The 557764-nt window shown below is 38.9% G+C and overlaps 10 protein-coding genes, 1 long non-coding RNA gene and 1 pseudogene across 26 annotated transcripts; 5 read left to right on the top strand and 7 right to left on the bottom strand.

The window, feature by feature from the left end:
• Positions 1 to 17815: 17815 nt before the first annotated feature.
• On the top strand, positions 17816 to 39312 carry GFAP (glial fibrillary acidic protein). Of its 3 annotated transcripts, XM_026718249.2 has the most exons (9): positions 17817 to 18401; positions 21805 to 21865; positions 26860 to 26955; positions 30242 to 30403; positions 31127 to 31252; positions 31987 to 32207; positions 34288 to 34331; positions 35622 to 35707; positions 39262 to 39312. In XM_026718249.2, exons 1-9 carry the CDS (start codon positions 17899 to 17901, stop codon positions 39301 to 39303), a joined length of 1341 nt encoding a protein of 446 aa, XP_026574034.1. In that variant the 5' UTR covers positions 17817 to 17898; the 3' UTR covers positions 39304 to 39312. The 3 variants fall into 3 exon arrangements, with proteins under 3 accessions (XP_087774175.1, XP_026574034.1, XP_087774174.1); XM_087918048.1 differs by lacking the exon at positions 35622 to 35707; XM_087918049.1 differs by lacking the exons at positions 34288 to 34331; positions 35622 to 35707 and having other exon boundaries at positions 17816 to 18401.
• Positions 39313 to 43175: 3863 nt separating this feature from the next.
• Positions 43176 to 47311, bottom strand: FAM187A (family with sequence similarity 187 member A). The gene has a single exon (XM_026718294.2). It carries the CDS (start codon positions 45509 to 45511, stop codon positions 44249 to 44251), a length of 1263 nt encoding a protein of 420 aa, XP_026574079.2. The 5' UTR covers positions 45512 to 47311; the 3' UTR covers positions 43176 to 44248.
• Positions 47312 to 47446: 135 nt separating this feature from the next.
• Positions 47447 to 51114, bottom strand: DNAAF19 (dynein axonemal assembly factor 19). Its single transcript, XM_087918010.1, has 4 exons — positions 50949 to 51114; positions 49690 to 49835; positions 48618 to 48750; positions 47447 to 48121 (listed from the first exon to the last, which is right to left on the bottom strand). The coding sequence occupies exons 2-4, from the start codon at positions 49815 to 49817 to the stop codon at positions 47645 to 47647; spliced, it is 738 nt and encodes a 245-aa protein (XP_087774136.1). The 5' UTR covers positions 49818 to 49835; positions 50949 to 51114; the 3' UTR covers positions 47447 to 47644.
• Positions 51115 to 51242: 128 nt separating this feature from the next.
• EFTUD2 (elongation factor Tu GTP binding domain containing 2) lies at positions 51243 to 87987 on the top strand. The gene is made up of 28 exons (XM_026718256.2): positions 51243 to 51315; positions 52984 to 53098; positions 53426 to 53591; positions 54913 to 54991; positions 59582 to 59657; positions 60352 to 60417; positions 61720 to 61755; positions 62767 to 62857; positions 64807 to 64889; positions 66225 to 66391; positions 66783 to 66907; positions 68755 to 68818; positions 70235 to 70325; positions 71171 to 71306; positions 72771 to 72898; positions 74033 to 74226; positions 74908 to 75019; positions 78390 to 78530; positions 79843 to 79944; positions 80078 to 80160; positions 80904 to 80990; positions 81452 to 81578; positions 82483 to 82570; positions 83889 to 84007; positions 84530 to 84624; positions 86049 to 86202; positions 87004 to 87111; positions 87234 to 87987. The coding sequence occupies exons 2-28, from the start codon at positions 52994 to 52996 to the stop codon at positions 87327 to 87329; spliced, it is 2919 nt and encodes a 972-aa protein (XP_026574041.1). The 5' UTR covers positions 51243 to 51315; positions 52984 to 52993; the 3' UTR covers positions 87330 to 87987.
• A 35491-nt stretch (positions 87988 to 123478) lies between these two features.
• GJC1 (gap junction protein gamma 1) lies at positions 123479 to 154838 on the top strand. 5 transcript variants are annotated; one of them, XM_087916529.1, is made up of 2 exons: positions 123479 to 123632; positions 153121 to 154838. In XM_087916529.1, the coding sequence occupies exon 2, from the start codon at positions 153140 to 153142 to the stop codon at positions 154319 to 154321; it is 1182 nt and encodes a 393-aa protein (XP_087772655.1). In that variant the 5' UTR covers positions 123479 to 123632; positions 153121 to 153139; the 3' UTR covers positions 154322 to 154838. The 5 variants fall into 5 exon arrangements, with proteins under 5 accessions (XP_087772655.1, XP_087772654.1, XP_026574003.1 ...); XM_087916528.1 differs by having other exon boundaries at positions 123526 to 123628; XM_026718218.2 differs by lacking the exon at positions 123479 to 123632 and adding an exon at positions 126590 to 126794.
• A 3775-nt stretch (positions 154839 to 158613) lies between these two features.
• On the bottom strand, positions 158614 to 178166 carry GRN (granulin precursor). The gene is given in 17 exon segments (XM_087916530.1): positions 158614 to 159760; positions 160342 to 160584; positions 161658 to 161683; positions 161686 to 161834; positions 161836 to 161870; positions 162715 to 162934; positions 163758 to 163999; positions 165016 to 165282; positions 165512 to 165609; positions 166799 to 166928; positions 168128 to 168233; positions 168669 to 168814; positions 170088 to 170209; positions 170782 to 170866; positions 173262 to 173408; positions 173775 to 173931; positions 177981 to 178166. Coding segments are annotated over 16 exon segments (2313 nt in total). The 5' UTR covers positions 173928 to 173931; positions 177981 to 178166; the 3' UTR covers positions 158614 to 159616.
• Positions 178167 to 184280: 6114 nt separating this feature from the next.
• Positions 184281 to 226527, bottom strand: FAM171A2 (family with sequence similarity 171 member A2). 5 transcript variants are annotated; one of them, XM_026718233.2, is made up of 9 exons: positions 226131 to 226466; positions 207191 to 207418; positions 199833 to 199925; positions 193886 to 194044; positions 192830 to 193006; positions 191729 to 191845; positions 190834 to 190960; positions 186760 to 188946; positions 184281 to 184440 (listed from the first exon to the last, which is right to left on the bottom strand). In XM_026718233.2, the coding sequence occupies exons 1-8, from the start codon at positions 226243 to 226245 to the stop codon at positions 187395 to 187397; spliced, it is 2568 nt and encodes an 855-aa protein (XP_026574018.1). In that variant the 5' UTR covers positions 226246 to 226466; the 3' UTR covers positions 184281 to 184440; positions 186760 to 187394. The 5 variants fall into 5 exon arrangements, with proteins under 5 accessions (XP_026574018.1, XP_087773706.1, XP_087773707.1 ...); XM_087917580.1 differs by having other exon boundaries at positions 184281 to 188946; positions 207191 to 207415; positions 226131 to 226527; XM_087917581.1 differs by lacking the exon at positions 226131 to 226466 and adding an exon at positions 225936 to 226009 and having other exon boundaries at positions 184281 to 188946.
• Positions 226528 to 229867: 3340 nt separating this feature from the next.
• On the bottom strand, positions 229868 to 288657 carry ITGA2B (integrin subunit alpha 2b). Of its 2 annotated transcripts, none has more exons than XM_026718278.2 (30): positions 288425 to 288656; positions 284515 to 284645; positions 283736 to 283833; positions 282559 to 282724; positions 280314 to 280363; positions 278655 to 278700; positions 271774 to 271908; positions 264846 to 264893; positions 264432 to 264475; positions 263187 to 263246; positions 260311 to 260363; positions 256011 to 256222; positions 254347 to 254529; positions 253177 to 253222; positions 251637 to 251729; positions 251347 to 251402; positions 247862 to 248013; positions 246726 to 246851; positions 244116 to 244183; positions 242408 to 242555; positions 241471 to 241554; positions 240897 to 240976; positions 237188 to 237268; positions 236950 to 237055; positions 236675 to 236827; positions 235569 to 235667; positions 233680 to 233793; positions 232221 to 232322; positions 231222 to 231344; positions 229868 to 230635 (listed from the first exon to the last, which is right to left on the bottom strand). In XM_026718278.2, the coding sequence occupies exons 1-30, from the start codon at positions 288616 to 288618 to the stop codon at positions 230543 to 230545; spliced, it is 3144 nt and encodes a 1047-aa protein (XP_026574063.2). In that variant the 5' UTR covers positions 288619 to 288656; the 3' UTR covers positions 229868 to 230542. The 2 variants fall into 2 exon arrangements, with proteins under 2 accessions (XP_026574063.2, XP_087774582.1); XM_087918456.1 differs by having other exon boundaries at positions 230403 to 230635; positions 232221 to 232319; positions 288425 to 288657.
• A 7690-nt stretch (positions 288658 to 296347) lies between these two features.
• GPATCH8 (G-patch domain containing 8) lies at positions 296348 to 405359 on the bottom strand. 5 transcript variants are annotated; one of them, XR_015740172.1, is made up of 9 exons: positions 404879 to 405359; positions 360049 to 360123; positions 348274 to 348346; positions 321410 to 321477; positions 319590 to 319676; positions 318480 to 318623; positions 305260 to 305390; positions 298379 to 304326; positions 296348 to 298341 (listed from the first exon to the last, which is right to left on the bottom strand). XR_015740172.1 is itself a non-coding variant. In XM_087916785.1 (9 exons), exons 5-9 carry the CDS (start codon positions 321434 to 321436, stop codon positions 300516 to 300518), a joined length of 4200 nt encoding a protein of 1399 aa, XP_087772911.1. In that variant the 5' UTR covers positions 321437 to 321477; positions 323385 to 323426; positions 348274 to 348346; positions 360049 to 360123; positions 404879 to 405042; the 3' UTR covers positions 296348 to 300515. The 5 variants fall into 5 exon arrangements, 4 of the variants coding, with proteins under 4 accessions (XP_087772911.1, XP_026574061.2, XP_087772913.1 ...); XM_087916785.1 differs by adding an exon at positions 323385 to 323426 and having other exon boundaries at positions 296348 to 304326; positions 404879 to 405042; XM_026718276.2 differs by having other exon boundaries at positions 296348 to 304326.
• On the bottom strand, positions 374975 to 375885 carry LOC148124133 (uncharacterized; annotated as a pseudogene).
• A 28800-nt stretch (positions 405360 to 434159) lies between the features above and the next one.
• LOC148124132 (uncharacterized) lies at positions 434160 to 455393 on the top strand. The gene is made up of 3 exons (XR_015740171.1): positions 434160 to 434247; positions 451790 to 451987; positions 454456 to 455393. It is a non-coding gene; the product is annotated as an uncharacterized LOC148124132 (long non-coding RNA).
• A 6622-nt stretch (positions 455394 to 462015) lies between these two features.
• FZD2 (frizzled class receptor 2) lies at positions 462016 to 465538 on the top strand. The gene has a single exon (XM_026718273.2). It carries the CDS (start codon positions 462377 to 462379, stop codon positions 464042 to 464044), a length of 1668 nt encoding a protein of 555 aa, XP_026574058.1. The 5' UTR covers positions 462016 to 462376; the 3' UTR covers positions 464045 to 465538.
• The last annotated feature ends 92226 nt before the right edge of the window (positions 465539 to 557764 follow it).

Below are 557764 nucleotides of genomic sequence, written 5' to 3'. Positions count from 1 at the left end.
TTTTTCTCTCTCTCTCTCTTTCTGATGATGATTTCCAAATGTGTGTCTTGTATATTGGTGCAACTTTTATACATAGTCAGTTCTCCTCCCTCCCTCCCCTCCCCCCCCCCTTTTTTTTTGTCATGCTGAAATCCAGTAAGCACACTGCTTTGCAGTTTGGAGCCTCAGAACAGATTCCCTGGGCAGCTTGTTACATTACAAAAACCTTGCTGAGCCTTACCTCTGCACTGCCCTCCTTTAATAATTTCTCCCTGTGTGTTGCTAGTGAAAGCATAGAAAGCCAGCTGCTCTTCTCAGTTGTGCAGCCCCTGGGCACGCCCACAGAATCTTCCCTTGATGCCTTCTAGGGTTCATGTCCTGCCTGAATTTTTTTGGTTAACAATATTGTAATATTAAAGAAGAATAATTAAAAATGCCAGCCTCTGGCATCTTCTTTATTTCCCAAAATGGATCCCATAAGTTTTCTTACAAAATATAGTTGATGGGGAATGGTATCCCAATGCTTTGTTTGAAAATGTTCCCAGTTGCCCAGAAAAAAAGATAAGAATTTTTTAACATATTTAAAGAAATATCCATACATCTTCACACATATATACACCATATAACAACACAAAGGAAATTTTAATATAAAGTAATGTAAGACTGAAACATTTATTATAAAACAAATACCTTGGTGTGTTCTCTTCTTTCATTTCATTTCCAATGCAATATTTAACTTGGAAAAAAAGACATAATCATGTTGCTTATAGCATTAATATCTGAATGGGATTAATGATAGTATATCCATTTGTTAACTATATTCAATATTTCAAGGTGCCCCATTTTCCCATGTCACTATAGTTGTGCTTTAAAAGTTGTAGCAACATTTCAGCAGAATCTCATCTGCCATCATCAGGCTTCTGTATTGTGTTCGTCTAAAAGTCTGACTCACAGACAAACTCAATACAGAAGCCTGTAATTATTGAAACAATATATTTTATCAAAACTGAGAAATGAAGCAATAGATGGCTAGATTTAATAACATATTAAAGAACTGAGCCTCTGTATTTCTGTGTTAACACTTTATGGATATATTTTTAGTTTCTTCGAATGTCATTCATTTAATCACTACTCTGTAATTCTTTTCTGGTTGTACCTCATCATATCTTTGGTTGTTATATTTATCAATCAGTAAAAAAGAACAAAGGCAAAACTAAGCAAAACTAAACAGCCTGCTGGGCAGAGAGAGACTGAGGAGCATTCTGGTTGATTAGTGGTTAGGTTCCCTGTGAGAGCCATGCCATAACTGAGCAAATTCCATTCAACACCCCAATTCACTGAATAACTCATGTATTAGGTTGGATCTTAACTCCCAACATGTGTATCCTTAAAATTTCAGGTACAACAAATCATGAAGACATTAGCTTAGCAATTGTGTGTTAGAATGTGTTAGAATATGTCACAAAACTTGTGGTTCTAAACAGATACTGCACAGGAGATGCAAGTCTATATCCATTAAAAAAATGAAGTAGGAAAGCATTCAAAACATGGCCTCTGAATTTATTTCCAACCCCTTTTTCAGAAGCAACCCATAAGAGGCACCTGTATTTTCTTTTCCATAAAGGAGAAACAAAATACCCCTTGGGTATGGGAAAGTGTTTCTTTTCTCACCTTGTACTTCATGATATATATGCATACAACTGGACAGGGTGAGTCTGGCTGCACAAGGTTTCCTCCTGTGGGTCTCTTAAAATATGGGGTGCTCTGAGGGTGCCTTGAATAGAGTTCCTGCCAATATTTGGAGTCTCTGTTTCAACTGCTTCTTCCATTGGGATGCAAAGAGAGAAATTTTTAGGATTTTCTTTTTCACAACCTCAGTCGGTTCCAGCCTATGCTCAGACTTGATTGTCCTTTCGTTGGCTTATTCCTCTGCATCAAATCTGATCCCATTCTGTTCAGTTTTAAGACCTTTATTATCTAAGAGGTAGAGCCCCATCCCCTTTCAATCGTTTACTTCGAGTATTTAGTTGAGTTTCAAAGTTTTTTTTTTTTAAAAAAAACCTGCTGCAAGCACCCAATAGTATAGACTGAATCAGCTAAAGCTGAGAATTGGATCCATGTGATAATTATTCTTTTTTTTCTCTTTCTCTTTCTCTGTTTAGGCTATTATGGCCCTGTAGTATATTTGTCATTGGGAAAGAAAAAGCAGACTAAGCAATGAATAGTTCATTTTTGATTTTCTAGTTGTAATTCTCTTACTTTAGTGCCTTTAGCAGTTCAAAGAAGCCTTTGTGTTGAGGTACTGGCAAGAGTAAAATGCATTTCTATTTAATTGATCTTATTAAACTACTTATAAGCTAGTTAGTTGTTCTTCTGGGATATTATTGTCCTTTTCTTGTCCTTGTTTTCCAAATCTATGCCCTGGATATTTAGCATCTCAACCATCAGTTTCCAGAACTCCACCTATTTTTCAGGCAACTTCCCTGGTCTCCCACCAATACACACACATCACTTTGACTGGGAATAAAGAAACTCTTGTGTTTGCTCTGTAGCCTCATTAGAGTCTCTGATTCCCTTCAGCTGATTTTGATGTCGTAATGTTCCCCAGGCTCTCTGGCTATTAAACAATGAAAGGTGGCATAAGTCATGGACTCCAAGTGGTTTGGCTGATGGTCAGCTTACCCACAACAACAGTATTACAGTGGAATTTCTCTCAAAATCTGTCCAAAAACCACGTTGCCCTATTCATTTCTCCCAATCCTGGGTTAAGTGGATTTGAGGTCAACAGTTCAAATTCAGCTGCAGGTCACTGTGAGTGAGAGTTATCCTCAGTCTCTGCTTTTCTCTACTTTTAAGCTCTTGTTAATTGGTCCCAGAGTGGCTTCCTTGGTAACAGTGAGACTGCCAAAATGAAAACAAGTCCTTGTTGTTCCATCATTAAATACAATAAAATGATGTGACTAGCTTGATGTTACAATCAAGCATGCAACTGGTTATTTCAAATCCATGTATGAGCTTTGGCTCGCTCTGTGTTATAAAGGCAAGGTGGATGCACAGCTCATAAGATATATAAGAACTTTATTATCATTTTCTAGTAAGAGACCAGCAGGAATGTTATCTAATATCAGAATTCAATCCACTCAGGCAGCAGAGAAACTTCTGAAGAAAAAAAAAAGGGCCAGAAAAGTATTAACAAGGGAGATCAAGGTAGCAAAGAGAAGCTACTCCAAAAAACTGAAGAATTCGTTCTCAGCTATTGTAACAGCAAATGTGTGGGGAAACCTGAAGAACATCCTTGGCCACAGCAGACCTCCCTTCCTTATTGAAGGGAATCATCAATAGGCAGATGACACTACGCTTATGTCCAACCCTCTGCCCCCCCACATCCTAGAAAAGGATGTGCAAGGCCTATTTCATAGAAAAAAGATAGGAAAAGAACCAGCCAGAGAAAGTAATGCCTTCTAGCTTGAAAACCTATGCTGAAAACTTCACCTACATCTTTAAAAAAACACGGGAGATGAGCAATGCCCCTTCTTGCTTCAAATACTCTACCTTAACCCTTTTCATAGACTTCAGCTTGGCATTGATTCTAGAAATACTTCACTCCAAATTGACTCAGCCTAACTGTTACCTGTCCATACTTATAGGTGGATTATTAGCTGTTTGACAGATAGGAAACAACAGATGAAGCTAGGGAAAATCACATCAAGCACTCGGTCAATTAGCACAGGCATCCCCCAGGACTATGTGCTTTCTCCATTGCTCTTCTCTCTCTACACCAATGATTGCATTTCTAAGGATCCCTCTCTTAAATACTGAAGTTTGCAGATGATATAATAGCCATTGGTCTCATTCAAGATGGTTATGAGCATGCATTTTGACGGGAGCTTGAACAATTCACCCTGTGGTGCAGTCAGAACAATGTGGAGCTAAACATGCTTGAAACTGTAGAGATGAGAGTGGATTTTAGGAAGAGCCCTTCTACTCTACCATTACTTACTATATTTGACAGGACAATATCGGCAATATACCTTCAAAAACCTTTAGGTTTTTTGAAATTTGAAAAAATGAACACTTAGCATTAGAACCATTAAAAGGGCACAACAAAGAATGTTCTTCCTGCATCAACTTAGGAAATTTAAACTGCCCCAAGAGTTGTTAATATAGATCTACAGAGGAATTATTGAGTGTGTCACCTGTACTTCAATCACTCTCTGGTTTGATAAAGCAAGTAAATAGGATAAGATAGTTACAGACTTAAAGGATAGTTAGAACTACAGAAAAACCTATTGCAACCTATTGTCAAAAAGCTAATAAATTATAATCTATAGAAGACCTGAATACTGTGTGAGTCAGAAGAAGGGCTGAGAAAATGTCTATGGACTCCTTACATCCTGGACATAAACTGTTTCAATCCACCCCTCAGGATGCTGCTTATAGGGCATTGCCAAAACAACTAGACACAGAGACAGTTGAACACCTAATCCTATATACATTGAGCACGTTGTTGTTTTGCATATACATTGAGAGCTTCTGCACCAGAGACAAGTCCCTGTTTCTCATCACACTTGGCCAAATAAAGTACTCCACATTCTAATTCAGCCATACCTGGAGGGCCACAGGTTTACCACCATAACAAAAATCATGGAAGTCACCCTTCCACTCATTATTATTGCTCTCATTTATCCCTCATTCTTATTATAAAGGCTCTCAAGCTTGTTATAAAATTATATATCTGTCTTACAATTAGCTTGGGACATAATGGGACATAAATGCAAGTAATAAGCCAATAAATAAAATAAATTGCTTCCTAATTTCCCCAAAGGTATCTGCATTTCTAAATTGTCACCTAATATCACTTCCTACAGGAGTGGGCTTTTATTAATTCCTTACCTTCTTGTTTTAATTATATAAACATTGAAAGAAAATATCATAGAAGTAACATGAGAGAAAAGCATCCTTTTGAGGAACATTAACTTTTAAAAGGCAATTCAAAAGCATTATGAATGGGTCAAACAGAAATCAGTTTACCAGTAATCCTGCACCTATATTCAGCAGAAAATAATAGATCAGGCTTCAGCACTGCACGGGAAATTTTTAACTAAATTTGATAGTGACCAATTTTTCTATGTGTACAATAAAAAAATCTTATGCATGGGAAATCATACCACTTGGTAGTATGCCAATGGATCTATTGCATTGATTAGTTACTTTGATGTAGTGCTTAAGGCACCAAGCTTGAAATTAGCCCTGCCTTAAATAAAAAACTGGCTGGGTGATTTTGGACTAGCCACTCTCTCTCAGCCCAACTTGCCTCACAAGGTTACTATTGTGGGGAAAATGGGAGGAGAAAGAAATATTAGATATGTTCACCACCTTGAGGTACCAGTACTTATAAAAATAATGAAGGTGAGGTCTAAAAAACATGAATAAATCAATTGCACTTCCAGAAAATTGCCAAAAATATATTATAATTACAACATAGTATTCTAGAACTATAAATATTACTATACAACTGATCTATGCTCTTTTTGAGATACATCAGTACAGTAATAGAATCCCCGGAGTGACAGATCTAGGGCCATCCAAAAATATTGTTGAATAGGCATAATGTAGGTTTCTGTAAAGTCATTGCAGAGATATACTGTACAGCATTTGAATAATAGTTGAAATTCTTCCTTGGAAATTGCACAGTGCCATTTTCACAGTAATCAGATGCTTAATGTATTATTACCATGGTTACTGGCATGAATTATCTCTGTGTGTTTTATATGTGTGTGTGAGAGAGAGAGAGTGAGTGTGTGTGTATGTATGTATGTATGTATGTATGTATGTATATATATAAAACCAATCAGCTGTATCTGGTTCAAAATTCTACAGGAGACACTTGAATGCACCAAATTTTGAATTCTTAAGACTGCACTTCAAGGATTGACTGCAAGTTTAGATCATATCTGGTAAAATTACTGAATATGCTTATTGGCATTTATATAAGTGTCCTGGAATTTTTTTTTTGTCTGGTCTCCATAATGTTGATTCTTGCAGCCCAAGAACAAGCCATCAGAATGAATGCAATTAAAGCCAGAACAGAAAAATCTGCTGATGACCCCAAATGCAGACTCTGCAAAGAAGCAGACTGTTTTGTTTGAGCAATGAGAGGCTGAACCAGAGCTTGAGTGCAACAATACTTTATTTTACAATAAAGGGCTGACCGTGCTTGCCAAGCCTGGAACTGGCTCGCAGCAATCAGCAACCGGTTGGACCCCGCAGCCTGCTTTTATAGCTGGCTGCTGGGGAGAGCCAACCAATGGGAATGGGGGAAATAACGCCCACGTAAAGTGAGTGGACCTGAGTGAGAACTCCTTGAGTCCTCAGGACATAACACCCCTTCCCCAGATGCGAACATGCATAGTCCTTGAGGTAGACGGGGGTTGTGTTGGCGCCGGAGCGGCGCAACTCGGGAACATTGTCTGTCTGTTCGGTACCAGTCTGAGATGGTCGAGCCGGCATAGTGTCGCCAACACTCTCTCTGGACTGGGCATCCTCGGGAGACACCGGGTTGGTTACTGGGGTCGAGCTCGTGGGTTGGATCCGGCTGGTCAACTCTCTGGGCGCTGTTGTCCGAGTTTGGGCTGACCGGAGCGACCGCTGGTGAGCTGGTGCAGTGCGATGTGGCCCATGACTGACGACCGCTGGTGCAGACTGCGGGTACGGCATGGGCGGGCTGGCGGATGAGGCGGTTCCCTTCGACTGGAGACTCTGGACTCTTGTTGGCAAGGGTGCTGAGGCGCCTTCTAAGCTGGTCTATATGTCTCCTCCAGACGCGACCATCCTCCAGCCTGACCCTATACGATCTCGGCCCGGTGATGGCGATGACCTCGCCTGGAATCCAAAGTGGGTCCCCAGCGAAATTCCTTGCGAATATCGGTTCCTGTAACAAAAATGTCTAACCCCCAACGTAGAAGCGAGGGGAGAGTCAGGGCAGTATTGTGGGTGCAATCTGTCCAATACAGTCCTCAGGCGCCGGCCCATCAGAAGTTCCGCTGGGGACTTATTGGTGACTGCACAGGGGGTTGAGTGTTGGCTCATCAGGAACCGTGCGAGTTTGTGGTGCCAGTCATCCCTGCCAAACCTAGCGAGGGCCTCTTTGGTGGTCCTGACGGCCCTTTCAGCCAACCCATTACTGGCAGGGTGAAATGGGGCTGTGAAAATGTGGCGAATGCCCAGGTTGGCAGCAAACGGCTGAATTCTACTGATGCGAACTGTGGGCCATTATCGGAGACAATGGAGTCGGGTAGTCCATGTGTAACGAACAGGCGCGTTAACACGTTGGTGATTGCTAGTGTGGTGGTCGTGGATAGCTGCGCCACGTCTATCCATTTGGAATAAGCGCCCACGACCACTAGGAACATCTTTCCATGCACGGGCCTGCCAGATCGATATGGATTCTAGACCAAGGGGCGTTGGCGCTCCCCATCTGGTAGGGGTGGCGATGGGGGAGCAGGACGGGATTCCTGGCAAATGCTGCAGGAACTTACCCAATTGACAATGTCCTCGCTCTAGACCCGGCCACCACACGTAGCTGCGTGCTAACGCCTTCATTCTCACAATGCCGGGTGTCCTCGTGCAGCGCTCCAGGACTCGGGCACGCAGCGAGGTCGGAATGACCACTCGAGTGCCCCACAGTAGACAACCCTGCAAACTGGACAGCTCCTGCATGCGAGTCTTAAAGGGTGCGAATTTGTTATCGACGTTGCCTCCCGGCCACCCTCCTCACCCAGTCGAGCACCTGGGCGAGCGTTTGGTCTGCCTTGGTTTTAGCGGCGATGTCAAGGGCGGTGATGGGTAGGTCCAACTGGGTGATTTCAAAAATGGCGTTGACAGGAGCTGGGTCTTCAGCCGGAGCGGGTAGGGGCAGCGACTGAGAGCGTCGGCGTGGGATAGAGTTTTGCCCGGGCGGTGAATAAGTTTGTATGAATAGGCCGCTAGGAAAAGTGTCCACCTTGTCATTCTAGGGAAAGGACTTGAGGTGTCTGTTTGTCGCCGCCAGTAGGCCCAGGAGGGGCTTATGGTCGGTGACCAGTTCAAGAAATGGCCAAAAAGGAATTCGTGAAACTTTTTCACGGCTGCAACAGCTGCTAGGGCTTCCTTGTCTATTTGGCTGTAATTTCGCTCCGTGGCCGAGAGCATCCTGGAGAAAAAGGCGATGGGGGCCTCGGCGCCATTGGGAGTCTGTGACTAAGGACCGCCCCAATTCCAAAAGGGGATGCGCTGCTGCCAGTACTAAAGGAAGGTTGGGGTCGAATTGGATGAGCACTGCCTCTGACGTAAGTAGTGATTTGACGGCGTTAAACGCCTGGTCTTCTTTGTGCCCCCAGTGCCACGGTGACTTTTTGTCTAGTAATCTGTGTAGGGTTCGGCTACTGAGGCTTTATGGGGCAAGAAGGATGCATAAAAGTTTAGGAGCCCCAAGAAAGCTTGTAGCTCCATTTTGGAGGTCGGTGTGGGAGCTTTGTGGATCGCCCTAACCTTGGACTCAGGGGGTGAATGCCAGAGGCGTCAATTTTATAACCCAGAAAGTCCACCTGTCTAGTGGCAATGGCACATTTTTCTTTTTTTAACCTGAGGCCATGCTGTCTGAACCTCTCTAACACTGCTCGCACTCTCTGGAAGAGTTGGGGTCTGTCCCTGGCCGAGACCAAGATGTCGTCGAAGTAGGGTACTACACCAGGGAGGCCCTGTAAAATCCGGCCCATGAGGGACTGAAAAATACCCGGGCAACACTTACGCCAAATTGGAGACGCTTGCATCGGAAGGCACCCCTGTGAGTGACGATGGTCTGAAGTTCCGCTTGTTTGGTTATCAACAGGGAACTGTTGATATGCTTTGAGACATGTCCAATTTAGCAAAAATACTGCCCGGTTCGAATGTGTGCAATAAGTGCTGAATGACGGGCACAGGGTAGGCGCTAACTTGTAAATATTTATTGATTGTTGTCTTGTAGTCCGAGCAAATTCTCAGGCTACCATCTTTTTGAGGGGTGTGACAATGGGCGTCTCCCACTTGGCGAAATCTGTTGGCTCAATGACCCCTTGTTTTAGTAGCTTATCCAATTCAGCCTAGTTTTGGTCGAATAGCAAATGGAACTCTACGTGGTTTTAATCTGATTGGGACTGCCTGGGGGTCAACGGTGAACGAGATGGGGGTTCCATTATAACACCCCAGCTCCTCACTGAACACATCTGCGTAGTCAGCGAATAAGAGTCAGTGTCTGAGGTTGAGACAGCATGGACTCCTGTTAACCCTAGGCCGAGGTGGGGAAACCAATCGAGCCCCAATAAGGTGGGTAGATTGCCGTTAACTACCACTAGAGGTAGGTGGCCTTTAAAAGCTCTAAAACTGACAAAGAACTTGCCTCTGCCGATCACGGGAATGGCCTTCCCTGGTAGTCCTTCAGACCGAACTGGCATCTCTGAAGCCGGGTAGTAGATAGGCTGGGGTGGAGTCTCTTGAGGGTGTTCCACGAGATTATTGAGAGCGCTGACCCTGTGTCAACCTCCATGTGGCACGGTTTACCTTCTAGGGAAACGGAGAGAGAAATTTTACTAACAGTGTGGCAAGTACGCCTGGCAAGGCGGTGCGTGCGACAGTTTAATACTTGCCTCTGTGGTCCCGAGTGCGAGGACGGGGTCTGTGTGCAGCGCTTTGGGGGCTTGGCAGACTCTCGCAATGTGCCCCTCTTATGGCAGTTGTTGCAAACGGCTCCTTTAAACTTGCAGGTGGCCCTTTGATGTGATCCCCACAGGCTAGGCACAGAGTGATGTGCTTGGGTGGACCGTGTATTCTTGTTTGGCCCCTACCTGCGACCGTCTGTCATTGGTGAGGCGATGGACATCGCTTCATCGTTGTGGGCTTCCTCCGCTTCCACCTCTTCGGAATGGACTGGGAACGCTGCTGCTAGCTTGGCGCTTGGGCCCTGAATTTCGGTGGCTGAGTTCGTAGCTAGCTCGGCTGCTAGGGCCTCCTCTACGCTTGCGCGAGGTTGAGGTCTTTTTTAGCTAGCAGTCGCCTCTGTAGGTTGAGATCCTTGACCCCACAAACTAATTGATTGAGGAGCATGTCCTCCAGGTATGTTCCAAACCCGCAGTGCAGGGCTGCTGTTCTGAGGCGGCCATATATTGGTTGATGGTCTCCTTACTTGATTGCTTCCTCATTCGGAACGTGAACCTCCTGGCGATTTGTGAAGGCCTGGGAGCGTAGTGGTTTGTGAGGATCTCAAGCAACTTCGGACCACGGAACGTTTTCAATTCTCTCGGCGCCACGAGTGCTGCAGCGGTATCAGTAACGGTGGCTCCGCAGTAGATTAGGAAATAGGATTTTTTCCAATGCTCTCCCGCATCCGCCAGGCCGACCGCATCGATGTAATGATTGAAACGGTTCTTATACGATTCCCACTTCTCTTCGTCTGGTTTAAATGCCGTGAATACTGGATTGGAACTCATGGTGCTGGAACGGCTGGGCTACCTGCGGAAAAATCTCTCTGGGACTACTAACGCTCATGAGTTACTAGTGATATCAGCTCTGGAGAGGTTTTTTTGCTACCCTCTCTTTCTCTCTCTGGGTTACCACGTTGGCTGTTAGCCGTTGGAGGTGTCTTGATTCGCGCCAAAAAAAAGTGGGCGTTAGTGACTCTCTACAGCGCTGTGCTGTGATTTCTACTGGCTCGAAATTCAAATGACACCCGTTTGAATTTCGCGCCAATGCAGAGCGGCTGCGGCTCGCAGCGCTTCACTTTCCCCGTAGCGGGGCTAACAAGCTGCTACAGACGCTTTCCTATTTGACTCAGACCGCTTTCTGGCTGCGGATCTGCGTTTGCTCTTTTGATCGCTCGTTTGTTAGCTGACCGCTCTCTGGTTGCGGATCAGCGTTTCCTTGTCGCCAGCCGATCACTCTCTCTGGGCTGTAGATCGGTGGCTAGTGACTCAGCGGTTGCAAGGTGCTTCTGGTAGCCATCCCATCCTCGTCGCCAGTGTTTTGTTTGAGCAATGAGAGGCTGAACCAGAGCTTGAGTGCAACAATACTTTATTTTACAATAAAGGGCTGACCGTGCTTGCCAAGCCTGGAACTGGCTCGCAGCAATCAGCAACCGGTTGGACCCCGCAGCCTGCTTTTATAGCTGGCTGCTGGGGAGAGCCAACCAATGGGAATGGGGGAAATAACGCCCACGTAAAGTGAGTGGACCTGAGTGAGAACTCCTTGAGTCCTCAGGACATAACACAGACGAAACCACATACTGAGCTGTTGCAAGACAATCGCTCAGACTGACTACAATGTCACAACACAGTCGCACAGATGGTCCACTGGAACTTGTGTCACAACTACCATCTGCCTGTAGTAAAGAACTGGTGGCAGTGGTGGGATTCAGCCAGTTCGCACCAGTTTGGGAGAACCAGTTGTTAATGTTCTGAGCAGTTTGGTGAACTGGTTGTTGGAAGAAATCATTAGGGCAGAGATTATTTGAATCCCACCACTGACTGGTGGGATCATAAGCCTGAGAAAGTGGTTGAAAATGAGCATGCAAAATTACTGTGGGACTTCCGAATATAGACTGACAAAGTTTTGGAATACATTACCCCGGATATCACAATTGTGGAGAAGAAAAAAGTGTGGAGCATTGACATTGCTATACCTAGTGACAGCAGAATCGATGAGAAACAACTTGAAAAAATCACCAGATATCAGGACTTGAAAATTGAACTGCAGAGACTCTGGCATAAACCAGTGCCGGTGGTTCCAGTGGTACTCGGCACATTGGATGCTGTGCCTAAAGACAAGCACTTAAAAACAATTGGCGCTGGCAAAATCACCATTGGTCAGCTGCAGAAGGCCATCATACTGGGATCTGCTCACATAATCTGCTGATATGTCACACAGTCCTAAACGCTTGGGAAGTGTTCGACTAGTGATTTGTGATATGAAACCCAGCATAGTTATCTTATTTGCTGAGTATAATGTAGTTTTTTGTGTATAATAACAACAACAACCTTTATTGTTATTGTACATATATACAATGAAATTGATTTTGCTCCTGCTAGTGCTTTCCATAACAAAAATACAATACAACATAAATAATATAGAAAATGGTCCTTATACAAGTAATTAGGGAGAAACCAGCCATATGTTTCCATGTATGCCTGGAGTGATTATAGTTGTATTTAGGAATCTGACAGCCCGTGGATAAAAGCTGGTTTTAAAACCTGTTTGTCTGGCTGGCTATATTTCTGTGTCTTCCACCCGATGGTAAAAGTGAGAAAAGACACTGACCAGGATGTGAATCGCCCCTAAGTATCTTCCTCACTCTGCTGAAACAACGAGACCTGGCGAGTGGTGTTAGGGGACAATGATTTCCCATGCAGAATTTATCACTCTCTGTAGTGCCTTCCTGTCCGCAGCTGTTGTACCATACAGTATATAAGGATACTTTCTATCATAGATTGATAGAAAGAGGTCATCAGCCGTTATTCCACCCGATTTTTCCACAGGACTCTAAGGAAATGAAGTCTCTGTTGACCCTTCCTAACCACCAGAGACGTGTTGTATTTCCAGGTGAGGTCTTGACTAATAAGCACTCCCAAGAATTTAAAAGAGGAAACCCTCTCCACACATTCCCCCTTGATATACAGTGTGGCAAGTTCCTGTCTCTGCTTCCGGAAACCCAGCACCATCTGTCTTGCTAGATTTTAAATGTAAACTGTTTTTTAAAGACCATGTGGATAGCTTCTGGACTTCTTCCCTGAATGCTGATTTGTCCCCTCCAGTTATAAGACCCAGCACCGTTTTATTGTCTGTGAACTTTATTATATGATGTTGGATGGATCAGAGGATAGGCAGTCATGTGTATATAGCGAGTACATATAGCGAGGATCAAAACAGTTCATGACAGCAGCTGCAACTCTATGATTAAAACCCCACCTCTTTTTCACATGTAATATGATTTTTTGTTTAAAAAGGGCAGAGCTTCAACTGCACAATCACATTTTCCATTTCAACCTTTTTCACCATCCTCTCTGGATGCCTCTGTTTACCGATTAAATGCAAGACAGGAAAAATACATGGTGCAAAATATAACAAGCCCAACTACAACCAAATGGAGATATCAGCTTAAAGTGTATTGCTATATCTGATATGTTTACTAGAATAAATCTCATTTTTTAAAAAAGCTACAAAGGGTCTTCAATGCCCCTAAGAGTAGTCCATCTCCTCTATTGCTGAAGCTATGTTGTTTCCCAGAACTTTGCAGGGCTGAAATGTCTGGCTGAGTTTTATAGGTAGTTCCTCAGAGACATGCCAGGTCCCCCATCATGTGGGATAAAGAAGATTTAATTGCTATGCACAGGCAATTTCTCCCTCCCCTGCCATCCTATTCACAGCATCCAAGTCTTGCCCAACAGCCAAACAACAATCTTTTCTTTCTGTTCCAATGGGGGACATGCTTAAAAGACTCTGGAGCTGGCAAACAACTGCTTTGACCTTCATTTTCGGGGCAGGGCAGGGGTTGCACAGAGAGGGAATTATGTTTGGAGAAAAGCCAGGGACAAGAAGAGCCACAATCTGTTCTATAGTTACATGGTTGTAAAATTCTTCCAAATAGCAAGTTATGGTACTTGGGTGTAGCTGGGTATTGCTGAACAGGACAATCATGATATAGGATAAGGTGTTATAAGGGCATCAATATATATGTGGCAGCAAGATTATAAGTGCAAAGGCATGGAGACTATGAATACTGTAACTCAACGCAACATATACAGTATTGTAGTATGGCAGTTAGTAAAGATAGTCCTTCACTTACATTTTGTTTAGTGACTGTTCGAAGTTACAACAGTACTGAAAAAGGTGACTTATAACCGTTTTCCACAATTACAAATGTAGCATATCCACGGTCACTTAATCAAAATTCAGACACTTGGCAACTGATTCATATTTATGACTGTTGTAGTGTCCCGAGGTTAGGTAATTCCACTTTGCAGCTGTTTGACAAGCCAGTCAATGGGGAAGCCAGATTCTCTTAACAACATGATTACTAACTGAATAACTGTGGTGATTCACTTAACAACTGTGGCAAGAAACATCGTAAAATGGGGCAATGCTCACTTAACAACTGTTTAGCTTAGCCACAGAAATTTGAGACTCAATTGTGGTTATAAGTTGAGTACAGTATTGAAATTTCAGATCTCGACTGTTTAAATTCTGTTGAGTGGTGTTAAAATTGTTGATCATGAGCATGCATGTCATTTACTCAGTGGTCCACAATCCTTGAGGTTGGTGGTCTCCCATTTGGAATTTGAGGGGAATGTAGAGTGTACTAGCAATGTGAAAGATTGTGGATCTTTATTCATATTAAGGCTGATAATGTTCTAGTTTATGAGAATCTATTTGCCATTTGCTTAACTCCAATGCAGTAATTTTTCTAGATCTCTCCAAACCAAGTTTTGGTTTACAATGCATTATTTTTATTTTGCATGAAAGTTTATGGATCTCTTTTGGGGCACAAGCATTCATAGAAATTAAGGTGGTGAGGGAAGCTAATGCAAGTCAGATGCCCCCTTTAATTATTTTTTAAAATGCAAACTATCAAGCAATAAAGTCATTTTTTTAAGCTGTGTTTTCTCCACATGTTCATTGCTTGCTCCAGCAACTGTAAGATTTCTTTATCACCAGCCACAAATGACAGTAGCCCAGATTTGGTTTAGCAGGTTGAGATTATAACTTGGAATTTGCACCCCAGCTTTAAATCAACCACATGCAAGTTGAGACTTCCCAGAGTTATAGTCCAACATATTGAAGAATAAACTTGTTCACTCTCGGTTATAACACTGTATAAAGCAGTTCCTACCCTACTTCAGAATACATTAATAAAATCAAAATTCTCTGCCTTATGTTTCTTGCTTTGTTTTTGGTAAGTAGAGGAAGAAGTGGGGCAATGCTTGAGAGAAAGATTAGCTAAAGGGTTTGTTAACTGAAATCAAGGATAGCATTCAGGCAAATAGGACACAAGTCAATAAGCTTCTGGTTACTCTAGGTTCTGGAGGTCCATCCCCTGTTGCACCTTGCTGGAGCAGCACTCAAAAGCCTGAGAATGAACATAGAGACTAGGTCAAAGCATAAGCTTCCTATATATTCTTTCTGTGACAGACCTGGATACATTTGGAAATATAGTAACCCCCTTCCCCCAAAGCCAAAAGTCTTCCTCATCCTCCATTGTTATTTTTGTTCTGTCTGTTCATTTGATTTTTACCATTGGATAAACACATTTAGGCTTTCACATGAAAAATCTCTTTGAGTGGTATCATCAAGTCATGGATAAAAGCATATAATAAAAAGATAAATCCCAAGCCAATTGGTAGAAGTGACACTATCTCAGACTATCTACTTCAGATACTAATTTGATGGAGGAATCAACAACTCCAAGGCTCTTGGTGTGGCCAGAATTAACTTTCCAAGGACCAAAGCATCCTCTGTAGACAAGATACAAAGATATTCTAAAAAAAAATCTCATATGAACAGATATACAGATGGTTTGTGTTATGTATTGAGTGTATGTGGCTGCATTGAGCCCTGCTGGAGTGAGGCTGGCTTTGGTTGACCCTGGCTGTTGACTCCAGCTGTTTTGGAGGGAAGCTTGGAGCATTCGTGTTTGGGTGGGCTTTTTCAAGTGCTATGATTGGTTGAGGCCCTGTAGACCTAGAGTATGGATTGCAGGTGTTTGCTTGCTGTTCCTCAGTTCCAGTTTTGAGTCAATGTAGCTATGCTGGTCTGCTTCTTGCCTACTGAAGCCCACTACACAATAATTTGGGCTTGCAATTCCTATATCACGCGACTTTAGACCAGGAGTGGGGAATTATGGCTCCTTTTGACCTATGGACTGTGACTCCCAAAATTCTGGGCATTGAAGTCCACAGGTCATAAAGGGACCATAGTTCCCCATCCCTGCTTTAAACAGTAGATATTTAGAATGGTATAGAGTTGGTAAAGTAGAAGGCAGAATGTGACTTTCAGCATAAATAAAAGCATTACCCCTGGAGCAATGTATGATCTAAAAAGGATCTTTGGAAGCTTTTGCTGGCATGAAGTTCTTTAATCATGTACTACTTGTGCCATCTATAGTTTCTCAAAGTTCTCTTTGACAGAAGTTTTCAACTATTGCTTCCCCTCCCATCCCACACCACATTAGCTTTGATTTCTTTGTTTTTGTCAATTTCTTTCCTTAGGACACTGTGTTCTTTCAGCAATTCTCAGTTTTCCAGACAATGGCAGTCAGGCTGGGAAGTTGGTATCAATCTTGTAATGATGAGCATGTAACTGGACAGTTTAGGACAGGGCATAGAGTACAGAGCTGCTTCTGTTCCAAGAAAAGAGTTCATGCTGTGGCCTCAGGTCTATTAGTAAGGCCCTTTATGGGACTGTCTGCTTCTGGCTCCAGAGAGACGCAGGGCCCGGTCAGCCAGGACTGTTCACAAAATTGCGGGGGGGGCAGACTTGTAGTTAAGCAAGAACTGGAATAAGATGAGACAGCTGCAGACTAGGGGTGAAGTAGGCAGACTAGCAGTTGGCTCAAAGTCTTTCCCAACCATGGTAATTTCCAGACAATTGGGAGCATCAAGGCCTATTTGCAATTAAAATGGTACTATATAATAGTGAGATAGGAAAGATCTGACCAATACCGTAAATGAATATGCATTGTAATTGGCAAAATCATTTATTATTTGAGAGCAACCAATCTTATGTCTGCGGTTCACCCACTTATTCCAGCAGGACCAGAAACTAAGAACCCAGTTAATGCCAACAATGATGTGACTCATTCTTGCTGGTTCTTTTTGCCATTTTCTCCTTTTTTTATTCTTAGAAAAGTAAACTGGTTATTTAAAGTACAATTTATCCTTATTTAGTTCTTAATCTTGTTCAAACAAGAGAAAGATTTTGACATATAGAAGCACTGTCTCAGGTCAGACATGTGTGATGTTAGAATGAATTAGTCTTGAGTAATAGCAACTTTCTTCAAGATGGGATTTATCATTCAAAACCTGAGAAAACTTTGGGAAGGCTAAGTACATATATAGAAGTATTTTCCAAGCAAGATCTAGTCTGGTATCACTTTATAAAACTAAGATAACTGATTATGTGCCCACTCTTGTTAGTCTCTTTTAATGGCACCAGGTATATCTCCTACTTGTATTGAAAAAAAATAATAATCTAAATTTATGGGGGATCAGTTTTGTCCCTGTCTTCAAAGATCTGCTGGAACTGAAAGTCAATCAGAAGTTTAAAATTAAATTTAAATCTGATTTAATTAGTTTTTCAGCTATCTGTTTATGAAATGAATCAGACTCCTAGCATTTGGATACTTAAAGAAAATGGGGTAGATTGCTGAGAATGAGATAGTGCTATTCACATTCCAAAAATAATTGCTAAAATTTGCTATATTTCTCAGTCTCACATCCTTTCTTACTCCCTTCCTCTCTTAGACTGAGGTAACTGAAGTGGTTAATGGTTGCAATGGGGGGAGGTGCAAGGGGATCTAACTCTTGATAGCATCATATTGCCTTAACACGTGAGTTTCAAGGAGATGGTGGCCATCATAGGCGGGCAAAGTCATCCAAGTGCTTTTTCTCTCCTTTTGATCAAGAATGCTCAAAACTCTTGCCTAATGTCTTTCTTTTCTCTCTTTGCCAGGGCACAGGGCACTTGGCATTGTAAAGATGAAATATGTTGGGGCCTGGCAGGCAACCCATTCCTCCCCCCTCTTCCAGCCTTTCACAGGCGTATGATCAGGCAGGGGTGGCTAATCCTTCTGCATAAAACCCTGTGCAGCACACATACAGAAAACTCTGAGTTTGCAGAGCCTTCTAAAAGATTTTGACCATGGAAGGACATAGACTCTCATCCTACGGAAGGCGCTTTGGCTCACAAACCACTTCTGCCCACCATGCCTTGAGATTCTTGCCAGGCCGCAGATACTTTCCTCCATCTCCCACTACCCAGTTCTCTGTCACTAAGCTGAAGACAGCCAGGCTCAGTGTCCATTCTGGCCCCAAATTCTCCTCTGACAAGGTGGATTTTTCTTTGGCGGATGCTCTCAACAGTGAATTTAAAGAGATCCGCACCAATGAAAAGGTGGAAATGATGGAACTGAATGACCGTTTTGCCAGCTACATTGAAAAAGTTCGCTTCCTGGAGCAACAGAACAAAGTTCTTGTTGCTGAGCTCAATCAACTTCGAGACAAGGAGCCCAATAAGTTGGCCGACATTTACCAGGAAGAAATGAGGGAGCTACGTCACCAAGTAGACCAACTCTCCAATTCTAAAAACCGGCTGGAAATTGAGAGAGACAACTTGCTGGAGGATCTCAACAATCTCCGGCAAAAGTAAGAAAGACTTTCCCGTTTTCGTGAGGCAGGGGCAGAGCTTTAAAACACAGTATAGTAGTATAGATGGAAGCTGGATGATGCTAAGCTTTAAAATGGTCTACGTCTAGGATTTCCAAAGTGGTCATTAGGGATGATTTAGTCAAGATCTGTATCTTCTGTATTTGAAACCAATTTTCCAATCAATCTGATTAGTTAAATAATTTTAGGGGTATATTTGCACACCTTGCCACATTCTGTTTGGCTATGGAATTGGCCTTAGCAGCTTTCTCCAAACTAGGGCCCTTCAGATATTAAGACAGCAACTCCTAGAAATTCCAGTTAGCTCAGTAGCCTAGAATTGTGAGAACTGCAATTTCAGCACAACCTAGAAATTCCACAGAGGAAAAATACTCCATAGAACACAGAATTTCACAACATGTGATTGAAATCTATTGTTTCATCAGCAAGAAAATTAATAATGGTAGACTTATCTTAGTGATAGCTTCCAAATCATTCTGATCTTCTCCTGCAGTACCAGGAGCAGCAGAGGTTTGGGAGAAACATTTTCCCCAGTAATACAATCTGATAGTGAAATCTGAATCAGCATAACTTAAAAAACTGAGTGTGATTTAATGTAAAGACTTTCCAGAAGGTAAAAAAAACTTGGAGGTAGGTAATTCATTTCATAGGTAGCTTCTAATTATCTGCTTTTCTTATTTCTGAATTATAATTGTTCATTTATTCCTGGGATTCTTCAAGTAGATAGGAAACACGAGTAAATATATACTGTATATATACATAATTTGTCCCAAAGGTGCTTTTTTGTTTTTTCTTTGAAGACGTTTCACTTCTCATCCAAGAAGCTTCTTCAGCCCTGATAGGATAGTGGGAAGTGGAAGAATTAATATTCCTTGCAGACAGCTAGTAATCTGCATCCTTTTAAAGTGTCCTTGAAGAACTTGGAGGTTTATCTGTGTCCTCAGGGTCACCTGAATAGTGCTCCTAGTTTCTGTAGTCTGCAATTTTTTTCTCTGGAAATCCATTCCTACTCCCACACCACTGATTTGACCCACTTCTCTTGGATGAGAAGTGAAACATCTTCAAAGAAAAAAAAAAGTCCAGTTGCCTCCTGAAAAAGCACCTTTGGGACAACGATGACCCGGATAACTGAGAATCTCTACTTTTATACATAATTTGTATATATTGGCTGGTGTGGACTAGAAGGAGAGCTTTTTCTGTAATAGTCCCTGCTTTGTGGAACATCCTCCACTTCTGAAATCAAAGTGGTCCCAACCTTGTTAGTCTTTTGTAAGGCCCTAAAAGTCCACGTTCCCAACCCTGAGATGCTGAATGTGCCAAGGGTCCCATTTCCTGGCTATATTGCTAACAGGACAAATATCTTGCTCTTGTGTATCTTGAATTGGATGTTTTTAATGTTCTTTACTGGTTTTACTGGTTTTTTCCCAGTCATTGACTGAGATGGGTGGCCATAGAAATTAAACAAATAAACAAACATAAAATAAATAACTAAACAAACAACTTTACACCATAGTATAGCATGTTCAAGCCAGCAGAGCCAGTGTAGAAATTAAATTTCCTTTAAGTTAAATGTAACTCATTTCATTTAGTTGATTTGTGTTTATTCCAAATGCTTAACAAAATTTCTTCCTCTAGTCACAATTGAAATTACAAGTCATTGTCAACTTTTGGAGGCACTGCAGGGCAGTACTCAGTTCTGTTGCTCCATCTCCAATTCAGTAGAGTTACTGTCCTCCCTTGAAAGTCAAACTATTTTTTAAAACAAGAGCATTATAAGTGTTATAGTAAGAGCAAACCTTACAATTCTCAAAATCAAGAGAGTGCTGGCCCCATACTAGACAGAAGGAAGCATTTTCCTCAGTTGGCTGACATGACAAAAGATTTCTATCTTTCATAAATAACTTCAGCTACTTTGCTGCATTATATTTAATCAACTACAAAGGAATGTGGAATGCCCAAGCTTCACCAGGACTGAGTGAAGATTTATAAATTGCACATTGAACCAGGGGAGAGTTTAAACTTTGTCCTCTGGGCCAGGTAGCAGAATGACTGCCTTTTTTAAAGGAGATCCCTGATTGTAGAATATGTCAGACAGTTTTTAGATGCTGGGCTGGACTTATCATTCTTGGAAGAATGGTAAGAAGAAGCCTACTGCAAGGGAGACTATGATATGAAATGGATGGGACTATAACCAGTATGAAAGGGAGCAAGGAAAATATATTCCTAGAATTTTGGGGGGAAGCTTCCTAATATAATGGCTTACATAACAATTTGTATATATTTTGTGCCTCCAAATGGCAGTAAACTACATTGCCAGTTTTCAGCCTGGGATAGAGGAGGGCTTCTAGTCAACCATCCTGCGTACACAGCAACAGCACAAACAGTTCCACCTGATGCAGACCAGTAGGAAGACAGCTATAGCATCCTACAAGCTATAGTTTGTTTGGATTTAAGCTGAAGACTTGCCTAGAATAGAATTTTTATTTATTTACTTGTATCCTGCCTTTATTACTTTATTAAAAAACTCAATGCAGCAAAGATATCCATCACATTTTCCTCCTCCTGTTTTCTCCATAACAACAGCCCTGTGAGGTAAGTTGGACTGAGAGAGAGTGACTGGCCCAAGATCCATCAGGTGGTTTCATGGCTAAGGCAGGACTTGAACTCACAGTCTCCTGGTTTCTAGCCTAATGTTTTAACCATCAGACCAAATTGGCTCTCTGTATGATTTTATAGCACCTTGCTCCTCAATATTATGGCTATTCATACGCGCTCTAAAGAACTGTACATGTAGGTTTCTTGCTGACCAGTTAAAATTATAGAATAGATAATAGATAGCAAGAAAAGAGAATAGCTAGCTCTGAAAAAATATAAAAATAAAAACATTTCACATCATTTTCTCCTCTGGAAATTGCATATTTTCAAAGTGTCTCTCTTAAGAACCAAGTGTTAAAATCAGTTAAAAGTCCTGACATTAAGAGAGTGAAAGGTGAAAACTGTTAATCACATCTTACTATATTTGTCAGATTCCCAGATCACACAGCCACACAAAGCACAGAAACCTGGAGTCTTCTCCAAGTTTCCTTCCTCACAATGGCTGATGGAAGAGGAAAAGTTGATTTCCCTCCTTGCAACTCCTGCTGGGCCTTCTGTGTATTCCTAATAAAAATAAGTTATTATAATTATTATTATTATTTGAAACCTTTACTGCATGCAGAAGTCTGGAGGAAAAGTGTATATGAACTGCAGGGAATTTGCAAAGGTTTGAGTGGAGGCATTGAACTTGATGTTTGCCCTTGAGTATAGCCTCTAGTGGAAGAGTACTGATCATTCAATAACCCACTTTACTTTTCCACCTTTCTCTCTCTCTCTCTCATTTAAGATTACAGGATGAGATTAATCTGCGCCTTGAAGCTGAAAGCAATTTGTCTTCCTACCGACAGGTAAGGTGGCAAAATGACAAGTCCTGTCTTGGAACAATGAAAAGGAAATACAAGAATTCCTCACAATTGTTGCCTGATTTGAGACGGTGGTTCTTTTGTTGTATTTTACTTCAGGGGTATTTACTAGTAGAGAGTCAAAAAAGTCAAGATGGTGGTGATCAAAGTCCTGCTCTTTTTTATGTGCATTGCAACACATGCACAAAGGGTGAGATTTCAATCATATGGTTGTGTTCGCCATAATATAGCCATCATGACACTCTGAGGACACCTTTTGCACAGGGAACTATTCAAATCTTGAAATTAGGTTACTTGCATGATAGTAGCAGCAGCCCATTGAGTGTGTTCATTTTTTCCTGATGAACTTTAAATGAAGTAAGAAATACATATTCAGGGATTTAGTATCAAGCATTCACTGTCCTCTGGCCTATTCAGACAGTTGCTGTTTATTCTGGACTTCATCTACTCTATTCTGTCTGTTTTAATAGATAATATCAATCAGGAGTGTGTCACTTTTTCTGAACAAGGAGCAACATTTGAAACGGACCCCAAGAGGTGTGCTTCAAAGTGTAATGGATGGATCCAAGATAAAAATTAGAAACCACATGTATATTTTAATAATTATGTTTACATGGGTAAAATTACATATGATTAATATGATTACTCATGTTATATGGAGAGTCATAAAGAAGGTCTTTTTAACCTCCTGAATATTACTTGTTCTCAGATGAGATCCAAACAAGTGAATACCGTATTTCCCCATGTATAAGCCACCCCTTTTTTCCAAAATTTTCAAGCCCAAAAAGTAGAGGGGTGGCATATACAAAGCAGGTACACTTTTTATACGTGAAAAATGCATAAAATAATAAAGCAGGAATAAACTGGTTTTCCAGCAGTATGCTTACTACTTTTTGTAAAAATTGTACGTGATGATACGATTACGAGTGCGAGTACGCGATAGAAATGCATACGCTAGGCATCGGCCTGAATGCTTCGCTTCCTACTCTGCGTTCGATGCGTAGATTGCTAGCGTCGCCGCACCGCTTCGGCGTCATGACCGAAGTTGTAGATCTAGACGTCGAATTTTGTTTCTTTGTAAATTTTCTTTCTTCATAACTTGTTTCTCTAATAAAATATTTTTTTCAAAACTTCACAGTCCAAAAATTGGGGGGGGTGGCTTATACAAAGGGGGTGCTTATACATGGGGAAATACGGTATTTACAACTTTTATCATTCACTTCCTGAACTATAGACATCATTCCCACATATACTGTATATGTCCATACATATTTAACAATATAAACTAGCTGATTAGATAAAAATACACTACTTTGCACTTTGCTATGCCATATAAAAATACAAAGAAATACCCTACCACAAATGGTGCTTTGCTCTGTTTGATAGCTCTGAAGTTAACAAGGTAAAAGTTGTAGGAAATTTGGGAGAAATGTGTCAGAGTATAGTCGTAACAGGGTCATGTCGTGATGATAGATAAAGATGTATTTTGATCCCACTAGATGGATCACTTTAAGGAAGAGAATTCATAACCTACCTGCCTCCCCACTCTTTAAGAAAAACACCAGTATATTAGTTGCCTAATTCCTAAAGAAGGAGATAGTAAAAGCATATTTTCAAACAATTCCAGATAAGAAGGAAAAAAGAGGACAGCAGAAAAAGCTAATGCAACCAAATAAAAACTTTACTGAAAATCTGCACCCAAAAATGCACCCAAATAACAGAAAAAGAGTCATATCACAAAAGAATAATAGAACTAAGTAGCCTGAGATTAATATTATGAACTGCTTTAGTTAGTAAAGGATGCTAAAAAAAAATATCAAAAATGACTTCTTTAAATATGTTCAAAATAAAAAGGAGAAGAAAAGCATCATATTATCAATTGGTCAATGAAGAAGATCAAATGCTACGGGAAAAAAAAGACAGGGCTGTTCAATTCCTATTTAATTTCAATCTTCTCCAACAAAAATAAGAGTGTATTCCATCAGGAAGTTGAGAAGAGCAGGTTGAAGGGACAGGACCAAAACCTGAAATTGATAAAAAGATAATCAAGGAATACTTATTTACTTTAAATGACTTTAAATCTCCAGAGCTAGATGAACTATACCTAGCTACTCAAGAAACAACTTGTTGATAGTCTGGCTGAATACTTTTTAATCTTTGAGAAATTGTTAAGAATCAGCGAAATGTCAAGCATCTGGAGACAGCAAATAATATCACAGTCTTCAAAAGAGGGGAAAGGATGCTGCAACAAATTACAGACCTATCAATCTGGCACTGATACCCTAAAAGATTCTTGACCATTTGGAAAGAATCTTGAAAATAATACTGTATAATTATCAGAAATCATTATCAATTTGACAAGAGCGTTGAATTAGTTGTCTCTGTTTCTCTCTTTGATTCCTTCAATCAGTATTGACTCCTAGTGACCCTGTCTGGACAAGTCCTGCAGGTTTCTTGACAAGATTTTCGAATTGGTTTGCTATAGCTTCCTTCCTAGGTTGAGAGAAAGTGACTTTCCCAAGATCACCCAGGTGGCACTAGAATTCAGTCTCCCAGTTTCTAGTCTGGTGACTTAAGTAACACTGTATACCAACTGTCTCTCTTTTGGGGGTTCTGTACTATTCAAAAGCTTCTTTAAACTCTTAGACGAAGGTGAAAAAACCATGTATAACATCTGCAGATGATCCACAATTATGTAAGATAGGAATCTCTAAAAGATAGAAATAAAACTCAAAATCATTGCTTTAAGTTAGAAAAATGGGCTGAAACAAATAAAATTTAACCAAACGAAATGCAAAATTTTCACTCAGGAAATCAAATCAAAAGCACAGATATGTGTGCATTAATATGGATACATGCGAAAAAGAACTTAGAAGGGAATGCAACAGTAAATTGAATGTAAAGTAGTAGTGAGATATAACTTCAAAAAAGGCAGATATAATTTTAGATTGCACCAATGAAAGACTACCATAATTTCCAAGATATCCAGCAATTCTCAGGCCAAACAAAAGTATTATGTCTCCAGCTTTCAATGTTGGGAAAACACTGGACAAAAATCCATGAAGTTGGAAAGGCAAGTAGAACAGGCAGGTGCAGGTGTTCTGCAATAGGCAGATATTTTGGCAATACTGTAAGAGGTTTCATGCAATTCTGTAAACCAGCTTACTTACCTACCTGGGTCATTACTGAAAGCAGTTTTGAAATATGGGGATGGGTATATGAAATATTTATGACCAGGCCTGGTGTCAAGTCTAATAAATCAAATGAACACATGTGATAACTACATAGTAAAACTGGTAACAACCTCGTAACCTGTCCCAGTCTTTTTCTTCTGTTACATTTAAGAGATCTTAAAAGAGACTCAAGCCATTCTGAAATAAGGCCATAGCAAATGCAGCCTCTGACCTAAATGGTGTATTGAATTTCTACATTATCTTATTTTTTTCCCCAAACCAATTTTGTGCAGTTTTGCTTGTAAACAAATCTATAACGTACTATTTTATTCCTTTCTTTTTAAGTAGTTAATGAATTTCTTCTTATTCACTTGCTACCGTATTTCCTAATTATCTTAATTAATCAGCTCCAGTTCCCACTGAGAATTAGTGGATGGTGCGAGAATAGGATAATATATTTTATTACTAGGTTAGATTTGCAATCAAGGAAAAAATATCCTATACACAAAACAGAATTTTTATGAATGGGTCATGCGCAATAGCAGTCTTGCCCCCACCCCTCTCCCCCACAGGAGATGGAACAAAGTGCCTTTCTGGAGAGAGCTTTGTTGCACACATTAGATTTCCCAAGAGAAATAATGGCATATTTCACATTCACATCATAAATGTATCTTCTCTGAACTGAGTATGAAAAGTGACATTCCTCAATAGAGGATCAATCCCCAAACTACCTTTTGTGCTGTCTATACTTCTGAAGTTTAATAAGATATTGTTTATCAATAAAAGGATTCAAAAAATGTCTTATTAATAAAATTATTCAGGAAATACATATGGGGTGGGTATAATTGCATTCAAACATCATTTATCAATGCTTGTTGTTTTAACTGTTCCTATACTGTTTGTATCCTTCTATTTTAAATAATGCTACACTTTTTAAAATGAATGTGTTTTATATGATTACTATAATGAATTGCTATTGAACAATGGGCAAAAATGGCAGCATTGAGTCAACCTCTTGATCTGTTCAATACATCTCCTCATCAATGGATTAATTAAAACAGGGTCTAGTACAGCCCAGTGCCGAGGCTTGGCTTTTCCTCCCTAACTAGCATATATAGGTTATCCTCAACAATTTATTTAGTGACTTTTTAAAGTTACAATGGCACTGAATGAGTGAATTACTCATAATGACCATTGCAACATTCCCATGGTCATATGATGAAAATTGGCATCTATCTATGATGGTATCAGTGGTCTGGGATTGTTATTTGAATCCTTTCCAGCCAGTTTCCAAAAACAGTCAATGGAGGAAGCTGGGGTCACTTAATGACCACATGATTCCCTAAACAACTGTAGTGATTCACTTAACAACCATGGAAAAAAGTTTGTAAAACTATGCCTGATTCATTAATGCCTTGCTTAGCAACAGGAATCTTGGCCTCAATTGTTCTCATAATTTAAGGGCTATCTGTACAGTTAATCCTCATTTAGCACTAACTATTGGGATCAACAACTCAATTGTGAAGCAAAGTAGTTGCTAGTAAAATCAGAACTCTGCTTACAATCTTACTTGAGTTCTCCCTTGCTATACAGACTTGCAACAATCGCAAATGCAAGGACAGGTCACAAGGTTACTGTTTATCATATATCTGCAAGAAATTGTTGCAACCAGAAGTAACAATCGTAATTGCAAAGGGTTGCTAAATGAGGCAGTCACTAAACAGACTACCTGTATTATTGTGGTGCTAAAAGAAATTGAATGGGGATGGTTTTCCCTCTCATATCCCAGTTTCTCTGACCCCACAGGATGTTGATGCTGCTGCTTTAGCCCGGATTGATCTGGAACGCAAAATTGAATCATTGCAGGAAGAGATTACATTCTTAAAGAAAATCCATGATGAGGTACAATAGTCCACCATTGCCATTCTGGTTTTTTTTTTTAAACTGAGTATGGAAGGGAAATTGAAGACTCAGGTTCTTTGCCTTGCTAGACAACGTTTGTTTTTCTTTAATATCTACAATCAGGCTGGGTTTATACATTGCACAATGCCATAATTGTTTGGTTTTGTTTTAGCATGTTTGAATCCTGATTACTAGACATTAATCCACAAATGTGTGAACTAGATCAGTTTTCAATTACAGCTTCCCATATCCTGATATCCTGAAAATGTGTATGTCTGGCCAGCACATCCAAGACTCATGTTGGGTAGAAATTGTGGAACCTATAATCCCCTACATCTGGACAGGATGAGATTGGGAAATAGTGCCATACAAAATATAATGATGCTAAGTTTTGTTGTTTGGAAATCTAGCCTGCTTGTCATAAGATTCATTAACTGATTATTTTACTTTTGGAAATAGTAATTAAATTCTTTTTTTTCCTTTGTTGCACCGTTATGCTCAATGTTATCTCCCACTCCGATTCTCTACCAAAAAGAATTCCAGAATGCAGTAGGTTTAACTTCTTTTAGAATGGGAATGGAATCATTGGAATGTTACATTACAGAAATCAATAACATTCATAGTTTACCTTCCAATAAATAGTCTTCATAGTTCCAGCATGGCACCCTAGTTGTTAGTCTCAACCTTCCTAGAAACTAAAAATTATTATATTGTGCTGTTTTTATAAAGATATCTTAATCTGTGGATTTAGGAGGAAGAATGAACAATCCAAATTATCAGTCTTCTTATTGTTCTGGTCAAGAGCCTTTCATCATCTTCAGTTAATTCACAAAAATCTTAGAAAGGATTTTTTGCAAAATATCTTGCTCCCTTTTATTTAGAATCTTTTATATTCAACATCTCTGGACTAGAAGCATTCTGAGGAGATTATTTAGTTTTGAGGTACATAATTTTTAATGGGATGAGCTCCACAGTCTTGTTGTGCAGTGTGCGATGGGCAGACAGCAAAGAATATTACAGGGATCTAAGAAAAAATATTATCCTCCGTTCATATATTTCATAATATTCAATTCCATTTGAATTATAGTATGGGGATAAATTAAAAACCAAGACTTTGGAAAGCTGCATGCAACCCCAGTTTCTCAAATTGTACACCCCTAATTTAATCCAGTCAGCAGACCGATAATTGGAAATGGGCATGTTTCTTTTACCCACAGACTATACTTAATTTATTTATATTTGAGCTGGGGGGAAAAAACAGCTCAAAAATGCAGCTTGGGCTGAACTTTAGAATGCTAAATGGGCTTGAACCTGATTAGTTTTTAGATGCAAGGCCCAGCCTGAGATTATATTGTGAAACTGAAAAACACCCCAACCCCTTATATACTGTTGGCAACTGCATGGGTGTCTCCATATAATCATTGGGAGTTAAAATCAACTCAAGAGAAACTTTATTCACTCTTAAAAAAACAAAAAAACAAAGCTTCCAAGTAACTGCCAATTTATGTTTCTCTGCTTGCTTATGAGCTGTAGGCTGTGGCTAATTAGCCTTTAAGCCAGAAGTGTTTATGAAGTTTCTGAGGTGAAAAAAAAGTCATTTGGTCTCTCAGAACAGGAATCACTGTACTTTGTGACTCTCCGATATGATGGAGAGTGTTAAGAGACTCATCTCTATTTCTTAGTCCAAAGCTAAAAGTATAGCCTCACTTATGGAAGATACAAGATATGTCAACCCTACCTCCTAAAGTTATTTCCTTCCAAAAATCTATTTTTTTCTCCTAACTTCTTTTATTATGGTTGTTTCAAGCAATAATGTTTTCATCACGTACTCTAATATACCACTAGGAGAAAGCTATCTGAGGAGCCTATACAAGCAGATAAAATCAAGTCATTTTTATAGGAATTATGCAAATATTTAGAAAGGGTTAACAATAACTATAACAACAATTATAATACCACCAACACTCCAGGGCATGGTTTAGCCACAATTAAAATTATCAGTTAAAGAACAGCAAAATTTTAAAAACACTTCCAGTATAAAATCAATATGCATTCTACAATTCCATTAAAACAATACCGATAGAGTCACAACCAATAGTCTTTACTAGATAGATTAGGATTGGTTTTGCTGATACAAATTTTTATGAAATTTTATAGTACTCTGATTAAAGAGTGAGTAACTTGAAAAAGGGGAGAGAGGCAGCTAAAAGGTAAGAAATGCTCCATTTTGGTATCCCCAGGTAGATTAAAGTTGGATAAAGTTGTACCCTTTTCTCCACAGGAAGGAGAGTTCTGATCTACTTTGCTTGACAAAAGTTAGTACTAAATCAGCAACAAACATACACACACAAACAATCAAACACGGTATTATTTGTCACACAAGCATTAGAATTTTCTAGCAATTGATTGTTCCTCTATATTTATGAATAATGTATCTCATACTTGTGTAATGTAGTGAGGTGGTCACCAAGAAACTTTAGACATTATCAGCCTATCTGATAGAACTGTTGGGAAAATCCACCTGGGAAGACTATCATATGAGAAGTGTGGGATATAAATGTAAAACAATGAGTAAACATAAATGCAATAAAACAATAGATGAATTGGCGGAAATTAATGCTGACATTGCAGGCATACCTGGAACAATTCCTCTGTAAATTCTGCCCAAGATTTCATTGTGGAAACCTTTTAATGATTACTCTCTGAAAACCTCATACGCTGTGAACTCTTGAATTCAATCTTTTAAGAGGACTTCTCTTTTTTTTAATTGTTGTAGACTGAAATAAAATTGACTGGGTGGTTGTTTAAAAAGGAAAAAGATAGCCTTGTGCTAAAAGCTGGCAATAGGTAATCACAATCAGTCAAGGATGAATCCCAAAGGTCATAGATCTGCCCAAATTTTTAGTGCTTTGGAAGGAACAATCAGATGTTACCACTCACTTTGAGAGACCACTTTCATACGAGCAAAATGGTAAAAACTGTGTAACTGTTCTGAACCGAAGCACTTGGGGGAAGAGAGAAAAAGGGTTCTAGAAAATCAAGCGCCATTGCTGGGAAGGTTCTGTTTTCTGAATGTATAGAAAGTTTGTTATAAATGAAAGTAGGTGATGCAGCCACCCCTCTATACCAAATAAAGAGCATATGCAAGAACCATGTTATCCTTTCTATTCCAATTGTGTGAATTTGTGTGTCTACATTCTGTAGGGTTGCTTCATTCCATTTTGGGAAAACCCAACCCTGCCCAAGTCTTTTTATTGGTTTAAAAACTTTTCCGTTTCTTTTTCAGGAACTGCGGGAGCTGCGGGAATATTTGCACCAGCAACAGGTTCACATTGAGATGGACATGACAAAGCCTGATCTGACATCTGCTCTGCGTGAGATCCGCATCCAGTATGAGTCTATGGCCACAAACAATATGCAAGAGACTGAAGAATGGTACAAGTCAAAGGTATAGCCACAATATAATGGACAGGAGTAAGAAGGACTATCAGCTCGGTAATGTAGCATAACTAAGGGTTTCTGTTCCAATATTTTTGGGGCAGCATTTCTGATATTAAAAGAGTGACAGGGCTAATCAAGATATAGGACATTGACTGGAGTAGGATGGGCAGCAACAAGTTTCTCTTCAGTGTCAGAAATTCAGGCTATCAATGTTTTTTTTTTTTTTTTTAAAAGAGTGCTGCCTATTTAACAGGCTTTAGGCAGGTTGTATTTCATTTCTTTGCTTTATGAATGAAATTGCTTTGAGGGGAAGATGAATCATATTTACTTTGATTCAAAATAAGGACAGGGATATGTGGCTAAAATCAAAGATTCTTTTGATCTCCTCCAACTGTATCTGTTGTTGTCATTTCTTTCATTATTATTATTTGAAAAGTTGATTAAAAAAAAGTAATTTGAAACCCAGTCAACAAAGAACAGAGATTTACTGTTTTGTACTACCTGCTATATGGAAATTGCCAACCTCTGATTTTATTCTCCCCTGCCCATTTGAATTCAGATTTGCTGTTTCCATTGATAGGGAAGCTAAAGACTCTCTTAATAGCACAGATCCAGGTATAGTTAAATGGTCCTCTTCAGGAACTGAGATGATGAAGGTTTGGATAGGCCAGATAACATTGTTTAAATTTCTGGTTGCAACTTTTGAAAGCAACTGACTTGTATCTGGTAGTTTGCAGATTTGAGTGATGCTGCAGCACGAAACATTGAGGCATTGCGTCTAGCCAAGCAGGAAGCTAATGAGTACCGCCGGCAACTGCAAGCCCTCACTTGTGATCTGGAATCTCTTAAAGGATCGGTAAGTGGAGCTGATGATAGGAAAAGCCAACAAGTTGAAAACATCTGTGTTTCAGGAAGTTGGCTGGTCCTGCCTCATACTTTCTGGAATAGCAGAGCGAGGGCAATTAATAACTTTCTCCTCAGTTACTTCAGAGTATGAAGTAAAACAGAACATTTCTCCACTAACTGAAATCATGTATTTGTTTCACCTCCCAAATTGCTCCATTAGTGGCCATTCTACAAAATGGCATTAGAAGGTAATATGGAACCTCAAAAGCCCTTCCATCAGTTGTGCTTGAGAGCAACCAATTGCTATTGATTCCTTCTTCCTCAATAAACATCATGTAGCTTTTACTTTCTTTGTATTCCAGGAATTGCCCCTTTCTGTATTTTTTTGTATTTTAATATTTTTATTAGTACAGAGATACTGAAAAAATATGTGTCTTCATTAGAAAAAAATCTAAATATATGAAATTGAGTTTGTTTTTCTCATTCTATTCATTTTAGATCAGTGTTTCTACACATTTGCAACTTTAAGATGCATGGACTTCAATTCCCAGAATTCTCAACAGTGGTCATGTTGGTTGAGTGATTCTGGGAGTTGGTTACTTGTAGGGACCATAGTGTAGTCAACACTGATATCACTTAGAGTTTCCTAGTAGTGACCTATCCATAGGTCTATTCATAGTAGTGGTTGATCATTGCCTTGTTGCCTTACCTAAGTTTCCTAACTTTTCATTTTCTTCCTTGCAGAATGAATCTTTGGAGAGACAATTGAGAGAAATGGAAGACCGCTATGCTCTTGAGACTACCAACTATCATGACACAGTGATTCGGTTGGAAGAAGACAGTCGGAACTTAAAAGAGGAAATGGCTCGTCATCTCCAGGAATATCAAGAACTCCTCAATGTCAAGCTGGCATTGGATATTGAGATTGCTACTTATCGCAAACTCTTGGAGGGAGAAGAGGGCAGGTAAAATGCAGACCCATTTCTTGTACTGAGCCTGTTGCACAACAACTTTGTCAATGAAATTGCTGAGAATCCTGTCAGCAGTCAGCCTTGCCCATTCGGAAAACTGCAGTCTTCATTTGTAAATTAGCTTTGCTCTAGATATAAAGCAGAGTGAGCTATTAATGTCCTGAAGTTATGGAATAAATTGTACCATATCACATTGGAATCATATTTCAAATTTTCTCCTTACATTAAGTTCTTGCAATTCCCTCAAGCGAGGAACTGGCAAAGAAGGAGCTGATTGAGCTTCTAGAGAAGCACAGGCTACGTAACATGTAAAAAAGGAGTGCTCGGCAGGTCTCTTTCCTCCAATTTTTAAAACAATCCCAGCAAATTATGGTATTAGCAAGCTGAAAGAAGTAATTTAAAGCTCAGTCAAGAGATCAAATAAATATTTTCCATGTTCTTGAAACTGGCCGAAGTCCCTGGAAAAGCCACCAGACCCTGGAAAGAGCCAGACATTTGTCCTTAGAATGAATAAGCTGAAAATCTGCAGAGTCAGAGGAAAACTCATCTGGCTGAGCTTGCCTGAAATTGCAACAACTGATACTATGAAAGAAAGGCAATGTCAAAGCCAGAAAGAAATAGAGCCAGAAGAGAAAAGCAGACAGACCTGGGTTATTCTTCATCAGCTGTGTAAAAGTTAACTAGGACACCAATTAAGACCTATTAAAGAGCCCCAATGATGGTGACCCACCAAACAGACCTGACCGCCAACTATTCTCCATCTTGTATGGTATTTTCCTAGAAGAGGCAGGTGAAAGGCAGTGAGTCAAGGAATAGTAGCTCCCATAATTACAGTGAGCACACGTCTTTATTATTAGGGACAGTCCTTTATTTCAGAAAGCTGTACTTTATATAGATGTAATTTAATTACTTTCTGGGTTTTGCTCTTGAATTTTCCTTCGTAAAAGAAAGATATAAACATTTTTAATCTTTATGAACCTCTTTCTAATTTACCCCCCTTTCAGGTTTGTCCTTTATTTTCCCCCCAAGAAAATATGATTCCTGTACTCATGACAGAACCTGCATCAAACCCTGGAGGACCGGATAGGGTCAAGAGGTTGACTTCTAGTGCAGCAGCCCCCAACTTTGGGGGCACCAGGGACTGATTCCATGGAGAGAGATTTTTCCACAGACAGGAGTGGTTTCGCATGCTGCCTGCATCCCTCAGATGGTGCTTTGTTTGTTTCCGCGGCCTGGTTTTTGGCATGCTGCACGCTAGTGCCAGCTCACACACCAGGAGTTGGGGACCCTTTTTCTAGTGGATCATAGTATTGTAAGGACCCTTCTCAGTACAAGTTGCCTAGCCTTACAACCTTAGAAGGTAGCTTGAGAAGAACTGGACTACTAACTGGTAGCCAACCTGCTAATTAACTGCCAATTAACTAAGTTGAACCTATCAATAATGTTCTGTTTGCAGGTGGGTAGGTTAATGGAAGGATGAAATATAGTCAGATAAATAGATACTAATTTGCATCTACAATTTAAAATTATAATCTATTCTCTCCCTTCAGAGTTCTTCTGGCTCATTGTATTTGTGGAGATCAGGTTTCCTTCCAAAGTTGGGAAGAAGATTATGGAACATCATGAGAGAGATAAAATATATACCTCTGGGTTGACTTGCTGTTCGTCAGACCCACAGTTTAATATTTTAAAAAGTGATCCAATATAATCAGGTTTGAAACAAGACATGCCCTTATTCCATTGAACTACAGCGTATCATATAAATTCAAAATTCCAAAATCACCATGCTAAAATTCTTCATTTCATTCGGGAATGTGTGTGGAAAGCTCCTGATAGTTATCCTGGGATCTGGAAAAAAAAATGGTTGTTTTGCTATTTTATTTCAATTTGAGCAACAACTTTGTCAGATTGTGGGGTTTTGTTTTTTTCCAGTAGTGTTTTTTGAGCTTATACCTTGTCTAAAGCACAGTCTGAAATTAACTGATTAACTGGACAGAGACTGGGAAAGAAAGGAAAAATGAAAAGATTAGTACATAATTCCCAAACCAACATTTTTCCGTGTTTATTTCTGCAGGATTACTATCCCAGTACAGACTTTTTCAAACCTTCAGATCCGAGGTGAGATATTAATTCTCTTTCCAGGTCAAAAAAACAGCATATGGTCCCTCTGCATGAATTAGTACTTTTTTTTTTTTCTGAAGAACTAAATGCTTTGTTTTCCTATTTTCTGACCAGTGGGCTAGAGAAAGAGGGTTTTAAGTAGCTGATTTTCTCTGGAACAAGGAACCATGGCAAAGTGCTTTTTATGGAAGTATAATTATTATGTTCATTATTAATTGCATTCCTTTCAGTAACCAAATTTCTCAGATTATAAAATAAAACAGTAAACCTCTGGAAATATTAAAAAGAATACAGTAAGTATAAGAAGGATCAAAACAAACTTGTTTCATTTTTTATATAGACATTTCCTGCCTAAGTCCAATAATTATGAAGAAATTTCCCAAACATTGAGATTTTTATTGATTTTTTTGTTTTTAAAAAATCATTCCTTATTCAAGTCAGTAACTGAATCCAGAGTATCCTTTCCCTTGCTCTTGCATCTATAGGGAATGGCAATTCTTCAATGGCAATTTCCTATCTCCTCTTCACGGATGTGAACAAGTTCAGTGATACTGGAATGCTGGATCATCTCAAGGCCTTTTGTTGCAATCCAGCACAGAAACACTGTAGGTCCTGACATTCAGCCAGCTTAGGACAAAGTAGACTGCATTTATTTATTTGTTTATTTAAATTTATTTGCTCCCTATCTCGGCATAGGCAACACTTGATAAATCACTGCTTCTGACTCCCAAGCCAGCCATTTAAAAATTCTTACCCTTGATAATCAACTCCATGAAAGAGGGTTTTAAGTAACTGATTTTCAGAAGCATTACCATGTTAGATGCTACTTATTCTTGTGTTGATTTTTATACATCTTTCTAAATTACTACATTTTTGTAGTCTAATTTAGGAGAGACTATTTAAAATATTCCAATCTAAAAACTAGATCTATCTTATACCCTTAAATGATTTTTAATGTCTTCTAACATTAAAAATGTCATTATGGATTAGTTATGTCCAACAACATTAGTTCTGTTTAGCCTATTTGCAGCACTATCTGGCAAAGTTTCTTCCATGTTTACATGCTAGATATTCTATGAAACAATATTAGAGAGTGAAAGATAAGTTTTTTTCCTCAGAGTTGCTTTCCCCCCTCCCCATCTCACCCCTCTAAGAAAGTCAGCATTTTCTTTGTCGTTACTTCTCTTATGGTTTCATGCCTCAAACCTCACTACAGATCACCAATGGCTCCCAAGTCAAAGTTATGCTCAGTGGCAGTGACCCCGTTGTTCTTTCCCTCTTTACCAGAAACCAGCCTCGACACAAAGTCAGTTTCTGAGGCTCGTCTGAAGAGGAGCATTGTGATCAGAACAGTGGAAGCTATAGATGGAGAGGTAGGCAATAGCTACCTATGAATTCAAAGCCTTCCTTTTTTATCATAGAGTTCATCTGATTAAATGTTTAATGAAAAATCTAGTTTGACCTGTTGTTTTCAAACATCTGAAGTATCCATGAGCATATCTGCTCAGAATCTCCCTAATTATTTTTCATTCCCTTTCAGCTAAGGAATTCTTAATTTACAGATTATTACTCTGTGATGTTTCTTTCTTTCATCTTTTTCTGTCATCAATACGTAAATGACGTTATTCTTTTTAGCTTTCAAGCTTCTTTGTAAAGTGCCAGTAAGACAAACTAATGTTTATTTTCCTAACTTGTTGAACCAAATCTTTAAATAGCCAGCATTAAGGGATCAATACAGCTCAAAACTTATAAGCATAGTATTGAATTAAGAAAAGAGGGGAAAGGGCATGGAAATTATGTCGTAAACAGAACAACTTTGAGATCACTCAGTAGAGTTCTTAAAAATCTTTATCTCTTTCTCAGGGCAACAACAAAAACTAATTCCCCCAACCTTCTTGAAATGATAACAAATAATATCATTGTGCATTAATGCAATGACAGTCTTATTGTTCAGTTCTAAAAGATAATATTTTTAGCCAGCTCCCATTTCCTCCTGTACTGAGATTCCTTGTTTTTAAAATATTTAAGAGTATTCTGGTACAGCTGTTCTCTTGCTTTGTCTCCAATTTACCACAATGAAAATATTGGTAAGATTCTTATGTTATAAAAAGAAGTGTGCACAATTAAAAAAATAATGTTACTTTTTCTAGAACTAAAGTATGGCAATATAGGTGATGTGTATGAAGAATGAAATTAGGAGAGAATGGAAAAATAATTCTGTAATTACTTTTTTAAATGATTTTATTAAAGATTATAATTGCAGTAGTAAAAAGTAATTAAAAATAGAAAGAAAAATGCAAAGGATACTCATCACAACAAATATAAACAATTTTGATAATTTTAATCTCTTTTTAATTTACAATCCATGATTTCTTCATCTCATGTGATGTCCCAACTCCTATTTATAAACAGACCAGAAAGTGTTATTTCAGTTCTTGTATCTTTCAATGTTGCCAGAAATGACAACATATCTATTTTATCCTTGATAAATAAACTGACTTCATACTCCTTTCTTTTACTTCTAACAATCTTAATTTTTAGTCCACTTAAGTAATGTAGATATAAATTTCTTTTTCTTTTTTAACCTGTTCTCATCCAAGCTTTAACCAATCTCATATAAAAAGGATCATCAATCGCTTTCTTGATTTGTTACTTGAAATTCCCTTCTGATTTTTAAAGCACCAACCGGTTTCTTTTGTTTGCAAGCATCTTTCCCCATGTCATTCCTATAGCTTGTAATTTGTAGATCCATTTTCAGATCTCTCTCTTATTGCCAATTCAGTCTGTCTTATTGGATAAAACTTGTTCCTCTTCTGCCATTTGTTCCGAAACATCTTTTAGACACAGTCTATCCATAGAAGTAAACATCACTACTGACATTGTTGGTATTAACTTCAGATTCCATTTGTTAAAAATATCCTTCAGTATTTTCAGTGTTATAATATTTTACATCATTCTGTAGCTGCTATTCAGCTTTATTTTTAATTAAAATCTTTAGTTCCCTCTAGTGTCCATTTTTAAAAAAATGATTATCTATGTCATAGAAAAAATTACAATAAATCAACTTTTCCCACAGAAAGAATTCTTTATAATTAATTCCTAAAACGTATTTCAAATTACCTGGAAATTTAACCATCTAAAACTTTCTAAAATCAAAGTTTTAATTAGGTTTTTGGTATTCATTTTTAAAAATAATTGTTCTTAAAACTGTAGTTAAAATTTTCTTTCATTAAGGATTGAAGGGAAACTCACCCAGTGTTTTCAGACTGAAAAGTAGTTACCATATATACTTGAGTATAAGTCGACCAGAATATAAGCCGAGGCACCTAATTTTGCCACAAAAAAACGGGAAAACTTATTGACTCGAGTATAAGCCGAGTTTTTCAGCACATTTTTATACTCAAGTGAGATTCCCTCTGAAAAAAAAAATGGTGTGGAGCTCTGGAGCTGGGCAGCCGCTTCCCTGCTTCTGTGTTTCCTTTGCAACTTGTAAGCATGGGGGTAATCGGAAGCAGAAAAGTTCTTGCATGAGGATGTATTGTTTTTCTTTATTTAACTGTTTTTTTTTTGGGGGAAGTCCCACTGTCATGTGTGAATGCTCAGACACGAAATCTATCCGCCTGAAAATAAGTGTGTCTGTGTGTGGGGATTTTAACAGAGGGAAGACATAGGGAGAAGGCAAAAGCGACGGAAGATCCTTCAGGGGAAACTGAGGGGGAGACTCACCCTTGGTCCAGATGAGCCCCCTTCCCCGCCCCTAAGGAAGCAGAGGCAGCCAGCAAGGGCAGGCAAGTCCTGCTTTGCGGACTCTGTCCATCCTCGCTCCCACCCACCCACCCAAAGCCACGAAGTCCCCCAATCGCGCAGCCCAGAATTGCCCTCCCCTCAGGGGGCAGCAACGACGTCCGGTGTTTCCTGAAAGAAGAAGCTCCGCCGTGCAATGAAAGCGCCCTGGCTCTAGGCTCAGAAAACAACGTGAGCCGAGGTGGCTTTGTTTCCTCAGCCCCAGCTGCTTTCAGTCCGCTTGGGAGGGGGAGGAGGAGGAGGAGGTGGTGGCAGCGCCTTGCATTATTTTCTGAGCTCTAGGCTCTAGGCTCGCGATCTCAGAAAACAATTACCCAAGTAAATGGTAATGATGAGATCTTGTCCATCAAGATTCACATTTACTTTTTAAAAAGCCAAACAAACACAACAATGTAAATAAGCTACGGGAGATTTCTCTATCTTATTAGTCTTTTTTCTTAACTGCAGTTGAGTAGAATCTCAAGTGCCCTCTTGTGCTTATCAAACAGACTACAGTTGATTAAAATCTTTCTTAGCTAAAATTTTCATTTTGCATGTGGTACGTGTCATTTGTTATTACTAGGTGACAAATACTACATGCTCCTACTGGCATGTATATTACAAACCATTAGCTAAATTAATACATGATATATTATTGCAATAACAAGAGCTGAATTAATTGCTTTATTTTTAGTATTAATATAAAAAATGGGTGAAAAAAACCAAATGTTTGAAGGGCTGTCAGTTTATTCTCTAAGCATCTGAGGGCAGGATAGGGAGCATTGGGTGGAAGCTAGTCAGTGCGAGATTCAACCTAGAACTAAGGAGAAACTTCCTGAGAGTGAGAAAAATTACTCAATAGAGCAACTTACCTCCCAAATTTGCGGATGTTCTACTGCTGATGGAGACTGCACAGCCATTTGTCTGGGGTGGAATAAAGTCTTCTGCCTTGCACAAGGAGTTGGATTAGAAGATCTCCAAGATCAAAGATTCTATATTTTAAACTCTATTTAATGTAGAATTGGTAGAGAACTATTTTGATTTTTTTAAAGGGAATGCAAAATGAAGCACATGTCTGACAAAAGAGAAATGTCACAATTAACATTAATTGATATAACTTTCACATTCTCTCCAAACATTGTAGGTGATCAAGGAGTCCACCCAAGAACAGAAGGAAGTGGCATGAAGTAAAAACCAGTACTTGGAAGAATTTTTCTAGATTAGGATGCTAAGAGAGTTCTGCATCCTTCCAGTCTTCAACCTTGGCACTGTTTTGAATCTGCAGCAACCATTGAAATAAGAAATATGCAAATTTAATTACCATGCCAGAAAATAACCAAATAACTCAGTAGCTGGTGCTTCAGCTGAATATAATGGCTTTTTTGAGTTTATTTTTATCTTCAATATTTCTGTTGCAGTGACTTTTCAGTGTCCCAAATAGCACAGTATTTAGACCTGGGTATATAGGTAGTCCTCAACTTACAGCAATTCACTTAAGTGACTATTCAGTTACAACAGCACTGAAAAAAGTGAGTTATGACTGTTTTTCACACTAACAACCATTACAGTATCCCCATAATCATGTGATCAAAATTCAGATGGTTAGCAACTGACTCACATTTATGACTTTTACAGTGTTTGTGTGAGCCCCTTTTGTGACTTTCTGACCAACAATGGGAAAGCCAGATTCACTTAACACCTGTGTTATTAATTTAAGAATTGCCATGATTCACTTAACAAATGTGTCAAAAAACATTGTAAAATGGGGCAAAATTCACATGTGTCGCTTAGCAACAGAAATTTTGGGCTCCATTGTGATCATAAGTCAAGGACTACCTAAATTGCCATGATTCACTTAACAAATGTGTCAAAAAACACATGCCTAATAATTGTTCTGGGGCTGGCTTAACAGCCATAACGATGTTTCTCATTATAACCAATAAATGAATAGGAATCAGGTTACCGCTGATTACAGAAACATGCTGGTTATGTTTACATATGAAAATCATTGACCTAAAGCAGTATAATTTAGAAGTAAGCTTATTTACATCAGTTCCCACGTATCTTCCCAAGTAATCTATTTGATTTCATTAGTAAGATCTAATATATATATATATATTAGATAATATATGCATGAGGCACATCCACCTTGGCTTTGTGTTGGGATTAGACCCATTTTCTGATGATAACAGTCTGAAATTTTGGGATGAAATATTCTATTATGAATTTACTATGAAAATAATTCATGAGGAAGTTTAAGTTTAAAGGCATAGCTTCTTTCCTAGGGAAAATATGCAAAGATCCTTAAAGGGTTTCCTGTACCTCTGCAAGAAGGAACTCTGGTCAGCAGGTTTTATTTAAAAATAATAACTCCATTTGTGGTTTGCCTACTTCAGATAATATAGGATTTATTTGTTATAATTACATGTTGCCATTCATCCAAGAGCAGAAGGCAACCTGCAACAGAAGCCCTTTTCTCTTAAAATTATCACACATGAATAAGTGATTAATAATATTTTAGTTATATACATCCATTTATCTTGTACCTAGTTTTCCCTTCATAGCAATTCATTTTGCTCACCTTTGATTGGCATGTCATTTGGGGAAAATTCCAGTAAAACCTAGACAGTGGCTGAAATTTGTTTCCTATAGCATGCGTGCCTTCTATTATCCTGTGTGCTGGTTTACTGTTATGATGGATAGCAGTTTTCCAAATTAGACAAATGTGTTACATGTTTTACTTATGTATGGAAATGACTGAACATATACAGAAAGCATGTAGAGGTCTAAAATTCTTTCTCGTAGAAGGCCTATTAGTCGACACATGTTATCTCAACCTCCCTCTTTGGAGTAGTCCTTGGTAGTGGAAAAGTAAGAGGAAAAAGGAGCGGGGGAATTGAAATGTATCTGTAGCACTAAGGCATGCTGTTAAGGGCTAAGCCTTTCTTCCTTTTCTTTATTGATATACAAAGCTCACAAGAAAGAAATAAAATACATCTTTATTTTTTAAAAAAAAGGAGAAAGGAAAAACATAAAAATACCATTTCAGTTTTAAGAAATCCCATGCAAAAATCAGTGAAAAGGAAGATAAAAATATAGGATTGTTCAAATCGTAGATCATGACTTTAAAAAATTTCCCATAGGGAAAAAAAGGGGGAGGGGAAATATATGGCTACGTGAAGCTCAAAAGACATCTGATCTTATACAAAGAAAATACCCCGCCTCCCCAAAAACGGTTTGGGCTCAGATAAGACAATAATATAAAATTTCTAGATAAAAAAAATACTGTACCTATTATTTCAAAGATCACCATTTTCCTGTGTTTTAATCGTTCCTCGATTTCCCTCTACTCAAGTTAATTTTAAAATTGCCAGGGAAATGGAATGAGTTCCATTTCTGTTCTTAGTCTTAGTTCTTAATTGCTTGCTTCTCTGATCTTTGGAGGTATGTGCCAGGAGAAGATTCATTCCTGTGAATCTTATTGTGGATTTAAATCCAGATGCCTGCTGACAGTAAATGTAAGATGGAATTGCCTTCCCACTGGTTCCAATTGATAGCCCATGTTTCTTTTAAAGAATTAAGATATTAGATGACCCTAAAACTACCATTATTTTATCCAAGCAATCTTATGCTGTAGAGTAGGCTGATACTGACCAAACTAAGAACTTGTAACTGTACCTCATTAAAGCATTAAAACTTCACTGAATGCTAATTTCTTATAGCTTTTAGCACCTTCCAAATTGATAATCCTGTGATTTATATTAAGCAAATTGTATGTATTAGGATCCAAGTAAAAAGAGGACATAGTTGCACTCTTCTGAGTGCTATCAGCCATTTGGCTATAGATGGATGGTGTGCAGTGGATGACAAGGAGAAGTGATGGGAAAAACAAGAAAAGGCGAAGTGGCAGAAGAGAGAAAGAGAGGAGGAAAGGTCAGGTGTTAATGAAGGGCAGTGACAAGATGCCTGTAAGATTAGAGGTTTGGCAGGAAAATACTTGATAGAATTTCATTTGGTTTAACCAAATCAGTGGAGAAAGAAATAATAACTAAAAATAAAAATTGATACTGATTTCTAATATTGAGGCAATTGCTCTGAATTAGGGTTAGGCAACCTATGGCACTTTGAAGGTTACTGAATAACAATTTCTTTATCAATTAGCTTCCCTAAAAATTATGGCTAATGTTTACCCTAGCCATAAATGACAGTCCACTCTGTGCTGAAGGGTCAGTGGGCTATTCTTTATCATTGCTTCAGCTTAAAGCAAAGCAGAATTCAGTTGCAGAGCAGAAAAGATAGAAGCCAGTAACAGAAGTTAGGATTTCCCAAGGTGTGCTGACAAAGAAAAAAGGAAGAATTTCACAGAGCATGCCTATAAGAAGCATTGAGGCAATTCTTATTTTTTTTAACTAAATGAACACAATTTGAGGGGGAAAGGATTTTGAAGAATGAGTGGGTTTTCCCAACCATTATATCAGCCATATGTTCAAGCATAATTTTAAAACATCAGCCTGCTTAATGAAATTACATATAAATCTAGGGTCATTTCTTATATGACCGGTTTAGATGGCCGTATGAACACTTTCAATTATCTATTGTTGTTATACAATTGCTGCTGATTGCATTTTTCACTTTTGACTCCCTGGATTGCATGCAGTTACGCATAGATTACATGACTTGCTGTTGTTGTTTTTAATGGTACTTGGAAAAGAATACTGAATGATGTTTACACTTACCCTCTTCTTTTCCTCCTTTAAATTAGTAGCTGTGACTATGGATGAAATGGCAAAACTTTTATTTTTCTTTTAAAAATAAAACTAGGGAATGTGGTGGAACCAGGGGTGGGTTTCTACTGGTTCTGTCCACCTCTGTAGAACCGGTTCTATGTCTGCTGATGTTTTTGCCGACCCACCCACCTGGGCTCTTACCTGACCTTTATTTCCTGATTTTTTTTCAACTTCAGCTGCTATGCAAGGCACAGCTGCAATTAAAAAAGCCGTCAGGGAAGCACATTGTAAATCACTGAACCTCGTAAATGACCGAACTGGTAGTTAACCCTGTCGGATCCCACCCCTGGGTGGAACCCACTGTTTTCCAACACAAAGAGTTACACACAACTTGCCTATTTTCCAGTAAAACTAGCTATACTATTACAAGCAACGTGGATCATAAACATGATTAAACTTTATGGCTATTTAATATTTTGGATATATTCCTTTTAGAATCACTATGCTAAAATACTTCATAAGTTTTATGCTCTGCTTTGTAAGCTATCCACATAAACATGCTTACATATTTATAGTACCGCATGAACTTCTAATTATAGTTTTACAGAAGACTATATGTAAATGCTTAACAGAAATTAAAAATATGAGGCTATAGCAATGTAATTGTTTAAAATTGCAAACTTGTTTATTATCATATTTCTTTTACAATTAAAGATTACATCAAAAATGGCTTCTCCTTCAGTTTTTCACTGCTTATTCTGTTTCTTTATTTGATATTCTCCAGAAAAAATTCAGAGTGGCTTACAAACAATATATATATATATAAACATGCACATAAATACAGTTTATTTTAAAATAAAAGATGCACAAAATAAATTGCTTGTACTTTGTTAGATCAATTAAACTGGGTAAGAAATTAATTACTCATCTACTTTCAACTGTCAACAGAGTAATTGCCCTAGGTGTGACTGCTACAGATTTGCACTATCTGTATATTGTTCCAACTATATTTGAAACTGTTACTACTTCAGCAACAGGAATCTCAGACTGACAATACTCAGTTAACTATTTTTTTGGATTATTCACAATACATAAGAGATTTTAAATTGGTTTACCAATTGGGGTATTATTAAGGCAGAGAATTCTACAGTAAAAAATCTTTCATATTGCTATATTTAATGAAAACAGATTACTGTCCTTGCCTTCTGTTAACAGTTGCTTACTCATTGTATATTAGCTCTCATTTAAGAGAGCTGAAATTTATCTTCAGTGAGAGTTCTACAGTGTTCTTAAACTGAAATACTTAATTGATAAAGAAACAGTTGATCGATTAATTATCAAATAACTTGTGAGACAAATAATCATCTTCACTTATTAGGCCATTATGGTCATTTTCTTGAGATGCTATTCCATAGCTGTACATTTAAACACATAGAGGCAACAGCGAACAATGTGAATGACAGTAAAGAAGATGGTGATGAGCACATAGCTTGTGATAATAGCCTTAATAGCATACTGACTTTCAGGATCATCAAAGCTTCGTCTGTGGCGACTTTCATATAATACCGATAGCCGGAATCCAGCAACTATTTCTCCTTCTCGCCAGCAGTAATAAATACCTTTGTCATTCATCTGGGTAAACCGAATGTGGAGGTGATTTCCATGGTCAATGAAGACCCTCATGGTCTTGTTAACCCCAGTGAGAAATCTACTGAGATATAATCGGGTTGAATCTTTATCCCAGGCAACAGCATGCTCTGGCCTAGCACCAGGGCAAGAAATGATCAATCCTCTGCCAAGGGACTGCTTGTGGAATTGAATAGGGATGTTGGAAACCCAAGGTTTTTCTCCAAGCTTTGAGATAATGTTTGAAATGGGTGCTTCTCCTTCATTTGAAGGTATCTCCCCCTTACAAGATACCATGCAACTTCGTATTACAACCTCAGGCTTTCTCATCTGAATACCATAAAAGAAATTCTTTGGGACTGACTTTGAGCCACAAGATGCCACTTCTTCTAAAGTGGTATGGTACCGTTTGAACAGAGAAGAACTCTTTACATAGCAAAGCCCAATTCTCCGTTGCTCACCTCTGACATCACAACGGTTGCATTTAGTCCAGTCCCAGAAAATGGTGAAGACCGTGAAATTTGTTTCATGGAGATCATTCTGTGGATGCTGTCCTTCATCTGCAAAGGCAACAGCTATTCTCCTTGAAGGCTGTACATCTATATCATAACCATAGAAGAAATCCCCTTTCTTTGTACCACAAATATAATGCCCTGAATCTTCCACTTGAATCCGGAAGACAATGAGACTGAACATCCTAATGCTAAAACGACGAAGCATGTCACTGCCTACCTTGATGTGGCGTGAATCTACTATCAAAGTGCCATCAAAATCTGTCAAAACCTTAGTTTGCCGATTGCCCATGCTTTTTTGAAAGTACCAAACTACAGTAGTTATTTCTTCTGGCTTACACTTACAGGGCAATTCAAAACTCATATCAGCCAAATAAGCAGCATTCTCAAACATCAAGAAAGCTGGGCAAGGATTCTTCTTGAACACATCTTCTTTTTCCATAATAGCAAAGGCATGAAGGACATCAGCAATGCTAAGGACTGTAGCTATCACAGCCCACCCCGCTGACACCATTTGATAGCTGTCCATATATTATCCAACAGTTTTCATGTTCTATAGGAGTTTACATTTTAACGATGTGTATCATATGTGCATATTATCTGTTCATAAGAAAGACAGACTCTGGAATTACTTCTGTGAGTTCTAGAATGCCAACTAAGTTCTGATATGGACAAATCTTGCAGACCTTTATGACTGATTGTATAAATGAAGCTGCCTCATACTCAGAAAACACACCCTAGCATCACACTCTGTTCCAATGTTAAGAGATTTTCAGACTGTACTGCCATTTCTGTAGCATAATTACTGCAATGTGACAGTGTTATTTCCTGTCATCTTAACAGAAAAAAATCAGTTATGTAATTCTTTCAGTGAATCTGATGCTTCTTCAAATTCAAATGAATTTGAAAAACAAAAAGCATTTTTCATTTGCATCTACTTAACTACAGTATAAACACACCCGGCAACCTGCTTGGTTTTTGTGTTTGCCAGCTATTCATGACAAACATTCATCTTATTCCCAGCCTATCAGCCTATGATATGATATGATATGAGAGAGAGACAGAGAGAGAGAAGCTGATATAAGCATGCACTTTCTCCTTCAAGTTTCCCAGAACTTATCATCTGATAGAATTGCATAATAGTCTTATACTGTTCAACCCATCAATTGTTTCATTAACTATTTCATTTCACCAAGATTTAATGTAACATCTGAAATATTTTTTTGGAAGAAGACTCAAATAGCGATTATTTCCTCCCAGCAATCTACCTATTATTTGTGATTTTTTTACTACTATAGCAGTGGTGGCTAACCTTTTTGGGTTAGAAACAGGGGTGGGATTCAATTTTTTTAACAACCGGTTCTGTGAGCGTGGCTTAGCTGGTGGACATGGCTTGGTGGTCATGTTATTGGCTGCAAGTGGCCAACTCAACATCACTCACATAGAGGCACGCATCTCCTCGCCTGGCCTCTCATGACTGTGGGGATGCTGCAACAGTCATAAGTGTGAAAAATGGTCATAAGTCACTTTTTTCAGTGCCATTGTAACTTTGAATGGTCACTCCACACAAGCAAAGTACCAGCAAAGGAGGAGAAAAAAACTCCAGTGCCCAGGATGATACAAAACCAAACAAATTGACCCTTACTAAAAGCAAATTTCTTGAGAATACAGAGTCTGCATATTAATATTTAATAAAGTAATGAAGATGAATGAAAATATAGGCGCTCTCAACTTGCCAAGGACTCTCTGGTATATATGGCACCTCTGATGAGAAGGATGAAAGAGCATACATAGGATAAAGATTAATTAGAAAGTACCGTATAGGTTGTAGGTATAGGACAGTTCCATCTGATACCATCTAATACCATGATCCAAAACAACTTCCTTAAATTTCTTTATTGCTTTGCTGGGAATAACAAAGTTTTTAAAATTTTCTCTATCAAGAATAAGCTAGTTGAAATCCCAATTAATATAGTATCAAGTTAATATTAGCCTGGAAATACAATACTATTTTTGCTATAACGGAATATGTCAGAATATTGCGGCTACTCAAAAGCTTGCTTCTTAGCTGTTAACTGGATTATTGCTATGGTGAGCACCTAGAAATCGACAATCAATCTATTATACCCTGTCCCTGATACTGTGTAGCTGTAAAGAATAAAATGCATTCTCTCAAAATATCTTAATAAAAGCATATTTATAGTTAATACTCTTCAATCTGTTCTTCAATCTGAATTAAAAGTTCTTGTCTCTGTTTCAGCTGAGTGGCTTGCTATGCTTACCTATTAGTAAAAAAATCTCTATATAAATATGCTCAAAAATGCCCACATCTGAGTTATCAGAGGTCCCCTTGATACTTCAAGGACTAAGCATTTAACTAAAACAGAAGATCAAGAAAGATGTGTAGTAAGAAATATGACAAAAGTACTCAAAAAATAAATAATGCATAATTTTAAACTGATAATGGTTTAAGTTTATACATTTTAATGACAAAAACATTTTAATGACAAAGAGAGACAAAAAGCAAGAGGTGAGCACTCTCTGATTATATATCTATTTTTCATATTCTCTTATTTTTCTAATAAATACTAAAAAAGGCTTATAGACACTCTAGACCTTTCTTTATATTACAATGTTTCCATTCTTAGTCATTAGTATATACTCAAGAATTGATCAAGGAGATTTGGTAAAGGTTCATCAGTTTTAACACTTTTTTTTCAGTTCCTTTACCTGCTTGACAATAGATTTGAGTAGCATCTGTATCATTTTCATTTGGAATCTGTTGGATTTCAGAAAAATTGCCAAGGCCACTTTCTATTTTTTGCAATTTTTCAAATAACTGCCTGCAGTTTTCTTTCTCTGCCTCACTAAGGAGTTCAATGTTTAGTCCAAAACGTTTGGTGCCTGATAAATTCTCCAAGATATCCAAGATAAAATTGTAGTCTTTGATGCAAGCATTTTGGTTCAGCACCACTAGAAATTCACCTAAGAGGCCAAAAGCAAGATCTGTTTGGAAGATCCGGCCCAAGTTTTGGGATCCAAGTTGGAGGAGGAGGAGATAGCGATCCTGATTGTTTTTCATACATCTGCGCCAATCTCTGTAGAACTCTGCAGAAGTCTCAGGCAGGCGTTCTAATTCCTAGATAATTTTAAAAAATGACATAGTCTCACCACCTATTGTACTTTCCAACTCCACAATTAATAACTTTTTCATTTTTTAAATATCAATTAATGTTTTATGGAAAGTGACATTTAAACAAGGCTGCTAGAAACAGGTTTTTAAAAACAAAAATCCCACAATATATTAATTAATGATGAGCAATCAGAAGAGATCAAAAAAGAGAAAAGCAGAATACAATCTCTTAAAAAAGATATGCTCTCAGTGTGTATTTTTGGGTATAATCCTTCAACAAAACAATAAAAACTAGAAAAATGAATAGGATGGTTAGGATAGGACAGTACAGGATAGGATAAAATAGGACAGTAATAATTCCATAGCATTGTTAGTTTTATTCAAATATTGGAAAAAACAATCTTCTAGTTTTAGTTCCTAGATAAAATAAAAAATTAAAACAGATTTAATTAAAAAAAATATTTGGAGAAACATTTCAGCTCATAGACAGAATTACTCTTACCTGAGGCAAGTCTATCTTACTCTCTTGTTTGTGTTTTGCTTTAACTGCACAGGAGTTCCACAACACATTTCTGCCACTTCCCATTTTGTCCTTTTTCTCCAGAGGTTTCAAATGGGAGGCTAGAACAATATCTCTGCAAACAGAATGGAGGAAGATTCTGGAGACGTTTCAGATAACCATTTTAGCAACAGCAACTTGGTTTAAAGCCACTAAAATCTCATTTCATCCAATTATTTAAATTATAGGAAAGTTATATCATGCATCTTGCCTGGCCTCTTAAGTTTATGGGAAAGGCCACTCTACCATATAAAACTTTAGATAACTTACAATATATAATATGCAATATACAATAGATATTGCAACATGTAAGAAAAAAAATGCATTAGAGAGGACACCTCTGCTTCTTCAATTTTAACTAGTAACTTTAGCCTCTGTGTTATGTGCTCCAGTTGTTGCTTCTTTCCTGATATATTATGCAAAATAATAGGAGGAAGAATGATTTAATTGTTAAAGTTATTTGGCTCCCTTCTCTTAGAAATGCAGAAGTTAAAATTGAGGATAATGAAAGTTGCACTGTATCACAGAAATGAATATTTTTCTAGTGTTGTAGCACATTTCTTGTACAAAATAAAAGTACTGGACAAGAAAGTCTCCTAGATTGCTTTCTAATGTTTACATTCTGTGATTAACATTTAAGTTGTTATTCAGTGTGTAAATATATCATTCAATGTTCTACATGCAATGAAATAAACATTAAAGAACTACTAATATTATGAGACAATTATTACTCTCCAGTGTTAACAGACCAAATAGGCTACTATAAAATAAATGAAAACATTTTTCAGCACCAGTAGAACAGTTGGGAAAGCAGCTCAAAAATCACAGTACGAAAATAAAGAAAAGTTCCGATTTTAAAAATAACTAGACTTACAAAACTTATATGTATTATTTATTTCATTATTATTTGTTTAATAAGTGTGCTAAATTCAAAGGAAATTGCCATCATGGATAAATAAATGTTTTTATTCACATTCTGCATCAAATCAATAAAGGAATCTGAAAATCAAGAAACCTGAATTCTTCATAAGATGATACTTTCTGATGTACCGCTCGAAATTTAGCCTCATTTTCTCTCTGGTATTTCTCATCTGTGGCAATAGCTTCTTCCAGCTCTTTCTCCAAAGCATGGAAATCTATCATGCCTTTGACTTTGGGAACTAAAAACAGCTCAGTTAACCAATAGATTATTTAATTTGAAAAACTAGGTTTTTCTCTCAAATAATTGTATAATAAAAAACGATCAGCTTCTTATGACTATCCCAAACACACATTTTGTCCAATTTTCCCAAATGTTAAAATGTTTGTTTTCATTAATATAGAGTACCAAAAACTTTGTAATACTCATTTTATTTACAAATATAGCAGTAAACAGAACAAAACCCTTGCCCTGAGCTATTGGTACTTAATTTTTAGATCATAACCATAAACTCCAGTATCTGGAGTCAGCCATCCAAGTCAATCATGTCGTTAAATCAATATTTGGTGAATAAGCTATAATGGGATCATGTGCTAAATCAATACTGAACAATCCTCTTCATTGTTTAGCATGAAATTCCTCTGATGCCTGCTGGCTGTTCAGATTTTAAAAACTGTCTCCATTCTGGGGTTTTTGTTGTTGTTGTTTTGGTACTGTTCTTCTAACTGTGGAAAGAATCATTCTCCAACATGGTGATGTGAAAATAAATGAAATAAAATGTTGCAGTGATTGCATTTTATTTTCTCTAATACAGCGGTCGCCAAACTTGGCAATTTTAAGACTTGTGGACTTCAACTCCCTTCAATTGGGAGTTGAAGTCCACAAGTCTTAAAGTTGCCAAGTTTGGAGACCTTTGGTCTAATGTATGTAATACAACTCCATTCTCGTTATTCTGTTTCATGAATTTATTCAGCAAAATTAGTAAAAATAGACTGAAAGATATAATTTTAAGAGTCAATTCAACCACTACATCCTTGCAAGTAGATTCTGACATATAAGGAATTTGCTATTGAAGGCACTCTAAGTACTTCACTATAAAATACTAAGTAGTCAAGAACATAATCAGAAACTTTCCCATAAAACAGTAAACACGTCAGCCCGAATTAATAATCTTTTGGGCACTCCACATTCAGTGGCGACGGATTCTACAGATTTATGTTTTATTTTACTATCCCATGCAAACCCACTACCCCAAATACTGTTCTCGATTTATCTCGCCAACCTGACCGTTACCAAATATAAGGAATGAAAGATTTTTCTGTTTGTGGGAACGTAGTTCGATTTTTTTCCCCCACCTAAGACTCCAGTTTCAAAAGCAATTAAGCGTCGGTTCGGTTTCCAAAGCAATTATGGAAACGAGATGGCGAGGTGGATCTATAGCGATCGGGGCAGTCTATAATAAACGCCTGATCACAATCAATGCTTATGAAAAATTTCAAATTTTGCTGAAACGGCCTGAAAAGAATGGAAATCGCATCTCTAAATCTCTCTCACTCTCCAGCATCAAACAAAGGGCAAAAATGTGGAAAATAAATCAGGCTGCTAAATGGGCAACTTTATCCGGAGGAAATTGAAGGGACTTTCTTGTCGCCGTCGCGTCGTGCGCCGGCAAGGGAAACGTCTCGAGCAACGCGCGCTTCTTGAGAAGGAGAACAAAAAAAGGTAAAGTGGACGCGTGCGTTGCTTTTTCTTATAAAGCCTTACGATATTTTTTTTAAATGATTATTTTAAAAACCAAATAAACGGCCGTTAGATTGCATAATATCTCTCAGTAGACTTAAAATACACGCTTTATACAGACCGTGCTGGAATTCGAACGGATATTTTTATTTTTTATTTATTTTTATTTATTTGATTTGTCAGTTGTTTACAAGATAATAAGTATAAGTGTATACATAGTTATGAATACATGAAATGGGTACGTATAAGAAAAATAAAAGAAAAATAAAAGAAACAATATGGCAACGGGTAGATATTTGGGAGAACCCTACCCATGGAAGCTAATGGGAAGATAGATTTAGGCATTTTAAAAAGATTTTGTGCTTTCAAATTGTAGAGAATAAGTGTCTACACATCTTTTACAATATTTTATTGAAACATATACATGCTTGTTTTCATTAATTGCAGTATGAAAGAGATTAATCTATATATAAGCGAAATACCACTCACGCATCATCACAAAAATCTCCAGAACTGTAAAGCTTACAAACTTGAAATTGGCACATATGTTCCTCTTGACTTCTAAGTGCTCACTAAGAAAGGATTTTTCGAAATGACCATCAGAGCATTAGTATTTCATATATTATTATTAACATGATCTGATGCTAAGGAGTTCTACTCCCTCTCCCCACATGAAAAGAAATCTGTTCCAAATGCAAGACACAAGCCAAGGAGAGGAGTTTCAGTTTTAGTTTTGCAGCACCAAGCAGCTTTAGTACAGAACAGTTGAGCTAAGCCACGCCCAGGTTCCTTGCTATCTCCTTGCTCACACAGCAAATACTGTTTCACTTTCCAAACAGCCCTCAACTTTCACACACTGACAGGACCAGATGAATACCCATGGATGGTGGTAGGCAGAGGCAGAATTTTTTCTCCCTTATTTTTCTCCCCTCAAATTAAGCCCATCCACATAGTTTCATAGTGAAGCACGGGTATGGAGCTAGTATATACGTAATCTTCCTGTGAAGCAAAAAGCACTCAACAGTAAAACCATATGCTTGCATTCAGATAGACTAGATTTGTGGAAAATAAAGCTACAACTACAAAATGCATTTCTGATAAGGTGCTGTTTTTTGTTGTTTTTTCTTTTTTTTAACCTGTAACAGAAAGCTATCATATTCTAAAACTGGAAGTTGTGACTGGCAATTCTGAAAAAGTTGCTGTTGAATTAGAACAATTAATTTTGTAAGAATAATTGTTCTTATTCTAGATAAGGTGAATCCTGTGAAATGAAGACAACTGTGGCTAAAAAGGAGTTGGAGAAGTTATCCCTGATAATTAAAACTAGGGAGAATCGTGGAAGGTTGATGAATAAAAAACAGCTCTTGGATTAATACTAGCAGAAAACTAATGAATTGGTAGCTCATAGCTAACTGAAAATAAAATGTGAAACTAAAAACAAGGAATAAGCTATTTAGAGTAATATTAAATGCTGATAAAGTATCAAGTTTGTAATAAAACTAAGGTGTTAAGATAATACATTGAAAAGTATCCCAATATGAATCTTGCAAGCAAGAGTAAGCCACATTAAATAACTAGCAAAGCAATCAAATATTAAAGTGATATTCAGAATACAAACTAGCTTTATTTTAATTTATTTTTATATTCAAGACCCAGCAACATGGATACAGACCTGTATGATGAATTTGGAAATTATATTGGTCCAGAGCTTGATTCTGATGATGATGATGATGAAATGGGTCGTGAATCAAAAGACCTTGATGAGGTACTGATTGCATGCTTCTGCTACAAACAATATTCATGCTTAAACTCATTCTTTAGTTTTTTACATGCTTCTGTAATTCAGTTTCTATAATGAACAGATTAAAGATTAAGATGTTAATCTTGCTCTTGAAAGCAGTGTGAGCCTTAATTTTATGAGAGGCTGCTACAAACAGCTGAGAAAGTACTTCCTTGTTTGGCAGCATTTTACAAACTATCCAATATGCACATATGTTTGCAAGTTATAACTGAATATAGATATCAGCCCTAAATTCTGTAAGTAGAACTCTATTACTAACAGTTGGCTGAGAACAATTTATTTTGGTTTCAGCCTGATGATGATGACGATGACGATGATATGGGAGACCATGATGAAGACCACCCTGGGATGGATGTAGTGTTGCATGAGGATAAAAAATATTATCCAACAGCTGAGGAAGTATATGGCCCTGAAGTAGAAACTATAGTGCAGGAAGAAGACACACAGCCTCTTACAGGTGAGAAATTTAAATGGCAGGACTCTGTTGCACAACTTGCAACAGGTATACTATTCTCGAAATCTTAGCTTTGTTTTATTGGATTACTGTAGAGTTGCTGTAAATCCAATTGGCTTGCCTGGGAATAATAATATTTTATTTATTTATTAGTTTTATTTTTGATCAGGTCAAGATAGCATATATGCCTAATGCTGCTGCTTACTATTTTTCCAGTGAATTTTGTTCAGCTAAAAAAGAATGACTAGTGCAAAGTCACCAATGGCTTCATGCCTGTGACAACATATAGTCTCTTGGTTTCTAGCTCAGCACTTTAGCCACTACCCCAGAATGGTTCTCACAGTTGTAACGTTTCATATCCCATTGTCAAAAGGTTGGGAAAGACTGTTCCAATTAACATGGTTGGCTGAGGGAATTCTGGGAGTTGAAGTCCACGTATCTTAAAGTTAAGTGTGGGGAAAACTATTAACAGAAAGTAACCAGGATAGAAAAGATAGATTACAGCACATCTGGTAAGTAAAGATACTTTCCTATTTGAAAGGTATCTACAATGCAGTCCCAGAAAAGTATTTGTAGAGTGTTATCAGATATTTAGTGCATACCATCTTTCAGGGCTAGAAAATAAGATAGGTCTAATCATTCTATTCTGTTAAATATTAAATCTACTGATAGGAACTGCCTAATTGCCACTGATATATTTCATTTACTGTATATTTCATTTACTGTATCTGTATCTTCATATCTCAAAAATAGCTCAATTTCAATTTAAAAAAGAAACAACTGATATAAAAGAACACCTTTTGTTTCTTCAAGGAATGTTAAAAAACACTGAGTTTTTTAAAAGAAAAATATAATTTAAAAAATCTACTGATGCTAAAGAGATCTAAATAGAGCTGCTAGATAAATTTTCCTGGACTAAAAAAGTATATGAAACTACCATATATAAAACTAGATATCATGGAGAAAGGTTATTGTATTAACCCTTATGAGGAGATCTGTTTTATATTTATTCTTTTAGGCACTGATTTACCATGCTGTATTTTAGGCCAGATGTTATACATCAGTGAGAACTAAGACTAGTATATTGTTCTGTCTCATGTGCTATTAGTTACATTCACTGATACTTGGGAAATATTCCCAGCCTCTTTTTAAACAAAAATAAATAAATCTCTTTTTACTTGTCATGCATAAATTAGAAATCCATGGAATTCAGTTTAAGATTTGTGACATGTATTTTTAAATTTGTTCCCATTGATCACTGATTTAAAAATGCCTTGTTTTCCTGTTAAAGACATTATTATTTCAATGCTTTCTTTTCCTACAGAACCTATTATTAAACCAGTGAAGACCAAGAAATTTTCCCTGATGGAACAAACATTGCCAGTTACTGTATACGAAATGGAGTGAGTAGAACTTTGGATTTATTGGTTTTTCCTCTTCTTTTCCCTCCAAACCTTTTTACTGTTTTGGCTTCTCTGTTCTTTTCTTTCATAACTTCTTCACAAATTGGCCACTAAAACTTTTAGTTAAGTATTTATCTTAATTTGTATTATGGTCTGAAATATGTAGTCCAACTTATATGAAATGTGCAAGTTTGATTAAAGATGCCTTAGCTCATATTATAACACTTGTGTTTCTGCACTATTCTTCTAAGCATCAAACCCTTAATCTATTTTATGTAATCACCCTTGCAGTCATACATTTGTATTATACTAATTTTCTTTTTTAATTTTTATTAATTTTATTCTAGAAAAAACATTTATTTGACATACATTTAAAACAGACAAATCAACATACACACACACACGCGTGCACACACACGTACAGATTTTACAGCATATATTGAGCAATGGTTAAAAAAAAAATGTCTTTATCATTGACGTGATCTGCCTTGTTACCATAACTCCTTCGTTCTTTTAATGTTTTCATTTCTTGATATGGTTTGTGATTAAATGCACGTCTTCTGTCATTTCCATAACTTATCCAAATATCAAATATTATCTTTTCTTTAACCACTCATACCAAATGTTCCATATTTCATAGTAGTCACTATCTTGTTTATTTTTGAACTGTTTGGTTAGGCAATCCATCTCAGTGCATTCATGTATTTTTTTTAATTACCATATCCTCTGAAGGAATGGAAGACAGTTTCCAGTTTTGTGCGTAGGTTATTCTAGCAGTTATGATATGCAAAATTAAATATTGATATTTTTTTCTCTGTCTTTGAATCTGTCATACTTAGCAGAAAGTTTTCGGGTTCAAGTTTTAAATTCTGTTTTGTTATATTTAAAATCCAATTTCTAATATTTCTCCAAAATTTCTGAGCACATGGGCAAGTCCACCATATGTGAAAATATGTTGCTTGTGCGTAATCACATTTCCAACAATTGGATGGGGGAATATCTTAACCAGTCTCACAGGAAGTAGGTGCCAGCGATGAACCATTTTATATAAGTTTTCTTTATACTGTCATAGTTAATTTGCAATTTGTTTGCCAAATGTGTTCCCACTTATCTAATTCAATACTATGACCCACGTTTTTAGCCCAAATTATCATAAATTCTGTAACTGTTTCTTCTTTTAATTTGTAGTCCAAAAGATATTTATATGTTTTATTAATTGTTTTCTTTTCCTCTCCTAGCCATATTTAATTTAATTCTTGTGGAGTCATATTAAAGCCAAATTGTTCTCTATCTTTTTTATAATGGGTTTGTATTTGTGCAAAGAGCCACCATGCTATCTCCTTTCCTTGAATTTGTATTTGTTTCCTATATTTAAGCTCTCCAGTGTCATATATCTTTATACCTAACAATATTTTCATAATCCAATACATTTGGATGTGTAACTGCTTCCAATGTAGATAGCCACAATGGAACCTTTGGGTAGTGTTTTTTTTTAATCTTTCCCCAGATATTAAACAACACATTTCTTACATGGTGCCTTTGGAAATATGAATGTTGTTTAGATTTTCCATCCTACATGAAGGCGTGCCAGCCAAGTTGGAGATCAAAACCCTCTTATACTATTAACCTTCTGTTTTATAATTTAACCTAATCCTTAAGCCAGTTTACTTTAGTGGCATCATAATATAATTCAAAATCTGGAAGGCCAAATCCTCCTTTTTTCTTGGCATCCTGTAATAATTTATATTTCACTCTGGGTTTTTTCCTCTGCCATATAAATTTAGATATACATTTGTTTAATTCTACAAAAAAAATTCTTTTCCAACTTGACTGGCACTGTTTGAAACAAGAACAACAATTTTGGCAAAATATTCATTTTTACTATCAAAATATGTCCCAATAGCAATAACTGCAATTTGACCCAATTATCTAAATCTTTAACTATTTGCATTATTAACTTATCATGGTTATCTTTTTTAATCAACGAACATCTAGCAGTCAACCAGATCCCTAGGTATTTTACTTTATTTACCACCTGCATACCTAATTTATTTGCTAGTTCTTCCTTCTGCTCCTTTGTACAGTTTTTTGTTAACACTTTTGTTTTTTCTTTGTTAATTTTTAACCCTGCCACCTTTCCGTATTCTTCTATTTCTTTTAGTAGTATGGGGCTCACTTCTAAGGGTTCTTCTAATATAAATGTCATATCATCGGCGAATGCCTGGAGTTTATATTCCTCCTTTTTAATTTTTAGTCCTGTAATCTCTTGGTTTTGCCTAATTTGTACTAAAAGAGTCTCTTCTGCCAATATATACAGTAGAGGAGCTAGCGGGTAGCCTTGTCTTACTCCTTTATTTATCTTTATGGTATCTCTATTTTCCCCATTTATTAATATTTTTGCAGTTTGCATGTTATAAATTGTCTTAATGAATCCTATAAAATTTTCACCAAATTTCATGCCTATCAGTTGTTTAATAAGAAAGTTCCAATTCAGGTGGTCAAATGCCTTCTGGGCGTCTAAAAATATCAATGCCATTGTCTTGGTTATTCTAATATATCTATAATGGTTCTTGTATTTGTTTTTATTTGCCTATGGAGGAGGAAGCCATTCTGATCAGTGTGGATAATTCTACTTAATACTCTCTTTAATCTTTCCGCCAATATTGTGGCCATTATTTTGTAATCTACATTTAAAAGTGATATTGGTCTATAGTTTTGAATTTTTTGTGGGTCTGATTGTTCTTTATCAATAAGGGTAATATATGCTTCCATCCATGATTTAGGCATGTTAGCATTCTCCAAGGCTTCATTGTATAAGTCCACCAATATCTCCTCTATTGTTTCTTGGAATTCCTTATAGAATTCCGAAGGAATTCCATCTGGGCCAGGGGTCTTATTTGTTTCTTGTGTTGCGGTTGCCTTCTAATTTCTTCTATAGATATTTTATTATTCAAATTTTGTTTCTCTTCAGTAACTTCGGGTAAGTTCATTCAAATATCGATCAGTAGATTCTTCTGGTATTTCTTCCTGTTTGTACAATTTCATAAAAAACTCCTTAGCAATTTCTTTCTTTTCTTGGGTCTGCGTGCATAATTTCCCTTCCTGATCTTGGAGAGCTACGATCGTTCTCTTGTTCTTTTTTAATTTTATGGGCTAACCACCTCCCCGGCTTATTTGCATTTTCAAAATAATTTTGTTTTGCTAATTTAGTTTTTCGGGCCAGATCTTCTTGAACATTTAGATTTATCTTATGTTTTACCAGATCTATTTCCTAATGTTTGAATTGTTTGGGTCCTTTTGTCTACTTGTTTCCAAATCTTTCAGTTTGTCCCTCCATACGTTTTGTTGCTGTCTTTTTTCTTTGTTCTTTTTAATATTGTAAGCAATAGTTAGACCTCTCACATAGGCTTTGGTTGTATCTCAAAGATTCTGGTGGGAGGTATGTTCTCTTTTGTTTATTTTAAAAAATACGTTCAATTCTTTATCATTTTAATATATTCTTTATCTCTTAGTATGGTATTGTTAAATGTACATCTTCCAATTTTTCTCTTTCCATTTAATTTGAATGGGATTATGGTCAGCCCATAGGTAGCTTATGACAAAGAACTGCTGAGTGGTAAATGAAAATGTATTATACTCATTTTCATTTACCACTCAGCAGTTCTTTGTCATAAGCTACCGTATTTTTCGGACTATGAGATGCACCAGACCATAAGACGCACCAAAGTTTAGAGGAGGAAAAAAAAGTTTTTTGCCTCCACACGTCCAGAAGCACTGTGCAGGCCGAAAACGGGCCTTTTTTTTGGCCTCCCAACCCTCTATGGGTCCCATTTTTGCCCTTCCTGGCGTCTAGAAGCACTCTGCAAGGCAATAATGGCCCCAGGACCTGTGGAGGCCTCCAGGCCCGTTTTTGGCTTGCTGAGTGTTTCTGGACACTGGGGAAGGCAAAAACGGGACCCACAGAGGGTTTGGAAGGCCAAAAACAGGCATGTATTCGGTCTATAAGACACACAGACATTTCCACCCACTTTTTTTTGGGGGGGAATGCATCTTGTAGTCCGAAAAATACAGTAATTCTTTCCTATTTATCTCAGAACTTAGCTGCAGAAGTTACAATCAGCACTACAGTAATTTTTATTCCCTATTCTCTGTGTTTACAGCAAGAGGCCAGTAATGTGAAAGATGAGGAAATGCAGAATGTTATCAACATGAATTATAAGTTACAAATATTAGAGACAAATAAATTTCACTAAACTTTAATTTATATCGATATAGAAAATATACAGCTGCTCATCTTGTTCTCTTCCCATCTCAGTTCAATAAGTGAATAATCTTCTTGTGTACATTTTAATAAGATAACTTTTCCACTTTGTGAAGAGATTTTAGTAAAATATATCCTTATCACTCTGGTATTGGGAGATTCATTTAAGCTATTCAAACATAACTGCAAAGTATAGATTCTCAAAAACTGATAAGGCTGTAATGATTTCCATTTCTGTCAAGGATAAAGTGGGAGACCAATGAAGGAAATTTTCCTTGGCAGTGATCATCACTAACAGCTTTTTCCTCTCTTTGATCTCTTTCTCGTAGTTTTCTTGCAGATTTGATGGACAACTCAGAACTGATCCGGAATGTTACACTTTGTGGACACCTACACCATGGCAAGGTGAGCATCAATTAAAATTCATAGGGATGGCTTGTTCATTTAATAAATGAATAAATGTGATAATAAAGAATCGGTGAAATTATTCTAAACTTTATTAATCATAGAGTTAAATCTGGTGTCTCAAGTTTTAAATTAATTTGAACTGAATATGTTTTTGAATAATGTAATAAATATTTAATGGTGCTTTTCAAAACATTTTGAATATTATGAACATTTTTTTAGTAAAAACAGGAACTATATACTAAGAAAAAGCTCCTTTTTATTAGTCAGATGGACTAATAAAGATTCTTCAAACTGGCCTCTTCTACTGTTGAACTTGATGGTCTAAATACCTCCTTCTATCTCTTATAATTCTGGGATTTAACATTAGTAGCATACACAGTATGTTTAAATAGAAAAATCTGAAGAGATTTTAATAGGTTTTAATGTAAAATATACCTCTGAAATATGTGGAAAAGAGTATGTGTGTGTGTGAGTGAGAGAAGCAGACAGAAAGTTGAAAATGATAGTCCCAATAACAACTTGACTTTTCTAACACCCCCAAGTCCCATGTTATTTAGTTCTTATCTCAGAACATGAGCCATCTTTTTTCTAATTGTAAAAAGAGCTAAAAGAACCACATCTTTATATTTCTTACACTGTGTATCTTAACTAATTTGTGCATTATTTCTTTTTTCTTTTCTAATGCCTTTAGACTTGTTTTGTGGATTGCCTGATCGAACAGACACATCCTGAGATCAGGAAGCGATACGACCAGGATGTAAGTTCCATAATGCTGTTTCATTTTTTAATGGGAAGTAGATATATGGAACTATAAGCATATAAAAGTGATTAGTCTTCCAATTACATAATCCATTATAATCCAGATAGTTTTCTTGGGATTTTTGTGCCAGGAGTCACAAGTTCAGGTTTATCCTCTGCCTTGAAATTCAATGGTCGTTTTGGTCCCTTCTCTCTCATACAGCAGAGGTTTAGAAGACTGTTAGAATGAGATAAAATACGACCCACATATAAACTGTTTCAAGCTCTTGGAGGAAAAGCAGGGGGTTGGACTAGAACAGAGGTCCCCAACCTCTTGGATCTCAAGGACTCCAAATTCATAATTTTAAATCCCACAGGCCATCGAATTTTTTTAAAAAGATAAATACATTTGTAAAATAATGATGAGAACTTCCATTTTATTAATATGAAATGCACCTATTTAATATAACAAAATTATAAATGCTTATTTAATTATAACAAAATCATAAACTTCTCCCTGGCTTTGCTGTGCATTGCAACTAAATCAGCCTCTTTCAAACTCGCCTCTCGAGCGCTCGCTAAAGCGATACGGGAAACTTTGGCCAGGTTCCTCAAGAGGCGAAAGAGACTCAGGCTGCTTCTCTCCAATATCCGGGAAGCAAAGTTTCCCATACCACTTTAGTGAGTTCTCTTCAAGAGGTAAATTTGAAGGGAGCTGATTTAGCTGCAATGCATGGCAAATCTAGGGAGAAGTTTCCCGCACCGCTTTAGTGAGCGCTTCTCGAGAGGCAAGAACGCTTCGTAGAAGCCAAGAGGTAGGCCCGAAAGGCAGCTGAGGCTCCCCCCTCCCGCCGCCCCCCCCCCAGCAACTGTTGGGCTGAGTGGTGCGAGTCCAGGGCGGATTTCTCTCCAATGCTGCTGTTCTTAGCTTCCAATTCCAGCTTGCATGGCTCGCACCACTCTACTCAAGATAAGGTTTGCGCTTGGCCCAAGTGTAGGAGCCAGCAGGTGGGCGGGGTGATGCGGGCGGCACAGCCTCCTGTTCACACTCAGGCCAAATTAATTGCTCCCATGGACCATATCAGGCCCAGGGACTGTAGTTTGAAGAGCCCTGATTTTTTTAGTGCAATATAAGAAATGCAAAAAATTTCTCATGGATCACCAGAATTTTCTTGCGGATCACCAGTGGCCTGCGGCCTGCCAGTTGGAGACCTCTGGACTAAAAGACCTCCAAGATCCCTTCCAACTACTTAGATGTCTGGATGAAATTATTCTGCCTCAGTTAATCTAGTCTCATGATGCTATTTCTGTTTTTTCTCAGCTTTGCTATACAGACATTCTATTCACTGAGCAAGAGGTACGTATATTTAGGTATACATACTGATTATGGCCTTTTGGGAGTTTTGTATCCGCGATTCTTTTCATCTTGCATAGTGTCTTTAACTGTTTCATTACATTCCTACTATGTTTTGAGATATTAAAAACTATATACCCAGACAACAATACATTTTATTTCAATTCTGGCACATATAAAAAAAGAGCCTGTTATCTCAGACAGGATGTCAATTTTATTCAGAATTTCTTTTGTAATGACCTATCGGGTTATCCCTGTAACTTTAGAAAAAAACTTACTGCTGTTAAATCTTAAAACTTAATTTATGGAATAGGGAACAAGTAGGTCTCCAGTTGTTATTGGAATATAATTCCCAATAATCCTAGCTGGTATAGCTATGCAAACAAAGGCTGTTGGAAATTTTGCTTCAGGGATATCTTGAATTCTTCAAGTTCCCTATCCCAATCTACATTTAATATTTTTTTTAATGTAAATATTGCATAAGGAAGCAGTTCCATTTATCTCAACGGAACCTCCTGATAATGAGTTCTACAAGTAAACATCTTCCTTTTGCCTCTTTCCATGTATACATGTTTTTCTCTTCTGCTTTCCTTTTTTCCTTAAATTTAAAAATTTCAAATGTTTAGCTTTTCCAGGAAGGAAGATGCTATAATTCAACATTATTTTGATTGTTCTTTTCTTTACCTTTATGTTTGCTTTTCTTAGGAAAAGGGAACCTGATCTGACCTGGAATGGTTAAATATAAGGCAATTCTGAGAATTTGTTGTCATTATCTCTAATGCAAAATATAAAAGAAAGGTTCCAAGTTCTCATAATATTATCTACCTTGGTGCTCAAGGGTTTTCATGTTGTCAAATATTATACAACAGATATCTAATTTTATGTCCAGTGCCATATTCCTAAAAATGTATAGAATTGTGCTGGTTCCTTCTATCATCTGTCCCAAATTTGTGATCCTCAGTTTCAGATTAAAGAGTTATTTTCACCCCTATCATGATCTTGTTTTTATTTCAGAGGGGTGTTGGGATTAAAAGCACACCAGTGACCATTGTCCTCCCTGACACCAAGGGAAAATCATTTCTCTTCAATATCATGGATACACCTGGTAAGTTGAATCATTGAGACCTAGAAAACAGCATAAATTTGGCCTAATAACTTTTTACCCTACTATATTTAAAAAGAGAATCTTAAAATGGTACTTTGTATAAGGCATACGACAACCTCAATTTTTTCTACTTAATGACATGCAGTTCTTGACATCTGCATCTCTTGAAGTTCTGTATTTATTTAATTAATTACTGGTTTCCTATCAGCCATGTTCAAACAAGTCTTAATGGGCTATAGTGAATACAGTGAAATGACAATTGACATCTGTATAGAAAACACATAAATTACAATAAATAAATGAGTACAGTGTTATAAGTAGCTCAAGAAATTAAATTGACAAGATTGTGAAAATGTCTTCTGAAATAATTTGATTTTTAATTGTTTTCTAAAATTGATATTAAGAAGATGAGATCGATATCTAGTAGGAGGCCAGACCAAAGCAATTACAAAAATTGCTGTTACAAAAAAGTAGTGTTGTTAGTATTGGCATTCTTCACTGTTTCCTGCAAGATCGGATAGGCTTGGCCAATACAATTGGGAGAAGGGAGTCCTGTAGATATACAGAGCTAGGGCATGCCTTAAATGTCTTTATAGGGCAATATCAGCATATTAATTTACACTCAGAAACACAATCAGTTGCAGAATTTGTGTTACAAAGTGCCAGTGTCAGGTATTAATAAGAATGCAGACCGTTGCCTTCTGAACCAATTGCAGATTCCAAATTTTTTTCCAAGGGCAATCCCATGTAATGCACATTGCAGTACTCCAATCAGATAGTAATGACTAGATCCTCAAATGAGTTCACTGCTTTTGCACTATCCAAAGCCAGGTAAAGGCCTCCATAGCTATGGTCTCCAGCGGCTGTCCTAGTATAGGTAATAAGTCCAGGAGGCCCACCAAATGATGAATGTCAGGAACAAAAGATCAGGACCAAATGTGAAGTTCCAATTAAACTTCTGTATTAAAAGTAATTTATTACCAGCCATGTCTATGCAGAAGACTACTCAACTAACATTAGTACTATATTGATGTTAGGTACGGTATAATAGCTGCTATATAGAGATTCTAAGTTGATTCTTCTTTTGACTCCATCTCCTGCCAATCCTCCTCAAATGGACTTGATATTTCTAGGCTAGGGTAATGCCTACCCATCCAGAGATACATTGGCATTGAGAGAGAACCTCTTTATATAAACTAGTAAATCCATCTAATTAAAGTTCAACTTTTAGTTCCCTCCAGATCCTTTAAGACTCCAAGCACTGGGACAGGACATTGATAGTCTCCCATACCGCTTGATGGCAATATAAAATTGGATGCCATCAGCCTATTGATGATACTTCATCAGACTATTGGATGATGTCACTTAGTAGCTTCATATAGATGTTAAAATTTTAACATCTTTTAAAATTGATTTAGAACAGATGTTTGGATTTCACATGATCGTACAATCTGATAATTTTTCAGGCTTTCGGGCCAGCATAAAGAAAATGGTGCTAATACTTTGAGGCTTGCATTAATTTTAAGGATTCCTTAAAATAGTGGCATTTTTTAAAGGCTAGTTTCTTTTTCCCTAAGACAACTTAGGGATATTATTGGTTATATTCTATATTTTACTCATATTATATAAAGTCTGCAGGTATTCTATCACAGAGCTACAAATTTTCTTTCTACAAGTTCAAGCCAAGTCCTTTTCAAGATATACTGATTCATGGAAACAAGAAATCCAGACACTGAAAATCAGCAAATACTTTTTAAGAATATTTTGATATCGGCAATATTCTCTATTGCCCCATTGGATGTAAAAAAATGCCTTTGACTTGTAATGTTCAAATCCTTGAAGCACAATAGATTGATTTCTCATGTTCTAATTAATCTTAATTCCTAAGGCGAAAAATATACTGATTTGTCATTTTTTATTTGTGTTTTTTGTTTTTTTAATTCTTAAAGGTCATGTAAACTTCTCTGATGAGGTCACAGCAGGTCTTCGTATTTCTGATGGTGTGGTACTTTTTATTGATGCAGCTGAGGGGGTGAGTGTGTGTGTTCTCTTAGGCTGGTTTTTTTTTCCCCACTGGAAAAAGACTCAGTATTGCAGATAAACAAGTACAGGTAGTCTTCAACTTACAACCTCAATTGAGCCCATTGTTTTTGTTGCTAAGTAAGTCATTTGTTAAGTGAGTTTTGCTCCCATTTTATTATCTTTTTTGCTGCAGTTGTTAAGTTAGTAACATGTTAGTTAAGCGAATCTGGCTTTCTCATTGATTTTGCTTGTCAGAAGGTCAGAAACCTGATCACATGACCCTGGGACATTGTTATAAGTATGAGTCAGATGTCAAGCATCTGAATTTTGATCACTGATCACATGACCATGGGAATGCTATAATGTTTGTAGATATGAAAAATGGTCATAAGTCACTGTTTTCAATGATGTTGTAACTTTGAACTTTGATGTTCTAAATTAACTATTGTAAGTTGAGAACTACCTGTACACATATTGTCTAGACAGAAAGGAAGAATAGCGATCCCTTCCAAATTCTGAAAGAAGGATGTTTCCAGCCTAAATACAAAATGAAAAAGAGGAGGAAAGTTATTGTTTCAAATATCTATTCAGATCAGGTAAAGAAATATGTTTTGTTCACAGTTCCCAAACTGTATCACAGTGCACTGGGCACTGCAGTGAACTCATAAGATGTCACAGGATTGTAAACTTTCAGCTTGACATGTAATAGTTCACAATTTTGACCTAAGGCACTATGAAAAAATCACTAGGACACTAAGAGAGCCCTGATGCAAGAAAGGCTGGAAACACGTTATTAAATTTTACATGGAATTTTTTAAGCAATCTGGCATTTGAGCCTCAATATGGTTTCTACAGTCTTCATTATCACAATTTCAAGGAAAGACTACAGACTACATGTGTTTTCTCCTCGTCCTTTTGAGTCATTTGAATTGATGACTCAATCTGTTAAGGATGTGGTTTTACCCAATGGTAAAGATTGTCCAGTGCAGAAATAGAAAAGGTTATGCAAATAGCTTTTTTAGGTTTTTTTTTTTTTGTAATGGCATCCTTTCTGACTTTTTTCTCTATGTTTGCATAGGCTTAGGTGTCAGTACTATAAAATGTGCACTACAATTAACACCTACTTGACATTTTATGTGATACAGAGATTTATTTTGTGAAAAGGTACTTTTGCAATAAACATTTTTATTTTAATATTTATATTAGATTGATATATGCATAGATCAATCAGGCAAGCTTATAGTTGAGCATACTTGTTTTGTAAGCTGCTCCTCCACCAGATAGGGTTCACTGTTTTATTCTTCAAGCCCTACCTGATGCCCTTACCAATTATGTCTTCCTTTAGGTCATGCTAAACACTGAGCGGTTAATCAAGCATGCAGTACAGGAAAGATTGGCAGTGACAGTGTGTATTAACAAAATTGACCGACTGATATTAGAACTGAAGCTGCCACCTACTGATGCCTATTATAAGTTGCGGCACATAGTAGATGAAGTCAACGGCCTAATCAGGTATAAAAATGAGACTGCTTATAATAGATACACTTGAATTCCACTGCCTCAACATTTAATACAGCTATCAATTCAGAATGTCAGACTTCCTTAAACATCAAATTTTTTAAATGTTGAATTTAGGAAGATTCTATTTTAAAATATTTGGGAGTTTTTTTGACAAAATGATCTTGAAATTACACCTAGAATGTAATTTATCTTATGCTCATTACTTATTGCTATAAACATGCTCTTACATCTCAAATTCATTGAATAAAAATTTTAGTTAGCAATTTGATATTAATTCAAAACAAAATGCTTTTGGCAAAAGCTTTAGTGGATTCATATTTATCTTGTGAACTTGCTGTTTCTCTTGATGAAGTTGTTTGATACTATATTTTCTTGTTTTCAGCATGTATTCCACAGATGAGAACCTGATCCTTTCACCTCTTTTGGGCAATGTTTGTTTTGCCAGCTCTCAGTATAGCATTTGTTTCACACTGGGTTCCTTTGCCAAGATATACGCTGACATGTATGGTAAGTGTTGGACAAAATAACAGTGTCAACTATGTTAAGACATCCTCTTATCCAAAAGGCTAATCCAATTGCAAAATCCAGATGTTCTTCATGCAAATGTTAGTTTGTTATATTTTATTTTTTTAGTGCTGTTGTATAGGTTTCTATATGTATTTAGATTTACCAATTGCAAATGTTACATGACACTGCCAGCAGTAGAAGCATTCCACTGATAATAGAGCTGTATAATAGATACACTTGAATTCCACTGCCTCAACATTTAATACAGCTATCAATTCAGAATATCAGACTTCCTTAAACATCAAATTTTAATAGATAATAGAGCTGTGAAAGTAGCAGAAATAGGAATCTGGTTTGCCTGTTGTTCCAATCATAATTCCTAAGGAAAACTTCACTTAAATTAATAAATGATTTTAAAGTTTGTGGCCTACGTTCTTCGCAATGATGCTCCCTGAGAAATGGTGTTGATATTCTGTTCATCACTTAGTGAGCAATGTGTTCTTAGAGGTTCATCTCTCTCTACTAAAATTTAGTAGGGGATCTTGATTTTGTTCAGAATCGTTTAACTAGCTTTCCATCTATCCATCTTTTAAAATAAAATGTTCCAAAAGCTGCTGAACAAAGATTTAGGAGATCTTTCAAACTGGAGTTCAGTTGATAGAATATTAAAATTTCCCAATTGACTTTTGAAGTATTTTCCTTTGTCTATGATTTTCATTATTGTTTATCTTTTCTTCCCTTAACTCTATTCATCCCATGTAAGAACACCTAAGAGTTAAATAATAATTATTGAATAAGAACTTATATATCTTGCCTCTGCCCTAAGCTCATTTAAGTATTCTTGTAAGAAATTTACCCATTACACATTCATGATATATATTTACATGATATGTGCACATATAAATACAAGTTCTTGTGCCCTTCTGATCTTCTGCAGCTATGTATATTGGTTCCTTGCATTGTCACATTCTTCTCTATTTTTTTCTTATTTATTAGATTACTTTAGCATCCTCTCACTTTATTCAATGTCTGTGGAGATTCTCAGTCATTCAGGTCATGGTTGTTTCAAAGGTGCTTTTTTTCAAGAAGCAACTGGATTTCCTGGTGGTTTTTTTAAAAAAAAACATTTTGCTTCTCATCCAAGAAGCTTCTTTAGCTCTGACTGGTTGGTGGGGAATAGAAGGATTTATACTCCTTGCAGACAGCTGGTTATTTGCATCCTTTTAGCAAATTGTTATGGTCACCTGGAGGTTTATCTGTCATCAGGATCACCTGAGTGGTTGCAAATGGTCTCAGTGGTCTTGAAGGACTGGTCACTTGCCATCCAGACAACACACCCAATTTTCACAGTCTCCCACTTCTGATCAGTAAGCAGCCTTATATTTGGAGTTATAACACATGTGTGCTATATTCAGCTTCAGTTAGTAATACTGTATCTCAAGTTGTGATGGGCAGAGAAGGGCCACCAGTAAAAAGGATTTGAATGGGATGTTTTAAAATACAGACAGCACACAGGCTTCTAATCCCAGGTCGCTTCCTTCATTAAGATCAGAAGAGCAAAATATGGTCTTGTGTAACATGCATCATGAAGGGTTGCAACTTTTTGTATATTGCCCAGTTGCTTACTGTGGGGGAAATTTCAAGATAGATATTAAAGAAGAATTTAGATTCTATAATGTCCTCAGAATTTTCCTCCTCAAGCAACAGCGCTTCCATTTTCATTGCAGCTCCTTGTTAAGTTCTGCTTCATTTTCTCATTACATTAGAGTGGAACATAAAAAAAACTACTGGAAATTGGCAGATTGTTAGAACTGAAATGAGATTTGAATTCTTTCTGCTTGTTGCAGGAGACATCAATTACCAGGAGTTTGCTAAGCGATTGTGGGGAGATATCTATTTCAACCCCAAGACGTAAGGAGAAACTATTTTATTATCTATTGATTTTATTAGAGTTATATGTCCCCAATCAACAATATTAAAAATAAAAAAACATATATAACAAAAGATAAAACACAGAAGCTCAGGTTTTTTTTAAAAAAAATTGATCAACACAACCAAGAAATGGGTTCTGTTACAAAGCTGTGGCTCCAGACTTGAATGCAAAACCACATCTTCAAGACCAATAGGGACAGGAACAGTTGGGGGTGGGGTGGGGGGCGCGTTGGATGATACTCCAGAGGCTGGGTGCTATAGCAAAAAGGCTCTTTTCTGGATCAACACTCCTTAGTGGACATGACTGAGTGTATTTCTTCTGATAGACTGAATTGGAGAATAAAATGGGGGCATTGTTGAGTTTTGCTTTCCAATTGCTTTAAGACATGGCTAGAATGTTCCTAGGCATATTGGTACAACACCAAAAGGTAGAAACAATTGGCAAGAGATAGTTCGTTGTATTTTTACTGACATGGCAAGTAAATAGGGTGAATGGATATCTTGGTCTGTGAGAGGGGAGCAAGGGATTTTCTCTTTTGTGAATGCAATCCATGCAGAATTGGGGTGGAATATGAATAGAATAGAATAAACTGAATTGAATTCTTTATTGGCCAAGTGTGAACGGACACAAGGAATTTATCTCTGATGCAATAAGTTTACAGTGTACCTATAGACATAAAGTCATAGGTCATAATCATAGTTACAATTATTAATCATAAGTTACAAAACAATAAATCACAAGAAACCAATAAGAGGAGATAATGGGAAAGATGAGAGAAGATGATAAATGAGACAGTGCTGTGGGAATTAAATGTTCAGCAGAGTGAAAAATTGCCAAAAAATCCTGAGAGGAGAAGTTGAAATAGGTCAAAGATGTGAGGGGTCTGTAGATATTTTCTCAACCCTCTTTCTGGTTCATGCAGTATACAGATCCTTAATAGTATTCAGGCTGGTTGCAGTTGTTTTTTCTGCAGTCATAACTGTCTGTACCTGTCCTGTTTGGTTGCTGTGGCAAACCAGGCAGTTATTGAGGTATATATATGAATAAATGCATTTCTTATTATTTTGACAAGCAAATCAAATTGCTTTCTCAGTTATTCAGAACCTGAGTCATTTCAGGAGAGATTTTGATAGCTGTGGTTGCATTCCACCTGGCATCTAATCTCCAATTTCACTCATCTGATGTTCAAGAGCAATGCATGAGGGATGGGAATGAAATTGTAACTGTTACTCTGATTGGTATGGTTGGGGAAATAAAATGGGAACATTTTTGAGTTTTGTTTTCCAGTTACTTTGATACACAGCTACAATGTTTATTAAGGATCTTGTGCAACACCAGAATAGGATTTTTAAGTGTCTTACATGTTCAGTTATGTATACTTTGGTATGTTCTAGGAGAAAATTCACTAAAAAAGCTCCAACAAGTAGTTCCCAGCGAAGCTTTGTGGAATTTATTCTTGAGCCTCTTTATAAAATACTGGCCCAGGTATGTTTTTAACTCTGCAAAACATATTCATGTTTTTCTTTGGGAATATTTTAAATGTAAGCTATTTTTACAATATGAGAGTCATGTCATTTCAAGAAGAAAGATGAGCAGAAAAGAAACTTGTCCTTCATTTCCAAGAATAAAACATTTGGGGTATTTGCCTCAAGCAGTTATATACTTTACTTCGCTACATGTATTTAAGCAACAATATGACAGCCATCTGTCAGCAGTTGTCTGTTTATATCTAGAGAGTAGACTTCCAAAATCTCTTTGAGTTCTGGGATTCTTTATCTGACATCTGTTCGCATAAACTTCAGAAAATAAAATGTTTTTCTTCCTTAGTTCAAAAACTAATATTGCTTCCTATGGTGAGAGATAAACTAGTGAATTAAAACAGTTCAGAAAGAGATATGCAAAGCTTTTTAACAGAGCAAACAGTTAATTGTTCTATAATAGCAGAAAAGACAACCTACAATGTAGCAAACAAATCTGGAAGGTTCAATGCCAGTTTTTCAAAATTTGTCCAGGGTTTATTTGCTTGGGCTTTACTTATGAATTAAAAAGGAATTATCAAAACATTAAGTGGTGTAGCCAGGTACAGCTTAGAGGACTATTTATAAATTATCATCTCTAAATTAATAGGTTCGCTGAAAAAACAGAATCCCTTCAGTCTATAATTGTTTATTGGTCCTTGGCTTAGAAAACAAAGTGACAGAAATAGGAAGGGGGGAAGCATTGTATTGTGTGGATTGTACTTGTCAGTGTAAATCACATAGTCACTTCCAATGAATATAATCTTCACTACTTGTATCTTTCATTTATTGTCCTACATCCATTTTGTACAGGTAGTTGGAGATGTTGATACCACCTTGCCTCGAACTTTGGATGAATTGGGAATCCACCTGACCAAGGAAGAGTTGAAATTAAACATCCGCCCCCTCTTGAGGCTTGTGTGCAAGAAATTTTTTGGAGAATTCACAGGTAAAAATAATTATACTTTTCCTAACTCCCTAAATCTTCTCAAACCAAGGATAGCTAAACATGTGTAGCATAACTAATTGACAGGGAGCATCCTTGATTTGAGACAATCTAGCATAAAATTCTATGAATGAAAGCTCAAAGTAACAGGATAAAGAGAAATGAAACAAGACTTGTTTTATTGCAAAGATGTTCCTAAGTAAGCTACTTCATTTTTTCTGGGGAAAGAGGGCAACTTGTTTTGGATGTAAGCCTATCCCTGATGGTACACAATGTTTTTAGCTCATTAAGTGCATTTGGACCAATCACTTTCTCTCAGCCTAATTTCAAGAGTTATTAGGATAACATGAATTTGACTACATAAACCTGAAGTTTTTTTTTAAAAAAAATGGCAGCATTAAAGTATTATAAAATTTAAGTGTATTATCCTGGATGTGTCAGGTGTGTTCTCTACTCATTACCGTACCCTTTATAGATTAAAAGAATTGTTACTAGGGTGGGCCTCATAGTAATAACATTATGCTTATATTATGCTTATGTTTGTTTATATATTAGGAGATTTATTAGGCTCTTTTCAGTATACAATGGTTTTCAAAATATTTTAAAAGACTAAAAATAACACAAATTAGAACATTAAAAGCAACCATACAAGTGCTAAAATTCTAATCACCAAAGAGTGATTAACCTAACATGGAGTGCAGTGAAAAACTATTCCATTGTTTCTTTAAAGTTGAAATTCTATACATACAGTATATTGCTGCAGTGTTATTTCTCTTGTATATATTGAATTCTCTGCATTTCTATTTTAGCGGGCTACCTTAATTTTTGATTTCTTTAAATATGAATATTGATTTATTTCTTCTGTTTAGAATTTTTATGATATTTATGATTCATTAAAATGCAACACTATAGCAGATAAAATATTTTAATTTTAAAATCATTCACAAGAGACAATGCCCAGGTGAACACAAACAATTTAGTTTTACTTTGGAAAGATTGTCAGATGCCAAAAATTCACTCAGCTGTACAAAATAGTATTTCATCATTGGGAAAGGATAAAAGTATTCACTGTAAGGAAGGGTTTTTCTAATCAAAGAATCTGAAGATGAATTTTATTAGAAAATCATACAGGGAACGTACTGGCATGAAATGAGATGTATCCTCAGTTATATATATCTTAGATAATTTTAGAACTTTATACCTACACTCCAGCTCTTCCTAAACATCTTTCTAAACTGATACCTTCCATGTTTCTACAATATAATTTCAGCCTAAATAAAGAAAAGGATTAGGTTGCTGTTCTAGAACAGTTGCTACTGCTTAAAAGAAAATAATACAATTAAAAGTAGCAGGTATTCTGGACATGAAAGAGACTATAATGCAATGGAAAGTTAGAAAGAGGCAGAAACTTCCATCTCTGTCTTTCCTAAACGAAGATGTGTTGCTTTTTCATTTACCTTGTTGTAGGTTTTGTGGATATGTGTGTGCAACACATCCCCTCCCCCAAAATAGGGGCAAAGACCAAGATTGAGCATACTTATACAGGCGGTGTTGACTCTGACCTAGGAGAGGCCATGAGTGAATGTGATCCTGATGTAAGAGTTTTATTTACTCTTCCTTTGTTTGTATTTGGCATCAGTCTGGTTTGTGCAGTTGTGCTTCAGTAGCATTTTATTTATTTAATGGTATTTTACTATATGTTATTATTACTATAAAAAGAAAAAAATGTAAAAATAACACAAGAAAAGGGAAGCAGATATTAAACTGGGTCATTGCCTTTCTCAAACAAATATGTAAGTTGCTTGTTTCACTTTAGCAGTTTTTTATTCCATTGCAAGTTATGTAAAATATTTGCAGTTAGATTTGCATTGCTGAATCTCACTGACAAAATATCCTTTAATTCATTGCTCTTTAAAGTATAGTGTGTTTAACTGTATGTGTGCTGCATGTACAATTTGGAAATCAGTTTTTCAAGAGATGTATGCAAAAATTGTTTTAAGTTTTGTAAGTGCTGAAAATTATCAGACAGCATTTTCTACCTCATCCTTTTGCTGATGGATCAGAGGAGTAAGGGACCAGAGATGGCTGACTTACGGCAGTACATTTTAAATGCATTAGCTTCAGGTCTAGCACGTTATTTCTCTCAGAAACATGGAGTCTGTGTAAAAACTAGGTAGGGCAGCAAATTTTAGTCACATGCTTTTTCTAGGGGTGATGAATAAAAAGAATCAGGATATACAGGTAGTTGAAGAATGAATGAGACTATGCTTTGCTAGGAATGATGAAAGCTAACCACCTGCAACAGGCATATGCCCAACGATTCTTTTTAGAATCCACCCTGAAGAAAAGTACAACTGTTGCAAGACACAAATATATTTTTATTTGAAAAACAAAGCATAATCCCAACTTCAATGTATGTCTCATTTTGTGTATTACTGGGGCATTCCCACCAGACTTACAGGATTTCTAGACTTCTTTCATAAATCCTGTGATGGTTCCTTCAATTCAGAATACTGCAATCCCATAAGATAAGTACACTATTAAAGGGATACCAGCCTTAATAATGAGCATTGGCCATTCAAAATTTATCAGATGCTGCCTTGGGATTCAGTAAACCAGAATGTCACTATGACTGCTGGTTTTAAGATTTGTATAATTATTATTGTGATGATAATATTTAAAGAAATTAAAAGGTGGTTTTTATCAAAAAATAAAAATTCTTTTGAAAGGGTCCACTTATGTGCCATACCACGAAAATGTATAGTACAGACGATGGAGTCCAATTCCATGCATTTGGCAGGGTATTAAGTGGGACCATCCATGCAGAGCAACCTGTCAAGGTCCTTGGAGAAAACTACACTCTAGAAGATGAAGAAGATTCACAGATTTGCACTGTGGGACGTCTTTGGATCTCTGTAGCAAGGTAGATGATTCTTAGAAATGTTTTTTCCCCTTATTTATTTGTATCCCACATTAGAATTTATTATATTTTTACTATGCACTAGTAAACTGCCCACAGTCACTTAGATGAGATGGGGGATGATTAGATGGATGGATGGATAGATGGATGATAGATAATTATATCAAGCTTTCTAATGGTGATTGAAGATTTGAGTGAGTTTATAATGTATTTGATTAATCCAGGCCTACTGCTGAACATCCTTCTTAAGACTGTTCTTTCTTTCAGCCAATTGAATCTTTTCACTTCTTAAAAGGAGAAAATTGCTTTGAATGAAAGTTTGGTTATATTTTTCAGGGTATTACCTGACCTATACCAACATAGCTTTAGATGCTCTTCAGTAATACTTATTATATTCAGGGTTTTTTCCCTCTTGAATAATAAGGGATGTTCACCAGCTTTTTCCTGAATGTTCTGGGGGCCTGATGTGGAGGACCAAGAATGATACTGTTATCAATGATACTTCTGTTAGACAATTTATTTTTAAAATATTTCACATGCAGGGTTTTTTAAGTCACATAATTTGTATAATGATCTCTTTAGCCCTTTTAAGAGAGTTTGGAATTTCGGATTAAAGAAAGTTTATATCCGTTTAACCATGAATCAGTGAATACTGGAAATGCATTAACCAATGTCTTCTTTCAGGTACCATATAGAAGTTAATAGAGTGCCAGCTGGTAACTGGGTGCTTATTGAGGGAGTGGACCAGCCTATCGTGAAGACAGCCACTGTCACTGAGCCCAGGGGCAATGAAGAGGTATCAAAGTTAATATAAAGTTGTTCCCATAGATAGTAAGAAAAACAGTGTTCCTGATATTCATATGCCTGTCCCTTCATCCTGACTATTTTTAGCTTAATGTAACAAACTATCAACTTTGGTGTGCATTTTGTATATTAAGCAAAGCAAGGTATTTGTAAATAATTTGGTTATCTGGTTCAGATATAACCGGAATAAAATATAGTGTGTTTTTGTGTCTTTTGAAGTAGTAAATTAGCACTCCCTAATATTTTTTATTAGCTCCATGGTCATTTCCAATTTCCTTCAGCTATAATTAACTGCAATGTTTACTACCTTTCATTCTGGTATCAAAGCTTTCCCCTCTTGGAAAAGCTGTTTATAGAGAGCATAGGTTAAAAAAAAAAACCTACAGTATTTTAAATGGAAGACTGAACCATGAGATGAAATTTCTCAAAGAACTGTTCTAGAAATGTTGAAGCAATGAGGGAAGAAATTTTTTTCCAGATTTTTCCAAGCCTGTAGTTTGTAGTCTTGGCTCCTTAGCCAAGTTCTTAGATTTGTTAAGGTGTCTGTGGTACTGCATTTATCTTCAGCTCTAGGAACAACGTTAGTCTGGTAATTGCTCTTCCTAGTCTTTATTGTACTCAGAATTAAAACTTTGACTATCTCATTATGATGAATCAATTTCACATTCTGTGACCACCAGCCTAGAATCAAGCATTTTGTCTTAGCAGATTAATGGTTTCTCCTCATTGTTTATATTCATGCTATCCTGGAAATTTTTGTAGCTGCTTGATCTCAGGACTCCTTCTGGCAGGAACCTTATCTATCACTCAGTTACCATTTTTATAACTACACAGCAGTCTGTTATTTTAGCTGCAAATAAATAATTGATTTTACTGCTACAGGCTTCAAAATTAATAATAAGCTTGCTGAATAAGCTTGGTCATGTATACTGATTAAATGTTTTCTGATACCAAAAAGCTCAGTTTCTAATTCCAGCCTGTTCTACAGGTGAAACTCGAAAAAATAGAATATTGTGCAAAAGTTCATTTATTTCAGTAATGCAACTTAAAAGGTGAACCTAATATATGAGATACTCATTACATGCAAAGCAAGATAGTTCAAGCTGTGATTTGTCATAATTGAGATGATTATGGATTACAGCTCATGAAAACCCCAAATCCACAATCTCAGAAAATTAGAATATTGTGAAAAGGTTCAATATTCTGGGCTCAAAGTGTCCCACTCTAATCAGCTAATTAAGCCATAACACCTGCAAAGGGTTCCTGAGCCTTTAAATGGTCTCTCAGTCTGGTTCAGTAGGAAGCAAAATCATGGGAAAGACTGCTGACCTGACTGTGGTGCAGAAAACCATCATTGACACCCTCCATAAGGAGGGAAAGCCTCAAAAGGTGGTTGGAAGAAGTTGGATGTTCCCAAAGTGCTGTATCAAAGCACATTAATAGAAAGTGATGTGGAAGGGAAAAGTGTGGAACTAAAAGGTGCACAAGCAGCAGGGATGACCACAGCCTGGAGAGGATTGTCAGGAAAAGGCCATTCAAAAGTGTTGGAGACTTTCACAAGGAGTGGACTGAGGCTGGAGTCAGTGCATCAAGAGCCACCACACACAGACGGATCCTGGATATGGGCTTCAAATGTTGTATTCCTCTTGTCAAGCCGCTCCTGAACAACAATGTCAGAAGCGTCTTACCTGGGCTAAAGAAAAACACACCCGGTCTGTTGCTCAGTGGTCCAAAGTCCTCTTGTTTGATGAGAACAACTTTTGCATCTCATTTGGAAACCAAGGACCCAGAGTCTGGAGGAAGAATCGAGAGGCATACACTGCAAGATGCTTGAAGTCCAGTGTGAAGTTTCTACAGTCTGTGTTGATTGGGGGAGCCATGTCATCTGCTGGTGTTGGTCCACTGTGCTTCATTAAGTCCAGGGTCAACTTAAGTCCAGGGCAGCTGTCTACCAGGAGATTTTGGAGCACTTCATGCTTCCTTCCGCAGACGAGCTTTCTGGGGATGCTGACTTCATTTTCCAGCAGGACTTGGCATCTGCCCACACTGCCAAAAGACCAAAACCCGGTCCAATGATCGTGGGATTACTGTGCTTAATTGGCCAGCAAACTCGCCTGACCTGAGCCCCATAGAGAATCTATGGGGCATTGCCAAGAGAAAGATGCGAGACATGAGACCAAACAGTGCAGAAGAGCTGAAGACTGCTATTGAAGCATCCTGGTCTTCCGTAACACCTCAGCAGCGCCACAGGCTGATAGCTTCCATGCCACACCGCATTGAGGAAGTAATTGCTGCAAAAGGGGCCCAAACCAAGTACTGAGTACATATGCATGCTTATACTTTTCAGAAGTCCGATATTGTTCTATGTACAATCCTTGTTTTATTGATTGCATGTAATATTCTAATTTTCTGAGGTTGTGGATTTGGGGTTTTCATGAGCTGTAAATCATAATCATCTCAATTATGACAAATCAAGGCATGAACTATCTTGCTTTGCATGTAATGAGTCTATCTCATATATTAGGTTCATCTTTTAAGCTGCATTATTGAAATAAATGAACTTTTGCACGATATTCTAATTTTTTGAGTTTCACCTGTACAAATTTTCTAATGACTGAAAAAAATTGGATGTTGATCAACATTTTCTATCCAGTCATATTTGTATTGGAAACTATTACCTGCATACACAGGGAAGGTTCAGTGGCAGGAGGCATTCAACACTGGGAGTTTTTAAGAAGATGTTGGATAACCATTTGTCTGAAGTGGTGTAGGGTTTCCTGCCTAAGCAGGGGGTTGGACTAGAAGACCTCCAAGGTCCCTTTCAACTATTCTACTCTATTCATTTGAAGCAAACCTTAGTTAGGTTTTTGGAACGACCTCCCTAAAACTTTGAACTGCTTGTAACCACCCTGGCCGTGTGAAATCTCCCATCTGAAATTCAAGGGTCCTCTATTTTTCAGTCTTCTGGAATGTTGTAAACACTGGGCTGCCCTCTCAAATGTTTTAGGATAGGATTAAATCGGGAAGTCTGGTACCTTGTGCTCTGTTTTTATTTTGATATTTTTATAGGCTGTTGTGATGTGAAGATCACTGTATGAAATAGGTGGCCCTATAAGAAAATCTCCTCTAGTGCTTTCCTATATCCTAAGACACAGTGGGAAGGCTTGGCCTCTAAATATGTCCGGCCAATGGAATAGTAGTAGGTATAGTGTCATGTTATTTGAAGGCCCAAGTTTCCATGTTCTTACAATAAGAAAAAAATGCACAACGTTTTTAGAGAATTTGTGGGAGGGAGGTCAACATCAAGGATCTTTGGAGGAATGCAAATGTGATTAATTATAATAATTACCTGTTTTGTTCAGGCTCAGATATTCCGTCCCTTGAAGTTCAATACCACATCTGTGATCAAAATAGCTGTGGAGCCTGTAAATCCTTCCGAGCTGCCCAAAATGTTGGATGGCCTGCGGAAAGTCAATAAGAGCTATCCCTCCCTCACCACCAAGGTGCGTGTTCAGTTCAGAAAGAAGTTCTGGCCATTGTACTACCCCTGTGGTCATGTGCTCCAATCTATGGGCTCGGCAACCAACTCACACAATGGTTGCAGCATTCCATAGTCACCTGATAATCATTTGGAGGCTTCCCACAAGCAAAGTGAATGAGGAAGCTGAAAGGAAAGTTGCAAGTTGCTCCTGCTGCTTTTTCTCCCATGGAGCCCCTTACACCAATGTGTGGTCCCATGGAACTTGTACTCCATAATGTACTTTTGCTACAGCAGCCCCTCCCTAGCCCAGTCCACACACATTTGTGCAATGACTCAGCATTCCTTCTCCAGCTTGCATGCACTTGCCGATTATCCCACATCTCATTCCCTAGTACTCACCCACTCTCTTGACCTGCTTGTGAGTCATCTAATACTTGTAACTTCCCATCAACTTTCCCATTTACTTGCTTTTGGGAAGCTGGCAGAAAATAGCAAATCACAAGTTGCATATGAGGCCCTCATTTAGCAATTCACAATTTTCACTTGAAAAAAACAACAGGCTATTGCTAAGCCATGAAGAAATTATGGTCCCAGTTATCATCATTGAGTGAGAACTGTCTCTCCTGAGATTTAAATTCCTGTCCAATGACGAAATGTTAATAACCGAAGAAGTAATTTTGATAATAGTCAAATATACTTAGTTTTGGAGTATGCTTCAATAAGAAGTTTAAATGGGAAGCCTGTGGCAAAGAAAGGTCTTGGGGCATTTTAGCTTTTTTGCTTATTTGCTTTTGGTACATTTCCACTGGACACACTCATACTGAAAGTCAGAATACTAAGTCATGCTTTGTGTGCAGCAATAACAACTTGTTCTCTGAAATTTACTAATGGGCATTTAATATTCAACATGTTTCTATGTATTAAGTCTTTTTTAAAAAATTCATATGATCAGTCACTAATAGCCATTTCATAGTACAAGATTCTGGGCTGTTGTCAGGATTTCCACCATGGAAATATGTAATGACTAAGGTATTTCTTTTATCTAGCAACCATAATCCAAATGTATGTTGCTCTTGAAAAAGATTTAACTTAGCTGTCTATCTAGGCCCTCCCTAATCTGCATGTCCTATAAATATGGGAACTTCAGTTCCCCAAATTCCCCATTCAGCATGATGCTGTTGAGAATTTAAATAGTTTAGTCCATGCATCTGAACAATGCCAAAACTGGGAATATCTAATTTAATCTCCATATCTTGCTTCTGTTGCTATAGCTAGGTAAAGCTGTTAATCTATTTATTTTCTTCAGTTTTATGTTCTATCTGTGCCTTATCCAGGTAGAAGAATCTGGGGAACATGTGATCTTGGGAACAGGAGAGCTCTATCTTGACTGTGTAATGCATGATCTTCGGAAAATGTATTCAGAGATTGATATCAAGGTACTAATAATGCACCTGCAGCAAAAATATAGTGATTTCAGTAGGTGGTTTTTCCTGGGTTTCCCCATTTAAAATGAGTTGGGGGAAATTGGATTATTGGCCCTCTACCCTTCTCATTATTTGTTTTTTAAAGGTAGCTGATCCTGTGGTCACATTCTGTGAGACAGTTGTGGAAACATCTTCCCTGAAGTGTTTTGCTGAGACACCCAATAAGAAGTAAGATATTTGAAGAGAATCTTAAAAATGAGTCGTGATGTGATGAAGACTAGTGTTTGCTATGTTGTCTACTCAGAATGATGTAGAAAAATTCAGGAAGCTATTTACTTACTTAATTATTTACTTATTTATGTTTCCTTTTGTTAAAATCCCTCAAATGAATTGGGAAATAACTGATTTAGAAAAAGTATTTTTGAAGTCCTTCCTACACATCGAACTACAAACACCAGTTTAAATCTTCCCTTATCAAAGATATCCAAATTATAGTTGTTATTTGGCTCCTTCAATGTTTTCAGAAAGAGAATGAGGACTACATTGGTTTGCAGATAATCTGTTGAAAGCCACATTCTTGTAGTCGATTATACCAAGTATGTGGTGTCTCTTTTTTATTTTCACCCAGTGTTGTATGCTCACTAAATTGGGATTATAGTTTAGAGTGATTGTTTCCAGAGAGTTTTTAAATTAGCTCAAGGTATGTGTGTAGCCTGAGGCATGCAGGCTGCTTTTTTAAACTCTAAAAGACTTCAACCAGGTAAAGAGCACCAGTTCACCTGCAGGTTCCAAGAACTGAATAAAAATTAATTTAGATTCTTTCTTATTATAATAATTTCAAATAGAAGAACAGTTCTGAGTAAAGAAGTTATGTATTGACATTTGAAACATCAGTGCCTTCATTTTAGAAAATATTCTGTCTGTCGTTTGTCTTACTTTGTCAGCTAAATAACATTTGTATTTTTGTTCAGAAACAAGATTACAATGATTGCTGAGCCTCTAGAAAAGGGTCTGGCTGAAGACATTGAGAATGAAGTTGTGCAAATAACATGGAACAGGTATGAAACTTCTAGAGAGCTACCAAGGTGGGAGAATTCATGAAGTAAATAATTTCTTTAATTCTGGCTCAGTGGTCCAGCTTTACCATTTGAGTTGTGAGTACACTGCTGTGAATAGATTGAGCCATTTTAAAAAAAATATTGTAAAAGAAAATATGTTATCCTGCCATTGCAGTTTGCTTGGTGTGTCAGGGCCACCTTAAATCTTTCAAAAACGTGCAGTTGGTTAACCAATTATTCGATAAGCCATTACTATAGAAAACATACTCATCCTTTAAGAGGTTTAGAAGTAATGCCAGGTTGCTAAGAAAAAGTCTCCCTTTGAAAAAGTATAAGAGGGAATTGACAAATATCTGTCAGAAAAAAACATGATGTAGTTTACTGTTGGAGAAAAATGTTAAGCTGTCTGAACTTTGAGTTCTCTCCCTTCTGCTCTTCAATATTTATATATCTCCTTTTAGGAAAAAGCTGGGTGAGTTTTTCCAGACAAAATATGACTGGGATTTGTTGGCTGCTCGTTCTATCTGGGCCTTTGGACCAGATGCTACTGGACCAAACATCTTGGTGGATGATACCTTACCTTCAGAGGTAAGGATTGTGCAGAAGCTATTTACAGTAGATGGTTTTGCACTTGCGATAAACAATCTTTTTTGTTCTTCCTCTTTTACCACTTTGGGTATCAAGGTAGATAAGCATCCCAAATGGATCTTCCTATCTAGGAATATTTAATTGAGCTATACAATATTCAGGAAACAGATCCTTTTTAATTTAAAAAAGGGGCTTAGGTGTAGGAGTATGAACGTAGTACTCACCAGCAAACTCATTAAAATAGCTGCTTTTGGATCATACTATTTCTCTTGGATTATACTATAATTGCCACATAATCTTGAGAAAAGAAGTGGTTGTTTTAAAAAGTTATGTACTATGATTTACTAGACATTGCAATGCAAAATTTTGGAAATGAATCAAAACATTATATAGTCCAAATATCTCTGAAATATGGAATAGAAATTATGATAACAGAGTTAAACAAGCAAAATGTGAGCTATATTGATCTTTCATCTCTCAAGTTCTTTTGGTTTGGGGTTGAAAACATTCACTTTCTGAAGCCCTATTTTACTTGATATCACAATGAATAAATGTAGGAAAATTGATCCTGGTCTATGATTCTAATAATGCAGAGTATCATGAAAAAGAAAGAAATCTGGAGCTTTAGATCTTGGAACCACTTTGTTCCAGCTCTGAAATATAGTGCTGTAATACTTGCTTTGGGGGCTGTGTTTCTCCAATTAGTACTATACACACAGAGATAGAATTTGTATATTGCTGCGGGCCATAATTTCATTTCACCATAGCTTGTTGAACAATTCCTTATTACCTGGTCCACACATAATGTAATTTGTGAAGTACATTAATTAGCATACCACATTGTAGCTTAATATACAGAGGCTGATTTCCCCCATCTGATAACATTGCTGCTTCTTTTGTACAGGTTGACAAAACCCTCTTAGGTTCTGTGAAGGACAGTATTGTGCAAGGCTTCCAATGGGGGACTAGAGAAGGGCCCCTGTGTGATGAATGTAAGTAAATGTTAAAGACGGCCAAATCTGCTCTCAATGTTCTCAAGACCATTATTCTGACAATATATTTTCAGCTGATAAAATGACACATCCTAATGCACCAGAAATTACAGCAGTCCTGATGAGAGAAGAGAACCCATTACCACCCTTCAGAAAGTTCCCATTCTCTTCATACTCTGTGCAACTGTGATTTTCTACTTAATAACACATATTACTCATTTACTTAACAATGTCAAAATTGAACAGCCCTCTGTCAACAGAAGGAGAGGGATACAACATCTTCTATCTCCACTCTACAACACAGTCCTTTCAACAATTCCAAGAAGGCTCCACACCCATTTGCACTACTCAGGTGACCCTGACAACACAGATAAACCTCCCAAGTGGCTTCAACAACTCTCGAAAAGAATGTAAATGACCAGCTCTCTGCATGGGGTATAAATCCTTCCATTCCCCACCATCCAGTCGGAGCTGAAGAAGCTTCTTGAATAAGAAGCTAAATGTTTAAAACAATAAAGGCCAACTGCCTCTTGAAAATGCACTTTTGAGTTAACAATATTTTTCCAGGAAAGAGTTTTTCAGGGAGCTTGTTAAAAAAAAATTATTTTAACACCACTACCGTTTTTCAGATGAATCAAAGTTTTAGAAACTATGCATTATATAATATTGGCCAGAATGCTCCATTAGCATCCATTACTTTACGTTCTTGTTATTCAGAGTCAGAAGTTAGTTCAAGCAATTGAAATTGAAAGAGCCTACAGATAATTCTCAACCTAAAACCATTCATTTAACAGTGGTTCAAAGTGAAAAGAAAAAATGATTTATGATCTGCACTCACACTTACTATCATCATACTACCCCCATAGTTATGTGAGTGCAATTGGGATGCTAGGCAAATGAGTCACACTTGCAACAAGTTGCAGCATCCTGTGGTCATATAATAATGATTTGCAAACTTTCAAACTGTCCATTGAGGAAGCTAGATTTGCTTAATGATTGCAGTTATTTGGTTAGTGACTGTTGTAAAATTTGTTGTAAAATTGGGTCCAGCTCAGCATATGACCACAACCACTTAACAAATTCTGGTTCCAATTGTGATTGTGAGCCAACGTATGAATGTTTCAGGGACCATTGGAGCCCAGTACATAAAACATGAACATTTGGGGATGTACATTGAGAATAACTCATGTCTATAAGTTATTTTTATGTGAAGAAAGAATATCTGTTTACTCTTCCAGCCTCCTAAATTAATACTTCATTTTTAATCATATGAACAAACCTGTCCTTATTTACTATGCTATGCTCCCTTTTTTGCTAGTGATCCGTAATGTGAAATTTAAGATCTTGGATGCTGTTATTGCTCAGGAACCATTACATCGGGGAGGTGGACAGATCATTCCAACAGCCCGCCGGGTGGTATATTCTGCCTTCCTTATGGTAAGAAATTGCTAACATAGAAACAACACTAATCTGGCCCAATGGGCTTGATATGCAAGACATACTAAGCTATATTTTAGTTAGTCTTAACCCTTCATTCAGACCTAGAGTATGACCTGACAGTCATAGTGAAGAGCCTTAACCATAATTTGAAAGTAAAGATTGTTTAACTTCCCTTAACTAGAATTCTACACATTATTTGATTCTCTATAGAAATTTAATGGATGGTTAATTCTCAGTTCTTGAAAATATACTAGAAGAACAGGAATTATGTGGTAGAACCACTTCTGCTATAGTGTGTTTACTACAATTTCATTTTTCAAATCAAGCTTGGGGGGGTGGGAGCCAAGGTGCCAATAGTTAATTATTTGTTTAAAATGCTGTAGTCAATAGTAACTATTCAGGTTTTTCCCTTGGAATAAATGGGAAAGGAAATGGGAAATATATTCCCATTTACTACTGATGAGTTTTGGGGAGAGCGTTTATCTGCAGCTAAACTCTCTTGAATGATGTTTTCTTTAGGCCACACCACGGTTAATGGAGCCGTATTATTTCGTGGAGGTACAGGCTCCGGCTGACTGTGTCTCTGCAGTGTACACTGTCTTGGCCAGGCGTAGGTAAGTGACAACTTCAAATATCTTAAAGTTTAAAATAATATTGATTAAAATACCCTCTGGTGACATGTTTCTTAAACTTGGTACATCGTTTCTTGGAATTTAGTATTTAAAATACAGATTGTTCATAATGTAGCAAGCACTTTACCTCATTTTCTTTAAAAAGGTCAAGAATTGAAAGGAGGGGAGGGATTGTCCCTTCTCATGTAAGGGTAAGGAAGGGTTCTATCAAAAATCTCTGATATCAGCCAGGCTGACTTCTCACTGCTGCTTTAGGACCAAACTATATTTTTGCCCTGGAAAAAAAAAATGGGAAAGAAGTGATGAAGAATGGGCTTGTTGGCAATTGCACTGGTTGGTTGGTTGGCTTTGTTTGTCTGTTTTTAATCTCAGGATACAGTCATGTCCAGGAATACACAGTTCTTTTTAAAAGTGTTTGTTCACAAATGTCTCACTGCCCTAAAAATTACACATTGTTGATATTGAAACTTGAAACTATTTATTGCAAAAACCAGCATAGAGCATACAATTTTTTTTAAAAAAAATCACACAATAAAGAGGGCTAAATATACAAAACCAGTCAGGATATAGTTAAACTGGTACTATAGTAAAAAAACAAAATAAAAAAATCAAAGCAATAAGAACATATATTAAGCAAACAATCCTGGTTAGAGATGAAATGGATAAAATCAAGATAAAGCTAGAGCTGTTAAAATTATTCTTGTATAAAATTATACTACAGTAAAACAGGAAAAATCAGTTCATTAAAAATGAATCTAAAATCCCCAACCAAAACAAAAAACCATGCAAAAATAACTGTTCCAAAAAGTTATTACAAAGAAGGGAGATATTTTCCTCAGGAAAAAAGAAAATGGTTAGCATCATTTTGGAGTAACATCTTCCTGGTCATGAATTCTAGTATATAATTTTGCAACATCATACATTATGATGGAGCTTGCATCAGGCAATAGGAAAGATGAAATGCTTGGGACAACCTGGAAATGTAGATATTTTGTATGTCAATAATATAGACAAGCATTAGAACATCAGTAGTTTCTGCCTCTTATCAAAAAGTAGCGGTTGCTGGTTTTTTGTTTTGTTTTTTTGTAATGTTGGTTCTAACTTGATATATTTTCTGAAGACAGATGGGAAATTTATCTCCATCATGCCTTGTTTATACATTTTGCAATGAGCTGTTGTCTTCGCCAAAATACATGTTTACATCCTTCCTTTTTCCTTTTCAGAAATAGAACTTGATCTGTTCTATTCTCCTCCCACCCCCACCCTTGCTATGTTTTGATACCTCACCAATTTTTCTGTATAATAAAACTTGTTTGTTTTCTTAGGCCACACTGAGGCAAACATATAACCTCTCAGTTGGGAATGTGAATCAAAAGAGTTTGCTTTCTTTTTTTGTGTTTATGCAGAGGCCATGTAACTCAAGATGCACCAATCCCAGGATCCCCTCTGTATACTATCAAAGCCTTTATCCCAGCCATTGACTCTTTTGGATTTGAGACAGACCTCAGGACACATACCCAGGGACAAGCATTCTCGCTCTCTGTCTTTCACCACTGGCAAGTAAGTGGTATGGAGACATTGTAAGCAGATAGATGAGAAAAAGTTGAAGATCCAAATTCTCAATTTTTTATTCAAACTCCCAGCCTGCTAGGCAGAATTCTTTAAAGAAGTGCCATGGGTTTATGTAAGAGACCCTGTAAAACATTATACATTAATTGATGAATTATCCACATGCTTTTGCAGAGAAAGAGGCCAAGTGGCATGTTCTCAACTCTATGTTGCTGATATATTTATTTTACATAAGTTCTATTTTTGGTATGGGGGAAGGGCAGAAATTTTACTAAGGTAGAAGCACAGATTCCTGTTGGATACCCTGAAATTTTTGTCTCCCTCATCATTGGGATTTTCATTCAGCCTTTTTTACTTTTTTTCTTTAACATCGCTTAAGCCATTAAGAAGTCAATATTGGGTTTCCTTTTGAATTTGAACAGTAAGCTTTTTACAAACCTGTTACATGGTTGCCATATTTAATTACAATTACAACAGAAGAAAGATTTATAAACATTTTTACAACAGTATGAGAGATCTGTAAATTTTAGATAGTTTGATCCATCAAATATGTTTTAAAAATAGATCTGTGATTTTGAGATGTGGATATGATCCTTTTAGAATCCTTTAAAATAACATTTAGTGCCACACACATACACATATAAGTGTGTTGGTGTAGTCATTCTGATGAAGTATATGTTAAACATTAAATTATTTTATTAATATTCTAACATGAAGATTTTGAACATTTTATTCTTTATGACTGATTTGGAAGTTCAGCTAAACATTTACTAAATGTGCCTGACATTACAGATTGTGCCAGGTGATCCCCTGGACAAGAGCATCGTGATCAGACCTCTTGAGCCACAGCCAGCCCCACACCTAGCCAGAGAATTTATGATCAAAACTAGACGCAGGAAGGTAAGATGAGAAGCCAATTTATCTCTTGACTTCTGTAGTTCTTTCACTGAAATGGAATTCAAACTGTTGCCTCCTCCCTCCCCCCCAAATCTAATGATCACCGTTCATTATTTCTCCTCTAGGGTCTAAGTGAGGATGTGAGCATCAGCAAGTTTTTCGATGACCCTATGTTGCTGGAATTGGCCAAACAGGATGTGGTACTGAACTATCCCATGTGATTATGCTGGATTTGGCTCAATTCCTTCTCCTCCTCCTCTGTCACGTTCCAGCAAGGCTGTTTCATTCTTGCTGCTACTATCCCATAGTCAAGACAGATTTTTGACATACCAATTTTATAAGAGCAGATCCCAGCTTTGTTGTGAACAAACCACTTTGGCGATCATCCTACTTCATTCTTCAATAAAGCTTCATCCCTTCTCTTAGAGAACTGGGCTGTGCTCGTGTCCTCAACTTTCTACATTGGAAAAGCATAATTTCAAACCTATTCAATTTTGTTCATTTTTTTAGGAAAAAAAATGTAACCAATTGTTAATTTATCTTTGTCTAAAACAATACCAAGCTGCTTGAAAGATTGGGGGAAATTTTAATCTCTTCCATTCCAACTGAATTATGACTTAATAATCCAGTTTGTTCGCAGTAGGCAGCACAGTGATTCTTTACTGCCAAATACTGTTTGGATTGGGAAAGATGAAGAACTCAGCAGCAGTTCCATAAGAGAATATTTACTGTCCTGTTAAAGTTAACAGGAGATACAAATGTATAAAGTCCCATCTTTCTTGCTATCTTCATTCATTCAAGTTTTACTTTGGACATCTGATTTAGGTTTCAATGTAGAATAGCATAAAGAGAATAAATATTTTTATGTCTTGAAATACACCTGTCTGGGTCTAATTCTTGGTTTCATTTCTGTATGGGGGAATGAAAAAAATCTCTCCTTCCACCAGTACCATTCAAAATTATGCTGAAAGTCCACTTCAAAATGTTTCCTCTATTGTTGAATTTTGTTAGTTTTTTTTCCATCTGGGAAGAAGATGGCAGAGCCCAAAAACTCAAAGCAAAACTGTATTTTATTGAATTGGGTTCCATAATTATTTAGAATTGCAGCATTAAATGTTTAGGATCTGGAATGGCCATTATCAACTGTTCTTTCCTAAGATGTAGTTTTAATCGGAGATGACAAGGATTGAGCCATATAAGTATAAATATATAGTTGGTCTGCTGCTAAGCTATGGCTCTATTCCTTCTTTCTATATCCTTCATTTAGCAATAATTATCCAGTAAAAAGTTTGCTTATTTGTTTAACCACCTATTTATTGATCCTACATGGCTTATAATAAAACAAAGTACACAGTGTACACAATATTAAAACTTTGAGAAAATATACCCTCCCGCTAGCATTGCCTCACCTAAGATTAAGAGAGATAGCAGCAGACTCCAAGAGAACTAAGCAAGAGAATGATCCTCAACATCCTCTGAATGAACATGTGCCCCAAGCCAGCCAACTCAGATCTAGGAACAGCTTTATGGTAAGGCCAAACATTCTTGAAGGTGCACAAGAACAAAACCGAATTAAAAGTTGGAAGAAGGAGATTGTTAAGCAAGAAAAAACATTAAAGGAGGATATGGCTGAAGGATATGACCTGGCTTATACTTCTTGGAGGACTCTGAATAGGTGCTTTTATGTGAGACCAATATGGTGAAGTGGAGGCTTTTAGCAGATAACATACTGTGTGAATGCAGAGCCCTGCCCATCTGGTATGTTGGCGATTACCAGAAACATTATTGATAATGACTTATTTTTGGCGAATGACAACCCCAAGACAGTAGCTTCATTCTGGCAGTCTAAAGTTATATCTAGACGTGGAAGAATAAAATACCAGTACATAGCAGCTGGGCAACACCTAACCTATCATCCAGAGGAGCAACATAGTCCTGGGAGAAGAAGTGATACAGAAAGCCTGATCACGGAGGTGTCCTTGTCATTCAGAAAATTCACTGCGGCTGCAGCAAAAACCTGGAGCAGAGTGCTATTGCTCTGAGCTCACACGCAGCCAGGCTAGGCAAGATAAGGCAAGTTGAAGCAAAGCAAGGTAGCAAGATGTTAATTGCAGGTGTGGCTGGAAGAATGCAATGCTTGTTCCTGATAAACACCCTTCCTCGCAGCATCTCCTTAAATCCTATTCCCCAGGTGAGCCTGGTGACAAGCCGGGCGTCCTCCTGAGTCACCAGGTTGCCCTGTGCTGATCCTACCTCCTCTCCATTCTCTGCTCTGCTGCCTGTCTTTTCTGTCTCACCTCTCACTTGCCACTCAGTCCTTTCAATCCTTCACCCTCTCTGACAACCCTTCCAAGGGGCCAGGAGCTGCCTCATCCTGCTCCTCTGGGATCAGAGAGGCTACGCCATCTTCCTCTGTCAGTCCCATCTCCATCTCCTCCTGGAACCTGGCCTCTGACCGGCCCATGACAGTAACAATGGACTTTTGCTGACATCAGGAATGAAATGATGAATTTATTTATAAATAAAAGACAAGATAGGAGAAGTAGAGATCATTCCAGGCCATGTGGCTTTGTCCCAGAAGTGGGCACCATTTTTCAGAATGGACACAATTCATTGTTGCTGCTTCAAAAATGGCACCCACTTCTGAGACAGAGCCACACAGCCCAGGGATGCTTAGAAGCAGGAGAGCAGCCTGCTTTCCTTTTCCAATGTGAGCCTGGAGATTTCCCAAAAATAAGTGTATTATCGGGGGTGGGGAGAAGAGTTCTCCTATCTTGTCTTTTATCTATAAATAAATTCATCATTTCATTCCTGATGTCAGCAAAAGTCCAGAGAGTGGGAAATGGAGCATAGGATAGGGAGGCCTTAGGAGGATAGAGATGGCCCTGGCCCTGCACTAGGTCTCCCAGAATCTCCTCCATCATTCAGGCGCCCTGTGTTTCACTTAACAACTTGCTTAATGACCACATTGGAGAGAGCAGGGGTGGGGGTTGTTAAGCAAGGCAATCATCTAGTCACCTTGGTTAACAACTGTTATGACTTGCAACATTAACAAAAGGAAGTAAGGTTTTGAATGTGTTTTATTACGAATTGCGGAAGTGGTCTTTTCCAAACAACAAGATGCTGACAACTTGATATAATAGAATTCTAGACTCTTAAGAGTGTTTAAAGAAAGGGAGGGTTATTTTCATATATGCAGTATACCAAACGGAGATTAAAATGGCTTTCGGAAAGACTATCTTGCTCCTTTGTAGCTCTTTTCTAAATGAATATAGTGTACTTTTCAGTAACAAGTTTCTAAGGAAAAAAAACACTGGAATATGGGATTTTAAGGAAACACAAGCTATATTAATGAATAATAGAAGCATTTTTTTTTCTAGAAAGCAAACCAGGATTGTTCAGTTTTGTTAGAATTGCCATTAGAAATTTCAGAGCCATTGAGGGTAAAAAGACAAATCATTGCCAGCCATACCCCCACTATTTCTGATCTCTACATAGGCTATGAACTCCATCAGTGAGAGGAAGAATACTGAATTATTACAGCAAAGGGAATGGGGAAATGGATTAGAGAAAATACAATACTGTTTCCAGCAATCAGCTGATACTGTTATTGCAATTAATTACTTGACCACACTCGTGCTTTTTCTGCCTACTTCTTTTCAAAAAATTTTCCGGACTTAGGAGCCGGGTTCTATATTTTAATCACTATATCATCTTCACATAGTACTCAAGCTAATTGCAGCTGCCTTTGATAAAATTAGTCTTGTAAAAATCAAACTTGGCTCCTGTTTTTCTCTAAAGCACACACTTTAAAAGTTCTTTAAAGCACACATTTCTTTAAACAAGAAAAAAGATGAGTTGGATTAGTTGATTTCTGTGGTCTGAGGTAGTATTTAAGTTGCAAAGGAAGGGACATTTCTGACTTTAAGTCTTAAATCCGTCCAATCTCCAAGCTGAGTTAATCCAATAATGCCGAAAGCCACATTGTCTGGTGTCTGGGAATTAGGGGAGTTGAATCTAGAATATCCAGTAGTAAGGGGCTGCTTTAGATTTCACATTTTGAGTAAATTGTCTAGATTACTGGGAATCAGTACATAGTTTTGCTATACAGCTAGGACTACATGTGGTAATATATCTTAATCTGTAAATTTAGTTCTCAAGATAACATATTTTGGTTGAAATTAGCAGCTCTTTACACTGCAGATGCTTCTGGATAATCTGTATCTAGGCAGATGATCCATCTCTCTGTGGCCTATAACAAACTCATCAGAGATTAAAATTCGGGAAAAACTTCCTTAGGTCAACGGAAGACTTCAAAGAATCTGAGAGCAGAATGGACCAAGAACCAATCCTAGATAAACCCAACAGAGGAGCTGGCATCTGGGTGAAAGCTGGAAGGTATGGAAGTAGGGTAGTTGAGTAACATGCGCATGGGTACAGCAAAAATCCAGAGACACTCTGAACAAATGAGGCTACCTGGTGGCTTTTGCCCTTTGCAATTCTGATGACCTGTAGACAACAACTCCTGATCAGTGTACACTTCAGGAATTCATGACAGTATGACAGACTACAGTGTTACTAGTTTCTGAGCAAAATCTATTAAACTTGTATATACTTTAATCTCGCATTTTATATTTTAAATTTTATATCTATAGTAAAATAAGGTATAGTGTTCCTTATTTTAATTGTGATGCTTCTGACATATTTGGCTTCTTATATGCCTACTGACTTATCAAGTGTCATGGCATTAGTTGTCAAGGCATTAGTCATTTCTACATGGTAAGAGAGGAGGACCATCTAGTGTTAACACAAAGTCTCATAGATTGTAATTTTTCTGTTCACGGGTTATCACCCATATGCACAGCAAAAGGCTGTGTACAATTATCAAATAAGGAAAAGCTGGGCTCTAATGTCATATAGTTTTAAATTCCATTCAGCTATGTTTTGTTATGGATTGTTGCTACTGCAGCTTATTTTGGGAGGCCTATAAGAAAAAAAACTGGAGATGACAAGCTGTCATCCATTATTATTATTATTTCTATTAAGTGGTTGCGTGAGACAGAATTGGACATAGTATTCTTTTAAAGAGAAGATACAGCTCAGTGACAGTATGTATCCTAAGGCAGCATATGTTGAAATGTAAGTTCTGTCTTAGAATTTGAGGTGAGAAATCTATACTTCTGGTGATTTTGATTAATTGCAATTTCTGAGGTCACTATTGGCCAAGTTGGTGTGAACTTGTAATTGAACAACTTCTGGAAGGTCATAGATCTTCCACCTCAGCATAGAGCTTTCTACAACCTGAGGGGCTTTCAAGAAGTCTAGATCCACCTACAGCTAATCATTGGCCATAGAGGCTGGAGGTGATGAACCTTTTAATTCATACCAACTGGAGGACATAAGGTTAGGAAAAGCTAGAGTTCTGAATATATAAAGCTACATTTCTAGCTAACACTTCATCGCTCATCGTATTTTCTACCCCTTTTCTACCTATCATAAACATGCTTAGGGGCCTCTTTGTTCTCAGTATTCCATGCATGCTCTAGCCACAAAAACACCCTGGGCTTTGTTCTTTCTGTAGTTGCTTTGACAATTCTCCCACGTTTGCATAATTTTTAAGGCAAACTATCAAAGATGCAGCCACTCCATAATTTTTTTCATTAATAGGTATTCTTTGTCATCTTATTTTCCTTTTCTTCTGGGAAGATAGGCACCCAACCTGAAAATGCCTCAGATCGTTGTGAGTCTAGTACTTTTGCAAATAAAAAGTGTACCACAAGCTTCTGTTTTACAGCACATTAACTTTCCACTTTTTAAAATTAAAAGTGCCTTATCAAATAAACCTGTTACATGTGTGTATGTTATACACATATATGGTATGTTTTTGTTCTTGCCTCTTTACAGTGGATATAGAAAGTCTATACATCCATTTTAAAATGCCAGATTTTTTTAGTTGAAAAAAAAATCAGACCAAGTTAAATCACTTCAGAATTCTTCCCACCTTTAATTTAATTTAAGATATAAGCTATACAATTCAGTTGAAAAAATGAAATCTTTTTAGGGAACAAATGTGGTTGTATAAAGATGTATATCCTTAAACTAATACTTTGCAGAAGCACTTTTGAGTTAATGGCAGCAGTTAGTCTTTTGGGGTAGAAGCCTATCAGCATGGCACATCTTGCCTTGGGAATCTTTGCCCATTCTTCCTTGCAAAAATGATCCAAATCTGCCAGACGGTGTGGACATCACATCAAGGTAACAAGTGTCCATTCATGGGGAAAAATGGCAGGAAGATTATGAGCAGCAGGGAGAAAGCAGAACTGCTTAACTCATTTTTGCATCTGTCTTTACACAAAAGAAAAAAAAATCTGTGCAACCTATTTAAAAAAATACTATAAAGAGCATGTTAGGAATGCAAAATAAGCAAGAAAATAGTAAGAGAACACCTATTCACACTAGATGAGTTCAAATCACCTGGACCAGATGGATTATCCCCCAAGTTCTGAAAGAATTTGCAGATGTGATCTCAGAACCACTGAACCATATCTTTCAAACATCCTGGAGCACCTGGACACTATTAGATGAATGGAAAAGAGCTGATACAGTTCTCATCTTAAAAAGTGGGGGGAATCGATTCAGGAAACTACAGACCTATATCAGACTGATATAAATACCTGGAATGATTCTGGAAAAGATAAACAGCAAATCTGCCAACACCTAAAGGCAAAGTCATAATGCCAACATGGGTTTGTCAAAAACAGTTCCTGCCAGAAAAATATTATTGCATTCTTTGACAAAGTGACAAAATTAGTGGACAGGCAAAATGCTGTGGATATACTTTATTTGGACTTCAGTAAGGCATTTGATAAAACAGACCACAGCCTACTATTTGATAAGATTAAAAAATATGGGTTAGACATTATCACCAAATGGATTTGTAACTGGCTGACCATCCACACTCAATGAGTAAAACATCAATGGAACTGCATCTACATGGAGAGAAGTATGCAGCAGTGGGTACTCCATGGCTCTGTCTTATGCCCAGTACTCTTGAATATCTTCATCAATTATTTAGATGAAGAGATAGAAGGAAAACTTCTAACTTACAGATGAAACCAAGCTGGCAGGAATAGCCCAAACTCCAGAAAATATGGTCAAGATACAGAAAGGTCTTGACAGACTTGAACACTAGGCTGCATCTAACAAAATGAAAATTAATGGTGAGAAAAGTAAAGTTCTACATTTAAGCAAGAAAAATCAAATGCACAGGTATAGAATAAGTGATACCTGTCTCAATTGTACTAACTGTGAGAGGAATTTTGGAGTCCTAGTGGAAAATCACTTAAATACTGCAGCTGCCAAAACAGCCAACACAATTCTAGGCTGCACTAACAGGGATACAATCAAGATCACATGAAGTATTAATACCATTTTATATTGCCTTGATAAGACCACAATTGAATATTACATCTGGCTTTGGCTAATATGATATTAAAAAAAAAGATGCTGAAACTCTAGTAAGAAGCAACAAAAACGATTAGTGGAATGGAGGCTAAAACAAACAATGGTGGCAGGAATTGGTATGTTTAGCTTAATGAAAAAAATTCAGAATGAAAAGAATCGAGGTGACATATAGCAGTGTTCCAATAGCTAAGGGGCTGCTCAAAGAATACAGAATCAATTTGATCTCCAAAGCACCTGAAGGCAGGACAAGAAGCAATGGATAGAAACTAATCAAGGAGAGAAGCAACCTAGAACTAAGGAGAAATTTACTGACAGTTAAAACAGTCAGTGGAATGATTTGTCTCCAGAGATTGTGGTTGCTCCAGCACTGGATGTTTTTAAGAAGAGATTGGACAACAATTTGTCTGAAATGGTATAGGGCAGGGGTGTCAAACACAAGGCCTCTTAGATCCAGCCCATAGGGCCAGCCTGGAAACAGCAAAGGACTGGCCCGCGATGTCTCTGCCTGCAAAAATGGAGCTCAAGGGATTGCATGCGCCCCCCTACACCCCGTTTTTGGCTGGTTGCAATAGTCTCCTGCAGCCCTCTGCCAGTAAAAAACAATTGCTCTCCTGGGGCCCATTTTTACTGACAGAGGACTATCAAAACAATTATTTTTTTAAAAAGAGAGAGAAATGTTTCCCCTTTTGCATTTGAGCATGCAAGAAGGGACAGAAAAGGAGAAAGAAAAAGAGGAAAGACAAAGAAAAATAAGGAAAGAGGGAAAGGAAGAAGAAAGGAGAATGAAGAGGGAAGGAAAAAGAAGGGAAGGAAGGAAGGAAGGAAGGAAGGAAGGAAGGAGATGGGAGGGTCTCAGAGGAGTCCTGTATTAGCACTTGGCCACCACAGTTTCCCCCAACATGAGACCCATGTCATGCCCACCATGGCCACACCCACCCCAGCCATGCCCATCATGGCCACGCCCACCCCAGCCCTCTGAAGTCAAACACAACCCTGATGTGGCCCTTAATAAAATAGAGTTTGACCCCCTGGTATAGGGTCTCCTACCTGAGTATGTGGTTGCATGAGAAGATTTCCAAGGTTCCTTCCAACTCTGTTATTCTGTGTACAGCCCTCTTCTGGTCACCTCACAAATTTTCAATTGTATTCAAGTTCAGGTTCTGGGTGAGCCATTCCAAAACTTAGATTTTTCTCTGGTAAAATAATTCTTTTGTTGATTTGGAGGTATGGTTTGGGCAGTGGTGGTATTCAAATAAAGTTGCCACCGATTCAGTGGGCATGGCTTGGTGGCCGCGCTTTGTGCACATGCACACACTTTGTGTGCACGCACACACCAAACACGCACTTTGCGCAGGTGCAGAGGCGTTCTAACTTGCCTCCTGCAAGCCTGCACGATGGTGGTCACTGCAGCAGCTGCCGCGTGGTGCTATTCTGTGCCGCGCAAAGCAGCTGCGTTTCGAATTCTGCTGATAAAAGTGAGTATGGGAGACCGGGCGGGCGGGTGGGCCAAACACAGAGTAGCGCAGACAACCGTTTCGGTCTCCACTGCTCATCGCCACTACTGGCTCTCCAGAACCAGGCAGAACCAGTCGAATACCACCAACGGCTTTGGATTGTTATTGTGTTGAAAGGTGAAATTCCTCTTTATCTTCAGCATTGTAGCAGAGGGTTTTGTACCAAAATTGACTGATATTTGGAATTGTTGATTATCACCTTAACTAAAGCCTCAGTTCCAGCTGAAGTCCCAAAGCATAATGCTGCTGCCACCACAATGCTTCATTGTGGTTATGGCGTACTTTTGATGATCCACAGTGTTGTTTTTGTACCAAATGTATTTTTTGGAATTATAGCCAAAATGTTCAGTCTTGGACCATAACACATTTTTTCAAGTGCTTTTGTCAGATTTTTGGAAATACATATTTTCCAATACAGATTTTGGAAAATGTAGCCAGGCTTAGATGTTTTTTTTTGTAAGAAATGCCTTCCATCTTGCAGAAGGAGGTAGCAGTACTACATCATGTTTTATTAGGAATTAAGTAGCTGAGGAAAGGTCATTCTGAAATAAACTTATTTCTACATGGTCACTAAGAGCTAACACCAATTTGATATCAGTCAATAACTCTTCAGGAATTACCACAAATGCAGGTAAGAAAGTCTTTCTGAATTGAAAAGACTGTATAATCAAAAGTAGGATAAATGAGAAGTTTTAAAGAAAATATTTCCAGGTATTTTACTTCAAAGTAAAGAAAGTTATCACTGAAGAGGGAAGAAACCTAATCGTTTGCCTGAGCTTTTGGTGACAAAGATATTGTTCTTCTGGTACTATATTTAAGTCCATTTTATGTTGATTTTACAAATCAACTTGAACCGATTATTTAATGCTCTGTTTGATGACAGCTGAAAAGATTAACATTCTGAAACATTAACATTATTTTATCTCCTGGAAATGGTCATTTCATCTGTCTGGTTCTTTAATTTCTTCTGATAAGAGTCTGACTGTATTCTTACAATATATTGTAGCAAATGAAAGCTAATGATTGATTTAACATAACAAGATTTTAAATAATTGCTTAATAGAATCTATCTTAACAAAATCATAGATATAACAGAAAATCAGACCTCAAAATCAGAATTAAAAATAATACTTCAATGGAAAAACAGGACGTGCCTCTTATCTGCCTGTTTCTCTTTTCCTCTGCCTGGCTGACTCCCTTCTTTCCTTTATGATTTTCTATCTTCCCGCTAGATATATGTTGTAGTGCATTTCACACACAGGATGTTTATAGCAAAGGCCTCAGTTGGAGCAAGCAGCTGCTCATATCCACTCTCCAGGCCTGTGATGGAAGGAATGTAATTGAAAACACTGGCCCTTTTTCAAATTCCAGGTCTGATGGATGTAGAAACAATGTCAAGTGGAAAATTTTCAATGGTGGTGTGTGCAAATATATCATCGGTGATTCAGTTGAAAAGCGGAGCACAATTTTCCATTCAAAAGAATGGTATATAACAGCCAATGTCATATAATTGTAAGGAACATGTTCCTGGTATCCCATTTCTTGCAATGAATAGTGGCAAAGAAGATGGCTTTATGTTCTCTACTCCCACCAATAGCCCTAATGTAATTCTCTAGTTGCTCCAGAACCCTACAAGGTTCTAAATATGCTTTTGCTTATCTAGAATCCTTTGTAATACCTTGAGATAACTTGGGGGAGCACTTAAGAGCAGAGGACATAAGTGCTAGAAAAAGGTAACATGTAACTCCCATCACACTTCTCTTAAAACATTTCTCTCTGAATGCTGATTTTGTTGAAAAAGAACAAAAAGGGAAACGGAGGAAGAGGAATTACTTGATTTTTCTCAAACATAATAATTTAGTCCTTACATAAATTAATGGTATAGGCTTTATACAAATTATTTATCAGAACTTTTTAAAGATTAACATTGACATATTTTTCATTGCTTTCACTTTACTCCTCATCACATCCTATTAAAATAGGGTTTTCTTTTTCTTCATTGCATTGCCTTTTGTCTGCTGACTTCAATTATCTAGAAAATATGAAATGCAAAATATTGAACTTTCAAGATTGAGTTTATCTGTTTTACTACCATAAATAAAACTATTTCTCTAGCTTTTCATTTTAAATACTGAACACACTTCAGATAAAGCTTCTCACTATGTGCAGCCCAAGGGAATACAAGTTATTATACAAGTAAACAAACAATTTCCCTACTGTCAAATTCTAAATCCATCTTGGTCTGAAATCACAGCAGAAATCCATAAAGTAATGAACTATCCATTTCATCACTAATGAATAGCTTTAATCAATGTCACAAAACATACTCAATCCAAGCAGTTAATTAACAGGTATGCATCAGTATTCATTCTGCCCTGTATGATTTTTTTACACTCATAGATGGTTTACCTGAGATGTAACATGTTGCTTAAACCTAGAACACCTGCTATTTCTACTTAGTTGTAAATAGAATTTGAAATCAAGATTAGTTATTGATTTCCGATTCTACATAACGATAGATGGAAATGACAGGCTCTCTAGATTCAGTCAACATACTGAATCTCAGCTGTATCACCTGTGATGGTGAGAAAGGTTCACAGGATGAGGTTATAATAGCAGCAACATATTTTCTGTTAACTAGTAACATAGTTAAGAATGTCTATGGAGATTCTCTGTTATCCAGATCATAGTTATCCGAAAGGTGCTTTTTCAAGATGCAACTGGACTTCCTTGTTTTTCTTTGAAGACATTTCACTTCTCATCCAAGTTTTTTCAGCTCAGTGACAGCTGCCTCTTGAAAAAGTACCTTTGGAACATAGTTAAGAATATTGCATAAAACACCTTCTGAACCCAATTCAATTAAACTATAGCTTTTGTTTTCATAGTTTACTAGCTGGCTTCACACATGTGATGATTTATCTATGATTTCTCTAACCATGGGTTATTGATTAGCTAGATTTGTAACACACTGAGCCATGATTTATAAACCACAATGGCTAATCATACTAAATTAAAATTAAACCAACCACATTGCAGCTGCATGTAGTTTGTGAGAGTTATATTCTTATGTTCCACTTACTAATTCCTGACATCTGGAATGGCGTACCCTGGGAAAACTGAAAAACATGCCTTCTGAGTCATGGAAAGTTAAAAAACAAAGTTAAATATATGGTTGTCAAGGCTACATTATGCTGAGCAGGGTGCAGAGCACAGCTTTAGCTATAAAGGAATTTCTTTAGTTACCAAAGTAAAAACATATGTTTTCTATCATCATATATCAAGCTAACAATCACAACCCTGTTTTTAATTGTACATTCAATATTAACCATTTCATAACATTTTAAGTAAAACCATAAAGCATAGAAAACACTATAGGAATTTTAATACAAACTTAAGAGCCAATATTTTGAATGATCAGTTTTGGGAAAACTTCTTTGCTTATTGTCTTATCATTCTGATCATGCTACTTTATTTTATATTTTCCTGACAATATATACCTTGTTTTTATTTCATGGATTAAAACATTTTAAATCCAGTTTTCATCTTTGGGGCTAATAGAACAGCAATGATGTCCTCTGGAAAGGAGAAGTAAAAAACTTCAGAATTGCAGTCATGACATACAATTAAACCCTGTCGCTTTTCTTATTTGTGCATTATGGTCATGTAATGTACACAAACAAAAAATGGCAGAGCCTGAACTACCTCCAGCATCTTTACCTTTTTGTCCCCAGACATCCCTTCAATTGTGGCCCTGCAAATCAATGCATACCTACTATAATTTAAAAAAAAACCTCAAAACACTCAAAATAATAAAACTTATCATTATCATCTTCAAATCAAGAAAGAAAATTGATCAAAATTAACAGATCAAATGTTCAGATAAACGAACTATTTTAGCTGAAACAATTTCACTATTATCTCCTCTCGGTGCCAAAACTGAGATGTTCTTCCTTTTTTATATCTAAAAAGGCTCTAGATACTTATAGGATTTGTTATATTTTATTGTATATTCAGTGTTGTTGGCACTTGCCTCTATCTTTTTATGGCAGAATTTATAGACTAATATTTATAAAAACTTTTTTCTCATTTGAATTTGTCATAGTTTCTTTTAGTTTACTTTATTGTCATTGTACCTCATACAATGAAATCAAACACCATCTTCAGTGCACATTGAAAATGAAACACAATATATACCTTGTTTTTATTTCATGGATTAAAACATCCTTCATCCTCCACATATTGAATTGAAAACCCCTGACACCACACCAACACTGCACTATACAGTGGAATTCAAAAGAGCTACTGCCCTAAGATAGAAGCTGTTTTTCAGCCTGTCCTTGTTTTTATTATTCTGTACCATCTGCCAGATGGTAATAGTTTAAAAAGGGGGGGTCCCAGGATGAGATGGATCTTTGAGAATGTTTTGAACTTTCCTAAGGCAGTGGGAGCTATAAAGTTCTTCCAGAGAGGGGAGAGGGCAACCAATGATCTTCTGGGCAATGACATTAACCCTCTGGAGTGCTTTCCTATCTGCCACTGTGCAATTGGTAAACTATACAGAGGTACAGTAAGTTAAAATACTCTCTATGGTGCAGCAGTAGAAGGTCACCAGCAGTTTTTCATTCAGTTGTTGTTTTCTGAGAAGCTCAGGTATTATAATCTCTGCTGGGCCCTTTTGACCAGGGCTGCAATGTGGGCACCCCAGGTCAGGTCCTCTTTAATGGTAACACCCAGAAACTTAAAACTGGCCACTTGCTCCACTCGGTCTCCATTGATAAGCAAGGGCTGGATGTCTGATTTGTTCCTTCTATAATCCACTATAAGCTCCTTGGTCTTATTGGTGTTGAGGACCAAGTTGTTGTCTCCACACTACGAAAGCAATCGGTCCACCTCATCTCGGTAGGCAGACTCATCCCCCCTGGAGATGAGTCCCACCACTGTTGTATCATCTGCAAATTTAGCAATAGTATTTCTAACATGAGTGGGAATGCAGTCATGCACATAAAGAGTATAGAGTAAGGGACTCAACACGCAACCCTGTGGTGTACCAGTATTAAGAATAAGGGCTGAAGAGGTATGATTACCTAATCTGACCCTCTGTGAGCGGATAGACAGGAAATCCATAATCCAAAGGCAGATTGAATTAGAAAGCCCAAGGTCCAGAAGTTTAGACACTAGTCTATGTGGAAGAAATGTGTTAAATGCAGAACTAAAATCTACAGAAAGCATCATCACATAGCCCCCCTGCTGTTCTAGATGAGTCAGAGCTGATAGCTACAGCGTCCTCTGTAGATCTATTTCTTCTGTATGCAAACTGGTGTTTATCAAATGTATGCGGAAGATGAGAAACGATGTGCCGGCAGACCAATTTCTCAAAGCACTTCATGATGATAGGAGTGAGTGCCACTGGTCTGTAATCATTGAGGTTATTGATAGGGAACTTCTCTGGCAGCGGAACAATGGTGGAAGCCTTCAAACAAGATGGAATAGTGGACTGGGATAAAGACCAATTGAAGATCCTGGTAAAGACTCCAGACAACTGATCAGCACAGTCTTTAAGCACTCGGCCAGAGATACCGTCAGGACCAGCAGCTTTTCTAGGGTCCACAGCCTTCAGAATGTTCCTCACCTTCTGTTCCTCCACAATGAGGTGGGGGCTACAATTGACTGGTAATTGTGTTTTATCTGTCTCTGATGTCTCCACTTCAAAGCGAGCAAAGAAATGATTCAGTTCCTCTGCCAATGAAGCATCCCCCTCAGCAGGGATGACATTGGTCGGTTGATGGTTTGTAATTTGTTGAATCCCTCGCCACACCTGCCTCATGTTATTGCTATAAAAATTATCCTCAATCTTCTGTCTTGGCCTTCCGAATACCTTTCTTCAGATTAGCTCTGGCAACACTATATCTTGCCCCATCACCGGACCTAAAGGCCTTGGTCTTGTCATGCAAGAGGCACTGGACTTCCTTGGTCATCCAGGGTTTCTGATTGGGATAGATCCTAATACGTTTATCCACAGTGATAGTATCTGTGCAGTGTTTGATATAGCATAGAACAGTTGCAGTGTGCACCTCTAGGTCAGGGTGGTAAAAGATGTCCCAATTTGTGTTCTCAAAACAATCCTGAAGTTGTTGGGAAGCATCTCCTGGCCAAGATTTCACTGTCTTTATTATAGGCAGAGCCAGTCTCCTAAGAGGGATGTAAGCTGGTGCTAAAAGCAGTGACATATGGTCTGATTATCCCAAATGTGGTAATTGTATAACCTTATAGCCATGTTTGATGTTGGTAGATACTTTGCCCAATATGTTTGCTCATCTAGTAGCACACTTAACATGTTGATAGAATTTAAGGAGCAATTTTTTTTCAATCAGCTAGGTCCCCGCTATGATATGCACAGCATCAGGATACTTATTCTGATTACTAACAATATTATACAAGAATCCCAAAGCTATGGTAGTATTGGCATCAGGTGAGATATAGACTGCAGTAATCAAAACCATGCTGAATTCCCGTGGAAGATATAAGAGTCATATACTCCAGATCCCTGGAGCAGTGGCTGCCTACAGTCTTTGTATTGATACACCTTTTGTTCACATAAAGGCTAAAAACCTCCCCCTTTGATCTTGCCAGAATCTCTACTCCTGTCCTGTCGGTGAGCTATGTAGCCTTCCAGCTCAACAGCTGCATCTAGAATGAGTGAATGAAGCCAAGTTTCTGTGATTAGCAAAACACAGCAGTTCTTGATGAATTTAGTCTTTGCAATCTGTAGCCTTAATTCATCCATTTTGTTAGTCAGAGATCTTGCATTGGTAAGAAATATACTTGAAATTGAAGGCTTGTGTGGAAACTTTCTCAGCCTAAAGAAAACCCCAGCATGGCATCCTCTCTTCCTCTTTCTGTTCCTCTTTCTCCACCTCTTCCTCCTTCCTACAGGGATAGGCTGATCCATGGCTCCCCCAGGAGCCAGCTGGCTCCTTCAGTATGTTATGAGAATGTATAAAATCATCTGTAATAGCCTTTTCACATTTCAGTCCAATTTGTAACAAGGCTTGCTGACTATAGATGCTCCTTGCCCCACAGGATTCAATCAAGGAAAGGATTCAAAACACACAGAGAATCATACACACCATACACTGAAAGAAGGAAAGGTTAGCCGCAGCATCCATGTGCGCAGCCATTCAGTATGATAAACAAAGTATGTGCTGCATTCAACCATCTTTTCTAGGCAGGGAAAAGATTTCTTCTCCTTCTCTAATTATTTTTAAGCTTGATTTCACTATATTTCCAAAGAAAGAAATTATAGTCTGAAAAGCAGAAGCCAAAACGAAAACAAAACTGGTTGTGAGTTTGCCAGTTAATATAATGCTGTAGGAGGGAAACGATCAAATCCACAAAACTATATATTGTCTCTTTTAATATGACACACTTAATATGATGGGCAAGGCAGATAGGAGAGCAAAATATGCAAGATGGCAGGCATGATGTCCCAATGCAATGCCCATGTTTTTTGCACGCCTGCAGGGGAGGTAAGGGTGAAGTCCGAATGATGCATACAATATCATAATGTCACAACACAAGTCATGCATCTTTCCTACGTTCATTGCAAGCTTGCACGGATTCCCCAAAGGGGCAGAGCTTGCTGCACAATATTCCTTTTATTTTTCTAATAAAATCAGCAGGATAAATTTGATTTATAGATGCCGGTGATCCAACAAGTTAAGTATCTGTAAAGCCTCAATAAATAAAAATGTGTTTAATCATATATTGTATGTATTGATTGATAGATTACATTTATTTGCCATCTATCTTGTTGCAAGTCAACTCTGGATGGTTTACGTCATCACATTACATATATTATATTTAATATCCTTCCTTTCATTCAGGAATTTAAGGTGCTTTCAAACACAGCACACCTGGCTTGATCCAGAATGAAAATTAAATATGTGTTCTGTTAATATTAAGAACTATGCTAGAAATATATTACCAGAAAGTATACCAGAAAGCTCTCCTAAGCCAGAAGGTCTCAACTAAGGAGCTGGACTAAGAGACTAAGACGAACCCATTTACCACGATGAGACAACAGAAAAAGAATCACATACTGCAGTGGTCTCCAACCTTTTTTGTACCAGGGACCAGTTTTTCAAGGACCGGGTAGGGGCGTGAAGGTTCCAATAACAAAAACCTTAATCATTATATTTAGTATGTGATCTGAATGCAAAAATTATATTTTATATTAGGCACTTTCATGAACTATTACACTATAACATCAACTCACCAAAATGTAGAATCAGTGGGCGCTCTGGGCTTGTTTTCCTGCAACTAGACGGTTCCATCTGGGGGTGATGGGAGACAGTGACACTCGAATTGTATTCCTTATATCCAGTCTACTCCGTAGTCTTGTTTTTGTTGCTGTCAATGCAGAAAACCCTGCTCACAAAGATAAGAGGTTGAAAATAGAAGCAGGACTTTCAGTGCTTTTGTGGCAATGCTGGGATGTTCTGCTTTGACTTTACTCCAGAATGCAAAGAGATTTGAAGTTGTTTCAAACATGGATTGAAGGCCACCATCATTTGCAATCTCAACTAGTTGTTCTTCTTCTTGTAGGGTTAAAGTTGATTCCCCTGGCTTGTTCACAAATAGGTTCCGGATCCATTCCTTCCCCAGCCTGGGGTTTTTTGCAATGGGGAAGTAATGCTCAAACTCTTTTGAAAGCTACAACAGGTGATCATGCACTAACTGGGTGAACAAGGGTCCAAACTCAGTCTCTTCCATAATCCCTGCTACTATGTGAAACATGTCAAATATCCCTGTGTTCACTCTCTGTCTCCATATAACTCCAGTTTGGCTTTGAATGCTGCAACCTTATCTGCCAACTTGAAAATGGTTGTCATTTCCAGGTTGTCATACTGGATGGGTCATCACCAGGGTTAACAAGGCCCCTGGGCAAAAAGTGAGTTACATGAGTTGGAGAAAGATCTAGCGACCTACTCCACACAAAATTATATGGGATGGGTCTCAAACGTGTCAGATAGGAGGGCACCCAACAATGGACAATAGGAATCCCAGTTGCTAAGGCAGCCAGTGGCATAAGCAAATGTCTGTGTTGTACAGAGATTACATCTGATAGCCACATGTTCCTTTCTCCAAAGCAAGTTGCAGTCAGTGTTCATGGGAGGTGGGAAGGGGGAGTCCAACTCCTGCTCTGCAGATTCCTCGGGCTCAATATTCACTCTACACTTGCTAAACTTCCACATGAAGGCACTGGGTGAGATCATCTGGGGACACAGGCTGAAGTATTAGGCTGATGACACACTACTTTACATCTCCCCCTTGGCTGCCCAAGTGATACCATGGAGGTTGTGTTTTCATGTCTGCAGGCTCAGTGTCTAGGATTTGGATGGGGAACATCAGATTTCAACCCAATCCTAGCAAAACTGAGTGTCTTATGATACCCTGAGTCTGGGAATTTTCCATCGTTAATTCTGCATGAGGTTTACTACCTCAGACAGAACCAGTATGCAATTTATGGCGGGCGGGCGGGGGGGGAGTCCTCCTGGACTCATGGCTCCTATTCAGAGCTGGCAGCCATGTCCAGGTGGAGTTTGGAAAATTTGTTAATTGCACTCATACCTGGACCATTCATGCCTTGTCTTCTCCCAAATGGGCTACTGTAATGTGCTTTACATAGGATTGCCCATGAACAGTACTTTGAAACTGTGACTGATGCAGAATGCAGTGGTGCAGGCAGTTAGGCACACATTCATCAATCAGCACCTGAGTCTCTGCTCCACAAGCTGCATTGCTTGTCTGTATGCTCCAGTGTTCAATTCAAGATGTTGGCAGTGACCTATAAAAGTCCTCATCATAATTATGCTACCCATCCTATTGTGTGTGGCAGGTACAATTTGTTAATGAGTGCTTCTTGGAAGGGCCCAGGAAAATAATATTTTCTGTTGTGGTACCTACCCTTAATGTCTATGTTCTTGGATGAGAAGCAAAACGTCTTCAAAGAAAATACAGAAAGTCCAGTTGCCACTTGAAAAAATCACTTTTGGGACACCCACCCTTAAGGATATCGCCTCCCTTCCTCCCATGAGATTAGATTGGTAACAATCCTGCTGGCCTTTTTGCAATGCCTTAAAAATATAGTTTTGCCATCGGGCTTGGGAATCTGGAGCAAAGACCTTGGAAAGGCTATGTGGATTGATTGCTAATTGTTTTATTTTACTCCAGTTGCTGATTATCTGTGTGTTATTTTCATTGTTAAATGCTTTATGGTGTTTTAAATTATTGTTAACCACCCAAAGTTGTGAATTTGAATTGGACAGTTTTATAAATTGAATAATGATGGATGAATAAATAAATAAGTTCAGCAATCTCCTTCCTACCTAGTCAAAACTGGAGCTCAAGCACCCCTCTTTTGGGGCATTAACTGTTGCTGAGAGAGGGACAGGAAATTATTCTTGTAATCTTTTATTCTGCCTCCTGTTGCTGGACAGGATCTTAGTAGAAACTCCCCAATCTCTTGCTGCGATTCCCAGGTTTCCTGACTCTGCTTTCCATCATATTTCTCACAATAGGAGACAATGGGACTGAAAGTATAGTCCCACCCTGTCAATGGAACTCTGGCTTGACCTTAAACCAAATGGATCTTTTTGCATCACAGGATCTTTCCATGAATTACTCCCCTAACATCTTGTGGTAATAAATCCCATAGATAATTGCAAACCTTTTTTTAAAAAAAAATATCCGATACATCTGCTGCCAATGATCCCAATACTGATGAATGGTTTAAGGTAGAAAAGAAAACCTCACCAACACTGTCAACCTGAACTTTGATCAATTTAATTAAGTTCAGTGGCTGGGTTTATACATGATGCTAAGCCATGGTTCATTCTAATTCTAATTAAATGAAGATACAATATTTAATCCAACCATAACAATAAATCATGAAACACAATAACTAGATGGTCAATTACCCTCTAAACCAAAATTAAACAAATCATAGTATGTGTATCACACCCATATGTGAACATTTCCTGGGCTAGGAATGCAACAATGAGGAAAGTAACATCTTCTGAATTTTTGTGTCATACTTCTTTTGAGCTAGATATTTCTATTGTTTTGTAATTTCCTGGTTTCAGATTTTCTGAGAGTCAGAATGACTTATCTAAAATAATTTTAGCTTTGTGTGTGTGTGTGTGTGTGTGTGTGTGTGTGTGTGTGTGTGTGTGTATTCAAGTCAAACTTGACTCTTGGCAAATGCTAGACAAGTCCCCACAGTTTTCTTGGTAAGGCTTTTCAGAAATGGTTTACCATCGCTTCTTCCCAGGGCTGAAAATGTTTGGCCTAAAGTCTCCCAGTTTCTAGCCTGTTGCATTAACTGCTATACCAAACTGACTTATCTAACTGGTGTGAAAATATCCTAACATTCTGAAATTTACTTTGGGCTGTTTTTATAACATTGTTGGTATAGAGAAATCTTTATTTAAGGAAGACCATAGGGCAAAGTGTCTATTAAGGCCAAATGTTCATTAAAATCAGACTGAGGTAGACAAAATTTGCATATAGTCCTGGACTTACGATCACAAATGAACCCAAAATTCATGTTGCTAAGTGAGGCATGTGTTATTTTGTCCCATTTTATGATCTTGCCGCAGTTGTTAAATGAATCACAACATGTTAGTGACACTCTTGTTAAATGAATCTGGTTTCCCCATTGACCTTGCTTGTCAGAAGATTGCAAAATCCTGGGACACGGGGACACTTCAACCATCATAAATATAAATGAGTTGTCAAATCTGTGAACAGGGAGGCTGCAATTATTGTGTGAAATATTGTAACTTCAAATGGTCATAAAGTAAATTGTTTTAAGTTAAGGACTACCTGCATTGATGTAATTGATTTTTTAATATATTTTTATCAATTTATGACATGGGAATGATTATGGATTGCTAATGTTTCATAATTACAGATATTATTACATATTTAAATTTTTCGGTATTAGATCTATTCTATGCTCCCAAATATTGGAAATTTTAACTGGATGAAGATTATTTTGTTATAATAATTATTATAATTTATAATAAATATATTATTTATTGCAGCCAGGAACTACAATTTGTATATTGTAAAGCAGGGAATGCTTCCTAAATGAGATTCTTACAATTTCCGATATAAGGGTCCCAAATTATGTTCAATTTTCTCTTTGTCAATTATTCATATTATGACGATTATAAGTGGAAATTCTGCCCAGTGGGGAAAACGTTCATCATTCAGGTCACTGCAACAGGAATAAAAAGAAAAAAAGATTGACTTCCTGACCTGATGTTGAGAGAAGAGGGCAAATTCTGCTTGAATGACAAAATAGCTAAGGACAATCTTAATCTGATTCAGGTGGCGTTGGGCTGCATGAAAGCAAGTTGGGGAGGACATGGCAGAAACAAAGAAGTTCTGGGGAAAGGCACAATGCAAGTGGGGAATTTCTAGTTATGACCATTAGCTTTGCTAGATTTTATTTTTATTTATTTGTCAAGCAATTATAAGGTAACAGGTATAAGTATAACATAGTTAGGAATACATGAAATGGAGACATATAAGAAAAAAAACAATAGGACAGGGACAGTAGGTATGTTGGTACACACCCCCTACAGATCTCTTAGGAAAGGGGTGAGGTCAATAGTAGACAGGCTAAGGTTAAAGTTTTTGGGGTTTGGGGAAGAAACCACAGAATCAGGTAGAGTATTCCGGAAATTGACCACCCTTTTGCTGAAGTCGTATTTCCTGCAATCAAGTTTGGTGAGGTTTACCTTGAGTTTGTATCTATTGTGTGCTCTTGTATTGTTATGGTTGAAGCTGAAGTATTCATTGACAGGTAGGACATACTTAAATCAAATCGAAGGTGGCGTAGTTCTAGGTTGTCTAAGTCTAGAATTTCAAGTCTGGTGGCATAAGGTATTCTGCAACGAGTAGAGGAGTGGAGAATTTTTCTTGTGAAATATTTCTGGACTTTCTCAATTGTGTTAATATCAGATACATGATATGGGTTCCAGACTGATGAGCTGTATTCAAGTATTGGTCTAGCAAATGTTTTGTATGCTCTAGTTAGTAGAGTGATATTACTGAAGAAAAAGCTACGCAGGATTAGGTTAACAACTCTTAACACCTTTTTGGCTATGTAGTTACAGTGGGCTCTAGCACTTAGGTCATTAGAGATGAGTACTCCAAGGTCCTTGACAGAGCTTGGATCATCAACAAGGTCTTGACTTTTCAGCTTGTATTTTATTTTTGGATTTTTTTTTTGCCAATATGTAAGACAGAGCATTTATTTGTTGAGATTTGAAGTTGCCAATTGTTTGACCATTCTGATACATAGTCAAGGTCTTTTTGAAGGGTAGCAGTATTGTCTGTGGTGTTGAAAAGCTTTACATCATCGGCAAAAAGAATGCAGTTACTCTTAATATGATCACAGAGGTCATTTATGTATAGTGTAGCGTTCGCAATAGACTAAGCCGAAGTCTTCACTCCGGTCCGTGTTTCCAGCGGGAACACAGACTGTTCCTATTGGCTGATGCCATTTGACAGCCGGCTATAAAAGGAGCTGTCAAACGGCATCAGCTGTTGTCCACCAGCTGGCTGCCTTGTTAGCACGGCAGCTGTGGCAATCCTTTATTGTTTCAATAAAGTAACAGCTGAAGTTCGCTCCGAGTTTTGCCTCAGGTTATTCCGCCGCTCTACAACACTGGCAGCGAAGGTGGGATCCCTGTAAGAGGCAACCGGGCAAAGAATCACAGAGCGAAGTCACTACAAAAAGAGCCAAGTCACTACCAAGCTGATTGTCATTTAAGAGCCACCGTCACTATTCGCGAGAGCGAATTTCAACCTTCCTTTGAAAGATATGGCACCGCTGAATCGAGATGACTTCGAACCTTGCATTCCCGCCTTTCAGACCGACAGCTGAAACATGGGAGTCCTACAGAAACCGATTTGACTGTTTTCTAGATGCCATAGACTTTGCTGACATTTCCAACCATAGGAAAAAGTCCTACTTTTTAAGTTTTTGCGGAGCCACAGTATTTGACACTGCTACAGCATTATTGGCTCCACGTTCAGTTAAGACTGTTCCTTGGGAAGAATTGCAGGAAATTCTTTCCAACCACTATTCCCCTAAGCCATCCCAAATTGCCAGGCATCATACTTTTAGGAGACTGAGGGAGAAACTATTAGTGGGTACATGGCTGCCCTATGAACAGCCGTTTTGCATTGTGGGTTTAGAGACTATCTGGAAGACATGCTATTCGACCAACTAGTTTGTGGAGTCAGGGATTTAAGGCTACAACGGCGTCTATTGGCTAAAAGAGATTTAACCCTTAAAATAGCTATTGAAAAGTCTCAAGCTGCTGAACTATCTGCACTTTCAGCAGCAGAAATTCAGGGAAATCCAATTAGCCAGGGCAGCTCAGCCATCCATTACGATGAAGCCTCCACAGAAGAAGGCTCTGAAGGGGCTAATGATGTAAATCGCCTCAGGCAGCAAAAAACCAGTCAAGGGGAAAATAGGCCAAACCCCATTCTACCTCCATGGCATCAGCCCATTTGTCGAAGCTGTGGGGGAAACCACCTCAGGGCATCCTGCAAGTTCAGGAATGCCATTTGTCTAAAATGCCAGAGGAAGGGTCATTTAGCCAGGATCTGTCAAGCTGGAAAGACTTTCGCCCAAAAGCCTCAGAAAACCCAATATTTCCAAAAACAAGTTGAAGATTGTTTTACCTGCTATCAAGCCAAGCTGACTAACAAAGGCTCTAACAAAATTAGTGTTTTTGTTTCTATAGAAGGAAAACCTTGCAGGATGGAGGTTGACACAGGCTCAGCACTGTCCATCATCTCCTGGAGCACCTTGAAAAAGCTACTTCCCAGAATGGCTAAGAAGAAGCTTCTCGGCTGCCAGTTAACCCTACGTGGCTACCAAGGCAGAACCATCCCAGTCCTCGGAAAAGGCAAGTACAACTTCAAAATTTTAAAGGTCACTTGCCTTTAGTGGTAGTGGATGGTGCACTCCCTAGCCTGTTGGGGTTAGACTGGTTCCCTGCCCTGACTGGTTCCCTGACTGGTTCCCTGGCCTCCATGTAAGCGGAATCCACTCTATTACAAATGCTGAAGTGGATACCTTGTTTAAGGACTATGCTGATGTGTTCAGCGAGGGGCTGGGCTGTTATTCAGGAACACCAATATCTTTCAACTTGGACCCTGAGGCAGTACCAATCCGTATAAAGCCTCGAAGGGTACCATTTGCAATCCGCTCCAAATTAGACATTGAGCTGGACAAATTAATTAAACAAGGTGTATTGGAGCCTGTGGACTTCGCAAAATGGAAACCCCAATATTGACACCCCTGAAGAAAGACAGGAGCGTGAGAATCTGCGCTGATTACAAGACATCATTGAACAGATATTTACAAATCAGCATCTATCCAGTCCCTGTTATCCTTCTACATTCTTTTGAGCCAGGAACCATTTTTGCAAAATTAGACATGTCACAGGCCTATCAACAGTTCCCTGTTGATGACACAGTCACTGAACTGCAAACTATTTTTTTTTAAAAACAAACTTTATTAATTTTCAAAGAAAGTACACAAACAAAACATAAGACATAAGAACATAAAACATCTTTTCTAACAACTACTTAACAAAACAAATAAGACATCTCATTTAAGTACAATATAGTTCTAAATTATCACGTTTCCACACACAATTTAATATGCATCTTATATATTCAACTTCATATCTTATTACTGTCTTGCTGTTTCTTCCTTTATTTCTGTTCAATTTTATTCATTAGACTTATACTTTCATATATTTCATATTACTATATTTCATATTATTACTATTTCATATGTTCTTATCCAACATCATTACTCCTCAATAGACAAACATAGACTAACAAAACACATAACATAAAAACATAAAACTTCTTTTTAGAAAGCGGCTTAACCCCGGTTATAACCTTTTGTACAGACGTAAATCAAATTAATGCTCAGCTTATATACTATTTCATATCTTATTTAAAATTCTACATTTTGCATATATCTTCTCCTCTCTTTTCACTCTCTTAATTCTATTTTATTTATTTAATCTCAATTTAAATTATTACACTTGTATCTCTTGTCCGTTCTTTTTCAATTATCCATTTATCTTTCTCTTAAACACAAACTTTTTCCTGTAATGACTGGTTGAAGTATGACACCTTTCTATTTCCCCCCCAAATTTAACACTTAAAATTAGACATAGTTTCTATTCTGATTCTGCTTAGTACATTCTACATAACATTTTAAAATATAAAACATAATAATCTTATAGTATATTAAAAATAGTGTTCCATAACAAATTAGTTAATTAAACATTAATTACACAATCCCTACAGTATTCTATTAACACATATTTCAAATACAAATACTAAAATACAGTCTTGTGTACTTTTGCAGAATCTCTATTTAAATTATATTTTACCCTTTATCTCTGAAAAAAAATTGTTTATTAACATCTTGTTTTAAGTCTTTATAATTTCCCTTCGCTTTGTCCCTTCCTTCCTTATCAAATCTAACCTTTTTACACCCCCCTCTCAATCTCCAACTTTTTAATCTCCCCTGTCTGTTGTATTCCTCTTTTCTGTTGCTTTCTATCATTATATCAATTTTTCACCTTACTTTTCCCTTTCTTGATTGTTTTTTTAGAACTTAAATTCTTGATTTTCTTCTCCTTTTTACCCCTTTTTAAAATCATATGTCCATTAAAGATGGCTTCTTCTTCATCATCCCAGCCTTTTTCTTGTTGCATTTCCTGGTAAGCAGAAATCACCATTTCTAAAAAGCAAAAGATAGATCCAAAAGAGCCCTCTTCCTCTTCTCTTAGTCTTTCAAATTGCATTTTCAGTTCTTCAACAGATACCATTGTAAAAAAAATTTCTTTTTTTAAACAATCCAAATGTTTTCTTAGTCTTTCAAAAGATAGTTAAGGTCCCAAATTCATCAAGCAATCAAAGTCAGCACAGTCAGCACAGTCTGTTTCACTTTCTTCTACTTTCTCTTCCTGGGGCAGAATTCAATTACACAATTCCAAGGCATTTTTTGGAAGTTTTATTGCGATTTAATCTCTAATCTTATAAAACTCCAAGCAGTCTCCTTGAACAAACGTTAGTATAAATCATTTACCTCTCTTCCTTCCCACTTAAAGCAAAAAGATTTAAATTTTAAAATATCAGTGTTTAGAAATCTAATGTCCCCTTGGCTTCAATTTTGAAAGTTAGTACCTTCTACTACCAAAGCGGGTATTTCCGATTTCCACCTGCTGTCTCTGTGGGAAGGAAAGTGAGGAGAGAAAAAACTTTCCCTTTACTTTCCACCACAGCTTAACGATCCTCTGGGAAACAATATATCACTTAAAAAGCCAAAGTTCCAGGGTATTCAGATGTTAATTGTTGTCCCGGATCAGCCAAAAGCTTTCTCTGTCTTCACTTCCTCCAGCACATAACTTGTCCGGTTGAGAGGTTCTTTGTGACGGCCATTACTGACCGTCGCTCCACCACCTTTGGAAAAGGGAGTTAAGCCGGCTGGGAAGGGGGGTGCGATATCCCCCGACCCCTGCCCGGATCCCCCCTCTCTTCAGCTATCCCTACAGGATAACTATAGCCTCCTAATCCAATTGGATCGAAGGCACTTCAGCAGTGAGCACAGCAGGAATCGCGCACAAACGCGAATTCCTGCTGCCTCCGAAGCCTGTCAAACCGGAAGGCGCTGAACTGCAAACTATTGTAACGCACAGGGGCGCTTTCAAATGTAGGCACCTCCAATTTGGCATAAGTGTAGCCCCAGGGATTTTCCAATCCTTAATGGAAAGACTTCTCCAAGGATTACCGGTGTAGTTCCGTACTTTGATGACATTTTAATATCTGCCCCTGACAAGCCTCAGTTACTGCAAAGAGTCAGAGGAGTCCTCAATCGTTTCAGTCAGCATGGCCTTAAGCTTAAAAAAGACAAGTGCACTATTGCCACACCACAGGTAGAATTTTTGGGATATAGAATTGACGCCTCACCCAATTGAATCCAAAGTAAGAGCTATTCGTGAGGCACCCACGCCAACTAAAAAAAACTGCGCTCCAGGCCTTTTAAGGACTTCTTAACTTTTACACTTCATTCTTGCCTCACAAAGCTTCCGTTGCAGAGCCTCTGCACAGACTCTTGAACAAGCAATCCCCCTAGCACTGGGGACCTAGGGAAGCCCATGCCTTCCATGCTGTCAAATCATTACTTACATCCAATGCTGTTCTGATACAATTTAATGAACAATTGCCTTTAGTTCTAGCTGCAGATGCTTCTCCTTTTGGCATAGGTAGTGTTTTAAGTCATAGACCGCCTAACAGTTCTGAGGCACCCATTGCCTTTTTCTCCAGAACCTTTTCCCCAGCTGAGTGCAATTACAGCCTAATTGACAAGGAGGCTTTGGCTGCAGTTGCTTCTGTCAAAAAATTCCATGTGTTTCTATATGGACACTATTTCGAGTTGATCATGGATCACAAGCCTCTGTTAGGCCTTCTGTCTTGCGAAAGACAAACTCCTCAGATTTTGTCTCCAAGAATGACCAGGTGGACATTATTTCTGGCTGCCTATTCCTATACACTGGTTCATCGTCCTGGCAAGAGTCTATGCCACGCTGACGCTCTTAGTCTCTGCCCACTGCCTGTTCCTGTGGAAGATCCTGCACCAACTAATGCTGTTTTCCAGATCAATGATCTCAAACTCCCCATCACTGCCCTCAATATCGCTGCCCACTCTTCCAGGGACAAGGTAATCGCCCAAGTCCTTGACTGGGTGGGAAAGGGGTAGCCAGTAATTCCTTATGCCCCTGAATTCCTGCCTTTCAAAATTCGCCAGCAAGAACTGTTTTCTTTCAAAGCTGTTTACTTTGGGGAACTAGGGTAGTTATCCCTTCCAAGCTGCAAAACTCAGTTTTAAAGGTCCTGCATGAGGGCCATCCTGGCATTGTCAGGATGAAGGCCCTGGCTCGCAGTTATGTATGGTGGCCAGGCATGGATGCTCAGATTACAAGTTGGGTGAATGCATGTCAGCCATGCCAAGCTACCAGACCTGCTCCACCCACATCCACTCCAGACAGGTGGGAAGATTCTGTGACCCCTTGGTCCCGGGTGCATATTGATCTGGCTGGCCCCGTTCATGGGCGTACATTCCTGGTCATGGTGGATGCTTTTTCTAAATGGGTGGAACTGACCTTGATGACCACCACAACTTCAGAAGCTGTCACTAAGGCTCTATCTAGGATATTCGCTACCCATGGCCTCCCTGACACCATTGTGTCTGATAACGGCCCCCAGTTTACTTCCTGTGAGTTTGAGGTCTTCCTAGCAAACCTAAGAATAAGGCATGCACTTACAGCTCCCTTTCATCCTGCCAGTAATGGCCTGGCTGAAAGGGCAGTCAGATCAATTAAGGAGGCCCTGGCAAGGTTTGGGCCTATAGATTGGCACTCTAGGCTCGCTAAGTACCTCCTGACCCAACACACAACCTCCTGTGCCACCACTAATAAGTCTCCAGCCGAAGACATGGGTAGACATCTGAGGACCACCCTAGACAGACTCCATTCACATTATGCCCCAGTCACACCCCTAGGGTCCAAAAGCCAGGCAAGGGAGTTCACTGAGAATGACAAGGTCTATGCCCGGAACTATGCGGGACACCCTTTGTGGATGCCGGGGCAAATTGTGGCAGTAACTGGTCCTAAGTCTTACAGGGTTCTACTGCAAGACGGGCACATCTGGCGCCGCCATATCAATCAACTTAGAAGGCATTGGAGTGCGGTTGCAGATGGCCCTCAAGACATTCTTGCAACTGAGAAACTGCCGGCGCCCACAGAAACTTCCCTCGGACCCGACAAGAACGCAAGCCTACCTGAAATGTCATCGGTCCCTCGCCCAAAGATGCCTGAAGCCGAGATGCCAGCTTCGTCAGCACCAGAAGTTGCCCAGCAAGCGGAGAAGTTCCTTCCAGCAGCAGCTTCACCAAAACTTAGATGATCTGGCTGCCTGCGCAAGCGCCCAAGCTATCTCAAAGATTATGCACGCTCTGTTCTGGGGGAAAGGAGTGTAGCATTCACAATGGACGAAGCTGAAGTCTTCACTCCAGTCCGTGTTTCCAGTGGGAACACGGACCATTCCTATTGGCTGATGCCGTTTGACAGCCAGCTCTAAAAGGAGCTGTCAAACAGCATCAGCTGTTGTCTGCCAGCTGGCTGCCTTGTTAGCACAGCAGCTGTGGCAACCCTTTATTGTTTCAATAAAGTAACAGCTAAAGTTCGCTCTGAGTTTTGTCTCAGGTTATTTCGCCACTCTACAACATATAGTATGAAGAGAGTTTGGTCCTAGAACACTGACCTGGGGGACACCACTGATGACAGGTACAGAATTTGATAGGATGCTCCCAATTTTGACCATTTGTTGTCTGTTTGAGAAGAATGCTTTTATCCAGTTATGCAGGTGTCCAGAGATACCATAAGATTTTAGTTTTAGTAGTTTGTTGTGTACCACTGAAACAAAGGCTTTACAGAAGTCTATGTAAATTGAGTCTATTGCTTTGCCCTGATTGAGTTGTGTAGTTCATATGTTTTTGCAGTGTAAGAGTTGCAGAATACAGGATAGTTTTTTTCTGAAACCAAATTGTTTATTAGAGAGTAGGTTGTTTGTCTCTAAGTGGAGGATAATGGATTGATTAATAATTGATTCCATGACTTTACAGGTGACACAGAATAAAGAGATTGGTTTAATTTTCAACTAGGCTGGGGTATCCCTTTTTGAAGATGGGGATGACCATAGCTAGTGACCATAGATTTGGCAAGGGGCTAAACTGAAGGATTTTTCGAAGATTATGCTTAGAGGATTGGCTATGGCAGTGGATAGCTTTTTTAAGAAGTAGGCTAAGAAATCAAGTCAACAGAAAGGCTAAAAAATGCTTTTTTATTTAGATTGGCTGTAATAAAAGATTCTTGCAAATTTGATTGTGCTGCACCTCCTACTTTCTTTCTTAAATTCAGTGAATTAGGGAGGCACCTGCCTGAGTCACTTCCAAATATTATCTCTTTTGGATTTTATTATTATCTGTTCTGGATTTTAAAAATTCTTCAGCTCTTTTTGCTTAGATAGTACTGGTAGTTCCTGCATATCTCTGTCAAGGCATCTTCCTTACTCTCTGTGTGACTAAGTTCTGTTTAACTTACCTTTGATTATGAGAGTAAGACAACCAAATGGGAAGGTTGAGGTAATCAGGACAAGCCTAGATTAAATGGATCCTTCATCATGATGTGTGAATTCAGGTATCAAATCCCAAATGAGGAGGGAGACGAGATATGAAAAAAGGGCATTCGGGGCAAAAAGTTTGACCTCAGACCATGTACAAAAGAATCCCAGATTAATACAATATTTGGCAGCTGGGTGGGAAAGGATGAGGGAGTGACTGAGTCTGGATGATCTGCTTTCCTTTGCCTCTGATCAGACAGTTGCCAGGCAAGGATGCACAATGAGAATTCCTTATTTCCTATCTCTACGCCCTGTGGAAAGAGAAAAGGGAGGGTTTGGATGCCATTGTGGCTTCCATTGTTTATTAAGCTAGCTTGTCCCTTTCCCTTCCTGGCCTAAAGATCCAGGAAGGAAGGCTTGAACCCCGTGCTTTCTCTATTCAAGCTATACTCAGGGGGATAATTTGACCGCTGGGTGTTCTTCCTTCCTTCCGTTTGGGATATACAATTGAATGGGTGTGTATGACTTATCAGTGTAGGTGTGTGGCAGTTAAATTTTATCTTTGTACTTTTTTTCACACATATAAGCACACAAAGGAATTCAAACTACAGGGCGAAGGGATTCTTAAAACTACTGATGCTTTCATAAAGAAGAAAAGATAGAGCAATAAGATGCTAACATATTCTAGGCTATGTGCAGTGGCAGAAAACACTGTTGTTGTTAAATTTATATTCCACCATTCCTGTGACAGCCTTGTTTTTGCAGCCTCTAGAGTCACAATGTCATGCCATAACATTTGCATATCTTCAGTGGCATTTCAGTTTCAGGTGTGTCACTGTGTAATTATTACTCTGTCCTAGGAGCTCAGTGCAAGGAATGGGTGGGTAACATCCAATTTCACAGTATTCTCAGATTAGTCCTACCACATAGATTATTTTGAATGATAATGGCTTCCTGGGATCTGTCAGTAGACTCTATGACTATATCAGAATTTGAAACTGGTCCTTAATGACTACATATCATGAAACTTTCCATTGTAGAATGACATGGGATATTATTGTAGGATCAATCTGATGGAATGAAAGGAGTTTGCAACAAAAGGAGGGCTCGGTGTCACTGCTGCTCCATTTTTTTGGTGTGTTATCCTTCCTTTATTAAATAGGATAACTAACCTGCACCTGATGCATTTCAGATATGCCACATCGCAACTCCCAGTTTTCCGCAATCCAAGTATCTCACAAGGTTCTATTTTGCTGTTCCATGCAACTTTTGCATCCTTTTAGAAATGTCTCAGTTTTAGATAATACAGAGGAAGGAAAACAAAATTAAAAACTTTCCAGTGTATGGATGCATGTATATCTGTATATGGTCTGTGTATTTTAAATAGATTTTGAAAGAAATATGGCTATAGCAAAAAAAAAAACACTATACAATATTACCAATGAAATAAAGAAAACATTTCCATTCAGTTTTAAACAATATTCTTTTTACTCCATCTGATTTTTTTTGCCTCAAAATCTACTACCTCATCAGAAACTTCTTTCATCATACTTTACAATTTATTCAATAATTGAGCCACAAATAAGTACTGTAAACTATATTATGGGCTAGTAAATTGTATGAATGCAGCCACCAAGTAGTTGTCCCAAACCAAACAAATATTTAATTTAATCAGATAATATTGTCCTACATTTTTCTATGATAACCCAAACTAGGTATATCAAGGTCTGCCAGATTTTCATATTTATTGGTTTAATTATTTAACTATTTTGGCAATATTTCAAATATTAATATATCATTAGATGTGACTTTCCAAATTGGTGGACTTCACATAAGTTTGATTCCACTTCCCATAGTCTTTAGCCAGCATAACTAAGAATTAGAAGAGAATGTTGAACAGGTATGGAGGGCTTTGGGTTGAAAAAAGTTGGAAAAATATAAGTCAAATTTGCAGTGATTAATATCTACTTATAGACCCCAATGGGAGAATGACATTTAGAGGTATTGTAAATGTGTGATAAATATATTTTCTATTTTCATATTCTTTAAATTCCAAAATAATCTTCTTAGATGGCAAATATTATTGATAATATATTTTTCAGATATTATCACTGACCTTGACTATTGTAGTTCTTGTTTTATCCATATACAGAACTATGACTTGTTTTGAAAAGCTTATCAAACTTAAATCTGCAATAAGCATTTAGTACATAATTGCTCCTCTAGTACAGTAGCTGAATTATATTGTAATCATCAAAAAAAATTATCTCCTGCCTCTAAAATTATGCTATTATTTTGTCTCTAAACTGTTCTCTTGATTTTCCCTTTCTTTCCTTTTTCTCCATATCATGAAGAACTGCATGACTATAAAATATTCCGTCCTAAGGATTGACCTTTGCATATCGGATGGTGAATGTGGTTAAAAATGTTTATGTGATGCCAGAAGACAGTTTCAGCCTCCCTGCAAGCCAAAATGCCATGCAATAGGAAGAAAACAGCACTGGTGGATATGCTGGACTTTCCATTCACAAAAGCATGCTGCCTTTATTAGCTATATGCTAGCTAAGTCAAATCATTAGGGGAAGAGCTTTGGCCGTTACAATTATGGTTCTTCCCCAAACAATAAAACAAGAAACTTATGTTTTTGTAATGTGCCAGGTACAACTGGAAGAAAATTCATTATAACCCTTTGTCAGATAGGAAAACAGCTTTCTGCAAGTGCTTACAGATTTCTGCTCACTCTTCTTTAGTGACTGGAGTCTTCACTGCAGTATATCTTCATTGTCTGTCACTGTGAATGGCAATATAAGAGGTTGCCAATAATGCTCAAGGCTCATTATCTATTCCAACATATTATATACATTCATATATTAAATCTTCAGATTAATGTATTTTTTAAAAAAATAACTTCATGTTAAGCCATGGTTTACTAATGGTTGCGTTCATAACAGCTTTCAAAGCCAAACTAAAAACACCATTATTATAGTTTAGTGAAGAGAGCATCCCCAAATAGCTAATGTCAAGGATTTAGGGACTTGAAGTTCACACAGTTTGGAAGTGGCTTAATGGAAGAAGCCTGATTTTCTGTCATGCGTGAATCCAATCATGGAGCCTTGGTATTTCAGCTTATTTGGCTCCCCACTCAATATTTAAAGTTTCAAAGACCTATTTTCAAACCTAGAGTTCCCTACAGCATGTTGAAAGTTGAATGTGAAGTCATTATGTGCAGAGTGCATTTTATGAAATGCTCCACTCTTTGCCCTCACTGCCCCAGCTATCCACCCATGGTTTAAGTCCTAATTTTGGCTAGCAGCTGCTAACTCTGGGCCAGCCCTTTGGCCACTTTGTAGTTATGAGTGATCCCTGATGAGACAGGCTTGCTTGTTTGAGCAAAGCAGAGCAACATATCCGAGAGTTGCCCAGAGCATTTGCCACAAACTGGGCAGCTGTGCTAAATATAGACTTCTCAGGGGACAGCCTGCTGAGGGAGAAAGGGGTAAAAAAAGAAAAATTCTGTTTCAGTTTCTCTGATCATTGCTGCCAGGAGGGTGGCCATAGTGCAGTTAATAGATGGCTTAGTTATTCCGTGTCTTAGAAATTGTGAGCAGAGTTTGATTTATGTCAGGGCTCAGCTCTGAGTTTTGAAACCCATCAGTCAATTAATGTTTTTCTAAGGATATATAGAATACAGGTTTTAATTTGTACTCAGGCTCAGCAGAAACTGCAATTTATTTCTACCCAAGTCACTTACTACCACACTACTTTGATTAAAGGCTTCTTTCAGCTTTCCTTCATATTATGCACAAAGCAAACAAGTGAAAAATTAGCTGCATTTTACTGCAAAGAACGACTAGTTATTAATAATTGGCATGCTGAACAGCTGCATATAATTTCAATTCTCTCTTTCTTCCAAAAACCCAAGGCAACTTGGATAATATTCAAAGCAATTTTATTCTTTTGAGGTAGGTGAGGTAAAAGAGAGTGGCTGCCTCAAAGTCACACAAAATTTCATGACTGTGTCTAAGTTTGGATACGAGACTTGCCTTTCAGAGTTCAATTCTCTATCAATCACTCCATATTCAAACTGGTGCCAGTTTTGAATATGTTTCTCCTTTTACTTTGGTATAGAGAAATGTATTAAGTATTTAAGTAAAGCAGGAAATGGCAAAGAAGATTTTGTTGGCAAGACTAGTCTCAGCACTAGCCAAAAATCAACACAAAGGCACCACCTCAATATATATATGTACTATATGTATGCATATATAAGTATGTGTTGTATTGTGTTTGTGGTGGCTTGTAGAGCAAACTATAACACATTAAAAAACATTATCTTAAAATAATCATCATTAAAATTGTATGATAATACCAAAATAAAAAAAATTTCCCCCTTGTGGAGGAAGAATACATTTTGCTTCTAATCCAAGAAGCTTCATCACTTCTGGCTGGATGATAAGGTGGGGTGGGGGATGGAAGGATTAGTTCTGACCAGATCTTAGACCAATACTTGAATTCAGCTCTGCTGTCTGGAATCCACACTGTATATTAGACATAAATACAATTGAGTGAGTCCAGAAGTATTTTACCAGAAGAGTACTACATTCCTCTGTTCGCAATAGAATATCCTACATCACCAGACTTGAGATTCTAGGCTTAGACAACCTTGAACTACGCTGCCTAAGATTGGACTTAAGCATAGTACATAAAATCATGTTACAATGTCTGTCTTACCAGTTAATGAATATTTCAGCTTTAACCTCAACAACACAAGAGCACACAATAGACGTAAATGTAAACCACTCCAAACTTGATTGCAGGAAGTACGATTTCAGCAACAGAGTGGTCAGTGTCTAGAACCCACTACCTGATTCTGTTGTCACCTGCTCAAACCTCCACTCCTTTACCCTCAAACTAACCTCTGTTGACCTCACCCCATTCCTAAGTGGTCTGTAAAGCACATACATAAGCACACAATCATGCCTACCGTCCCTGTCCTATTGTCCCCAATTATTAGTTCCCATTTCTTATATTTAAAAATGTGTTTATTCTTATTTCTATTGTATTGTAAGCTTTTGACAAAATAAATAAATAAAATAAAGAAATAAAAATCTTTGAGTCACTACTGTAGAATCTAAGGTTTTTCAAGGGGCACATGCAGTCCTATAGAGAGATTTATGGCTGAAATCACACATTGCACTAAGCTATACTTAATTCATTATACTTTATTGCCTAAGTGCCAAACGGTCTGAGGCATACAGTGACTAAAGTCACAATTAATGATGTACAAACCACAATGGTGGGATTTTTATAACAAATTAAGCCAACGTGCCCACTAAAACACATTTTAACTTAACATGATATCAGTATGCCTTGTTTAAGCTGATACAAGGAAACAAAATTATGTGGGGACTGTGAGAGGTACTATTGGTTTTGCTTCAGCTATCAAAATACAAACCTGATAAATACATATTGTTAACAAAGATGAACTGGCTGGAAAATCTAGACATCATATGGGTTGAGGCAAGCTATCTCAAAATCTATATGAATCACCATACTGTGGCAAATCTCTGAAAGTGGAGGCATTGATTTGCCTATAGCCTTGGAAAGAAAAAGATTGGCCTGGGCTTTGAATGCTTCATTAACAAAACAACACTGACAAACTAGAAGGAGGAGCGGGAGAACTGTGACTGTTCGGACAGCCTCAGGAGATGATGTTATGAGAAAAGGAGTTAAAATTTTCCAGTTTGGCAGGCTGGTGAATGAATATCAGATAAATATCATTTATTGAGATCACACAAACACAAAGAAAGATTATTTTCTGGATGTGTGTTTGCAAAAGTAAAAATGACAAAAAAGATCAATAACCAATTGCACTTTGCATTATTTATTATTTCTCCAACCTTTGCAAATCCCCCCCCAAAAGGCACGCTAAACAGTTCTGCAAACAAGGCTGAACAGCATTTCATATTGTTAAGTGCATTATCAGGAACCAAAGTGTCACCTCACTTTTGTGCTTGTTAGGGGTTCTTTTGCAAAAGATTTAGATGTGTTTTTCGTTGATTTTCATTGGGAATGGAGACGGGGGAGGGAGGGAAGGAAGCCTCGGAGACTGTATCCGGACCTGCTCTTTGTGTCTAGTGCACCAGAGAAGTTTCAAAAAGCGGGGCGTTGTGCGGGTGGCCGGTTCGTTCTCTCAGGATCCGGCGAGGAGTCCACCATCCGCGCACGGATGACATGGCCTGAGACAGGCGAGTGAGTCCAGAGGCAAAGAGTAGAGGGGAAGCAGGAGAGGCGGCGAGAAGATAGGTTTGGGGGGGAGACGCCACGTGGGGATAAGGGAAGCTAGAGATTTCATCTGGGTCTTTGTGGGACGGGGAGACTTAAGGAATGGAGACCCCAAATTTTGACGCCTGATAAGGAGGAGGAGGGGGGGATTCTTGCTTTCGCTCTTAAACAGAAAGAGCTGAGACATTTTGAAGTTTCATTGAGGGGTGGGGCGCTCATTTTAAAGTACTTATGGAAAGGCCGGGAAATGGCGAAGCAGAGGCAAAAGGCGGGATAACAGAATTTCGTTCCATACAATCTCTCTGAGTCAGATTAAACAAAATGTCATGGGACGGAGGCGATGCTAGAAGGAAATATTGCTTAAGTAGGCAAAACTTAAAAAACAACAACAACCAACAAGCGAGGTTCCGTTTTTGAAATCAAGGAAGGGCAAAAGTAAGAAAAGGGCTTTTTGCTATCTGGATTATATTCCGCCTTTGGGCCTACGACAAGTGCCCCAGCACATGGTAATACTAATAAGGTTACAAATAATAAAACAAAATCAAGAGCAGAAAAGGACAACTGAGAGGGGTTGTTGTTATAGAGAAGAGAAGAGTGGGATGAAGTTTCTACTCACGAGGAAGACAGAATAGAAGATAGAAAGGCGGGGTGATTCCTGGAAGTCCTAACACAGTGTATTTTAAGTGGAAAGGAAGTGGAGAAGTCAGAGAAGAAATGAATCCTTTTAAATCCAAGATCCAAGTTTTTAAGTTTTGGCCACCTTTTCTCTGCCAGGCATCTAGGCTGATGTGGAACCAGAGTCCAGCCAGCTCACTAATTTCTTTCATTAGTCCTTCCTCATAGCTTTAGTAATAATGAGTTGTGCTGCTTCAAAATGTAGAAATCTGATTTTATCTATAAACTTTTATGAATAATTTCACCCAGCTATGACTTTATTCCTAATACACTTGGGAACCTATTTATAAGCTTTAACTTGTGCAAGCTATTATTTGGTTTTCAGATAGTGCATTCCTTTTCTGTTGGTACTTCTGCTGCATTTAAGCAGTATTGTATAATGAGCCAGCCTTTTCTGAATAAAACCAAGGGCAATTTTTTTTATATATAGGTGCAAATACATTACTCTAATGATGCTAATTAATATTATAATTATTACTTCTGCCCTTTTATACATGCCACTTTGCAGAATAATATAACCAAGAAAAAAGTTAACAGTTTTGTGCCAGTGAACATATCTGTTTACAGTGTTTTCAACACTAGCCAAAGAAATGCTTTCCCCCATAGTAGGGTATAAAGAGTTTTATTCCCTGCAATTGGTATGCTAAATAATGTTTTTAATATGGGTTTTATAATACTGATAGTTTTATCCTTTTTGAATATGGCTACTTTTCTCAAGCTGGTAGCCATAGTTATATCTGTTGATACTGGATTCCATAGTTTAGTTACATGTTGTGTGAAGAAGTAAGTTCTTTTATTCAGTCTTAAGTTTCTGATCCTTTAGCTTCCATTTTCTTGCATGATAAAAAAGAGTGGAAAAATATTTTGACAGCCCCTTTCCATCATCATGCAACATTTTTATTTTACACATTCTGCAGTGTTTGGCCGTTTCAGTTGTCCTTTTATACATGACCTCTATTTAAAATCTTAAGGTTATATTGAAATTTGTACAAAAACGTGAAACTGATATTTTTCTTTATAATTGTTCATAGATAAATATTGCTTTTTTTCATACATCTTTTTACTTTTTCAGATCAATACAAACATGGGGTTCAATAATAAAGTAGCAGCCTCATGTCATTTGCAGAATATTGGTCAACATTAGGATTAGTCATTAGGATTGGTCAACATTAGCAAGAACGCAAACCATCATTGCAAGCTCACTTCTTTTGATCCTGTATGCAAAATCAATACATGTATAATACTCCATCTGCCATTTTCAAATTTTGACACACCCATCTTGCAGATGATACTGAAAATATAAAGTGTTTATTTTTAATTAATACATTAATTAAATAATACATTTTAATTAATATTTTTAATACATGTTGCATTTTCAAAGTGATCTGATTCACTGCTAAAATTATATGCTGTTAAGATATGTATCCTTTTGTTGTTCAACATGAATGCAAATCATAATGTACCAGCCTCATTTTTCCCTACAATAGTAGTCTTGTGCAGTTGGTTGAGGTGAGAAAGAGTGATTAACTCATATGAATCTCCATGGTAGACTATAACCTGTAACACCCCAGAACAAGTGCAAATTGGTACCTACTTTTATCAAGTGCTAAGCTCAGTTATTAGCATATCATGGTCAAACATCTATAATAGGAACCAAGCTAGATTTGATTATTATTAATTTATTTATTAGATTTATGTCTCATATTTTTTCTTAGGAATTCAAGGTTGCATATCTAGCCTTTTTACCACTTTTTCTTCTAGCAGCCCTGGCAGGTAGATTAAGCTGAGAAATAATAACTCTCAAAGTTACCAGCTGAGTTTCCATGGCTCACAATTGACAGTTTCTACATCCAACCGTGGTATTGCACTGACTGACAAATAATTCTAAGTCATGATTTAAACCACTAAGAAAGATTCATTTAATGATTTAAATCATGATTTATTCACTAGTTTGGAATATTTTTCTATAAAAATGCCTTCTTATTCAATGTAAGATCAAGAGTTATTCGTCAGTACTCAGAAAAAGATGTAGATTTAATTTTTAAAAAGTATATGCCATAATGCAATTAATTTATAAGTTGTACAAATTAATTTTAATTTTACAAATGGAATTATTTCACAATTTTTAGTACCAAATAGGGATTATAAAATTTACAGATTAGCAAATGAAATGTTTTGGAGAACTCATCTCCTTCCCTCCCCCTTCTCATCATGCTATTTCAAGACATAGATCTGCAGTTTCCTGACGTAAATTGAATTGTGTTTTGGTCAGGGAGCTGTGTCTTGGACATTCCTGTTTAGGTCAGAGTGCTGTGTTTGGGACACACATTCTATGTTCCAAAAAACATACACAAGCACAGCCTGTTCGATTGGAAGGTTTATTCCAGAAACTGCTGCACTGTCCCTGGAACGGCATACTCTGAGGGGAAACAGAGTGGTTCTATTCCTGAATTAGTAAGTTTTGTAAATCTTTAGCAAAGAAATACATACTTGTAAAGTAGTTTAAAAAAAAATCAGTTCAATTCAGATGTAGTTATTTACTGTTTGAGGGAATCATAGCCACTAAGAGAATGATAATCAATTTCTCAATTGCATGACACATCTTGTTTGAATTTTACAGAGGAGATCAAATGTCGGTTCTGTTAACCTGTCTCTATATTATTAAATCTGAAATTAGAAGTGATATTCATAATTATTTCACTGTATTATACATTAATTTTGTAAAATGTTTTAAGAAAGTTTTGTGGCTAAAACAAAGATGCTTAATTTTGATCTTTATCTAACCTGATTGGAAATAATTGTCATTTCATTCAGTGAAACTTCTTAACAAAAAATGCTTGAGATTAAAAAAACTATTTCAGTGGAATTTCTCTCTTAATGTCTACCATTGTGATTCTCCTGTCTTTCCTTTAATTTCTTTTAATTGTAGAGAAGAATGGAAGGGGAAAAACATGAACAAAATGTTATATGACCCAAACTATTTTAATGAAATAGTCAGTTTGACCTGTAGGTTTTAGGAGGGTGCAAGTCTACATCTGCAAAGTGATTGGACTGCACATTCATATTGTTATTACTCAAAAACCACTGTGAAAACAGAACTTAATGTCCCCCTGACGAATGATTGAGATGAACTGTAATAAGGGGAGGAGCAAAGGGTTGTGCTGTGTTGTCTCAAACAATAGCCGGCTTAGAACATATCTCAGTTGCTATCAAAACTTGTATTTTGATGAGCCCAGAAAGCATTTGGCCTTCTCAAGAATGTTTTCCTCGGGCAACATCCCTATGTTAAGCATCTTGTTTTGTGGGTCATTTTTTATCATATATTTCTTGGTGACTTCTTGGGGCTGAGTTTCTTTTCCTATCCTTCTGGAAACTGCTGGAGACTGTAAGTAGCTACAGACTGTAAGTATTTGGATCTGTTTCTTTAAAGGAAAAAATAATAATTAGGTGCAATGTAAATCTTTCAAGCAAATTCTGCTTTCTTTTAAAATAACATTAAAATATATGTGATGTGTGCTTAATATGAGGAATATATTGGTTGGCATATCTTTAGTTTCTTATTTTGAAACAGTACAAAATTGTACAATTAACTTTTATGATTTAAATTCACTGTTTGAAAAATATTTATTAAATCAAAGAGTTTGTGGAAGGCATATCAATAATTGAAGAAACAGCAGTTATTGAACAGATGACTAATACAGCAGAACATTCCTGATTTTTGGATATTCAAAAAAAGTGTCAAATTAAATCTCAGAAAAAATAAATGTATTTTACCATTTTAATTCTCTGAATGTATTTATTATTTATCACAATGAGTTGTACGCCACCAAAATCATTGGACACAAGGTGGCTTACACTGGATTAAAGACTTTTTTTATGTCTTAATTTAAAAAAAAAAACACATTTAACTGGGCTTTTTAATTAGCTACTTTCAGATTTTTAAAAAGTTATTTTAAAAAAATGAATAATATGTTTAAAGTCAAAGTGTTTGAAAAAGAAGAAGCACTAATATCTGTTAAATTATTAATGTTTTATATTGCTAGTATATAAGTTTAGGATTCAAACTTCAGTTGAAACCAAAGCTGGACTTTTTTCCAAAATATTTCTTTGTTTCCCTAACTCTTACACAGATGCAGTGTTACGTCTAATCTTATTCCTTCCTTTGTTGTTATTTTTTTAAACAGATTTTTGCAAGTTTGCTTGTAATTCTGAATCAAAGAAAAAAATCAGAGTTGAAGTATCCATCTTTTATCTCTTAAAAAAGGAAGAATTGGAGGAAAAGTACACTCTAATAGCAAATTTCACTTCATTTTTTTGGAATCTAAGAACCACAGGAAATACCTTTAAAGCAACCAGTGATGGGCTATGCATTTGAATTTAGGGTGCAAGGAATTTAATGTTTAGAACAATACCTAAAAATTAAGGTATTTCCCTAACCCAGGCTTTTACAGGTGAATGTCTAAATGTATGTTAGCTACGTGCAAATCTTTATTAGTTTAAGGTTTAATTAGCTTCTTCAATTACCAACAAATCCAAGGTTTGCAATACAAACCTGAAAAACAATCATACCCTAGCTAATGATAAGGTAAAAATCACCCACTCAAATTGAGAAATAATATAAAACAATATAGTACGGTCACAAATAATCCTGCTCTTGGCTATGTTGAAAAAAATATATCTTTTTTCTAAAGCACTAATCAATGTTTATCCCCTAAGGCAGATGCTCTTTGATAGGGGGATGAGCTGGTTGCTCCTGGGACTCTGCTGCTATACCATTTAATCCATGCTGCAAGTTATAGACCAAACTTTTAGGAGCATACTTTCTGGTTTAGGTTATGTATTGTGCGGTGGATTCACACATTAACCTAAAGCATGAATTATTGGACCATAGTTTATTTAACAAATACTGTTTTATTGGTTTAGAAAGTTCACTAATTATGAATTATGAACTACAGTTACTGAATTCTCATAATTATGGTAAGTAAAAAATGAAACAGTGTTACAATTTGGTGGGATGTAGTAAAATAATAATAGAATAATAGAGTTGGAAGGTCCTTTGGAGGTCTTTTAGTCCAACTCCCTGCTCAGCCAGGAGATTGTATACCATTTCAGACAAATAGCTGTCCAGTCTCCTTGAAACCTTTAGTGATGGAGCACTCATAACTTCTGCAGGCAAGTTGTTCCACTGATTAATTGTTCTAACTGTCAAGAAATTTCCCCTTATTTTTAGATTGGTTCTCTCCCTGATTAGTTTCCATCCATTGCTTGCCTTCAGCTGCTTTGGAGAATAGATTGATTCCCTCTCCTTTGTGGCAGCCCCTCAAGTATTGGAACACTGCTATCATGTTACCTTAGTCCTTTTCATTAGATTAGGCACAGCCAGTTCTTGCAACCATTCTTCATATGTTTTAGCCTCCAGTCCCCTAATCAACTTTGTACTCTTCTATGCAGTCTTTCTAGAATCTTAGCATCTTTTTTAGATTGTGACCAAAACTGGATGCAATATTCCAAGTGTGGTCTTACCATGGCCTTACAAAGGGGTACTAATACTTCACAGGATCTTGATTCTATCCCTCTATTAATGTAGCCTAGGACTCTGCTAGCTTTGTGTGCTGACTGCAGCACACTGCTGGCTTATATTTAAATGGTTGTCCACTAGGACTCCTAGATCCCTTTTACAGTTTCTACTATTGACTCAGGTCTCACCCATGGTACATATGTGCATTTGGTTTTCCTTGCCTTTGGGTAAAACCTTACTTTTCTCACCATTTAATTTCATTTTATTAGATAGGGTCCAGTATTCAAATTTGTTGAGATCCTTTTGTATCTTGAGCCTCTCTTCTGGAATGTTGGCTATTGCCTCTGGTTTGGTATTGTGTGCAAAATTGATGAGTTCTTCTATCCCTTCATCTAAATCATTTATGAAGATATTTAAGAATACTGGACGTAAGACATGATTGTTTAAGATTTGAACCCATTGTTTGTCCTATATTCTAGATAGATTTGGGGCCCAGTTGAACTTTGCTATATTAAATAGATAGATAACTACTCCACAGATAGTTTGTGAATACATTTATTAGTAGAAAAGTAAAGTACTGGTAGTCTTCTAGTTGTACAACTATGTATTTTTTATGCTGATCCCTATTATTTCCTTATTTGCATGAGGAATTTTGTATTTTATTTTGCTTTTATAAGTCAACTGCCTGGTTATTAACATTTCTAAAATGTTTTTAAATTTCTGAATTTAAAACTTGTTGAATGTCATCTGGCAAATGGATTACAATACATACATTTATAATTATTAATTTCCCTGATAAAGGACTCCAATTTTTCTTTGGACAATGCAACCTTAAAATAGAGTTGTCTTGACTTTATTCAGGAAATAATAAAAGAGGAAGTTTATTTTCTACTTAAACCTTGAACGGGAAGAATCTAAATTTAGAGTCACTTTTCTGATAGTATTGTAAATGTTCTGGGATCAGTAATGGACTTGAAAGAATCAGTGTCCTTAGACCACGTTACAGATATGGCTATACCATAATCCAGCTTTTTATAGCTTGTTGTTTCCTGGTAATTTGAATCAATGTTTAATTTTAGCAAATAATGAAATTTTTTTTGCATAAGTGTAATTAAGTCTGGATTTGAAAATAAATAAATGGACTATGTCTAGGCTTAGTTTGTAAGATAAATTAAGAAAGTTGAGAGACTTGACCTCTTACAATGTCTCTGAATTAAAGTATTGTATGGGAGGAAAAGTGTTTATTAGAACTGTGCAGCAGCCAGGATTCATAGGGGAGAAAGTTCACTACATGTATGGACACTTGTCACACTTCCTTAACTCAAATGTTTTTCATGAGAGGAATATATGAAAGCTCAAAAAAATGACAGGTTCTTTAAGGAATGTTGACAGATGTTATGTGAACAGCCCCACGGATTCCAAATCACTTTCTTTGAATACAAATTGCTGATGAGCCTTATAGCTCATTAATCTCCCTTCCTATTTTACTCAGATACATAGTGTCATAATGATGTCAAATCATTATGAGTTAATGTTTTTCAACTTTTGGGGGTTACTGAACACATTTGGAACTTGGAGAATATGTAATGATTGCCATGAAGTGTTTCATGCCTAAACAAATAACCAATTAGTATGCAAAAAGAAATGCACAAATATAAAAATAACTGAATTTGCCCTTCAAAATACTGCATTGTATTCTTAGCTCCCCCAGATACTTCTACATTGCCCTGATTTATCTTGCCTGGTAGGAGAAGGAGGGGAAATTGGCCTTTCTTTTAATAAAGTACTGTGTTGCACCACCCATCCTTTTCTAAGAATGTCTGTGGGATCTTTGTGGAGCTCAGATTCATTGAAAATTCAGATAAAGCTGAAGCTGCAGTTTTGCTTTGCAGAAAGAGGTGAAGAGATACTTGGAAGAGAAGAAATAGGAGTGAGGACTAGAAGTCAAACAATAAGTAAAAATACTGAGGGATAGAAGTAAGAAGGGAAATGGATAAAGGAGTGAATTTAATATCTATAAATATTAATGGGTTAAATGATCCAGTTAAGAGAAAAAGAATTTTTTTAAGTTAGAAAAACAAAGAGCTGATATAATCTGTATTCAAGAGGTTCACATTAAGATACGTGATCAAGGATATTTACTAAATAAAAAACTGGGGAAAATGTATTCAGCATTGGCGGAAGAGAAAAAAAGAGGGTTAGTACTATATATAAAAGAGGACATAGCCTCAAAATTGGTTTATAAAAATGAATTGGGAAGAATAGTAATGGTAGAGATGGTAATACAAAATAAAAAGACATTATTAGTGGGGATATATGCTCCCAATAAAAATCAAAGTGAATTTTACAAAACTTTATATGAGAAATTAATATAATTTGGCAACTCAAGAATTTGTATTATGGGAGATTATAATGCAATAACAAACAATAGCCAAGATTATGCCTGTGAACAAAGACAACATAAGAAACGGAATACATTGCCTAAGAAATTTTTAAAGGTGGTTGAAGAATTAGAATTAGTGGATGTGTGGAGGAAGAGTAACCCAGGAATATCACAGTTCACTTTCTACTCTAGCCCACACAAATCATGGTCTAGGATAGATATGGCCTGGGTAAATAGTGAGTTATGTAAGGAGATCCAGGATATAAAGATTTTGGCCAATACGTGGGCAGATCATAACCCGGTACAGATAATCTGGAAAAATAGCCTCTATAAAAAAGGTAGATGGACACTCAATTCACAATTATTGAAGGAAGAATATATTCAAAAAGTTAGGGAAGAACTGACCAGTTTCTTTAGATTTAATAAAGAAACAGGATACCTCATTGCAGAATCTATGGGATACAATGAAGGCATATTTAAGGGGAATATTGATAGCTTTTATAGCAAATAGAAATAAAGAGAGGGAAAACGGAAAGCTCTAACAAAAAGAATAGAGAAAATGGAAAATAAGCAAATGGAAACCCCGGGGGACGAGCAAATTAGAAATGAATTAGCATTAGTTAAACATGAAATGAATATTTTAGACAAGAGAAATTAATTAAAAAATTACTATATACAAAACAAAATTATTTTGAACATGCAAATAAATCTGGTAGGTGGCTGGCATATAAATTAAGAAAAGAAAAGAATGATATATCAACTAGAGGATAAAAATGGAATAATAGAGACGGATCTGGAGAAAAAAAAGGAAATTGTAAGAGTACTTCGAGGATCTTTATAAACAAGAGGAAGTTGATTTAAATAAAATAGAAGAATATTTGAAAGAAGGAATCCTGTATCAAATATCGGGTGATAAAAAAGAGCTGCTTAATAAAGAAATAACTTTAGATGAACTAAAGGTGGCGATTCAAAAACAAAAAAGAAACAAAACGCCAGGTCCAGATGGGCTACCAAATGAATTATATAAAGAGATAGCTGTCATATTAGAGAATATGCTGTTAGAGGTCTGCAATGAGGTATTACTGGAAGCTAAAATTCCAGATTCATAGAAGGAAGCTTACATAGCATTGATTCCGAAAGAGGGTGCAGATGCCAACCAAATAAAGAATTATAGACCAATATCCCTTTTAAATTCAGATTATAAAATTTTTATGGCAGTGATGGTGGAAAGATTAAAGAAAGTACTTAGTAACAAAATCCATTTGGATCAAAATGGTTTTCTTCCCACGAGGCAGACCAGATATAATACAAGAATAATAATAGACATATTAGAATATTATGAAAAACATCCAGGAAGCCAAGTGGCTTTGGCCTTCCTGGATGCGCAAAAGGCTTTTGACAACTTAAATTGGGTCTTTATGAAGAAGCAGATTAACTTGATGGACTTTGGAGGTAATTTTGTAAAAATGTTAAATGCAATTTATGCCACACAAAAGGCTAATGTATTATTAAATGGAGAGATTACTACATGATTAAAGATAAGGAAGGTGTCAGACAGAGATGCCCTCTTTCACCTCTGCTTTTCATAACAATTTTAGAAACTTTGTTGGATAGAATTAGATCAAATAAAGAAATTAAAGGAGCTAAAATTAAAAGTCGAGTATAAATTACAGGCTTTCGCAGATGATATGGTTTTTGTTATAGAAGACCCAATAGACTCAGGACCAGCTTTACTAAATGAAATAGATAAATTCGGTAAATTAGCAGGATTAAAAATTAATAAGGAAAAAACTAAAATGCTAGTTAAAAATTTAACAAATAGTAACAAAAAAAATTGGAAGAAAAGATGGGACTACAAATTGTAAATAAGATCAAATATTTAGGCATATGGTTAAGAGCTAGAACATTAAACCTGTGGGAGGACAACTACGCCAAATTACTGAAACAGATTGAAAAGGATTTGGAAAATTGGAACAAGATGCAAATTTCATTATTAGGCAGAATAGCAACAATCAAAATGCACGTTTAACCTAAAATACTATATTTGTTTCAAACAATCCCAATACTATTGGATAAACTTTTTAAAAAGAATTAGATAAAATTGTGATGAAATGTATTTAAGCAAGAAAAAAAACGAGAATACATTTTTTTTATTTACAAGATAACAAAAGCAGAAGTGGATTTGGACTCCCTGTCTGGGAGATCTATTATAAAGCGGCGGCATTAGTGTGGATAAAAGATTGGATCAATCTGAGGAACAATAGAATTTTAAAATTGGAGGGTCACGACTTACAGTTAGATTGGCATGCATTTTTGTGGGACCCGAATAGCAAAAACAATCTATATTTTACTAGAGATGTACTCCAAAAGTCTTTAATTAAAATTTGGGCTGATATTAGAAGAAATCATTATACTAAAATTCCGATGGAGGCAATGTTCTACTTAACCCGATGGATATCAGTAAAAAACTTAAGTACCATCAAATATTAGATAAAGAGGGAAGAATTAAAACGATACAGGAACTAGAAGCACAAGGGATAGTCATTGATAATTGGTCATATTTTCAAGTAAAATTGAGATATAATAAAGACGTAAAGGAATATGGAATTGATGTAACATACGCATTTAGACAAAATACTGTCAAGTCGTGAGAAAAGGTTGATCTCTATATAACTATTTATTAGAACATGAAATGGCTGAGAGAATTGTGAAAGGACCTATGTTAGCTTGGGAAATTTTTTTTGGTTATAGTACAGATTTGGATGACTGGGAAGAAATTTGGCAAAAAAAAAATCGTATTAACTAAATCAGTAGCACATAAGGAGAATCTGTATAAAATGATGTATAGATGGCATCTGGCACCCTCTAGATTGGCCAAAATATTTGACAGTATATTTCTCTGATAGCATTGTAAGAATTAGTGGAATGAAATAGCTACCCACAATAATATGTTATTGGGCCCAACCATATAGGCATTATGATAATAATGTAAGAGAAAATAGGATTTAAAACCTTTGTTATTGTTACACATTTTATATAGACAGCTGAATATAATTTGCTGTTGGAAATGCCATGCTGTTGGAAATGCAAAGGGAAATTTGGTACCTATTTTCATTTATGATGGACTTGCCCTGAGACAAAGAAATACTGGTTAAAAATAAAAACGTGGATAGAAGAAATCATAGAGCGTGGGCTGGAGAGGAAACTGGAACTGTTCCTGTTGGGAATGATCAAAGGGGATTATACCTCTAAAGTAAGGTATCTGACAGTCCACTTTTTAACAGCGGCACGGATTTCATTAGCACAATATTGGAAGAAACCAAATGTACCACACTGATACATATTACTATTCAAAAAACGTATGAGTGTGCCCAATTGGAGAGGCTCACACTCAAAATTAATGGGAAGGAGGATACAGATTACTACAGGATATGGGATAAATGGTACAATTGGGTAGATTACAAGAGAAAAAACATGTAAATGAACCCAAGGAACAAATTATATTCAGCTGTCTATATGAAATGTATAAGAATAACAAAGGTTTTAAATCCTATTTTCTCTTACATTATTATCATAATGCCTATATGGTTGGACCCAATAACATAATTATTATTGTGAGTGGCTATTTCATTCCACTAATTCTTACAATGCTATCAGAGAAATATACTGTTAAAAATATGAAAGAACTGTTGAACACATAATGTGTCTTCGGTTATTCCTTATAGCTTATTACACATATCTATAAAAATAGCATTTGAATTTTGAAAGACAGTAACCATCAGAAGTCATTGTCATGCAAAATATAATGGTATGCAGAAATTATCAGACTTCCACATAAGTCTTACAAAATAAGTATGTGGAGAATAGATCTAGTAGAAATAAGTAGTATACAAGGGCTTAACAACCAAGAATGGAAACCACCATTGTGCTTTGCTTGTGTTTCCTATGACCAGCTGGTTAGCATTAATTTTAGTGTGTTGTTGATTTGATCCAGCAAAGAATAACCTGAGCCTTGTCTGTTGCTGGATCCTATGTGTTACCGTAGAAGTAAATTCAGAATAGTATTGCTTCTGAATATGAATAGGGTGGGGGCTAAGAGAAAGTGCTCATTTTTTAAAAAAATTCAGAGCTACTATGAAAACAGCAAGCTCATGTAAAACCTTCCTCTTCTCTGTCCTCGCAACAAAATCTACTTTCCTCAGCCAGCAATGCTGTGTATGGATGGATAAAAATTATACCATACTTATTTGTCAAAGGAGAAACCTGAATTCAAGATTTCTCAGACCTATAAAATAGACCAACTGAGAAACAGATACCATATAAAGCTACTCTTGTTAAAAGAAGTATAGTAACAGATACTTGGAAATCTGAATGTGCTCCCCTTCCTTCCTCTTTCATTTTCATGTGAAAATTGTGTGTGTATGTGTGTGGGTGAGGGGAAGAACTATCTGAGGTATTATAAACTTTTCTTGGTTTGGGCTCAAGTCTTATTTAGCTGATAGTTCCTTTTATCCTTCAAGTGACCATGTTGGTTTCAAGCAGTTTTGTGAATCTTGGATTCTGTTTGGTTTAAATCTTTCCGCAGCCACAATTTCACAAATGATCTTAGAGTAGTTGCTGCTTGATTAGCCTGAATCCCTGATCTACATTTTCAGTATATTCATTAATAATATTGAATCCTAGGGCTGTTGCATGAAAATAAAGTAGATAAATAGGTTTGAACAAAAAGCCCTCATAAATTCCAAGAATATTGCTCATAATCTTTGGGGAAAAGGACAAGAATGCCTTATAAGCGGTGCTAATGTTGTCATTGCCCTATGCCCTGCCTCTCCCCATGCAGGCTGGAGACGTCAAATAAAATTGAGCTACATTAAGAGCTCTGTCTTTTCACATGCGTCACAAAAGGCTAGAATGTGGTACTTGTTACTCTTGTCCTATGAATGGCCCATTATTCCAGGATATAACTTCCTTTTTTAAACCACCCTCTCCTTCCCAGTCATGAATAAAAAAATATGTATTGAATTCCCATAATGATGGCTCAACCGTGACGTGATAGTGTCTTTTTCCTACTTTTGCAAAGTTTAAAAACCTGTAAATAATCAAAATACTAACCAGCAATGTAATCTTGCTATGATTTAAAACAGAGCTCTGCTTCGACAGTTTAATTTTTTTCATGACTTATTTTAAAATCCAGACTTGAATTTCAAATATTTGTATTTGACAGTTCTGGTTTACCAAGATCTAATGACATAATATAATTTAATTTTAAACTTTTTAAGGATCAGGTTTTCAAATGGTTTCAAACATACATTTGTGATAGTGATTGAGGCGCAACTGTTAACACAAAATTTTAAATATTTTGGGAGTCCTTGACTACTGATGATTTTGCAGTAATGTCTATAAAGAAAGAAAAGTCCCTGGAATTAATGTGGTAGATTTCAAGAACAGTTTATTGTTTCTCATAATAAAAAATAAATATAAATAATAAAAGCAAAACAATATTCTAAAGACCCACTCTGAAGTCTGACTTGTGAATGTGCACTCATCACTCAGGAAAGGAAAGGAAAGGGGATTTCTTCATATATTCTCAATTTATCAAATAGAAAATGCTCATTCCTGCCTACCAGACATGTGAATTAACAATACAGTTAATTAAATGGGTTGTAGACTGAAGTTGTATTATGAATTGAGCTTCTTTTTGAGCTATAAATAAAATGGGGGTGGAGTTTTGTATATGCTTGCAAGTTTAAATTTGAATCGGGTGAGTTAATCCAAGAGACATTTCCCTATGGAATCATAAGGCAGCAAAACTGTTTTATTTGCTTATATCCAAACAGATGCTTCAAAATACTGACATAAGGAAAATGCAACACAATATATAAACCTTTACTCATGGATTATTGCTCATATCCATATCAGCCAATATCCATATCTGTTTGGATGTAAGCAAATAAAATAATAATTCAACATTGATAATCTCCTTTAGCTTCTGCTTCCTACCTAATGGATTTAAACATGTTTAAATAAGTTTAAACGATTTGATAATGAAGCATTGATTTGAGTTAATAAAGAACACAAAAGTTATAAGAAAGGGAGCAAAATGTGCTGAAGATTTTTAAATGCAGAGATTACTTTTTCAAGAATGAGAACTCAATTCTTAAAATGTGCCTTTTAGTTTAAAAACCCGCTTATATGAACTATATGGAATCACTTTTTAAAACAAAATATAGATGCAGATAAGTCTTCCAACATACAGAGCCTTGTAAATCTGGGCAGTTAACAAGTATGAAATATTAACAAACAATAAATAAAGTGAAAGAAGCTACTAGTGTCTGAAAGTTTTAAGGAACCTGCCAGAAAGCTGGTAATCTGCTTTTCTTGCTCTTTACACAGATAGAGAAGCCTGAAGGATTTAGGTGCTACTTCTTCTGCAGTGCTAAGCTTTTATTCTCCTGCTGGCAAGAGAGAACTCATGGAAGACAGAGTGGTCATGTGTGAGGAATGCAGAGTGGTATCTAGCATATTTTGAAGGAAAAGGCAAAAAAGATAGCAGTTTGGAAGTGTTAATTGAATAGTGACTTCTGCTTTCTACCAACAATGCATGCTATAATAGTGCTGGGGGAACAGACTTGATTTATGCATGTTGAGGGATGGAGTCTATCTGCCCACTTAACTTCCTTACATAGAATTCATAACCTGTAGCTGTCAGCAGAATTGTTACATAAAGGCAACTTTCCAATATGAGAACACAAAAACAAACAAACAAACCATAAAACCTTTGTCTCTGTCTCTCTATCAAATTTATGTAGCCACCCATCTCACTCCAGGCAACTCTGACTGGTACATAACAATATATAAAAAGTGAGAATAAAAAAATACAATACAAATATAAAATACCATAATAATAAATATCTTTAAAAACTGGACATCTCATAGTTGAAGAAAATAATAATGGCCCCCTCAAATAGATAAGTCTGTGATTCTATGCGGGCCCCAAGCCTAGCAGCAAAGCCAGAATTTGAGGTCTTGTTTTTTGATAATTTGGAATATTCAAAAGGAATGATACCAATCTAATTTTGGGGAGAAGAATATTCCTTAAGGCAGGCCCCACAGTAGAGAAGATACATCTTCAGGGACCTGCCCTTAGGCAAAGTATTTGCAACATACCTTCTCTGTAAGATCTGGGATGGACTGATGTAAACAGGGAAAAGCGGTCCCTCAGATAGCCTGAATACATGTCATGAAGGGCTTTAAATATTAAAACCAGCATCTTGAATTGGACCTGGAAGCAGACTGGCAGCCAATACGACTTTCTCCTAGGATCTCACATAACTGCCCACGCTGCTACATTCTGTAGCAACTGAAGCTTCTAGGCAACCCCATGTAGAGGGTGTTGCAGTAGTTCAATCTGGAGATGTCTAGGGCATGAGTGACTATAAACAGCTTGCATGATGCAGGAATGGCTGCAGTTGGTGCACTACATAAACCTGTCCTAGGCACAACTGCCACCTATTTCTAGAGCAGGAGAGAATGATGATCATGTTTCCTATTCAGTCGTGTCTGACTCTTGGCAATTCTATGGGCCAGGTCTCTCCACATCTTCCAATCTTGCACCACTTCTTTGAGTGGTTCTATGCTCCGGTATCAGCTTTGATGGCATCCAGCTACCGTGTACCTTGGAGCCTGATTTTCTTTTACCACCAATTCTTCTAAACGTATTTGCTTTCTCAGGTAAATTCCTTGACATGACGTGGCCAAAATAAGCCATTTTGTGATTGTGCTTTTTAGTGATATATTTGCTCTCCAAGGAATATGCAGAATTCTTCTCCAGCACACAGCTCAAATGAGTCAATTTTTTTCTTTCTTGCTTTTTTAAGGCTCAACTTTCACAACCACAGAGAGATATAGCGAAACAACAGAGTAGATTAACCTGCATTTGGTTGCCAGGCTGATGTCTTTGTATTTCCATTTTCAGCTCATGTTTATCATTGTTGTGAGATCCAGTGCAATCTGATGTTTTATTTCTGGGCTGCATTCACTGCTTTGAGCGATCTGTGATCGTAGGAAAGTGAATTTTTCTACACATTCGAACACTTCACCATCAGTATCTATTTTGAGGTTTCCTTCCTTGCAGTGATCACAAGCTTGACCATTTTGACCAAAATGGTCATTTTTTTCTTTGATTTTTCTTAATGAAACGTTCCAAGCCTTCTTTTGTTTCTGAGTTGTATCGTCAGCGTATTGAAGATTGTTCATGTTTCTTCTTCCTATCTTTACCTTGATTTTGGATTCTTCAAGATATAGTTTCCTCATGATCACTGTGACATACAGGTTGAATAAGAAAGGAGAGAGAATACAACCTTGATGTGCTTCTTTTTCTATCTTAAACCAATTGGTATCTTCATAGATCTTTAAACTTGGCAAGTTTAAGATTTGTGGACTTCAACTCCCAGAATTTCTGAGCTAACATGACTGGAGGAGGAATTCTGGGAGTTGAAGTCCACAAGTCTTAAAAGCTATCAAGTTTGAAGACCCCTGCCAGAGGGTGTTCACACAATGGCTTCCTAATTTGTGTACAATGATTGCACCATGTGCTGGTAGCTCCAGATCTTTTTATTTCAGGTAAAGTCTTTTTTTATTTTTAAACATACATCAATATCATTTCATGGACAGTGTGGCATCTGCGTGTCATTCATTTTGATACAAAAGTAATATTGATATGAATGAAAATTACAACATTAATCAAACTTACATAATCTAATGTACATATCTGTATCGGCGCATAATTCTTCATTTTAACATTCACTTTAAATATGATATGTAAAAATATGTATAACAATTCTCCCTATTTCTAATTTTTCAATCTATTGTAATTTTTAGTAGAGCCAATCGTGTTTTTTAAGAAGAATTCTTCCTACCCATCATCTCTAATCCTCTTAAAAGTTTCACTGTTCTCTTTTTGACTTGCCTCCCATACTCCTCTCTTGGGTTCTTATCTACATTTTTCATATTCAACCCTACGATCATTTCTATCCCTACTGTTTTTTGCTGCCAGTACACACATAAGTCATTTCTTTTTGACAAACTACAGTCTGTTAGATTTGGCCCCCATCTTTCTTCCACTTTAACATTCAGTACTGGTTCCCTCAGGGTTGTGTCTTGAGCCCCCTGCTATATGCCTTGTACACCTTTGACTGCTCACCAAGCCTCGCAACAAACACCATCATAAAGTTTGCAGACAACAAGACCGTGATTGGTCTCTTCTCCACTGAGCCGAAGGGAGAGTCCAGGATGGTCTCTAGTCTTCTAGCTCTGCAGACTGAGTTGAAAAACTGAGGACACACCCCCGGTAATGGTCCCCAGTTCTTCACTCACTCTCAGCGTGTTCAGACCACTCTTTAAGGCAGGGGTGGGCAAACTACGGCCTGCGGGCCACATCCAGCCCGTTGGTCATTTTAATACGGCCCGCCTCTGAAAAAAAAAATTCCCCTCTGAAAAAAAATTGGGGGCCAGCCAAAAGAGACCCCGCATCGCGCGCCATAAAATCGCACACACAACAGGGAGCTGGGCAGCCGCTTCCCTGGTGGCGGGGCCGAGGTCGCTGCTCAGGGAACGCCCACTGCTTTCCCTCCGCCCGGGCTCCGCTCAGGTATCCAGCTGGGGCTGTCAGGAGTTGCTACTGCGGGCTCAACTCCGTGCGGCTCCAGTCCCGCGTTGCCTTGGGAAGGGAAAGGCAAAACCAGGAGCCGCTGAGCCTGAGCCTCCGGTGCCGCTGCTGCCATTGCAAAGTGCCACCGCGGCTCTTCCTTTTTGCCTTTCCCTTCTCGAGGCAACGCGGGACTGGAGTCGCGTGAAGCTGCGCCGGCGATAGCAACTCCTGACTCAGGGGGCCTCCGAGGGGAGGGGAAGGAGGAGAAGAAGGGGGGGAAGAGGGGGGGGCAATTCCCAAAAAATCTTGTGCTGACCCAGCCCATCTGTCAAATTTTAAAAGTCAATGTGGCCCCGAGCCAAAAAGTTTGCTCACCCCTGCTTTAAGAGCTCTGAATAGTTAGGATTGTAGAAGAATCACCCCCGGATTAAGCTTTTTTTCTCAGAGGCTTAGATCAGGTTTGACAGCTAGCTGGCTTGCCGGTTTAGCACTTTCATTATTTTGCGCCTTTTTTCCAGTTCATGTTTTTTTGCTTATTATTTAATTTTTAAACTTTCCTTGCTGGTGGACTGGTTTTTTTCCCTTTCTGGTTGGAATTTGGGTGGAGATGACCCTGAGAGCCCGAGTGGCCCGGGCTGGGGGCGGGAGGCAGCGTCTTACTTAACTCACCTTCTCCCGATCCACTTACACTTGACTTGGGCTAGCCGCATCTGCTGCTAAACGCCCCCTTTTTTCGGTGGCAGCGGCCATTTCTGCCATCTGGACAGTGCTTTAGGTCAATAAAATCCCACACCACTAGACTAACAAATAGTTTCTTTTCCTGGACCATCCGAACCGCAAATAAACACAAAATCACTACCTTATTAAGATGTGAAAAGATGTGAAATCTCAATACCCCATTCAGATGTATAATAACATATTACAGAACAATCCATCTCTTGTGTATTATACTCAGCAAAGCGTCACAGTCAGTGTTGGATGTATATTTTGTGTACATTCTTAGATATTGTACTCTAATTGCAAATGGAGACGTGGGTACTCTATCTTTCTTATCTTCATTTTTAAGTGCTTTGGTTTTATTGTATTGCAAACAGTTGCTGGGGTACATCCACAGTTTCGTTGTACAATGACAATAAAGAACAACTACTTCTTCTTCTTCTTCTTCTTCTTCTTCTTCTTCTTCTTCTTCTTCTTCTTCTTCTTCTTCTTCTTCTTCTTCTTCTTCTTCTTCTTCTTCTTCTTCTTCTTCTTCTTCTTCTTCTTCTTCTTCTTCTTCTTCCTCCTCCTTCTCTTCCTCTTCTTCTCCTCCTCCTCCTCCTCCTCCTTGTCTTTTTTCCAAAAATATATTTCGATTTGTTCGTTTCTATTTTTCTTGCTCCTAATATATATTTACCCAACTTTATTTCACCCAATTTTATAATCTCCTCCTTCTTTTCTCCTTGTTCTATTTGTTGTGTTGTCTGTTTGTTCTATCTCATCCTGTAAGCTTACAAGTTGTTTTACACCCTTGTTTCCTGGGTTTTATTATCTTGCTTCATTGTTCTTTGTTGCACATTTTTAGTCTTTCTAGTTATCTCATGTAATAAGTCCTTTATCTCCCTGAAATTCCCCATCATCGTGTCATGAAAGTTTTGGAGTAGCATCATAATTTATTTTTGTATCTCCAGTTCTTCCTGATGAACCATCTTGCCTTATTTTAAAAAGTCCAAGTAGTATTCAGTATTCTGTCAGTAATCTGTCACCGCTCCAAAGTCTATTCTTTTTGACTTCCCAAAGCTGGCAGATTATTTGGTCTTTATATGGTTCATCAGGAGATACAATAGTTAGGGTTAGGGTTAGACAATGGCTTCCTAATTTGTGTACAATGATTGTACCAACTTAGCCAGATGTGCTGGTAGCTCCAGATCTTTTAGGGCTCACTATAGCTTCTTATGATCAACACAATCGAAAACTGTCTTGTAATCGATTAAGCATATATACAAGATGTTTTGATATTCTTGCCGTCTGTTTTTGATGGCTGGATGGTTGGTCAGTTCTTTCCCTTGCTTTGTTTTTAATGATGCCTTTACAAGCAATACAGGTAGTCCTTGACTTACAACAGTTTGTTTAGTGACCACTCAAAGTTACAACAGCACTGAAAAAAGTGACTTCATTACCGTTTTTCACATTTATGACCGTTGCAGCTTCCCCATGGTCATGTGATCAAAATTCGGATGCTTGTAGCCGATTCATATTTATGATGGTTTCAGTGTTCCAAGGTCATATGATCTCCTTTTGCAACCTTCTGATAAGCAAAGTCCATGAGGGAAACCAGATTCACTTAACAACCAAGTTACTAACTTAACAACTGCAATGATTCACTTAACAACTGTGGCAAGAAAAGTTGTAAAATGGGACAAAACCCACTTATCAAAAGTTTCACTTAGCAACATAATTTTGGGCTCAGTTATGGTTGTACGTTGAGGATTCCCTGTAAATAGTGCTCAGATCTTTTTGTCTTGTATAAATGCATTCCTGGCATGAGCTTTCATGTAATCCACTTCAAGCTGTTTACATCGCTCATCCCAATAAACTTCACTGTCTTTCTTTGCTGCTCTTTGGAAAGCAGCATTCCATCTTCTTGGTTCTTCCCATTGGCCTGCTACTTTGGCAGCTTTTTTTGCTCAGATTTTTTTTTATGGTTACATCTCAGTGCCACTTGTAATTTTTCCCTGGCTTCTTGTAGGGTGCAGTTCCAACAATGATCAATTGAATGTCCTACCATCAGGCGTCTTCTCAGCAGTGCGCAGTCTCTTTTTCATCTCAATTGTATATGTATACGGGGATTTTGGTAACATCAAAAATATTTGGAGGTGCTGCCTTTTTGATGGTGCATAGTTTGACTTTAATATTGGCCATCAACAATTCATGATCTGAACTGCCATCAGCACTTGGATATGTCTTAACAATAAGGCCTGCACTGGTCCATTGATGATTGCATAAGACATAGTCATTCTGATTATGCTGAACTATATTCATGATCCTAAATTTGTTTCCTTGGCAAAATTGTAGAGGAGCATAAGACTTGTCTACATGGTTGGTTACATTAGTTTTATATGATCCAAAAAGTTGGACCTTTTATTAGGGTGTTAATGGACATCTTCAGTTTATGATGTGAACCGTTTATAACGAACCTTAAGCATTTATAATGAACTGTTTATAATGAGCATCTTAAGATTTATTATAAGCAGAAGGACACCTACTGTCTTTCTTTTTTTCTCAGAAGATGAATAATAAAAGGATGAATAAAGTTGATAAGGGCAGTCTTTGGAAATAGGGCCAACCATTTCAGATATAAGTATGTTTTATTGAACAGGTAGCAGTATTCACATATAGCTAATTTATTGTCCAGTTTCTAATATTTTTAGTAAAGGGAAACGTGCATGACAAATTTCTATCTATCTATCTATCTATCTATCTATGAATGTTTTTAATATGGCATAATTTTTCAGAAATTACAGACTGCTTGTGTTCAGTGTTTGTAGTCCATGGAAATCTTTTAAATCATTAAACTGCCATAAGTTATTTTTTCCTTCAAACTTCCCAAATTGTCAATAGCTTTCTCTTGTCTAGGCTTTCCGTAATCCTTTCATGTCAGAGTTCTGACCAATGTCCTAATAAAATCAGGAGCCTCAAGCTATTGGGCAAGAAAAATGCAGTCGTTTATTAGGAGTGCCATGTCTGCACGAACTAAGTGAAACTAACTCTGACTTCACCCAGTTCATGCCTTGCCTCTGACCCTGTTGCCCCCTCCCCCCAAGGTGTGTCACCAGTCACATTCCCCAGCGAAGCAATTTCGCAGGTCATAGAAGTCATTCCCTCGAGCTGTTGCAGGTCTCTGTGGAGATGGCCTTGACTTCAGCTGGCTAAGATGTGTTTCATTTTGACTGAGGTGTGAATTCCTTGGTACAGCTGGGAAGCACGATTTCCCATCCCCCTGCCTATGGCATCTTGGGAGCAGGTCAGGAAAGCTTTGTGAGTTGCAGTAATCACTAACAACATCGCCTGTAATACAGAGCTTGAGGGCTTTATCTCAGCATGTATATTCAGCTTAACCACTAACATCTCTTGCCTTTCATTATCCCCTAAGTGGTTTGCCTTGTGTGAAAAGAACAGTTTGTATTGTGAAAACAACTTTATTTTTACTTCATCATTTCCATTACAGATAAAAATATACTATCCTCTTCATTGAAAGGATACTGATGCATTGATCCCGCTGTATGCAATGTAGTTTTAATTCCAAGGAATTTTCTTGTAAAAGAATAATAACCCTACTACTCAAATACTGGTGATTGGAAAAAAAAAATTCTTTCATTGTGTCTGATTCTCGAAAACTGCCTGAACCCTTGAAGTTTTCTTGGGAAGATTTTTCAGAAATCATTTGCCATTGCCACCTTGCTAGGGCGGAAAGAAAGCGGCTGGCCTAAGTTCAACCAACAGGCTTTGGGTCCAAGGGACTAGAACTCCTATTATCCCGGTCTTAACCACTACACCAAACTGACTCAATTGGAGATAAAGATGGCTAAATTAGGAGGTATTCCTTTTCTGATAATTTTGAACCCTACTGTATCATTTAATTTTCTACTTGCTGATGTGCAAGGCAGACATACCAATGAATGAAGGCTGGTTCAAACAAGGCAAATGCTGCCATGAATAAGTAAGTATACCCTATTTTTCTGGGAAGTGTTTTTGAAGTCTCTCATTGATTAAAAGATAATTTATGTCCTACTGTGAACATATTTTACATAGTATTTTTGTTACTATATATAATATAGCATTTATCTATGAGGAAAGTGGGTAATATTATTTGAACAAATCCATTTTTTAACTCTCTTGATTTACATTATGGCTTTTAAAAAAAAACAAAAACTGTTATCTTGTTCCAACGAGTATGATGTGCGTAAGTGGTCTTTCAGTTACATACAACCATTCATTCAGCAAAAAATATTTGTGCTGAATGAATGTTACTCCCCCAAAATGGCGGTCATTAATCAACATTCAAGAATATGGCAGCCCGTTCACACTTAAAACCACAGGGATGCTTCAACTGTCGCTTACCTCTGCCATTTTAGCCACCTTACACGGGTATCCGTTGGCATCAGTACTAGGGCTGAAGTAGGGAAGGCCAGAGCCCAGATAGCTGCCACCATCCCTTGGCCTGCACCTCAACCCTCATCTTTTCACTGGGCCAGCCAGTCTGTGGAAAGTCACTCCTGTCATCCTGCTGGTCTTTCTGGCTTTACCAGCCTATACTCTTATAACTGGTCTTGTCAGAGAGTTACCCTGTGCTCCTTTCATACTGCCCAGGCTGATAAGGCGAGTGGAGTGCAGGGTGGCAAGGCTGGCAGAGGTGAAGGGTTCAAGGTGATCAAAAAACTAGAGATAGGAAGAGGATTGTGCTTACCTTATTGAGATTTGGAAGTGGAAGGGATTAAGTGGTGACTGGTGATATTTGGTTAACCAAAGTGGCCAGGATTGCTGTTAACTAAGGATGCAGCAATGAAATATTGCACATTACAACCAGATCCCTTAGTAAAAGAAATTCTGGTCCCAATTACCACCACAACTTAAGGACTATATGTATTTGGCATGTTTTTAAGTAAAAAATAATTTTCAAATGTTGGAAGAGAATGCATTAATTATCTTTCATTTAATGCTTTTGTATATAAAAGGCATTTGGTTTTCACATATCAAAAAATACATAGCAACATATGCTGCTATTCAGGAAATAATTTTTAATATGCCAAATGGGAATAGGTGTAGGTGTTCAGCATAGCCCTGAAATACAAAACTACATTTGGGGAGATAGTTCTAATATTCATCCATGCTTTTTGAAGATTGTGTTATTATATTTGGTTTTCCAACCAAGCTGCTGAAATCTGAGAAAAAGTGAGTGAAACACTAAGCACATAAATATGCCACTGCTGCTGCTGATTTCATGTGGATATTCCATAAAACTGAATTAGACATGTATGGCTATTTCACATTAAATGCATAAAACTCCCAAAGGGCAGACAGGCTACCCATACATGCCTTGAAGGAAACTGGGGTTTTATTTCTCTATGTTCTTTTTAGATTACTAAATGCCTCAAATGATGTAATAGTGGGTATCGACAGATGTGCTAATAACATGATTTTGAGATAATTAAATATTTTCTGCATAGTTACAAGGCTAGACATGTCAAGGATAGTGGTTAGCTGCTAAACCAGATTTTCAGAATAGTCTAGACTCATTTAGAGCCCTTGGTACATGACTTCCTGCAGGATATGTTTCATTCTGTATGTTGCCTCTGCTGCTGTCATGTCCATTTAATTCTAGGTGAAAACATGCTGCTTTGTTTAACATCATGGCTCTTCTCAATAGCTCTGAGCATAATTGGAACTCTTTGGCTGTAGTTTCATAAGAAAAAGGAAACCAAACCAATTCAAATTCAGCAAGCAAGCAATCCTCTCAAATCTAATACAAGGGCAAGCTGTTCCACTGGTTGATTGTTCTTTCCCCAAAGCCGTAATGGGGAATTTAAACAATGTCCTGAAGTTGTGTCTGTTTGTCAGTCTGCCTATCTATCTGTTTGTTTATATCAATAAACTTATTTTTACAAATAACTCAAGGTGATGAATATATCCAACACGTCCTTCCTACAATTCTTTTATAATAAATCTAGCCACAAATGAAAATCCCAAGTAGCAACCCGATAAGCAAACGATGGGGGAAACCTGGTATTTTTAAATGTGTTTAATAAAATCAGCCTTTTCAATATCCAGAAATTAATAAGTTGAAGAAAAAATATGTAGCATTAGTTTATTTTTGAGGAACAGGCCTCAGATGCTTTTCAAATGTTAGTGTCATTAAAAAAATTGCAGCCCTCTTTCTATTATTTGTTCTACAAATCATAAAATTAAAAAAATCTTAAAAACACCTTGAATTCCTGATATGGGAAGCATACATTTTTCTTTTTTTCTAACTCTATGGATAGATTTATAGAAAGAGGAAAGAGAAGAAAATTGCTTGTGAATATATAACTGCTTCTCTTCTCCCTTTTTATTTTCCTTATATTCCAGTACCTAGATTTGCCTTAAGGTGGGTCTGGAAGAGATAAGACAGGGCTTGTTAAAATACCAAAGCAGGCTGGCAGAACAAAACTTCTGTTGAAAACTGAAAACCGGTCATTTTTAGATCCACAGCTTTTTTTAAAATGCAACTTTTCTTTATAACAAGTCACATGAGACAAGCTTGCAAGAACTGAATAACCCTTTTATTTAGAAAATGAAGTAAAATGACTAGAAAAATAATCTTGAAGATCTTATGTTACAGAGCTGACTGCAAAAGTTGTGGCATTGAGATCTTGGAAAATTTGGATGTATACTTAACTATTTTTGTATAATTTTCTATAATTCAAAATAAGAAAATAGTCAACAGAGCAGGTGTAAAAAAATGAACATATTTCAGTCTCTACTTTGTAATGAACATTTCCCAACATTTTCTGTAACTAGCTAAGAGTCTTTCTATTTTTGCTTTTGGATTTTTTTTCCTCAACCTTTCCTTGTAGAATTTTTCTAGCTCAAAATTATTACTAGGTCTCCTTGCATGATTTACAGGTATGAGCTCTCTCTATATCTCTGCCAGCAATGCTCATGATAAAATGTGTTGTGACCTCATGACACAAACTCCACTTCTTATGTATTTGCATAAGAAGTGCACATATAAAAGGGATAGAGTTAATGTTGCAATGCCCACTTGCTCCCTTTTGCTCTTTTGTGTGGATCCCGATCTCTTCACAGATTGTCAATAACAGTCAAGTCTGGGGTTATAAAGATATTTCAAAACTCTTATTTTCCTCTCCTGTGAGTACTTCATAATTGATTTGGAAGTAGGGTTGTAACTACAAATTTAAACTGTTACAGTGCAGTTCAGTTAGAATATGTGCTTTCAAGAAATGAATCAATTAGATCAAGGTTTCTAAAGCTTTGAGTTGCCTCCCTTGGGAAGGTGCAGAGTCCAGAGGATATGTGAAGAACCTTTAAGTTACATATTGTTATAATAAATCCCTTTTCCTCAAAGTTTGACTATTCTCTTTATTGTTCATTTGTTTTTATTTTATTTAGGTATAAGTAAAAACATAGTTATGAATACATGGATACATATAAGAAAAATAAATAAAAGAAACAATAGGACAGGGATGTTGGTGCATTTATGCACGCCCCCTACAGACCTCTTAGGAAAGGGGTGAGGTCAATAGTAAGACAATCTAAAGTTAAAGTTTTTGGGGATTGGGGAAGAAACCACAGAGTCAGGTAGAGTATTCCGGACATTGACGATTCTGTTGCTGAAGTTGTATTTCCTGCAATCATGTTTGGTGCGACTAACCTTGAATTTGTATCTATTGTTTGCTCTTGTGTTGTTATGGTTGAAGCTGAAGTATTCATTGACATGTAGGACATTGCAATGTATGATTGTATATACTGTACTTAGATTGGACCGAAGGCGGTGTAGTTCTAGGTTTTCTAGGTTTAGAATTTCAAGTCTGGTGGCATAAGGTATTCTGCAACGAGTAGAGGAGTGGAGAACTCTTTTTGTGAAATATTTCTGGACCTTCTCAACTGTGTTAATATCAGATACGTAATGTGAGTTCCAGACTGATGAGCTGTATTCGAGTATTGGTCTAGCAAATGTTTTGTATGCTCTAGTTATTAGTGTAATATTACCAGAGAAAAATCTACGTAAGATTAGGTTAACAACTCTTAACGCCTTTTTGGCTATGTAGTTACAGTGGGCTCTAGCACTTAGATCATTAGAGATGAGTACTCCAAGTTCCTCGACAGAGTTTGGATCATCAACAAGGTCTTGACTATTCAGCCTGTATTTTATTTTCTGATTTTTTTTTGCCAATATGTAGGACAGAGCATTTATTTGTTGAGATTTGAAGTTGCCATTTGTTTGACCATTCTGATACATAGTCAAGGTCTTTTTGAAGGGTAGCAGTATTGTCTGTGGTGTTGAATAGCTTTACATCATCAGCAAAGAGAACACAGTTGCTCTTGATATGATCACAGAGGTTATTTATATAGAGTATGAAAAGAGTTGGTCCTAGAACACTGCCTTGGGGGACACCACTGTTGACAGGTACAGAATTTGATAGGACGCACGCAATTTTGACCATTTGTTGTCTGTTTGACAGGAATGCTTCTATCCAGTTATGCAGGTGTCCAGAGATACCGTAAGATTTTAGTTTTAGGAGTAGTTTGTCGTGTACCACTGAATCAAAGGCTTTACAGAAGTCTATGTAGATTGCGTCTATTGCTTTGCCCTGATTGAGTGGTGTAGTCCATATGTTTTTGCAATGTAAGAGTTGCAGATTACATGATAGTTTTTTCCTGAAACCAAATTGTTTATTAGAGAGTAGGTAGTTTGTTTCTAAATGGAGGATGATGGATTGGTTAATAATTGATTCCATGATTTTACAGGTGATGCAGCATAAAGAGATTGGTCTGTAATTTTCAACTAGGCTGGGGTCTCCCTTTTTGAAGATGGGGATGACTGTGGCTTGTGACCATAGTTTTGGCAAGGAGCTGGTCCTGAAAGTTTTTTCAAAGATTATGCTTAGAAGTTCGGCTATGGCAGTGGATAGCTACTTCTTTTTTAAGAAGTAGGCACATATTCTGTCTAATAGATAGAGTTGGTTTTAGATTGTGTAGTGCTTTTTCAACATTGTCTACTGTAAAATCAATATGTATTAGATCATTGTAGTTGTCTGTGGTTCGACTAGGAAATATTGGGCATGATCCATTGCTGTTTACAAATACTGAGCCAAAGAATGTGTTAAAGAGATTGGCTTTAATGGTGTCATCGTTGCAGTCTTTACCATTAGGTCCTTTCAGGGGTGGATGGACCTTGAGTCTTTTAGTTCATTGTTTACAAAATTGTAGAAAGTACGGGTGGAATTGGTGCGTAGAAGGTTTTCTTTTTGTTTAATGTGATAATTGGTGCATTTAGTTTTTATCTGGTAGCATAAATTTTTGTATTGGCTTTTGAAGTTGGCAACGTGACCAGATTTGTTTTTCCGCCAAAGTGATTTCTTTTTGGATTGAAGCTTCCTTATTGTTATGGGTAATTTGTTTTTTCTGGTTTTGGGAGTTGTTAATGGTACATATAGTTTGATGATTCTTTTGACTTCAAGTAAAAATATATTGTAATGGTCTTCTACAGTATTGCATCCAGAGAATAGAAATTGCCAATCAAGGAATGAGAGATCATTGTTTATAAGATCATAGTTGCCTTTTTTGAAGTTACAATTGGGGATTTCGTCATTGTGATGATTTTTGTGTGGATGTATGTTGAGACAAAAGTTAATCATGTTGTAGTCACTGTTGGAAAAGGGTTCTTTGATTTGTATTCCGAAAATTGAATTCAAACTATTGCAGAATATGAGATCGAGGCAGTTGTTAAGTCTAGTGTTGTTGGTTACTAGTTGTTCTAGTCCCAGACTTGTTACTGCATTGTAGAAGGTTGCATGTGTGGGTTCAGTTGTACATTCTACATTATGTCTGAATTTTTAAGAGAAGTGTGTACATTAAAATTAATGTAAGGAGGCATGATGGCAAAAAGTTTAGGAAGCCTGAATTAGATAATGAAATAAAATATTCTTCAGATAAAATATAAAGTTTACATAGAACTTCAGAATGTATATTTTCTTCAGGAAAATTGAACAGTGGAAACATATTTTAAAATTTTCTATTAGACTGTCTGGCCTTTGTTGGAAACTGGATATTACAGATAGTCCTCAACTTATGACCAGTGACTTAGCAACTGCTTGAAGTTACAAAGCATCTCAAAAAGGATACTTGCAACCTGGATTTGAAATTTTAACAGCTATCATCAGTCTCCACAGTCACATGACTGAATTTGGGGCTTTTGATAGGACAGAACATTCATAATATGTTCTGGCTTAGGCTTGGTCTAGTTTAAATTAACAAATAAAAGTAGAAATAAATCATGTCAATATAAAATGTTAATAAATATTAAATGGAATCATTTTTAAACTTATTTTCTCATTTATTTCAGGATGCAATAGAGCAATATTTAGAACACTGTAAAATCATGTATTGTTCAAATTCAATGTCGGCATATTTTTCCTTTGTTGAAAAGAATATATTTAAAAACTACTCTGTACCCTTCCCTTGTTGTTCTTAGGTAAATATCTTTGACCACGATGAGTTGGAGTTTCTTGACCCGTCTACTTGAGGAGATCCACAATCATTCCACATTTGTGGGGAAGATCTGGCTGACTGTACTGATTGTATTCCGCATTGTTCTCACTGCTGTGGGAGGGGAATCCATCTATTATGATGAACAAAGCAAATTTGTTTGCAATACAGAACAGCCAGGTTGTGAAAATGTGTGCTATGATGCTTTTGCCCCCCTCTCTCATGTGAGGTTTTGGGTATTTCAAATCATCCTAGTCTCTACTCCCTCAGTAATGTACTTAGGCTATGCTGCTCACAAAATAGCTCGGATAGTGCAACATGGCGAAATGGAACGGAAGTTACGAAGCAAACCTCTTCAAATGCGTTGGAAACAACACCGAGGTCTAGAAGAAGCAGAAGACGATAATGAGGAAGATCCAATGATGTATCCAGAGATTGAGGTAGAGAGTGAACGAGAGAACAAGCAAAATCCATCCCTCGCAAAAATAAAGCATGATGGTAGGAGGCGAATCCAAGAAGATGGGCTTATGAAGATTTACATCTTTCAACTGCTGAGTAGGACTATGTTTGAAATTGGCTTCCTGATAGGCCAGTACTTACTCTATGGATTTGAAGTCAGTCCAACGTTCCTTTGTAGCAGAAATCCATGTCCCCATTTTATTGACTGTTTCATTTCAAGACCCACAGAAAAAACCATATTCCTGCTCATCATGTATGGTGTGAGTAGTCTCTGTTTACTTCTGAATATCTGGGAAATGCTTCACTTGGGATTTGGCACCATTCGGGACACATTGAATAACAAGCGGAAGGAGCTAGAAGATTCAGGAACTTATCATTATCCTTTTATTTGGAATACTCCATCAGCTCCTCCAGGGTACAATATTGCAATGAAACCTGACCAAGTACAGTACACAGAGTTGTCTAATGCCAAAATAGCACATAAGCAAAATAAAGCCAATATTGCCCAAGAACAACAATATGGCAGCAATGAGGAGAACATTCCCACTGAACTGGGGAACATCCAGCGAGAAATCAAAGTAGCTCAGGAACGCTTAGATCTTGCCATCCATGCATATAATAACCAGAATATCCCATCCTGTTCCAAGGAGAAGAAGCCCCGAGGCAGCTCAAACAAAAGCAGTGGCAGTAGTAAATCGGGGGATGGAAAAACTTCTGTTTGGATTTGATGCTGTTCACTTGAGAGGGAATGCTACCTTTTTCTTGTAGCATATCTAGCAAATTGGGTGCGAAATAATTTCCAGTAAAAAATAATTGGCCTTGCTAAAGTTCAGGGATGCTTTGTGCTGCTAAATGGTACTGTTCAAAAGAACAGAAGAGAAAAGGCTATGCTCACATTCTGATATTTCCAAAACATGTATTCATGTTTCTTCCAGATCTGCAGATGTCCCAGGGATTTTTTTTAATTATTTTTGTTAAAAGAGTTTATACTGTATGTACAATATTATGGTACCTTTTATTATGCACATTTTGTATTTGTATATTGGATATCTCAGTTATGCATTTTGTATTAAAAGAATCAAATAGGAATTCTCAACATTTTTCTAAAGCATTTTCTCCTCATATTTCATATTTACTTTGAATTTCAGAGAGGTTTGAATTATGGAGCAGATAATTCTGAATGACTGTCATAAACAGATGTAACCCCTTGTCCAGCCAAATAAATTAAACATTAGGTTAGTGAAATATGTCTTCTGATGTAGTCGGATTTTTTTTTCCTGTAGTGAATATCCTTGAATATGAGTGGACAAAAAATGATTTTCAAACTGACTGCTTCTAGCATATAACCTTGTATTCAGTTTATGAGTCTTCCGAGAAAAAAGTGCCTGGAATTGAAAATGTTTTCTGAATAAAAAAGGTAAATAGTTCAACCACTGTGTGAAAATAAAACTTCATGTACCCGATGATTTAAAACATACATTTGATAGTGCAAAGTAGGAAAAGCAGTTAGGTATCTTCCAGAATTCAGATAATTCATACTGCATCCCCCATATTACTGACTTACGTTGGTTGGAATTATAGTCCAAATAGAGTGCCTACCTCCTATTTAGGGAGGACTTCATCCCCTCTTGATCTTGGAAACAATTTAAAGTTTAGAAAAAAGTTAGGCTAGTTAAATTAGTGTTAAGACAAAGAAAGGCCTGCTTTCTTGAAACTTGAACCTGTATTCAAACGGTGGGGAAAAAATATTTTGATTTAAGGGAAATATTGTATTAACAGAATTAAAATACTTGCCTTTATTTTGAAGTGGGAAATGTTATTTTAAAGGCACGTGACGCACAACATGATTCTTCAGGAGATTCTTTATTGTGAGAAGGAGTGAGGGATTATGAATTTGAAGTGATGGAAAAATTTGTACTTTAACAAATCTGTTTATTTTAGCAGTGTCCAATGTCAATCTTCCTCCTTGATCTTTTAAATTCCTGTCCTGCTATTTATGGATTGCATGCAAAAAGCAGCAGGAAGCTACTTGGGAGCGTATATTCTAGTCTTGTGAAACTGCAGGCTGTTCTAATACATAGATCCTTCGAAGGAGAGTTTCAGCTCCATACAGCAAAATGGAAGTCTTACTTCTTTCCTAATAAGAAGACAAAACGGTTAGCTACCAGCTTTTGGAGCTCGCCCATTGTTTGGTTCATAGATTGGATGTATTTGAATTGCTGAGGTTTTGTTATGATGCTGAATTGATAACATTTGCAAAATTTGGCAAGTAAATAGAATTTGGATTTAAAGCAATACGTGCTCATTAAAAGAAAGGCTTTGTGTATTTTACTTCATTCAAAATATAGTAAAGTCTGAATTAAAAGCAATGGGTAACAATGACACTATCTCAAGTGCTTGTCATTTTTCCTACTGCCGTGATACAATCACTGAATAAACTGGCTTTGCAAAAATCTAATAGCTGTTTAAGTGGAAAATGGGGTTGTGTCCAAATTTAGATGCATTCAACCCATTTTTGGTAGCAAATGGAGATGCTTGAAATAGATACTGGAGATACTTAACAAGCAGGGTAGGCAATTTGGTGAGGAAGGATGGGTTCTTCCAAAATTGCATCTTTTTGTGTTATGTTCAAATTATACAGGATACATCTCCCTAACTATTCCATCCACCATACACAAAGCCTGTCTCATTTAGCAGAATCCCTAGTTTTTTGTGCAATATTTTAAAAGGCCTAGATACAAATGCATATCAATGTGCTGTTCGGCCTATAACTTGACAAATTGCATTGAGAAATATGAGTTTTGAATAAGAACAGTTTATGCTGCTTCTACTATTGAAAAATCTGTATTCCAAAAATTATTTCAGGAATGTAGTTTTTAAGATTACTTCAGTGTTGGTATTTAGTAGAGATCATTTTAATTAAATGATGTAAATATCTCTCCAGCTGCTTTTCTTATCACTCCAAATTTGGGGGCTTATGTGCATGTTCAGTTTTTTTTTTTTAACTGAAAAAAAAACAGGCAAGATTTAATATTCAGCTTGTGTTTATAATTATAGAATGCAATGTTTATTGTCTTTGTGATATCTTATTGGCAAGGACAGAGAAAAGTACATACAGGATTTGTGTACGTTGATTATTAGAATTGCAGAACTGCTTCATTTTCCTCCCTGAATTCTGACAAGAAACTGCACTGATGTGAAACTATTTTATGATTTTTTCCCCCCTAGAATTTAAGAGGCCTTTTGAGAAGTTTTTACATTTTCACTTTTTTTCAATTCTAAAAATTTATAGATTACCTTTCTTGAAGCAAGTCTGAGTTTACAATATCTGAGTCAGAAATGGAAAACCTGTGTTTATAATTAAATAACCCCAAGGCTTAGAAAGGGAAGGCTAGATAATTTTTACTTCCCTTTCTAAGACGGTACTGCTTTAATCCTGATCATTAATCATGCTGAATGTTACTGATACAATTTATAATCCAATATATTTGGAGAGTCTCCGATTCTGCTTGTTTTGAAGAATTTCAGCATTGTTAAAAAGAAATGTTTGCTGTCTTTTATCTTTAAATACACAAGACTGCATGTAAAAATAGTGAATAGTTGGGCCAATACTTGAAGAGCACCTAGCTTCTTCAAGAAGTAGTATAATAGCTATATAAAGTTTCCCTAAAAGAGAATATTTGATGGATGAGTAGGCTTATAAAAAGGTTGTTTTAAACATATAGCATTGCTTTGCCATTCTAGGACCTCCTCACACCAGAAAAATAGCAAATTTTGCAATTTTTAACAAAGACACTTTGGATGCAGGATGTAGAAATACTGTGAATTTATGAATGCCAGCAGGAAATACTTAGCTTTTCAAGGACGATTTCAATATAAAACGACATTCAGTGAGAAGCTGGAAAAATTTACCAAGTGAATATTTTCTGGAACCTTTATTCATCTGCTTGAATTGAAATTAAATAAGTAACAAAGTTAATAGTCAAATGTTTGGATGGTGCTATAAAAGGAAAGAGTTCATGAACTTTATTCTGAAGTTTGTCTTGAATAAAATGCAGCCTATGTTGGATACAAGAAGTCTACTAACAGTTGCACCCATAATTTTATGTGTATACATGTTTCTTCTTGCACTGAAGATGGATGGCACACATACAGGGTTTTGGGACATGAAAGATCATATGGTAATAAAATGCATAACTAGCTGTCTGCATGGCTGCAGATCTCAGTATTGCCTTTCAAATGTAGGAGATGTTACTTCTTTTTTGCTTGGATAAAATAGTAGCTGATAACAGAATTTTAATTATCTGGGATCCTTTTTAAACAAGCAAAGTGGGTGGGGTTGAGTCAGACTCTCCATGTCCAAATAATAAAATCACGGTTTTCCTGCTTTTGGAAAGCATTTTAGCATCCAAGAAGAGACAGGAAAGGAGAAATGGAAAGAGGAAGGCGAAAGAAGAAAAAAAAAGGAAAGATGGGAAAAGAGCAAGGAAGAAAAAAGAAGAGGGGAAGGAAGGAGAATGAAGAAGGAAGGAATGAAGAAAGATAATGAGAAAGGAGGGTGTGAGGGAAGTCCTGTCTTAGCACTTGGCCAGTACAGGTGCTGCCATGAGTGATGTTGAGCTGGCCATCCCCCTGAAGATCGAACAACCCTGATGAGGCCCTCAATGAAATAGAGTTTGACACCCCTGCTCTTGATGATCAACTATACAATCTCCTTGTGTACTTTTAGGATATACTACTATTATATTGCAATCTGTCCCTTGCACTCCGAGGGGGAATCAACAACCGTTTTGTAGGATACCTATCCCTATAAGGAAGGACCAAACTTAGTTCCCAAAAGGTACTGTGTAAAAGAAAGATTGAATTCTTTCCCCTGCTCCCAAAGTCAAGTGAAAAAAGCCAAAATATTTTTTAAATGTCCATTAACCTAATCCATGAGCGAGAAACCATGTGAAAATCGTGTCACGTAAATTTCTGTAAATTTGTTAACAAGTAAAATTAAGCATATAAAATTGCAACATTACTTTGATAAAATTTTATTTGATTTTTCCATACAACATAGCATCAAGGTCTGGTAACAGAAAACACCTGTCACTTTAAGTTGAAGTTCTATTTAAAAAAGAAAGGAGCAGCATCAAATGTGCTCATTTTGCATGGGGGAATCACAGGACAGAACACACTGACAATCAAAGACAACCATCTTCCCTACCAACTGCTCAGGTGCCAAAATCCACATATTCACTGAAACAAAACGGTGTATCTTACTTGTCTCAGAAGCAAGCTTGCATCTCCTTGCGGAAGTGCTAAGCCTTTCTAAAAAGCAGGGTTAGTATTAGGGTTATGCATGAAGAGTAAAATCTTAATAAAAACTTCTATCATACCTCAGGAAAGGGTGGGCTGAGCAGCCCTTCTTTAAACAAAAGTGACTCGACACCTGTAGTGGTTCAATTAGACAATTAGCATCTCTTTACTTTGCAAACACTATCAGAAAAAGACACTTTTGCTCTTCAGAAATCAGGTGATGCCACCCAGAGTAATACGCTAGGCCAAGTGGGAAGAGGATAGGGTGAGGTGGGACAAGGCTGGAAGGGGCAGTGTGGCAAAATCATCTGCCAATCTTAATGGGGTTTTTTTTGTTTTTTTTGGAAAATGGATTGAAACTCCCCCTCTTTCAAGGTTAAGGAATGACCGAGGCAAAGAAAATCATTGCGCACATGAAATCTTCAGAGCAGAAGCTCAGGATGGCAGCTTTTTCAGATTCTAGGTTATAGCCCTCATGACTTTGGACAGGGCAGTGCATCATGGATGGGAAGGAAGAATGTAGAAGTTAAAAGGGTTGACTTAATATAAATGTAGATGGCCTATTTGGCCCATAGTGGTGACAAGTGTAGAATAGAAGACATCCTTTAGGATCTGAATAGCAATTTGGCAAAAATGGCCCTGGTTCATTCACCTTCTTATACCACTCCTGAAACAGTTCACTCTAATTCAAGGCCACAAACAAATCCACCCAAAAAGGCACTTCAGAGTAGAACATGGGCATCAATAGAATGTGGGGAGGCGCTGCCAGTGTCCCAACGGGAAGGCTTTCTGTAGCAGTGATATCCAAGCACGGAACAATAGAAGCCAGAAGGACAGCAGTGGCGCCTGTCGTGACAACAGGTTCCCTATGAAATAGAAGAGGAGATAAGGAAGCAATCCTTAATTAAGAAACAAGAAAGTTGCTCGAAATCCTTACACGGTTCTCAATAAATCTACAAGCTAAGGAAGGATGACCTGGAAAAATATTTAGTAATTAAAGACAGAAATAGCTTTAAATCATGAATTTACAATACAATTTATATGTAATGCAGGGGCTTACATTATTTACAGTAACAGCAAGTTCTCCAACTTTTGAAGAATTATGGTTTCTTTCAGCGGTCTATCTGTTACCAAACTTAAAAATGCATTTTTGGGAAAAAATAATATAATCATACTTTACTTTACTTGCCTTATTGGTTTTATCAATGCTCATGAGAAAGTCCTGAGGACTCAAAAATTAGCATAGAAAATTTATGATGGAATTTGATAGTCTATTCCCAACAAGGCTGCCTTTTTTTTTGTACAATGACAAAGACAACATTCTAGTAAAATATGGGTGTTCTTAGATTGCTTTATTGATTTGGGGAGAGCCGTCCTGTCTGCCCACCCACCCATGGCCTCCATTCACCGCTATTCACCCCAACTGAGTCTACCTCTGGGCACTAACCTTTTCATAGGGGCAGCAGGCCCAGCTACTGTTCTTGGCCTTGCAGCAGGTCTGGCCCACGTGGCAGTAGTGCTGTTCACCACACAAGACATCCTGATTGGAGGCAGCATTTTGCAATGAAGTCAGCAGGTCCCCTGCAGCATCAGCAAGGCGTGGCCGGTGCCGTTTCTCACAAGACTGGGCTGCCACATTGCAGGTATAGCCAAAGGGGCAGCAATGTTGGTGATCCTCACAGCAAATGGCCTGTAGAAAGCGAGAGGAGGTATTTGCTTGGTTTGCGGTAAAAGTACACCTTAGGGTGGAACATTTTAAGGGAACTAAATAAAACAATTTTATAACAGCTCTATTTTGCTTCAAAGAAACCTTTACCCAAAAGACAGAAACACCCCTTTATTCCTTCTTTTTCCCATTTCCTTGCTAAATTTAAAATGTCTGAATTAAGATATGAATTAGATAGAAAAAAATAGAGTAGCTAAAAGCTCTGAACGGCTCATAGATGACACTTCTCTCAAGGAGATACTCTATGAATCTCCAGATGTAAGTGCTTGTTCTGCTAATAAGGAAAGCCTTAGCCTGGTCTCCAGGCTTAATTCACAACCATAACAGGAATGTGAAAGGGCACCTTTAGGACTGCAGTGGATTAAATTAATGGCAAGTATGGAAGTAAGTATGGAAGCTCTTTGGGAGTCCAATGCATTTAATGGAAATTCTTTTCATTAACTTTCAAGCCTGCAAAGGATTGAAACTTCAACACCTCATACCTCTCCGTGCCTAGAAAAAGAAACTGTAGGAAGTGCACAGCTAGCCTTTTCCCACAGTGTTTCTGGGATCAAAAAAGCCAAGATAGTGGCTATGATCACATGACTAAAACCCCACCCCTTTTTTACTTATGGCTACCATTTTGGCTTTTGTAGAAACCATTCCCCAATGTCTTCATGAACCCACCCTAGGCAGATATGACTGCACTCTGCAGAAACCCAATTCTAATTGTGTAAACAATTGTCAAGGTTCTGCTTCTTTCTTTGTCCTTGATGCTGTCGTCATGTTAAGATGCTGGCCTAGAACTTAGGAAACATGAATTCTAAGCCTTCCTTAGGCATGAATGCTGATTGGATGATTGGGCCATCACAGGTTGTGGAGAAAACAAAAGGCAGGAGAATTAAGTATGTTCAATGCCTTATTATATATTTTAAAAAGTGGGATAATAACATACAGTTTACCCTGATTAACAGGTGCTATAATCTTGTAGGTTTTTGTGGGAGCAGGCATGGTATCACAAAAGATGGCACCTGAACAGGAAAGAAATGGGAAATCACATTGGGCAGCTGGCAACAGGACCAGAAAGGCTCCGGCAGCAGGTCTGCCCTTCCTTGCAGCTGGCACTGCCATTGCAGAGAATGCCATCCTTTTGCAATATCTTGGCATGCGGTTTGGGTGCCCAAGGCAGAGACTGTTTTGATTCTTCACAGCTGCCTGTGGCTGGATCAAAAATAGGGGCAGCAATGCAAGTGGTCTGAGCTGCAGACTGCCTGCGGGAAGACAGAAAGTTGAAAGAAAGCCAAGCTAAGCAGAATCCAAAGGTGCCATGAAAAGGGCTTATGTCAGATTACTCAGTAATGCTGCACTTTTTTTAAAAGGTTTGTTTAAGGAAACAGCCAAAATGGTATTAGTCCTAATCTGGTGAGTTGGCCTTGATTTCAGGTATCATTCTCAACCAAGATTCAAATTATTTAATATACACTTTACAAAATGTTTTCCTGCATTCTTAAACTGCCATAAAAGATTAGCTAAATTAGCAAAAAATTAGGGGGACAGGGCATAAGGTTTGTGAAAGCAACAGCATCAATGCCTGCATTAGCAGATACTTTAGTTTGTTTTCATCTTGTTTTTAGAAGCTGAGATAAATTTAGTAGATGATTTATAATAGTTATATTATAACTCCATCATTCCCAACTAAGTACAACACAACTCTTCTCAAACAAAGATGGGCACCTTTTATTTCTTGCCAGTTTTTGGACCCTGAAAAACTGCTTAGGAGCCTTCTTCACTTTTTGCATTGCCCAGACTGATTGCATTGCAAAACAAACTGATATTGGAGGGTACTTGTTATTAAAGGCAGCAGCATGGCTAATGTGAGAAAGGGTGATGTTATATTCTTTCCTCCAGCAACGCTGCTAAAGTTCAATGGGAGAATCTATAAATGTGTGTGACTACCCAGGGCTGGAAAGATTGACCTCTGCCAGTATATATAGTAGCAGCTTCTATCTTCCATATTTATACTTTTAATTGATCATCACAAGATTCTGGTCTTGCATTAATCATGCTTTTCCACATCAAAGCTTGCTCTCACCAAGCTTTCTGAAGCCTACTTACTTTTGGAAAAGGACAACAGCCCCAGTTGCCAGAGGCCATTTTGCAGCAGGTCTCCTTATCTTTGCAGCTGCTGAAGTTATCACATTTTATCGCTGTCTCCTGCCTTGCCAGAATGGGAGTCACCAAGATCCCCTGGGAAGAGCCCCCACTTTTGATGCATGAACTGTGTTCTACATCACAGGTGTAATCATGAGGACAACTGTGTACTTGGTCTCAACAAACTGCCAATGGGAAAGAAATACCTATGGGGATCTAAAAATCCAAACACCATTGTTGAAATTGTTCTATGAAAGAAAAATACGACAAGTAGATCTCTTTGAAGTTATGACAGCACTGAGAAAGTAACTTTATGGCTAGTCCTCATATTTACCACGGTTGCATCCCACAGCCATGTGATTGCTATTTGTGCATTGCACAACAGGCTTCTGACAAGAAGAGCCAATGGAGAAGCTGGCAGTAAAATTGCACATCGCAAACATGCAGTGCCTTGCATAAAATCTGTGGTGACTCGCTTAATGAACACATGGCAAGTAACGTTGTATGCCTTTCAAGGTCATGTGATGTTTCACTTAGCAACTGCATTCCTTAGAGACAGAGTTGACATTCCCAACTATGGTTATTGAATGTACCAGCCTTCCCTACATGTACAACATATATCACTTCATTGTTCTCATGGTAAAAGTTATTTCTTGTACCATATCTGGAATGGGATTTGGGATGGGCTCCTAAGATCAACTATCAAAATCCCATTCCATCAGCAAGCTCTGATGGCTTTAGAAGTGAGGGGGTGAAAGTTACCTTGCAAAACACATGGAGGGTATCAGGTTGGGGAAGGCTGAGCTCATTGACTAATTCACCAATAAAAGGCTTTCACTTCGGCCACTCAAGGCAGATCTTCCAGTAGAATGGCCTGTTGTCAGGCTGTCCCAAATACCCCAAAGGTAATGTATGCAAATACATTCTTCCTATGAGACTCCATGGGTGACTGATTAAATCAACCATCTATCCAAGAAGGAAAATCGCCTACCCTGCTTTGAAATCCTCAATTTACCTGAAAGAGGGGGCAGCATGCCCAGGCTCCTGAACGCAGGCAGCATGTTTGTCCATCTGGACAGCTGTACTGGTCATCACACTTCACGTCCCTGCTGGAAGGGAGGTTGCCAACAATCGCTGTCGTCTTCTCCACCCAAGGCATACGATCTCCATCTTTTAGGCAAGTGCCTGATGATGAATCACAGTTGTAACCACTGGGGCAGCAGTGAATCTGATCCTGACAGCAAGTGGCCTGGCAGGAAAGAGGAAGGTCACATATACGGCTGAAAGTCATCAGTGGCATACTAGATCAGAAGGAATTCCTACCCTGAAGTAAAGCAGACAAACCAAAATCCCTCCACTTCATCTGAAAACCACTTCTGACTGGAGGCTCTAACTGATGATACCCCATTTCTTGCTCTCCAACTGCAAGAAGCCGAAGAATATGCAAAAGTGCAAGTTAAGACAGACTCTTTTTTTTCCTAGCGCCGTTCCTATAAAATGAAGACTGAAGAACCTGCAGCCCATGTGAAACTCCTGACTTGGCCTCCTATGAAGCCACCATATCAAATTGCCAGTATTAGAATTTCTTTTCTATTTTTTAAAAAGGCCTCAAATTGGTGAATTTACTTTTGTATTAGTCCTTCTTCTGCCTCCAGATCCCAAACCACATCAAAGAAAGGACTGAAATATGCCCCACTACTGATTTTACTTGCACAACCTCAGAAACCTTTGCTAGGTTATAAAAGTGGTTGCTCTTGGATATGAAAAAAACTGCCTTTTTAATAGACATAGGCCTCTCATAGGCGAGCCGTTATAAAACCATAACCGGACAGTATTGGAGTCAACAAGTCTGCTGCAGTTCTGCAGAAATGAACAATACAGATTGTGTGACTAAATAAAAATAAACCCCCTTCTCCTTTCCAAGACCTTCCCCCTCCCAACTTTTAACACAGGAACATCCTGGAAAGCCTAGCAACTGAGATGCATATAATTTAAGAAAGAATTATAATTTTGTGCACACCTCAAAGTGTGCACACCCAGCTATGAGCAATCTAAGTGAGAAATGAGAGGTGGACTGAAATAGCAGTGGAACACTAGCAGTGGAACATTAGCAGCATCCTCACTAGGATCAATTCCACCCTTTCCTTTCTTGCATCTATTTGCATAACTATGCAAATGCTAGGAAGCTCCTGAAAGGAAATAAAGCAATTTCACATTTCCTTTGTTCCCCACAGTAGCATTAAATAAGCTTGGGTCTCTTCTCACTTGTGTCAACGGGCAGCATCCCCAAGCACCTGTTGCAAGGCGACAACAAGTCTGGCCATCCTGGCAAGCTGTGTAGGGATCACACTGCACCATTCGACCTATGGAAGATGCTGTAGAGCTTGAGTCTATTTCTGAGGCTGTTGTGGAGCTTGCGTCCATTTTTAGCACCAAAGGAATGCTTTGGCCATCTTTCAGACAGGAGCCTTCTGACAAATCGCACTGATAACCCTTTGGACAACAATGGATTTTATCTGGGCAGCATACAGCCTGAGAAAGACATAAATTACAATCAGACCATCGTGGAATTCTTTGCCCCAAAAGGAGGTAGGAGGCTGTTTTATCACTGAATACCCATTTGGCTAGTTGTGCTGATATTGCCAATATGTTCAGTTCCTCTAAGACCAAAAATCTCTCCCTTCAACCACCCCATGTATGCCCCGCTTCCCAGCTTCCGGGTTAATTAACCATGTTTTCTGACAAACATAGTTGCTCTTACCTCTTCCAGTGGGCAGCACCCCCAAGAACCTGAGGTTGTCTTGCAGCAAGTATTTCCATCTGGGCATGCAAATTCTGAATCACACTGTACATCGTGAGCTGCAAGATGAGAAAAAAAGTTGTTATGTTCAAGAAAGAACACGAAGACTTCTCCATACACTATCTCCTCTCTTAAGCAACTGATAAACCTGCTTTCCCCAATTTGGTACCTTCCAGGTTGGCTATATTATAACTTCCAAAGTTGTCAACCAAGAACCTTTGGGTTCTATGAATGACAGCTAGCAATTCCATCACAACATCTAGAATATAGGCATATGGAAAGGAGAAGGAAGGTCACCAACAATTAGGATTACTTCTGGAACCTATGGAGGGAAGTATCCTAAATGCTCAATTTGGGAAAAGAAAATGTGAGGTGAAGTCTTAACACCATCATATGCATCTGCACTCATAATCAGCTTGTAGCAATGAGTTTATCAGTTAACTAGATTTTCTACAGAATGTGAAACAAAGTACTATAAAGTTTCTCTAATATGCTTAATCTGATTTCTTTAACGCTGATGCAAAAATTATTCTCCTTCTGCTAGGAAGAGTAGAACAGAAACAAGAAATTGGGCAAGTCATAGGCACCCTAGTCTCTTGCACACTAAGTCTTAGTAAACAATGCTTCTGGTTTCCAGTATTTCTACAGGCACTGCTCAGAACAGGAAACTTTTGCAACCTTTAAAGCTGTTAACTTCCTCTGGAAGAAAGCATACATATTTTCTCAGAAACTAGATTCTGCCCCTCATACCACATTTTACTGTTTTCTGCACTTGTGGAGGAAGAATCATGCTATAAAAAACCTGCTTCCTGAATTAGATTCACCAGCCATCTAGTTCCGCTTCTTATTTCCCTCAGAGGCTTCCCAAATGGACCACGAGGGCAGCCTTACCACCATAGAGTGAAATGAAGCAGCTGCTTTGAGCACTAAACTGGCGAAAATCCCTACTCACTATCCAATCAATGATCATTTAAAATAACAATTAGTCCAGCATCCAAAACATATGGGAAATATTTTTATTTTAAACGAAAGAAAAAATAATCTCTACCCTTCTTTCTTCTCAGTGCCTTAGGCTGCCTTTCTCCTTAGTCCAAAAAGCTCATGCCTTTTCTTCCCAAAAGGCTAGCATTCAATCCTTTTAAAAATTGGGTCTCCTCTCTAACCACATGAAGCTTCTTCTGGCACCTTGATTTTACACAGGACACTTCCTTTCGGCCACTGACCTGTCACAACACTTAATCATCTCACCTGTGTGGAAGCCTGCACTAAGGTGGGTGATGGGCCATGATTCCTTGGGTGTCATGGTGCATATGGAATGCTTCAGGTCACACTGGGTGCCCTGTGGACAACAGTGAAGGTGGTCACTGCAGCACACCGCCTAGTGTGAAAAGAAAAGGAAAAGCTGAGAGCACAAACTTCAGATACAATAAGGAACTCCTGCACCTACCAAGCTTGGACAGAGGAGGGGCAAAAAGGCTCAAGACATGCTGCTGTTGGCTCCCACCTGAGCCAAGCACCCCATGATCATTCTTTAGTTAAGGACAGTGTGGCTTATCTAATTAGTAGGCTAATAACTTAGGTCTCCTCATGGTGAACAAGTTTATCTGGAGTCTGCATCTTAGATTGAAGGAGCTAGACTAATCTTAATAGCTCAGGTGAAGTCAATAGGTTTGCAGTTAGCAAAAATAAATTGTATGTTACTAATTATTTTCATATAAGAACAAAGAGTGTGGTGGAGAAGACTACAAAAAACTTGAAAAATGTTGGGCATTTAAAATGACCCCTAAATTTAATTGCTTGGATCCTGATGCATAAAAATATTGCAAACCACCAAAGCAAATAATTTGAAACAATCAAAATATAGTAAACATAAAATGCAATATGCAAAGAAGACAGAACCAAATATGCAGAGATAGAACCAAAAGAGACAACTAGATCACCAACTAAAAGTAATTCTAATGAAGCAACACAACTTATCCTAATAGCCACGAAACAAGTAATTCATGGCACACTACAGTAATTCATTTAAGATATCAGCAAAAGATGTGGGAGAATAAACAAGGAAGAAAACCTTTAAGGGAGTCATGATATCAAATATTCCTTAGTCAAAGGACTACCTTCTGATGAATTCCATTCCTTCCCAATCCCAAGGAAACGCTCTGGAAGGCAATTGCCATCAAGCAAAATTACCTAGCTAACAGGCCATTCTAGTTTTCTCAAAGAAAAGTTCAGCGATACAGTAGGTTGTGGATGGAGTTAAGGACATGGAAGTCCCCAATATCACTCCCACCATAAGCAGGGAGAGATGTCCTGATCGAACAATGCAGGTAGCCATTTGCTCCAAATCTATTCTAGTGCTGCAGCCTGGCATAGTTGCGTGTCACCAGAGAGGCCATCGTGATGCAATCCCTGTCCCCTTTTGTAAGCACACATACAAAAGGGGTTAATTTAACATCTATCATCTTGCTTTTTTTTTTTAAACACCACCCCCAGCACTGCAAATTGACACAAATAGGAAATTCCTTCTAAAACTAGACACCGGTTTTAGACAGTTGGGTAATCCTACCCTGTACTTACGTTTTGTAAAGGGCAACAACCATACTGGCCAGTTGGGAGCAGGCAGCAAGTGGCAGCATCTGGACAGGAAGAGTGATTACCAGGACAGATTTTTTTTGAGTCAAATCTGTAAAATGAGAAAAGGTTATCTCCTCAAGAGGTGAAATAAAAAGCCTCTGTGGGAAAGATAGACAGTGTAATGGATTGCTATCCTCTTTGGTGAGCATAGGATGCTGAAGAGAAAGCATCACCCAGCACACTCCACCTAGCATTAATAACGGATTAAAGCAGGGGTCCCCAACTCCTGGGCTACAGACCGGTCTCAGTCCAGGGTGTGTTAGGAACTGGGCTGTGCAAGCAGTGGGGGAGCAAGTGAAGCTTCACGTGTGCATGTGCAAGATCTAGGTTGCACCATTCCCTCCTTAGCGATCTGTGGAAGACATTTTTTTCTTCCAAAACCAATTCCTAACACCAGAAAGGTTGGGGACCACTGAATTAAAGTGCAAATCTCACCATGAACAAAAAAAAAAAAATTACAATAAACCTAGTTCTATTTCTTTACTCCATACTTAACACCGGGGTCCGTTTCTTTGCTGGAAACTTCTTTGAAAGAGGCTGTTCCCCAAAAGTTTCAAGGCATCGTGCCTCAACTAGATCACAAGTTGTGCCATGGGGACAGCAGTGAATCTTGTCTGCACAGCAGGATGCCTGGGAAAAGAAGGGGATGAGTGCACCATCATTCCCCACCATTATCTTTTCCCATAGTGCTCAATGAACAGCTCTGTACCAACACACCTCTTAAAAAGTTTTATTAATCAAAACAGCACACTGGAATATTAACGCAAAACACAAATGTACTTTATGTGGAATGCAATATTGAATATGAAGAGTACTTGTTTGCTTCAGTAATTTCACACTGCAACTTGCTTTGTGATTGTTTCTTTCATATTTTAAGCAAATATGAACTTATAGGCCAGATTCATTAAACAAAGCTTTTTTAAATGTGGACTTTCCCAAGAAGCCTGTAATGTGGCAGGCTAGGTATAGAAGTCACTTTCCTGGAAAAAAACAGATACTGTTACATACCATTTTATTTGATTTTCTGTGTTGTTTTACAGTTGTCCCTATTTGGTAATGTAATGGGAAAGCTGATAGAAATCTTACTTCACATTTTTTTTTAAAAAATACACCTAGTCTCTACAGTTGCACAGCTATATGAAAATATTTCCTTTGGTTGGACTCAGAGACAAGCTGCTCAGAACTCTGGGCGGGCAGAAATTGTGATGCAAGAATGTGATTCAGTGCCCTCTCTGCTTGTTAAAACCGCAAATGTACTATGCAACTGAGAAACTTTTAAAATATTGTTGACAATTCAGCAAACTGAATAACCTAAATGTTGGCCAACACTTTTTGTTTTAGGAAAGCCAGTGCAGAATTATGAAGACTTCAGAATTAGATGTTTTATGATGCAGTGCAAAGGTGTGCAAGTTTTGAGAGACCATGGATCTTGGGAGATGGAGGCCAGTGTACAGGAACTCGATGGTAGGGAGTGACTGGGATGGGGTTTTTTTTTGGGGGGGGGATATGCTTGACAGGAGGAACATCACCATTCTCCCTATACCCAATCCTAGGAAAGCACCAAAAATTCATGTTACTGGAATTCGGTCACTGATTACCTGCCACTTTCAGCCTTATTAGTTTATAGGCTAAAAGACTCAAATGAAACAGAATGTTCCACTGAAGTTTAGCCTTCACAAGATACTAAATATAATTCTGGGTAATCAAGAGTGATGCAAATCATTTGGAGTTGCTTGCTCCACAAACAATTATTTGCCTCAAATAGTTTGCCCCAAAGAATATCTGGACTGATAGATAAGAGAGTGAAATTCAGTGACTTCATTAAAAAATAATAATCAAAGAGCCAGTTTTTACCTCTGTCTGCATGAAAATATCTTCACTTGCCCATATCTAAGTTCCGTACCTCTGGCATTGGACAACATCCCCAGGATTCATCAGCCATCAAGCAACAGGTGGAGCCATCTGGGCATTCCCATTCGCTATCTGGGCATTGCACAGCCCTGACTATAACAGCAGAGGTTAAATCTGGAATGCAAAATAAGTAGAACTTAGAAGTGACATCTTAAGTTTGAAGTCTTTCTTCTGCATAAAACAGGCACTTGATTTGTCTACGCCATGATGCTCCTCTGACAAGACAAGGTTCTCTTTTCAAATCAAAACCAACCTAAAATAAACTTCCTGGTGGAATAAATACATGAAGAGCCAATATACTGGCTAAACTAGGCCTTAAATCTAACTTAACTTATATTAAAATTAAATCTACTTAGTAGGATTATTCTGCAAACATCATTCTGAATGATTAAAATCATTCATCCACTGATAACATTTATTATAACTGGCAATAATTCTGGGGTCACATCTCTAAGGCTCTGGAGGTTGCAATATGGCTTATGTCCCAGTTTATAAAAAAGCTTATACTAAATCCTTTTGTCTAAAAAAGCAGATTTAGCCTGTTTTATTTGCTTACCCTGGTGAAACAAATACATCTCTCTAAGGAAGCACTGAATTGAGTTCCTTGAATTGGGAGATTATTTTTGTTACTGAAGTATTTTTAATGTTCCTATGACTCTAATTTGTCCCACTTTGTCTCCAAATACCTTCATTTTCTATGCAGACTCTTCCATCAGTGCTGCAGTGGGTGCCAAGGGGACAGCAATGGTGTCCATCAACACAAGAAATGGCCTGGAGGTGAGATAAAAGAGAGGCAAAGGCCCCAAAGTATTCAGAATAACAAATACAGCAGAAGATCTGGAAAGATCTGGAAATTCAGCAGAAAATCTGGAAACCGGAGTGTTACAAGCCCTGAAGTTTAATTTCTCTAACAGATGTGCCACTTATCAAACATGACTGTGAACTAGGCTAGAGAGAAAAAAAGGATATGTGTGCTATTTTGGTTTGCTGTAGTAAATATAGAGAAGAAAATGAAGCCACTGCATATGTGGTCAGAAGATTTTTTTTCCCCTCTGCCTTTGGTAATAATTTCTCTATAGCTTTTTACTACCGTGTTTCTCACAAAATAAGGCCGGGCCCTTTTTTTTTTTAAACTCCCGAAAAAACGGCTAGGCCGTCTTTTCAGGGGTGACTTAATTCCCTCCCTTTGCATCCTTGGGTGGACAGGCGGCAACAGCTTGGCGTTGGGGGTGCGCACCCGTCTGCCAAGCAAAAGAGCCGGGCCGACCTGAGCTTGGCTTCCTTCCCAAGTCCCTCCAGCGCGAACCCGTAGGTGCCACCGGGAGAGGCTGCCTGAGGCAGTGATAGTGCCCACCCATCCGCGGACAGGGAGGCGAGGTGATGGCAGCGCTGCTTCCCTGGCCGTCGGAGAGAGGCCAAAGCCGCCCGTCCTTTCCACCCCTCGCCCAGCCCATCCCCACGCATCTCCAAATGCGCCGGCAGCTCCAAATGCTGCAGCAGAACGGGCATCAGACAGAGGCACTGACTCGGCGGGGCTCAGTTCGGAGAACGTGGTGCAGGCCGTTGCCTTGCCTCCCTGTCCATGGATGGATGGGTGCTATCACTGCCTCGGGCGGCCTCTCCTGGTGGCACCTTCAGGTTCGGGCTGGAGGGGCTTGGGAAGGAAGCCAAGCTTGGGTCGGCCCGACTCTTTTGCTTGGCAGGCGGGTGCGCACCCGCGGCTCGCTTTCCCAGCTCTGCCGAGCCCACACAGCTCCGGCGTGGTCCTGGTGGGATGAGGGCCCAGCAGGGAGGTGCTCGCTGTCTTGGCGAGAGCTCTGCTGCTGGGAAGGAGGGCCCGCCTGTCAGCTGTGCTGGGCGCCCCAGGCGAAGCTCTTCACGCTCTGCCCGGCGTCAGGCAGGGATGGCGGCTGGGTGCTTCTCCCAGGGTGGACCGATCCTGTGCTGTGGCCCCGGGAGATTCGCCTCCCCACGTGGGGTTGGGCAGGGGAGGCTTTGTTGTAGTAGGGTGTCGTTTTTAAAAGAATTGGCTTTACCTTCGAAGGCAAAGGTAAGGCGGTGACAGGAGCACCTGAAGCCAAGTGTCTCAGGGCTCCGGTTGCAGGGAGGAGCCCTGGCTGGCCGCGCATGCCTGCGCCAAACGCTGCAGCGTTGCTCTAAACACCATGGCAGCAAGGGAGAAGGGAAAGCAATGGTGGCGGAAGGTCTCCCGATACGAAGTGCCCCACCAACGCAGGCAGCACCATATCTGGGCATGCAACAAAAGTACTTCCTAACGGCAAGCCCCCCAACCCCGCCATTTCCCCCCATTTCACATGTTTAATATAGGCCTTGATTTGGGGGGAGGGGCTTAATTTGATTTTATGCCAATAAAACATGCTGGGCCTTCCTATTGGTGGAGGCTGTATTGTTGGAGAAACACGGTAGGTTTGCAAGTAGTTTGCTTTCAGATTCTAGAACTACAGTCCTCTTTCTCTTCCCATTGGTTCTTTTTAGTCAACATATTTCTTTCTCTTCATACCTGGTACCTTCTAAATGTGTTGGAACTATAGTTCCCAGAATTTCAATTAATATGGCCATATGCCATGGGAATTCTGGGAAGTGAAAATAAAAGCTTCCAAATATATCAGTTATCTATACAATTCTAAAACATTTCAACCTCATAGTTTTTCATTTCTATTTAACCTCCAGCTAGGAACCAAATCCAAGCAGGAAAGATATGGGAAATATATGGCACTCTAGAAATGATAATGTATTGTTATTGCCTATCCTCCCCGATATAATTTGGATACAAGGAGCAGTGATTGAATGATATCTGAGGAACCAGGATTCTTGGATATCCTTGTATTAGAATATTTATCTTAGCTTCTCTGATCTAATAAACCTCCAGATGTTAGGAATGTTAAATCCAATGTTCCCAGGTAGCGGGATCACTGGATACAATAACTATAAAGAATAGTAATTATAATCTTCTACATAGGAAGGCCACTGGAAGTTAAAAGCTGTTCATTTAATCTGTTATACTGCGGCTCAGTACAGAGCAAAGTAGGGTTGGCATGCAGACAAGAACTCAGGAGGTAAGAGGTAAATCAGTTCAATTCGTTCTATTAAGAAAGGTGTTCTGAGGCTTGCCAGTCCTCATCTCATTTTCAGGTCCAAAGCTCACCTCCTCCCAAGGACAGCAGGCAAAGGTGGAATTTAGGCTGAGCTGGCAGGAGTGTGTCACTGGACATGTGCTAGCATCGGGACACACAACCCCAGATACCTCATTCCTGCTCTCTGGGGGCAACATGCGGAGGGATGCTCCTGTGAACTGTAAATGAAAAAGATGAGACAAGAAGAAGACAGGCAACTTTGATCCCATCCCCCAAGATTGCAAATTGCAAATTGCAAGGTCTAATATAGTATATTCTTTTAGGAATTGTCAGCTCCAGAGAAGCTGGATGCCCTGTAACAAAGCTAGATAATAAAACAGCAATATTCAGACTTTTTTTTAATGAAGTCCTTGTTGTTCTCAGAGAGAGCATATATATCATTGACCTACATATAATCTTTTCTATTGGCATTTTTGCCTTATGTTGTTTTATTCAAGCTTTGCTAATGGAAATGCTTCTATCTTTTTAGGAAACCATTTTCTGCCCCATCCATAGCAGAAGAGTAACATAATAAAAACTCCTACCTGAGGCTGACCACAACAGGTATACTTATCTCCTTCAGGGAGCTTGCAACATATTGAAGATCCTCCACATTTCTGCCCATCAGGGCATTTTAAAGAAGAGGCTGTTGTGCTCAATACCAGGAAGACTATGAAGTGCACCCACATCCTTGCCATGAACCTAGATAGGAGAATAATAAAGTAATGAGGTACTTCACAGCCCTGGCACTGCTGTGAAATACTCGGCCCTCAAGGAAGTCTGACCAAGCCCCTCCTCATAAATTAAGAGCTGCTGCTGACCTTTATAAGTGCAGAATTCTGTCTTATAAGCTATTTAGTGACTCATCAACTAAAAGAACCTCATGTGACAGTCATTAAAAGCAGGAGGGGAAGATCACATGGATGGGCTTTTGTTGTAAAGCCTAGGAAAACTTGATAACAGGAGATATATAGGGTGTATCAACAATAAGGCCAATTTTTTTTTTTCAGAGAAAACGTTTCAGCTTTTACATTATTCATGTAATGTTTATGAGTCAAACAAATAAAGTGTTTAGAAGAAATCAGCATTTCATTTGAACATTTAATATAATTTATAAGGGCTCAATTTTTCATACTATATAATATTTTGGGTTCATTCCAAAACTGGTTCTTATACATACAAATACAACAATTCAAAGCATTGCACATCTTTGTGTATGTGCATGTACACACACGTGTCTAGGTGCACTCTTGCTCACTCACTCTCTTTCAACCATATCTCCCTAGAAATGGATAAATACCCCATGAAAGTCCATAACTGATTCTATAACCATACCCAGTCACATCCAATTGTATGTTTCCATCATGTAAGAGGCCATAATTCTAACTATCCCCTTCCAGCACAAGAGAGTTGTAATCCATAAATGACAACTAAAGATGTGAGATTGGAGAAGACTGGGACATCTTAACCCCACCACTAACTTTCCCTACAAAGCCTTATATATGTATTCCAGGATCCTGCAAACTGGAAGAGTACTTAAGCCCCAATAATTAACATTCTGAAATTATTATTACATCCAGAACTTCTTGTATTTTATGATGAGTTTAAGAAATTAAAATGTTTCAGAGTGTCATTTATGCAAAGAATTTTAAATGAATAGATATTATGTATCTTAGGAAACAAATAATACCAACTGATATCCTAGCTATCTAGGTTTAATACTTGAATAGCATCCTACTTCTGACACCCTAAAGTGGGCTGTATCCAAGACCACAAATTCAAAGTTTTTCTGTTCCCTTCTGATTTAACTGAAGCTAGTTTATTGCTCAATTGTCAATAAAGTTCTTGATTACAACAGAAAAATTAAAATTATTACAACTATAAAATTACTTTTTTTACAAGTTATACATCTAAGCATTTTCAATTGATGCAGAAGTCACTTAGAAAAGGACCAACTAAAACTCTGCTACAGAAGCTCACAAATCTTAGTTATTTAGTTAGTGGCAAAAAACCAATATCCAGGTTGATATATACACCAGATCGCACTGTACACTCTGATCTGGAAAAATGATCCAACCCAACTTGTCTTTATCATTAATTAAGCAAATCAAGTTGTACTACTCAATATTTTTAATGTGCTTCATAATACAGTATATTACAGCTTATGAGTTGCCCCAGAGAATAATAACCAGCCACATATTATGAGAATGACGCAGAAAACTGAAGCAAGGAGAATGCCTGTGCATGCACAACGTGACAATTCAGAAACAGCTGCTTGTGTCACGGGTGAAACTAGTTACCAGTTCCTTCTTTTTCTTTCAATATTCTCTTGCACCATTTGATACTTGCGAATGAATTCCAAGGTGATTAGTTAAAATGCATATGCATATAATTATTCCAGATCCTATTCACAACACTTCCCACAAGCTCTCGTCCCAAAGCCAGTGGTGCTCCAGAGCAGATACCACTTCAGTGGAGAATCATTTGACCAAAAAATAAATCGACCTCAAGTAGGGAGTTGAAAACTTCTAAAAGCACGTACTCCCCTCATTCTCATACAGGCGCTTTAAACCAAGGGTGTCAAACTCATGGCATCATAGGGGACGTGCATAAGCGCACCAAAATGTGCCTACCATCCCTGTCCTATTGTTTCTTTTTTTCTTATTTATATCCATTTCATGTATTTATAACCATGTTTATACTTATACCTGTTATCTAATAATTGTTTGACAAAATAAATAAGCATGATTTGAACATTTAATATAATTTATAAGGGCTGATTTTTTGAGGGTGTGGACACAAGTTTGACAGCTCTGCTTTAGATGCTTACACACAGTTCCTCAAACAATACTGTGTATATTCTCCAATCTCAATCACATATGCACACAAAATTCATAGCCACTCCTCCTCGGATAACCCATACAGATTGAGTAACCATTTTGTATGTTCCAACAATAAGAAAACTTCCTTTTTTTCACTCCCTCAATCTCAGAGCTGCCGTTGTTCAGAAGTAAGCCCTTTTGCCTCTCAAGGCACTGAAGAGGCCCAGAGAGTTTGCCAAATGAAATGTAACAGCTTGTGAACCTATGAGCTCTCAATTTTTATATATACAGCTTGTGGTTACAAATAAAAGATCTGAGATCTTGTACTGAAAAATAATTGCTGCAAGAGAAATTACTCAATAGCATGTTGCATAAGATTTTAGCAAGGCTGAGAAAAGGAAAATGATGAAGATAGGATTTTGTCAATCCTCCAGGAAACATTAGATGAAATAAATATTTTATTATAAGGCTACATTAACAGAAACTTGCAAGTTTGAAAGTACAGATTTCCTGCCACTACATTTAACTGCTTAATCCATTAGGGTGGGTCCTTTCTATGTTTCTTTCTCTGACCCCACTAAACCACTGGGTCTCCTGCCTCTTTTGTCCAATTCTTTCCTAGGCAGCATCTTTCCCCCAAAGTCATCCACACATTCCATTACAGATTCACTGAAAATCAGATGAACTTGAGCAATGAGTTTCCCTTCTTCACTTATGCAGTTCTTAACTCCAACCTGAAAACAAAAGATATGACAAGAGCCTAACAGGAGCCTGTTCCAAACCTAGCAGCCATCTGGTATGAAACATAGGTTTGACTACCTGAAGCACTGAAGTGTACTTCTGCAAGATAACTCCAGCAAGAAATAGAGAGAGAACTGTGTGGTCTGGGACAACTAAATCAATTGCTTCTTCCCAGCCAGACACACAATTCTCAGCAGGCATCAGGTGACTGTAAAGAAAAAGAACAAGGCAGAAATTCATTTGAAAATCCAGGAACTCCATTTATTATTCTAAAACCTCTGGGGGCTGTTGAGGAGTGCCAGTATCTCCTCTTACGACATGCCTTACAAGGGTTTTTTTTTCCTTGTCATCTCTCTGCTCTAACCCTTTTCCAGCATGTTTTGGTGAATGGAGAAGTCAGGGAGATGGCTAGTTGTGTGTTCATCAAGGGTCAGCAATATCAACATCAGAAGAACCTGTGAATTATTTACTTAGAGAAAACTGTAAATGTTTTGTGTAGCAATTTGCAAGTAGAGCTGTATATGAAAGAACCACAACATTTCCAAATGCTGTTAAAGCCTGAATCTATCCAACGATATACATGTGCATCTCACACCCGAGAGCCATCCAAACCCAACAAATTGCTTGACATCATCATAATCGAACCCAAACAAGGTGCTTGATTATATCCATTAGGAAAAGCATCTCTTAAAAGCACTAAGGGGGAAATCCTATTGGACAGAAGACTCGGACATGGCGGTTCCCATCACACACACCTAACTCACGAGGATTGTTTTAATAGGTTATATTCGGCAGTCTGGTAATTCAAGGAGGAGTTAACCGGGTGGCTGTGTCGACATCTGCAAAAGCCAAATCCTGCCTCTAAGGATATCCCGCAAAGAGATGACGGAGGGTTATTCCTGCCCCTCCCACATCCTCCCGTCAACTCCGGGGGTGAGGGAGAAAGAGAGGGAGGCGAGGCTGAACGAAGGCGAGCATGGAAAGGTAAGAGCCCCATCAGATCCCCCCACTCCTCCATTTTGTCCCCCACAGAACCAAGCCGCAAAAACTGGGAGTGATCCCCCCAACTTTGGTTCCCCCCACAACATCATGCAGTCCGAAACATCCGGACACAGGTTAACGGAGCAATCTGCAGAAAGGACAATGGAGCCTTTCCACGTCGCCAAAACGCTGCGCCAGAAAACTCACCTTCAGTACCGGCGATCTCGATGTTGGGGCTAGTAAACCTGCAGTAGCCGCTTACCTCGTAAAGTAAAGCGAGCAAAGTAAGACTCAAGCCAAGCCACGCCCTTCTAATTAGGTTTGACCCTCTAGCTCTTCCCTACTCTGTTGGGATTGGCTCTTTTTTCTCCAGGAGGGCGTGGAGGCGAAAGGGAAACACCGCAGCTCTTTGTTTTGGATTGGTGGGCTTTCTCCCTAATCCCGCCTCCTCACCCGAACGTAAATGCAAAAATATCACGAGATCTATTGGCCAAGACTCAAACCCTCCTGAGATTCAAATAGGATTTCGGGAACACGTGACAAGGTGGGACGAAGGATTTACCCGGTGGCGGCGGGGGGGGGGTCGATTCAAGCACCGGAACTTCTTATGTTGATCGTGCGGCTGCCGGGGCGCAGCCCGGAAGTGGTATTCAAAAAGAGCGTCTCTTTTAAAGGGTGCACAACGGTATTAAGAGTCCCCGTTCCAGGCATGTGATGGCGGTGATTTTATTGGCCGCTTTCGAAGACATGGCAGGGCATTCAGCCTTTCGGGCACTTAGACAAAAGCAGTAAATATTTCTGCAAAGAAAGTAGGAGGGGAGGAAGGGCCCTGGGCTCTAGATTTCACAAGGCATGTGGAAGTATTTCCCTGCTATTTCAACTCAATAGTGAAGAAAATAAAATACTGTTATTCTTTTATAATAGAATAAGAAATATTAAGTGCATTATTAAACTGTGTTGTCTTTGTTGCTGTTTCCTAACCACAAAATATGTTCAGTTAAACAAAACGTGCTGGATAGTTGCAGGCTTCTTAGAAAACAGGAACAGAAGCTACAAGTAAACAAGATAAGATATCCGGTGCCTAGGAAGAAACGGTCAAGCCGATCCTTCACCTTATAGTATGACTTAAGAGGTAATAAGGGGAGTGGGGAGGGCTTCTTAGGCATGGAGTGTATTGTGTAGACAGTGTATAAAATGTATTGTTTGACCATTACATCTTGCTCTTCTTGTACCCAATCCACTTTGGAATGGACTTGAAGGCCCGTTTGCAAACGCTTATTTTAATAAACCTTTGAATTGTGAACCTGACTTGTCTCTGTATTGTGAGTATTGTAGGAAGTTAGCACCCACCCTCTCCTAGAAAATTGAAATGTCTTAGGAAATACTTAAAAGGCAGAATATTTCCCCTAAAGCAGGGTGGGCAAACTACGGCCCGTGGGCCACATCCGGTCTGTCCAATCTGGCCTGCCCCTGAAAAAAAATCACTGGGCATGGCTTGGATGCCCCTGAGCGCGGTTTGCTGTTTGTTGTCTCCTGGGACTCGTGTTTGGAAAGCATGGAAAGTAGTAGCAAGAGCAGCCGCGGTGTTATTTTTTCTTATATATAATATATATATATCTATATTATAAAGGGCCCATTATAAAATGCAGCAAATTATATATAAGAATATATATATATATATTTTCTGAGGTTCTCATGGTATTTGTATGTGGATCTTTGGTTGTTGGGTTTCTCCGCGTAAGATTCAAAGATACTTTGAATCTTACGCGAGAAAACCCGAACAACCAAAGATCCATATATATATATATATATCTTTACATATATATATATATATATATATATATATATATTTCTTATATATAATTTGCTGCATTTTATAATGGGCCCTTTATAATGGCCATTTATAAAATTGGTTCGGCCCTCGAACGCAGATCTGATTTTCCATGTGGCCCCCGACAGAAATTAATTGCCCACCCCTGCCCTAAAGAGTAGAAACTCCAGAAGCAGAAACTCACTGCCACCTTTTTTAATGGGTGGGCATTAAAGCCTGGGCCAGAATATTTTACGTAACAAAGATATCCAGGTAGTCCTATTGAAATTGCCCAAAGCCCTTTCATTACATCATCATCCAGCAAGGCTCAACCAAGCCTGGAAGTCAGGTGAAGCCAGACAAAGCCTACAAAGTTAGCTAAGACTGCAGCCCCTGGTAGTCTGACAGCCAATGGGATACATTTCTTGCTCAGGAACAGGAAACACTAAGGTGGGGCCCAACAGTATATAAGGGTCTCTCCGCATCTTGGCAGCTTCTCCCTTCACCCAGCATTTTGAAGCATGTGATCATCCTTTTCATTTTGGAGCTCCAAGCCATGTGGTCCTGTCTGCCATTAAACCATCTTTCCAAACAGCCTCCATATTTCCAGTGTCTTTTTCCCCACTTGGAACTAAACCCAGAACATTTCTTCCAACAGTATTAAATAATTCGGGTCTTACATCTCACAATAGTTTCAGTCTTATTTAATGCGACATGTTCAGGCGTGCCCCATTTTTATACGGCTCTTGAGTTACATTATATTTTATATCTCAGCAAGAGACTCGTGGGCGAAGAACTTGTTTATATTCATGAATGCTACACTGCCTGCTTTGGAAGGGAAGATGTTGCTTTATGCGGGAATGGCTGGAGAGTTCTGGGAGTCGAAGTCTACACATTTTAAAGTTGCTGAGAATGAGAAATACTGCTCTGTCCTACACTTTTGCCTTTTTGTTTCTTATTACTATCTTCACTTACCACTTGCTTATTTGTTGTGTTAGTTTCCGGTAATTCCAGAACAGTTAGGTTTTGTTTATAACATACCACTTCCAAAACTGCAGTTGTGTGCGGCAAAGGCCAGCAGCTCGAGTAGGATATTTGAAATCATGTTTTTAAATTAATATAAGACTATGTAATTATGAATCGCTAGAGAGTTCAGTTTCCATTATTCCAGCATTCAGAATAGTGGGATTTTTCTCCTAAGTTTTATCCTGCAATTCAATAATTACAAAATTCCATAGCTTAACGGTGTCTTTTGGTTGAGAATAGTAAACATTGCCTATCTGAGTCCTTTTTAATTCTTAGAGCAACCAGGAATATATAGCACATGGTATCTGTGTTCATAGGTAATTCCCCTCCCCCCATGATATCCCAATAGCTTTCTATATGGAAAGGGTTTTTTCTTTTTTAACTGGATAAATATTTTGTTTGTCCCTCCATTTTTGTTATCTAAGCTGGTATAGATCAGAAAAAGTCTTATTAAAAGTGGAAAAGTATAGAGGAAACAGATATTTTTAAATAACAAACTTGAATATCCTGTTTTGCAAACCAGTGATACAGCCCTTAAAAATATCTGATCTTAAAATACAATTAATACAACAAATTATGTGTACTGGGCATCTCGCAGAACGCTTAGTAAAGGCAAATTATGGTTGTCGTGCTATTAGGATTTGAAGAGTTGAAATGTTAACTAGTATAGTTAATATACTAATTCTTTTTGGTGTAGATTTTTAAGATGAAAACAGTTTTGCCGATGCAAATATATAAACTTTCACCATTCTTCGTAATAGATGAATCATGAATAATATTATAGAGCTATTGTAATTTGATTCTTTGCTGAGTGTCTATCCAAAAATCTCATTAAGGTATAAATTATTGCTGGAGTTCTAGGACAGAAATACACAAGTAAAATTACAAGATATTCTTTTTATAGAATAAAATTGTTTTTATTTTTGCTATTATACTAAAATGACATGGTCTTACCCCTGGTAATTTAAAAATGGATGTTTTGACAGGTGTATTGTAATTAATTGTACTAAGAATGGCATTTATGTCCTCCAAAGATGATCTTCAATACCTTTGATTCAATACCTTTATTTCTGGAAATTAACCATAGTCAAGACATTAAGGAGGATTTTCTTCTTTAAATAAAAGTGAGACTTTGCACTGGTTGTGTTACCAAAAGTGTGAGATGATATATCATAATCTTCTTTAACCTTATATTTTTGGGATGTGTTGAATCACTGTTTCCATATCCTCAGCTAATAGTTCAACACATTTGTAAAACATCTGTAAAAGTTGGAGAAAGTTAACCATATGAACTAGTGAAGGAACGTGGTGATCTCCATTTTCCAAATTTGTCATGCAAATTATTAAAATGCTTACCTACATGTATTGAGAGGACAATAGGCTTGGGGAATATTTTCAAGCATCAAAATATTATAGGCTATTCCCAACTTGAAAACAATACTGCTGCACTGTTTTTGCAGCAGCATCCTCACAGAGCCATATAGTGAGAAATCATTTTTAATAACATGATTTGGGAGATCTTTAAGGGATATTAGGGCTATGGATTATCCCCCAAATGTTTTAAAAAGACATTGGGGAAATCACATTTGTATGGCTGGCAAGAAAAGCTCACGGCATTACTGGAACAATATCTGATCTGAAAGAAACTTATTTATCGTCATAGAGTGCAGGACATCATTAACATACAATGTACATTACTTTGTGTTCCTTTTCCTGCTGCAATATTCTATAAATTTTAAAATACATCACTCATAGGTTTCTATCATCACCAAATGCAAAAGGGAGAAAACTGGAATGTTAAAAGAATAGGCAACTCAGTTATGAACTAGCCCAATATGAAGCTACTTTTATCAGACAGGTTTTATTTAAAGACCTAATTATTTTCTGTATTGCCATCCTAAAGATTTATTTTCTATAAACAGCAACCATTACCTCTTGTTTCTGATAAATAGAAGAAATAGTGAACCTTGAAATACATTCGAATTTACCTGTAGGCCAGCAGCCTTTCCTTATCCATTCTTCTATTCTGCCCTATACAGGTTTGAGAACTGTATAAACAGCTGCCTTAAAATCACCAGAAGTCACATGGAGGGAATCTGTTTATTTTATTTACAGACATGCTGGATGTGGGGGAGGAGAGTTTGTAGATCCTTTTTAGTGTTTTTAAATATATACAGTACTTCTGTAAGCCTCTGTTTTTCCACACACTGGTACTTCTCAGCTAATTTTGGTTCCTTTTATTATTGAAATTTGTATTTATTATTTATTATTGAAATTTGTATTCTCTAGACTAATCAAAAGCCTCTGGACAGTTCAAATAGTGTTGGCATCAAAATGCAATAATGCAATTAGGTGCCTTATGTGCCAGAATTGCTTTTATGGCTCTCTGGTTTTATTCCATAAAGATGATAGCCACAATGTATAGTAGTCCTTAATTTACAACAGTTCATTTAGTGACAATTCAAAATTACGGCACTGAAAAAAGTGAGTTATGATTGAATTTCACACTTAACGACTGTTGCAGCATCCCCAAAATCAGTGATCAAAATTTAGACCCTTGGCAACTGACTCATTTATGATGATTGCAGCATCCCTGGGTCATGTGATCACCTTTTGTGACCTTCTGACAAGAAAGTTAATGCGGAAGCCTGATTCATCTAAAAATTGTGTCACTAACATCTGCATTGATTCACTTAACAAGAAATATCATGAGACAAAATTCACTTAACAAATGTCTTGCTTAGCAACAGAAATTTTGGATGCCACTGTGGTTGTAAATCGAAGATTACCTGTATAAGTGCTCACATTCTAACATTTTAAAGCAGTTAAACCTGTGGATCGGAACAGAAATGCTTCTTGTTATGAATCAAATAATAGCTAAAGCTTTAAGTTATACAAATCCAGTCAAATACTAGATAATAGCCAAACCTAGATTTTCTCTTATCTCACTTATTTCAGTTTTGGACTATCTGAATTTTTTGCAGTCCAAGGACTACATAGACTAGCCAAGATCTTTAAAAATATTTTATCCTTATTCATATTGTTCCACATTATTCCCAACTTTCATACAGCTCCTTTTGCTCCCTCCCCCCACCAAATTTTATTCACTACAAAATGTTTGAAATTGCTGTATTTTTAAGCAGTTTAGAATAGTCAAAGACTCTAAAGCAGGCAATCTAACTTTAGTCCTCTCCATCCCACTCACATAGCAGTGACTAAGACTGCATTGTTCACTTTGAAGACTGCTGCTGCTTGTGCAGGCAAACATATGTCCTTTCCACACTGAATACTGTTCACTGCTTCCATGTATAAATGTTACGATTATCATATTGTGTCTATTCAGTCTATTCTGATGTGTATGCGAAGGGGAGGAGGGCAGAATACTAGGACAGCTGTAGTTACTTTATTCCTTCCCTAACAGTAACTAATTCAGGAATGAATTCCCCCCCCCCTAATATTGTCCCTTGCACTTGTCTTCCAGGTCTTAAATTAGTTATAGCTTTGAAAAGAGACAGTATAAATGAATAAGCTACCAATAAATCAGTATTTCCTTCTCTTGTGTGAGATCTTTCTTTTGAAAAAAGTAACCCTTCTTGTTTCACAGGGACACCAAAGCTTAGAAGAAAAATAAATCCTCTTGGGAGAGAAAATCACCACTGTGCAATGTTGCTGTGATAAATTCAGAAGATTTATATATTAATACCATTCTAGAGAACAAATAGGAAGATTCACCAACAGTAGCCACTGCGTCCTCCGTTTTGCCAAGTTTGTCCAACTATTTTTTCTTCATATCATTAAAAAAAACCTCAAATGTTTGGCAGTTTAAGGTCACTGGAGAAAGTAGAAGATATTTAAAATAGTTAAAGATACATGTATGTCTTAGCTCCTGGATGCAAGGTTTTTCTTCAGCTATAAAATTATAGAAAGCAGCATTTTGCATTGATTGGAAGTAAAACATTTCTGGTTCTGGGGTTTTGATTGTGTGGGATGACGGAAAGATTAATACTTCCTTGACTTTTTAAAAATTGTCTTTGACAAACTTTGACTAAAATTCTATCTTTGTAGAGAGCTATAATTATCAGATCACACATATTAAAACAATGTTAGGCACATCTTTCTTGAGATAGATTAGTGATTGACCGGGTAGTCAGCTTACAATGCAGAATTCTCTTGCACTACTCAGATAGTATTTATCATTTAGTATTAATGGAATATGGAAAGACATAAAATGCTTTGAGAGAATGGTCAGCCAGTTCTTGCAGTGTCACCTGCGGTTGGAAAAAGGTTATACCCGATTTACTGAACATTAATAGTTCTCAAATGAATAGGTTGCAAAATTAATCAGACATGAACATTTCTGTAATTTTAGGCCAAGATTTCATGTAAGTAATTGGATTATTTCTGAAGCACTTTGACATGTATTAATCTTGCATTAATCACATCAGATACTGGGGAGTTCCACAATTAGTGGCTCTAATGGTGGTCTTTCAGGAAAAAAATCCTATAAACAAAAATGATTCAATGTAATGCTATGGAAGAAGGCAAAATATGGAAATTACTCAAATAATTAAAAGAAAATCATCCCAATGCAATTACTGAACTGAAAAAAATAATAATTTGAATTATAATGGAAAAAATAGTCTTTATACAAATAGGGCTCAGCCCCAGAACCATTTTTTTCAATAATAAGGCTTACCCATTGAGCAAGCAAATAAAAAAACCCCAATGTTTCTGAGCATATAGTAAGTGCTCCTCTCACACTGTATAAGTTATGTTCTATTCTGAAAATCTCAACTAAAGTTGAAATGAATAAAGTCAGACTATCCAGATCTTGGCAAAGAAAGAAGTGCCCTTCAGAAAACACAATATCTTTTAGCAGAGTGAGAGAAATGACAATTAGAAAAAATAAGAAAACCAGGAAATGCAGACAAATAGATCAACAGTAGAGCAAGATGTGCTCTAGGTAACCAATTCAGACCTCTAATGAGGAATCTGTCCTTTCTTTAGCAATTTGCAGGCCTGGGGATGACGGGTGTGGGTTTGAAAGGAAGAGAAAAGGACAGGAGAAAACCCTACCCACTTTCAGCTCTGGCCTGGCTGTCACTAACCTGCAGCCTCCCAGTTTATTTTTTAAAGAATGTTGTCTTCAAAAGAAAGAATTCCCACCTCTATTTTAAGGTCTTCAAGTCTTGGTATAAAGGAGAGTCTGAAATAAAATATTCCCCCAAATTATTTCAGTCTTTGCTGCCTTCTGCTATTACAAAAGGATGTGAGACTGATTGATAAAAGCCCAACACAAAAGCAAAATGCTAAAAATGCTCTTAGATTCCACCTTCTTATTTGCAGTCACAATGTGCCGAACCCTATTAATTATCTTCCAATTTGACTGACCAAAAATTCAGTGGCTAATAATTCCCCTATTCCTTTCTTCAGATGAAATCATGTGCTACAATGGGCTCCAAGATCTCCACAAATGCCTTACTTGGGATTGCATCGTGTCTACGGTTACTTTTGTAAGACCAAGTTATGACCTGGTTCTTCTGTTGCTCTTTAGGATCCCCCAATCATCACAACTGTGTTGCTAGTTGGCTCAGTTCCCTAAGTCTGCGCTGATGGCTTAGCAAATTGGCCCCTACGTTTACAAGCAGAGATGTGTCAGTTGGTTTTTCCTTCAGCAATCCCCCTTCTTAATCCCCTGCCAAGGACTCACTGCAGGAAAAAAAAGGGATTATACAGAAAGGAAGATCTGAGCAGCTATGAACAGATGGTATGCCTATACGCCTCTACAGATATCAAGGCTTCATTCACAGTTGCCTGGTTGGGTGGAGGAAGGGAGACATTGGGGCCAGAAGGCACTTGGAGGAGACGGAGGAGTTGCAGGCGCAAGGGGAAAAAAGGGAGGGGCACAGAGATGACTCCAATAAGGAGTTCATTTGGCAGCAAGGTCAGACACATCTATCCACACATACAGCTCAGACTCCCACCCACCACTGACATACACGCATGCACACACATATGTATATTACCCACACTAATGCCCGAATTTCCCCACCCACCCCCCTTTATCTGGGCCCTGTATTGTAATCCAAGTCATTGGATCATAAAAGGATAGGCACAGATGGACATCAACCTAGAGCCCTGGGCACTCACCTCCTCCAAGATTTTGGCTTGGAAAATCCACAGGACTTAATTTTAAAAAAGAACTGTACAAAGCCCTGAGGGCAAAAGGGTTGTAGAGTTGAGTCATGCCTTTCCACTGCACCTCTGTTCCCAGAGTGTCAGGGCAAGGGGACAGCACTAGTTCCGGTTATACCAAAATGGATAGGAAATAAGGGATTCTAGTAACTGGAACCACATAGGACAGCAGTATCCTCTCCACAGATTGACAAGAGTTACAGAACAATGAAACTTCCTTCGCTGTCATTATATCCTTTGTAATTCTTGTGCCCCAGATTGCTTGGTTCACAGTGGTTGGTGGAAACAGAAAGAGGCCAAATTTTCTTAGGTAGTTTGCTGTGGCACTTCTTAACCTGCCTTGAGCAAGACAGTGGCTTTAGTGGCTGAGGGAGAAAAAAAAAAACCATTAATGCAGCTATTTCTTGCTCTGTTCATTCATCTCTTCTGTCAAAAAAATAAGGGCTTCAGTTCAGCTGAACACTTGATGAGATGGAGAGAATAGGAAGCCAAACAAGACTCAAAGGCAAATACTGATCTCCATGGTTCTGGTGCCTTATCCTACCCCACCCAAAGTATGCAAGGAGGGTGAACTTTCTTCCTCCTTCTGGCTACTTCACATTGAAGACCATGAGAGGCCGTTCCTCACGTTTTTGCCATGGACTCTTCTTGTCTCCCTGGTCATCAGTTCCTTCAGAAGGTTCATTGCTGTCATCCTCTGGGCTGGTCATTGAATCACGGCGCAGTTCGCTATTGCTGTTGCTACTGCGAGAGCTGTTGCCACGGCTGCGCCCATGTCGTGGAATTGTAGCAGCACGGTGGTCAGTGTTTTCATCCAGCAGAGGGGTGAGTGAGTTATCCTCAGGGGAACAAATTGCAGTGCGGCTCTCGCTGCTGCTTTGTTCTGTGTCAGCATCGGCAAAGACCAGTTTAGAGTATGTTGGACCCATGCGCTCCTCCTTCAGGCGCTTGGTGGGCTTGGCTTCATTGACATCCACCCCTGAGTCCAGACTGGCATCATTGCTGCGATTCCTCTCAGGGCCCTGGAGATCAATGTAAGAATGACGGACTTGAGAGGAACGTCCATCCAGAGATACAAACCAGGCTCGCGGATGTGGCTTTACACCCAGTTCCAGCAACTTCTTCTCAGTCAGTGCCTGTAGCTCCCCATTCAGTTGGGCCATAGTGGACTCATTCAACAACACAGGTATGGTGACTGAACCACTGACAGATTGTGTGTGCGGTCCCCAACCCTTCCCCTCTGGGTCTTCCACTTGATGTTGCTGTAGTTGGAATTGTGGATGTTGAAGCTGCTGTTGGAGGAGCTGCTGCTGTCTTTGTTGTTCCTGGGGACCAAATTGATGAGGGAGTCCCATAGCAGCTGGGTCCATATCTGGTTGATTTTCAGAGCCCGTAGCAGTCTGTTCTGTTGGAGCCAGGCGCATATAGTGGGCAGGAATTACGAGGGTTGGCATGACATTTCGGTACACTGTATCTTTCATATGGTCAATAGAACCACAGAAGATTAGCTGTCCAGGTTGACTCAGAGAGGTGGGACGGGCCAGGTGGTCTACAGACTGTGACATCATGAAATCAGGAGGTTTGGCATCCACTTTATGGGACATATAGTGGTCAAAAGGAGCTGGGAGAGGCGGTGGTGATGGGGGCTCCTGCAAATAAGGCTTGCTATCATTCCGTGTTTGCTTGCGCTGTGTCTCATTGCACTTGTCTTCTACACGCTGATGTGAATAGTTACGCTTGTAATCTTCCAAGAGAGGGGGTTCTAGTGTGCCAGGGGTATCCATGGACCGGGCTGCTTTCAATGAATAGCCCTCCACCATTCGGGGATAGTCATCCTTGGGACCACCTCGCTGGCTCAGTGTGTCTACTGTGGAGGCCTTGCTGGCATGACGCATTTTCTGGTTTGGCATTTGCTTGAAGAATTCCTCACGGGAGCTCTCAAACTCCCTGGAAGAGGAGAAGGCTGATTTGAGGATGGGTGTATGCACATCTATGTCCCCATTGGATGAAGCTGTCTCCATATGGCTGGTACAAATAAGATTAATCTGTGACATTGATGTAGCTTGATCTTTTTTGGATGCATCCAGAGCCCCAGAAAGCTGAAGCTTTCTATGCTGTTGACGTGGCTTGAGACATAGTCTCCTAGGGAGGAAGAAGTAAAGAAAGAAAATGGTTACAAAGATCAGTACAGATAGAAAGATATCATAATTCAAGTTCTGACATATCACATCCTCTGCACAGAAAAGTTCTTCTATGATGCCTGAAAGTTCCCATCTTATTAACTTCAACTGGAACATCTCTGCACAAAAGTTGTTGAGAGATATTCCTCTGGAAAGGTCTCAATAAGATATATGTAATGAAATGTGAGAAAGATCTTCAGAAACAGAATGGAAAGATGCTGCCTAGGGAATTGTCCGATAAGAGAGAGTGGGTATAACCAATAGCTGCATAATAGGGGAAGAATGAAATTCAGAAGAGATTCTCCCTGACCCCTTAGGCTATAAAGGAGATAATGGGGAAATTTGTGTTTTCAGACTTGCAGATAGACCTTAACATCTGTAACATATAATTCAACAATATTCATTCAGCGACCTTTCCATGTCATGACAGTGCTGCAAAAAATGGATTTACAACTGTACCCAGGGGTGGGATTCAAAAGTCCCAGCAACTGGTTTGCTGCCCGGTTGCTGGATGGGTGTGGCCTACCAGAACTTCCTGTTTCCGACTTCTGGTGGGCCTCCAGAGCCTGGGGAGGCAGTTTTCGCCCTCCCAAAGGTCCAGAGCAGTGGTGGAATTCAAATTTTTTTACTACCAGTTCTGTGGTTGTGGCTTATTTGGTGGGGGTGGCTTGGTGGTCATGTGACTGGGTGGGCATGCTTGGTGGTCATGTGACTGGGTGGGCATGGCCAACTCAATGTCACTCACATCAAGGGGTGCCTCACCTGGCATCTTGTCACCCAGCCTCAACTTATCTATAGTTCTGTTGTTCACCTGTTTTGACTTTATTATCTGCATACTATAGATGTACTTTCATGGACCACTGAAAGGAGGAAATGGCTCACATGCTTTACTCAAGAGTGTGATATAGGAAACAGGCTTTTAAGGGGCTGCCACAAAGAAAGGGTGGGGGGATGTATTTTCCAAAGCACCAGGAGGCAAACAAGAAGCAATGGATGGAAACTGAACAAAGAGAGAAGCAACCTAAAACTAAGGAGAAACTTTCTGACAGTGAGAACAATCAACCAGTGGACCTGCTTGTCCCCCGAAGTTCTGGGTGATCAATCACTGGATTTTATTTTATTTTTGAAAATTTTATTTGGGTTTTCACAAAAAAAAAAAAGTACAAATAAAGGAATGCTGAGGAAAAGGCACTTTTGCACACTTAGAGGCACTGTCCTCTTTATTATATGTTATACAGACATATACATATTTATAGTATGTACAGGAGTTCTGCGGCCTGAAAAAGTTTAAAACCTTTTAACTTAACTAAAATATGGCAAGAAAGGTCAAGGATGAAGAAAATGGGCCTTGGAGATGAGGACAGGAAAGAAGCCGATCCATTACTAATCAGCCACAAAGACTGCCTGACATTGTCCAATGACTAGTGTTAAAGTGTTTGGAACAGCTGTCCAAATTCCAAAGGAATATCCTGCAACCCTCAACTCAGCTGCCATGCCTACCGCTTTTTACCAGCTGATTGCATTCAGGAGTGTGTTGGTTTCAAAATGCCCTCTCTGAAACTCCCAGAAGTAAACATTATAGGATGCTGATTTTACTAATGATGGGTAGTTGTAACTTCTGAGTTTAGGTGGAAATAGGAGATGCACATAATCTCATGGCTTCAGGACCAATTACTGCAATAATTCAAATAAGGTGAATATAACAATATTCAAATGAAACAATTTGCCACAAGTAAGCCTTTGTTAAAGTACTGATGCTTAGTAGGACTATGAAAAATGGTTTTAGAAATGGGCTCAAGTTAGAAACAAATGGTGGAGCATGAGAAATGAGAGAAAGAGTGGCACTTACCTGCAATAGTAGATAAGCAGGCAGAGCAAAATGAGGACCAGCAATGCCAGGGCACCCAAGATAGTAAGTAGAAAGATAGTATGGTACGTAGCAATATCTTTAATTCCTGCTGCTGAAGTTGCCAGCCCTGCAAAGAAGCAACTTTTATGATTATATAGTATGGGGCCCTTTTTCACTTGACTCGGAAACAGTATTTGCTATCTATTAGGAGAGTCTCTATATAAATCCCTTTAAATTATATTCTCTGGATGGCTTAGAATTTCATTCATTTTTTTTAAAAAAAATGCAGTTTAGTTAACAAATAACAAAAAGCATCAAAAGATTTAGAGAATAAGATCTTCCTCTGGAAAATTGGTTTGGAGAAAAGATTGGGATGGGTGGATGGGGGAGAATAATAAACATCGTGTTGTGTGCTAAACTCCCAGCCCCTTTTTTATCGTAATATTTCATGCACTTATGAACCAGACAGGGCATGTGTCCCAAAGTTAGAAGAAAAACATTTCACGCAAACTGAGAGTCTGAATGAAATTACAATCCAAAAAATGCCACACCCCAAAACAATCCCCCACCAGTATCAAGTTCTTGGCAGTCTATTGCAATGGGAAGTAAGATTCTCTCTGGATTTAGCATGATTTACTGAAGAAAATGCGATAAAGTTACAGAAATCTATCTCAGATAGATTTAATTTTCAGAAATCAAATTATCCCTCAATTATTTAATTTAAAGGCATTTTTACTTTTGCAAAGGACCTCTGTGGGAACTGTGCAAAGGGCCATTCTCCTAACTGATCTAACAAGTTAATCTTCCTCATATCATGATACCAATTATGCAAAACAAACAAACACCTTGTGTACACTCAGATAAGTTTACTTCTCAGAGACTTTGGCAATTTTACCTGATACAGGAGACAGCATAGCGGCTGCCCAGTAGCCCAATTGTGGAGATACAAATGTCCAGTAAAGCTGATTTCCCTCCTTGCGGATGAGTCCAGTTCCATTTCGGATCCACAGCCCTAAGGAAAGAGTATATGACTGAATCTGAAGTAATTAAAAAGGCCATCTGAATAACCTGAAAGAAAGAGAACTGCTCACCAGCACTAACCCCCCAACTCCTCCCAATCAAAATTATTCATATTGAAATCAGTATCTTTGTTGTGCCACATCTAGTGTGTTTTCATGTAGGCAAAAAACACAACACTGGGATAGGGAATAGGCAAAAACATAATATGGCTCTCAAAATATCTCCTCTATCTGAAATTCTAATGCCATTATTTCACTTAATAACTTCAATATTAATTCTAACCATCATTTCATTTAATACCTTCAGCACTTTAGTATTAATCCTAACCAAACCCCTAACCTGAAAGAGGCTAGGAAACCTTCTGCCTACCCCTATACCAAACAATGCTGTCTGGTATTGAACAGGCAGCATTTTGCTAGCATAGGGGTAAATAAAGAAAATGAGCTTAGATTTATTATAGAAATAAAACATATAAATTGGAAGGCTGGGGTACAATATAAACTAAACTTTAAAAAAAAGAATAGAAAAAAAAGAATAAAAAGTACAAAGAAAAAGAAAATACATGAAGTGACTCCCACCTTCATTACTACAGGCTTGTAATATATAAGATCTGCACCAGGAGCCTATTCCTCTACACTATTAAAGTAGAACATTTCCATCAATCTCAACCTTATCTTCTTTCTGGTTACAAAATGCTTCCACATCAGATTTCGCTCTTGGAGGCATGGTTCTTGCTTGCCAGCACAATTTCCTAATGTTTTTCCAGGTACACTTAAAAAATTTATGATCCTGCAGAAAACTTGCTTCTATGGGTGAAGGAGAGGATGTTTGGATCCTATTAATCACTCAGTGTGCTTCCTGCCAAAGCCTCTGTTTATCCAAGCAGTGTTGTTCCTTGCTTCATACATTTGTAATTATTTAATAGAATAATGATAAAACTATTAAAAATTTGATTCATAAGCATTCCACCACTCACCGCTTTTGAGGTCAAAGCGCCAGGCTGGCACACTGGTACTTGCTACAGCAGCGGTGTTCAGTGGCAGTGGGATGGAGAGGTGGACTGAGCCAGAAAGTTGGACTTCTGTGCTATTTGCAGTGAAGAGGTGAACACTGACTGCAACAATAGGCACCAACTCCAACCATGTATTACTAGCTGTACAAAGAGAATTAAGAAATAATGACTCTCACATCCCCAGAGGCCCCACAGCTGCTTATACATTGGATATGCATGTTCAAGAGACAAAATCCAAAAGACACTGTGTGTAGAGTAGCGTATGAATTGTAGTAGATTAAAAGGATTTTTAATTATACAGACCTACTCTCTACAAAAAATGGGAAGGGGATGGAATTCAGAGGGAGGGAAATTTTCTTTCTGGGCTTGGAGGCCTTGCAGGAATTGGGCACTTAAGAAAACAAATGTCATGTGACTGGGCTAAAGATTGAAGTCCAAACTACAGAATGCTGGCAAGGTTGGAAGATAACATTTAGTTAATTTCATGAGAGTTACTTAATTTATTGTGTTAGCTTGATGGATATGTGCTCACTCAGATTTTTTTCAGATTGCTGAATGCTGGGTTTCAACCTCATGTAATTCATAGCAATTACATTATTCTTTCAAGCCTTTACTTTGTTTCTTATACCCCATTTGAGGCTGGTTATAGGTTACAATTTATTTAAAAACTTATTCCAGAATAAAGGGGATTTAATGTTCTGTTCCATATTCCAGATGGTAGTGGGGAATCTTCCTATTTAAGGACAGATGATGGCAGTGTGACTACCTGCTCAGTTGGAACTCTGTAGCCGAACATCCCAAACTTAGATATAAAGGATATGAAAGTGAAGAAGACTTCAACAGAGTGAGGTTGATATTAGTAACAGATATATCTTCTCCTCTCATCCTCAATACAACAATAAACTAGTTAAATATATATATTTCATATCTCCAAATCTGGCATCACAGACAAGCTGTAATATAATGGGTAGCTTTAATGCTCCACCCCTCCCTATCCCACATTCCATGATGTCCCCTTACCACTGCCATTACTTTCAGCCCCGATGAAGGACGGGAACCCTCTCATTTCTGGCCCACCACTGGCGGCAGTCAAAGTGGCTGAAAGCTGGCTGTAGGTGGAACTGCGGGACAGACGAGCAGATTTGCGCTGGAACTGTGCCCATGGCTGGCTCTTAGCTCCTGCAATGATCAATACTTAAATCTTCTGGTCTAACTGGGCAGTATTCATAAAAGACCATAGAATCCTTAGATTTTGGTGCTGTGCACAAAATTTGCAATGAAATAACTCAAGAAAGTATCCATAAATGTTTGGTCATTAACTACAAGATGCAGCTTTCAATAAATTCAAATTCTAGTATAATCCCTATGTGTTGGAGAAAACATAAAGAAATAGGTTATCTATAAGATAGTTGTATAAAAATTGTTCGGCTTTTTTGAACTAAATTTGTATATGACCTTATAAAATTGTCCAGCTTTTAAAACTAAATTTGTACAAAATAGAATAGATAATGACCTAATATTAGCTCCTAAGTTGACCTAAGTTTTTTTTAAATAATCTAAATAACACCTTGAAACATAAAGATTTGATAGTTTTCTTATTGGTTGCAGCCAGGCAGGTAGTAGAAAGGTCCTGGAAAACAGGAAAGGCTTTGAATAGTTCAATATGCTTTAATGGCAAAGATTACAAAAAAGGTGATAATATCATGATAATATAGATGGCAGCTGAAAGGTATCACAGATCCACTGATAGACCCCTTGTACAGGCAGTCCTTGAACTATAACCACAACTGAACTCAAATTTTCTGTTGCTAAGTAAAATATGCGTTAAATGAATTTTGTCCGATTTTACGACCTTCCTTGCCACAGTTGTTAATCACTGCAGTTATTAAAACAATTGTTAAGTGGATCTGATTTGCTCTTTGACTTTGCTTGTCATAAGGTTGCAAAAGTTAATCATGTGGCTCCGGGGCATTGCAGCCATCATCAATATACCCTGCAACCATCATAAACATGAATCAGTTGCCAAATGTCTTGATTTTTGATCACATAAATTGCTGGGGATTGCACATTGCTGGGGATACAGCAAGGTTGTAAGTGTGAAAAACAGCACCTTTTTGGTGCTAGTGTAGCTTTGAATGGTCATTAAATGAAGTGTTGTAAGCTGAGGACTATCTACCAAGCAAATAGGTCAGCAGAGATGTTTTCAAGAAGTAATTACACTACATTCTGCAGCATCTTGAATCTCCAGAGTCCTATGTACAGGGCCTTTTTCTGGACTTCACCTTAGCATTTAATACCATCATTCCAGAAGTTTTATATAGAGATTATCAGTTATCCAAGTCATGATTATCCCAAAGGTGCTTTTTCAAGAAGCAACTAGACTTTATTGTTTTTCTTTGAAGACATTTCACTTCTCATCCAAGAAGCTTCTCCAGAGCTCTAGAAGCATCTTTGGGACATCATTCCAGAAATTTTCTATTCTAAATTGATCCAGCTTTCTGTACCTACTCATAGTTGTAGGTGGATAATCAGTTTTTAACAGATAGGAAGCAACAGGTGAGGCTAGAGAAAATTGTATCTAGTATCTGGGCAATGACCACAAGTGCCCCTCAAGGCTGAGGGCTCATTCCATTGCTATTTTTCGATATATACCAATGACTGTATCTCAAGAGAACTCTCTATTAAATACTGACATTTGCAGATGATAATATGGTCATTGGCCTTATTCAAGATGGTGACGAGTCTGCATATAGTTGGAAGATTGAATAATTCACCCTGTGGTGCAGGCATAACAACCTAGAACTAAATACTCTTACAACTGTGGAAATGAGAGTGGATTTCAGAAGGTGCTCTTCTATTTTACCATCTCTTACCATGATACAAGGTATACCATCTCTTACCATAAGGAGTCTCTGTGGCGCAGTGGTTAGAGTGCAGTACTGCAAGCTACTTCTGCAGCCAGCTGCCTACAATTTGGCAGTTCAAATCCCACCAGGCTCAAGGTTGACTCAGCCTTCCATCCTTCCGAGGTGGGTAAAATGAGGACTCAGGTTATTGGGGGCAATATGCTGACTCTGTAAAGCGCTGAGAGAGGGCTGTAAAGCACTATAAAGCTGTATATAAGTCTAAGTGCTATTGCTACTAATATTATACCATCATAGTATTAACAGAGTCCTTCAAATTTTGGGGGTCTATAATCTCCCAGTACTTGAAATGGACACTTAACATTAGAACCATTATTAAAAAGGCAAAACAAAGAATGTTCTTCCTGTGTCAACTCAGGAAGTTCAGACTGCTCCAGGAGCTGTTGATAAAGTTTTACAGAGAATTAGTGAGTCTGTCATTTGTATTTCTAAAATTGTTTGATTTGGTACAGAAACCAAACAGAAAAAGTACAGACTCCAGTGGATAGTTAAGATAGCAGAAATAATAAATACAACCACCCTGCCTCCTGTAGAAGATTTGTATCTCGCTCAGGTCAGAAGGAGGACTGAGAACATATCTGCAGACCCCTGACATCCTGGACATAAACTGTTTCAACTCCTCCTCTCAGGCATTGCAGGCCCAAACAATTAGACAGAGATATTTCCCCCACTCAGGCCATCATTCTGTTGAACACCTAATTCCCACAGTGCTGTCTAATGTCTATCTATATTTACCCATGTAGTATGGCTGTAGAATTATTATTTATCCTTTTTGTTATCATCTTTACTTCCCCCTTCTATTGGTATTATTATGATTATTATCATTCTGTTGAATATACACTGAGAGCTTCTCCATAAGAAACAAATCTTTTATGTGTTTAATCACACTTGGCCAAATAAAGTATTGTTTTTACTTTTCCTGCTTTAAATGTGTTAATTGCATACAACAAAGGTATATTATTTGTCTACTATCCTTCTCCAGATTCCTAGATAATTTAATTAAACATGGCTATATGTATTTTATTTGTATATATATGAATGAGCCCAGCATAAAAAACTGCAGAAGTTCTCAAACTTTGTGATACTATGATTTCCTGAAATGACAAATAAATTATATCTTCCCCATAAATAAAATCAATAATTGTCAGGATCAGGCAAGAAATTAGTATATCACTTTTCAATTGAAATTTAAAATCAAATTACCATCACAATTAAGTCACAATTTAATACAAAGGATGAGCTTGTTTATTTTTGCATAATTTCTGAAATATGGAGACTTTATATGAAAGTATGATTAAGCTGCATGTTTCAATGAACCACTAAGTGTTCAAAAAATGATACAACCTCCTTGATTTATGACCATAATGGTGCCCAAAATTTCTGTTGCTAAGCAAGACAGTTGTTAAGTGGTTTTGTCCCATTTTATGATCTTTCTTGTCACCGTTGTTAACTGAATCACTGAGTTGTTATAACACATTGTTAAGTGAAATCCATTGACTTTACTTGGTCACAAAAGATGATCACATGGCCCTGGGACACTGCAACCATCATAAATACGAGCCAGTTGCCAAGTGTCCAAATTCTGATCACGTGACCACGGGGATACTGCAGTAAGTCATAAGTCATCTTGTTTTCAGTGCCATTGTAACTATGAATGGTCACTTAACTTATGGTTGTAAGTTGAGAGCTACCTGTACATGAAATGAAGTTAAACACTACATTTTTCTGCAAATTGGAACAACAGTTTATGTGCAATTGTTTACATATTCAAAATAAGAAAACTGAATATAGCAGATGCCCAAGTTTCAGTACTCTTCCAATTGATCCATTGTAATTTACCCCTGTAAATAAAATAAAATCCATAAAAGTTATTGTCTCATTAGATCTACAATTAGCCAGAGACAGTTTCACAAATTAATAAATATGTGATTCTTCCAACCTTTAAGGTTGTCACTATTGTTCTATCTACTTTTTAACAACAACCATAGGGCCCTTCAAAGGCCAAGCCAACAGAGAGATAAATCAGTCTTACAAACTAAAACAATATCTATATACTTCCTGCTAACAATTTCAACTGTGAGAAATTGAAATTATTGAAGGAACTGAAGGAAATTTCGGAAGACAAGAAATTACTGTAGGAAATCCAAGACCAAGAGAAACTTCTACTAGAACTGCTTCCAAACTTATAAACAGAACCTGCAGATCACTGTAAATGACTTGCTGAATAGTTTAACTGAAGTAGTTGTCCACAAGTCCACATTACAACAATCTTATGCAACATGATCCACATAATAGAAAGAAAACTATTCTCTGACCTCATCCTCAAAATCATCATATAAAGCATACAAAGAAAACCTTGTTAAACCTGAATTGCTTAGACTTGAAGTGGTTTGGGCAGAGAAACAAAAACTGTTCAACCGTAACAACACAGAAAAAAACATTTAAATAATTGAATACCTTGTTAAGTGTAGACGTTAATATTTTGAGATTGTGTCACAGCTAGTAGCATAGGTTATGTGGATAGACTAAAATCAACTATCTTAGAAGTTAACGTTTCATGGTCCAGGTGGAGAAATGTTATTAAATCAATGGTTCAAATTAGACAATCAAACTGTGAAGCACATACAGAAAAGAAAAATAAAGGTTTTGTGATAGTCTTCATAGTTATTGGACCTGAATATTATGGAAAATCTTTGCAGGAATCTTACACGTGCGATATTTGCAAGGAGATCTAAAAATATTTCTGAGCTACAAGAGTTCTGCAAGAAAGAATAGGCAAAAATTTCAAAAGAATGGGGGCTATAGAAAACATTTGGAAGCTGTTACTTTTGCCAACAGGTGTAAAAGAGTTGACTGAAAGGATATCTAAATTTCTTCTAACATTCATTGTTGTTTTTTTTAATTTTGTATCTGTAACTGCACATAAATAGTAAACATGCATTCAAATTTGCAGAAAATAATATTTACCTTTGTATGATGGATAGTTAATGCAAATCTGTTCATTTTGTGATTAATTGAAACATACAGCTTAAACAAACTAACTTTTGCATATATTGTACCATTTTCAAAACAACCATCACATTTATTTCTGATCATTATTTGTTCTTTATAAGCAGCAACTATACAAAACCCTTACACACACAAATTAATTGTTGAAGATGGACTCTGTATATTGATAAATTCTTTTTTTGTTTTGTATGTGTTCATTTTGTTCTTCGTTTCAAAATTCAGGAGATATATTGTCAGAAATTTTATTTCAAAGTAGTGTCAGAAGATACAACAATGAATGAATGGATTTACTAACACATATACTGCTACAGACCAGAGCTTTGCTACATGCCACATTGCTAGAAATGCTGGAGGCCAATGAATATGTTCAAGAAAAATCAAATGCAGTTATCTGTTATTGGTATTAATTTAAATGGAAATTCTGAAAGCACACACCATCCCTCATTTTATCACACTCCCCCAACTAACCAGTATTCTCATCATAGGGGCTCCTGCCTCTATAACGACTTATTGAGAAATGGAAAAGGTTTCAACTCATTTGCTCAAAGGCCCATTCGTTCCTCCCATTACTTAACCCAGAATAAATAACTCACATCTTAAAGATTTCTACCCCCAAATTCTGTGCAAAAGCACGTGAGCTGATTATTTTTGTACAAGTTGGTATTAAGTTGCTATGTAGGTACAGAGCTTGTAGAAATGAAGATCCTGGATCCCATCATATTTTCTATTGTGCAGCAAGTTCTTAACATAAATATAACATTATTAAGAACTTGCTTAAAGCTTCAGTGACCTATTCTGGGGCTCAGAATCACATCTTTCACATCCCAGCAATTGTGTATTCTACTGATTGAGAACCTTTGCTTTAGATAACCATTTAATAATAAGGTACAGGAATTGTAGTAGCCTATTGTGTAGTCATTGGCAGAATCTATTTTCCCTGAATCTAGAAAACAGTACTTCAACTAGGTGGAATCCAGTGCAGTGACTGAATGCCCTACTTTTTTTTTTTGGACATAATGGATCTTGGGACCTACCTGGAGAACCAACAAGGATTTGTATCAAGTCATCATAAAGGATAAGTGTTGCAGGACGCTCTGGAAGCAGATAGAGACTTACAGAAGCATAGACTGCAAGGGAAAAAAAACCTGAATTAATATAAAACTCCTTTTTCCTTTGAAGGAGATAGAGGCTAATACTAACATACAACCTATCTTTTGTGGCATAGTATGAATAAGAGATTTCTCCTTGGGGCAGATGGCAAAAAGAAAATCTGACCAAAAATATGGAGGAGTGTACATGCTTTTCTGGATTGTGGTTTTAATCTTTTGCAGTGGGTCAACTGAATTCTCACTATGCAAACAATGGATTGAACATCTAAATTTACAAAATATAATTTGTGGCTTCAAGCTGCTACAACTGCCTTTCATTTTCTTTGACTACAATCCTTAGGAGCAATCATTCCAGATCAGGGACATTCAGGGAGAAAAGGAAAGTCAACGATGCCATAAGCTAAAGAACAAAGTGATACCCCCTCCCCACTTTTTAAGTGCACTGTACACATATGAAAAGTAGCTCAGCTTCTATCGCTCTGTTGTGACTGTCATTCTGACAATGTTGTCAAACAATATAGCTGCCCTGTTCTAAATGCAAAACACAATTCATTGGTTCAAATATCACAGTAAATATTAATTTTATTTCCAGTGAAATCAGGATGATATCAACCAGCTCTGATCATTCCCAGTTTTGATTTGCTATCCACATCATATTACTAATTACAAAATATTTAAATAAGACACCTTTTAAAACAAGGTTTGATTTGAAAGCTAACTGAAGCATTATGTTTATTCATCTCCTTTATTAGTATTTACCAGAGTAGGAAAGTTTGTTTTTTTTCTCTTTCCTTAAATAAATTTTCTCAGACTAATAAATTATTTACAGATCTCATTGAAAATTATTTACTGATCCAGTAATCTGATGGTAAAGGGAAAGCTTTATAGAAATACAGTGAGAAAGTAGGAATATTCATTAAATCTACAATAGGTTCTGAATATTCTACTCAAATAGAGCAATCCTATAATGAGAGCCTGGATTTCGATCACAATTTGCAAATGAGTTTTAAAAATCTGATTCAGACAATTTCCTCAATCATGTCTTACCGATTTTTTTCTGGTCTCACTCTGCCACTATGAATGGTTTAAAACCTATTCTCCTTAGTGTTACATGACCACAATGATGATTGGATGATTCTGTAACATGCTAAACACAGAGTGAAATAATTTTGGCTTAACTTAACTTTAACCTCAATGCAGATATACTATCTATGAATAGAGCTGAAGCAAAGAAGAAAAAAATGAAACTTGAATTAGGAAAGGAGCAGAAGAAATGGGCTACCTTACAAGTAAACCCTGATTTCTTATAGTTTTCTTTGTCAAGCCCAAAATTGACATATGTGTAGCCATTTTAGATAGGCTTAGTATATATTCTTTTTCTCACTTTTTCTGTGGTAATCATGGGGGGAAGGGTTTCAGGCTTGCCACATTCCTAAGTGGGGTGAGGTGGAGATAGAGAGTTGTTTAGGCTAGGTGATTCTTCTTCCCATGGGAGACAAGCTGTTGTGCTTGGGCCCCTTAAGTTGGAGATTTATGACATCAAGCGGTGTTGAATTACTTTTATTGGAGAATGTGACTTTTGGTGGTTGTTTCTAACTTTTAATATTGTGGGGTAATTCCGGGTTGTGTCAGATCCAGAATTACCATGGTCTTTGCCAATTTGATGTTTTCCTAAATAAAAGAAATTGTCTTGGAAGATGGACTTTGCTCTTTTCTTTTTAAATGGATTTCATCACTTGGAAACCTGACATTCTTTCTGTCAAATTTCACCACTGCGGTCACTTAGGACCTTACCCTTGAGCTTGCTATTTTGTTAAAATATGTGATACATATTTTCATGGAAAAGAGTTAAGAAGCCAAAGAATTTGATCTTGGTTTTTTTTTAAAAAAAAAGCAATGTCAGGAGTTTCAATGCACCTTTGTATAAGATAGATGTCAACTTCTAATTATTGGAATAAACCAACTAGGAGTAAACAATTTCACAGTTCATTTGTGGTAAATGAGGATTCCTGCAGCATTATCCATACAATACAGATAGAAGTGACATAAACAATGGCTATCAGTGCAACCTCAATTCCAATTATATTCAATTTTATCTCTACAGAAGAATATCTGCTTTCCATGCAAACCTGCATCTTCAATTGCATCTGAGATATTTCCCCTTTCAATTAATCAAATCCCAAATATTAAAGACTGAACCTTTCAGCATTCTTCCAACACAAAGACTGGAATCACAATGAAAGACTGCCTCCAATGCCCAATCCAATTACATAGTCTATAAGATACCAAGATTAGTATTAAGTTACTGAGAGATTCAAATATAGCAAAATTGTAATTTCAATATAATTAAAAGTCTAATTTAAGTGGATTTAGATAATGAGAATCATCTTGACATATCTGGATTTGCAGAGCCATCATTTTCCCAATTATCTTTTCCAGAAAATGAATGTTTTAGACTACCTTATGATCACACAGAACTCTCGGATCTTACAAAATATCTTTAATGCAATGTTAAAGGAGGCACTGATAATTATTAGACCAGTACTTCTTTCATTACATTAATAACTTTCATGTTCTACAAATTGAAAATAATTCATAATTGCAAGATTGATGATTGCTGAAATTAGATCAGTATATCATGCAACCTTAGATGGAACTGATTAAATTTATCCATAATTAACAAATCCACAAAGAAATATAGTCATCTCTATTTAAGAATTTAAATGGACTCTACTTCTAGGTCAGTTGGACCTGTCTCAAGAAGTCCTCCATTTTTAATTCCCAAGCATCAGGGTTAAATTCTTTAGTCGGTTTCTCGTTTCTTCACCACATGTTTGTACCAGCCACCAATTTGAGACTAATCAGTCCATGATAAAAACCAAAAAAAGCTATGTCACATTCACTCTGCAGTATCACCTCCATACAAATAGCTAAATCCAGTATGGCTACATGCATGGGACAGATGCCAACTAGGATGTGATCTTCATGAAAGTCATAACATCCTAAGATGCTCCAGATTGGACAAAGTGGACACGGAAATTCAGTGACAAGGAGCCTAGGGTAAACTGACATCAGATCAGATTAGCTAGTTCAAGAAGGGATTACGTTTGAGTATATATGATACTATAACAATATTCCTACACAATCCCAGCCACCCAAATGCTGCAGCAAGGAATTAATACTGGCAGACTATTAGATGCTGTGACTATTTAATGATCTAGAAGTCCAAGGATCATGGCCACTTCATCCCCACACCCTAGTCTAGATTGCCTGGTCTCCTTCATCTACAGGTAGTCCTCGATTTACAACCATTTCTTTAGTGACCATTTGAAGATGCAATGGCACTAAAACGTGATTTTATGACAATTCTTCACATTTCTGACCACCGCAGCATCCCCATGGTCAAAGTTTGGACATTTAGCAACTTGCATGATTTCTGATGATTGTACTGTCCTGGCGTCATGTGATTACCTTTTGTGACCATCTCACAAGCAAAGTCAATGGGGAATCCAGATTCATTTAACAGTGTGTTACTATTTTAACAACTGCAGTGATTCACTTAACCACTATGGCAAGAAGGGCCGTAAAATGGGCTGAAACACACTTAACAACTGTCTTGCTGAGCAATGGAAATTTTGTGCTCAACTTGGTCTTAAATCAAGGACTACCTATAGTCTTAAATCCTAGATAATAAATATTGTACTGACCTATCATTGAGGAAAGAATTTAAACAAGATGATAAAGCGTTCCAGGGACCACATCAAGTACTTCAGTTAACTATATGTGGCTCACAATCTATAAGTAATCCAACTTTTTTCCATTGGAACAGTACTATTAGAACAGTGCTATACATATTTTGTAAAACTGCAACAGAAAACTATTATTCAATGCACATTATTTTAACATTTTTTTCTGATTTTAGTTGCAGAATATATCCACTGATGGAGGTTTTCTTTTGCTTTATAATGAAAATATTTTTCTTTGTATATTCAAATACAATTATAAATCATACTATTTTTATTTTTCCTTTATTATAACAATACAAATTAAATACAAAAAGGTCTTCAATGACTTTATCGTATAACAGATTTGAAATTCACAAAACAATGTTAAGATTGGTTGCTTTTAATCTTGATTAATTTTTGTGTGGATTAATATGTCATGAACTCAATAACATGGTCATTCTAAGTTAGGATCAGTCCCCAAAGAAGCCCCAACTATTCTGTATTAGTTATGGGTTCCTGATCTTAAGCCAACAACTTCACTTGTACAACCTAGTTTGGTCCTGTACAATGGCTTCTAGGCAGCTTCTTGAAATTGTTTTTTCTTTTTTTACCCCCCCCCCAAATCTTTATCTATGATCGAAGGGAGTATAGCACAGATATAGGAACGAAATAGAGGAGTTGACTGAATCACTTTCTCCATGGTGACTCAGTTCAGTTCAAATTAACCAAAACAACATAATAAAATTAATAATAAGAGCCATAAAATACAAGGTACTAAAATGCTAAAAGTTAAATACTTAAAGCTACGCCACTAAATTATAAAATTATTTTGTGCATAAGATTTTCAATAATAAATACAAGGAATACTTTATATTTTTTTATTACAGTCCATTAACCTTGCTGTGGATCCTTATTTTACTTTTAAAAAAATACACATATGTATTTATGTATATCTATTTCTACCAGGTAAGTTTAAGATGGTCTTCATCTTGCCTTCAACCTTCAGAATTTTATATTTGCTGCTTGAGGCAGCAGCGGCAACTTTCTCTACCTGATGATAGAACTCATCCTGTATAAAACAAGTTAGTCACAAAATTATTATGAATTCTAGTACAGCAAAGTTGATTAAAAACTCAATTCAATTTACAATACACACACTCCCAAATTTGATCAGTTATGACCCTAAGGTTGTGTTATTTCTTCTATACCTAAAAATCCATATACAAAGCAGAGATTCTACTTGATGATCAACTGTAAAGATTATGAGTTCAACAAGGGATCAGGGGAAACCATATTTCCATCCAGTTCATGGTTAACTATTACAACTGCTTCAATGTTTTAACTGTTTGGTTATTTTTTAATTTGTTATTAAATTTCATAATTTATGCTCTCTTCACTTCAGGTAGACCACCATGGAAATCAAATAAATAAGTATATAAAATGTTTTATGATCATAAAAGAAAATTACTTGCAAGCACCAAAGCTGTAATAATTTATTACAATTAGCCAATTCTGCCATTTGGGTTTACAGTTACTTGGCAAACCTTCCATTCGAACAAAATGCTCATACCAGAGGCTAGTATGCATTAGAAGGACACTATGTCCCTGATAATAAGATCACTTTATTGATCCATTTTAGGATTTGGAAGCAGAAGTCATAGGTGGCTTTTAAATGGTTACTGTCAATAGTTTCAGGTTCTAGGCAGGAAGTATAGTAGGAGGAAATCAGCAATATAAATATAGTCATCAGTGTTTCTATACACATTTTATAATAAAGATATAAATACAAACTTAAGTACAAGGATACTGTGTAAGCATAATTTACTGAATAAATTTTTAACAAGATAAAAACAATACTAATACTGGTATTAGAAAGGAATCGAAGAGAATAAGAAAGGATAGTGAATAAGAAAGAAAATAAAAAGAAATAGAAAAGGAAAAAGACCGAAAGAAAGGATTATAAGGAAACAGCTTTTGTGCTTTTTGACAACTGTTATAAATGTGTTTTGTCTCTAAATAAATAATATAATTATAACACAATTTTCTTTTCATAAACATTAACCCATAAATCACACATTCACGTTTCTAATTTTTCAACAAAAAGTCCGTAACGGGCTTTCAATCACTAATAAATGTAGTTGTCAGTCTTTCTCTAACCAAATTAATTTTGCCACCTCTGCAAATTCTGTCAATCTTTCATTTTTCTTATTTTTTTAAATAAAATTTCTATTTTCTTTCTTTACTATTTGCTATTTTCAGTTATTGTTTTAATTTTCTATAGAAATAAACCACTTAGATATTCTCAAATCCATCCACTGAAGTTGCCACTCTTGATTTCAGCTTAACAAGTAGATTGACTTTAATTTAAATTAAATTTTTAAAAAAGGTTCGAGTTTTCTCAACAGCTACTACTGTTCTCCCACAATGTGAATTACTTTCCGGGGTGTCCATAGTAAATCGAACAATAAGGCAATCAGAGGAACCACCTTTTTAATGTGAATTACATTCATCACACATGTAAAAGGAACAGGGTTTAGATCACTTAGTTACACCTAGCATTTACATCATTTTTATCTCCCCTGCAGATGAACCCCTGGTTAGTTGCTATTACAAACTTGGTAAAAGAATGAACGTTTGCCCTTGTACCAGGATTTTTTGTAACAGAGGACTGGCCTGGAAAATAAGTTATGGATGTATTTCCTAATAAAGTCTTATTCAAAAACAGCTTGAAAAAGGTATCAATGCGATACTTAAAAGCCATATGAGATCTGTCTCTTCTAATATTGGAACATGATGCTTCAAACTGTATTAGCTGTGATGTATTTAGGAGTGTTGTTTGTGCTTTCAAACCTGTTTTACTATTGAGTCCACTTTCTTTCTCCTCTTCCCTACTCATAAATAACTATTGATATTTAGACAAACCACTATCTATTTCAATCTTCTGATTCTTTGCAAGCAGCCTTTCAATAAATACTAAGTCAACAGCAATCCCAATCTAGGTCTATGCCATTTACGTCTGCATCAATAACTGACGACCAATATCCAGTTGGTCATTATGAGAAGCACAATGCAGACTAGATTAAGTTTGGCAACATCTAAATAAGCTCCTTTTTCTTATATTAAGACTTTGGAGTCTTATATTAAGACTCCTTTTTCTTATATTAAGACTCTTATATTAAGACTTTTCTTATATTAAGACATGCAGCTATTTGAAGACACAAACATACATGTTGATATGAAATTCATGTAACTCAGTGGAATCTAACTTTGTACTATTGAACTGGCCAAGGTTCTGGGATGATGCCATTGTCTTCAAGAAAGGGCTGCTTAAAATATCTGAAAAATATTAAGTACTCTTATTTTATTGAAGACACATATATATGCTACTTTCATATATTTGCTAAATTTCATAATGTTTGGATTTTCTTGCAACACTGGAAAGTATCTTGATAAAAAAATGTAACTTTTGTTATCCAACATGAGGTGCCCCCACACCAAAATCTTTCAACCAATTTCCCAATCACCAGGTACTTTCAACCAATAGTTACCAACACTCACGTGGTAGTTTGTTGACACGCCAAGGAACAGAGTTTGTAACAAAGCCATGCTTGGAGGCTATAACAAGTACCCAGGTGCCCAGGCGATAACTGATGGGGAGCATACTGATACCCTCTTGGTCAGTGGTGCCTGAAGCCAAAGACGTTTGGTTGCCATACACTTCCACAGCTGCCTGGGAAAGTGGGGATAAATCGCCATTTTCGTAGACTTGAACTTTGATCACCACTTCTGGAAGAAAGAGAGGGAGAGAGAGAACAGAAAAGTGCATGTTAGGATACAAATATTTGAATATTTATGCATTTTTATTTTCTTTCTAATCATCCTTGGTAATTGTATTGCCAAATCCAATTGTGTTAGAGATATAGCAAACATGCAGTTAATACGGGACAATCAACTTCCATTCCATTTCTAAAACCTTTATATTCTACTTCCTTTCTACCTACAGCATTTCATCTGGTTTTTTAAGTTCCTTCCTATTTGGTTACTCAATAGGAATATAATACATCATCTGCTTCTCTAGTGTTGGACAACAATATTTCTATTGTTTCTGGGACCAAATAGGATATATTTTCTCAGACAATACAATACAATCCTTCACTGAAACTGCTTTTCTTTCAGCATTTTGTGCTTGACATTTATACATTTTAATTCTTTTGGAACATCATAAAAAGTTAGGATTTGAGTTATACATTGTCAGTATCATAAACAAGCAATTTATAGTTAGAATGGATTTCTTTCTTACTCCAATTCTGAGTACAATTTTTAGAGCACCCATGTTAAAAGAGAAGTTTAAATTTAGTAAATTCCTTTGCAACCTTAAGATGGGAAAGAGTGATCACAAATCAAAAACGAGTAGATTTTTTAAGGCTACTCACTTTCCACGCTCTTAACATAATTAATAACTTATGTAACAGAAAACTACTTTAGATACAAAACAAACAAATACCTTAAGCAGAACTAGTAAGAAGACATCATAACTGAAAATAAAGTACTCAATTATTCTGTTTCCCTAGTAAATGTTTTGTTTCACTGAATCTCTTGTCACTTTCTGTACATCAAGCAGGGCTGTTTCACACCATTTCATTCTATGACTGAAAAATGATGATTGGTCACATGTGACAAAGATCACATTCCAGGGTGGTTACCTCAAATATTATTCCCATCCTGTATGCAAGTGGAAAGATACAGACAGGGATTCAACTACAATTGGCTACGAATTTCCACTCTCTGGGGACAAGACTCTAGTTCAAAAAAAGTCACTGGATCAAGGGGGATCTGAGACAATAACTGCTATACAATCAGATATAATTAGCCTCCAAAACCTTTTGAGAAAGCAGTCTTGTAAGAAAGGTAGATAATGTCAGAATACAAGAGGCATGTGGTGTTTTTGTAGTGTTATATATCTAACATCTACACATCTTTCCTAATATGATGATTTTAGAGTTCTCATCATCTCCCAATCAGAATAGACCAAAAATGTCTATGAGCACGATCCAGATAAAAAGTGCGATTCTGTAACACTTAACACACACACACACACACACACACAGAGCGAGAACAATTTAATGTCATTAGTGAACAATGTCTATTTTCAAAAGAACAAATAAAATAAATCCCCCAGTTGGTTTCAATAATGGTAATAAATAAGTATTCTTGCAGATGTTGCCAAACTACAACTCCTGGTAGCTTTGTCAAACTACTGAATTATGAGAGATGGGAGATACAATTCAATAACACTTGGAAAGCTACAGGTTGCCTATCCTAGGTCTACATTTTGTGAGAGGAAGGGCTGAATATAGTAAAATGAAGAGGACTAATACACACACACACACACACACACACAATTTACATTTATTTTCAAATAAATTTTTCATGACATTGAAAAATTGGATTACAACCATAAACCATTTTTTAATGAAGTCAAACAGCTGCCTTGCAAAATGGTTTCAGCAATAAGAGGCAGCTAGGGGAACTAGTGGATTTATTTAGGCTATATATTTAATAGAATAAGGGAAGGATAAATCATGCTCACCAGCTTCCCCAAAATCTGGTACCCTCCAGAAATATTGAACTATAATTTCCAGACAAGACAGTCAATGCTGGCAAGACATGGCAGGAATAGTATTTGGAAAATACCAAGCTGGGGATAGTCCATAAAATACATTCAAAATGGAAGCATGGCCATTTCCAATTATCACAATCAGGGTGAAATAAAAATCTACTTCAACCTTCTACTTCTATATCTAGATTTTACTTTAAGACAGCAGCTTTAACACTTGAAAACCTTTTATTGTTTTGATTTAGGTTGAAAATAAACCCATTACCAATGTGAGCAAATGCTATGGGTCACTGCAGGCGAAACCAACTGCCAGGGTTGTAGAATTGCATTGTGCAGCCTCACCCACTGCCTTCTTCTGCCCTGGTGAAGTATTGAGGAGAAATTTCTTTTGGTCCCATACTTCTAGGAGCTAACAGAAACTGAAGCTAGAAGGCACTATTTCGCAGGGCAATGACAGTGCTGTCAAATGGACTCCCTGCAGAGATCAAGCTTGAAAGATTTCAGCAGGTTGTTGTAATAGAATGTAGTCTGGCTTCCAGGAGAGGCTGCATTCCAGATGGCCAAGAGGAAGTGAAGTTTCAATAGTATGGTTGGTAGAAAGATAGCTCAGAAAGTTCCTCCCTAGCAGTTATCAGAGTATATCTTTAACGATGCAGGTAGTTTTAGTTTGGCAAGATTTCTGTGCATAAGCAAGGAAAGAGAAAGAAAATTGCTCAGAGGTAATTTTACATATCCTGATTCATGGAACCTCAAAGTTATTAAACATTGAGCTTTTCAAGATAGTGTTCCAATGATGTTCATTCACTATGCTGCCTCTTTTTCACTTTCTATTTTTGTTATATTTAGGGTAATACTCTTATGATTTGTTTTTGATGTTTTAATGTACTTTGAATGTTTTAATTTTTTGCATACTATGAAAATCTCAAGGATCATCAGATGGAACCAAGATATAGACTGGCAAATAAATAAAACTTTTAATCTCTTGTAAAACACTGGAATAAGGGATAGGCAGGGTGTCTTGGCTGACTATATCTCTTGAGACCTTGGCAAGTTTCAAGATGATCTTTGTTAAGAACTGCAGTGTACATCATGCACAGCACCAAGTAATACGTTGTGTCAGCATTTCTGCTCTGAATCTGTTGTGTGCCCCCACCCCAAACACCTGGCGACTTCCCACAGTTGAAATGCTTGTGCCAGCCCAACCTCCACCATTTCTGAGGCTATGCTATGGCAACCGCCTCATTTGTCCAATAAACTATTTGCCGCTCTTCAATATACACTTAGATTTAGATAGCAACATAAGCATTTTTGTGTATCCTACTACTGTAGATGTGAATAATCTCTTCTTTATTAGTGGAATTTGTTGCCATGGGAACTGCATCCAAGAACAAGGCCTAAGTCACATCTTTCAGCAGGCCCTGGAGTAACCATGGTGTAGAACAACAGTTTCCTTAGCCATAACTGCATAATTTTGTTTACTCTTTCACACTTAATTATTTTGTATTCACAATGGGTAGAGGAGATAAAAAGGTAGAGCTCTCCCTTCTCCAATATATAGTTATAAAGAAAAAGAAAAAAGAAATCTTTCCAGAATGTTCAATGCTGTAATTTCCTCAAGACTTTCTAATTAAGATTAACCATAAAATCCAGGCAGGTCCTAGACAGCAGCAGATAGCAGTCCTAGATAGCAGCATTTTCCTCTACTATTTGCTTCCACCTAGTATTTTCTGTAGTTTTGCATCCTGGATACAATAATTCTGTAAACCTGTGAATACCTGTGAAAGGAAAACTGAAATCTTTCTACATGATCCCTTGAAATGGAATCTTTTAAGATTCACTAATTAGTCCTTACCAGTATAAGATTCTGTTCCCTTCCTGCAGATTTTAAAAAAACAAAATAAAACCATGCTTAAAATACTCCTCTTAGAGAAACGGAAAGATAAGAAGAGAGAAAAAATCCCAAGGGGAAGAGACTGTTGCCCAATTCCGGCCTATCTTCTTTCTAAGATGTGCAGTTGATCATATGTGTGTATACTCTACATCAAACCCATGCACACAAAAATTAATAATAATAATAATAATAATAATAATAATAATAATAATAATACCACCACCTAGGATGCTGGCAGTAACACATATCAACTATCAGTGCCAGTAATATTTGTGATACATTTTTAAATATTCAGTTGACTGAGTTTCATGTTTAATGAATAAAAGAGATAATAATCGTAATCATTATCATTATAATAAATGGAAGCATCGTGAAAGTATTAGCAAAGGATGATGGTTACAAATACCTAGGCATATAGGAAGCAGATAATATCTTGAATGGAAAAGTCAGAGTCAACACAAAAGGAATACATCAGGAGGATCCACAAAATATTAAAATCAAAGCTGAATGCTGGAAACATAAATAAAGCCATTAATACATGGGCACTTCCAGTGATACACTACCCAGCTGGAATAATCAGCTGGACTGTGGCTAAACTGGAAAACCTGGACTGGAAAAACACATAAACTTTTGAATATGTATTATGTTTTACATCCACGAAGTGACATCGACAGGTTGTATGTACCTGCCAAGAATAGGGGGGCAGGGGACTATTGTAAATCCATCAAATTGTAGAAAAAGAAAAATGAAGTTTGAATGATTATGTGAACCAAAGTACAGAAAAATTGCTGCAGGCTGTGAAAACATTATAATGAATATTATAAAAACAACAGAAACAAAGGCAGAATATAAGGAAAAACATCTGGATGACAGATTAAATGGATGGAAAACCAAAGCACTTGGTTTTCAAGTAGATTGGATAGCACTTGAAAAATATTGAAGAAAAAAGTTGATAACAACTTGACATGGGCATGGCTTAAGAGAGGAACCATCAAGAAAGAAATGGAAGGTTTAATACTTGCTGCTCAAGAACAAGCACTACAAACTAATGCCATGAAAGTGAAGACACAAAAATCCACTGCCAATCCAAAGTGCTGACTTTGCAATAATCAAATTGAAACTGTTTCACACTTAATATGTCGGTGCAGTAAAATTGCTCAAATTGACTATAATGCTAGACATGATCAAGTTGCTAAATTAATCCACTGGTCATTATTTAAAAAATACACCCTACCTGTATACAAAAAGTCATTGGAACATAAAGTGGAAAAAGTTGTCAAAAATGAGATGGTGAAGATCTTGTGGGACTTTCGAATACAGACGGATTGTCATTTGGAACACAACATGCCAGATATTATGGTTGTTGAAGGCTGAAGAATACAATTTATTGATATTGATGTACCAGGAGACGACAGAGTCGAAGAAAAAGAACTGGAAAAGATCATGAAATATCACGACCTGGCCATCAAAACTATATGATTATGGATGAAACATGTAACAGCAATACCCATTGTCATCGGGGCACCTGGTACCATGTCGAAGAATTTTACAAAACACATCAAGAAATTGCAACTTCATGCAATAACACCAGCGGAACTGCAAAAAACTGTGCTATTCAGAACATCATATATTTTAAGAAGCTACTTGGTTGATACCTAGGACCAATGGAACTGCAAAAACTGTGCTATTTGGAACATCATATATATTCAGAAGATACTTGGTTGATACCTAGGATGCTGGCAGCAACCCATATCAACCATTAGCACCAATCACTGGCATTTGTGATACATTTTAAATGTTCAGTTGACCGAGTTTCATGTTTAATGAATAAAAAAGATGATGGTGATGATGATGATGATAATAGTCAAAAATGAGAAGATGAAGATCTTGTGGGACTTTCGAATACAGACAGATTGTCATTTGGAACACAACATGCCAGATATCACAGTTGTCAAAACCCGAAGCATACAATTTATTGACATTGCTATACCAGGAGATGCCACAGTTGAAGAAAAAGAACTGGAAAAAAACCATGAAATATCGCAACTTGGCCATCGAATCCTGGTCTTGCAATAAACCTACTCTGGATCATGCCCAACCACGGATATGCCAGGTGTGATCCCAGAGCCTCCACCCCCCTCAAAAAAAGTTTAATTAACATCTGCTGTGTTTTGAGTACACAAACTCCATGATCTTTATTAACATCGTTCTCCAGAGATTAGAATGCCCCCCTTTCTAATACTCTTCCATTGAAGGCACTGAAGACTTGGTTCTGTCAGAGGGCCTGGGGAACCCAGAGTAGGATGGAGCCCTTCAAATGGCTGATGTGATCTGCTGTCGTCAGGGCAGGGGGTGGGAGTTGGGGGGGTGATTTTTTTTAATTTATTTTAGTTTTTTTAATTTTATTTTAAATATGGTTTTACATTCTATAAGCCACCTAGAGTCACTATGGGTGAATAGGTGGTAATATAAATTCAAAAAATAAAATAAAATAAAATAAAATAAAATAAATAAAATAACAAGAACCAGCAGTTTAATGTAACTGCAAACAAATAAACAAAACCTCAAAACTAAATTCAGTAATAAACTGCATCTACAGAAATATAGTGTCAATCAAGAGAAATCATTGTTCCTCTCTATTCCGCATTGGCTAAATTGCTCAGTATATTATATCCATACATCAGATTTTAGGAAATACATTGATAAACTGGAAGGAAAGCAATCAAGGTGATAAATGGGTTGGAGAAAAAAATCTTATGGCAAATGGTTGAAGACATCCAAAATGTTTTACTAAAAAAAGAACTGCAGGATGACATACCTATTTTCAAGTATCTAAAGGACTTTAATGCAGATGGAAAGATTGCTCAGTATTGTTCCAGAATACAGAATAAAAAATAAATAAAAGGTCTAAATTATAAGGAAGTTTCCAACTGAGCATTAGGAATAACATTATTCAGTAATAGAATAAAGTATTTTGGGAGACGGTGAACTCTTCTTAACTGAAAATATTTAAGTTAAGGCTGGACAGCCAGCTATTGAGAATGCTATAATAGTAGATTTCTGCAATGGGCAGAAGACTGAATTAGATTAGCTTCAAGATATCGTCCAATCTGTATATATTATACTCGTATGAAAAGAAAAGAAAAAGAATTAAATACAGTGGTATAGAGCAGATAGCTTATTTTGAATCAAAGTTTGATATTAAGAAATGCCAATGGAAAATATGCAGTGCTAACTATGAGATATAGTAAGATACAATAAGTTAGTAATATATTAAAGCTGGGCATATATACAATTAATGACAGATCGTAATTCTTAATAATGTTAAATAAGCATGTAATAAATTTTTATCACAAGAATTTTAAAAAATCTTGTTTGAAGTATGGCTTCTGGTTAGCATTGAGTTTCAGAGTGCTTTCCAAAATTATTAATAAAAAGACCAAGTCAGTCCATGCAAATACATTGCTATATCTTCATTATAGACAACTCTAACACTATCAAAAGAGTTTATTCAGATACTTTTAACTTTCTTTCTTTAAATGATTTTTCTTCCTATAAATGAAAAATGGAAGAATCGAAAGAAAATATGAAGTTATATATAAATAAGGAATAGATAAATGACTTCTTTAATAAAGAAGATTTGGATAAATATAAAACTCATTTGGAAGCACCTTTAGAAAGCTTCCAAGAGAGCTGAAAGTAGATAGTGATTCCCCAAAGAACAAACACTGAGTTTTTCTCCCTGAAATAAGCATTTTTGAACATTTCTATTTTTCCAAAAAATATTCAAAAGTATCAGCAGAATTAAACTATCTGTAAGTATCATTAAGTATCGACAGAATTAAAAAGGGCATTACTACAATAGCAATAATTCCTATCTTTCATATCCTTGGATCAAAAATAGCATTCTCTCTAATTTCAGTCACCAGCATCATATCCCACAAACACAAGAATTCAGCTCATCCCCACCCCAGCATTCCTTCTCTATTACCTCTAAGCTGTTTCCCTTGCTTCCTATCCAATGCTTCCCTTGCTTCCTATCCAATGCTTCCAAATGACCTTGCTTCTTTTTACTCTCATATCCCCACCCTAACTTCACTGCATTGCAGGCCATATATGATCTCCAAATTACACAATCACTTTCCTTCGCTCTAGAATTGTCCTTTGGGCAGGCCTATATGACAATCCTGAATCAGTTAACAATCAGACTTTTCCTCTAAAAGAACTGAAGAATCTGAATGAAGATACTAGAAACAGATTTAGCAAATTAACAGGATTCTATACCTTGACAATATGAATGACTGGGGACACATATAAAAATCTGCCAGGCAATAACCAGTCTTAAAGTTGGTAGAAGGAGTCCGTAGGTTAAAACTACTTGTTCAAAAACTACCAGTATTCAAGTTACAATAGTGCCGAACAAGAAGGTGATCGATCCTTGAAGTTGGGGCTATCGCAGCATCCCAATAATCACCTTATCGTAATTTGGGTACTAAGCAGTTGGCTCACAATTACAATAATTGCAATATCTGATAGTCACATGATCATTATTTGCGACCTTCCCTGTCCACTTCCCACAAGCAGTCAATGGGGAAGCCAGCAGGAGGTTGCAGGTTGCTCTGACCACTTTTTTGACTGACTGACCGTGCTTTGTATATAGCCTGCCACTTGCCCTTCCTACCCACAACTCCTGCCCATTCTTTATAGCACCTATCTGTGGCAACCACCCACCCACCACACTCCTAGTATCTACCCATGTCCACCCATATTCCATATCGCCTGCCTGTGCTCTGCATCACCTGTCTCCATTCTCTACCCACAGGGATGCTCACTACTCCGCTTGCCTTCTGCTTCTTCTCATGTCAGTTATGCGAGGCTCTTGCTTAACAACTGCACGGTCATGGGACTGTTAAGATTGCCTTTGCTAAATGATGTGGTCATGTGACATTGCATTTTAAACTGTGTTAATGGTGATGGAAATTCTATAAAATTAGCTCACTTTCTTTTTAAGTCAGGTTTTAAAAGTACCATTAAGGAATAAATTGTTTTTTTATAAAGTTTTTATTTTTTAAGACAAACATATACAAAATAAAACATAAAAACATAAAACCATCTTCCATTTTATATACATACAGTGTGTCAGTTGGTTACAAATCTTTTGTGCTATCCTTTCATAGTCATTGCTCATGGTTTATATAAATTCTCACATTGTCAAACTAACATATGTTTATGTTATATATTTATCAGTTATTAATCATCCATGACTAAACTATTTATTCCATCATTTTATACAAGATATTCCAAATTTATATTGTACTTTCATCCAATGGTTATATATGTCTGTATTATATTTTATATTGATCTATTAAACTATTACAAAATTACCTAGTCTATTACATTACCATGTCCTTTTATCCAACCATTGATAGAACAAATCTCATATCATATAAAATTGTTTATCTAATTAAGGAATAAATTGTTGAACTCACATCAAAAGGTTCCAAGCAATATAAGAACATCTCAACAATGAGATGTCTTCAAGGCATTACAATTGCTAACTGATGTTATCATTTGCAATCTGTATCACACACGATTTGCATCTGCATAACCAACCTGTCTTCCTCTCTCTTTCTTCCCTCTTTCCCTAGCCTCCTTATCCCAATTTAAATCCTCCTTTAATTTAGTCATTTTATGAATCTGATGAAGTGAGCTGCACCTCCTGAAAGCTTATGCCTTTTAATATAATTTGTTTTAGAGGAAGGTTCCCCTTGAAAGCTATAAAATAATGAAAAAGTTTTAACCCAACAAACTACACCTGCAAAATTCCATTTTCACCTCTAGAATATTATATCTTTTATTTGCTTGAAATCTTCCACATGCTATGCTTTAGCTGACCCTGATAGTTCATTAGAGCTTGTTACACCATTTCTAATTTTTTCCTCTGAATGACAGACGTTTTTTGGTACGCAAGCGTGAAGACAATATACCTTTGGTATAATTCCAATTAGATGGGACTAATTAAGGTAGAACTAGTGAGACATAACGTATTTGTGTGGCATATCCTGAACTCTTCTTGTCTTGTCATGGGGTATATATGTGAGAGAACTAGGAGCAGAAAGAAACAAAGTACAGTTTTCTCCTGTAGTATGTTTCCCCTGCTCTGCTATATTAATTTAGAATAGTTAATTCCACATTGAAATTTGTTGTATAGCTTTATATCCAGATGCAGGATAGACACATTCCAGTGAGTAGCAAAGAGAAAAGATGTGTTGTTTCCTCCTGAAATACCCGTATTGTATTTCAAATAGAGACAAAGTTGTAAATTGTACAGGATACACTTTGAACTCCAGCCAACCTTTACTCCTTCCTATGCTTTATTCCTTTCCAGGTGCATGAGTAGATCAACTCCTTCTTTTGTATTTTCTTTTATAAGAGACATGTAAACACATAAACTTGCTAGCCTACATTCTATATAATCTACATGTTGTTCATTAGAGGCAACACCCAACTCTTTTTTTTCTTTCTTTCTACGCATTGTTCTTGCCAACTGTGGTCCAAACAAGTTGTGCTATGGGAAAAGGCATGGCAGGCAGGCAGTCTGTTGGAATCCCCCTGGGACAGCTGCAGGCACTCTCTAAAACCTTCCTTCTGTCTTGCTGCCAGTTAGTAAGCCCTAAAGAGTATTCCCCCCAATCAGTACTGAACCTCTTATTACATGACAGCAGTGAAGCTTGCAATTCTGGCACTTGTCAAAGACAAGGATAGGCAGAATATTGGATAAAGTCAAGAAGGAAAAGACAATAGAAGGGAGGCATCCATAACTAGAAGAAAAAAATGCACTGCACTCCTTGCACCAACTATGAAGTGCACGAGAGAATACAGTTCCTGCTATTAATCAACAAGGAATATTTAAGACAGAACTGCATAGTCCCTTAATTTTGATTTCAGGATACCTGGCTACCCATTCTTGAAGGACACGTGCATATCTTCTCATTCCCAACATATAGTTGAGGCCAATTAAAGGATTTTCTGATCCAATGTGGAGGTACTTTTTCCTTTTCTCATAACAGAAGCTGACACCCTTGTGGTTTTTCACACTTTAGAAGCGACTATGGTGAAGAAGTGGCAGGTACTGGGAACTGGCAGAGAAGGGAGGGAGGGAGGATGGATTTCTGATGCTCTCTGTCAGTTTCCCACAAGGAAGTGGGCAAGATGTCAGAAGTTCTTCCTATTCCCACTGCCTATTCCCACACCAGGAGATTCTAATGGGGAAATGGACTCAAAGTAGATGAGCTCAACTGTAAACAATTCCCTGAGAAGAACGGAGTACAGAAGAATGTGACTCCCAAATGCTGGTTGAAGATCTGAAAAGAGAAAGACTACATGAAGGAAATAAAACAAGAATCTCGTCACGCAGGAAAAGGAATACAGGCAGATAGTCCAGTACTGCAGAGCCAGTATCAGGAAAGTTTAGGATGTAAAGACTAATTTTAAAAAATCCCTCAAAACCAACTTTTTCAGATATGCTCAAAAAGAGAGAGAGAGAAAGCAAAGATCAGTAGAGGATCTTTAATCAATGAGGAAAACAAGATGCTAACAAGTAACCAAAAAAAGCAGAGCTAATTAAATTCTACGCTGAGTATAGAGTCTCCAATAAAAACTGTGTAGGTATCCCAAGTAATTGTGAAGAATGGGCTTAAAAGGAAAATATGAAAGTGGAAATTGATAGAAACATTAGAGAAAACCCTTTTGAGTTTAAATCTCTCAAATCAGATGAACTGTACCCTTGTCAGTTCCCCCAGGTAAACCAGTCAGAAAACATGAGCAGAGGAACTAATTATATCTTATTGTAAAGCTAAAATAACAGAATTTTCCAAGTCTGACAATATGAAATTCCCACCATCTCTTATTACAGGCAGATCAATACAAGCAGATCCTCCCTAAGTTTCTTTCTCTGATTGTTAAGCAACTGGGGGCTCTTCCCTCTCCTGTTTGTTCCCTAGCAGCATCTCATTCTCTCAACCCAATGTCATTCCTACGTACCATTACAATCCTAGAGAAATAAAAGAACCAGCTGATGGCCTGACTAAAATCTTTACATATTTATCTTTTAGAAATCCTGGAGAAGGACCACATAACTGAAGAAAACTATTGGTTCTATCTACAGAAAGAAGAAAAATAAATTCCAACATATTACTCAGTATGACAATGTTTTATGGAACATCGACCAAAAGGAGATTGATTTGCAAGCACCTTTAAATCAAAGTATAAATTATAAGAAGTCACAATCAAAATGTCAAGAACAAATCAATTTTATCCCATTATTTTATAAAAGCTATGGAAAATTTCTTTTAAAAATTGTGGAAATGTGGATATGATATAATTCAATATCAGTGAAGCATTTATCAAAATATATCATGGCACAGATTAATAAAATAGTTTAAGGATGTCTTCAATGATTATTCCACTCTGTTAGATTAGATAGCATTACATAGATTAGATAGTTCGAGGGTCTTCAACTTGGCAAGTTTAAGACTTGTGGACTTCAATTCCCAGAATTCCTGAGCTAACATGACTGGATGAGGAATTCTGGGAGTTGAAGTCCACAAGTCTTAAAGCTGTCAGCTGTTTGAAGACCCCTGGCATAGTTAGACCCCAACCCAAACAATAGGCATATTTCCAGGCATTACACTGTAATAAGGATCCAAATAAAGTGAAACATTTTTACTGAAGGACAATGAAGAGGGCAAGAAATTAAGACCTATGAATAAGGACTGAATGAGCTATACAGGTATAAATATATAGGTATATATAGGTATATATGTATATTCTATACATATAGAATAGAATAGAATAGAATAGAATAGAATAGAATAGAATAGAATAGAATAGAATAGAATAGAATAGAATACTTTATTGGCCAAGTGTGATTGGACACACAAGGAATTTGTCTTGGTGTAAATACTCTCAGTATACCTAAAGAAAAGATACATTCGTTAAGAATCAAGAATCATAACGTACAACACTTAATGATAGAAATAGGGTACAATCAACAATCAAATCATACTAGGAAGCAGTCAAGTGGGAGGGAATGGGTGATAAGGAGTGGTGAGAAGATTAACAGTAATAGTAGTGTACACTTTGTAAATAGTTGAACAGTGTTGAGTGAATTATTTGTTTAGCAGAGCGATGGCTTTCGGGAAAAAACTGTTCTTGTGTCTAGTTGTTCTGGTGTGCAGTGCTCTATAGCGTTGTTTTGAGGGAAGGAGTTGAAACAATTTATGTCTGAGATGTGAGGGGTCTGTACATGAAAGGATCTCACACAGAAGACTGGATCTTTTGTGCAACACAGGAATAGATTCCAGATACAGGAAGACAGATTTTGATAAAGTGTTAGGAAAAAAATTGTAACATTGAAAGCAGTCCAACCATGAAACCAAGTGCATTGAAAGATGGTAGATTCTTCTTTGACTATGTTCAATTAGCAACTAGACTATAATCTATCAGATGGTTTAATTTGGAGTTTTGCACCTGAGTGAAGTATTAGCCTTGATGGCCTGAATGACCTCTTCCAACTGTGATTCCACCATGGCTTGCTAATAAGCCTTAAATTAGCAGGGACATATTTATTAACAGAGTCACACTAAATTCATCAAGAGGCTGATCTCAAAATCTTCCTTTGTTTTCCTCCCCTCCCTCCTCCCCATTTTCCTTCACCCTCCCCACCCATTCCCTCCCCTCCATTATTTGGTATGCCTAGAGAGTATCTTAATTTTTGGATAGGGTTCAAAACAGACAAAACAGGTCACTCACAGTAGGAGTGATGATACAGAGAACAAGGAAAAGTTGTGTAGCAACCACTTTAATGTTAATAAAAGAGAACAGAGGCATTATTTAAATAGCTATTTCCAGAGTACCTTAAGAAAAAAAGTAGTTAAATTAGCTGCCGTTTTCTGCTATTTCTTTGTGTGAGAATAAATGGTGTCTCAAATTGTGACAGTTCTAATGGGAAGAAAAATAGTAGCAAATCCTATAGCCCCACCCTTTAACAATATAGCTGGCAGACTTTTGCTGTTGAGGAATATTATTGGATTCAGATGATTCCCAGATGTTCATCTTGCTCCAGCAATCAGCAAAATTCCAATGGCCTAATCTGCTTTTACAGGCTCCAGAGGGGCCAAAGCTTCAGTAGAATGAATAGCCTTCACACATGGGGAACAAAGAGGACAAGAGACTGTACACAGAGGTGGTCAGCAGCAGCCAAGATCTGAATGCCACATGAAAACACTTTAGCAGCTGCTACCATGAAATCACTGCCATGAAAGTTGAAGTTTTCAATTTACTATTTATTAGGTCTGTCATACTCTGTGTTTGCTATCTTTTCCGTAAGCCTACAAGCTGTTCTTTACAACTAATCATTGCCTTTAAAAACTGGGATCCCTTCCTCCAGGTAGCACAAGTTCTACCACGTAATATTTTGATTTATCTCAAATACTGTATCAACATATCTCAGGACACTCAGATTTGATTTATTGGTATACTATGGTGGTGCTCAATGTTTGCCTACATTGGTTCATAATACCTATTAGTTATTGGCTGTTGTAAGAGACCTGTGTTAGTCTAGGACACACGAAAACAGGACTGTGGTAGCACCTCTTCCAACTAACAAATGGTATTAAAAGTCATAAGCTTTCATGAGTTGCAGCTCACTTTATCAGGTGGTACATGACTGAATCCTAAGGGACACTATATCACTGTCTTTGAGGCAATATTACCCATTATGGAGACACCTATGCAGACTCCATCTGACCAAGTCTATATTGCACCCAAAGGATTTTGCTAAATACTGACTAGTTTCTTATGTTCAAGTGACTTCAACTCCACCTTCAATCTTGACTGACATTGATTTCCATTTCATAATTAACTCATTAGTAAACTGCCCAATAAGAAAATATATATGATAGCTAGATTCCCTTCAATTTTCTAGCCCTTCTGCAATGGAAATTAGATGTGTCTGGTTTTCCCCCCAAATAAGACCCTATCTTATATTTTTTTGCCACTTAAAAAGGCACCAGATCTTATTTTCAGGGGGGAAGTTGTCCACTAACTCACCTCACTTAGGTGTGTTGCCCCCACCAGCCTCCTTTTTGCTGTCAGAAACCTTTAGGGACTTCTTCAGCTAGCAAGGCTTTCCTGAAGGCCCCTGTACCCAATCAAAAGCTCTGTTATCAGCTAGAGGCCTTCAGGAAAGACTTGCTGGCTGCAGAAGAAATGGGCCAAGGTGTGTGAGGCCTGGCTGCAACTGTCCGAAGTAAGTAGTAGGGCTAGCTTAATTTTTATCTGTGCACCATGGAATAGACAGGGTCTTAATTAGAGTTATTTGGGGGTGGGGAGGACTTATATTGGGCACACATGTAAAATCAAGCTAGGACTTACTTTTGGTGTAGGTCGTAATGTTGGGAAAACACAGTAGTAAAAAGAAAATGGCAGATTCTCATCAGAAGCTATAAATGTAAATTAGGTATTTGTTTGAGGTGTCTGATGTATCTACACAGATCTAAGCCTAAATATTATCCAAAGTGTTTTAATCTTGGGTTTCAAAAAAATACTGAATGCAATAAATAAAAATATTAACAATAAAATAGACGCTAAGTGAAGACCTATCAGGAAATTCACTTGCAGTTCATGTTCATGTCACTGATGTTTGCATTTCCAGAGCTATGAATGTCAAAAGTAAGGGAATGAAAGTTAATAGTTATTTATAAGATCTAGCACTCAGAAGAGGCTTTAGGGACATATGCTGGACACAAATTAGCACTAGAGTAAACCATTAGTAAGAGATGGTGGCAGCCACAGCAATATTTGTCAAGTGAGGTAGTCTCCTTCCAACTCATTAGCTAAGATGCTGTATGTTCTTTACAATTACTTTTCTACATTGTATGCTTTGCTGGGATGAAAGAGCACTTTGATGTTAAGTGTAGCGTGCCTACAATCTTACAGATACTTGAATTATGGAAGAATGTGGAATACTACTACCGGTATCATTTAAAATTGCAAGAGATTTATAATGCACAGATTTTTAATGAAAAGCAACATTGTGTAGAGCATTAATGATAAATATATACTAATAATCTTACTGGATAGTGAGATGGGCAGCATATAAATTTAATAAATAGATAAGTACTGGGCTACATTCTTTCATTAAACACTTACCGTGTCTTTGAAAGCTTATCTTTGAAATCTGTTTGCAATACGCTATCAGGATCAAGTTCTGGTCAATAATAAAAAAGCAAAGAATATCTAAGTGCATTTAAAAGGATTCCCTTTTGAACCAAATAAGGTGATAAACTGTAATCATAAGGATTATAAGGAGCAGGATAACCATAATGAGGGTACCTCCCTCATTATGTTGTGTTGTACGTTTGTAGAACAAAAGCAAAGGGACAACTATAGAAATTTCGAACAGAGTTTAATTTGGAATGGAGACTTCCAGAGCAATCTATTGACTAAGGCAACATGGCAGCCAACTAAGGAAACACTGCCTGGGGCTGCTGCTAATGTAGAGACAAGAGATTTTAATAGCATGACAGTTAAATCATCATGTTAAACTTATACTAAAGTACCTAAATATATTTTAAACATAGCACAGTAAAAACAACCGAGACATTAAAATATTCAACTATTTTATTTTGCATATTTTATAGCCTAAGAGACATTTACAGAAAGCCATACCTAATGTCTAAGGATATTGGTGAATTAGCATTGTTTCTACTTTTTCTGAATTGTGAATAGTTTTGACTGTAAATGACAAATAAATTTTAACTTAATATAATCTAAAGATAAGACACATTAAACCACATGTCTTCCCAAATATAAAATGAGAACAGGAACTGGCCCTGATACAGAGTAATGGTGTATTCCTTGTTCTGTTCTTTAAACAAAGAAAACCCGAATGAACATATCTCCCATTTGATATAAAGAGGCACAGGTAAGGCTTCCTTTTTAAAACTAGACTTGTACCATGTTTGTCAAGATAGTATTTTTTTTCCCCTTTATTCTTCCTATGAAAACACAGAATGCAAGAACAGGCTGGAGAGCCAGTGGCTTACTGCCAATCATCCACCTCTAAATGTTGCTGATATATGAATAGGTTGGTGTGGCTCTCAGAAGCAGCAGGTGCACAGCAACCTGCAGATAAGGGAATCAAACAAGTTCTTCCAAAATGCAATGGCAGTTTAGGGAACATGTAGATTTCAAAAAATCACAGAATTTATTATCCCCTTGTTGAGATAAAAATGAATTAATGACTTACTTGCATCGCATATTAGAAAGAGTTGCCGCATCTACCCACTCATCCTCCAGCAAGCACACATAAAGGTTTCTTTATTTCAGTCATCCATATACAAAAATATGCAGTTCACTAGCCAGAATAAACAGCATTTCTGTCTCTGTTCTGCCATGTGAACCCAAGACATAAACAACAAGGACATGGAAGGCCACTGAAATTAAACGAGATGTAATTACATAAAAACAGCGTATGGTGCAGCCAGACTCTTCTGATTTTCACTCATTCGGTGACACTCCTCCAAGGACTTCCATTGCTGCCATTCCCCAACAGCACAAGAGGATGCATCCCTTTGGGTCCTATGCCATAAATGGTCACAGATACTCAGGAACACATGCCATATTCGAAGTGAGATTCCCTTGCTGGATGTACATCAAGAATGACCCGGAATTAAGTTATTGTGCCACTTGGAGAAATACAAGTGGCTATCAAATAGGGGTGGACAGAGGAAACAAAACTAAAAGGGAGATAGGAAGGTGGATATGGAAAGATACAATGTAAGATAAATAAGTAAAATTTAAATTAAACCGAGAGTTCAACCTACTGTATTTGAATGCCACAAATCAGATGTCATATTTATTTCAGACAATAAAGCCCACACGTAGAGTTAACACAATAATGTGTGTAGATTTATAAAAACTACAGAAGATAAACAAAGAGAATGCTGGAGCGTCAACAGGTACAGTAACAGAGGTCAGGGAGGATTTATAGAGAAAGAATGGGTGTGGACCAAGTAGGAATCTAAGAGGAAGAAGGCTGGATAAGAAAAGGGGCACATCCGTTAGAGAAAAGGACAAAAAGGCAGACAAAGCCCTGGAGAAGGAAGTAGGTGGAAGAGACCCTGGAGGAAAAGACCCTAGATATGGCTGTGTGGGTAGGGGGAAGCAAGATTGCCATGTAAGGAGATGGACGAGTAAAGTGGGGGGAGGAGAAAAGGAGGTTATGAGAGATGGGGAAGAGATGGGCAGGGGGATTGCTGCCCTGGCTGAGAGATAATATCAATATCGGAGATTTACCCTCCCCTTAATAGACAGTCCTCCTCTTCCCCGTCTCCCCTCTTACTCCATGCCTGGGAGGTGCAAGTTGCAGCCATGCAAGGGTGCCCAATCAGACCCCTGGTAAGCAGCTGGTTGATTCCTGCCCCATTTTGACTTTCTTTGTCCGGGAGGGGCGCCCTCCAAGGGGAGAGGACAATGCGGCTTCCAATATCAGGAAAGGCGCGATACGGAGTGGGGGACGCGTGATTTTTAAAAAAAAAGACAACGCGTAGACCTATCCATTTTTCCTCCTCCCTCCTTTCGTGCGTCGCATCTCCTTCGTTCTGCTACACAGACTCTTCCGATCTTCCCCATCCGAGTTCTTGCAGAGAAAGTCGGAAGGCTCAAAGAAGGGCAAAAATAAAAGCACGTAGATCTTGCTCCCCCACCCCCACCCCCCGGGCACGACTCACCTTGATCGAAAGCTCGAAGGGGCAGGGAGGCCACAATTTCAGACTCCAGACTCCCTCCATCCGAAGCATTTTAAGGCACTGCGCCCATCCCTCCGAGCTGCCCCACCCACCCCAGCCGCGGAAAACGAGCGGGGCCTCGACAACCCCGCAAGCTCCTTCACCCAGACGCGCCCCGCCAGTCTCGCAGCCACTCACCCTGCGGGCTGGGAGGCTCCCCCGGCTGCGTCTTGCCCAGAGCTGCCCAGCCGGGGCCGATGAGCAGCGATAAGAAGATGGCGAAGCGCATCGCCACAGCCGGCGCCCGCAGCATTCTGGCCGCCCCCACCGGCTCCTGCTACCCGGCCATGGCGCGTCCAGAGAACCAAGGCAGCAACCGAGCTGGCTCTGCAGGATCCGGTTATGCGCCGGCGACAGCGAAGGAGGCGCTGCGATGCTGCCCCAGTCCGGCAGCCCCTCCTGTCCAGCAAGAGATTGGGGGAGCTCGAACGGCTCCACCTACTGGGCGAACGAGCACCTCGATCGCCTCGCTGTTGCAGCCGCGGCTGCCGCCTACTTCTTCTCCAACGCTCCGCCCTTGCCTTACCTCACCTAGAAACTGTGATCAATACCGACCTGGGGTCCTGAGGCACGTAAGGAGGCGCATCTCCTATCAGCAACGCTTCAAAAATGTGTCTCTGAGCATGTGCAAAACATGGCTGCTGTTCCAATTAAGTTTTGTTCAGACTAATGGTGAGAGAATTGGGAGGGAGAGGAGCCATAGAAGCGAACAGGCATCTTCCTGAAACAATGAGCAATGAATAACCTTTTGCTTATGGGAAATTATGTAGTAGATGATTCGAGTCTGATGTAGTGGGTTTGCCCTTCCGGGCCATCCTGCATGGTTATGGGGTGAAGCAGTAGTTGGTTGGTTCCGGATGCTCCTAGGGAGGGCATGAGCTTGATTAAGGCCTGTCTGGTTCCTCACCAATCTGAACCTGCCTTGGAATCTTTCCCACAGCCTTGTCCAGAAAGGGAACAAGGAGTTGGATTCAAGCTGCAGTCAACACACACTTGCAAGAGGAGATGCCAAACCAGCAACCTTTAAACAAGGGTCTCCTTGAATCTAACATCTGTAGACAATTGCTGCCCTATCTCTATCAGCCCTGTGGAAGATGATAGAGAAGGTAGTAGGAACAGCAAAAGAGATTCTCAGTCATCCAGGTCATGGCTATCCCAAAGATGCTTTTTTTCTGAAGACAACTGGACTTTCTTGTTTTCTTTCCTTTGTAGGACAACAGTTACAAAGAACACTGCGTTACAGTCAGGATTCAGATTGGGCACGGGATTGAAATCATATGGGTTGCTCTCACTGATGACCTGTGATGGGATAGCGTCAGTCCAATAAGAGAGATCAGAGCAAGAAATCAACTCTATAGGAAGGCGATTATTACTTTTACTGATTATGTGACCAAAGTATCTCACAAATATGATTATGTTGCACCTCTCCTCCTTTTTATATGTCTGTAAATTAAGGAGATGTCTGAGTTACTACGGAAGAGTAAATTTATAATTGTACTGTAAGAAAGATGCTACTTCTTTGCCCCTTTTTTCTATTTTTCTTTTTCTTCCTTCCTTGCACTTTTAGCTCTGTCTTTGATTTCTTTTTTTTTCTTCCTCCATGTTAATTTGTAGTAGTTTTTATTTTTGTTTTAAAAACTTTAAATACAATTATATTAAAATTATTTGTATGTTTATAAACTGCCCAATTGTGGAATAGGGGGTTTACAATGAACTTTTTTAAAAATGAAATTCTGAAAGGGCAAAGATAGTATGAGGATGGAGACCTAGCAAATTAATTGAATTGAAATATGCTTTGCACTAATCTGGATTCTTGTTTTTAAAACTACAAGAAGAGATGATTGGGAACAAGACCACCTGGGTTAGAGAGAATAATTTATCCCTCCTTAGTAAAAATAACTAGAAAGAAGATTGTTGGCACTATGGAAAAAAGAGGTTAAATTACACCATCTCGATCGTTGTCCTGCCAATCATCTTCCTGCTACTTTTTGCCGCTGTATTCTCATTAAGGGTTTAGACTTGATGAGACACTTTTAATATAATGGCTTGGACCCATATTTAATCATAGAGTTTTTGGAGCAAATCTATTGAAATCATCTTATTGAAATCACTGTTTTTCAAAAATGGAACATTAGATGTGTAGACTTCAACTCCCAGAATTCCCCAGCCAGCATGCCGGGGAATTGAACTCCATAGATCCTTAAAGCTGACAGCTTGAAAAACATTCATCCAGATGTTATCATTTTTAATCCAGACTTGTAGCTTGTGGAGTGTGCGACATATCCTTGAGATGCTCCCTGATTCCCTAAAGGCTTTTGAAAGCTTTCAGGATGCCGTGGGGTGAGGAAAGTTCCTGAACACGGAGTACTGAGAGGGGAGGAACACTTCCCAACCTTGGATTCAATTATGCATTGTACATAATCAGTATCCCAGCAGGCATGTTTTAAATAAAAAGCCTTTTCGGAATGAACAGATTGTTTTCTCTTGCCTATTGTGGTTGGATGCGTTTCTATACCACCATAACCAGCAATAGAGTTACTTTTATTCCTGCAGCATCCCCAAATCTGTTTCCCTTGCTAGTATGTGTCAGGAACATGGGCAAGGAGGAAATGAAAGTGGGAAGGAAAGAGTTATCGGATCTACATTACTGCTTTTTTTCAGGCACTTCTCCCAAAGCTGTTTTTCCTTTAAAAACTGCTAATTGCTGAAACCATGTCCCCGTTTTTCTGTGCAGCCAGTTGAAGGCTCTTAAGTGAGAAACTGCTGTATCAAAGGTTTTGTTAGAAAGTAAAAATCTTTCTCTTTTTCAATCAAAATCCAGGCATTCTTCAAACTATTTATCTCCTGAACAACTTTGTGCTTCTGAAGAACAAGTTCAGCTCCAGTTGGCTTTGGACAGCAACAGTATACATTCTCCCTAACCCCCTTCTTTCCATTTCAAGGTGCTGGGGTCTTGAATATTAACAAATTTCAACAGTCACGTGGCTTGCCTCTTACATGATCTGAATAACAAGAAATGTGTTTTCAAAAAGCCCCCAGAAAAAAAAGGAAGGGGGGGAATGGGGTGGGAGAGAGAGAAAGAGAGAGATCACCGCTAATTTGCATATACTTTCCCTTCAAAAGAAATGTTCCAGTTTCAATTAACTAATTGGGATGAAGAAAATAAGCTTTAGTCACAAACCAATAGCTCCCAATTGCTGCACAAAAAAACTACATGGTACTGACAGAAGGCAACAAATCATAACTTTTGAAGGAGTCTCTATATCACTTGTAGTTGTTGTTTTTTTCAAAACATTATGGCTGTTGTGTTACAGTACCAAAACACACCTTTAAAGAATCTAAATGTAGCTTATGTTGATTGAACAGCAATATATTTTATAAATAAGAAGAACGTGTTTCATGCCTTGTGTTTACCAGTTGTTGAGTTCAGCAGTCCCCAGAGAAACAAGACACCCGAGGGAAAAGATTCAGCAGCCTTCTCTTGTCTACATCTTCAGCTTTGGAACAGACCCAAAATGACTTTAATCTCTATTGGACTAGACATTGCTGGGGTGATGTTTGTAATCCCAGAAGTCAACCCTGAGCATCAACACCACCTGACGTCTCCACGGACCACAAAGAGTCAAAGAAGCCAATATTGTTAATGCAAAAAGTCTTAATGTTTACTCCTTTTTAAAAATATTGGGAAGGAATTATACCCAGGAACTGATTGGTTGTGAATTAAGAATGGTTAATAGTTTCTCAGATAAGCCCACACATTTTTTTACAAGAGTGTTCATACCTTAATTATTAAGGAATATTGCAGTCCGGGACAGAGTTATATAATAAAGGGAAATGATACAAAAAGGAAAAAAGTACACCACAGAAAAATATCATTATTTAAAAGAAAATTATAATTTTCTTAGCTGCACGAATGTTGATGGAATATGGATAATTTTCATATGCATTTAATACATCAGGCAGTTTTTTAATACTCTCCCTTTAATAAGCAAAATGTTTACATTTAAGTTTGTGAAGGATTCTTTAAAGTAGGGGTGTCAAACTGGCGGTCCTGTGGGCCATATGCATCATATGCAGACCACGCCCATCTCAGCTGCATGAAGGAGAAAAATATTGCGAAACGTCACGTGATGGCAACGTGACATGGCGAGTTTGACACCTGTACTTTAAAGCAGGGGTCTCCAATCTTAGCAACTTTAAGACTTGTGGACTTTCAACTCTCAGAATTCTGGGAGTTGAAGTCCACAAGTCTTAAAGTTGCCAAGGTTGGAGACCCCTGCTTTAAAGTATTGAATTTTTATAACATCTTTCATTACCTGTTTTTCATTATTATAAATAGGTGAGTTTTTGAATCTGCGCTTGGTAACTGCACTTGTGGTTATAAGAAAGCTTTGCAGCCAGGACCTGGTTTTTGAAATTGAGGAGCTGATGACAATATGATTTGCCCATCTAGGAAGTGAATAAATTATATTCTTTACAAATTGTCTGTTGAGAATATGAACAGGAAAGGAATTCAATAATGAGATTAGATATGGGGGGGATAGAATGCCCTATTGTCCCTCTCCACCTGACTCAACTCCAGGATCATGAGTTAGCTGTTCTTCATCTTCGGTGGGTGGTCGGTTTCTCTTGAAAAAACCTGTCTGTTGAAGAAACGATAGTGGAGAAAATAGAGTGAGTAAGAAAAAGTCTCTTCAGGCAAGAAGAAGTTTCTCACCAGTGGATATTTCTTAGATGGCTAAAATACACCATACAAAGCTATATGTTTATTTAGCATATTAACTGAAGAGCCCAGAAATGAAGCTAGGGTGCCTTTCAACTACTATCTTAGCAATCTCATAACTTTCAACTATTTATTTATTTTAAGGAACAAAGGGAAAGTCGTCTGTTCAATCCTTTGTTCAGACCCATCAAGGCCGTTTCTATTCCAAAACTATATTGGAATGGGCAGTCAGAGAGGATAGTCCTAGGACAGGATCGTTTGTTACCCTCCTTAACTTTACATTGCTTTTTATTTTCTGTTGCTTACAGATAAACTTATGCAACCAGCAGAGATAAGAAATTTCATCAGCTATGTTCTCCGAATTACATGATGTATCCCTGGCTACCTTGTAGATGCAGATCCTGGCTTGCTCACTCAAGGACAGCTGCAAACATGAAGAGGAATAGCTTTGGATGTTTGCATCCTGTGCTTTATAGTCAGGCTTCCCTGCCCAGGGTTTCATGTACCTTCCAAAGAACAATAATGGAGACTGCAAGGAGGAGAAGTCCCACCAACACAGCTGTTACAATCCACCATATAGGGATGTCTCTCTCAGCATCAGGGTCCACCCATTCCACCAGTGTTTTAGCCTGTGAGCAGCAGGAAAGAGATAGAAGAAAGAAAACCAGATGAATTAACAGGTTGATACTTTAGTGCAAATTGGCAGAGATTTTGTAGCCTAGAAGAAATAATAAAATAGTGATTGTCATTCCCAACCCATACCTGCAAGTCTGCTAAAAGATGGAACTGCACTTATGTTTTGGAGGGAAGATTTTGCTAAATGGTTATTACTCTGCCAATCATATCTTGTATTAGGAAGATGAAATATCATTTTGCCTCTACAAATAATCCATTTGCTTCCCCTTTGTAAGGCCAGGAAGTCTTCAACAAGATGACTGAAACTTCAGAATAAAGGTGTTCTTCATATATCAAATCCTCAAGTTTTGGAAACATACTTGCCCAATTAAGATTGTGGGAAACAGACTAATCAGAACCTTCATGGTTTGAGATCATTAACAGAAGGACAAAGGGCTGCACATGTGAATAAAGGACCACTGATAACCTCAGGTTAGTAACCATAATATAGTCATCCATATGAGCACAATATTATTTAATTCTCCAGGGGGTCAGCAACTTTCCAGAACTATCCAGGAATGAATAAATTTCTAAAATGGAAATATTTCAGAGAAATATTCTACTAACTTTCAGTCCACCACTAGCACTTTCAGCATTCAAGTTACAATATATAGATTATAGAGGAAGAGCGGGAGAGAAAGAAAAGGGTCATACCAGGCAGGTTAATATTTAGCCCTGAATTTATTAAATTAATAAATGCTGTGATTAAAAAAAAGGTTTGCTTTTCAAAACCAAAATTCAAAGCCTGTTGAACATTTATTGATATTGATGGAAAGCTTCACATTTGCTAATAGTGCTGGTAATCCTGAAGTATTGCAGTGTGGACTTACCAGGGCAGCTCCACTGGGTAGAGCCTCTGGCTGAATGTTGTAAGGCATCCCTGTGGCAATAAACTGGGCCCGGGATTGGATATGAAGCTGCTTTGGAAACTGCTGTGTAAGAAGGAAGTAACAAGTGTATGCTTCATTAATACATGGAATGGGAGAAGGCAGAAAGAGGTTAAACATTTGCTGCTTCCCGGAATATCTACTGGCTTATCACTTGCTCTAAGATCTAACACACTGATTGCAGTAGCCTAATCTATATATATAAAAGCGAAACACCATTCACGCATCACCACAAAATCTCCAGAACCATAAAGACTACAAACTTGAAATTTGGCACATATTGTTCTTGGCTTCTAGGTGCTCACTAACGAAGGAATTTTGGAAATGACCCTTAGAGCATTAGTATTTCGTATATTATTATTAACATGCTCTGACCCTAAGGCATTCTACTCCCCCTCCCCACCTGAAAAGAAATGTTCCAAATGCAAAACACAAGCAGAGGAGAGGAGTTTCAGTTTTAGTTTCACAGCAGCAACCAGCAACCAATAGAATAATTGAGCTAAGCCACACCCAGGCTCCTTGCTGTCTCCTTGCTCACACAACAAATACTATTTCAGTTTCCAAACAGCTCTCAACTCTCACAGACTGACAGGATGCTACCCAGATGAATACTGATGGATGCTGGTAGGCAGAGGCACATTTTTTCCCCTTATTTTCCTCCCCCAAAACTAAGCCCAATCACATACCTTCGTAGCAAAGCATGGGTATAGCTCTAGTGTGATATAAAACAACAATCCTATACGATAGGTTAGACTGCAAGACTCAAGATCAGTTATGGAATACTTTGATTGGGGAGTTCTGTCTAATTTATTTTTACTTCAGTCCTTTAATCACAGTGATATATTGCGCTTACAACCCTCTACGTTCACCCGCCAACTACATCCTGTCCTATGATTGTTATTCTTTCAGCGCCACAGCCTTCAATGTTCAAAGGGCTTCTGTTTATTCATGCGACGCCGCCACTCTTTCTCATTTGTTACCTCTTATGCTTGGATCTGCCTGCTTTTTTTTTAACTTCAGATTGCTCCTCGGGCTGATTTTTCCTTAAAACCTTGAGCACAGCTCTCTAGTTCCCATGGCCTCCTAACAGGATACATGTAAAACTCAAACCATCCCATTGTTTCTCCATTTACCCTACTGTCTCTTCTTTTTGTGTTGATCCTGCACTGAGTGTTTTATTGTCAGTCCCATGAGACAAGTACCTATCCTCTTGGATGCCACGATGTTTCAACATTCTGACAACACACTGAGTAAACTGTGCATATATAGGTATAATGCAATATACCTATTGTCCCTTGATAAGATAGTGGGATACTTCATCTTTCTTAGCAAGGCTTTGATTTAGCAGATCAGCAGATTCAAGGAGGGATATAAATGGGACTATTAAAATATAATTTCTTACCTCCTGGAAACTGGGCAGCCATAGTACTGATTGAATAGTCACCATAGCTCCATGGTCTCTCTCCAGGGTTCCCACTTGGCAGTAAATAACAGCACACAGCTGGCTGCTACAATTCTGAAGACAGAAAGGATTAAAAGTTTTAAAATCAACTAAAGTTTTTTGAAAGTATGATCGAATGTAGGATATATATCTGATCAAGAATGCAGTCTATACTCTTAAGTGTATCATCCAAGCTGGGTGCTATAGAACATGACAGAATTCTGGTTGTGTCAGCCTGTCTCTGCAGACAGATGTTTATCACCATGCCCAACTCCTATGATTTTCAGAAAATCCAGACATTCTCATCTTGTAAATTTCCCTTTCATTCCTGCTGCTTTTTCCATCTTTTCTTTTCAGGAAAAAAGGTCCTTGCAATGACTTTTCATCCATAATAATAGAAAATATAAACTGGAAAAACTCTTATTTATATAAATGAAGTGGGACTACAGCAACTTCTAAGTATGGCAGAATGGAACTCTTTAACTTGTGATAGGAAGGAGAGGCTGCAGAAAAGAAAAGAAAAAGTCTTCTGTGTTCCCCTACAAGAGAATCTTTGCTGTACTGGCAGAAGAGCCAGTATAGGGAGGGAGTGAACGAAGGAAGGAAGGAAGGAAGGAATCATGAAATGACATCAAGCCACAGAAGCAGAACTAAACCAAGGCAAGGCAAGCAACAGCCCTTCCAGACATGAACAGCTGGCTGAGGGAGAGCTGATATTTTCTATTACTGTGGATCAAAAGCCATTGCGATGGACTTTTTTGCGTGTGTGTCTGTGAAAAGTACAGTAACATAACAACCAATAATCACAATTGGCTCTTGCAACCCCACATCACAGTAGTGGAAAATAAAAAGCAAGGGCATCTGCAAGATAAGTTAAAATAACCGAGAGGGGAGGGGAGGTGTGACCATGTAACTGAAGTACTTTCCCTTTCTGACATGCACCATACAATTCTGTCCCACTTTTTCCTCTAGGTCATGACTGAATAGAAATCAGAGATCCCTTTACACACTCCCTATCTATAGTACTCCCTACAGTAGTGAAGAAAGATGTACTGTAAAAGAAAGAAAGCAATGCTACAGAGACTTTCACAGGCATTGTGCATAAGTGACTGCAAACTTGCAATTCAGATCTTCTCTGAACAGCATAACAACAGCAGAAGAAAATTATGAATCAGGAAAATCAGGACACTAAAAAATGATTCTAAATCAGGAAAACTGGGACACTGGAAACTCCATGGAGGACAGGAGAGAAAAAGATAGTTTCAGTTGATGAATCCGTTCTATGTTTTGTTTCATATAGAAACAGGACAGCATAGAGGAGGAGAAGTCATAGTGAGAAATAATTGCACTAGTAAATTGAACACTCCCTTTCGCAGCAGAAGTGTGAACATCTACCATGGAGTAATATTTTGGATTTCAGTGGTAAAAAAAAAATTTCTTAGGAAAAATTATAGATGGGGAAGTAGATGTGGATTAGAGACGAGATAGCTTTTGCATCACAGAATATGCAAGTTTAAGTAACCAAGGAGAGGTCGGAAGCCTCACAGTTTTCGCATCTGTTTTAAGGACAAGTTCCCACCTTAATATTTCAAATTGAAATAGTATGTGGTCATGCTTAATATTTATGGAATTGTAATATATAGAATACTTATGTCATTTACTTTCAGATCAACACTGCAGGATACAGACTGGGTCAGTAAGTATCTCATTTATGATCTCATAAATAACGTTTATGAAGAGCCAAGAAATGGGACTTGAGTCCAGTGTCAATTGCTTTGGATTACCCTGTGAAATTTAAATAACGAAGAGCCCTGATGCAGTCTCTAAGCATTTCCCTGGCAAAGACTTACCACCTCAATAGGTTCCTTAAATGTTGAAAAGTTGACATCACGCCTCTCATGCCAATCCCATGAAGGGATAGTTAGATTGCTGGGAGCAATTGTGGGGTCCTGGATTTTTAGGTATGATGAAAAAAAGACACTCAATTATGATTTACTTCTCTCTCCTTGCTTCCTGTATGTCTGCTTTTATGACAAATAAAATGTTAAGGACTTCCTCAATGGACAGATAATAACATGTTTATTATTAAGGAGGCAAGTTCTTTGTTGCATAGTACTCTCCCATGCTGAATTTGAAAATTTGAAATTGAAAACATGATAGAAAAGTCTATTATAATAGAAAAAATATTATAATAGAAAATTAGCTAGCTTTCCTTACTAATGCTTTGTTCAATGTACTGTACATATAATATGCTAAATCACAACCTATTGCATATCAGAGTGATTGGGTTGATACAACACACTCAGTCAAAATCCAATATGCCCCATTATGCTTAGTTCAGGATAAAAAGTGATACCATAATTGATAATTTTGATACAAATTTCAGCAAGTGTTTCAGATAATCAGTGGTTCTGCATGAGGAAGCATAATATCTTAACTTTCCTGAGCAGCTTTAAATACCTAAAATAAATACATAAAATAAAATTTAAAAATCTTTCCAAAATGAGAACAAATCAAGTGAGGCTATGATATGATCATCACAGCCTCTGCATTTTCCCTTTTCTTCATTCTCTGACTCAAATTCTGGTTGCATACATGTATGCAATCATCTGGAACTTTTGAGGACAAAATTTGCAGACTGTCAAGAGAAGAGCCATTTGTAGATACTGAATGTTGGTAATTTCCCTAGAACCTCTCAATTTCTTCCAATCAGATTGCAGCATTAAATATTCCTGATAGCAAGCAGGTTATGCCATAGGTCAATCTCATTAAATTAAACACACTATAACTAATCCACTGTACTCTTGATGAGCTCTTGATGACAGATGTCTTTCCGTTATCAACTTTTCGAATCCTTATCCTGAATGTTCCATGGATTAATTCATGAATGCAAATGAGATGTTCTAACATTGTGTAATAAGTCTTTGTTTCCTGTTGTCCCTCCAGATAGTCCTACCTTTGGTGGGTTGGTCTCATTTGTAGATGAACAGATTATGTTGCCTTCTGTGCTCACTCTTGTGATGTAAAGCAAGAAGCCTTTCCAGAAGTGACTGGGGAAATACACATGCAGATCAGCTCCCGATACTGTGCTAGGGCCTGCATTATGCAACTGGAGAATGGTCGTGGGAGATAGACAGACATGGAGAAAGAAAAAAGAGATCTGTAATAGGGAAAAGTATCAGTATTGGGCTAAAACTTCCGTATTTCCAATGTATGTATCTTTCTTGATACCCGATAGATATGCTCTATTTTTGGTCCATATTCATAAACTTCATTGCTCTTGTTCTTAAAGTCCTCAAGAGTCCATGAGACGACAGTCGCAGCTGGTATAGAGATTCTGGAAACAAAAAGCACAAAATACATGAGTTAAAAATCCCTCTTATCAGTCCAACTGATCGAAGAAATAATCTGCACTCACAAAAAAATAGTATTCTAAAGGAAGAGGTTGAGCAAAATAGCTTATACTCACCCAAACAGCTCTACCTGTGCATCAACCTTGAGTGGCACCTGCAACCGTTCTATATTGCTGTTGGGGTTCAGGGTATTCTTACTGCAGAAGAAATTTGAGGTTATGATGAAGATGTCAGAATGGTTCTCACCTTTGAGGCATCCCCAAGATTTCTTTACAGTATTGGAACATTCAAATCAATTTCAGTAAGGGATGGAAAAGTGTTGTGATAGGAAAGCTATCTACAGAAAATGGTGGGTGAGTGGATGAACAGGGGAACAAACAAGACATTGAAAAAAGGGCATTAAAATACTAACTCATGTACACATATCCCCCCCCACCCAGCTGAATACTGATAAATATATTACAAGGATATTAGTTTCCCATCCCTTGAGAAACAGGCTCCAAAAATAATTCTGTTTGCAGATTATTAACCTGTCATCTACCACATTTCCCTCAAAACATGACCTGCCCCAAATAAGCCCTAGCCTGATTTTTGGGGGTGGGCGTAATATAATCCCTACCCCAAAAATAAGCCCTAGTGAAGGGGGCATGGCCAGCACAGGAGGCAGTCCTTCCCTTCCATGGTCACCTCATGGATGCTTGGCTCCATTATCATGGCCTGCAGATCAGCTGACCCAGCAAGGGCTGGGAGCTGCCTCTCATTCTGTCTCTCTGTGGAGGCCTCCCAGTGCAATGCTCTGCCAAGCAACCCTCTGCCTTCGCTGAGCAGGATTGCAAGGCTGAAGGTTTCGGAGGGAGCATTTTTCGGATGTGCGTCTGTGCAGAGCTCCCCAAGGATAGAACGATTGGCAGGAAAATGGGAGGGGAGGATTTTTCTGCTGATCGGAGCAAAGCAAAGCCTCCAACCTTGCAATCCTTTGCAGGGAAGGCGAAGGTATGCTCTAAAGCAGCAGCAGAGTGTTGCATCAGGAGACCTCCACAGGTACTGATAGCATTTCTGAAATGTTAACTTTTAACACCGTACTCACAGGAAAATCCCCCCTCCATCATGGTTTGATTTGCTTTCCATGAAGCTTTGTATTGAGAAAGGTCTGTGTTTTCTCATTCACTTCTCTGCCCCTCCTCTGGCTGTCCATCTCAGCTCTCACAGACAACTGTCCGCCAGGCGAGGTGGAGGTTTGCTCAGCAGAACATTGCACTAGGAAGCCTCCACAGAGAGACAGAATGAGAGGTAGCTCCCGGTCCTTACTGACTCAGCTGATCCACAGGCCATGATTACAGGGCCAAGCCTCCATGAGGTGACCGGGAAAGGGAAGGGCTGTCTCTTGTGCTGGCAGTGGTGGGCAAGGCGGCACAGGCAGCATGGTTCCACTGGCAGCCACTCACAAAGGGGCCCTGGCAGGCTGATGGCGCTCAGGAGGTTTTTGGAGGTTTCAATCAGGGCTTGGTGGTAGACTGGGCCGGGTAGAAATGAGGTGGCTGCAGAGCCTCTGCAGGTGAGGCAGATGCCAAAGGCTGTAATGATTGGTAATATAGTTAAGTGAATAACAACAACCAAAAGCAACCATGCATCTTGAAGGCGGCAGCCTGAGTGGCACCCCCAAGTCAGTTTTCCATGGAGCAAGTTGCTTGTAAGACCATTAGGAAAGGAGGTGAAAGGCAGAAGGGGCAACTTGCCCCCCCGCCTCCCGGTACATGGGAAAACAAATAAGACCTCCCTGAAAATAAGACCTAGAGCTTTTTTTGGTGGCCCAAAAATATAAGACCTGGCTTATTTTCGGGAAACACAGTATCTATTATATTAACGACAAAATAGTTAACAGGAAGAACAATAATAAAAAAGCAAGATTAAAATTTTAAAGTCCTCTGTTAACAAACTAGTATTGTAATCAACTTGTAGAAAGTTTACCAAAGTTTAGGATAGATTCTTATCTATTCTAAATATCCCACAGTTAACACTTATTCATCCTGGATCAAAGATCCACATTTGTTTTTAATACCATCTCTTAACAATTGTTGTCTAGTTATATATAATAAAGTTATTTTCAAAAGTTGATTTATCTTCCCAAAGAGTCCAAATGAAATTGTTTTCCATTTAAACATTATAAATTCAGTTCATAAATTATAAACTCCATCGGTTTTCTGCTGTTGTAAAGAAATGCAGGCTTAAACTTCAAGAAGACATGTGCAATCCACTCAGTTAAAAATCTGTAAGATCCATATTTCTTTCAATCTTCCTCACAAAATCTGCCACTTTTAAATAAAATTCTTTTTGTGAATCTGATTTGTCTAAAGTTATTTGCATCTAAATATATTTCATAACCATTATCAAACAGCCTTTTTTCAGCTGCCAGCCATATATGCCTTTCTGTAATTTGATCCATTGTTGCTCTGTGTAACTTAGCAACAATAGATAAGAGAACAGAAGAAATAGAAAATGTTGAAGAAATATTCTTCAGAGTGAAAAAATAAATAGCAACAGCATTTAGATTGATATACTGCTTCACAATGCTTTACAATCTTCTATAAGCAGTTTACAGAGTCAGCCTATTGCCCCCAACAATCTGGGGCCTCATTTTACCAACCTCGGAAGGATGGAAGGCTGAGTCAACTTGAGCCTGGTGAGATTCACACTGCCAAAGTGCAGGCAGCCAGCAGTCAGCAGAAGTAGCCTGAAGTACTGCACTCTAACACTGCACCATCACAGCTCATTAAGAAGCGGGGAAAATATTTTCTAGCTATTTCAATCCAAAATTAAATGAAATTTTTTTTAAAGCTCCAAACTTTTTGCAAATTAATAAAATGCAAAATATCTGAGATGAGTGTTCAATATAGATATAAATTAAATGAAAATAGTTTCATTACCCAGAAACATGCTTTGATTTTCTTATGGAAAAGCAAAAATTATTTAAAACAACATAACTCAATGGTAAAAAGGAAAAAACAACAACAGATAAAGTCCAGCAGGGAATTAAAATAGATCAACATTCAACCACTTAGTCAACATTTAAAAATAAACAATGAAATGAAATAGAAGCTTCAAAAAGTAAAGTTAAAACTCAGCTAAACTTAAGAAAAAGAACTGCTGAGAGGAAAGATGGATGACCACTGACTTCCCAATTGCTTCAACAGTGGAACCCCTGCCACAGGCAACTGCAATCTTTAAGACTCTTTTCCCACAAGGGTTCATGGCTGTCCAAAAGCCATCTTGGGCCATTCCTAAATGCTCCCATTCAAATCCAGGGAGCAGTATTGCCAAATAGTCAACTTTGGCAGCAAAATCAGCACATTGTCAACAGGAAAAAGTACAATATATTGTCAACAGGCAAAATCAATATATTGTCAACGGGAAAAAGAAAAATTCTTTTATCATTCAGCAGCTATCTTGAGGGAGGAATATCAGTATTTAGATAGGGAGGATAATCTGTGTATATGGGTTCATGTATTTTTAATGCACTTTTTTTCTATGTCTTATTTGTTTTGTGCGTTATTTTTGTACTATTGTATTTTAATTTTTTTAAAAAATAAAATAAAAATAGATACAAAAAGATACACTCTGCCTTTTGGTTGGAGAGTGCTGAAGGATGCTAGCACAATAGCAGTTACAATTTAGCACCATCAAATCTGCCAGGATTACAATTTTTGTGGAAATGTGTTGGATGATAATGGCTTAGAATCCAGAAGTTGTAGTTTATTTGAGAAGCTCCAGATTAAAAATAGAAATTGTTTTCAGAGATTAAACCAGTGAGGTATGGCTGAGTGTTACCTCTTGAGTTGCAGCACAAAGACAATGCTACTATTGGCATCTTCTAACTGGCTGATACTTAGTTCCAAATCCAATTTGATCTGTAAATAATAAAGAAAAGTGAGAATGATCACATTAAAATCAAGGAGAGTTTAAGACAGATGGGGTAAGAAAAAAACAACTTTTTTTGTTTGCTTTGTGCTACAATTTCTCAATAACTTACCTATCTTCCAGTAGACGCTAGACTATGGATTTATTTGTGGTATAATATGAATCAGATAAGACCTGTGACAATAATTCTGCTTACTAAAACACATACAATTTAGTAACTGCCTTTTTATGTGTTAATCAAAATATATTAGTAACAATTCTGTTCTGTTTATATGAAAAAAATAAAAGTGTCATGCATTGGTGGAAAAAGAATTGGTTTTGTTTATATACCATTCAGTTCTATTTACCAAGTTAAAGGAAATGTAGTATAATTTTGTGTATTATATGGAGAAAAACATTTTTCATTCCTTTCTAGATTTTTGCTAGTTTTTCAGACTTCAGATCAAACTTGAAAACAAATCCATTTTAGAAATTAATCCCCTACCTCTGTGTGAGATTTCATTGGGTTGCCCACTTCACAAGCCACCAATTTGGTTTCATTCTCCTTGCGGAAATTACAGCTCAGTTTCTGCAGGCAAAAGGGATGGAGTATGTTCAAGTATATTTAACCTTGAAAGACTGAATCAGCAGTATGACAAAATGAATGGAAGGATTTTCATACTATTCTACTCAATTGGAAAGGTAGTTTCTAGGTCATCAGAACCCCCTTTGAAGCAAAACTAAGTTTGTTGTATTTGGTAGCAGATTTTCTCACCCATTTTAGCACAAAACAAATCAAAGTTGAAGAAAGATTGTTAAATCTCAGAAAAGTAGATTATACATTTAAATGTTGTTTCTAGCTGCAAAAAATCCTAGATGGCTTTGAATTAGGATATTTGCAACAATAGCAATATAACTAAAAGACACTTGCATAGTATGGTCATACCCACAATCTGAGCACTGTTATAAGGCACAATTCTTTAGTTTACAACAATTGATTTTAGACTCTCACAACCAAATGTACTGAATATAATTAAACATATCCAAATTTATTTATTTTTATTTATTTATATTTTCTATTTCTTAATCATCCCTCAGAGGCAAGGGGATGACTGACAGAATGATCAAACTTGGTAAATCTGAGCTTTCAGCCAACTCAGGGTTGACCTGTGATCACAAGAAGCAAGAAAATGTAAATATTTTTAGGAAATAATGTTTAAAACACACTTTTATTTTTCTTGACTTAATTCCGTAAGAGGCATAAAAGATTATAAGACTGCATTTTTTGGTCAAAATTTAGCCACAGTGACAAAACCTTTTATCCATGGTGGGTAAATTAGCCTTCAGATAATCCTGAATTACAGTTCATAGCAACTTTAGCCAAAATGCCAAGTAGTAAGTGACACTGGAAGCTAAAATTCAACAATAGTATCTGACCACACCTGAGCACTGCTGTTAGCTCTTTGGAAGTAAGCCCCAAATGGCAGCTCCACTATTAACTCAGCTTCATAGGCTCCTTCTCCAGCATTTGTTGCTGTAATCTGGATGAGAACCACATTCTCAGCCCCAATAAGCAGGAAAGCTTCATTCCTGAGACATCACAACATAAAAAGGAAAGAGTACTGTATAATGGTTTTATTATGCTTTTGCATTAGGAATTAGAATATTACAATTGGCGGGGCAAAATTGTGGATTGAGGTTTGAATGTGCAGCAAGGTCAATTGGAAGACTGGGTGGAAATTGAAACATTTTGTTGATTAGAAAGGACATATTTCTCCTTCCCACCCATTTATTCATTTAAGGAAATGAATGGCACATGATTCTTGAATTGTCTGAAGGAAAAGGAAGACGCAAAATTCAGCAATATTTTTTTACATGTCTACATTGTACTAAAGATCTGATTGTCTCACCCAGATTATTAAGAATTACATGGACACTGATGAATATATATAGAAATATTTGGTAAATCTGAGCTTCCAGTCAACTCATCATCAGAACATATTTTACCTGCAGTGTTTTAACAGTGTTAATTGAAACTATAAGTATCATATTCACTGACAAATTTCTGGTATCACAAAACATTTGAGGGCACCTTAATGTTATGGTCATTATATTTCTTTTGGAATAATGTTATACAATATGATTACAGATTGGAAAAATGTTGGTTTTTAAAGATACTCATATTGTATTAAACATATTGTAGTATGTTCCAAATAAAGATGATTTTTTGTGCACTAGGAATAGCAAAAAGGAATTAGCAGAAGGAAAAATACTGTATTTAAGATATCATAATACTTATGAGATGAAAAAATTCTATAACCCCAGATGTCATGGATTGGATTCCAGCAATGTGTGATCTAGCAATTCTTGAGAAAATTATATATATTGTCAACTGGAAAAATGTCACATTATTTCTTCCTTTGAAAAAAAAATATTGGACAGGTTTGATGAACATGAAAGCTTAGTGCCTCCTTTTAAAGGCTTCAGATGAACTTGGAGTATATTTGTAATTACAAATATGGTTTCTTGTTTCTATGTTTTCTTTTGTTGTGATTTCATTTTCATTGCTTGGGGTGAATTGTTCATTTTATATTATATATAATTTAAAAATAGACCAATAAAATTATTTTTAAGGACCATAATAAAAATTTAGAAGGACCTTTGTCCTTTTCATAAACTATTGCAATAGCATTTATACTTATGTACTGCTTCACAGTGCTTTACAGGCCTCTAAGCAGTTTATAACATCAGCATATTGCCTCCAACAATCTGAGTCCTCATTTTACCGAACTCAGAAGGATGGAAGGCTGAGTCAACTTTGAAACAGTGAGACCCAAACTGCAAAACTGCTGGTAGCCGCTGATTAGCAGAAGTAGCCTGCAGTGCTGCACTCTAACCACTGTGCCACCACAGCTCTAAGGTCATCTCTGCATTTTGGTGACATGTTGTACTATTGGAGATTTATGGAAATCCTACAAAAGATGGCTGTCCAGAATTGCTTTCTGTGAAATTGGTAGCCATGTAAATATGTTTAATAAACTAAATAATAAAAGGCACAGAAAAATTACAAACATTATCAGTGTATTACTATGCTTTTTTTCTCAGCCCTCAGCAATTGTGGCCAACCCAATCTAAACTACTGGTGCTTACGTGTGAGCAGAGAGTTTGAGATCTGGAATGCAGATGTTGTCTTCTCCACAATCTAGAATGATGCGGGTCTGTGAATAAGAGGAAACCTAAACAGCTATCACTGAACGAATAGCAAATATAATTTGGAGGTGAACAAGAACTGCTACATACACAACCTATGCTATTCTGTGTTATTCCTAGCTAAGGAATACATAAGAAAATCCCTTCAATCTAGAGATAAGAAGATACCATATATGAAGTAGAAAATTCAGAGCACACAGAATCTCTTACTAAGTCCAGTTAACTATCTATATACCACTGCAACTGCTCATCTCTTAAATAAGATAATTACATGATAAATAAATAAAGCCAGACAAAAACTAGATCTAATTTAGATCCATCTCCTTTTGAACTGAATTAACATTATATTTATCTTTACAATTAATATGAGTAGGTCATTTCCCCCATTCTTTCACATTAAAAAATATCATTTGGTGGCAACTTTTGGAGGGACTCTGGAAGTTGCATTTAAATCCACCAGAGCCCCCAGCCTGCAAACCTTTTATGTACAAAACCTATTTCTTTTTCATGTGATAGACATAATCTCTAATTAAAAGCTGGTCTCCAAGTCCAGAAAGGACTGTTTCAATCTCTCTGTAAACAGGAACTAGCTAAATGATTCAGATTTATGCTAGTAAGAAGCAACAAACATCTCATTTGTCAACAAACGCACCTCAAGACTCAACAGTGTAGTATTGTCTGTGATCTACAATTTGTAATTTGTGGGATATACACTGCTCAAAAAAATAAAGGGAACACAAAAATAAGGCATCCTAGATCAGAATGAATGAAATATTCCTATTAAATACTTCGTTCGTTACATAGTTGAATGTGCTGACAACAAAATCACACAAAAATTATCAATGGGAATCAAATTTAGCAACCCATGGAGGTCTGGATTTGGAATTACACTCAAAATTAAAGTGGAAAAAAACACTACAGGTTGATCCAACTTTGACATAACGTCCTTAAAACAAGTCAAAATGAGGCTCAGTAGTGTGTGTGGCCTCCACGTGCCTGTATGACCTCCCTACAATGCCCAGGCATGCTTCTGATGAGGTGGCGGATGGTCTCCTGAGGGATCTCCTCCCACACCTGGACTAAAGCATCCTCCAACTCCTGGACAGCCTGTAGTGCAACGTGACGTTGGTGGATGGAGCGAGACATGATGTCCCAGATGTGCTCAATTGGATTCAGGTCTGGGGAACGGGTGGGCCAGTCCATAGCATCAATGCCTTCGTCTTGCAGGAACTGCTGACACACTCCAGCCACATGAGGTCTAGCATTGTCTTGCATTAGGAGGAACCCAGGGCCAACCATACCAGCATATGGTCTCACAAGGGGTCTGAAGATCTCATCTCGGTACCTAATGGCAGTCAGGCTACCGATGGTGAGCACATGGAGGGCTGTGTGGCTCCCTAAAGAAATGCCACCCCACACCATTACTGAACCACTGCCAAACCAGTCATGCTGGAGGATGTTGCAGGCAGCAGAACATTCTCCACAGTGTCTCCAGGCCCTGTCACGTCTGTCGCATGTGCTCAATGGGAACCTGCTTTCATCTGTGAAGAGCACAGGACACCAGTGGTGAATTTGCCAATCTTTGTGTTCTCTGGCAAATGCCAAACATCCTGCATGGTGTTGGGCTGTAAGCACAACCCCCACCTGTGGACACCAGGCCCTCATACCACCCTCATGGAGTCCATTTCTGACCGTTTGAGCAGCCACATGCACATTTGTGGCCCACTGGAGGTCATTTTGCAGGGCTCTGGCAGTGCTCCTCCTGTCCCTCCTTTCACAAAGGCAGAGGTAGTGGTCCTGATACTGGGTTGTTGCCCTCCTACGGACTCCTCCACATCTCCTGATGTACTGGCCTGTCTCCTGGTAGCGCCTCCATGCTCTGGACACTACGCTGACAGACACAGCAAACCTTCTTGCCACAGCTCGCATTGATGTGCCATCCTGGATGAGCTGCACTACCTGAGCCACTTGTGTGGGTTGTAGACTCTGTCTCATGCTACCACTAGAGTGAAAGCACCGCCAGCATTCAAAAGTGACCAGACCATCAGCCCGAAAGCATAGGAACTGAGAAATGGTCTGTGGTCACCACCTGCAGAACCACTCCTTTATTGGGGATGTCTTGCTAACTGCCTATGCTTTCCACCTGTTGTCTATTACATTTGCACAACAGCATGTGAAATTGATTGTCAATCAGTGCTGCTACCTAAGTGGACAGTTTGATTTCACAGAAGTGTGATTGACTTGGAGTTACATTGTATTGTTTAAGTGTTCCCTTTATTTTTTTGAGCAGTGTAGTTCTGAAGAAGAATATTCTATCTACTCAAATTTGTTCTTGGGCATGCATAGGCTATGTTCACCAAAGTCACCTCTTTGAAAACACTTATTTTAGAGATAAATCCTATGCTCAGCAAGCATTCGGACAAGGAAACAAACAAGCAAACCACATCTCAAAATAATAACCACAATATTAAATTATAAACCAAACTTGTAAGCAGAATGTGGCAGTTCCCAATGCACTTTGCTTTGAGTTGAAGAAGAAAGAAGTCTCACCTGTTCCTGGACCATCAATTGGCCAGACAGAATAGGTTGCAGGATTCCAGCTCTGGAGGAAGATGCCAAACTGAAGTTGAGACTCACAACAATGGCACTCAGTTTGTCTTTGAAATCAGCTTGATCCTGGAAAGAGGTGTATGTAAAAAGCAGTTTACAGATCCCATGGGTTAAGTTTTTCCCAGCTGGGTGCCTTTCAGATATGTGGTACTACAACTCCATCACCTTCACCTGGTAAATTTGGAGCTGTAAATTGACAAATCTGGAGGACATCCAATTGGAAAATGTGTGCTCAAATTACATCTTTCTGGAAGGTTTGTAACTTTAACAAAGAAATGGGGAACTTTTAATTTTCTAGAAGCCACAAATTCTCATCTCTGCAAAGAGAAATTTCTAGAGGCACAAAAGAGTTAAGTAGTACTTGTCAAACTGAGAGACACAAAAGCCCTGCCAAAACAAAAAGGCGGTAACTCTGGTATCCATAACACTGTTTCTCATCTCTATAATTCTATGAGCAAAGTCTGATCAGGAAACACTCTCCCAATCTCAAATTTCCTCACACTCTCAACATCACAATGGAACGGTTAACCTCTGCATTATAGTAGGCTAGCATAATAGCCATAATGAAATTATTTTTTATTTATGCAGTGAAAAATATGCAGGAGCTTTGCCAAAAGTGAAAATACCAACCACGTTTCCCAGAAAAGAAAGAATAGAAACTGTCCAGTTTTTATTGAACTATGACTCTCAAAATCCCTTGCCATTAGTCATGCTGGCTGGCTGTGGCTCCTGGGATTTGTAAATCATTTACATCTGGAAATTGCTCTCCTCTTCTGAAGATGTTGGGAGATTAATATAACAATAGCATAAAGCATTTTATTCCAAGTCAGGAAAGTAATGGGCCAAAACTTCCAACAACAGACTTGTAAAACAACAGATTAAAAGTTCCAGCATAAGAAGGTAGCCTTGGTACTTCCCAAATTACGGAAGGAAAAATCTACTCAGAATTTCTCTGCAAATCTTGGGCTACAACATTCAAACTAAACATAATTTTCAACTACTGCTCAAGCCTTGCTCATATTCCAAACACAGGCACACAGAAACAAAGACACACTTTTGATGCCTGAAATACTTACCCGTAAGTAAGCCGTGACATTCTTACAAGTCAGAGGAATTTTTTGGGACAATTTCATTTGGAATAACTGGCTTGGTTGGTTGGTTTCTTGCAAGAAAATCCGTCTCCCAAATTTTTGCTTCATATGGTCCAGCTGTAGCTCTGTAATTAGTTCTAGCAGACGCAAGGAAACAGGCAGAGAACAACATGAGAGTGATGAAGATTAATAGACAAAACACAATCTACAGTATACATATTGATAACTAGAATATCAAACTCTTGTCTTTTGTTGTTCAGGACAAGGATTTGGCTCAAACATCTGAAGTGTTCTAATAGTCCATACTTATTTTGTTCATTATGACTATGTGAGTATTCAGAAGATTTAGGAATGTGTAACAGAAAGAACTGTACACTCACTTAGCAATTTAAGACCACCCTCTAACTTGAGTACTGTCCAGAAGTGCTATCTGACAGCAATACTGTGCTGATCAGGATTAATGGGAATTGATCCAACATTCTGTGGGGCACTAGATTAAGATCCTCCCCCCATTTACTACAACCATTAATGCCAAAATAGAATCGTATCTAATAGTTTTCATATCTAAATAAATAAATGTAGAAAGTACTCCTTGGTGGATGGGTGGGAAACACGATTTAATAACTCACTTCTTAATTTCAGTTGCTTTCTTTTTAATTTCATTTCTGAGTTAAACAGTTTCATTCTGGTTTTCTTCTTTCTGAAGTGCTAAGCATGCTGGTATGTTAATAAATAACCATGTTTTTATGCACATATTAAAAATTAAATTCCAAAATTTGCTCTGGTCATAGAAAAACATTTGGCATAAAAAGAAGCCTGTGACAATCAGGAATAGCTATACACATTTGTTAACTGTCTAAAGAAAATGAGTTCTTAACTTTCTACAAATATTGCTTATGGGACTACTGAATCTAGTTAATCCTTATCTTATCTCTAATTAACTATATACTGTTTAACCAGCACACTCCCCATCTGGAATTATAAATTCCACTACCAACTAACTATCAACTAAAGTAAACATTAGATAATAATATAGCATCAAACAATGCAATGAGGTAGATACAAAGCATGCAAAGCTTGAGGTTCAATCTTCGAGCTCAGCAGTAGCTTTCCTCCCCGTCATGCATTGTGGTGCAGTGCATGTCGATATCATGAAGTGCACTTCTTCCCTTTGGACATCAAAAAGGTTGAAGAATGCGGACTTGGCCAGCGAGCAATTGCTCTGAGGACCACAGTTTTACATACATCTTCATGGCTTCTTCTGGGCGTCCATCGGAGTAGACGTTGGCTAAACAGGTCTGATGACATGGGCAAGGGGATAGTGTGTTACTGCACACTGCTGTACAGTTGACACTTGCCACCGGCTCCAGGTATGCCTCGGTAGCACGCTGAGATTCCTTGGTCAAGGGAGGGTTAGGAGTTGTTTGCTGTGGTAGCTCACAGTCTGGATGCAGAGCGGCTGGGTGCTCGTTGCTGTTGCATAAGTAACATGGCACCTTAGCTGTGCAGTCTTTGGCCATGTGTTCTGTAGACTTGCAACACTTGAAGCAGAGCTTGTACTCCCCTATCAATGCTTTCCTTTGGTGTAGGGGTTTCTGTGCAAATACCTTGCACCTGTTCAGCGGGTGTAGAGATTTGTGGAATGGACAAATCTGGATCTTCTTTGTTCTTGGAAGTCTATATTGGGTTGTCTCCAATGGGTTTTCACCCATATTCTTTATGGGTGAGATCGCGACCCTTGTTTTATGTGTAGACACGAGAGATTCTCACTTTGCAGTTTGGTGCAGTACACTGGTTGGCCACTGGGGTGCGTTACAAGCTCTGGAAGATGCTGGTGCAATACACTGGTTGGCCACTGGAGTGCGTTGCAAGCTCTGGAAGACACTGGTGCAGTACACTTGTTGCCCACTAGAGGGTGATGCAATGAGTAGCTTGATTTCAGGCAGTTATGCTTTGAAGAGTAGTCACCAAAGGATCCTATGATTTAAACTAATGTTTGGATTTTCCTTTGTTGAGGAATATAGGCTGGTGTCCTTAAATTTGAGATTGCCTCTAAATTCCAGTAAGGGGGAATGTCTCTCCAGTTTTGCAAACAAAGTTAAAACAACAAGCTGCATTTGGTTACCTATCTTCCAAGCATGTTGTCACCTCCTAACAGATGTAGATTCCCTCTTTAGCGGGGTTTACATGCAGAGTGTCTAAAGGTATTTATGGCTCATTTCTATGGAGATGGCTCATCTCCATGAAGATATCCTGCAATAAAACTCAACTCCTGCCAGCTAAGGAATCTTTATGGCATCTAACTTTTTTCTTCTTCTCCTCTTTGTTTTAAGACAGTAGTAAGGATCATAGAGTCTCTTTCAATTGGTAATACATTCACTCAGGTCTTTGCAAAGCCAACCAAGTCATTAACTCAAAGAAAGGAGGGGCTTCTTTTTATTGCCTGTTTCCTCTGTGGCACGACCAGGGAGGAATCAAACCTTCATTTTAGCAGCTCCAGAGATAGGGAATAATGCAGTTTCTTTGTTTTAGGACACAAGAAAAGATTACTTAGACTCTTTCGACTGCAGTTTGTAAAAGGTTTGAAGACAATAACTTTGTTAGTACCACACTGGAGGGCTCGTAGGGAGAGACAGGGAAACAGCATTGGTGCAGTCTTCTATTTGCTTAACAGTTCTTCTCTCTTCTAAGATACAATTCAAATTTCTTGCTACTGATTTAAGTAGGAATCAAAAAACATATCTTTCCACTATCTTGTCTCTAATTTTCTGGCTGAATATAGAGACACATAGTTAAACACTACAAAGGCTTCCATACAAAGTTTCTTTATTAGATTATATCAGGCATCCTCAAGATATAACTCACAGTTATGTTGAGATTCATCTAATGTCCAATATTTGCATTGTTGTCTTCATAGTGTAAAAAGATAGTTATCTTCATCCCATAATGATACAAGGGGAGACTCCAGCACATTGCTGGGTTCAGGTAAGAATGAACAAAAATCCCCCAACCCAACCAGAGGTCAATTCAATGACCAATCAGGAGTACAGATGTGACCACATGACATGAACTACATTTCTCATGAGGCATTCACTTAAGGGGACAGCTCTCATTCCCAAACTAATTATATATTGTTTAACCAGCACAATCCTGTCTCATCAGAGACTGCACAATAAGAAAAATTGTGTTGTGTATAATACTATCTGTATAGTAGTTTTTCTCAATCTTGACAACTTTAAGATATGTGGGCTTCAACTCCCAGAAATCCCCAATCATCCTGGCTGGCTGGAGAGTTCTGGGACTTGACATCCACATATTTTAAGTTGCTAAGCTTTATAAATACTTCTGAAGGTTACTGATTCCAAGTTTCTGAAAAACCTTTCACCTGGGAGAACCATCAAACCTCAGGATTCATATTGATCATGACCACAATGGTCTCTGTTCCTCCAAATTACTGATTCAACACTCACCAATTTCTAATGGAATCTTCTTTCCTGACATTCCTACGCACATCTGGATGTTGAAGCTGTATTGACAAGGAAAGAGACAACGAGGTTTATTTCACAGATCAAACAGAGCATACCCAACTAACAAGTAACTAACCATAGAACTTGCTTTTCTAAATCCCACCTGTACAGTTGCAAGTCTTATTATAGGTTTAAATAAACTATTTATTTCATGAACTTATTTGAGGGCGAAGTGTCTTGCCCATGTATAGAGTGGGAATTTGACCTGAATATGCCCCTCCCACTCCACTTACCAGCTGGCCTGTGCTCCTGGACAGGTTTTCATCTCTGAATCAAGCACATCAGGTATGGAAAGGTGGGCTTTGAGTATAATCATTGGCTGAGCTCTAAGAAAGACAAACATGTAGCGTTGTTATAGGTGCATATGCAGTGGGATAAATGGTGACTAAAGAATCTGCAGGAATACCAGAAATCCTCTTACTCATCATTGGTGGATGAGACAAAGGACTTTTCCAAAATTTCTAGTCATGGGTAAAATTTATCTACAATAAAAATGTTTGCCTTTCATTAGCAAATTCAACAGTATCCATGCACTGGGCCAGCCTTCTCTGATTTCATGCCCTTCTGTAGTGTTTTTCTGCAGCTGATGGGAGCAGTAGATCAACCCATTAGAAGACACTGCATTAAAGAAAGAAGTTCTGGAGTCAAGAGTAGCATCACATCACTCAGACCTTCCTCTGAGTGGAGTTACTTTGACTGCAGGTTCTCTTTCCTTTTCCCCTGTGCTTGGTACCTATCAACTTTTCCCAGTGTGAGTGGAGACAAGAATTGTAGAATTTCCACTGTATCTGAAAATCCTTCAGGTTGGGGAATGCCAGCATATGCTTTTGTGAAGTTTGACACTAAGTTATATGTAAAACTTTAATGCAGTATAATAGATTTGGGTGGCCTCTAACTAGTTTTAATCCTTAGACATAAGGTCACTTTTCACTACCAAAAGAGAATAGTTTTTATAGACTTGATTTCAGTCAAAAAAGAAATGATTGCGATTTGAGCTCAAGATGGAAAAAATGCTAAGACATTTTCCAAGACAGTCAAGTGATAGATCACTATGGCTTAGAACTATTTGTTTGCTCAATGAGATTTCTTTCCACAATCAGCAAACTTGTCAAAGCGGAAGCTCAACAATTCTATTTGCAAAGTAAAAAACGAACACCATAACCATAAGTTTTTGCTAGGAAACTACCCTATTTATAATTTAATTTAGAGTTTTCTATGGCAAAATTTTAGTTTATTCATAATTACAACACGCACACCCCCAATCAATAGAATATAACAAAACCCTATATTGTAAACAGTTCTATATTTTTAAATTTGATTAAGTAAAACAATCAATATTAAATAAGACTTTTTAGGCACCTGTTTGCCTTTTCAATAGTTCCTTGGTTTCTTTTTCTTTCTATACAATTTCATCTTCATGTATAAATTCACAGGCATTTATTAAGTAAAAATAAAAAAGAGGAAGAGATTATCATTCACATCTTCCTTTCCATCCATAAGAGAAAAGGAATATAGAATAAAACTTATGTCAAAATGACACTTTGCCATTTTCCAGACATTTTCTAGTCCCTACACTAAACCAATTGGTACAAATTCTTTGCAACCCTTTCAGCAAGTGTCCAGTATATTTCCCTAAAGAGTGGAAACTCTTGAGAAAACATATGACAGTTCTTGGAAAAGAAAGATGATGCCACAAATTTTAGGAAAAAAAACACTGACAGGTAGCTGCATTTTAAATTATGAGATCCGAAGGTCTCGGCCATATTCACTCACCTGTAGACAGCTACCTTGTTGGTTCTGAAAGCACCAACTAACACATCTGGGTGTGAAGAACAAGATAAAAAAACAGGAGGGATTAAGGATACAGCATTCCACCAATCATCATTCTGAGGCCCCAGCGCTACCCATCCCATTGAAAAGAATAGCAGTCAATCTAAGCTTTCCTTGTAAAAAGCACCCGTATCAATCATTAGCACCAGTCAATTATATTTGTAATACATTTTTAAATGTTCAGTTGATTTTCAAGTTTAATGAATACAAGAGATTATTATTACTATTGTTGTTGTTAAACATTTTTAAATGTTCAGTTGATCAAGTTTCATTTTAATGAATAAAAGTTTATAATTATTATTTATGGGTACTTGATTATGGATGAAACATGTAACAGTGATACCCTTTGGCATCGTGGCACTTGGTACCATGTCAAAGAATTTTATAAAATACATTAAGAAATTGCAACTTCCTGCAATAACACCAGCGGAACTGCAAAAAACTGTGCTACTTGGAACATCATACATTTTAATGAATAAAAGGGATAGTAATAGTAGTAGTAGTAGTAGTAGTAGTTGTCGTCGTCAGGGGTGGGATTCAATTTTTTTAACAATTGGTTCTGTGGGTGTGGCTTAGTTGGTGGGTGTGGCTTGATGGTAATGTGATTGGTTGGGCATGGCCAACTCAACATCGAGGCATGCATCTCTTTGCCTGGCCTTTCATGACTGTGGGGATGCTGCAATAGTCATAAGTGTGAAAAATGGTTATAAGTCACTTTGAATGGTCAATCCACACAAGCAAAGTACCAGCAAAGGAGGGGGGGGGGGGAAACTCCAGAGAAGTTCTGTAATAAGGGTTAAGGGAGTGGCAGTTTCTGTAAACAACACCAGAATGTTTCCTTCCTGCCTTCATTACAGGATTAGTGTTGTTCTACTTTGCTTCAAAGTGGTTTACAGTGTTAGTATATTTTCCCCAACAATCTGGGTCCTCATTTTACTGACCCCAGGAGGATGGAAGGCTGAGTCAACCTTGAACCCGGTGAGATTCGAACTGCCAAACCCCTGGCAGTTGCAAATCAGCAGAATTAACCTGTAGTACTGCATTCTAACCACTGTGCCACCACAGCTTTTATAGATTAGGCTAAGCACATGACATAACAAAACGTTGTATTACCAGGGTAGCCATTAAGATCAATGTCAGAGGCTCCACGGATGGCAAAACCAAAACCAGCAGACTCAGAAAAGGGATTCTTGAGGATTTGGCTTGGAGATGCACTCAGACCTTCACTGTGCCCACGATAGATGTAAACCTGGCCACCTCCATCTTGGCCCGCAAAGGGTGCTCCTATGGCTATGTCTGTGGAAACAAAATATAATGGCAAATATTTTCCATGATGAGAAACACAAGGTGAAAAAACCAAAAGAAAGGGAACATGGTGAAAAGCATTACAAGGGTATTTCCCAATGCTGAATTAAACTGCTGTCCTTCAATTTTTAGCAGAAAAAAAAAACCCACCACTGTAGCAGGAAACTGGCTACTCCCATTGACAACCCCTATCCTGCCCCATTACCTCTGGCTTGCCTGATTGACAAATGGTGCTGTCTTGATTTTGCACATGCCCCTTTTCATACATTCCTTTTTATCATAACCTAAATTAAATAAAGTGAAACCAATAACAGATTGGTGTCACAAAGGTAGCCTACTCTTATTTTACTCAGGACTTTCCTTTCCTTCTTTTCTTTTTGTTTCTTTTCATTGCAGGCAATTAATACTGGCTGTCAGGATTCCGGCAGTTACCCCAATTTTAAGATTCCTCACTGTTTTCAGGAAGTGAAGAGAAGCTTTGCACTAAGCCAGTGAAGAATATAAAGTTAAAGCATTTATAGAACAGCCATCTGAACAGCTGACGGCATTGCACAATTCTGATATTTCATTAATACATCTAGTGTGTCTAACCCTTTAAGCAGCAGAATAGCAACAGATGGCCTGGGCAGAGATCAGAACACACCTCTCTGATCTCACCCGCCAATTGAGTTTACTTCAGAAGTGGCAAAGCTTAGCAGGTTTTACACAGTTGTAGCTGTCATTGGACACTCTAAATTAAGGAGAAAACATTATTTTAACCCCAGCCCAGTGAATGATGCCTTAAGTCTGCCTCATCTAAGGACTAGGAAGGACTAGATGAAAGCAAAATCATAAGGATATGGCAAAGCAACAACCACCACCACATTGCCAGGATAGGTTTTTGCATTTTGTATTTGTATTATTTGTAACAATAAATGAACGTTTGTGCCATGGACAGGTGCAGACGGGTGATGACATGATCAACTTCAAGCATTAGGAAGATAGAAGATTAAACTGATGACTCTTTGTGTATCCTCCAAATTTAGGTTTCAAGAGATCAATAGATATGGATACTAATAGGTTGGTGAAAAGATACTGCAGATGACTAAGGTTACTTTCAGGTGGATCTTTTAAAAAAGATCTCAGTATTGACAGCAGGTTCACTGTAATGAAGAATGCATCTTCTTTACAACCTCAAATGCTCGCTTATTACCATCTATTCTAAGACCAGGGACCAATGTTTGTTTGTTTGTTTGTGTATAAAATTTATATGCTGCTCATCTTACTTCAAGGTAACCCTGGCCACTATTTAAATATCTAAAACTAAACTAAACGTAGTCATCCATAGAAATCTAGACTCAGGCACAATGAAGCCTGGATTGTGTGATGAAATACTGATCTCTCTTTCAACAGTAGGAGGTAGATGAGCAAAGATACAACACAGGGATTTTTCAGATTGCTTTCCTCCCTATTTCTCATCCACGCCTTCTTACCAATGTAGCCATCCTGATCTATATCACCCAAAGAGGCAATAGCCATGCCAAAACGACCATAGATATCTGTGCCAGTCAACTTCTGCCAAGGAGTTCTGTAAGGCCGTGGGCTCCTCCGCTGTAGATATACGTAAACTCTTCCCACTTCATAGAGTTTCCCATCTGAGCGGCGCTCCATGAAAAGAGGGGCACCCACTAAAATGTCATCTTTCCTGAGACACAGAAAAACAATCTGTAAGAGGTTATACATGGCACAATCTCCAGCTCAGCCAAAGCAAATACAAATAACAACGCTAAGAGTAACCTGCCTAACACCGAGACCTTAAGTTACAGTGGATTTGTAGAAGACTAACTATGGGCTTTTCAAGAGGCATCTGCCTAATCATAATAGGAATCAGCATATTGGTTCAGGCAGGCCTTATGGTTGCTCCAGCAGGCCTTCCTACATACTGTAGCAGCTTCCTTCCACCACCTCCAGAGAGATCATTTGAATTCCTTCAAAAAAAGAAATAAACAATTCACAGACCCCCACATACCACTGAAACATACTTAAGAAGTGTAGTGCTAATTACTAGAAGCTGCATCTATGTAAAGGAGTTTAGGAGAACAGGACCAAGAATAAATATGTGCTTTGGATTTGTAAGGGAAGCTGCAAGCGGATTGTTGTTTCTCCACTAATGCCTGTTCCGCTGTTTCTTTTTTAGACCATTTCCCAGGACTGGCCTCATTCTCTTAGGTGGGTAGTCCTGAGAATCCAGGCAATGATTCTTCTCTAGCATTTCTGCCTGGATTACAGTGAGAACCCACATACCGTCCCCTTCCTCTTCTCTGAAAAGACGGATTTGTTTTGAGATCGGGTAGGGTATCTTGCTTTGAAGGAGATTGTGGCAATAATCAATACCTGTGTCAAACTCAGGTTGTCAGGGCAGTGTCATGTGACGTATCAGGACTTTCCCCCCCTTCGCTAAATCGGGAGTGGATGTGGCCAGCACATGATACATCCAGCCCGCAGGCCAGGAGTTTGTTGTTTTATAGTCAGTAAAGAGCAAGCAGGAGGATCAATGGCAGGCGTCTTCTTACAGATGCTTCTGCCTGTCACCACAATAGTATAGAATAGAATTCTTTATTGGCCAAGTGTGATTGGACACACAAGGAATTTATCTTGGTGTAAATATTCTCAGTATACATAAAAGAAAATATACATTCAACAAGAGTCGAGAATCATAAGGTACGACACTTAATGATAGTCATAGGGTACAATAAGCAATCAAATCATACTAGGAAACAGTCAATATAAATCATAAGGATACAAGCGATCCTTACATTGCCCTTCTCAATTTAGGCAACTTCTGTCTCCATTTTAAATTAAATTAATACTTCCTATTCAAGATGATAAAGAAGTATGTTTCTTCTGTGTTTAGGAGTAGTGTTTGTGTGTATGGCTGTGTCCTTTAGAGCTAGTCTTGACTGCTGAAAATTAACAAGCCTTGCGACTTTCTTAGCCACATTTTCAGGAAGGGTTTCCCATTGTCTTCTTTCAAGGGCTGAGAGAGCATGGCTAGCCCAAGGCTAACCACCTGCCTTTGTGCCTAAGTCATTGTGAAAATACACACTCCTCAATTTCTAATTCAGTGCCTTTAACCACTATACTAAACTGACTCTCTATGAATATATTAAGGCAACACAAATCAATGGGATATGATATATAGTGTTGTACTATAAATTGTATCATTTACCTGGAGTAGAGGATGATAAGAGATATAAGATATAGCACTGCTGGAGGTTATAAAATGATTCACTATTTTTATGACTTTAATTGATCTTTAATTTCATAGCAGATGAAATTTTGAAAGCTATTATTAAAGAATGTTCAAAGAAAATTGAGTCCAAATGACAAATATTTTACAATATCAAAGATGAAAATAAATGATTGTAACATTGTTGGGTTCAGGGTTAATAATGAATGTAATGGATTTCAAAGAGCTTGAATAAATCTTGATTCAGTCTAATCAAAACCATTATAATAGCTTATGGACAAGCAAAGCTAAGCAAAATCATATTACAATACTGTAAAGTTATAAGATTGCAGTTCTGCCACTCTTTTGCACTTGTGCTTTATTTTTTTCATTAATTATTGCAGAATCACACAGCATGGCATGTACATTTGAGTGAAAAAATATAATAGGCACTATTACAATCCACTTCTAATGTGTTGGATATGGCCATGAATGGAAAAAGTTGGTAACGGTATGAGGGTGTTAAGAGTATTTATAAGTGTTAAGAGTATTCCATATGTATGTATGCATGCATGCATGCATGCATGTAAAAGGGGCAGAACTGTTGCTGCATAATGTCTTTTTATTGGTGCTATCAGGATTCCCTTTGCCAAAATTTCAACAATCTGACAACAGAGGGCAGCAGATTTCCAAAATGGGCACTGAATCTCTTTGGATGCAAAAAGAAATCCTAGAAGAAAATTTGGGGGAAGCAAGTCAATTGATAGGCAATTTCAGCATGTAAACTTTTGAGTTAACTTAGCATTTGTAGCTGCACTTTAGGGATAAATTACAAAGACCTGCATTCAGTGCTCCTCCAACTATCCACTCAGAGAGGTGTAGATGAAGGAGGCAGTGGCAAAGGGCTCACTGGTCTGTATTAGCACACCAGGACACAGAGAAAACAGGGGCAGTTGGCTAAGTTTATGGTGGCTGTTAAGAATTTGAGTGTAGCTTCAGGGCCCCTGAAGTAAATTCTATTTTATTCATGCAATCAAGAGGATTTTATGATTTAAATGCTCTTGAAACCAAAACATATCACATTCTCAAAAGTTTCTTTGTAATCAGAACAAACATATTCGGTAGATTGTTTTTCTAGTTTAGCAGGACTCTAGAAGCAATTGTTCATAATGGAATTGTGGATGATTGGAACAAAAGGGATCCTTTGGGATGTCTGTGATAATGGAAATAACTACTTCTTGCCACATGAACCATTAAGATCAATGTCCAGAATTATTTAGCTACCAAATTGACTATTTAAGTTAGAAAGAGAGAGAGAATTTCAAAAATTTAGGCCCTTTTGTTTCTATCCATAGCAGACATCTTTTTGGCTATATTAAATGGTGTGCTTGTGGCGCTGAGAAAGATTGGGAGACAGGAAATAAGGGCACTGGCTGGAAACAAGGGCAAGCAACAGAGGTGGTTTGAATTGGAAATGGGGACAGGAAACTCTATGATGGTAATTCATCTGCTGCTAACAGCTAATCAAGCTGTAGAAGAAAAAATGCTTTGGATAGCTACTCTCTTGCCTTTGTCTTTTAAGATGATAAACTAAGCACATGGTCCACACAGAACAGAACTTAATTGCTGTTACCATCTAGAAAATTATCTTTATCCACTTTTGTTTTTTCTTTCTTTTTCTTATCTTTCATTTTTTAATACACTCTTATTGTGTTTACAAATTTTAACTTTAAAAAAAAGAAACTGTTTCTCTTCTTCTCATTACACTAAACCATAAACTGGCAGTCTTAACATAGCCTAGCATTTAATGTTGAATTCCAGTTGGCCCTCTTTTGAAGCATTTGAATAAAATTTCTATTATGGCTGTCCAGATGTTCTATTCTGGCTGTTTAAGAGAGTTGGTGGAAGGAATGAGATGTTTGGAGGGCATCAGACCAGGCTAATGTTAGGACTGTAACTCTTCAAAGACTTGGATAAAATTGGGATGAAGCAATGTTTCCTGGAAAATGTCACACTCTTGCAATTCCTCTTCTTGTACTCATGGGTTGAATGATAAACTTGGGACTATATGGTCTTATCTACCCTTTTTAGACAGCGATAGGATTTGACAGTAGGTGTCTTTTAGTGTTTATTTAAAAGTAGAACTAATAAAATCAGCATCTAAGACCATGCAACTAACTCCTTGGCTAAAATTTAAAAAATAATAAAAATGAGGGGGAAAAAAAGAGTGGTGTTTTCAAGCAGCAACAAACCTTGTTAGCTAAGCTAAGCCCATATTCCCCAAAGCATTAATACTTTATGGACTTGTCTAGGACCCCCATTATCTATAATCCCTGGATTTCCATTCTAGCATCTAGCTTTAGCACACTGATGTTTTTGAATCTACTCATTGAGTCCCTGCTTTTACAGCAGTCTTTGTATTAAGCCTTCAAAATGCAAGATGACAAAGTTTCTAATTTCAGACCAAAGTTTGGTGGATTTAATAGCTGTTTAAACGTCCCCTCCTCCATTTGCATCAGATCCAATTTAAATTTAGGCTATTTTGACTCCTCCTTTGGCCTTACCCATCTCCATTGATATCAGCAACTGCCACTGTATGCCCAAAATATGATGCCACCTGTAAAAGGAAAGAAGTGAAGTTAAAACCATCCTGGGAACTTACGCATTTGATATAATGAGAGCTTGCCTTCCCATCAAAGAAATGGCCACATGAAAATTACTTTACGTTGGGAAGCACTGGCTAATTTTCAATTCTATTAAGCCCAGTGACCTGAAAAGTTTTAGAGCAATGATGAATAAGGACTCAGGTTTACTTATCCAGGAATCCTATTTGTATTCTTAGGCTTTATGAAAAGAGCTAAATTTACAATGAACCAAGTGAGTAGAACCAGCCATAGTGCAACATTTAAGCAATATTAAAAATAGCAATAGCTATTATATAGACTTATATATCACTTCTTCTCAGTGCTTTCTAGCCCTCTCTAAGTGGTTTGCAGTGTTAGCATATTGTCCCCAATAATCTGGGTCCTCATTTTACTGTAAGGGAAGAATGGAAGGTTGAGTCAACCTTTTTTTTCCCCAAAAAAGTTTTAATTTTTTAATTTTTACACGTGGGCAACGTGGTTCCAGATTATGACACTTGTACATAATCATACTTTCATTTCCACCAGTCTTATATAATATCATCTCATATCATTGTCCATTTCACTCATCTTTAAATAAATTTCTATTTCATATTTCAATTCATTAATTCAATATTAATATCATTTTATCCACATATAGATTCCCAGTTCTTTATCCCCTATTATTTCCATTTTCAGCTTACCACCTATTTTATTCAACATTACACATCATTATTATCCTAAAGTTTCCCTAGACCAATTATATAATCAACAATCTAGAAAGAATAAAAATAAAAACCAATATATTTAGGATCCACATGGTATATCCCCTCCATCTATCTGATTTAATAATTCATTCCCCAACTTTAAACATATTAACATTAAATAATCAACTGTATATTTTAAAACATATATATTTTAAGGTATCCGCCCTGAAGTTGCTAAAATAACTTCTTAATATATCTCATTTTAATCTTCCAACATGGGTTCATAACAGCATAATTCACATGGTATTCAGCTTTGTTTGGGTATTTCCCCACGTCATTATAGTTGTGCTTTTAAAGTTGTAGCAACGTTTTGGCAGAATCTCACCTGCCATCATCAGGCTTCTGTATAGTGTTCGTCTGTAAGTCAGACTTTCACAGCCGTCTGACTATATATATGTTTTCTTAAGTTTTTGCGGGTACTTACATGTATAGTATTCACCTTTGTTCGGGTATTTTCCCATGTCATTATAGTTGTGTTTTTAAAGTTGTAGCAACATTTCGGCAGAATCTCATCTGCCATCATCAGGCTTCTGTATTGAGTTCGTCTGTGAGCCAGACTTTTACAGTTGTTTCAGTTTTAAATTTGGGGCTAGCCTACTGCTGTGCCAGAATGGTTTTTTCTTCTTCCTGATTGGTTGGGAGTCTTGGTCTGTGTTTATTGGTCTTGGAGTTTGCTGTGTTCTGCTTGATTGGTGTTTCTAATATCTTCTGTCTGTTTTGTGGCTTTTTTTGTCTCGATTGGCTGGCAACATTGTGTTCCTGTATTGGAGGCTTTTAGTGCAGCTTGGCTCCGAGTAAATGGATGGCTATCATTTATTAGGAAGCTAGGTTTCATCTGGGTGCCTGGTTGGGGTGTGTTTGAGCTGGAGGTATCAGGGGGGAAATCTGTTTGTGCCCAGGTGTTTGCCTGGCTTGTGGTGTGGAGATTTGTTTGTTTGTGAGTGCAGGCTTCCAAATAATTGACAGTCTGGTGGAATCATCTCTTCTATTCATGCTTTCAGGTCTTTTTTCAATCTCTATGGCTTCTCTGATAATTCTGTGGCTGGGGTTTTCTATAGTGGCTAGGGTTTTGGTGCCATTGAAGTTGATGCTATGACCTGTGGCTTTCATGTGTTGGACTAGTGAGGAAGTGTGTTCCAGCTTTTTTACTGCATTTTTGTGTTCATCCAGGCAGATATTTATTCTTCTATTGGTCTGTCCAATGTATGTGGCAGGGCATGATGCACAGGAGACATCATATATGCCTTGGTTTTCCAGGTCAATTTTATCTTTGGGGTTTCTAAGGATGGCTGCTATTTTTCTGTCTGTTTTGAAGGCAGTCTTGATGTGATGCCTGTGTAGTATCTTACTGATTTTGTCTGTAGTACCTCTTGTGTAGGGCAGGACAGCTGTTCCATAGGTCTGTTCATCTTCTAGGTCTCCATTATGTCTCAGTGTGTTTTTGTGGATCCAGCTGGTGATTTTGCTTTTGTGGAAGCCGTTGGCTGTCAGTACTTTAGTCAGGGTGCATAGTTCAGTCTTTATGTGTGTCTTGTCTGCCAGGAGTTTGGTTCTGGAGATTAGTGTTTTAGCCATGGAGTTTATCTGTGCTGGGTGGTGGTGGGATTGGGTGTTGAGGTAAGTTTGCTAAACACTTAGCAAAACAGTTACAGCCCCATGCTGAAACAGCAGCTTCACATGTACAAAACTCATAACACTTCTTGGAAATGATCAAAGATCTACACATTGAACAAGAAGATCTGCTTGTAAGTTTTGACGTGGTTTCACTATTCACTCAAGTCCCGATAAAAGAAACTCTTGAAATCATCAAAAATAAGTTCCAACCAGCTAAACACCTCATGGAACTAGCAGAACACTGCTTAGCCACTCTGTCCAACTGGGAAAAGAGTGTAAGGAAATCCTCCCAAGCCTCTTGCTTTTCAGGTAGGATTACAAAAGCAAGAATTCCCAGCTAGCATGTATTTCAAACGTATCTGGAAGGAACCACAAGAACATTATTGATGGATCAGAAGAAGCAAAGAAAACCATGAGTGAAATATATATATATATTACCTGCTCACTGGAGATAGTATAGAGAATGTGGAATTTATAGGTTCTGGTAAGAATTTCCACCTAAGATAAGAAATGGGGGCAAAGAATCAATTAGATTAAAGCTCTGTTCTCCCAAAGAGATCCAGCTACCAGTATTTGTTTTTCAGGAAACCAGAATAATATAGTATTTTCATATCCAAGGGTATGAAAACCTAATATTGCTTGGCTAAAATTTCTGTATCTTTGCCCGTTGGTCATGCTGGCTTGGCAGATGGGAACTGGAGTCCAAGATGTTATCTAGCCTGACCATCAAAAAGGTTGCATGTACCCGCCAGAGGTAAGAAGAAAAACAGATAGAATTCCGGATCAAGAAGGCTTTGGGGACTCAAAAAACCTATATTCCAAATAGACAAATATCCTCTGTGACAGCCATTCTGAACAAATCCCCTTAGAAAAGTTCCTAACATGCTCACTGGCCCAAAACAAGTGGGAATGCTTGCTATGTGTCATTATCACTGTTTCTTATGAATCCAGATTTGTTTTCAATACAGTGGAGGTAAAAATAATAAACTATTGTTCAATCCTAGAATAAATGCAATAGGAACGTATATAAAATGTTTCTCTGCATATGTGGAAGGAAACCATAATCCGTGTCATTGTCCAGGCATGCAACCCAATGTAGACTTGATACTGGGTCTGTGGAGATTCTTAGTTATCCAGATCATGGTTGTCCCAAAGGTGCTTTTTCAAGAGGCAACTGGACTGTCTGTTTTTTCTTTGAAGATGTTTCGCTTCTCATCCAAGAAGCTTCTTCAGCTCTGACTGAATGGTGGGGAATGGAAGGATTTATATTCCTGGCAGACACCTGGTCATTTGCATTCTTTTAGCGACATTAAGGTCACCTGGGGATTTATCTGTGTCATCAGAATTCAAATGTCCAGCTGTCTGCAAGGAGTATAAATCCTTCCATTCCCCACCATTCAGTCAGAGCTGAAGAAGCTTCTTGGATGAGAAGCGAAGCATCTTCAAAGAAAAAACAGACAGTCCAGTTGCCTCTTGAAAAAGCACCTTTGGGACAACAATATCAAGTCCAGATTCAGAGTATGTAAACTGAGCCTAAGGGGGCTTCTAAAAAGGCTGCTGAGTAGTCCTTTATATACAGTAAATAAACTGTTTTTGTTTGGTTTGCACTTTTTTTCTCTGGAAGAGACAAAATAGGTACACCACCCTTTCTTCATAGTTCTCTTGCTTCTGTCTTGTACTTACCGCTCCTTGTGTCAGTCTCATGTTAGGAATGCCCACTACATATTCTGCAAACAGAAGAGTATTTCAGTAGTTGTAAAATGTTTGGCAAGCTAAGTCATCCATGAGCTAGGCATTCATATTCATATTCAGGCTGAATCCTGGTGCCTACTAAATTCCTAAATTTTGGGTAGGGAGTACTAAGATTAGAGAGGCTTAAACATCTTAATCAGATATTAAACAGATACTCCTGAAACCCCAGATGTTCTTGACTGTTTTTGAAGCAAGTTTGATGTGAACATTAAAACATTCATTTTAAATTCCTGCCAAAAAGATCATAAACTTCACTAAACGACAAACTATCCAGGAAGCAGTTCTCTTCCTAACTCTGTTGATCCCAACCTACTCCATTCCAGAGGAAAAATAAACTTCTTTTACCTGGTGATGTTGAGTCTTCATTAAACTCCCCCAAAGCTACAGAGTAACCTACATGGAAGGAAGGATTGGGCAATTTGTTGACAACTCACTTGGACATGAAGCACCTGTTTCCTGAGTCCTATTTAGTTTATTTAGTTTAGTTTGTCAAACAAGTCTAAGTATGAACGTAATATATAAACATATAAGTATAAAGTGGTATAAGTATATACATAATAAATGAGTATGAATAAATGGAAACAGGGATGGTAGGCACGCTAGTGCACTTATGCACGCCCCCTTACAGACCTCTTAGGAATGGAGTGAGGTCCACAGTAGGCAGTTTAAGGTTAAAGTTTTGGGGGTTTGAGGATGTAACAACAGTCAGGCAGTGAGTTCCAGGCATTGACCATTCTATTGCTGAAGTCGTATTTTCTGCAGTCAAGTTTGGAGTGGTTTACTTTGAGTTTGTATCTATTGTTTGCCCTTGTATTATTGTGGTTGAAGCTGAAGTAATCATTGACAGGTAGGACTTTGTAGCAGACAATTTTGTGTACTAAGCTTAGGTCAGACCGTAGGCGGGATAGTTCTAAGTTGTCTAGGTCCAAAATATCAAGCCTGGTGGCATAAGTTATTCTATTGTGAGCTGAAGAGTGGAGTACTTTTCTTGTGAAATACCTCTGGACTTGTTCAATTAATGTCCATTATACAGTGTGGATTCCAGGCAGATGAGCGTATTCGAGAATCGGTCTGGCAAAGGTTTTGTATGCCCTGGTTTGCAATTCAATGTTACTGGAGAACATGCATTTATCCAAACAAGAGCATACCTCAACAATGTGAACTTTTATGTCATTAGATAAACAAAAGAAAAGAGGAGTGGTGTTATACATAAAAGATTGGATCTCAGCTAAAGAAATTTTTAAAGATAAAGATGGTAGGATATTAGCCCTCAAATCTGGCTGGATCGGGGGCACTCCAGCGGCGAGCGCAGCAGGAACCGCACACGATCACGGATTCCTGCCGCCGCCGAAGCTTGCAAACCGAAAAATTTTAATGATTGGCAAAAGAGGCTGAGATTTATGATGCATGGAGAGAACGTTTTATTCTAACAGACATCAGTCTTGGTCGAGACTGGATATGGTATGGATGCCGAAGAAGCTTATCTCAGAAAAAACTGAAATAGAAATTGAACCGAGCTTGTGGGCAGATCATAGCTATATCAAGTTTAGCTGGAAAGGGTGATCCAAGACACCAAGATGGAATTTACAAAGAGTGATCCTAAAAGAGGAGGAATTTAAAATTAAACTGGAAAAGGAAGTGAAACTCTTCTTTAAGGAGAACAAAGAAGAAGACACATCCTTACAAAACACCTGGGACACGGCTAAAACATTTATGAGAGGGGTGGAGATAAATTATATGGCAAATAAAAACAAGAATAAGAAGATACAACGAAAAGCATTATAAATGGAATATAGAAACTTCGAGATGAAGCTGCAAGAAGAACCAAAAACAGAAAGAGATAAAAATGCGAATGGATTTAATAAAAGATGAAATAAACTTGCTGGAAAAAGAAGACCTAGCCCCAAAACTGAAAAGAATAAAACAAAATGTATTTGAGAACGCCAATAAATCAGGAAGATGGCTAGCCTGAAAATTGAAGAAACAAGTGGAAAAAAGATGGATCACTAAACTACAAAACGAACAGGGAGAAATATATTATCAAGAAGAAATAAAAAGGAATATAGTTCAGAAATTTTTTGAGGATCTGTATAAAGAAGAAGAATGTGTAACAGAAGAAAAAGTGATAAACTGTTTAAAGAAAGTGAACCTTCTGAGAATATCAGAAGAAGAAAAAAGCTTATTGAACAGAAGAATAAATCCTGAAGAAATGACTTGGGCAATAAATAACAAAAAAACAATAAGGCGGCTGGCCCAGATGCAGTCCCTCCCTCCCAACAAGAAATATTAGGCGACAGATTACTCAAATTATTTAATGAAGTCATGGATAAGGCAAGATCATTCCAAAAGGAAAAAAAGACCAAACAAAGATAAGAAACTACAGGCCAATATCTCTATTAAATGTGGACTATAAAATTTTCGTAACTATAATAGCCAAAAGATTCAAGAAAATATTAAACAAATTTATACACACAGATCAAAATGGCTTTCTTCCACATAGGCATCTTAGGAATAATATCAGGACAATTTTAGACATCATAAAGTATTATGAAGATCGTAGTAGAGAACAGGTAGCACTATTATTCTTGGACGCTAAAAAGGCCTTTGATAATGTAAAATGGAGTTTCGTTCTGCAACAAATTAAGTGTCTGGATTTTGAGCAAAACTTCCTAAATGTGGTATTAGCAATATATCACAAACAAGAAGCTGGGATATTGATAAATGATCATACAACAAATAATTTTGAGATACAAAAAGGAACGAGACAGGGATGTCCATTATCACCATTATATTTATTTTGACATTAGAGGTAACAAGAATAATTAGGAAAGAACCGGAAGTAAAATAGCTAAAAAAAAAAGAAAGAAGAATATAAATTACAAACCTTTGCTGATGATTTGGTTTTTATTTTAGAAGATCTGCAATATTCTGGACCAAAATTGTTAGAGCAATTAGAGGAATTTGGAGAAGTTGTGGGGCTAAAAATTAACAAGGAAAAAACTAAAATACTTACAAAAAATATGACAAATGCACAAAAGGAAAATTTAACGAGGATAATGGACATCCAGATGACGAATAAAATTAAATATTTGGGAATTGTAATTTTGGCAAAATGTATAACCCTCAAAGAGGATAATTATACTCCACTAATTAAAAAAATAACCGAAGATTTTAGGAAATGGAGCAACTTAAGACTTCCCTTTATGGGGAGAATTGCATCTATAAAAATGAATGTATTACCATAATTATTGTTTTTATTCCAAAACACTCGGGCAAAATTAGAGAATTTTTTTTTTGATCAATTGGATAAGGTAGTATCAAAATTTATATGGCAGGGAAAAAATCCCAGAATTAGACTGAAATTGTTGCAGGACGCTACTGAAAGAGGAGGATTTGGCCTATCGGATTGGGAAATATATCACAGAGCGGCTACTCTGATCTGGGTTAAAGATTGGATAAGTGTTAAAAATAAAAGAATATTAATATCAGAAGGATATAACTTACAGGCAGGGTGGCATGCCTTTTTGTGACAGGACAAACATCTAATTCATCTACATTAGAAGTGTTAATGTACTCACATTTATTGTGCCGAGGCCAGTTTGCAACGGATCGGGCGAACCAGTAGCAAGAATTTAGTGTGGGTCTCTGAACCAGTAGTAAGTTCTAGATGGCCACGCCCCCACCTGGTTGCCCTCCTGCCTAGTGCTCGCTCACCCCACCCGCCTGCCTGACATTCGCTGAAGGTATTTCTTTTTTCCCCTCCCGATAATCAGCTGTAGATAAGATCAGCTGTGCTGGGATTCCCCTTGCTGAAGCCAAGGAAGGCAAAAAATGGAGGGAGGAGCTCAACCCCCCCTCCATTTTTTGCCTCCCAGAGCCCGAGAGGAGACTTAGGAGAGGAAAAACGTCCCCCAGAGGCTTCTCTGAGGCTAGGAAGCTCCCAAAACAGAGCTTGGAGCGGTGCTGCATGTCCTCCCATGCTCTGTTTTTTTCCTGAGCCCCAGAGGAGCCTTAGGGGAGCAAAAATGCCCCCTCAGAGGCTAAGAAGTTCCCCCAAATGGGTGGGGGCTGGAAAAAATGACATGCCACTCAGTCACATGGTCACACCCACCAAGCCACACCTACAGAACTGGTAGTAAAAGTTTTTGAATACCACCACTGGGCCAGGTCATTACATATGAGGACATATTAGATGAGAAGGGTGATTTAAAAACAACACAGGAGTTGAAAGATTTGGGATTTGAGATAGAATGGTGGGCCTATTTACAATTACAGCCGAGATATAGTAAAGATATAAAGAATGGGGTATTAGTAGATAGAAAACAGAATTAGATAAAATGTTACTAGGAACAGATGAGAAATTGATTTTAAAAACTTACAAAGTATTATTAGAATGCAAACTGGAAGAGGAAAAGGTGAAAGAAACGATGTTGGCCTGGATGAAAGTTTTTGGATATGGCATAAATTTGGATGATTGGAAAATTTTATGGAACAGGAATAGAAAAATAACCTTGGTGGCATCATTCCACCATCAAAATTGGCAAGAATGTGTCCGAAATTATCCCCTAAATGTTGGAAATGCCACAAAGAAATTGGAACATACTACCAAGTATGGTGGAAATGTGAAAAAGCTCAAAGTTAGAAATTGGTTAGAAGAGATGTGTAAAATTAAAATAGAATTTAGACTTGAAATTTTTCTATTGGGAATCAATGTGGGAAAATATAATAAAGAGATAATATACTTAATAGTCCATGTTACCACTGCTGTGAGATTAGCCATGGACCAAAGATGGAAAGACGAGATGGAAATAATTAGAAAAATTTGGACGTGCGCTGAAATGGATAGAGTAACCCAAGAATTAAAAGATAAGACTGAATCTGATTACTACAAAATTTGGGAGAAGTTTTACCACTGGTTTAAAAAAGAAAGGAGTAAATGTATTAACAATGATAAATATTTATGTATATATGTAAATTTGTATTTTTTGTTACATGTATTATACGAGGATGTAAGACAAATAGGTATGCGGGATGTATGCACCACATTCATTGTTTTTAAATGTTTTTCTTTTTGTTGTTCATTAATAAAATTTATTTAAAAAAAACAATGTGAACTTGAGCATAGAATTCTTCATCTAGAGCATTTTAGCTTTCATACTAAACTTCCCTGGACTATGCCACAAAGTGGGGAGAGTGGTCTATAAAGATCCTTATTTGTTTATTGATAAAATTTATCAGCTGCTCATCTTACCATAGGGTAACTCTGAGCAGCTTACAATTACATTTAAGCTAAAACATAAAAAGTTAAAACCACATGGGGGGCAGAGCGGGGGGAGAGGTAGGATCTGTTATTACTGAATCAAACACCTCCATTTTGCTTTTCCTCACTGGTGTCCCAAGCTGACTGGCAAAGCCACATGATTAGGCCCTTATGAAAAGATAGGAGGGTTGGGGGCCAACCTCGTATCAAGGGTGTGGGGAGAGGCAAGGTTCCAGAAGCTGAAAATAATATGCAGCCAGCATATGATACATTTATGAAACTAAAGAGAGATAATTTCTCAGGAGGGAGTAATAGTTGAAAAGTAAGGCCTAAGAAAAGCAGGGTATAAGACATTATTTTGAGAAGAAACAGTAATTGCTGTTTACTAAAAATTTAAGCTCATTTACAGCAGTTGTTACCACAAGGAAGGTCAGGCATTTCTCTCTTTTGCTCCCTCATTTTGACTCTTTTTCTCTTTTTTCAGCCAGCCAGGGTGCTGCAAGGAGATGGATTTGGCACATAGTTGAACTGGTCCCTGGTAGAAGCCATTTGAACAGAAACGTCCGCGGCAATCAATTGACTATGCCACCCTTTTGGGTAAATGCCTCTGCAGGCCTTCAATTGCACTCATGCTTATCATCTTGACTTTTTTTTAACCCTTCTTCTATATAGACACCCCTGGTTTAAAATTAGCTCAAGGGCCAATTTTAGTATGAAAGATGGTTGATGGTTCACTTTTGGCATATCAGCACAAGCAAGAAGAATTGGTATAGCTAGTTTTAGCCAGAGAAACCAACTCCATTTTGTTGAAAACCTTTCACGTTTCTATCTTTGGGGGCTCTCATTCTTGGGCCTCACGCTCTTACCTGGGAGGCTACCTGATAGCTTGATCAAGTAACTCAAAGCAGCAGTTTGGTTCAGGGCTAAAGTCAGGGGTGGGATTTTACGGGTTCAGACTGGTTCGAGCGAACCGGATGTTAAAGTTAAAGTTATTTCAATGACCGGCTGTCCCCGCCCACCTGCCACTGCCCCTCCCAGGAGTCTCCATGCAATGCAGGTACGTGCAGGGTCCAAGTGGAGGCTCGGGGGGGAATGGGCCTTCCGGAAGTCCAGAAATGGGCCTGTTTCCAGCTTCCAGTGGGCCTCCAGAGCCTGGGGGAGGCTGTTTCCACCCTCCCAGAGGCCCAGGCTTCTGGACCCTTGGAAGGGCAAAAAACAGCCCTCCCGGAAGTACCCGAGGTCATGAAATGGGCCTGTTTCTGGCTTCCGGTGGGCCTCCAGAGCCTGGGGGAGGCCATTTTCATCCTCCTAGAAGCGGCCTCCGGACCCTTGAGAGGGTGAAAATAGCTTCCCCTGGGCTCTGGAGGCCCACCAGAAGCCAGAAACAGGTAGTTCCAGTAGGCCATGCCCACCATGGCCATGCCCACCCAGCAACTGGGCAGCGAACTGGTTGTTGGGATTTTTGAATCCTAACCCTGGCTAAAGTCTGTTTCCTGTTGCAGATAAATTAGCTAGAAAGTTTTGCATACCTCATAATCAGTCTTATCAGTTAGGGACAAAACACTGCGGGCTGTAATGTTTTACTAAGAAACCCATCTTCTGGGAGGATCATCCTCCACCATATTTTGTTGTTTGCCGCCCATGGTTTGCTAATGAGCATGTGCATTTGTTTTCCAAAAGTGTATAAAAACTATTATAATTGGTGTATTGGGGGCTCTCCCGATCTATGATATAGTCCTAAAAGCGCACTTCCTTGTGCTGTACAGAACAAACAGGTTGCAATTTCCTGCATAGTGTGATAATTGGCTACATTGCACCAGAGAAAAACAAATCCAGCATTTGACTGGACCAATTCATGGTTTGGCCACCAAGCACAAAGAATAAAGAGGTACCTCAAAAGAAGAGGAACATTTGCTAAGGACTTTGGGCCCAACTCCTAACCTCCTCCGGTATATGCTACCTTGACCTTCTGTATGTACCCAGAGTCTGCTGAAGGAAAAGAATGCCACTCACCTCGGTATCCATCCTCATATTTCTTCAGTCTATAATCTTCTGTTACCAGTTCTGAGTTCACGTACCACAGCAAAGTAGAAGATGAACGAGGATATTTTGCTTCAACCTCTGACAGGGCAACTGAATAGAACAAACCTAAAAGAAGGCAAGAGACACTTCTCTATAATGGCAGCTGCACTCTAATTGGACAAGCTGCTATATGGGAGACTGCAGGTCCAGAACATCTACATGAGTATTTTTCAACCTTAGCAGCTTTAAAATACATGGACTTCAACTCCCAGAAATTCCCAGCCGTATATATTTCCTTCCCTGTTTCTGATCTCATTACATCAATAGCAATAGGACTTAGACTTTATACCACTTCACAATCCTCTCTAAATGGTTTACCAGAGTCAGCATATTTCCCCCAAAAATCTGGGTCTCCATTTTACTGACCTCAGAAGGATAGAGTCAACCTTGAGCTTCCCAGAATTGAACTCCTGGGTTGAGCATCCCAAAGGTGCTTTTTCTAGAGGCAACTGGACTTTCTGGTTGTTTTTTTTTTTTGAAGAAGTTTCATTTCTCATCCAAGAAGTGTTATGTCCCTGGAACTCTCTACAGTTCCCACTCAGGTCTGCCCGCGCTGCGGGGGCGTTTGCTGCTTCCCCATTGGCTGACCATCCCCAGCAGCCGGCTATATAAGCAGGCTGCAGGGTTTGGTTAGTTGCTGGTTGCTGCGAACCCGTTCCAGGCGGGGCGAGCACAATCAGTCCTTTATTTTTAAATAAAGTATTTTGTTACACCAATGCCCTGGTCGAGCCTCTCATTATCCGAACTTAACACTGGCGACGAGGATGGGATGGCTACCAGAGGCAAAATGCAACCGCTGAATCACTAGCCGCTGATCCACAGCCAGAGAGACGATCAGCAGGCGCGAGCGAACGCTGATCCGCAGCCAGAGAGAGGTCAGCGAACAAGTGAGAGTGAGAAAGCGTCTGTAGCCGCTAGTTAGCCAGCTACAGGGAAAGTGTAGCGCTGCGAGCTGCAGCTGCTCGTTTTTCTAGGCGCGAAATTCAAACGGCTGTCATTTGAATTTCCGCTCAAGAATACAGCGCGTGCTGTATTTCGAAGTCACTGACGCCACGCAGGCGCGAAATTCAAAACGCTGTCAACGGCCGTTGCAGCCTAACCTCGTGTTAACCCAGAGAGAGGGAGAGAGTTGTGAAAACCTCTCCAGAGCTGAAGTCACTTGCCTGCCATAGGCACAAAAACCGTCCTGTTGCTGCCCCAGAGAGATTTTCTCAACAGATTATCCAACGAGATTCTCATCATGAACTCCAACCCAGCTTTCCCATCGTTCAAGCCGGATGAGGAGAAGTGGGAGTCATACAAGAATCGTTTTAACCACTACATCGACGCCATAGGGCTGGCTGATGCAGGGGAGCACCGGAAAAAATCATTTTTTCTGAGCTATTGCGGGGCCATCGTCTTCGACACCGCCACAGCACTGGTAGCTCCACGTGAGTTAAAAAACATTCCCTGGACTGAACTGTTAGAAATCCTTACTAACCATTATTCTCCTAGACCCTCACAGATTGCCAGGAGATTCACCTTCCGCATGAGGAAGCAAACAGAAAAAGAGACTATCAACCAATACATGGCCGCCTTGAGGACTGCAGCGCTCCACTGTGGGTTTGGGAGCTACCTAGATGACATGCTCCTCGACCAGCTCGTCTGTGGGGTCAAAGACCTCCATCTCCAAAGACGTCTATTGGCCAAGAAGGACCTCAACCTCGCCCAAGCCGTCGAGGAAGCCTTGGCAGCAGAATTGGCTACGCAATCAGCCACTGAAATCCAAGGTCCCGTGCACAAACAACCCGCTGCCACCATCCATTCAGAAGAGGTGGTCAACGCAGAGGATTCCAGCGATCAGGCTGACATCCACCGCCTTGCTCAGGCCAGACAACCACAGGTAGGAGCCAGGCAAGAAAGCAGCCACCCACCTAAGCACATCACCCTGTGCCTGTCCTGTGGCGGATCTCATCCGAGGGCCACCTGCAAGTTCAAGGGAGCCTACTGCAACAATTGCCACAAAAAGGGGCACATCGCCAGGGTCTGCCAGGCTGCTCACAGTTCAACGCATGGGGGTCCCTCCTTTTCACAATCTGGTCCACAAAGGCAAGTACTAAACTGTCGCACTCGCTACTTTACTAAACATACCTGCCATGCCATTAGTAAAATCTCACTCTCCGTTTTATTAGAAGGTAAACCTTGTCGTATGGAGGTTGACACGGGGTCAGCGCTCTCAATTATTTCTTGGAACACCCTCAAGAAGCTACAGCCCAAGCTATCCAGAAACCAACTCCAGAAGTGCCAGCTCTCCTTGAGGGACTACCAGGGGAAGGACATTCCGGTACTTGGCAAAGGCAAGTTCCATGTTAATTTTAAAACTTTCAAAGGTTACCTGCCTCTAGTGGTAGTTAACGGCAATCTCCCTTCTCTATTGGGGCTTGATTGGTTTCCCCATCTCGGCCTAGGTTTAACAGGAGTCCATGCTGTCTCAACTTCTGACACTGACTCCTTATTCGCTGACTACTCAGACGTATTCAGCAATGAGCTGGGGTGTTATAACGGTACCCCCATCTCATTCTCAGTCGACCCCCAGGCAGTTCCAATCAGGCTGAAACCTCGTAGAGTCCCATTCGCCATCTGGCCTAAACTGGATGCGGAGCTGGACAAGTTATTAAAGCAAGGGGTCATTGAGCCAACAGACTTCGCCAAATGGGAGACACCAATCGTCACCCCCCCTTAAGAAGGATGGCAGTCTGAGAATTTGTTCGGACTATAAAACCACAATTAACCGGTTTTTACAAGTTAGCGCTTACCCAGTCCCTGTCATTCAGCATCTATTGCACACTTTTGAACCCGGCAACATTTTAGCCAAATTGGACATGTCATAGCGTATCAACAGTTCCCTGTTGACAATCAAACAGCCGAACTCAAACCATCGTCACTCACAGGGGTGCCTTCCGGTGCAAGCGTCTCCAATTTGGCGTGAGTGTTGCCCGGGTATTTTCCAATCCCTCATGGAGCGCATACTTCAGGGCCTCCCTGGCGTAGTACCCTACTTCGACGACATTTTAGTCTCGGCCAGGGACAGACCCCAACTCTTCCAGAGAGTTAGAGCTGTGTTGGATAGGTTTAGACAGCATGGGCTCAAATTAAAAAGGGAGAAATGTGCCATTGCCACTAGACAGGTGGACTTTCTGGGTTATAAAATTGACGCCTCAGGCATTCACCCCCTGGAGTCCAAGGTTAAGGCAATACATGAAGCACCCATACCAACCACCAAAGCAGAGTTACAGGCCTTCCTTGGATTATTGAACTTTTATGCATCATTCCTGCCCCACAAGGCTTCAGTGGCAGAGCCTCTGCATAGGCTCTTAGATAAAAACTCTCCTTGGCACTGGGGTCACAGGGAAGACACCGCATTTCGCGCAGTCAAGTCGTTACTCACTTCAGATGCAGTCCTTCTTCAGTTTGACCCCCATCTTCCATTAGTGTTAGCAGCTGACGCATCCCCTTTTGGGATTGGAGCTGTTTTAAGCCACAGACTACCTAATGGCTCCGAAGCACCAATCGCCTTCTTTTCCAGAACTCTCTCATCAACAGAGCGAAACTATAGCCAGATAGACAAGGAGGCTTTAGCTGCCATGGCAGCAGTAAAGAAATTTCATGAATTCCTTTTTGGCCACTCCTTCGAGCTAGTCACGGATCATAAGCCTCTCCTGGGTCTTCTAGACGGAGACAAACAGACTCCACAAGTATTGTCTCCAAGAATGACGAGGTGGACCCTATTCCTGGCAGCCTACTCGTATAAACTCATACACCGCCCAGGAAAAACCTTAAGCCACGCAGACGCTCTCAGCCGCTGCCCCTGCCTGCTCCAGCTGAAGACCCGGCCCCGGTCCATGCTATCTTCGAGGTCACCCAGCTCGACCTCCCAATCACTGCTCTCGACATCGCCACCAAATCCAAAACGGACAAAGCGGTCGCCCAGGTACTGGACTGGGTGAGGAGGGGTGGCCGGGCACTAATATCGATAGCGAATTCACACCCTTTAAAACCCGCCAACAAGAATTATCTAGTTTGCAGGGCTGTATGCTGTGGGGCACGCGAGTGGTCATCCCGACCCAACTGCGCACCCGAGTCTTGGAGGCACTACACGAGGGCCACCCTGGCATCGTCAGGATGAAGGCGTTGCACGAAGCTACGATGTGGTGGCCAGGTCTCGGCGACGACATCATCAAATGGGTAAGCTCTTGCCAGCCCTGCCAGGAGTCCAGACCATCCCTCCAGTCACCACCCCACAAAGTGGGAAAGCGCCAACGCACCCTGGTCCAGACTACATATTGACTTAGCGGGTCCAATTCACGGCAGAATGTTCTTGGTGGTTGTAGACTCATACTCTAAGTGGATTGACGTGGCCCAACTATCCCACGACCACCACACAAGCCGTCACCAAGGAGTTGACCCGCCTATTCGTGACACGGGCTTCCTGACTCTATAGTTTCTGATAATGGCCCCCAGTTTGCCTCAGTTGAATTCAGTCGTTTCACCGCAAACCTTGGCATCCGTCACATCTTCACGGCTCCCTTTCACCCTGCCAGCAACGGATTGGCGGAGAGAGCCGTTAGAACCACGAAGGAAGCATTGGCCAGATTCAGCAAAGAAGACTGGCACCATAAGCTGTCCCGTTTCTTGCTGAGTCAGCACTCAACCCGTGCACGGTCACTAATAAATCCCCAGCTGAACTACTGATGGGTAGACGCCTAAGAACTGTGTTAGATAGGCTTCACCCAAATTACTGCCCTGACTCGCCCCTTGCTTCATCATCGGGGATCAGAGGTTTTGTTTTGCAGGAACGTGTCTTCGCTAGGAACTATGCGGAGACCCCTATGGATCCCTGGAGTGGTCGTAGCCATCACCGGTCCCAGGTCATACAGAGTCCAGCTAGAGGACGGCTGCATCTGGAAAAGGCACCTGGACCAGCTATGTAGCGCCAAGACACTATTACCAGCGCAGAGTCATGGGCACAGTCCAGCACACAGACACCACACCAGGCTTCCTTCAACTTCAGTCCCAGAGATCCCTCACCACCACCACGAGAGACGAGAAGCGTGGGCACAGACAGAGACCACCAGACGGGTATGTCACCCGAGCCAACGGACGAGGACGCACTGTTACCGGTCAGCTGTTCGACTCCCAGACCAACGCAGACCGCTGGGCAAGCTCACGTTTCCACACCAGTTCAACCATCCACTTCGGACTCTGGGCCAGTGGTCAACTCACCAGAATTACGTCGCTCAGGGCGCCCACACAGACCTCCAGCTTATTTGAGCGATTATGCGTGTTCACATCTGGGGGAAGGGGTGTTATGTCCCTGGAACTCTCTACAGTTCCCACTCAGGTCCGCCGCGCTGCGGCGTTTTGCTGCTTCCCCATTGGCTGACCATCCCCAGCAGCCGGCTATATAAGCAGGCTGCAGGGTTCGGTTAGTCGCTGGTTGCTGCGAACCCGTTCCAGGCGGGGCGAGCACAATCAGTCCTTTATTTTTAAATAAAGTATTTTGTTGCACCAATGCCCTGGTCGAGCCTCTCATTATCCGAACTTAACAAGAAGCTTCTTCAGAAAGTCCAGTTGCCTCTTGAAAAAGCACCTTTGGGGCAGCCATGACCTGGATAACTGAGAATCTCCCAGACACCTGGAATGAGCAGTGAGTTAATCTGCACTACTGCTTTCTAACCACTGTGCCACCATGGCTCTTATACCGTGATGAATCTGAACAAAAGCATTTTAGGCTAGCATTTTATTCCCACGATAGCCATAAGATACCTGCAGATATTCACAAACACAATTAGTACAATGGGTCTAATTGAGTAAAGGTAAGGTAAAGGTTCCCCTTGCACATACATGCTAGTTGTTTCTGGCACTAGGGGTGGTGCTCATCTCCATTACAAAGCTGAAAAGCCAGCACTTTCTGAAGACATCTCTGTGGTCATGTGGCCAGCATGACAAAACGCCGAAGGTGCACGGAATGTTGTTACTTTCCCACCAAAGTGGTTCCTATTTTTCTACTTGCATTTTTACATGCTTTCGAACTGCTAGGTTGGCAGAAGCTGGGACAAGTAATGGGAATTCACTCTGTTACATGGTGTTAGGGATTTGAACTGCCAAACTGACAATCTTTCTGATCGGCAAGCCCAGTGCCTTAGCCACTGAGCCACCGCATCCCCCATAATTGAGTAGTTGTATTTAATGAGAAAGTACAATTAGAGCCATCTTCCTCCAGAAACTAAGTAATAGGTAGTCTTCAACTTATGACTACAGCTGAGAGCAAAATTTCCATTACTAAGTGAGGCATTTGTTACGTGAGTTTAGTTTTATAATCTTTTTTCCCCAATGAATCATGTGGTCGTTAAGCGAATCTGATACTGGGCTGATAATAATAATATAGCTACTATGGTATCATCATGCATGAATGCTGTCCAAATCAGATATCTGCTCAGCTCCTCTCTGATAAAGCACGAAGCAGTTCTTCTTTCTGTCTGTCCTTCCCATTTTCTAATTTAATAGGTTTAGCTTTATGTCTACAGTAAGATTGTGAGGCTGAGAAAATAAAACATCACACTGTATATTGTATTAGTATTTCTTTTTCCCCTTAAGCTAAGGAACAACTTTTCCTCACAGAGGGTGCTGCTTCAATTCATTATCTATCTTTATTACTCTTTTTGGCAACTTCTCAAGATCTGCAATAAATGATTAAAATGATTGACAAGAACAGGATATAGCATTTTGAGGACAACAGATTTCTTGGTGTTTGTAACAGTTGATACATTTACCTGTGAAATAATAGCCACCTGGTGCACCAAGCATCGGCCACCCAGACTGTGGGAAGAAGACAACAAAAGTAGGAAAAAGTAAAGTAAATATCTAAGAATTCAGAATATGTGTTAGGTCTATTTCACAATCAGTTTTTGCTGATTATCTTCCTGAACTTTGCATATAAACCATGCCTGAATGTAAGAACAAGATCCATGTTGGGACTGTCTAGAGGACTAGAGATTTATTAAATCTGTGGTCCCAGTGACTGCCTGCCCCAGATTGGATCCTATAACATTATCCAGGGACACATAAGTTTGCTTCATTCCTGAATGCAAGAACTATTATGGTTTATACAACAACAAAACATATGTTACCACAGTGAGTCAACCTTGCCTTTATATGCTGTTTCTTTCTGCCTGCCTGTTCAGATCTTTGCAAGAAAGATTCATGTCCACCACCAGTGTTTTCAGCTTTTAGTGGGTATGTATTTGGTGTAAGCTGGCTATATGGCACTGGAGAAATACCTGCTATGTTGTCTCTTTAGAGATAGCTTTCTTCAGAACCATTTTGAATCTGCTAATGATAACAAAACTAGTATTGTAGAATCTCCCCTTGTCTGGCAAGCTTGTTCATATGACCACTGAGTCATATGGCAGCCAACGCTAAAAGCCATTGAACACTGTAGATACATATTGTTGAGTTACATATCCTTGTGGGACACAGATATCCGTAACAAGCAATAATAGTACCAAAATGATTCAAGAATCATGATGCCATTGTCAAATGATGTAATTACATACTTATAGGAACTGTTCTGACCCAACCAGGAGGGTCAGGAGCCCCTACTTTTTAAGTTTAATAACAAATTCTATTCTGAAGGCTGCTTTCCACTAATTAGCTCCGACAAGAAGGAGCCTTGCCAAGTTGTTTGTCAATGATGCCAAAAAGTCAGAGATAAGAACTAATTTACAAGATTCCCCAAATACGAACTAAGATGTCCATAAGTTGAGCTTTAGAGCTTCTTTGCTGTCTGCAAAGAATGCTTTTCTAAACTTGGCTTTTATCCTCTTGAGGGAGGGGCCATTACCTTGTAGCCTCACTCCTGAGTCACCTGTGCTGCTGTAATTGCTCTCTCCTACAATCAATCCTGCACGCACGCGCACTTGGCACAGGCTCCTCGGGAACCTCCTATCACTGCTGTCAGCCCGCACAATCTCTGAAGGCAGCAGTCTACTCCCTGATGGTCCTGGCCCCTTATCAGAGTCCTTGCTCTCCTCAGCCATCTGCACCTTCTGCCAGCTAACCACAACACCAACTAAGTTACATTGTTTGTGTGACGGCACACATGTTCACAATTTCCATTTCCTCAACCACCAAGAAGACCAAAGGGTACACATCTCATTGCTAGGAAAATCAATTTTCATTTGTCATTGCCCTATCAACGTCTTCAAGAGGCTGGCATACATATAAGAGCGTTTTTACTTTACAATCAGCTGGATCATTGTCTTGCCTCCCCAGATTACCAGAAGCACAAGAAGCATTTGTACAAAGTTATAGACAATTCCATCAGTATTTTCTCCTGGAGTGTTTTCTAGAGGTAACCATGCTAGTCAGCCACTTGGAGTTTGCAGATTGGTTGTCTCAGGACCATTGCATTTCCCCCCTGCAAAGCTCACCGGAGAGATGATGAGGCTGAATCCAATTTCACAGTAACGCTTGTCACTTCCTGATGAAATAAACAGATGAGAAGTTCAAAAATCATGTGATATTAGAAAGCTGCCCTAAGGGGTCTTCCTAAGGAGGGATCCTGAAGCTCTTCCCTAACCCATTTTTCAAGCTTACCCATTATGTTGGCAGCCTAAGCAACTGGTGCATCAACCACCAAGGACAGATTTAATTTTTTTTTTCCTCAGAATTTTAGTGTTCTAGTTATCTTAGGGCCTTAACCATAACCCTGCTTCATTTTACATATTGTGGGATCTTTTGATAATCTCAGTAAACATTGATAATCTTCCTATAACAGATAGGCCATTTCTGTGGGCAGAATTGTAGTCTTCATGGCAGCTGGTCAAAACATGCAAAGGACAGTATTGTCCTGGATAGATCCCTATTTTGTAGTACAGGTCGTCTTCAACTTACAATAATTCATTATTATTAATAATAATAATAATAATAATAATACTTCATTTGATGATTGTTCAAAGTTGCAACAACACTGAAAAAATTGACATGACCTTTTTTCATGCATACCACTTTTACAGCATTACATAAACATTTTTCATGTGAACAAAATTTGGATGCTTGGCTGTCAGCATGTATCAATGATGATTGCAATGTCCTGTGGTCATGTGATCACTTTTTTATGAATTTCTGACAAGAAAAGTCACTGCAGAAGCCAGATTCACCTAACAACCATGTTACTAATTTAGGAACTGCAGGGATTCACTTAACAACTATGGCAAGAAAGTTGCCTCATAAAATGGGGTAAAACTCAATAACTCTCTTGCTTAGTAACAGAAATTCTGGATTCAGTTATGGTTGCAAGACAAAGGCTACCTGTATTGTGATGTCCGCGTAATCATTTAATGCATGTTTTAATAAATAAATAATTAAACATTTTACTTCTATATTCTATATTATTTAGCTATTCTTTAGTCTTGCTTTGCTTTTGACAAACATAATTGACAATTTTTTCAAAGGGAATCAAAGGACTTAGTGATGACATTTTATGTTGTTTAATTAGTGATTTTCTGAAGGAATATGGTATATATTCAAAAATATTATCTCATTCAACTGAAATATTTTCCTCCCTTCCCCCACTTCCTTTCGCCACATACTTCAACTTAACAGGAAGATCTCCCCTTTCCCAAGTCATCCTTTTAGTAAAAACATACTAAAAATGATATAACTCAAAATTTGTTTTTTTTATCGTAAAAGTAGCTACATGAGCTGGGCCTCTTTACAATGAGGTAGCACTATTCAGTCATTTGGGGGAAGAACAAAGCCTGCTGCTATCACAGTTTTGCTGTCCCAATTGTGGATGATACCACCGAGAGAAATATTTATTTCCCCTGCCTCAAGATTCTATTCCTACTTGGTCTTAAATATTATGTCTCCCCCTCCTGGGATTTTTTTCCTTGTTCCCAACCCAAGTGGGATTTTCCTATTCTGAAGATCAGGATGCAATTCTCAAGCATGTAAAGGTGCCACTTGACATGTGCAGAATGCATTTTTCCTCTCATGTTTGAGTGGCCATAGTTGCAAGCACCTCCGCACATCAACACATAAGAGCCATAGACTTCAAAGCAAGGCTTACCACTATTGTATTTCCCTCAGAAAATACACACCAAAAATGAATTGTAAGTTTTTAAACTAAAATATTATGAGAAATGCATTTCCTGAGGATGGTGATTTTTCATGCTATTTTGATTAACATTTGGAGAGTCTGCTTCTCAGGAGATGGGTTTATCTGCAAAAACTGGGTATTGCATCTACTGTACAAAATACCTATGTACTTTTAAAATGCTGAGAGAAAAACTTACTGTATATACTCACAGACAAGCTCCTCCCTGGGTAATCCAAACCCAATTTGGAGGAGATGTATTTTGGGACTTAAAATTCTCATTTTGTCCATGAGTATATACGTTTATACAATAACCATCAGTCTCTCTAAAAAGACTTATGTGATCAAACAGCCCATTTGTGAATTATTTATTTATATAGCACAGCACTACTGGGTCAATTTGTATAACCAGTCATGAAGTAATTTGGGGACCAAAAAGCCAAGTTTCCCTTAGGCATCTTCATAATCTGTTTGATTGGCTATAGTCCCAACAGGCCATGGAAGGTTTTAGGCATGGTATATCTTCCTTTAGATAGCCCACCTTCCTCTTTTCCTCACCATATGCATGCAATACTTACCACTTAACCCTGATTTGTAAGCAGAGTGCATATGGATCTGACGGCATGGAGAGTATTCAGAGAAATTCTGACGGTCTCCTGTGGCCAAGAAACAGCTGCCCACTGGAGTTTTGGTGGCCTCTTCCTTATTGTCCATGGCATTCCAGTGTTGCAATGGGGCACAGGCCTGACAGTTTGAAAGAAGGGAAGGGATGTTGTAGCACTAACAATCAGTGAGACACAATGAGCCTGTTGTGGAATAAATATGGCCAAACAAAATATTTTCAACTAAATCAGAAAAAGGGTCAAGCTAACAACTGAGCATTTTGTCAAGCCAAAATCAGACTTGTCATTTGGTATTCATGAAAAAAACCATCATTTGTAATAGAGGATAGAAGAACCCACCTATGTTTAAGGTTCTATTACTTGCACACCCAGAGCTATATGGACCTCATATTCTAAAAGCTAGATTATGTATGATTTCCTGTAGCAATCAAGGAAGTTAAACAACACTGTTTATCTAATGTTCTTTCCTTTCGTTCTTCTTTAATATTAGAGAGCTTTGCTGTAGTAGATATCACTCCAGATTTTCACTTCAGCTCCTGTCATCTCTCATTGTTGGCTGGAGCATTTGGAATTCAAAAACATCCAGAGGACCACACCTTGCCCGTCTTTCTGTAGATCAAAGGCAAATAATTTCTCACCTCTGATAGAAAACTAGGAATGCACAAATGAATGTGGGTCACAACTAGTATGTGGAGCCAACAGCATTCATATAAAACTTCACTGGAGAATTTCTCTCAGCATGCCTCTTGAAAATGAACCAGAGATGCACAAAATTATATAAATACAGCCTGAATTTAATGTTTCAAAGTAATTACTAGAGAAATAAAGCAATGCCAATGAACAATTCTTGGTTCTTTATAAAACTCCCAAATGTCTCTGTGAGAATCTTATTATAATTTGTTATTAGCAACTTATTTTTATTTTTAATTGAATTTTTGGCCCTTATAAGACACCTCATTTTTAAAAAATGGCTGTATTTCTTTAAATTTAGCTATAATAACTGAGGGGCAATATTTATAAAGTGGCCTGTCAAAATTAATTCTGAAATCATTTGGCTAAATGTTTGGCTTATGCTACATAGTATTTCATCAACTTTGGAGTTTCTTGGAAAGAATCAGAAACCAGTACCCACCATAATACTTTGTTTCCAGGTGTTTACAGTTGCTCCAAACCACTGTTTAGACTTGAAGGTTTTCATAGTAATGACACCAAGTTTTCTCACTTGATCACCTGGGTAGCAAAAGTGGCATGGACAAAATACAAACAATTAAAGAAGATAAATGCAGTTAACATTAGCCTGTCCCCCAAATAACTCCTGAGCTATGGATCTATGGTCTTATACTACTGTATCTAAAATTACATTTCCTAAGCCAAGGATCTCCAACCTTGGCAACTTTACACCTGGCAGACTTCAACTCCCAGAATTGAGAGCTGGGAGTTGAAGTCTGCTGGGCTTAAAGTTGCCAAGATTGGAGACCCCTGTCCTAATCTGTTGCAGATCAGAATGCTGGCACTTGGCACAATCAATACTAGTGACAAATGAGTAGGACTCTGCCTTTTCTCTAGTTTCTTCTGCAACTTCCCTATCCTGTCTCCATTACCTCCTTCTCTCTTCTCTTTCCCCAACATACTTTCTTACGCTTCTCCTTGCTCCCCTTTGGACATAAAGATAGTGAAGCTACAGGTGAATTGAACATTTAGACATAGTTTTTTTTTTTAAATTAGAGCAAAGGCCATATAGGATTTCAGGCCTCATGAGTACAAAAAGATAGGATGGTTTTCATTCATTCCTCATATCAGTTGGCTACTCCGAAAAGCTTTCAAATGGTTTCCTCCTCCACTTTCTCATTTTTGATGGTAGTAGCAACTGCTCATAACAGCTTTATGACCAGATTATGGGAATCCACTCACCTTCAGTATCAAACTCAATAGGGATGCAGGTACCACCATTAGGTTTCCAAGGGCACAAATACACAGCACCTGCTTCTATCACACCAGGCTGCGATGTATTGGCCCGAGGGGCCCCCACGACTACATTCATGCTAGAGAAGAAAAAAAGACGTGGTTGTATCTAGATAGAAAAGACCCTCTATTATGAGAGGACCAAAAATCTGAATGGATTTCTGTGACATCTGGAGGGATTCTATTATACTTTGGATACTACATTGAACTTTTGCTAAGTTTGCAATGACTTTTCCTGAAGAAAAAAAAAAACTAATTGAGGATGTATATGATTCATTTAAAAGATTCTGTTGTTAAGATGTATTCGGACCTGAAGTTATAATGCATGCAAGATGAGTTGAAATAAGAATTTGGTAGATATGGCTCTCCTTTTAAACTAAAGTGTATAGGCTTTTACCACACAAGACAATAGCATTAAAATCAGTGCTTCCAATCTGTCTCCTGCATCTGTCTCTTTATAGGTTCCAAACTAGACTCAGGATATTTGGTTCTGTGAATTGTACAGAATGATGGGTGATGGATAATGGTTCATCTAGACCAGCGGTCCCCAATCCCGAGACCATTTCTGGTCTGTGGCGTGTTAAGGACCAGGCTGCAGAGCTGGAGATGAGCAGCAGGTGAACAAGTGAAACTCCCCTCCCCAATCCAGGGAAAAAATGTCTCCCATGAAACCAGTCCCTGGTGCCAAAAAGGTTGATCTAGGCTCTGCAGACGCTCATTGGCATTGTTTGCATTTTACACCAAGGAACGGCTCTGTGATGATCAGGGACAAGGAAGTTTTAGGAGGCCAGTAGATGGAGTAAGTGTCCAAAGAATGCAGAATCTTGCCACACAGAGGAATAAAAATAGATTTTTCATTTCTACTCTCCCATTAGGATTTAGCATGGGTCATGATTAATATTAAAACATTATGGTTACTGTTCTCATGTGTTTCCAATTTTCAGCCTTTGTACCACCAATATTTAATAGAGTAGTTGGAAGGTATTTTTGGACTGCAGTAATTGTGGTAGAAGAAGTGCAATGAATGTCACTTGACTCCTGTATTGGATATGATTTATTGAATAAAATACAACTGGCAGGTTTCCTCAATAGGATTTACAAAATGCAGTGGCTACATTCTCAATAGATTCTTGTATCAGTCTATAGTAGGCAACAAGTTATATTATGAGCTAACTCATTGTGGAAATGCAGTCTTATCTTTAGTTTCACAAAGGGATATTCTCTGTTTGAAGGTCTATCTAGTAAAAATTCTCCTAAAAAATCCAGAATTTTCAAAGGACACCATGTGTACCATGAGTATGAAGTTCCAGTTCATTAGAAATATATCTTTCACCAAGTAGTCTTGCCTTTGAAAAGTTGGAAACAATATATTATAGTTCAATCTTTTATACTGTATATTTATTTTGTTTTGTGATATTTGTTTCAAGACATGATGTCACAAGACTAAAGCTATGCTTTTTGATTAAGTATTCATTTTTAGTATCATTGCATGAATAAATGCCTTCCCTAAAAATAACTACATTGTATTCTGTGTGACAAATATATATAAACTGCAAAGTCAAATGTTTTGGATTGTACTGTTAGATTAATGTTTCTTTAATTTCAGAACTAAATCTGTTGTAATTTTTAGAATAAGAATGAGCCATGGTTGTACTCCATGAATCATTTTGCAAGAAACATGCAGGAGGATCTTAAGAACAATTCCTATATTCATCTTTTAGAACAATGTAAAAACTGAAAAAGGTGAACTTTGCTATGCCACCTAGTTAGTTACAATTATCCTAGCAATGTTGTCGGCATGTTTAGATAAGCATGGTCATATAATACTGGATGATCTATTCTGAATTTCCAAGGACTTGATTATTTGGATTTCTTCTATTTCAGTTAGATCTAATCGTTTTTTATTTTTGCTTTCTCTCTTTCCTCTAGGAAAGTCAGCTGAATCATAAAAACAAATCATAAATGATGATGGGCAAATATGGACAATCTTTTTCTGCTCTAGATAAGTGAGGAGAACAAGAGGAGTATGCATTGCATATGTAATGCAGGGAGCAGTTTAAATTAAACAGAAAATCTAAATTAAACAAAAAAAATGTCCACTGAAGAGTCCAAGCAGAAAGGGTTCTCTTCTACCTTTAATAATATTTTGAAGAGTGGACACCTCACACAGTTCTTAAGTTGTATGTCTGTATGAATGATAGATACATAGATTTATCAGATATTACAAATCTACATTTATCAGCAAGTCCTGCTTTAGGCTGTGCTGATTGGAGTTGCTTGTTGACTACTGATCAGAAAGTAGGTTGCATGGGCATAAACATAAAAAGCGTAACATAAAGATCAGTTTTTTGGAACAGATAACAGGAATGAACTTCCCAGTCACTTCTAGGAAACAATGTGCATGCACCGAAGGATCTGTGTGATAATCAAGTTGAGTGAGCTCCTCTTGCCCATCCATTAAACTCAAGTCAAGAGCCACCTTCAATCTTTGAATAATGCTGGAAAGAAGGAACTGGCAGAGGATTGAAAAGCTAGCTCAGCCTCTCCAAACTTGGCAAGCGGCAGCTATAATGCCCCTATAATTTCCAAATCTAATATATCTAAATAACCCTATAGATTGTAATAACATTAGGAGATGTACTTTGGCTAACAGATCTATGAGCCAGCAAAGGAGATGTTAACAGAGAACACTAAGCCATAATATAGTATTATAGGTTGTTACGGTTAAAATTTATACCTTGGCTTTGTTGGTGAATTAGACCAGGTATTTTCAAACTTGTTCCATGGAATTTGTTAATTTAACACACACACACACCCATCTCCACTCTAGTGATGAAAAAAACAGCTGTTTTTTTTCTTTTCTCTCCCTTAATCTCTTGTGGACTCTTATTAAGATCTCGTGAAATCTTGGGGTCCTGTGGAACAGTTAAAAATATCCTGAAGTAGGGGCTTTGGCCACTGTAGCAGCACTTGGTATTCCTTTTCAGTGTGTAATTGTACTACCGGTAGTCCTGAATTTACAATCACATTTGAGACCAAAATTTTCATTCTTAAGCAAGGCAGTTAAGTGAGTTATATCCAATTTTATGTTCTTTTTGCCATGGTTGTTAAATGAATCACTGCAGTTATTAAGTGAATCATGATGTCATTAAGCAAATCCTGCTTCCCCATTGACCTTGCTTGTCAGAAGCCAGCTGGGAAGGTTGCAAGCAGCAATCATGGGATCCCAGTTTGCTGCAATTTTCTTAAATGCATACCAATTGCTGCAATGGTTATGGGAGGACTGATTGTATTTATTTTCAGTGTTGTTTTAACTTTGGTTGCTAAGTCAATGGTTTAAGTCAAATACTATCTGTATATTAACAAAACACATTTCTTTTCTTTTCTTACTTTGGCATGTTGTAATAAATTTTACTCAGTTGCTACTTTAAGAATAAATCATTTGCTTTTCATTCTTCCGAATGAAATTTTTGATCTGGAAAAATAACTTTAAGAAAAACAAATTATATATAGTTTAGGAAGAGATAATTATGTTGTATTCCCACAGAATTATTGAGGTCCTTTTTTGGGTAAATGTCCAGCTTTAATGAATTTTTCCAGATTCATTAGATCAGTATTGTCTTGAAATTTGTGTAAATTATTTTAATAATCTTTTTAAAAACTTGCTAGATTTTAAACCCATATTCAAGATTTCATGAAATATAATATCATTAAAGTTCTCTGCTTGGGAATATAGCTCTAGTATTTATAAAAAATAAATTGTGCTGACCTGTCCCAAGAAACTGACTCCTTGTGTTCCCCAATTCCTGTTATGTTAACAATGCCAGAGTCTACTATTCTCTGGTCAGTATGGTCCTACCTTCCTTTACTGTCCTGGAAGAAGTCCAAGGCAAATCCAAAATAGCTTCCAGTAGGGCCAGAATACACAGTGGGGGCATCTGCATGCAAATTGAGGGTCCATCCTCTTTGGCAAAGGAATAGAAATCTCATCAGGAAGGGCCAGACCATGCCAAGCAAATCCAAGGACCTGTGGCCTTTAACCATCTTCTTCATATTCTTTCTTTCCAGGCACTATGTTGTTCATGCTATAACACTAATTCTATCATACTCCTAATAACCACAACCATGACACATTTCCTAAACTGCTTCCTCCCCACAAAGCCATCATGAATGAAAGATATCAATTTATCAGACATCCTGCAGAAGTTTCACAGCAGGAACTGGGGAATATTAACAATAACACATGAGAATGATGGAGTGCTTGCCCTTGAAACTAGCTGAAGCAAGCTTTTATTAGGATAAAAACTGTTGCAAAGAAGCATTATTAACACCCCTCCCCCCCAATGGCCATTTTTGGGGGGTTTCATACATTGAATGGGTTGGATGGGGACCTGTTAAAATAGATAACTGCTGAAGTATCCTGTGAGATTTTGGAATGGAGAGGCAGCAGATGTCTCAAGTCAGCCCTGACTCCTAGTGACTGCCTGAACAAGTCCCTGCAGTTTTCTTGGCAAGAATTTTGCCAATGCCTTCTTCCCAGGCTGAGAAAGTAACTGGCTTAAGGTAACCCAATTTTGTATCTTAATGCCTAAGGAGGACTGGTTTCCCAGTTTCTAGCGTGATGCCTCATCACTATATCAAATCAGTTTTTATATACACATTATTCTTTTAACTTATAAATTAGCAGGGACCATAATTACAGCCTTTCTCAGGAAAAGAAACTTCAATAAATGAAAAAGGGCGTTGGTACTTACCTGATATGCCCGTTCCCTTTGAGCTGTGAAGAGCATCCACTAGTGGGAGGTGCTTCAGTCTCTGCATGTCTAGGCTGGGCTTATTTTCTGGAACGCTCCTCCTTCTCCATAGGACTCCACCCCAGCGTTCCCCAGTTTTGGTGAAGACAAGAGAATAAACACCCTCGCCCCCTACATCCTAACAATTCATTGGCCAGAACAGGACCCCACCAGATGGAAAATGGGTGGGGCTAGATGCTCTTCACAGCTCAAAGAGAACGGGCGTATCAGGTAAGTACCAATGCCCTTTCTCCCATGAGCTGGTTCAGAGCATCCAGTAGTGGGACATACCAAAGTGTGGCCTGTCCTACGGGAGGGAATCCATCTGGCTTGGAATCCTATCCTGGTCCCTGTGGACCCGCTGTAAAACTCATCTGCCAAAGGAAGCATCAGCAGATGCAAACACATCAATTTTATAATGCCTAATAAAGGGCGATTGAGAGGCCCAGGTTTCTGCTTGACAAATTTCAGTTATTGGCGCCTGCGTGGCCCACGCTGATGATGTTGTGGTGCTCCTGGTTGAATGAGCTGTTATGCCCCTGAACACCTGTAGTGATTGAATCTGATATGTTTTCGCTATTGCGGCCTGTAGCCAATGGTCTCTTGTGGAAGATGAGACTTTGCAGCCTTGAGTGTTCGGCTGAAACGACACAAATAAAGCTTCAGTTTTTCTGAAAGGCGCTGTGTGGTGAATATATATTTGCAATGCCCACCTCTCATCAAGCTGGTGCCATTGTAGTTCCAACCCCTGGTTTGGTCTAGGACAAAAATTAGGAAGTATCAGTTCTTGTGTCCTGTGAAAAGCCGAATTAATTTTGGGTATAAACGTAGGATCTGGATGAAAGGCCATTCTGTCAGAATGAAGACACAAGGATCTTTCCTGCTCGACAAAGCTGCCAGTTTCAAAATATGATGAGCGGAAGTTATTGCCACAAGAAAAACTACCTTGCACATCAGGAATTGAACATTCGAAGATTTCAAGGGTTTGAAGAGACACTTAGTGAGTGCAACAAGGACCTTGTTAAGATCCCAAGTTGGATATTGGTGAACCACTGGTGGATGTAAGTTTGTGGCTCCTCCAAGAAAACTCCGTATGCGTGGATAATGAGATAGAGACGGTAGGCCCTCACAAGTGACAACTGATGCCAAGGCCGCCACCTGTTGTTTTAACGTATTTGGTGATAGGCCTTTGTCAAGTCCTTCTTGTAAAAAAAACCTCTAGGATTTGAGCCACTGATGGAGAGGTGGGATCAATGTGAGACTTAGTACACCATTTGCAAAAACTGGACCATGTGGCATTGTAAATGCGAGTTGTTTAGGGGCACCTGGCAGCTTGAATGGTGGCTATGACTTTGTTAGATAACTGCTCGCTCTTCAGACATTGCCACTCAACCTCCAGATGGCTAGGTGCAGCCATTGAGGGTTGGATGTTGAAGGGGTCCCTGAGTTAACGAAACCCTGTCCGGCGGGATTTTCCATGGTTCTGATGAAGACAGACTGTGGACGTCTGCAAACCACAGCCTTCTGGGCCAGTATGGAGCAACTAGCAACAGCTCCACCCTCTCGTCCAGCAGCTTCTGGATAACCTTGGGAATCACTGGAAGTGGTGGGAATGCATACGGAAGGCCTGGGGGCCAATGGCAGCAGAGTGTGTTGAAGTTCTCCGCTCCTTGTGAGGGGTACCTGGAAATGAATCTCAGGAGCTGAGAATTGAGGGGGGAAGCGAACAAATCTACTACCGGCTGCCCAAATCTCTGAGCCACCTCTTGAAACAGGATTGGGTGCAGGTGCCACCCTGCTTAACCAGTCTGCCTGGGTATTCGACAGACCCGATATGTGCTCTGCTATGATGGAGAGCAGGTTGCTGTCCGCCCAATGACACAAGTGCTCTGCTTCTCACATGAGATGTTTCGACTGCATACCCCCTTGCTTGTTTATGTGAGCTTTTGCTGTTACTTTGTCGGTCAAGATTAGTATGTGTTGATTGCATACCTATGGAAGGAAGCTGTGGAGAGCCAGATATATTGCTCGAAGCTCCAGCCAGTTTATCCTGCATGACTGTTCTATGGAGGACCAGCGGCTTTGGGCTGTGAGTGACTGATAGCGAGCTCCCCATCCAAATAGGCTAGCATCTGTCAGGATGGTAAGTCTGTGGGGCTCCTTGAAGATGCAACCTCTGTTGATGACTGGTCTGGCTCACCAGTGGAGAGATATGAGGACCTTTGATGGTACCTTGACCTTGTATTTGGAGTTGCTTCTGCTGGATTTCTGGTACGGAAGCAGGAATCACTGGAGGGATCTAGTGTGGAGTTGGACCCAGGGAATAATAGATATGCATGAGATCATTTTGCCTAACAATTTTGATAGTTCGGCTGAGGGCACCCTCTTATTAATTCTGATCTCCTTAACCAATTGTTGTATGCTGTTTTGTCTATCTGGAGATAGGAAAACTTTGCCTTCCACCGTATCTGTGATTGCCCCAGGTGGATCAATTGAGTTGATGGTGTTAAATGATTCTTTGTCCAATTAATCGAGAACCCGTGTTGTTGTAGTAATTGTAATGTGGTCTGAGAATCCCTAACTGCTTGATGAGCAGAAGATGACAAAATTAATATGTCATCAAGGTAGCACTGGAATCGTACAGAGATACCTCTGAGATGAGCCGCCAGTGCTGCAAGGAACTTTGTGAAGGTCCTGGGGGCAGAAGCTAGTCCAAAGGGGAGGGCAACATATTCAAAGTGATGGTTATTATAACAAAAACACAAAAATTTACAGTGGGAAGGTCTAATTAAAATATGTAAATATGCCTCCATTAAATCTATTGACGTAAGGACATCACCCTTTCTGATGTTGAGTAAGATAGATTGCAGGGTGTGCATTTTAAACTTGCAATATACCAAGAAACAGTTAAGATGTTTCAAGTCTAAAATCACTCTCCACCCCACCCCCCCGAACTCTTCGGAACAACAAAAAGATGTGTATAGAAACCTTACCCTCAGTGGTTGGTAGCTACTGGTTGAATGGCTCGCTATTTCTAGTAGGTGTTGGATGTTCCAGTAGGTGTTTCCATAAGAGTCTGTTTAACCGGATCTCTGGAAAGAGGGCACGACATGAAGAAGTCTGGGGGGTGTGGATTGGAACTCAAGAGCAAGCCCAAATCTGATTGTGTCCTTAACCCAGGCATCAGACGTTGAAGCGTCCTATTGGTCCGCGAATAATTTAAGGCATCTGCCAATGGGAGCCAAGTTAATGGTGTTATTTTGGGCGCTGGAATGACCCATTTCCTGCTCCTCAAAAGGGCCTCTTGGATTGGCCACCCCTTCTCTTTCTGCCACCAAAGTTGGACCTCTCTGACTGTTGACCTGGCCTGAATGTCGGGGATCTCTGATATCTAGCTGAATATGGTCCTTGATAGAAGAGGCAAAAGGACCCCCTCCGAAAGGACTGAGTGGTTCAAGAATCAGACTTCCAAAAAAGAGAAGGGAGTATCTTTTTTTTGCTTCTGGCCTCAATTAGCAGCGGATCAAGGGCAGAGCCAAACACTTATGCTTTATGTCAGCTTGCCAATGTTTTAACCATAGTAAGTGTCGTGCTGTAACATGGGAAGTAATGGCCCTAGATGAAAACTTAACTGCATGGAATGTTGCATCAGCAGAGAATTCTGTGGCTGTGATAAAGTTTACCAATGTCCTGATGCACTCTAATGTTAGAATTAGGAATGTGCTCCCTTAGGTGACAGAGCCATCTAAGAGAAGATCGAGTAAAGAAGGAAGCGGCTGTGGCTGCTCTTATGGCCCATGCATCAGATTGATGGGCCCTGTGCAGAGCCAACTTGGCCCGCTTCTCCTCTAGCTTTAATGCCTCCAACACTTTACTGGGAATGGAAGACGAGGACGCTAATCCCACTATTGGTTCATCTACCTCAGGAGTATTCAACAGTTTAGAGAAATCAGGGGCCAAATTGAAATATTTTCTGTCATACCCCATGGGGGCAGGATACACTGCTGCAGACGCCCACTGCTTCTGCACTAGGTCCGAAAACATGTGAGGAACTGGAATCACATCTGCCTTGACTACTGGTTGGTTGAAAATTAGATCTTCTGACTCCTCTTGTGAAGGAGTTGGTGTGGTAGAAGGAGCCGACTTGTCCAGGCGCGCTGTGTTTTTGGCGTTCAACAATAGTGATTTAAACAATTGTGGGTGGAATAAGCCTGTAAATATAGGTTGGTCGGGAACAAGGCCCTCATCCTCAGACATGGCCCTTTCTAAGGGGTCAACCTCCAACAGGGCTGGGTCCTGTCATTTACAGACCCTGATTCAATATGTTCCATTTGATCAATGTGTTCTACTTCTTTCGCCTCCTCCTCCTCCTTTTCCTGCGGCCCCTGGAGGGGCATATCCCTCTGAAACTGTACCTGGGTATACTGTTGCTCCAACCTGGCCAACGACTGTAATGATTTTGAATCATAATCAGCGGATACAGGATGTTCCCTGTTCAGAACTGTCTTGCAGTCCTGCTGCAATTCCTTGGCGTATAGCCAGCTCCATTCACGCCTTCATCCTCTCTGGAACTTCATCTGGAAGAATGTCATCCTGATGAAGGCCAACAGCCATTGGTGTGAACGTAGCTTAAGGGGCCCTTCGCATGGTTGATGTTCCAGTTAACTGGGCATGTTGACTCTGGGGAGCCAAGCTGTGCCTGGATGAGAGGGAAAGATCTAGGGGAGGAGGAGGGTGGGAGGAAGTAGACAGTCCTGGACTGGGGGGCGAAGAAACTTGAGAGGTCCTGTGCACTTCCCATGTGCACTTATCTATTTGTAGTGAGTCATATCTCAATAATAAATTATTATATTACTACCAATATAGTTGTATTATTATTATATTAAATGATAATCACTGTATATATGTATGTATATTTTCAATATAACAGCTAAATTTATTGGATACCCAAATCAGCCAAATTGAGAATGCCTAACAGGCCAGAATAAGAGTCACAGGCCTTCAACAGCTTCCATGCACAGGCAGACAGGTCTTGGTGCTCACTGTTGTGCCACTGGGTAGGTAGGACTATGAGGGTTAAGCCAACCAGTTTACGTAACAGATGGTCTTGAATATGGATTAAAAACGAGGGTGCAATAATTCCCTAGGGTTCTTGAAGAGAAATCTCTACTCGGGAAACTACCTCACACAGCCTGATGATTCTCACTCAGTGCGGCCACGTGATCCGCCTAAAGCACAGTGGCATCCGGCTGTTAAATTTGGCACGCGCAAAATCTCCCGCTGTGTGAAGGATTTGCCCCAGCTTCTCATTATGGCTAAACAGCAGGGAGGGGTGAGAAAGAACCTGGCGTTTATGCCCTTCACCCCAAGATGGCATTTGTAGGGGAAAAGTGATGTGACTCAGCTTTTGAGCGAAAAAATGCCATGCCGATTTGTAAATGGCATAGCTATCACTATGGCAAGGGTAGGGCTAGTGGTTGGGGGGGCGCGGAACGATGCCAAAGCCTCCCTCCGCTTCGGGGTGCGAACAGTGCTTCCCAATACTGCAATCTCCAATGGCCAGGTGGAAAAGGACGTCAGTAGATCATTAACTTATTTGGAGGCTAAGAGAGCCTTAAGGACAAATTGGCTATCTCCAAACCTGAAATACAAGTAATTCTCCTGTTTTGGCCAAGGAAAAACAAAAAGCACTGCCTCTCCTCCACAAGGCTGAGCCAAAACTGGGGTACACTGGGGAGAAGTCCCGTTCCAGAAAATAAGCCCAGCCTATATATGCAAAGACAGAAGCACCTCCCACTACTGGATGCTCTGAACAGCTCGTGGGAGAACAGGGTGGGGGGGAGATTTGTTAATATTCTGGCCAGGAAACTTAGGTAATGAAAAAGACAAATTATAATAATTCAAAATGACTTGTAAGCAGCATTGGCTGATAAGCTGTTTATTTCAGGAGGAACTGATTAACTGATCCAGAGGAAATTGAGGCAGAACTAGATGGTGTCTGAAGACAGATGAACAAAAAATGGGCAATTTGGGATGATGGTGGTGGATTAGATAGAAGGCTCTATTCTGCCATCTTTAAGTTTGTGCCAGTGATACTTAGCCAAGCATATATAAATCAAATCCCCACTTTACTTTTTTTACTGCTGCTTTTCAGAGGATTGCAGAAGAGTTGGGGAAGTTCAACAGAGACAACTTAAGTGTCTTAGGTAACATCATTTCCATTGTGAACGCCTCTACTCTGGTTTCCACTCAAAAAGAATTAAAAATCATTAGAAAGATTGTTAGTATGTTTTGTGGAATGATTTCCTGTGAATTTACAAAGCTCTTGTGATGTATTTCCTAACTCTTAATACATGGTGACTCCTTGAGCAGGTTGTTTGGTGGAATTTTTTTTTTGCTGGGATGTTACAAACTTGCCCTCCCCAACAGCCACCTCCCCACCCCATAGATAGCAGATGTTGAGTTTCTGATAGATCCTTATGTAAGATGCTAAGATGAAACAAGTGTCCTCCTACTTTTCTCCCCAAGATTTCCATGATATATAATTCGTATTACAAATTATGAGCGATTCATTAAGAGGGCTACTTTTTAAAAAATCATCAGCCAGCCTCTATCCATTTCCTTCCTAAGGAAAGAGCATGGACTGTTAATCAACCTTCAGGAAGCCCTGTTATCATTAGCACCCAGCATGCTTTATAGTTAAAAATTGTTTGTAGAATTTATAAGCTGTTCCAAATTGATTGAACATAAGGGATGTAAAACAAAATGGTGTGTGTAAAAATCATATGTAAGTCAGGAATCTATTTCCTGAGATTAACACTATAGATATATATCACTATTAAAGGTTAAAACTTTCTAGTCATTACAAACTTTTTTAATATTTGAAGTCTACCTACAGGAATTTCAAATTACAAATCTAGTTAGGCAGAAGGTTAACACCAAATAATGTCATGTATTTTAGGGAAAAAATACCCAGAATAACAATAATGTGTCTTCAACAGAACATCAGTAGAGTCCCAAGGCATATTTATTGACAAGAACAATACATGTACCATCCTGTATTTATTTTGCATTGCTGTTAAACTGTCAACTGGGTTCTTGAAATGAGTTTATGATCAGCCTCAGGTTTCTGTTGAATATAAGAGGTATTTTAATTATCTGTATTACTTGTAATATTTAAAAAATACTATATAAATACTGTTTTTAAGTAACATTTTTAAAACAATGAAATCTTGTTAGTACTTGCTTATGATGCAATCTTATATAGTAAGAGTGTATCACATAGAAAGACTGTATGTGGCATCAAATTTAAGAGTACATTACCTCAAGTTGAAGAGTGCCAATTCAAATGACTACAAATAGCCTTTAGTTAAAAGCAAATGTGATGAAAATAAGGAATTGAAGTGTATTTTTAAATCAGATTTGCAATATATATTAAGCCTTTAATCAGTTAATAAAGTAAATAGAGTAAAAGATCTGGTATTACTATGACAGCCATTACGAATAAGGACCAAACAGTCTAGGCTGTATAATTTTCAAACATTAAGGTTTTTGCTGTACAACACAGGACTTGAAAAGAACATCAAGAGTTCTGATAGGACTTTTAATTTGAACATCAATTTTCAAAATTTGTATTAATTGACAACAGTTCTTTTAAACATACAAAATGATTCTCTCCCATCTGAAACTATGGCTCAATAAAGTTTGCAGGACAAAATAATTGTAGAATTGACTTTGTAGCCTTATCTATTGGGATGGGAACTGTTTCTGCTTTGCCTACATGACCGGGCCTTGTTATCAACTTAGTGCAATTACTCCACTATGCATGGAGAAACCAGCATAGGCCTTATCAAAAAGCCATATACCGACTAGGGGCTTCCCTTTAAAAAGTATTATTAGAAATGAAATTCCTCTGTTTTCAATCTTGACAACCCACAATTCTTTTTCCTTTATATTAGCATTAGCCCAGGTGTCAGTGCTATAATTATTTTATTCTTAATGCTGGTGATGGGCCTGAAATTTTTTAATAGGCTCAGGTTGACTGCTTGTTGATATTCATTGATCCAAATCTGACGATGCAGGCCTACGAACATGCTGCTGCATGGAGTATTTTCTACCAAGCAGTATAGTTATAATCCCTTCTGGATACTCAACCATTTATGAGTTCATTGTGGTAATAGCAGCTGGAGATATACACATTTTCTTGGGGCTTGTCAAATTCCACCTGCTTTTTAACATTAAGATAGATCAAAAAATTGGAGGCTACTATGCTTCAAAGCAAATTAAAAGCATTTTTATTTCAAGAATAACACCCAGATGGAAGCTATAACTTTTCTTGAAAAGTAAAAATGGCTGGTTACAGCTCAGTATTCTGCCTAGAAATATGTCCTCATGCCAAAAACAATTGTTAAGGGGATTAGGAGGAGGTAACATATAGTATAGGTAACATATGGTATTAGAAGGAGTTGCCCTTCCTGACAGATATTGGAGGCTGAATGACAATTGTAGCAGCTTCTTCACACACTCTCCAATTCCACTCTCTCCTCCTGAGCTAATTAATAAAGTATCTGATTTTTTTCTGCAGGGGAACAGAAAGTCATTTTTTAAATTGCCTTAAGTTACTAATTCTTTGGGTAGACCTGAGTGTTTTCTCTAGATTGAAAGTGCAAGAGATGGTAAACAAAAGCCTTCTATTGTAATCTTCTTTTCCAAGTTTATCCATGCTTGTTTTAAAGTAATGTTTGAATAGTCGGTATATTGAAACATCAGTGTGAATGGTATTTTATACCCAAGTATTTTTATAAGTTGTATTTTACATGCTTCAAAATATCAGAATGAACATTATTGCACATGCAATATGCAGATTACACGTGGTTAGATAAACCATATGTAATGTACTGAGCCAGGTTTATAGGACTTCTTTCTGCTAAGACCTATTTAAAAAGTGGGTGTTGACAACACAAGAACTAGCAACTTGATTCTGCTTCTTTGGAAACAAGAACATACACTTTGCCCCACACGTTATTATAAAGTTTATTTTCCTCATTTTTATAGCATGTATGCTCTCTCTCTATATATATGTGTGTGTGTGTGTGTGTGTGTATTATATTATATATATATATATACACACACACACGCACACTTTTATGTGACGCTGAAATAAGAGTGTGTTCTTTGTTGGAACAGTTCTTGCAGAAGTCCAGTCTTGTGCCCCACTGAAATGCTGGATCTTGGGTCTTAATGTCATGGAAATGAAGCATTCAGTAATTACAGAAATACTGTTTTGCTACCTCAGTTATCTAAGCAATTAGATACTGAGTCCCTTGGTCAGAAGAGCTGTATTCCCAGTGCTTTTTTTTAAAATTAGCAAAGGAAAAGAAGCCTGGAGCTTGAAATATTCAGAGAAGCAAAGAACAGTGGTTATATTGGAAGTTTTGGAATGGAGGCCATTTTCCATGATCAACATTAGCAGTAGTTGGACAGTTATGTTATAAATAGCCATGGCTGCACAGAAAGCTCACTTTCTTTTCTTGCCTTCTTTTCCCCCCACCAGAGTTGAAGAAAATAAGTAGAAGAATTAAATGTAACAAAATTATTATCTCTCTTTTAAGGCAGACATTCTCTCCATTAAAAGGGACAGCTGTGAAATCAGGTAACCCATCACTTCGTTTGGAAGAAATTCAAATAAAAACACACCACTCAGAATCTCTCTAAAGCATATACAGTAAAGGCACACGTTTAAACAATAGCCTTACATAAACACAAGTGTGTGTGCATAGATACACACACAAAAGCACACACACACAGTCACACACCTCTATATAGAAACTATGTTGCTGCAAACTTAAATCCCCCCCCCCCCAAAAGTTATTAGACTTCTGAGATTCTTCTGTGGGACACACCTTTTCTTCTGATTGGAAAGTCATTTGGACTTTTTTTTTTTTTACCCATCCAATGGACTACTTCTCTCCAAATAGCAGCCTGGCTCTTTACAAGAGGATGCAGTAAAGACCAAAGTATCACACAGGCTTCACAGATGTTCCAAGATAAGTCACTGGAATTAATTAGCTATGGTATAAAAAGGTTCGTATCATTGCTCTTACTTTATTCCAAATCTTGACACATTTTCTCTAGTAGAAAATAATTCCTATTTTTTCCTTTGTTTTCTTGGCATCCAAGAAAACAAAATTGAGCTTGAATAGACATGCTTAAATTCTTCTTATGCCTTTGCCACAATGAGCTGTGAACCTTTGTTGCAAGCTTTCTTTCCAACTACATTAAAATTTATAGATAACCCAAACAACCTGAACAAGTACCACTCAAAGAGCAAGCTATAAAAATGTTATTGCAGTATACTATCATTATGGAACATTTGTCAGAAGAGCTACAAAAAGCAGCATTGACATGTACAGAGTTCAGTGCAATTTTTAAAAACCTTTTTTTTTTCTGAAAAAAAATTATAAGTTAATAAGGAACCATCAAATATTACAGAGGACAGAATACAAGTCATGTTCTGGATGTTCCCAGGATTCTAGTACAACATATTGCTTCAAAGACTGATAAAGGAATTACTTTCTGTTCCTTCCCCTTGTGGCAGTGGCACAGGGAGGAAAGCAGGGCCAATCTTGCTTGAGAAGAAAGCTTGCTGTTTGTAGTAATCAGCAGGTTGTTGAAAATGGTTCTTGATTGGGTAGAGAGGAACAGAGGAATGGGTTGGATGTAGACTATCTTTTGACTCTTTTGCTTAAAGTTTTAAGCTTTAAAGTGAACTCAAATAAATAGCAAATAAAGGCAAATAATTTAGATATTATTCACTCAGAACTTCAGGGTGGAGAGGAAATGATTTAAAAACACAAGCATCAGCAATTAAGAGAGGCCTATCTGCTGAAGAACTTCACATTCATATAGATGTGAGTAAGTCACCGCTCTGGGTGCAGAGGATCCTGAAAATACTGACAAGCAGAACTTCAGCAACATTTTCCCCCTTTCCATGGATATGTTACATTCACTTCCCCTTTCCACACCCAGTTCTCCCATTTCACTATTCTCAGGTGGTGTCAGTCATGGCCTTCAGACAGTCTGTACAAAACACCAATCAATGCACACAGAGATATATGCCCCTATGTTCTCCCCAAAAGAGGCCACATCTTTCTCACTTCATGTGCCGTGACTAGGAGGATGCTGCAAATCCTGCCCTGAGAAAATGGGGTGCAGAAGGGGATGGAGATGTAATGCTGTGGCAGCAGCAGTTGCTGGTCGGGGAGCTAAGAGAGTTGGGTAGAGGGCAGCATGGTGGACAGGATGAAAAGTGAAAGGACCCGGGTGGATGGCAGAAGCAGGGATGATATGGATGGGGTGGCTGGCCAGGAATGTAGCAGGGTGCCCTGGGATGATTGAATGAGTTAAGTGGGATAATGAGATAGGTGTCAAATGGGGCTGGGGAATGTGATGTACTTGAGCAAGAGGCTGGGGATGTGGGTGAGGGTGGATTCCTATGGCTGCAGCTGCTGCTGCTGCATGATGCTGCAGGATGGCATGCTGAACAGTTGTAATGGAGGTGGCTGCAGCTGCCGCAGGTTGTTGGATATGAATGGGCTGCAAGGCAGGGGCTGTGGCAGGAGCTAGAGCAGCTGAGGCTGGAAAGGTCTTGACCTGCTTGGCAAGAAACTGTTGCTGAATATGCTGCTGAGCTGCTTGCTGAAGCTTGCTATATTTCTCCATCTCTTCTGGTGTGAAAGTGATGGGCTGGCTCTCTAGAGGTGCCAAGGAAGAGTCTTCAGTGCCTTCAGGCTCCCCACTGATGCTGGGCTCCCCACTTTGTGCTACATAGCTAGGAAAATGCTCAACATCTGGGACTAAAGGTACCATCCTTCCTTCTATAGGGACAGGTTGGTTTCCACTGTCAAGAGGCTCTAAAGTTTCATTTTCATTGGGATCAGGGAGGAAATTGTGTGGCACAACCAAGTCACCAGAGCCATACTGCTCTGGGAGTACTGGGGCCTCAAGAGGAACAGGAACTAGCTTTGTGGCTACTTCTGCGTTCTGATCAGATGAAACATTGTCCTCTATTCCAGTCACCAAGGTTTCCTCCACTTGAGGTTGATTTGCTGAAACAAGGTCGCCACTCTCATGGGTTGTTTCATCCAGCTCTGATAGTTCCAATTCTTCTCCTCTTTCTAAACCAGATTCCTCACACTGCTTAGTGCTTGGTTTCCTAACTGCAGGAAGTTTACCAATTAATGGAAGAACGGGTTTATTGCCTAATGAGGGAGGAAGCTTTGGGCCAAAGTAGCCTTGTGGTGGATCTTTCAGTTTAATTCCTACCTTGTGAGATCCTGTAATGGAATCATCATTGCTGCTAGATTTCTTTTCTACTTTTCTACACTGGATTTTTTCCAGAAGGAGTTTCGCTGTGGCAGAATTTTTCTCCTCGGGGTTACAGATGTTCCCAAAGTTAGAGCTGCCGATATTTTGAGAGAGACTGGAGGCTCCTATAGCTTCTTCTCCTCTGACTTCGTCCTTTCTTGCAAACCCTTCACCTTGTCTGACTTTAAAATAATGAGGGGACTGTGAGCGATATATCTTTGACCGGATGAAATCACGTTGGCCAGATCTTCTCTCCCTAGGGCTTTCATGACCATAGGATCCCTTCCATGAGAGAGATCTTTGTGAAAGGCTTCTTGTGCTCCGACTACGTTCTCGGCTGTAACTTCTACTCCGTTTCCAATTATGTACTGTTCGGCTCCTGCTCCGCCGCTTGCTTCGATTGTGGCTACAGCTACTGCTGTGCATCCTTCCTCGACTTCTAGTCCTTGACCTCTCTCTGGTGTGAGTTTGACTGTTGCTTCTGCTCCAGGACCTGCTTCTGCTCAGACTGTAGTCATCTTCTGAAGAAGAGTACTTGCGCCTCTTTGATCTGCGCTTGGAACTGGTATAATCTGAATCATCCTCTGAGTCGTGGGAGTGCTTAGTACGACTTTGTGATCGGTCACTGTAATCACTATAGCTGTCTTCTGAGTAGCTATGGCGCCGACTGTACCGACTATTGTCTGAGGAAGCATATGAAGTTGATGAATAGGATCTCTGAGATGATCTTCTTGAGGAGTGTCTATGTCCTGACCGTGAGCGGCTTCGTGAACAGTCACTAGCAGAGTAATAATCATCTCTATATTGTGATGCTGACTTCTGCCTGAAGTGCTTGTGGCAGGAGGAATCTCCATCACTCTCATAGCCACCACTGCTCTGTTGGCCTCGATGACTGGGGTAAACTGAAGTGGAGGTTGAAGGTCGCTTTTTGCTTGCAAACAAGGACTGCTGCAAGTCCCCCTTGGTTTTTTTGTTGCCATGATCTTGGGAAGAAGTATCACCATCCTCTTTCTTATTGCTTTCTTCAGTAGAAAGAGACTTCCTTTGAGAGTCTTGTACACACCACTTTCTTTTTTTAGAATAGCCAGTATCCTCAGTCTTTTGTATCCGTTCAGCCTCAGTGAGAAAAGATGATTTGTTCTTTTTGTGCTTGTGTTTCTTCTGCTTCTTGGATTTATCTTCTGCTAAGTCCCCTTCTCTGCTTTTCTCCTCTGCCTCACATTTGCGCCTGTGTTTACGTTTGGTGGATTTTTTGTGCTTCTTCTTTTTTTTGTGTTTGTGAGATTTTCCCATTTTGTCTTTGCGACTAGCAAGATTGCCTCTACTGCTCTCTTCCAGATTTTCACTTTTGCCAGTTCTTACAGGGCTGACTTCCTGCTTGCCACACATTACCAAGGTCTTGCTTTCTGGCACTGTAGTTGAACTGCCAGCTAGTATATCCTTCTCTTTGCTTTTGCTTGCATCACTATCTTCAGCAGCCTGCATTTTCTCCTTTGAAAGGTTTATTGAACCTTTCTGTTTTTCCGTTCCTTTCATTTTAACGTCTTTGTTACGAGACCGCTTAAAGTCAAAATATAAGGGATTGCAGCTATATGACACAGAGGGTTCTGCTCTGGTGAAGATTAGCAGTTCTGAAGGCCACTGGAGGGTGGTGCTCTCATCCTTACTCAGAACAGGGAAGAACTGCCCTGTTAAATATTTAGGCCCTTCTGTGGTTTCTTTACTAGTTCCTGGAGCCTGGGGAATCTCTTTAATGACATCTGAATCTAGAGAATTGTTTCCCTTAAGTTGTTTTTCTTCTTGCTTGCCTGTTTCCCTCAAAATGTCCTTATCTTCCATTTTGTTGATTTGGTTGGCAGGACTCTGCTCCTTCTGAGGGGTCACACATTCTGCTGCTGTCTCCTTCTCATCACTTTTTGCCACATTGAGTTTGGGGGAATTGTTTTGTTTCCTTTCACAAGCTATTTTTTTGCTTGCTGCTTCTGCTTCTACCTGGTCCGTTGCCTTCATAAACAGCAAAAACTGAAAGTTGGGCTTCACTTTACAATGTGCAGGGGGAATATAGTGATAATATTCTGGTTCTACTGCCAGTGGCCCATCATCCCTTTTCATCTTCTTTAGCTTTGATAAGGTGGCATCTTTCTCCTGTGATTGCTCATCATCATCTCCCTTGTTGTCAGGGCTATTTGTCCCCTCAATTTCTCCAATTTTTCCCAAAGTTCCATAATATGTATGGGTTCTTTCATCAGTTTTGACTTCATCAGGAGAACGGGATTCATCCACATGGTCTTTGAATACTGAAGCAATTGATTCTAGCTTTACAGGGGCTTTTTTCGCAAATGAGAAAGACACACCTGTCTTGTTAATTCCCAGACCAACAGCTTGTGATATCTGGGCAGGAACTTGAGCAAGTCCAGGACTACTACTGATTTGCCCACTGCTGTAAGTTATACTCTTATCCATGGTCATGTTGCTAGCTTGCCCAGAAGCTGGTGAGGAGGAGGAGCAACTACCAGGAAATGTCGAATCCACATCATCCTCTCCTCCTCCTTCATCTACTGCCACAGTAGTGGTTCTAAACATCGGGCCACTTCCTGGAGCACTGGAAGACAGGGAGGGAGAAAAAGCAGACCAAAAAAGAATAAAATACATGATTACTAATATTTTCACCTTAGTGTTACACTCAAAACTTTATGCATTTGCAATCTTTTTGCCTTTTATACAATTGCTCTGCAAACAATGAATATATTCAGTAACTATTGTTTTGAAATTTCCCTTTCCTTATAGAATCTGTTTAACAAGTTACTCTTACAAGCAATATGGAAACATTACTCTGTTCTACAGCATGCACTTGTCAGAAAGTGAATTAACTCAGTATAAGATTTAAAATTAAATGTATACAACCCGAGACTTCAAAATCAAGAGAAAAAAACCTCAAAATGACTGAGAACAAAGTTAACACAGTTTGGATACATACAAGGAACTTTCTATGAATAGATGGCCCACTTGTTTTTGGCTTAGGTCTTTTTCCATATAAAATACCAGAACTATTGGTGTTAATAATTCCATTAATAATCATTTCAGCTCATTTTAGTACTCATATCAGAACCTGCATTTTTTTTAAAAAAAAAAATCATCCCAGATAAGTTGGAGAGAGGTGGTGGGCATTTCTGTTTTGAGGAAATGGCAGATTAAAATTTTGGTCTACAAAGATTTAAGCAGCCATAGCAGCACTCCATTCTATCTCTAGTGCATGACTTGAAATAATTGCATATTTAATTACAAGTCAGTCAAACCTGCATGTTGAAATAAAACTTTTTTTTTTACCAGCACTGTTCAAATTCTAACACTCAAATATCACATCAGGCTTTGCAAGGAATATTGAGGACTAAGTAAAAAAATTGAAAGGGACCAGGAACCATGGCAGGCAGCTTGAGTATTTTTAAGGAACAAAATGACCAAAAGCTCCATTTAAACACCCCCGCCCGACTCTAGCTTTAAATATTCTGCATCCTTGTAGTAGGTCGTAATTCACCATTCAAGTTGTTTCCTCTGTTCAGCCAGCTCATGTAGACGGCGAAGGGCTTTCTCCTGCTTTCTCTCATCCTTCCGGGATCTTGACGAAACATTGCGAGCAAATTCTCTTTGTCTCAGATCTTTTAATCTCTGTGCAAAATAGGTGAAAGAAAATGATATAAATTATGGAAAGAAAAGCAAAATATTATTTAAAATACATCAGATATAACTGTAAGTGGATATAGTTTCAATGACCCCAGGAGAAAAAGCGATTATAAAGCAAAAATCATAACTTATGAAAAAATGATTGACTAATCACCCTAATTTCCAAACACTTTAATGATTTAGCCTTCACAATCTCTGTTTTCATTATCACATTATGATATATGTAAATGTATTACATATCAATGCAAGGAGGAAATAGCAAAAGCATGCACAAAATATATCATTTATGAATGTAAAGGTTCAGCATGCCTATATACTCATTTCTATGTAGCCTGTTGCAGTATTATTACTCTAGATGGTTTGTCCATAATTTACAACATTCCCAGCAAATTTGGTCATGTTGGTCAGGGAAGGGTGGAAATAGAGTCCAACTTGGATAGTAATCAAATATCAGAAACTGGATTCAGTATGCAAGAACAAAAACAAGAAAAAACAAGATTAATTTGGAAGAGGAATGCTGTTTTATTATGGTAAGCAGTAATTTTATATTTAAACTGTGTAAAGCTGGAAAAAAGAGGCTATTTTCTTGTAAAATAATTAATAAACATATTTCTTAGGAATGTTATAAGAGACTTTTGGAAGGGTAATTTAGAGGTCATTTGAAAAGACAAAGCTGGGTGGATATATATACAATTCTAAAATTGTACAATTGTTTTCTTAGGAATTATTTTTTCCCAAAATATTTGGGAGATATATACAAAACTATATTTGTAATAGGAATTTATAATAGGAATTCTGAAGAAAGCTTAGCTCTTTCACTCTAAGAGCTATATGAAATATAGAAAGCTAGCTCTTTCACTCTAAGAGCTATGTGAAATATATGGGCATTTTTGTTTGAAAGACAATATATAAATCAAATAAATGCATAAAATTTAATTAGAAAAAGCTGCAGAACTCTCTTATCTTAATTCTGTAATGTATAAATGTTCCAAGTGGATAGTTTACTTTGCTCAAATTAAAACAGACATACATATTGATATAGGAAACTCAAATTTCATGTAAAGGATCAAGACAATAACCAAACTGGCAAACTGTGCAGCAATAAAGGCCTTGGTGAGCCCCAAATGCACAGCTATTAAAGAAAATTATACTCTATTTTTAATGATGGGTCATGAGAACGTCTTTTGTGTAGTACTTTAACAAATGGGGAAATGAAGAGCACTGTGAGTTATGCACATCTGGGAGGCTTGGCATGATTATATGGTTGTATTTTATACTGGATATCATGAAATGGTTTTAAAGGAGCTGGTTATAAGTGGTAAACTTAGATTGTCTTTAGTTACTGAAATCCTTTTCTGTGCACTAAAAAGACAGCTACTGTTACTAATGATGTGAGCATTCTTAATTCTAAACCCTCTATTTTGCATCGAAATCACAATTCCAGTCCAAGAAAATCCCGTTTCATCAACTGGTACTCATTCCGTGCAAGGTTCTTCTAAAGGAAGAACATGTTGTCAGCTTTAAAACTCATCTGTCACATTTTTTTTTAAAGAGAGTTGGCGGAGTTGAAAAGTTCAAGGTTATTCTGTATGTTGTATTAAGAAATTCCAGTGGCAGTTAATTGGTTCTCGTGATTTATGAAGTGTAGAAGTGGGAGGAGAGAAGGGAGGAGAGAAGGTGGATTCTGTGTAACGCGCGAAAATAATTTCACTTGGGAAATTGCCTTTGACATGCCAGATGTTTCTAAATAAATCAATTGGAGAGAAATGTCTCTGAGTGATTGATATCATGGATACTTTCTGGATGCCTTAACATTTATTTCCCAAGACAAACTTTTATTTTTTGAAGGGGCTTGGCTGATACCCCTGAGTTCTTTTTCCTGAAATGGAGAATTATCAACAATCAGCCGAAGTTGGAGATATGCAAGGGGGAGAGTATGGGGGCCCTCCCTCTGGAACATTAATTGAATCTGCGAGCCTTTGTTTGGAGGAGATGATGGATGCTTTCAGAATGATAGTAGAGGAAAGAGGTTTGGGAGCTATACCAAAGCATTTCAACTGTTATAACCCAGAGGTAACCCAGCTGGTTGAAGAGAAATCTTTCTTGAGCCCCAGGCAGATTGCTATTATGTCTGATTAGAGGGAGGAGACTATACAGATGCCAGTTGGAGGAAGCCAGAAAGACACATCAACTGACAGAGGTATGTTGCAGCCTCTGAGGCAATCCCCTCATTTTGCAGAGGGAATTTTGCCCCCTGCAGAGTATCCCTCCAGGGTGGGGATTTGATCCAGGCCAGAGGTGGATTCAATACCAACGGCAGCCAGCACTAACCCAGCCCTGATCTGAAGGGGGCCTGCCCAGATGACAGCAGCCACTTCCCCTCCACCCGACCAGGGAATCAGGCCACACTGATCTTCTTCCTGGCCACCACAAATGTAGCCCAGCAGGCAGCGAGGCCACAGGGACCCCTATTCCAGAGAGGCACCACCCAGCCAGGATACGGGGGCCTACCCAGCCTAGGTACGCCACCAGGCCGGTTCCTTTCATTCCAGTGAAGAGAAGCCTGTGTCACCTCCACAACCACGACTGAGGCCAGACCAAATACCCTTTAAGGCCGTATTCGATGGCCACCACGAACATTACTTCCTCACTTGAATCCGATTTCATATAGAACAATTTGGAGATCAATACACTACAGAGTGTGATTTGGTTACGGCCATAACAAATGGGATGAATGAAGGGGATGCTTCAGATTGGGTGGCCCAACTACACAACGAACAAGCCCCCGAATTATGCAATGTAAACAGATTTTTTCAATTAAGACTCAGATTTGAAAATCCAGACAGGGTAGCAGAGAACGAAGAGAAGTTAACGGAAATGAGGCAAGGCAAGCGACCCTTGTCAGAATTTATTTGGGACTTTAGAAGGGTCGCAAGCCACCGCATGGATTGGCCTGAAAGAATGACTTTACACTATTTTAAAAATGCCATTGATTCAGAAGTAAAGAAGGTCTGTGAAATTAGGGGAATCCCAGAGACCTTACAATCATGGTATGTCACATCCCTCAGCTGAGATTGCAGCATCAACCCACAGAGGAAACCCCTTCCAGCAGCCCTGCCTAAGAGAATTGTGGCTAGGAGACCGCCGACCGGATCAGCCGAACCTGCTCGTACCCAACCTACCAGGGTGCTGAAATGTTACCGATGTGGCCAAGCCGGCCATAGAGCAGCAGACTATCTGGCCCCTGCTCCTGTACCACAAGCTCTGCAGTCAAAGTTAAATCCAGCTGTCAGAGGTTGGAAGAATCAAGAAAGACCTCTGGCCAGGGGAGGGTTCACCAAACACAGCTGGGAAAGCCCTCTCTGTGCAGATGGGAGCAATGGGCCACCAGACCGCCACCATATCCCTGAGAACCCAACCTGCGAAGACAACCCAATGGTGAGTGATCCCATCATACCTTTTACAGTCAAGGTCAAGTTAGTGGTACCAAACACGCGGGAGGCTGGGGAGTTAGAAGCTGTTATTGATACTGGGTATTCTAGATGTCTTATCGGACTCCCCATCATTGAACAATTGGGCATAAAGACTAACCCGCTAAAACGCCCAATCAGATTTGAGCAAGTGGATGGAACCTTAATGGGGTCAGCCACTCAGATGACTGAATTGATCAAGATGGAATTAGGGCCCCATCGCAAACTCATACGCTTCATAGTGGCCCCCAAGATGTCAAAATCAATCATACTGGGACTTGCTTGGCTAGACAAATGGGCCCCGACAATCAAATGGGAGGATGGATTCAAAAAAATCCTCATTGGACTGGGCCCATTGCCCCCTCTTCCACCTACTACAAAGCCACCGGTCAGCTTGAACCCAGAGCCTGAGCCAGCATCCATGGCATCCTACCTTCTCCCAGATAACCCCCAGGTACCTGACCAATACAAAGACTTGGCTGAAGCATTCAGTGAAGAAGAGTGTAATGACTTATCTCCCCATTGAGCCACTGATTGCACCATAGAATTAGATCTCGGGGCGAAATTAAAAAAACCAAAGATGTATTCCATGATGCCTGCTGAAATGACTGAATTAAGAAAATACATTGACAGCAATTTGGAACGAGGTTTTATTGAGCCTGCCAAGTCAAGACTAGCTGCCCCCGTGCTGTTCAAGGAAAAGAAAGATGGCGGGTTGATATTGCGTGTTGACTTTAGAGGTATGAACACTGTATGCGTCCAAAACATCTATCCTCTCCCCCTTATGAAGGACTTATTGAACCACCTGTCGAAGGGCAAGATATTCACCAAGCTAGATCTCAGGAAAGCGTACTACTGGGTTCGCATCAAAGAAGGAGATGAGTGGAAAACTGCTTTTAACTGCCCTCTGGGTAGCTTCCAATTCAAAGTCATGCCTTTCAGACTTCAGGGGGCTCCTGCAGTGTTTATGCAGCTCATCAACGAGGTGCTACACCCTCACCTTTACCGGAGGGTCCTCATGTACCTGGTGACATCCTTATCTTCAGTGAAACCATGGAAGAACATGTTCAATTGGTCCGACAAGTTCTAGAAAAACTTCTAGCTGCCAAATTATATGTGAAACTCTCAAAATGCGAATTCCGCAAAGAGTCATTGGACTAATTAGGCTACTGAATATCCAACCTGGGGATTGAAATGGACCCCAGACAGGTGAAAGCGGTGCTGGACTGGCAACTCCCCAGAACCCAAAAACAACTTCAAAGTTTCTTGGGGTTTGCCAACTTCTATAGACAATTCATTTCGTCCTTTGCTGAAGTTTCCCTCCTGTTGACAGAGCTATTAAAAACGGTCCTGTCGTCCACCAAACCGAAGCCAAGTCAACCCCTGGCTTGGACTATGGACTGTCAGAAAGCTTTCGAGGCCTTAAAACGCTTCTTCACAGCTGAGCCCATCCTCCAGCACCCAGACGCGACTAAGCCTTTTATTGTCCAAATGGATGCAAGTGATGCAGCGATGGCAGCTGTTTTGCTACAAAAGGACTCTCAAGGCCGACTGATGCCTTGTGCTTATGTGTCTAAAAAGCTGACAGACACAGAGCGAAGGTGGGCGGTCTGGGATAAAGAAGCATTCGCCATACAATGGGCTTTGTTGACTTGGAGGCATTTTCTAGAAGGGGCGCCAGAGGCCTTTGAGGTATGAATTGATCATAAGAATCTAGAGGCTCTAAAGACTCCTAGGAGATTATCGCCCAAACAAGTCTGCTGGGCCCAATATTTCAAGCGATTTAACTTTAACATTAAATAGATCCCCAGAGGGAAAAATGTACTGGCAGACACTCTGTCCAGAAAACCTCAATTTGACAGCCACCGAGGAAATAGTACAAGCCTTAATTTCAGAAGCTCAATTGGCAGGCCAAGTGACTACATTTACTGAGAAGACAGTTCTGATGGCCAAAAATAAAACCTGATGTCGAGGACTATGTAAAAAGTTGCTCAATTTGTGCCACAATGAAACACCAAACTGGAAAAACCCCTGGCCTCCTGCAACAAATTGCTGAACCAACCCAACCTTGGGAAGAGATTGCAATGTACTTTATTGTTGAATTACCTAAGAGTGAAGGGAATATGATCATTTGGACTATAATTGACTGATTCTCTAAACAGGCCCATTTTATAGCCTGCAAAGGATTTCCATCTGCGAAAAAACTTGCTAAGCTGTTCGTGAAACATATCTATAGATTACATGGAGTACCTCATAGAATAATATCAGACAGAGGGGTACAATTTAACGCAAAATTTTGGAGGGAATTTCTTAAAACCATTGGTTCCCCTTAAGGGTTATCCTCAGCTTTCCATCCTGCTTGTAATGGAGCAGCAGAGAGAGCTAATGCCATGATTGAACAATACATTGGATGCTATGTAAATTATCAACAAGAAAATTGGGCTAAGTTGCTTACAATAATGCAGTACATAGCAGCATGAGATTAACTCCATTTCAAATCAACACTGGAATGGATTTTGTCCCAATGCCAGAATTACCAAGACAACCTCCCTCATCCATATCCCTAACAGAATGGATGAACTCATTAAAGAAAGGATGGGAAGATACAAAAAAAGCTTTGACTGAAGCTGCAAAAAATTATAAAAAACAGGCGGATAAACATGGATCCCTTCAACTGCCCTATAAAGTAGGGGACAAAGTACTGTATATTTGTTGACCAAGTATCTTAGATATCTTAGGTTGAAACTGCCCAGTAAGAAGCTGGGTCCAAAATTCTTGGGTCCGTTCCCAATTTCAAAGATAATCAATCCGGTCACTGTCCGATTAAGTCTTCCTCAAATATTGGGGAAAATTCATCCAGTATTTCATTGTAGTTTACTAAACCAGCTACTATATCAATGATAAGACCACCACCAATTGCTCCCCCTAAACCGTTGCCCATTATGAAATTCAAAAAATTATTGATTCTCGATTACACCGTGGCCGATTGCAATATTTGGTCTTATGGAAAGGATACCCTCTCTCGGATGCTAGTTGGGTAAAGAGTTGGGATGTTCATGCTGATCAATTGGTTAACCAATTCCATGAGGATTTTCCCCACAAACTGAAGGGTCCTCGTGGTGGGGGAGAGGGGGTTAAGGAAAACGCGTTAACCCCTGTATCTGTTTTTTTTCCTTTCTTTCATTAGGAGGAGTTTTCAAGGGGGGATGCCTGTCAGCTTTAAAAATCAGCTGCCACATTTTTAAAGAGTTTTGGAGGAGTTGAAAAGTTCAAGGTTATTCTGTATGTTGTATTAAGAAATTCCAGTGATAGTTAATTGGTTCTCGTGAGTTATGAAGTGTAGAAATGGGAGGAGGGAAGGGAAGAGAGAAGGTGGATTCTGTGTAACGTGCAAAAATAATTTCACTTGGGAAATTGCCTTTGACATGCTAATTCTGTTTCTAAATAAATCAATTGGAGAGAAATGTCTCTGAGTGATTGATATCATGGATACTTTCTGGATGCCTTATATATGTATTGGTAAACATTACCTCTTGTTTCTTTGGACTATTACTGGATGCTGCTACTACTACTTTTATCCTTAACTTAAGGACTCCATATATTGAATTTTATTCCCACCAATTTTCACATTTAGATATAAATAACCAAATGTGGCTGAAGGTTCACATATAGCCACCCAATTAACCTCAGTTAAAATTGTCATCCATGGATTTATCTATGCAGAATAAGGAAAACCATCACTCTTTTTACTTTTCTGCATGGATCAAAGAGTTTTATATACAATGGGCTTTCTCCACCGGGTAAGATATGTGCTGGATGACTGCAGGGAAAACAAATCCTTTAGTCTTCAACTGCAACAGTGAAAGAGTTGGACTAAATCAAATAGAACTCATGCCACTATTGATTCCATAGAAGCACATGTATAAGTATTTCTTCCAGTTTTAGTGTGAAAATATATAATCAGGACATTATCTTATCCAAAGAGAATAAGAACAGATAAAATAATAATTCTGGAAATGATAAAGATTCACTCAAAGACTGATGAGTTATCAGACTGATAGGCTGACTTAGCCTCAGTAGTTCCCCATCCCTAAAGATTAGAAAAAACCTCAATTTTGGTGATGACCCATTTCAATGATGTACAACTTTATCGGGACCAAGGGTCACATTTGACTTTTGAGTGGTATACTAGAGAATGCATTTCAAAAGTAATTGGTAAACCCAAACCAACACTATATTTAGTATAATGTACATATAAATATAATTAAAATACAGTTAAAATGATTACTTAGTCATCATTCCTGTCTTATTACACATTACTACTGTGTAAAAGACCACAACAATGTCATCCAATGCACTATAAGTGTCACGCTTGCCTTAGTGCAGGGGTATCAAACTTGCGTTGTCACAGCATTGTCACATGACGTATTGCAACTTTCCCCCCTTTGCTAAACGGGGTGTGGGTGTGGCCAGCACTTGATGCATCTGGCCTGCAAGTTTGACGGCCCTGCCTTAGTGTATTCCTCTACTTCATAGTAACTAATGGTAAAATGCCAGAATTTTTTTTGCTCTGTCAGATAACATTAGAATTATCTATTCACATCTATTTTATACTCATAGAAGATTGACATTTTTAAAAAAGAATGTGAAATCATTCCAAAATAAGAGGGTACTCTTTTATCTATGTACATATCTTCAATTATGCATTTTGTTTTCATTGACTAATATGAATCAAAATTCCAAGTAGCTGTAAGTATGAAGAGAATTGTTGTATAGCAGTGAAATCTGTTACATAGTTATGTGTGATAGCTATAGGACAAGGGTATCATATTTCAGTTGAAAACAACCATCATTACCCAACAGTTAAGAGATATAGACAATACAGCTTGTTAGCAGCTACCACACTTAATGACCATTAGCAAATACGAGGCTAATGATTAAAACATCATTTTTAAAATAAATGTATTAATTTTCTATTAATTACAATTCTTAGTGCTTAATAAGCATTGTGTTGTCGGGGTATTTAATTTGATTAGCTATACCAATTCCATTCTTACTCTCCACCCCTTTTTTCCAACCACTGGTAAAATAAGTTCTATGTTTGATAATATTGTATGTCTTCTTTCTGTTTAATTTTAAATGTAAGTCTATCCATTTCTGCACAACCTAGTATTTTCTTAATTATCTCTTCGTCTTGCAGTATTTCTTCATTTTTCATTTTTCCAAAACATCATTTTTTGACGAATGCATGCACTTATAGACAAATGTTGTGCATCTGATAACAATGCATGCCAGAGTGAATGTTTGCTGCTCAAGAGAATTTTAGCTAAATAAGAACAACCAGTGATCTTTGTAGCATTTTTCTCTCTCTCTTTCTCCCTCCATTCTTTCATGTTCACTTAGTAACCATTTTGCTTCTGAATCAAGAAACAAATTGCGATCACTTATTGAGGATAGGATATATTTTTTTGATTTTATTTTTTTTATTTTTTGAAGCCCTATCTTACAACCCTTGGCTATATTATGTGCACAACTGTTCTGGCAACTTCTCCTTTCCAACTCCGGCAAGAATCTAGGAAATTACAGGTAAAGAAGTTCTCCCTCTTTCTAATTATCCATCTCACGAAGAACTCCACTCACCTACCACTTAAAAATAATGTCACGAACACATCATGCTAGAAAATTCAAGTAATATATTACGATTTTAGATGTGTTGACATGGCATTAGTTTTCCCCCAACTGTTTACAAATATTTAAATTACAAATGAATCACTTTTATGTACATTGTGAGATCACTGGAATGGTGGGGTATTTAGCCTTCCCCCCCTATCTTATGGAAAGAATGTGCAATATAATATGCACAATAAATATACTAAGCTATTTTGAGGTATAATACATTTACATTAGTCCTCTTTTGGGCCAAAAATGCAGGAGCATCCCCACAACCTCCAGTCTACTAAATTGATGAGTAGTGATGGTTGAGGGCATTCTAACTAGCAAAAAGAAACACATTTTGCCTGTGGGATTTTCTGATATTGAAAAAAATGGAAGTTCTATGGAAATAATAGAATTTTGAATTTTCTTTAAAAACCTATACTTCATTTTGGAAAAGCAAGGGAAGAAACAGGAATTAACTTACTATTAAGTCCCTAAAATATATTTCCTGAATTCTTTTGTTCTAGAAATGGGGAAAGAGGCATGTCCTCAAGAAAGAGTACATTCAAATAACTTGGTTTTGTAGGGAATGAGATTAAAAGTCAAACTTAAAATGATATTTGAAGGTGAATATATGATATATCCTTCAATGTTTCAGAGTACAAAAGTCATATTTAATTTATAGAACTTATAGGATATAAGCTGTGTATCTCATACAATGATTCCCAATCACCTTATCCATAAAATCTAATTTAAAAATGTATCTTCCCCTGAGCATCAAATTAAACATCTTTGCAGATCGCCCCCACCAAAATCCTAGCCTAATGTTTGGAGGAAGAGTCAGGGTTTTGTGGCTCTTCAGAAGGCTAAAATATGCACAAATATGATGAACTCAGAATACATTAGATCTGTGTTGGAAGGGAACTCTTTCTAAGTTTTATTGTGTTTCATTTACTTCTTCTACATGATGTACCTCAGTGGATTCTGAATATATTCCAGAAAGAGGCACATGGGCAAAATTAAGGGCATTTTTAAAACAATTGAAAATAGATCATATTAGAAATGCCAGTGTTTTAAATGCAAATGTATATAGACATTCTTCTGATAAGCATTGTGATTTTCACTAAATATTCCTACTTTCTAACACACACAGATAAAGAATTGTAAAATCCAAAAAAACCAAATCTATTGCCACAATAAGATCAGGGAAATGTTTTCATGTTGCTCAACTGTTCAGCTCTCAAGAACAAAAACCAGTGTTTTCTCTCGATTTTTCCAGCCTTGGAACTTATGGTAGTACAAAAGAGACTGAGGTAAACAGAGGTCAGGAAGCAGACCTCCTGTAGAAATTAACTAGTATACATTTTTTGTAAAGGAAAACAAAGCAAAGCAAAAAATAGTTGAAGAAAAACTAATGAATCCATAACAGATATGAATCTGTGAGAAAACTGAAAGTTCTGAGAAGCCAGTAAAAAGAGAATTAAAAGGAAACTAGTAGGAAAGTTCAGCAAAGGAAGCCCCTATCAAACATTCCCTCTAAGTAAAAAGTAGACAATTTACCTACCTGAGAGCCAAGAAAAGAACAACAATAAATACTTTTCCATTGGAAATACCTTAAGAACATGATTCTCAGGCTATATAATTGTTGATTGATAATATGAGCTATTATGTAATATAACTACAATGGAGACTATGAAATGGATGCACAAAAAAAAGTGGTAAACCAACCGACACACTGTCTGTAAACTCATGAAGGAAAGGATGATGTTTTTATGTTTTATGTTTTTTTGTTTGTTGTTAAAATTAATAAAACTGTTTTCAAAAAAAAAAAAAAGAACCTGATTCTGTGATCCTGACCTGCTGAAATACAACATTGTATTCTTGCCTGAAAACAACCTTGCTTTCTTGCAAGAACTGCAAGCTTGTAAAAGTGTTTACAAAAAAAAATCAGACTGAAGTTGCAAAAGACCACATTTCCGCTACTAAGATTTATATATCAAACCAGCAAGGTACTACAACAGGAGTGATATAGGAAATAACTTACTGTAAGGAAAAGAATCAGAGAGCGCCTCTCCCTCTCTCCCCCTCTCCCTGCTCAGAAATGTGAAGTACTATACTAGAAAAATTAGAAAGGGCGACACAAATCAAAGAAGAAAGAAGAACGAAGAGAGCCAGAGGGAGAGGCGTTAAGCAAAGAAGAAATCAGCTTTAAATAACAAGTGGAACAATGAACATTAAAACAGGATAAAAAAGGAGTTAAAATTAAAAAATTAAGATCTGATGTGATAAACAAAGAGGGAATTGTTTGGAAGGTTAAACAAAAGAAGAGGAAACAACAGAAGAGGGAATTACAGAGGAAAGATCAAAAGAGGGGGATAAAATAAATAATTGGAGTAAGAAACTGAAGGAAATAACAGGGAAAAAAGGGGAAATTAAGAGAAGACCAAAAATGATAGAAAATAGAAAGCAAGCTAAAATGACAAGAAATTATATAGTCAGCAGGGTGAGACACGATGGGTAGATTATTAAGAAAAGGGATTCTGCATGGAAAAGTATTGTGGTATTTAAAGATATAGATATAAAAATGGAAAAGACTGGAATTGACATTTTATTAAGAATTATTGTTAAATGAGATATAAATTTAACGGAATTAGAAATGGAAATATGAATTTATTATAAGAATATTAATATTTAATGTGATGAATATTGAAATGGAAAGACTATTATCAGATTATTATTATTTGAATGGATTAAAATGGGAAAATAAATTTGTCATGTAAATGTCTTTGGAATAAATATATAATTTAGAATGTAATAGAGAAAAGGGAATACCATGTAGAATCTTATATGTGTGTGTGTGTGTGCGTGTGTGTATATGCACACACACAAACACATACACACGTATATGCTATACAATAGTTAAGATATCATTGTCACTAATGTAGAATGTGGTAATTAAAAAATGACTATATTATAAACTTTTATAATGAATTAAAGGGAGTAAAATGGGAAAAATGTATAAGGTAAAGAGGTGGCAAGTTTGAATTGACAATGAAAGGGGTAACTTTAGGATAATAAGAATTAGGATGAACTTTAATGAACAATGAATGGAATAATAGTATGTGATAAAATTTGCAAATATGACAGATATAAGAAAATGTATGTAATGAGTATAGAAATTGAATAAGAATTTAGATAATATTGTAAAATAAGGCATGAGAATATTTAAAGAAAAATATAATAAGCTACAATATGAAATGAAATTGGATAAAATGAGTGTAATGAATATAACAATGCATGAGAATATTTAAAGAAAAATTGAATATGTAATCATGGTCATGTTTGTATTGAAATGTAAAAACCTGGAATCACATTGTTCACCTAAAGAGATTTTTTTTTAAATATAAAAATAAAAAAAAATATTGTAAAAAGAAAATAATGCAATCAGAACAGACTTTACATTCTTAAATTTTGCTGGCACCAACTGCAACTTTTGGATTTTTTTATGGGTAATCCCAGTGCATATTTCAGATTGGGACCAAAGCATAAACTACCTCACCAATTCTAACCTGCTCTGAAATTATCCCTAAACATCAGGCTACAAGTAATTAGCATTTGAGGTTCTAGCTCTCTATCCTCTGGGGTAACTCAGAAAAAACATCCAAAAACAAAAGTCAGGAACCCAATTTCGATTTCCTAGTCAACAAAAGAACATCCTTGTAAAGAAAAAAACTAAACAGATGCTGCTTTGACTTGCTGAGCTTCCCTTGACATTTTGGTTAAGGTATAAAAGGAATCTTATAAAATCAAGAAACATCAAGATGTAGTTGCTAGAAGTGGGAGTATTAAAGGAAGAAGACAAACCTTAAGCAGATTGAAGGAAGTTATCACAGTGTCAGAAACTGAGATTCACACAGCACAATGTAAGGGAAAAAAATCTGCTTTTTACCTGTTTGTGAGCATGGTCATAAGAGTTTATGTGGTTGTCAAACTCCTGGTGTTTCTGATACTGCTTATCACATAGCTCACAGTAAAAATTGGCTCGAAGGTCTTCAAGAGCCTTGGCAATTGCCTTTTCTTTGTCCACGTAATCCTGCAATAGCAAAAGGAATAAGCCTTAAACTCTCAGAAGAAATTAGCATCAAACAAAAATGTCAATGGAAAGCTTTCATTACATCATTTAGCCTCCTAGTACTGGGCCTATAGAACAGTATGGTTTGATCTCTCACTTTACTTCATTGATCTCACCCACTAAAGATTACTATTTACACAAAAATATTAAGTGTAATTCCCAGTTGCCAGTCTATTTAACTCATTGCTCGGATAACAAACATTAAACACTTAAAATTATTTGATACTAGTTCTGAGTACTTACAACCTACAATAGGTCATCAACAAAGTAAGCATTTGGAAAAAGGAAAATACAGTAGATTTTTATTAGCAATGAGACTTGTTCAGATGAAGATGGAGAAGAAAGTAACTAGATAAAATGCTTCTTAGAAGATTCAAAGGAATGTCACTTGAGATTTGCTAGAGAGTACAAAAAATGTCCCAAAAGAAGATGTATAAAAACAAAGGATAATTTGATTTCTTTCTTTTTTGCTTACTACATAAAAGAACGTAATTTCCCCCCAGAAATCATGTTTCCAAAATCTGGCATCAGACTACCAAAGATACAATTTAAAACTATTTGGGAAGGAAGACATCAATGATAAAATGTGTAAATGATTTCTATTAGACCTTAACATACATAAAGCTGAAAAACTACGGCAACCCCCTTCAAGAAATTATATCCATCCTTCTGATAATGTCACAATGTTATCAACCAAACAAAATTTAAATGGTACATCCCATGTTGCAAATTTGCCTATTTCTACATTAGATGGTGGTGTTACAGGTATCTAATCATATCACAGAATCTTTCTTAGGCATCCCTAGGTTATAAAGTCTGTATCTTACAAATATTAAATTATTCTATACTGAAATGTTTTAGACAAGGATATACTACCATGCAACAGAAAATTCTCCATGATTCTTTAACTAGTTCAGCAGAAAGTACCTTATATTTTTGCCTGAGTTCTTCAGTATCTTCCTTCTCCACTTCCAAGACCCGCCTCCTTTCTGTGGCATCTTCGGCATAATCAAGCTATCAAAGCAGACACAAATCAAGTAGTCATACTCATTGGGCATTAAAATTCAGTGAGCAGGAAATATTAATATAGTAACAATCTTATTATCTCAAACAGTCTACTTCGTCTGCAAGCTAAATAAAAAAGTGCAATGTACTAATCTCATGCTGAAAATCTCTAGAGGAGACATTTTATTTCAAGAAAATCTGATCTATATTGGAATCCCCAAAAAGGACTGACCTTTTTGTAGTAGAAATCTACTTCCCCGCCCCAAAGAAAAATTGTGCAAAGTACATGCCAATTAAAACTATAGTCTAATTTTTCTTTCTTATGACTAGATGAAAAAAAAAATCCTTTCTCTCATGTTGAAATATATTTTCAGGGCCTGTGCAACAACAGAAAGCACAGGTAGGAGTAGATTGCAAAACCACCATCACCACTGAATTCTGACCAACCTTTTTCAAAGTTTACCAACAACCTCAATCATTTTATGTTTTAAGAAACAACCTTGCCTTCTATGAACAAACTGTAATTTGATAAACTTCTTGTATCCTCCTTAATCATTTCTCTGTATTTTAAAAAATAGGGCCGTACAAATTATTCAGAGAGGAGTTGAAGGGTCAAAGTTCCATGGCCTTTCAAAGACCTTCTGTAGTCATTTCAACAGCTATCTAGCTCATTATGAGTTTTTGGGGGTGCTTCCTGCACATATACAAACATGCAGGTAGCCGTCAACTCACAACCAGAATTGAGTCCAAAATTTATATTAAGTGAGTGTAGTCCCATTTTACAATCTTTCTTGTTGCAGCTGTTAAGTGAATCATTGTTATTAAGTTAATTACACCATTGTTAAATGAATCTGGCTTTTCCATTGACTTTGCTCGTCAGCAGGTCCCAAAATTGATCAAATGACCCCCAGACTCTGCAACCATCATAAATATGAACTAGCTCTAAGCATCTGAATTTTCATCACATGATCATGAGGATTCTGCAATGGTGGTAAGTGTGAAAAATGTTCACAAGTCAGTTTTTAACTGCTATTGTAACTTTGCATAGTCACTAAACAAACTGTTGTAAGTCAAAGACTACCTGCATTGAGATAGCATGAAGTCGTCTTTGCAAGGTGATATCAACCTTTACAGAGAACACAATCTTTTGAGCTGTAGTTCAGAGATTCTCCATCTCCTTCATGAAACGTTCTTCCAAATGTTTTGTAGTCTATTTAAAAAGCTCTACCATTAACTATGGATATAGGAGCTTCAATTTTCAGATGATTTATGTTACAAGTAATTTAGTAGATTATTTAAAATGTGTATCTACTACAGACAGTGCCAAATCTCTGACGGTTAGCTAAAGACAGAGATTCTTTGTGTGGGAATCAGGAGAACTCTTTTCTGACCTTATGGTAGGATATCTGGTTCCATATCTGAAAAACAGAAAGTACTGTTCCAGTGTATCTAATTAATAAAACCTGCTGCATTCTTCAGGCATTAAGTTACATATATTATTTCTGAGTGTGTCTTGATAGTAATGAGCTGAGCAAACTTGTTTTGGCAAAAAACACACACTAATTGAAGCATATTTATTTCCTTGACCAAAAGATCATTCCCCAATGATGCCCCCTATGTGCATTCGATTATAACACTCATAATTCTTGGGGTTGGATGGATGCAATGTTTCATAATTTTAAAACATATGGACAGATCTTTATCTTGCCTGATACAAAGTATATGTTGCAGGAGCTACTTACCTCCATTTCCATCCGACCCATGCCCATGACATCATATTTGACAACGATAGGGATGGGATCCGTTCTACCTGTAAGGGAATCAAATCTATCAGTTGAGTGAATAGGACAGAATGATTATCCTCTGGTAAGTCGCTTTGTACACATTGGTTTGGGGTTGGTTAGAGATCTTGCCTTTGGAGTGCAGAGACCAGAAAGCTACAGAGAACCAAACACAAGCCATTCTCACAGCTTACAATCATGAATCTATATATCTTGATCGCCAGACCTAGCCTTGTTTTCTCTTTGTTGCCTCTAGTTTTGGCCCAAATATTTCATCAAGTTAATACTAAATTTAATGATCTTTACATTAGAAGATCAAAAAATTTGAGGAATGGGAAAGATGCATTATCTCAGACCATAGGACACAGATTACCAATGTCCACGAACTCCCATTTAGCATGCAATTATTTCAGAGTTTTGGAAGATTAACCTTGGTGTTAAAAATGGGCTCTTTGGATTCTGCCATATCCTTTCCTTATAAGCTGTGAAAAGGACTAGTTGCGAAGAAAACTGACTTTGAACTAATCAAACTATGCTGAAGATTCCATATGTATTTTAATTCACTCATAACCAGCCAAACAAAGCGAAATGGGGCAGACGAGCACTTTGACTATCACAGCCTTTGGGGTGTTTATTTTTACATCACAACATGCGCTGTGAGTTGTGATGTAAGGGCACTGGTAAAAAGGAATTACTTACCTTATCTGGTGCATACCTTGAGTGAAAAAACAGAATGTTTACTTCCCTTATTATCAAACTTGGGGGGGATTGGTGTTAACAATATTCCTTTCATTCAAAAACACAGATTATACCCTTGGTCAAAAGATGTCCAAGCTTGAATCGTGCTGAAATAAGGAAACTGGACTTCATGTGGCATAACAGATAATATTTTTGAATACTTCAGTATTTGCATTTCTTTAAAAAATTGATAAGTTAATTTTTTGACAGTTAAGAGTAGCCCAGCTGACAAGACTGTACTTGGGAAATCCGAGTTCATGTCTCACTACTGTCAGAGGACTTATTAGCTTTGTTTCGGTTTCTTAATTTTAACACAGGAACTGTAAGTCCTCACAATATTTAACATGAGGTTTAAATAAAGTTTTGCCCTTGATGTGCCATTAAAATAGAAGCAAACCAATCCTCAATGTAAATTTAATTTGGGAATACATTTCAACATTTTCCAGGTTGAACAACTCTTCAAGAGAGAAATTTCTGCTGTATCTCAAATTTAGAAACCTGGGTTGGGTGATCAAATTTGTAAACACTAGCCATCTGTGAAAAACCATTTTTAAGTACAATTTTTATTTAGATATATATATATAGAGAGAGAGATAGAGATAGAGAGATATACACATTTTCAGTAAGAAGGGTAGGGGACGAAGGGGATTTATGCCCAATTGTATACAAAACGATGACTGCAGTTTTGAGCAAAAGAACCAAATTCATAATACTGTATTTTAAATTATATATTTTTCTTTTAATTTTTACTTATCTACAGGAGTGACATTTGTTCTGTCCAAATGAACATGACAGACTCCTTTATAATATGAAGAATACATTAGTACGTTTGCTTCCTAATGCAGTCAATGTTTTCAATTTCAATTATCTACTGAATTGTCATAGTAAATACTAACAATCAGTATGTGCTTGGGAAAGGTGTGGGGAGATCAAGTTTGGACAGTATTAGAGATTTGGTATTTGAAGTGAATCTCCACAAATTTTTGGCAGTTCTAACACAGACATCCCTTTTGAGCATTAAACCCTTAATGAACAAGGATCAGACACAAAAGAGTGCATGAAGAAATGGAAAGGAAAAAAAGGGAAACGAAAAGACCAAGCAGAAAAGATGAAGGCTACAACAGAGAAAAGTAAGCCTAACATATTTGGTGCTCTGATGACAAAAAGAAGTAAATTCAGTCTGAAAATTTAAAATTACCACTAAGTTTACCATCACCACAACAAGTCCCGGATCATTATGCTGTAAAAAAGAAACACCATTTGTTAGGCAGAAACTGTCAAGGGGCAGAAAATAGGCCCTATGCAGTGGGCGGGTGGGCAGGGGATATAGGGGAGGGGGAGAAATCAGACTGTCACTAGGATTTCTACCCATCCTATGCCACTTTTTTTCTGGAAATGGTGTATGTGGCATAACACTATTTTCAAGATGCATTCAGCATATAACTGATACTGAAAATTCATGCTAAGAGTTTTAATAAATACGGCACTCATAATTTTTCAGATTAGATTAGTTGGGGGACATGGATGGCTGTTTTGCAATGTAACAAGTGCTAAGAAATAGCTTTTTTGGACTATTCCCCAAACTTCTGATAATCTCATCCACACAGTAAGCATTAAATCGTTGAAAGCAAACATTGAACCACATTCGAGGAAAATTAATGCTCTTTTGCATGCATGCATGTATGTATGTATGAAATTTATATGCCACCTGTCTCCCCAATAAGTGGCTTAACTGAGTGACTTAAAAATTAGTAAGTAGATGAGAAAATACAACAGAACCCAACTGCTAGTGCACTATAGTGTTCTTTTCTAAGAGCCCTCACCTAAACCAATAATAATTCAGCTCTAAAATATATTCACTACTTCAAGAAATTGACCAAAGGGTCCAGTAATATGAATAAAATTCAATCTTCCAATGTTTTGCAGGTCTGCATTTTAAAATGGCCAAGGGATAAGTACTTGAATATTGGGCAAGTGGTACAGAGGGAGGGAATAATTATTCTCATCCCTTTTGCCAACATCCTTACTCCAACTGTGTCAAACATAATGGCTATAATGGCAGATGTTTTTTTAAAATCCAGAAAACAGCTCATGGCAAAAGTAATAAGTGACTATTCTAAATGAATCTATTACTATAATTCTAGTTAACAGACTTTAAAAAAATAACAAAGTTTCTGTTATTGAATATTACAAAAACTAAGGAATATAAGCAGAACTACAATTTAATACATTTATTCTGGACTTTGTATACCCTTTATCCCATTCTCTAATTATTAATATTGTCTTTTACCATTCAACATATAAAATATTAAGGGTCATAGTTACAGGCTATACAAAATTATTCTGAAATGAATTATACTAATATTATTTATTTGCATTAAAACATTCATGCCATTTTTGGTCAAGAGACACGAGGTTTCCATGTAGTAACAGAATGTAAAAAAAAAGACTAATAGAGAATAAAATGGAAAGCAATTAAAAACAAGACAGAGGTGACACTGAGCAATAGCAACTCAAAGCAAGGGAATACATTTCTGTTATATTTCTAGCATGCGCACGCGCACACCCACACACACCCACACACCAATTTAGCTTTATTTTATAATATAATTTCTCATCTCATTTGATGGGAAAAGCCATTTGGAGTATTTTTACATGAAACCATTTCAGACTTTGAAAGAAGTAACCAATCCTTGAAAATGAGCAGTATCTGATCAAATATTGTGCTAGCATTATTACCACAGGAGTAGCCTTCTCTTCTAGCAGTAGTTGCAAATATATTTCAAAGACAATGGCTATGTAGGAATTTTAGTATGCTAATCTGAGTGTGAAAAAATTATACTCAACAATAGCCAGGCGTTCCTTGCCTGTCTAGGATAAAAACCTATTAAGTTAATTTGTATAAATGTTATAATTGCAATTTGATTATACAAGTAAGAAACCCACATCCAAAAATATTTTGAAAACAGTGTTATAATGTCTTTAAAAGGCTGAAAACCCATTCCTAGATTAGTTAAAGCAATTTCTATTTTAACTAAATTTTGTCTTTGTTTTGCTCCAAAGCTAAAAGATTTCTACATCCTCTTTTTATGTAGAATAGTCCTTGACTTACAATCAATTGCTTAACAGTCATTTGAAGTTATGGCAGACTCCTCCTTGAAAGCTACCAGGCACCCAAGTTATTGTCGTTGCAGTGCCATAACCAGTGGTGTGACCCAAGTAATTTAACAGCTGGTTCTCTGCCCTAATTATTTCTTCCAACAATCAGTTCACCAAACTGCTTAGAAAGTTAATAACTGGTTCTCCCGAAGTTGTGCAAACTGGCTGAATCCCACCACTGGCCATAACTATCTCCCCAACCCCAACATCAGGTCCCTGCAAGCATTTCCTTTCCCCAATAGCTCTCTGTGGCCTTAAACCATTTTCCTACTCCACCAGGGCTTAATATCCTCATCTCCTCTTTTTTGGAAGAGCTTTGAACCATTCCATAGCACTGGAATTGGTTACTTTATTGCTTGGCTGTATGGCACAATTCTAGAATCGCATCCATGGACAAACTGCCTCATTTTGCTGCCTTAAAAGGATTTTGCACAGTGCTGCAGAAGCGTTCTGCAACTTCCTGCAGTGCTGTGCAACCTGGTAAAGCAGCATAACCATCCCTGAGGAATCCTGTGCTGCACTTAGCAATCTGCTTAGAGTGTGTCAAATTTTTCAACTTTCAATTTCCAAATATTAGGGGAACTCAAAAGTTGTGCCATGCCTTAGGGTTTGTAAAGGTATTTTACTTACTTTAATATAATTTAGATGTGTTTGGTAAGTAACTACATAAACATAACTTTTTAACATTTTATTTGTTCCACAATTGTGTTATGGAGAGCTGGGATGGGGGAACCATCCTGGTCATATTTGGAGGATTACCTGTAACTGAGTTTTGTTTTCTTTATACTCAAACCAATGACTCTGCACTTTGTGGAATAACTTTTCCCACTGACTTCATATAATTATTAGAATGGAATAAGGCAACAATTCTCTATGGCTAGTACACGAATGCAATTTCATCTCTTGCCCTCTTACCAACCCTAATCCCCAAGTCCGACACTTTACCGGTCGCTGTGTGGCATGCCACCCCAACGCTCCGCCGTGTTAGCCGATCTATACTGTTGAGAACTTGGTTGGAATAGGAAGTGTCCTTCCCAGCTGAAAAGAAACTACAATTTATGTCATGGCTGCGCAGAGCTGCGTGGAAGACACTCCGCTGTTTGGCAGTTCCGTTTTGACAGCCTACAACTGTTTATACATAGAGAAAAGGGTGGTTGTCTGGACAGATAGTGACTGTAACATTTTTGGTGTTAGATTAATGACACAGTATGGGGTGGTGTAAGGATGGGATTGTTTAGGCGTAAGTAGTTGCAGGGTGGAAGCCTGGGGGAAGAATGGCGGATGTAGTTTGAAGGGGTGGGGGTTGTCCGGCAGCTATATTAAACGCTGAGAGGCAGTTATCTTTACTTGGAATTGTTCCAGTGTTGCTTTTTGGTAATTATTGTGAGTGTGACTGAAGAAATAAACCCTGATTACTACATTCTTGAATTGTGAGTACCATCGTTTGTCAGTGTAAACTCTTCAACTACCCAGTGAAGCTGACAGATAGTACCAAAAGCTACCAGAAAATCTAACAGAACAAGGATACAGAGCTTATTTTCAGTTTCCATTCTAGTATAAATTGCCCATCAAAGCAGCCTTGGTCTCCAACTAAACTAAAAATCAGACAAAACTGCTTTCTAATATAATTTACAAATTAGATTATCAATTCGCAATCCATTTTGAATGGTTTTCTGATGGGGGAGATGGACCTCATGAGATAATGAAGATTTTTTTTTGAGAGTACAGCCTTAAAAAAAGAGGCAAGACTCACAAATAAAAGGACATTTGATGCTACAAATCTATTTTAAAGTAAGTTTTGGAGTGATTCTGCAGATTGATTTTATTGCTGTCTATTAATCTTTAAACTCCATTCAGTGCTCATTAACAATTTACAGTAATTTATAAAAGAAATTTTTATATGTAAGAAACTTAAATGCAATGAATTATTAGAGAATCAAGCAGTGTATCAACAGAACAAAAAGCATCAAATGAATTTTAAAACTATCTTTAAAATAGTATTTAGGAAAGTATCAGAATTAGTATCAGAATGTATCTGAAGTAGCACTTAAATTATTTGGATGTATGGGAAGAAATATCCATCTGGTTCAGTTTCAAGCTGGGAGAAAGACACTCGATACATGGAGGCTGATTGGAAAAGGTTTAAAGATGAACAGGGTTTTCCACTTGAACTTCCTGCTCCTGTGTAAGAACATGTCTTCTATTAGCTGTTGTCAGACTCCCATGGGGCCATATAGGGTTTTTGTAGGAGTCAAGGCTGGCTCTATAGGCAAAGTACAAATCCTAGGTGTTTGTCTAAGTTTGGTTTAAATTTGTACTGCTCTGAGAGTGATACAATAATTCCTATTATGACTTAATGGCTTTGTCCTATGCTGGATCTTGAGTGATGGCTGCTTCTAATCCTATCATTCTGCCTTTGTTTCAAAATAACCTACCTTGAAAGGATACCAAATCTGCATTTTTAAAAGGTGGCCTCCTCAGTTTGGTTTTTGAATAGGCTGGCATAATCTTTCTTAATGGGCACCAAAATATTTGCTGGGGTTATTAAGAAAGACTTGGAGACTACTTTCTTTCTTCAGGAACAAGTTGCTCCATTTCTCCTTTAGGGAACTATAATATTCTGCCTTTTTAATATTTCCCAAAATATTCTTCTAGGTGAGGGTAGGTGCTAACTTTCTAGAATTTTTTTTCTGATTATAAAAATACCCTTAACAAAAGAAATTTAATTTTCTATTGCCTCAGTCTCTACTTACAATTTAGTCTACAATTCTATTTATGTTGTTAGCAAATACTAACAAAATGGAATACACTATCCATATATATCGATGTCTGCTATGCTATCATTACTGATCTGTAAACCAAATAAAAAAGCTAACAATTGTGTAAATTATGGATGTCAATTTAAGGTTAGAAAAACAAAAAACCAATGTACTACCTTTCTATGAAGAACTCTCGAAAAAAATACATCTGGGGAATCCTTCAGAGTGATATATTAAAAGTGCCATGGAGCGAAGGAGGGGAGAGAAGGAAAATTTTTCCTCTTTAACATTAATTTTTGCTGCAGCTCACTGCATTTGTTTAAAGTAAAGGAATTAATAATATACTTAGGATATATGTGATAAGGGAAGGCAAGCAGGCAACATTACTGTGTGGGTGCTTTTAAAAGAAGAAAAAATCAGCCCACAGACAAAATGCAAGATTTGCAAAGCTCACATTTCAGTTTAATATGGACTTTTTGAATTTCCATCTTTTCCATGAGATATTATTATAAGCTACCATATAAATTGATCTGGTTATCTGAATTCAAACGCAGAATGTACATCATTACTTTTCTTCAATCAAGACCAAACAAGAACTTTAAATCACTGTACATAATGCACAGTATTAAAGAAAACCAGACTGTTGTTTTAAGAAACTACACTCAAAGGATCGGTTGCATAGTCACTTGTATACAAGAAAGGGGGAGAAGAGGAAAGAAACACTGCAGAACTCTCAAATACCCACATATTTCCTACTACTAAGATATAATATGAAACATTCCTGTTTTGCAATCCAATAATCATGCTATTGAAATCTCTCAACACAACACTTGCTAATTGTAACTTTCCATGATAATATAAAAAAAATATGATTTGGCCAAATTAAAGGTCTCATAGACATTACAGAAACCTAAGGGCTTTTACGTATTCATTTCCACATATGTTATGTGTTCTAAAACATTGTGTCCTCCTCAAGCCTATTTTTAAAATGTAAATGTAACAGCATCTGGCCAATTCTAAAATATCAAAGATGCAAGAGATGAGTAGTCAATATTTCCATTCCTTCTGCTATCTTATATTTGCTCAATCAGAACTATATATATGGAGGTGTTAGGCAATCCACATTTTTTTCTAGGAAGCCTTAGAGATATTAATTCAATATGAGTAAATTTAAGCTTCCCAAATAATTAATTCAAGCAATGCTGAAAGGTGACACATAATTTTGTATTAAGTTACCCATTAATTTTCACAGAACCAAAAAGAATAAAGAAAAATGGTTTAACCCAGGGGTGTCAAACACAAGGCCCGCAGGCCACATCTGGCCTGCATGGCTGTCCTGGAAAAATTATAAGGGGATGGCCCACATCACTTTGCCCCAGCCCATGCCATTCCGGCGGGCACATGTGTGCACAGGAGGCAGTGGGGGCCAGTATGCAAAGGTCCGGCCCACCCCATCCCAGAATGCCTGCATGCTCACAGAATGTGGCGGGCCAGCATTGCCTCATCCATCGGTCGTCCCTCGGCTGCCAATCTCCTCTTCCTCACGGATCAGGGCAACATAGTCACTGATGCCGTCAGCGGCCCGCTCCCACAGGAGGTGGCAACCCCACAGTCTCCCCCTCCTTGCTGCCCCCACCCCAGCCTTCCACCTGGTTGGCTGGCTCTCTCCTCCAGCCGCTGTCTCGCAATCCTCACACTCTCCTGTTTGCTCTGTACTCGGCAGCAGCAGCAGCCCCTTGCTTGGGGAGAGGGCAAGGTGGGTGGAGAACTGTAAGGCTGCAGCTGAAGTGGCCATACTTGGTCTGGCCAAAGGAGAGGGAGTGGGCTTTGGAGGGGCTGCATGCTCTCCTCCCTCCTCCGTTCTGCCTTTCCCAATGGGAGCTCTGGGCTCTGCATACCACGCCTCTGGAGCTGCATAGATTCCACCCTCTGGTGCTCCCTCCCTGTGAGGCGGGCCTACCCACAGTGACAGATCCTGCCCACCTTCCATGGAGATTTTCACCAACAAGCCTAGAGGTGGAGGTGAAGGGGGCAACGGTTGAAACTTCACCCAGTGACCCTTCATTGCCCATGCACGGATGGGGACACCTCGGCCCCATGGAGGTGCCTACTAAGTGGTGGGGTGGCTCGGCAATAGTAGGGTACTACCCAAACTGGTGCCCGGGGCTCAAAGGCCCACTTCCTGTGGAAAGGCCCACTTCCTCCAGCCTTGGGATGGGTGCAGCTTCCTACCCTGCACATTCCCCATAGGCACCAACCACATGAGCAATGTCAAACTGGCCATGCCCCTGGCCCATGCTTAGTAGGCTGAGACCACCCTAGCCACACCCCTCCTTCCCCGCTTCGGCTCTCGGAAGACAATCACAATGATGATCCAGCCCTCAATTGAAATCAGGTTGGACACCCCTGGTGTAACTTAAACTTAAAAACACCACTCACTATTCTAATCTGAGCTATAATAGTTATTGCTTGTTAAATTCTTATGGTCCTCCTTATAAAATATTAGCACCAAACTCACCATCTATGTTCTGTTTGCATCTGCAACAGCTCAGCCTTCAAAATTCTTTCATATATCTTGCTTGTCTGAACTTGTCTTAAGCTGTTTGGATTTTTTTCTGATAATAAAAATGCCTTTAAAAAGAGAAGTTTTATTTTCTATTGCTTAAAAATCTATTAACAATCTAATCTACAATTCTATTTATGCTGTTAACGAACAGTAGCAAAATGAAATACACAATCCATATATAGATGTCTGCAGCACTACCATCATTGCTAAGTAACAACCATTGATAACATCTGTAGGAATAGCTACCTGCCCCTAAAATTGATTCAATAATGCATGAAGTATTTGGTAGAAGATCACCAGAGAGACTGGCCAGCCTCGTAAATCTTTTATGTTCAACAGATTCAACAGGATATAACAGGACATATAAATGATAAGAAGGAAAAATGTACAATAGATTAAAAATTCTTGATGGCCTGTGATTTACAGAAATTGGATTAATGTGCACATGACATCGCATATATAGCTCTAACTATTCAAATAGATAAACTTATTTTTAATGCTAATCTTGCCAAGATTTCAAGCTGTGTTGACAAATTGTATAATCAGAAACCAAGAAAAGCTTTCAGCACAAACAACGCAAATTTATACGCCCAATTGAAACAGGCATTGGCATGGAGTATATGTGACTAATATAATATCCATTTTCATTATCTTTTATAAAAATCCTAATGTTATCCATAGCTTCAAATATGCATGTTTTGTCTTACTGAATATAGAGGGCAATTTTAACACAGAAGTCCTTTGTAATAGCCACCAAGAGAAGGAAGTGGAGGAACTAAACTAATAATCATCAAAGCCAGATTAAAAAGCACAGTGTACAAAAGTTGTTATGTCCCTGGTTCCAAGCTTCAGGAGAAGTATCTCTACTACACAATATTATTTAAAAGACAGATATACCTGTTTTAAGATTTGCAAATATCTGAAAGACAAGTTACAGAAACAAAAGGAGGAAAAGAAGAGGTGGTCTTTTGAGTCAGTGCTGGCAGTTGTCAGTTCCTCTGAAGTTTTCCTATTTGTTTTACATGAATGGGGATTTAAAGAAGCAGAATGTGCTTGCTGAATGATATACATAAAGGAACTAGCATCTTGGAGAATTAGAAACATATTACAGGAGACACATAGAAACTGTCATACATAAAAATATTATCCATTTAAAACAAACACAAAAAATATTCTAAAATATATTTTAGAAAAATGCCATAAAGCAGTGCTTTTTGCTATTTTAAGGCAAAATAAAAAAATAAAAATTACACTGAGCAGCAGATAATGCAGATAAATTACAAACTGTAAAAGGGCATGTAAGTTAAAATTTTAAGTTTTAATAATAAAATATTTTTGGCACAAAAATATACTTGATACTACTGATATACTTGTTCTGACAAATATACCAAGGTTACCACCAGAATGAACAAAGCCCCAATAGGCAGAGCACCTCAATCTGTTCAATATAACATTAATGACACGATACAGATGTGAATCCAAGGATAGATGTGGATTTGCCTTATAATAGTAGGATTTGCCTTCTAGACATCAACTAGAGCAGGGGTGGGCAAACTATGGCCCGGGGGCCACATCCGGCCTGTTGGTCTTTTTAATCCGGCCCGCCGAAGATTGGTACAGAATTAAGGTTGGATGTGAATGATTGAATGATTGCATTCATTTGATTTTGACTTGTAGTGACAGGCATTTCGACACCAGGTGGGGGCCCGTCTGTCAAATTTTAAAAGTCAATGAGGCCCCCGAGCCAAAAAGTTTGCCCATCCCTGAACTAGAAGCAGGAGGCACTGATTCGTCACAGTATTTTTCCACATTAGATTTGGAAGCAGGAAAAGTTTTAAATTAAGAATAAAGAGACAGATGCCAATTTCAAAGACAGTTGTTCAGCCTGATCGAATTGCACCTCTGTTTATATTTTCAAAGAAAAATAAAACACCTTGGTCCCCAAAACTGAAGAAAATGTCTCAACATCTAGTAACATCTGTACCAGTTGAAGATTGAATTCTCATTCAGTAGCTGGAGGAATCCAGCTAGTATATTAATGCAGTGTGTGCTAACTGATAAGCTGTGATGCAATTTTTTTACATTGGATTTGGCATGATGTATGAATTCAATAGTATAATTTCACATAATCAAACAAGTAATATTGTGATTTGGCCCAAAATATAAACTAATCCATTAATTTTGCTTCAGATGATGTTACATCATGATTTAGTAATACAGGCTAACATAAGTCTATCTGATCTCCCATAGACTTCCATTGCTGTTAGTTACAATTACATTAATAGTTTAATCCATTCATCTTAATTTGAGGCAATACATAAAACCAAGATTACTAAGACCTTTCTTATTAAATCTAAAGACATCAATTGATTCTTAACAAGTCTATTATCCTCTATCTATAAAATTAACAAACCAGTTTAATAATTAGTATAAAAACTGATTAAAATTGTAATTCTACTTAAAAAGAAACAATACATATAAGCTCAAGATTTTATGCAAAAAGTTCTCTTTTCATCTTGACCATGGCTCAAAAAATATAGAAAAGAACAAATTGTGTGTTGATATTTATCCATCCATTCAGCCACTCATCTTCCATACATGATTCTGGCTGTCTCACAAATAAAAAAGCATAAAAACAATAAAAAAATAACCAGGATTAAAAACAAAGGACATAAAATAGCAGCCCAAATGACTCACAAACACTCAAACAAGCAATGACATAGGCTTATACCCTGCCCCCAAGGCTCAATAGCAAAGTTAAGTTTTTAGTGTCCTGTAAAAGTCAGGAGGCTCCGGTAAGTATAATTTCTAGAGATACTGGATGAGCATGAGTTTGAATGATTATCTTCAGGTGGATCAAGATCATAGAGTAAGGTTTCTGTTTAAAATTTTTAAGACTAATACTTTATTAAAGACTGAAGATCTCTTATTAATTCTTGGCTGAAAAAGGAAAAATGAATTGATGATTTTTGGATTTTCTAATTCAAAAGAATTGCAAATGGGAAGAAGAAAAACATGAGGTAATTAAAGAGGGAGGTGCGAAGATTTGTTTGCATGTAATTGTTGTAAAACGGATCAGGAACTGTTTCTTTAGAGATTTTGCTTATTTCTAATTATAATTTCTCTTTAATACATTTCCTATTTTCTTTTCTTTCCTTTTCCTTTCTCTAATTTCACTTGTTACTTTTTATATCTGAGAAAAAAAAATTAAGAAAAAAATTAGAAAAGGATTGTGTTCAGAAATTTAAATTGCTTGTTGATGTTTTGTAAAGAATAAAAATGAAGCCAAGTGGGAGCACCCATTACTACCTCTTTCTTCATGAGAGAGTAGAACAAAAGGAGTATTGCTAGTATCTCCACCCACAGCATCTCAATTAGAATTAGTAGTAGTAGGCCTTTAACACACTCCACTATTTCTTCTACAAAAAGAAATGTAGAGGCAAGTGTTTAATTAGCCCATGAGTAAGATGCATATTTTAAATCCAAAGAACATTAATGACAACTATCTGTGGAAATAATTCAGGACCTCCTAATTCAGATTATTTCAAACTTTGCGCTCATGGATAATTTATCCACCAAATATCCTCCAATATTGTTCTACAAAGATTTTCTAACGTAAAACAATGGTTATTATTTCTGGTGATTAGGTATTATCACATCATCAGTCAGAGGCAAAAAGCAGTATTTTAATACCAGTTGCAAGCAAAAAAAAAGGATATTACTAAGTTGATGCTACTAAATTGATTATGGGCTTTTCCCATTCTTGTGAGTAGGTAAGAATAGAATAAAGAAATTTTTATATTTCCAATCAGAATTCTTTTATTGCCACAAGAGATTATACAAGCTTTTCTACATTGTATATTGAGAATTCTAGATCCGCAAATTATTCAACAAAAGCAGTAAATAGACCCAAATGAAGACAGATTTCAATGGTAATGGATAAAAATCTATTTCTAAAATAGAAAAAAGCTTCTGTTAGCTTCTGTTGTGGTAAAAAGGCAGCCGTAAGTACAGATTGATAAGAGGTGCCATGTACCTCTGTAAATAGGGTAGCTGATGTCATTAATTACCTTAAATGGACTACGATTTCAATACAGTTTTTAGTCACTCTCAGACAAGCCAATACAATTGTTTTATCCAGGGGCTAGTAATGAGCACCTATTTCTTTGATGATCCAATTTTCAGGAGTTAAAACAGGATACACAACTGATAGGAATGTAATGTGTATTTTACACAGGGCCTTGGATATATCTTGTTTTATGCCATAGATATTTCCTGAGATGAGATAGTTGAGCAGAAATCCAGTAACATAACTGCAACCTATAGAATTCAAATGTATCTTGGTTGTGAAGCAAGAATTTGTCCTTAGATTTGTCTCTATCTTGGTCAACAAGCTGACAATAAATTATTGATACTGCACCTAATTTCTCTAGTTTCTTCACTGAGTCCAGAAATATCACCCTTCAAGTCAAAATTTTAACTGGTTTGAATGGTGTGATATTAATGCCTAGTAAACTAACATTTTAAATTAAATAAAATTATGTTGTTGATAGAAGGAAAACATTTGCCTGAGAATAGCATATTTGTTGATTGTTGAAAAGAAACAGCTCAGTACTTTATCTCCATAATACACTGGACACCAATCTACTTTCCATTCCTTGCTGAAGGAATCTGAAGATTCAATTTCTATTTGCTATTTCCTGCACCATCTGCAGAATGCCTGTCAGAGATCACTGTTGTTATCAAGGAATGGAAATTTTTGTTCCCATTATTAAGACACTGCTCAAGAATATCATCTGGTTAATCTATTAGAGAGACATATTCAGAATCAGCCTAAGCATTGATGATGGATAGGTCCCTGGAATTGGTGTCTGGATGCCATGTGTGTTCTTTGTTCATATTCATCAGATCTCAAAACTATGCTCTCTGTAGCCAAGCAAAGAACAATGAAAAGATCTAGCCCTTCAAAAAAATATGTTATGAGATAATTCTGGAGAATACTGGTATGGGATGGGAATAGATAGAAAGTCCCAGAGGCCAAAAGGGTTAGTGTATTGACCACTTATGCATTGCTATTCTGGAAAAAGTATTTTTGTTTGCATTTGCAAAAAATGCTGAGGCCTGATTCTCCTTGGAGATTGGATAGGTACTATGTGGTATTTCCTGACACCTTTATGTATTCTGCTGGTATCAAAAGAAGATACCTTTCTGCTAAAATGACCACTTTCTGGTGCTTCAAAAATCTTGATTCTTCTAGAGGAGGGTTTGCCTTGCCCAACTGGGAGTTATATTACCAGGTGACAAATCTGATGTGGGTAAAGGAATGGATAACATTAAGGAACAGTAGACTATTGACTTTAGAAGGGCATGACTTGCTGCTGGGATGGCATGCTTTCCTCTGGTATAAGGGAACTAAAACACAGGGGTATTTTAGAAGACATTACATTAGAGAAGCACTGTTTTTGAACTGGGAGAAGATAAAAAGATAATATTATTTAAAAATTCCATTATGGATATCTACCATTGAAACTTTTTCTTATCCAATAATATATAAAAAGGAACAAACAGGTAGATATGGTGAGATATTGAATGAAAAGGGTAAACTTAAATCTATGCAAGTGTTGGAAGAACAAGGTGTAAAAATTAATTGGTTTTCATATCTGCAAATACAATCTAGATTTGATAAAGATTTTAAAACAGAAGGTATTTATAATAAGTTGACTGATTTAGATAAAATTCTGATTGGTAATGATGAAAAGGTAATTAAAAAACTCTATGGACATTTATTAGAATTTAAGTTGGAGGAAGAACAAGTTAAAGAAATGATGATTGCTTGGGGGAAAAATTTTGGATATGGGATTGACTTAGAGAAATGGCAAAAATTGTGGTCTCAAAATTATAAAATCACAATGTCAACTGCATATAAAGAAAATTTGTATAAGATGTTTTATAGGTGGCATCTACCCCCGATGTGAATCGAAAGAATGTTTAAGAACAAATTGGATAAATGTTGGAAATGTCATCAGATACCTGGTCTATATTACCATATGTGGTAGACATACTTGTATGCAAAAAGATATTGGACTAAAATCCACACATGGTTGGAAAAAATGATAAAACAACACATAGACTTTAAACCAGAGATCTTTTTATTGGGAATTATACTGGAAATATACAATAAAGAGCTGAAATATTTGATTGTAAATGTTTTAATAGCAGCTAGAATTGTATTTGCTAAGAATCGGAAAAATGACAAAATACCTATGCTGGAGGAAGTTATTAAGAAAATTATGGACTGTGCTGAAATGAGTAAATTGACATTTGAAATTAGAGAACAGGAAGATAAACAATTTTATATGATATGGGATTTGTTTTATCAATGGTTGGACAAAAAAGACATGGTAATGTAATAGATTAGATAATTTTGTAATAGAAGTTTAATAGATTGATATAAAATATAATATATAACCATTGGGTGAAAGTACAATATAAATTTCAAAATAAAATTTGGAATATCTTGTATAAAATGATGGAATAAATAGTTTAGTCATGGATGATTAATAACTGATAAATATATAAGCATATGTTAGTTTGACAATGTGAAAATTTATATAAACTGTAATGACTACGAAAGGATAGCACAAAAGATTTGTAACCAACTGACACACTGTATGTATATAAAATGGAAGATGGTTTTATGCTTTGTTTGTATATGTTTGTCTTAAAAAATAAAAACTTTTCTAAAAATTTTTTTGATTCTTCTTTGTAATTTACCTGGCCCTTATTGAGCTGCCTCTCTATCACAATTTGACACTCTTTTTACTATGGGCATCAGGGCAATTTAAGTCAGATGCATAGCTCTGAGTTTCAGTTGACTGACAGAAAATAAGTGCTCATGGGATGATCACATCCTCTATTTTCAAAAGGGTCGTCCCACTTAGTGTTCTGGTTGGTTTCCTGAGCAGAGCTTCTTGAAAACACTAACTAGGATGAATCACCAATGTAGGAATTGGGTTGCTTTCTCTGGTAGACTCATCAAAAAGTACACCCAATTTTTGACAATTTGTTTCTCAAAGTAACAACAACAACCCACAACTTTGTAGACACCATTTGTATATGATGGTATAAGAATCAGGAATCTGGTAGCTTCTTTCCTAAAAATTAAAGGCTTAAGTTTTGTGAGTTGCAGGTCATTTCATCAGATATGGTGACTAAACTAGGTGGAAGTAAAGGCATATAGATGGATTGAATCCAGTCAAAGGGAAATCCCATTGATTTTGAACATTGTAAGCAAAGGTAATAAATCTTGACTGGGCTGATAGAAACAGGGAGATAGGCTTTTGATAAATTTGCTGAAGCCAATAAATTTCCTCATAAACATAATCTTTTCTGAGGTGAATTCATGACTATATATATAGTACTCCTATTTTTTTTTTCTTGTCAGGTAAATTGGATGAGAGAATGTAACTGGAACGAAACAACCCAACGAATGTCCATGGCTGAGTGTTCCAAGTCTTTAACCAACAGATTTGCTACTACACTACACTACACTACACTACACTACACTACACTACACTACACTACACTACACTACACTGACTTTCTTGACTGAACTCTGGATCTCCAGCTTGAATGTTCTCTGTGATGAATTTTTTTCAAAGTCCTGAGGTTTAGAATTGCTTTTCAACTACCAATTTGGGGAATTATGAAAAAGACAGAAAACAGCCCTGGCATAGGCATACACTCTATGTCATCTAATTTTAGAAGGCAACCGACAGGATCCAGTAATCTGCAAAATATAACTTTTATTTAGATGAAAGAATTTTTATTTTTTTTAAAAAAAGTTCAGGGCATATCCAGATTTTGCCATCTCTAGTATTACTCTATTGATACAAATAGATTTCTTGGTATGCTAACATACCAAGGGAAAAAGGCTAGTAATATCCAGTGCATCTGTTCCCTTGATGAAAGTAAAAAGGGGTCTCAACAATTGTAGCAGTTGCAAAAGATATCTTTTTTTGCTGTGTTATGATCTATTTATGAGCTGCGGAAAAGTGCTTTTGACCTTGTCTCTGTACTAGTACTAGTACTAGGGGCCTGCTAATAATTTGCCTCTCAGGAAAAAAGTGTTTTGGCGTGATCATCTACCTCCTAACTTTTATGCTATGGACTCTGATGATGACCCACACTTGATTCTGGTAGAGAATAGAATTGTGTCTATGGATGAAGAACATAAAGAAAGCTGCCATTAATTACTATCTAATCCAAATCTACCCTATGTATCTTACATCTACTAACTCCTCTGGAAAGAGAGAACATGCCCACAATATTGAGCCCTTAATCATAACCAAAGTATTTTTTGCTGCTTGAATGAAACCTTCATGAAACCTTCTCTATGACCTAATTGTGTGGATCCTTGAGAGAGTTCCATTTAATCTACTGAATACTAGAGTCATGACTGGATCACCCATGACTAGGATATTCAGTATGTCTATTTTCTATGGCAAGATGACTTCTTGGTTAGGGCTGGGGAAGGATGAAAGTTTGGTTCTCTCTTCATGTCTTTGAGCACTAAGTTAAAGAGAAAGGTGAAAATCAATTCTGTTTCCAGAAAATTATCTGGGAAGATTTCTGAAGCCATCTGATTACTAGGCACAAACTGAATGTACTTTGACATTTGCCTATTACCGTCTTGAAAATCCTTGTCATCTTGCCAAGCAACTTGAAATATAGTTTTGATCTGAACAGTTTGTAAAAGATAGATAGGCAAGCTTCATCTTTAGAATATTCATCGTTTTCCCATGCTTCCATTTTATTTGGCAAGAGAATTGAGCTTGAGATTGCTGTTAAACTATGGAACCTAAATACTTCTGACAAATCCTGAGTGATTTGTCTGCTGCTGGTGATGGTTGACATCCTTCCCACATCTATCCTTCCTTGTGTTTTTGAATTTCTTTCTTGTCTCCTCCATCTGTTCTTGTTTGATTAAAAGGATAGGAGGAAGAAGTTGTAGAGAATAAGATTAAGTAACATGGATTAGTTATTGAACTTTTTAACTGAGATGATGGCACCTTCAATGGTATCTTCTAAATGTGTACATTATGAATATTTCCTAGCTGTCCAACTTCTCAGCTCAAAACTAGAGATTTTATATGTTCATAGAAAGAGAAAGCAGTGATGTTTTCTGTTTCTCAGATAAGCATGTCCACAAGCTATTTTACCTTTCCCCTCAGGGACAAAATAACTGGAGATCAAACAGAGGTTTGCATATTTGCATTTCCCATAATGGTTCTCCTTCCCCTCCATATATATGTAACTGTGGCTGATGCTTCTCCTCACTGCATTTCTGAGAGTAGGAGTAGCAGAATTAAGCATTGCATCCAAGTCAATCAGGAGAAACCACCTCACATTCTTAATGCTGTGTGAGAAACAGTGCTTATCTGTGATGTTTGGGAGATCACTATAAAGACTGTCCAGCTATACTTCTGTGCTTGGTGAATCTTCTATTTCTCAGTTAATAGGTGAATGGGACTGCCTCCTTTTTCTACATATTGGTACTGTAAGGCAGCATGCTGGCAGATACAGCAATCCACACTCCTCAAATGTCTTTATGATTCTACTGCAGTATTCTATATACAATCTACTCTCAGTGCTTCATGACTGTAACAAAGTCAGGGTAAATATCTTGTTGTGAGATTTTCCTGTGATTTTGACTTATTTATGTTCTTCTACAGAAGTGGAAGCTGACCACAAGTTATTGTTCTTTTTAAGAAGGTATAACCAAAAATGGAAGGAACTTTACTCTTGAAGAGGAATTCTTTTTGACCCTGCTTTTTCACTAGAAGAATTCTTCTTCCAGTTGACTTCATCATTCTGGTGACATAGAATATATTAGTTATCCTAACATATGGTATGCAGTCTGTTTGTACTCTCTAAAATGTAATTTCATAAATTGCACTAAATTTGAGGAACAAACAGCCCCCCAAAAAGTAAAGAAGGGAATTAGGCGGTCAGGCTTATTGGACTTAATTCTCACTAACCGAGATGAAATGATAGAAAGTGTTGACGTTACAAGACCCTTGAGGGAGGGTGAACGTGCAATATTGGAATTCAACATTATGCAAACAAAGCAATAGAACAAAATCAAACTAGAGTCTTGGATTTAAGACAGCTGATTTCAATATACTTAAAGAGAGCTTGGGAAAGATTCTATGAATGAGAATCCTCAAGGGAAAAGCAATCCAAGAAGCTTGGGAAATTTTGAAAAATGAGATTATAAAAGCCCAGTCTAGCACAATTCCAATGAAGAAGCTCTCAAAAGAAACCAGCATGGCTGCAAAAAGAACTCTCAGATAACAAATTTGCAGATAACACCAAGTTGGCAGGAATAGCCAACATTTCAGAAGGTAGGCTTAAGATACAGAAGGATCTTGACAGACTTGAACATTGGTCCCTATTTAACAAATGAAATTCAACGGTAAAAAAATAAAATTGTACTTCTAGGCAAGTGCACAATAGAGACCATCTTGCCTCGCAGGTTGACTGCATTCTGAGCCCTGATGCCAGTGCTCATTGCCTCCTATATGCATGCCCAGAGGGTGGGGCCGACGCAACGGGGTGGTCTCTTGCTGGCTCTAGGGCAGCCACACGAATCAGATCTAAGGCTGACCATGTTCTGGCCCAAATGGCTGCACCAAGTTGTAGATCAGCGCCACACGCACTCCTACATTAGCACCTCCACGCCCCACTCGCTAACCTGGCCTTGCAGCTCCTTTCACTGGGACTGCCCTACACCCCTGTGGGAAAGCCATGGTCAGCAGTAGCACTGTCAATCTCTCCTTCTGCCCTCATCTCTTCCTGAGTGCAGAGAAAGATTGGGATGACATGAAAAGCATTTGTAAGCTGATGAGACTATGGGGCAGTGAAATTGTCTTGTTTGAAACCTATGCTTGTAAAAGCTCTTCTTGCCGAGATTGGAACAGTGTGAAAGGCATTTTCAAGCCAATGGGTAATTTCACTGCCCCCAAATCTCATCATCTTGCAAATGCTCTTTAGCTGGACCTGGTACAAGCCTCAGTTCACAGAGAACAGAGGCCTAAACTACTATAGTGCGAGATCAGTTGTGCAAGATCTTGAGCTACTGATTTTGTGTGATCTTGCATTACAGTACTACACAAACTGCAGGGAATTGGTGCTTGTGTGCAGCTGAGGAAAGTGCCGGTGGGGTCGAACAGTAGTGCATGAACTGCAACAGGGAGGGGAGGTGAAAATGGGAAACCACTGGGCAATGGGCAGGCAGCAGTGGGCATGGGCTTCCCATTTTGATATAGTCCCACTGCCGTTGTCTCTGTGCCTGGACTTCAGGCTAAAACCATTGTTAACCCCCAGGCACCTTCCCCAGCTGCACACAAGCACCGATGCTGATCACCCCAGGCTCTGGCGCTCACCCTGGATCACCCCCTCCCAGCCTTGTCTGGCCCATCACAGGTGCCCCTCAATGTAAGTAATGTCAAGCAGGCCAGGTTGAGTCGACATGCCCACCAAGTCACCTGACCACGCAGCCATGCACACCTGGCCCTTTAAGGGCAACCATAATGCTGATCCAGACCTCAATGAAATTGAGTTTGACACCCCTGTGCTATAGGGTTTCCTGCCAGAGCAGGGGGTTGAACTCCACGATCCCTTTCATCAAGAGTTAAATCTCGCTTATTTACAAAACAAACAAGAAATATTGAATGTAAATGGTTCATTTGTTCATGTGCTCTGGGGGAGCAACCAACATAAGTGTTTTTTTTTGTGACTGAGTTCTTCCTAACCATCTTGCTTCCAAACATTTAGGACTTTGAACAAAAATACTGAGCATTATTCTTCATAGAATAATTATTTCCTTGTTAAAAATAAGGCTACAGGAATAATTACTGCAGCTTTCTTAGAAATTCCCAGGGTCAATAGGCAAATGAAGAACAGCAAGGCAGAAAACAGAAAAAAGGTGACTTCCAATTCTTATATTATAAGGGACTGTTCATGATTAAAGCTGTATCTTGACAATGTTGCAATACTACAATCTTCCACGTCTTAACCCTTCTGCAACCATTTTACTGAAATTTTCCTGTTCCATGTTATACCATCTTGTTTTACTGTCAATCAGTTTATCGAACAAACTATTTGTTATAAATTATTTATTATCCTTTCTTTTTATATGACACCATGGGATATTTCAGAAAGAAGGTAAAATAAAAACACTTTCTTGCTGGTTGTTACTTGAACAAATTCATATTTTTTGGCAATAACATAGAAGCATTTTGCCCATTTAATGTTTTCAACTACCTGGCCTTCAATCATAAGATTTCCCATAATCTCCAGATGTCCTACCTACTTTGCATTCCTAGAGATCAGCCATGACTGTCTGTGGGCTACTGCCTCCACTTAGGAAACCACTTGAATTTTTAGTTTTGATCCTTCAGTTTCTCAATGAAAAAATCCCTATGTGGTTTCAACATGATCTCCTGCTTTCACATCCACAGACGCTCCCCAATTTAGGGACATAAGAAGTGAATGGATAGCACAATGTATTTTATAGTACTTTAAATATGAATGTAATGATTACTGTTCTGAGTGTTAAAATATGTTTTAATAAATAGTTTTCATTATCAAAGAAGAGACTTTCCAGTTTATTAGTTCATAGAAAGCCAGCATAAAAGAAAATGAGGAATATTATTATGGTTTGTTTACCAGGAAGCTTGATTACATTGCATTATTGTTTACTTATTTAGTGTTATTTATGTGTTATTAGGAAGCACTTCTTGACCAAATTAAGATGGGTGACCATATAAATTCCTTTTTAGAGCACCAAGATCATTTAGCAGAGAAGAACATTAACTAGAGATTACAAATAGAATTTTGCAAAAAATTAGCATGAAAAACAGAATGATATGACTGTATTAACTAATTAAATGCTTACAAAAGTATTGAGTAGTTATGTTTTTTAAAAATAAATTCTGCTATCCAATATTTTCTCTAAAGAACAAAAAGTTAAAATATCTTTATTTTACTTTTCAGACATTTCAGTTACTGTTCTTTGATATGAACAATATGAATGGGTAGATTTTAATATACCAATTCTCATTAGATCTTAAAATGAGCCTTCTAGATCAGGGGTCACCAACCTTTTGGACCTCAGAGACCATCAAACTCATAATTTTATATCCCGGGGGGTGGGTGGGTGGGGAGACAGACAGATCTGATCTAACCTCACTCTCTCCCTCCCTCTCTCTCTCACACACACACATAAACACACAGAGGTAGGGGTTTCAAATTTCTTAACAACCGATTATGTGGGCATGGCATAATTTGTGGGTGTGGCTTGGTGGTCATGTGATTGGCTGGACATGACTTGTATGTAAATATTATAAATATATATTATTTATGTAAATATTGAATTTTTTATTAAAAAAGAACAACTTTTACCCAAAATCAGGCAAAGTAGGCAGGCAGGCTGAGTTGCTCACAGAATCACAGATTCATTCAGAGATCTATCTATCTGCCATTGGCTACCTGATTCTGCACTGACAAATAGAAGCTTCAGTCCTAAGGAAGGTTCAGCTCTGAAGAGCCGAAAATCTAAAGATTAGAAAGCAAGAAATCCAATGATTTCCTGTTTTCTACCTAATCTAAATCTCCTGGCACAGCAGAACAGCTGATGGTTGGGAGGGGGAGGAAAAATAGCAACTTAACAGGCAAGTTTGTCAGGTAAGGAGTCAGTGGGCGGAGAGGGTTCCTGTGGGCCATGTGCACGGCGCAGCCTTGTATTCCTTCGCAGCCTAGATAAATTGCTTTGGAGAGTGCTCTGGGGTGACATTTCTCTGCGGACCACCAAAATTTTCTTGTGGACCACCAGTGGGCCGCAGCCCACTGGTTGGCGACTACTGTTCTAGATAGAGCTCCTATGCAAGAGGTCAGTTAATTGTAATACTTTGATTCATGTCACTGGGGCCATATAAATAATGAAAGCAAATAGATAATAGCTTTCAAAAGAAGTTCTTCAAAGTTGCTGCGGTATTTATGAAGCACTTTTTAAATCACAATAGCAAATATAGACTTTTCAGATTCACGTGGCTGCTTTAGAAATTGTTCCTGCTTACTGCATGTATAAGCATACACAGATGTTTTGCTTTTGTAACACATAATGAAACAAAGTTCACTATATACCAATGACTGCATCTCAAACGATCCATCTGTTAAACTACTGAAGTTTGCAGATGATACAACAGTGATTAGTCTCATTTGAGACAATGATGAACCTGCATACAGATGGGAGGTTGAACAACTTGCCTCATGGTGCGACCGGAACAATCTGGAACTGAACGCACTCACAACCGTAGAAATGGTGGTAGGAGAAACCCTCCCATACTATCACCTCTAACAGTACTAGACAACACCGTATCAACAGTAGAGATCTTCAAATATCTAGGTTTTACCATATCTCAAGACCTAAAATGGACACCTAACATCAAAAACGTCATCAAAAAAGCACAACAAATGTTCTTTCTGTGCCAACTCAAAAAACTCAAACTGCCCAAGGAGTTGCTGATGCAGTTCTACAGAGGAGAATGTCATCCGCACCTCTATAACTCTCTCAGACACAGACTTCAGAGGATAATTAGAACTGCAGAAAAATGGATTGCCTTCCATTAAGGACCTATATATTGCACGAGTCAAAAAGAGGGCTATGAAAATATTTACAGACTTCTCACATCCTGGACATAAACTGTTTCAACCCCTGCCCTCAAAATGATGTTGTAGAACACTGCACACCAGAACAACTAGACACAAGAACAGTTTTTCCCCGAACGCCATCACTCTGCTAAACAAATAATTCCCTCAACACTGTCCAAGTCTGCATTACTATTACTATTAATCTTCTCATTGTTCCTATCACTCATCTCCTCCCACTTGTGACTGTATGACTATAACTTTGTTGCTTGTATCCTTATGATTTACTGACTGTTATGTAGTCAGTAGTATGATTTGTAGTCTAGTATGATTTGATTGCTTATTTGTACCCTATGACTATCACTAAGTGTTGAAACTTATGATTCTTGACGAATGCATCTTTCTTTTCATGTACACCGACTGCATATGCATCAAGACCAATTCCTTGTGCGTCTAATCACACTTGGCCAATAAAGAATTCATTCATTCATTCATTCAAAGCAACTATGCATGTATACAAATGCAAATGCAAATGCAGAAGGAAGCATTGCAAACCATAGAAGACACACTTTTAATAATTTTTTAAAAATACTAAAAACATGTCTGCATGCATTCCAGAGCACTTCTCTAAAGTATTTCCACAAGATTTTAGCTTTAAATTGAAATTAAGTAAATATAGAATATGTTAAAAGTACATGATAAAGTAGAAATACCATAGAAAGTAGAAATACCATACAGGGAGATGCAGGTGTGTCCGTGTTTTTAATCTTAAATTGAACTAATTTTCAGTTCCACAAATAAACATCAGACAATGTAGTTTGTTCTCATTATAATTTTCTGCAATCAATTTTGTTCTTTGAAAAGAATAGCCTTTCCAATTCAGGACAGGAACCATATGAAACCACTTCTATACCTTAATCAATTAACCGGAGAGCTTTCTTATTCAAATATATATAGCTTAACTTACTAGGCAGCACTTAATTATTCTCGATTATTCATACAGTACAAAAAAATCTTACCACTTTCATTAAGGGTAAGCTTCACTGGAGCATAATAGGAATGAAACATATTAGAGCAGTAGTGGCTAACCTTTCTGGTGCCAAAAATTGTGTGCGCGTTTGCATGAGTGCCAACACCGAGAAGGCAATGCATGCCCCCATGCCCCCTACGCATACGCATGTAATCCCCATCCATCCACGCCGCCCCCTTACCTGCACTGCACCTCACAGCTGATTTTCGGCTGGTTTGAGGCCTTTTTCGGCCTCCCAAAGGCTTGAGGAAGGCTTCTACAGGCTTCAGGCCAAAAACTAGCCCCGTTTCATCACTTTCGGTATTTTTGGAAAAACAGGAAGTGACAAAACAGGGCTAGTTTTTGGCCTGCAAAAGCCTTCCTCAAGCCTTTGGGAGGCTGAAAAAGGCCTCAAACTGGCCGAAAACCAGCTGTGAGGTGCACGCATGCCCAGTGAGGTAAGTTTGCCTGCACCTCATGTGCCGGTACAAATGGCTCTGTGTGCCACCTATGGCATGCGTGCCATAGGTTTGCCATCATGATATTAGAGGATAGGCAATATACTGTATTTCCCCATGTATAAGCACCCCCTTTGTATAAGCCACCCCCAATTTTTGGACTGTGAAGTTTTGAAAAAATATTTTATTAGAGAAACAAGTTATGAAGAAAGAAAATTTACAAAGAAACAAAATTCGACGTCTAGATCTACAACTTCGGTCATGACGCCGAAAGCGGTGCGGCGACGCTAGCAATCTACGCATCGGAACGAGAGTAGGAGCGAAGCATTCAGGCCGATGCCTAGCGTATGCATTTCTATCGCGCACTCGCACTCGTAATCGTTGTATCATCACGTACAATTTTTACAAAAAAGTATAGCATACTGCTGGAAAACCAGTTTATTCCTACTTTATTATTTTATGCATTTTTCACGTATAAAAAGTGTAGCTGCTTTGTATATGCCACCCCCCTACTTTTTGGGCTTGAAAATTTTGGAAAAAAAGGGGTGGCTTATACATGGGGAAATACGGTAGTAAGTTCCAATATATGTCTGGATTCTACTTGCAGAAAGACCTTGTTATTTTACCTATCCTGTTGTCTAAATGACTTTGCGGCTACTCACTAACTTTGTATTGGTTATCAAAAAACCTGGTTACATAAATGAAGTGTCCCACAGCTTAAAAAAAGTAACATTCAATAAATATACCTAAAATATACCTAGGCTATATGGGCTGATATGAGATAGGATGGGAATCAAACTAGGAAGAAAAAATCAGAAGTTTGTGTTGGGTTAATGCTAATTATAGTAAATATTCTACTAAGCAAAATGTTTAACCCCTCAGAAGCAACTTCAAATGAATAAATTACAGCAACAAATAATTTGTATAAATCAGATTTCTGTAGGTTTTGAAACTAACTATTTAGATTAACACTACTGTGATAGTTTCAAGTCTTATATCTCCAATGCAGACAAGTGTCTAAGATTGGAAACCACCCCCTAGGTTAAAAAAATAACTATTTTCTGGAAGGGAGATTTACTGCATTTTTTTCTAATATTTCATTCACCAAAGGTGATGATAAAATCATGGTGACACGACTAAACAAGTTGTGTCAACAACAGAATGATGCATGGCTTTCCCATCCATACTATAATCCTGCTGAAATATCCAGCTTTCAATTTCCCTTAAATAAAACTTGATAAACATATATAATTTAGAATATGGACCACATACTTGACTAATATATAAGAAGAGAAACTGATTGTAATAATGATAAATGTAAAACTTAATAAGTACAAGGGCAAGAAAGGAGGGAAAGATTCTAAACTGGAAATTTGATTTGAAGGATATTGAATATTTTAATGGTTACAGTTTTTTTTACTTACCTTGAAGAGATTTCCCCAAGCCTTGGCCTAGCTTCCAACCATGCTTCTGTAGCAAACGGTGTCCAATATTATCCTGACAGACAGAAGAGAGAAACAAACCAAAAATATTCCAATAATATATTCTTTTACAATGACACGTCAACACATGGCGAACAAGGTAATTGTCTACATGTATGCATGCAAAATAAATGAAATAAGAACTACTTAAGGGCAACAATTGCCCCATAAAAGGGAAAAGATATTTACATAAAAACAAAACAAAAAAACTAGAACACCTGCTGGTAAGATTTTTCCACAGGAACAGAGTTCAGGTAGGATCATCATACTTTCTGATGGTGTGCTGGGTAACTTTTGTGCATAACAGGAAAAAAAGCAATGGGGAAAAATAAAGAAATTGACATTTAAGAAGTATTAAATCAATCTAATTATACAATCATATCCATCACCTAAAAAGTGCCACTTGTTTTTTGTAAAAAAAACAAAACAAAAAACAAAATACCTAATGTGTTTAAGTTTATTTTTTACTTGTTTGTGTGTCAAGACTTTGAAGAGATCACATTAAGTTGTTAAATGTCAGACTTGCCCCACCACTAGAAACCAAAACACATTCAGAGCAAAATCCATGTTAGATTTGATTGGCTTTTTACAAATTAAAAAAAAACATACATCCAAATATCTATATATGTAGTGTGTATGTATATATTTTAAAGTTGTAGCAACGTTTTGGCAGAATCTCATCTGCCATTATCAGGCTTCTGTATTGTGTTCGTTTGTGAGTCAGGCTTTTAGAGTTGTTTCAGTTTTAAATTTGGGGCTAGCCTACTGAATTTAAAACTGAAAAGTCTGACTCACAGACGAACACAATACAGAAGCCTGATAATGGCAGATGAGATTCTGCCGAAACGTTTCTACAACTTTAAAAGCACAACTATAATGACGTGGGAAAATACCCGAACACAGCTGAATACCATACATGTAAGTACCCGCAAAAACTTAAGAAAACAAATATATATACATTCTGAGGTTTTCACGGGTATTTGTATGTGGATCTTTGGTTATTCAGGTTTTCTCTCATGTAAAATTGGAAATATCTTGGCAACGTTTCAACGAAATCTCATTCGTCATCTTCAGGCTAGTGTCTTTGGCTTTGTGCTTCTTGGAGTAATGTGAGCTTGCAGCTGCTTCTTCCTTTTAACTGCTAGTGGGGTGTGACTTGATTGGGTGGGGGCTTGGCTGTGTTGTGATTGGGTGGGGTTCGTGTTCTCCTTGGTTGGGGGTTGGCTGTGTTCTGATTGGCTGGGGGTGTGTTCTATTCAGGTGGGGGTTTGGTTGTGCTGAGGTTAGTCTTAGTTGCTGGGGGATTTGAGCTGGTGAGCTGTGATCCTGTTGTTTGGCTTCACGTTCGTGCCACATCTTCATGGTGGGCGTCCGTTTGTTTCATGTATGGGTCGGAGGGGTTTGAAGCGGGTAATGATGCAGCTCCGGTACGGCTTCTGGCCCGTGGTCGTGTCTCATCATCTGTGTGGGTGTGAGTCTGCTTTCTATGTGGAAGTGTGGTGGTAGCATCTTGTGTGGCCCTTGTGGGTGTGGGTCTGGTGTCATTCTTCATGTTAGGTACTCTTTTGTTAATGAGGGCGGGTTTCCAAATGGCTGGTATGCGGGAGGTATCATCTCGTTTATTCATGCTGTGTGGGCGTTTTTCTATCTCTATGGCTTCTCTGATTATTCTGTTGTTGAAGTGTTCAGTTTTGGCGATAGTTCTGGTATTTTTAAAGTCAATCTCATGTCTTGTGGCTTTGAGGTACTGGACCAGGGAAGAGGTCGATTCTTCTTTTTTAATTGAGTTCTTATGTTCTTCAATGCGTGCACTTATTCTTCTGTTGGTTTGTCCGATGTATGTGGTGGGGCAGGTGGTGCATGGGATTTCGTATACTCCTTGGTTTTCTAACTCGATTCTGTCTTTAGGGTTTCTTAGGATGGTGGATATTTTTCTGTTTGTGCAGAATGCTGTCTTAATGTTGTGTTTTTGGAGGATCTTGCTGATTTTGTCTGTAGTGCCTTTTATATATGGGAAGAGGGCTTTGCCGTTCTCTTGTCCTCTGTCTTGGATTTTCGTTGGGGTTTCTTTCTGGATTAGGTGGGTAATCTTCTTTCTTTGGAATCCATTGGCTGTTAGTACATTAGTGAGAATGTGTAGTTTGGTTTTTAATCATCGTTGTTCGTCGGCTAAGCATTTTGTTCTGGAGGTGAGTGTAGGCTACGGAATTAATCTGTGCTGGGTGGTGGTGTGAGAGCGCATGTAGATAGCGGTTTGTATGTGTTTTCTTCTGGTAGATGGTGTGTCCTAGGGAGCCACTGGATTTTTTGTATACTAAGACATCTAGGAAGGGAAGTTCTCACTAACGTACTAACAGCCAATGGATTCCAAAGAAAGAAGATTCTTTCAACAGAATAATCAGAGAAGCCATAGAGATAGAAAAACGCCCACACAGCATGAATAAACGAGATGATACCTCCCGCATACCAGCCATTTGGAAACCCGCCCTCATTAACAAAAGAGTACCTAACATGAAGAATGACACCAGACCCACACCCACAAGGGCCACACAAGATGCTACCACCACACTTCCACATAGAAAGCAGACTCACACCCACACAGATGATGAGACACGACCACAGGCCAGAAGCCATACCGGAGCTGCATCATTACCCGCTTCAAACCCCTCCGACCCATACATGAAACAAACGGACGCCCACCATGAAGATGTGGCACGAACGTGAAGCCAAACAACAGGATCACAGCTCACCAGCTCAAATCCCTGGCAACTAAGACTAACCTCAGCACAACCAAACCCCCACCTGAATAGAACACACCCTCAGCCAATCAGAACACAGCCAACCCCCCAACCAAGGAGAACACGAACCCCACCCAATCACAACACAGCCAAGCCCCCACCCAATCAAGTCACACCCCCACTAGCAGTTAAAAGGAAGAAACAGCTGCAAGCTCACATTACTCCGAGAAGCACAAAGCCGAAGACACAAGCCTGAAGATGACGAATGAGATTTCACGAAACGTTGCCAAGATACTTCCAATTTTATGTGAGAGAAAACCCGAATATATATATATATATATATATATATATATATATATATATATATATATATATATATATATACACACACACATATACATACACACACACACACACACACATATGCATATATAACCATATATATACATATATACAAGCACACATACACACCCACACACATATATATATATATATATACACACACACCCATATATATGAAAATTAAAACATGCAGCCATTATTGAACTAAAAAGTATAGCAAAGTTAGTAAAAATACAAAAGTTCAAAATTAAAATATTAACAAATTAGAAATAATTAAAGTATATATAGATAAAATAAGCTCAAGCGTAGACTGTATGATGCATTACACATGTAAACTAACAGAAACACTAATATGTTAGGATGAACAGGCCTAGCAACAGGTTAAAACAGCAAGGAACCATTAGTGCTTGTAGGGACAAAACACAACAAGCATAATGTCTCATCTTTTTAAAAGAAAATCAAAATGGACTAAAATTAATAAGAGGTGAATGTAGTAATTCAATGTTAGCTTTTGACGTCAAGCTAAAGCAAGAAACTAGCATATACATAGCTAGGATGAAATTAATTTCAAGAAAGACACTGGATTCCCATGTTTATGTAATATTAACAGGAAGGAAAAAGATTACAGGGAATCATATATGGTAATTAGTCTTTTCCTGGTGAATGTCCCTTAAATGCTCTCCCTAAAAATTTTTTCCTCACCTGGAATATAAATTGAAGAAATTAAATATAAATTAGCTCCCTCTTTTCTTAACACTCTCTCATGTGTTTTCTTCCAGAATCTCTTTCCCTTATTTCAGCAATGGATCTGATTTTAATGCTATTAGACAGAAGTGCTTTAAAAAAGAACCACAGCTCTTTCAATTCACTTACTTCAATTCAATATTCTGTTTCATCTATTTCAGGGACGAACCCTAATTTAAATCCAGCACTTTAGGCAGCCTTGTAGAAATAGGAGGCCTCTATATCTGTTGTTCTATAACTTCTACCACTCATTAGGTAGGCCAGACATGGAGAATATGAGACTCTTGTAATTAAGACAATTGTATATTCTGACAATTATTATCACTTTAATTATATGTAAAAATATCTCTGAAATTTGGCTATCATGTAATGATAATCCACTTATAATGCAGTTATAAAATCCCCAGGCTCTCAGAGGATAAAGCTAGTGAAGTCTTGTTTTCTTAAAAATCTCAAATAAATCTACCAAACACAGTATAAAACGACTGGATAAGCCAGGAGTTTGATTCAATGGACAGCAACTTCGTGTGTGTGTGTGTGTGTGTGTGTGTGTGTGTGTGTGTGTGTACACGTGCATGCGTGTGTGCAGGCACATGCAGGTAATAGTTGATAAACACATACATAGATCTATGTATATGTGTATTTATGTTGTAATTCTACCTAGGGATAAATCCTATTAAAATCAGTGGGATTTATTTTTAAATAAATACTTATCAGTTTTCCTTTAGGACTATTAGTAACTAGAGGTACTGAAAATAATAGTGGGACCATGTTATGAAAAAAATAAGAAGCTCCTCAAACCCCCCTTCACTCCCCTCCCAGGTTACTTATCTCCCCCTCCCCCATATTCACTGACATTTATTGTTTTTTGCTTCTGTTCTCCATGCTTAGTGTTTGTTTTATTGATTTCTAGTGTCTGAATTAGATTGAGAAATTGTCTCTTTGGCTGATATTTTCAGTTTAAATTTTTTCTAAATCTTTTTAAATATTGACTTTTCTAAATATAGAAAAATGCAGCCATTTTGGATAGTTATTAACTGAATAGTGTTAGTATCAGACTAATAAGAAGTTCTGACAAAAAGAACTGTGTTGTACTTCCATTCCTGCAAAAGGAAACAATTATTGCTCAGATGAGACATTGTGCTAAACAAGTTGTGTAATGAATGCACTAAAAAGTAACAGACACATGAAGCCATTATGCTATTTCCAAAAGCAGTGCAGGTGGAGTGAAAGCATTTCCATACGAACCTGGCTTTAAAAACTGGGCTGTCAAAAGAACAGTTAAATGTAACACAAAGTAAGAAACTGTCCAACCAACTAGTGGTAATTTGTTGTTTTTAATGTATTTGTCTTGTTTTTATTCACTGCTTGCGAATAATGTTTTTAAAAAGAATGAACGCATAAAATAAACGCAAGACTAGCTGGGAGTTTTAACAGCATTGTGACTGACATTGTGAAAGAGGAGGAGCAGGAAGAGAAACAAACATTAAAACTGAACATAGGGAAAGAGAATAAAACTGAGGATGATTGTACACATTAGCACCACACTTGCAAAGCCACTCAAGAGACTGTGTATGTGTATACTTCAACATACAAGTAGAAATTTCTAGTCTATAAAACTCCTATGATTTATGGAGATGTGTAAATTTTCAGATTTCACATTGTTCTTCAGTGGCTAAAACACTCAAATAAAAACATTTCTTTAAAAAAAGTATTAGATAAGGATACTTCAATAGATATCTTCAGTAATTAACCGTCTCCCATTAAATTGTTATACATTTGAGGAGCTTAGAGAGATATAAAGGCTTATGAATATAAAGTTCAATTAAATTAGCTTAGAAATGTTTTTGTTTAATACAATAGAATACTGTTACTATCACCTTCTGAGTGGCTCCAAAAGGGATGCTGACTGTGCATCAAAGAATTTAAAAGCAGGAACAGCTTGCTATAAAGGGTGCTTCCATGCAAAGTAGAAGGGGAAAAAAAGAATAAAAACCCCAAATAAAAACTTAGAGCTTACTGCATGACATAATGAAGGCAAGAGAGAAAAAGCCCAAGAGTAGTGCTACATCATTCAGCATCTGCAGAAAGCACAATATTTAGAGTGCTTGGCAATATACAGGCTGCTGCTAAATATCAAATTGGTAGTCCTATACAGATACCATTTTGGATTCAGTGGAGTCCACAGATCAGTGTAGATGTGCAATATGACAAAAACTAAATCCCCCAAATTACTACAATATTCTTCTTTTTGCATTCCACAAAGGGACTAGCTAAGAAATCATTTTGACCATCCTGTGTACAATATTTCATGGTCATAAACATCAATAATATATGAAGGGTAGAGCAAGAAAGAGAAAATATAAAACTAAACTATTGGTCTCAATAAAATGTTAAAATATCCTTGCTAATATGAAGCACAATAAATTGATACAGATGAAAAAAGGGGGGAAGACTGGCTTGTTTATTAAATATTTTCTGAAACTGCTACCCTTTCTCAATATAAATGGTTAAAACAGGAATCATTACAAGATAAAGAGCAACCTGTGGGGAAAATATATTATCTAGTCAGGCTCTGCATAGCTGAGGATAAAAAAAAAGACAGCTTGAAGCAAATAGCTCATATTTTTAATATGGAAAGGTATAAAACATTTTCTCCATATTTCTTCTCTAATAGAACTGAAATTGGCAGAGGTATCAGACAAGAATTCAAGTTCAGTCCCACCCCTTAGCCCTTGTTAAAAGAGGATTTTACAAGGAAATCAACCTACCCCAAAGTATAATACTTCATCATTAAGCAGCCTTCAAACAGGTTACTTTTGAGCCAAAAGTAGATGCTAGAACTACAGGGTCGTATAATAAATAATCTTCATTTTGCTTCCGTCACTCAGAATAATACAGGGATTGGAACGTTTCTTTTCCTATTTCCTGAATGCTATCTATATTTGTAATCATCAATTTTTAAGAAAGCCTAAGGGTATACCGCACTGCATCAATTAACCAAAAAAATGGACACAACTGGCTGTTCAGTTTTTCTTTGCCTCACATAGCTACCAATATTCTCTTAAACCTTCAGTTCTGGTAAATGCAAGGAATAGATTTGCTGTTCACAGGGGTAGATGGTAAACTGGTGTCCATATGGGTTGAATATTATTATATCTATTAGCAAAGTAGTATCACTAGATTTAACCCTGTCACTTAAAATCTTATAAGATAGGTTACTAAAAATAAGAAAAAAAATGAAGATAAGACTAATTCTATAAAACCTGATTCTAAAAAATGTTCCAACTTAAAGGGATTCATTCCATCCTTGAAATAACTGGGATTTTTGGATTAAAAGATTGATAATCTGAAATTTCTTCAATTACTTAGTTACTGACAATTTCTTTTCTCAATATTAAGCAATAAATTCTCTCAATATAATAGTGTCACAAAGGAGATGGGCCTAAAACATAAACTTACTTGTGTCTATAGCAAAGTAGTGCAACAGTAAGTTCAGTTTTCTATTTTTATTACTAAATAATGAATACTAATTTCAGCTGTATTATTCTTAATCAATGCAGTGATCTGCAGACTCCCAAATAATTTTTTTACAGCTACCATCCAGTTCTGTTCTGTAGCAATACAAATCAGGATCACCTCAAACGATAATGCTGCAGAGCCACCTATAAATGTAACTGTGTTCCCAAGCAAAGCCATTCATTCCCCAGATTTTTCTAAAATTATTTGTGCTCTTCCTTGGACTTTGCTGCCAGATTCAACTGGTCTCAAGTGGTTTTCAGCAAGTTAAACCCATTTATACTTTAGAAGATTTTACCTGCTATTGTTCAGTGCTATGTAAAACTATTTTTAGTTCCAATTGAAAAAAAGTATTTTATTTACTAGAAAAATGTTTCACCACAAATAAATATTACTGTATTACTATTTGAACTTGAGCAAATATGCTTGTGAAATAAAATCTTAATTTTTGCACCAAAAATAATACAAGCACATAAACTCATAATGTGATGTAGCATAATATTCAGTACTTTCATTACCAGGCAAAAAAAGGAACACAAGAGTTGACAAAAAATAAAAGTCATTCACTTAGAACCAACCCATAATTGGTTCCTCTTGCTTTCTGCAAGAATCATGCCTCTCTATGAACTGGCTGCTGACTCTGACATTCACCTGCAAAAATCAGAGCTGAAAAAATAAAGGCAGCCATTGAAATTGCAAGTCACAAGACATTCTTCTAAACCAAGGGTGTCAAATACATGGCATTATGTGGCCATGCGTGAGGCATGTGGGCCGTGAGTTTGACACCCCTGCTCTAAACGATGGGTTTAAATTATGGTGAACCTGGAAAAGTATTTTTCTCCTGTTAATGATTAAACAATCTTAATTATTTTGTTAATATCTAAAAGTCAATAGTTTTGGTCTTTTCAGTTCTCAACTCTATCCTCATATATTTATTTTAATTCCTCTCTGAAATTTTCTGAAATATTTCTGTAAAGGCAGAATTAACATATCCCATAACTTTTGCTTACAAGACATAGTGGGCTTTATTTGTATCAGAATAAAGCAAATGTTTTGCTTTAACACAATGTATTAGTATAGCCAAAAAAATACTTTTCAAGAAACGTTGTTAACAATAATTACCTACTTTAATAATCAAAAGAAGTTTTGATTGAGATCACACCAGCTTTAAGTTTCTAAAAATCAGAAACAGACACTGAATTCCAAAAACCTACACCAAATGTGAACAATCTATTTTTGCGATAAATTGTGATGACTGAAAATAGGTTGATTCAAATCTGAGTTCTATAAATTCATATCTAGTTTCCACTAAAATCAATGAAATTTAAACAATAATAAATTTGTCCAATTCCACAATTTAAAAAATACCAAAAGCAAAAATAATCATTTGCATAAGGTTAAGAAAATATATACCATAGAACACTTTAGCAGCACTTGCAGATTCTAGAATCTACTCCTGAGAAAGAGTGTGAACTGAAAGCACGTTTTTAGACTTTTGGGAAAGTTGATTTTTAAGATTATGGATTTAATTCATTATGCAGATCTGTGTATCAGAATCAAATATTTGGGCACTTATGATCCTTTGAATGCTGCAATGTATCTTGATGCACTGCAATGAAATAGCACTGGGCTTTCCTATTATATTTCTTTTAGGATGATCAGCAATATGTATATTGTGAACATTACAATTAAGGATCACAGAGGCATTTACCTTGTAATAAAATCTCCAATACGCCATACAATATTGCTCCAATACTAACTATTTCATGACATTTACAGAGGGAAACTGGCTTTGCATTTCAATTGATGTGTGTGCTTATGCATGCAAACAAAGCTGAATTATTCAACAGAATCAAATGCAGCTGCATTACCACCATCCTTCCCACCCTCTCTGCAGCATTATTTCATGTGTAACCAATGACTATCATGCCTAATTCTAGCATCATGCCAGCACAATGAATAGATACTGAATGCAGTGTTTGTTGGACAGAAAAACAGAATAAGAAATGGGAAGGGGGCGGAGAAGGGGGAAGGAAGAAAGGAAACCCTAGAAAAGAAATTAAAAATGCAGACCATGCAAATACAAACCAGGTCATGGCTGCTTAGCTAATTTGGACCAACTGCTGTGAAAGAAAAAATGTCGAACACCCCAAGTTGTGTAAATTTCTGTGAACATCTCAACACGCACACAAATACACACACACAAACATCAATCTATTAAACAGGATAATCTGTGTATATATTTTAATCTGTGTATGTATAGATATATATACAGATTAAAAAAAAATATAGAATATATAGCTTCTTAATACTGTAGATTTTTAAGCATTCATGAATGCAGTGAAATAATAGTAGCCTTTAGATAAAATTTTAACTGAGTTGCCTTAAATTCTTCATAGCTGAGGGATATATGCATTAATGATCCAAAGAAAATATGACCAGAGAGGCTACATTGGGATATGGTAGGAATTGACTTAGTATGGGGTAAGGAATAAATACTGTGGTTTGAAAAATAATTGATCAGAAAAGTTGAGGAAAGCAACCACTGCTAATAATGGTGGCTAGGTTACTTTGCTATTCCAATATAGGCAGTCCTCGACTTATGATCACAGTTGTGTCCAAAATGTCTGTTGCTAAGCAACACAGCTATTAGGTGAATTTTGCCCCATTTATGACTTTTCTTGCCACACTTGTTAAGTGAATCACTGTAGTTGTTAAGTTAGTAATACAGTTGTTACATGAATCTGGCTTCCCCATTGACTTTGCTTGTCAGAAAGTTGCAAAAGGTGATCAGATGACACTGGGACCCTGCAACCCTCATAAATATGCAACAGTTGCCAAGTTTCTGAATTTTGAACCTGTAACTATGGGACTACGGCAATGGTCATAAGTGTGAAAAATGGTCATAATGGTCACTATTTTCAGTAGTGTTGTAACTTCGTAAAGTCACTAAATGTATTGTTGTAAGTTGAGGATTACCTCTACTAGACTCAGACAAAGGTCCATCTGGCCTTGTTCTCTTCCCTACAGTAAATCTCTACAGTTTTACATAATCTATCTTTGAAATAATAAAAAATGAGGCAAAATAGTAGTATTCTTAGGGCTTCATGGATTCCAAGATGCCTAAGAAAGATTCCAGGATCTCATGGAATTGCCTTTATTACTTACTTCTTAGTTTTTTATTGTGGAATTGACTTACAGATTATGCTAAGAACTGATCAGGCCATATATCTACTCATAGTGCAAAATTCAAAGGACAATTACAATTTGTCACAAGAGGGAGTAAAGTAATACAGGTGGTCCTTGTTCAACAGTTAGTCTAGCAATTGTTTGAACTTATGACAGAACCGAATAAGTAGTGGTCATGACTAGTCTCATATGCATAGCCATTGAGCTTTGTCATCATCGACATATGATTATGATTTCCTTGTCAATTTCTGACAAGCAAAGTCAATGGGAAGCCATCAGGAAATCATATGTCACAGTGACATGAGGTTATCATTTAATGATGGCATCCAGGACTGCCAGAACACACATGGTCATGTGACCTTTTTTAAATTTACAATCATGTAGCTTAACACCAGACTTTCCTACTAACTGTAAACAGGAGGTTGCCAATGCAAATTTGTTCTGGGAGTAACAGGTGATGACAAGATTAGGATGCTTGGGGACTCCTAAGCTATAAAATACTGTACATCCAAAAATCTAAAGGGATGGACAAGAGCAAAATGATTAATGGATTGGATGTTCTTTATTTCAGTTCGGAAAATATTGGGGGGGGGGGTGTTACTTTGTTTTTATTTTTAGTCTCATCCAAATCCTTTAAACTGCTGAACTTCAAATAGATATTTATGCAGTACAAACTATAACTATTTTATTTCAGAAGAAGAAAGCAATACAGAAGTATGATATGAGGTAAAAATTCAAAAATGAAAGATGCATAAAAGAAAAAACAAGCGGAGAAGCAAAGAAGATTTCATTCTTCCTTGTCTGAAGCTTGTCTTTAGTAAATCTTTTAAAATACAAAAAAACTATGACAGTAATATTATTTTGTAATTGCCACTTATTTATGCTAATGTTTCTGTTTTTATTTTGTATTCCCTGGGCCAAACTAAATATATGACTTCTCAATGTTCATAAATCTGGAAATTAAAGAAGTTATTTTGTTATCTGCTAGGCTTTTGATTTATTAATGTGTTTTAAACACTTTTTAAGAGAACAACACTTTATGATGTATCTTATTTTTCACATTAATGTAATGCAAATATACTAGTATCTATCTATTCTAATAAGAATGTGGCTGCATTTAAGACACACAACATGTGAGCACTTCCTAGCTTTGTCAGGGGCTTGAAAATAAAAAATTAGATCTTACCGATTCTATAGGCTTGTCTAATGACGCCTGCTCAATCTCCAGGTGGCCTTCTTCATACTGATCAAAGTGATTACCCTGCAAGAGAAGAATCACATATTAGTTCCTCATTGTGACATCAAAAACTGTGCTTGAGTTACTGTTAAAATGCTAACTAACAATTACTACCTATAGTTTCTCAGCCTATTTCATCTGTTAATTATATTATAGGTTTTGTAGTAAGCTCAGCACTATCAATTTATTGTGTCTTAAAAGATACTGAATTCTAATCTAGTTTCCAGTATCCACATAATGCAACAATTGCATGGCATATTTTACTAGACTTTAAATATCTTGAGATTATTTACTGACCTACCAAGTCATCCAAGTATAGTCGTTGCTCTGCAGAGCAACAGTTAACTGAGTGTTAGATGAAGCAGTTATTAAAATAGATTTGATAAATATCACAATAGCATAGTATGACCATAAGCATTTATGCTGCCACAAATAAATTTCCACAAAAGGCAAATATAGCTTAGAATAATAATTTTTGGATTTTTCCATGTATCTTTAACCTCAAATATTTTGATTTTGAGTCTGTTTATTAATATTCACAATTTTGAAAAACTAGATTATATTAAAGAGAATAATTCCATTTTCCAATAATTCCGTTTGGATATAAACAAACATAAAATGGGTCTAATAGAAAAAGAATTAGCACCAAAAATTAGAGGTGCCAAACAGAACTATTTTGAAGCTGCAAATAAATCAGGTAGATGGTTAGCATATAAATTGAGAAAGGAGAAAGAATCAAGGAAAATATTGCAATTAATAGATGACCAAGGCCAAGTTTGGTATGGTAGTAAAGAGAAGAAGGAAATTATTTGAGATTATTAAGGGAAACTATACACACAAGAGAATATTGATGAGGAAAGAGTTAAACAGTATTTACAGAATGCAATTTACCCCAGATACCTAAAGAGATTGAAACAATGTTAGAAAGCAATATAAGATGATGGAGTTAACTGAAGCACTTAAGAAACAAAATAATGGAAAGGCACCAGGCCCAGGTAGACTTCCGGCAGAATTTTACAAAACATTACATGAATCATTGAATTTTCCATTGCTAGAAGTTATGAATGAAGTTATGTTAAAGAAGAGGATACCTAAATCATGGTCAGAAGCTTATATCACACTTGTTCCAAAAGAGGAGACTGATCCATTACAAATCAAGAACTATAGACCTATCTCCCTACTAAACACAGATTATAAAATCTTTTCTTCAATATTGGCAGAAAGACTTAAAAAATATTAAAATAATTTTATTCATCCTGACCAAAATGGATTTCTGCCAAAGAGACAAATCAAAGACAATATGAGAGTAATCTTGGACACTTTGGAATACTACAAGGCACATCCTGAAAAACAAATGGCTTTGATATTTCTAGATGCACAGAAAGCATTTGATAATGTGAATTGGCAATTCATGTTATTACTGCTGGAACAGATGGGCTTTCCTAGAAAATTTATTCAAGCAATAGAAGCTATATATCATAAGCAGACGGCAAAGGTAATGATAGAGGGAGAACTGACAGAATCTATTGATATAAGAAAAGGAACAAGACAAGGGTGCCCACTATCACCTCTGTTGTTTGTGTTAACTTTGGAAGCGCTAAACAGAAATATTAGAGATGAAAAGAATATAAAAGGGATGAAAATTAAAAAGGAAGAATTTAAGTTGCAAGCATTTGCAGATGATCTGGTTTTTATCTTACAAAACCCACTAGAAACAGCATTAAAATTGATAGAAAAGATAGAGACATATGGAAAGGTGGCTGGTTTGAAAATAAATAAAAATAAGACAAAGATCTTGACAAAGAATATGCTATCAAGACAAAAGGAAGAATTGGCAGACCTATTGAAAATTCAGGTCACAAATAAGATCAAGTACTTGGGGATATACTTGACAGCAAGATGCAGTACACTAAAAAAGAATAATTATATTAAACTTAAACAGCAGATAGCGCTAGATTTGGCGAAATGGAAAAACTTACAACTCTCACTAACAGGGAGAATCTCAACAATCAAGATGAATATATTACCCAGAATTTTATATTTGTTTCAAACAATTCCAATTAGGCTTGGAAAAGACTACTTTGAAGATTTAAATAAAATTGTGTTGAAATATATATGGCAAGGTAAGAAAGTGAGAATAAAGTTAAAACTTTTGCAAGATGCTAGAATAAGAGGAGGATTTGGTTTGCCTAATTGGGAGTTGTATTACCAAGCTACAAATTTGATGTGGGTTAAGGAATGGATAACATTAAGAAATACTAGATTGTTGACATTAGAAGGACATGACCTGTTGTTGGGGTGGCATGCTTTTTTATGGTATAAAGGAACTAAAACACAGGTACTTTAGAAGACATTATATACGGGAGTCTCTGTGGTTAAATTGGGAGAAGATTAAAAGACAATGTTATTTGAAAATTTCAGTCTGGTGATTGAAGCATTTTCTTATCCTATAATATACAAAAAGGAACAAACAGTTAGATATGGTGAAATATTGAATGAAAAGGGTGAACTCAAATCTATACAAAAACTAGAAGAACAAGGTATAAAGATGAATTGGTTTTCATATGCACAAATACATTCAAGGTATGATAAAGATTCTAAAACAGAAGGCTTCTATGATAAACTGACTGACTTAGATAAGATCTTGACAGGTACTGATGAAAAGGTGATTAAAAAATTGTATGGATATTTATTAGAAATTAAATTAGAAGAGGAACAAATTAAAGAAACTATGATTGCTTGGGGGAAGAATTTTGGATATGGGATTAATCTTGAGAAATGGCAAAAACTGTGGTCTCAAAATTATAAAATGATAATGTCAACAGCATATAAAGAAAATTTGTATAAGATGTTTTACAGGTGGCACTTCCCCCGACAATAGCAAGAATGTTCAAGAATAAATCCGAAAAATGTTGGAAATGTCATCAGATACATGGCTCATATTATCATATGTTGTGGACTTGTGCAGATGCTAAAAAACACTGGACTAAAATCCACATGTGGTTGGAAAAAAATGACAAAAAAGCATATAGATTTGAAACCAGAAATATTTTTATTGGGAATTTTACCTGAAATATATAGTAAAGACTTGAAATACCTGATTGTAAATGTATTAACAGCGGCTAGGATTGTATTTGCTAAAAACTGGAAAAATGAGAAAATACCATCACAGGAGGAAATCATTAAGAAAATTAAAAAATGAGAAAATATCATCACAGGAGGAAATCATTAAGAAAATTATGGACTGTGCTGAAATGAGTAGATTGACATTTGAAATTAGAGAACAAGATGATAAACAATTTTATAAAATTTGGGATCTATTCTATCAATGGTTAGACAATAAAATATAGTAATGAAATATGTAGACTTTTAGAAAATAATAAATTTATAAAGATGTATTCTTTTCTAATTATATCTACAAAATGATTCTAGGATAGATCAGGGACAATGATACGAACTGTTATAAAACAAATTAAGTAAAATATGATCATTTTGGAAAACATGAATGAATAAAAGTATAGTCAAATGATTAATAATGATATTAGTGTATTTAATATATTGATTGAAAATACGAGATTATATACAATGTAATTATAATTGAAGACTATGAAATGGAAGCACAAAACAATTTGTAAACCAACCGGCACACTGTATGTACATATATGGAAGATGATTTGATGTTTTTATGTTTTGTTTGTTTATATTTGTTTTAAAAACCAATTATATATGTATGTATGTATGTACGTACGTATATATAAAAAAAAGAGAATAATTCCAAAGAATTAAAATCCACAATTTTTGTTTCCATTTTTCCAGAGTAAACTCTTGCTGGCCAAAAACAAAAGCCAGGATCACTACTTTTATTTTACATTCATGTACACTCTGAGATTTTCAGCTGCTTTTCCCCCACTCTAAGATTACATTTTTATTGTTGTCCTGTGCCTACTAAAACTAGCACCTCTTTAAGAATTATTGCAAAAGTAACAACTGTACTTACAAGTAATATTTGCAGAATTGAGGCTGCTAAAAAATTGCCCAAATGCAGACTTTCTCTATAGAGAACATGCTATCTTTGCCTTGGGTACAAGGGATGTTCTATCTGGATGTTCAGATAGAATTCTGATTCATTGCCTCTATAGTGAGGATTCTTTCAATCAAAATCTTGCTCTAACAGGTGACCTTTAAAATCCTAAATGGCTTATATTCTGACAATCTCAGAGACAAGATTCTCCTGCTATGACCCTGCCAATTAACTAGATCAGATCCTAATGCTTTCAACCCCTCCCCCACCAGCAGCTCCTCTAACCTGATCATCTCCAGGCAATGGAACACATTCTTTAAGGACCTACATTTGGTTTCCCACTCACCCTGTATATTGTAAACTGTCAAAAACCCACATCCTTCATTAAGATTTATTTCTACCACTACTATCTTTTCTGTTTTTCTTGTTTTTAATTATCTTGCTATTATTTTTAAATTTTATAATTTGTATTTTTAACAGTTGTAGTGTAAAATATGGAGATGATGTTGAAGAAGGAATGCAATTAATATTAAATAAACAACAGTACACTCTTGGGAAAGACAAAGGAGTAAGAAACTCAAAACAATCCCATCCAGTTTCTGTTTGGTATAAGAGGGAGGTTTTCAATTTTCTATTATTGTATCTTACTAAAATCCCATGCTCTGTTGGGTTATAATATCAGAACTATTTCCTTATCTAAAGAAGAGGAACATAGCAATCAAGGGGAGGCAAAAAAACTAATGGAATCAAAATGACTTCTGACTTTCTGTTGTTTCTTTGCAAGAATCTGGTGGGCAGCATTAGGAACCTACCTACCCTACCCTACCCAGTAGGCATGTAAGAGGCTGCTGTTGGGTATGGGAGAGAATGAGCGATTGCAAAACAAGGAAACTATCGAAAAACTTGTTTACAGCAACAGCCAATAGCACTGAAGCATTATTTCCCCAAATTTTATTCCCTCAGGAGTCATGTATCTGGATTTGGGGCACATTTTGTAAATTAGCCCATTTAAGGTACAAAAATTAGATTCAAAATTGTTGCACTTAGATGCGCCATTTCACTCAGAAAGGTCATAAAATTTTTAGGATTATATAGATAAGAAGGAGAGTTCACTACTCCTTGCACTATCTATTGCCTGCTCTGCCTTACTCAAAGAATTATCAGATTCCTTGAGTAAAAATCAGGTAGATGAATGTATATATACAGTAAGTAATTATATCATTTGTTTTGGGGAAAAACTTGTCTTCCATTATTGCATATTAATTGTCCTGTTTAAGTTCTATATCAATTTAATCATGTGATCTTTAATTTGCTCAGTCCACATCATATTTCAGCAACAATATGTATATATTCTAGATGTTTTGCACTATGTGTTATCAGTATTTGAAATTCAATCAAACTGAATTTGAGTTTCTCACCTCATCTTTGTAATTCCTTCTAGGTTATTGCTCATTTGGAGATACTGAAACCACAATCACACTGCTGAAATTCTGAGAAAAATGTTTGAATGATTCCATTTTTGTTAATGATTGATTGCTTTTAGCAAACATTTCTTCATGAAAATATATATTTAACATTGGACAGAAAAAATAAGTCCATACTATATTTTTATAGAATGATTTTCTGTACTTTTCATATTTATGTAGACCTCTCCTAAGTTCTGCTTTTTTGAAAGAGGCAATGTAGCTTATATGGTGCTAAAATCCAGTCTGTATTCCAGATCATATGGATGACTTGACAATATATTTTCAGATTTGGTATATCCAGTTCCACTTTCTTTTATATCTTGTAAAACCTTAAATTTAATTCTTAATTGTTTAATATCTGCTGCTACATCCAGCTTAGGGAAAATCATTCTCCCCAAGGTCAGGTGGCCTTCTGGAAGGATCTGAAGATCCGGCTTGCCATCTGTCCCAGAGATCAGAGAGAGGAGTTGTGAAACTCAGAAATTTCTGATGCTACACATAAGATGCATGATTTAAAGCTTTCCCCAGTTATAACTATCCATCCCATCAGCCCAGAAAGAGAGGTATCTTGTGGGTCCCACCTGCTAGGGAATGCCATTGGTTAGAACCTCAGAAGAAACCTTTTCTGCCAAAGTCTCCAGCATGAGAAGTATCACTTCCCCAAATGTTGGCCTTCCAGAAGACCCTTAAAACATGGGGTCAATTAGCTTGGGGATCACATAGTAGATAGAAGCTGTTAGATGGATGTAATGTAATTGTATGACAATTAATGGAATAGCAATAGCACATATGCACAGAATTACTGTTTCACAGTGCTTTACAGCCCTAAGTAGTTTACAGCAGGGATGTCGAACTTGATTTCATTGAGGGCTGCATCAGGGTTGTGTTTGACCTCTGAGGGCCTGGGTAGGTGTGGCCAGGAAGGGCAGGCCAGGATGTTCACTCATATTGGGCGCACCTGTGGTGGCCTAATGCCCTGCCAGCAAAAACTGGCTCCTGAGCTCTGTTTTCAGCTGCAATGGCCTCCTACAACCCTCTGCCAGTGAAAACAGAGCTGGCAGAGGCACCACAGACCAGCCCTTCGCTGTTTCTAAGGCAGCCCTGCAGGCCAGATCTAAGTACCCTGCGGGCCGGATCCAGCCCCCAAGCCTTAAGTTTGATATTCCTGGTTTATAGGGTCAGCATATTGCCCCCAACAATCTGGCTCCTCATTTTACCCATCTCAGAAATAGGGAAGGCTAAGTCAACCCTGAGCCTGGTGAAATCTGAACTGCCAAATTGCAGGCAGCCAGCAGTCAGCAGAAGTAGCCTGCAGTTCTGCATTCTAACTACTGTGGCACCCATTTTGCTTTTTTGTTTTCATGTTTTTATACATTCTTGATTATTACTAGGTACACTGACCAGAGGCACTATGTGAAATGGGTGGCAATACAAATGTGAATGATTAAATAAATAAAAACAAATGTTGCCTAAAATGCCACAGCATTTTCAGCTACTGCAAATTTTTGAATGTTTGATTTAGCATCTCTGACTCAGTGAATAATGCTAAGAAGTCTAATATACCAATGCACATTTTGAATTTAGGCTTTTTCCCTAGAAACAAATTATTTAAAATTCCTAATTAGAATCATTTTCAGTCAGTATGTGATTCTATTTAGAATTAAAGTTTTAGATTTGATTTAATTGTCTAATGTTATTTGGGTTCATGATGCTAATTTTATGAACTAACTGATTTCTAAAAGTGGAAAAATTTCTTCAGAATCAAGTTAAAAGAAAAATATCAGTTCCAACATATATGGAGCAATGATGGGAATTTACTAAGCATAAATACTGTAAGAATTCCTAATGCATTATAGTTAGGAAAAAAATTCAATTCAGGTTGAGGCCAGCACTTGCATATGGCTTTTTAATTATTATTTTAAATCATAACTTTTTCCATTATGATTTAAGTTCTGGTGTTCTCCCTTATTTTTCTAATCTCTCAGGCATGTCAGAGTGCTAGAGGTTCTCTGACAGTAAAATTTTCATAGTGGAAAGCAAATATATCTGAGCTTTATGGCAGGTGTCAGCTTTCTGGAAGATTTGGAATGCTTTCAGAAAAAAAAAAAGCCTTTGACCTTGAAACAATGTAGAGCATTCACACTACCGTAGCTTGTTTAATGTCTTCTTCTCCTCAGCATTGCTCTAAAGAAGATACTGCATCATTCTCCTTAGGGAACAAAGTCCAGCCAGTAAATTGCAATCTTTTGCCTTATTCATTTTACCTCACCACTAGTTTCTCTCTCTTTTTAACTCAATAGACCAGGTAAATCTCTTGACTATATTCTTATTTCTGCAGATCTGAAATTGTCATTTATCTGATAATGTGGAAAATGATCCAACCTTTTGTTAATTCACATTCTTTTCAATATATGGGACATCTGATCCCAGCAACTATGCAGTGGGTTTTTTGGGGGGCAATGACTGGAGACACCAAAATTTGAATGACAACTTTACACAATACTCCAGATACTGGTCCCTGGCTGGTCAGAATTAAATTAACTTTCCCAGTTGCAGTGACTTACCGAAACAGGTCTTTAGACTTTAGCTTACTTTGCCCTTTTAAGTCTTTAAGGATTTTATAGGTTGAAATGGCACATAATTCTTTGCCTCCTTCCAGAATTTCTTGGACATATTGGGAATGTTGTATGCACCTAATATTATTCCTTACATAAATAAAGTTATGGAACAAAGCTCTAGGTTAGGCTCCAAACTGTGCTCTATGCAAGTTTGTTGCTGAGCATGAAGCCAAGATCCACAGATCGGGGTGTGGGAATATAAAAATAGAAAAGGGGTGAAATGCTATCCTTCTCCCCTAACCCTCCAGTGATATTTGTAACAATATTACAAAGAAACATATTGTTGAAGACATGTAGTTTGAAACTGACAAAGTACTTTAAGAACTAGGTAAATGCAGGATTTTTTAATCACAAGAAAGAAAAAAATCTGCAAGTTGTTAAAATTTCTCAGAATACACAAAACATTTTCTGTCCCTCAACTCTAGGCATACCAAACACCTAGGACAAAGGAATAAAGGTTATCACCCTGCAGGGAGAGAAAAGTGGCATTTCCTCCCCACCAAAATTTGCACATCTCCTGAAACAAAAACCCCAACCAACACGACCACATACTCTTCAAACAACTAGACAACTTTTCTATAACTATTACTGCCCTGAGTTCTTTTTCCTGTGGGCTTTAAGAACTGTACCACACGTTACCCTATTGAATAAACCATCCACATTTCAAGCACTTATCCAGTATGCTCATTTATGGCCTGGCTCAGATTTAAGTGCAGAACTTTATCTTCTAACAGGGTTTTTGGTTCTTGCCTGTCATTACTGAAGTTGCCAGATATCATTTTCCACTTCTTCATCCAATAGCCAATATGTCTCCTGTTTATTCTCTGGATTGGCTTTTCTTTTTCTAGGTTGAATTTCCTTGATACTCATTCAACAATTGTTCAAAGTTAAGATGGCACTGAATGAATTGTGGTTATTACGTTGGATTTCTGGACAATCCAGCACCTTCACAATCATATAATTGTGGTCTGTGTGCTTGAGGCTATATTTGCGCTTATGACTGCTTGTCAAACATCCTACAATCACACAACTGCCACCTGCAAATCTCCATGCTGGCTTCCTCAGAAAGTCAGATGGGAAACCAGCAAGGAAATTTCCAAATTGCTCCCAATTCCGCTCACCCTCCTCCAACCCCTCTATGCTTGTAGCCTCAGAAAGCTACATTCAAAACTACAGGCTTCAAAGTAGACCCTAGGTATAATGTCACAGTAGCCATATTGTGTGTGGACAATTCTCAGGGATTCGATAATAACTATATAAGTATTAATTCACTTTAAAATATTACAGTAATTTTCATGTTACATGATTAAAAATATAACATGTTTAAATTAAATATTTCAATTCTGCACATTTCTTACAAAATAGAAAACTAGTTTGGGATAGTGATTAAGATGCTGGCCTAAAAACTACGAGGCTATGAGTTTTAGTCCTTCTTTAAGCATGAAATCAGACTGGGTGATCTGGGCTAGGCACTCTCAGCTCAACCGATCTTAAAGGGTTCTTGTGGAGAAAACAAGAGGCAGGATTACCAACTTGAGTTATACATAAAAAGCAGAATAAAATAGTAATAATAATTCCCTCCATGAATATTCCCTTGTTGTGGGGGATGTGTTAAGATATTGAAGATTTAATAGCTAATCAGCTGCTGTAAGGCTGCTGATACAATGAGGATGAGTCAGCAGGGTTATTGCCGCTTTAAGACTGAGGATGGGTCAGCAGAGTTATTGCCACTTTAAGAAGCTGTCTATGTAAGGGAGGCCATGAGAGGGGATCTCTCTCCTTGTGTTCTATCTCCATTGTAATTCTCCATGAAGAGTTGAACATTGATTGATTGCCTGGTATGTGCCTAACACTTGTGTGTATGTGTAACACGTGTATGTATGTGTCTCGTATATAAACCACTGTTAAAAGATAAGGCATCTGTGTCCTGTGTTTTGCTCCTGGGTTGTCTCACAATAGTAGTAATGCTGCAAACACTTTGACAGGAGAGGCTTCTTGATGCTCAGTGAGAGTTCTGCTAGTGACAGTGTATTATCATGCCAGACATCTAGCAGAACAAAGAATGTACATCCATCATATGGTTCAGTGAAATGATTGCTAGTAGTAAGAATGAAATTAAAGCACAAAGGGTCACCTTGTGATAAGATGGGTAACAAACAGATTTGATAAATAAAATAATAATACAGGGGTATCTCAGTACTCATCATTAATTGGTTTCGGGAGGTGTGATGTATACCAAAAATTATGAGTAACACACTTTTCCCATAAGGAATAATGTAGTGGGTCACAAGGCAGCTAATTTTAACAAGCAGTTGAGGACAAAGGTACTGCTGTAATAAATATGCAAGAAAGCAGGACAAAGAGAAGGAAATAAAGAAATGGCATGAATGTATAAGAGTGGTAACTATGCCTACCAACTTCTAATTATTTATTTTTCTTACTCTATAATTATTTTGGCTTTCAGTTTTAACAATATTTCTTTAATGTAGCCTTATTTTATTTTTTTTGAAGCTCAAAAATACTGGAATGGTGTATTCATTATACCCCTCCTTTGTAATCAGATTCTTGATCAAATTATTTGCAAGTTATCCTCGGTCCTGCATGCTATTAGTTGCTTAATCACTGTTCAGAAAGTTCTGAGAACTTCTTCAAAAAAATAAAGTTGCTTATTGTTACTTCCTGAACAGCGTGAACGAGTAATCTATAGATTAAGTACTATTCGCTGTAATTTACATTCAGCATTTGTTCCTGGAATACAAAATATCCAACAGAAAAATTTATTTTTGCAATATTCCTATAAAATACAAATACTACAAATATATGGACAATGAATGTTCAGAAATATCAAATTTAAGATTGCATGGAGAAGTGTACTTTACTTTTATCATATCAGTTTTCCAAGGATCTCATGGCAATGAATACAAAATTATTTTGTTTATTTCATACTTCTGATGAGAATGAGGGCAAATTCATAAACTGTAGTTTGTTACTGAGATGTAAGTTACAATTAGAAGATTCATATACCAGGCTAAGAACATATCTTGATCATAATCCAAAATGGGCATTGGTATAATTACCTGACAACGCCCTTTCTATGTACGCTGCAAGAGAGTCCAGGATAGGTTAGACTCCTCCCTATTATGTCATAGAGTTGAGTCTACCATATATAAAAAGCTAGCCTCTAGCCAGATCCCCAGCTTTAGGTGAAGATACTTGACTCGGAATGTCTAAGGAAGCAAGAAACAAACATGTTAGAAATAACTCCGCATCCTGCCTACACCGGACATAACCAAGGTGGGGCTGGCTGCGCTGAGAGTCCAGGATGAGAAATACTAAAGCCAAGATGTCCACGGGAGGGCCCATGTCTGGTCTGTTTACTCCGTTTCAGGGACAACCCTCTGAAGTACTCTTCGTCCAAAGGTCACATCCACTGAAGCGAAGGAATCAAGACAGTAATGCCTAATGAAGGGTGACAGAGATGCCCAAGTAGCTGCTCAACAGATCTCTAGCAAAGCCTGAGTAGTCCAGGTGGCCAAAGTAGTTGCACTCCTGGTGGAGTGTGCTGTAAGTCTGGTAGACACCGGAAGGCACATAGTCTGGTAGGCTTTGACAATACATGATCTGATCCATCTGCTTAAGGTAGGAGGGGAGGCCTTACAGCCCATCAAATTGTGGGAGAGAGACAAAAACCAGGCCTTGGTTTTCCAAAATGTGGCAGATACAGATAGAGATAATCAGAGTTGGAAGGGACCTTGTAGGTCATCTAGTCCAACCCCCACCCAAGCGGGAGACCCTACAGCATTTCTGACAAATGACAATCTCTTCTTGAAAGTCTCAACTGATGGCGCTCCCACAACTTTCGAGGGCAAGTTGTTCCATTGGTTGATTGTTCTCACTGTCAGAAAGTTTCTCCTTATTTCCAGGTTAAATCTCTCCTTGTTCAGTTTCCATCCATCATTCCTTGTCTGGCCTACAGGAGCTTTAGAAAATAGCTTGACCCCTTCCTCCCTGTGGCAGCCCCTCAAATATTGGAAGACCGCTATCATGTCTCCCCTGGTCCTTCTCTTTACTAGACTAGCCAAGCCCAGTTCCTGCAACCGTTTGTTGTATGTTTTAGCCTCCAGTCCCCTAATCATCCTGGTGGCCATTTGTTTGATGTATACATAAAGCTCTCTTCACTTCCAGCCTATGCCACTTACGTTCTAGATCATGACTAGGATGAGGGCAAAAATCTGGGTGCACAATTTCTTGGGCCCTATGAAACCAAGTATTAAGTATTGGGACAAAGGTAGGATCTAAGTGAAGGACCGCCCTGTTGTCATGGAAGGAACCGAGATCCTACCTGACTGAGAGAGCTGCAAGCTCCGACACCCTCCTAGCCGAAGTAATGGCCACTAGAAAAACCACCTTAAAGGTCCGGAACTGAAAAGACACCGATCTAAGGGGTTTGAAAGGAGACCCTGCAGCACCTTGGGAAGCTCCCATGTGGGATATCTGTGGACCACTGATGGGTGGATATTAGTGGCGCCTTTTAGGAACCTACGCACAGAGGGATGGTGAGACAAAGATGAAAAAATGATCCCAGTGGATAACGGATGATAGGGCTGCCACTTGGTGGCTGAAAGTGTTGGGCAAGAGCCTCGTATCCATATGAAGGAATAACACATCAGTTACAGATGCTGAGGTGGGCACACAGTTTTCCTTCTGACACCAAGTGCAGCAAACCTTCCAGGTGGCATCGTAAATGCGTATTGTGGAGGATTTACGGGAGGCCTGAATGGTGAAGATGACCCTATCAGGAAGGTTAGAGTCTCTCAGACATTGCCACTCAAGTGCCACATGGTCAAGTGGAACCATGGCGGGTCCGGGGATAGCAGGTTTCTCTGATGGAGTGAGATCCTGTGATCCAAGATTCTCCAAGGTTGAGCAATCAACAAGTTCATCAGATCTGCAAACCAGGGCCTCTGGGGCCAATGAGGCACCAGGAGAATAAGCTCCACCTTCTCCTCCAACATTTTCCGAATGACCGTTGGAATGAGTGGAAGAGGGGGAAAGGCATAGAGGACACCTGGGGGGCATCTGCTCCAAAGTGCATTGGTCCCTTCCACTCCCTGAGAAGGAAATCTGGTGAAGAATCTGCTCGCCTGAGCGTTCAGGGGAGAGGAGAACAGGTCTACTGAGGGAGTGCCGAACCTGATGGACAGATCCCTGAGCAGAGAAGAATGGAGATTCCACTCTGAATGGTCGACAGCACTTCGACTCAGCCAGTTGGCCTGAGAGTTGTCGACCCTGGAAACAGGGCTGGCTTGATGGACAAAAGGTGTCTCTCCGCCCAACGCCCTAGGCATTCGGCTTCCCTCATCAAGGCCCTGGACCTCATTCCCCCTTGGTGACTGATGTGTGCCTTCGCAGCCACATTGTCCAGCATGTGACCCCATCACCCTGGTATGGAAGAGTTTGAGGGCCAGGAAGATTGCCCTGCATTCCAACCAGTTTATTGGGTAAGATCCTTCTGCCAGGGACAAACACCCCTGAGCCATCACGCTCCCCAGAATGGCCCCCCAGCCCTGCAGGCTGGCATCCATGGTGAGCAGTAATCTCTCTGGCTTCCTTAAACAGATGTCCTCTCCAAAGTGCAGGAGACTGCCACCAACAGAAAGAGTGTAGAATCTGCACTCTGGAAGAAGAGTGGCTGATGCCCGCTCGTTGATAAGAGAGCAGGAACTATTGGAGAGTCCAAGAATGGAGTCTTGCCCATGGGACGATACCAATGCAGGAGATCATTTTCCCTAGCAGTCTGGAAAGATGAGCTAAGGGAACTGCGTTGTCAACTGATTTGGAAGATCATCTCATTCAGTCTGTCCCCACGATCCAGTGAGAGGAAAACCTCGCAAAGGGACGAATTGATGACAGTGCCCAAATGGAGGAGTCTGGTCGTGGGTTGAGGTGGCTTTTCTTCACGTTGATAGAAAAGCCATGGTCCTGCAGAAGCTGCATCATCAAATGGAGGTCTTGTAGAGTGGAGTGGAGCGATGCATACTGGATCAAAATGTCATCCAGGTAACACTGAAGCCTCACAGAAACTGCTCGAAGGGTAGCCGCCAATGCTGCCAGCACTTTGGTGAAGACTCTGGGAGCCAATGACAGCCCAAAAAGGCCCAGTACTGGAAATGCTTGTGCTGATAACAAAAATGAAGAAACTTGCAGTGATGGCGCCAGATAGGAATATGGAGATAGGCCTCCGTAAGGTCTATGGAAGACAGGAGGTCGCCCTCTCGAATGCTCTCTAGGATGGAATGCAAAGTCTGCATCTTAAAACACCTGTATGGGATGAACCTGTTCAAACACTTCAAGTTGAGAATGGTTCACCATCCCCCAGATGCCTTTGGGATCACAAAGATCCTGGAATAAAACCCAAGCCCGTTGGTCTGCAGGAACCGGTTGAATGGCCCTAATGTCATTAAGAAGTTGAATGGCCAATTCCACCAGGACCTGTTTGCACTATCCCGAGAAATGGGGCAGGTCACAAAATGCTCTGGGGGAGGCGAGAGGAATTCCAGCTGCAGACCTGATCTAATTGTCCTGAGTACCCAGGCATCTGATGTGGACTCCTCCCATCTGGAGACAAAGAAGGCCAGTCGACCTCTGATGGGGCGGAGAACAGGCGTTCACTTGGAGCGTCAGAAGGCACAGCCACCTCCTCCTCGAAAGAGTCATTTACCAGTATTTTGATGTTGCTGTATGCCAGTCATCTCAGGTCACTGTTCCTGTCATTGAAAGAATGGCCTCTGATTATGGGAGAAGTGAGAGGAGGACTCAGCCCAGAAAGAGGAAGGACGGAAGGACGGTGTGGGGTGATAATCTGCCCTCTTTCCCCTCGAAGAGAGAACCTTTCTCTTGTCCCTGGTTTCAACCAGGTATGGGTCCAGGACCTCACCGAAGAGCTTCTCTCCAGCACAAGGAAGCCGATGCCACTTCCACTTACAGCGGGAGTCAGACTGCCAGTTCTGGAGCCATAGGAATTGTCTTGCTGTGACCAAGGAGGCCATGGCTCTAGAAACGAACTTGGCTAAATTCAGTGTGGCGTCCGCCGTAAATTCAGCTGCTGCAATGATTTTGTTCAGATCTTGGTGAGATCTAAAGTCAGATGGAGGAAGGTGCTCCTGTAATTGATGTAGCCAGCAGAGCGAGGCTCTAGTAAAAAAGGACACTGCTGGTGAGACTCGAACGGCCCAAGCCAATGCCTGATGGTTGCGTTTGAGTGTTTGCTCTGATCTTTTGTCTTCGGCCTTGAGCACGTCCTCTGGCTCAGTGGGGGTGCTGGAGGAGGAAAAGGAGGCCACTACTGGAGCATCCACTGAAGGAACCACTAGGACAGTCCCATGTTATAGAAGCATCTATCGTGAGATGAAGGTCTAGGTTCAGCAGCCAGAGAGGCACATTGCTCTTTGACTAGGTCTAGAAACAACAGAGGAGAGGGGAGAACCTCTGTTTGGACCACAGGCTTTGAAAAAAGAGAATCCCCTTGGGCAGAAGAATCCCTCTGGGGTTCAGGGGCCACTTACTCAAGGGTCAATTGGGCGGTGACCAATGCCTTTTGTAAGAGAGGTTTAAATAGAGTGGGCTTAAAGACCGCCATCGAAGGAGGTTGGTCCCGAAGAAAAGTTTCTGCCTCTGACATATCTGATCTCGCCCTCTTCTTCCTCTGACCCTGAGGAGGGACTGCGCTCTGAAGGGCATGAGTGATTTCTATCCCCAGTGTCTCCCCAGTCAGATTGAGTAGATGGCCCACTAACCTCCTGATGTCTGGGGTATTATGACAGAGAAGAGCCCCTAGGGATTGGGAAACCAACCCCCCCAAGGAGGAAGGAGCTGTTGGAAACCCTCTGCCAAACCATGTTTACTGGCTGTAGGAACTACCAATGAAACATCACTGGAACCACTGCCCGAGGGGGGCTTCAGCAGGGTGCATGCCTGCAGCAGTGGGAGTGAAGGTAACCTCAGGCCTATGCCTATGGCTACCTGAGAGGACTGGCTGGGAGGTGGAACCACAATAGCCTGTTGAAAATTGGTCCCAGATCTGCTAAGATCCTGGGGGGGGGGGTGGGGTCTTCCTCCTCTGCTCTCATAGGAGACCAGGCTTGGGTATAAAAGAAGGAACTAGAATGGCCCTCCCCTTCCCTGGGTCCCACACCCTGGCCAACTGTGCTTCCCCTGGAAGGGAAGCCTGCTGCAAGTGACCTCTCATTTGGTCTAGGATTTTAGCAATTGCCTCTCAAGAGCAGTGTGCCTCATCTTTTCAGCCTTTAATTCAGCCTGAGATGTTTTCTTTGAAGTGAGGGCCTTGGCTCTGATTTTTGCAGCCACCTCTCTTTGCGCTGATTGGTGTTGTTGTCTCTCCCTCTTTTTCTTCTGGCCCCGAGGACCCTGTTCCTCTAGGCCTGAACCTTCAGCTTCTCTGCTTGGTTCCATGATGATAACTTAAGACACAAGAGGTCCTGGAAGCAACCCTCAATATGTGTCTCCTAAAAGTGGGTCAACCCTCTCAAACGACCACAGAAAGGTTCTTTCAAGAATATTGCAGGGCCTGGGCTAATTAAAAATGCCCACTCGCAACGTGCATAATGGCCGCTGATAAAAAATGGCCGCCCGCACGTGTAGAGGCTCTGGGAAATGCTTCCAGAGCCTCCGTAGCTCTTTAGGTGTGGTGAGCTACGTACGGCTGCCTCGTAAAAAGCAGCTGAAAGGCGCCGCTAGGAGTGCTGCGTCTTGCGGCAGCCCGAACTCGCTCAGGAGGCTGCGCCGGAGGTTTCCAAGCTCTTCCCTTGTCTGCAGCCTCCTGAAGGCAGCGCCAAGTCCCCGATTCTGCTGGAGAGCAGATCCCTGCTCTTCAGCTAGCACAGCTCAATTGGAGCCTTGAAAGCTGTGCCAAAGGATTTTGAGAAAAAAAAGGAAACCTCTACTTGCTCTTCTGCTGTGCTCTCGCAACAATCATCAGCTGCTTCCAAGACATGTAGCTCAATTGAGACAAAGGAGCTGAATCAAAGCTGGGGATCTGTCTAGAGGCTAGCTTTTTATATACGGCAGACTCAGCTCTATGACATAATAGGGAGGAGTCTAACCCATCCTGGACTCTCAGCACAGCGTGGATGAGCACTTCTGTACTCACAAAATATTATTAATGGTTATGACTCCATGGGTCCCAAATTACTATTGGTTAAGATTACTTGCTACCGGTAGCATATATTCTGGCTGAATAGAGATGGTGTAGTTCAAAAGGAGCAAGTTAAAATGTTGGAAGATTATCAAATAAAAATTGATAAAGTTTTGGCTTATAACACACCAGATTTAAACTGTGGTTGAAAAGAAGAAAGTGTGGATAATTGATGTGGCAATACTAATGGAAGTAGAATAGTAGCCAAAGAATTAGAGAAGATCGGATAGTATCAAGATCTGAAAATCAAAGCTGAAAGATTATGAAGTAACTGGCCATGGTAATTCCAAGTTCTTATTGGCACTCTGGGTACCATACCAAAAAAACTTTAAAATCCTAGTTTCTTGGAATAAACTTGAAGCTAAACAGTTAGAAAAACTGGTAGCTGTGATTTCACATTGTCTATACTGTAATAGTTGTACAACAACCTATCAAAATATACAATATGGGTGCAATTTAAGATTAAATTTTAACAAAAAGATTTCTTGCAGTACAGAATGTATTTTTTGATTATCTGGTCACATTACAGAGCTCAATACTACATGTAACAGAAAACACAAACTACAAAAAATAACTTGCTCTCTGTATCATGCTGGCCCTGAATAACATATGGTCCACAGGCAACATCAGCCCACCAACCAGTCTTGCGTGCCCCAATGATGATTTTTAAAGCTTAATAAACCCATAGCATCACAGCTACCAGAAAGGTCCACTGCCAACTAATTTTTTGCAGCCTTTGCTGAAAGACATGATGCTTGCCTCCAACACTTCTAGATCTCAAATACAGGCAGCTTTAGTGCAACTACTATCCTGCCTTTAAATGCTCAACTGAATGCACTCCAAACAGAGATGGACCAGGGTAAAAACTATGTCGCTTAATATAAAATTAATAAATACTACAATAAACAATTCCATTTACTTTATTTCCAGTTTATAAATCCAATTTCTAAAATAAATGCTATGTAAGTAATTTTATACACTGAGAATGTCTTACTACTGAAAAATTCTAATAGCTATTTTTCTCCAATTTTTCTCAGTGAAGTTTAGCAAGCTAACTTTCTGTGTACACTATGCATTGCAATATGGTTTTTAGTGACTTCCTGATGTGCTAGTATGAGTCAGCAAATGGAGGAGAAAAAAAGAGAAGCAGCTCAATTGTGGCCATTAAATGGGGGCTACACTGTTGCAAGGGCTAATGAGCTGACCTGGCTCCTTGCTATTACTATTGTGGAGAGATGTAGAGACAGCTGTTAAACAGCTAGACATTGGTGTAGCCTGATATATACCAGTAGGTGTTGGGGACTAGAGCTGTGGGGGGGGGGTTCATCTCCTCAGTTGCTGGGGGACATGCTGGCCATCTGATCCAAAATTAAAAAGAGAGAAATGAGAAGAGAGATAGTCTATTGGAATGGCTGTAAAAAAAAAAGAATGTTGTGTGACTGTATTTGTTATTGGTTCCTGGGTGGAGAAAAGTCCACAGGTAGCTTCCCTGAAGGAAGGAAACTGAAGTTCCAGAAAGATGACATTTGTTATTAAGAAGCCTTTGTCTCTGAGGATAGACTGGGCAGAAGACCTTGTCAGAGATTTTTCCCCAAATGAGGAAAAAGTGGTCAGTTGAATAGATCCAGAAAAACTTAAATTGAGCACATTAGTAAATCTAATACATTCCTCTTTTCACTGTCTTTTCATAAGGCTGGTAACCTGGAGGGAGACATAGGTAAAGGGAAGGAACTGAAGCAGTTTCAGTTTCTTTCAATCCTTTTTTGCACATCTAAGTAATTAAGCAATCAAATTATTTCCTTTTCAGAATCTCCACAAACCAATGCTTCTTTTTCAAATTGTCCAAGTCCTTGGTCCCATTCATATACTTTCTCTTTACAATCTATTTTGTCCTTCACCAATTAGTTCTACTTCTATAACAAAAAAAATCTAGACTTCTAGACTACCTAGACTTCCATTCTTTTCTACCATCAATTATAGGTATTTGCTTAATATCCTCCCTTGAAGGACAAACTGTAAATAGAGACCACAATGCTTTCACAAAGGAAATACACAAAAGAAATTAAAATGTATTGATATAGATATTGTATAAAATTGTGCAGTACAATACTACATTGAGGATGTTAAAGTAAGTTCAGCAAAATACACAAATTTTCAAATATTACAGTTGATCACATAGCTAAGAAAAACAATATACTATTTTTAATTTCTAGGACTATTATTAAAGATGTTATTAAAGATCCTGAAACAGGTTGATGAAAAGGGCAGTATAAAAAGGAAGTTACAAACACTCAACACCTTCCCCTGTTGGGCAGATGCTGTTACATCTAAGTATCAGGAGCCCCCGCTCAAGCACCAGATGATCAACCGGAACCAGGCTGGATCTGGGTACTCAACTGGGCCCTGGCTGAGAGATATCTTGTGCAGGGGAATTCTCCAGGGTCTGGTGACTGACAGGCTCACCAGGTCAGCAAACCATGGATGCCTGGGCCAGTAAGGGGCTACCAACAGAACCTCCGCCTTCTCTATCAATACCTTTCTGATAGTCCCCAGAATCAGGGGAAGGGGGGAAGGCATACAATAGCTCCTGGGGCCACCTGCACCGGAGAACGTTGACCCCTTCTGCTCTCAGTGTTGGAAACTGTGCAAAGAAAGGACCTTCTGCCATCTTGCCTCTGATGCCTTCTGGTGGCAAAGGCTGGTCTATCGGCCTGAGACGAGAATCTTTGGAAGAAGGGCCTACTCTGACGGGGAAAGCCTGCTCCAGCTTCCCTGTTTAAAGGAGGGAATTCTGTAGCAGGGCAGAGACCTGTAATAAAAGCGCCTCCCCTGGGAGGGCAGGATTTTTCGCTTGTCCCTGGTCTCCATCAAAAAAGGATCCAGGGTTTCCCCCAAAAGCCTCTCTCCCTTAAAAGGAGCTGACACCAGCTTCCATTTGTTTCTGGCATCCATCTGCCAATTTCTTAGCCAGAGGAGCCTATGTGCCAATGAGGCCATGGCTCTGGAAGAAAATTTGGCTGATGTGAGGGTGGCATCAGCTGTCAATTGAGCTGCGGCTATTATATTACTCAGGTCCTGATGCACCCTGAGGTCCTCAGGTAGGATTCTGCCCTGCAACTGTCTCAGCCACCACAAAGAGGTCTGTTTGAAGAAAGACAGTCATTGATGCCCTGATGGCCCAGGCATTGGCTTGAGGAGTTCTGCGGAGTGCCATCTCCTCCTTCCAGTCCTCCCCCTTTAAAATGTCCTCCATGTCAGGCTGGCTGGAAAAGATCCTTAAAGGAGAGGGGACCTGCTACCTCCAATTCCTCATCCTTAAAGTCCCTCTCTGGAAGGAGGTCCCTCTCAGGGACGTAAGACTGGCTTCTTTCCGATGGGGATGCAGAACGATCTCTGAAGTAGATCAGCTGCTCTGCAAAAGCTTGGCCATGCCCCTGTGGCACCCCTCTGTTAGCGTCCAAACAAGACAGCTGGAGCAGCTGGTTGACTTCTGCTTGAAATTCTTGTCTAATTGTTTGGGAGTCCAGGCATTCATGAAGGATGGCATCTCTTGTATGCGGGTCTCCTCAGGCCACAACCCAGCCGCTGTAAAGGTGGCTTCAGGCGCAGCTCTGGTTCCGCTGGAGACTTGGCTTCCCAGTTCAGCAATCAAAAATCCTTGTGATGGCTCAGAAACATTATGAGCTGTTTCTGCTCTGATTTGGAGATTTCCCTGCAAATCCAGAATACTTGAGCCACTAGGAGACCAGGCAGTCAAATATTGTCTATCTGCCAGTTGATCTTGATGTCTGCCATCTTGTAGGATCAGAGGAGAGATGGCCCTCTTTTCAGCCATCTTGGAATCTCTCAACGCCTTATCAAACTTTTTATCCAGAGTTTTCTGTCTACTCCTGGCCTGCCTATCCTCTGCCCTCGATGGTCTTTTAGGGGCTAGGACCCTTGCTCTGATCCCAGCTGCTGTCTCTAGTCCAGGACACCTGGGCTTAGTTGATCCCCTTACAGCCCATTCTCTACTCTGCTGAGGAGCTGATAATTCCTGATCAGCTCCCCTGGCCGCCATTTTGAGACCGCCAAAAATAACTGTCACTGACAGAGAGAAAAACAAAAAGAGGCAAGAGAAAAATAAAAATAAAACTTATTTGGCCACAGCAGCTGTCCACCACTTCAGAAGACTAGTGCAACCCAGAAGTGGTGAGCTCAGCACAGCTCCACAATTTAAAGCAAGAGTCAGAGGGGAAAAAAAAGGGGGGGGGAAGGCTCACTCTTTAAATTGCTACAAGTCCTGACAGAGGCTTGCGAGCCAGTGCTGGCTGCACCATAATCAATCTGGCAGGTTCAAGCACCTCACAGCTGCATGGTGCTCTGATGACTGCTCAGGGGGGTCAGGATTCAATCCAGATGGCCAATACCCCAGGGACAATCCTGGAGAATTTCTACAAAATTGTCCCAAAACGTCTGAAATGGCCACCGCCAAAAAAGGGGCAAAAGTGCCTTGTGGTTGTCACAGCTAGCACAAATAAATAAGCACAGACTGGGAGAAAATGAGTTAAATAAGACATCGACCTCCGCCCCGCCCAGCCCAGGCCACACAGGCTCTCAGGGGCACCTCCAACCGAAATTCCAACAACCACAAAAAAACCAATCCACCAGCAAATAAAATTTAAAAAGTTATCAAAAAAATGCGGAGAAAAGGTGCAAAAAACAAAAGTGCTAAATCAGCAAGCTGGCTAGCTGTCAAACCTGTTCTAAGCCTCTCTAAGAAAAAAAAGCTCAATCCAGGGGGTGAAGATTCTTCTACAATCTTAACTATTCAGAGCCCTTAAAGGGTGGTCTGAACACGCTGAGACCGAGTGAAGAACTGGGGACTGTTACCGGGGGTGGGGTGTCCTCAGTTTTTCAACTCGGTCGGTCTGCAGAGCTATGAGACTAGAGACTACCCATCCTGGATTCTCCCTTCGGCTCAGTGGAAAAAAACTGAGACAGGTTAATTTGGCAATGTAAGAGTTCAGTTTTTGATAAAATTATATCACACAATATAACATTTAAAAGGATAATTACTAAGATTTATCCTTGTATCACACACACATACACCCTTTTAAATAGGAATTGAAAGAGAGAAAAATTGATAGAGGGCCATAATGAACTTGCAACAAATTGTTTTAATGTAATTTCATAATCAAAACAAGTAATAATAGAAGGCAATTCTCCATTCTTCAATTAAAAAAGTAGCCAATTTCTCCCAAAGATCGTAACTGGAGATTGAATCAAAAGTTTATTAAGATTGATGAAGGCAACACAAACTTTTCACTGAGGATGAAAGATATTTGTCAGATAGATGATGGAGAAAGAGGCAGTGATCAATTGACCATCCTTCCCTGAAACAGGCTTGTGCTATTCCTAAAATACAAGCTTGAACTATTCAATCTACTAACTAGTGCACTATTCTCAATAAAAAAATTAAAACAACAACAATAGTAGTAGTAGTAACAGTAATAATAATAACCTCATTCACCTTCACCCCTTTCACTCTCAGGAATGGATGTTTATTTCAAATGTTAGTAAATTTTATTTCATTTTAAATGGATTGGTTTAAGTGGTCTGGGAAGACCAAATATCTGCTAGCATGGAGTAGTGCAAAGCACATGTTGATGACATTTGGGTAAGGGAGAATCCTTCATTCAAGAGTTGATTCCTGGTAACTTCCTGGGCTAGTCCTTATTTATACAAAGTTCTATATTTGTACAATGACACAATTTTTATAAGCTGTGTTGTCCAGCTTATAAACACCAATAGAAGGCTGTATTGAAATTTTATAATATTTTTAGTTTGCAAAAATATAGCCTTTATTTCTTATCTTGCAAATACTGTATAAAGTAAGCCATGAGTTTAGGATTTAATGCTGAAATAGAAGATGACTCTCTTATTCACCATTATATTCTGTTTAGCAAAGGAATAGAACAGATTTAAGCCTGACACTGCAGCACTTCAAATAAAGGAATATCCCTTTTAACCTTTTATGCATAATGCCTGCAAATATAGATACATTAGTGAAATCCAACAATAAGATCTTGGTATTTTATCTGCAGTATGTATACTCAAGTTATTCAGGTTTGCATAGTCAAAAATATATTGTGTTCTGTCTCCCCAAATTTAAGTCTAGGCAAAAAAATAGTTAACCTGAACAGAATCATTTAAAGGAATATAAACATAGAGTAGTAGTTACATTACTTAAAGTAATGTATTTTGTGTCATCATAGTACAAAAGGAGAATAATTAAAATTGTGAAATTCTAGTCAAAAGAAAGCTTACTTGATGTAAGCCATAAAACTGCTCAACCTGTAAAACATCTGAAGGCGGGAAAGAAGCTATTGTTTAAGTTAGGAAGATGATGATGTAGTGGCAATTGGCAAACTGAATTGGATTTAAGCAGTAACTATAAATACCTGCGAATTTTATACTAATGTTCAAAGAAGTTATGCAGGTTCCTAGGGGAAGGGAAGGACACCAGAAATATAGGAATGTGCTTCTAGGGATCAATTTACTCTTTGGAAAATTCCTGAAGTAGAAAATCTAAACATAAATGGTCAGTTGATCTGATGCCTTTGATTAAGAGAACTATATAATGTGTCCACCTTTAGCTGACCTCAATGGATGGATGGAGATGTACAGAGGCAAACATTTCTCAAGTGGCCAGACCCACACCTACGACAGCTGGGTTATCATCTCTCAATCTGAATCATTAGATGTTCATGGAAGATTGACATTGCCTCTTAACAGGTGTCAATATTTATATTCACAATAATTTTACTTTGTACTTATTCACAAAACAAAACAGAATTTAGATTAGTAGGCTATACAATTAGAGGATTTGTAAATACTACTACATTTACACATTCGATCAATAACCCTGTTTAAGGATATATTACAAGTACAAAATAAACTATGAATATTAATCTGCCTGGTCACATGAGAGAAGTTTCCTTAGGATCCAACCAAGAAAACCTACTCTCAAAAGAAATTTATCCTATTTTATCTTTTAGACTTCTAACAAGTAACTTATTAGCAGTTGGGTTAGCACATTTTGTCACTGTATCATAATACTACACAGGTGTTCCTGACATATAAACATAATAGAACCTGGAATTTCCATATGAGTTATGAGTTTTATATTAAGGCCCCCACATGAACAGGTCTGATTTTATGACATTTTTGCAGCAACCACTAAGAGAATACCATGGTCGTTAAGTAGGTACAGCAGTTGTTAGATAAATCAGTGTATTCCTATTGGCATATATTTTTGCCAGAGAACCAGCAAAAAAAATCATAAATCTCGGAACACAGCAATAGGCCATAAAGATGAGTCATTTGCCAACCATCCTAAATGAGGCATGTGACTGCAAGTAAATATGCAGCCACTGGAACTCCAGAACTGGGTTATAAATTGTTTTTCAATCTGTTGTAATTTCAACTGGTCTGCTAAGTGATTGGTCATAAATCTTTTAAAGAAGAGAGTATAAATAATGGTTCCCAAACTTTCTTGATCCACAGAGCCTGCAGTGTCTTAATAATTTTTCATTATGCCCTAAAATGGTGAACTACCTCGAGCAAGTAGTTGTGATCCAACAATGCCCCTACAAATTTGCAGCATAGGGCACTACAGTACAAAGTCTGGGAATGATGGCTATAAAGTTCATTTTTTAAATAAAAAAACATTTTCAAGTTATTCAAATTGATATCAATGTCTTCAAACCTCTGACATTAATAAAAATTCATGTAGTACTATTTTCATTTGCCTATGTATCAGAAACCTGAATTTAAAGACTACTACTAATCGTCTACTAACTAGTACAAAAGCCCACATGCATTGTTAAATCATAGTGTAACATTTTACTGTAAGGTAACACAAACTATAGAAAATAGTTAGATTACATACTCATTCTTCTCTAATAAAAATTAGAGGAAGAATAAGCCAGAATTTAATAAATCAAACAAAATGTTCAGTAAAATTTGTGATATATTTCTTACAAATGAGAAAATTTAACTTAATAGATGACTCAAAAATTATTGAAATTGATTGTTTAAACAATGATATATTCATTTCCAAGCATAAACATTGATACATGTGTGGAAAAAAAATTCAAAAATTCAATCTGCTAAATAGGCATGGAATTCTGGTTTATTCTTCTGAACATGCAAAAGATGAAGAGGAGAGCATTTATTGTGAGGTTGGACCTTTGGGATGTTAGAACTATTACTTGCTATACCAATCCCTTGCTGCTTGATATTGTGCCTAAGTTGATGATGGTTCCTTTGGCTTATGATGCTGGGAGACTTTAACTTGCCTTCCCTGAGTGCATCTTTGAAGTTCATGCCCCTCACCTGATTCAACTTATTAAGGGCCTAACTAACTACATTAAAATTGTTTTGTTGTTTCAGAACACTGACAGCAAGTGCTACCTCTTATCACAGTTCCTTATCTTGGACACAATCATTCCCTAATAAAACTGGAATTTACTACAGGTACCACTTACTAAAGGAGGACAAAATTTATGCAATCAATTCATCCCAGGTTGAATGAGGTCTTAATCATCACTTGGAATGAAAAGATAAAATGGATAAAATTGTATCAATGTAGATTCTCTGCATGCAGACCCCAGAGGACATCCAGAAGATAAAGGACATCCAGAAGATAAAGTTACAGAAGAGATACCTATAGTACTGCTTGGAAGAATATAAAGTTTGATCTCACTGAACACAGATAAGCCTTCCTTAACTTATGTGAATAGGAATGGCAAAATATATGTACTTCTTCCCTCTTAATGTCTTCCAAGTGACAACCAGCAGCTTTGTGGAATGTGATTTAATCTCATCTAATAGAAATGATCAGGGAAACATTTTCAAAGTTAAAGTGAGGATTGCTTTTGGAACCTGGTGATAAAATTGCTTGGATTCATACTGAATTTGATTCCAGTTTATGCAAATCCAATGGAAGTGACTGAGATGTGATCGTGTGTTGTTATCTTGGAGGAGATAATGATTTTAGTTCTGAGGACGTAAAGTGACTCTTTGGAGCTGTTAGCTATTAGGATCTGTATTTTAGATTTGTACCCCTCCTGTTAGAACTGTGATGGCGAACCTATGGCACATGTGCTAGAAGTGGCACACAGAGCCAATCTCTCCAAACACACCAGCCATCACCCGTTGATCTTCTGGGTTCCAGAGTATGCATATGCACTGGTCAGCTGGTCTTCACGCATGCGGAAGCACCGGAAACCTGGTCTTCCAGTTTCTGGCATGCATGTGTGTGGTGGTCTCATGAAAAGAAGACACTTCGCAAAGTTGTCTTGGGATGAGAGCGCAGAGAGAACTCCAAAACCCTCTTTTATTAGAAGCAATCTTGTTAACATAGCAATTTTGTTAATGTCCTATCACAAACGCATTACATCACACATCATGCACTGATCATTTGCATAAAGCATACAAGGCTGCAGAGTTTAAGTTTGCTACAGTTCTGGTTAAGAAATGGCAACAATTTGTCCTTGCTCCTTGCTCCATGTTCCAGCCAACTACCAGAAGGCTCCGTTGTCCTAGCACGTACACAAAGAACAAAGAATCATAGTTCCCACATCTCCCCTGTTTTTCCTTTTTAAGAGACAGGGAGTGTTTTAGTCCCAACAACAGTCTTTGTCAGGCCCGTAGGCAAGAGTGCTGTGCATGCTGATGTTATCCACGGCGTTCGTGACTTCTTCAACCATCACAAACATCTTGTCCTCGTCTGGGTCGTCACAGGTTGGCTCCCCTATCTCATCTTCGGATGGCAGTGGTTCATATGTGTTAGTTATTTGTTGATTCCAGAGAGCCATTAGCTGCGCAGTGGCTTTTTTCTCAGCCAAGAGGGATAAACTGTTAGAAATAGTGCGTACAAAGATGGGTAATACACAAGGCAATACAACACATCCCGCAGCAATCATACCAATGAGCGCTACAATAGCTTGCAAACCAGGCAATTTTGGGAACCAGGATCCAAACATGTCTCTAAAATCAAGACCATTCCATGTTTGTACGGGTACATGCGCAACCTTGATCATTCTATCAGTAATTTGTTGGATAACTTTTCTGCTATCATCTACCTCAATTTTCAATACAATATAACCATATGGGTCACGTCCGGTACCGTCGATACCAAGACCTAAAAAACGATATTGTACCCCCTTAGATTCAGGTAAGTGAGTGTACAAGCAAATGGGATTACATTTGTCAGTGGTACATGAAGTAGAGCTTGATTTAACAGTGATATTAATATTTTGAGGGCCTCTTACTTGAGCAGAGTCAATAGGTGGGGTGTACCAGTAGTTGTAAACAGTGGTGGCCCCCACGTTAGTCCCGGACACCTTTTGAAAGAGATATTTCTTTTCCTGTAGATAAGATCTCTGCCAGCTGTGTGAGCCCCAGATAACTCCTGCAGCGTTGTTAGGACCTTGACCTTTGCTGATGGCAAGGCAAGCATCAAAGCATACTGAGGTGTTGGTACCCCCCCCCGAGTGACATTATGGATTATGTACCCATTTTTTGTTTGACTGGTAGAGAACATTCCTGCAAGATCAGAACTGGAGCCACCTTTGTATGCATAGACATATAGGGATGCTGTAATGGGTCCCACTGCCTTGGGCTCATAGCACTGAATGCCTTCAGCAGTGTAACATCGCGCATATTGAGTGTTGTTATGCAGACAAGGGGAGACCGTCGTGGAGTTGCACTCAGGCTTCAAGGTATGATAGATCAGGGTGGATCGGGTTTTCGTTCCGCTGCGAGTAGTTTTGATGCAGGCGTCGCAGGAGGATGGGGTGGCTGTCGTATCAGCAGGAATGATGTGGAAACCCAGGAGGCAAATGATGAATGCAGCGGGCAGCTTCATGATGCTGATGTAGGCAAGGCTGGTTTGGGTAGAAAAGGCCTCACTTGTCGTCCGGGGACCCAGGTGGTGTACTCTCGTCCCCAGGTTATAAGTTCAGCTGGCCCATGCCATGTGGGATCTGGCAACTGTCGAAAGTAGACTGGAGGTCTAGGAGCATCCTTGGATGGAGAGCAAAAGTGTTGAGAGGCAGCAGAAGAAGCAGGTGTGCCAGACTCATTCAGGAAATTCAGTGTAAATAAGCACAAGTTAAGCTTGTTTTGCAGCGTGGGTAGCCCTGGGATGAGTTTCCCCATCGAGTTTTGAACTTTGTCAAGAGCAGTTTTTAGGGTCAGATTGGCTCTTTCTACTATGGCCTGCCCTTGAGAATTGTATGGAATGCCAAATTTGTGCAAAATGCCCCATTGTTTACAAAAGGTAGCAAAGTTGGTACTAGTATAGGCGGGGCCATTATCAGTTTTTAATTCTAAGGACTTTCCCAGACACGCAAATGACCGAATGCAGTGGTTAATGACATGTTTTGTGGTCTCTCCTCTTTGCGGGGAGGCCATGATGAACCCTGAGTATGTGTCCACTGAAACATGGATATATTTCCATGGTGCAAAAGGCGCATACTGGGTTACATCCATTTGCCAAATTTGGCAGGCTTTTAAGCCTCTGGGATTTACTCCCATTGGTAGGGCAGGGGCTTGCTTGCTGCAAGTAGGGCATTGTTGAATAATTGCAGCAGCCTCTTGGGCGGTGATTTGGAATTCCTTCATAAGAGCCCTTTTATTTTGATGAAAATAGTTATGACTGTCCCAAGGGGTTAGGGGAGAAAGAGAGAAAGCAGATAGAATAGTAGCAGAGGATGGTTGTTGTTAATTGCTGCAATGCAAGCAATTTATTTGCTGGCAATGGCCATTGATCAACCCAAACAGGAATGTCCGTGGTTAAGGTCAAGCGATGGGGAAGAGGATGAGTCATTCTAGCTGCAATTTAGCATCAAATTGAGACAGCAAGTCCCTCCCCCACAAATTCGTGTGAAGGGGGAGGATGACGGGCTTTATTTGTGCAGTCCCTGTGAGGTTTTCAGAAGTCACAGGGAGCCAAAATTTACTGATGCGAGCTGTTTGAATCCCTCCTACACCTCTTACCGATGGGGAGGTCTCTGTTTCCCAGTCTGTAGGCCACTCGTCAGAGTGTATCACCGAGACGTCAGCACCAGAGTCCAGAAGACCGGTGAACCGGCGACCCTTGATTAAAGCCAAGAGTGTGGGCTTAGTTTCGGTGATAGATCTAGTGAGGGCAAGCACATCAGAGGGAAGTTGCGGTACCATGATCATTTTTGCTACCACATCACCCTTTTGTAACTTCATTGGAAGAGTGGATAGCACAGAAAGGTTAATGGCTGAGAGTTTTGAGGAAGGATAAAGCAGATCGGGAACCACAGAGATTCCTTTGAGGAGGGCATGAGGGTGAGATTGTATAAGAGCAGTTTTATCGGAGGAGAAAGAGGCAGAAGGAGGAAGCTGTGCGCTGACAGAGAGTGGTAGATGGGGAAAGGATAGGAGCACATCTGCTGCCACTGATAATTCATACACAGTGGATGGTATATGGGCAGCCTTGGGGGAGGGGCTAGCTGCCGGCCCTCTACTCGTTCCGAGGGTTCAGTTTTTGATTGACATTGATTAGCCCAATGATAGCCTTTCTTACATTTCGGGCAGACTGTTTTGGTCGAACATCTCTACTGGCGGAGGGCTTTGCTGCCCCCCCGCTGGGGGCTCGACATTGTGATTTAAAATGGCCAGGCTCCCCACAATTGTAACAATTACCAGATGGCTTATTACCTCTGGTGATAGCTGCAGCCATCATTTCGGAAGTGTATTGGTGTGTTCCCACCACCCTGCAGGCTTGTAGGAATTGGGCTAGAGTGGCATCTGGAGAATTAATCAAGGGAGTAAGCAAGGTTTTACAGTCTGCATTAGCGTTCTCATATGCCAATTTAAGAAGAATTTCCTGCCGAGCCGCCTCATTTGTAATTTGCCTTTGTAGGGCCGTTTGGAGGCATTCAATAAAATTGGCATAGGGTTCATTGGAATTTTGTAGAATTTTTGCAAAAGATTGTGCGGAGGTATGAGGGTCATCCAAGCGAGAGAGAGCAAGCAGAGCGGCTTGTGCAGAAAGGTTAAGAGCATTAATAGAGCTATTATACTGAGCTGCGGGAGCAGCAAAGGCACCCTCTCCTGCCAGTTCACTTGCAGTAAGATTCGGATTTTGAGCTGCCAATAGGCGACAATGATGGAGAAACTCCGATTGCCATACAACAAATTGAGTCCCTGTTAGAGTCATATGAAAAAGGCTATGCCAATCAGCAGGGAATCATTATATGGTCGTTAGCCATCATTCTAAATAATCCCATCGTAAATGGAGCCTGAATACCATACATTTGTACAGCTTGTTTGATATCCTTGACTGATTTAACAGGGATGGGTTCCCAGTGTGGGACGTTTTGTCCCTGCGCGTTCTGTGCATAAACTAACGGGAACGCCGATGGGCAGTCAGAGTGATCTAACTCACCAGTTCTAACTCCTGCAGCGATGGCAGCATGAACTGCGCCCATAGGAGTGGGTAAGGCAGGAGAGGAAGGCACAGAAGGGAAAGCAAGAGAAGAAGAAGAGGGATTGGGTGAGGGGGGTCAGGAGAAGGGGAGGAGGTTTACCAACCTCATTTGCCTCCGGGGCAGTCGGTTTAAGAGACACAGGCACCACAGCAGGGGGCAAGAGTTGTACAGCAGGATCCACATAGGGAGGGGGTCCAGAAAGGGGGCCAAGTAGGGGTTGCTCTAGAGAGGAGAGAGACTCAAAAACCACCCTCCAATCAATTAATATAGACGAAGGGGCCCTAGGACTTGCATGAAGGTATTTTCCAATCTCCTTCCATACTGTAGTTTTGATACTGCCTTTAGCCGGATAAAAGGGCAGTGTTGCCAAATGTATTCTAGGAGTTCCTCAATAGAGGTTTTTGGGAGGGGGCATGAAGGGAGCCCCTTTTTAAAGGTAAAAATTTCATTTGGTCAATTCTCTGATTTCCTGAATGTGAGCTGCCTGCTCCTTAGAGAATCTACCACCCATACTCACGAGGGATCCGTTGTTGCCAGCGATTCAAGAGGATGAGGTGCACCAAGTCTATTCCAGACGATGAGAATGGGTGTGCCAAAGACGTATCTCTTTTGAGTGGATCACTTCGGGGTCACCAGTTGTGGTGGTCTCTCATGAAAAGAAGACACTTCATAAAGTTGTCTTGGGATGGGAGCGCAGAGTGAACTCCAAAACCCTCTTTTATTAGAAGCAATCTTGTTAACGTAGCAATTTTGTTAATGTCCTATCACAAATGCATTACATCACACATCATGCACTGATCATTTGCATAAAGCATACAAGGCTGCAGAGTTTAAGTTTGCTACAGTTCTGGTTAAGAAATGGCAACAATTTGTCCTTGCTCCTTGCTCCGTGTTCCAGCCAACTACCAGAAGGCTCCGTTGTCCTAGCACGTACACAAAGAACAAAGAATCATAGTTCCCACACATGTGTACGCAAAGATCAGCTGACCAGTGCGCATGCACGCCAGGGAGCTATTCTTCCAGTTTCTGGTGCTCCCACAAGCGCTCCCGTTTCAGCACTCAGTGCCGAAAAGGTTTATCAACACTACTCTAGGATCAATTCAATAACCTATCTCAGTGATGGCTAACCTTTTGTTAGCCATCACTGAGCCATCACTAAAGTGATAGCTAACCATCTGTGCTGGCAAACCCCCAAAATGCAATACACATGCACCCCATCCATGTGCCCCACCTCCCATGCATGCCCCTGCACTCTCTCCAAGCATGCACACACCTGTGTATGTCCCCGTGCTTGCACCCCACATCCCTGCATGTGTTCTCCCCCACCTGCGTATGCGCCCCATCCCCAAACATGTGCAGCAGAGATCAGCTGGAGGGAGGCGCATGGGCATGTACATGTGTGGTAGAGCTGAGCTGGGGCGACAGCTCTGCGTGCCACCTTTGGCAAGCATGCTATAGGTTCATCATCACGGGCCTAGAGGAATGAGTCCTTTAGAATCCTTCCACTTTGATTTCAGACTTTGAGACACAGTAGAGAAAAAGTATAGGTTGCTGATGGCTTATTGACAAGTGCAGGATGGGGGAACCTGACTTTTCTTGATCTCTCAATAATGTTCATTATCATTGACTATAGTTTCTGGACTGGCCCAGAGGATTGGGAAATTTGTTACAAAATTTCTCTTTCATTCCTCTTCCACTCCTTATTGGTGTGCAGGAAATGGTTCATCCTAGCCTTCTGTTTTGCAGCATTTTCTCATGGCTTTCCCCTCTCCTCATATCTACATGAAACTGTTGGAGGAGGCCATCTATAGGTATGGGATGCAATATCATCAGAACCCCGATGATACTCAGTTATGCTGCTCGTAGCTGATCCAGCAATGTTGTCAAAATTTTGTCCCAGTTTCTAAAACCCTAGCAATGCTGAATGTCTATGGGTTCTTGACCCTCGTGATCTCCGGACTGGAGATTTTCTCTGTTCACTTTGAGAAAGGGGGCACTCTCCAATTCAGAAGCAGAGTACAATCTGGAGATTCTTTTAGAAAAACAGTTCCAGCAGACGAGGAGGACCTTTGCATAACTTGATTTTGTGCATCAATTGTGGTCATTCCTGAATTGGGAGGCCAAATTAGAGTGTCACCTCTCAAGTATATCTCTACAATGTGCTCTACATGGACAGCCCCTAAAGAATATTTAGAATCTTCAATTGGTTCAAAATGCAGTGGCATGGGAAGTTACAGGTGCACCTTACTTAGTACACCCACATAATATCATTATTTTATGAGCTGCACTAGTTCCAATATGCTTCCAGGTGCAATTCAAGGTGCTGGTTATCACCTATTAAGTCTTGTATGCCACAGAACTAAGTTATTGTCCTTATTACCAATAATAACTATCTGCTCCACTTGTTCAAAATAGGATGGGCATGCTTGAGTTCTTTTCCCAGAAGTGATTTCAACTGATAGAATGTAGGCATCCACTGGGATGCCTACCGTCTGGAATGATCTCCTCAATGTATTACTGGCTTTGACCCCTTTTAGAAAGGCTCTTAAGACTTAGTTTTTTCTTTGGGCATTGGGGTGAAGGTGATTGAAGTTCCTATTGGGAACAGCGAAACATGAAGTTAGATTCCTGACTAAAATTCTTAGGCAGCCATACAGAACTCTTAAATAAATAAATTTTAAATCCTACATGCTATTTATGCCTCATGATTGGTGTTATGAGAAACTGGGTCATAGTTTCATATATAATCAGATTTATCTATATTCCTAAAATAACAGCACTTTGCATTATAAAATATGCAAAAATAGTAATATCCTTCTCTAAGATGCTCAGAAGCTAAATTTTAAAATAGGGGGATACAATATAAGAGAAACAAAAATGAATCAGAACAAGGGCAAAGACATAAACATGAGAAATATTGCTTACCTATAATATAAATATAGGAGATAACCACATCCTAATACTGGCAGATGAAGCTACTATATATAAAGAGGAAGCAAACCTTACTCTCACCAATCCTGATCATGTTACCTAGTTAGGTGATGAAGGACAGTCTGCAGGCAAGCAACCAAGCTCAAAGAGCATCAAAGACTCCACAATTCAGCCCTTGGCTATGTACTGTATATTCTCTTTTACTGAATATAAATGGTGCTTGATATTTGTTACATTATATCCTCTCTATTCAATCAATATAGGTGAAATGTAGACCAAGTATGCTGAAAAAGAAAAAAATCAGTGGTATGTATTTCCTTTTTCACGTGCTTGTAGCCAGACTGTACCCCATTTTCTCTTTCTTAATTTATCGGAGGGTTCCCCCCATTTTTTTCTTTTCCCTCCCTTACTTTTGAAAAGAAAATGTTTCACTAATGGTATAAATTTAGTCTTAAGTTGTCATTTTTTTCTTGTATAAATAAAATTTGAAAAAGAAATTGAATCCTACTAAACCGGAGCTTTGTTCATTCTGACTAAACAACTGGAGAAAGAACCAGGCCTTTCTAAAGGTCTGCAGGATCAGGACCAACCATAAATATATTGGGTGGGAAAATTTCCAAAAGTCAGGGGCTGTCACCAAGAAGCAAGCTTTCTGGATCACACAGGATTATGTTGTTTCAGAGAAGGGACCCAGAGATAATTTATCCTTCTTGTAGCATGTGAGATGAAGGCAGATCCCATGTATAATCTGTTTCTCTTCTATGCAGGGCTTCATAAATAGCACCTTGAATCCTGTAGGAAGGCAGTGTAGTTCCATATATTTACAAGATATTGTGATATTGTATTTTTACCTTTGGAAAACAGGGTTTAATCTTTGGTTTTATTGTATTTAAACTATACTGTTTTCATAGGAAAGACTAACAAAAGATATCAAAAATCAGTCTGGCTACAAACATGTGAAAAAGGAAATACATACCACTGATTTTTTTTTCTTTTTCAGCATACTTGGTCTACATTTCACCTATATTGATTGAATAGAGAGGATATAATGTAACAAATATCAAGCACCATTTATATTCAGTAGAAGAGAATATACAGTACATAGCCAAGGGCTGAACTGTGGAGTCTTTGATGCTCTTTGAGCTTGGTTGCTTGCCTGCAGACCACTTCCTCTTTATATATAGTAGCTTCAACTGCCAGTAGTAGGATGTGGTTATCTCCTATATTTATATTATAGGTAAGCAATATTTCTCATGTTTATGTCTTTGCCCTTGTTCTGATTCATTTTTGTTTCTCTTATACTGTATCCCCCTATTTTAAAATTTAGCTTCTGAGCATCTTAGAGAAGGATCTTTCTATTTTTGCATATTTTAGAATGCAAAGTGCTCTGTTTCTGTATAGAAACTAAGGTAATTCCCCGTTAAGAGAATGAGCGCATACAGGGAGATATAGTGAGTGTGGTGAAGAATAACACACAAACAGCACAGATACACTGCATAGTAAAATGTAGGTTTTTACTTCCAGTAAACTGTTAAGCAAAGTTCAACAAACAGTCCAAGTCATTCACAGTTAAAGCAGTCAGTTTTCAGTCCAGGGATAATCCAATAACAAAGTCCAGCATCAAAAACAGTTCAGTAACAGCTTTACATCAAATCCAAGAATGATGATGATCAGTAACACTCAATAGGGAAATGCAGGAATGGCAACTCTCTCGGCAACAACAGAAACAGAACAACCCAGGTTTCTGGCTCCATCTTATGGCTATTTGAGGAACCACACCCAATTACAATTTTAGCATTCCCTCTAAGAGACAGTATTAAAATGTCTATCCTGGTTAATATATTTTCCAACCCAACTAACTGTTAGGTGACTGACATTCCTAACATTCTCCCCTTTGGGTAGGACAGTATATACAACCTTACATTCTAACACCATAATTCTCACAGCAAGCCTTATGCTTTACAGAGCCTTGGGCTTTTGTAAAATGATCTGCAATGTTATTTTCTGACATACCATATTCCAGCTTAATCATCTTACTTTGCACACATTGTCTCACATTTAAATATCTTAAATCTGTGTGTTTTGATCTTGTTTTAACAGCAATATTTGAAGCCATCTGTATTGCTGATTGGTTGTCTTCATAAACAACATTAGAATCTGTTACATCAATTCCCATATCAATCAATAGTTGCTTATAAAAAACTAAATCTGTACATAATAAACATGAGAATTCAGCCTCCATTGTTGATATACTTAAATGTTTCTGTCAAACAGACCTGCATCCAATCAACACCTTTCCTAATAATACTACAGTACCCGATGTAGATTTACGTGTATTTATGTCTGTAGCAAAACTTGCATTGGCATATGCAGTTAGACTTAGTTCATCTTTAGGCTCCAAATACTCTGCTCAAAAAAATAAAGGGAACACTTAAACAACACAATGTAATTCCAAGTCAATCACACTTCTGTGAAATCAAACTGTCCACTTAGGGAGCAACACTGATTGACGATCAATTTCACATGGTGTTGTCCAAATGGAATAGACAACAGGTGGAAAGCATAGGCAGTTAGCAAGACATCCCCAATAAAGGAGTGGTTCTGCAGGTGGTGACCACAGACCACTTCTCAGTTCCTATGCTTTCTGCCCGATGGTTTGGTCACTTTTGAATGCTGGTGGTGCTTTCATTCTAGTGGTAGCATGAAGCGGAGTCTACAACCCACACAAGTGGCTCAGGTAGTGCAGCTCATCCAGGATGGCACATCAATGCGAGCTGTGGCAAAAAGGTTTGCTGTGTCTGTCAGCATAGTGTCCAGAGCATGGAGGCGCTATCAGGAGACAGGCCAATAGAAGTGGAGGAGGCCATAGGAGGGCAACAAGGTCCAGCATCAGGACCACTACCTCCGCCTTTGTGCAAGGAGGGACAGGAGGAGCACTGCCAGAGCCCTGCAAAATGACTTCCGGCGGGCCACAAATGTGCATGTGGCTGCTCAAACAGTCAGAAACAGACTCAATGAGGGTGGTATGAGGGCCCGACGTCCACAGGTGGGGGTTGTGCTTACAGTCCAACACTGTGTAGGACGTTTGGCATTTGCCAGAGAACACCAAGATTGGCAAATTCACCACTGGCGCCCTGTGCTCTTCACAGATGAAAGCAGGTTCACACTGAGCACATGTGACAGGCATGACAGGGACTGGAGACGCCGTGGAGAACTTTCTGCTGCCTGCAACATCTTTCAGCATGACTGGTTTGGCAGTGGGTCAGTGATGGTGTGGGGTGGCATTTCTTTAGGGGGCCGCACAGCCCTCCATGTGCTTGTCAGAGGTAGCCTGACTGCCATTAGGTACCAAATTGTGATCCTCAGATCCCTTGTGAGACCATATGCTGGTGCAGTTGGCCCTGGGTTCCTCCTAATGCACGTCAATGCTAGACCTCATGTGGCTGGAGTGTGTAGCAGTTCCTGCAAGACGAAGGCATTGATGCTATGGACTGGCCGTCCGTTCCCCAGACCTGAATCCAATTGAGCACATCTGGGACATCATGTCTCTCTCCATCCACCAATGCCACGTTGCACCACAGACTGTCCAGGAGTTGGGGGATGCTTTAGTCCAGGTGTGAGAGGAGATCCCTCAGGAGACCATCCTCCACCTCATCAGGAGCATGCCCAGGCGTTGTAGGGAGGTCATACAGGCATGCGGAGGCCACACACACTACTGAGCCTCATTTTGACTTGTTTTAAGGACATTACGTGAAAGTTGGATCAGCCTGTAGTTTTTTTTTTTTACTTTAATTTTGAGTGTAACTCCAAATCCAGACCTCCATAGGTTGCTAAATTTGATTTCCATTGATAATTTTTGTGTGATTTTGTTGTCAGCACATTCAACTATGTTATGAACAAAGTATTTAATAAGAATATTTTATTCATTCAGATCTAGGATGTCTTATTTTTGTGTTCCCTTTATTTTTTGAGCAGTGTACAATGCATAATGCATTGTTTGTTTCAGATATGTTAACAGCACATGCCAGTGCTGTTTTCAGTTGGCTCAGTGTTAAATCTTGCTAACCGATTAACAATGTATGTTATATCTGGCCTTGACCAATTACTGAGATAAGATAAACTACCAATCAAAGACTGATAAATGTTCTTATCAAAAACAGGACTTTGAATATCACTGTGGCTAAACTCCTGGCTCATCGGTGTTTTAGCTGGCTTACAAATTTCCATTTTAAAATTCTTTAGTAATTGGTTAATTTTATCTGCCTGTGAGATTTTGTATCCTCCTCTAGTTCTATCTATTTTTAAACGAAGATAATGTTTAATTTCACCTAATTGTTTTATCTTAAATTTCTTTTCTAATAGTGGAATTATCTCAGTTGCTTCTTGTTCAGTTTTGGTGATTAATGCTATGTCATCAGTAAACAATAGCAACAATGAAATTACACCATTACTTTCTCTTTTGAACAAACATGGATCAGCCATGCCAGCTACAAAACCTATCTTAGTTAATTCCTTAACTACTGGTTCCACTCATATCCTGATTACTTCAAGCCATAAAGACTCTTTTTCAATCTCCAGCAATCAGTTGTATTATCATTTTTGATACCTAAAGGTTTTTTTTAAATATATAGTGTGTTGCAACAGTGTATGCAGATATGCCGTCTCTACATCTAAATGATTTATAATGTATTTCTTCTTAGCTGCCCACACTAATGCTGCTCGTAATGTAGTAGCCTTCAGACTAGCTGCAAACACATCATAGTCATTTGCTGTCTGATTGAACCCTTGTGCTACTAACCTGGCTTTATGGGTAACAGTCCCATCTACACCTGTCTTTAGCTGATAAATCCATTTACATCCTATGGCATGTTTACCTGGTGGTAACTTAATATTTTTGTATACCTCCAACTTTTTTAATGATTCCAGTTCCTTATCCATTGCTTCCTGCCAAGCAGCCTGATCCTTAGCAGGATACAGTTTCAGTTCATTATAATTACTTTGAACTGTACTCACTTGGCATACAACACTAGCCTGATATCTATCAGATGGTCATGTTACTCGGGCTGAACATCTAGGTAATACAGAGCTAACTGGTGGACTCTCTTGTGCCACCTGCTCCTGTTCTTCTACATCCTCCTGTGCCTGTTCTTCCTCTTTAATGGCTATTCGTGGTTTACTTAATTCATCTTTAGGGACTATTTGGGTGTCAATAATAATATCATTGCTGGATTCCTGTTCCAGTTTATGCCACCCAACGTGCTCAAGAAATTTAGCACTAGCGCTACAGTAAACATGAGCTGTGCCTGGATCCTAAAATCTAAACGATCTATGATTGGCTTCGAAACCTACAAAAAATAATTTCTTAGCTCTGTGTTGCCCTTTCAGTCTTACTTGTGAGGGAATATGCACCCGTGCTGGAGCTCCAAATGTGTGTAGGTAACTTAAATTTGTTTTTCTGCCATGCCAACGAGTGAATGGCAATTCTCCAGTTGCTGTGTTAACTATATTGTTTAAAACATGGTTACTACACATTATGGCTTCACCCCACAGTGTTTCAGGTAAACCTGAATCAGATAACATAGTGTGAGCCATGGCTTGTAACGTTTGCCCTCTTCGTTCTACAAACGAGTTATGTTGTGGTCTGTAAGGTGCAGAATGTTTATGCTCAATAGCCAATTTCAGCACTGTTTGGAATCTCTTGTTAATAAACTCAGTCCCATTATCAGTAACTAAAGTAATTACTTTACTCCTCATTTTTCTCTCAGCAAATCTTAGCCAGTTAAAGAAATGTTGGAACGTTTCTGTTTTGTTTTTCATGAGATAGCAGAAACCGTACCATGAGTAATGGTCCATTATACTCAAAACATAGCAGGCACCTTCCAAACTGGGTTTCCTAGGACCAATTATGTCAGCAAAAACAACCTCTAAAGGTTCTTTGGTCTTAAACCCATTAAGTCTGTTTGCTGGAGTAACCTTGCTCTTCTCTTGGCTACAAGCATTACAGTTTAAATACTTGCTACAGGGTTTCAATTTTACTCCCTCTGACAATTCAACAGTTTGTTTGAGCATTTTGAAATTAATGTGCCCCAGACATCTATGTAGTAAATGTATACATTCATCATGTGGCTTAACATTGTTATAAACCGAGTTAGCCATCTGCAACTGGTCATCGTGTATCACATATAAATCATTCTCTAAATTAGCAGTAACACTTTTACCCTCTTTCTCTATTATACAGTTATCTCCCCTAAAGGTTACTACATAACCAATATTAACTAAAGCCCTCACTGATAATAAATTAAATTTCAGTTTAGGTATATACAACATAGTTAAATGCTTATTTACACAAGAATAATATGCAGTACCTTCACCAGATGCTTTCATCTTCCATCCATTTGCCAATGATACATGTTGCTTACTCGTGGACATCTTTACAAACCTCTATTTTTAGTAATGCACTGCAATGCTCCATTATCAACTACCCACAAATCATGGTTTACAGTTGAATTGCTAGACATAGCTAAACTAACATTCTTCTTAGCCTTCTGGTGATTACCAGTATTCTGTCGTTTTCCCTTCTTACAGAACTTACTATATGTCCCTTAGCCTCACAAGAAAAACATTTCTTAAAAGTATAGGCAGTTGAAGACAAATCCTCTTCTTGTGGTTGTTCCTTTCTCAGTTGGTCCCTATCGAGTCGTCTTCTTGCTTCTTCTAACAACCTTCCGGTTATGGCAGTCACTGTTAGTTCATCTTTGGTCAGGACTTCTAGTGAAGATAGGTAATCATCATAACTTTCATCCAATGAGGAAAGAATGATGTAAACTTGATGCAGCTCTGAAAATATCAGTTCCTTTTCATGTAGCTCTTGAAAAATTCTTTCATGAAGTTCAAATGAGCTAACATATCTCCACCTTTCAGAAGACGTGCTCTAAACAGTTTACATGTAAGATGTATGTGTGCACCTACACTGTCATGAACATAAATCCTCTTCAAATTCTCTCAACACCTGGCAGCAGACTCTTCTCCACAAATATGGACTAGCTGCTGGTCACTCAGTGTTAGTCCAATTACACAAAGAGCTCGTTCATTGGTCCGTTTAAAATCAGCTAACTTCTTGACATCGTCCTCATTTTCTGGATCCCAAGCATTTACATCCAGTGGATCTTGAACTACATTCCATAAACCTTCTCTACGCAGAAGTAGACTGCACTTCATAGACCAGGAAACAGTTTGTTCCATCCAACTGGGTTATCAGTGATAGACTTGTTGAAGGGTCTTGTGTCATCTTTACCAGGATAGTAACCCACAATTAAACAGTAAACAGCTGTCTGTGTACAGTACTGTGCATTCACACCAACTCTCAGTTATCTGAGCCAGATATGGCCTGAACCCGTAACCAGTGTTGAGGTAATTCCCCGTTAAGAGAATGAGCGCACTCAGGGAGATATAGTGAGAGTGGTGAAGAATAACACACAAACAGCACACAGATACACTGCATAGTAAACGGTTACTTCCAGTAAACGGTTAAGCAAAGTTCAACAAACAGTCCAAGTCATTCACGGTTAAAGCAGTCAGTTTTCAGTCCAGGGATATTCCAGTAACAAAGTCCAGGAACAAAAACAGTTCAGTAACAGCCTTACATCAAATCCAAGAATAACGATGATCAGTAACAGTCAATAGGGAAATGCAGGAATGGCAACTCTCAGCAACAACAGAAACAGAACAACCCAGGTTTCTGGCTCTATCTTATTTGAGAAACCACCGTTTCTTGAGAAACTGTTTGAGAAACCACACCAAATTACAATTTTAGCATTCCCTTAAAGAGACAGTATTAAAATGTCTATCCTGGTTTATATATTTTCCAACCCAACCGTTAGGTGACTTACATTCCTAACACTAAGTATATTAAAACAGGATTAACGAAACAATGAATCATAGGTAATAGTTTTTTTATAAGCATGATTTAAGTCATGGTTTCTGTTTGTGTATCTCGATGGTATGTACATACCACATTGCTGCTTAACCTTTAGTATTTTTTATTTCTGTGACTATATACATCAAAAGTCATACATTTAAAATCTAAAATATAGTTAATTAAGAAATTTGGCTATTTCAACTTTTCTCCATCATTACTGTTATGTGAGAACTAGAAAAACTAGTCAAATACAAAGAGCTTGAGACTAGACAGGTCAACAATACACAGGTCAACTACTTCTCTAGAAAGGACCTACAATCAATTGGGACAAACAATCAAAGATATCAAATTGTAAGAATGTGTGTTTGTGTGTTGTGGAGTTTGAGGCTTATGGGTAGTTTTTGGCTGTTTATAGCTTTCCAGTATCTTTAATAAAACTAGTTTATTAAACAGCAGTACCAATTAACCTCTTATCTGCAAATGTTTTAACAACAATCTGGTTATTAAACTTAGTACATTATCTTTCTCACTTAGAAATAGAGGACTGCTGTTTAATCATTTTATGCAGTTGATTCAATGAAATTAATTGCTTTAATTATCCAAATAATATGTGTATAGAAGTTACATTATTTTCATGTCTCTGTGACATGATCTTGCAGCTCCTTTAAGATATTGCAGACAGGTTCTATGTTTATGTTCTTTGGAGATCTAATTTGAAGCTCTCTAAACGGCCAGTTATTTTTTTCCATCATCAGAAATTGTATCCTTGCTCTCTTAGAAGAGAATTTTCTTACTATTGCTCACATTATGTTACATATACAAGGTAAAACAAGAAAATAAGATCCAATTACTAACATATTACATCTCATTAAAAGAATCAAAATAATAAAGATAAATGTCTTTATTTAAAAGATTTATTTACACGGTACATTTTTAGATATGCCATATTAAAACCATTTGATAATTTCAGGAGAATAAAAACCCAACAATCAACTGAATAATTGTTAATGTTTAAAAAGTAGTTAGCTGGGAAACTGTTATGAAATAACTCTAAAACTGTATAAATTATATCATTTTTATATGCAAGAGCAAGTTTCATTTGGGATATTTTACAATAAAACTGACGTTTAACTGTTGCATTTTTAAGATAGCAGTTTACATTTTTGTTATCCCACAGAACGTGTTCATTAGTAAACATACTCCCAAAGAAATGGAAGGAGTGTACAACTATCTCCGATTCATGTATCAACATGGCTTCTTGTTTTCTAAACAATTCGGAGATAAATCCCTATGGCTGAAGGAAGAACTCCAGAATTATTTCTGCTGCAAACTAGAGTTCACATTTCAGTCTCCATCAGATATCTAGAAAAAAAAGCCAATATTCATCCTGTAACTCCCATTGCTATTACAGATAGGTTCAGCATAATGCAGTACTTTCTTTTGAAACTGCAAAAAGCTTTACTTTTATTCAAGGAACAGAAAAAATAAAATGCCCATTATCTACTCAATAGCCAGTGTTTTGAAACACAAAGCTAGTATAATGTAATAAAGATACTCATTTCTAGCAAACACTGACATTTAAAAAAATAGAAATCTGAACGTAATAATATAAATTCTACATCTAGATGTTTACATCAGAAGGAATCAGTTGTGCAAAAAAGGAGATTCAAGAGATACTAATAATTTTTATCAGTGCTCAAGGCTTTTGATTTATGCAATGTATAACCATGACTATTATTTGCCTATTACAAGATTGAAATGTTTATAGATACAATCTTCAATCTTCTTGACAATTTTAAACTGCTGCTGCACGCCCACAATTTCTCCTGCAAATATTGGTTCCTGGCTGGGAAGAAAACTTAAGTAATAAAGAGGTATATGCCCATTTTCCTTTTCAAGTGAAATAAACTTATTTTAAGTAAATATGTAATTTCAAAATCTCTTATAGTAGTGATTACCTCCCTCACATTTGAAATAAAGCACATTGCCATTACATTTTAAAGGCTCTGACATAAAAGGCTAAACGGATGACATAAGAAACATAATTATGTAACCTTATTTTAGCCGGAAAAAAATGGAGAAAGGCCAATTAATGGTATACACAGGAAGAAGTCATAAAAAGCTGATCCTTGCTTTCCCATAATCATACTTCAATCTGCATTAGGCAGCAAGAGCTTTGATTTTACAAAACTACAAAAACGTTGAGTGAAGGATTGTTTTCATTAGAATGCAAGATCATCAATATGGAAAAGACCATACTCTCATTAACGGGGATCAGCGCTTTATTTTTCTCTAATACAGTATGTTGTTCCACATGCCAAGCACAAAAGAGAAAATACTAAACACATTTTTAACATTTCCTCTTCCATCTGATTATTACCAAAGCATTCCCTTCATCATAAAATACCCATTTTTTTTACATTAAACTGAGATCTGATGGAAAAACCACCCTACAGCAAGAAGCCTCTTAAAAGCAATTGGAAACGCTCATTACCCTGAAATGCTACCTGAAAGTGTACACTATACTGGAAAGGAGGCCATTTCGAATCACTCTACAATATTTAAATCCTCGGCGGAAGGCAAGGAAGCTAAAATATGGCCAGTAATGCTAAAACATTTCTCCTTCTCTTATCCCAGCTAAAGGGAATAAAAGCAGAATATATACTCGACTGGGATGTATGCATGAAACAGGAAAAAAAACAAAGAATCTGTCTTTAAGAAACTGGATTAAAGCATGCAACGGAAGAGCATCCTCTCCTTCCCAACCAAACTTCAAAAGAGGAAGATTCCATACTGTCCCCCTGGAGAGCTGTGTCTCCGGTGCAAATCTGACTTGGAAAGGGTGGGGGGGGATCTTGATTCCTCTCCCCCCTCCCTTCCCCCCAAAAGCCGCAAAAACACCTCAAACGGCTCCCCAAAGATGAACAGAGTGGGCGAGGGAAACCTGAAGGAAGAGGCCTTTAACTGCATGGCATATCACTTTGAATCGGGAGTGGGCACCGCTGTTTTCCTTTGTCCCTCAAAAGGAAGAAAGGAGAAATCATCCCATATGCCATAGTCAAATACAGCCGCCATTTCTCGCCGTGGGTATCGGTACCTGGAAGTCCCTGTCCTCGTTGAAGCGGGAAAACCTATCCGCCATTTTCGTTCGGTTCGCCTTTATCTTAGGAGACTGCGACGAAGAGGAGCCTTACGTACTTGACGTAAGCGTACGATCGCGTCACCTATAGATTAATGCCAACACTCTGCTTCCGAGCCCGTTTCGCTTTTTTTTTTTAGGGTTTTCTGAAGACTGTGATTGGACAGCAGCGCCCCCACCTTCTCCCTATGGAAAGGCAGCGAAAACAGAACTGCCTGTTCCTTCTAATGAGGAAAAAAAGAAAAAGAAAACTCAGGCTAAGCTTCTGTTCTCTTTGCCAGTGAACGCTGGATTTGGACTAGATTCCAGTTTAAGTAAATTTCTGCAACCTGAGTAATTAAATACTGGAGATTTTTTGTTAAAAAAAATAGGAATGTCACGTATAAAAATTCGAACGAGCGATATCTGACAGCTCAGAAGAGTGTACGATCGCTACATTAGCCTAACGTCTGTCAACAACCATCAGCAAAACAAAACACCACGCCCACTGAACGAATAATGTCTGACATTGACATCGTTTTTTAAAAAAGTTTTAATACTCATAATTTTTGGCTGAACTACGATTTAGAAAAAAAAAACCGTGTAGGGTGCTCTTCTTACATTGGCCAAGCTATGATTCTGCATATTGTCCCTTTCGCTTACTGGTTCTCCTCTTGGAAAATAAAACCTGTTTTAAGTTTTACCATTTTTCGTCTAAGGAGCAAGAACCCCAATACTAGACATTCAGAAAGCTGACTCCTGATTGGAGAGTCGCTGAGAGATCTCCAGGTCCCTCTCTTCTCGCCCTCTGTTAGCTCTAACTGCTACAGCTCTAATTCGGTATATGCGGCTCACGGTGCCTTTCCCCAGCACCCGAGAACCCGAAGCAGCCTCGCCCCGTTTAGTAGCTGCGGATTCCAGGCATCTTTGACCCTACCATGCCCACTTCCTTCAGGCTAGAGCTCTCCTGAAGGAGGTTCAAAATTTTCTCGCCTTTTAAGTACAGCAAAACGTTTCCTCAGAGAAAATCACCCGTCTATTCCCGGCACTGATTATTTAGTGCCAAATGACAGTGGTTTCCAGCACAGGGCTAAGTCCATTCTGTCCCACCCTTGGAAAGTGCTTTTTATCCATGGGAGAACTAGCCACCTACTGCATACTTAAGTTGTTTCTTCTTCTTCTTCTTCTTCTTCTTCTTCTTCTTCTTCTTCTTCTTCTTCTTCTTCTTCTTCTTCTTCTTCTTCTTCTTCTTCTTCTTCTTCTTCTTCTTCTTCTTCTTCTTCTTCTTCTTCTTCTTCTTCTTCTTCTTCTTCTTTTCTTCTACTACTACTACTACTCTCCTTCTTCCCTCCCGCCACCCTACCCAATTTTTAGGCTGTTTATAAGACCCACTCTGATTCTGAGGGAAAGGAATTACTCAGGAATGAATGGTAGCAAGTTTCTCCCTGAAATACTTATTTGATTGATTTGATGAGGCTATCTCAACCAAAATTAAGTTCACGTTGCCTTATTAACACAGTGATTTAACCAAAATTAACCACTTAAAAGCTCCAATGGGAAACATGTCAGTATTTACCTACTTTCAAGCTGAAATTAGTAGGCTCTTAAAGGTTTGATACACAGTATACAAATCACTTAATGAGTTTAGTATAAAAATATGAATATAGAAATCATAGCTGATTGACAAATTGAATGCTTAGTTTATTAAACATGCACTGATTTTTTTAAAAAATAGTTATTAGAAGAAAAAACATTCAATTGTAAATTTTGAGTATAGTGGTTAGGTACACTATCTTTTTTATTCATTTACATCTCCCTCCCCCTCTCAATCATATTGATAAAGTAAGTTTATATTCCCTTCTGTAAATTCTTTCCTGAAATGGACCAGTCTTGATAAAAGCAGGAAATTATAATTGTCCTAGCTATCTTTCTGGGGTTCCTGCATTTGAAACTGGTTATCATCAGTCATCTGAAGTTGATATAGGAAATCATTACACCTGAAGAGTGGTGCAGCTAATTTGACCCTACAAATTTAGCCTATGTGTTTAGATAATTATGACTTTATTTATGATTATGTCTTTATGGCTGAGGTGCTTTGCTAATTTATATTGGGCCTGCTTCAAAGAGAATGAAGAATCCTCTTATGGAGGAGAATTGTAATGTATAGGAACAGGGATGCAGCCCTTTTAAAAAACAACTGCATCTTTATGCAGGCTTTTATCATCTACTCTAAAGCAGCAACTTTTTGTAAGTATCATTAAAGACCTGTTTAATTAGTCATATTTTTTTCACAGATGACTTAAAATTATTTAACATCATTGCCCTGCAAAGCGACCTTGGTTATGTGTCAGAACAGTTGCGCAATTGGCAACTCCTAATTTCAACTAACAAATACTCTGTCCTACACATTGGCAAAAAAAGTCAGAACACCAAATACAAGTTAGGCGGAAATGATCTCGTAAACGACCCTCACTCTGTCCAGGACCTAGGAGTACTTATCTCAAATGATCTAAGCCCCAGAGCTCACTGTAACAGCATTGCCAAAAACTAGGGCATACAAAACCTTTGCCAGACCAATTCTCAAACACAGCTCATCTGCCTGGAACCCGCAGTGTATATCGGACATTAAAACAATTGAACGGGTTCAGAGGTATTTCTTAATAAAAGTACTCTACTCCTCTACTCACAATAGTATTCCCTATGCCTCCAGGCTTTAAATTTTGGGCTGGACAATCTGGAACTGAGCCGCCTATGGTCCAATCTAAGCATAGTTCACAAAATTGTCTCCTAAAACATCTTGCTTGCCAATGACTTCTTCAGCTTTAATCACAATAATACATGGGCAAACAATCAATACAAACTCAAGGTAAACCGCTCCAAACTCGATTGCAGAAAATATGACTTCAGCAACAGAATGGTCAACACATGGAACACCCTACCAGACTCCATTGTTACAACCTCAACCCCTCACAGCTTCAACCTCAAACTGTCTACCGTGGACCTTACCCCATTCTTAAGAGGTCCTCAAAGGGGGCGTGCATAAGCGCACAAGCATGCCTACCATCCGTGACTTATTGTCCACATTTATCTGTATTTACGTCCTTTGTTCTTGTTTATGTTCATATTTATACTTGTTATCTTGTACATGTTTGACAAACAAATAAATAAATAAAAATAAATATTTATTAAAGCGCTTGCACTTTTCAGAGTTTTCAAAGTGAAAAGGAGGAATGCAGTTGCTTTAAAGAGATTTTTCTCTTAAACTCCCTTTTTAAAGTAACTTTAGTACATTTTCAAAGCTTGCACAATTCTAATGCTAACCAATGATAATATAAATCCAATTAATTGGATTAGTTCAATAAAACACCAACCAGTCAGTCTGCCTTTAGAATGTCTTGCCTTGTGGTCATGCCTATTTTCTTACTTTTTCTGGCAATAAGTAAACACATTTTTGCTTAGATTTGATTTTAACCTTTATAATTTTATTTTACTTTATTATCCAGTATTAATAACATAGTATACCAAGTAGTAATAAAACTTTTATTGTTTATCTGTTTGCACCATCAAGTTAGCCCAAATGATAATTCTACTGCCAGAATTTTTGAATCAAGCTTCCTAAAATCCACCAAATTAAAGAATACATTAAAAATACTAGACACATTACTTCTGTTGGAATTGAAATTTCCATGCTATTTAGGCCAATTTTAGGCCAATCTTTATAACCACTTGACTATGATATTTGACATTCCCTGCCAAATTCCCATAAGCCAAGTTAATGGGAAAACTGGCAGGAAGTCAGAAGTTGCTCCCACTCCAATTGCTTTTTTTTTTTTGCAAGCATGTGGTCATTCTGTTGTTGGTTTAAGTAAGTAAATATGGACTTATTGAAATTTGTCTGCCACTATAATTTTTGTTATATGTCTATGTTTATTTATCCTTGTAGTATGGCTGTATTACTTATCTTATCTTCTTCCCCCTTTTATTGATACCATTATTGTGATTATCATCATTATTTTGTTGCTTTGCATGTACAGTGAGAGCTTCTGAATTGAAGACAAATTCCTTGTGTGTCTAATAACACTCAGACAATAAAGAATTCAATTCAATTCAAATTCTATTTAGATGATCATGGAACTGTGCAGAATTGGGATAAAAATATATGGTCATTGAAATAATTGAAAATATTATGGTCAATATTATGGTTGATATTTCATAAAATATGGTCAGCCAGTTTAATCTTCATTCTCCTGAATGAGGCTGTAGTACTGTATATTTCTCTTAAATAATGACCCAACAGATCACCGGGTTGTCTAGTTATATTTAAAACACTTATGGAGTATGGACTAATGATTTTATTTAATCTCTTATTATCTCATGTAAATTTATATCACTTATTTTCACCAAATTTTATCATGCCAGTGAGCTAACTTTGAAAAATGTGGATTGTAGGAGAGATACGTTTATAAATTATTTATTACTTACATTCAATGGGACCTAGATATAGAAACAACTTGCTCCAATTTCCTATGTTGAAGATACCTTGACATGTTGCTGCCACCTGTTGGCTTAGTATAGTAAACTATTCAGGCATACTGTACAGTTCTTGACTTTACCACCACAATTGGGACCTGCAAATTCATTGTTAAATGGTGTGGTTGTGAAGCATCAATCACATCACCACACCATTTTTTTGCCTTGTCAGTTATGAGAAACATTATGCAACTGTGATTTGTAGCCTTCCCTGCCAGCATTTCTTGTCTGAAGCCATCTGGGAAGGTTGCAGATCATGAACATGTGACTCTGGGATGCTGCAAATGTTGTAAATGTGATCTGATTGACATGTGCAATTACATGACCCTGGAGATGCTGCAATGGATGAGTCATAAATCATTTTTAAGCATTTTAGAGCATTGGCTAAATGAACGATCAGTATACAACAATCCCCACAATCACTGAATGTCATAAAAGCTTATAATACACTACTTAAAGTTCCTAAGTAACTGCAGTCTTACTGTTCCTATTTTGCACAACTGCATATGTATTCCCTAATTTATGCAGATAGTCCTTGACATACAACAATTGAGCCCAAAATTTCTGTTGCTAAGTGAATTTTGCCCCATTTTGCAATCTTTCTTGTCAGAGTTGTTAAGTGAACTGCTGCAGTTGCCCAGTTAGTAACGTAGTTATTTATTGAGTCTGCTTCCCCATTGACTTTGCTTGTCAGAAGGTTGCAAAAGATGATCACAAAATCGCAGGACATTGTGTGAGAAACACACCCATCAGTCAGAAATTGGACAGAGTTATTAAGTGAAGCAGCTAGCAGTTTATTGTAAAATACGTTCTTGCAAGAGCCGGTGGCTAGCAAAGTAGGCACAAATCAGATAGCCTGACTTTGGAGCTGCAAACATTTCCTACCTTTTTCTTATAATTCTAAGCCTTAAGCATTTCTTGGTGTTTCCTAAAATGTATGATACCTGCAAAAACAACATTTAGCTATTATTGCTTTTCTTAAAATTGCAACTGTGATAAATATGTGCAATTTGCTAGGCATCCAAAATTTGATCATGGGACCATAGGGATGCTTCAGTGTGTGAAAAATGGTCACTTTTTTTAGTGCCGTTGTAACTTCAGTCACTAAATGAACTTTGTAAGTTAAGGACTACCTGTACTGATGATGAGCATGATCACTATCTTTGGGGATTCAGGCATTAGAATATTCAGGACTGTCTAATTCCTTTCTATTAAAAATTATGAAATGAGAAGCAGTGGGGTTACATTCATATAATAAATTAATCCATGGTTCGACTACATACTGAGCTGTATGTAACTATATGGAGTAGACTTCCGTAACATACTAAGCCACAAACAGTATCTAAGAGCAGCATCTAAGAGCCATGTGTTGCATATGACCCCTTAACTGACCTAGTTAAATTATTGTGTGACCAACCAAATTTTACCTCACATATTATTCAGACCCAGCCTTAAGCTTTGTTGCATACAAATTTTACCTGGAAGCTTGATCAAAAATCAAAGGAATTCCACCTTGGTGAAAGAAAGATAAACCCTTGGATTACCTATTACATGAACAAGCCATACTTAAATCATACTGCTAACATAGGAACAATGGTTTACAAACTACAACTGCAACTCACACACTACACTATGCCAAAATTAAACAAGTCATATGATAAGGGATGCAAGGGCTCAGTGGCTAAGACACTGAGCCTGTCGATCAGAAAGGTTGGCAGTTTGGCGGTTTGAATCCCTAGAGCCTTGTAACGGAGCGAGCTCCCATTACTTGTTCCAGCTTCTGCCAACCGAGCAGTTCAAAAGTATGTAAAAATGCAAGTAGAAAAATAGGGACCACTTTGGTGGGAAGGTAACAGTGTTCCGTGTGCCTTCAGCAATTAGTCATATCAGTCACATGACCATGGAGACATCTTTGGACAATGCTGGCTCTTCGGCTTTGTAACAGAGATGAGCACCACCCCCTAGAGCCGGAAACAACTAGCATAAATGTGCGAGGGGAACCTTTATGATATGCACAATGTGAAAACCCAATTTTTTAAAAAATAAATTCTTTTTGAAAGGTAGTGGCTAAGTTCACAAAATATACTAGACTAGTTTGTGGCACAATATGTTTATAGACCATGCTTAAGCAGGTTACTGAGTTATGGTTCAATAAATGAACCATAAACCAAGCAAAAATCAAGATTTGCAGGACATAAAATTAATCATAATTAGTTATGCAAACTCAAATGTTAACTATTTTACAAATCCAACAATATGGGTAGTTCACAGTTCAGTATGTTGTATAACCTAGTAATTAGGTTAATTCATGCAACCACAGTTAAATAAACCAGAGATAAAATATGACCTAGCACTGGTTGGGCTCATACAACATAGTAACTGTCCTTAAGTTTGGCATGTAATTCTTACATTCAGATGTCCTGCTATGGTCAAATACATGTTGTGGTTTAATGTGATACCCTGATTTGCCGATTATGTTAAGACAACAATTGCTTTATGCACTGGCCATGCCCATGCCTAGTTTAGTGAAGGGGGAAAAAGTCATGATACATCATGTGATGACGCTGTGACAACATAGTTTGGAACCCTTGAACTGTAGTATTTAATATCACTGCAGTTCAAAATATTTATTGCAACCCATCCCATATATTAGTCCCATTCTTGTTTTTCATTCCTTCATCATTGACCACCAGGGGGCAGCATTTACCCATATTAAAAATGTGCCCAATTCAGTAATAAACTTGGTTTTCAAACTGTCTCAGAAAATGGAGTTGTATGATAAAATGGTGGGGTTCTTGGGATTTGCAGATACCAGGTGAAGTTCTGAGAAGCACAGATCTGATCTTTCACATACAGTGACCATGTTTAAGCAACATTCCAGGCCAGAAACCATGGCTTAAAATGCCATATTGGTTATGTTCAAGTTAACAAGGCTTAACTGAGCAAACAACATGATGGTTTAATATGATGGTTTGATTTAAGCATTCGTTTGATTTGGACTTCCAAATTTATAGATGTAAACTAAGGTTGTTTATGTGTTGTAATTATTATTTTTTTGGCCAATTAATCCCTGTTTTTCTGTATAAGCTATTACAATGGTAGCTGCACACAAACCAAGCAAATTTCTAATATTAATGAGTGGAGCCATCTAAATGTCAGGCTGTTTGGGATTTCCAGTATAGTGGTACCCCGATACTCACCTGTTTTAAAACTCACTAAATTTGGTACTCATCACATTTTGATACAAAAATGTTGTCCTGGTAATTTTAAGATTTAACAGATTCAGAAGGAATCTTATAGGTCTTCTAGTCCACCCCCACCCAAGGAGAACACCCTACACCATTTCTGACAAATGGCAGTCCAATCTCTTCTTGAAAGCCTCCAGTGATGAAGCTCCTACAACATCTGAAGGCAAACTGTTCCGTTGGCTGATTGTTCTGTCAGAAAATTTATTTCTAGTTTGAATCTCTCCTTGATCAGTTTCCATCTGTTATTCCTTGTCTGGCCTTCAGGTGCCTTGGAAGATAGCTTGATGCCTTCCTCTCTGTGGCAGCCCCTCAAATATTGGAACACTGCTATCATTTCTCCTCTGGTCCTCCTTTTCACTAGACTAGCCATGCCCAGTTCCTGTAACCATTCTTCATATGTTTTAGTCTCCAATCTCCTAATTATCCTGATCGTTCTTCTCTGCACTTTTTCTAGAGTTTCCACATTTTTTTTATAGTGTGGTGTTCAAAACTGGATGCCGTATTCTAGGGGTGGTCTTACTAAGGCTTTATAGAGTGGTATTAATACATCACTTGGTCTTGATTGTATCCCTCTGTTAATGCAATTTAGGATTGCATTGGCTTTTTTGGCTGCCACTGCACACTGCTGGCTCATATTTAACTGGTTGTCCACTAAGACTCTAAGATCCTTCTCACAATTACTGCTATAAAGCCTGGTTTCACCCAGTTAATATGTGCACTTTTGGTTGTTGTTTTTTTTTTGAAACAAATTTTATTAATTTTAACAAAAAACAAACAAGACAAAGCATCATCAAACACTAAAAAGAAAAAAAAACCCGCTTTCCCATAGGTCTTTACAAAGCAGGTAACACATTATTTTATATCATCTTATTCATCTGCTATTCAATCATCACACTTCTATTTTCCTCTGACTTATTTTAGCTTTTGTTTTCTGTTTTTTTTTTAAAAGAACAAATTTTGTTAACTTTACAAAACATACAAACAATCAAGGCATACTAAAATAAAAAATCTTTCTGGAGAGACCAATAAAACATACCAAATATAATATTTGCATTTACATTATCTACTCATCTTCATATCCTATCCCAATTTCTCCTTTTCATTCTGTTATTCAGATTATATTTCTTACTAATCAAAAAATTTTGCCTTTTTTTTAAAAAAAAGAAAAAGCAATAGACAAGACATACATAACATAGAAAAAACCTCATTTCTGAAAGCTGCTTGATCCCGGGTTAAAACTCTTCGCACAGACACAAATTAAAAAAAAAAATTACTTTATATGTCAATCCATATCTTATTACCATTTTCAATTTTCTGTATAACTTCTTCCCTCTTTTATCTTTCTTAATCATATTTCATTTATCTTATCTCAATGCAATTCATAGTACTTAACATTTTTTGTCTGTTCTTTTATAGTTATCCATTCATCTTTTTTCTTTAAATATACTCTCCTGTAGACTAACTGGAGTAACACCTTTAACTCTTTTCCCTAACTTCACAATACCTAATATAACACTTAAATTATATTGAGATTCTGGTTAGTACATTCTAAAATTACACATCACACAAAAAGAAAAACTTTATGAAAAAAGCAAATAAGCTACAATTACAAAATATAAGCCTATAACCCACCAGAAATACCATAAAAGAGCAAATCATACGTACTAATACACATTCTACTCTGAATACACATAGAAAATCACACTTTTATGTACCTTCCAGAATCCCTTTTTCATTTAAATTACCCATTGTCTCTAAATAGATTTTGTTTCTTAAAGTCTTGCTTCCTAGCATTAAGGTTTTTCACCCCCTCCTTTCTCATTTGTTTATTTTTCTTCTTGCCTTTTTTTCCCCCTTGTCTCTCCTCCCCCCTTTTCTTCTTCTGCTTACTCACTTTCTGTTGTATTCTAACCTTATATCCAGCTTTCATCTCATTTTTCTCTTTTTGGATTGTTTTCTCTACCCTTAAAATCCCCTTTTTCTTTTCCTCTTCCTCCTCCTCCTCCCCAAAGTGAACCCGTTGCTCATCCAAAATGGCTTCTTCTTCTTCTTTGTTCCAGTCGTCCTGCTGTGTAGTCAATTTTTCATAGGTGCGTAACGCCATCTCTAAAAATTGAAAAAGAGTGCCCCAAGAATCTTTTCCATCTTGCTCTTCTTTCTTGTATTTTTGGTATTGAGTTTTTAATTCATCCAAAAGCAATGCCATCCTGAAGAGAAAGATTTCTTCAAAAACAACCACCCAAATATTTTTAATCAAAAGTAATTCCAAAAGAATTTCAAAGTCACTAAAAGGTCCAAATGAATGTTTCTTTCAATACTTTTTTTTTACCCTCTTCAATTTCTCTTTATGGGGTTACTGATTGATCAAAAAGTTCCCATTAAAATGTATCTTTCTTTGAAATTCTAGGTAGTCTCCTCCTTTTTCAAGCTCTGCTCCAAAAAGTTTTTTTCCTCTCCCCCCCTTGCAACAACAATTTCCCTTTAAACGCTCAGAAATCCATACCTCCAATTCGGGCTTTCCAATTTCTGAGGATGTTAAGTCCGAAGTCCAAAGTCCTTTCTCTGATAATTTTCGAGTTAAAATATCTTCGGTGCCCAATGCATTTTCCAGTTCTGCATTTAATGCTTCTGTGGGGTGGGAGAGTAAGTAGGAAAAAAAAGGTTTCCCTTAGCAGCTTTCTCTGCCGCTGTCTTTCTTCTTAGGGATACAATGTATCAGGCAATAAACAATTCCACTCCAGGGTTTTAAAAGCAGTTATTTTCCCGGTACAGCCAACACTTCCATGGTTTAAATCTTCCTTCTCCTCCTTCCTCCTGCGCAATCTTTTCCAGCTGCCAGCTTCTTGGTGGCGGCCATTATGACCGCCGCTGCACCGCCTTGAGAAAAGGAGGTTTAGCTGGGTGAGGAGGGGGTCTGCGACACCCCCAAACCCCTTCCCAGATCCTCCCTATCTTCGGCTGCCTCTACAGGGCAGCCTTATCCTCCAAATCCATCTGGATCGGAGGCACCAAGACGGCGAGCACAGCAGGGATCTCGAAGAAACGCAAATCCCTGCTGTCACCGAAGCCTGGCAGCCCGGAAGCCCTGCACTTTTGGTTTTATTGGCCTAAGTTAAAGACTTTACATTTCTCTACCTTAAATTTCATTTTGTTAGATAGTGCCCAGTGTTCAAGTCTGTAAAAATCCATGTGGATCTTGAGCCTATCATCTAGGGTGTTAGCTATTCCTGCTAGCTTAGTATCATCCACAAATTTGTTTAAGTTCCCCTTCTATTCCCTCATCTAAATTGTTTATGAATATTTTGAAGAGTACTGGGCCTAAGACAGAACCATGTGGTACCCCACTACTTACTTCCCTTCCCTGAAGTATATGAACTTCATCTGTAAAAGTAGTAAAATTAAGAGTTGCAGATCAGTGCATCCAGAAGATACCAGACAGCAGAAAGACAATTCTAATTATATTTTTTAATTTCCCCTTCACTGTGGATCCAATTCCATTTCATAGCAGCAAAACACTGTCATAAACAAATGTGAGCAACGAACTGGTCTTTGCTTGACTTGTCCACTTGTTGGAGTCAGAGTATTAACCAGGCTGAGTTGAAAAAGAATACTCCCAGTTGAAGAGAGTAACATGGCAATGAGAATGGGAAAAATTACATATTGGATTATTTTTTCTGTTTCACTGCACAACAGCACTGACAAAAATTCATAACCATTTCAGTCATTGCTATGTGGGGGAGACACGTAGCTATAATTTCCTTCTGGATGGAGATTCTTCAACCTAATTCCCTGACTGAAAAACTAACTCAGTATCAGTAAGAACCAAAAAGGGCGTTGGTTCTTACCTGATACGCCCATTCTCTGTGAGCTGTGAAGAGCATCCAGAAGTGGGAGGTGCTTCAGTCTCTTCTGGAAAGGCTGGGCTTAAAACTCCGGGACACTCCTCTTCCTCCATGGGACACCTCCTCAGCGTCTCCCAGTTTTGCGAAGACTAAGTGCCAAGTTCCGGAACTCATCACCTAATCTAGATCCCTGACTGGAATGGAACCCCACCAGACGGAAAATAAATGGGTGGGGCTGGATGCTCTTCACAGCTCACAGAGAACGGGCGTATCAGGTAAGTACCAACGCCCTTTCTCTCATGAGCTGTTCAGAGCATCCAGAAGTGGGACATACCAAAGCTTGGCCTCTCCTTAGGGAGGGACTCCGTCTGGATTGAAATCCACTCCTAAACTCTGTGGACCCTCTGCAGGACTCTTCTGCCAAATGAAGTGTCTGCTGAGGCATAGACATCAATTTTATAATTTTTGACAAAGGGAGATGGTGAAGCCCAAGCTGCCGCTCTGCAAATTTCGTCTATAGAAGCCCGTGTGACCTATGCTGCTGATGTTGCCGCACTCCTTGTTGAGTGGGCTGTAATGCCCTTGGGAACTGCGATGGAGTGGCATTCGTAACTTTTGGCTATGGTGGCTCTCAACCATCTACCGATGGTCGTGGACGACACCTTTTGCCCTAAAGTGGATGGGTTGAAAGATAGAAATAGAGCCTCAGATTTTCGAAATGCCACCGTGCAATCTAAATAGATGCTTAACGCCCTTCAAATGTCAAGTCGATGCCATTGATGCTCCGGTCTATGAGATGGTTTCAGACAAAAATTTGGAAGGACCAACTCCTGCGCTCTGTGAAAGGCTGAATTTACTTTAGGAGTGAACGATCCAATCGGAGAATCACTCTGTCCGCATGAAACATGCACAGGTCCTTTCTCATTGACAATGCCGCCAATTCGGAAATTCTTCTAGCTGATGTGATTGCAATTAGGAAGACCACCTTATATGTCAGGAATTTAAGACTAGTGGTTCTTAAAGGCTCGAACGGGTCAGTTCTAAGTGCGGTTAACACCTTGTTGAGATCCCAGGTGGGATAGCGGTGAATTACAGGAGGTCGTAAGTTTGCAGCACCCTTAAGAAAGCTGCGTACATGTGGATGGTGCGCTATGGAACAGAGGTCACCCCAGGTTATCACCGAGGCTAAAGCCGCCACCTGTCTACGTAAAGTATTCGGAGATAGGCCCTTGGTCAACCTCTCCTGTAAGAAGTCCAATAATTGTCCTATTGATGGAGCAGTTGGGTCGATCTTAGACCCCAGTTGACCACCAGGTCAGAGAAGATGGGAGGAGCTGGGATGACTTCTGCCTCCACTACAGGTTGCTTAAAAATGAAGTCCTCTTGGCCTTCTGGAGCAAGAGGGGTGGAATCAGAGGAGACCTGAGTATTTAGGCCCGAAATATTTCTAGCATTAAAAAGGAGGGATTTGAATAACTGGGGCTTGAATAGCCCCACAAATGCTGGTTGGTCGGGAGTGAGACCCTCGTCCTCGGACATCTCCACTTCTAATGGGTCCACCTCAGAAAGGGGTTCGCTATATTGCAAGGACCCCAGGTCAAACTCCCCCTCTTCTTGCCCTATTAGATCTAAGTCCCCTTTCTCCTCCTCCTCCTCCTCCCTTACTGAAAGGGGAACTTCCCTCTGATGGGGTACCTAATCCTGGAGTGGTTCCGATCTGGGCAGGGATCTTACTGACCAAGATTCATACTCAGGGGCACTCGGATGGAGACCGGCCCTGGCCATCTGCTGGAGTCCTTCCGCGATCCCTTGGCGGATCCAGGAACTCAGTTGCTCTGGAACCTCCTGTATGAGTGGTTCCTCTTGGCGCAGACCGGCGGCTGTGGGGGTGAAGATAGCTTCTGGTGCCCGTCTAGCCGGTGTTCCAGGGGCCTGATGACACTGTGAGGGTGAGCTGCGCCTGGATAGGGAGGAAGAGACTAGAGGAGGGCGGGGGCTGAGTAGAGGTAGAGGGAGTGGAGGGTGGTAGGACCGGAGGCACTGAACCTGATTGCCTGGTGCGTCTATCAATTTCCTTTTTCAGCGCCTTGTGGCGTCTTAAGGCATCCCTCTGAGAGGCTTTGGAGGTTTCCTTAGCCTGTCTGCGCAGATGGTGGGTTTTGGATTTGGCCTTCAGAGAAGGACCTCTGGAAGGATTGCCCTTGTGTTCTTCAATGCGTGCACTTATTCTTCTATTAGTTTGTCCAATGTATGTGGTGGGACAGGCGGTGCAAGGGATTTCATATACTCCTTGGTTTTCTAACTCGATTTTGTCTTTAGGGTTTCTTAGGATGGTGGATATTTTTCTGTTTGTGCAGAAAGGTGTTTTAATGTTTTTGGAGGATCTTGCTGATCCTTAATGTTTTTGGAGGATCTTGCTGATTTTGCCAAATTTCTCGCCAAACAACTACAACCCTATGCAGAATCCATCAACTCACACGTAAGAAACTCATTCCAGTTCATCGAGATCATAAAGAAACAAAACTTACAACCCAGCGACCTACTAGTGAGCTTCGATGTCATATCCCTCTTCACCCAACTGCCAATAAAAGAAGCCTTGACAGCCATCCAAAACAAATACAACCCCCCCCCAAGCACATCCTACATCTGACCAACCACTGCCTATCCAATACATACTTCACCTACAATGGACAAAAATACAAACAAATAGAAGGAGCACCCATGGAGCACCCCTCTCACCTGTCATCGCAAACCTCTACATGGAACACTTTGAAACACAAGCTCTAGAAAAATATGATCATAAACCCAAACTCTGGCTCAGATATGTAGATGACACCTTCATAATCTGGCCACATGGGAAAGAAAAACTGAACAATTTCCTCACACATCTCAACAGCCTACACCCCAAAATACAATTCACCATGGAAACAGAAGCTAACAATCAACTTCCCTTCCTAGATGTCTTAGTATACAAAAAATCCAATGGCTCCCTAGGACACACCATCTACCAGAAGAAAACACATACAAACCACTATCTACACGCACTCTCACACCACCACCCAGCACAGATCAATTCCGTAGCCGAGACACTCATCTCCAGAACAAAATGCTTAGCCGACGAACAACGATGATTAAAAACCAAACTACACATTCTCACTAACGTACTAACAGCCAATGGATTCCAAAGAAAGAAGATTACCCACTTAATCCAAAAAGAAACCGCAACCAAACTCCAAGACAGAGAACAAGAGAATGGCAAAGCCCTCCTCCCATATATAAAAGGCACTACAGACAAAATCAGCAAGATCCTCCAAAAACACAACATTAAAACAGCTTTCTGCACAAACAGAAAAACATCCACCATCCTAAGAAACCCTAAAGACAAAATCGAGTTAGAAAACCAAGGAGTATACAAAATCCCTTGCACTGCCGCCTGCCCCACCACATACATCGGACAAACCAACACAAGAATAAGTGCACGCATTGAAGAACACAAGAACTCAATCAAAAAGAAGAACCGACTTCTTCCCTGGTCCAACACCTCAAAGCCACAGGACATGAGATTGACTTTAAAAATACCAGAACTATCGCCAAAACTGAACACTTCAACAACAGAATAATCAGAGAAGCCATAGAGATAGAAAAACGCCCACACAGCATGAATAAACAAGATACCTCCCGCCTACCAGCCATTTGGAAACCCACCCTCATGAACAGATGAGTACCTAACATGAAGAATGACACTAGTCCCACACCCACGAGGGCCACACAAGATGCTACCACCACACTTCCATGTAGAAAGCAGACTCACACCCACACAGAAGATGAGACACGACCACGGACCAGAAGCCACACCGCAGCTGCATCACTACCTGCTTTAAACCCCTCCGACCCATACATGAAGCGAACTGACGACCACCATGAAGATGCGGCACGACCACGAACGTGAAGCCAAACAACAGGATCACAGCTCACCAGCTCAAATCCCCAGCAACTAAGACTAACCTGAGCACAACCAAGCCCTCACCTGAACAGAACACCCCCCAGCCAATCAGAGCACAGCCAGGCCCCCAACCAATGAGAACACACCCCACCCAATCAGAACACAGCCAAGCCCCACCCAACCAAGTCACATCCCCACTAGCAGTTAAAAGGAAGAAGCAGCTGCAAGCTCACATTACTCTGAGAAGCACAGAACCGAAGACAGAAGCCTGAAGATGTTGAATGAGACTTCATTGAAACATTGCCTAGATACTTCCAATTTTATGTGGGAGAAAACCCGAATAACCAAAGATCCACATACAAATGCCAGCGAGAACCTCAGAAAACATATACATACATACATACATACATACATACATACATACATACGTATGTATGGCATTCAGTTTTGTTCGGGTATTTTCCCACGTCATTTAGTGTGCTTTTAAAGTTGTAGCAACATTTTGGCAGAATCTCATCTGCCATCATCAGGCTTCTGTATACAGAATACAGAATATATACCATACAGAATACTGTATACACAGTACAGAAGCCTGATGATGGCAGATGAGATTCTGCCGAAACATTGCTACAACTTTAAAAGCACAATTCCTTTCTATTGATCATCTCTTGACCGTTGTAATACTTCAATTCTTATTCTTTTTTTGGCTTGCCTCCCATACCCCTCTCTTGGATCTTGTCTCTATCAACATCTCTATTTTCACCATTCAGATTGAGTATTTCTCCTATCCCTATCCTCCTAAGCTGCCAGGTCTCCAGAGTGTCCATCCAAGCCCCTATCTCCCTTTCAAAAATAGCTTCCAGGTTATCACTCTTTATTAGAGGAGGAGGGGGGGAGGGGGGGAGGAGAAGGCTGTCATGAGCCATTTCTCAGTACAGGCAGGCCAATGACATTGCAGAAGACTCTGGGGTCAAGTCTCATATGTCTCTAGCAGGATCCAATTGAGAGCTACAAGGCTGAAAGAAAACTGCTTGTCTACTGCCCTGGGAAAAATCTGGTGGCAAGCAACTGTTGCTGTTACAGTTAGGCCCAAAGCAGTGGCCTTGTGCAATTTAATGATGCCTAGATTATTTTGGAAGAACTTAATTTTGTGCCCATTCCGTATTTATATTGTATATGATTTTTACAAATAATGTGGGAGGGAACATAACATGGGAGAGTCAGTATTAGTGTAAAATTATAGCAAAGCAACTGCGAATCAACATCTCTTTCCTCCACACGTCATGTCCTATAAAAATTTGTGGGACAATGTTCATACAGCCACAAGTCACAAGAAGTTGGACTTGTAGAAATTCTGGAAAGCACACTGCTCTATTATGTGACCCAGTGCTAAAGGTTGGTGTCCTCAGGTCATGATTGTCAAACAATTCCCAACCCACATCATTCTTAGCCATCTAATTAATGAAAAGGAGAACCTTGATATATTGATGCCTCCCCACCATTGTCTGGCTATCAGTCAAGATTGGAGGAAGTTATGTGAGGCCTTTTCCTTTACAAAGTGACCTAGTTATAACCTAGTTATGAATATTTCATTACTCATTGTTAATTGATTTTGAGAAGTTCAATGAATACCAATTTTGATCAGTACTAAATACTGATCATTTTGATCAGTACTAAACAATTTTTCCCATAAGGAATAATGTAGCAAGTCACAAGGCAGCTGATACTGGCAAGTTCTAGATTGTGTGTTGAGTACCAAACAAACTATGAACATCGGGACAAAAATGTTGCATCAAAATGCATTGAGTACCAAATTCAATGCATTTCAAAGCAGTTGAGTACCAAGGTATATGAGTATATGACCTGTGCTTCAGATCTAAAATCTTATGGTATCTGTGGACACCTGCATAACTGGATGGAAGCATTCCTGTCAAACAGACAACAAATGATCAGAATTGGGAGCGTCCTATCAAATTCTATACCTGTCAACAGTGGTGTCCCTCAGGGCAGTGTTCTAGGACCAACTCTTTTCATACTCTATATAAATGACCTCTGTGATCATATCAAGAGCAACTGCGTTCTCTTCGCTGATGATGTAAAGCTATTCAACACCACAGACAATACTGCTACCTTTCAAAAAGACCTCGACTGTTGATGCGTTGCGGGTCCCACTGCCGGGATGAATCAGTCAGCTGACGACCTGCACCCAGGCAGACTGTCTGGGCGGGCTCCTCTTGATGGCAAAGATGACAGCGACACAAAGGTTTCTTTTGGTGAGAGGAAGCCCAGATAGTACTACGCACCTCTCTTTTATTGTGCAGCAAGCGGGGGGTTAGGTTACACATGAGGAAGTTAGACAGGAATAGGGAATATTGCCATATATGGCTAATCCTTATGCTATAGCCAACTCACGTTTTACACGTTGCTGTTCCTATAGTGTCGCCCTATATGTGTATTGTATGTGTATTGGGTTTTCTGTGTACGTGACTTCCTACTGATGTGTCATGATATTGCAACAGACTATGTATCAGAATGGTCAAACAAATGGCAACTTCAAATCTCAACAAATAAATGCTCTGTCTTACATATTGGCAAAAATATATCAGAAAATAAAATACAAGCTGAATAGTCAAGACCTTGTTGATGATCCAAGCTCTGTCAAGGACCTTGGAGTACTCATCTCTAATGATCTAGTGCTAGAGCCCACTGTAACTACATAGCCAAAAAGGCATTAAGAGTTGTTAACCTAATCCTGTGTAGCTTTTTCTCTGGTAATATCACACTACTTACTAGAACATACAAACATTTGCTAGACCAATACTTGAATGCAGGTCATCAGTCTGGAACCCACATTACGTATCTGATATTAACACAGTTGAGAAACTCCAGAAATATTTCACAAGAAGAGTTCTCCACTACTCTACTCATTGCAGAATACCTTATGCCACCAGACTTGAAATTCTAGACTTAGAAAACCTAGAACTATGCCGCCTTCGGTCAGCTCAAAGTATAGTATATAAAATTATACTGTATATTGTTATGTCCTACCTGTCAATGAATACTTCAGCTTCAACCATAACAATACAAGAGCACACAATAGATACAAACTCAAGGTAAACCACATCAAACTTGATTATAGGAAATACGACTTCAGCAACAGGGTGGTCAATGTCTGGAATACTCTGACTCTGTGGTTTCTTTCCCAAACCCCAAAAACTTTAACCTTAGACTGTCTACTATTGACCTCACTTCTTTCCTAAGAGGTCTGTAGGGGGCGTGCATAAGTGCACCAATGTACCTACCGTCCCTGTCCTATTGTTTTTTTAATTTTTCTTATATATATCCATTTCATGTATTCATAACTATGTTTATATTTATACCTGTTATCTTATAATCGATTGACTAAATAAATAAATAAATAAATCTAACAGACAGGAGGATGTATGATAATTAAAGGTTCATTGAGTCATATGTGTTGCACAATCCAGACCCGTCAGCAGCAAAACATCCTCAAATAACCAATTATCTACTTTAATATTATACACTGCTCAAAAAAATAAAGGGAACACAAAAATAAGACATCCTAGATCTGAATGAATGAAATATTCTCATTAAATACTTCGTTTATTACATAGTTGAATATGCTGACAACAAAATCAAACAAAAATTATCAATGAAAATCAAATTTAGCAACCCATGGAGGTCTGGATTTGGAGTTACACTCAAAATTAAAGTGGAAAAAAAAATTACAGGCTGATCCAACTTTGACATAATGTCCTTAAAACAAGTCAAAATGAGGCTCAGTAGTGTGTGTGGCCTCCGCATGCCTGTATGACCTCCCTACAACGCCTGGGCATGCTACTGGTGAGGTGGCAGATGGTCTCCTGAGGATCTCCTCCCACCTGGACTAAAGCATCCCCAACTCCTGGACAGCCTGTAGTGCAACGTGGCATTGGTGGATGGAGCGAGAAATGATGTCCCAGATGTGCTCAATTGGATTCAGGTCTGGGGAACGGGTGGGCCAGTCCATAGCATCAATGCCTTTGTCTTGCAGGAACTGCTGACACACTCCAGCCACATGAGGTCTAGCATTGTCTTGCATTAGGAGGAACTCAGGGCCAACCGCACCAGCATATGGTCTCACAAGGGGCCTGAGGATCTCATCTCGGTACCTAATGGCAGTAGGCTACCTCTGGCGAGCACATAGAGGGCTGTGCGGCCCCCTAAAGAAATGCCACCCCACACCATTACTGAACCACTGCCAAAACAGTCATGCTGGAGGATGTTGCAGGCAGCAGAACATTCTCCATGGCATCTCCAGACCCTGTCACGTCACATGTGCTCAGTGTGAACCTGCTTTCATCTGTGAAGAGCACAGGCCGTCAGTGGCGAATTTACCAATCTTGGGGTTCTCTGGCAAATGCCAAACTTCCTGCACAGTGTTGGGCTGTAAGCACAACCCCCACCTGTGGACCTCGAGCCCTTATACCACCCTCATGGAGTCTGTTTCTGACCGTTTGAGCAGCCACATGCACATTTGTGGCCTGCTGGAGGTCATTTTGCAGGGCTCTGGCAGGGCTCCTCCTGCTCCTCCTTGCACAAAGGCAGAGGTAGTGGTCCTGATGCTGGGTTGTTCCCCTCCTACGGCCTCCTCCATGTCTCCTGATGTACTGGCCTGTCTCCTGGTAGTGCCTCCGTGCTCTGGACACTACGCTGACAGACACAGCAAACCTTCTTGCCACAGCTCGCATTGAGGAATAGGGAATATTGCCATATATGGCTAATCCTTATGCTATAGCCAACTCACGTTTTACACGTTGCTGTTCCTATAGTGTCGCCCTATATGTGTATTGTATGTGTATTGGGTTTTCTGTGTACGTGACTTCCTACTGATGTGTCATGATATTGCAACAGACTATGTATCAGAATGGTCAAACAAATGGCAACTTCAAATCTCAACAAATAAATGCTCTGTCTTACATATTGGCAAAAAATATATCAGAAAATAAAATACAAGCTGAATAGTCAAGACCTTGTTGATGATCCAAGCTCTGTCAAGGACCTTGGAGTACTCATCTCTAATGATCTAGTGCTAGAGCCCACTGTAACTACATAGCCAAAAAGGCATTAAGAGTTGTTAACCTAATCCTGTGTAGCTTTTTCTCTGGTAATATCACACTACTTACTAGAACATACAAACATTTGCTAGACCAATACTTGAATGCAGGTCATCAGTCTGGAACCCACATTACGTATCTGATATTAACACAGTTGAGAAACTCCAGAAATATTTCACAAGAAGAGTTCTCCACTCCTCTACTCATTGCAGAATACCTTATGCCACCAGACTTGAAATTCTAGACTTAGAAAACCTAGAACTATGCCGCCTTCGGTCAGCTCAAAGTATAGTATATAAAATTATACTGTATATTGTTATGTCCTACCTGTCAATGAATACTTCAGCTTCAACCATAACAATACAAGAGCACACAATAGATACAAACTCAAGGTAAACCACATCAAACTTGATTATAGGAAATACGACTTCAGCAACAGGGTGGTCAATGTCTGAATACTCTGACTCTGTGGTTTCTTTCCCAAACCCCAAAAACTTTAACCTTAGACTGTCTACTATTGACCTCACTTCTTTCCTAAGAGGTCTGTAGGGGCGTGCATAAGTGCACCAATGTACCTACCGTCCCTGTCCTATTGTTTTTTAATTTTTCTTATATATATCCATTTCATGTATTCATAACTATGTTTATATTTATACCTGTTATCTTATAATCGATTGACTAAATAAATAAATAAATAAATCTAACAGACAGGAGGATGTATGATAATTAAAGGTTCATTGAGTCATATGTGTTGCACAATCCAGACCCGTCAGCAGCAAACATCCTCAAATAACCAATTATCTACTTTAATATTATACACTGCTCAAAAAATAAAGGGAACACAAAAATAAGACATCCTAGATCTGAATGAATGAAATATTCTCATTAAATACTTCGTTTATTACATAGTTGAATATGCTGACAACAAAATCAAACAAAAATTATCAATGAAAATCAAATTTAGCAACCCATGGAGGTCTGGATTTGGAGTTACACTCAAAATTAAAGTGGAAAAAAAAAAAATTACAGGCTGATCCAACTTTGACATAATGTCCTTAAAACAAGTCAAAATGAGGCTCAGTAGTGTGTGTGGCCTCCATGCCTGTATGACCTCCTACAAGCGCCTGGGCATGCTACTGGTGAGGTGGCAGATGGTCTCCTGAGGGATCTCCTCCCACACCTGGACTAAAGCATCCCCCAACTCCTGGACAGCCTGTAGTGCAACGTGGCATTGGTGGATGGAGCGAGAAATGATGTCCCAGATGTGCTCAATTGGATTCAGGTCTGGGGAACGGGTGGGCCAGTCCATAGCATCAATGCCTTTGTCTTGCAGGAACTGCTGACACACTCCAGCCACATGAGGTCTAGCATTGTCTTGCATTAGGAGGAACTCAGGGCCAACCGCACCAGCATATGGTCTCACAAGGGCCTGAGGATCTCATCTCGGTACCTAATGGCAGTAGGCTACCTCTGGCGAGCACATAGAGGGCTGTGCGGCCCCCTAAAGAAATGCCACCCCACACCATTACTGAACCACTGCCAAAACAGTCATGCTGGAGGATGTTGCAGGCAGCAGAACATTCTCCATGGCATCTCCAGACCCTGTCACGTCACATGTGCTCAGTGTGAACCTGCTTTCATCTGTGAAGAGCACAGGCCGTCAGTGGCGAATTTACCAATCTTGGGGTTCTCTGGCAAATGCCAAACTTCCTGCACAGTGTTGGGCTGTAAGCACAACCCCCACCTGTGGACCTCGAGCCCTTATACCACCCTCATGGAGTCTGTTTCTGACCGTTTGAGCAGCCACATGCACATTTGTGGCCTGCTGGAGGTCATTTGCAGGGCTCTGGCAGGGCTCCTCCTGCTCCTCCTTGCACAAAGGCAGAGGTAGTGGTCCTGATGCTGGGTTGTTCCCCCTCCTCGGCCTCCTCCATGTCTCCTGATGTACTGGCCTGTCTCCTGGTAGTGCCTCCGTGCTCTGGACACTACGCTGACAGACACAGCAAACCTTCTTGCCACAGCTCGCATTGAGGAATAGGGAATATTGCCATATATGGCTAATCCTTATGCTATAGCCAACTCCACGTTTTACACGTTGCTGTTCCTATAGTTAATCGCCCTATATGTGTATTGTATGTGTATTGGGTTTTCTGTGTACGTGACTTCCTACTGATGTGTCATGATATTGCAACAGACTATGTATCAGAATGGTCAAACAAATGGCAACTTCAAATCTCAACAAATAAATGCTCTGTCTTACATATTGGCAAAAATATATCAGAAAATAAAATACAAGCTGAATAGTCAAGACCTTGTTGATGATCCAAGCTCTGTCAAGGACCTTGGAGTACTCATCTCTAATGATCTAGTGCTAGAGCCCACTGTAACTACATAGCCAAAAGGCATTAAGAGTTGTTAACCTAATCCTGTGTAGCTTTTTCTCTGGTAATATCACACTACTTACTAGAACATACAAACATTTGCTAGACCAATACTTGAATGCAGGTCATCAGTCTGGAACCCACATTACGTATCTGATATTAACACAGTTGAGAAACTCCAGAAATATTTCACAAGAAGAGTTCTCCACTCCTCTACTCATTGCAGAATACCTTATGCCACCAGACTTGAAATTCTAGACTTAGAAAACCTAGAACTATGCCGCCTTCGGTCAGCTCAAAGTATAGTATATAAATTATACTGTATATTGTTATGTCCTACCTGTCAATGAATACTTCAGCTTCAACCATAACAATACAAGAGCACACAATAGATACAAACTCAAGGTAAACCACATCAAACTTGATTATAGGAAATACGACTTCAGCAACAGGGTGGTCAATGTCTGGAATACTCTGACTCTGTGGTTTCTTTCCCAAACCCCAAAAACTTTAACCTTAGACTGTCTACTATTGACCTCACTTCTTTCCTAAGAGGTCTGTAGGGGGCGTGCATAAGTGCACCAATGTACCTACCGTCCCTGTCCTATTGTTTTTTTAATTTTTCTTATATATATCCATTTCATGTATTCATAACTATGTTTATATTTATACCTGTTATCTTATAATCGATTGACTAAATAAATAAATAAATAAATCTAACAGACAGGAGGATGTATGATAATTAAAGGTTCATTGAGTCATATGTGTTGCATAATCCAGACCCGTCAGCAGCAAAACATCCTCAAATAACCGATTATCTACTTTAATATTATACACTGTTCAAAAAAATAAAGGGAACACAAAATAAGACATCCTAGATCTGAATGAATGAAATATTCTCATTAAATACTTCGTTTATTACATAGTTGAATATGCTGACAACAAAATCAAACAAAAATTATCAATGAAAATCAAATTTAGCAACCCATGGAGGTCTGGATTTGGAGTTACACTCAAAATTAAAGTGGAAAAAAAAACTACAGGCTGATCCAACTTTGACATAATGTCCTTAAAACAAGTCAAAATGAGGCTCAGTAGTGTGTGTGGCCTCCGCATGCCTGTATGACCTCCCTACAACGCCTGGGCATGCTACTGGTGAGGTGGCAGATGGTCTCCTGAGGGATCTCCTCCCACACCTGGACTAAAGCATCCCCCAACTCCTGGACAGCCTGTAGTGCAACGTGGCATTGGTGGATGGAGCGAGAAATGATGTCCCAGATGTGCTCAATTGGATTCAGGTCTGGGAACAGGTGGGCCAGTCCATAGCATCAATGCCTTTGTCTTGCAGGAACTGCTGACACACTCCAGCCACATGAGGTCTAGCATTGTCTTGCATTAGGAGGAACTCAGGGCCAACCGCACCAGCATATGGTCTCACAAGGGGCCTGAGGATCTCATCTCGGTACCTAATGGCAGTAGGCTACCTCTGGCGAGCACATAGAGGGCTGTGCGGCCCCTAAAGAAATGCCACCCCACACCATTACTGAACCACTCGCCAAAACAGTCATGCTGGAGGATGTTGCAGGCAGCAGAACATTCTCCATGGCATCTCCAGACCCTGTCACGTCACATGTGCTCAGTGTGAACCTGCTTTCATCTGTGAAGAGCACAGGCCGTCAGTGGCGAATTTACCAATCTTGGGGTTCTCTGGCAAATGCCAAACTTCCTGCACAGTGTTGGGCTGTAAGCACAACCCCCACCTGTGGACCTCGAGCCCTTATACCACCCTCATGGAGTCTGTTTCTGACCGTTTGAGCAGCCACATGCACATTTGTGGCCTGCTGGAGGTCATTTTGCAGGGCTCTGGCAGGGCTCCTCCTGCTCCTCCTTGCACAAAGGCAGAGGTAGTGGTCCTGATGCTGGGTTGTTCCCCTCCTACGGCCTCCTCCATGTCTCCTGATGTACTGGCCTGTCTCCTGGTAGTGCCTCCGTGCTCTGGACACTACGCTGACAGACACAGCAAACCTTCTTGCCACAGCTCGCATTGAGGAATAGGGAATATTGCCATATATGGCTAATCCTTATGCTATAGCCAACTCACGTTTTACACGTTGCTGTTCCTATAGTGTCGCCCTATATGTGTATTGTATGTGTATTGGGTTTTCTGTGTACGTGACTTCCTACTGATGTGTCATGATATTGCAACAGACTATGTATCAGAATGGTCAAACAAATGGCAACTTCAAATCTCAACAAATAAATGCTCTGTCTTACATATTGGCAAAAATATATCAGAAAATAAAATACAAGCTGAATAGTCAAGACCTTGTTGATGATCCAAGCTCTGTCAAGGACCTTGGAGTACTCATCTCTAATGATCTAGTGCTAGAGCCCACTGTAACTACATAGCCAAAAAGGCATTAAGAGTTGTTAACCTAATCCTGTGTAGCTTTTTCTCTGGTAATATCACACTACTTACTAGAACATACAAACATTTGCTAGACCAATACTTGAATGCAGGTCATCAGTCTGGAACCCACATTACGTATCTGATATTAACACAGTTGAGAAACTCCAGAAATATTTCACAAGAAGAGTTCTCCACTCCTCTACTCATTGCAGAATACCTTATGCCACCAGACTTGAAATTCTAGACTTAGAAAACCTAGAACTATGCCGCCTTCGGTCAGCTCAAAGTATAGTATATAAAATTATACTGTATATTGTTATGTCCTACCTGTCAATGAATACTTCAGCTTCAACCATAACAATACAAGAGCACACAATAGATACAAACTCAAGGTAAACCACATCAAACTTGATTATAGGAAATACGACTTCAGCAACAGGGTGGTCAATGTCTGGAATACTCTGACTCTGTGGTTTCTTTCCCAAACCCCAAAAACTTTAACCTTAGACTGTCTACTATTGACCTCACTTCTTTCCTAAGAGGTCTGTAGGGGGCGTGCATAAGTGCACCAATGTACCTACCGTCCCTGTCCTATTGTTTTTTTAATTTTTCTTATATATATCCATTTCATGTATTCATAACTATGTTTATATTTATACCTGTTATCTTATAATCGATTGACTAAATAAATAAATAAATAAATCTAACAGACAGGAGGATGTATGATAATTAAAGGTTCATTGAGTCATATGTGTTGCATAATCCAGACCCGTCAGCAGCAAAACATCCTCAAATAACCAATTATCTACTTTAATATTATACACTGTTCAAAAAAATAAAGGGAACACAAAAATAAGACATCCTAGATCTGAATGAATGAAATATTCTCATTAAATACTTCGTTTATTACATAGTTGAATATGCTGACAACAAAATCAAACAAAAATTATCAATGAAAATCAAATTTAGCAACCCATGGAGGTCTGGATTTGGAGTTACACTCAAAATTAAAGTGGAAAAAAAAACTACAGGCTGATCCAACTTTGACATAATGTCCTTAAAACAAGTCAAAATGAGGCTCAGTAGTGTGTGTGGCCTCCGCATGCCTGTATGACCTCCCTACAACGCCTGGGCATGCTACTGGTGAGGTGGCAGATGGTCTCCTGAGGGATCTCCTCCCACACCTGGACTAAAGCATCCCCCAACTCCTGGACAGCCTGTAGTGCAACGTGGCATTGGTGGATGGAGCGAGAAATGATGTCCCAGATGTGCTCAATTGGATTCAGGTCTGGGGAACGGGTGGGCCAGTCCATAGCATCAATGCCTTTGTCTTGCAGGAACTGCTGACACACTCCAGCCACATGAGGTCTAGCATTGTCTTGCATTAGGAGGAACTCAGGGCCAACCGCACCAGCATATGGTCTCACAAGGGGCCTGAGGATCTCATCTCGGTACCTAATGGCAGTAGGCTACCTCTGGCGAGCACATAGAGGGCTGTGCAGCCCCTAAAGAAATGCCACCCCACACCATTACTGAACCACTGCCAAAACAGTCATGCTGGAGGATGTTGCAGGCAGCAGAACATTCTCCATGGCATCTCCAGACCCTGTCACGTCACATGTGCTCAGTGTGAACCTGCTTTCATCTGTGAAGAGCACAGGCCGTCAGTGGCGAATTTACCAATCTTGGGGTTCTCTGGCAAATGCCAAACTTCCTGCACAGTGTTGGGCTGTAAGCACAACCCCCACCTGTGGACCTCGAGCCCTTATACCACCCTCATGGAGTCTGTTTCTGACCGTTTGAGCAGCCACATGCACATTTGTGGCCTGCTGGAGGTCATTTTGCAGGGCTCTGGCAGGGCTCCTCCTGCTCCTCCTTGCACAAAGGCAGAGGTAGTGGTCCTGATGCTGGGTTGTTCCCCTCCTACGGCCTCCTCCATGTCTCCTGATGTACTGGCCTGTCTCCTGGTAGTGCCTCCGTGCTCTGGACACTACGCTGACAGACACAGCAAACCTTCTTGCCACAGCTCGCATTGATGTGCAATCCTGGATGTGCTGCACTACCTGAGCCACTTGTGTGGGTTGTAGACTCCGTCTTATGCTACCGCTAGAGTGAAAGCACCACCAGCATTCAAAAGTGACCAAACTATCAGCCAGAAAGCATAGGAACTGAGAAGTGGTCTGCGGTCACCACCTGCAGAACCACTCCTTTATTGGGGATGTCTTGCTAACTGCCTATGCTTTCTACCTGTTGTCTCTTCCATTTGTACAATAGCATGTGAAATTGATTGTCAGTGTTGCTACCTAAGTAGACTGTTGGATTTCACAAAAGTGTGATTGACTTGGAATTACATTGTGCTGTTTAAGTGTTCCCTTTATTTTTTTGAGCAGTGTACGTACATTTGGATCTACATTTATTCACATTTAAAATAGACCCATCATAATCAATAGGACATATTTTAGTTTTTAACTAAGTTAAGTCGATTTAAGTTCAAAAGATCTATTTTATGTCTGAATTTGTATAAAAAAACCCTCTAGTACAGTGTGCCAATTAAAACCAAGCATTAGCAACTAGACCCAAACTATAATGTTACTGTTAACTTAAAAAGTAAAAAGGTAGTTAATCTTGTTTATTATTGTTATGCACTCTCTTAGATTATTGTTCCCTTGTTTTTATTTACAGAGTACAGTATGATACATGTAAATGTTACTAAATATTTTTTCATTTTAAAGTAATATAGTCAAAATGTTTTAAAAAGCAATTCCAGTCAAACTTCAGTGACTGGTTTTAATTGGTATTAAAGACATATTGTATAGATATTTTAAACAAAATTTTAAACAAAATGGTTGCACCAATTTTGTTGCTCTACTTAGAACATTTGAAGGACATATAAATCAACTTGTTTAGGTTAAAGGCACCAGGCTAAAAATTAACTGACACTGATTTCTAATCCTGGTTTAGGCAAGACATGGCTGAATGGTTTTGGTAAATCATTATCTCAGCTCTTAGGAAAAAAGCAATGGCAAGCCACTTTAGAATAAATATTGCCATGAAAACTACATGAATTAATCCAGTTAATTGTGGGTAGTCAACACTGACTTGTACATGCATACACACACAACACACAATGTGAAATTGGGAGTATCTCTACACAAATTCAATAGGCATCTCAAGCTCAAAGCCCAGGGTAAGAACTACATCAGTTTAAACATCAAAGCCCACTTGTACGGGTGTATTATACTGGTATACTATATACTGGTATACTGGTCATTATATACTATATACTGGTATACTGGTCATTACTGGTAGACCCCTAACAATGCAGGGTACCTTCAACCATTGTATGTGGTTGAATGACTAAAATACTTCCAGCAGTTCTACCGTTTGTGTTTATTCATGACCTGGCTCAGGAAATTGGACAAGAAAATTCTTCTAACAGTTTGGCATATTAAGTGCAAGCATTCTCTCCATTAATTCCATCAAAACCCTCTTTTGATTGTTTCACGATAATCCTATGTTTAGCGGCTATTTTACTGTTTAAGTTACCTTAACCTTTAGGAAGGAAGGAAGGAAGGAATACGAACGTTTTGAGCAAACCCACAATTTGCCAGATGGCAAGGGAATACACTACCAATAGCTAAGAGGATCACATATTTTTCTCCCAACTGGGAAGGCCAGCTGCTTTCTATCCCGCTCTCCTCCGTACCGGAGCAACTCGCTAATGTCTGTTCCCCCCATCACCTGACTTATAAGAGCTGGGTGTTTGTCCTCTCTCCTTTCCTCGGATGTGATCCTTACGTAATTGCAAGAGAATTCCGCCAGAGGACGGTGTGCCTGGGCCTCCCCAGCGCGAAGAGTTACAGCAACTATTCCTGAGGTAAATCCAGCCTGTACCTCCGCCTTAGCGTGACTCTTCCTGCCTCCCTCCCCACTTGCCAGTCTACCTCTTTCCCCAAAGGCCCCCCTCCTTAATCCTTCGCTCCTCGCCGCGGGAGGCCCCTAAGCTGTCTTTTCAGGGCCTTTCCTCAGCGCGCTCTGGCTCTCCGCTCTTTCAATGCCGCTCCCTGGCAGGAGACGTGTTGGACAAGTGGAGGGATCCGTCCCCCGCCAGCAAGGTCAAGGTGCGCTTAAAGGCAGCTTCTTCTCTCGACTGGGCGCCTGGCGCCGATGGGCCAGCTTTGAAGAAGTGCAGGAACAATACTAAAGTTTGTTCCCATCGCCACTACCAGCTTTTCTTCACTTTCACCCTCAACTTACCCGGGAAAGGAGACCAGCCTCCTGGCCCCCAGATGGACCACCAAGTTGTCTCCCCAGGATTTTGTGCTGGGTTTTTTGGAGAAAGTTTTTGCCCCTAGTTTTTTTTTAATACATCAGTGAATACTGGTGGCTACCACCAGCCTTTTGTTCTTTGCACATTTAACAGCTGGCTAAAATCTCCTGACTTGGAAATAAGGTGATGAGAAAACCTTATGGTGCTAAGTAGGTTTACAATATAGGAAAAAGATGCAGCTTTAGGAGAGAGATGTCATTTTTTTATGACAGCCTCAAGGTCTTGGAAATCCTCTATCCCATATCTAGATTAATGCTCTGCATGCTATGACTGAACCAGCCAACAGCTGAAAAGAACCATCCCACAAACTAACAATTCATGGTGGGTTTACTGTTTAATAAGAACAACAATCACAACAATACAATCAAACTGTCTGCAACTCTCCCCCCCACCCCATAATAACAAAAGGCTTCAGGAGTCATCTTTGTTCTGTAGCCACCTATTAAGTCTATTACAACAATCAGAAAAGTTGGTGGCACATTAAATTTGACACATGTCTAAAAGCATTCCCAATGTTTTTGTGACATAATTCAAGTGTGAAAGGCTTCCCAAATAGCAATCCATGTGCAAGCAACTTGTTAAGTAGATTGCTATTTTCTGTGCCACAGTTTGGGGTGAATGAGTTAGCCTGAGTGAGAGAGTGAGATCTCTGTAATCATCTTGTTTCCACTTGCAATTCTCCAAGATGGGAGGGAGATGAATTGTCACCCTCACACTGTCATGTCAACAGGACAAGAATTTGCATTGTTGCTGCTCATTCAACAATGGTAATATTTATGAATGACTTAAACATGCAAAGTCAATAACTTATTTCCTTATAAATACAAATTCTGCAGCCTTAAAAGAAAGACAGTAAAACGAAAGCAACATGTTGGAAAATTTTTGATTTTGAAGTAAGATAATAAAAATAGGTATGTTTACAATTTAAATATTATAGTTCAGTAGTAATAATAATTATATCTTAATAACAAGAAAATGTGAATATTCATTGTTTTAGCTTACCTTCTTTCATTTCCAGGGTTTCCATGTAGATCAGAAATTTCAAAGGCTGCAAAAGCTTTAGCTATGGCTACCAAAACCACCCCAAAAAGTACTGTACCACTACATGGTTCTTTTGATATGATGGAAAATATTAAATACATGGAGAGAAGCTGTTTAATTAAAATCAAAATTAAATTTTTCCTTGGTTTCAGAATTCTTTGGAGTAATTCCTTCCAATATGCCATTCAAATACAACCCTCCTTCCCACATTTTACTCCCCTCCTTATACAAATAGTCCTTGACTTATGACCACATTGGGATTGGAACTTCTGTCATTAAGCAATGCAGTTGCAAAGTAAGTCACACCTATTTTAGAACCAATTTAGTCTCTGTTGTCAGGCAAATCACATGGTTTGTTAATAAATTTGGATTCCCCTATTGCCATTTGCCATTGCTTGTCAAAAGCCCACTGGGAAGGTTGCAAATAGTGATCATGTGACATCCAGAATACTGCAACTGTTGTAAGTACATGCCAGTTTCCAAGCCCTGAATTTTGATCACATGATTGCAGGGATGATGTGATTGTCTGATGGTCATTAAACAAATGGTTGTAAGTCATGGACTATCTGCACTGTGAGTCTTTTTAAGAACAAAATGTATATTTAGTCTAATTAAACCCATGATAGATAAAATCATACTGGCCAGTAGAACCGGATAGGTATGAAATGATTGGAGAACTTGTTCATTTTGAATACAGTCAGCTTGAAGAATAATTCACCTTTTCTTCAACTGTATGTGCAATTAAACAAAAAGAAGAAATTAAAACACTGAGCTGGATCATGTGCACTAATAGGTAACTTTGTTAAGAGATTGGCTCCTTTGACCCTTCTTTCGTAGGCCATTCCTTCAGTTCCATTGTCTCTTGCTAAATGAAGTAAGGTGGGTAGAAAATCCACTTCAGCCAACAGGAGCATAAAATAGTTGAAAATTGGAAGCATCTTATTATTCAGCATGTTTATGAATACCTGGTGAGATGTGGTAGATCTATTATATTGTAGGAATGTATATCCTGTTTGGCTCCACTTATGTTCCACCAATTTATAAATTAAGCAGAATGAAAAGCAAACTCAGATGTCTATCCTTGCCTTGGACTTTATCACCACTTAGAGGATGAAGTGAACACATGACACTGTAAACACAGAGGTGCTTGGTGAATTCTAGCAGCTGTAATTTCAAAAAAGCTAGAGAACACAAGATTAGGAAGGCTGTATTGGGTTAGTACCTCTTCTGGTTGCCCAAGCCTCTTCTATAAATCCGCAAAGGACATCTGAACTCACATGAGTTTCTTAAATTCAAATAATATTGAGTTGGGTTAGGATATCTTATGGATCCCTATTTTCTATAATTAGGACAAGCCCAATTTATGAATTATGAGAACTCTTGCTGTTGGTAAGATACAGACTACAAATGTGAAATAAATTAGATATTTCACATTTTTTAATTATGTGATTTTCTACCCCAGCTCAGCTTTGCTGGATTGATGATGCCAAGTATGTAGTGGTAGTTCAGCCTCTCCCATTGATTTCCATAGCAATGATCCTCTTTTTCTCCTTGGCGGGCAGCACTTAGTTAGGCCTTTTGTAGCTGGTTTTAATTAAAAGACTCGTGTGAGACAAAAGCAAAGCTGAAGGGGTATGTGCAGGAATAAAATATCAGGAGAAAGAGTCTTCCCTTCTCCAGGCATCAGTGCTAAAACCCTGAGCAAGAAGGAACATTCCAGGCCCATCAAGAGTAGTTTTGGAGAGTGAATACTGTGATAGAAAGCCTGGCTATGTAGACCTGAAAAAGAAAGTAAAGAAATTGTGCTTTGAGTATATCTTCTCCTTAACAACCTAACCCACTGCTGTATAACTGAATAGCTCTTTTATTGTGCAGATATCTAGGCAGGAGGCCCTTGCAAAATAAGTTTACCTACCATTAAAATTGCATATTGACTTTCACTGCATCACCTCTTTGGGAAAAAAAACATCAGCAATCTTCCTTTTCTCACTTCCTCCAATAATGGAGCTTATTTCCCTATAGAGTTCTTTTGTCTGGGGCATGTTTTAGCAAAGGTAAGCATACTGAAATTTGGCTAAATACGATTATCCATAACTATTTAGTAGAATGTATATAATCCTCAAGAGACTCTTAGGATTTGCCTGCCCCTTTACACTAAGAAGATTACAAACAAATGGAAAACAATGCAAATTACAATAACCCCAGGGCTTGAGAAATGGTTAAAACCTTATATAAAAAATCAAATTAAAAGTGGGGAGGGGGCTTGCATTCTACACTCAAAATTCTTTGGAGGAGACATGTTTTAAAGACTTTTCCAAAAGACAACAGAGTCCGGGACCCATCTAAGTTGGAGTACGCTTTTGCTAAGAAGGTGATCTCCATCAGACAATGCTTATTGAGTTATCCGATTGAAGTCGAGTTTATAAAAATGACATTGTTGTAGCTTATGTCACACTTTTTGTTTAGTTTATCCAATAGTTTTTACCGGCTATTGATTATTCAAATGTTACCCAACTAGTTTCAGGTAATTATAATAGAACACAATTATAATACAGTAGAATACAACATAAAACTACAAAACGTAATCTTCCTTTACATGTGTACCTATTTCTAAGTTCATGAGCCAAGCAAATTTATGGTTGCAGCAAACTGGCTTTCTGCATATGCTCCTGTAACATCCATGCAATTTAGTTGGGATCTAATGTACTTCCATTATAACGTTTGAAGAAAACAAAGTCCTCTATGTAGTGACAATAATGGCCCATCCCTATCTTCCAGAAAATACCACCAAAACCAATCATCACCTATAATAATGCACTGATAAATCCTTTCTCCTAGCAGCAAATCACATGAGGATAGATATTTCACATCACCCACAGGATTCAAAAGAACCACAATATCTTTAGTTGTAAACAATTCATGTAGTGCAATTTGGAAGCCCACCTAAATTAGGATAATTCTCTCCCACCCACAAAAATCTCTCTTCTGCCTTGTTCCATTCCATATTGTGCTGGATAATTTATATTTTCACAAAGTTTATATCAGCACCAGAGAAATCAACTATGGAGCTTGATCTCAGCAGAATTTACTATGTATCAGGCCTCAGAATGGTTTTTAGGATGTGTTGTTAGACCCAGGAATGACTTAACTACAGTTTAGCATTCTTTCAGTATCATTCTATTCCCAACTAGAGATAATTAAAAATGGCAGATATTGTCAGACAGCTCATAGGCTTAAATTCATTTGAGATATATGGTAACAAGGAAAGAGCCGGAAAAGGTATTAAAGCTCAAACTCATCTACCATAAGTGTCATGTACAGATAAAGGCTTGGAATGAAGAGACACTGGTTCAAGTCTACCCTCAGCCATGAAAGCTGACTTGATGACTTTGGGCCAGTTACAATTTCTCAACTCAATCTACCTATGGAGATTGTAAGAAGGAGAGATGAAGTAAGACTACTAGGTACGTTTCATTCAATGTAAGTGGCTTACTATATAAATCTAACAAAGAGTGAAATTGTATGTATGACGTACATACAGATGACGATCCCAAAGTGATGGCATTGAATGCTCCTATCTGAGAAACTGGCTATTGCTATGCCTTCTTCCAGAGTACTCCAATTCTCTTTCCTAAGTTTCTGTACTTCAACATCCTTCAACATCCCAGTAAGTTGGCAGTCTTTCTTTGATGCCCTGTTTTGGGTCTTCTCTCCCATTAAATTCCTATCTTGCACCCTGTTTTAATAAATCATGAACTTCCCTCAGCAAGCAGTTACCTCCACATTCATGAGTGCTATTCTTCATCACAGATTTCAAGAGAGGAGAGAAGCATAGTGGTCAGGAGAAAAGTGGTTTTTCCCTCCCAGTGTTGAGTAATCAAAGCCCAAGCTTCAAATCTTTATTCTCAGGTTTGTGTCTAACAAGTTACCTAGAAAAGTGGTGCAGGATGAATGAGGGCAGAAGTAGAGAATAGGAAAGCTAGTTGGTGTTGCTGCCCTCAGGGTGGGGAATACAGTACAGCTAATTATTTCCATGTACCAAATCTCCTACACAGGATAAAAATTTGTCATAGCAGCCCAGAAGATTCTCCAACCTTATAAATAGCTGTCCCCTTTGGCATTTTATTACATGCAAATGTGAAGGGCTGGTAGTATGTGGAAGGGAAAGGAAACAGCGCCCAGACTGGCTCAACAAGCCTAAAGCCCACCTGCAGTCTCTTTTAAACTTCTCCTTTTGTAGTATCACGTTCCTTAGAAGAGTTAAAATAGTTTCTGACTGTCCCAGCAGCTGGGCATACTTTGCCAAAATCTATAGCAGGCTGGATTTCTCGCGTATTCTGACTGACTGCGGTTCTCAGCAAACTGAATTCCTCAAACATGCACACTATACTGTCATGAGGTCCAGGCAGATTCTGATTACATGTACTTGCTCATCACAGGTTTGTAGATCCAGCCTTCACCCAATCTACTTTGTGTTTAGCCAATGTTTCCACCCTCCAAATTTGACAACTTTAAAATGGATGGACTTCAACTCCCAGAATTCCCTAGCCAACATGCTAAGGCCCTCAGCATTCCCTAGCATGCTGATTAGGGAGTTTATGGAATTAATCCATCTTAAAGTTGACAAATTTGAGAAACTCTGGGTTAGACTGAGGGAATCATATACCAGTCTGTCCTCAACATTCAGCTGGCATGCTGGCTAGGAAATTTTGGGATTTGAAATCTACCCATCTTAACGTTGCCAAATTTAAACTGAGAAAATCATACCCAGCTCTTTGTTCTCATCATCCTTGCAACACAGCCTTACATAATAGGAAGAGATTCACTTGGCTCAACCCCTTGTGGCTTACCTTACATATAGGCTTCTATCTATAAGCAGTCTCAAATTGTACAGTAAATACAATTTTATTCTTTTATTATTATTTAAAATATTAATTATTGTGTGATGTGATTATTAAATTTGACTGTTGACACCAGAAAGGTACATTTCTTTGACTCTAAAAAAATCATGATACATACATTCATATAGAAAATATATATTTCCATCATATGCTGATAGAGCAGATCTTATTGTCCAGTAGAATAAGGAGGAAAAGAAGACTTCAGGTTGGAGTTACGGCGCAAATGGCTGGAAAATAGCGGGGCTCCAACGAGTTCCATGAAAACCATGCAGCAACTGCTGTTGGGAGACCCTACAGGATCCTAGCTGCTCTGGAAGGGTGGTGAAGAAAGGAGAGATGCTTCATTGACCATGAGGAAACCAATAATTTTCTTGTTAGGTCTGAAGAAAGCTCTCCTGAACGGCAGCAGGGATGATGTCCATTTTGGCAAGTCACACGCTGTGACAACAGGGACAATAAGATTTGTCCTGGAGTGACATGGGGACAGAGCATTGAAACTGGGTGAGACAACTTCCAACTTTTATGCTAGAGATCTACCCAAATTGAAAAATTTCTAAAATAATCTCCAAATAGCAAGAAAGTGGCAGCCGGTCAGAGGGAGAAAGATTAAAGACCCAGAGGTGAAATAAATGTTTAATGGAAGCTTAAAAACATAGAAAGCTTAGATTACTTGAAAAGTGATAATTGGGAGAAATTGCCTTTTTATTTTTATTTTTAACCCACCTTGATCTGTTTGATAATCAGTTGTTTCATGCTGTTTTATGCTGGAATTGGGAGCAGGGGAGCTATCTACTGGAGGAGCATTACAACATGGAAACCTTTGTGAAAGTGATAATTGTTTAACACAAATAAATAAAAGAGAAAGTAAAGAACAACTGGAAGGCCACCTGACCTTGATTCTATTTTGGTAGGTGACTTGAATGTTTGGGAACATTAGTGAACATTTTGAAAATCTCTAAGACAAATTGAACTGCAAATAAATCGCTCTCTATTAAAACTGCTTATTGAATGGTGGACTTTAAAGACTGAAGGAAATTCAAGGGGCCATTTTGGATTTGAATTATCTAAGCTACTTGATAGAACATCTTTCAAGATAAAAAAAAAGGAAGGTGAAAGAAGAAAACAGAAAAGAAGAAAAACTAAATAAGATTTTAAAATTTGGCAATTGGGAAGAAGCAAATTGGAAAATCACCAAACAACCTTTAAGGACTATCAACTTGGGGTTCTTGGAGGTATGATTCTGGGATTGACTAAATTTTAGTAATTGTGGAGTTTTCAGATATTGAGACATTGGAGCTCTAGGGTGTATGGAGTAATTTTTAATATACTAATTTATTGCAAAATGACTCAACAGGGGACAATAGAAGTGTATGAAGAAATGTTATCAATGTTCACCAGTTTATATATAACTGTGATAAAAAATCATAAGCAGACCATGGGATTGTCCAAAAAGAAAGATGTGAGTGTAGAAGACCCTCAACAAAGGCAAGGGTGGGAATGAATATAATACTCAGAAAACAGCAACAAGATGAAGACATTGAAGGGATAAGATTAATAAGTATGAATCAAATAGATAATTCTTTAAGAGTTTACAATAGAAAAGGGAGGAAAGGGGGAAACGATGAAAGGACTATGGATGGGTGCTCAAATGATGCGGCAAAAGGAGACAAGGGGTAAGCCAGAGGGAATATTTAGTTGGTATAAAAATGGTAGAAAGAGAAATAAGGTCTCAAGAGAGAAATATAAAAGAAAAAAAAGTCAATAATGTTGAAGTCTCAAAAAGAGTAAGAGATGATAGATAGAGATAAAATAACTCTCAATACTAATGTATTAGAAATTAAAAGGAGAAAATATAAACTAGAAAAACAATAGGACATAAATAGATAATAGAATTTACTATAATCACAAGCAAATTTGTTGCCAGAGCTAATCTGAAGAAAGGTATTTGGAAGGCCAAGACTGATTACAAGTGGAAGATTGAGGATAATTTTTATAGCAGATGTGGTGAGGGATTCAACAAATTACCAACCATCAACCGACCAATGTCATCCCTGTTGAGGGGGATGCTTCATTGGCAAAGGAACTGAATCATTTCTTTGCTTGCTTTGAAGTGGAGACATCAGAGACAGCTAAAATACAACCACCAGCCAATTGTAGCCCCCACCTCATTATGGAGGAACAGGAGGTGAGGAACATTCTGAGGGCTGTGGACCCTAGAAAGACTGGTGGTCCTGACAGTATCTCTGGCCAAGTTATTACAGACGGTGCTGATCAGTTGGCTGGAATCTTTACCAGGATCTTCAATCAGTTTTTATCCCAGTCCTCTATTCCATCTTGTTTGAAGGCTTCCACCATTGTTCCGCTGCCAAAGAAGTTCCCTATCAATAACCTCAATGATTACAGACCAATATCATCATGAAGTGCTTTGAGAAATTAGTCTGCCGGCACATCATTTCTGGTCTTCCACATACATTTGATAAACACCAGTTTGCATGCAGAAGAAATGGATCTACAGAGGACGCTGTAGCTATCACTCTTCGCACTGCTCTGACTCATCTAGAACAGCAGGGGGGCTATGTGAGGATGCTTTTTGTAGATTTTAGTTCTGCATTTAACACATTTCTTCCACATCAACTAATGTCTAAAGTTCTGGACTTTGGACTTTCTTATTCAATCTGCCTTTGGATTATGGATTTCCTGTCTGGCCGCTCACAGAAGCTCAGATTAGGAAATCATACCTCTTCAGCCCTTATTCTTAACACTAATACACCACAGGGTTGCATGTTAAGTCCCTTACTCTATACCAGGGGTCTCAAACTCATGGCCTGTGGGCCAATTGTGGCCCGCAGGACGATATCCTGTGGCCACCACCATGATATGAAAGTATAATATTAGTGCGGCCCTCAGGGGGAATGGACCTCTGAAGGAAGTCCCGCCCACCGTTCCTCGTCATGGCTTCTTCTCCACCCTGAACTTTAACAAGTCCAAGTACAGGTCCAGACTTACTGATGATCATCTTCAAGCCATACTGAGGGTCTCAAGTGCCTCCTCTCTCAAGCCAAATGTGGCTCAGATATGTGAGAGGAAGCGTTGTCAAGTCTCTGGCAGCAAGGAGTAAGCTGGAGAAGCCATGTTCTGAGGAACTGTTCATGATCTTCATTCAATGTTCCATTCATGTGTTCAGGAGAGTTCATGTATTGGAGAAACCATTAACTGTTGATGACATTTGAGGATATTTTTTTAACAACGTTTTTTGTGGAATCCCTTATGTGGCCCAGCCTCACCCAGCCTCTGCCTCCAGTGGCCCCCAGGTAAATTGAGTTTGAGACCCCTGCTCTATACTCTTCATGTGCATGACTGCATTCCTACTCACACTAGTAATACTATTACTAAATTTGCAGATGATACAACAGTGTTGGGACTCATCTCCAGGGGGGATGAGTCTGCCTACCGAGATGAGGTAGACCAGTTGCTTTCATGGTGTGGAGACAATAACTTGGTCCTCAACACCAATGAGACCAAGGAGCTTATAGTGGATTATAGAAGGAACAGATCAGACATCCAGCCCTTGCTTATCAATGGAGAACAAGTCGAGTAAGTGGCCAGTTTTAAGTTTCTGAGTGTTACCATAAAAGAAGACCTGACCTGGGGTGCTCTGGTCAAAAGGCCCAGCAGAGATTATACTACCTGAGACTTCTCAGAAAACAACAACTGAATGAAAAACTGCTGGTGACCTTCTACCGCTGCACCATAGAGAGTATCTTACTGCACCTCTGTATGGTTTGCCAATTGGACAGTGGCAGATAGGACAGCACTCCAGAGGATTAGCATTATTGCCCAGAAGATCATTTTCCCTCTTTGGAATAACTTTATAGTTATAAACAGTTATAGTTATATAGTTATAGTTATATAGTTTAATATCCCGCTGCCTTAAGAAAGTTCAAAACATTCTCAAAGATCCATCTCATCTTGGGCATCCTTTTTTTTGAACTATTACCATCTGGCAGATGGTACAGGATAATAAAAACAAGGGCAAATAGGCTGAAAAACAGCTTCTATCCCGGGGCAGTAGCTCTGTTGAATTCTACTATATAGTGCAGTGTTGGTGTGGTGTCAGGGTTTTCAATTCAGTGTGTGGAATGTGAAGGATGTCTGTTTGTGTTTATTTTCATAGTCATGATGTGCACTGAAAATGGTGTTTGATTTCGTTTTACAGAGGTGCAATGACAATAAATTAAACTAATTTGTAGTCTGTAAATTAAGGTTAGACGGTAGACATTTTTGATGTGGTAACCTAACTGTATTATTATTAATGATATGTAAATATATATTGAAATTTATAATTTATGGAGATTGAAGATATAATACAGGGACTGATTAAATTTGGTTAATGATTGATTCTATTGGTGTTTTTAAACAGTTGGGATATTGGATTTATGGTGGAATATTGAGTAATTTTTAAAATATTAAAATACTAGTGATTTAGAATCTTGATTCCAGTTTTTCAAGGCAGCAATTCCTTCAATTATTCCAAGAGAGCATATCTGGAAAAGGTCCGAGAAATGCCTTTTACTTTTACTTTTTATTAATTTATTTATTAAATTTGTTTGCCTTTACAAAGTGCTTCCTCAAGCACAGCAGCTATATGGTTTCTTAATGCAAATATCCCATGTGAGAAATGCAACTTTTTCAGGGATCAGCATGGAAATGTAAAAAACCATTGATTCTTTTTCTCTGCCTATCCTCATGCTGTTTATCCTTCTCAGATTTAACAGATAATCAGAGTTGGAAGGGACCTTATAGGTCATCTAGTCCAATACCCCTGCCCAAGCAGGAGACCCTACACCATTTCTGACAAATGGCAGTCCAATCTCTTCTTGAAAGTCTCAAGTTATGGTGCTCCCATAACTTCCGAGGGCAAGCTCTTCCATTGGTTGATTGCTCTCACTTTCAGAAAGTTTCTCCTTATTTCCAGGTAAAATCTCTCCTTATTCAGATTCCATCCATTATTCCTTGTCTGGCCTTTGGGTGCTTTAGAAAATAGCCTGACCCCTTCCTCTGCGTGGCAGCCCCTCGTTCTTCTTCAAAACAACTACAGCACCAATGCCACAATCCCCTTCTGCATGTTTTAAGTATTCCAATCAGGCTCAGCCTGACAAGCACAGCTGCAGGATCCCTGCTCTGGCTGCTATCTCCTTGGCTTTCCTCTGCGTAGCCCCCCATGCTGAGTCATATGAGGGCCCTCAGCTGTTCTTAGTGAGCTTGGACAACTGGGTTGGAGGCAATTGGAAGAAAGACTTAATACTTCACTAAGTATGTGACGTTTAATCTCCCCACATGGATTTCAGTCTTGAGAAGCCAAGGCTGAAATCAGTTTGGCTCCCAGCTCCTCTCCTTCACGTAAAAGGTTCGTAAACAAGGTCAACTAAATTCTGTAGAAAGGACCATTTGCTTTCCAGTCCATCCCATTCTTATCCCCAGTACACCCTTTTAAAACACGGATGAAAATTATATTACTTCAGTAAATTTCAGATTATTATCTTTGATTCGTCTTTATTACTTACCAGGATCCTGTAATTCGAAAACCTCCTTCTCCCAAACAACTCTGTGAAAAACTCTTTCCTGCACTTCTCCAATTTCGGAATACAGCTTTCAGGAATTCTCTCAACCTTGGCTTAGTATGTAATTAATAAATTAAAGGGATTGTCTTGATTTTTGACATCATTCATTATTCTTATATCTAAAATGTGAATTTCTGTGACATTTTTAGCTGATGGACAGGGTTGGACCACTGGAGCTGATGATACCATCTACTTATTCATTTTTACACATTTTATTCTGACCCAGGCTTTGTGAACTGTAATTATTCATAAACTTGTGTTGTTTTTTTTAAAAAAAACTATTTTATTGTAACACTGGGAATTATTTTCATTCCCAACTGGAATTAATCTCAAACAGTCCCCCAAGATAAGCACATACCTTTCAATTCTGTGAAGTGCTGCCAAAACAGAAGTGTCAAATTAACTAAAAAAGAAACCAACCAAAGTACAAGAAAAACTAACCGAAGTACAAAGAGCTTCAAGGATGACTCAGAACTGATCGAACTACATTGCTTCCTGCAAAGTTTTTGTCATCTTGGCCTGATTTTTATCCCTTATGAGAGGAGCAGTCATCCCCCAGCCTTACTCCTGAGTTGCCCCTTTTGGACAGCTGCTCTCACCTTCTAGCAGCTCTCCGCACACAGGCACTAAGAACACGCTCCCCTGGGTCCTCTCCCTTGCTGTTGCCAGACTCCGAAGGCTCCGAAGGCAGCACCACATTCCCAGATGGTCCTGGCCCCATCTCTGCATCAGACGCAGGATCCTCGTCCAAGTCCTCTCCAGACTCCCTGACTGGTCCCCGTTCTTCCTCACTGTCCGATTCTGTTGCCTTCAGCTGCCGGTGAACCACAACACATTTTCCCACAGTCCTCCCAAGAAAATTTGTCAATTTATTGCCTATCACCTACTTATAATTACCTTACACCCTTGGGCCCTGTATGATTGTTATTCTTTGTGTTTGTTTTCCTGACTGCCATTCTCCAATTTCACATGTCTTCTGCTGATTCTCCTCTTCTGTTTTCTCATATTTCCACTTTCTTTATAATCATGGGGAACTCAGGAATACTATGAGTAGCTGTGAAACTTTTTGTGGCTGTAAAAAAGTTATGTCCATAATGTCCTATCCCACTTCCACAAGCAGAAGAGGTGGATATATATTTCCATGTGAGAATTTATTTATTTTTTTGGGTGGGGTGGGCGGGGTCACACATCTACAGACCATGCCAAAGTACTTCATAGACATAAAGGATGAATTCCTTCCCTCTTTTGAATCATTCATGACTCCTGGCAATAAATTTTTCTGGCAAACCTCTTTTTGAAAGAGGGTTGCAATTGCCATCTTTTTAGAAAGGGAAGGAGTTATTGGCTCAAAGTCACCCATTTGGTTTCACACCTAAGCCTGGACTAGAAGTCATGGTCTCCTGGTTTCTTGCACAAAATAAAAGAAGGCTATTTCACTTTGACACTACATGAATATACTGGTAGAAGTGATAGGTCATCTTGCTCAGAAAATGGCAAGAAATAATAGTGATCATAGTGGAGTGGTATGCAAGAGAGCTCAGTTCATTTCAGTATTAATCAGGACAAACTGTGTAAGAGATAAGCTACTCTCCACTAGTGGTCTGGTCCCTTGCAAACATTTCACACTGTGCATGAGATCAACTGCAGGTCACACCAAATGAAAACATTTAACCCAGTTGTTCTGCTTTGGAATATGATACAGATAAAATATTGCCCTTAATGCATAAGGAAATACCTACAGTATATATAACCAAACTGTCCTTAACAAAATCTCCTCATGTTCTCCTCATGTTTTTCAACCTTTGCAACTTTAAGGTGCATGGACTCTCAACTTCTAGAATTCTCTCGGCATGCATGCTAATATGAAAAAGGATCTTCTTCACAACCTAGGTCTTAGGATATATTTATCAGTCTACATAATATGCATAATACTTGAACTGAATGAATTAATTCAATATATTACATTATAGGTTGCCCTGCTTAAGCAATGTTCATAATTATATATACATATATACAAAATGACAGTAACTGAATATTTGGAGATCTGTGTGTATCTCTCTCCCCCCTCCCCCAAATATTGAAAGCAAATATTCAGTTGCTGGCATTTTATTAACCATGTCAGCCCAATTATATTTAATTAAAATTTGATTATATGAGGACTTGTACTATATTGCATTTTAATTTTATTTATTGATGAACCTATGGCTATAATAAAATGTGTTGCTGCTGTTAAACTAATGTATTGAAAGAGTTGGAGAGATGAAGTTAGCCCACTTCCTTATTGGCCACCTCCCTCTTGCCTATTTTGACATAAAGCATCATAGGAAGCCATAGAGAGAGGTAATCCAGTAGTGGGTGGGGATGATACCAACAATTTGCGGATGATATTTAATTTTATATTGCTATCTTGGGCCACCTAGAGACTGACAGTCTTGTCCCTTTTGAATTTGCTATTTATTAACTATCAGCTCCAGTGTTGCTGGAGTAATAGTGCTGTCCCTGAGGAAGTATCACTGGGGGTTCTTTTGAGTTCATAGCTGCTTTGGATGATGCCCTTTGTCAAGTTCCATTGAATAAGCCAGTGGAGTCCATCCCTTCAGTGAAAGGACCTGGCTATGGTAACTCATGCCCTTATGACTACTCAACTTGATTACTTCAAGGTACTCTACATGGGCTTTGAAGACAACTTGGAAAATATAATTGGTATAATATGCAGCAGGTCACTTCCTATTGACTAGTGCTACAGTCATATTATACCTATTGGCTGCCAGTAAGTTTTCAGATGCAATTCAAAGTGATCGTTTGAACTTATAAAATCCTATATAATTTGTACCAAGATATCTGCAGGGCTGCCTTCTCCAATTAGAATTTACCCATCTGAGAAGTCCCTCCTGGTGGGGAGGAGAAGCTCCAATTCTGTGAGGTTGTGAACTCCAGAAGTGGATATTTTTCCGTAGAAGCAGCCATACGCTATCCCTAGAACAGTAATCCTGAGCCTTGCCAACATGGAGATGTGTGGATTTCAGCTTATTGTCTTCCTTACTAATAACATTTTGGAAATTACTGAAGATAAATACAAATAAAACATCAAAAACAAATGAAAATGAAAAACAACAGTTACAAAGAACAATAAGAAGTTGTTGGAAGAAATGTCCATCTGGCTTCAGTTGCAATTGGGAAGAAAGACACTGGAAACATGGAGGCTGCTTGGAAGGATGGTTTAATGGTGGACAGGACCACGTGGTTTTGAGGTCCTGGATAAAAAATGAGCACATGGTTGAGAGAGGGAGAGATTTATACCCTCTGTTGGGCTTTGAACTTGCTTCCTGTTCCTGTGCAAGAAATGTATCCTGATTGGTTGTTAGACTTTCATGGGGCTATGCAGGGGTAACTTTGTAGGTTGACTTGAGTCCCAGGCTTGGTTGAATCTTGCTGGGTGATGTAATGAAGAGGCTTTGGGCAATTCCTATCACCCTGGAGCTGAAAGTCTTTTGTGTTGTAGATAAGATGTCTTTTGTCTTGTAGATAAAATGGCTCAGTATTTCTGGAGCTATTAACAAAGGTGGGGGCTGCTTTCCAAGAGCATGTTTCTCCTTTTCTATCCAGGGAAGTATAATATTCTGCCTTTTTAATGTTTCCTAGAATATTTCATTTTTCTAGGAGAAGGGTGGGTGCTAACTTCCTACAAAGTAAAGCATTGGTGACAAGAAAGCTCACAAAAAGATCTGAAGACCAGAACTTATTTTGAGTTTTCTTGCCTCTGGTATTTTATTTTTTATTTGTGCTTTGTAACTGTTATTTTCCATTTTTATTTGTTATGAGTTTATGTTCTAAAGTTATTTGAGGTTGTGGATTTTCTTACTGTGGATGTTTCATTGTAATTTTATGTTGCAGTCACAAGCCACTGAGAGTCAAGATGATTTGGTGCAAATAAAATTAATAAATGATAAATTTACTGTTCAAAACATTTTGTACATTTGCAAAGACATTTTGTGTCCTTTCTTAGTTAAAACAAACCATGACTAACAAAACATTAAAATTTCAAAACAGACCAAGCTTTGAATCTTAACTCAGATTTCCCAAAACAATTTGCTTATGCTCAAAAGTTGTAGGATTGTATATTTTTGGAAGGATCCAGCCACTCTGTCAATTACATCTTTCTGTGTTGTTGTTGCTGTTTTTCTTTTTACCGAAGTTAAAAAAACAAAAAAAGAAAATCGGAAAAGAAACCTTGACAACCATATATCTGTGCTAAATTCCAGTTATTCCTGGTTGAATATTCTAGTTTATAGATGGAAAGCAATAAGAAAAAAAAAGTTTTGTCACAAAGCCAAAGAAATAATTCTGCTGTTTGAATTTTCGTAACATTTAACAGTGGCAGAAATAGATTGGGAGGGAGGGAGAGGGATAGCAGTGAAGTATCTAGTTTGTCTATTGTGTTAGGCAGAAAAGTTGTTCTCTTTACAGTCACCTGAGATGAAATGTTCTTTAGGAATTCTTGCATAGTGTGTGAGTAGAATTTTGTGTGTGTGTTTGCCTCATTTTTACTGATGGGGGGAGAATACTTCCTTGCTTTCCAAAGGTTGGGGTAGGAAAAGCGGACTGACTAGCTGGTGAGCAAGAGGATCATAAATCACTGTTTGTCTTGAAGGGTCAAATTATGTCCCCCCCCCCCACAAATCCCAGCTCCAGATCTTTGATTCTGGGATCCTATACCCCCCCTCCTCCAAGGCTAGGAACAGCGCGCTGATGGTTTCAATTACACCCTGAAAGGCAGAGAGGGGCCTCTTTTCAAGGCAGACCGGCCTTCTCCTGCTCTCAACAAAAGCTTAAGTTACAGGAAAAGGAGAGGGCTGAGTAAAGGAAAGAAAGTGGGGAGGGGGGAGAGAGAGAGAGACAAGGGGAGCGGAGAGGGGGAGACTTGGGTGGGGAAGAACATCCCAAAAGAAAAAATGGGTAGAAAAGGAAGAAGAAAGAAGAATGATGGAAAGAAAACAAGCAAGAAGGAGTGGGGGCAGTGGGAAGACCTATGAAAAAAGCCATGAGCGAGAATGAGAGAGAAAGTTTAGGGGAGGAAAGACACAGGGCCAGGTCATTCTTTCCTGGGGCCTTTCACTAACACTTATCCAAAGAACTTCAAAACATCAGGATGATTTGAAGTTATTTATGACCAAATCTCAGTGCTGGCAATCTTAACCAAGCGCATGAAGTAGAGTTAAATAAATCCACTAACCAGTTTCACTCATGGCTGGAATCTTCCAAAGAGCTTCCTTCTGCTATTCTTCCAGAAATAAATAAATATCAGGCAGCAAGGCAATTGAAATGCTATCCCACCAAATGCTGTCTTTTGCAATTTGTGTAAAGTATGCAAATAGCATTTATTTGCATACTTTCTTATTTACGTTGTTTATTTATTTTGTTGCCACTTGTCAAGGCGAAGGCAAGGAGCTCTGGGTAGCACAGAAGCTCTGCTCTTGCTTCACTTCTCCTTCTGAGAGTTAGCAGCCCCTGCTCTCTTCTTTTCAGTTGCCTCTTCACCACTGGGTGACGTGGGAAAGCTTCTCATCGTGAAAGCAGAATGTCACAAAATGTGGAATCCTATCTCCAGTGTTCATTTCGGTGATCGGATAATTTTGGAATGGTGATGGAATACGCAGTCAGAAATAAAGTTGCTAATAACCGGAAGAGAAAAATATTAACATCTGGCATGGCCTCTTGATGAAAGTAGGTGCAAAATATTGTCTTCTCAGAACCTGTGGCTCTCCAGATTTTGCCAAACTACAACTCCCGTCCTCTCTTATCATTGTCTATGCTGGCAAAGCCGCTGAAAACGGTAGTTCAGGAAGCCTATTTCTCATCTCACAAACACAGGATCTGCCACTGTGACTATAATTCCCGCTACCTTTACATATGAAAACTAAGGCATCAGATTGGGGAAAGCTGATCTGAAGTGCTTCGACATTCCATGTGTTTTTGTAAATCTGTCCACAAGCAAAATCTTATAAACCCAAGTTCAAGCAACCTAATATAAAGCCAGATTATGTTTGCATTGAAGATTAAAAGAGAAAAATCTAATGTCAGCTATATAGGTAGTCTTCAATTTATGACCAAAATTGGGCCCAAAATTTTCTGTTGCTAAATGAGTCGTCTGTTAAGTGAATTTGGCCCCATTTTACAACCTTTTTGCCATGTTAAGTGAATTACTGCAATTGTTGCAGTAAGTTAGTAACACGGTTGTTATGTGAATCTGGCTTTCCCATTGACTTTGCTTGTCAGAAGGTTGCCAAATTGGATCGTGTGACCCCAGAACACTGCAATTGTCATAAATATGAACCAATTTCCAAGCATCCAAAATTTGATCACGTGACCATGGGGATGTTGCACCAGTCATAAATGTGAAAAAAGTAATGTCACTTTTAACACATTGTAACATTAAATGGTTATTAAATGAACTGTTGTAAATCGAGGATTACCTATAATTGAAAACAAAAAGAGCTGCCGAGGTAACTTGGGAATGCACTTCACTCTGGATAAGTAGAACTGGTAGATTCTCAACTATCCTTGAAGTACGGGACAACCAGTTTTCTTTGGCGACCATCCTCTTAAATATCGTTAGAATTTCATGAGAGTTTATATGTCTAATTGATTGGGATTTAAGCCAATTGTGGATAGTAAACAATGACTTATGATTTACCTCTTATGAATAAAGTACAGTGTATTTATGCAGTGAGATGTGTCCACCTATTTTCCTTCTAGTTGGGTTTTCTCTGTTGCTTTTCTTCTGTGCCCCACAGCACAGCAATACCAATAGCAGTAGCACTTAAATTTATAGCCCTCTCTAAGCGGTTTACAGAGTCAGCATATTGCCCCCAACAATTTGGATCCTCATTTTACCTACCTCGGAAGGATGGAAGGCTGAGCTGAGTCAACCTTGAGCCTGGTGAGATTCAAACTGCCAAATTGCAGTCAGCAGAAGTAGTCTGCAGTACTACACTTTAAACCACTGCGCCACCATGGCTCATAATCAAGTTCCATATATACGCAAAGAGAGAGAGCTTTTTCCACTGTGCACAAACAGAGAGAGAGAGCTTTTGGACTTACCATTCAGTGGGTTATGGGGATGGCAAAAGGAATATTTGCAGACTGCACGCAGAACCCAAGTATCACTTTTTTGCACTCCTTTTATAAGTCATAGTCTGTAAATCATAGTTGGAGTTCAAATAATAGACTTAATTCAAACCAAGCATGTAACAGTTTAGCATGACACATAAATGACGTTATTTACACGACAGATTAAATCACAAACTAGTCAAGTACAATTTAATCTTCTAGTTTCTACTAGCTTACCTCTTGTGGTTAAATTATGATTCAGTGTCATACAAAACTGGCATTTGGGTTGAAATTTTAGTTAGCTAATTCATGCAAATACAGACATGGTTGGTTAAGTGCATTGTATAGGTTTCTCATATCCCTGGAGCAGCTATGTACCTTCTTGGAAAGAGTCATGTCTGTTTTAATGAGTCAGGAGTCATATGATACATTTACTTTCTCCTATAGAGTGTTCTGAAGCTTTTATCAGCAATTAAACCCAAAATACTACACATAGTAAGGTCCTGAGGAAGGACAATAGAGGACAACCAGTTCAGGATCCTTCACTGACTAGAGAAGCAGCTGCAAAGAGTTTCTTCTCACTGCCAGAGTGAAGCCTTTGAGGAAACAAAGAAAGCAATCTTGTTCCTCTCACTAACTAGGCACAAGGACTATTGGGAACATAAGGCCTCTTGCTATTCAGCAAAATCATAAAAGCAATCTGATTACTTCCATCAGAAAGAAGTCGTTACAATGCTTGCTTTCCTTTTACAACTCATTCTAAGTTTTGTACAAAAAGGAAGCCAGATTGACAGTCACTATTCTGGTTTCTGATTTTGATATTTGATAGTTTCTAAAGACAATCAAGGATAGGTATATACAAACATTAAGTATGTCTAAAATGAATTCGGTTAGTTGAAGCATTATGGTGTTAGGTGAAGTCAGCTATTGTTCCAGCATGTTGTATGAATCAGGTAATGTCTTCATGCTAATAATATAGCATAAGAGGCAATATGCCATTGTGATTTGTTAATCTAGGATTAGGGCTTTCTGTGTTTCATGAACCCAGCTGAGTATGTAACTGTGGGTTGGTGTTGCCCCAGGGATAAAAAGAAGAGCAGAATAAAAGCAGCCCAGCCCACTGCAGAAGGATGCTCAGCCAAGAAGCCTCAGTTCAGGATGGAATGGAATGCAAGAATGTTCCAGTATTATGCCAGTACATTTTTTTTCTCACCACAATAAGAATGGAGAACGCCTGAAAGTTTCACATAAAACAGCAACATGAAGCAACATACGGTCTGTGATTCAGTTCCAGAAGTAGAACTGAACTCAAACTCTGTTTTGCAAAAGATCAATTCTTCTAATAACAGTAGTTTTTCTTCTTCTTTTGCCTAAACGAAATGCAGAAATGAAAGTTATTTACAAGAATTGCTTGCACAAAAGGATCACATTCTTTTACCATACTACAGACCCCAATATGCTCAAAGGTAGTTGTTGACTTATGACCACAATTGAGCCCAGAATTTATGTTGTTAAGTGAGGCATTTGTTAAGTGAGTTTGGGCCCATTTTACTACTTTTTTTTGCCACGGTTGTTAAATGAATCAATGCAGTTGATAAGTTAGTAAATTTCCCCATTGACTTTGTTTGTCAGAAAGTCACAAAAGGTGATCCCATGAGCCTGGGACACAGCACCAATCATAAATACAAATCAATTGCCAAGCATTTAAATGATCAAAATGGGGCTGCTACAAAGATCATAAGTGTGAGAAATGGACATAAGTCACCTTTTTCAGTGCTATTGTAACTTTGGTCACTACATGAACAGTTGTAGGTCAAGGACTCCTTGTATTTCTATGAGTACTTTTTCTTTCTACAGAAAACCATACTGCTCAGCAAATGGGCCTCCATTTGGGATAACTCTTACTAATTGTCCTGGCTTGCCTCAGGCTTGGAATGTTGTGCGAACGTATAGTGACTGCTGTCTCTACATAGCATGCTTGAAAAGTACGTCAGTTTTGACCTGTCTCTAACTTGGTGGAAGTGAAGTACAGTAGATTAAACATGGTTGAAACCTGTCCATCCCTATGTAAAAGTGATGTAACTAATTTTAGCAAAAAACAAAAACAAAATGCCATTTTGTTGAATAACGTTCATGTTTCTGTTCTTGGGGCCTCATGTTTCATTTTTGGGCTTCACATCCTTACCCTTATAATTCTTAGAAGGCTACCTGATAGCCTTATCAGTTAGGGACAAAAGGCTGAGGGGTGTAATGCTTTTTTTCTAAGGAACCCCTCTTCTGGAAGGACCATCCTTCAACAGGGGTGTGAATATTTTATTGCTTGTTGCCTGTGATTTGCTAATGAATATGTGACTTTGTTTTGTATAATAATGTATAAAAATGATTATAATTTGTGTTTGGGGGGCTCTCTTGATTTGTGATGTAGTCCAGCATTTGACAGCTAATTCATGGTTTGGCCATCACCTGCTCGACGAAGCACTATATTCTGGCACATTATTATGTAACCTTATTTCAATTATTTGGGAATTTGCCTTTCAAAATATTTTATATTAAAACAGTTCCTTAAGGAGAAGGGATAGCATGATAATTAGGTTAGAGATTTCTTGCAGTTTCAGCATGCTTCTTTTATATTCAGCTGTAGCCTGGTCATAGTGGCGAGAAGTTTAGTCTGACAGTGGCTAGATTTATAAAGCAAGCTAAGCCAAAGTGTAGTGGAAACTACCCAACTGCAGTTTATTTAATAAACCCTAGTCAAATAAACTATGGTTTGCAGCAATGCAGGAACAGTGAGTGTATTAATTGCAATAAGAGTGGTGTTCAAGATATTATTTCTCCATCTGGATTCCCATTATATGCTTGCTCTTAATTTGATCTTGGTTTATTATGTACTGGAGGTGAAAAGTAGTAACCAGAGATACAATTCAGCATTAAGCTATTGCTGCATTCAATCAGGTCAGTTTTGCAAAATAAGACATTGCTCTTACACTACTATGCTTGCAATAAAAAGACAAAGGGGTCCTCCCCTCAATCAAGAAACAGTGCAATAATGGACGAGTATTAAATATCACTAGCAAGAAAATGTGTGTGTATATGTGGGAGGTGGAGGGAGGAGAATCTGACATCATATGGAACATTTGAAGAATTCTGGTCCTATTTCCTGGTCATTTTGTATCAGAAGTAGCCCTACCTTTTATGGTGGTCATGAATGGCAATTCATTTGTCTTTAGGAATGTAGAACTGAAGAATGATTAGTTTGAATTGGATCAGGTTGCCCCAGCCCGGGTTATTTTAAATGAAAAAAAAAAAATCACGAATAGCTTGAAACAAAACAGGCAGCAAAGTTTCAAAGAACACAGAAGCAGCTTTACTGGGGTCAGCTACACCAGGGAGAAAAGCCTAGTTTGGTGCTGGCTGTTTGGGGGAAAAAAATGGAAAGTGGGAGGAAAGAAAGATAGCACAAAGTAGAAGGTAATGATCAAGTTGCAGGAGAAAATGGGCCCAGATAAAAGCCTTGGGTCAGGCAGGAGAGAAGTAAGAGCAGGACTTGAAATATGACAGGGGAAGAATTACAACTGCAGGAAGATAAGAGGTTGAGGGTAAGCCAAGATGGCAGGAGGGGGAAGGGAAAGGAAGAGGCTAAGTTGGCAGAGAAAGGGAGAGATAAGGGAAGAAAGGCTTAGGGTCAGTTGTTCAGAAAGAAAGGCTACAGCCTGATCCTATTACACATACCAGATTCTACCCCAGTTTAGGGTCCTAGTGGAAGAGACTGTAGGGCAAGCAAGGGAACAGGAGTTATATGAAAACCAATTCTGATCAGAAATAAAGCTTTCACCAGACATTTGTAATAAAACAAGGCAAGCATAGTGCATCTGCTAAGTGGCTGATTTAGAAAGTTCTGAAATTATTAATTTATTTCTGTTGCATTTTTTACTGCCATGGGAAAGGAGAAAGTTTTGGCATATCCTGCTTCAGGGGCTAAAGTAATTGATTGTGGGATTTATCTGCTTTAGTGGAACTTATACAAGAAATAGCCCTATGGATAGGATCTAGGCCTGTAGAAATATCCTGACATGTTTTATTAGGAGTCAATCTGTCTCCGCACTTTTTTTCCCCAAAGAGGAGACTCACTAAATTATTTATTTGTAGAAAATTAATTGGACTTAATTTTCTTGACCAATCTGTCTAGATTTCAACTGGGTGTAGTTCGATATGTCTTTAGTTTGGATCTAATCCAGTCTTCATGATAATGAGTAATTAATAAAATATGTATTATTCTTTTTATTTTTTAAAATTTCAAAAAGATTGAAGTGTTTCTTAAGTGTGGACTAAAACTGCTAGATGTTTAAAACTATATACCGGTATTCATCTCACTATATACAACTACAACTTAGTGTATTAAACATTATATCTAATCAATCATAATTTCATAATTATTTAATAATTGAATCATAATTGCATATTTTCCAACCCATAGTTTATCTTCTGATAATATTGGATTGCCTTTCGGATCCTCAACCCACCTCTCCAACAGGCATGAAAGATTCCAACATAACATTATCAGTAATTAAAATGCAATCAGTGTTGCTTTCAGATCTGTTTGGTAATGGCCCCTAAATTTAGCATAATTATGTCCAGCCTCCTTCTTTTCCAGTCTAAATTATGTGCTTTCCAAATAAATCTTTACACCAAATAAATCTTTACACCAATGTGTGAAAGACTGTCTTTGCATAGAGGTGCCCCTGAGAAAGAAAGGAATAGTAATGGGCCTTCTTTGTTAAAGAAAAGGGGCAATTATAAGTGAGGAACAGCATCTGTATTCAAAGGGCTCTTTTAAAGAGCCAAACTCCTTCTTTCTCATTTACAAGAGATTATAGGAAGGTAAAGAGAAGGCAGAGGAGAGCTAGTGTGATGTAGTGGTTAAGACATCTGGCTAGAAATTGGGTGACTGTGAGTTCTAATTCTGTCTTAAGCACAAACCCAGCTGGACAACTTTGGGCCAGTCACCTTCTGCCAGTCTTAGAAAAGAGGTAGTTCTGAAAAACTTTGCCAAGAAAACTTCAGGGACGTGTCCAGGCAGTCTCTGAAAATTTGATAACAAGAGAAGGGGGAAAGCAGAGATTTAGGTTGGCTGGGAATAAAGATTTTGAAGCCGTTCTTTGTTAGACATATACTAATTACCACTTTAAAAATAAAAGTACAAGGAGGATAAAATAAAATTCTTTTTTGGCCAAATGTGGTTGGACACACAAGGAATTTGTCTTTGGTGCATATAAAAGATAAAAAAGATAAGCAAGAGAAATACCTTTTACTTGATCCATCAGTTTTTATATCATGGCAATAAACTTAGGAGCTATATAGCAGATTCAACTCAGTAGCCATCGATGGGTACAGGACTTGTCTAATTCCAAGGCTTTGTGGTGCTTTCAGCATTTGAGGAATTGTACGTACTTTTTTCCCGTTTCCACATTATTTTCCCTTTTGACTAACCAATACTGCATAGATCCAAGTCTTAAGTAAGTGGCAATTAGGAGTAAATTTCAGGCTGCTATGCTCTGGATTGTAAAAGAACAGTTGCAAAGCAACAGACTGTTTTATTTAATCAAGAATTGGGTCCAAATTCTTCATCACTGATATCTATCCACAGCATCTTACAATCCGATACTCTGAATCTGAATACATAAATTAAATTTTCAGAGATTATAAGAAGTAAGTTATTGATTTCTCAATTCTGATGTTATAAGGCCTATTGAGCTGCTTGCTGCTTGTATATATCTCAAGTACCTATACTTTTTGAGAACATATTTTGTTTGCAGCTTTCACAACATTCTTCTTCTAAAAGATAAATTGGGTCTCATGGAAAGCTATCACCTTCCCAGGACATACAGCTAATGATGAGGAATGCTGAAAATCATAGATCTACATTTGAACATTAGGTATTCCTGTTGAAAGAAGTTGGTATTGAAGAAAAATAGTTATCAACCATACTTTCTCCTATCAAAATATTGCAAGAAGGAATAATACACACACACACACACACATGTGTATATATACACGTATATATATATATATATATATATATATATATATATGTATGTATGTATGTATGTATGTATGTATGTATGGCATTCAGCTTTGTTCGGGTATTTTCCCACGTCATAGTAGTTGTGCTTTTAAAGTTGTAGCAAAGTTTCGGCAGAATCTCATCTGCCATCATCAGGCTTCTGACATGGGAAAATACCCGAACAAAGCTGAATGTCATACATGTAAGTACCCATGAAAACTTATCACACACATACACACACACTTCTGAGAGACTCAACTCATTCACTTCAATATATTCTGGGTCTAGTAGTTCCAACACCAGTTCCACTGTCCTTGAGTCCTAATTTTTTTCATGACTAGAAATGGCAGCAAGGATAAGGAAGTCTTGTACATGTTATATATAGTGCTATTTCTGTTCCAGAGAAAAACCTGGGTTTGGGCAGGCACTCATTGATCTTCCACACTTAGTATTAATCTTGATTGTCCCCTTGATCTTGTCCCCAGTAATCGCAATAGGTTTAAGGTATCCATAATTACATGAAAATAATATCCAAGTATGTAAAAAAATTATTAAGATTCATCACCAAATATTTGAGATGTAATCCAGTGAGGAATCCTTGGTGCTCTCTGAGTTTTTTTCTTGAAGACTTTTCATTACTCAAACTGGATAATATCATTAGTGCTAGTACCATCTGCAACGAAACAACCACGCTCATAGAGCACCCCTAATTTCAACCCTGAATTTAAAATAGTTTTTATTGGTATATAGTCCAGTCACCAGTCATCCAATCTCTGTAGTCTTCTTAAACAGCCAAACTCAACAGAAAGATTATGTGTAAATGAAGATAATATTGTTGAGAAATCAGCCAAACACTTTGCTTATCAAATCAGGCAGTTAATTTCAAATGGCATAGTTAGTTTTCAACTGATTTATGGTTGGTCTTAGATGGATGGTTAGTCTTAGCACAGCATTGAACTGCAAGTTGCTCTGCCTAACATTGCTCCTAAATAGCCACAACTTTCCCTCTCTTCACTAAGGGCTATCCAATTCAGTCCTCGTTGCACTTCCAGTTCTTTCTTGCTTACTATTCCTACCCCATTCATAGTCATAGGCCATATTGCAAGGGTCACTTTTTGAACTAATTTTGGCAGTTAGCATCAGTAGTATGGCTCTGGTTAAGAATATATTTATTTTTCCTTTTTTGGGGGGGGGGGGTTGAAGTAACTTTTGAAATGCTGCTGAGCTAGGTTGCACTTATACTTGGCATCAGGGGCATTTGGTATTTGGATTCTCTCTACAGGTTGGAGCATTTTACTCTACAGGTCAAAATACTTAAGTCAAAATACTTGACTGTAGTCAGACTAATTATAATCTGTATTAGCAGCAGTATTGCATTCAAATCACAGGAGGTAACAGTTCCATTGTCTGCTTTGGTTAGACCACAGCTGAAGTACCATGTCCACTTCTGGGCATTGCACTTTAAAAAGGGCACAAACGAATCAGGAATTGATTCAGGAAAGAGCTGCCAAAAAAGAAAGAGTTGAAATGGAAACCCATGGTCTGTGAAAACTGAAGAAAGAAATTAGACATACATAGTTTGCAAACCAGAAAACCAGCTAGCCATATATCTAGAAGGCTGTTAATGGGATGGACATTTTTTTGTTTGAAGCCCAAAACAAGACAAAGACAGTAAAAGTTAAAAGAAAGAAGATGCAAGGTGAATGCTAAGAAACTTTCCTGATGGTGAGGAATGTTAACCCGTGAAACAATAAGCCTTAAAACAGGGATGGACAAATGTTTTCAAACGGGAGCTGGATTACCCACACCCACCCTCCATTCTCATCACAAAGGCTAATATTATTTAATCTGAAGGAACTAATTTTGAAAACCTCAGGTTGTTATAAGGAAATAATACAGATAGAAAAGCCTCTAAGCCACACATGTAGTTTTGTTTATTGAAGAGCAATGATAAGCAGAACATTCTCTCCTCTGTCTCTCCCTCATACCAGCCAGAAAAGATATGCGGTAGAAGAAATAATCTTTCTACCTAGATAATAACAACTAATCTATTGTGTGAGTTTTAAACAGAGGCCTACCCCAAACAAAATACCAGGGAGTTCACTAGTTAAAGAAACAAAAGCAACACAGGCAATAGGAGGGTGGAAAAAAAAACCTCCTGTGAAACACATTAGCGTGTGTTCCAGGCAGGGGTTTTTTTTTTTTTTTTTGGTGTTTTGGTTGGAAATTGTTTGCAGAAGGAAGAGATGGCTGCCTTTACACGTTATTTATTAGATTTTGGGAAGGGGGAGGGAGTCGAGTTTGCCGTACAACTAAGGTAATCTGCCTACTAATAATTTAATTATGACTGGAGGTGAATAATGATAATCCAAGGTAAATTATTTCTCCTTTAAAACAGCCACAGGATACCAGGGCAGGAACAAATCTGGCTTTCGGGTTCGTGATCTCTTTATTCCTCCCCCACCCCGAGGTGGTTGACCAATCCCAGGAAGGAAGGAGGGGACGAGGGCTGGTCCCTGAATTTGAATCTGATTGGGCGACAATAAATTTTGGGAAGGGGGTTAGGCATCTCTTTGATGGAGATGCAAGCGGCCGGGCGGGAGGAGGGAAGGAGAGAAGGGGCCGGCCTGGAATTGATTAAGTTGGGAGGAGAAAGAGGAGAAGGCTGGGCGAAGCTTAACTCAGCCCGGGGGCCCTCCTTTGAAACAGACTAATTGGGGAGGGAAGACACAAAGGGAAGCGAAAGGCGCTCGGAGAGACGCGCGGCAAGGAAGAGTTCCCGCTGGGTGAGTGGAGTTTTGCCTCCTTCAGCTCTCCGAGCCTGATCCCAAAAAGTTTTGCCAGGACTAGGGTCCCCGAAGCAAGTGACAGATCCCAGCTAGTCCTGGGGAGGAGACAAAAGCGCTCGGGTATCCGTAAGAGCTGACGGGGAGCAAACCACCATGCGCCTTGCCGACGCGTCCTTGGCCCGTTGCCTGCTGCTGCCGTTGCTCTTGGGATCCTGCTGGGCCCAGTTCCACGGAGAGAAGGGCATTTCTATCCCCGATCATGGCTTCTGCCAGCCTATCTCCATTCCGTTGTGCACTGACATTGCATACAACCAGACGATCATGCCCAATTTGCTGGGACATACCAGCCAAGAGGATGCTGGCTTAGAGGTCCACCAGTTTTACCCTCTGGTGAAGGTCCAGTGCTCCCCGGAACTCAAATTCTTCCTCTGCTCTATGTATGCTCCTGTGTGCACTGTCTTGGAGCAAGCCATTCCACCTTGCCGGTCTATTTGTGAGAGGGCACGCCAAGGCTGCGAAGCCCTCATGAACAAATTTGGCTTCCAATGGCCAGAACGACTGCGCTGTGAGAACTTTCCCCGCCATGGAGCAGAGCAGATCTGTGTAGGGCAGAATCATTCAGAGGAAGGTGGCTCTCCAGCATTGATTACAAGTGCCACTCCAATTGCTGGACAGGGTACTGCTGGGCCACCACGTTATGCCACTCTGGACCATCCTTTCCACTGCCCACGAGTCCTTAAAGTGCCCAGCTACCTCAACTACAAGTTTCTTGGAGAGAAAGATTGTGCAGCACCATGTGAACCAACCAAGAATGATGGACACATGTTCTTCAATCAAGAGGAGATTCACTTTGCACGCATCTGGATTCTCATCTGGTCTGTTCTGTGTTGTGCCTCTACTTTCTTCACTGTCACTACCTATCTGGTGGACATGCAGCGCTTTCGCTACCCAGAACGACCCATCATCTTCCTCTCTGGCTGTTACACCATGGTATCTGTAGCCTATATTGCAGGATTTGTATTGGAGGAACGGGTGGTGTGCAACGAACGTTTCCAAGATGATGGCTATCGGACAGTGGTACAGGGTACCAAAAAGGAAGGCTGCACCATACTTTTCATGATGCTGTACTTCTTCAGCATGGCCAGCTCTATCTGGTGGGTCATCTTGTCCCTCACTTGGTTTCTTGCAGCTGGCATGAAGTGGGGACATGAAGCCATTGAAGCCAACTCACAATACTTTCACTTGGCAGCCTGGGCTGTGCCTGCTGTCAAAACGATCACCATCTTGGCCATGGGGCAAATTGATGGTGATCTCCTCAGTGGTGTCTGTTTTGTGGGGCTTAACAACATAGACCCACTTCGGGGCTTTGTTTTAGCTCCCCTCTTTGTCTACCTCTTCATAGGCACCTCATTTCTTTTGGCGGGCTTTGTGTCACTTTTCCGTATCCGTACCATCATGAAGCATGGAGGCACCAAAACAGAGAAGCTGGAGCGTCTCATGGTGCGCATTGGGGTCTTCAGTGTCCTCTATACAGTACCAGCCACTATTGTTATTGCTTGCTACTTCTATGAACAGGCCTTCCGTGAGCATTGGGAGAGGAGCTGGATTAGCCAAAACTGTAAGAGTTTGGCCATTCCCTGTCCACTTCAATACACCCCACGCATGACCCCTGACTTCACTGTCTACATGATCAAGTATCTCATGACGCTGATTGTGGGCATCACTTCAGGTTTCTGGATCTGGTCTGGGAAAACCCTTCATTCCTGGAGGAAGTTTTATACCAGGCTAACTAACAGCAAACATGGGGAGACGACTGTTTGAGAAGAGAAATGGAGGAAGCAGATTTCCAACTCTAGAATTTCAAGAAAATATCAGATCTGCCTGCATTTCCCTCCTTGAGCTGATTCTGTTTGTATGTATGGGGAGATGTTCTTTGGAAAACTCCCTGCAATTTGGGGAGTGGGGCTTCTTTACTACATAAAGCTGAAAACTCCTCTGACAATCGGAGAGGAAAAAAGAAAAACAAAGGAGAAAACCCCCCAAGTATTTAAAACTGTCTCATTTTAATTAAAACAAGTTCTAAACTTCTTTGCTTTAGGTTTTTAATTAACTATTAAAGGGTGTCTTTTTGTAATTAAAATTGTAAATAGCAACTGTAAATTTAATTATATATTTCTATTTAAAAACAAAAGAACAGCAGCAAGGACTTTATTTTTCAGAAAAAGTATGGAGGGGTCATAGAAAAAAAAATAAAATTTCATCTCCTTTTCTTTGAACTCTTATTTTTTCCCCCCTTTTTTCTTTTCTTTCTTCTCTTTCTGAGCCAGGAGTGTGTGCTGTTTGGGTTGGCCCTTAACAGGCTATTTTTGCCTAAGCTTTTCATGAGAGCCAGGTTTTGTATGACTCCCGGCACCCAACCCACCTTAAACATCTTCCATCAACTCCCTTTTGCAGGCTACGGTTTTTGATATATTTCCAGGAACGCTTCTTCCACCTCATTTTTTCCTTTCCAGGTTGAAAGTTTGGCAAGTAATGTTCTGTCTATGAAAATATATTTGGGGTGGGTTTGGGGAAGATGGCTTAGCCTTCTCGCCTTTGCTGAAATTTGGGCCTTGGCTGTGCAGATTTTCTTATGTTTATTTCTTTTAGAGAATTATGACCTCCAAGAAAGTTTTTCTTGCCTTAAGCCACAGAATTCTCTTTCTGTTACATTTGTATGTTTCTATTTTTTCCTAGATGTTTTGTACAAAAGGTAGCTTTTTAAAATGACATTTTCTTTATTAAACAGATTTGTTCTTTGCAAATTCAGTTTGAGTATTTTTCAAACGGCCGGCCGTCTCCAAAACAATTTATTTGTGAGCAATCCATTTAGCTTCTAAAAAGTAAATAAAAACTGCAATTGATATTTCATAGCGCAATCAATATACATTTGCTTGAAGAGAAGAATCTTTAAAAAGCTTTAAAAAACAACTACTATTGGAGCCTGCTTGGTGGCATTTTAGAAAGTTTAAGGGGAAATTATTTATTTTAATTGAAAGATACTGTCTTTTGAGAAGCATAGGAACCTTATTTTACCAGTTTTCCCCAATATAGGAGGAAAATTTAACTACATTTCTGTCTTCTACAATTTTCTTCTTTTGAGGATGTATACTTTTCTCAACTTCTACTACAGCTCTTAAACAAAGATGTTTGGGTAACTTCTTTAAACGTCTCTTACAAGAAAGTAACAATTTATTATTCAATAAAACAGCTGTAATAGCAAAAAAGCAATATATTCAATGAAAAAGCATTAAATCTAAATCATTTTTTTCTAAATCAAATGTCTCTGATTTGGAATTGATTTCCGACAACACTAAGGAACAATCTCAGTCTAGGGTTTCCATGGAAATCACTGCAGATAGATTAACTTCTTACCATATTTTATGAAAAAAGCATTAGAAACAAACATGGTAAAATTTGTCTTTTTTGAGCCCTTGCATATGATGACTGCACACGTATGCATTTTGCATCAGTTATGCAAGCTATTAAAAGATATGGCTTCTGTAATTTTTTTCTTTTTTACTTCCAAAATGTTGAGAATTTTGGCAAGCCTGTATCATTTTATTAAATCTTAACAATTGGATCCTGAGCATTTTTTAAATCAGAATTAAGAATTGTTCTCTAAATTGTCATGATAGAAGAAATGTTTTCTGTTTTAAAATTTAATGTTTTCATTTTAAAAATGATTGATCAGTATTCTAAATAATATACAGTTCACGTCTTTAAATTTTTCAGAATATTTGAATAAATTTGAATTGGGGTGGAATTGGAATCAGAATTATTTATAAAGAAACACAAAGTGCCATTTCTGAGTTAAAGTTTCTAAAAGGCTTTACTGAAGCGCACCAATCCTACCTAGAAATTAGCTAGCAAATTCCATCCATTTCTCTAGCATGATAACCACTCTTTGCAATGAGTCTAAAGATGGAACAGGATGCTAAAGGATACATGGAAGAAGTTAAGAGAAAAAAGGAAAGGTATTGCACAAATCTTTTTTAAAAACTCCCATTAAATTTCAAATCCTCCCCCCCACCCACCCCTGTGGCAGACTGATGGCCTCTACTCCTTTCTGCCCTTGGTAAATCGTCATTCTTAAGACTGCTTTTGTATTGCTAATGGTGTTAGTTGCTTTTTTGTGTCATTTGGTGTAAAGTTTTAAAACTTTGAAAAGAAATAAATAAATTTCCTACTCCTTTTCCATCAAAAGGACCATAAAGGAAACAATTCGGTTGGTTGAGGAAATAATAATGCAAAATGGGATTTATAATACTAGGGGTAAGGGGAGGGAGGGAGGAAGTAAGAAAGGCTCCTGATTTTGAATCCTGCGTTTTAAAATGAGATGGAAATGGAAACCTCTAATTTTTCTTAACTGCTGCTTGTATGCATGCGCGCGTACACTCACACACACACACACACACACACACACTCTCTTTCTCTCTCTCTCTCTTTCTTCATCAGAGAAAAGTGTGGTTTAAAGCTCCAAATCAAAGGGTGACTAAAGTGAACCAGATGGACTCTGGAATGCTGTAAACATGTGTCCACCTATGACAAAATAAACATTAAAAAAAAAAAACACATTCTATCTGGTTTTATTTCTTTAAAAAAAAACCTATAACGTAACAACAACACTGCATATGGTTTGTACTTGAGTATTGCCTGCTATGCAATGAAGCATGTCAATATCTCTATTTCCAGTTACAGTGTTTTGCCTTCTGCCATAATACCGGGTTTTCCCCAAAGCATCTGGTTGCAAGAGGTTGTAAATTAGAGGTGTTTTCCACAGATTCCAGTAGAGCTCCTGAATTCAAGAACAACATTTTGTCCAAAGCTTTCAACTACAAATGTCTCTTCCCCCACCCCCCACGTTTTTCCCCTCCTATTGTTATTAGACTGGGGCATTTTTCTCTCCCCATTAATTTACCAAAATCCAGTTTTGTTTTGTTTTTTTCCTAGCTTATATTAAAATTCATATTAAAACCCAATTTAGATGGTATCAGTGGCTGTGCAAAAGGATCAAGCTCTAAGTTCTGTTATCATCCTTTTTTCCCCCATTTTTAAAAATATCCGATTATATCTACATGGTTCTTTCCCCCTCAGCATTTCCTATAAACCTGTCTTATGAACCCTGCAAATACATCAACAGATGGATCTCATTAGTCCCCCTTTTGGCAAAGGCCTTTCAGCTGCTTGCCCCACACAAGCAGGGACTACACCCAAACTTTTAGTAAACCCCATCCCCCTTTCTGTGTCCTCTGGACAGAAGATTGCAACGTGGACCAGAGGAGGGCTGAGAGTGGGCTCCCTCTGCCAAGGAATGCTGGGGCCATGGGTTTATCTCCCCCCCCTCTTTTGTTCTTAATTTAATCCTTCTGGTTTTAGAAGCCTATGGAAAAGAAAGACCATCTCATGTCAGAATGGCTTTTGTCAGGCAATTGGTTTTCCACATATGTGTGTATTTTAACAAATATCTAAAGTTCATTTCTTTCTCCTGCCCCTTCCCTCCAGCTCCTTCATGTTTACCCTCTTTCCAGGTCAGTTCGACTTCTTCAACCCCATCCTCTTTTGGCTCCTATGCCCCCTTTTTCTGTTTGCAGTGCTAATTAAGAAGGGTGGGGGAGGGGAAATACACTTTTGTTACCTTTTCAGAGCTAGCATTTTGTTTTTTTTAAATCAATTTAACTTTTTTTAAAAAACGAATCCATCTCTGACTCATATCCTCCCCTCCTCCCCAAAGTATGTTGCATAGGACATTTTTGCATTCCCACTTAAAGTTGACACACAGGCTTTGAAATGGAGATTTCTCCCCCAGTGAAGCAGAGGCCTGCTTAACACATTAAGAATCCCAGCTGCCAGGGAATGAGAGCAAAGAGGTTTGATCTGTGCAGGGTGGATTCCTCTCCTCTTCCCGCCCCCATTGAAAAGACAAGAGTGTGGGGGTTTGTTCCCTGCAATAAACTGTTACAGACCTAAAGCTATTTAGAGTGGGGGGGGGATGGAATATGAAATTCCTTTGCGGCAGACGGGAAGGCTGTCCAGTCGTGCAGACAAAAAAGCCTTCTTTAAATGACTCACAGTTGCAAAGAGTCAACCAGTGCTGTTTAATGAAATAGCATAAAGGAGGGGTTGGCGAACAACTGGATTCCTAACCAGGCTTCAGTTCCAACTCCTATCAAGACAGGCTTCTAGGAGCAGAGCAGCTGCCATGCCTGAATTTTACCTCCTCAATAAAGCCTCAGTTCTGCAAGGCTCTGACTTCATGAGGCTTCAATATGTCTTTAAGGGGCACCGCAATATTTTTTCTGTAAATTGAGATAGGGACCCAAGAGTGGTTAGGAAGAATTTTCATTTTCAAAGTCTGGGTAAGTAGACTTTGCTTACCTCATCTCATCAAGCCCACTTGGCTAACTCCTATCCAACAAGGCTGATCAGAATTTTCTGAGAAGAGGAATGAAGCAAAGCTGTGGCTAGTTTTCCCTGGAATATAGGAATCCATAATACAGGATAAAGGCAGGCATAATGTCAACTCAAAATTGTTCACCCAACTGCTCCGTCTGGCCTTGATGGAAATGACAGGTGTGCATACCAGCATTTGAGCTCTGGCTGAACGTCCGTTCAGTCCTCTCCTTCTGTGCTTCAGGTGGATCCGCCACCTTGTTAAGAACTTTTTAAAAGCTTCACATGAATATTGCAGGTGCTAAAGAAATGTATTTTAAAATGCAAAACAAAGGGTTCTCGTGTTTTGATAAGTGAGGCAGAATTGCAGTAATACTGGGAAAGTTCCAGCATTATACTTGCAGCTGCCTTCTGACTCAAACTAGCAAAACTATTTTTTCTTCTCAGGTTATAGTCCTGGTGATGAATTAATGGCTATGACCATATGCTTCCAAAGTAGCCTCACTACTGTACAAACATTACATCTTTCACCACTGACAGAGAAAATAACCTTTCATTTACTGCTGAGTAGTGTTGTAGCATATGTAGGATTAGGAAGAATGTCTCAAGGCATTATTACAGTAGGAGAATATGTACCTCCCCCTTATAATAGATGGCCTCTTCATGGCCCATGCTCTCCATCTGCCTTAGACTGCAAGTCCCATGATCCCTAGTTGGTACAACATTTAGATCCTAAAAACCTCCACTAAACCCAAACAAAAAGACACCCCTACATTTGGTGTGTCTGATTATCAAGAATCCACTTAGTGACCCATGTTGTGGCACTAAATGGATCCTTGGTTTGGTCTAATAGGACTGCTTAGATGCTTACATATTTCTAGACTTTCAGATGTATTCATTTGCTTGAACTGTTTATTAAAAATGAAATATTTTTTTAACAAATATAGTTTAAGCAATTCTACCTCCTCATTATCGCTAGATAACACATGTGATTCTTTTCAAACTCCAGATATTGAAGGATCATAATGGTTCATTAGAATAGTTATTATGTTACTGTGATAGGGAAAACTCTATGCTACCTCACAGGACGTTCTTGGATCTCACAATAGCATAAAGTCACCTCTACTTGAAGTCAGTGGAGGTTCTTGGATAATTCATCTTCACCTCCATCTCCAAGCCTCAACAGAAGAATGAATTTGAACTAAATTTACAGCCACTTCATCAAATCAACCAGTCAGAGCAGCAAAGAAATAAAGGTAGCATATCATTCTTCGGTCCTTATAATATGCATGGAAGATGGAATATGCAAATAGGCAAAATCACTTGGCAAAAAAAGAAAAAAAAAAGCTTCTGCCAAAGTTATCACTACTATAATATTTATAATCCATTCCAGTCCAATGGAGTTGGGTGGCTGATCAATCTAAATAAAAAAAAAATCCACTCAAAGAAGAATCCTGGCTTCACTTCTATCACTAGAGTTAAAACAAGAAAAACATCTGAAGCAGGCACAAGATAGATGTCAACCAGGAAAGATGATCATGTTTCTTAGATACTATATATTCCAAAAAGTGTGTTTGTTGCAAAAATAACAGACTGCATCACTAAAATACTTCCTAGTGAAGGAGGAGATTGGGGTCCACCTGAAGGGGCGTGCTAAAGAATTTGTGGAAGACAAAATCGCTTGACTTCATTCCCAGTTAGGTGCCGGCGTGGTTGCTGGTCTGGTGGAAGCTCCTGAGGCAGGAGCCCTGTTATCTGGGAACAGTTTGAACCTGTTGCTTCTGAGGAACTGGACAGGATCCTAGGGAGTATGCACCTGTGGCAAGCACCTGTGTTTTAGACCCATGTCCCTCCTGGCTTGTGAAAGCTTCCCAGGAGATGATAGGTAGGTGGACTCTGGTGGTAATAAATGCTTCTTTACAGGAGGGGACAGTGCCCCAGCACTTTAAGGAGACTGTGGTCTGCCCTCTTCTTAAGAAGCCATCACTGGACTCCACCTAGATAATTTTCAACCTGTCTCCAATCTTCCCTTTTGGGCGAAGGTTGTTGAGAAGGTGGACAGCAGTTCCAGAGGTTTCTGGGTGAAACCGATTATCTCAATCTCTACCAGTCAGGATTCGGCCCTGGATTTGGGACAGAAACAGCATTGATTGCACTTTTGGATGATCTCTGGTGGGAGTGGGATGGGGGTAGTGCATCCATCCTCGCTCTACTTGACCTCTCATGGCTTTTGATACTATTGACCATGGGATTCTCCTGGGGTGGCTTCGGGGGGTGGGAGTGGGAGGCCTTGTGCTGTCTTGGTTCACTTCCTTCCTCTGCAGCCACTCTCAGTCAGTGTTGATAGGAGAGGAGAGATCCAGACCTCGCCCACTGCTTTACGGGGTTCTGCAGGACTCGATACTCTCTTCGCTCCTGTTCAACATTTATATGAAGCCACTGGGTAGATCATCCATCACCATGGACTGAGGTATCACTAATATGCTGTTGATACTCAGCTGTATGTCTCACCCCATGGTGAGTTAAGTGTTGCTGTGTCCTCCCTCTCGCAGTGCCTGGAGGCTGTTAGGGGCTGGATGGGGAGCAATGGGTTGAAACCAAATCCTTGCAAGACTGAGTGGCTCTGGATCTGGGGTTCATTGGCTCAGGGAGAATTGTCACCTTTGGTCTTGGATGGGGTGGCACTACCCCAAACAGACCCTGTGTGTAATCTGAGGGCTTTCCTGGACTCACGACTTCTGTCGAAGAGCAGGTGGTGGTCGTGGCCAGAAGGGCCTTTGCATAACTGTGCGTTGTGCACCAGTTATGCCCTTTCATGGACCAATGGTCCCTATTCACAGTCACTCATGCCCTGGTCACTCTCCGTCTTGATTATTGCAATGCAGTCTATATGGGGCTGCCCTTGAAGAGCACCCAGAAGCTCCAGTTGGTGCAAAATGCAGTGGCCCACATGGTTTTGTGCAGACCTGGGTGTGCACATGTTTTACCTCTCCTACAGGAGCTGCATTGGTTGCCAATATGCTTCTGGGTGCAATTCAAGGTGCTGGTTGTCACCTTTAAAGCCCTACATGGCTTGGGACTGGATTATCTGAGGGAACATCTCTTGCCAGTCACATCTACCCGACCCATTAGAGTGGGGAGGCAGGGAATGTTGCGGGTCTCATCCCTGAGGGAAATACACCTGGTGGGACCCAGAAGAAGGGCCTTCTCCGTGGTGGCTCCCTTTCTCTGGAATATCATTCCGTGGTGGCCCCCACTCTAGCACTCTTTCGAAAGGCACTGGAGACCTGGTTTTGCCAGCAGGCGGTGGAACCCAGAGCGGGATGGAGCCCATCAAATGGTTCGTGTGATCTGCTGTTGTCGAGTCAAGCGGGGGGAGTTGGGGGTGATTTATTTATTTTTTTATTTTTTTAGATTTTGTTCTTGTCAGCCTTCAAGATCTTCTAGTACTGCTTTGCATCTTTTGGCTGCCATAAGTAATGGGGGCAACGTCTGGGAAGAGAGCTGGAGGTGTTACATTCTTGTGTTGTGTAAATGAGGAGAGGAGGGAGTATAAATTCCTGCTTAAGTTTCTATTTCTCGCTTAGCTTTCTTTTCTCTGCGCAGCTGCAAGTCTTTATCAAAATATGCCAAGGTCAATGGACAGAGGCCTCATCACCACCTGAAGATGTCCACATGATCATATTCACAACTTTTAATTGGAAGAATCATTTGAACTATGGGGGGCGGGAACATTTCCATTACTTTGTATACGTGATCTGCGCGCCTAATTTCTCAGATTCAGAATTCTACTGATGCTACCGCTTCATTTTCAGTAAAAGATATCTTTTCTCTAATCTAAAGAGTTTAAGCATTTCTTTCTTGAATTTTGAATGGAACACCACCTGACAGTTCTATTGTACTTTATTAATTTATTTGATTCTTTTTTTTTAGTTTTTATTGTTTTTTATTTTTTATTTTTTGTTTTAAATATGGTTTTATATTGTGTAAGCTGCCTTGAGTTGCCATGGGTGAATAGGCGGCAATATAAAATAAATAATTAAATACATAATAATTAAATAATTAAATAAATAAATGTGCGGTATATTCAATATATTTCGGGACCACTTTTCTTCAGTTGGAACTGGGGCTTAGACATGTTGGAGGGAATTATGAACAATTCCAAATATCAACTATGGCACAAAATCTTTAGGCCTCTGCTAAAACATTGGGGAGGAATTTCACCTTTCAACGTGACAATGACCCAAAGCATACCTCTAAATCAACAAAAGAATGGCTTGACCAGAAGAAGATCAAAGTTTTGAAATGGCCCATCCAGAGTCTGGACCTGAATCCAATTGAAACTCTGTGGTGTGACTTGAAGAGGGCTGTTCATAGGAGATGCCTTTGCAGTCTGACAGATTTTGGAGCACTTTTGCAAGGAAGAGTAGGCAAAGATTCCCAAGACAAGATGTGCCATGATGATTAGGCTCCTACACCAAAAGATTGGAAGCTGTCATAACATCAAAAGGTGCTTCAATTAAGTATTAGTTTAAGGGTGTGCATCATTATGCAATCATTGAAATTTTTAAAATTGTTTTTCCTCCCTAAAAGATTTCAGTTTGTTTTCAATTGAATTATGCAGCTTATGTGTTGTATTAAAGGTGGAAGAAATTCTGAAGTGACTCATCTTGGTCTGATTTTTTTATATATATCTCAAAAACCTGGTATTTTAATAGGGATGTATAGATTTTTTTTTTTTAATACCGGCTGTAGTATGAACCCATATATTTTCAGTCCAGTTATGGTAGATCTATCCCAAAGTTTTCTAAGGAGCCTTTTTTGAACCCTAGAAAGCCCACACATGGGAAATCTCAACTAAACAATATAGTTACGTTGGAGCAGAGGCCAAAAATGCCTAGGAACTGAGGCCTTGGTGGAAGTTCCTTTATGTGACCCTACATTAGGCATACCGCCTTTGATTGCAGAAATCCAAACAATCCCTTTTGCTGCCATTTAGTCTCATGAGGAGTTTTGCGGACCGGATATGGATGGAATAGCTAGCCTAGGTCCAATTATATCAGTTCCCAGCTCTATAAGTAGCCTCAACTTACAACGATTCATTTAATGATCATTTAAGGTTACATGAGCATTAAAAAAATGTGACTTAAAATGTGTCCACTCTCTTACCACCATCAGAGCATCCCACAGGTCATATGATCAAAATTTGGGCATTTGGGCTACCAGAATGGGAGCTCTATTATCAAGCAGCGCCATTGTTCTGAATTAGAGACTGGATAATATTAAAAAATAGAAGAATATTACAATTGGAAGGCCATGATCTGCAGCAAGGATGGCACACGTGCCTATAGTCTGATAGGCCAGGCACACATCATCATTTCCAACAACATAGAATTAGGCAAGCATTACTTAAGATTTGGAATAAAATTAAAAATCAAATATATATAGAAATGCCAAATTGGGTATCAGTTCTACATCCAAATTTGTTAAAACAAGGGGAAAGTTACCTATAAAGATGTTATAAATGAAATTGGAGAACTAAAATCTAGAAAAGATTTAAAGCAACAAGGGACAGATTTAGAATGGTGGGAATACTTACAGATTCAATAGAGGTATGGAAAGGACAAAAACGAATGGGGGATTAATGGTCAAGAAACAGTACTAGACAAAATTCTCTTGGTGCCAGATGACAAATTAATAAGGAAAATTTATAAATTTTTATTGGCATATAAATTGGTGGAAGAACAGGTAAAAGAGATGATGGTGATATGGAGTAGAGGTTTTGGATATAACATAAAATTAGACCAATGGGAAATGTTATGGGAAAAGAACAAAAAGACGCATGGTGGAGCTGTAAAAAAGCACAAGAGTTTTGGCACAGGATTGGGAAATGGCTGGAAGAAATGATGAGATTTAAAATAGACCATAGACCAGAATGTTTTTAATTGGGAATTATACCAAAAAATATAATAAGGAAGAGTTATATTTGATAATACACGTCATTACTGTGGCAAGAATGGCATTTGCCCAGAAGTGGAAAGAGAAAGAAATTCCTAGTGAAATGAAGTAATAAATAAAATTCTGACGTGTGCTGAAATGGATAGGCTAACACTAGAGATGAAAAATAAGGATGAATCGGAATATTATACAATTTGGAATAGATTTTACTATTGGTGGGGACAGAAAGAAAGGGTTTAAGAATGAAAAGAGCTGTTAATAGGACATCTGTGATCATGAGACGTAAATAATACGAAGAATGTTGGAAAATATAAGTAAGGATGAGCAAATGTATATAAGATTTATGTTCTACTATATTTTACTAGAATGATGACAAAAAGTTATGTCAAAATGACTCCACCATGTTCAATGTTTTTTATATGTTATGTTTAATTTTTTTTTTAAAATTGGGCATTTGGTATCTGGCACATTTAGGACAATTGAAGAGTTCTGGGATCATGTGATCTCCATTGGTGACCTCTTCAGCTAAGCAAAGTCAGTGGGGAAAAGTAGATTCACTTAAAAACCATGTCATTTACTTGACAGCTGCAGTGATTCATACAATAACCATGGCAAATAATGTCATAAAATCAGGTGTGACTTATTTTTTCAACCACCTTGCTTGACAATGTTCCAACCAAAGTAATAAGCCAAGGATTACCTATATTATGTTTTTTCTAGTTTATTTACTTATTCTGCCTTTATTATTTTTACAAATGACTCAAGGTGGTGAACATATCAAACACATCTTCCTTGTCTTATTTTTCTCACAACAGCCCTATGAGGTAAAGACACCCAGCTAAGGAGGGATTAGAACCCTGGCTTTCTAGCCTAGTGCCTTAATGACTAGATCAAACTGGACAATGTATATAGTCCATATACTTGACCTATACTCCAAGATACCAAGAGTAACAATGCCCTATTTATTTGTTTTGGTAGACAGGGGCATGGGAGTGGGGACACCCCTTGAAAGCAGGATTTTGATGGCTGGAGTTGAAGGAAGAAGCATTCTATTTTATTTAAAAGAGGGCCTTCCTGCTATTTGCCAGACAGGAGGAATTAGGTAAAGTCTCTCCGCTTTGATGTGGATTAATTACCTCTGCTGTGTTTTTCCAGATGGCTCAGTTTGGCTCAGTTAGGGAAAAGTCAATCAAAGTGCCAGAATCTAAGTGTTCCTCCCCCATTATATTCTTTACTTCTATCACTCTAAATCCAGTTGTTTCTTAACACCAGTAAAGCAGCTGAAATTATCCATTTCTCTTCCTATTTGGATCCTTAGGAACTGTTTACTTATTAACAATATTTGTATGCTATCCCCCAAATAAAATTCACTGTGTGACAAAAAATGCTAAAACAACAGTCTTAAACATTTTAAAAACATAATAAATAGGACAATAGAAAATAAAACCCATTTCTTTAAACATCAATTTTTAAAATGGTCATATTACAGGAATTAATTTAAACCCTAGGTGTACAAAAAGGTTTTAATGTTCCAAAGCCACAAAGATACCCTTCCTAGGAAATTCCCAGGTGATTACTTATCTTGTATCTTAATGGTTACTTATCTTACTAAGCTGATGGATCACCTTACTTGCAGGGTGTTACTTATGTTACTTACTCCAAGCAAAGTAAAAATCTGGTTAGGTCTCTATAGGCGGTTATGACAGAAACTGGTTGTTTCCAAACTGTCTAAGCCTTCAAAGATTAACCCACATTTTAAAGTTGGTCTGCAAACTGGTCATATCCTGAATCAATGTTGTTAAATTAAAAGCTACTACTTTTCAGTAAGGGAGCGCAATGGTTCCATGGTGAGCTTTTCAGCTGGAAAGCTAACAGCCAGGGTTCGAGACTCAAGCACTGTGCAAGGGAGTAAGCTTTTGTTCTTGTCTCACCTAGCAGTTCGAGCAAATGTGAGTAGTTAAATAAGTGGCAATTCAGTGAGAAGGCATCAGCATTCCATGAATTTCAGCGTATAGCTCTGTTGGTCACAAGATCATAGAAATGTCTTCAGACAACACTGGCTCCCTTGGCTAGGAAACAGAGATGTGCACCTCTCCATAGAGCAGGCTTGTCCAACCCGCGGCCCGCGGGCCGCATGTGGTCCAGGTCAGCTCGTAATGCGGCCCGTGCCCACTCCAACCTTCGTGCAAGAGGACGAGCCAGCGAGGAGGAGGAGGAGAGGCAGGCACGAGGTGGGGCGAGGCGAGCGCCACACCAAGCAGCAACAGAAAAGGCGGGCGCTGTCAGAGTGCTCCTCGTGCCGAGGCAGCCGCAGCCCAAGAGTCCCGCTCTGCCACCTCCTGCTGTTGCTGCCGCCGCTGCCATTGCTGCCGCTGGAACTGTTGTAGCGGCTTCTGCCCCGCCGCCATCGCTGCTGCTGCACCGAGCCTCCCGGTCCTCGCTTTCCAGTCCTGCCGCATCCAGCTGGGCCATTTGCAGGAGGAGAGGTAGGCGCGAGGCGGGTGAGCTTTCTCCCCCCCCCCGCGTTCCTTTCTCCCTGGTTGACTATTTTTTATGATATCTTATGAAAAAAATGTTTTCTATGGTTTTTTTGGATGATCAGGTATCGTTACTGTTATTTTATTTTATGTGCGGCCCAAACCAAATTTTCATCTTCTAATGTGGCCCAGGGAAGGTGAAAGGTTGGACAAGCCTGCTGTAGAGTTTGAAATGACTGGACAGGGGAAATATTTACTTCTCAGTAGCAAGAGAAGGAGAATGTGTCAGGTAGGTACAGTGGGAAATATCTAAAGCATATGAAAAGCACTTCAAATCTCAACAGTACAAAACTGATTCATTAGAGTATAGTGATCTGCAATAGCTCTTGAACACCATTCAGCCCCCATCTGTTTCCTCTATAGCTGAGGAGCCAGCCCCAAGGAATTCTACCCATGTTTTCTCCACTGCGCAGCTGTGTGATAGGAAACAAGTTACTGTTTCATCAAGCTTAATCAAGATCACTGGACGAAGATGTTAAAACCTCCTCTTGTTCTAGGAAACCTGAGCAAAATTGTTCCAAGAGCAGTAAGAAAGCAGTTATGTTTCTTTTGTCATGATCCTTGAGAGAGATTAAAATCGAGAACATTGCTGATGCACTGAACGTGAACTAGTCCAGGGCTGTCAAACTCGCTGCCCGCACGCTGGATGCATGACATACTGGCTATGGCCAAGCCTGGTTTAACAAATGGCAAAAAAGTCACAATATGTGATGCGACGACACCGTGACGATGCGAGTTTGACACCCCTGAACTAGTCTGTCAGGGAAGAACCCATCCTATGTGGTGTGTTATGAGAATCTTGAAAACTAATGAAGCAGAATAAATCATGGTTCAGTATGCCATGGGTATGGGCAGGCAATACTCCAAATGTCTATGGGATAGACCTACCTACTCAGAATTCCAAATGATATTCCTGGGCAAATGTAAGGTTGACTGCCCATTTCCTCTTTAGACTAATTCCATTTGAAACAAGTTACTTGTTTCACTCAGTAGTGATGATGTTTTCCATCATATCTGTATTATTATTATTGTTGTTGTTTTTATTATTGTTGTTATTATTGTTGTCATTGTCATTGTCATTGTCATTGTCGTTATTATTATTATTATTATTATTATTATTATTATCTTTCCCCCCCCAATCCTTTTCCATGTTAAAGTATTGGTTGGAAGGAGGAGGAGGAGAAGGTACCTCAAACCAAATCTCTAGTTGAATCTCCCAACCGTTTTAAAAATTGATATGAAATAGAAGAAAGAACAGAATCTTAACAGCTGAATCCTAAGAGGTTAAATAATCATCTGAGGTCTTCCAGCATCCTTTTCTAAAAATAGAATTTAAGCAGGAGAGGAGCCATTGTCAAGATTCTTATACTTAACCTAGATAGTTTATCCAGAAAGAAACCACGGTAGATGGTACCAAAAAATAGAGAGAAGATAATAATTAACATTATTTTGTCTTTGGAAAAGTTCATTGCAAAGGGAAATGTGCATTTCTGTTGGGTTGAATTACAGCTCCCATAATCCCCAATTAACATGCCAGTCTGGAAAACACCCTATATCCTGGTTTAAAAAAGTAGGCAAAAAGTAAAATCCATCTGGCCTTGACCTGACTATTTTGTTAATTTATGCTAATTGCAACCTTTGAGGGATAATTGTGGAAGAAGGGTGTAATGGAGATATTCAGCTGATTGCTGCTCCCCCCGTTTCTCCAATGAAGTTGAATATGAATTCCACTATTTCACCCACTCTTTGTTGTGGACAGGAGTGGATTATTGGTTTCTCTTGAAGAAAAGCACCCTTTGCATTTAAACAGACAGATTGATTGCATAATTCTTGGGTATATCACTATAATTCAAAGTTAGGGCAAGCTTTCTTTCTTCCCACCCCAGCTGCTCAAATCTGATTTGCACAATTGCACAGAACAAATCTGCAAGGGGGTAAACACCTAGGTGGATCATCAGTAATGAGACACTGTTCGTAGCAATTTTTAAACGGATGGAATAGGTAAAACCCAAGTGTAAATCACAGGTGGTACAGTACAAAACCTAGAGGAATGGATACTAATCTGCAACATTATTTTTTGCTATACTTTCCTTTCTATTAATTGAAAAGTTGGCAATTTTCAAGATAGCATGCATCAGTTTAAGCCACTTACTTGCAAAGCAAAATATCACTGATAAAGTTCTCCTTTTGCCATAAACCATTTTATGTGGTTTCTTCCCCAAACCCCAAACACTTTAACCTTAGACTGTCTACTATTGATCTCACCGCTTTCCTAAGAGGTCTGTAGGGGGTGTGCATAAGCGCACCAAAGTGCCTACCATCTCTGTCCTATTGTTTCTTTTTTATTTTTCTTATATGTATCCATGTATTCATAACTATGTTTATACTTATACCTATTAGCTTGTAAGCAATTGACAAATCAAAATAAAATAAAAATAAAATATGTCATCAGACTGAATTTCTGGCTTTGGGGGGGCACACCAATTAGTCAGGCCAATTTTAACCTTATGTGTTGAGTGAACACAGCTTATGTGGTTATTTATGATTTAATGTGTCATGCAAAGCCAGAAAAATAAAAGATTTAATGAGGCAAAATATATGGCTAATAACATATAACCCTATTGTACAGACAAGTATTTTGTGGTATATTGAATTGTGTTTTTTATGGATCACAGCAAGAAAATTCTATGAATGACTTTGTAAATTTATAAATAATAAATGCATTTTTCTTAAGTTGAAATGTGTATTAATGTTTATGGTACAACAATAGATAATCATTTTATAATCAAATTTAGTAATATATTTATTTACAAGAAAGTAGCTCAATACTTTTGGGGAAAGTGAGCTATGCCATGATTCATGCCTATTGGTATTGCCCCTAGAAAAGTTATGATATAAACTATGAAAGCAATTAGGTTTGGAAAAGATTAATATGCAAAATCCTGCAAAATCTATAGAACAATCAGAAACTTGGTCAATGAATTTTGCTCTGCACAAACCTTAAAATTTTTAAAACAATTTTCCTATTTTTAAAATAGGAATGTTATTTAGAAAATCTTACTGAATATGAGAATGACCATAAACCAGAGAGCATAGACAGAGAGAGGAAATTAACGTAAAACCAACATTAAGAGTGGAGAAACTCAGCAAACCAAATGTGAGAATGTGTCTCATTTTACATTTATTCTGTACGCTTGTTCTGTACATTTGAGTGTAAGAGAGATGAAGACAAAAATCAGTAAGCATATTGAGAATTAACTGTTGAGATTTGGTCAGCTTGCATTTAAATGTCATCTGCCCAATTTATTCTACAGTTTTGTTCATGATGTTATCTATCATTGTTATATCCTGCTTTCTTCCTTTATGAATCTTAGAGTGCTTTTATGGATTCCAGTAATATGACTTCAGCAACAGAGCGGTCAATGTCTGGAATACTCTGCCTGACTCTGTGGTTTCTTCCCCAAATCCCCAAAACTTTAACCTTAGACTGTCTACAATTGACTTCACCCCTTTCCTAAAAGGTCTTTAGGGGGCGTGCATAAGCGCACCAACGTGCCTACCGTCCCTGTCCTATTGTTTCTTTTTATTTTTCTTATATGTATCCATTTCATGTATTCATAACTATGTTATACTTATACCTGTTCTCTTATAATTGCTTGACAAAATAAATAAAATAAAAAAGTGTCACTTGCATATATGATTCAAGACCATTAGGTGTAAGAAGTCCACGTAATTAAGTTTGCAGATAATACAACAGTGATTGGTCTCATTCGAGACAACGACGAATCTGCATACAGATGGGAGATCGAACAACTAGCCTTGTGAGGCGACCAGAACAATCCTGAACTAAACACACACAAAACCACAGATAGAAATGATGATAGATTTTAAGAGAAACCCTCCAACAATACCACCTCCTACAATACTAGACAACCAATACTCATTATCAGCAGTAGAAACCTTCAAGTTTCTAGGTTCTATCATATCTCAAGACTTAAAATAGACATTTAACATAAAAATGTCATCAAAAAGCACAACAAAGAATATTATTTCTGCACCAACTCAGAAAGCTCAGACTACCCAAGAAGCTGCTGATACAATTCTACAGAGGAATTATTGAGTCTGTCACCTATACCTTTATAACTATCTAGTTTGGCTCTGCAACCAAACAAGACAGACATAGACTTCAGTGGATAATTAGAACTGCAGAAAAAACAATTGCTACCAACCTGCCTTCCATTGAGGATCTGTATACTGCACAAGTCAAAAAGAGGGTTGTGAAAATGTCTACAGATCCCTCACATCCTGGACATAAATTGTTTCAACTCAAAACGACACTGTAGGACACTGCACACCAGAACAACTAGACACAAAGACGGTTTTTCCCCCAAATGCCATCACTCTGCTAAACAATTAATTCCTACAACACTGTCAAACTGTATTACTATTCTTCTTCTTATCCTTCCTATTACCTGTCTCCTTTTCTGCTTATGACTATAACCTTGTGCTTGTATCTTACAATTTATATTGTTTTATTTAGTTTCCTAGTATGATTTTGATTGCCTATTTAGTATCCTATAACTATCACTAAGTGTTGTATCTTATGATTCATGATGAATATATTTATGAGGACTATGACCATGATTCATCTCATATCTTTTATGTACGCTGAGAGCTTATGTACTGAAGACGAATTCCTTGTGTGTCCAATCACACTTGATCAATAAAGAATTCTATTCTATTCTGTTCTGTTCTATTCTATTCTATGTAATGCAGATTCATGTTACTGCATTGTAAAGAACACATATGCTTACAAAAATGGCAATAGTTAAATTAAAAGTAGAATGCAAAAGAGAAATTCCAGAGCCACCCACTTTTCTAAAATACTCATTATGGTCAATGTTGATTGTCACTTCTGGATATCAATTCTGGAAAGTAGTCCTGTCCTAAGTGTTACAAGTCTTTGTTCCAAATTGTGGGCCCCTCCAACCAATTTACACATTTTGAATCCTATGTTATTCAGAGATTTTGCTTTTTCAGTGCATTTTCAAAATAGGGCAGGTTAAGGAAGTTGCAGGGTGGTGTTTTCTTCTTTATAGAGTGGAAATACCACTCTAATTGCCAGCATAAATACTTAGAGTAACCCTTCAGAGGAAAAGTTCATGATTGGTAACAAAAAGGCAAGAGGACAGTTCTATCCTTTATCCAGCTCTCATGGAGGAAAAGGGAGACAGAAACAAGCCCACCAATCCATTACCTGGAAGTAATCTGGCTACACGTTGCTATGACAACAAATTATCAAGCCTTCATTAGAGAAGGTAGTAAAGGATGAAATAGACTGGGCACTGCAGTCTGCTTTCGCAGGAAGCCTAAAATAACTTTTTCAGCTTTAGAGGATGAGAGGTTTAATTAACAGACTAACTAACATACCAACTGGGTTCAGTTAAGGAGCAGGTACTGTAACAGTCTTGACTCAAAGAACTGGTTCCTCCAGTTCTAGATGACAGAAAAATGCTTATATATTTGTGCCTACAATGTGACCAAGTGTCTAAAAGTTGGTCTGATGCATAGGATGACATTTTAGATTTTGGCAAAATCCAGCAAACTCAGGGCATTCATTGAGGCTGATTCTGGGCTCCATCACAGTGTCCCAAAAGTAGTGTATAAATTCCAAGCAAGGAAATCATAAACTCAGGCCTTCAGCTAGATTATTTGGCCTGTGGTGCAGAACACAGAGGTAATATTTAGAGATGAGAAAACCAAAGAGAAAAAGATATTTACACGAACAGCTTGGTTTTAGAACAAAAGCAACTTGCAAACATTTGCTTAACAACTTTTCTGGTTCAATATTCAAAGTCCAGGCACCAGCAGCATCTCCCAACCTGGGAAGCAAGGATCCATATTGCAGTACAAGATATCAACCATCTTAAATGTGTCATATGCCTACAATATTCCCACTCCCCATCCACAACCTTACTTGTGGAAACAGGCTGCTTGATTAAAATAATTCTTTTTAGCTACTCAACTTGGTATAAACTGATTAACTCTCTCCAAGCTGAATGATTGGAATAGATGGAATCCAGGTTTTGTTTCCTCCAAAACCCTCTTCTATGTAAGTCTAATTTTACCATAGGTGTCAAACTTGCTGTGTCACATTGCTGTCACGTGACATTTTGTGACATTTTCCCCATTCACAGAGCTGGGGTGGGCGTGGCCTGCATCCAGCCTGCAGACCACCAGTTTGACCCCCCGAGTTATACAAAGGTATAATTGGTGAAAATTAAATCATGCTTTAGCAAAGATTATTAAGAAGGTGGGTTTAGATAATTAGATAATTTCTTATTGGGAGCTGCTTTCAGGGCATTTTATGTGGAGCGTTACTCCTAATTGGGCAAAGGAACAATCAAGAGAGCCAGGCTTTCACTTATCCCCTCTAGTCTAAAAATTGGGAATTTTCAGGGGGGGAAAGAAGGAAGGAACAAGGAAGACCTGCCTATAAAGTATCCAAACAGGAGGCCCAGATGACTCCTCTCCAATCAGCTCCCCTATAAGACTAACAGGTTGCACAGCTATTTCTTGGATTCCAGGATTAAGTTCTACATGTCTAGGCTTCTGGGAAGATCAGAAGAGCCTTCCTTTCTCTTTTCCTAGAGGTGGACTATTACATGATGAAATTAGGGCAGAAGGATAAGAACCCAGCTGGACTTACTGGAGGAGATCAGAAGATTTAGTCTGACTGGAGACAGCATGTTTCAACCTTTGAGTAAGGAACACTTGGAAGGGCTAAAAGTATTTCCTCCTACCATATACATCTCCTCAAAAACACTGGACAGGCAATCCTTGGCTTAATTTAAAAAAAAGGAATCTACCAAAAATTAACTCAAATATTCCAATTAACTTGGAAAAGTGGGAAACAGTTAGAAAAGGGTGGGGGGGAATGTCTCAGAGTGATTCACTCACTTTGGATATATTCTTTCTTTTCATTCATCTAACAAACTATTGCCATTATAGGGGGAAAAGTTCATTCCTATGCTAAAGGATGGGATCTTCATTCAGTTCATGCAGGGTCTAAAGATTTGCACAGTACATGGTCATGTAGCTGTGTGGTCAGAACACCATCAACTAGGGAGGCCTCAATCATCCAGGTCATGATTCAGTTTTCCAGAGGTTTTCTAACCGATTCGGTAGGAACTGAAGAAGCTTCTTGGATAAGAAGCAAAATGTTTTAAAGGAAAAAAAAAACAAGAAAGTCCAGTTGCCTTTTAGAAAACCACTTTTAGGACATCACCAGCAGGAATTCATTCCACATGGTCTCTTGAACCTTTTGCAAACTCAGTTAAATCAAATGAAGTGGAACATGTCACATGCCACTCTGTTGTTGGTCCTGCCACTGTCCAAGGCATAAGAAGATTAGTTTATTTGCAACCCCATAGTTGTGTCTCTCCTTATAGAAAAGGTTCTATTGTTGGTGTTATTCTGACAAGTCTTTATCATGGTACTGTTGAGTTTGCAGATATAACTTAACAAAGTGGCATCCCTTCCCTTCTTACCATGTGTCTGGTCAATGATAGTGAACAGGACTAAAGACCATGTTTTCCTAGGATTTATATTCAGCAATTCCTCTACTTTCTTCTGAAGCAGCTTGGAAGGTCAAAAACAAAATATGCATTTACCAGAAATCCTCTGACCCCTTACCTTGCTTCTTACAGAAATATTGTGCAAAACCACGAAATTGCTGAACTAAGGAACTGGAAGTAAGCATGTTTCAGTGAATAAGGATGGGTCTGAAAAATAACAGATATGCACTTCTCCTTTTTGGTATAGTTTAACATAAGAAACGCCCCGGGCTAGGCTGAGGTTATGAAATGTATAAAAGTGATGCCTCAGGAAGAGCCAGGGGTTCAGAATTTGCCATTCTAATGCTCTGAACCTTGTGCACAAATAAACCCGTATTCTCCAACCTTTCGTGGTCTTGTGTCTTGATTTGGAAACAGGATCTGCTGCAACACTCCCACTCTGGCTCCAGAGCATCTGAAGGCACAGACATCTTAGAGTACATATGAAATGGTTATTTCTGCCATGTTGAAAGAGTCAATCCCTTGGCAGAGAAAAGGAAAGAATGAATGCCCTTTGAGTCAGTTTCTAACAAGATCAGACTGTGAGGCAAGAGGTATGTCAGGAGTCAACTGAAGGAATAGACACATCACTCTAAGTCATGGTTGTTCAATCTTTTGGCTTGCCTGGGCCACATTGAGTGAAGAGGAATGGTCTTGGATAGCATATAAAATATATAATGTAGTTCAAGTATATTTATATAACAAACTTCCTTTATTTTTATATTGTTATTATATCTTATGGGGCTGCATTACCAAGTGTCCAGGGTTGCATGTGGGGATCCTGGGTTGGACATGCTCTAAGTCATAATGTGATGTTATTTCTGATTGACTCGGGGACTACCTCTCTCCCCTATGCCTGCAGAGGATGACAATTATCTTGAGATTCCCGTCAGCAAAATCTAAGTATTTGTCCATTAACAAGTTTCAGCTCTTACTGTAACCAACATGATCCTAACATAGATTATTGGATCTTTAGGCCAGCTGCTGGGAGTCCACAGGTGTCCATAATAATTGCTATAAGCACTGGCTTTTGAGTATAGAGGGCAGATGTAAATGAATGGAACACTTTCCCCCTTCTTCTCTAAAACGATTGTTGCTGGCAAAAATAGCAAAAAGTCAGCAGGTTGCTTCTAATGTTTGCTTCAACTTACCCATTCTGATACTACGTTAGTCCTGATCAAAAATATTTTACAAGTAGTCGTATTCCTTTGGTCACAGAATTTTGGGCTCCTCAGTTGTTGGTTTTCCTAGTTCCTCCTTTCTCTAGCTACTTGACAATGTCTCAATAATTCTACGCTTTGTGCTAGGATAGTTAGCATCTAACCTCAGGGGTGGTATATTGTTTAGTATGCTACGAAAGAGTAACCGGTCAGTATGCAGGTTTAGAAATGTACAGAGAATCCTAGTTCTTGCTGTCTGCAACCGGATGGTTTATGCACTGGAGGGCACTGTGGCTTCATTGTGCTTGGCCAATTGCGTACGCGTTGAAAGGCTAGGGTGATTTTACGTGGACATCTTCCCACTGCCATGTGTGGACTGGGTCTTTCTCTGTTTGGCTGAGGCAAGGTTACTGTTTCTGTGTTATCTATCCTACGATTGGAATAATTAATTGTTTGGGATGCTGGGCATGGGTCTGTAATGGGTCAAAGTTGTGGTTTGAAGGATGATTTTTTTCCTTCTCTGAACTTTTAAATCTGGAATGTAAGTGGAGCAGAATATATGACACCTGTTTTACAGTGACCTAAGAAGCTTGTTGCAAACTCACGTCATCATGGCAGCATCATGTGATGTATTTGGACTTTCGCCCCCTTCGCTAAATCAGGTGTGGATGTGGCCAGCATGTGACCCATCCAACCCATGGGCCAAGAGTTTGACAGCCCTGAATTAGGATAAATTGGCTCAAGTTGTACTGAAAGCACAGATACTGTGCTTTCAGTAAATGTCCTCTTTTTTAAAAAAAAATCAGTTTCTCACAATCCACATCAGGAATCTTTGATTCTTTCAGTTCCAATCAGTGGATTGGCTGCTGGACTAGATGGGCCAGAGATGGGCCAAGGATTTGATCCAATAGAGCACTGCTTATGTTCAGAAGCCTATAACCATATGCACCATTATCCCTTTCCTCAACTTTCTAACCATCTTGCCCATTAAAAACTTTAGAAAAACCTGAAAATACATCGAATTTTCTGACTTTAAATTGGCATAGTGAAAATAAAGCCTTAAAGATCAGTTTTGGAATTTTAATGTAGGCTGTTCAGGTGGGGGAAGGGAGTTAGAAGGCAACGTCCCACTCCTTCTCTTTGTGGGTTCCTATCCCACCCCCAAACATTATTTGTTCCACCTAGCAAGCATCAGCCTCTCCACCAATTACTTTCCCCACTTTCTGTTGTACCTCTCAGTGCCAAGCCAACTATGACAAGAACAACAGAGGAAAAGAGAAAGAGGGAGGGGGGGAAGCATAGAGAACAAAGCCCATGTGGGATGGAGGAGGTTTATTTCCTCTCTTCAAACATCTCCAGATGCTGAGAAATGCACTGAGCCAACAGTTTGAGGCCTCAAGATGGACAGAAGGTTTTTTTTTGCATGTGATGGGGTGGGGGGGAGGGTGACTATATACAGGAAAATGAAATAAGAAAAATAGCACAAAATAAATGATGAGAAATAGGACTGAGAAAAGATTAAGCAAGCAAGAAAGCAGAAAGGAAAAAAAAATCAGCAAGAAGATCAGAGAAGAATGTTCAAGAATAAAAATAAAGTGTAAGGGACGAATGATCTAAGCAGCATTAAAGGAGAGGTGATGGAGAAGGGAGAAGGGGAAAGGAACTATGTTCTATGTATAGAAAGGAGTGATTGATGAATGCCCAGAATTGGAATATATCTCTACATTCCACAACATTTTTCCTGAGGCTAGGAGAAGCTCCAGGAAGAAGGAAGAGGCTATGGTGTAGCTTTCTGAAAAACATTTAAATCATGAAAGATCCAGCATGTTGTATTAAGGTGACACTAACTGACACAGACCCAACTACAGCATTATGCAGCATGCAGTGGAGATCTGTAGAAGTACCAGGAAAATGGTAGAACCAAGCATCGTAAGAAGATTATATATGCCTCCCCTGGCAAATTAAACCATACTGTTGATGCTGTTGTTCTGGTGCCTGGAGGTTGTGGGGATCTAGATGGGGAACCCCAAGCTTCAACTGAACCTTGTTAAGAATGAGTGGATCTGGGTTTGGGGGCCTGCCAGTTCTGAGCTCATGCTATATTTAGCACTTATAGGGGTGCACTGCCCCAAATGAACCTGGTGTGCAACTTAGCAGTTTTCCTAAGCTTACAACTCCTGGTTAAAGAGCAGATAGCAATCATGATTAGGAGGCCTTTGCATAGCTTCGTGTTGTGCTACAGTTACAATTGTTCCTGCAACTGGAGATTCTGCTCATAGCCCCTCGCTGCTAGCTCGGCTACTATCATGCAATATTCTTCAAGCTGTCCTTGAAAAATATCTAGAAGTTTCAGCTGGTACAAATGCAGTAGTGTACCTCTACAACAGAAAACATTACACCTTTGCTCCACATTGACTGCCATTTTCCTACTTGGTTTAATTGAAGAGGCTGGTTTTGACCTCTAAAACTTTTCATGTCATGAGCCTGGGTTATTTGAAAGACTGCTTCTCCTCAATTACATCTGCCTCTCCCATCAGGTCTGAGTATGTTGCAAGTCACACCTGCCAAACAGTTGCAGCTGACAGAACTCAGGCCTTTTCTGCTATAGGCACCTGCACTGTGGATCATCACTCCCCGAAACATGAGGTTAGCCCCATTTCTGCAACCTTTCAAAAGTATCTTAAAAATCTGGTTGTATCAGAAAGAAGATAATGGTGATCTGATGAGGCACTACAGTGGCATTATTTGACACAGGACAGTGGAAGCAAGTCCATAAATTTGATTTCTCATTCCATCAAGCATGGTCTTAGTTCCACAATGGCACCTGTATTCCCAAATCATATTCTTTGAAGCTTCAACAATATCTTGTTGCTATTGCTGAAAATTGTAACTGTTCTATATTAACATTCTCCAAATCCTGAAATCCGATTGGTCCACACGGGCCACAACCTGATTGGCTAACTGAGCGGCCGTGATTGGTGCTCTAAGAATCTACCGCAATTGGCGGAACCAATTGTGGGAGATTCAAAGTAATGTCATTGGCCGACGAGCTGCGAGCCGGCTCTATATGAAGAGCCGCCGCGAGCCGCACTGTTGTTCAGAACTAAATACTAAATAAAGAGCTGATGGTTCACTGCGAGTCTCGCGTCTCAATGAACCCGATCTACCCAGTCTAATACTGGAGGGAGGTGGGATCGTGAGACGAGAGACCAACAAGCTCGTGGCAAACAGCGTGAAACGACCAGCAAAATGGCCAGCAGCACCTCGCCACCCGCTCCCTTCAACCCGGCCACCGAGGACTGGGAATCCTACACCGACCGGTTCCAGATGTTCCTGGAGTGCAGCAACCTTAAGGATGCCAATGGGCAGAGAAAGCGAGCCGTGTTCCTGACACACTGTGGGCCGCAGTGTTCAAGATGGCCAAAGTGTTGGCAAAGCCTGCCAACGTAAAAGAAATGGACTGGGCTGACCTCGAGCCCATCCTATGAAGCCACTACGCTCCTGCTGTGCCTACCCTCATCCAAAGGCATGACTTCTACCACCGAGACCAGCGCGAGGATGAAGCCATCAGCGACTTCATGGCCCAGCTGAGGGATCTTGGAGGCCTGTGCGGGTTCACCGACTTGGACGAAGCCCTATGAGACTGAGTTGTCCTCGGGCTCCAAGATCCCGTGCTAATGGCCAAGGGCAACATCTCCCTCATCAACACCCTCACAGAGGCAACTGAAGCTGAGGCCACTCGCAAATCAGCAGCCTGGATGAGGCAAGCGAACGCAACGGAGCGACTGATGACCACCGAGACAACCCCAGCACTGGAGAGACATGCGGAGACCAGCCACCGGGCGACGACCACCCACCATGGCAACATCAATTCCCGCTCTGACACTGATGAGGAGGAGGAGGAGATCTACCTGCTCCAGGTGGAACGCGATCTGGGTTCCATTGTGCTGCCTGCAGTGGCGATCACCCCCACTCCGAATGCCATTTTCTTGATGCCATTTGCCGGCATTACGAGAAGCGGGGGCACATCGCCAAGGTATGCCGGAACAAGCGGAACTACAGCCCTCAGTGATGAGGCAGCAGCCCCCGGCGACGAGACAGCACCCCCCAGGAACCGAGACTACCAACCCGAGAGCTGATGGAGCCGAGATGGCTGGAACAAACGAATCAGCGAGGTGCAGCAACGAGAGGAAACCCACCAGACGGTCGTCATCGGCCATTCCTCAACCCTCGATGCCCGGAAGGTACATGTGGAGGTAGGCATGGAAGACCAACTATGTGAAATGGAGGTGGATTCTGGATCCTACCTCTCCATGGTCTCCTGGCGCACAATCAAGTGCCTGGTGCCTACCATCTGCCGCCGCGAACTGGACAACCAAAAGCTGACCCTGAAGGACTACCAGGGAAACCGCATCTCTGTAGTCGGCATCGGACACTTTAAGATCACCTTCAAAGGCCACACTGAGGTACTGCCACTCATGATCGTAGACAAGGACCGCCACAGCCTACTCGGACTGCAATGTTTTTCCGCGCTGGGAATCGAGGTGATGGGCATTTACCACACCGACGAGGCAGACTGGGAAGCGGCGCTCATGAGGGACTTCCAAGTGGTCTTTGACGACATTCTAGGCAAGTACCGAGGGGCCCCTATCTCCTTCAACCTCAACCCAAATGTTGCCCCAATCATGCTTAAACCGCGGCGAGTGGTAGGACCTTTTCAATCATTACAGATCACAAACCCCTACTAGGGATACTGGCAGAGGACAAGGCCACCCTGAACATCCTGTAATCCAGGATGATGAAGTGGTCCAAGTTCCTCGCTGCCTACAGCTACCGGCTGACACACCGGCCTGGCAAGGATATTTCGCATGCAGACGCACTGAGCCGATCCCCCCTACCAGACCTGGAGGATGATCCAGTGCCCACAACAACAACCCTGCAAATAGAGACTCTGACCAACCCACTCCTGACTGCGCCAGACATTGCCCGAGAAACAAATAAAGACAAGCGGCTGGCGCGAGTCTTGAGCTGGATTGAGAGAGGGTGGCCAGAAAGCGATGGCAACGAACACTTCAAAGCCTTCAGAAACCGGCAAACTGAACTTTTCTCACAGAAGGGGTGTATACTTTGGGGAGACCGGATGGTGATACCAGAGACTTTACAAAAAGGGGTACTAAACATGGTGCATGAGGGGCACCCGGGCATCATCAAGATGAAAGCCCTGGCCAGAAGTTACGCTTGGTAGCCAGGGATGGACAAACAGATTGAGACATGGGTAGCCGCATGCAAAAGGTGCCAGGAAACGCAATCCACCACCCCCGCCGCACCAGTCTTGGAATGGGAAACCCCGAGAGGTCCCTGGTCACGAATCCACATAGATTTTGCCGGGCCCACCAAGGGACACACATTCCTGGTCACCGTAGATGCTTATTCCAACTGGCTGGAAGTAAGCATCATGAAAACCACAACAACGGAAGCTGTCATAGAAAAACTGAATAAACTTTTCGCCACACACGGGTTACCAGATGTGCTAGTGTCGGATGGAATATCCCCACAACTGGAAGGAGGCCAAATAAAGTCACATCCTCTGGTCAATATTAAGTCTTGCCCATCTGGATCTGCACAGCCTTTAGGCACTTTCCAGGACTTCAACAATCACAGATTGTTCCTGATCGCCAGACAGATGATAACCAAACCCACTGGTTTCACATAAATTTTAAAACAGGAAAGTCAAGCCCTGCAACAACCCACAAGTGAAGAGTTATAGGTATGATCTCTTACCCCCTCAATCCCATTTGAAACTAGCTATAGTGAAAGGACAACCACTGCAAAATGGTGCATCTCACTCCCAGCCCCAAGCTGTCCCAGAAGGGTATCATAATTGATGAGCTCCTGGGAAATCAAGCAATGGATGCACCCTCCCCCAGTCCAGCTATGCCATAGATCATTGAGAAGAGTGGCCAGGGTTGTCTATGTACTGAACTCTGGTCTGAAACCCAAGTAAAATAGGTCTAGATAATCCATTTCCTCCAAGATTCTCTGGAGTCAGAATCCAACCACCTTCTTTAAAAGAGAACAAAATTGTTCAGGATAGGTTCAGCAGCCAAGTACCAATTCTCCTTCAAAGTTGATGGTATCACAGAGAAGCAGATACCAGCATTGCAGACAATTTACAGAATGGAAATGATGCCATCTAAAAATGTCCTAAATCATTATGTAGTTTGTGATATGTCAAAGTAGCTACTGTACTTTGTAAAACATAATTTTATGAATCAAGTCAGCATAAATGGAAAACCAGTTTGGGATGGTGGTTAAGGAATCAAGCTAGAAAGCAGGAGACTGTGAATTCAAGTCCTGTATTAGCCATGAAAGGTGCCTGGTAATTTTGGGCCAGTCACACTCTCTCAATCCAATTCACCCCACAGGGTTGTTGTTTTGGGGGAAATAGGAGAAAGGTGTGTTGGATAAGTTCACTGCCTTGGGTTGTTTGTAAAAATACTATACAGTATAGTGCAATATAAAATGATACTGTCAGATAGGTTCGACTTGAATTGAATATCAGTGCCTTGACTCAGCCCTGTAAACAAAATTCCTCTACATTCCAAGTGAGTAGCCTCTTTTATGATGCAAATATCAGTGGATATTGAGGGAGTATTTAGCCTTTCAGAGTGTCTTCATTTCAGAGTTTATCTTGAGACCTTGGAGGTTATAATAGAGCATGAACAGGATATTTCTTCTCTCTGTATCACATAGTCCAGGCAAGTAACTTGTTAGTTGCAAGCTTTTTCCCAGCATTATGACCAATTGATACTGTTCTACTGCTCACAGCCTTGTTAGATGTATTCAAAAGGCATTCCTCTATGGCTCAACATTTCCCAATCCTCAAATATTGCTTCATTTAGTCCAGCTAAACTAACAGCCAACCATTCAGGGAGAACAGAGATTGACCTCCTGCCAGTGCACCCTTCCAATGCTCGGGTTGCTCAGCCCGTAATAAGGGACACATGAGGGGAAGAGAACAGTATGCCAGCAAAAAAAAACTTAGACCAATGTAATGTTCTGGAGACATTGCAACAAGGGGAAGCTATGGATCAGGAGGTAGGCATTGGCAGGAGTTTCAGCCAATGAAAAGTTGCTCAGCTCTAAATCGTGCAGAGTTCAAACATCTCAGGTTGCACATTGGAAGTTTTGCTATTTGAGATGTGGATAGCTGAGCTAGAAAAAAATTGTTTGGCCTGTCCAGAGAGGATACTAATGTGGGAACAAAGGCATGTAGGGGTGCCATGGGAAGGTTGGTAAAGTGCCATGTGGAAATGCACCCAAAGTGCCCATTGTTCTTGGTCCATTCCAAAAGGCTTAAACAATATCAGAAATCTTATCCTCAGATTACTCCAATCAGAGGGTAGGACTGCTGCTGTGACTTTCGGACTCCAGCTTACGTTGAAATATAGGAAGTTACACCAATGAAGTGGCAGCAATACCCTATCATAAACTTTAAAGAGAGAGAAACTTTAAAGTCAATATTAACAATGTGATTGTGTGATAACAGAAGAGGAGTGGCTAATTTAAACATAACCTATGGCTCAACATGAGCCTGTCTTTAAATACATCTTAGAAGCTTCCATTGATCCAGAATACAGCAGTGTGGTCAATGAAGAGCATGTCATGGTATGTGCATGCTGTAGGAGAAGAGCTAGAAACTAGAAAGCAAGGTTAAATATATCATGAGTTTGGAGTCATTGTGTTGGCATAAGAGACCCAAATGTAACCCCCTTGAACTCTGTTGATTGTTATCTAATTTAGTTTTGAGCATTAGTTCACTAGTTTTCTGGATATAGGTAGCAATAGTAAATTCTATGTTTTAGACTCAATGAATGCTTCTGATTATTTGTGCCTAAAAGCTGCTTTGGAGCCAATGTGGTTTCCAAGTGCAATACAAGGTATGGTTTATTATCTATAAAATCCTTCTGTAAAACATAACTACTTTAGGGAATGCAACCTCTGTATGTTTTCCCCATCCCATGAAGTTAGTTAGACTGGATGTGCTCTGAGTTCCATTGATTAAACTAGATTATTTTGCAGCACCCAAGAAGTGTGCCTTCTCAGTGATGGCTCTTGATTAATGGAACGACCAACTTCAGAGGCCCAACTGCTTTCACCTTACTGACTTTTTACAAACTTTTTAAACTTACAAACTTAAAAGCTTGGTTGTTCTCGTAGACATTTTTGGGGTTGAAGGTGGTGGAGTCCCTTTGGGTTTTGGCATTTTTTTTCCTGTGTTTTTTCCTCCTTATTATGACATTATATTCCTTTTCACTGTTATATGTCCTGAGTCATTGTGGAGTTAGGTGGCCCAAAAACTAAATAAAAACAAATAAATGTTAAAGTTGACAATTCGACTATCTTTATTTCTACTAACCTTGGAACATTGAGAATAAGCAACGGATATTATTTTTTTAAACAAATGTTATTCAATTTTTCACATAAAAACAAAAAGCTCTTTTTGGTGGACAACATATTTCCGGGTCATCACTTTTACATACAAATATGACAATAGTTATACATTCATATATGCATACTTAATTCTACTATTACCATTTCCATTTCAAACTTTCCGAAAGGAGAGAAACAAGCAAATTAATCCTAGTCTTTTACATTAATCTCAATGAAAACATCTTTTCATTCCATTTCAATTATTTCAAATATAATCCTTTAATATTTATTTTAAAAATAAAAGTAACAATATATATTTGCCTAATTAAAAAAAAGTTACCAATGTCTCTCCTTCCTTTTAATAGTCTGTATTAGCTTATTAATTTAAGTGGTTCTTTAATCTGTCATATTTGCTTTCCATCACACTTTCTTTCTATAGATTCTAGGTTAATACAAGTTTTAACACACACACAAAAAGAAACAAGTATAGGTTTCCCTGCTTTTACTGCTTTGAGTGCGACACCTCAGTGCTTAAAATATACCTTTATTCTCTCATCTTAGTTCCCAATAAACCATTATTTTTAAATAGTTACAATAATAATCATTACATCTTTTCATTTGGATTCCACAACATATTTTCCCCCCTTAATTTTATTTCTAATTTCAAGGGAAGTAAAAGAGAAAAAATTGACTATTCAATTTCTGGTCACTGATATTAACCTCATTTTTAAACATCTTCACATCCATTTCAATTATTACATTTCTTTGGTAAACCTTGACTTTTCTTTTGAAAAAAAAATAAACATATATATTCATCTAATAAAAGTTATCAATATCTATCCCTCCTTTGATAATCTATATTACCCTATTTTCTAAGTATTTTTTTAAATTGCAAATATATTCTTGTTACCCCTTGTCACCCTGCAGAATCCCCTTTTTAATTCATCAACCATTATCTCTGACAAAAACGATTTCTTTCCATCATTTTACAATTTCCATAGTTCTTTATTTCATGCATCTGTATCTTATTGGCTCTCCTCTCCCTCTTTTTCCCATATCTTTTCTCATTCCAGTTTAAATCCCTCTCTTTCTTGATATCTTCCTTTTGCCTTTTCTGCTGGATCTTTCTACCTCTCCTAATTTCACAGGTATTCCCTTTTTTGATTACCTTCTTAAATCTCAATTTGTTAACCTTCCTTCTTTCCCCTCGTCTTTGTGGTGTTCGTGTTAATTGTCTATTTAAGATGGCTTCTCCTTGAATCGACCCCTCCTCCTCTAAAGTTCTTTCTTCTTGTTCTTCAATCGCCATTTCCATTTCTTCTAATACAGAGCAAAGTGATTCGCCTCTTTCCTGTAGTAATTCTCTCATATTTTTAAGTTCCATTTTTAATTCGCGAAGAGATATCATCATTACACACTCTTATATTTTATAATTATTAAAGTCCACAAAAAACACTTTCCTTCTTTCTTCTTCCAATTTTCTAAAGTTCTCAGTTGTTCCAGCCCAGGGTCTATACCAAAAATGTCAATCAATCCCACAATCAGTCTTTCCTTGCTTCTTTCTTTATTCTGATTCAGCTTTCATTTTCTAAGATACTTTGTTTCAATATTTCTTTAACATTATATCAACACAAGTTCATACAGAAACAGGATGCTTTCCCTTTTGTTTGAATTCAAGTTTTTGTCAGAAGATGGCACTCCCCGTTATACAAAGTCCTCACTTTTTCCCCTTATTTTTTTTATTTAGGGTTTTTCGAACCTCAATATTCCCGCACAATCCAGTCTCCAATTTGTAAATTGTATTATTATTATTATTTGTCAATCTTAAGTCCAGCTTTATTTTATGCCTGTTTATTACCAAAACATTTTAGTCCAATTCAATTAAGTCTTTAGTTCCAGCTTTTTCCTTTCCCAGTTCAAAGCCCTGCTTAGCTGTCAAAATTATTTTCTTATTTTTTTCCTGTCCCTTTGTATTTCCGCCGCTCACTTTTCTTTTCTTAAAAGTTCAATGTTACCTTAATCCTGGGGTACTTTTTGTTTAGTTGTTTCATCCAATTGTCCCAGTTCAGATGTTATCCACCTCTTTCTTCCCTCCTGCACAAATCTTAGTCCAGCTGAGTCCTCCTCTTCGGGTTGGCCATTTTGGATCACCGCTTCAGGGGGAAAAAGACCAAGCCCAGGAGGGGAGATGCGGCTCTCCTCAACCTAGCTTGCAGCTTCCCCTTACTCCACCGCCCCTCCAAGGCAGCTTCAGCTCTTAATCGCAATGATCGGGGCTCTCCGACGAAAGAGCACAGACCATGGCCATGGGCAGTCACGATCTACAGTCCGTTAGCGAGGAGGGCTCAACCCGGAAGTCAAGAATAAGCAAAGGATATTATGAGCATCTCCTAGTTCAGTGTTTTTCAACCCCACCAACTTTTTTCCCTTTATTTTTAATTCATTAGACTTGTTTGCTTTAGTATGCTTGGACTTCATGTCTCAGTGTTGTTCAGCCAGCTTGATGAAATCTACACATCCTTAAAGTTCTGAAGTTGAGAAACACTGATCTAAAGGACCAACATAAATTATTTCATCAGCAGCCTCCCTCCTGACTTATGACACTTAGTTTTATTTTGTATTTGTCTAATTTCAAATTAGTGTCATTTCCCATTTTTCCCATTAGTCTCGTCACATGCACTTCAGCAACAACTGTAGGGATGGTCAGGCATAGACTTGGATCTGCCCACTTCTAGTGGCTGTTTTTAGTTGCTGCAGGCATTCCTTTCCCTTTCTAGGGATTTCCCTTTATGGCTTTTTGGTTTGGTTTGCATAGCAAGAGTGATAAGGCATTAAATGTTTGCCCAAATGATGCCTGACCCAGCACTTTGCAAAGTCACCAGTAGGGCATTACATGGCCTCCTTAACTATACATGTCTAGCATTCTCACACAAGATTGATAAATACTTTTAGAGAGAGAGAGAAAAAAATGTCCTGAGACAGTTTGGGTGATAGAACTGAAGTGGGAAATCCACTTGCCAAAACCTGTCAATAACCCTGATCAGCTGCTTTTAGTTGGAGTGAGAAAGACAATACAATACATGTGTGTAGGCAAGTGAGACAGTGAGGGAGCATGTGAATCAAGAGCATGCACAAGCGAGCAACAAAGTGTACATGAGACAGAGAAAAAAGTGAGATAGATGAGCAAGTAATAGTAAATACGGCAAGCATTAGAATAAGTATGAAGAACAATCAAGACAAACAAGGCAGACAAAAAAAGCAATAGGGTGAAGGATAAAGCTAGAGTGGGTGGAGGAAATAGTGTGACCAAGTAAGAGAAAGATGCAGAAGTCAGTGTGAGCAAGTAAGAGGCATCGTTCGTGGAGAGTGCTGCCAACTTATCTAGAAGATCAGAGTTTGACAGACAGCTATCACCATGGCCAGTTGAGGAATTCTGGGAGTTTAAGTCTGCAAGTCTTAAAGCTGCCAAGTTTGGGGACCCCTACTGTCAAAACTCACCTTCTTTCTAACCCCATCCTACATTAAGAATTGTCAGAAGGAAATTGACCAAGTGATGTACCTTAATTTGCTTTCATTAAACTGTCAAGACAATGACACTTGCTGGCCTTTTCATCTAGCTGGCAGAATTTGGACAGGCAAAATTAGGCTGGCAGCTTTTACCATCTCACAGGCTGGAGAAAAGTGCATTAACCCTCCATTTGGTTACAGTGAGTGGAGGCAGTGATGACTCACTGGTGCTGGGAAGCTGGTAGAGGCAAATTCTTAATGCGTCTTGTTGATATCAGCAGGAAAAACCAGGCTAGGCTATTTTTAAAATGAGGATTATGAATGCCTGAAAAGATTATGATCCATTTCCCATAGGAGATGGCCTGTGAAATCTCCTTGAGAACTTTGGGAGGTGTGATGAGGGAAAAGGACCCAATTGAAAAAAAGACTTTCCCCCAATCCCTACCAGGATCCAGACTGCAAAAAAGCAATGCTTCTTGTTATTTGAGCTGTACAACAGCCAAGCAAGGAGAAAATCAGTTTGGCTACCCGAGTAGAACCAGGTGGTAGGCGCGTGACATTGATGTGGGAATCGTATCAGAGCCTTGTGCGGAAATGCCCTAAGAATGCTAAACGATCCTAACAGAGTTTTTTTTTTCACAACAGAGGTTGAGTGGAATCTGTGTAGCTAGCCCTGTCCTCTCCCATTAGATTAAGTATTCTCAGTTGGTAAACCTGAGTCCATTTATTAGGCAGAGAAATCATTTAACTTGTGAATGATGTTAATTAGCTAGTGTTCAGATGTTACTGGGTAGTTGTTGTTTTGCAACTAGTCTTCAAATTTTATTTATTTATTTGATTTGTCAATCGCTTACAAGATAATAAGTATAAGTATAAACATGAATAAGAATACAGGAAATAAGTACGAATAAATGGGGACAATAGGGCAGGGACGGTAGGCACGATTGTGCGCTTATGCATTCCCTATTAGGACTGGGGCAAGATCAATAGTGGATAGTTTGAGGTTAAAGTTTTTGGGGTTTGAGGAAGAAACCACAGTCAGGTAATGCATTCCAGGCATTGATCACTCTGTTGCTGAAGTCATACTTTCTGCAATCAAGTTTGGAGTGGTTTATATTGAGTTTGTATCTGTTTGTACTACTGTATTGTCTGGTCAATATATCAAATGCCTGGTCACCTTGCCACTTTTCTCACATAGGAGGAAGAGGATGTTATAAGTAGATGGTCATCTTCATCCAGCTTCTGTTTGGATCAGCTATAGATGAAGTGGTTGCTAACTACGTATGAAATCTAGTGCCTAAAGCAGTTGTGTTGTTTCATGATGCAAAAAGGATTAATTACACTGTTTGGGCAGACCAGGGCATTTTATGGTTCCTGGGTCACATCTGGCCCTTTGGCTGTCCCAAAGTGAGCCCATGTGAGGCCAATTGGAAATTAAAAATCAAATGTAAATATTTGCAACACAGGGGACGGGAGAAGAAGCTGAGTTGGATCTGGCTCTGTGCAACCATCACGGGCTCCTTTATTTGGCCAGCAGTCACAGGAGGGCAAGGTCAAAGTGTAGCCTTGCAGGCAAGTGGACGGATGAGTGGAAAACAGCTAGTGACTGTTGGTTTGGTCCTCCATATCCATCCCAGCTCCTCATGTGGTCCCTTGGGAAAATTAATTGCTCGCTCCTGTGTTAGAGAATCTTCTCTCAGGGAAAAAACACGGCAAACTATATATGTCTTTTTGTTGCTGAAATACTTTTCAAAACCAGGCATTGGGGAAGGGTCATCGTGCCTGAAGTGCGAGTGAGAAGTGAGAAGTTATTCAACTTTTTCTATTAGATTCATGACAAAGGTAGCCTTTCCAAAGCTGCAATGTTAATTGCGGAGGAAAATTCCTACTGAAATCAACATGGGCCTTGGGGCTGAAGGATTTAAATGAAAGTGTCAAGACTTGCAGCCATCTTTCTGTCCCTCAGTTGCCAGAAGGATTTAAATTTCATCCCCAATTATCTATCTTTGGTTACTTAATGGATCAACTCAACTTAACTCAGAATTACTCTAGAAATAATGACCAAATTATTTGTAATCTTACAGATTGTTATGCAACTAATAAAGAGTCAAAGGGACAAGGAGGGTCCATTCATAACATTTTCTATTATACTTAAACCTTAGCCTAGTTTGTAATCTTCTACTAATAGTTCTCTTCCTGTATTATGATAACATTTAGTTGACACTGGATAATTTGTGGCCTTCCTTTCCATTCCAGGCTTGTCATTCAGGCAGAGATCTTTTTTTTTTAACGTCAAGAGAGACAGAGCTCCTGTGCCCATATGTTATACATTGCTCCAGCATCCTGACACTAGTAGCCTCATCTCCTGCCCTTATCCCAGTAGAAGAGGCCAGAACTGGAACAGCACAAATACTTGTCCTGCACAAATACTTGTCCAACTTCCTTGCCAGCAATTGGGAACATTCTTCAGGACCTCAAAGAGTAGCTATGCTTCCTTTCCAACCCTTCCTCTAAGACAAGGTAGCCTCACAGACAGTGGTTTGGCGAGCATCAGGCCCAGATTAACTTTCCCAACATGCAGTTCTTCCTCCCAAGGGCTCTCACCTTCAGCAAAACAATGCCCTAATGGAAAGTGAACCTCCCCAGACTTTCAAGCTTTGAGGAGAGAAGTTCCGGAACAGCTGTCCCAGAGTTTGCAGGAGGAGGAGGAGGATGGAATTAGCCTTGGTCTGAGAGTTGTGAAGGGAGGAGGCTGTCAGCAATGGGGATGGCTATGAATTCTGGGAATGTTTATGCAGCTGCAGTCTATTAAAGAGGGGAGATCCTTTCCTTTTATTAATCCCAGCCTTAAAGCTCAAAAGGAGCTGGAGTTTCCTACAGGCAGGCGTGTGCACACTCGCTTGCTCACCCATGTGTGCAAATAGGTACATTCAGGGCTATCTCTGGGGCTTGCAGTTTAATTCTTCATATTTCCAGTTTGATCTGCAGCTGGCTGGTACTCTGTGCTAAATGCATCCTGGCTGGGCTAACCATAAATATTTGATAAGGAAGGGAAAGCACACTAGATGTTCTCAGATCCTTTGTTATTATTTTACATATCAACATGGATTGGAAAAAAGATTTTCTTGAATCAGATTTGAACTGAGTTATAAACAAAGTTGTGACACCATTAATTTATCAGAATTAGTCAAATGATCTGGATAAGCAACAAATTTCTGAAACCCAGGGTCCCTTGTCCTAGACATAATCACTTCCCAATACACTTACAAAAGAGTTTCAGTTATGTTAAGAGTCAAACTCTCCAGAAGCAGTGCATGCAGAATTAATAACATGCCTGCTATCAAAGTAGAATCCATCTTGATTTGTGTTCTGCCAGGATGTCTTGTTCTCAGACCCCCTGGCAAGAACAGAATCTTGCTTATAGTTGCCTTTTAAAAAAAATAAAAATTGACTTTTTAAAGATAACAATCAATTGCTAAACAAAACCAGTCTCTTTTTCTTTCCCCATTTAATCCTTGTTGATCATAGTGTGATTTAGGAAGCAGCTGGATTACTTCATTTAAAGTGTTCTTCTAACAAATTGTCCTTACTGCTGATCCCTATTTTGTCTTAGTAAAGAGATCAACAAATTGTGCTGCCCTTGCTATTTTAATGTGAGACAAAGCAAGAGAAGCAATTTGCCATGTCAAAGTGTCCAACAAGTTGCAGAGTCAGAGGTGCTCCAAGCCTATAATCTTCAACTGCTTTGGTTTTGGACTTGGGTTGAGAGCTCTTCTGCAAGAACATTAAGCTGCTCTCCAAACTAGCATGGTTGATAGGCCACAGGCATAGAGCAAGATGAAGCAGTAGAGAGTAAAAGATAATTGCATCCACCCCCCTTTTTTTTGCACTCTCCTTTTTTTGCACTCAGACAATGGAACTGAGGGTTGATGAGTTAACTGTGTTTTGAGGTCAACATATTTGAAAAAAATATGTTAATTTTAAATTGTTTTGTGAGGAATTGAAGAGTGGAAATAGTGGCATGTGAAAGTGTTGATCAATGAATGCTGACTCAGAAATAACTTACAGTGTTCACTGAGGCGAACTGCATGTTATTTAACTGTATACTTCTTGCGCTATTAAAATTTTCTTTGAGAATAAAGATTTAAGGAGATTTGTTATTTTTATTCCAGTGATAACTATAATTTAGGCTGCAATCCTAAATATACTTATATGGAATTAAGTCCTATTTAATTCTAGATAAATATTTCATGTATTTTTTTTAATCCCTATGAAAAATTTAGCATATTCAGTGGGATTTTCTCTTGGATAATGTTAAGTTCCACTTCAGTGAACTGAACTAAATTCCATATGTGTGCTTGGGACTGCAGCCTAAAATATCACAACTGATTTCAATAGGTCCCAAGAAACATGTCCAACTACTTGACAAACAGCAGTATGTAGATGCTGTGGCACAAGAAGAGGAATGTAAAATGGTTTTGGATAAGGAACAAATCTGGTTTTAAGTGCCTTGCTGGGGCTATTCTCCAAATAGGTGGGATGATAAAAAAGGGACTGAGTTACTATGAAAATTCAATTCAATTAATATTTAGATTGAATTAAATGCATGCATCTCTTCTGTCACATTAAATTTTACAATTTCGTGACAAGTTTTAATAGGGATGGCTATGTTCAAATTTTTGGAGGGGTGGGATTCTACCAGTTAGTACCTATTCACTAGAACCGGTTGTTAACATTCTAAGCAGTTCAGAGAACCGGTTGTTAGAAGAAATGACTGGCCTAATCCTGTAAGGAAGGCAGGAAGGAAACATTCTGGTATTGCTTACAGAAACTGCCTCTCTGCTAACCCTTATTACATTCTTGGCAGGACTAGACTTCCTGTCTCAGGAACATCTCTGGAGTTTCCCCCCTCCCCTTTTGCTGGTACTTTGCTTGTGTGGAGTGACCATTCAAAGTTACAATGGCACTGAAAAAAGTGACTTATGACCATTTTTCACACTTACGACTGTTGCAGCATTCCCACGGTCATGAGAGGCCAGGCGAGGATGTGTGCCTCGATGTAAGTGATATTGAGCTGGCCACGCCCAACCAATAACATGACCACCAAGCCACGTCCATCCAGTCACATGACCACCAAGCCACACCCACCAACTAAGCCATGCCCACAGAACCGGTTGTTAAAAAATTTGAATCTCACCCCTGGATACATGTAACTCTAAGACTCAAAACGTGGCAGTTCAAAATGGAGAAATAGATTGGTACCTTAGTACAGAACTGCATTGAAATTCATCTAATTTGGTACTCAGTGCATTTTGATGAGAAAATTTTTGTCCCAATACTTGACTTTTGTTTGATACTCAACATGCAAACTAGAACTTGTTGGTATCAGTTACCTTGTTGGTATCAGTTACTACCCTTTGCAGCCAAAACAAAAGGTGATACATTAGTCATTTGATAGCTTTTGCCCTCTTCACATCCTCTTGCAGTCTTATTTCAGCTTCTGTAGTCATATTGTATATTTTTGCACTTTTTTCTCATCAATATAGGTAAGTTGAAGTTTTTATTTTATTTAAGTATTTATTAATTTTTATGTTAATTTCTCATGTGAGGTAATGATTTACAACCCTATCTTCTTACATATTGACTTTAAAAAGTGCATTGTCTTTGTTTTGGGAATGCATTAAAATTATTTACATTATTCCTTATGGGAAATATTTGTTCAGTAGGTACAACTCATCATTTTTGGTACTCATCGTGCCTCCCAGAAGCAATTAGCAACAAGTACTGAGTACCACAGTACCTGCTTTCAGTTTCAATTTGATAAGACTTTCAGATAATATGATCAGTGGATTTCGTTAAATTAAGAAAGGGAGGTCACTTTTCATATTCACCTTTAAAGCCACATCCTCACTCTCTTTCCTTGCAGTTTTAAGTGGTCAATACCAACAAAGAGAAATCAACTGTGGATTTTTTCCAATAAGCTATTGGGAAATCAAGATAAATCTGCAAACGAAAGGAAAGACATAAAAATTCATGGAATACAGAAATTCAGTAACTGCAGAAAGGACATACTTCTGCCACATAGAAAGCAAGATATAAAGCAGAAGACTTCAAGAGTGCACAAAATTATTCAACCATGTAACTTTCTCTGCAGTCAAAAGCAGAACTCTACAACTTTAAAGTGATTTGAATGAAGACCTCCTAATGGACAGGCATTTTGCTCTGGGCAAATATAATATCCAGTCTACATGGCACTGCTTTCTCTCCCTCTCTCTCTGGCAGACATGCACAAGTATACAGATTAACAGACTAACACAAATACAAAAGAGCACATCATACAGAATTTGACAGTTGAAAACAATATGACATGCACATTGCACAACAACCTAATTGCAGCAGGATGTTCTAGGCAGCCATTGGGATGTGATGTGCCAGGATATAACATCACCTGCAGCAACAGAAATTGTGATGTAGCCAAAAACCAGACGTAGCAACAGGAATAATGGCACAACAGGACACTATGGACAGCAATAAGAAGAACCCTGCACACTCAGGCTTTATGTCAATGGTTTCTCCTATTTGTCCTTGTTAGCATTCTACATCTCTCCGATTCTGGGAGTTGAAGTTCACAAGTCTTAAAGTTGCCAAGTTTGGAGACCTCTGAGTTAAGCAGATATGACCATTCTCCAACTGGCTTCTCTGGAATGAACTCTGAATGTGAGAACAAGTAGGAATTCTTCTACATGCTACTTAAAATGGGAGCCTATCTATAGTTTTAATCAGTGATATGATCAAAGTAAATAATCAGAACCCATATGGTACGGACAGCACCAGGTCACACACCCAGATGGATACAATGAGTCATCTAATCCATCAGGAAAGGCTGCTTGTTGACCCTAAAGTTAATGATTAACATAACCTTCCATTTGACTGCATTGACCTCCTGTCTCTGTAAGTCTAAGTCGTACTGAAAATCTATATTTTGAAGCAAAAGCTATTTTGACCGTTTTTGAAGCCCCAATAAAGTTCTGTTTCTGGTTTTAAATCCAACAATTTAAACAAAGGGAAAAAAGAGCTTTTAAAAATACAATTTACTTTTTTGTCTTCTCTGAAACCTTGCAAACATAGTTGAACTGAAAACACACACTCACTTTCCTTTCTTCAGCAAGCAATGAAAAAAATAAACACAACAAGCAACAAGTCTATTTTGAGCCTTTCTGAAAAAAATAAAATCTAGTAAGAAAACTCTAAACTTCTATGAATAAAGATCTAGCTGCAGATCTGCAACTGAGTAGAGAAATATTCTTACAATGACTGCAGAGATGTGAATAATCTTTGAAAAATCTTTCAGCACCAGCTCCTTGCCAAAAGTATGGTCACAAGCCACGGTCATCCCCATCTTCAAAAAGGGAGATCCTAGTTGAAAATTACAAACCAATCTCCTTATGCTGCATCACCTGTAAAGTCATGGAATCAATTATTAACCAATCCATTATCCTCCACTTAGAGACAAACAACCTACTCTCTAATAAACAATTTGGTTTCAGAAAAAAACTATCCTGTAATCTGCAACTCTTACACTGCAAAAACATATGGACTACACAACTCGATCAGGGCAAAGCAATAGACGCAATCTACATAGTCTTCTGTAAAGCCTTTGATTCAGTGGTACATGACAAACTACTCCTAAAACTAAAATCTTATGGTATCTCTGGACACCTGCATAACTGGAGAGAAGCATTCCTGTCAAACAGACAATAAATGGTCAAAATTGGGAGTGTCCTATCAAATTCTGTACCTGTCAACATTGGTGCCCCCCAAGGCAGTGTTTTAGGACCAACTCTCTTCACACTCTACATAAATGACCTCTGTGATCATATCAAGAACAACTGCGTTCTCTTCGCTGATGATGTAAAGCTATTCAACACCACAGACAATACTACTACCCTCCAAAAAGACCTTGACTATGTATCAGAATGGCCAATCAAATGGCAACTTCAAATCTCAACAAATAAATGCTCTGTCTTACATATTAGCAGAAAAAATCAGAAAATAAAATACAAGCTAAATAGTCAAGACCTTGTTGACGATCCAAACTTTGTCAAGGACCTTGGAGTACTCATCTCAAATAATCTAAGTGCTAGAGCCCACTATAACTACATAGCCAAAAAGGCATTAAAAGTTGTTAATCTAATCGTAGGTAGCTTCTTCTCTGGTAATATCACACAAAACATTTGCTAGACCTATACTTGAATACAGCTCATCAGTCTGGAACCCACATTATGTATCTGATTAACACAGTTGAGAAAGTCCAGAAATATTTCACAAGAAGAGTTCTCCACTCCTCTACTCGTTGCAGAATACCTTATGCTACCAGACTCGAAACTCTAGACCTAGAAAACCTAGAACTACGCCGCCTCCGATCCGATCTAAATATAGTATATAAAATCATACAATGCAGTGTCCTACCTTCAGCTTCAACCATAACAATACAAGAGCAAACAATAGATACAAACTCAAGGTTAATTGCACCAAACTTGATTGCAGGAAATACGACTTCAGCAACAGAGTGGTCAATGTCTGGAATACTCTACCTGACTCCATGGTTTCTTCCCCAAACCCCCAAAACTTTAACCTTAGACTGTCTACTATTGACCTCACCCCCTTCCTAAGAGGCCTGTAGGAGGCATGCATAAGTGCACCAATTGTGCCTACCATCCCTGTCCTATTGTTTCTTTTATTTTTCTTATAAGTATCTATCTCATGTATTCAAAACTATATTTATTCTTATACCTGTATCTTGTAAGTGATTGATAAATCAAATAAAATGTAAATGTAAATGTGCAAAGAGAATCATGCAAGAGGAGGTAAGTTACACACCTTGGCTGCTCATAGTAACTTTTAAACATTCACAGCAGATATTGTGCAAATATAGCTGTCTGTCTCTTAGTAAAGGGGGTGTTGGTTACAAATCCTGGCACACTTGGGCAGATGCATGGACATTTTTCAAGTCAAATTGAGGCTAATTTGCTTGATGTGAAATTAACTGTTGAAGTTTCTGAGCAAAGGGTAGGAGAGTTTTCATTCTTGAATCACACATTCTTTTTTTGGTAAAGTTTTGTTTTATTTTTTAAAAACATGCATCAATATCATATTGTGAACCATGTAGTGTCTGAGTGTCATCATTTTGATACGAAATCAATAATACTACAAAAAACATTACTAAATTAGTCTAGTTTATTTAGTCTAATGTTGTTATACGTAACTGTATCAGCACTTAGTCCTTCATTTTTCAATTATTAATATTTGTTACATTCTTCTAATAGTAATACTGTTTACTTTTGAGCATACCTAGTAACATCCTTTTTCAAATTCTAATCTTAACCTTTAATATTCACTTTATATGTATTGAATAAAGGCAGTGGTGGGATTCAAATTTTTTTACTACTGGTTCTGTGGGTGTGGCTTGGTGAGCGTGGCTTGGTGAGCATGGCAGAAGAAGGATACTGTAAAATCTCTATTCCCGCCCATCTCTAGGGGAAGGATACTGTAAAATCTCAATTCCCTCCTCATTCCTGGGGGAAGGTTACTGCAAAATCCCATTCCCTCCCCACCCCATGTCTTGCTTTCTAGCTAATCTAAAAGCAGAGCTGAGCCTGAAGCTTCTATTATTCAGTGCAGAATCAGGTAGTAGATGGCAGAAATACAGATCTCTAAGTGAATCTGTGATTCTGTGAGCAACTCAGTCTGCCTACTTTGCCTGATTTTGGGTAAAAGTTGCTCTTTTTTAATAAAAAAAAATCAATATTTACATCAATATTTATAATATTTACATACAAGTCATGCCCAGCCAGCAAACCTTGCCCAGCCAGTCACACGACCACTAAGCCACACCCACAAATTAGGCCACACCTATAGAATAGGTTGTTAAGAAATTTGAATCCCATTCCTGCCCTATAGGGTAACTTAGGCCATCTGGGGGGCCCTCCACAAAGATAATTTGGCTTGGGGATGCGGAGCTCTCCTCTCATGCACTAATCACACTGCGACATCAACCGGAAGTCTTGAATCACACAATCTTTTTTGGAGGAGAATGTATAAGTTGGAGTTATGCTATCTTATTATTGTAGGTTCTGCAACATAGTAAATGATTAAGTACAAAAAGTAACAAAAATAGTACTTCAGGTTAGTTCTAATGTCCTAATTTTATTTTTTGTGTTATTTTTAGAAACAGTGAGGTCTCAGGATATTAGCATGACTCAGATCCAGAAAGCCAATATGATTTAAGGAAAAAAAAGCACCAATTTTTGTCTGAAGGCTTGTCTGTGTGACTAAGATGAAGAAGTTGATGGCTGCACTGAAACAGAATTAATTAAAATGTTTTGTTGTAGCTTTACAGAGCTGAGCCTCTTTGGCTTTTTATAATAAAAGTTATTTTCCTGTAAAACAAGATGTTTTAATTGTTTTGGAATTGGAATTGGAAACAGGAAATCCATGTTTCTATCAAATGGGTTTACCCCACCATCACTATAGCTGCAAGATAACTCTTTTCAGTTCCATTCTGTGGATAGGCAGCACCTAGAAGCCAGAGGTGGTATTCAGCAGGTTCTGACCAGTTCTGGAGAACTGGTAGCAGAAATTTTGAGTAGTTTGGAGAACCGGTAGTGGAAATTTTGAGTAGTTCGGAGAACCAGTAGTGGAAATTTTGAGTAGTTCGGAGAACCAGTAGTGAAAATTTTGAGTAGTTTGGAGAACCAGCAAATATCACCTCTGATTGGAGATTTTATAGTATCCTTCCCCTGCCATTCCCACCAAGCCACACCCTCAAAACCAGAAGTACATTTTTTTGAATCTCACCACTGCTAGAAGCAATCTGCAGGATTGTTGTTAGTGCTTCCCAAATAGCTGATTGTGCAGAGTACTTGAGCAGTCTTGTCTTCAGCATCTACATGGTTTCCTCTGTTAAGCCTTCTTCTGCTAATCTGGTTTAGGTCATATTGCTGAATCTTTTAAAAGTGCAGTTATCTACTATCTTTAAAAATCATTTCAAAGTATGGAAAAGACAAATCCAGATAGGTTCTTCAAATTTGTGTGTGTGCCATATTATGAAGTTTCATCATGTTAATTTACCGACACATTGTCAAACACCACGCCATCAAATCCATGCGTATTAACATATTCATTGCCTGTTTCACCATAACTTTTTACCAGCAAGGAAGAATGGACACTAAGTAACAGTAACAGAGTTGGGGAGGACCTTGGAGGTTGTCTAGTCCAACCCCCTGCTCTCGCAGGAGACCTCTACTATGTCTAATAAATGGCTGTGCAGTTTCTTCTTAAAAACATCCAGTTATAGGGCACCCACAACTTCAGAAGGCAATTGTTCCATAGGTTAACTGTTCTTATTAGGAATTCTCTTCTTAGTTCTAGGTTGCTTCTCTCCTTGGTTATTTCCACCCATAGTTTCTTGTCCTGCTTACAAGTGCTTTGGTAAACAAATTGAAACCCTTTTCCTCGGGGTAGTCCTTCAAATTTTGAAAGACTGCTATCATGTTATCCCTGATCCTTTTTTTCCTAGACTAGGTATACTCAGTTCCTGCAATCATTCTTTATATGTTTTAGTTTCTAAGCCCCTGATCATTTTTCTTGCTCTTATCTAAACTCTTTTCAAAGTCTCAACATCTTTTTTTGTGGGTGACCAAAACTGGATGCAGAATTCTATGCTTGGTCTTACCAAGACTTTATAGAGTGGTACTAGTACTTTGTATGATCTTGATTCAATCTCTCTGTTAATGCAACCTAGGATTTGTGGTGCCTGCCACACACAGTTGGTTCATATTTAGATAGATGTCCACTAGGACTCCAAGAAGCTTCTTGTAATTACTAGTGTTGAACCAGGTTTCACCTAGTCTATATCTGTACTTTTGATTTCTCTTGCCTTAGTGTAAGATCTTGTTTTTCTCTACATTAAATTTCATTTTGTTGGGTAGAGCCCAGTGAACATATATATCAAGTTCCATCTGGCTCTTGAGCCCATCTTCTGAGGTGTTGGCTATTCCTGCCAGTTTAGTATAATCTGCAAATTATACCATATAAATCATGGTCACCAGAGGTGGTATTCAGCAGGTTCTGACCAGTTCTGGAGAACCAGTAGTGGAAATTTTGAAAGCCAGCAAATACCACCTCTGACTGGAGATTTTAAAGTATCCTTCCCCTGCCATGCCCACACAACCAGTAGTAAAATAATTTGAATCCCATCACTGATGGTCACAATTGGATATGATGTGAACAAATGTGGAGACTGAGCATAATATAAAAGAAGCAAAAATTGAAATGAATATATGGGACAACTACAATCCTATCAAAATAAACTGGAAAGGACTGAAAAAGAGAAGATGAATGTTAAATCAGGAGATCTTAAAAGAAAGGGAATGTGTTAAGATGATGGAGAAGGAATTGGAGTACTTTTTAAAAGAAAACAAAACACAGCAAACATCAGTCCAGAACCTATGGGATACAACAAAGGCAGTACTCCAGTTAGGGGTCTAGCAATTTCATACACTGCACGTAGATGTAAAGAAAAAGAAGAAAAACAAACCAAATTAAAAGATACACTTATGGAATTAGAAAAAGTCCCACAAAAACCTCCACATAATAAAGCAGCAAATGAAGAAAGAATAATGATGAAGCACAAACTGACCATGCTGATGCAGGATGAATGGATACAAGATATGAGAAAGATGAAACAAAATAATTTTGAACATGCGAATAAGCCAGGAAGGTGGCTAGCCTATAGACTAAAGAAAGAAAAGGAAAAAAGATCAATCCAACAATTGTAAGATGCCGATGGTACCCTACAATATCAAATGGAAAAGAAAAAACACATTACTAAAACCATTTTGAGGAATTATATAGGCAGGAGGATGCACCAGAGGAAAACATTCAACAGTACTTAAAAAAGAAAGGGCTAGCTACAATCCCGGAAGAAAGCAAGATGAATAGAGAAATAACGCAAAAAGAACTGCAAGAGGCAATCCAGAAGCAGAAAAATAATAAGACGCCAGGACCAGATGGTCTCCCGGGGGACCTGTATAAGACACTTCAAGACAAATTAGAAATTCAACTATTAGAACTTTATAATGAGGCGCTGATGACAGCGAACCTACCTAAATCATGTTACGAGACATATATAACATTAATTCCAAAAGAAGATTCAGACCACCAATTAATCCAAATTTACAGGCCCATATCATTATTAAATGTTGATTATAAGATATTTATGACTACAATGGCAGAAAGACTGAAAAGAATATTGAACCAAATTATACATAGTGATCAAAATGGATTCCTGCCGAATAGACAAATTAAAAATAACACCAGAATGGTAATGACTATATTAGAATATTATGAGGCACACCTGGAAAGCAAATGGCACTGGTCTTTCTCGATGCATAAAAAATGTGTTAATTGGCAGCTTATGATACAGCAATTAAAAATATGGATTTTTGGTAATAAATTTATTAAGATGATTTTGGCAACTTACTCGATCCAGGTGGCTAGTGTAATATTAAATGGAGATAGAACAGAAACATTTAAGTTTAACAAAGGAGGAAGGCGGGGATGTCCATTGTCATCCCTACTCTTTATCCTCACACTAGAAAATTTATTGGAGAATATTAGGAAAAATAAAGGAATTAAAGGGGCTTCAATTAGAAAAGAGCACTATAAAGCACAAGCTTTTGCCGACAATATAGTATTTTTTCTGGAAGATCTAGAGAACACTGGAATGATATTGATAAAAGAAATAGAAGAATTTGGCAATGTTGCGGGAAATAAATCAAAATAAATAAAAATAAAACAAAGATTCTGACCAAAAACTTAAAGGATAAACAAACAAACAAAAAGAATTAAAAGGAAAATTGGGAATGCAAATCATAAACTTGATCATGTGTATTCAAATATTAAGCATGCTTATAGAGCAAAACCTCTTCCCCATTTAGGACAATCAGACCATTTCACCCTGCTTTTACTACCAGCCTATACCCCCCTTAGGAACAAAATTAAAAAGAATCATTATGTCAAAATATCACACTGGCTGTCAACTATGGAAGCACAAATTTACCCAAATGCAATGGATCTGGTGAAAATGAAGAATTATAAAGACTTATTAGATGAACAAGGAAGGCTGAAAACAATACAAGAACTATAACAGCAAAATATAGACATAGACTGGTGGTCATACATGCAAATACAGGTGAGATACAAAAAAGATAAAGAGCAATATGGATTTTATATGGAAAAGCATCAGCTAGATGGAATCCTATAAGGAACCCAGGAAAAGATTATATCAAAAATATATAATTTCCTTTTAGACTAAGATGGAAGAGGAGGTGGTTAAAGAAATGATGGTAGAATGGGTGAAAAATATTGGACATAATATAGATTTGGAACATTGGGGAAAAAATGTGGACTGTGGTTGGCTTGTTTTCAAAACAAGCTCACTTTATTGCCTGCTCCCAGTTGCCTTTGGCCAAGAAATTGGGTAAGATGTTCATAAAGCATATATATTAACTGCATGGAGTACCTCGCAGAGTCCTGTCAGATTGAGGGGTACAGATCATAGCAAAGTTCTGGAAGGAGTTCTTGAAATCCATAGGATCGATCATGGGGCTTAGCTCAGCTTTTCATTTGAGTACAAACGGGGCCACAGAATGTATGAATGCTATGGTAGAGCAATACCTGAGATGCTATCTGGACTATCAACAAGACAAGTGGGCAGACTTGCTGCCATTTGCGGAGGTAGCTTACAATAACGTAGCGCACAGTGCACTGGACTGACCACTTTTCAGGTCACTAGCGGCATGGAGTTTTTCCCCATGCCTAAGTTGCCAAGAGAGCCTCCTTCATCCATAACCTTGACAGAGTGGATGGAATCACTAAAGATGGGCTGGGAGAATATAAAATGGGCCCTGGCTGAAGTCATAAAGGCACACAAAAAACAAGCAGATAAGTGCTGGTCTCTCCAGCCTACCTTTTGAGTGGGAGATCGTGTGTATCTATTGACAAAATACCTTAAGCTAAAATTAGCTAGTAAAAAGCTGGGACCTAAGTTTTTAGGGCCATTCCCTATAGTGAAAGAAATTAATCCGGTAACTGTACAACTTAATCTTCCACAACTGTTAGGGAAAGTACATCCGGTGTTCCACATCCAGCCATGGATTCACATATAAGACTGAGGGACAGGGCAGAGCCTAAGCCAATTGTAGCACAGAGTGAGACCCACTATGAGATTAAGAAAACATTGGACTCTAGATTGTACCAGGATTGCTTGCAATATTTAGTCCACTGGAAGGGTTATCCTTTGTCTGAAGCTACTTGGGTAAAGAGCTGGGATGGTAAACAGATTGGTAAAGCAGTTCCATGAGAATTTCCCTAATAAATCAAAAGGACCCCGGGGGGGGGGGGAGGGGAGGATTAGGGATGATACAACTAACCCCATTCGATATTTCATTTCAGGAGGTCCTCATCAGCTAAGGAGGGGGGCAGTCTGTCAGCCCTACAGCCATCTTATATGAGAGTCTACAGGGCTGCCACAGTGATAGTTCAGCAAGCTGTGGGGAAAAAGGTGGGGAGGTGTAGATAGTGTGGGATGTATAATCATAAAAACGTTCTGTCCCTTGGGAGCCAAGGACATCTAGCCTGTACCTGGGAAGGTGTAATAGAAGTTGGCTGAAGTTGGGATGCTGAACTGAATGGACCATGTGATGCTGATATGGTTGCAGGGGAAGGAACTTGGGTTTTTTATTTAGGGTGGAGAAAATGTGGGAGTTTAGATTTGGGCTTTCCCCAAAAGTGCCAATATGATATCTCCAATAAATTTATGCTTTGAGGAAGAAACCTGCCTTGGGGTTTTGACTCCGTTGGGGGGTGTTACTTGGAACCCTGATACTGAGTCCCCAATGCATCACTACCAAAGTTTAGCCCAGTAAGAATACCAGTGGTGTCACTCTGTGATGAAATATGGTAACATCTAGCTGGTTAAACAGTGAAACTTTGGAGTAGGGATTAGGGCCACTCACCCACCATTTCAATATCTGTACCATCAACCTTTATAATGTTGGACTAAGTTTTTAAGTCTGTGTAATGTTTGCTAGTGATACAAAATAAATAAAAAATAAAAAAAATAAATCCAGGGGCATTCCAAGGGGAGGGTGGATAATGGAGGGATTTCAAGATACATACCATTTTCAGATCTGGTTTGTATGAATGTCACTTGAAAAAGATCCAGCTCAGATTAAGCACATTCTTCAGAGACCTCGTGGATAAAGGTCATTTTGAATTAGAATGTGTCCTGCTTGTCACAATGCTTCCTCTTCCATCAACATCTCCTCTTTGTATAGTACAGTTATTTCATGATGTTCTTTTTAACTTGGTGCATAACTCTTCCAGATTATAGCCATATCCAATCTTCTGCCCTCCCTCAACAAAATGAGCTCATTCACATCTCTTACAATATTTCTGGCTGCAGAGTACATGTGCTGTTTAATAATGCTAAGCCTTACTTCAGAAAAGTCCATGGAACAATCTTTCTAAATTTGGCCAATATATGATGAGAGTTCTTCAGAAGCCTGCAAGATCTCCATTAGCTTGGGCTCTGTAGTAAGCAATTTAATTAGAGGACTTCAACGATCCTTGATCAAAACTGTGCTTCATAATTCTGCAGCCCAAAATAAAGTTTAACAACCATTTCCCCATGATTAAAAATGATTATTATTTTTGTTCTGGCCAGTTTTAATTTCCACAGAAAGTCTATTGTTATAATGTTTGCTCCCTGCTTCTCATAAGTTATCATGATAAAACCACTATACAAGATATATAGATACACAGTAATAAGATATAGAGGTCACAGTGCCTACATAAACATATATAGTCTTAGCTTAAAGACCATTTGAAGTTATTACTAATCTCTCTAGAGCTGGTTATCGTTTTTTTGAAGTTCTGACAGCTGCACACACACACACACACACACACACACACACCCATGGTAATGTGTTTGCATTTTGGGTGCATGGCAACTGGCTCACATTTATGTTTGCAGCATCCTATAGCCCTGTGACTATGATTTTCAGTGGGTTTGCCAGTTTCTATCTAATTCCAATTTTCAGCAGTAAACACCCATTGGAGAAAGTGGACTCATTGAACAACCACTTGAACTGCCACGGATGTTTATGATCATTGCAAAAAGATTATATAATTAGGAGTGGTTGTGTGGTGATTTACTTAACAACTGCTACAACTTATGACTGTAATTCTGGGCTCAATAGCTGTCATAAGTTGAGGACTACCTGCAATAATGTAGCTTTCAATAATGTATGTTGCAAATAGGAATATTTTGAAACACTAGCTACAAGAACAGACCTAACGCATATAAGTTCGGGTAGTCCTTGACTTACAAATGAGCTAAAAAATTATCCCACTTTACAAGTTTCATTGCCACAGTTGTTACATGAATCACTGCAGTTATTAAGTTAGAAACATGGTTGTTAAGTGAACCTAGCTTCCCCATTGACTTCGCTTGTCAGAAGATTGCAAACAGTGATCACATGACCATGGGACACTGCAACTGTCACAAATATGAGTCAGTTGCTAAGTATCTGACTTTTGATCATGTGACTATGAGTATGCCGCAATAGTCATTAAGTATGAAAAACTGCCATAAGTCACTTTTTTCACTTCTGTGCTGTTGTAACTTTCAACTCTCACTAAATGAACTGTTGTAAGTCGAGGATTACCTGTATTAGTAAAATTGTTCACTAGCTAGAATGGTAACTATATAATTTCCTTTAAAATTATTTTTTGGAGCAACAGATAATTCTGGAATGTCATTTTAGGACCAACCTTGGCATCTAATATAAAATTGTTCATATATTCCAGCAGTGCTTTGATACTGGCCTGCTTGTACTTGCTTCTCAAATAAAAAATCCATCTCAGTAGCAATTTCAATAACAACAACAACAACAACAACAACAACAATAACAACAACAACAACAACAATAATAATAATAATAATAATAATAATGACTCTGACAATCATTTTAAAGAAGGTGAACTATGGATACCAACTTGCAAAGAAAGGATTGAAAATTTTGCATTTGTTGTACATGGATGATTTGAAGCTGCTTGGTAAATCAGCTGAACTGAATTCACTAATTGAAAGCACAAAAGAATTTAGCCAGGACATCGGCATGCACTTTGGAATTGACAAATGTGCAAAAATGGCAATCAAAGCAGGCAAGGTCATAGAAGATGATGGAATAGAACTTGACAATGAAGAAATGATAAAGGCAACGAAACCAGAAGAAGGCTACAAGTACTTAGGGATTTTAGAAGCATCTGATTTAATGCATAATAATGTCAAGGAATCAACTTCAGCCAAGTATGTTAGAAGAATTCGATTTTAAAGTCCAAATTGAGTGGTAGAAACATAATAAAAGTAATAAATACCTGGGCTATACTTGTGATTCGATACTCTGCAGGAATAATTGACTGGACCCAGATGGAGCTGGACAATTTGGATAGAAAAACAAGATTATGACTATGAATCATGCCTTGCATCCTAAAAGTGATATTGATCCATTATATCTACTGAGAGTAGAGGATGGCCGAGATCTTCTACAAGTAAAGCAGACTGTAGAAGAAAGAATGGCTTGAATGACTACATCCAGAAAAACGAAGAGCCAATGATTAAGGAAGTACATGAAGGAGGCCTTTTGAAGACAACCAAGTAAAAAGCTGAATGCAAAAAAGAAGTAATTGAGAAGCAAATTGAAAATTGGAAAAGCGAAGTTATGCATGGCCAATACCTGAAAAGTATTGAAGGCAAAGCTGACCAAAAGCTTACTTGGAATTGGCTAAAATCAGGTATACTGAAAAAAGAAACTGAAGGCTTTATTTTGGCTGCTCTAGAACAAGCCTTAGCCACAAATTGCATGAAGGCAAAGGTTTAGCAAGTCACCACCAACAGCAAATGCCACCTCTGTAATGAGAAAGATGAAACAGTTGACCATTTAATCAGTGGATGCAGCAAAATTTCATAAACTGACTACTTAGAATGCCATAACCAAGTTGTTAAAATCATTCACTGGAAACTATGCCAAAAGTTTGGATTGGAGTATAGTAACAACTACTTGGAACATCAGGTTGAGAAGGTTCTGGAGAATGAAAAGGTTAAGATCTTGTGGGACTTCAGAATTCAGATGGACAGGCACTTGGCCCACAACACACCTGACATAACAATAGTTGGACAGAAAAAGGTTTGGTTCATTGGCATTGCAATACCTGGTGATGCACGAATTGTAGACACACAGCAAGAAAAAAAAATGTTTTCATATAGAAACATTTTAAAGGATCTGGAAAAATGATTACAGGTCAACTTAAAATCATATTTTTATAGATGAGTTAAATATACAGAATACAGAGGTATACTTTTCTACCTGATCCATGAATGAATGCTGTAGCTACAATTAGGCTAATTTTTGCTTCAATGACAGCACTCTAGCGCAGTCGTCGCCAACCGGTGGACCATGGCCCACTGATGGTCTGCGAGAAAATTTTGGTGGTCTGCAGAGAAATGTCATCCCCAGAGCATTCTCCAAAGCAATTAATCCAGGCTGCACTGGAACACAAGGCTACACCGCCTACATGGCCCAAGGAACCCTCCTTGCCCACTCACTCCTTACCTGGCAAACTTGCTTGCTAAGTTGCAATTTTTCCTATTTTTTTTCTGACTATCAGCTGTTCTGCTGTGCTGGGAGATTTAGATTAGCTAGAAAGCAAGAAATCGTTGAATTTCTTGCTTTCTAGCTAATCTCTAGATCTTCGGCTTTGCTTTTAAGCAGAGCTGAACCTCCCTTAGGAATGAAGGGTCTACTATTCAGTACAGACTCAGGCAGCTGATGGCAGAAAGATAGATCTCTGAATCTGTGATTCTGTGAGCAACTCAATCTGCCTGCCTGCTTTGCCTGATTTTGGGTAAAATTTGCTCTTTTTTTTATAAAAAGTTCAATATTTACATAAATATTTATAATATTTACATACAAGCCATGCCCAGCCAGTCACATCACCACCAAGCTAAGCCCACAAATTAGGCCACGCTCAAGAACCGGTGGTTAAGAAATTTGAATCCCACCCCTGCCTCTGTGTATTTGTGTGTGCGTGTGTATCAGAGAGATGGGGGGAGAGGGAGAGGTTCTCTCTCAGATCTCTCTCTCTCTCTCTCTCTCTCTCTCCCATCAACATCAGCAAGCCACCATCAGTCAAAATTCATATTAGTGGTCCCAGGGATTTAAAATTATGAGTTTGATGGTCCCTGAGGTCCAAAAGGTTGGCAACCCCTGCTCTAGTGTGGCCTTTCTACTAGAATGGGATCATAGAGCGGTGCAGTGGTTAGAGTGTAGTACTGCAGACTACTTCTGCTGACTGCTTGCTGCCTGCAATTTGGCAGATCGAATCTCACCAGGTTCAAGGTTGCTTCAGCCTTCCTTCCTTTCGAGATGGGTAAAATGAGGACCCAAATTGTTGGGGGCAATATGCTGACTCTGTAAACAACGTAGAGAGGGCTGTAAAGCACTATAAAGCGGTATATAAGTCTAAGTGGTATATAAATTGAAACAGTGGGATCTGGCCACAAACTGTTTCAACTCCTCCCGTTAGGATGCCCCTATAGGGCATTGCATTCCAAAACAATCAGACACAGAGACAATTTTTTCCCTTGTGCCATCACTTTGCTGAAGACCTAATTTCCACAGTACTATCTTAAGTCTAACTATATTTATTCTTATAGTATGGCTGTATTACTATTAACCTTCTCATCTTTTTTACCACCTTCTCTTATTGGTATTATTATTATGATTTGTATTACTCTGATACATCACACTTAGCCAGTGGTGGGATTCAAAAATTTTTACTACCAGTTCGTGGGCATGGCTTGGTGGGTGTGGCTATGTGGTCATATGACTGGGTGGGTCAAAAGACAGAAACTCACTTTAATAATGCTCTTGCTTAGCAACCAAAATTTTGGGCTCAATTGTTGTCGTAAGTTGAGGACTATTTCTGCCTTCCTCTGCATGGTAGCCTTGCTAGTAAAATCTTTCCCTTTTCTGGGAATTTCTCCTCTGCATTAGAGGCACCAAAATAACCAAGATGATATAAGTCTCCTGCTGGAGCAGGGGATTGACTAGATGACCTCTGAGGTCCCTTCCAGCCCTGGATTGCTGTGCTGTTTCAAAGCATCCTCTGAAGCGGCATCTAGTGCCGGGGTTTGTGGTCCTTTCTTCCTCTCCTTTTTCTCTCCCTCCCTCCCTCTATCCTGTTATGTATTAGCATACTTACCTGCTATTGGTTGGTCCATGGTGGAGGGAATTTTGAAGAGCTGTCACTGGCCACAGCCATGAGCAGCCCGATTATAACAAGGGCTGCCGCGGTTTCTTCCGAGCTCAGTCCTATGTGCACGTAAAACAGATTGGAATCATGCTGGTGTCTTGAGTCTCATTCCCACGACTTAACACTGACAATGAAGGTGGGATACTGAGACAAAGGGAACCAGCTAGCACGTGGCGAACGACGAACACCAGCAATGCATTGAGGTGACATGGCCAGAAACAACATGCCACCCACACCATTCGACCCGGCAACCGAAGACTGGGAATCGTACATCAACCGATCCCTCATGTTCCTTGAAGGAAGCGACCTCCATAATGTATCCGAAAACAGGAAGAGAGCTGTATTCCTAACCCATTGTGGTCCAGCGGTATTTAAGATGGCCAAAACGTTAGTGGCAGCTACCGACATGAAAATGATGGCCTGGCCGGACCTGGAAAAATTACTGAGGGCTCACTACACACCAACCATTTCCTGCTTAATCAAAAGACATGAATTTTATTGACATAACCAAAAAGAAGGTGAGAGCATTGGTGATTTGATTGCAATGCTGCGGGACATTGCCGGAGCATGTGAATTCCTAAACTTGGATGAAGCCATGAAGGACCGAGTGGTCGTGGGACTGAGAGACCTTACACTCCAGGGCCGATTATTAACAAAGCCCAAAATAATGTTAAAAGAAGCAATAGAGGAAGCTACCGCAGCAGAAGCAACACAGAAATTGGCAGCTGCCATGCAGAAGATGAATAAAGAGACACCGAAGACCCCCCAAAATACCACCACAACCCACCACGAGGACATTGAGTCCCCATCAGAAAATGACAAGGAAGAAGAAGGGGTAAATCAACTCTGGGCAGAAAAGGGCAGAAAGGACTGGAATGGGAAAAGGAGAGAATTTCATTGTGCCGGTTCTGAGGGGAACCATCCACATTCCAAGTGCCGTTTCCTAGATGCCATTTGCAAACACTGTGAAGAGCACAGACATATTGCTAGGGCATGCCGAGCAAGAAGGAACTACAGTGCTAGACAAAGATGGAACACCCCCCACCGAGAGAGAGAAAGACAAACAGGGAGCCCTTGGAACCAAGACAACAGAAGCAGGTGAGGGAAAGAAACAAGCTATGGAAAGGAAGAAACACACCAGACGGTGACCATCAGAAACTCCAACACAACAAATGCCAAGGAAGTATATGTCCAGGTCACCATAGAAGGCCAGCCGTGCCGGATGGAAGTGGATTCAGGATCATACTTGTCAATGGTATCATGGGACACCATAAAAAGACTGATACCAAACATGAGCTGGGAAGAACTTGAAAAACAAACACTAACACTGAAAGACTACCAAGGGAACACAATCCCTGTAGTAGGTACCAGAAAATTCAAGGTAACATTCAAAAATACACCAAAATTCTTCCATTAACCATAGTCAACCAGAATTGACCCAGCCTTTTCGAATGGTTTGCACCATTAGGAATCAAGGTCACAGGGATAAACAGCATAACCAAAACAGAGTGGAAAGGCGACCTGATGGAAGAATTCCGAGATGTATTCGATGGAGAACTGGGCAAGTACTAGGGCTCCCCAATTTCCTTTAGTCTAAACCCAAATATAGCCCCCATAAGACTAAAAGCGAGGCGCATTTCTTTTGCACTAAAACCAAAAATCGATGAGCAATTGGATAAACTCATCGCACAAGGGGTTTTAGAACCAATTGACCATGCTAAGTGGGAAACCCCAATTGTTACACCAATTAAACCGGATGGGTCAATGCGCATCTGCAGGGACTAGGGACAAGGCACACACTGACAGTGCCGGGACACGCAGCCACGAATGGATGGGCAGAATGCATGGTACGTTACATGAAGGAAACGTTACAAAAGCTGGGGCCTGGGGACACACAAGAAAAGATAGATAAGCTACTAAGCATTCAACACATGACACCCAGTGCCACAACAAATAAAAGTCCAGCAGAGTTACTAATGGGGAGGAAACTAAGATCACACCTAGACAGGCTACACCCCACATATAGCCCAGAAAAACCAGCAGACTCCTCCAGTAATTGCCACAAATTTCAAACAGGGGACCCAGTATATGCAAAAAATCTCACGGGGGAACCATTGTGGATACCAGCAAAAGTGACCCAGATAATAGGACCCCGTTCATACACGGTAGAGACCAAGGATGGGAGGAGCTGGAGGAGACACATAGACCAGCTCAGAGCTAGAGCCATGAAGGGAAACCTAAACAGACCCATGGAAGAGAGGGGAGACCCCTCAAACAGACAAAACCGAAATAGAAAGGGAGGAGGAGACCCTCCACAAACAAGAGAAATAACAGAACAAACCCTGACAACTACGCAACAACCACTACTAACACTAGCCCCAGTCGGAAAATGCAAACACGTATCTGAGGCCAGGGAAGAAGGCAGGTCAAGGAGACAGGAACAGGTCCAGAAGGATAGTGGGAAAGCAGCTCCTGGCAGGAGTGGCCAAACCAACTCAAACAGCCAGGTTCCTGGCAGGAACGGCATGGCCGACTCAACCTTCCAGGAGCTTCCAAGAAGACGGACAGAAGGAACAACAGATCTGTCCAAACAGTCCAGAGGCCAACCCAGAACTGAGTTGCGCAGGTCCGGTTGAACCCATAAAAGACCCGCCTACCTATGTGATTACGTACAGTAGGCAAGGCTCAGATTGGTTGGACCAGACCAGGTGGGGAGGGGTGTTATGTATTAGCATAGTTACCTGCGATTGGTTGGTCTGTGGTGGTGGGAATTTTGAAGAGCCATCTCTGGCCACAGCCACGAGCAGCCCAACTATAACAAGGGCTGCCGTGGTTTCTTTGGAGCTGAGTCCTATGCGGAAGTAAAACAGATTGGAATCATACTGGTGTCCTGAGTCTCATTCCCATGACTTAACATATCCATCCATCCATTCATATCTCATTCAATTTCTCTTCCCTTCCATCTTTCTCCCTTCCCTCTTTCTTTCTTTCTTTCTTTCTTTCTTTCTTTCTTTCTTTCTTTCTTTCTTTCTTTCTTTCTTTCTTTCTTTCTTTCTTTCTTTCTCTCTCTCTCTCTCTCTCTCTCTCTCTCTCTCTCTCTCTCTCTCTCTCTTTCTTCATTTCCTTTTATAATTTCCTTTTTGTTCTATTGGATACAAACTGCTTTCCATCAGATGACTGAATACTGAATTTGCCAGTACTCTTGTAAAAAATTTGAACATTGTTGTTAGACAAGTAATTGGGCGATAGTTGCTTGGTTCTGTGCCCTTTTCTGGATCTTTCATTATCAAGTATGTTTGACCAGCTGTTAGCCATTCTTTGCTTGATGCATTTTGAAGCATTTCATCAAATTAAGTGGCCATGCAATGATGGAGGCTGGTCAGATGTTTTAGCCAATATCCATGCAGTTCATCCAGGCCAGGCGCACTCCAGTTCTTGACCTTCTTTGCTTGTTTTGCAACCATGTCAGTTATTATTACAATATTCTCCACTGTGTTTCATGTTGTTTGTTGTTGAATATCTTTGATCCAGTTTTGTTGTATTCCACTGGGTTTTCCCACAGTTCTTTCCAAAAGTTCAAAGTTTTTTCTTTACATGGGTGAACATTTGGACTCGATTTTCATCAAGGGACCAATAGAAGAGGTGTTGGTTTCTTCTGAGCTGGACATTTTCATGATGTTGTTTTATTTGTCCTTTGTATCTTTCCATTTTCTTTGCTGTTGCTATTACATATTGTTTTAGTTCTTCCATAATTTCCATTATTGTTTTTTCCTCCAGGTCGTATTTTTCGCATGAACTATTTTTTTGTTCTTTAGTTTTCCTTCTTTCAAATACTTTAAATTGCTGATACCCCCTCGTAGTTTTTTTAAATTTTATTTTCAAGTCAAATTTCCACTTTGGTGTTCCAGTGGGTTTCTTTTTTGGCATTTTATAACCCAGTTCTGCAGTTATAATGGCGGCTGTGCTATACATTAGTTGGTTGGATTCATATAATGTTCTGGATGGGATGGAAGTTAAAATATTGTTCACAATATTTCACAATAGTTCTTTTATTTGTTTGCTATGCACTTCACAAATGGTAGGAAGTCTTTTTCGTTTTATGTTTTCTTTTATATGGTTTTCAAGCTTTTATTTCAGTATTTTTGCTAGATCACTTAGCTGTATACTTTTGAGTTGTTGCACAGGAGGATGTTGCACAGGTGTTGCACAGTTGCATGATTCTCTTTTGAAATCCCCTGGCTATTGGTTCTGACTGGTAGTAATATTTGATGATTTCTAGATATTATTTGGTTGTCCAAGTTTTGAGCTTTTGTTCCAGTCACTTTGCAGTTGCACACCCTGCAGTTTCTGGTTGTTTTGCAGTGACAACTGAGCCCTGAAGCCCCGTTTTTGACAGATGTCCAGGAGCAATAGCATCTGATGTGGTCCTTGTTGACCTGAGCAACGACCGATCCAGTGTGGAATTTTGTTGATTTCTTCTCATCATTAGTGATGGTAAGTACCTGGATTGGTTCACAGTGGCTAAGCCATTATTGATCCAAAGACGGTAATCCCATAACTGTAGGAAACATACCGGATCAGGAATTAGGGATCAGGAATAATAATAATAATAGTAATAATAATAATAACAACAACAACAACAACAACAACAATCAATTCAATTCACAGAGTGGGACAGGTAAAAACTTAACAGTTCAAGTTCTAACCAAGGACCTAATAGCTGTTAAGGTAATGTCAGAGTACGTAGGCAGTTCCAAGTAAGGTGATTTTTTTTTTGCAGAGTCAGAATATTCAGATAATACATTTCATGTATCTAGGCAACCTTTTGAATATTGCTCCAAGGGCTCCTATCACTATTGGCACAAACATTGATTTCTTCCTCCATAATCACTCAACTTCAATTTGCTAACCACAAAATTTGATATTTATTCTATTTTTCTTTTCAATTTGTGCTACCCCTGGTATTGTAATATCAATGAACCAGACTTTTTTCTTTTCCACAATAGTGATGTCAGGTGTGTTGTGGGCCAGATGTCTGTCTGGATCCCAAAGTCCCATAGGATCTTGACTCGCTCATTTTCAAGAACTTTGTCAATTTGGTTTTCCCAGTAATTTTTTCTGCATTCAAACTCAAACTTCTGCCAAAGCTTCCAATGTATGATTTTGGCAACTAGATCATAACGTAAATAATCAGTCTATGAGATTTTGCTGCAGTCACTAATATGGTAATTCCAGTGGTGGGATTCAACCGTTGTAACAACCGATTCAGTGATTGTGCGCTTCGCACTTGCATGGTGCATTCCACTGCTTAATTGTTCTCACTGTTAGTTCTAGGTTGCTTCTCTTCTTGATTAGTTTCCATTAATTGTTTCTTGTCCTGCCTTATGGTGCTTTGGAAAATAGATTGACCCTCTTTGTTATAGCAGTCCCTCAAATATTGGAACACTGCTATTATGTCACCCCTAGTCCTACTTTTCATTAGACTAGATGCAACCGTTCTTCATGTTTTAGCCTCCAGCCTCCTAATAATCTTTGTTACTCATTTCTGCATTCTTTCCAGAGCCTCAACATCTTTTAATAATATGGTGACCAAAACTGGATGCAATATTCTAAGTTTTACTAAAAAATCACAATCAAAGGTAGATTGAAGATCCATACCCTCTTTACTTCCAGTAATTTAAGAAGGCTAAAGAGAAGGAAGAATGTGTCATTCAATTGCTGCCGTGTTCTAACTATCGCAGGTCCAAAACAAAAATTTCCCCTCCCTCCATTCCCTTCACACAAAAGATTCAATTTCACCCGTGCTTGTTTTCCCTGAGTTACTGAAAGGAAGCCATGAAGCTGGCAAATCAGCATTCTCCTTCAAGATTTGCAGCAGGTCATGAGCAATGAATTCTAGTAAGGCACAAATCTTCCATGGCCACAAATACAGAAAGAAATATAGAGCTAAAAGTAAATTGTCTCAGTTCTCCAACAATCAACTAAAAATAAAATAAGATAAAATGGCAAAAAAAGTTGTCATAAAAGACAGAATAGGAATACAAATTAAAATAAGCAAGAAAATGGTAAGGGAATGCCTGGCCATTCTAGAAGAGTTCAAATAAATAAGGACATGACAGATTACACCCCAGAGTTCTGAAGGAACTGGCAGACATGATCTATGAACCACCAAACCGTATTTGTCAAAGATCCTGGAGTACCCAGTAACTATCTGAGAATTGGAAATAGTTGTTGTAGTTTCCATCTTCAAAAAAGACAAGGAGCGGGGTGTTTGGTGGTGGTGGAACAGATCAAAGAAACTATAGACCAATCAGCCTGATATCAATACCTGGAAAGATTCTGGAAAAAATTATCAAGCAACAGATCTGGGTATATAATCTGTAGATATAATCTCATATACTGTAAAGTGTGAAATGTGTGCACAGTTCTGATTACCGTATTTCTCAAGAGCTATTGGAGAGCTGGGAAGTCACAAGCAACCAATTCAAGCAGTGAAATGAATGGAGTAATAGTTCTTTTAAATGGCAGTGTAGAAATGGTTTGCTACCTTCCTCTAGATTTTTCTTTTTAAATTTCCTTGTTTAACCTAAAATCTTAGTATTCCTTAGATGAATCCGAATCCTGTTTAGTTTGGGGGCCCAAAGCTGGCTAAATGGTGCCACCTGCTGAGACCCTAGTTTTTGGCACAATATAACCATTCTTCCCCAACTGTAACACACAATGCTGTGCCTAGAAAACCTTTTTCTGTTTTTCCTTTCGGTTTCTGACTCTCCTCATTCCACCACATTTGCGCTGTGTACTTCTCAATTGCAGCCATCTGTGTACTTCTCCATTGCAACCATTGCAGCTAGGAGCTGATTCTGCCACTTCTATGCATAAATACCAGAAGTGGGAGGAACTGGTCAGTCTATTGAAACTACAGGAGCAATTTTGATGACAAATCATAATGATTTTTGGGGGGTGGGCCTTATGTCAAAGTACCCCAAAAGTCAATGACAAATATTTCATAAATATAAGTGACTGAGACTTTATCTCTGTGTCACACCTAATAATGTTCAAATTAACCAAGCCTTAGACACAAGTATTTGGTGCTATCAGTAATATTTTGTTCTCTCCATTTCTCCTCTACATTGCCATTTTCCCTTGCAATAATTTTGAACAATTATCTAGCACTATCTGTCATTCCACAGTCAGGCACACTACAAGATGACAGAATAAATCAGAAAGAAAACACGTACGTCCATAATGATATATGCAGACCTGCACAATTACTTAATCCTAAAGTAGGTCACAAATATACAATATTCAATACAATATGACCTCACCCCTTTCCTAAGAGGTCTGTAGGGGCCGTGCATAAGCGCACCAATGTATCTGCCGTCCCTGTCCTATTGTTTCGTTTATTTTTCTTATATGTATCCATATCATGTATTCAAAGCTATGTTCATACTTATACCTATTATCTTGTAAGCAATTGACAAATAAATAAATAAAACAATATTCAAATTTATAATCAAGACAAATTTATAGGCCAATTAAAACTATAATGCTGAAAAGGGCTCTCTAGAAGAACTAAAGGAGTAAAATGCTTCAATGGAGGAATTCAGAAGGCAATCCTATTATTCTTATTTGAATGCTTTTTAGGAAGAGTAACTTTATTTGAATTAAGAAATTAACCAGGTGAATGAATCAACTTTCTTGGAGGTTTCAAGCCACTTTTGAGCAGAAGGATTTGTCTTTTTAAAAAAAATAAATAATCTGAAATGCTAACTGAAAATAATCTATAAACGTTCCTTCATTTCTAAAATATATAGTGTCAAGCTCACAAATTGTATTATACAGATTTTTTTCCACTATTGTGCATTCAGAGTTAAGCCTTGGCTGAAATAGAATTCAACATGTACACGTTATGCTAAACTGAAAGCAAGCAAATTATGTCCTGATTCAGGGTATTACAGGTTGTCCCCTGACTTACAGTAGTTCATCTAGTGACTGTTCAAAGTTGCGACGGAACCGAAAACGTGACTTATGAGTATTTTTCACACTTACAACCTGTTGTGAAGCGGCGGAATAACCTGAGGCAAACACAGAGCGAACTTCAGCTTTTACTTTATTGTAACAATAAAGGGTTGCCACGGCTGCCGCACTAACAAGGCAGCCAGCTGGCGGACAACAGCTGATGCCGTTTGACAGCTCCCTTTTTTAGCCGGCTGTCAAACGGCATCAGCCAATAGGAACGGTCCGTGTTCCCACTGGAAACATGGACCAGAGTGAAGACTTCACCTCAGTCTTTTCCAAACGCCACACTCCTTTCCCCCAGAAGGGAGCATGTGTAGTTCTTCAGATACCTCGGGCGCTTGTGCAGGCGGCCAATCTTCTAAGTTCTGACGAAGCTGCTGCTGGAAGGAACTTTTCTGCTTGTTGGGCAACTTCTGGTGCTGACGAAGCTGGCATCTCAGCTTCAGGCATCTCTGGGCGAGGGACAGATGGCTGTTTAGGTAGGCTTGCATTCCTGTCAGATTCGTGGGAAGTTTCTTCGGGCGCCAGCGATTTCTCTGTTGCAGGAACGTCTTGAGGGCCATCTGCAGACGAACTCCAATGCCTTCAAAGTTGATCAATATGGCGGCGCCATATGTGCCCGTCTTGCAGTTGGACCCTGTAAGACTTAGAACTGGTTACTGCCACAATCTGCCCAGGCATTCACAAAGTATGTCCCACATAGTTCCAGGCATAGACCTGGTCATTCTCAGCGAACTCCCTTGCCTGGCTATTTGACCCTAGGGGCGTGACCAGGGTGTAATGCGGATGGAGTCTGTCTAGGGTGGTCCTCAGATGTCTACCCATGAGAAGTTCAGCCGGAGACCTATTAGTGGTGGCACAGGGAGTTGTGTGCTGGGTCAGGAGATACTTAGCGAGCCTAGAGTGCCAATCTATGGGCCCAAACCTTGCCAGGGCCTCCTTAACTCCTTAGCCCTTTCAGCCAGGCCATTACTGGCAGGATGAAAAGGAGCTGTAAGTGCATGTTTTATTCCTAGGTTGGCTAGGAAGACTTCAAACTCACAGGAAGTAAACTGGGTGCCATTATCAGACACGATGGTGGCAGGGAGGCCATGGGTAGCGAATATCCTTGATAGAGGCTTAGTGACAGCTTCTGAAGTTGTGATGGTCATCAAGGTCAGCTCTACCCATTTAGAAAAAGAATCAACCATCACCAGGAATGTACGCCCATGAACGGGGCCAGCCAGATCAATATGCACCTGGGACCAAGGGGCCACGTAATCTTCCCACCTGCCTGGAGTGGATGTGGGTGGAGCAGGTCTGGTAGCTTGGCATGGCTGACAAGCATTCACCCAACTTGTAATCTGAGCACCCATGCCTGGCCACCATACATAACTGCGAGCTAGGGCCTTCATCCTGACAATGCCGGGATGGTCCTCATGCAGGACCTTTAAAACGGAGTCTTGCAACTTGGAAGGGATAACTACCCTAGTTCCCCAAAGTAAACAGCCTTGCAAAGAAGATAGATCTTGCTGGCGAGTTTTGAAAGGCATGAATTCGGGGGCATAAGGAATTGCCAGCCACCCACTTCCCACCCGGTCAAGAACTTGGGCATTTTACCTTGTCCCTGGCAGAGTGGGCAGTGATATCAAGGGCAGTGATGGAAAGTTTGAGATCACTGATCTGGAAAACAGCATTAGTTGGTGCCGGATCCTCCATAGGAACAGGCAGAGGGCAGCGACTAAGAGCATCAGTGTGGCATAGACTCTTGCCAGGTCGACGAACCAGTGTATAGGAATAGGCAGCCAGAAATAAGGTTCACCTGGTCATCCTTGGAGACAAAATCTACGGAGTTTGTATTTCGCCTGACAGAAGGCCTAACAGAGGCTTGTGATCCGTAATCAACTCGAAATAGTGTCCATATAGAAACTCATGGAATTTTTTGACAGAAGCAACTGCAGCCAAAGCCTCCTTGTCAATTTGGCTGTAGTTGCGCTCAGCTGGGGAAAAAGTTCTGGAGAAAAAGGCAATGGGTGCCTCAGAACTGTTAGGCAGTCTATGATTTAAAACAGCACCTATGACAAAAGGAGAAGCATCTGCTGCTAAAACTAAAGGTAAATGCTCATTAAATTGGATCAGGACAGCATCGGATGTAAGTAATGATTTGACAGCACGGAAGGCATGGGCTTTCCTAGGTCCCCAGTGCCAGGGGGATTGCTTATCAAAGAGTCTGTGCAGAGGCTCTGCAACGGAAGCTTTACGTGGCAAAAATGAAACATAAAAGTTAAGAAGTCCTAAAAAGGCCTGGAGCTCACTTTTGTTAGTTGGCGTGGGTGCCTCGTGAATAGCCCTTACTTTGGATTCAATTGGGTGAATACCAGAGGCGTCAATTCTGTATCCCAAAAATTCTACCTGTGGGGTGGCAATAGCGCACTTGTCTTTCTTTAACTTAAGACCATGCGTTCTGAAACAATCGAGGACTCCTCTGACTCTTTGCAGTAACTGAGACTTGTCAGGGGCAGATATTAAAATGACATCAAAATACGGAATTATGCTCAGTAATCCTTGAAGAAGTCTTTCCATTAAGGATTGGAAAATTCCTGGGGCCACACTTATGCCAAATTGGAGGTGCCTACATTTAAAAGCACCCTTGTACGTTACAATAGTTTGTAGTTCAGAGGCTGTGTCATCAACAGGGAACTGTTGATAGGCCTGTGACATGTCTAATTTCGCAAAAATGGTTCCTGGCTCAAAAGAATGTAGTAGGTGCTGGATAACAGGGACAGGATAAGCGCTGATTTGTCAATATTTATTCAATGACGTCTTGTAATCTGCAGATTCTTATGCTACCATCTTTCTTCAGGGGTGTCACTATTGGGGTTTCCCATTTTGCAAAGTCCACAGGCTCTAATACACCCTGTTTAATTAATTTGTCAAGCTCCATGTCTAATTTGGGGTGGATTGCAAAAGGTACCCTTTGAGGCTTTAAACGGATTGGTACTGCCTGAGGGTCCAAATTGAAAGATATTGGGGTTCTTGAATAATAGCCCAGCCCCTCGCTGAACACATCTGCAGAGTCATTAAACAAGGTGTCCATCTCAGCATTTGTAATAGAGTGGATTCTGCTTATATGGAGGCCAAGGGCAGGGAATCAGTCCAACCCCAACAGGCTAGGGAGGGCACCATCCACTACCACTAAAGGCAGGTGACCTTTAAAATTTTGAAGTTGAACAAAAAACTTGCCTTTTCCGATGACTGGGATGGTTCTGCCTTGGTAGTCACGTAGGGTTAACTGGCAGCCGTGAAGCTTCTTCTTAGCCATTCTGGGAAGTAGTTGTTTCAAGGTGTCCAGGAGATGATGGACAGTGCTGAGCCTGTGTCAACCTCCGTCCTGCAAGGTTTCCCTTCTATAGAAACAAAAACACTGATTTTGTTAGAGCCTTTGTTAGTCAGCTTGGCTTGATAGCAGGTAAAACAATCTTCAACTTGTTTTTGGAAATGTTGGGTTGTCTGAGGCTTTTGGGCAAAAGTCTTTCCTGCTTGACAGATCCTAGCTAAATAACCCTTCCTCTGGCATTTTAGACAAATGGCATTCCTGAACTTGCAGGATGCCCTGAGGTGGTTTCCCCCACAGCTTAGACAAATGGGCTGAGGCCGTGGAGGTAGATTGGGGTTTGGCCTGTTCTCCCTTTGACTGGCTTTTTTTGCTGCCTGAGGCAATTTACATCATTAGCTTCTTCATAGCCTTCTTCTGTGGAGGCTTCATTGTAATGGATGTCTGAGCTGCTCTGGCTAATTGGATTTCCCTGAATTTCTGCTGCTGAAAGTGCTGATAGTTCAGCAGCTTGAGACTCTTCAATTGCTAATTTAAGGGTTAAATCCCCTTTAGCCAATAGACGCTGTTGTAGCCTTAAATCCCTGACTCCACAAACTAGTTGGTCTAATAACAAGTCTTCCAGATAGTCTCTAAACCCACAATGCAAGACAGCTGGTCATAGGGCAGCCATGTACCCACTAATAGTTTCTCCCTCAGCCTGAATCCGTCTCCTAAAAGTATGATGCCTGGCAATTCGGGATGGCTTAGGGGAATAGTGGTTGGAAATAATTTCCTGCAATTCTTCCCATGGAACGGTCTTAATTGAACATGGAGCCAATAATGCCGTAGCAGTATCAAACACTGTGGCTCTGCAAAAACTTAAAAAGTAGGACTTTTTCCTATGGTCGGAAATGTCAGCAAGGTCTATGGCATCTAGGAAACAGTCAAATCAGTTTCTGTAGGATTCCCGTGTTTCCTCTGTTGGTCTGAAAGGTGGGAATGCAGGGTTCGAAGTCATCTCGACTCAGCGGTGCTGGATCTTTCAAGGAAAGTTGAAATTCATGCTCAGAAATAATGACAGAAGCTCTTAAAGTGACATACAGCTCAGTAGTGACTTCGACTCTTTTTGTAGTGACTTCACTCAGTGATTCTTTGCCCGGTTGCCTCTTATATATATCCCACCCTCATCGCCAGTGTTCTGAAGCGGTGGAATAACCTGAGGCAAACATGGAGCAAATTCAACTTTTACTTTATTGTAACAATAAAGGGTTGCCGCGGAGGCCATGCTAACAAGGCAGCCAGCTGGCAGACAACAGCTGATGCTGTTTGACAGCTCCCTTTTATAGCCGGCTGTCAAACTGCATCAGCCAATAGGAACGGTCTGTGTTCCCGCTGGAAACATGGACCGGAGTGAAGACTTCAGCTCAGTCTTTTCCAAGCGCCACACAACCAGTGGTGGGATTCAAAAAATTTTACTACTGGTTCTGTGGGCATGGCTTGGTGGACATGGCATGGCTTGGTGAGTGTGGCAGGGGAAAGATACTGCAAAATCTCCATTACCCCCCACCCCACTAACCTGCTTTCCAGTTCTGTTCTCCTGTGGAGGGCAACAAAAGACCCAGCCGATCAGCTGGGACTCAGGAAGCAGAGAATAGATGGGGGCAGGGCCAGTCAGAAATGGTATTTGCCAGTTCTCCGAACTACTCAAAATTTCCACTACTGATTTTCCAGAACTGGTCAGAACCTGCTGAATACCACCTCTTCTTACGACCGTTGCTTCATCCCCATGGTCACATGATCAAATGTCAGATCCCTGGCAACTGACCCATATTTATGATGGTTGCAGTGTCCTGGGGCCATATGGTCACCTTTTGTGACCTTCTGACAAGAAAAATTTGGAAGCCAGATTCTGACGTAATAACTGTGAAAGTTACTTAACAACTGCAGTGCTTCACTTAATGATTGTGGCAAGGAAGGTCATAAAAATGGGGCAAAACTCACTTAACTGTCCCACTGAGGAACGGAAATTGTGAGCTCAATTGTGATTCTAAGTTGGGGATTACCCGGTTCCTGTCTTTATGGTTTCTAACCATGTTTTATGATAGCCTAGTAGAATATGTAAATCTAACCAGCTACCTTTTAGTCAACCAATCATATCTTAACATGAACATATTTTAACATGATGTTGGACATTAGCAAATACAGTCTTTGATGCAGATTTGGTTAGAGTTAACACTTCTGCTTAACTTTCTGATTCCTTTAGGCTGCATTATTTGTAGAACTCTCTTCCAGGGTCATTCTGGTGAAAATAAGACCATAATACTGTGATGACGAAGCTATGGCATGCGTGCTAGAGGTGGCATGCAGAGCCCTCTCTTTGAGCATGTGAGCCATCGCCCCAACTCAGCTCTGCTGCGCATGTATGCGTGCACCTCCCACTGGCCAGATGGTTTTCGGGTCTCTGCTGTGTAGGTGGGGGGTGCATGCACAGGGCGTGCACACACATTGCATTTTGGGGGTGCATGCACTTGCACTTTGGGCACTTGGTGCCAGAAAGGTTAGCCAACACTGCTATAATACATAAAGATACATACTGCCCATTGAAAATGCTTGGGTTTGCAAACAGTGCTGTTTATTTTATTATTTATTTTATTAAATTTATTAGTCACCCATCTTTCCACAGGGTAAATCTGGCTGGCTAAGTTACAATATCTCTTAATCATGGTTGTTGAATAAATGATAATAGTTATACTGGCTTATTATAATAAGCCAAACAAATATACTATGTACTGTATATAACTGCCCTTCCCAATATTTTTTACCTCTTCCAAAGATTTTTTTTAAAATAAATAAACTATTATTAGTGATAGCTGGAGACACTTTGTATATGCTCATTCATACTCATTAACAGAAACCCATGTGATTTAAAAATGAGCTGTGCAACTACTTAATTATATAATTACACAATCTGGAGTACTGATTGGAATATAGGCTGAAGGGTGCTAGATGAGACCAAGGGTTTTGTCTTATCTTGCATTTGATCTCCAACAGTTGACAATATTCACAACACTAAACCATAATTCAATTAAATAGTTCTATAATATTAGCTACAAATGATTAGTATCACAGATCAAATTAAACAGTAGCCATGGTTTGTAAAGCATTATAGCAAAGTTCATGTACCATACCAAGTGAACTACATTACACACCTGTGTATTTCCATCTATGGCAGTAGTCCCCAACCTTTTTTGTACCAGGGACCAGTTTCATGCAGGAACACTTTTTCAAGGACCGGCTAGGTTTTTTTATTTTTATCTATCTATCTATCTATCATCTATCTATCTATCTATCTATCTATCTATCTATCTATCTATCTATCTATCTATTTATTTTTATTTTTTATTTTATTTACTATTACACTATCAACTCACCAAAATTAACCAATGTTGGAGGATTACTAAAAATGTGTATAAATGCAAGACTAGACTCCAATAAAGTCATCATGATTCAGTTGATCATGATCAAACAAAAATATATGTTTGGCAAAAATATAAGTTTTCTCCAAAAGCGTTTTGTAAGGTAATAATCCGCAATTCAGATTTTACATTTAAGATGGGTTTGATCTCCAATATGATCTTCAGCTTTCCACAATCTCAACAATTGTAAGGTGTGTGAGGAATTCAGAGAGTCCAAGTTCACACAATTTAAAGTTGTTGAGGTTCAGAAATCCAGGCATATAAATTATTCCGGGGATTCATTCCAAATACATGGAGAGCCCACTTCTTTCCGGATCTCTCTCACCCCATTTCTCTGCAACCCCTTGGCAAGCAGAGCATTGTCTAGAATTCTTCCAGCTGAAATAAGACTTTCAATTACCTGGGAATAAATCCATATTAAACCAGTCAAACTTTTAGTAGATATTCACTGTGTAGCTTGGCTAAAGCAATATTCTGCCCTGTGTGTTTTAGGATTCTCGTCTCTTTCGCTCTCTTCTCTTCTCCTCTCCCAGTTGTTTCGGGCGGTGACTGCCTACGCCTCTGCCCGGCACCTTTCATCGCACACCCTCGTCCTCCCCCGGCTGACAGCTCTGCCGCCGCCGCTGCCAAGCCATGGCCCCGGCGCCCCTCTGGCACCCCGGACAAGCGCAGGGCTGCTTTTGGGGGCTCCCGCAAGGTGTCTGGATCGGGATCTGAGCCCCTTCATTCCACCCCACTCCAGCTTTCGGCTCACATGCCTCTCTCTCACTTTCACTCTCGCTCCCTTTCCCCTGGCAGAAAGAGGCGCTTCGTGGCGGAGCCGCTGAGGCAAGCTTTCTCCCCACCCCGCGTTCCTTTCTCCCTCAGGCCACCGACTGGCGCTGCTGAGGGCAGACTTCAAAACAAGATGGCACCCAAGCAAAATAGGCGGCCCAGTCCAAAATGATCCACGGACCGGTACTGGTCCGGGGACCAGCGGTTGGGGACCCCGATCTATGGCATAACTTGAATGCCTCTAGAAATCTCAAAAGGATAACAAGAATGCATTTGCAATGTTTTTCATTCCCTCTATCTCCCCACCCTGCGTTCCTTTCTCCCTCAGGCCACCGACTGGCGCTGCTGAGGGCAAACTTCGAAACAAGATGGCACCCAAGCAAAATAGGCAGCCCGGTCCAAAATGATCCACGGACCGGTACTGGTCCGGGGACTGGCGATTGGGGACCCCGATCTATGGCATAACTTGAATGCCTCTAGAAATCTCAAAAGGATAACAAGAATGCATTTGCAATGTTTTTCATTCCTTCTATCTGCCCCTCAAAAGCATTTTGCCCCTTAACATGAAGACTCCGTTAAGAAAGAAATAGACTCAGATTCTCAAAAATCAGTGCTAATATTGTTATTGGTTAGAGTTGAAAAATATTTGTGGCCTGTTTTGCAAGATTTAGATTGGAAGGGATAGACTGATCCTTCACCTGAATATTATGTCCTATAAAAAAAATCAAAATAATTTATATTTGCTTCACCTTTCTCATATATTTGTGATGTCTAGCAGCAATTAAGCAAAAGATTTTAAGGAAAATACTTATCAATGCAAACCTTTCCAGCTTGAAAGCAGGGTGCACATGTTTTAGAACAAACAAATAAAGCAAGTCAGTTATTTTGGCAGAAATTTAAAAAAGAAAGAAAAGAAAGCAGACATGCTAGGCATTAATCAAGCAAGGTCTGTTTACTTTCTTGATAAGAAGGGCATCCCCTTTCCCCTTTGCCTTCCTGACTTGAGAATTTCTCAGAAACTGAGATTTCAAGAAAAGCCTTTTAAAGGCACACCAGAAGGATTTTCTTTCATCTGCTTGTCTCAAGGGCCCTGCCCTTACTTCCCAGCCCACAGCATGAACTGAGAGTCTTTCTTTGTTCCACCAATAGCTCTTCATAATTTATTCTTTCTTAGTTACTCCTTTTTCCTTTATTAGGCAATGGAGGTATTATTCTAATTTTTCTCTATGCTCACACTCTGGGGGTATCAAACTCACAGTAAGTTCACCACTGATATATGATCACTTTGCAAACACAGAAGTCAATAGCAATGGACAAAAGGCAGAGGTGCTGATAAACTGGCAGCCTGAAGTTAGCTGCAAGAAAGTACACATACTACAGTTTGATGGCCCATTACTTCCACATATAATCTCTGTCCTAAAAGACCTTTTGCTAGATACTTCTATTTTATAGCTGAGAATACTATTGAGAATTAAACGGGTTTTTGATGCCATCAATCATGCTATCATTCAATCCCTGCATATGGGGATTAATAATAGATGGTACTATATTTTGAGGGTTGTCCCTTTTCAATGGTCAGATGGAGTTGCTGTTGGCAGAGGGATAGAAATCAAGCCAGAGATTCTTGACATGGGGAATGCTCTTCAGGGCTTGACCTTCTCACCCTTCCTATTTAACATTTACATGAGACTTGGGTGATATCATCCATTAGTTTGAGGTCATATACCAGTGTTATGCTGATGATCTCCTGCGGTACATCTCAAAGCTGAGTAACTAGAAGATGCTGTCCAGGTGTTGTCCTTGGTATCTGGAAACTGCAAGACCAAGTGGGGAGGAACAGGCTCAAGCTCAACCTTGGCAACATTAAGTGGTATGAACATGATTCCCCCAGAGATTAGAATGGCCTCCTCATGAATACTCTTTCAAAAGGCACTGAAGACCTGGTTCTGCCAGTGGGCCTGGGGAACCCAGAGAGGAATGGAGTCTATCAAATGGCTTGGATGATCTGCTGTTGTTGGGGCGGGGGGTCAGTTGGGGGTGATTTTGTGTTTATTTTTTTATTTATGTTTTCCCCAGATTTTGTTCTATTGTACTTTATTAATTTATTTGATTCTTTTTATTAGTTTTTGTTTTTTATTTTGAATATGATTTTACATTCTGTGAGCCGCCTCAAGTCGCCATGGGCAAATAGGCGGCAATATAAATAAATTAATTAAATAAATAAATAAACAAACAAATAAATAAATAAACTAACTCTTTGTGTTTATCCTTGAAATCCACTTGAAACCTGTATCTGGTTCAGAATCTAGAAGCACGGGTAGTGAAGGGGATACCATAATATGGTCATATAATATTATTGCTTCATGAGCTACAATGGTTACCAATCATCTTCTGGGTGCAATCATATATGAAGCCCTTAATAGCATATGGTTACTTGGGAGACTTATCTCTCCTCCATAATTTCAGCTTATCTTATACAATCAGGAAGAATCAACTTTCTTTGGATCCCATTGATTAGACAGTGTCTTTTCTGCTACAACACCTGGACATGATGTCTTCCCAAAGATTCCTATGGTGTCCATCCTGATGCTGTTTAAATGTGTTCCTAAAACCTGACTTTCCCTCTAGGCCTTGGATTACAATACTTGCAACCTTCTTCTAAAATGTTTGCTTTGGTGATTTAGGTGGGTTTTTTTCCCTGAATATTTGTATGATATGTTTTATATGATCTCTGTAATATCCAGTCTGGGTCTCTGTAATATTCCATTTAATTTGTCTCATGATGTACGCTGCCCAGAATTTGAATGAAGTCCAGAAGCCCATTAATAAAAACAAACAGATAAGCCCCTCTCCCCATCCTATGATCCTGAATACACATACTACCCAGGCTAGCCTAAGGCATTTAAATGTTTGTGGTAGAAGTAGCATTAGTCTGCCTTGTGGGAAGACTATTCTTGAAGTTCAACATTCGTTTATGATGTGCTTGCAAGATCAGTCTTCCCACTAGGCAGAATGAAACTACTTCTGAATATAAAGAACTCTTAGAGCTTAGTCACAAACAAAAGAGATCTTCTATGCTAGAATTAATTCCTACTATTAAGGAAAAATTAAGCAGCTTCAACTCCTACGATTCCTACCTAGGAAGAACGAATTTGAAGGGTAATAGGTTGTGGGTAATAGTATATGTTCTGTATGGACATTTACATTCTTGAAATCCGGCAACCCGGATTGGTCAAAGCGCGCAGCCACCGGAATGGTCGAGCGCGCGGCACTGATTGGCCGTTCAGAATCAACCACGATTGGCCAAGCCAATCGCGGGCGATTTGAACGGCTGTCATTGGCCGCAGCGCCCGGCGCCAGATCCATATAAGCCGCAGCTTTTCCCTACTGACTCCACTTGTGTTTTCCCTTAATAAATGAGCTGAACTCAAGTCACTGCCTCGCGTCTTTTGTTCGTATCAGCCAATACGACACTGGCGACGAAGTTGGGATCCTGAAGCAAGTCCCACACCGCACGTGGCACACGGAACCGCAACCGGCAACATGGCCAGCGGCACCATGCCACCCGCTCCCTTCAACCAAGCTGCTGAGGACTGGGAATCCTACATAGATAGATTCCTCATGTTCTTGGAGAGCAGCAATCTCAAGGATGCGAATGGGCAGAAGAAACGGGCCGTCTTCCTAACCCACTGCGGGCCCGCAGTGTTTAAAATGGCAAAAGCCCTCGCCAAGCCCCTCGACGTGAAGGCGATGGACTGGGCCGACCTCGAACCCCTGCTGCAAAGTCACTACGTGCCCGCCGTGCCCACCCTCATCCGCCGACACGAGTTCTGCCGGCACGATCAAAAAGAGGGCGAGAGTATCAGCGACTTCATGGCTGATCTCAGGGACCTCGGGGGCCTGTGCGGGTTCACCGATCTCGACCAAGCCCTGCGAGACCGCATCATCCTCGGCCTCAAGGACCCCGTCCTACAGAGCCGGCTCATGGCAAGGAGCGACATATCCCTCACCGACGCCCTTGCTGAGGCCACCGCAGCAGAAGCGACCCGGAGATCAGCGGCCCGAATGCGGCAAGCAAGCATCGCGGAGCACCCAGGCACAACCGAGGCGACTCCGACCCCGAGAGGCAGCCCGAGACCAACCGCCAAGCGACCGCATCCACACACCACGGCGACCTCGACTCCCCTCCGACTCCGAAGACGACGAGGAAGACATCCACCGGCTGCAGGCGGAGCATGACCAGCGCGAGCAGCGGAGCCGCAAATTGAAGTTCCAATGCGCCGGTTGCGGCGGCGAACACCCGCGGTCGGAATGCCGGTTCTTCGATGCGATATGCCGGCATTGTGACAAGCGGGGCCACATTGCCAAAGTTTGCCGGTTCAAACGAAACTACAGCCCCCGGCGCCAAGACTACAGCCCGCGGAGACGTGACAGCACCCCCCCGAGGAACCGAGACCGAAACCCCGAGAGCCGATGGAGCCGGGAAGCAAGGAGCCGACGTTTCAATGAAACCCGCCAACGCGAGGAAACGCACCAGACAGTCATCGTCGGCCATTCATCCAACTGGGATGGCCGAAAGGTCCACATGGAGGTGGCCATTGAAGACCGCCCCTGCAAGATGGAAGTGGACTCCGGGTCCTACCTATCCATGGTTGCATGGCGGGAAATCAAGCGTCTAGTGCCCACCATACAGCGGCGCGAGCTGGAAAGCCAGAAACTCATCCTCAAGGACTACCAAGGAAACCGCATCCCCGTAGTAGGAATCGGACACTTCAAAGTCACATTTAAAGGGCACACCGAAATACTCTCCCTGACCATTGTCGAGAAGGACCGCCCCAGCCTCCTGGGACTCCAATGATTCGCGCCATTAGGAATAGAGGTGACCGGCACCAACCACGTCGCCGAGGCAGACTGGGAGGAGCAGCTTGCACGGGATTTCCAAGAGGTCTTCGACGGCAGCCTAGGCAAGTACCGAGGGGCCCCGATAACCTTCAGCCTAGACCCCGCCATTGCCCCAATCCGCCTCAAGCCCCGGCGAGTACCCTTTGTGCTCAGGCCCAAAATCGATGAGCAATTAAATAAGCTCATCGAACAGGGAGTACTTGAACCAATGGACCATGCCAGATGGGAGACCCCTATAGTCACCCCAGTAAAACCAGACGGCTCAGTGAGAATCTGTGGGGATTATAAGGCCACCCTCAATCGTGCGCTGCAACAAAGCGCCTACCCCGTCCCAGTAGTGCAGCACCTTCTACACTCACTGGGGGGGGGGGGGCAAGGTTTTTGCCAAACTCGACCTGGCTCAAGCTTACCAGCAACTGCCAGTCGACGAGGAAACTGCAGAAGCGCAGACCATAGTCACCCACCGCAGGGCATTCCACTGCAAGAGACTCCAGTTCGGAGTCAGCGTAGCCCCGGGGGTGTTCCAAAGTTTAATGGAGAGGCTTCTCCAGGGCATAAAAGGGGTAGTGCCCTGTTTTGACGACATGCTGGTATCAGCGGCCGACCAAAAACAATTGGAAAGCCGCCTGAGGGAGGTACTGAGGTTCAAAGACGCAGGGCTAAAAGTCAAGAGAGAGAAATGCCAACTGCGCACAACAAGAGTCGAATTCCTAGGGTACCTCCTAGACCAGCACGGAATCCACCCAACTGAGGGAAAAATCAAAGCCATCAAGGAAGCCCCAAGGCCCAGAAACAAAACCGAATTACAAGCGTTCCTGGGGTTGATTAACTTCTATACTGTTTTCCTGCCCCAAAAGACAACCTCGGCAGAACCGTTGCATAGGCTGCTCGACAAGGCAGCCACCTGGACTTGGGGAAGACGAGAAGAAGACGCATTCAACAAAACAAAAGACCTGCTCACATCGGACGCTGTTCTCATCCAATACAGCAAGATACTACCCCTCACGGTAACATGCGATGCATCCCCCTTTGGCGTCGGAGCCATCCTCAGCCACACCCTCGCCGATGGAAAAGAAGCACCCATCGCTTTCTTTTCAAGGACTCTCTCAAAACCGGAAAGGAATTACAGCCAGCTGGATAAAGAGGCCCTGGCAATCGTCGCAGCCGTAAAGAATACCTTTACGGCAGGACTTTCTCCATCATCACAGACCACAAACCGCTGCTCGGAATACTGGCGGGGGACAGGGCCACCCCAAACATCCTATCTCCGAGGATGACGAGGTGGTCCGAATTCCTTGCCGCCTACAATTACCGGCTGGACCATCGCCCCGGTAAGTCAATCCCTCACGCGGATGCTTTGAGCCGCATGCCGTTGCCCACCCTGGACGTTGACCCAGCACCCACCACATCCACCCTGAGCATAGAGACTTTACCCAACCTCCCACTAACCGCGTCAGACATTGCCCTGGCAACAAATAAAGACAAACGTCTGGCGCGGGTGCTAAGATGGGTGGAAAAAGGGTGGCCGGAAAGGGACGAGGATGAGCAATTCAGAGCTTTCCGGAACCGCCAAACAGAACTCTTCACGCAAAAGGGTTGCTTACTGTGGGGGGATAGGGTCATAATCCCAGAAGAACTGCAGAAAAAAGTCCTGGGCATGCTGCACAAGGGGCACCCTGGCATCGTTAGGACAAAAGCCATGGCCAGAAGTCACGCCTGGTGGCCAGGGATGGACAAAGAGATCGAAGCCTGGGTGGCATCCTGCAAGCAGTGCCAAGAATCCAGACCAAGCCCCCCCGCCGCCCCGGTCCTAGAATGGGAAACCGCCAGAGGGCCATGGTCCTGGATTCATATAGATTTCACGGGACCTACTAGAGGACACACCTTCCTGGTGATGGTAGACGCTTACTCCAACTGGCTGGAGGTAAGCAACATGAGGACAACCACCACAGAAGCCATCATCAAGGACTCAGCAAGCTATTCGCAACCCACGGCCTCCCAGATGTCATCGGCCCCCAGTTCACCGCACTACCCTTCGAAAGATTCCTAGCGGAACAAGGGATCCGACATGCGTTAACGGCACCAGCTCACCCAGCGGCGAACGGAAGGATGGAGAAAATGGTCCAATTCACGAAAAGGACCATCCCAAAAATCGAAACCGGGCACATACAGGACAAGATCAACAGGATGCTACTCATACAGCACATAACCCCGAACACAACAACAAACAAGAGCCCAGCGGAGCTGCTGATGGGAAGAAAGCTGCGATCACCACTTGACCGCCTACACCCCACATACAACCCAGAGAAGCCCCCCGACTCCACCAGCAAGCACCGGACATTCGCACCTGGAGATGCGGTCTATGCAAAAAACCTCACCGGGGACCCTCTCTGGATACTGGCAACGATAACCCAGGCAACGGATCCCCACTCGTACCGGCTACTAACAAATGACGGGCGAGCTTGGAAACGGCACATCGACCAGTTAAGGTCGAGAACCACCGCGGGAAATATAACCGACACGCAAACACCAGAAACAGAGGGGAACCGCCAAGACACCAACCAAGAGGGGAGGGAAAGCCCCAAAGAACAAGAAAGACAAACCCACCCAAAAAGGAACCAGCAGTACTCACCGTCCGAAGCACCAGGGAACGACCCACTCGAAGCCTCGCCTGGAAGGAGCAGCCGAGCCAGCTTGACCAGCCCGGGAAGCTCAAGCGGGAGCAGCGAAGCCAGCTCAACCAGCCCGGAAAGCCCGAGCGGGAGCAGCGAAGCCAGCACCTCAACCAGCCCGGGTAGACCAGGAGGGAGCTACGGCGAGAGGCCCGACTCACCCTTCCAGGCGTTTCCATCAACGAGGCGGAGAGCGACAAGGATCCCAACCGAACCAGCTGGCAGCCAAGAAACAACTAATCTGCGCAGGTCCAGTCGGCAAGTACGGAGCCCCGCCTACTTACGGGACTACGTTACGTAGGACCGAACCAAGAGGGGAGGGGTGTTCTGTATGGACATTTACATTCTTGAAATCCGGCAACCCGGATTGGTCAAAGCGCGCAGCCACCGGATTGGTCGAGCGCGCAGCACTGATTGGCCGTTCGGAATCGACCGCGATTGGCCTAGCCGATCGCGGGCGATTCGAACAGCTGTCATTGGCCACAGCGCCCGGTGCCAGATCCATATAAGCCGCGGCTTTTCCCTACTGACTCCACTTGTGTTTTCCCTTAATAAATGAGCTGAACTCAAGTCACTGCCTCGCGTCTTTTGTTCGTATCAGCCAATACGACAGTATAGGTTTCAGGAAGGACATCCAGCCAGTAACTGCATGAGCTCCATCCAGTCCCTCCTGTAGGAAGTTAGCACCCACCCTTCTCCTAGAAAAATGATACCCTAGGAAATATTAAAAAGGCAGAATATTCCCTCTAAAAGGGAAGTAGAAACTCAAGAGAAGCAGAAGCTCACCCCCAAACCTGTGTTAATGGGCAGACCATTAAGGCCTGGGCCAGAGTATTCTACATAACAAAGGCCTCTACCATCTCACTACCTGGCCTGGGAAGATTGCATCAGCCAGCACTCAGGTGAAGCCATATGGTCCAGACAAAGTCTACAAAGTTAGCTAAAAAACCCACCCCTGGGAGTCTGATAGCCAATGAGATACATGTCAGCTTTGGAAGCCATGTTGAGATTCGATGCTCCCAAGCTGCCACAAGCCTTGATTAGAATGGAGGTTTGCTGGAACGCTGACAATACATTTCTTACACAAGAACAAGAAACACTAAGGTGGGGCCCAACAGAGGGAATAAAACCCAGGGACTCTCAGTATCTCTTCCCTTTCCTTTTTTCCCTTCCCCCAACATCTTGAAGCATGTGGTCATCCTTTTCACTTTGGAGCTCAGAGCCATGTGGTCCTGTCCATCATTAAACCATCTTTCCAAACAGCCTCCATGTTTCCGGTGTCTTTTTCCCCACTTGGAACTGAACCCAGAAGGATATTTTTTCCAACACCCCAATCCACCTTGATGCAAGGGATTACAGGGTTGTTAAAACAAACAAACAAAAAAGTGTTCTGGAAGTATGATAAACCTTCTCAAGAGCCTTATTAATTAAAATACCACACAAATATGAAGGAACCAAGCCCATGCAGATAAAAATGCAATTTAAAACAATTATTTAATGATTTAACAATCAATCTGTAATTCTGGATTGCCAGGAGCTAATGATTAAGTGGGCTAGACTAGAACAATGCAGCTTGATTAACATATCCAGTTCCAACTTCCACAGGTGCATTGCTTCTCTTAACACATGTGGAGAGATTATGCTCAATCTTCAGAGATCTGCCATAAAAACGGTGATTTTCAAACAAGCATTTTTCAAACTCTGCAATGTTAAATATGTGGATTTTAATTTCCAGAATTCTCCAGCCGGCCTCATAAAGTTACTGAAGTTGAGAAACACTGCACTAGAAGTATGAGCTGTAATTTCTTATTTTACACTTAGCCAGTTATTGCATCTTTTGACCTGAATTCCCAATTTTGTTACAATATTGTTTACATGCAGTGCAGTAACAGTGTTATTTTCAATGGTGCATGAATAGTATAATTTATTGACATATATGATGTCTGGTTTGGGACACTAATAGCCCCTGGAAGGAACAGAAAATGATTTGAAAAACATTTGTAATGGAAAAAAAGGACAGAAAGCAGTGTGTTGCATACTCTTTTTGAGACCTGGATCAGAAAACAGGTCAGACAAAGTGATGAGTTAACGGGTTTCTTTAGAGTGGACTGCAATTTGTGACAGAAAAAGAGGAGGAAACGTTGGTTCACAGGAATTTGGATGATAAAAGCAGTAAAGGTCGAGTTCCCAAATTCTTATCCTTTCTAGAAACTGAAATACAGTATGTACAGAATGTCAGCCACTTACCTGTTTTGTAAGAAAGGCCTACATATTTCTGTCTTTCAGTGCTACTCACGCGTGAGAATGAGAAAAAAAAATTGCACCAGAATTACAATCAAATTTTTCACTGAACTCCACTCTTGCCCAAGAATATTTATTGCAGATGCCCATGTTTCAGATAGGGGTTAAATTAATTAGAACTCACTTAGCGATCATGTGACTGATTTAGCGATGTTCAAGTTACAATGGCACTGGAAAAAGGGACCTATGACTTCTTTTCACACTTAATGACCATTGCAACATCGCCATGGTCAGGTGATCCAAATTCAGACACTTGGCAACCGACCCATACTTATGACAGTCTGTGTCCCAGAGTTATGTGATTCCTCTTTGCGACCTGACCAATCAAGTCCACAGAGAAGCCAGATTCACTTAACGACTTAATGTGACTTACTTAAGAGCTGCAATTATTCGCATATCAATGGTGGCAAGACTGGACATAAAATAGGTGAAAGCTCACTGAACAGCTGTCTTATCTAGCAACAGAGATTCGAGGCTCAGTGGTGGACATACAGGAAGTCGAGTGGTACCCCAACCCTTATGAGTGTGTCAATCATCTTTGCTCTCAAATTCTCAATCTGATCCACAGTGATTGACATCCACTGTTGGAGGGTGGATTGAGTTAAAATGCTTCAAAATTCACAATTCTCTTGCTTAGCAACCAAAATTTTGAGTTCAACCATGGTTGTAAGTGGAGAACTATCTCTGCCTTCCTCTGCACGGCAGCTTTGTCCTAATAAACTCCTTCCCCTTTCTGGGAATGTTCCTTTCCCTTCCCCCTTCCTCCCTTCCCTTCCCTTCCCTTCCTCCCTTCCCTTCCTTCCTTCCCTTCCTCTTTCTTTCTTTCTTTCTTTCTTTCTTTCTTTCTTTCTTTCTTTCTTTCTTTCTTTCTTTCTTTCTTTCTTTCTTTCTTTCTTTCTTTCTTTCTTTCTTTCTTTCTTTCTTTCTCTCTTTCCCTTTTCTTTTTTTCTTTCTTGTCTCCCTTCTCCCTCTCTTTCTCTCTCTTTCTCCCTTCCCTTTCTCCTTCCCTCTCTCCTTCTAAGGCGAGGATACCCACCATGAACGAAAACTTATATGGATGAAACTGGCTTATTTACGCCCAACTCCCACTCTTCCCTTTCCATTTGGTGTCAGGGAGGCATCAGATACTGGGGAACTTTCACCTCCTCCCCTTCCTTCTCATAACAAGTGGCTGAGGCTGTTTGGCTGCAGCACCTCCCCCAAAGTCCCCAGCCCCTGCATTGATCGCACTGTGGTTTCTGGCTGCAAGCATTGGCATTCAGCCGATTGGCTGGTGGCAAACTGTCCCATGTGCCCAAAAGCACATGTCTCCCTGATGAACTGTATTTTGGTGAAAGGGGCCATGCCAAAGGGTGTGGCATGGAGAGGCCGAAGCTCATTAGCCAGGGCAAATGGATGGCCAGCCAAAGAGAAAAGCTGGAGGTTATATATATAAAAGCGAAATACCACTCACGCATCACAAAATATCCAGAACCATAAAGCCTACAAAACTTGAAATTTGGCACATATTTGGCACTCTTGACTTCTAGGTGCTCACTAAGAAATGATTTTTCAAAATGACTATCAGAGCATTAGTATTTCATATATTCTTATTAACATGCTCTGATGCTAAGGAGTTCTACTCCCCCTCCCAACCTGAAAATAATTCTGTTCCAAATGCAAAACACAAGCAGAGGAGAGGAGTTTCAGTTTCAGAGCACCAAGCAGCTTTAGTACAGAACAGTTGAGTTAAGCCATGCCTGGGCTCCTTGCTGTCTCCTTCTTGCTCACACAGAAAATCCTGTTTCACTTTCCAAACAGCCCTCAACTCTCATACATTGACAGGACACTAGCCAGATGAATACTGATGGATGCTGGTAGGCAGAGGCAGAATTCCCTCTCGCTTATTTTCCTCCCCCAAAACTAAGCCCAACCACATAGTTCTGTAGCAAAGCAGGGGCATCGAGCTAGTAGTATCATAAACAAATACTAGAAAAGCAGCAAGAAGAGGATTGCTGGAACAACTTGGAGAAACCAGAATAGCACTAGGTTTTGTGACAGAAAATGTGTGAGGAAAGGTAATACATTGTCTGAACCACTTAATACTAAATTGACAGCTTTCAAAAAAAGAATGGATAAAAAACTAGTAAAGATGAAAGAGGGGATGAAAGAAGAAGATGGAAAGCTCTGTAAAACAACGGACTGGAGTTATAAAACAATAGCAAAGTGAAAATTCTGGAGAGTAAGAAGTTAGGGGGAAAAGAATTAGGCTATCTACCATTACTGGAATTGAGAGAGAATAATTTTGTTTGAGATTCAGAGCATTTTCCTCCAGTTTCCCATCTCAGTATCAGCAGATTTTGCTTAATTTTTTAAGATCAATTAGTCAAGTATTGCCACCTACTGTGACACCCCCCAATTTCTATTCAATTATATCCAGTTCTTCAAGATTGCCTGGATAAGTCCCTGGTGTTTACTTGGCAGGTTTTTCAGGAGTGGTATGCCACTGCTTCTACCCTAAAGCTCAGACATTCACCCCAGGTCTCCCAGCTGGCTTTGTACTCAAGGTGGAACTAGACCTCACAGTCATGTGGTTTCTAGCTGGTTGCTTTAATCACCACTCCAAACTGACTTTCTTGATTTATTGACAGTTTATTTGTTTATTTAGCTAGGGCAAATACATGGACTTATAGTAGTTCAAATGTTAATGTCCAGTCTACCTAGCCATTCAAGGACAGGGTGATCTATGTTGAAAAAAATCAGATATTGGGACAGTGTAAGCTCTTGATGGGCATTCAGACACAATGTGATGGATATTTCGTTGAGTCACACTGAGGGGTAGAGACAAAACCCCACTTAAATTGTCATGCCCCTGGTGAAGACTGACTCTGAGGAAGAGGAGGAACAGCCAACAGGGAGTGGGAGTGTGGCTGGAGAGGTGATGGAGGAGGCTGGGGAAGGGCAGAGGCCAGCTGAGCAGTCAGAGGAGGATCCAGGCCCATCTCCTATCCATCCTAGGTCAAACAGGGAGGAGAGGATCAGGGAAAAGCGAGGTCTACTCAAGGGTAGATTACCATGATCCTCCTCATGGCTTGCAGGTGGGACCTATGTATATAAGTTTGCAACTGCGCAGTTAGAATTGCTGAAGTCAATTAGTGTTTACCTTGAAAGAAGCTTATCTTTGCTGGCGCTCTTCCCATGGACTTTTCTTGGTTATTTTCCTGGAATTTATAATTAGTTATCTTGGCGTGTTTCGGAACTCTCATCAATGTGGTTTCTTTTGGATTTCTGTTTGCCTCATTATTTACTTTTGTGACTTTAAACTGTGCCTAATAAAACAGTGAAGTTAAGTTGAAGGCTCTACCGGATTTTAATATATGTTTGAGGTTTTGGGTTAATTTGAGAGACTACGGGTCATCACATAAACAATGAGTCCTGGCAGATGCCATGTTGGGAAATGATCCTGTTCAGAGTTGACCAATGCTGGCGAGAAGGTCAAAACTTGGCATCTTTTGTGTAGGGTCATCTACGTAACTGCCTGTATCTGGGCATTCAGCAGCCCATTTGGCTTTCCACTGTGAGTTGATGTCAAAGTTGTTAGACAGCTGATGAGCGAGTACCAGAAAGGGCTTCCTGGATTTAAGCCTGCCAATGGATAGATGAGGAAGAAGTGAGTTTCTCATAATTTTGTTGTACTCCTTTCACTAAGCCTTCCTGTCTTTGTAGGGCTGGTGGTGCTATGGGGCTCAAGATGGAGTTCCAGCAAGAAGGAGTAGATTTTATGCAACCGCTTATGATCCTCATTGTATCATTTAGTCTAGCATCAATCTTGCTAGTGTGGCAGCTATTAAGCCAGATGGGGGTGCAATATTCAGCTGTGGAGTAGACCAACCCTAGTGCTGATATTCTGAAAGTAGAGGCTGAGGCTCCCCATCTAGATTCTCTTAGTTTCTGCAGTAAGTTGTTCCCGGTGTTGATTTTAGCAGACATGTTCTCTAGGTGTTTCTTATAGGAAAGAGTCTGATCCAAACTTACCCAGAGGCAGGGGTGGGTTTCTACCGGTTCGCACCGGTTCTATAGAACTGGTTGTTAACGTCACCGGTAGTTCTAAAAACCAGTAAAACCGACCCCTGCTTGGCCCCGCCCCTCTCTGCTGCTCCTATGGGCCAAAAACCAGTTTTTATTACTGCACACGCACAAAAATCCCTTCTGCATTCTCCCCCGCCTGCCCCTCCCTTTGCTGCCCTGGCCTCCAACCCATCTGCTGCTCCAAAGTTAAAAAAACTGGTTTTTTTAAAAAATGGTTTTTTTTTACTGCGCACTCGTGAAAATCCCCTCCACATTCCCCTCTGCCTGCCTCTCCCTTCGCTGCCCCTGCCCCCGCCCCTATCCACCACTCCAAAGTTTAAAAAAAATCAGTTTTTTCTGTTTGCCTCATTATTTACTTTTGTAACTTTAAACTGTGCCTAATAAAAAAGTGAAGCTAAGTTGAAGGCTTTACCGGAAAAATCCCTTTCTCATTCTCCCTGACCTCCCTGCCCCTATTTATAGTGCATGTGTGCTAATTACAAAAATTTACCTGCGTGGCACCATCGCTCACACCACCACCACCACCACCAGCAGCAGCCGAGCCAGCCAGCCAGCCAGTCAGCTGTCCATCCCTGCCTGCCTTCTGCCACCTTGCTGAGTGAGGGCAAGCCGCAAGCCCCGGGCCGGTCACCACCGCAGCTAACTGTCCTTGTCCAGCCGGCGTGACTTGCCCTGCCTACCTCCCGCCGCTGCCGCTAGCCATCCTCGTCTGCCTGGACTGCCTACCCCGCCGCCAGCCTCCGAAGATGCGGATCGGTAAATACGATCCTCCAACCTGGTCGTCTACCTACCGCTGCCAGTCCCGGTTGCCCGCCCCCATCTTCCCTCGCCCATGGCCCTCCATTGTTGCTGCCTTCCCTTCCCACCACCGATTGGTAATGAGGAGGCAAAGCAGCAACTCCTGCTGCTGGCCCAGTCCCCTACCTCCTCCTGCCACCGCCACTGCCCCCAGCCCAATCGAGAGCCAATTCCTGGGCTGGGCGCCACTACCTCGCTCACATGGCGGCTGCCATCCTGACTAGGCCACCAGCCTGCCACCTTCTCTCGCCCGTTGTGGCCCAAGGGTTGCTGCTTTGCCTTCCCACCACCAATTGATAGTGAGGAGGCAAAGTAGCAAGTCCTGCTGGGCCGGTCCGCTACCTCCTCCTGCCACCTCCGCCACCAGCTCAGTTGAGAGCCAACTCCTCAGCCGGCTGTCTTCGCTGCAGCAAGCTAGAAGACTGAGGAGGACCCCAGCATAGTTGGCTAGCCAACTTGCCTGTCTCCTTTTTGGTAAGTTGCTTTTTTATATTTATGTATTTATTTATTTTTTTACTTGTTTTTATTAATCATAAAAACAAAACAGATACTAAAAAAATAAATAAACACATAAATAAAAATTATTTTACTCTTCATCTTGATGTTTCTTTCTCCTTTGCTTAAAGAAACATCAAGATGAATAGTAAAATAATTTTTGTGTGTTAATTTATTTCTTTAGTATCTGTTTTGTTTTTATGATTAATAAAAACAAAAACAAGATTGTAAAAAAATAAGTAAATACATAAATAAATAAAAAAGTAACTTACCCAAAGGGAGACAGGCAACTTCTTGTTATATTGATGTTATATATTATCTGTTTCTGCTTAAATCAATATATAGCAACATCAATGTAACAAGAAGTTGCATGCATGCACAAATGAAATTTTTTAAATAAAAGTGTTTTATTTTTTTAAACATAAACAAAAACATAAAACATAAACCATCTTCCGTTACATAGTGTGTTGGTTGGTACAAATCACTTGTGCACAATCTCTGCAGTCTTTCCTTTCCAATTTGCATTAATCCTTATATCATGCTAAGCAATTGGCTACTAAGTGAGCACCTGGTCATTCAGTGAGGATCACTTAAATTTGGGTTGCCAGCCACATGGTCACCTGCCTGGGCCTTGCCAAGGCTTCCCCAGCTTTGGAAACTGACAAAAGCACTTGCTAAGCAAATGGCCACTAAGCAAGCACCTGGTCATTAAGTGAGGACCACTTAAATTTGGGTTGCCAGCCACATGGCCACCTGCCTGGGCCTTGCCTGGACCTCCCCAGGCCTTGGAAACTGGCAAAAAGCACTTGCTAAGCAATTGGCCACTAAGCGAGCACCTGGTCATTAAGTGAGGACCACTTAAATTTGGGTTGCCAGTCACATGGCCACGGTCACCCCAGTCACATGACCACATAGCCACGTCCAATCAGCAAGCCACTCCCATCCCAGTCACATGACCACCAAGCCACACCCACAAATTAGGCCATGCCCACAGAACCAGTTGTTAAGAAATTTGAATCCCACCCCTGCTCTGAGGTATTTAGGGTGAGGATCATAAGAGAGAAAGTTATTTTTCAGGTAAGCCTTTGGGGGGGACATTGGCAAGTTTGTTGTTGAGTTGGAAACAGGTAGTCACCGTTTTGCTGACATTGGGTATGAGTCTTCAGGGAGCAAAGAATTTTTCTAGCGACTTCAGGTCCTCAGAGATGAGTCAGTCCAATATTTCCAAGTTTTTATTTTGCGCTACTAGGGCGTACCCAAATTTACATCTCCTTGTAGCTGGCATATCTGAGATATAAAGATTAAACAGTCTAGGTGCCAGTACAGAACCTTAAGGAGGGCCATTGTTGAGTTTTCTTAATTTGCTAACATTGTCCCCATAATAAAGTGAAAGGATCTACTGCTGAGCATGTTGTTTATTAGGCAATAGAGGATTCTTTTTTATAAATATTGGTTTTTAAAAACAAACATAAACAAACAAAACATCAAAACATCAAGCTATCTTCCATAGGTGTACATACAGTGTGCCGGTTGGTTTACAAATTGTTTTGTGCTTCCATTTTGTAGTCTTCAATTACAATTACATTACATATAATCTCATATTGTCAATCAAAAATTAAATACCTTAGTATCATTATTAATCAATCATTTGACTATACTTTTATTCATTCATGCTTTACAAGATAACCATAATTTACTTAATTTATTTTATAACAGTTCATATTATCATCCCAAATCTATCCTAAAATAATTTTGTAGTTATAATAAGAAAGAAGTACATCTTTATATATTTATTATTTTCTAAAAATCTATATATTTCATTACTGTACTTTGTTGTCTAACCATTGATAGAAAAGATCCCAAATTTTATAAAATTGTTTATCCTCTTGTTCTCTAATTTCAAATGTCAATCTACTCATTTCAGCACATTCCAATATTTTCTTAATGATTTCCTCCTGTGATGGTATTTTCTCATTTTTCCAGTTTTTAGCAAATACAATCCTAGCCGCTGTTAATACATTTACAATCAGGTATTTCAAGTCTTTACTATATATTTCAGGTAAAATTCCCAATAAAAATATCTCTGGTTTCAAGTCTATATGTTTTTTTGTCATTTTTTCCAACCACATGTGGATTTTAGTCCAGTATTTTTTAGCATCCGCACAAGTCCACCACATATGGTAATATGAGCCAGGTGTCTGATGACATTTCCAACTTTTTTCGGATTTATTCTTGAACATTCTTGCTATTCTTGTCGGGGGGAAATGCCACCTGTAAAACATCTTATACAAATTTTCTTTATATGCTGTTGACATTGTCATTTTATAATTTTGAGACCACAATTTTTGCCATTTCTCTAAATCAATCCCATATCCAAAATTCTTCCCACAAGCAATCATAGTTTCTTTAACTTGTTCTTCTTCTAGTTTAATTTCTAACAGATATCCATATAATTTTTTAATCACCTTTTCATCAGTACCTGTCTAAATCTTATCTAAGTCAGTCAGTATATCATAGAAACCATATGTTTTAGAATCTTTATCATACCTTGAATATATTTGCGCATATGAAAACCAATTCATCTTTATACCTTGTTCCTCTCGTTTTTGCATAGATTTAAGTTCACCCTTTTCATTCAGTATTTCACCATATCTGTTTGTTCCTTTTTGTATATTATAGGATACGAGAGTGCTTCAATAGTCGATAACCAGACTGGAATTTTCAAGGGATAGGAATTTTCAAAAGACAGTGTCTTTTAATCTTCTCCCAGTTTAACCACAGAGACTCCTATATACAATGTCTTCTAAAATACCCCCGTGTTTTAGTTCCTTTTACCATAAAAAAGCATGCCATCCCAACAACAAATCATGTCCTTCTAATGTCAACAATCTAGCATTTCTTAGTGTTATCCATTCCTTAACCCACATCAGATTTGTAGCTTGGTAGTACAATTCCCAATTAGGCAAACCAAATCCTCCTCTAATTCTAGCATCTTGCAAAAGTTTTAACTTTATTCTCACTTTCTTACCTTGCCATATATATTTCAACACATTTTTATTTAAATCTTCAAAATAATCTTTTCCAAGCCTAATTGGAATTGTTTGAAACAAATATAAAATTCTGGGTAATATATTCATCTTGATTGTTGAGATTCTCCCTGTTCGTGAGAGTTGTAAGTTTTCCCATTTCGCCTAATCTAGCGCTATCTGCTGTTTAAGTTTAATATAATTATTCTTTTTTAATGTACTACATCTTGCTGTCAAATATATCCCCAAGTACTTGATCTTATTCGTGACTTGAATTTTCAACAGGTCTGCCAGTTCTTCCTTTTGTCTTAATAGCATATTCTTTGTCAAAATCTTTGTCTTATCTATTTATTTTCAAACCAGCCACCTTTCCATATGTCTCTATCTTTTCTATCAATTTTGATGCTGTTTCTAAAGGGTCTTCTAAAATGAAAACCAGATCATCTGCAAATGCTTGCAACTTAAATTCTTCCTTTTTGATTTTCATTCCTTTTATATTCTTTTCATCTCTAATATTTCTGTTTAACACTTCCGAAGTTAGCACAAACAACAAAGGTGATATTGGGCACCCTTGTCTTGTTCCTTTTCTTATGTTAATAGAGTCTGTCAGCTCTCCCTCTATCATTACCTTTGCCGCTTGCTTACAGTATATAGCTTCTACTGCTTGGATAAATTTTCAAGCAAAACCCATCTGTTCCAACAGTAATAACATGAATCGCCAATTCACATTATCAAATGCTTTCTGTGCATCTAGAAATATCAGAGCCATTTTGTTTTTCAGGATGTGCCTCGTAGTATTCCAAGGTGTCCAAGATTACTCTCATATTTATTGTCTTTGTCTCTTTGGCAGAAATCCATTTTGATTAGGATGGATAAAATTATTTAAATATTTTTTAAGTCTTTCTGCCAATATTGAAGCAACGATTTTGTAATCTGCATTTAGTAAAGAAATGGGTCTATAGTTCTTAATTTGAAATGGATCGACCTCCTCTTTTGGAATAAGTATAATATAGGTTTCTGACCATGATTTAGGTATCTTCTTCTTTGACATAACTTCATTCATAACTTCTAGCAATGGAAGATTCAACGATTCTTGTAATGTTTTATAAAATTCTACCGGAAGTCCATCTGGGCCTGGTGCCTTTCCATTATTTTGCTTCTTGAGTGCTTCAGTTAATTCCATCATCGTTATATTGCTTTCTAACATTTTTTCAGTCTCTTTAGGTATCTGAGGTAAATTAGCATTCTGTAAGTACTGCTTGACTCTTTCTTCATCAATATTCTCTTGCATATATAATTTCCCATAGAAGTCTCAAATGATTTCCTTCTTCTCTTTGGTACCATGGCAAACTTGGCCTTGGTTATCTATTAATTGCAATATTTTCCTTGATTCTTTCTCCTTTCTCAGTTTGTATGCTAACCATCTACCTGGTTTGTTTGCATCTTCAAAGTAGTTCTGTTTAGCACCTCTAATTTTCTATGCTAATTCTTTTTCTATTTGAACCATTTTGTGTTTAATTATATCCATTTTTAGCTTGATGTCCTTTTTCTGTGGCATTTTCTGTAGCTCTTTTTCAAGTCTTTTATGCTCATCCTCTAGGGCCTTAGAGGCTAGCCTTTTCATAGTATTCCTTTTCCTTGTATAGTCTATTATCAAGCCTCTAACATATGCCTTCATTGTATCCCATATATTCTGAATTGATGTATCTTCTTTTTTGTTTTCTCTAAAGAAAAAGGCCAATTCTTTCTCTATCCACTGTGTGAAGTCTTTTTTCTTTAAAATAGTATTATTTAACGTCCATCTAGATCTTCTTTTTTGTCATTGGATTGTGATCTGCCCAAGTACTTGTTTCAATATTTATTTCTTGAATATTAGGTATTAATTCTGTTGACATCCATATCATATCTATTCTGGACCATGATAAGTGTCTATTTGAATAGAAGGTATATTGTTTAGTTTAGCATTTCTTTCTCTCCATGTATCTTTTAAGTTTATTTCATCTACCATTTAAAAAAAAGATTTAGGGAGAGTCTTTCTGTTTTGCTTTGTTGTTTTCTGTGCTGTATAGTCCAATTCGTTGTCTACAATTCCATTAAAATCTCCCATCATAACTATATTAGCATAGTCCAGTTCAATTATTTTCATATGTAGTTTTTTTGTAGAATTCTTCTTGTTTGTCATTCGGAGCATATCTTGCAATCAGGAGTGTTTTCATATTATTGTCCATTATTTCCACCATTAGTATTCTTCCATCAACATCAGTATAGATCAATTTTGCTGGGGTGGTCTCTTTAATATATAAAACCACTCCTCTTTTCTTACATTGTGTCAAGGAAGTAAATATTTTCCCTAATTTTGGCTGTACCAACAATTGTTCATATTGTTTTTTAATATGTTCTTCTTGTAGACAGATTATATCAAATTTTAATTTCTCCAATTTATGAAAGGTTTTCCTTTTTTTAACGGCTGAGTTAAGTCCATTTATATTAATTGTAACATTTTTTTCTCTTCCATGGTTATATTTTATAGTTAGGTTTAACAGCTCTCGTAGATCTTAATTCACGTTGTTCTTTGGCTTCCACCTTTCCACCTACTGCGCCTTCTTCTTTTTCAGTCACCATTTGGCAGTCCTCTTGGAATTCAATTAATGAGATCTCTTTTTCTGCCTCTTCCTCTTTCCTTCCAAAAAATTCTGTATAAAATAATTCCGGTTTCTCAATTCTGTGTCTCTGTTCTTGCCATGTGAACATTAAACCTCCTGGAATCAGCCATCTATAATTCACCTCTTTTTAAAGTAGCATTTTAGTCAGGAATCGGTATTCTCTTCTCATCTCTCTCACTCTTATGGGTATTTGTTTCAAGACCACAATCTCTTTGTCTTTATATTTCAATGTTTTCTCTTTTTCCACTTGCAATATTTGCGTTTTAATGGCTTTCTTTGTAAATCTAATGTGAACTTCTCTTGGTAAGCTATTTCTCATTGCATATCTTGTGAAAACTCAATAAACCTCATCTATTCCATCCATCATCTTCTTTGGAGTTATTTCCAAAGCTTCAGCCAGTATTTCTATCATTATCTCAGCTAGGTTTTGTCCTTTTTCTTCCTCTACGTTTTGGAATCTAAGGTAGAATTCTGATCTATCCATTTCCCATCTCAACATACCACTTTTATCTTGTTCAACCACCATTAATCTATTATCAATATCTCCAATCTTCTTGTCTCTTTATCTTCTTCTTCAATTTTTTTGGAATCTCTTATCATACTTCAACATCATTTGTTGGATGTTCTCCACTTTTTCATCAGTTTTCCCTATTCTTTGTTCAATGTTCTCAGTTTTTGTTCAATGTTGTCTGTTTTTTGTTCGATGTTCTCTATTCTCTTTTCAATATTCTCTGATCTTGCTTGAATATTGTGAATTCCTTGCATAATCATCTTCAAAGTCACTTTTTCTTGTTCTTTTTCTTGCTTTAACATTGTCTGTATTGAACGTTGTCCTCCAGATGGTGGAGAGGAAGAAGTAGAAGCTGAAGAACCAGGAGCTGTAAATTTCCTACTCATTTTAAGCAATTCAAAATCTTCAGGTTCTTCTAAACCTTAATCCAATTGTGAAGTAACCAATTATAGTTCAAAATAAAAATAGTAAAAAAAAAGAAGCCCAATAATAATAATAAAAAGGGGAAAAAAAGAAAAAAAAGAGAGGACAAAATTGCTTCAGGTTCTTGAATACCTTAATCCAATCAATAGTAGGATAAAGAAAAAAAGCTGAAAAAGAAAAAAAAGAAAAGGGAAAAATTCTTCAGGTTCTTCAATACCTTAATCCAATTGAACGGTCTCAAATAGAAAAATGTGCATAAGAATAAACCAAAAGGGTAGATGAAAAAACAAAAATACCAGGAAAGGGAAAAAAAAAGCTTTTAAGGCTTTCCCTTTAAAATAAAAAGCAAACGTAGAGATTGGACTTCGAAAAAAAGAAAGAAAAACAAAGACAAGCTGAAACAAACCCCAAAACCCAAATAGTTATTACAAAAAAAAAAGATTAAAAAAATACAATAAAGCTGATGAGGAGGGATAGCACAACTTAGGAAAAGTAAAAAGGGCACACTGCACTTTATTTAATTACCCAAGGCTCTTTCTCCAAAAACTTATCACCTTTTTCCCCCTACATTTCAACACCAGACTCCAGCTGTTGATAGAAACCCAGAAGAGCACCTGCAATAATACTCTCTCATGCTCTTCCCTCTATCTTATCAAATAGCAATGTCCTTCAAAAAGAGTCTCAGTTCTTTATTTCTCAGCTTTGTCTGGTCGCAGGGAAAGGAATATTTTCAAGCTTCTAGTTGGCAGTGTTACAAAGTTTCTTTGCTCTCACTTTCCCACTCCTTTTCTGAGCAGGATATAATGAGAATTAATAAAAAAAGAAGATATTTTTAAAAAATGAATTAACTAAAGGGAGCCTCTAGCCTAAAATATTACAAAATCAAAAAGGAGAAGAAAAAAATAGATATGAACAAAAAACCCAGTCCAATTTCAAAATACAAGATCGTATATAGAAAATCGAGCAATGAGAAGAAGAAAAAACACATTACTTTGACATTGCTGTTTAAAATCGCCGCTTAATAACTTCTGTCA

Source organism: Pseudonaja textilis, chromosome Z (genome assembly GCF_049901715.1).
Source record: "Pseudonaja textilis isolate UNSWEBS1 chromosome Z, rPseTex1.2, whole genome shotgun sequence".
Taxonomy (NCBI): domain Eukaryota; kingdom Metazoa; phylum Chordata; class Lepidosauria; order Squamata; family Elapidae; genus Pseudonaja; species Pseudonaja textilis.
Note: the sequence above shows the minus strand (reverse complement) of the source record. Positions and strands in the feature narration are given on the sequence as shown.

Coding starts and splice junctions, on each gene's coding strand:
- GFAP (XM_026718249.2), top strand. CDS start 17,899: ATGGAAGGACATAGACTCTCATCCTACGGAAGGCGCTTTGGCTCACAA. Junction 31,253..31,986: donor TGGAATCTCTTAAAGGATCG/GTAAGTGGAGCT, acceptor TCTTCCTTGCAG/AATGAATCTTTGGAGAGACA. Junction 32,208..34,287: donor TTGGAGGGAGAAGAGGGCAG/GTAAAATGCAGA, acceptor TTATTTCTGCAG/GATTACTATCCCAGTACAGA.
- FAM187A (XM_026718294.2), bottom strand. CDS start 45,511: ATGGACAGCTATCAAATGGTGTCAGCGGGGTGGGCTGTGATAGCTACA.
- DNAAF19 (XM_087918010.1), bottom strand. CDS start 49,817: ATGATAGATTTCCATGCTTTGGAGAAAGAGCTGGAAGAAGCTATTGCC. Junction 48,751..49,689: donor TCATCTTATGAAGAATTCAG/GTTTCTTGATTT, acceptor TTCTGTTTGCAG/AGATATTGTTCTAGCCTCCC. Junction 48,122..48,617: donor GTAAGATAGACTTGCCTCAG/GTAAGAGTAATT, acceptor AAAATTATCTAG/GAATTAGAACGCCTGCCTGA.
- EFTUD2 (XM_026718256.2), top strand. CDS start 52,994: ATGGATACAGACCTGTATGATGAATTTGGAAATTATATTGGTCCAGAG. Junction 71,307..72,770: donor ATTTTTTGGAGAATTCACAG/GTAAAAATAATT, acceptor ACCTTGTTGTAG/GTTTTGTGGATATGTGTGTG. Junction 80,161..80,903: donor GCTGAGACACCCAATAAGAA/GTAAGATATTTG, acceptor ATTTTTGTTCAG/AAACAAGATTACAATGATTG.
- GJC1 (XM_087916529.1), top strand. CDS start 153,140: ATGAGTTGGAGTTTCTTGACCCGTCTACTTGAGGAGATCCACAATCAT.
- FAM171A2 (XM_026718233.2), bottom strand. CDS start 226,245: ATGCTGCGGGCGCCGGCTGTGGCGATGCGCTTCGCCATCTTCTTATCG. Junction 207,419..226,130: donor GGAGCCTCCCAGCCCGCAGG/GTGAGTGGCTGC, acceptor TCTTTCTTCCAG/AAGTGGTGATCAAAGTTCAA. Junction 188,947..190,833: donor CTGCTTATCTACTATTGCAG/GTAAGTGCCACT, acceptor CTTCCTCCCTAG/GAGACTATGTCTCAAGCCAC.
- ITGA2B (XM_026718278.2), bottom strand. CDS start 288,618: ATGAAGAAGATGGTTAAAGGCCACAGGTCCTTGGATTTGCTTGGCATG. Junction 242,556..244,115: donor CTCAAACTCTCTGCTCACAC/GTAAGCACCAGT, acceptor GTGATGTCTCAG/GAATGAAGCTTTCCTGCTTA. Junction 237,269..240,896: donor TTTGTGCTGCAACTCAAGAG/GTAACACTCAGC, acceptor TTTCTTCTGCAG/TAAGAATACCCTGAACCCCA.
- GPATCH8 (XM_026718276.2), bottom strand. CDS start 404,923: ATGGCGGATAGGTTTTCCCGCTTCAACGAGGACAGGGACTTCCAG. Junction 360,124..404,878: donor ACGAGGACAGGGACTTCCAG/GTACCGATACCC, acceptor CTTCTCTTGCAG/GGTAATCACTTTGATCAGTA. Junction 304,327..305,259: donor CAGAGGAAACAACTTGAATG/GTGAATTACGAC, acceptor CCTGTCTTCCAG/TGCTCCAGGAAGTGGCCCGA.
- FZD2 (XM_026718273.2), top strand. CDS start 462,377: ATGCGCCTTGCCGACGCGTCCTTGGCCCGTTGCCTGCTGCTGCCGTTG.